This window comes from Dermacentor variabilis, chromosome 1 (genome assembly GCF_050947875.1).
Source record: "Dermacentor variabilis isolate Ectoservices chromosome 1, ASM5094787v1, whole genome shotgun sequence".
NCBI lineage: Eukaryota > Metazoa > Arthropoda > Arachnida > Ixodida > Ixodidae > Dermacentor > Dermacentor variabilis.
The window spans coordinates 219811646-220326837 of record NC_134568.1 but is presented as its reverse complement, the minus strand read 5'-3'; the positions used below and the strand labels follow the sequence as shown (position 1 = coordinate 220326837).

Genomic DNA, 515192 nt, shown 5'->3' with positions numbered 1-515192 from the left:
CGCGTCAGTTTGTTTTTCGGCTTCCAAGACGTCAGAGTTTTGGCACGACGCAAGGAGCTCAGGGATTCATCTGCTTGAAAAAGACCTAAACAAGGTATGATGCGAACCACATGTATTAAATATTATAATCTACTAAAGCGCTGTGCATACGAATAAATGTTTTCATAGATAGACACACTGCTTCGTAACGTAGCAATTGAAGAACACCTTAACAGGAATCTTTAGCTCGGGCCCAACTCGGATACCAGCTATTTAAATACATGTAGAACGCAGAAATGCTTTTCTGAGATAACCGCTGTGCCGATATTAATAAAATTTGTTGCATTTGAGAGAGAAAGTTAAATTCTAGTGACGGTTATTAGTAGAGGAATCTTGATTTAGGGCCTTAATTGCTTTCCAAAAATTGCCGAAAATTGGTAAGATAGAAAAATATAGAAGCACGAAGTTTGCAAATTTGTAACTTTGCAACAAAAACAGATATCACAGTTCTGTAAACTACATACATTAGATCATCTAAAGCGCACAATCTTGATGTCAATTTATATCTTAGGTGAAATTGTTACGATGTTCACGAGGGCTTTGCAAAAGTCATGCTCACGTTTATTAGTGGCGTAATTAAGAGCCATGTATAATACATCAATTTTGCCCGCTTTAGATGTACTGTTAGATACAATTTACAAAATTGTGATATGACCTTTGATTGCCCAGTTGGAGTTGTAAACCTGATACTTTCGTTTTCTGGAAATTTGTGATTTTCAACAATTTTTGTAAAAGAATCAACGGCCTAATCGAAAATCTGGTCTCTCGGTTTTAACTTTTACCTTTTAAATGCAATAAGCCTAATCAAATTTGGTGCACCGGTCGTCAGGAAAAACGATTTCTCCTTTCGCATGGTGTTCCAAGCCCTTATCTCATTCGCTCGACCTACCTGGTTCTTCGACGGATCCTCGCCGTGCGACTCTGTGAACCGTTTCACTGGAGAGGCTCCTTCCTGGTTTCTTGGTGTAACCTCTCGGGGAGCGGCTGGATATCGGGCGGTGATTGACTTAAATTAGGAAAACCAGAATGATGTATGTTTCTTCTCCCGGCCAGGCAAGCACTGCCTTGTCGGCTTCTCTTGCACTTCATGATTATCCCATTGAACTTCTCTTGCGCAGCGGACTGACCAACGTTTCTGTAGCCCTGGTGCCGTCCAATGGGGAGTCAATCCAAATGAAGAACCCCACCCAGATTCATTCATGAAGAACTTCAGAAGGCGGCACCCCACTACCAACTGATCACCGAAGTACGGCAGTTTGGTCGCGGTGGCATTCTCTGCTGTTCGCCAGACCAGGCCTGTATCACTGACCTTCTCAAATGTACAGCGTTTGCCTCACATCCGGTGAGCTCCCTCATTCCTGCTCACTTGTGTTAAAGGACTAGTTCGTGGGGTCGACTCGAGCCTTTCCCCTTCAGAAATATTGGACATGTTTTCTGTCGCAGAAGCCGTGTCCGTATTTCGTTGCTCTCGCTTATTTGAGAACAAGAAGATACCCACAGAATCAGTCATTCTTACCTTCGCGGTAACAACTCGTCCGACAGAGATCAAGGCGTGGCCACTCATTTACCGGGTTGTATCGCTATCACCTCGCCCCATTCAGTGTATTAGGTGTTGGCGCTACGGGCGTAGCATTAAGGGATGCCGATCAGTTCTTCGGTGTCGTAAATGTGGAGAAAATCGCGAATTAAAAGATTGCTCATCACAGGCAAAACGGTGTGGTCTCTGCCATAGGCGGAGAGTGTTCTTTCTTTTTTTTTTGGGGGGGGGGCTACTAGCTTACCGAGCCCCCCTCATATATATATATATATATATATATATATATATATATATATATATATATATATATATATATATATATATATATATATATATATATATATATATATATATATATATAACGCCGTCACTTCAGCAATTGAGCGCTGAAGTGACGGCGTTATGTATACAAGGCCTCATAGCAGTAGAGTTCACTTTCACAGCCTGAGTCCTCTCGATGGTGTAATCGTCCTTCGTGTAATTGTCGCATACTTGGCTCTATCACTAGTACTGCTTCGCCTTTCCGGCGAAGCTGCAGCTCTCTCTCTCTCTCTCTCTTGTTTTCTTTTTCTATGAGTCCGAGTATAAGCGCTGCTGCGCATGACTGCTGTCGATTTTTATTTTGAGTGAATCCGGTTTGGCCTCGTTTCGGTTACTGAGTGAATTGTACAGTATTCCCCAACTATCATCCACCAAGTCTTAAAAAAAGAGCAGTCGCGTTACTCGAAGAAAACCTAGTACATATTGTTTCTAGTACAGTGGAGTAGTCGCTACTAATTATTTCGTTTCTGAGATTTAATTCGGTAACTGCAATTAATTATCTAATTCGAATACTGTCCTAATTTTCAAAGTGTCAATGAGGCATTTGTAGGCACACCAAAATGACATCTAACTGCGGTGTTTTCAGCGACGTACTAAATGCGCACAATTTTTTCCGACTGTCGAAGAAGCCTGACCAAGTATGAAAAATACCACATGACTGCGCTCCCATCCGCATCATAAAGCAGCACCCTCAAATAAGCTGATTGAAAGCGAATGCATTGCCTGTCGCAAACCCGAAGAGGCAGCGCATCACCTTGATAATGGTACGAACAGCAGATTTCGCGGCTTCCAGTGGCATAGCAACGGGGGGGGGGGGGGGGAGTGCAAGGGGCCAGTGGGGGGGGGGAGGGGTCATATACGTCTGAAGACACTCCTCTTTCCGCCGGCTTGACTGGGCGCAAATGGCAAAGAATGCTCCAGTATCCAGTAGCCCGAGCTCACGCACCCGATGCGTTGCGCCGCAGAATTGTCGGCTGCAGCTCTATCAACACCCCACGAAATAATTGCACGAATGTGCGGCTTAAAAAAATTTATTCGCAAAATGGTCGCTAAACTACTCGCCTTAGCGGAACGTTTCACGTGGGGTGCGCTCGTGCCGTGCGTTCATGCTGGGAGCAGGGGCGCTATAACGTAAAACTATTCCAAACTTTTCTATTCCAATTCTGCTATCAGCCCTCCGCGATTGGTCAAAAACTTTTTCGACCCCCCCCCCCACTTCACCTGTCTGTCACGCGACGTCACGAAAACCGCGATACCTCCCCATCTGATATGATGTGTACACACTGATTATGCATGATTTGACAGAAAAAAGAAAAACAGTTATTTCTGATTCGACCCCCTTTCGCCATTAGCCCTCGGCTATTGGTAAAAAGTTTTCGGGCTGCACCCACTTCACCTGCCTGTCACGCGACGTCACAAAACCGCAGGAACTCACTGCGTCAAAGTGACGTGTACGCGATAAAGATGCATTAATATGCCGAACAAAACTGAATTTCTTTCGGAATAGCCGCAGGCTGCCCCGTTCCGAAAGGAATAAAAGATGGCTGCCGCCGATCGCTGAGACGCTAGCTACTTTCACCTGCGGGAGAGCATGGGTGTATTTGCGTATAATAAAACTTCTTGCGTGACCGTGTAACGTTTTCAAGCACTTTCGGCTCGTTTACTACCTCATTCTGCCAACTCTTCTTTGCTGAGGGTCAGTTTTAGCGTCATTCTTAAGCTTCCGTTGCATGCCGCCGCGATTTTCGACCAGCCACCACAAGCTAAGTAAGGGAAAGCCGACCAATCGCAGACGCCGGCACCACCCTCTTCATCCGGTTATCGATTTTCAGTGCAGTGACTCTGCCCCAGTGAATCCCTCTCCACTTGAGCGTTCTCCTCGCCTCTTATCAGCCAATTAGCTACGACAAGCCGCTCAGTGTAGGCAATGTTATTCGTTCTTCAAGTAAACAAAAGTGACCTCCTATGAACGAGGAGAGCGTTTGATTGGGCTGTTCAGACAACCCTGTGGGTGACCGCCCGGTGCTTGCGTCGGTGGTTACGCAAATTTGACGTCAGGAAATTGGAATAGAAACATATTGGAATAGTTTTACGTTATAGGGCCCCAGGCGTCGCTAAGCATAGTCAGGCGTTGTAAGGCGTTGAGATTCCCTCTTCCGTTCAGAACGCGCAGTGAACAAAGACAGCAGCAAGAGGGCGTTCAACGAGCGCGCCCGGCGCTCGCGTTTACGGCGAAGCGTTCGTTGAGAGAGAAAGAGTAAAACATCTTTATTAATAATATTTGAATGGCGAGAGCAGTGTGGGAGGAACCCTCAGTCCAGGGTCCCTAAGATGATTCCGGCGATGTTTCGAGCCCGTTGTATCACAGCTCGGAGGACCGCGGGAGGTCCGTCGCGGAGGGCATCGTCCCACAGCTCTTTGTTGAGCGACGTTGCATAAGTGCGGCCGTCAAAAGTCGCGAATGGGACTCTCTGGATCGTCTTCAGACTCGGTGCCTGGAGTTCCTGGAATTTATCTCCAAATGGAACTTCTTTGAGTCCCTGTCTGCGTGTCAGTTGCATCATGCGAAAGGAACTTTTCCAAGTTAAAGCTGATCAAGACGTCTCTGCGTTCCACCATGACTGATGAAATGCTGTCAAACTTGGCGATACTGGCCATAGAAAAAGAACACGCAAAAAATATAAACTTTACTACTGTAATTAATGAGTTTGCAGAAGCGAGGTGACGGAAAAAGAACTTCTGAAGGAAATGTGTCCTTACCGGTCATTACTTTAGTGCAAAAGGCTCGATATCCCACCATGGTTTGTGCATCGGCAATATGTATACAATGTTCTATTTATCAATTTTGAATCGTTGTATTAGGTTTTTATCAGTTTCGCGGTGTTGAATAAAAGATCTTTCTCCTAGTCCTAGCTAAGCGTTTCTTTATCATTTTGTTGTTGTGTGACTTCATGTCACAAGTACAGTGTCTGTGTTAGCTACATGGAATTTTATAAGAAAAAAGGTTAATTTTGTAATAATATTTCCCGATATTCTATGACGTTATGTGTCTTTGTGATTACTAGGAACTCGGTAGCGTGAAAAATATGGCAGATAATTTATGACCATATCCTGAATAATCCCTTAATTAGTAATTATAGAGGAAGGACTTCAATTCGAGAATTGAGAACTCAAAGTCATATTATTAACTCAACAAAAACTTCTTAAACAAAATCGTTTTGCGTGCTACAACCTACAGTACTTTGGCACTGCGGGCGGCGCCCAGTATGGCAGCAGCGAAAAATATGAGATACTGGACCAGTGACGTTGATCCCTCAATCCTCTCCATTGCGAGTGCAGACCAACAGTAGTGCAAGCTTTCCCTGGCACGGGCTTCATCGCGGCCTTTTCTTTTTCTTTTTTTTTTTTTTTTTTAATGGCGACGCCAAGAATCGACGCGAAGCGTGCTCTATTCTGTTCCCAATCTTGTGGTGGTACCGCAGCTCGGATAATCACGTTTGTCCGTATAGCAGCAAATAAAAACAAGGCTTTATTGATCAGAATGAATAGAACTCGTAATTGTCATAGCATTGGCGCCCGCGCCGCAGGGAGCCTAGGGGGTGTTTTCTAATGGTATGGGGAGATCAGCGTCACTGACCCACAATTTAATTTTCGTTTTCGTTCAGGGCTGCCCACAGCCAAAATACTGCGCACCATAGTACCTACAACCATTTTTGTGAAGTTGTTATTGGGCAAGATATGAATGTCGGGCTTCAATTTTGCAAATGCAATATTGCCGCTAAAATTGGTAATTAAAACTTTATAAACATATTTTTGTTACTTGTGACGTGAGCCATATTCTCCACGATTCCGCATTTGTATTGGCTGCCAAGCCTTACAGTCTGACAGAAGATGTGCACATGCGCTTATCACAAGTTATCAGTGCAGCACCCTGTGTTATTTGGCGCAGAAAAAACAGCGTGTATACCTGCTGCATTTGCGATCTCTGGGAAAGTAAGCGAATGATAGGGGGCCTCGGAATACGTGCGCGGTAACCAAGGCGGCTGTACTGGTGCTGCAACCCGGAAATTGTCGATATCCTCACGCATTCCTCGACTACACCCGGGGGGGGGGGGGGGGTTGACAGAGGACCTGTGGGCCCCGGGTGCCAGAGGACCTAGCTACGCCACTGGTGGCTTCGTAGCTATTCCTTCCTCTCATTTCTACGTCACACTTATTATTCGTCTCTCAAGGCCGACTGATCACATTGATAACAAAAGCCCCTTGATAACGCGGCCGAAGCGCCGCTCTGACCGCGCACGAAACGCGAAAAGCATTGTCATAGGCATAGCATGTTCCGGGGGGGGGGGGGCGCAGCTATATTTCGTGCCAGAAACTTGCTTAGGACCAAAGCCAAATTAAAGTTACGGTTTGAGTTTTCATGAGAGTGTATACGTGCTGCAACAACAGATTCTTGGCGTAAAATAAAAGCGAGATAAACAGACCGGGAAGCGACCCACGTGTTGAGAAAAGGCATAACCGATGCATTCAAGAAAGTAAATAACCACTTCTACATGAGCCGAATTGGCAATTGGGACGCGTGCGCTCACACACACACACACACACACACACACACACACACACACACACACACACACACACACACACACACACACACACACACACACACACACACGCACACGCACACGCACGCACGCACGCACACACACACGCACACGCACGCACGCACACACACACAACATCAGATTTCATTGTGTCCTTATTATCTATGAATTCGTAAGCGCCGTTGAACACCAGCTGCTGCCTAGAAGACGTGTTCGAATAGGCCTACTTCTGCAGCTACGCAGTACTGAGTCCGCTTTATCACATCTGTGCCTTTCTTGATGACCGCCACTGGAATTCTACGGAAGACATCCGTTATCCTTTCCTTGAACTAATCTGACGTCCCTCTCGATTATGCAAGCACGATCTTTTACATCACCCCAAAGAAAGAAAGCGAGTGGAGAGAGGTCAGGTGATCTAGCCGGCCAATTTACAGGCCCGCGCCTTCCAATCTATGCGCATGAAAAGTCGCATTCAGCCAGTTTCGTGCTCGGCTGCTGCTGTGTGCGGGTACCCCATCTTGCGGATACCACAGAAGTGGAAGACGTGACAGCGGGACTTTGCTGAGAAACTCATCCACCACTCCTTCAAGGATTTCGTCCACGTAACGCTGTCCAGTCAGTGTGTGATCGAGGGAGATGGGATTGATTATAAAACCGGCGTAAATTCCGCACCCCACATTGAACGACCAGGGGTACTGGTGCCGATTGCGCTTTACCCAGTGTGTATCGTAGTCTCTCCGATAGTGTGCATTATGCAAATTTACCTAGGCATTTCTGCGAAAATTGGCTTCATCTGCGCACATGATGTTGCTCAAAAAGTCCGGTGATTCATCGGTTTTTTGAGGACCCAATTCGAGAAATCTAGACGATTCTACGGGTCCCTATCTTCTAAGCATTGGTGTTGGTTAAGGTGGTACGTGTGGAAGGCCGTCATTTAGAATCCGCCAAACTGATCATTTGGAACTTGGTACCTGGGCGGCCACGTCCCGCACGCTAGCATGAGGATTTGAGGCCACAAATACTAGAACATCCGTGCGTAGGCTAGGACTCAAAGGTGGAGTCCTCCGCTACCGTTTCTTGAAGCTGCCGGTTTGTCTGACCTTTTCATAATTTCCTACGATAGTCGATGCGTTTGGTATACCGGCACACTTCCATGACTGATATATTTGCGGCCTTCCTCTTGTTACTATTTAGAGATCAAGGATCATGTTTACCTTCTGCTCATTAGAGAAAGACATGGCGTCTGGGACGAAACAAAACGCACCTTTAAAGGGGCACTAAAGGCAAATATCAAGTCAAACTAAAGTTATAGATTAGTGCTCGAGAATGTCTAAGGCGTCAATATTATCGCGAACAGAGCCTTAATTATCGAGAAATTCAGGTAAATGCAAGACATGATTAGAGACTCCCCCGTGATATTCAAGTACTTGCCCGATGACGAAGCCACTCCTCAGTTAAATTCTGTCACTAGTACTGAACCACTCGTTGCAAGAAATATTCTTGTATTTTAAGACGAAATCAAATGCTAGTTGTCCAGTTCAATTTCATTTTTACAAAAAAAAAAAAAAGGGGGACTCATTGAACTGACCATCGACAAAGATGCGGGCGGTCGAAAGGCTTCGTTTTCGCCCGGCTCCGCGCCGTCCACGCTTTCCCGTTTCAGTAGTTTCGTTATCACGTAGTGCTGCGCTGGTTTCGCTGGCTCGCCAAGCTCACACAAACAGCAAGTAGCAGAGAATTGAACTTCCATATGAAGTCGCGAGATGTCTGAACGGTCTACGCCTCTTGACCAAAAAGCAGCTGCAGTGGCGAATCCTTTAATGCCCCTAAATAAAATAGAATCGTTGGCTCGGTACCGCCGTCTGTCGGGTCCCGTTTTACCCACCGAAGGCAGAAAAGGGTGGTGATGGCGTATGCGAAATCACCACTCGCCCCCGCCCCCCCTCCGTTTGTGTGGCGGGAGACTTGAACTTCGAAAAAGGCATTCGGACGGACGGACGGGGAAAAAATTTGAGAAAAGGACCTGCGAGGTTGCCAGCCCGGGCTCAGGCCACCCCGGGCATTATGTGCGGCCAGGCATAGCCTTTCCACCGCTGCCCAGGCCCGCTGGCCCGCTGGATTGCCCGTGGTTGGTCGTGTAGTTCCGAGCTAGTCAGAGCGCTTAGCCATCGCTCCTCAAGAAGGTCCGGTTCTATTTTGTCTTCTACAAATATTGATCTGATCTCTCTGCATTTCCATAAGATGTGTGCCATGTCTGCGTGTTCGTGCTTGCAGAGCTTGCAGCTGGCGTCTGGGTTTTGTTTTGAATTAATTCTGTGCTGGGTTTCGGAACGTTCTGGTTTGCAACCTTCTCCAATCTGTTTCTTGAGAGCTGCCCAGTTGTTTGTGGGTATACTTCTCTTTGTTTCGTATAGTGTGTCAGTATGTCGTGATACGTGACCAGTCTATCCCTGTCGTCTTTTATCGCTACTTCGTCGTTGTCGCCTCCTCCGTGTTCTCCATCGCCTCCGTCGCAGTCCTTCCCCCTTCCCCGGGGGTTGCGGGGTGTTGAGCCGTCACTGTCCGAGCCGCGGTGGGTTAGTTCTCGCGCAGCTCGGTGGGCCTTCTTGTTGAGGTTGGGAGGGGCATTCGTGGTTACTTCTCCCGCATGTGCCGTGATACATTTGAAGTATTTGGGTGTGATTTTGCCGTTCTTGAAGTCTTTGATTCGGACGCTTCAGATGCAATTTTCTTGTAAACTAAGTATTTTCTTGGCACAAAAAAAGTGTTGCGAGGTTTCTGCAACGGTATTTAAGCGGTCCACGTCGAGTTAGCATTTGCCTTTAGGGTACTTTTAAACCATCGCACTTTTGTGACGCGAGATATTGTGGCAAAAAAAAAATCCGTGCACTTTATTTACGCTATTACAACAGCTATCACAGTTTGTTTCCAACTAATACCAAACGCGACGTGTTACTTCGGCCAAGGGCGCGGCGGATAAGGCACCAGCTTCATCACGATGTTTTTCTTTATTTCCTTTACTCAGGGGGAGCCTGCTGTTGCGTGCTCCAGGGTAGCGTACCGTACTGCTGCCGAGAAGTAGCGGCGCCTGCCTATCGAAGCTCGACCGACATGACTTATTGGGTAGCGTGGCGTTGTCGGCGGGCTGCAGGCATCCGGTAGATCATGGCGACCAAGCAGGGGCGAGACGATTTGCTAGTGCGAAACTTGCACTGTTTATTCAAAGGTAGTTGAAAGAAAATAAGAAAAGCATGAAGTATGAAGTAACAAGTATGAAGTATCTCAAAAGTACATTTAGGAGCCCCTTAAATAGGCTCTCTACAAGTGTGGGCAGGATCTTGCTTCCGTCGAATGACACGTGACAGGCACGGAGAGAGGTCGCCCGTGGGCTCCGGCTCAGGAGGTATATGCTCCCGCAGGGAGCATATACAGGAACACTAATTTGGGTGGGAGCGCAGTCACGTGGTATTCTCCAGATTTCGGGGGGGGGGGTTACTTATCAGTCGGGAAAAAATTGGTACCAAACTAGTACGTTGCTGAAAATTCCGCAGTTAGATGTCCCTTGGCTGTGCATTCAAATGCCTCATTGACACTTTGATAATTAGGATAGTACGTCTCGAGTTGATTAATTACACTTACCTAATTAAATCTCTAACGAAAAGATTACTGGCAGCTACTCCACTGTACTGTAAACAATATGCACTATAGGTCTTCTTCGAGTAACGCATTTCTCTTTTTTTTTTAACCTTGGTGCATGATAATTGGGACACCTTGTGTATATTTATGACCTTTGTGTGCAACTGACGATGTTTCAATCCCTAGTAAATGTTGTAAATTATAAAAAAAATTTTAATGAGTCGTTAGCATTGCTTACTGGAAAGAGAAGCAATACTGAGACACACAATATTCACGTGCATTTGACACACACCATTGATAAAAGACAGTAAGCTTCATAGATTTCTCGGCTCAGTTTTGCCGCAAAAATCTTCAAGACTTTAGTGTCGCGGAACCTAGGCAGAATAGGGGTAGAATAGGGGTAGTGTACCAGATACCCCTCTCTTGTGGCGACAGTTACTTAGGGCAGACGGGACGATGCCTTAACGTCAGACTGCAGGAGCACCGCACGGGGGTAGAAGGATTGGCGGGGGGTGGCAAATTGGCTGACCATTGTCGCCACTGTCGTAATTGCACGCCTAGGTTCCGCGACACTATTCTTGAAGATGTTTGCGTCGCAACTGAGCCGAGAAATCTATGAAGCTTACTGTATAAAAATGCAATCTGGCAGCTGCGTAAGCAGCTCTTCAATGTCACCGAGTGATAAAGAGTTCAATTATTTACATGTAAATTTATCTCACTCACGCCCGCATGCCAACGTCGAGTGATGGTTGTCTGATGATTAGCAAGTGTGGTTATGATACATGTATAAATGTGGGCTTTCCCGGAGTAAATCTCAGTTGAAGTTCCGCGCCTGTCCTGTGTGTTTCCTTCTTTGTCCTTTGTTTGCGCGGTTACATGATGCATTCTAATATCGACCAACTAGCCCACCTCTCCCTGTTAAATATGTTACTATGTTACTGGCCGCGCGTTTGCGTTTTTCGCAGAAAAGCCGTAACGCCGTCTTACTCACCGACGGCGCAACGTCACTATGAGACCATGACGTCACAACTCCTCGATCGGAGGGCGGGCGATTTGAACTGCGATAGAGGTACGCGGACGCTTCATAACGCATTTTCTCTTAAAATTAGTCTCTTCTTCGCACGAAACAAGCGTTTCGAGGTATCTGGGATGGTATTTCAACAGTCCACGTTGACTTAACATTAACGTTTAGTGTCCCTTTAAAAGCCGTGCACGTCCGCGCCAACAATGATGCACTAAGCTATTAGCCCCAGTAAAATTTCAAATGAAAAGGTTGAGGAAAGTCAAAAGAAATCTCAAATCATGTGGGTGGCAAAGCTCTGGTAATGGTACTTTAGATGTGTGTGGGGAGAGGGAGCCGCTTCGGGCATCGCCAGGGGGGGGGGGTTAGCCCCCCTGGAAAACTCCGGACAGGGGGTCTGTCCTGGAGACCCCCCCGTAGTCGGTGCCTATGGTCTCTGCAGTGGTTCTCTCTCAGCTGACCATACTAACTGCTCTGCGAGAGCACACGAATTAGAAATTTTAGAAATAATTGAACAAAAGAGATGCTCAGGACAGGAAGCTTGTTCAATCATTGCGGAGTGATCTCGCCGGTACGCCAGTGCAGCAAGTAGACTATCTCATACAGTTCACTCCCCACTTCCTCATGTCATGGCTTCGGCAGTAGAGAGGGCAACGCAGAAGGCAAAGGAAAATATATTTATGAGCCTATCAGAGTATTAGCACAAATGGTTACCACCCAAATGACTCAACTCCTTCAGGTGACTGTCCACGTACCATAGCCTCTTAAGCTTTCAGTGCCTTCAAATGTGAATGATGCAAAAACATCCAACCCAGGCCCCTCTAAACTTCAACCTAACGAGACTTCTCCTGTGTATCATACAGAACAGGAATCAGATTGGAGCTCAGATTATGGCTCGCAAAAAACGTACATGGAGATTGACTCCCATGCTCTTAAACACCACGCAGCTCCTGTCGCGCAGGGATCTACAACGACACCTAACATGAAGACTTTTTTAAAATGTGCCAGGAGAATATTTCCAAAAAATATATTTTTTAAGGATAGCATCCTCGACAAGGCAGTTTCTGCTGCTGGTCTTAGCACAACATAGGTGTGCTGAAAATATTACAGTGGAATTGCCGTTCCATTTATTCCACTGCTGTTTACTAATATTACCTCTATAGCCAGCACTCACCGGATATCATTGCATTGCAAAAATCCTGGTTATCAGCAGAAAAGCATTTGATCTAAAAAATTACCAAACATTTCGCTTGGACCGTCCCTCTCATGGTGGCAGCTTAGCTATCTTTACCTCTTCAAAAGGTGTGCACTGGGCTGAAATGGCTTACCAACTTACGACTTCAGAAAGCGAAATTCTAGCTATAGACATTTCTATTCCAGGTCTCATCCCACTCACTTTAGTTAATTTCCCCAGAGGTATCCTGAATACTAGTGTCCTAGATACAGTAATTACAAAAAAGTTCGTGCAATTATTATTGGCAACATCCAATTTCCCGCATCTGTTTTCCTTGGAACAACAAATGGTGCTCCTCTAGAAAAATTGAAGTAACGAATACAGGACTACTGTGCAGTCCCCCCCCCCCTGAACTTTTACCTCCACAGATCTGGTCTGGCTATATCGCCCATGTGCCCTTTATGCAATGAGTGAATCCCTGGAACACTTCTCGACATGCTGCCGTTTCATTATTCAACAGAAAAAATTTTAGAAGAACCCTTCCAAAAGCTTGGCTTGAATTTGACTCTTCCTGTAGCTCTTTCCTTCAGGGCTACCGCCCTGGATTACAGCCACAGGAATGTTTGTGAAGCCCTCTGCATCTTTCTGTGCAAGACAAAACTAATTGTATTAGAATTTTTCGAAATACCTCAAATGTTCACAAAATATCTAGATAATTGATTATTCATACCTATAACAGTAGACTTTAAATCCCACTTGCAAGATACTTATTTCATTTCACCCTTATTTTTAAAAAAAATGCTAACAGTTCCTTCACCACCAGATTCATTGCCAATTCCCCAGAGTGGGTTGCGCCATTTAACTAGGGAACAAGAACAAGGAGCCTCCGAGCTAAAGAAGGTGATACAGACAAGGTGGTGCATGCACGATTACTCAGAACTGTTTTATATTTAGTTAGATAATATGGCCTTTATGAACAGAATTCAAAGGCCAGAGGAAACTTTGAGAGAAGCAAGCCTGACAACCATAAACTGGTACAAATAAAAACTATAACAGCTCAATTCCCTCATCATCTGCGCTAAACATGTTTACGTATGTACGTCAAGAAACCAACATGAAAAAAAAAATTATACTTCTGCTCTGAAACCTAATTAACGAAGGTTACAACATAAAAATTGTATTGCGTATCCCTCACACTATGATACCTTCTTTAGCCAGTAATCTGCAATTCTTGTTTCTCATCCTGTTTTACCGGCTCCACGTCAGAGGCCAGCTAGAAGTTTGTACGGCTATGGTGGAGCTGCCACTGCTTCTGAGAATGCACGACAGCGATAGCAAGCATGCGAAGCTAAAGCCCCTCTATACACGTTTTCGCCGACTAGCAAAAGCGGCAGTGGTGTGTGGATGGAGGGGCTTTACGCGAAGCCTGTGCAGTGCAAGCACCTCGGAGGCTACCAGACATCAGATGTACTATATCCAATGCGACAGTGAGTGCATTTGTGGCGAAACTGCATCTGTTTGATGGCTATGCTTAGTGATGATTCATCACGAACACCCTGGTGATAAGACCGTTTCGGGACTTCTACGTGGGCGGCGCTGCTAAATGATGCCACTAGCCTTTGCTGCCACAGCCTTACAAACTCCTGGAGGCTACCAGGCGTCCGATGTATATCCGACGCGATGGTGAGTGCGTTTGTGGCAAAACTGCGTGTTTGGTGGCTATGCTTAGTGCCTTCCAATTCTCATAAGCTTCCATCACATTTCTTTTGGAGGGGGGCACTGTGAAATCATGGCACCGGTTTGACAAAACTAGTGAGCACCACCAGCGTAATATTCAGCAATGGTGTTGACACCTAGTGGGACATGCAACGTGCCAAGCACATCCAATCAGACCACTGCAACATTATTGAAAGCAGAGTCCATCTTGTAAACACTGCACAGTGCTGACACAGCACCAGGAAAAAAAAAGCCCCTTGGTAGCAATTGACTTGCTAGAATGTCTGAACTCTGACTGCAAATGTTTTTGAGAGGTCTTGTGATACAAACCCCAACAGGAGACATTACCGACCTGAAATTGGACAAAGCCATTGCCCCTGTGCGAATCCCTTCAACAGCCTGTACAGCCCTCATGTTTACATCAAAAATTTTACGACCTTCCATCCGCGGCGATGACCACTCCGTCATGGCACCGCAGAAAGCGCATGCGAGTATAATAACTGCCAACCCGTCTTGTTCCCAGCTGAACTGAATGTCCTGGTTGGGAGGACTGTTGCCACTGAACATCCCCGAGAAGAGCATTCAAAGCTGCGACTTGTACGATAACAAACTTGTCTGCTTGTTCCGTAATGGCATGCATCGCACCCTCACCAGTCAATACTATTTTCTGTGTGGTCGCACATGTGGAACTTACTAACTTCGCTGGTACTTTTGCAGCGACTTCCCAAGACTGTTTCCACCGGTACAAAATGTCGCTTTAGGCACACCTGAATGGTGCCACTGGTGCTTGTGGATGGCATGGCAACATTGCATGAAGAGCCCAGGCAATACAAGTTGCAATTGCTGGATGCTTCTGGCTATGTGCAAGTGCCCAACAGCGGCTCCTGGATGGAATCGCTGACACTCGTAAGAGTTCTGTCCACACGTGAAGTGCTCAGTAGAGGCTCCTGAACAAAATCACAGATACTCGTAGGCATCTTTTCACCAGCAATCTTTTTTGCTTACGAGTGCTGCAAGTATGCGCGGTGTTGAACTGAATAGTAAAAGCTGCGGAAGAATTCCATACTGACCTGTACAGTACCCAGAGGAGTCGGGATACATCTATTAGAAACAGTAACGAACAGAAACTACGTACTCCTATAATTAGCAATGAGGTCCAAAGGGCCTTGCAAGTCATGAAATGAGAAGATGGAATAACAGTCAATTTAATCAAAGATGGAGGAGACGTAATGCTTGGAAAACTGGAGGCTCTATTTATGAAGTGTCTATTGACTGCAAGGGTCCCAGAAAACTGGAAGAATGCAAACACTATACTAATCCACAAAAAGGGAGATAAAGAATTTAAAAATTGCAGGCCCATTACCGTACTCCCAATATTATATAAAATATTCACCAAGATAATTTGCAATAGAATAAGGGCAACACTGGACTTTAGCCAACCAAGGGAACAGGATGGCTTCAGGAAGGCATACTCTACAATTGATCTCACCCATGTCATTAATCAGGTAATCGAGAAATCCGCACAGTACAATAAGCCTCTCTCTATGGCTTTCATAGATTACGAAAAGGCATTTGATTCAGTAGAGATACCAGCAGTCATAGAGACATTACGTAACCAAGGAGTACAGACCACTTGCGTAAATACCTTGGAAAATATCTACAGAGATTCCACAGCTACCCTAATTCTACACAAGTGGGAAGACACATATAAAAAATGGGGTCAGACAAGGAGACACACTCTCTCCAATGCTATTCACTTCGGGCTTGGAAGAAGTATTCAAGCTATTAAACTGGGAAGGCTTAGGAGTAAGGATTGACGGCGAATATCTCTGCAACCTTCGGTTTGCAGATGACATTGTTCTATTCAGCAACACTGCAGACGAGTTACAACAAATGATTGAGGACCTTAACAGAGAGAGTGCAAGAGTGGGGATGAAGATTAATATGCTGAAGACAAAGATAATGATGAATACATTGGCAAGGGAACAAGAGTTCAGGATCGCCAGTCAGTCTCTAGAGTCTGTGAAGGAATACATTTACCTAAGTCAACTAATCACAGGGAACCCTGATCATGAGAAGGAAATTCAGAGAATAAAAATGGGTTGTATCGCATACGGCAGACATTGCCAGCTCCTGACTGGAAGTTTACCATTATCACTGAAAATGAAGGTCTACAATCAGTGCATTTCACCGGTGCTGACATATGGGGCAGACTTGGAGATTGACAAAGAAGCTCAAAAACAAGTTAAGGACTACGCAAAGAGCGATGGAACGAAAAGTGCTAGGCATAACGTTAAGAGAGAGAAAAAGAGAAGTTTGGATCAGACAGCAAATGGGTATAGCCGATACACTAATTGACATTAAGAGAAAAAAAATGGAGCTGGGCAGGTCAAACCGTTGGACTATTAGGGTTACAGAATGGGTACCAAGAGAAGGGAAATGCAGTCAAGAACGGCAGAAGACTCGCTGGAGCAGTGAAATTAGGAAATTCACGGGCACTATTGGAATTGGTTGGCGCAGGACAAGGGTAATTGGAGATTGCAGGGAGAGGCCTTCGTCCTGCAGTGGACATAAAGCAGGCTTATGATGGTGAACTTCGCTTGCCAACCCATAATCACTAGTGAAATCAGCTTCTGAAGCTATGCTCTGCGAGTAATGATGAACACAGTGAGCAGAGATGTTAAGTGCATATCACCAATGCAATTAGCTTCTGAAACTGCTCCGCAGATGCAGACAAACATGACACGCAGGTATGTCAGGAGGTGCACGTAGCAGACGCACCTGTGAAGATCGCGCCAAGGAGACCAATCGCAAAGCACACGAGTTGCGTTGCAGGCATGGCCATTCAGAGGCCTTGCAAGGTGGCATTACTTGGTTGCGCCATTAGAGATATCATGGCTTAAAGAAAAGCTCTTTTGCAATTTCCGCAAGACTTTTTGCCACCTTGGCTGATTTTTTAGAGTTTTTATGTGGTATTTGGAGAAGCTACTTCAGAATCAGAAAAAGCTATGCAAATTGAAAATTTGGTTTTTAAAAGATTGATCACCCATGTAACTTTAGCCCCCTTTTTACGATGCAAAATGCGCATCCTCCCTTAATTTCGTGAACATGCAGCAAATCACGAATTACAAGAACTTTAATATGACAAATGTGAAAAATGCACAATTTTCTTAGAGTAGGGTGTGTGTACAAGGGCAACGTCTGCCACAAAAATTGGAGGGCAGGGGGCCACGTGGAAACACGCACACACAAAGGGTGCTGTGTATCCTAATAGAAGTGAAAGCATGGTACTGAGCTTACTATTTGCGTGGAATGTGGATAAGGGCAGAGTGAAAGACAGGTTTATACAGCGTGCATCCAGCTTTCAGCAAGTCCTGATCATGTGGTTTGAGTACTGGACCTGGTTGACCAGTGTGGCGTCACCAGTTAGTGACCACGATCTCAGATCTTTGCAATATGCAGGGTTGCCTTGCAAAGAAGCCCTACACAAGCTAAGCTCCCTTTGGCAAGTATATTTAAAGGGCCACCTTTAGAGAGGTTATAACTGGCAATATTTTTGCATGTATTTCTGGCATTACACTAGCTACAGGGTCAACAGCTATCTGATAAAGCAAAAGTATGATACAAAATTTTTGTGAGTACCACTTAATTAAAAACGAAACTAAATCTTTGATGCTGTACTTGCCACAAGCAAACGTAAACTGAAAATTTATCAAAATTAACACTGCAAGAGTTCAGAGAAGCTGGATTTAAAATTGGCAGAGCCACTTAAACTGCCCACACTTGGGAATAGTCCCTTTGGTGAAATGTTTTCGATTAAAGTTTTCTACATGCATTAAAGTTCTTTTTGGTGATGAATTATTGGCCACAGACAGACTTGTTTTACATACTCATGACGTGGCATTGAGAGTCCATTAGTAGACAACACAGATGAAATCGAAGTGCAAGTGACGTGCGGGAGGCAGTGTGCTTATTTTACACGCTCGAGGCTTTACGCCACCTCCTCCACATAGGCTGCGCTGTCACGTGCCAAACGACGCACATACTAGGCTACATCTTTGGTCAGTCAGATAGCGGCGATGTGACGGGTGCAATGACAAATGCACTAGGCAGCCTGGAAACCCAGGACCGCGATATTGTAGCGATGCCTTTTTCGATGCTAATGCCTTTTGGCACTTTGCGCGTTCATGAGTGGTCGAGAGACTCTCCACCCTGGGCGGAGCACCAAATGCAGCCACCCACGAACACGAAAAGCACCGAAAAGGGCCAAAAGGCATTAGCATCAGGAAAAAGCATCTCTATAAAATAGTGGCCCAGGTTTTATTTCCACCCAGACAGAAATGCACCAATTTTTTTCAAAGCCATTAATTTACTTTGTTTACAGGAACCTCCCCGAGAAATTTGATGTCAATCCGAGCACTTGACGCGTTTTTACTCTGCACTGCCGGCCATATTTGGTGCTGTCTGTTGGTCACAGCGCTGACGGATTTTCGCATAATGAGGCATATAATGCATTCGCATTAAAACAAGGAATACTCTACTTCCACCCACATGCAAGACCATGTAACAGCATATGCTTGCAATTAGCAAGCATTCCGACAAATATGCAGGCTGCCATGTATTGACCCTTTTGACTTTGTAGACAGACCACTCCCCCCTCCCATAGGGCACGAGGAAGACCACCACACGTGGACAATTTCCTTTACTGTTAGACGCCAAAGTTGAGCTAAGCCTTCTTTGGAGCCTGGGCTTCCATGCTCTCTGCTGCCTCACGAGCCTTCTTTGCACGCTTGCCCCAGAGGCGTGCCTTGGCCTTTGCTTGCCGTAGATGCACATAGGCGCAGTATTTCCTTTCTTCCTCTGTTGGCACTCTAGGCTTCTCCCGGTGAGTAGACTTCCTCAGTGGCATAACCACTCCCTTCAGCTGTGTTGCAAGCTTCTGTTCTTCCGCCTGTGTAACAGAAAAGGACAAATGCACAAGTGCGTCATGTCAATATCTTTTTACCTATTTCTCTCCCTCACTCTCACACACACACACAAAAGCAATGAACATAAGCAAACCATGCATATCTCCTTTTATCACAACTTTGGAACTGTTGCAGGAAAATGATAGGCAACAGGGGTAATCATGGATCTTTGGGAGAGGCCTCAGACACCTGCAAGGGGTCTAACAAGGAGGAGCACAGGATACCATGAGCACCGCAGCATCTAGGCACCTGCATGCGCAAACATGCTTTATCCCTAAAGAACCGGAATACAATCAACTTCATTAATTCAACCATGACAGAAGTGATGAAATTGAATTAAACAAGAGGCAGGAAAAAATAAATAAGATGACCAAACACACTTTCTAACACGCCCACAAATCATGTGCACCAACTATTAGTGGGTTCAAAGCTCATATCTAATGCAGAAATGACATTAAAGCTTCTAAACAAAGAAAGAAAATTCATACCCAACTTTTAGCAAGCAAAACGTAGCATGCTTTTGATTCTGGCAATAATAAAAATGTGATACCAGCAAACTTTACCTTCACAGAATGTATATTAATTTACACAATGTCTATTGTCATCAGTTCCAGACAGCATTCTTGTCTATGTAGAACCACAATATGTGGTCCGTACTGTCCATTGCATGTCTGATATTACAACAATCACCAACATAATGGCAGCCCATGCCTAGACTAACCACTTCACTAGCTTTTCCAGCGACACATGCAATTCTCCAGAATGCCAAGAACTAGTGATGCGACTTGTTGCCGCTAGCACAACTAATTCGTATTGCTTTCATCATCATAAACAGATTGAAACCGGCACATTATGCTATTCAAGAAGTTTGTTGCCGTTCATGGTCACTATGCAATGGAAATGCCATGCCACACGCGCACTAAAAAGGGAGGGGGGCAACTTGAATTGGGCAAATGGTGTACAGTCGCCGACCGACTTTCCGGACTCCAAAAATTCGGACATCCCCGATTATTCGATCAGCTTCGCGGCACCGCCATTCTCCCCATAGACCATAATGTATAACAACTGCCGAAAGTTTGGACACCTTGCAAGCCCTCGTCTGATTTCTCGGACACTCCTTGAGCCAACTTGATCGAGGGCATCATGCACCGACTCTGACCGGTGCATAGTTCGACTTGCTGAACGCCATTTTTGTTTTGAACGGAGCCTCCTTGCTGCCCCACGAAGTGGCGCTACTGGAAATCCCCGCTCATCATCATCGTTTCTGCCTGGTTTGATAGAGTGGTCGTACAGCAGTTCCGGTTTCAGCTTAGTAAGCCATGTCAAAACAATCCAGCAGCTGATTTCTCTCTTTCGCGCACGATGCTGCGAGCAGCACGTTTTTCGTTTGTGCGACCGGTGTCGGCACGGTGGTGTTTGTGTTGTGTGCTGTGTCGAGGTTTCGGTGATCCAACGCGGCGTACGGAAACATCGCGTCAAGTGTCTAATGGCGCCGACAGTGCCCGCGCAGACTGCGCTGGGGAATGCCGGCAAGCGGGTGCCGGGAGGCCTAAGATTTGTCGCCTTCCGATGTGCTCCCTACTGACGCGGAAAATATTCTGCCGAGACCTGCGCAGTGGTTGCATTGCGATTCCGGACACCGTCTCATTTGACAGTTTCACAAGTGCTGACACTGCTGTACTGACATGCGCAGAACTCGACGACGGCGAGATCATTCGTCAGGTTTCTGTATCTCCGCCGGACGATGACTCCGAGTCGGAAGATGACGCACCATGTGCTACGCTGCCGTCGCACGCGGAGCGTGCACAAGCAGTGACTGTGCTTTCAGCCGCCTATGACCGTACGACCCTCTCAGAGATTCAGGCTTATCTGATTGCGCGTGAACGGAACAGCGTGCAACGGCGCACTCACGATTTCTTCAAGCCCACTGCCGAGCCCGAATAAGTGCGTGGAAATAAAGGATTTCATTTTTTTTTTCTCAACCTGCTTTTTCGGACACCTGTTTATTCGGACATTTCCGCAGTCCCCGCGAGGTCCGAATAAACGGTCGGCGACTGTAATAAATCATTGTGAACTACCATGATCCCCCCCTTAAAATCCTCCTGTGGCAGGCCATAGACAGGCATTTTCAACAGGAGATGAAGTGTTCGATGCATTCACTGTATCACTGTACTCCAAGCACCATCAAGACGGACGGTGTCGCTAGTGAGTCACCACTAAGGTCACCATTGGGGTTATGCCCACACGTGCTTACCAGCAAAGTTTGAATTCTGTGGCAAAGGCCAATTTCAGGATCAAAATAAAAGTTTGCGCCCATAGAAATGTATGGCCGCGGGCCAGGACCTTTGGCTGGAATCAAATTGATGGAAGTCTTATGGGTAAGCATTCTTTTTTGATGGGAGGAAAGGGGGGGGGGGGGGGGGGAATGCACCCATCACCATCTAGTGCGCCACTTCAGATCCTCACTGCATCAGAGCTCGGACACAACTGCTGCCCGGTGCATTACTTAGCTTAGAACGCCCACCACAAATCCCGCCTCCGGGGAGCGCACTACTGGCAACTGCAGTGCCATGCGGCAGGCAGTCTCATTACTTTACAAACCCTGTACTGAAGCAACAGATCAAACAAATAACTGCTGTTGCCTTGAATAATTCTCAAAGTCACATGCCACTATGACAGACGTTGCAGCACTGCCATGTACGTAGGCACGCTTGAGCGATATACGTGTACTCTCTGGCTGGGACAGTGGCGCCCGTGAGGAGAAGGGCAAACGTCGTCTGGTTTCAATTTAAGCTATTTCTGCAACGCACAGGGATGCAATACTAAGCAGCCATAATCGTTAGCGCGCGCTTGTCAGCTCAAAATGGCACTACCTGGTGAGGGGCCTTTTAAAGGGGGCCCGAACCACCCTTCGGGCATGGTCAAAAAACCGTCCGTGGATGGCATACGCCTCTGTGATATCAGCCAAATTTTGCAATCGTGTGTGGCGTGTGGATCTCACAAGTGGAGTCTGAAGTCCCCTTTCTTTCAAATGCTCTCTTCCCTAAAGAACCTTGCTCTCCCCTTTTTTTTGGACGCATTATTTAGTAACATAGCAGATTCCCATATGCGACTGCTATTGGCCACTAGCTTACATCAGTCAAGAAGGGTGGATGAGTGTACTTCTTCCAGCTGTTAATTTGTATATTTATAGATGTAGTTTAATAAACAGGCTGAATTAAGTGAAAATATGCTTTCAAATATCTATAATAATTATGCAATTCTGGAAAAAGCCGACTATAGTCTGCTCACGCTCTGCCACGGCTGCCTGCTCAGAAATAAATTTTGGCTACCCTGCTTCTAGGTGTTGTAGCGATCTGGTCCTGCTAATTTCTACTAGTTTTGAACACTCAACTAGCCTCGAACCATGCAAAACCTAAGATCAGATGACATGCACTCTTGCCACTGCCCACCAATGGCAAGAGTTCTGGTTGCTCCTGGTTAGATGTCTTGGCAAACTGGTGCAGGAGAAAGCCAGTTCACACCACATAGCACAGATGGACAAGCGTATGAGTGCAAGCTCTAGCCCTGTCACATACAAAGCAAACACTGCAGTTTCATGTAGCTGCGGGGGTGGCATGATGAGCCAAACACAACAGCTCTCATGCGAGAGTGTCACCAGAAGTGCGCCACTTAGCAAAAATGCAATAGAGAGAGAGAGAAGGAGAGAAGGCTTTTTACGTGATTTTCCGGCACTGGTATGAGAGAACACAGGGAAGGAATTTCGCTTGCGGAGGCTAGACAGATAGTGCAGTGTGTGTATGTTGGCAGTGACGCTCACCTCATGAAATCATGGGATTGCGACACTTTATCTCCACTATTAATGAACTAATTCTTCGTAAGTGCGCTGCTTCACGAAGTGAAAATGCTAAGCTTTTCACTAGATGAACAGCATTTGCAAAAGCAGATGAGCTTTTAGTGCTTTGTGATGAACAGTGCGGCGGAAGAACAACCATCAGATGGGACAAATTGGCATCGCAGGAGGGAGCTCAAGTTGGCCACGGCAGCCTGTGAACATGGTACAAAAAACCCAAAGCTGCTATCAATCGGAACTAAACCATCAAAACAAGTCAGTGATCAGCGTACACCTCAGGTGCCCAGTGCATGCCAATCATTGCCTGATGAGTGCTGGGTGTGCCTAGTCATGCACAACAAATGCCTTGGACATGACTGATGATGTGCTGTAGGATGTCATAAGTGACTAGTGGCTGTCCCTGAATGAAAATCTTGACAGTTCACGTGCGGTTTTCGTCAGACAACAAATGAGCATTATACTGTATTTACTCGAACCTAGGCCAGCCCCGATTCTAAGCCGACCCCCAAATGTCCGAAGCCTGAAAAAATAAAAAACTTGCCTCGAATGTAGGCCGAACAAAAAAGTGTGGACAATGTTCACGAAATGAATACAGTATTTATGTAATATGAACATGCTGAGCTCACACTATGTCATCATTGCTGCTAGCCTCGTACGCTTGCGGGCGCGTGCAAGCTTGCGCCTGCGCGCCCATGCATGCGCAGACTGTGGAGCACGGCTCGTATGCGTCGAAACACGGCGCGATCTCAGTGAACAGCTCCTCTGTTATTGCGCACTTATCTTCCCAATTGCTGTGACCTCATTGCGGCACACAAAAAAGGCACCTCCCGTTGCCCCCTCCAACGTTGGATGTTTTTCTCATCTATGCTGAAGTCCGGTCTGGCTTGAACATTTGGTGATCAGCTAGCAGAACTCTGCAGCTAGCATAACTTTTTGTTTGAAAGCAGCATCGCCTGTATGGTGCCATTACGATAACGCCACGCTGCACGCCGATATGATGCAGGTCAAAATGACGATGTCTCTCTGTACTTCAGTTGGCCACTGGCACTGCTAGTAGCAGCTGCGATATTGACTTTTCTAGTTGGCGCTAGCTATGCATCATATTTATCATTTTCACTAACAAACTGGAGAGTTTCGTTAATATCCTTAAATCTAAGCAGAGTCTAAAGTTTGGTATAAGATTTTAAAGAACTATCGGCCTAAATTCGAATAAATACGGTATATTGAACAAAGGATGCTCTCTATAGTCAATAGCATCGAAGGTTTATTTTTCAAACTTTATTTACCTTGAAACCAGGGTTCGACCTATGTTCCGGATTATATGGTATGTATTTCCTGCTTATTGCAAGCAGTTATGAGAGACATGCAAAACTAAGGCACAATGAGTAAAGGAGCAAAAGGAACATACCGATGCATCACCCTTGGCAGGCTTGGAAGCCTTGCGTGGGAATAAGATCAGCCTCGAGCGGTACTCTTTAAGGCGTTGCACATTCTGCTGCAAGCTCTCAACACTCTTGTTGCGACGCCTGTAGTCCACAGCAATGCCAATGGTTCTGGCAACCCTCTTGGCAATACCTGCAGCCTAATTCAAAAATATTTCTTTTAGGTTTGAGTAAAACACTAGCAATTATAATTTGTAGCAGTTTTTACCTTGACAATACCTTGACAAAGTACACTGAAGGACGAAAAAATAACCATGTTGGACACATTGTAACACTGTTGCCACGGAGTAAGACATATAGGAGGTGAAACTCCCGTCAGCGCTAGCGAGCGCGGGCCACCAGATAAAGTCACAATTGTATGCGCCGACGGCCATGCGGCGCGACGTAGAAGCCGCAGCGGGGAAAAAAAAAAAAAAAAAAAAAAACACCACCAGCAGCAGCGCCCGGGCAGGCGGTTCCAGCCACTCCGGCGTGCTTTCAACGGCGGTAATTTCTTTCCAGGCCGCTAGCCCAATAACGGCTCCGCGGGCCTGTGACCTTTTCTGGTCGCCGCAAACAGCGGAGTTTCCACTCCTAAATATTTCTTGCTCCGTGACTGTTGCCAACAATAGGCTTATTACACACTATAAAAATGGTGAAAAGCTCAGCGATTTAACCAGCGAATGTATCCTTGACCACCTTCAACCTTATTGGCAGTGAGCTCCACCACTGGAAAAGCTCACGCCGCGTCGGCGTGACATGGTATGAGGGATCATGTGGATACAGCAGCCGCACTGGCTGCTTTGGAAGCAAGCTGAAAACTAAAGTGTAAAGTCCCGCCTAAGCTGTGGTTCTGATTAAGTGGGGAGGTTTTCCCACTTTGGGTGTTTGCTAGAAAACATTTGAAAGCACTATAATAGGTAGTGGCTGCCTTTGAAGGCGTCCAACATGGTAGGTTATTCAGTGCTGCAGAACTAGATGTACGCAACGGAGCCTGGTGTCAGCCTTCACGTGAAGCTTGGATCGCGCAACTGAACCGGCAAGCAGCCATCGGTTACATCTTGGGTGTGCAGCAAGCACTCCCGCAATCTGTGTTGAGTAGCAGAAAGCGCGCACTGAGATGCTTGCCTGCGCTCACTGCCCGGCTTATGTCATTAAGCTTTGGTCAATGGACTTATTGATGCAAGATACTGGCAAGTGCATTGGAATGGAAAGTGAATGGTAAGAAGCACACTAACTGGCACTGGAACAGCCAGAAGTACGAACATGGCATATGTTCATGTTTGTGTCACACGAAACCATGAATGTACTGGATTAAGAAAAAGAAGCTGTGGGAAATTGCTTGTTGAGAAGATTGATAAAAATACAGTGCAATGCAACTTGAGAAATAATGATATTAAAACCTTCAAGATTTTAGATGAAAAAAAAAAAATTGTCGCAACTGCACACGTTGCAAGTTGCCGTATGCGCAAGCATCTAGTTAGAACAAAATTATTTTTGAACCGCTAAGATAGCGTCCACGCAACAATGATTGCTTGTGTACTGTCAAATGCTCACAGCTTCGGCCTAAAGCTCGCAGCACGGTGCGCAGACATGCATGGTTGCTGTGAACCCGTGCGATCTCTGCAGTGAGGCTTCATTCCATAATGCTCCATTTGGTTATACAGACAGCCCACTACAAGAACGTATTTCACATAGTTTGCTCTCAGTAATTGCCTACCTTTCACGCAAGAAAACGGTTTGGGGGACTCCATTGCAGTGACCACGCGTGGTGGGCTTTCACGGTACATATTCGGTAGAGGTAAGCCTGTAAACCATTCTGTTTGTCCAAGATACTGAAAGCCAAACGCATGAGGAGCGTGCCACATTATCCCTCATACTATGCAAGCGAGGTGCTTCCAACAGATGGCGACCTCGTAAGTCGTCGCCGCCAATAAATCTAGTAACTAGGCGTTCGAATGGCGAATTGAATATATATTTTTTTTATCTCTAAACAAAGGAATACATAGTTTGCACAAAATCCGACTAGGAAAAATAAGGGGGGAAGGGGCTTATTAACATAATTTGATACATGCATGTAATGTCACTCACAATTGGACGTCTGGTCAACTCGGGAGCTTCTAAACAAGCTGAATTATTCAGAGCAGTTCCCACACTTGCACCAGTCATTCTCACCAGAGGCTCTTATCCCTTACATTTTAATAAAAACAAACTTTCCACAATTTCTAATAGTTACCTTATATTCCTACTAAGTAACAAAATTGGACTAGCTTGACTTGCAGCTTGCACCAACGTAGTGGCCAGATGTCTCACCAAAATTTGCTATGTTCAGCTAAAATCATAATTATAAGCTTTCAGGGCCTTGAATACATCATTTTGATTTTGAAAGATTGTTATGAAGTCTGCTGCTGACATCAAGCACAATAACACATATCCCCTTCAGGCACTAATTCTGTCTATTGAAAATTCAACTTCACCACATTTCTTGCTTTCTTGCATCTTCAGAATCATGAATCATGGAAAGCATACAGCTGCAGACCCAGATTAAGAATTTTGATTTCTTAAAGATATTTATGTCATGTTTACAGAGTGTGGACACTATGCCACAACTTTCTACAGGAACATCAAATATAAGCATCCATTACTCCATGTCTATTATACTTGGAAAGCACCTATTCGGCTACTTAAAAAATCTGCCTGAAGTAAACATGAAAGGCAAAGGAAGTGACCCGCTACAAGACATCATAGTGACATAAGTTTAAAATATTTTCGTTAGAGCTTTTGCTTTTTTGCACTACCTTGGTGTGCACCATGCAAGGAGGTGATAAATGTCGCTTCCGCATGTCCCATTTTTCAATCAGTATGCACAATGGCGAAATTGTACATAGTGTAAACAAGACAGAAAGTGCAACCATTTTGCTGCCAGGTATCTACACCTGTACAGCACAGCCCAGATTTAAAGAACTAACATATTTTCACAACTTAATTTAATGCATTAAATGAAAGTGTAGGGCCTCGAGGCAAATACTGGTGAGCCTCCAATTGCTTTAAATAATAGCTTTTCTGCAGCCCGTTTCAGTTTCACTTCTCAGTAGGTGACAGTGTTATGATGCAGAAGGTGGTCACATGAGAGCAGGACATTACAATATTTTGGTACACTTGATCAGGCTCGCTTTGTTGCTTCCTATGCTGCTACTCTATGTGAGGTCCTATGTAGCAGCATAGAAGACCATAGAAAAGCCATTTTATCAAATGTTTACAATCCGAAAACACTTCTAATAGCTCCTGCAAAATTTAGATGCGATATTCGAATTCAGAGGGTTGAAAACCACGGCGTACTGCTCTTCACTCATTTTTCTGGAAAAGCTTTCAGCTTCCCTTTAAGAGCGTGCAGTGCAACATTTTTAGCAGACCATCGCCACTAATCTATACACTGCACTTGTCAATGGCAATGCCCTAACCTGGTGAGGGACCCTTTAGTTGCAACTTTAAAGTAGTTCAGCTCTGTGCGTTGCTGTTTTTTAAAATGCAGGCTTGCCCCTTGCACAACAGCTAATCATTACGTGCTGAGGCACGCAAACAAAACAATTAGTCGCCAGTTTGTGGCATGGCAGTAACATATCCTATAAGCCCCAGCTGTGAAATCTCTGAACATTGTACTGTTTGTAAACTGCATTAAGACTCGGTATATTTTCTTCGAACTTGGCCAAAGCTTACCTGCAGATTAAAAAGGTCATTCACTACAGCCAATTACACTTAACAGATGATGCAGATATAACAGCTGAATGCTCTTAAAACGAACGCATCATACAGTGAAATTCACATAAATGCTACTATGAGCTTTATCCATGGAGGTCACAAGGCTAAAGCTCAGACGTAGCACGCTTAAAGCAAGAAAAGGTGCGAGCAGCCCGATGAGTTTGTCTACAAATTAGTGGAGCCTAACAGCTGCATTTCAAGGAGAGCCTCAATAGTCAATGCCCAAATGCGAGCTGTATCAATATTGCCACAATTAAAGTATGTTCCAAGAGAAATGCCCCACAAACGCAGCAGTAATGTAATACAACAAAGTAAATAAACATCAATGTTCAGCCCTCGCTGTTTCTATGTTGCAGCATAGTGTGCAGAAGCTGCCAAAACGCAAGCGCGTTCTCCCAGGTTTCGGAAGTTTTTGTGAAAAGCCTGGATGTTCCAAGTAGCAATAGAAATGGCACATATATTTACCTTGAGCTCCTCAAGAGTGAAACCTTTGCCCAAACGTTGTTTTGTGTTATACTTGAAACCCGGGCACCTAATAACAGGTCGGAGGGCTCCCTTGACGGGTCTCGGTGCGATGGCTCGAGCCCGCTTCACGCGGTGTGCATGACGGCGTTTCTTGCGCATCGGCTGATTGAACCACGTCTTCACGTAGCGTTGCCAGTCCTTATGAAAATGGCCATTAGGGACCATGTTGTTCCTTTTAGGAGCCATCTCGAATGAACCTGCACACGATCAACATGCAACACAATTCACACCTTACCGCACCACAAAATTTCTCGACATTGATAACAGCAGTCATAAAAATACTGCGTACAACACAAATCGGGGGTCACAGGTACTACCTAGGCAAAGCAATAATAATCGATCTGAATAATATTTTAGGATTAAATAAGATTACAACTTAAACACAAACTCCTACCGTGTAGCAGCAGCCACGATCCGATGAAAAAGGAGAGCAGAATCGAATGGTATTGTGGGAATGACGTAGACACATGGTGTCACCCAAACCATGTCCAAAGCTTGAAGCCTTGAAGCAAAATTCTGTGCAGCACTTTGTCAGACATAAAGAAATACATTATTTTGGTTACAAATTTGTTAATTTATTGTACGAAAATTTGGTAAAGTTTTGTGTGCGTTAAGTATTGATACGTCGTACAATTAATAGTTGCACTTGAAGGACTTGAAGTGCACTCACCTTTCGCTCCGGTGACTGTATAAATGCTATGAGTAACCTTATTTGACTAACTTTGTGACGTCCAAACATGTGATGGCAATTTAACGAGCAATAGGAACTTACTAATGCTTTCTTTGAGAAATCTCCGTCTGTGTGTGACCTGTGTTGTCTTTGCATGTGAACAAAAGCACCAGTCAAGCCAAGTCAGTTTATCACGGTCCGCAAACGGTCCGCATGTTCTCTTGCAGCGTGATCTCTTGCGTTAAATGCTTCCAGTTGTGATATCAAAGTATGCATATAATTGTACGCGCCCTTGCAAAGAATCGAAAAAAGCGAAACTTTAGACATATATTTAGCCTTACATCAGTATGGGTAAGTGCACCCTGCATTCATACTTTTCATGACCCGGTAATGCTCAGCAGCCGGCCGAAGCAGCCGACGCGCAGGTTTCATAGTATCGATACACGGAACAAAAAAGTAAACGACACCTTGAAGTTGTTCCTTGCCCCTGTTCTCGCTTCCTGAATTTTCCCATGTACAAAGTAGAACTTTCCGTATACTTTCTTTTCCGTCTCTACGCAAAACAGCATGTCTGGTATGTTTCCTTTCTCCCGTAATGTCTTAAAGGTTTTATTCATATTCATTTTACTCGTTTACGTACTGTAACCGTACAGTACATATTGTATACCGTGAATGGAATAAGGTTGCTGATTCGCACTCGTCATTTACGTGAATTCTGGGCTTACCTAGAATTGCAGGGTCTGCTCCGAGCTTGAGGGCACTTAGTTCATCTGACCTGCGATCGACCTCGGCTCTGTCCTGTGGCACCTGCACGTACGTTGCAGGTGCATGTTGCACCTACAACGTTATGAGTCTATACTTCTCAATAAACAGTATGCAACATGCAAAAATATTTGAAAAATCAGTTGATAATAATGTGACAGTATGTTTATGTATGCACGTATTGCACGTAGAAACCAGTAGGTGGGAAATGCACACACTTTTGCTGCTGAGCACTAGGTTGCAGGTTCGATTCCTGGTCGTATTCCGATGGGGGCGGAATGCAAAAACACGTGTGTACCGTACTTTGGATGCACATTAAGGAACCTGAGGTTGTCAAAAGTATTCTCTCCACTCCAGCGTTTTCATAGGTCTTGTGATACTTTTGGACGTAAGACCGAAATATTTGAAATGCCACCTGAAGAAAAAAAATGAATATTCCGGGAAGCCAGATGGGCAGTGCCTTTATAGTTAAAAACAAGAGCACTAACTTAATGTGTACAAATTCATAACGAGTTTGATAAAGCTTGCAGTAGCAACCTGTGATCAATAAATACGGTGAATGATTGCTTTCATGATTTATTTGCAGGTAAGGCGGTACATGTATGCAGTAATACAGCTTACTGTCCTTCAAAATAATCGCCTCTCGTGGTTATGCACTTTTGAGAACACATGTAGAGATCTCGCATACTTTTAGTGAAGGCAGTCTGTGGGATTTGGTTGAGTTCAGCGTTCACATTGCGTTAGATGTCCAAAAACCGTGCTCCTTCCAACTGCGTTTCTGGAGAACCACTTGGCTTCGTGAACGATGACTGACAGCTTAGAACGACAGAAAGCTGAGCTAGTTGGTAAGGATTCATTATGCAAAATAGAAGTGAGGCGTGCAGACAGGACACAAGAGTAGAGAAGTGGACAACACAAACGCCGACTATCAGCTGAAGGGGGCACTGAGGCGAAAAAAGAAAGAAGGCACAAAACTCATCTGCACATGCTCAGGAATGGTAACACCACGTGTCAATCGGGTGAACGTGCCGGCCTACGCAAGAGATAACTGTTAAGGTAGTTAATCTCTTCCTTATGTAAAGTAATCGAAGGCTGACTCACGCACGCACTTCCACCATTATAGATATGCCATGCCTCTACCATAAGACGCGTATCTTCATTCTTATGCCTGTACAATATCGCGCATTCATCTAACTCTGGCATTCAGTTACAATCTCGGCAATGAAACGAAAGATTAGAAGGCGATCCACCGGTTAACAACCTTTTATGTTCCATTAGCCTCTGATTGATACACCGTCCCGTTTGCCCTACGTAGAACTGGCCACAGCAAAGGGGAATTTTATAAACCACACCCATACGACAGTCAGTAAAACAGTTGTTCTTATTGTGCTTCACTGGACAAATATCTGTTCGTTTTTTGCCTTTTACCCGCTCCTTTTTATTCTGTACGGCAGCGCATATCTTACCTAGCTTATTGGGAGCAGTGAAAGCAACATTATCATATCTACTAGCAACTTTTTTAAGCCTGTGCGACACTGAATGAATATACGGAATAGCCACTACTCTTTTTTTGCTATTACTGCTTTCTGTAATCACGTCCGTCCCTCTCGAAACCGACTTCTTTAGGCGCTCAGCCACAGTGGCCACCGCTACACTAGGATACCCTGCTTCTAATAGGCGCCGGACCTGCGCATTAAAACTGGCGCTCATTTTGTGCATGCACGATCTGGTGAGGGAAGACTTAAGGCACGACATGGCAATTCCGTTTTTTACTAATTTAGAATGCTTGGATTGAAAATTTAGCAACGGCTTCGAAGATCTTGGGGAGTACTGCCAACAAACATGATTTTGTTCGAAGATCAAGGAAATGTCAAGAAACTGAATTACGCGTCGCTGAGGAAATTCCTTGGTAAACTTTAATCCTCCCCCATAAAGTTTAAATTGCTCACTTACTGAGGTAGCAATGAGTGCATTAAAGAACTAGTGCGTAAATGAGTGCATTAAAGAACAAGTGCAAGAGTCGGCTTTTATTGACAGATGCGGTGTTTCCACGGGAGCTTTTCTAGAAATTCTTTCAACGTACTTGAAGTCGACGCTGATTGGGTGGAGAGATGGCGTTTTTCTGCAGAAATCAGGCATTTGTATTGGCTCAAAGGTTGCCCCTATACTTAGCAACATTTACCTGAGTAAGGTTGACAACTGCTTAGAGAAAGCCTTAGGTGATAGTGTTATCAAGATATTTCGTTACGTTGATGATTACCTGATTTTCTGTAATAGGGAAGAATTCGATTCCGCTGCTACCTCAGTAAGTGAGCAATTTAAACTTTATGGGGGAGGATTAAAGTTTACCAAGGAATTTCCTCAGCGACGCATAATTCAATTTCTTGACATTTCCTTGATCTTCGAACAACATCATGTTTGTTGGCAGTACTCCCCAAGATCTTCGAAGCTGTTGCTAAATTTTCAATCCAAGCATTCTAAATTAGTAAAAAACGGAATTGCCATGTCGTGCCTTAAGTCTTCCCTCACCAGATCGTGCATGCACAAAATGAGCGCCAGTTTTAATGCGCAGGTCCGGTGCCTATTAGAAGCAGGGTATCCTAGTGTAGCGGTGGCCACTGTGGCTGAGCGCCTAAAGAAGTCGGTTTCGAGAGGGACGGACGTGATTACAGAAAGCAGTAATAGCAAAAAAAGAGTAGTGGCTATTCCGTATATTCATTCAATGTCGCACAGGCTTAAAAAAGTTGCTAGTAGATAAGATGTTAATGTTGCTTTCACTGCTCCCAATAAGCTAGGTAAGATATGCACTGCCGTACAGAATAAAAAGGAGCGGGTAGAAGGCAAAAAACGAACAGATATTTGTCCAGTGAAGCACAATAAGAACAACTGTTTTACTGACTGTTGTATGGGTGTGGTTTATAAAATTCCCCTTAGCTGTGGCCAGTTCTACGTAGGGCAAACGGGACGGTGTATCAATCAGAGGCTAATGGGACATAAAAGGTCGTTAACCGGTGGATCGCCTTCTAATCTTTCGCTTCGTTGCCGAGATTGTAACTGCACGCCAGAGTTAGATGAATGCGCGATATTGTACAGGCATAAGAATGAAGATACGCGTCTTATGGTAGAGGCATTGCATATCTATAATGGTGGAAGTGCGTGCGTGAGTCAGCCTTCGATTACTTTACATAAGGAAGAGATTAACTACCTTAACAGTTATCTCTCGCGTAGGCCGGCACGTTTACCCGATTGACACGTGGTGTTACCATTCCTGAGCATGTGCAGATGAGTTTTGTGCCTTCTTTCTTTTTTCGCCTCAGTGCCCGCTTCAGTTGATAGTCGGCGTTCGTGTTGTCCACTTCTCTACTCTTGTGTCCTGCCTGCACGCCTCACTTCTATTTTGCATAATGACTGACAGACCTTGCGGGCTTCACTGACCTGACCATCAACCAGTAGTACCTACTTCACCGCACACCAGCAATTCATTCACCATATTTATTGATCACAGGTTGTAATTCATTCATTATATTTGTTGCAACAAGAGACAATTACTTCTGTACCTATATGTGTAGGCTAAATTGGTTTGATTTTGTGTGTGGTTACATTTTAAAGCTGTTAGGTGTTTAGTGTTCACAATTAAGTCATATTAGCGCACAATTTTCAGCACATAAATTAATTTCACTGTACTTTCAAATATCTGCATCACTATACACCATTTCATACCTAGCATGCAATTCTGTGAATGCTAGAGATCACCACTCGCATTTGCGACCAAAAAATAGTGCCTTTATATATGAAAGAAAGCGGCATACATGTGTCATAAAATTCAATTTAACCCTAAGCCCCATATTCAGAAATGCATCTTAACTTGAAGCCTACGCTTGACTTGATTTAAATGAGGCCTGACAGAATTTAAATGAGCGGACTGACACGCTTCTGCGACCATGCAGTGGTTGAGATCTTCTTAGCCAAGATCAGTGCGTATATATGCTTATAACATATATCGGATATAAAAAATGTATTTTCGCATCAGATGCAGCTTTGTAGCAATGAAGTTCAACTTAGTACTTTAAACTGCAGACTAATTAGCAAAGTCAAATTTTAAAATTATTATTTAAATGTTTCATATGTTTAGAACATCCCTAAAAAATTCATGCACCTATCTGTCTGTTTCTTGTAAATATTTTTTTTTTACTGTTCCAGAATCCAAAGATAAATGCAGAAACAAGGATCAAAGTTGAAGATTTCTGGAAGGACAGGATTAATCGCACCCCACCCAAACATGTGGTAAGCATGCTGTTATGACTAGATGCCCACTGCTTTAACAAAGCTTCTTGAAGCTCTTAAGGTGTTTTGAGAACTAAGTAAGTAGAAACAAATGAGAACACAAATGAAAGGTGATCTGAGCATGCCAAAAGAAAGCTCATCTTTGTGTATGTGCTGAAGTTTGAGGCCGCTGTACTTGAGCTGAAGATCAGGTGACTGAATGCAATTTACAGTGTTTGCTGCTGCTATCATAATAAAAAAGAAATGTGTGCAGCTGAAGTGGCTGAGGTACTCATTTATTTATTTATTTATTTACTTTTCAAGATGCACCTGCATAATTTTGGAAAATTTGATGGTGCACTGGAGGGGTGCCTTTAGTTGACATTTCATTTTTACAGCTTTCTGAAAAGGCCAGAAAAAGACAAGTGCACGGAGTAAGACATGTAGGAGGTGAAACTCCCGTTAGCGCGAGCGAGCACGGGCGACCAGATAAAGTCACAATTGTTGCATGCGCCGACGCTACCGTATACAGTGGCGGCACCATGCAGCGCGTCGTAGAAGCCGCAGCGGAAAAAAAAAAAAGCAGCGCCCGGCAGGCGGCTCGGCGGCTCCGGCAGCTCCGGCCACTCCGTGGTAGAAGTCAGGCGCGCGCGGCCGAACGGGAGCAACACGCTCAACCGGTTGCCCTGGCAACCGAAACGGCGGTAATTTCTTCCCATGCCGCCAGGTGCCGCCAGCATGAAAATATATCTGCGGGCTTGTGACCTCTACTGGTCGCTGCAAACAGCGGAGTTTCCACTCCTAAATATTTCTTGCTCCGTGGACAAGTGTGACCAAAACTGAAATAAAACTGAAAGGCAGTCTTCAGATTGTTCAGAAGCGGTGAAAATAAAACACACACACACTCACCAAAATTGGTGTGTGGAAGCAGATCAAATACCATGAATTAAATTGATCAATTTCCTATGCTGGGTAACTATAGTTGAACAAAGTGGACATGGCTGTGTGTACAAGTGAGTGTGTGTTCTTGCTGGCTTTCTTTACTAATTATTGGCTTTTTCTTTATCACTAACGAGTAATTATCTCTCTCTCTCTTCCTTTTAAGGCACAGCTTTAAGTTGTGCTTGAGTAATGAATTTTGCTGATTGATAAAACATTAACTGTTAAAGAATACTTTGTTTAGCGCAAAACAACAGACACAAGAAAGACGACAGGACAAGGCGCTACTCTCAACTGACCAACTAGCCTGCCAAAGCATCGTGATTAACTGTTAAAATAGCAAAGCCAGCAAAGTAGGCGTGAAGACAGAGTTAAACAAATACAGAGTGTGATACAACACATTCCTATGACTCTTTGTGCTTATAATGTGCAGCATAACCAAAAAAATACAGAGAAAGAAGACACACACATGCTACTTTCAATTACAGATTTTTATTTTCACAAGTAGGCAATATACAGGGTGTCCCAACTATCATGCACCAAGATTTAAACATATGTAAATGCCACGTAGCTGGACAGAACTAAAGTAATGTTGTTTGCTGTTGCTTGGAGATACTCAAATTATTTTTTTTGCATTCTGCCTAGTCACATAAGTAGTGTTAATTAAGAAATAAACTTCTCAAATATTATAATTAAATGAAAAGTGTCAATTAGAAAATTGTAGAGCAACATAAAAAACTACTAATACAGCTTTTTGTTGCTCAATGCATGCTACATAAAAGTGTTTTTCCGAGCATGAAAGAAGCCCGCAAATACACCCAAAATTGCTATGTGGCTGGCTGCTCGAGGAACTTTGTGTGTATTCGCAGGCTGCTTTCACGCTCGAAAAACACTTTCATATAGCACGTATTCAGCAACAGAAAACTGTATGGGGAGTTTTTTGTGTTGCTGTATGATTTCCTCATTGACCCTTTTCATCTAATTATAGCATTTGAGAAGTTGGTTAACTAAGACTAATTATGTCATTAGGTGCAATGCAACAATAATCGGAGTATCTTGAAGGGACGGCAAACAACATTACATGGCATTTTCATAATCTTAAATCTTGGTGCATGGTAGTTGGGACACTATATATACATACTTGCCAACATGTGCAATTTTATTGTAAAATGGTAGATTTTACAAGCTTGTTTATGATTGTCATATTGACAGCAATAATTAAAAAAATTTTCATTTGCACCTTGTTTAGAGTAAAGCCTTTTCTGAACAAATTAAAATAGAGATGCTGACTGATTTTTCAGACCTGTCAATTACACAGACCTGCCCGTGTAGCCACAACACCAATTTATGGAACCACTTTATGATGGCAACCGAAATTTAAGTCACTGTTACATGAATGTTTCATGAATGCACTTCATAAAAGTTTAATGCTTCATGTTTATGTACATCAAGTGCTTGCAGCTGTTCATAGCCTTTGTAGCATTGTGCTACTCTCGAATAGATAACAATATTTCTTCATAAACATTTGTGGTGCAGATTGCAACTGCATAGAATAAAAGTGCCTGTTGACAGCATCCCTACAGAGCAGAGCCTGCAAATCTTGAATAAATAGGTGACATCCTGAGTAATCATTAAATATTAGTATTTATTGGTTACAAAGGTAATTTTTCAAGTTCTAAGGTTGGCAGGTCTGTATATACATATCAGCTAAATGGAAATACAACAAGAGTAGCATACATTCATAGGCACACATTGTAGAACCATACAGACGTCCGCAGCATAATCAAAACATATAGTGCACAGGGCTATCGCAATAAATCGGGAAACAGCATTTCTTTTCCTGATAGTGTCACTGAAGGCATGCTCATGCACTCGTCTTTTATTTTGGTGATTTCATATGTGTCAGTAATTTGTTTTTGTAATTTTATTTTGTGTCTGATTCAAAATGGAAGTATCATCAAAGATCAAGATGCAGCTGCATTCTCAGCCATGCATGCCTAAATGGCCTGAAATAGTATTTCGTCAGATTACGATGACATTCCTTCAATTTTTGATTAATGCACAGGACTGTATGACCAATATATACTCTTTTTTTGCACGACAAGGGTATTGAGTAGATAATGTTTCAAATACTAGTCCACAATTTGTTTGCGATGTTGTGTAATGCAGGCATTCATCTCTTTTTTGTCTGTATCAACCATCTTGTATAGAGTTTCTGCAATCATTCAGGGGCAGGATAACCTACATCCACTCTGGCCTTTCTTGCTATCCTTTTGAGGTTATAGGAAATGCTCTGTATGTAAGGTACAACCACAACCTTCTTCACTCTAGCAGAGCTGAGCTTTTTGTTTTGCCCAATGTGACTCTTCTTGCTCAACCCTTCTGCTACCAAAGTCAACAGTCGCAAGTCACTAGAGGTAACCAGCAGCAACCAGATGCTTGACCTGGCCCCACAAATTGGTTTCAACTTTGTGGTTACAGGACTGCAATGAAGAATTATTGAGGCTATGTTGTATTTCTAGGTGCATTTTACAAGTGTTGAATATACAGACATGACAGAAAGCGCTGGCTCGTTTGCTCTCAGGTCATAGCTCCAGAAAACGCATGGTGTTGAGAAGTACAGACCTAAGTATAAATACCTGATAATATTGCCAATTGGCACTTGGTATGTTGTCACCGGACAGGACAAGCAGTCAGTGAACAGGGTTAAGTTTTTCTAAATGACTAAGTAAAGAATACAAGACTCAGTATTCATAACAATTAAAATATCAACAAACCTAATTACAGTGGTGACATCAGTGTTCAACTACTTTTCAAGAACTTGGTCATAGCTACGTGCAGGTCACTTAGGGCGCAACACAGGACTCAATACACACACTAGTTTTTTGTTTGACAGTATTTGCATTGTATGTTGCAAATGTTGAGTTAGGTGAAAAGATAGTAGTTAAAAAAATTGTTCTCATGAAAACCCAGAAACATGTTGAAATTAGACTGCTCCAAGTCTGTCAATGCTCAAATTAATTTCATCAAATTAATCTGCAGAAGAGAATAAAAAAAAGTCCCTTATTTCCACAGAAAAAGCCTTGGAGCATTTTTTGTAGACATAAAGGACCTTTTTCTGAAGACCTTTTTCTTTCTTGCCTCTCATTAAAAAAATTACACCATCAGTTCAGGCTTAAGTTGAAGGAGCATCACTATAACATGACAAAAACTATTTCGGGCCATTAGGCATGTACTGCCAAAAATAAAGGTGCATTCCGCTCTTTGTAGATTCTTCCATTTTGTATTGGCCCCAAACTAACATTACAAGAGAAATGATTGAGGTGTATGAGGTGTATGCCTTCTATGATGCTATCATAAGAAGAAATGCTGTTTCTTGATTTATTGAGATAGCCCTGCTCCCTGTATTGTATATCTTGATTAAGCTATGGACATGTCTTGCAGTGGCGCCTGACACCAGCAAAAATGCCGAGAGCCAGTGGGCCTATGCCAAGGTACAAACAAATTAGGAAGACCCACTAAGCTTCAAAAAATGACACTCCCTCACCAGAACAGGAATTGGCCTCCCTGGTGCTGTATTCTGCCACTCCTTCCCAAATGACTCATTCGATCAACCAATGGCCCTCAGTCCCCAGGAGCTGTGGGGCACCTATCGAAGGCGGTGGTCATACCTGTAACTCAGCAGTGGGTGTTAAGAACCTTTGTACCCGGACAGACCACCAATGGAAACTGACCCTGGCAACATTTAACACCCGAACTGTCTGAGTGAAGCTAGCTTAGCAGGAGTTTTTGAGGAGCTATCAGGCATTGTTTGGGATATCAGTGGCCTTAGTGAGGTTAGAAGAACTGGTGAGGCTTATACAGTGCTGACAAATGGCCACATCCTCTGCTATAGAAGAATTCCAGATAATAAGCAGAATCTGGCCCTGACCTTATTTACTTTGACAGCAACAGGTTCTTACAGTCCACACCGCCATCTTCTCAAGAACAACTTTGCCTTTGCGAAGTGGATGTCCTCCTGCTACAGTATGCACAAATGCCATCATCTCAGAGTCTGCATGGCACAATTGTGAATGTTGCGGGCTAGCTCTGGTTATCACATCTGGCTCCCAACTTCTTATTGCCACAGCGGCACCAGTTCAATCGCTAGTGGTTGTGGGTAAAGTTTTGTTCTTCTTTGCCACATGATGATAGTGAAACTGATGGGGTCATTTGACAACACCATAATATTGATACAGTAAAACCAAGACAACAATGGTATAATGGAAAGTACAGACAGATGGACACAGGAAACCCACCTTCGAGCATTTAACTGTTGTCACAGTAAAAAATGTTCATTGTGAACTTCACTGAACAAATCATATGTAGATGTACTGTTTTCATTATCAAAGGAGCAGCTAGCTGACTTTGTGCTTATTGTGCACCTGTGTGAAGGGGCCAAGTTTTCTGGTTAGTTGCCATTGAGTAGAGCATGACCTGTCTTGAATGTATTTCTTGTGTTGCTGTATATTTACCTTGCATTGACAGAGTTTGTGCTCTTGTTCTGGTACTGCAGGATCCGGACAAAAAAATGTACGTTCTGTCTATGTTCCCATACCCCTCTGGACAGCTGCACCTTGGACATGTTCGTGTATACACCATCAGCGACACATATGCCCGCTTATATACCATGCACGGAAAACAGGTAGGGCTGATAGGTGGCATATTATTGAAATCACAGAAAGTGTTAGCGTTAGAATTTTGTCTTCTAAGCTAGTATTTTGGCTGTGACAGTGGCTGTAGGTGAAAAATACCTGCACTGAATTTGGAAAGCTGGCTACTTTCATCAATATTTGACTGCATGTCATGAATGAATTTGCTAGAGCTCAATGATAGTACGCTTTAACAGTCTTGCTATCACAGCACCTGCCCATGAGTAAAACAGTAGCACGTGTAAAAATATTAGTGTAAAACTATTTATGGCAAAATGTATTCATATACATGTTTTCATAATGTTTTAGACATGCTGCTGTGCCTGCACTGTCATGGAAGCTTTAACTGTTCTGTTGGCATCTGTGATAGCCACCTAAGAAACTCTCATAAAGGTTCTTCTGGATGTGTGTCATTGCTTAATACTCATAGGTATGCACAAAACTCGCTATAGGTAAGTGGACATTTTTGCAATGAGCCCCTTGCTTTCCTTCATATGAATAGAAGTGTACCAGCTTCTTACTCCCTTCATACAGATGTTAGGTCTATGCCCAATGGGCAATTCGCTGGTGGGGCATGGCTTGCCTGAGGTTCATGACGTGAGACCCACAAGTGGGTTTCAATGAATAGCACCCATTCTTCAAGATAGAGCTCGTGCTATGACTGTTTTGAATTACATTACTTCATAATTTGTGCAGTTATACTGTACATTTCATTTTGCTTCATGTAAAGTTGATTCAGTGCTAGGTTGAGAATGCAGCCTTGCATGAAAAATAATCTTTATATCACTTCACGCCATGATCACTAAACGTACAGGTTTCCAAACTAGCAGGTAAGAGCTACAGTGGTGGACAAAAAGATACAATATTTTGCATTTTTGGTCTTAAATCGTGGTAGAAACATGATATACAAAAACAAACTATATGATAAGTACAGAACAATGTGTTTGTACGAGAAAGGTGGATATTATCACAATTATTAAGTAGCATGGTTTCTTAACTGGAATTATTGAAAATATCTTAATCCATTCGTATTTGAAACTTATGAGTAAATTAAACTTAGTTTAATGTCTTACACTGACTCCTCTTATGATAAGTGCACAAATTTGAAAAAATACATGGCTAGTACTTTGTAGGAAAGCCATTTCCTTCAATTACTGCTCCACAGTGACGAGTTATGGATTTCAGCAAATTGTCAGTGGCCATTTTGGATATCGTGGACCATTCTTGATGCAGCTGAACAATTTTGTTGTCGCCGTAGCACATGGTTTTCTGCTTCGGGCAGCATTGCAATTCTTTCCAAAAGTATTCGGTAGGGCTGAAATCTTTAGACTGGCTTGTCCAGTCCATAAAGTTCACCTTCCTCTTCTTGAATTGAACCTTCACAATGGCGGTTGTATGTTTTGGGTCGTTTTCTTGCTGTGATATAAAATGACAGCCGAAATGTCTTTGTGCCCATGAAATCATTGTTTTCTACAATGTTCTTGTACACATCCTCAGTCATTGTGCCATCAGTCTATGAGCAGAGAAGAAGCTGCACACCATCATTCTTATTCCTCCATGTTTTGAGGATAAAATTTGGTCCCTTTAAGACATCGCACGTAACGAGTCCCATCACTCCAGAAGAGAGAAGACTTTGGTTCGTCTGACTAGACCACTTTTTACTGTTGCTTAGGGGTCCAGCTGTCATGCTGTTTTATCCACTTTACTCTGGAAGTCCAGTTCTTGCTACAGATTATTTCTTTGCCGGTCTCTCTGTATTCAGTCTAGCAGATCGCAGTCGACGTCTTATTATCCTGGCTGACACAGAGGGGCCCAGCTGAAGGGATAAATCAGAAGTACATGTTGCTGGGCTAGTCGGTTCTTATTTCTGAGTAGACCATAAATATGATCGCTTTGGCGCAACCAAGGATGGACGGAAAGGAACAAGGGGAGCGCCAACTTCGACTGTTTATTTTCTGTTGTATCACATGCAATATATACACGCAGGCGAATGCGCAACATACAAAACAGCTTCTAACAGTCATTGAAAATTTGCAGGAAGTCATGCCTCGTTGCGTTCTAGCTGTAATTAAAGGAACGCTTCCCTAACAATGCTTTTTTCCAAATTTGTACATATTGTACTGATATCTTTTGTGATAAGAGCACACTCATTCATAAGTTTAAAATAATAATGGATTGAAATTTTTTCAACAACTCCAGTTAAAGATAAGTGTGACCTAACATTTGTTAATATATCCACTGTGCTCATGTAAACACAGTTTTATTATTGCCTTAGAGTTCGTTTGCATATAACTATGGTTCTACCGTGCTTTAAGCCTGGAAAACTGCTTTCCTGGATGCAGGTCATCCATCCTATGGGCTGGGACAGTTTTGGCTTGCCAGCAGAGAATGCAGCTGTGGAAAGGAATGAGAATCCCAGAGTATGGACAGAAAGGTGGGAACTTTGTCTAAAATTAGGTGTGTAAAATTACGAAAGAGAAAGAATCATACACTACCAGGCATCTAAATTAATTGTGTGGAAGGGTTCACTGGTGCACTATTGTAGTGTTGGGTGTGTGCTGCTTAGTTTCCAAGCACCGTTATAGTGAGTGGTAGTTGTGCGACATCCTGCAGCATGTCTTCGATCTCACAAGCCACGAGTTCAACATTTGCATATGTCTCCAGCATCTAGCAATATATACAGTCGAACCCGGATATATCGAATTCGACGGGGATCGGAAAATAGTTTGATATAGCGAAAATTCGATATACAGATATAGGCCAAAAAAGCACTCGCGATCATAAAAAATTGTGGCTTACCGATTGGAACAGCCGCGAATCACATAGCATGTGCACAAAATATGAAAGCGTTTTATTTCACGGAAAAAAAATCACTAATTTTGGGCTGCTTTTTCCTCTGGGAAATGAAGCTTAAAACACTAGTCTCAATCTTCTCGAGACTGTCCAGGTGCGAGAGCCCAGTGCCTTCCATTTCGCCGCAACAGCGCCGAATCAGGGTGAACACTGACGCCAGTTCAGTGGCTGTGCACGGACGCGTTTCTTCGAAAACACAGTTGCCCTCGTCGTCGCTGGAATCGCCGTCTTGAATGCCAGCTATTCCGGCCACAATGTCCTCATCAGCGAGGTTGGCTACCGCTTGAACTTCGCTGTCAGCGTTAATGAAGTCATAAACAGTAACTTCGGACGGGACGGCGCCGGGAAAATTGGACAAGTCGCGGGACGTGTCCTCCAAGCATTCATCGTCATCTAAAGCTTCTGGACATTCATCTCCGGCCATTTCAAGGCCTGCCTTGCCGAAACAGTTGGCTACTGTGGCCTGCTTCACGTCGCCCCAAGCGCCGGTAATCATCTGGATCACGCCGAGCAGGTCAATCTTGAGGTAGGTTCCCATGCAGAGGTTTATGAGGAGCCGTTGAATAAGTCACTTCCGATAGCCTACCTTGAATGCCTTTATAATACCCTGGTCGAGGGGCTGCAGTCTCGCTGTGGTGTTCGGCGGGAGAAACTTCAATTCGATGTGCTGCAGCTTGCAAGTCGTTTGATGGGCCGAACAGTTGTCTACCAGAAGGCAAACTCGGCGGCCCGACTTGCCCAACTCAGCGTCCCAAGCCTGCAGCCATTCAACAAAAAGTTGACGTGTCATCCAGTCCTTCCTATTACAGCCGTAGCGGACGGGAAGCTGTTTACAGTTCTTGAAGCAGTGCGGTGACTTGCTCTTCCCGATCACGAATGGCCGTAGCCTGCACGAGCCGTCCATGTTGGCTGCAAGCATCACCGACACATGCACTTTGCTCATTTTACTGCCGTGGCATGAGGTTCCACGAAGAGCGAGTGTCTTGTTCGGCAACATTTGCCAAAAGAGACCAGTTTCGTCTGCATTGAAGATTTCTGCAGGCGAAAACTTCTCAGTGATCTTCGGCCACTCCTCAGAAAGCCACTGCTGCATCTCCTGGCTGCTGACAGACCCACTTTCGCCTGAAATGGCCTTTCCTACAATGTCGTGGCAGTTTTTAAACCATTGCAGCCATCCAGTGCCACCGCAAAAGTTCTCTTCGCCAAGAGCCGTAGCAAACCATTTGGCCTTTTCGATTAACATCGGGCCATCCACGGGAATATCTTTCGCTCGGATTTCAAGAAACCACATATGGAGTGCCTTCTCCACTTTGTCAAAAGCAGCAGGGAGCACACGACACGCTCCCGAGCGACTTTCCCCACCTGCTTTAAGCTTGATGTCCTGCTTGTTTTTTAACAACATACTTAAAGTACTCCGAGGAATGCCGAATGCGTCTGCCATGGAGGACTTCTTTTCTCCATTCTCGACACGCCGGATTAGTTCAAGCTTTCTTGCAAAGTCCAGATTCTTCCTCTTTTTTATGTCCGTGGATGCCATAGCTCACCAGATGACCGCAATCACACACGCTACGCAAGGCACGTTGAAACAGAGGTACGCACAACAAAACGCGCTATGCGCAGATGGAGCAGTCCGAGCGAAGCCTGTTCGAGTGGCAGTCAATGGGGGTGTGAAGGAACGACAAAGGGAAAAGAAAGAAGAGAGCGGGGAAAAAGATCGGCGTAATATGCTGTCGAAGACGCTCTGTTCGTTTTTTGAGCCCTCTCTGGCTCTCTTGTCTCCCCTGGCCCACCAGCGACCATGCCGACCCCTCACTCTCTCTCTCTCTCCCTTTTCCCAGGAAGTGTGGCTTGGAAACGTCGCCGTGTCTCCATGCCGCGCACTCTCTTCGCTGAGCTCCAATGCCCTTGCCAAATGCAGACGCCGGCAGTAGAGGAGGAGCGAGAGAGCTCGCGCCGGTGGGGCGCAAGAACAGAGGAAAGGCTCTGCGTCTCCGTCGCTAGGTGGCGGCCGCGCATGCGCAGAGGAGGAGCCTGCTGACTGACTCTGCGGAAATATTTTCCCCTGAGGACCGGACACGAATGTCTTTGGGAAAAGCGCACCTTCCCGGGGCGCGGCGCGACGCGGCATTCGATATATCGAATGTCTGACGAAAATGGAATTCGATATACTACGCAATTGTCCTATACTTTTACATAGTATTTTCAAGGGGGTAATCTGTGTGTTCGATATAGCCAATAATTCGAAATACGTGGGTTCGATATATCCAGGTTTGACTGTATTTCGTTAATCGGTGCAGGATATCATTGACGAGTAGGTGTAAACTTACTGAACAAGAAATAAAATTAGAGTTTGTGGCTGTACAGTGTTATGTAAAGCTTGAAGTATACCTACTATATGGCATTTGGATACCATGTTTTCATCAAAATATCTACACAAAGAACATTCAACTTTTGCAGTTATAGGCAATTAAAGTAGAAGCTTGTTAAATGAAACTTCAAGGCACCGGAGAAATATCTGCTGATTACCAGGAGTTCCATTTGCTAAGAAAGATGCACAGAGGTATAGCACTATATGTGTACAGCCTCTTAACATGTACATATGTTAAGCATAAAGTAGTGAGTGTGGCAGCTATAATTTTCCCCACGGTTTGGGTGCTATTGATGGCTGCTGAATTTTGGTTTTGCTAGTTTTGGTTTCGAGGGGGTGCTGGTGATGTATCAAAACAAAAACGTCTCTTATTGCTCCAGTGGGTGGCCAAATAATGCATGGTTATGCAGGGAGAGTCCAAATTATCAAATGGTGCACTATAAGGTGTCCGAAATTTTGGTTGTCCTTACTTTGATTCCTCTATGAGGCGTGTCTGAGCCATGAAGCTGTCTAAGTCTGGTCATGCTATGCATTAAAATCTATCAAATTTTTGCCTGCCTGAGTCTTTGCCACCGCTTTTAAGGACTTAATTTTTTTTTGATAAAGAACAGATGCCGACAAAAAGAAAAAATTATGCTTTTTTTTCTAAAAAATCTTAAAGCTTGCTCCAGTGATTCCGTTTACAGAAAGTTACAAAAATTTGGATTCCACTTAACCAAATCTTTATTTGCATTACCCAAATACAAAACTAACAAATTTAGAGGCTGTTATTGCTTTTAGTGCAAATTCTGTTTACCGAGATCCTACTGTAACAAATAAATAAATAACCACGAGGTTGCTGGACCAAACCCTGGCCAAAAACACTGCAAAAGAAAAAATGCAAGAACACTCGTGTCCTTCACATCGTGGGCACATTACAGAACCCCAGGTGGTCAAAATTAATCCGGAGTCCCCCTACTACAGTGTGCCTTGTAATCAAATCGTGGTTTTGGCACATAAAATTCCAGAATATAATTCTTTTAACCAATAAATATTGTCTAAGTTGTTGCTCTTTGATGAGACTTCTTTTATAGGGACGGCATCCAACAATTTAAGATGTATACCTCTGTGGGTTAGTGTGTAGTAGTTGTCTTTGGATCACATTGCTTTATTCATTCCAGAATTAATAGCCATTGTCTTAGAGTTGGGCTGGTACTGTAGCTGCACTCAGTATTTAACTGTACAGGAAGTAAAGGAGTCTTTTTGTCTGTTTGTGTGATATTTGAGTGAGGACTATCCAGCTGCTCAGATAATTCTTAAAACTATGTTTTGCTCCACTCTGATATAACCCAAGTAGCTATAAGTTTGTATGAGATGTGGGTGTTTGCTTTACTTTATTCATTTTTTTCAGGAATATTCAGTCAATGAAAAAACAGCTCAAGGATCTAAACTTCAACTTTGACTGGAGTAAGGCAAGTACTCAGTATGACAGAAGAAGCTTTCAACTACTGGTATACCTGTAGCTAGGGTTTTGCATTTTTAGACAAATCTGACAAAATACTATATATACTCGCGAGAAAAAAAAATAAATTGTAGGTTTGGATTTTTAAATGTCATTTCATTCATTTATTCTGCCAGCCCACTAACAGAAAGTACATATTAACTTGTAGCACACTATGAAAATGAAAGGAAAACAAAAACACATACGAGACACCTCAAATTTCTTAGACCCTCATAAAAGAAAAAGTAACATTTCAGGACCATGATGCCCAATTATATAACTTGTCTCATCATTCTTTTTGTATATCTCACTCTCTGTCTCTCTCTCGCTCTACCTGGAACTGTTTGCAAACATTCTCACGTGTTTCCTTTTTTGTATGTACAGTCGACTCTCGTTACAATGGACCTTGATAAACCGTCAAGAAATGTCCGTTTTATCCAAAGTCCGTAATATCCGAAACGCCTCACTTCCGAAACATTTGTGATGATGTCCAACAACTTTATTGCAAAGGGTGAGTGACGAACGTCCAAAGTAAAAAAAAGTTTCATCCGAAAGGCGAAACATCAATTGCGATAGCAAATTAAGTAAGATGAGCACAGCCGCAGCAGTGAGCGAATTGACCTTTGTGCCATCTCTCGCTTCAACATGAACTAAACGTCGAAAGCAGAGCACATACGAGGCTACCGGCACCGGGCGCACTTTGTTTCATCGCAGATCGCTTTCAAGATAGGCGCCCGCACGAGCGAGCACTTTGTCCACATCGCAGATTGCTTTCAAGGTACGGTGGCCGCTTTGTAAGCAGCAGCCGCCGCAGTAGAACCCCACTCGCTTCGTTCCCCCCGCCTCCCCCCCTAATGCCTCACACGAAAGAGGGTGGGTTTCCGCCCTGCCTTCCTCCCTCGCACTATATTGAGCCAGATCGTCGGCTGACCCTCGCAAGTCAAATGTCATCTCGTGTCGACATGGCAAAAATATGTTTTATAGGCCCGATTTTGAAAAAAAAAAAAAGCCGCTAATTTCGTCCGCTGTAGCCAATAGTCCGTTGTAGCATGGTCCACTAAAATATAACTTCATTGCATTGATAAAATAGGTAGAACAAACTAAGCTTGAAATATGGTCCATTATATCTGAAAGTCTGTTGTACACGGGTACATTGTAATAAGCGTAGACTGTATACAGTGAATTATCATGAAATAACAATAGGAAATGCTGAAGACCTGCCATGGTAGCTGAGTGGCTGTGGCTTTGTGCCGCTGAGCAAGAGGTCATGGGTTCAATCCTGGTCGTGGCGGCCACATTCTAATGGAAGCAGAATGCAAAAATGCTCATGTAGTGTATTGGGTGCGCATTAAAGAATCCCAGGTGGTCAAAAGTAATCCAGAGCTGTCCACTACGGTGTTCCTCATAACCCACCTAAGTGTTTGAATGTTAAAACCCTAAATTTTTTGTTAAAATGCGGAAGGCTTTTTACTTCATGCCAGTCTTATACACACAGTTAAAATTCTCCTGTTATAACCTTTATAAGGTATGCCAGGAATCATTGAGGTGTGTCAATATGTGTCAACTTCTGTGCACATCATTTGTGTACATGTTTATACATTAAGTCCCTTTGAATGTCTGTCTCTTATCTTGTCTGACTAGGTTTTCTTACAGTTGTCACCTCAGTTATTAAGCTCATTGCTGACTGAAGGGAAGCTGACTGATTTGGATAAAGTTCTTAATTTTAAAGGGTGTGGCCAAAGATCACTCAAAGCAGTGGATAAAGAAGTGGATGATGTATTCATCAGCTCTTTTTCATCCATCCAAAACTACATCCCGCATCATAGTGCCCCCCTTATTCACAGATATTCAGCCTGTCCCTAGGTTGTGCCTAACATAGCTGCACTTTATTTATTTTTACAGGAGCTGTCAACATGTGATCCAAAATACTACAAGTGGACCCAGTACCTATTCCTCAAGCTTTATGAGAAAGGATTGGTTTACTGTAGAAATGTGAGAACCTTCTTTTTTATTTTTGTACTGCACCAGAGAACCCTTTTCAAATGTTTCCAGCCCAGAGTTGCTACTGGTACTTGCAGTGATTGTCATGTGGCACTCCAAGTAATCTGACCTGCAGCAACCCAGTGTTCACCCTCGTGGACATCTGCTTTCATCCTTTGCAAAATTAAACCAGACATGATATGCTCAAGATTCTTTTGTAACATTAAGCTAGATGCAGGTGGAACTAAATGACACGCATTTAAACTGCCACTGGTTTTCAAGAAAATTGATATTCCACATGAGACATACCGTGCATCATTACCAACATTAAAAAAAAAAAAAATGTGTCGTGCATTTGAAATGATACCAGATGGTGTGGGAGTTCAGGATGAAAAGTGAAAGCAATGAACCGAACCGTGATTTGATGTTAAATCTGCTGTGTTTAGATAAACAATACGCTTTTATGTGAACTGAAGAAATTGACTCTTTGTCCACATACATAAAGGTGCTAAACTGATCAAGCAAGTACTAGTTTTTCAGGTGGATAAGAAACTGGTTGACAGTATAAACTGACTTCAAAAGGTATTGTGTCACAGATTTTGTTGGGTCTGGGAAGGCTAAAGCCATAGAAAGTGAAAACAACAGTACTCATCACCCTCCAGAGTTTTGCAGTGCTCAGAAGAAAATGCCAGCAGTATAGCATGATCTGGAGTTTGCTTTAGTCAAATGTGTGGTAACTTGGAAACTTTTGGATAAGGCTGCGCACATTTGTATGCAGCCTGTCAACATGATAGTATAGTGATAAGATAAAAAAAATTCATGGTACAGAAGTTGTGTACGTTGGTACAACATTGTTTAAAGTAAAATGAGCAAAAATGAATGCATATGAAGACAGCGTAAATTTTTCTACTAAGCATAAAACTTGTGTTGTTAACCTTGGATTGTTGTCCCATGCTTGTGTACAGATTTTAAATTATGTTTCGTTCAGTGCTGTAGAAAAAATAATAAGAAAAGAAAGAAAGCAGATGTGTCATTTTTTATTCTTGATGAAGGCTTTCATCTTTGTGGCGTTGGCACAGCATTACCGATTTCAGCTGAAGACGTACTGTGGTTTGGCGAAACTCCTCACCAAACAGCCAGGCAAGCACTAAAGTTTCACTGCATTATTTTAGAATGAGAAGAAAGGCCGTTAACCGAGGGGCCCGATTTTTATTAATCATATCGTGAGAAGCCAACAAAGACACCAAGGAAAACATAGAGGAAATTACTTGTAGTTACTAATTGAATTAAAGAAATGATAAATAATGGCAATGAAAGTGGATGAAAAAACAACTTGCCGCAGGTGGGGAATGAACCTATGTCTTTACATTATGCGTGCAATCATTTCATGAATTCAATTAGTAAGTACAAGTAATTTCCCCTGTGTTTTCGTTGCTGTCTTTGCTTGTTGGCTTCTCATAATATGAATGCATTATTTTGTAGCATAAGCTGCAGTGTTTCAATTATGAAGGCAGGGAACATCATTGCTTATAATAAGCAAAATAGAAATGAGAACAAAGCTGAACATATCTTTTCGTTTCTTTGTTTGCTGGGGTGCTTGACATTGGTCCGAACCAGATTCATACTTGATATTTGGGGGCTACAGCATGTCAAGCAGCCATCTAAGAGGCATCGCTATGTCGTCATGCTCCCCATTAAGTATAAGTGAGAGCTGTTTTTATTAACATTTCTCTCTCCACATTTTATGTCATGCTGATTGTTAATCTCTCTGGCTTCAGACAGGCTGGAATCAAACATTACCAACAGTAAACAAATTAGAACACTTCTCATGTGTAATAGGTCCCTTCTCCTAACTTTTAAGCCAGCTTTCTTGCAATGCAGCTTCCCAAACTGATGCCAATTTTTAAATTATGGGCTATGTGTGCAGCTAGTGCATTTTATAAAGTGGACAATGTTAATTTGGCTCCCATTATGAATCCAGGTGCATCATTGAAACATAAGAAAATACAGTTGGCACTTTGTCCCTGTTTAAAGATAATTAAGTCGCCATTACTTTGGCTAAAGTTAATTTCAAGGCTCATGCTTGTGAATTAGGAAAAGAGTCTGTTGCTTGAAATAAAATTGTGGCATGTAAGTATAACTGGCCGTTAAACATGTTTAACCTCCCAAAATAACACCTTTTAATGAATGATGACCATGTCATACACTTCGGTTTATGGTGAAAAGTGAAATGTGTGGTAGGGTTTGTTTTTCTCCTGTTTGCATTTCTTTCTGGCCAGCTTATATATTGCTGTTCACTTTAGGTCGGTGTTTGCATCAAGTGAAATGCTGCAAACTTGACCTATTTCTTATCAAGGCCATACTCAATGGGGCCTGCAACATTTTTATAACATGGCAAATAAACCATACTAGATGAACACCTGAGCCAAATATTAGTAGACTATTGCTCAGCTGTGCGCCATAGAGGATGCACAATAGAGCTTTAAAGTTTACTCATGCTTCGCTGAGGCTTCTTCAAATCCCCAGCATCTTTTAGTGAACCTGATAGTGTACTGGGGACATGGTACAACTATTGGGGCAGATTTCTGACCACATCATGAGAAATTATTATTTTGATACAACAAAATGCAAGGAAATCGTTACCAATGCTATCATTCTTTTGACCCTATATAATATAGATAAAAATACCACTGCCTGGAAAAGCAAAATATATTTTCAATTCTGCACTTTTGTTCTTTAGTGACTGTCATCTGCTCAAGTTATGTGGACTCATCCATAGTGCAGGATCATGTAGTCACTAAAGTTTTGCTGACTGCCTTGCTTAAATTTTGGTTGTGTGCTCTTGTGTGGTAGTGCCTGGAATTATCTTAATGTGGGCAGAAGGGTTGTCATAGCTTATTCTAGGTTTGTCATTTTAACATGTGCAGAGGAAGTGCTATGTTAATCTTTATTTAGTTATGTGGAACACACTTCAACAAGCACAGTGCCCAAGATGAGGACGAAAATTGATGCACATGTGCATTTGTGGCCTGCAGAAGCAAATACATCAATATAAAAGTTTTACATTGAGTGCTGCAACACGCCACGCTCTGGCAAGTGCCCTTGCAGCGCGCAAGGCAGCATCTGCATAGCTGTTCATGACGCTATCCACATTGGCTTCTTGTAAGTGGGATGACATTTCAATCAACAAGAGATGAAGGCCAGCATTATCCTTTCTGGATGCATGCGGCCAGACCAAGCTTATACGCTCCTGACAGTGGAGTTTGCAGGAATAGATTGCACCACCTGTCGCAGTAGAAGCGCAACTATGGGACAGTAGGCACCTTGTAAGACAGTGCAGTTTGTGGCTTTGAAACTGGCTGGGGCAGAGCATGGTATTGATGTGTTCAATAACAGAATAGTACATCTTTTTAAAACATGTGAGGCGACACATGTTTCGTGTCGTGGGCCTTGTTTATTTGGCAGTCCACAAATCACTAGTGACTGTGCTCTTTGTGCTTGTACGTTGACATTCCTAATGGCCTTGCCGGATGTTTGTATCATTCTTTTGCCTGTCTGAAGAGGCTTGGTTAAGATGTCCTTGTTGCCATGTTAGGGCGAGAAATTGTTTAATAAACCAAGATTAACATAAAATACATGTCTTCTCTAGATCGTTTCTCCGGGCAATGTGATTCCTCGCTCGGTTCCCCCACCGATGCTTCATAGGCTTCATCGCCTCTCTGCTCTCACGCTGGCGGCCAGGGCAGGCTCCTGTTACTTCAGCATCCGGTGAAGGTATATTATGTCTTGGAGGTGCTGTTCACTTGGACAGGAGCTGTCTGGCTAATTGGGCTGATTCATTCAAGACGATAACTCGAGATGAGTTAATTCCGTTCAAATTTTTCAATTACCATTGGTTAGCATAACGCCTGTCACCGACTTGCGATAGCGCTGCAATGCATGATAATAATGCGTTAGAAGTCCACCGTGAGGCAGCGTGTATTACAAAAATCTGAATTTATGTCTCCCTTCACATGGCCCTGAATCTTAGTTTTCCATTTTGCTATCTTCAAAGTGTGGCTGGAGTAGCAGCGATCCAGCAAAATGCATAGACATTTCAGTGGCGTGAATGTAATGGGCACACTTCATCATTACCTCTGTGCATTAGCTCAAGAAGCGGCTAATCACTTTGAGCACACTAATGTAAGTGAAAATGAAGGGCTCGCAAGAGTGTTGAAGCAGCGCCACACAGGAGCCAGTTACTCGAATACCGAGCCGAGTCGTGCTCGTAGACTCTATTGAATTGTTATGTGAAAGCATAGCTTCACATATGGTGGGGGCGACATCCCAAGAAACACTTGATGTGTGTTTCCATCACTTCGAATGTTGCTACTTGAGCAGAAAAGAAAAGGCACGCTCTTTCATGCCAAGAATGTCTCCATCTGTGTACAGCATATGTCGTAGGTGGAAGCGAATAATTTGGCTATTGGCTTGAAGTCACAAAGCAAAATTCGCACCATTTCTGTTGCTCTAAGCAAGAGCACACATGCAGTTTCAATGCTAGCACAATGTAGGCAGACTGGTTCCTTTGTGCCAGAGTTGACTCAACTTGCCGCGCAAGGTGCTGCTAGTTTTCGCTTTAACGCGCCGCCTGGGCAGTGACAAGAGTTTATGGCCCATTGTTGTCCAAGCACCTCGTTGTCCAACTATGTAAAAAGATTTTCACATATTCATTCGGCTCAAGCAGGACATATACACTTCAATCAGCTATGAAAGGCAGTACCTTAAAATTGCAACATGTTTCACTAAAAGGTACTCCCTCCACTCACTATGCTGCATGCTACGCTACTGCTACGCTACTGCTGTCAGCTCAAGAAATTTTGGGGTGGGTTCTGCATGAATGCTGTACCAACTTTATTGTAAGCTAACTGAGACAATCTGTGTTTATCAAGTCATTATGCCAATGCCACAAGTAGTGACCAAAGCATTATTAATGGGAAAAAGAAACACAACACCGTGTGGTTGTCTAGACGGCAGACTATTAGGTGGAATCGCATACGCCTCCACAGCCTCCAGTGTCCATAACATAAAGGAAGGAGTGGGAACATCACAAAGGGGTCAAAGGGCGATTTCTGCTAGTCTGCTCATGTGCATCACATTGAAATACTACCTGCTTGAAGATTCTTCCGGCTCTAGTCTCTGTCGTGCTGCACATCATTTAACTCCGAGCTATAGCGTGGTAGGAACCAGTTGCATGTACAATAAGTAAGTTTCCTTTACTGCCAATAGCTTGGAGATTGTCAGCCATTGGCAGCATCTACATAATCACAGCAAGTTTAGCTGGGCTTAGACTGCCAGAACAGTTCTTCCCTTTAAAAGACATTACTGTCCACACATTACTGTTGCATTGGTAGTTCAAGAATGTCAGTTCAGTGCTTCTGGGTGCAGGTACAACATGATGAGAAGAATTTCAATTGACCAAATGTTTGTTTCACTGCTTCTGTAAAACTTGTCATTTAAGTTAATTATATCAGATAACTATAGTTCATGTTGTACGCCCGGGGACATTAAAATAATGTAAGTTGATAGCATTCCCAGCAAGCATTATTGAAGAGCATACTATCACAGAAAATACGGTGTCTTGACAAATTCTACTGAAGTCACAGTGCCATTTTGTTACAGGTGTTGCACACTATGCAACAACTTACATGTGGAATTTTGAATACTAACTCTTATTGGCATAAGCTTCCACATATCTCAAATTACATATCATTCATTAAATGAAACATTATATTTGTAATGAAAGAGGTGCACAAGCATGAGAAGTGCTAGAAATAAAGATCAACTGAAAGGGACTGATGCTTTTCCTGTGTTGTCTCTTCATTACCTTTGGAGCTCACCTATACTTCTCCTTCCTCGTGTTCCCCTCTTGCATTCCTCTTACTTGTGATCCTCTTTCATTACATAGTTTATTATTTGTTTTATCATATTTGACTAAATGCATGCTTCCCATTAAAGTTCCCCCAACAGCCATTTGAAGGTACTTTCTGATCACACAAGTATTAAACCCAGTAGTAGCTTACTTTTATATTTGTGCTAGTGTGAAATGAGATAATGCTTTAAATCTGCGAAAAATTTTCTGGCATGCTTTCTCTGTGGTTAAGGTTTTGGTGATTAACATTCACTGAAGCCTGACAAAATAATTTATGGCTAGACAAAATCAATGTTCTTTTAACTGTAGAATGTTGAAAAAACATTTCAACTGCAGAATGTAAGCTGGCGTTCTAAATAGTAGTATCGGCAATGTGCATACTACCATTTCACGTGCTGTATAATAAAAAAATATATCAATAGCTCCCATAAATTTGTGATTTGTCAATATCATGCACTTTGTGGCTGCTCATGTACCTTTCTGAAGTAAGCATTCTAGGTAGGATTTGGGGTAGGGAGTACTTGACCCTATGACTGCCGAGGCTTTCTATGGCTGCTGCTGACCCTGTGCCAGGTTTCTTTCAAATGTTGGTTCAGCGAGCATAGATGCTGGTTCCTCATCACTGCTTTCAGCCAAGTCAGAATTCATCAACAGTTCATAAATTTCTTCATTTGTCAAAATGAAGACGTACATAATGCTGACTCACTATGACTGCTCTGCTGAGATGAAGCAACAGAGCACCAAGACATGTGCTGCACCTACTGTCAGAAATTTAATCTAAAAGTTCTATTTGTTTAGCTGGCCTCTCCACATATTGCACAATGGGTTTGTAATATTTTGTGCATGAGTTACTTCGATAGAGGCTGGGAATGCACTTAAAGTGAAAAAGTCTAATCTGGGGTAGCAGGCAGTGTGCGAGGGTGAGTCTCCAAGTTATCTCGGGAGTGGCAGTTTAAGGGTTAAGTGCAATAATAAGATGACTACTTCAGTGCGGGCTTAAAATAAAAGTTGTGCTATTGTTCTGCAACATTTGCAAATATTGTAACTGAAAATGGCCAGCTGTGCTAGCAGTGTTGGAAATTATAAAGTGGTCATCAATTTTTTTGTTACATTAATGCAAGCAAAAGCAAGTTACATGTTAGCATGAAACTTAATAATGTGGATATATTTATATTTAGTATGAATGTTTTGTATTTAGTGCAGTTCTGTAACACAGAGAGCAGAATAGTGCACTAGTCGTTAGTGTTGCTGGAGTGCAATGGTGGGACGGCAGCAGTAGAATGCACGCATGATTGCCGTTTGGCAGCATGACCTGGTTGTGCTGTCCTTATTTTCATTGTTGCATTGTTGTCATTATGTTTGTCATCATGGAGCTGTCCTTGTCCTGCTGCCATTGTCATATGACAGCTATTGTTATCACGGCAGTGTTGTGCCATCAACTGCTTTGCGCAGTAAATTGCTTGAAGTTGCCAATGGTACCCACCGTGGTTGCTTAGTCGCTACGGTGTTGAACTGCTAAGCACAAGGCCGCAGGATTGAATCCCGGCCACGGCGGCCGCATTTCGATGGGGGCGAAATGCGAAAACACCACTGTGCTTTGATTTAGGTGCACATTAAAGAACCCCAGGTGGTCGAAATTTCTGCAGTCCCCCACTAAGGCATGCCTCATAATCAGAGAGTGATTTTGGCATGTAAAACCCCATAATTTAATTTTAATTTAAGATGCCAATGGTGTCCAAGTCCATCTTTCTTTACATAAAATTATGCCATGCATAAGTGTGACAAATGAACAGGATCGGTCCATTTCCTAACTCATAATTGCTTTTTGTGGTAAAATGTAGACTGAACTGAACTTTAGGGGCACCTAACCAGGCCCCGTTGTAAATTATGGTTATATGCTGGAAGTTTTTATGTGTCCTCTAGGGAGCGTTCTGCCGAAAAAAAATTCAAATCGGCTCCGTAATAGCCGAGATAGAAATATTTTAATGCCACAAACCCATGATTTCAGTAGGCGGGCTCCACTGCCAAGCGAGACACTCTCTCCACTCGCCCCATCTGGCCTCCGCAAACGAAATTCCTTCCCTGCGCTCTCCCATACCGGACCTCGAGGATCGCGCGTTGCATACGTCACGGGCCCCGCCTTCATTTTTTTTGTTGCTTTTTTTATATTTTTTTCGGTGCTGCGCACTTTCACTGAGAGCATTGTGCGCGACCTCTTGTGATTGTCTCGTTTCGCCCAGCACAATTTTGCGTGCTGTGCACAAGGACACATGACTAGCGGTATAATTCAGTGCTACATGAATGCTGAGGCAGAACAAGCAGAAAGAGAGAGAATAAACATTTTTATTGGGTGAATGCAGCTTTGGAGAAGCGTCCTCATTCCAGTGATCGCAGCATTACAGCATTACAAGCGGATTGCAGAGCATGATCACGCGCTGGAACATGGTAGAAAAGGGCATAGTTTCGGTACCTGCGCATGTGACTGCACGACCGTGGGAACAAGCAGACGAAGCGGAAGTACATCTCTCTTGCTTCAGTGCAAAGTAAAACGAAAAACACGCAGCCATTCCGTTTGTGTGTTTTATTATTTCTCTAAACTTCAATTCGTCAATTCAAGCAACAGATCACACAAATAACAGATGTTGCCTTGAATAATTCTCAAAGTCACGTGTCTCAATGATTGACGTCACACTGCGGACACGAGTACGTAGGCGCAGGGACACGAGTACGTCGCTGTCCGGCTTGGAGTGCGGTCGCCGTGAGGGAAAGGGAAAACGGCGTTCGAATAGAAATTTCAGATCTTTCTGCGGCACATAGCAATGTAATACTTCGCAAAAACGATCGTTAGCGCGCATTGTATGCTCTGCCCTTGTCAGCTCGAAATGGCCAGACCTGGTGAAGGGCCCTTTAATGGTGCAGGCGGTTGTGCACTGGGACCCTGTGGACCAGACAGTGCTGGCAGATGAGCAGGTAGATGCTGAAGGCCGCTCCTGGCGTTCGGGTGCCAAAGTGGAAAAGAAAAACCTCCGGCAGTGGTTCATTCGCACTACCTATCTTTCCAAGGTATGTTCTTTATTTATTCACTTGTTTTATTACGTAAGGCTTCCTGCTTGCAAGCAGTCTTAGTCTGCTGGCTGTTGTGAGGTCAACGCATTTGTTCCAATCACATTTCCCAGCAAGATTGTTAGCATTAATGCTGAATTTCTACTGAAGAGAAAGCTGTGCCTTTGGACAGTGTAGCATGCAGTGAAACCCCATTAATTCAAAATCTCCTAATATGAAATTATAGATAATTCAAACTATAGAGTTGACCCTGCAGATATTCATGTATTTTAATCATGAAAAGCTCCCACGAATTTGGACTCCAAAAACTGTGAAACAAAATTTATAAGTCTCATGGACTGCCTTTCCGACAGACCTGAGCCAAAGGTCAAAGTCCTATGTGTTGCTAGGCATTGTAAAATTGCACATCATGGAAATTTAGCATTTTAGCTTTGTACACTACGTGATATGTTACCATGATAGATGATGTGTTAAGCCCATGATATGTGATGTGTTACTAAAGTAACGTGTCATGCCACAATAGATTTAGCATGCTGTCATTGCATATTGTGCTTCAGTAAAGTGAATTAAGTATGTGGTGAGGATTATGCTTTTAGAGCATTCCGCATTGTCAACATATAACCAGCACTAAGTATTGTGGCGCCATCGGATAAATAGAAATCAAAACACATTCAGGGCTCACTGGCATCTTAAAGGAACAATAAAGGCAAATATTAAGCCAAGCTAAAGTGATCGATTAGTGCTCGAGAATGTTTAAGACGTCAATATTATTGCGAACAGGGCTTTAGTAATAGAGAAATAAAGGTAAATGCAGGACATGAATTGAGACCCCCGGGACATTCAAGTACTAGACCAATGACGAAGGCACTCATTATATTTCTGTCACTAGTACTCAACAATTCATAATAAAAAATAATTGTATTGACTTATAAGACGAAAGAAAATGCTACTTGCCCAGTTCTATTCTATCTTTTAGAAAAAAAGCTCACTGACCCTTGAGAATGATGCAGGTAGTCGAGAGGTTTCGTTTTCTCCAATCTGCACTGGCCGCACTTTCGCATTTCAATAGTTTCGTTGTTGCGTAGTGCTGCATTGGTTTTCCTGGCTCGCGAAACTCGCACAAACTGCAAGTAGCAGAGAATGCTACCTCCATGTGATGTCACAGGATTCCAAAGGGTCCACACCACTTGACCAAGAGCAGCTGCAGCGGCGAAGCCAACGTTCTGTCTTGGCTCGGTTTCTCCAAGGCCGCGCATTTGCATTTTGCGCAGAAAACCGTAGCGCCCTCTTTCGGGCACCATTTTACTCACTGATGGCAGTAAAGGGCGGTGATCGCGTATGCAATGTCACCACTCCCCGCTTAGGGGCGGGCGATTTAAATTGCGCTCAAGGTATGCGGACCCTTCAGACACAATTTTCTCTTAAACTAATTATTTTCTTGACATGAAACAAGCGCTGCGAGGTTTCTGGAATGGTAGTTTAACAGTCCACATCGACTTGCTACTTGCCCTTAGTGTCCCTTTAAGCCTAACAAATGGTTGATTTCAGTAATGACAAACTGTCACTAATACTTTATCCTTGGCATGAGATGGAAGAAGGCGGTGGGCGATTTTACTATTTATTTCCTGCAGTCATGACCGAGAGCAAGTAATAAGAGTTAATTTTGTATTGAAATGGGTGACCTGGGGCACTGCCGTGTTATGCAGTCAGGCACAGTGGCCACCGGTAGCTGCCGCTATGACCATAGGTTACTATACGTAATCTACAGATGTACACCAGTGTGCTTGACCTTCTCTTTGTGTTCCCAGCTCAAACTAGCCATGTTCACTCATCATCATCAGGCTCTCTCATGTCCACTGCAGGATGAAAGCCTCTCCCATCGATCTCCAACTACCCTTGTTTTGCACCAGCTGACGCCATGCCTGTAAAGTTCTAGATTTCATCGCGCCATCTAGTTCCCTGCCATCCTCGACTGTGCTTTCCTTCCCTTGGCACCCATTCTGTAACTCTAATAGACTACCAGTTATCTTCCCTACACATTATTTTCCTGCCCAACTTCATTTTTTCCCCTTAATCTCAACCGGAATATCGGCTACCCCAGTCTGTTCTCTAATCCACACCGCTGTCTTTCTGTCTCTTAATGCTACACACCTAACATTTTTTGTTCCATCACTCTTTGTGCGGTCCTCAGCTTCTACTCAAGCTTCTTTGTTAACCTCCAAGTTTCTACCGCGTATGTAAGTACTGGTCTGTAAGTACCGGTATGTAAGGATCGTATACTTTTCTTTTCAAGGATTGTGGTAAGCTGTCAGTCATGACTTGGTAATGCCTACTGTAGGTGCTCCAACTGCATTCACTAGGTGATGTCTAATTTCCGAGACAGCACTTCCAAAAATGCATGGTAACGCCTGCACTAGTGCTCAGAGATACGGTATTGCAAACTGTACTGTACACATTATAGAGCGCTATAATAATAGGGATTGTCTTTAGCTTAAACTCCATTTTATTGGAATAATTTTCCAGTCACCTTTGAGTCTAAAATGAAGTTCTATTGTATTTATGTATAAGAGAAAAAGTCAGGCCTGTTTTTACTGTTGGAAATAGAAAAAGAGGAGTTGATTCATATGTGAGTGTGCGATTCCCTTTCAGGCCCAAATTATGTTTGCTGAAAATTTTCTTTTACAACATACATTGCATCTTCAGCATAATTAAAAACAGGCAGCACCAAAGCAGACTGAAAATTTTGAACTTTTTGGTGAGTTTTATTGTGTCAACCAATGTGAACTCCACAACTTAATTGCGAAAAATCTTTAGTAAGCAATGCGAGCATGCTGGTTAGTGTAAATATGTAGCTGTGTGTAGCACAAGCAAGAAAAGGATGAAACAAATATGGACGAACACAAATGCAACTTTCAGTGACTGTTTATTGCAAAGCAAGCTGGCTGTTATATGGGTAGCCCTTTATCATAAACAAACCAGAAATAGCTCAAAGAGCATAAAAAATATACATATAATAAAATATGGTAAATTAAACTTTTGTGAACCACATTAATTGCAAAACCACACGATGATGCACCGAGATAGCATACCCCTCTCACATATGCACAAACATGATCACACATGTTGCCATTCAAGAAAATGCTATGCTGTTCTGTCAATGTAATTGACAGTGCGCTTAACCGGATCCAGGTCACCATGCAAAGTTTCATCGGCCTCCACAATCACCCAATTATACTAGATGAAGTCACAATATAATGTTACCTTTCTTTTAAAATATGGCAGTCAGGGGTACACATGGCAACGATCAACTAATTCTCCATCTGTATCTTTATATACTTTGATTTTTATGCTTTTTCAGGTAATCATCGAGGTCGCACTGGTTTGACCAACCTAGACGCTGCCACATGAGAGTGCAGTTCTATATAACCACACCTTGTGCACAGTCACCTTATCGATTGCAGTGTTTAAAGCCACATCTTTTCTTTTCCTTGGCCACTGGAGATGTCCTAATGCACGTTTTTGACATTTTCCTGGACTAGTTGGTGCACATCGACTGGTTTGGCCAGCGTAGCATTACAGAGGGACTACAGAAAGAAAACGGTGCTAGTCAGCAGTGTTCTTGTTTCTTTTCTATCATCCCTGTATAATGTTATTCTGGCTCAAGCAGTTCATTCTGATAGCTTTTCGTCTATTTTCTTCAAGCTGCTCCATTCGCATAAGGAATCACAGATGCTCTCTAGTAATCTTTAGCTGTGTGTTCCTTTTGAATACAGCCTTTCTTTGTCCTTGGATTAGCCATTCCATACATTGTCTCGCCAATTAGTTGCTTAGTAATTAATTGCTGGGGATAAGGCTGCAGCTTCTAACCTCAGCACATGAAGGTCGAAGCTGTGCTGTATGCAGTGCATACAGGTTTTCTTCGCTGAGTTTGCAACACCACCAATCTTTTCACTTGCTTGCCACTTCAAGTACTGTACGACCAGCACACATGGCTGTCACGAAACTTAAGTGAAAAGTCTAGGAATCTGTGCTGGATGTTATGTCACAGAAAAGTGAAAGTGGCTGATCGAGAGTGCGTCTTCAGGATGCATCTCTCGATTCCATGTGTGCACTCCATAGCTATAACTGGCTCAATGTATTGTTAAAAAAGTAAAAGCAATGGTATACACATTTGCATCACCCATTCAGATTTTTCATGTACTGCAAACAACCTCTATGTGCGCACGCAGCACTTAAATGGTGTGGGGTATGGCAGGGCGGCTCAGAGTACTTTTTTTTGTGTGCAGCTGGTTAAACCTTTCGCTAGCTCACGTGCATGCCGCTTTTTCTGCTTTCCAGCACGTTACGATGGAGTGGGATTGCGAAATAGTCAAGGTTAGGCTCATCCTCCCAAAGCTTAAGCAGATAGGAGGGTCATCTGTTAGGTTCCCGTCCTAAGGTGCCGGCCTACAGAAAATCGGTGCTTGCATGAGCCAAGCCAGCTAAAGATTTGGCCAGCTGTACCTTTTATGAATTTCAAAGCCTTTATCTTCTAATACCTTCCTGCTTTCAGGACCTTCTCCTGGGTCTTCGTGACTCTGAACGTAACAATTGGGATGAGGTGGGTCCCCTTCAGCGTGGCTGGATTGGAGATTGCACAGGATTTTCATTTGAATGGAGTGTCATCGACAACAATGGGAACCCTTATTCAGACCTTTTGCGTGTGTGGACTGAGGAGCCTGAGTTCTTGGGTGCAGTGACATTTGTGGCCCTCTCACCAGACCACAGCATGGCACTGTCCATCGAAAATTGCTCTAGCAGTGCTACAGGAAAGGCCAAATATTATGCACTCAACCCCGTCTCGGGAAAGAAAATTCCAGTGCTGGTGTCCAACAATTTTGAGTTTCCTCGGGCTACTAATTGCCATTTGGGTGAGTGTTGCATGGTCTGTTATTGTAGCCATCTGGCAGGCATATAATATGCAATAAATCCTTGCCAGCTCCAAATTTCATATTTTGAAATATTAGTCAAGTGAAAAGAATTTGTGACTTCGTAGAGTCACATTCTCTAGGTGCCGCAGAATTATCCAGATATCGTTAAAAGATTTTGTGGTTAACAGTGCATACCTCAAAGCTCTGACCATAAAAGTTGCTACTGATATGTAACCTTAGCTGTGTGTGAACCTTTGTGCTTAACAGAAGACAAAAATTGTTACTACTGTGTATGTTATTTGCTCAGAGACAGAAGGGAAAAAGAAAGGAAAACAGCAGTACAAAGGGGCTTATCTAGATGGCACAGACACCAATTCCATTGAGAAGATGCTATTTCTTGCTGATATTCATCTTTTACTGCTTCTTGACAGCACTTTGGAAATTTTGTCAGTGTTTTCTACTAGGTGGGATTCGTGATCTATGACATGTGATTACCATTCACATGCTGTAAATGGCAGTTTGACCAGGTTGGCAAAGAGCTGGAAGGTTGTGAATTTTGTCAAATTTTCCCTATATGCCTATTTAGGCTCTACGTATGTCTATGTGCAGCAGAAGCTGGATACTGACTCTGCAGAAGTGTTCTGCTAATGTTCTGGTAAACTAATGCCAAAGGGAGATTAATTTTATACAATTGAACTAATTGTGACTGACTGGTCAGGGTCACATTAAAGGAAGTCAACTGTATTTTTTTTCCTTTAATAAGAAAACTTGTACACCAAGTCTACTGTTAGAAAAGCTTGTTATGAATTATGTCAGTTGGCCTCTACCATGTTTTGTGTGGAATGTAGCATGATTTTCATAGCCTTATTGAAAGGTGCAAGGAAACAAGATATAATTTTGTTAATAATTAGTCTTATCACTGCCTTTTCTTCTATCAAATTTAAATTGCAAGCTCTTAGGTGTAAAGCTGTACACAGGATATTTTCTTTAATTAGGTTGCACCAGATGCTTTTTTTTTTCAGTTGCGCCATTATTTATCAAAATATAGCATAGCTCTTGAAAAAAGTTTACTCATAAAAGTTGTTTTAGCCAGCTTTTATTATTCTATGATAAAAGTGCAGCGTCACGAAGAGAATACAAATGCAAATTTTTGCAGAAACAGCATTCTATAATTTTTCACTTTGCATATCATCTACAAAATGCTTTACCCTCACTTCTAGGTTTTTTGCCACATTTATCTGAGCAGCTGGTCTTTAGTTCGGCATGTTGTCACAGGCTTAAATAAAAAATTTCTAGTAAAGTGCTAAACTAAATGTTTTCTCAGGAACTCCCAGTCTGAGCAAAGAGGACCTCACATTTGCCATTCAACATGATATTGAAGTGATCAAGGTTGTTGATGATGATGACCCAACACATCTGATCAACTCAGGCACGGTAAGCACTATAAAATTGTAACCACAGAGTACAGCAACATGTCAAACTCTTTTAAAGGGAAGAACAAGTATGTGAAGTGTTGCAAGTGAAACTTAACAAAACTGGTGCAGAGATACAGTATGGCTGGCTGGTAGACACAAGTAAACATTCAAGTTGACTACTGTTTGACAGGCCTTACGTAGGATGCTACCAAATTCATATGTAGGGTACGCCAAATCCAGCAGATGAGCTAACTTTTGTGCTATTTTTTTAGGCTGGGAACACAAGCTGCATTCAGTGTGTGGAAGAATCAGCAGTTAAAATTTTCCTTATTTCAAGGACTTACATATGAGGCCTTGAAAGATGTGCCAAGCTAACTCATCAAAAATGCCTTATTTAACTGTTTCTCAACATGTCTTGCAACTCTTTATTTTAAATATTGGTCATTAAGTGTCTAATTACTGGTAGTAACACAATTGTTTTAGTTTCATGTTTTCGGAGCCCTCCAATAACACTATATTTGCCTGAATACAACATGAAATTACATGTACAATGTATTATGCATTGTACGTATCACATATATGCGATGTGCATGTATGCTTGAACATTTGTACGCACACGTGTTTGTGTGTGTAGTCAGCTCAGTCATCAGGGGCAACTAAACTTTGTGGGAAATCCAGCCTCTAAATAGTAGGAGGTGTTGGTCTGGCAAATGGGAAAAGTGCAACTCAACATAATAAAAAGGATTCGTAGCAATAGCACATAAGACATCAGGTTCAGTGGCCCAATCAAATGCAGCAATGGTTCCAAAACTGGTTTCGCCAGAACCTAGGGGTTTTGCAGGCAGCATGCCAAGTTTCACAACTGGCTGAATAGCAATGCTGTGTATAGTGAGGCATTATCATGGCTTTCTCATTCATAAAAGGGGGCAACTGATTGTTTTTCTTTTGGTGTATAGTTCTAAGTGAAATTTGTGTCGTACATTTTCCTGGACACTGTGGTCATGTGCACCAAATGGCATGACTGAGAGTCAAGTAGTGTTTTTTTTTTCCAAAATTAATTTTAAATATTAGCATACACATGATCCATGTCATTGGAACGGATGATTTCTGCTGACCACCCTATGCTTGCTGCTCATGACAACAACATGGGAGCAGTAGCACTGGTGGTGACATCTCAGAAAGCTGTCTATAAACAATGTGTGCTGGGAACCCTGCTCCATTATTGCTGTAAGTGTCTGTGCCAACTTATTTGCAGATGTAAAGGTTTCAGCAGCAGCAGGATCTTCATAAAATGATTTTTTAATAATTTTTATGCGAAGAAGTGCCATGACAACAAAAGAGCATTTATAATTCATTGTAGTTGAACTTGTCCAGAGATGTCATCGCTGATGCTCCTGTTCCTGCTCTAACATCACCGATAATGTCACAAGAGGCAGCTCTGTGGGCTGCCTGGTCTAGGTTCTGTTTCGATGTGATGTGGCCTATTAAAAGTTATTTCTGCATTTTTATGCAAATTGAACTATTTCATGTAGGACAAGAGGTGCAAAGAAACGTAAAATAACTACTTATTCGGCATGGTGAAAAAACTGCCAGAGATGCCTTTTCTTTTTTTCAGTTTCAGTTTCAGTTTATTTCTATTCAGGATTATAAACGTTACTGAAAATCACCTGGGCCCTTAGCAATACTGTTAGTTCTGGGCCCATGCAACTAAATACAAAACACCATTGCAACTCAGGCTAACAGGTAATGTGATTTGTAAGTACAGATTCCACTAACATTGTTGTTAACATGATATATTAATAAATTTGTTATAGCACAAGGTAAAAGCCAACAATAGCAACATCCATAACTATTACAATACAGATACATGTTGATCATGAATTATAAATTGCTTAACCCTTTGAGGGTTGATTTTTTTTGCCATATGCAACCGCCCAGGGTCGATTTTTTTTTTATTGCAGATTCCAATTCTTCTGAGGGACCTATCTCAAAAAAAAAGTTACCATAATTTTTCTAGGGTGACCGTAAAGTGAAAAAGAAAATATTTTGTGTTGGTATATGTGTACTGTTTATTCATGAATAACAACAATAAAAAAAGGAAATAAACTGATAAGAATAAAAAAATTTGATGCGTTCTCATGCACATAGTTCAAGGCTTAGAAAATGCACGAACGAGAATATTTCGCAACTCTGCAATGTTCCTGCTCTTACACTAATAATTATGTCCATAGCTTAATCGAACAGCTTATGTGAGCGCACTCAAGAAAACTGTGTGGTTGTGTGCCTATCAAAAAAGCAAAACGTGTGACAAACTTCTGTTAATCTTCATCTTATCGCCAACCAGAGGCAATTAGTTTTCGCACGTCTCCAAAAAAAGAAAAAAAAGAAAAGAAAAGGAAACGTATGCACGGCGGCATCCTTCCTATGCGCACCCCTGTGAGCACTAAACGAGCGAGAAACAAGCGGTTTCCCTTTGAGCGATTAGTAATGAGATAGCCATCAGTTTTGCAATTGCAAGAAGCTGAAACCGCCTGTGGAACAAAATCCAAACCAACGCCCGCCCGCACGCATTGCGCATGCCAATGCGCGAATGGTAGTATATAGATGCGCCGGAGCAAACTAGCTCTAAAACAAACCATGCAACTAAAACCGAGAGAGGGAGGCGTGAGAAAAAAATTCCCTGTGTTCCCCCCTTGTGGCTGCACATGCCAGAAAAGAAAAATTTAGGAAATCGGCCTGCTTTTTAAACGTGCAGACGGCACCGTAAATATACGGCATTGACCATTTTGGGCTTGTTCGTGGCGCCGTATATTTACGTCATTGACCCTCAAAGGGTTAAGAACATATGAAAATCTTGGACTCTCTTTTATCCTTTTTGGAAGATTATTCAATATTTTTGTTCCAATGTAGGCTAACCTGCGCCTGCCGTACAAGTTGCTAACAGGTGGTACGTTAAAATTTCTGTTCAGTTGTGTCCTCGTGTGTCTGTGCAGTGTGATGAAAACCGTACTTGGAAGGGGTTATTGTCCGAAAGTATGGCATGAACTTCGCATGCTGTTTTGAAGTCCCTGACGATGAGGAATGGCATAATGTTAGTTTTTTTTAATAGCGGTTCGGTGTCTTCTATATAACCAGAGAAGTACATAATTCGGAGCGCTCTTTTCTGCAGTTTGATTACTGGATCTAGGTAAGATGAATACGTGTGCCCCAATGTCTCAATACAATAGGTTAAATGGCTATGCAAAATACTGAAGTAAATCATTCGTGCAGGAAAATGCTGACGTGCCTGATATAAAGTAAAGCATGCATGACTGAGCCGGCTGCATACATTTGCTATGTGTGCCCTGTAATGAAGGGATGAATCTAATGTTATACTGAGATAGTTATATTCTTGAGCTTCTGTAATTGTTGTCATCGCAATCTTCAAAGTTATTGGTTGTATTTTAACTCTATTGGACAAAAATATAATGTACTTTGTTTTAGATGTATTTAGTGTTAATTTGTTGTCCATAAACCAGTTTCTCAGTTTTTCTAGTTCTCTATTAGCAGTGTTTTCTAAGTGGTTGATATCCTTTCCTGAGATTAAAACTATGGTATCATCAGCATACATTATTGCCTCACCCTTATCAAGCCTTTGGGGTAGGTCGTTGATGTACAAGGAAAATAGTATCGGACCCAAAGCTGGGGGGGGGACCCCTGCGAAACGCCGTGTGTAATGGGTAGGAAGTCAGACGAGACACTGTCTAAGTGTACGCTCTGGTATCTTTCTTCTAGGTAATTCTGAAAGAAACATAAACTGTCTCCTCGAAATCCATAACATTGCGGTTTTTAAGCAAATGCATTTGAGATTAGAGACAACATGCCACACCATAGACACTGCAAGACACTCTTGCACCTCAGCGGTGCTGCTCTGGCTGTTGTCCAACTCACATGCCTCATGAGTTTGGTTATATTGTCAGTGTATAATTACACTCGAAATTCTGGCAGACTCCTATTTAACTATATTTATTCGCGACATCATAGCCAGTAGAATTGTACTTGGAGCTTATGCAATCACTTTCACTGCTAAAGCATGTTGACCTCCATTCCTTGTCTAACAAAATTTGAAGTGTTCGTCTGCAAGCAGGGCTCTGTTGAATAGAGGGTTGACTGTGTGGCACGCAACTTGGCGCCAACGCTAAGTGGCAAAGAGAAGCAAATTCTGTCGTATGTGCAATGTTGTCCTTATTTTGTGTTTAATACACCCTGTATCATTCTTTGATTGACTCATCGTGCACTTTTGTTAAGAGGCCGTGCAAAGGTAAACTTTGGGGTGGGAATATGCATGGTCGTGAAGGTTCCTCAACACTGTGAAGGCTGGTGAGGTTCCCTAAAGCTGTCAAGTTAGGGAACTCCTTGAACTACAGCAGAGCACATTGACACGAACTCACAACTGTAGCTGCCCTGGTGCATATACATCTGGCACCTCAGTATATTGCATCTTATTTCTGTTCAAATGTTTTAACATGGTGTGATGGGTGAGGCATGTGTGCAGCAATGCATCTGTGCATGTACACCCGTGAGCAAAAGTCTATGGACCAGGGATCGCACGAGAAAACTCATTTTCTCCTTTGTCTGTCAATGCAACTTGACATCATAGACTGTAGTCTAAACTTGGCATTACGAATTTTCTAGTGCACTTGTCAGTTTCTGTTTATGCGTGTTAATTACGAATGAAATTCTGTTTTTTAGGTGCCACTGTGGTCCGTATACTTTTGCTGACGGGTGTACCTGGCATGCACATATGCATGCCAGGGTACATATTCCCTCGGAAACCGACCGTGAAAAATTCAGGCACTCACTCAGCTCGCCTAACCCTTGTTAACCATCACTATCATACTCACTGTTTGGTTTTATTTTTCCAACTTTTTCCTTGCACTGTAATTTGTTTATTATAAACTTATAGAGTTCCTTTTTATTATACTCATACACAGCTTTATGTAGCTAATATGTTTCTCTAATTTTTAGACTGTGCACTTGGCTGGTGTTTTTTTTTCTCTACCTTCATATTGTTACGAGATTTTATGTGCTTACTTGATGCTATGCCCCCCTTACTGAATGCCCCATGTAGGGGCCTTATAAGGTATTTTACAAATAAAAAAAAAAAAATACGAGTAGGCCAGTTTGCTCTGCAATGGGAAATGTTGCCATTTGCCAATTTTCATGGTGCACATTCTGCTGCATGCATTTTCCTGCTAGTGCGGCCATGCCATAGCAGATTGCTCACCACATTAGGCTGATTCCTGAATACAGCTACATCATGCATCATTATCTTGCATTATAATTGTAACATGTTCCAAGGGCATCAAAGGTCCTCTGTTATCATATTCATGAAAATAACGGCATCTGTCTATCTAACATGGTCACTGTGGCAGCAATGTTTGAAGTTTTGATTCCTGTGTGTCATGACAGGTGTGTTGCGACTCGCCAGTGAGTCGCAAATGCACTTTTTCTTCTTTCTTCAGCTCTAGAGCAGTAGCGCCACTGCATTTGAAATCAGAAGCATGAATTTTTCACCTGTGCTGACTTTCACTAAGATAGTGCTTCCACACTAAAAGAAGGACCTGCGTTATCAGAGGTGCACAGAGGAAATACATTGTGACCCACTAGTGACCTACACCACTGCAAACATGGCTGTGTGAATTAAAGTGATGTATTAATGGAGACTTGCTCCACTGCTAAAATACGATAGAGTGGTTTGTAGATCAAAAAGGCTTAAAAAACAACATTCAGTGGCAGTTACAGGAACATTAAGTAATAGACATGGCAGCTGGGTTGTTCTCTTGGTCATTGTCAAGCTATGGGCATGACATCAGTTCAGATACATTTTGCAACTTACAACACATTACAAATTTCCTCATCAATCATGTCCACTGTTTGATAAGAGCCCATTATTGAAATGGGTGTGCAAGTCTGATTGCAGCAGCCTTTTTGTGATATGCTATTTCATTGTTTACAAAAACCCCAGGAAAGGTCTGGCTGTGCCTGCTATTGCTCAGTGTGGCAGGCCCGGCCAAAACGGGACATCTAGTCTGCCATTAGTCTTATAAAACCATCTCTACCCTACAATGCATAAGAAATGGCACATGCATCAGCTTGAGGCATGATGCATGATCATATACATTTGTGCAGAAAAAAAAAGTGCAATCCTCATAGGTAAACACAGCACAGAATTAACACTTTTTTCTTTCAGCGATGTCCAGATCCAAAGACTTGCAAATGAAAGTTTCTTTAGTTTCGAAGGTAGCACCATTGCAACTGCGTAAACAAGAGGGTCCATGAAGGAGTGCAGGCATGCAGTTGTGATTTTGTTAAAAGCTCATCTTGTTTGCCATTTTACGCGGTCTTTGTTCTGTGGCAGCTGACAGGCCTGTCTGCCAAGGCTGCACGGTTGCAAGTGTGCCAGCAGGCACAGCAACAGGGCCGGGGCGGCTACCCTTGCAGTAGTCACCTCAAGGATTGGCTTATCTCGAGGCAGCGCTACTGGGGCACGCCCATCCCCATCATACACTGCACAGCTTGTGGGGTAAGCACTTCAGACTAAACGGGCACTTCCGCTTCGATGCTTCGCCTAAGTGCTTTTGCACTTACGTGAAGCAGTCAGCTAAAGGTTATGATAAGCAGTCAGCTAAAGGTTATAATAAAAATGCTTTATTTAGGGTTGGCTCAAGGGCCTATTAGGTGGAATGAGAAAGGTGTAGCATTTTTAGAGGCGTGAAGTGAAATCCAACAGCGAGTCTAGGATCATCCAATCATAAGTTGCTAATACAGTCGCTGGCCTAACTCACACCTAGCAGGACAAGATTAGGGCTGCTCCCGTCTGGCAGTTTTAGCGCTGAGCATGGCAGTGCCACTACCAAAAGCAGTGGGCTGCAGTCAACCACATGGTGATTGTGTATCATTGAATAATATTTTAATTAGCTTAACTTTTGACAGTACTCAAGGCATGTCCACCTCGTAGGAATACTGAGACTCCTAGCAATTTGAAGATATATGGCCTGAATAGCTTCCATGAAATACATTTTCATTACACTTGTGTCCCACATTCGGCTTATATGAAAAATAATGAGTGAGGATGCCAGCCTACTTTAGTGCAAGTTTTTGGATAAATATGGTGCTAGTCTTAAGGGACCTACTGATTCGACTTGCCGTGAGCACTGGCTTGCTTCGGTTTTGACATTTCAACATGTTCTTTAAAGTAATTGATTAGGAGTTAGAGAAGTTTAGTGGAACAATTCATCATCTATTATTACATAATTTCTAGTGTCTGCTCATGAATAATGTGTGGCTGAAGAAATAACATCCTTATCTCTGCTGCACCGCTTTTAAGAATTACTCTATTCTCTTCACTCGAACACCCAGTATATAGAGAAATTGAGCTACTAGTGGAAATAAATGTTGCCCACACCTAAAATTGCTTGTTATAGTTGCGATATTTAAGCTATATTGAGGACTTTTTCTCTTATTCGTAAACATCATGCTTAGAAAAGTGGTGGCTCAAGCCTTTCTGTTTCTGCTGGTTGCACTCCAGATTGAAGATACCAACCTTTCTTATGGCACTATCGTCCTGAGTATGAAAATAAGAAAGTGGGCAAAATGTTGAGCGACATTTAAGAGGGAATAACACTGATACTAGTATCTCGGAGACACTAGCATCTCATTAGCAAAACCTGAATAGAATCTACTAAATATATGTGCAATGCTTTTAAAGTTACCATATCTGAAGAAATGTGAACCATATAGACAAGTTGCAACTAGAGATGATGAATGGTGGCCTAAAGGAATATTTTTGGCATGGCAACAATTTTGCAGGTTGTTCCCGTACCATATGAGCAACTTCCAGTTGAGTTACCTGCTTTGGACAAGGTGACCAAGGAAGGTGTTTCACCATTGTGTGGTGCCCATGATTGGCTCAGCACTCCATGTCCCAGGTCTTTGTCTTTTTTGTATATAATGGACAGCTGTGGCTTCTCTGAGCAATATTCCTGAGTTCATGCATCAAAAACTTCAAAATATGTCAAGGTGTTCCTGTTTGTAAGAAACTGAAATGAACTAGTGGGGTACTTGTTTGAATTAAAGAGCAAAAAAATAAAGAGCAAATCAGTTTAATAACTTTTTTAAATCCGTTTTTACACAAGACAACGGAACTTCACCAGATTTAAACCATCAGCCGAGGGGAACCGGCGACATACTTGGTGATATAGAGATAACAGAATCAGGTATACTTTCACTGCTGCTAAACATCGACATTAAAAAATCTTGTGGCCAAGATGGGATCCCCAATACTTTCCTCAAGAGATATGCAGAATGGGTCTCTAAATACCTCTTACTTATCTTTAAAAAATCTCTAGAATCGTCTGACGTGCCCAAAGACTGGAAAATAGCAAAGATTGTCCCGATTCTCAAATCAGGTGACGCAACAAGCCCATCAAATTATAGACCGATTTCGCTAACCTGCACATCTTGCAAAATTCTCGAACACATCATACTAAAACACATCGTAACCTTTGCGGAAGATAATAACTTGCTTAGCATCAACCAACATGGTTTCAGAAAAGGACTGTCTACTGTTACGCAACTGACACAAACTGTGCATGATCTTGCTCTAACAATTGATAACCGCGGGCAGACTGACATAATATTCTTAGATCTATCGAAGGCCTTCGACCGGGTATCCCATCCTAAACTCCTGGGCAAACTACAACACATTCTCGGATCTGGCAGCATAACAAACTGGATAAAAGCTTATCTTGCAGGTCGGCAACAGTACGTAGAAATCGAAAGTCAGCAATCTGATTGGGTAGAAGTGTCATCCGGAGTACCACAAGGAACAGTCTTAGCACCAATTCTTTTTTTACTATACATCAATGACATGGCAGATAACATAAAATCAACGATGCGCATGTTTGCAGATGATTGCATTATATATAGGGAGATTAGGAACCATAATGATCAAGTAATACTAAATCACGAGCTTGTGCAAGTAGCAAATTGGTGTCAGGCATGGCAAATGAAGATTAATTTAGACAAGACTGTTTTTATGAGAGTAAGCCGAAAAAGAACCCCACTAGAATTCACCTACACGATCGAACAGCAAAAATTAAAGATAGTCGATGATTATAAATATTTGGGCATTGTCCTATCATCTGATATGAAATGGGACAAGCATGTGTCACACATATCTTCTAAGGCATTTACAACACTTTGTTCGCTTAAACGCTCTTTAAAATCTGCCTCACCAGACACTAAGATGCTAGCCTACACCTCATTCGTTCGTCCTATACTAGAATATGGTATTACCTGCTGGTCTCCACATACCAAACAGTGCATAAAACGCCTAGAAACAATACAGAGAAAAGCCATCAGATTCATTTATAATAGGTACAACCGTAATGATTCTCCGACAGAACTCCTTGATAAAGCTTGTCTCCCGACTATTTACAAGCGTGCGAAATACTTACGCCTCAAGTTTCTGTTCCACCTCCTTAACGGGGTCTACAAATTAAACAGTGGTGCATATGTATCTTTCACTGAACAGCGAAACACTAGAACTAAACATCATAAACATTTAATTGAATACAGGTTCCACACAGACACATTCAGGTATTCTTTCTTTCCCCAGACAATCAGAGACTGGAATTCATTGCCTAGTGATATCATAATTTGCTCACCTGACGATTTCCTTCCTATGCTGGAAAAATATGTCTATGAATGCGCATCTTGATTTACCAGTATCGCCTGCAGACCCCGCATTTTGTCTCTAATTGGTTTTGATGTACTTTTTTGTTGTTTATCTTATGCTTCTGTATTTCTGTTCATTAACCTTTAAGGCCTGACTCAGGAAGGTCACACCCTTTGTTGTATTACTCCACTACGTATACTTGTAAACTACAATACTAACAAGTGTATAAGTTTGTCATTCTTATTTTGATGCAATGTATTTTCCCATGTCCTGCAACAGCCTCAAAATGGAGGCTAGCAGTATGTATGAAATAAATAAATAAATTATCTGTACTTGTTTTGAATTATCACACAATAACTATAAATAAGTTTTTTCATGTTTTCATTTCATTCAAGTTTATTCAATCTATGCTTAGAAATAGCGCGTTATGGCCCAGTTTGCCTAGCACCACATCTGGCAGGACAACTTGCAAGAAATAATACAAGTCGAGGCAAAAAAATTTGTTAGTGTGCATTAGCACTAACTTTTTTACAGCGCCTTGCACTATATCACTGTCACTTATATCAATGTATTGTTATTTCTTATAAGACATTACATATACTGAATTTGTCATTGCAAAGGCATTCAGTATATGCCTATCCACTATGTTGCGGGCATGGTAGTTATGTGTCGTAGGAAATTAGCCAATCCACATACAATACCACTCAATTTTTACCATGTGCCAAAATATCCTTTAATTTTATAATAAAGTGTTTTGTATAATTTGTGTTACTTGTCTCCTCTGAGATATGCATGGTAGGCAAGGTCGTCATAATAATAGTCCCCCTTTCTGTAACAATTTGGGGGGTTTTTTCTAATGGGCTGTCATTGTGGGCTGTGGTGGATATTGTCAAACCCTGAAAAGTCATTCAGGGTCAGGGTTCTGAAAATAGTATATTCTGTCTGCCTAACTTCCCAATAAATGTTAAGTGCAGTTTTAGTATTCAGGCCAGTAAAATTCTATTTGTGTTATATTATCAGAAAAGGTGGCCAGTATGACACGCTCAGTACACACCACTTGAAGAAAGATTAGTCTATAGGCCTTCATTTGAAACCTGAGCTGTAATCAATGCTGCAGCTGTAATTGCATTGTTTCTCTAACTGTGAATCATGTTGCACATAAAGCCATATTTATGTGAACTTGTTTTATAAGCAACATGAAATTGTTTCCTAAATATTATCCTAAAATCATTATTTGTTTATCATACTGCGCGTCATCTTTCTCTGTATGTTTATAAATGAAGTTTTTTAGTTCTAACTGCTTGAGGCACCTAAATTGGCTATCTATATCACAGGTGTCGTGGACCAGCAACACGTGAAACAGACACCATGGACACATTTGTGGACAGTTCCTGGTATTACCTGCGCTTTCTTGACCCCAAAAATGAGCAGAGCATTGTTGATCCAGCCATGTCACGTGAATGGATGCCTGTTGACCTCTACATTGGTGGCCTTGAGCATGGTGAGAAGGTGCTTGAAGCATCTATGTACAGCTTTCGTGTTTTGGTTCGTGCAGCGCTCACAAAGACAGGGACAAAGAGAAGAAATGCACTACACGTGCCCTGACTCACAACTATATTTTTTTATTAGGAAGCATTCGTATATATGTATGCATACAATGACATTAGCAGTACAACAGAATAATACGGCACCCAAAACATTGTTCATGAATGCATGACTGTCTTATTGCGGTTATCATAATTTACATGTGCTGGTGAGGTACCTAAACTCAACATTGCTCAGGACGATGGGTGGCAGGCTGGAAAATGCTGGAACTATTTAATCTCGGTCCAAAGCCTATATAGCATTGCAGTCTCAGTATCTTATCACCATCAAAGAGCTAATCAAACCTTTTACAGCTATAGCTGTCAAATTTCATTGTGTAATCACAACTTATCGTAGATATACTAGTGAAAATGCCCTTGGTCGAACGTGCAGAACCATTTCAATGCCAATAGAATGCTGACCCCTACTGTGAAAAGTGGGGGGTGCAGAGTATATGTAATTTGTCCTCTCCTATTCACTTTTGAAAACAAGCGTTTTCATTTGCACGCTGGAAAGTCCAGCAAAAGTACAGCTGAAGCTAAATTTTCTTTCTTCATAAAGTGACCACATAAGTAATGCTTTTCTTTACTGTGCTGCTTGGACAGTGAATATTGTCTTTTATGCCATTGTGAGACACCCTGTAGCGGACGACGCGCAGGATTCGCCATATACGCTCGCGTTGTGGAGAATGTCTGGCGTTGGAAAGTTCCCGCTCTATTAAATATCAGTTTGCATTATCATGCCCAATTTTTTGGGACTGCTATTTTCGTATTCGAAAACACGATCAGCTTGCTATATTTATATTAACCTGCGGGTGAGGGGAGGTCTGGATAGTGTATTATAATCAGCAGCGCCCAATGACTAGTGTGCCTTACGGCATGAAATCGTTGGGATATCAAATGCTGGAACTATTTAATCTCTGTCCAGAGCCTATATAGCATTGCAGTCTCAGTATATTATCACCATCAAAGATCTAATCAAACCTTTTACAGCTATAACTGTCGAATTTCATTGCGTAATCACAACTTATCGTAAATATTGTGGGGAGCACACGCGCCCATCTTCCCCCGTGTCGTCGTGTCGAGAGCTGGCATAGACACGGGAGAGGCGCACTACGCCCTCTCCCGATTCTCCCTCACTCTCGCGACGCACGCGCACCCTATCTCCCCAACTCGCGGGCAGGCAGCTGATGGGCGAGGAGGACATTTCCCTCGCCCAGGTAAAAATGTTCAAAACAGCGCGACCGGGGGAGACCCGCTCTCTTGGGACGCCGGACACCTGCACCGCCTGGACGAACCCACCTTCCACGACCCGTGAGTGACTTTGTTTGCCTGACCCACCCAGGCAACGAGGCAAGCCTATTTATTACTTTTACTGAGAGGACGTCCCTCTGCGAGTGTTCGTTATTGCTGGTAGCAATAAACGTTGTTACAGTTGATGCCGCTGGTTGCCTTATTTGTTCGAACCCGACGTAGCCGCGATTCCCGCGCTATGGGTTGGGAGTACCACGAAGCGACTGCGTGTGGCTACTTCTGGAGCTCGCCTTTAGCCCTAGCCGCACGCAGAGTGGAACCCCCACAATATACTAGTGAAAAGGCCCTTGGTCGAACGTGCAGAACCATTTCAATGCCAATAGAATGCTGACCCCTACTGTGAAAAGTGGGAGGTGCAGAGTATATGTAATTTGTCCTCTTCCATTCACTTTTGAAAACAAGCATTTTCATTTGCACGCTGGAAAGTCCAGCAAAAGTACAGCTGAAGCTAAATTTTCTTTCTTCATAGAGTGACCACATAAGTAATGCTTTTCTTTACTGTGCTGCTTGGACAACAAGTATTGTCTTTTGTGCCTTTGCGAGACACCCTGTAGCGGACGACGCGCAGGATTCGCCATGTACGCTCGCGTTGTGGAGAACGTCTGGTGTTGGAAAGTTCCCACTCTAACAAATATCAGCTTGCACTATCATGCCCAATTTTTCGGGACTGCTATTTTCGTATTCGAAAACACGATCAGCTTGTTATATTTATATTAACCTGCGAGTGAGGGGAGGTCTGGATAGTGTATTATAATCAGCAGCGCCCAACGACTGGTGCGCCTTATGGAGTGAAACCGTTAGATTATCAAATGCTGGAACTATTTAATCGCTGTCCAGAGCCTATATAGCATTGCAGTCTCAGTATCTTATCACCATCAAAGATCTAATCAAACGTTTTACAGCTATAACTGTCAAATTTCATTGTGTAATCATGACTTATCATAGATATGCTCGTGAAAATGCCCTTGGTCGAACGTGCAGAACCATTCCAATGCCAATAGAATGCTGACTTGAATTTTTTCTAACGGCATGTGTCACTTCTGACTTTGACAATTTTGTTTTCAGGCTGTTTCTAAGTAAAAGCTACACTATTACTTGTTTCCTGGCAGAAGCAAAAACAGCGGATATTTCGCATTTTGAAAAGATGAGGGCCACTTTTTGGTGAAGTGTACCCAAAATTTGGCCTGTGTAGGTTCGTTATATGCTCTGAAAACAGTTACTGAATAGTGTTATATGGGTTATTTAGTTGTTTTCTCCCAGTATACTCAGTAAAGGATGTAGGGCATGGTGTTTATATTTATTTGAAGCACGACTCAATGTTCTGAGTGACAAGCGATATACAGTAAAGGCTAGTTAATTCTGAAATTCAGATAATTCGGACGGCTCTATTGGTCCCGGCCAGAGCGCATGTTAGTCTATGGGACCAAACCTTCATTAATTCGTCAGAATTCGGCCCCGCACCGCTTAATTCGGACAAATGCTGACGGCTGCCGCTACACGAAAGTGTGGTAAAGCAGCGCTGGCACCACTGGAGTGAAACTGAAACCTGAGAGGTATCGCCATTGTCATCTATTAGTGGGGGCGATCGCAGCATCACCAAACGTCGGTGTCTTCTTTCTTCGCTCCATTGCGCCTTCGACGCCATTTTCCCTTGTGTTGTCGAGTCTGCATCATCTCTTTTTGCAGTTTTCTTTTTTTGTTGGCACCGAGTTTTGCATGCCACCACTATCGTGCGCTACAGTGATGGCAACGCCGGCAAAGCAGCAGAAGTACGAAGCCAAGAACTTGGCGACTAAGGTGGAAATTTTGCAGGCTTTGAAGAACAGCGAATCATGACAGCATGTTATGACCAAGTACAACGTGAAGTGAAGCACATTGGGAACGTACGTGAAACATGAACAACAGATTTTTCAAGCATTTGAAGGCGAGAGGTTTTATGCATCAAGAAAGCGGTTGCGAACCGCAGCTCATCCCCAGCTCGAAAAAGCTTTGCTCCAGTGGGTTACTGACTGTTGCAACGCACATCTGCCTTTGAGCGGGCCTCTCATCATGGCACAAGGTGAGAAGTATGCTGCAATGAAGAACAGTGAATCGTTCAGACCTTCAGAAGGGTGGTTCGTGAGGTTTCGGGAGAGACACGAACTCGTCTTCAGAAGCGTGTGCGGCTAAAAGGCCTGCGTAGACGAAAGCGTGACCACCCAGTGGAAAAATGTGAAGCTGCTTGAGCACATTGCTGCATATGAACCAAGTGACGTGTTCAATGCAGACGAAACTGCTCTATTTTTCAGAGCTGTGCCCGACAAGATGGCGACTTTGAAAGGGGACCCGTGCATTGGTGGCAAGAAGCGCAAGCAAAGGATAACTGTGCTTCTTGCCACTAATATGACTGGCACGGAGCGCTTGCCACTTGTTGTTATTGGGAAGGCGCATAAGCCACATTGTTTTAAAAACGTCAAAAGCCTTCCTGTCAAGTACAGAGCGAGCAGGAAGGCTTGGATGACCTCGGGACATTTTTGGAGGCTGGCTGCAGCAGTTAGACCGGCACTTCACGTCTAAGGAACGCAAGATAATTATGGTTGTTGACAACTGCAGTGCACATAACTGTACAGTCGAACTGAAGAGCGTCAAGGTAGTTTCTTTGCCGCCCAACACTACATGTGCCCTTCAGCCGATGGACAAGAGTATCATTCACTATGTAAAGTTGAACTACCGCAAGCACCTGCTACAGCGAATGATCTTAAGCTCAGAAGTTAGAAAGCTGTATGAAGTGGACTTACTCGGCACAGTGCACATCATCACCCACGTGTGGAAAAATACAGCTCCGCAAGTCATCGCCAACTGTTTTCGGCACAGCGTTTTTGTGAGGCCTGAGCATGTGGCAGTAGCCGACGAGGTGTCAGCCGAGTCCACGGATGATGACTGCCCGACCTTCAATGCTGTCCTTCCCACAGATGTGACCCTTCAGGACTACATCGCAATTGATGATTGTGTCGCCACAACCGATCTCCTGACCGATGAAGAAATTATTAATGATGTCACGGGCGCCTGCTAAGACCATGATTCAGACGAAGAGTCATGCGAGGAGGTGCAGCTGTGACCTCATCGCACCTCACGAGAAGTCACGGAGGCACTTTTGATATTGGAGGACGTTTGCCTGATCACTTCCAATAGTTTGCTGGCTGTTGGCCACTTGGAAGAGTTAAGAAAAATTGTGATGCCAACCGGAATCTGCACGAAAAGCAGACGACTATTGCAAAATACTTCAGTAAATGAAGGTATGCTTCTCCAACTTTATTTTAATGTTGTTTTTCCTGTTCATTCGTTAATGCGGCATTCAGATAATTCGGACATTTTTCCTGGTCCCATGAGATTCGAATTAATGAGCTTTTATTGTATGTTTATTCTGTGTAGGTTCATTACACCCTTTGAAGAAGGTTACTCACTGAAGTGTTCCAGGGTGTCATAGTGCTGCTAATCGAAATGTTGCCCTGACTCCTAAAACAGAAGCATGAGAGATGGTTGAAATCTTGTGAAAATAGAGAGAATTTTAAGTGTAATGCGTTGCGAAACTTTCACTTTCCTGATTTAAATACAAGTGTTGCAGATAATTCTAAACCCTAATTTTTTCCATGTGTTTTCTTGCATCATACGAGATTCGTAGTTTGGTTTTATGCTGTCCTCGGTGAGCTAAACAAGGTATCTTGTTTATATCTGGGGAAAATTAGGGGCATGGTATGACCAATGTGGAAGCAATGTACCCATGCGCATTTTCCAGTAGAATATGTATGGAAATGGCCCATAGTGTTATTAATCTGTTTTACGAGCGACTTAAATGTTATACAGCTGCGCTGGCATAATTACAACTACAATTGAGGTCAAATTTTATGAACATAAGAGAAACAATACACCAAGTTTATGTGTGTTTGTAAATGTGTATTGATCAAATACAATGTTAAAAAATTGTAAGGAAGTGTTCGAAGGTATTATGCTGTTGTTATTAGCTAGGTTTCCCAATGTCCCAAGAGAACTCTGCGTATCAGATATTTTATACTTTGAAGGAATAGGCAGCATTTTGAGTGCAATGTGTCACATAGTTTTAACGTTTCTGGCTCATTTAGAAACGTTACGAATTATTATTGAACCTTCATCTTTTATCCTTTTTACTTTTTTTATGCATAATATATTAGTCTTGCCTGGTGTCTTCACTGAATTAAATTAGTGTGTGTGTGTGTGTGTGCGTGCGTGCGTGCGTGCGTGTGTGTGTGTGTGTGTGTGTGTGTGTGTGTGTGTGTGTGTGTGTGTGTGTGTAAAGAGAGGGTCAGATCGTTTGTGGTTTGCCCCCCCCCCCCTCCCCGAGAAATATTTGGTACACCACGGTACTCGTGCTTCTTTGAACTCAAGAAGCTGAAGCGTACCATCACACAGAACATAACCCAAGCATTGAGCCAGATCTTCACTCTCTTTGCAGCACCAGCTATCATGCAATCAAACAATGGTCCTCAGTTTTCTTTGGCGCAGTTCAGTATGTTTGTCCAGCAATGGAGATCATGTCACGTAACCAGTAGCCCTTACTTCCCCCAGAGCAACGGCACTGCAGAAAGAACATACAGACGGTTAAGCAGTTGCTAAAGAAGTCATCCAACATTCACAAGGCTCTGCTTGCTCATCGTGACACGCCAGAAAAAGAAGGGTTCACACCTGCTGAACTCCTCATGGGAAGATGCCTTGGAACCAGCGTGCTGGTTGCACCAGGAATGCTGAAGCCACTGCGGAACACCAGGACATTCAAGAAAAGAAATGAAGCATACAAGGTCAAGCAGTGCAGGCAGTACAACTGGCGACACAGGACTTTGGAGAGAGACCCTATTCAACCGCAGACCGCCATCCACATCCTGTCTGGTGTTGCAACAACAGGGACAGTAGTTGCGCCAGTTCACATTCCACATTCATATGTAGCGAGCACAGCTAGTGGCCTCACTGGACGCACAAGTAACTATCTACAGCCGTTGCAACCTGCAGCAATCACAAGTGGACATGCCGTAAGACCTCCAAGTCAGCTCAACTTATGACAGGGGCCACCTCAAAGAAAGGGAGGTGTTGCATGCGCTACCGCAACGAGATAGCGCTACATACACCATCATGTGAGAAGCAGAACGATGCCTCTGGGAGACCGGGCCAGACCATGCCAACCGAGCGGGCATGTAGCCATGCAAGTGTTGCTTACATAACCTATTAAACAGTTGTCATTTAGCACATACGTCTCATCAGTCGCAACGCATACTTGTGACTCGACCACGACAGTCTCTATTCACACAGGGATTGCATTCTTTCTTTCATTCTTTGTGCAAGTGCAGCAGCAATGACAGGTTTTGGAAGCACAGGCTTCTAAAGTTAATCTGACTGTTTTCTTTTTCTCATCATGCTAATTTATTTCTTTTTGTCACCCAGCTGTGATGCATCTGTATTATGCTCGCTTCATCAACCACTTCTGTCATAGCCTGGGCTTGACGGAAGCCAAAGAGCCATTTGTCAGGATGCTCGTGCATGGAATGGTGGTGAACGAAACTTTCAAGCTTTCCAGCACTGGCCGATACCTGCCTCGTGATATGGTAGCTCAGAGTAAGTTCTAGTATGTGTTCATTTTGATAAAGTAGTAAAGAACTGTGGCACATGATTTAAAATACATGACATATTATCAATGCTTGAAGTCCGAGAGGGCCCAGCACTCCCTCCATTTTTTAAGGAGGGGCTCAACCCCTCCTCAGCAGGTCAACTGTAGCACTGCAGCATCCATACGACAAGCGCTGGAGGCGATTTTGTTACCAGTAGTGCCTTGTTCGGGGCAATTCTAACTCCAATTTTTTGATGAATGAGTTCATCGTGATTATCTGGCTGATGTGGCATGAGCAAAAACAGGAAAGCAGGCAGTGTTGTACTATTGCATTCATTACCCTGAGGCACTGCACATGACTGTCACCACCCTTGTTCGGCTAAGATTCTTGGCCTTGCCAAGCATCTTAGTCGAACAAGGTTATGTCTTCATCAGTCTGATCCTGCCTTCGTCAGAGCAATACTCTAGAAAGGCAGTTCCACCATGCGCGCGCACGCGTGCGTGTGCGTGCGTGTGTGTGTATGTGTGTCAAATAGAAGCACATAGGAAAAATTCCAGGATGTTACTATTGTTTCCGCCAAGGGCTGGCCTCCGTAGGAGTGAAGGCCGGTCCCCAGCCGAAACGTCGGTAAAACCCTGGTAGTTTTCTATTCTTTGACCTGTATATTTCACTGCCGGATCCTATGATTCAACATTTCACTGATATATGAATGAGAAGAAAGGTGGCTAACCAAGGGGCCAGATTTTTGTTAATCATATCATAAAAAGCCAACGAACAAAGGACAACACAGGGGAAATTACTTGTACCTACTAATTAAATTAAGCAAGTTATAAATTAATGGAAAATGAAAGTGGATGAAAAAACAGCTTGCCGCAGGTGGGGAACGATCCCATGCCTTCCCATTAGACCTGCGATGCTGTACCAATTGAGCTACCATGGTATCGTTTTCCCATCCACTTTCTGGGGTAATTATGTATTACTACTAGAACTAACCCTGGGAGTGTTAGCCAGCGCCACCATTCACAAACCATGGCGGCGTATGTAGAACATCCTTTCTGCTGCAGCTGTCATGAGTACGTGATCTTTTTGGGTGACGGCAACTCATCAATAAACCCACGCATGCTACCTGAAGGCATCAATGTTGCAAGATTCGAGACTGTTGTTGTGTCTTTGTTTGTTGAATGAACCAGCATCCTATGGATCATCAGACACCCAAAGCGATACTATCGCAGGACTTAGCGGTTCCCAGCATTATCATTAATGATGCTTTCAGTCATCTAAGGCACGGTGGGGAGAAGTTAGAACTGTGTAAATATGAACTAATGGCATAGAGGGTGAGTGCTGTCATTCGCTGGGACAAATCATACCTCACTTATCAATCTTGCGTTTTAAAAAACATACATTATAGATTTGGAATTCTAAAAAAATATATCACATAGTAAGTGATGCATTTTCTTCATTAATTTTTCAAGGCATTTGGAGCCAGTGAAGAGGTGCAAGAAACACGCCCACTTATGCGTAAAGCACTAGTGGTGAATGAACCGGCTTTGAACCGGCAAGCCTCTTCATAGAGTGCGCCGCGCGTGTTTTGCCTTCTCGATGAGCCGACTTGCGACAGAGGGCATGTCAGCACCGTGCCCTACGCCATGACTTTATTGGGACACCCGAGCGAGTGCTGTTTCACCTCCTCAAGAATTCTTGCTCTGTGCCTTCAGGTAGCATGTGTGGGTTTATTGACCAGTTGCCTTCACCCAATAAGATCACATACTCGTGATGCCTGTGGCAAAAAGGATGTTCCACATCCGCCGCCATGGTTTGTGAATGGTGGCTCTGGCTAACACTCCCAGGGTTAATTCTAGTAATAACACATAAATACCACTGAAAGTGGATGGAAAAATGGCCCCATGGTAGCTCAATTGGTAGAGCATCGCACGCTTAATGTGAAGACGTGGGATCGTTTTCCACCTGTTGCAAGTTGTTTATTCATCCACTTTCATTTTCCATTAATTTATAATTCCTTTAATTCAGTTATTAAGTACAAGTAATTTGCCCTGTGTTGTCCTTGGTGTCTGGTTGTTGGCTTGTTAAGATATGATATACAGGGTCTCCCAGGTAACCTTAGCCAGAGCTTAAAAATATTTTAATGCCACGTAGCTGGACAAAACCAAGGTAATGTTGTTTGCCATCGTTTGGAGATTCTCAAAGTATTTTTAAAAAATTCTGCCTACTTAGATAATGAGTCTTAATTAATTAATCAACTTCTCAAATATTATAATTAGATTAGAAGTATGAAATTAGATGAAAAGCTCCCAACACAGCTTTCTGTTACTCAGTACATGCTAGATAAAAGTGTTTTTCCGACCATGAAAAAAGCCCGCGAATACATGCAAAGTGCCTCGTGTGGCTAGTCGCACAACAATTTTGCATACATTTGTGGGCTTCCTTCATGCTTGGAAAAACACTTTTATGTAGCACGTATTGAGCAACAGAAAGCTGTATCGGCAGTTTTTCATGTTGCTGTACAATTTTCCCATTGACACTTTTCATCTAATTATAATATTTGAGAAACTTGTGAAATAATTAAGACTAATTGTTTAATTAGGCAGAATGAAAAAAGGAATAATTTGAGTATCTCCAAGGAATGGCAAACAACATTATCTTGGTTCTGTCCAGCTGCGTAGCATTCACATATTTTTAAACTCTGCCTAAAATTAGCTGGGACACCCTGTACATACATACATATATACATACATACACACACACACACGCACGCACGCACACACAGAGTGTTTCAGCGAACACTTTCAAAAATATCACAATTATAGTTCATGAGTTGGTCTACTTCAAGCAGCGGACAATACTTGCACAACATATTGAGATGCAAAATCAACTAATTAATAAAACTTCACTAATTAAGTTTCTAACTAATTACATTATGGCCCATATTGCAATTTACAAATTATAGCCGTATAGTTTGCAAGGCGGATTCACTTGGAACAAATTTTCAAGATGACACCAGTTTCGAGATATAAATTCCTGAACTTTGCGGAGAAATGCATTGGCGTTCCAGTTTATTTGTTAACAAAACGTTGTTTCATGCACTGAAGCACGCAAGTAAATGGAACGCCAATGCATTTCTCCGCAAAGTACAGGAATTTATATCTCGAAACTGGTGTCATCCTGAGAATTCGTTCCAAGTGGATCTGCCTTGCGAAGTCCTCAGCTAGAATTTGTAAATTGCAATATGGGTAATAAGATAATTAGCTAAAAAGTTAATTAGTGAATTTTTGCGCAAGTAGTGTCCCCCGCTTCGAGTAGACCAGCTCATAACTAGAATTGAGCTATCTGCCACAGGCAACCTTTAAAAAATTTTGAAAGTGTTGGCTGAAGCACCCTGTATGTATGAGAGTATGTGAGTGTGCGCGCCATGGAGGAAGAAAAAACATAGGAGGGAGCATACCACAACGCGATTGAAGCCAAACCTGTTGACCCAACACGTGATCACATGCGAAAGTGTGCGGTTCCTTTTAGTGTTCCCGCTGTGCAAGCAAAGCCATGGCGGCTACAGCTGAACAAGTGCACACCAAATAAAAACTATTGGCATAGCTCCTGGGAACCAAACGTGTCAGCAAATCTCGATTCTTGCTCTGTAATCTTGACGCAAGAGGTCACGTGTTGGGCCACCACTGTGGCTTCACAGAACATTCGCATGCCAAGGCCGGCTGCATGACATAATGCTTCCTCCTATATTTTTCCTTCCTTCATGGTGCGTGCCCTATACTAGTTGCCACCCTATAAGAGCCCCCCCCCCCCTCCACTGAAGGGAGACTTTAAGCCCTGCACATTATTTAAAACAAAAATGCATACAACAAATTTTCATGCTATTTTTGTAAATGGTGTTTAATCAATATTACTTGTATTTGCTTGGTGTACACTAAAAGAGGGGACCAAGCTGTACCACAAGGAGACTGGAGAGCCAGTTCTTATGGACTGGGAGAAAATGAGCAAGTCGAAGCACAACGGTGTTAAGCCAGAGGTAAGTAACAGTTATGTTTGTGTAATGTCTGCTTTTAAATTGTATTCTCTAAGGTTTTGTGTGCAAGCTCTATTTAGAGCCTATCATGAAAAAAGAAACGCCAGTTGGCCATTGCTAGCAATGGCTAACTGCCGTTTTGTTTCTTACAATAGGCTGTACGTTATTAATGAGGTTGTCATGTAAGCTTTTTCGCCAGCAGTTAGATGCTATAGTATTGGAAGTTCATACTTATTTCCCCATCATTGTTTTGCATTGCTGGACATCTCAGCATGCCTGTAATTTTATCTTTACACTTGAACGTTTATTGTGGTTTGGGAACTTCCTAACATTTTGGAAGTAGTTCACTGTTGCTGGTGGCCAGTCTTCCTTGAGCGATGAAACATTCCGCAATGTAGCATATTCAGCCTTTTATTGTTTCTCATATGCGTCGGTGGCCTTCCATCTGGCATTATATCAGCAATAAATTATATGTCGACAATGACGTTATTTATTGCAAAATTTACACACTTGACGATCATGTAGCTCCTCAAGAAGATCTGGATAAGGTTACCCAGTGGTGACAACTATGGCAAATGTTATTTAGCATAGAGAAGTGCAAATAATATTCAGCTGTACACAATATTTGTCTCGCTTGTCGGTTTAATCATAATCTGGTCATTACCTGATTATCATATAAATATTTAGGTATTTGTCTTACATCAACCCTGTTGTGATCAGCCCGTATCACAAAAATTACTGCAATAGCATCACATACAACCAGCTATTTATAACATAGTCTATAACGCTAACATAATCCTAATCCATAAGAAAGGGGACGCCAAAGACTTGAAAAATTATAGACCGATCAGCTTACTGTCCGTTGCCTACAAAGTATTTACTAAGGTAATCGCAAATAGGATCAGGAACGCCTTAGACTTCTGTCAACCAAAGGACCAGGCAGGATTCCGTAAAGGCTACTCAACAATAGACCATATTCACACTATCAATCAAGTGACAGAGAAATGTGCAGAATATAACCAACCCTTATATATAGCTTTCATTGATTACGAGAAAGCGTTTGATTCAGTCGAAACCTCAGCAGTCATGGAGGCATTACGGAATCAGGGTGTAGATGAGCCATATGTAAAAATACTGGAAGATATCTATAGCGGCTCCACAGCCACCGTAGTCCTCCACAAAGAAAGCAACAAAATCCCAATAAAGAAAGGCGTCAGACAGGGAGATACGATCTCTCCAATGCTATTCACAGCATGTTTACAGGAGGTATTCCGAGACCTGGAGTGGGAAGAATTGGGGATAAAAGTTGATGGAGAATACCTTAGCAACTTGCGATTCGCTGATGATATTGCCTTGCTTAGTAACTCAGGAGACCAATTGCAATGTATGCTCACTGACCTGGAGAGGCAAAGCAGAAGGGTGGGTCTGAAAATTAATCTGCAGAAAACTAAAGTAATGTTTAACAGTCTCGGAAGAGAACAGCAGTTTAGGATAGGTAGCGAGGCACTGGAAGTGGTAAGGGAATACATCTACCTAGGGCAGGTAGTGACCACGGATCCGGATCATGAGACTGAAATAACCAGAAGAATAAGAATGGGCTGGGGTGCGTTTGGCAGGCATTCTCAAATCATGAACAGCAGGTTGCCACTATCCCTCAAAAGGAAAGTGTATAACAGCTGTGTGTTACCAGTACTAACATATGGGGCAGAAACCTGGAGGCTTACGAAAAGGGTTCTACTTAAATTGAGGACGACGCAACGAGCTATGGAAAGAAGAATGATAGGTGTAACGTTAAGGGATAAGAAAAGAGCAGATTGGGTGAGGGAACAAACGAGAGTTAATGACATCTTAGTTGAAATCAAGAAAAAGAAATGGGCATGGGCAGGACATGTAATGAGGAGGGAAGATAACCAATGGTCATTAAGGGTTACGGACTGGATTCCAAGGGAAGGGAAGCGTAGCAGGGGGCGGCAGAAAGTTAGGTGGGCGGATGAGATTAAGAAGTTTGCAGGGACGGCATGGCCACAATTAGTACATGACCGGGGTTGTTGGAGAAATATGGGAGAGGCCTTTGCCCTGCAGTGGGCGTAACTAGGCTGATGATGATTATGATGATGATGATGATATGGAACACTCCTTGTTACTTCTAATATACAGTAGAACCTCGTTCATACGTTTTTGAAAAATGCGGGAAGAAACGTACTACCCGAGAAAACGTACGATCCGAAGCAGCTAAAAAGTTGGACAGACTCTACTGTAGTTGACATCTACGTAATGCGAAGCATTGCACGAATTGTTGCGGTACGAGATGCTGATGCACATAGAACTGGTGGGGCTCCGGCGGCCCGAGGTGCGTTTTGTTTTCTTGATGTGTAGTGTTTTAGGACAGCGACGTGAAATCGAAAGGAAATCAAGCTGGTACGCGACGCCAGATGTCGCCAGAGTGAAACGTGACGCTCACATCGCGCTGCCTGCGGCAAAGAACTGCGGCGCGTTCATGTTACTGCTGCCTAAAAGCATGCAGTACGCTTCCAACGACACTACACCCCACGCGCTGTAAAACACGTAGGTGAAGATGCTTATTGCAATAGGGTTAGCGGCGATAGCTGTGAATGCGGCGTGCGACGACCCGGGAGGAGATTTGCTGGTACCGGAATAAGAAACTGAGTGCGCGTCGGCATTTTCGCATGACACAGGCTGCTACGGTTCTCCACCCTTTCTTGTTTACATGAGATCTAGCCGCCCAAAAACGTATCATATGATCGCGGCCTGCAGCAGGGAAGGGTGCTGCGTTTGGGATATCACTTATTAAAAGCGTGCAGTATGCTTCCAGTGGCACCACGTGCTGCGAAATTGATAGGTGAAGATGCTTATGGCAATATGTACGGTTGGCGGCGAAAGCTGTGAATGCGGTGTGCGACAATCCAGGTGGAGATTTGACAGTACCGGAATAAGAAACTAAGTCCGCGCCGGTGTTTTCACGTGAGATGGGCGGACGCATATTGTGCCGTGGCGGGCGGCTGCTGTTCTCAATTGCGCGCGCCTCGCGCATTTTTTATTGTGATACCAATTATATGGACACTCCAGGCTCATTTCTGCCATCAGCATCGCTATGAGGTTCCGTATAAAGTCCAAGGGCGATAAAATCGGTGCCATGCGCCGTATGCTATATGTGCAAGTGAAAGCGTGCGAGGGTGAGCCGGCGAACGTGTCTCAATCTCGCATGCACGATCGAGGAAGGCGGAGCGGAAGCACGCCCTTTTCAATCATGCACGTGGTCACACGCAAGGCACGGGGGTGAGATGAGGGGGGGGGGGGGGCGTTCTTCGGCAGCGGCTGCTTACGGCGCGGCTGTATGAGCACCTTCTTGAAAGCGATCGGCGACATAGCCAAAGTCCTTATCTTCAAAGCAATCTGCGATGTTTGCAGAGTGCATGTAGTGCCGGTAGCTTCGTATGTGCTGTGCTTTCGACGTTTAGTTCGCGTTGAAGCGAGCGGTGCACAAGGGTCAAATCGCTCATTGCCGTTGCCGCGATTCCTAACTCCAGTGTTTTCACAGCGAGTTTCCGCAGTCATCGAGCGTGATGTGTTCGTGTTTACCTGTGCGTGCGTGACACTGTGCTTGTTAATTTAGTTCGTGAGTGAATGCTTACAAGTTTATTTGGCCAATAAAACTACTATCCTTACTTCGTATAGCTATGTACTAATTTTCTATCACACTCGATGCTTCGTCTTTTGGGCAAAACTGCGACTTTATTTGTTAACATGGCATCTAGTGACCAGAAAACGTATCATACAATCGCAGTTTGCCAATGTATTGACCGTTGGTGCTGAAAGATTGTGTTTTCTGGGAACATATGAGTCGGTAAAAAATAAGCGTTAGACAATTAGGTCATCATATTTCTTTTTTTTAATTCTCGATCACAAACGCTAGAACTGAGAAATTGTACCTAACAGGATTGTATCAACAAGGTTCTACTGTATACAGCTTACCAACCTCTGCTGCCCTGTAACTGAAATATCCATCACCTATATGGTCACCACAGTAGGACTATTTAATCTGTTCCCTCAAACCTATTCAGAACCACGCTACACATTTGATCAACAACTACTAGAAGCATTCTGGTGTTACCACTATAAAGTGTTTACTATGCCTCCAGTTGCTTGAACATCAAAGAACAATTGCACTGCTATGTTTATTATGCAAGATTGTTTACAGTCAACACTAGACAACTTTACCCCTTTCTTAACTTTACTGTACCTTGTGTCATTTACAAAAAAGGTACCGAAATTACTTTATGACGGTTGCATACAAATGCACCGAGTCGGTAGGGTAGGTGCTCATGATCATCAAGGGCGGAATTTAATTGCTCTACGTAAACTGTGTAATTTATTGTTCGGTTTAAACACCTGCATTTCTACAGATCACAGCAGCACAGCTTCCTATGTTTTCACCTGCCTTTGCCCATTCTACATAGAATGGGTGAGTGATGTCACTTGGGCGAGCAATCTGATTGGCTTACATGATGTCATCGGGACTACTTCAAGCATGCTACTGTACTAAGCTTGTTTTTAATAGTCTGTGTATGCGCAGTAAGTAGTGTGGCTGAAAAATGAGAACACGACTGCAATAAATGTAGACATTTCTTCCAACGAATGGCGTACTTCTGCCTGAGAATGTTGATTGTCTGCTGCAACTGTTGTCTGTACACATGCATTTGTGTGTGCGAAGAAAGGAGTGGAATGAGGAGTTTCTTTGAAAAAGCTGGGGCTCGCTGGTAGAGGTGCGAGACTGCTTGAAGGAAGGGGAGGGGTGCGAAACAATGCGACAAAAGTTAAAAATAGTGCAGTGGCAATGGCTACCAGTAGAATGCAGACAGTTATGTCACCTACACCTGCCACCTGCACCTGCAGCAATGAAAAACCATTGCTCACATTTTTGTGCTGCCATTCTGTGCAGGGAATAGATTGCAGTGACTGCATGCCATAGAAAATGCAAGCACTGCACATACATTTTATTTTGAGGCTGCCATCACCACATTTACAAAAAAAACTGCATCGGAAATTGTGGAAATGCACCACACTGCGGCAGTCATGGTGCTTACGGACAAAGACTCAACGCAAGACTGATTATGTGTGCCTGCTGTGCTAGGGCTAACCGAGTAGTGGTCCACCAAGCGCAAGAACGAGAAGTCGCGGAAGCAAAGGTCCCATGCAACCACCTTGTTGCGGGCTTGTGAGCATCTACCGTGGCGATGAAGCATGATGAAGTGCTCAGTAAACGAGAGCTCGGGTAGAGAGGGTGTCTGGGGGCCACCACTCAGGAGGCTAATCGGGGCGCGTCCTGGTGACGATTGCTTGCACAGTGACTCGACCCTGGGAGGGAGAAGCATGGTTCATGCAGGAAGTTAGCTCCAGTGTGCTAGCCATGTGCGCCATGTTGCCGTTACGGCGGCGGTTCCCGGAGATCAAGCCAAGTACAACGAACGATCCGAGGATGAGGCGCTGGAAGGCATCTCGATCCTCACAAAATAAGCACAGGAGCACAGTTAATTCAAATCAACCGGAAGTGGACAATAATTGCGTTACCACACATTGTCATGACAAAAGAGGCGGGACATAGCCGTGGCCGCACAGAATACAAGTGGAAGGGAACAGCTCAAAGGAGCTACCAATTGTAATGTTTTACCGCTTGTATTTATGCCTATATGGTACACTTAGGCACAACAAAAATTGTTTCAGGGACCCTTTAACAGGCCAGTCTTATCATGTGCTATAGCTCATTAAAGTGACCTTCCTGACTGAAATACAAAGGTTTGCAATCCAGAATCATTTAGAAAAGAATTATCACTTTTTATTTCCATAGATTTCCTGCCTCAACCTGAAGTATGAAGCTTTTTAATACTGCTGTGTTCAGTGTCCTTACTTTTATACTTTCATGACTTGAATTGTTGCATGCTAGTGCATATCACTTCTACGTTTTTTTTCTCTTCAGCATACATGGCCTTCTAAATTCATTTGACCCCACATGTTTTACACACCAGATGTCCTCACCAGAAATTTAATGGTGGGGCTGTAGTATTGTAAATTGTGTGAACTACTGCATAAAGATTTGCTCTTATACTTGTTGTTGTTGTTGTTGTTGTTGTTGTTGTTGTTGTTGTTGTTGTTGTTGTTGTTGTTGTTGCTGCTGCTGCTGTTGCTTACTTGTTTTGGTTTCTGCATGTTGCACCCGCAACATAATACTCCTATGGAAGCCAGTGATGTATTTCTATAAAGAAATATAAATCAAAATTGTATTAGGATTGTGTTCATGTCAGTGTTAAAATATTACGTCCTCTATTTACAACATTATGACATTTGCACAGTTGTACTTTCCAGGTTCTTAGCTAAGCATTGTGAAAAGGTGTTTTGCTTTGGATGTGTATTGTAAAATATGCAATTGCCCGAAGGCATGCACAAACCGAGAGTAAATAAATTGTGTGCACTTATGAGTAAGAAAAAGAACATAAAGGTACAGCATGAGTTCACCACATAATGTTTACTGGAGGAAAATATGACTCCAGGAGAACATTGATGCCATCATACCGTATAGTGTCACTATTCACTTGTGATGTACAACAAAATGTGTGTCAGTAGTGTTGCAGGAAGCTTTAGTTCAGTAGTTACAAATAGTATGCAATGCACAGGCCTTACACAGCCTTCAAAACACTTTGTTTTTGGCATTTGTGGCCCATGTGGCCTTTTCCTATAGATTATGTGTGCCTTCGGCGTTATTTCCCACTCCAGTAGATGTCAGATTACGGCCTGATGCCCATTGTGGATAGAGGCTCCTGCTCAGACTTTTCATGAAGTCATTGCCATCTTTAAAACCAGCAGAGTGTAAATTCACTGCATGCTTAATATTGAAGAGAAAAAATGTTGCTTCTTTCATGATTCTTGGAATTTTCACATCTTTTGCTTGTTTTGTGAATGCAGGATATAGTCTCGGAACATGGCATAGACACTACTAGATTGTTCATCCTCTGTGCCTACTCCCCAACATCACGCTACAAATGGCCCAGTCCTGGTAATTTCAATCTTTGGCACTTGTCATTTGCCAAATTTGAGCTATACATACTTGTATATAGGTAGCATGCTTGTATGTTTTAGTTTTTCTCTTGCTATTTTGCTGCTATTGCTTCAATTGGCTAAAGAAAACACAAGTTTATGTTGTTATTCACATTCACTAAAATGTTTTTTGTCAACTAATACATGGTTTTACACACATACATTTAGTGTCCAAGTTCATGCTATCCTGCTCTGATTTTTAGAATGCATGTATACTTCACCTTGACACCATGACAACTTGTTTAATTAGGACATGTCTTCCCTATATACAGGGTCCTGAATATTTTGGTGCGGGTGTTTGAAAGAGATTTTGCATTCACCACTGCACTGTTCTTGCTCAAATTTTGCAGAACAATTGCATTTTGGCTTCGTTTAGTATAACACTTGGCACAGTTAATTGCCTGGTTTTTAAGAAAAAAGATGCAAATTTGCCTGCGCTTATGGGAACGCAAGCTTCTGCCGCGACGGTGCAAGCATAAATTTGTCGCCGCCTGCTGTCAGCTGCAGAAAGCGACGTTTCAGGAAGGGCTGCCACGGTTGCCTGCTCCTGGAACAGGCGGCAGCCCTCCCTGGAATGCTGCTTTCTGCAGCTGACAGCAGGCGGTGAAACAAGTTTATGCTTGTGCTGTCGCGGCAGCAGCTCGCATCCCCATAAGCGCATGCAAATTTGAATTTTTTTTCGTAAAAACCTGACGATTAACTATGCCAAGTGTTATACTAAATGAAGTCAACACCAAAATGCTATCGTTCTGCAAAATTTGAGCAAGAACAGTGCAACGGTGAGCAGAAAATCTTTTTTCGAACACGCGCAGTGAAATATTCAGGACACTGTATGTTTTGCCTGCTACATTGGCTTAGTTGCTATTGCATTCTATTGCCAAGCGCAAGGTCACAAGCTTGATTATCCACAGATGCATCCACATTCCAAGTGGCACGGAATACAAACACACTTGTGCACCATGCTTTGGGTTCCCATTAGAGAGCCCTAGGTGGTCAAAATTAATCCAGAGCCCTTTACTACAGTATCTCTTATCACTCCTTTGTTACTTTGGGATATGAAGCCACATGAATGAATCAATCAATATATGTTGCAGGGCACTTTTGTGAACCATCACCGCATTGAAATTTATTCTGCAGTACTCTAGTTTGCGTTGGTGTCCACTGATCTTATTAAATGCTTTTGCACAGTCGTTGGTTTAGTGCAGCCCTTTCTGCATGATAAAGCCTAAACATCTTTTGTTATGACATAAAGCCCTACAAAAGGTTAATATTTCGATGCAGTGCTGTGCGGTTTGTTTTGAAAGCGCTCTGCCTCCGATTGCAAAAAACTCTGTAGGAAGTGGCATGTGAAACCATCGTGGTGGGAGCACTGACTCACCACACTGAAAAAACAAAGGAAAGGGTGCTGCTATGATTGATTTCTTCAACACTCTTACATTGCTATAAGTGCCTATGCAGGCTAGATGCACATGAGGATTAGCACTTGAGAAAAGGGAATGCGTGAGATTGTGGGGCAAACTTTTGCTTTTAATGCTTCTTGCCTGTCAGGATGTGTACTCACCTGTCAACTGTATATGATCCAAGCCTGTTTAGGATATCTTTAGGTATCTTTTACTCACTATTATTTGTGAACTATGTTTTTTTTTCCTGGCATTGTCTTCATCACCTTGTAGTAGTAAAGTTTTGCAGAATGTATGCAAATACCGCACGAGTGATATAACGGAAAATGATAGACATGAATACCTTAGTAACTTGCGATTCGCTGATGATATTTCCTTGCTTAGTAACTCGGGGGACCAACTGTAATGCATGCTCACTGACCTGGAGAGGCAAAGCCGAAGGGTGGGTCTAAAAATTAATCTGCAGAAAACTAAAGTAATGTTTAACAGACTCGGAAGAGAACAGCAGTTTACGATAGGTAGTGAGGCACTGAAAGTGGTAAGGAAATACATCTACTTAGGACAGGTAGTGACTGCAGATCCGGATCATGAGACAGAAATAATCAGAAGAGTAAGAATGGGCTGGGGTGCGTTTGGCAGGCATTCTCAGATCATGAACAGCAGGTTGCCATTATCCCTCAAGAGAAAAGTTTATAACAGCTGTGTCTTACCAGTACGCAAGTACGGGGCAGAAACCTGGAGGCTTACGAAAAGGGTTCTACTTAAACTGAGGACGACGCAACGAGCTATGGAAAGAAGAATGATAGGTGTAACGTTAAGGGATAAGAAAAGAGCAGATTGGGTGAGGGAACAAACGCGAGTTAATGATATCTTAGTTGAAATCAAGAAAAAGAAATGGGGGGGGGGAGGGGGCATGGGCAGGACACGTGATGAGGAGGGAAGATAACCGATGCTCATTAAGAGTTATGGAATGGATTCCAAGGGAAGGGAAGCGTAGCAGAGGGCGGCAGAAGGTTAGGTGGGCGGATGAGATTAAGAAGTTTGCGGGGACAACATGGCCACAATTAGTACATGACCAGGGTAGTTGGAGAAGTATGGGAGAGGCCTTTGCCTTACAGTGGGCGTAACCAGGATGATGATGATGATGATGATGATGATGATGATGATGATGATGATGATGATGATGATGATAGACATGACATTTATAGACAGGAAGATGGCAGTATGGTGTAGAGAGCAAACACACACAGCTGATATTCTAGTTTACATTAACAGGAAGAAGTGGACTTAGATTAGTCTAACAGAATGGGTGACAAAGGAAGAGAAGTGCATTCCAGGGTAGCAGTGGATTAGGTGGTGTAGTGCGATTAGTAAATTTGTAGGCATAGGTTGGAGTCTGTAAATGCTAGACAGGAGTAATTGGAGATTGCTGGGCAATGTTTCCACCCTGCAGTAGTTATCAGGAGGAGGATGATAATTCAAACAACCCTTCAAGAGACACTAACCACTGTTGGAAGAAAATGTGCTAGTGCACTGTGCCTAGCAGAAGTCTTGCCACCATTTCTTCTCTGAGTGCAGTGGTACTTTGCTGCAGCATTTCGTGGAATTGTCAGCTGGCAGGAGCGTCTGTGGCTGACTGTGCACGATTTCCGGAATAGTGTGCATCGATCACTGGAGGAGGCACAGTCAAGTCCAGAATTTGCAGACCGAGAAGCATACTACTACGAGGGCAGAAATCACCATGTAAAAAATGTAATGTATTTACTCTCTCTCTCTCATTTCCTAACGGGGTCCTGAAACACTTTTTGAACATAGTAAGAAAATGTTGCCAATCTGTAGAAGAAGCTTCTGTGAACGTGTGAGCTGAATATATTACTACACTGCATGCATCAGGAAATTTACGATCTCATGTCAGAAACAGTGAAAATCACTTGCTCTCCCCTTTGCAATGTCATCACAATCAGCAAAGCTCACCAATGGCTATTGGCTGATTTCATGATCATGAGAACATTCTCAGTAATACTACTATTGCTAATTTCAAGGTAAATAAATGAAAAATATGTAGGTCTGCAATCTTAAAAAGACAGAAAAATAATTGAATCTTTGCACTGCCAGTCTACACAAAACAGTTGCACGTAGCTGCATCTGCTGCTGGTGGCCTCAGAGATAGCAGCGACATGCTGTGTAGCGTAGTCTACCCTGGACACCATCGGATGCCACAACGAGCCCTCTCACCAACAAGACACTAAACTTTTGGCCAGCACTTTGCCCCCTTGGCTTCTCCCCTGCACAGCTTCCAGTGTGCTAGTGGAGGCAAAAGGAGAGAGAAAGCCACTCATCGGGGTGATAACTATGCCAACTATGCCTCACTTCGTTTTCAAAAAAATTTGAGACGGGAGATTCAAAAGACGAAATACATTAATAGTGAGGTCATTCTATGATTAGTTAGAAAAGCGTTTCAGGGCCCCTTTAATGACTTTATGGCACTTCCTTTTATACATGATGAAGGTATTCCTTCGTTGATGCTTACATAAGTACTCTGAGCCCTTTTCCTGTGAATATTGAACAGCCTGCGCTGAATCACAGTGACATATGCACTAAAGATATGTGGAGCTCTTAATAACTGCAATGTTTTGCAGTTTTACATGCTAACATGTTTTACCTACTTGGTTTTTCATTGTTTCTGGCCCTGTGTAGTATAGATATCTGGGTTGAAGAACGGTTCACAATTACTTTGTAGCTAAAGAAATGACCTGCAAGTGTGTTGTGCACTACCTTTATGCAGGTGACGTTCATGTACAATGTAACGCGGCAACTCAACCTAGTCATCAAGGACCTCCAGATATATACAAAACATTTGCGGGTAAGCAATATTTTATTACTTGTATGCCTGTGACTGTGAGCATACAGTCCTGCTGTGCATGTTGGCATCACACGCATTTGTATCTTGGTTGGTGGACTTCTCCATTAATTATTCAAATGTGCAGCCATGTTTTTCTTAGCAGTTCTTACCAATTCATCTGCAGGAATTAGGAGGTTCAAAAATGACGAATTCAGCTAAAATAGAATAGCTTTATTGCCTGTTAAGCATAGGCTGGATAAGTGCTTTCACACATCCTTTCACAGTCCTGAGCCCCCCCTCTCTCCCTCTCTCTCTTTCTCTCTCTCATTTTTTTCAGTTGTATGTGCTCGAATGGTGTAAGGTCATAGTTGCAACACTCCATACTAGTGACACTATTATACCAACCAGTATGTCTATATGTGTATTAAATCCACTGCCTACAGCATTTTGTTCAGAGTAACAGTCTACCTGCAGGTAGTCGTTCGTGAGTTTATGGAAATTAATATGCAATGCAAACTACTGCCACTCGCCAATGTGGATGCACACGGCAGATAAATTGCACGCACACTTTTTTTGTGGCAAGGCACTCTCACTAATCCGCCTTTTTCATGTTCCTGTGCTACCCTCTGCCACATGCCACTGGAAACATTTTGGAAGGGTGCCAGGGCTTTCGCCGGTTGATTTGTGTACCTGTGTCCATGTTGAGTATGCATCGGTTGTACGTTTTGTGGATTGTGATTAATTATTAATGGCTTCTCCGGGGCAGTATGTCGTTCCTGAAAACCATGTAGCACTCGTTGACTACTGGGTGATCAGGCCTGAGTGCGCTGTTGCACTAACAGCGCGGCCGATAAAGTTACGTCGAGTTCCGTCTGCCGACGCAGTTTGTTGCCACTGATGTCTGCTCTTGCACCTCACTTTTTGTATTCATTTTACGTTATCATTAGACATTTCGCAAATTCAAGAAGTCTACGAACGCAGCCTTCCGCATCGTATTTGCCAAAGCGGTGCATTTGTTTACATTGACATCTACATCCACAGCTCGTTAGCTTTGAATATTGTGGAAACAGTGCCTCACTCATATGGAATAATGTCAGAACATAGCAAAACAAACATATCTGCGCATATGAGCTGCGATGTTGCACCCTGAGATGAGTCAAAATGAGTGGTCAAGCCACTTAAACAATGGCAACTGTGATCCAGACACATATATTACAAGCTGTTATTACTGGTTTTCGCTTTTCTTTACCTTCATCGTACTCGCAGTTTGCATGTGTCATAAGCTATTATTAGAGAAAGCTGTGCTCGGGTTAAGTGTTCACTTATAGGCCGTGTAGTTCTCTCGCGAAAACACGGATGCCATCACTGACACCGTTGGTAACTGAGTGAGTTTGTGCTGCTGTACCGAATGCTCTGTCTCTTGTTTCCCGTTTGACGCAGAGGTAAACAATTCTTCTCTGGAATTAAGAAATGTTTCAGCATAACAACACGTACAGACCTACCAAGCTATGTTTGCGAACGCAAATGGCAGCCTTTGGAAACAGCCATGACGTATGTACAAATGTTGGCACAGCGCTGTGTCACCAGTTGCCGCTTATTGTGGATGCACTGTGCGAAGTGAGCAGTAGTTGATATCTAATTGCTATATTGCCACAAGTGAACTAAAAGAGCAGTTATTTCCTTCATCGTAACTGCTTATTTTTAAGTTCAGGTCCATCAGTAGCAGGTGCACGAATTTGACGGGGCCGGGCTTAACACAGCCTTGGCTAAATGGTATCAACATTGGCTCAAACTTCATTTGCACAGCTTGAGAGAAGTGAAGCTTGGGCATTTCAACTTCAAAGGCATGTTTCGACTCAAGGCGCTGTGGCTATCGCATTGTCAGTTCAACGGCCGATCGCGTGGGGTTCAGTCGAGCGATCATGGTCGGCAGGCTGATTTTGTCAGTAGCCCGTTGTGCTACGACAACTCGCACCCATCAGTTGCATTGTTGTCAGCCTATTAGGATAAGAATGGTCTGAGTGACACACTGTGCTGACTAGTTGATGTCAGCTTCTTGTCACTCTCGTATTGACCCAGTGTTACTGCGCCTTAAACAAGTACCTGAAGTTAGACATGCGCTGCCACCACCAGCAAGAGAGGGCTGATGTTGCAAGAAGACTGTCGGCAATGTGATGTTCTTGAAGTGTTGCCCAAGTGTAGCACAGGGGTTTATCGATAAATTTGCTAGCCATCAATGCAAGGCGGCAGTTACGTGGTTCATGGTGCAGTTTGGACGAAGCCCTGGCCATTTTCCATTTTAAAGTGCAGTTGCAGTCAGCACGTTTTCGAAATTTTCGGTGCATTTTTTTTCCCTAGGGAAATTCCCCTGATAGCAGGCCGTGCAGCCGTGCGCACATTCCTTACAAAACGTTTTTGACTAATCCGCTAGGGCAAGGCGCACGCGCCATCACACCATGAAAAAGGCGTATTGGCAACTGGCCGCTTGCATACTAATACTCTGTCTTCACTAGTCTGTGGCCTGTCAAGCATGCACACATAAAATAAGGCTTACTTGGTGTTGGTAATCAGCATAGTTGACAGTGCAAAGCAGTGATAACTTGTGCATTTGCTTTCGTATTTTCACTACCTGTGGCGAATGACTATTTACTCCTTTTGCATAAAGCACTCTTTCATAAACATACTTCGTAGCAGGACGTCATGAGCTTGATTTAGCTGCACTGGTGCTCTATTTGTGTGGGGTGTGCTCTTGTAGCCTGCTGCTCTCCTGGAACTCCCTTTTGACATGTCGAATGCTTACAGGATTGCCATTTGATGGTAGCAGGTTTAGCATAAGGTCTGTTGTAAATGAAATGGTAAAACATCAACATGCACCATCTGATCCTAGCGTGCAGCTGTTTTTGAGGCTGCCTATTCAATAAGTTAGGCTGTAGGTGATTATGCAGGACAGCTTTTGAGAATAACAGTGAAATGATGAGTCTACAAAGTTTGGTGCAAACATGTCTGAATCCTTGTTACTTTCCTTTACATCATCATTATTTTCTCAAATACCTCTCACACCCGGTACTTAATTTTCCACTATTTTCTGGAATAATATTTATTCTAGAATGGGCTGTGGGCATATGTGCTTTAACTTTAGATTGTTTCAAGTAAGAAAAAAAATTTCAAGGCATGACGGAAGGCCGAACGTGGTAATGTTACTTGAATTGCTTTCTTTACAGAAAACAATAAAATATAGAAAAGTAACCTTATTGTTGGATATGCTGGACCCTGCAGAGAAAATCCCGCAAGCCATACTTAAATATCGCAAGCCATACTTAAATTTTCAAACAATCGTTTTCCCAATCAAAATGCTCGTTCAAGCTTTATATAGTGAACTCTGTTAATTTGACCCGGACGGGTACGACGAAATTTATCGAATTATGCGGGGGTTTGAATTAAACAGGATGCAGAAAATACGCCAAAGCACACTGCCGATCAATTTGGCGGTATCTGCCCGTGTCGCAACACATTCCCGAATCAAAGAGAGTGTGTTGCACACACTTTCTGTGTGTGCAAAGTATAAATGACATTAACGCTCCTAAACAAAGTATAAATCTAATGCGCACCTCATTTTTTTAGCAAGAAAAATTGACAGTAGTCGATTTGACAAGAGAATTGACAAGAGTGACGAACGCAGCGTTCGTGTTGTCCACTTCTCTTGCGTCCGTGTCTGCACGCCTTACCCCTTTTTTGCATTATGATTCCTTACTGACTAGCTCAGCTTTCTGTCGTTCTAATACGTGTTGTACAATGGCAGCCGGTTTTCTAAAGTCAGCTTCGCCGCGGTACATTTGTGTTATGAGGTAGAGCATACGAACGCCGCAAAGGCGGTTTGGGTTTCGTATCCGATTGCACCGCGCAGGCAAATTTTGGCCCAATTTTCACGCAAAAGAAAAAGAGCACGTGTTAGAATCGGGTAAGTACAGTAATAAGACATGGTCCATGGACATAAGACACGTCCCCTAAACTCTGCCGAGACAGAAGCTGCCACTAAAGAGGTCGCTTTTGGGTCACTATAAGAGGCTGGCGCGTGCGTGCTGGCTGGTCAAGTTCGAATTACCCTGCAAACACGAATTCTGTAGGATGGAGAGAAAATTTTGGGCCCATATAAATGCGTAGGCGTAGGACAGGACTTTCCGTCAGGATTGAATTAAGCCAAAAATAGAATTAATCGGAGTCGAGTTAACGGGTCTACTGTACCAGCAATAAGTTAAAAAATTAACAGAGATGATTAATATTGGGTCTACAGGCTTGTAATAACAGTGTAAATTTGCCCTTCAAATTTAATTAAAATCTCACTGACACTTCTACATTGTGTGCCCCCCCCCCCCCCCTTAAATATGGTGAATTTTCGTGCAATTCAGATGCAAGATTAGCCATTTTTTGCTTGGTACAAGATGGCTGTACCGATCTTGTACATTAATTTGCATTGTGGCGCATTTGTTTTGAGCATGGCTTGGGCATAAAATTCTTGATTATTGGCACAAAAAATTAAGAATCTTATTTTCAGCAATCACTGGCATCAGTCAAGAGATTACACATTTTGCAATGTTTTCATGTATTCACGTGCGTTTTATTGCCAAGCAATTTTGGTCAGAACCGATGATGCCACTGAGATGCTTAGGAAAAGGTACCACACAAAACACTCAAGAATGTTAGTTCAATATTTGTGCTAGTTCGTGTCTCTACCCTCTCATCCCTGTCTGCTTTGTGCAGTCATGAACCACGTAGCCCAGCAAAAAGTTTTAATGTCACTGGGAGCTGGTGCATGAATTGCAAGGTGACGTCACAATCCATGTTTCCCTTTTTTCTTCTTTTCTTTCTTTTTTGCCGTGTTTTCACTTGTGGAAATACTGGCTGTTGTTCACTTCCAGAAGTGTAACCTATCAGTATAGATTACCTTATTTCTTTTTAGTCTTCCTTTAACAACTCAAATTGCAAGTTCGAGACCACTAAAATCTTGAAGAAAAAAGAAAAGCTTGCTATGAAGCCTAACTATGCAAAGCATTCAGAAAGCCAACAGTGTATTGCTTTGCCATGAAATCAATGATACACGTAATCAGAAACTACCCAATGGTGGTGATTGTTTGCAGTGTAGTGAATTCTAGCAGGATCTGAAAAATCAAAACTTTGTATGATGCTCTAGAGTGGTGTTGATTAGCTGTTGCTTTCGTGGAGTAATTGAACACGTTTTTAATTGGACATGTTGAGAAAATCGGCAAGTTTATGTACTCCCTGTTTGCACTGAAAGTTTACATGATAAAAGCCTTGGCAAGTAAAAAAAATACTAGTGCTATTTAGCCAGCCCAATGCTCTAGCTCCTCATACTCTACTTAATCAGCATGTTGCAATGGAAGTTAGGCTTTGTAGGATGTTTTAAGGGCAATACAAAATAATATACAGAAATAAGATTCAGGATAGGACCACCTTAAAAAAGGCACAGTATATTGTTGATGTGGTCATTGTCTGAATACTAAGCCCCTTGGTTCCTGTTTTTCTTACCTACTGCATGACAAGGGACTCAACTTTGGCAGCCTTGGTGCCTTGAGGTATCACACTAGTATAGGCCAGTTGTCTCCTGCTAAGGCCATGTACTACATGATGCCTGCGGCTTATACTACATCCCCTGCCATGGCTACGAGTAACACTGGCTAACACTGTCAGGGCTAGGTTATAAACATAAGTACTATCAGCATGAATTGAAACACAAACACAGGCTTAAAGAGACAAAGAAAACCTTTTTCTTTTGGTTTCTGTGTTTTCTAGCACATGTCATACTTATGGGGTTTGTTCTATGGAGGGGGGGCCCATAGAACATTTAGCGATAGGACATGAAGACAACACCACATGTTTAAGGCATGTTCTAGTTTTCTTCTTGTGTTTTAATTTCAGCTGATCATACGTAAATACCCAAGAAAATAGATGAAGGTGCAGCCATCACTATAGCTTAAATGGTAGAACACTGTACACATGTGGATATTGTGTGTTTGGCTCACCCTGATGCCAAAGTTATTTTCTTTCACTTTTAGTCCTATTTTCATTTTTTAGCTATCCTTTATAATTATATTTACAGTAAAACTACCTTTCAGTTTTGCTGTGCTTCCCTCGGCTTCATAAAGATGTTACTTGACTAAGTCAAGTCCCTAATATTTATTAACGACCTACCTTCAAACATTTCCTCCTGCATACGACTGTTCGCCGACGATTGCGTTGTTTACCGACCAATTAATTCTATTAACGATCATACCGCCTTGCAGCATGACCTTCACATTATTACCCACTGGTGTAATATATGGAAAATGTCTCTTAACCCTTCCAAATGTAATAATATATCGTTCTCACGCAAGCGCACTAGCTCCATATTCACATACACCATAAATAACACGAACCTGTCATGTACCACTACTTACAAATACCTTGGTGTAAACCTCACTAGTAACCTTTCTTGGTCTCTGCATATCACTACAATTTGCGCAACTGCATCAAAAACCCTTGGCTTTCTGAGGCGCAACTTGCAAAATTCATCTGCTGACGTGCGTAAATTAGCATACCTGACATTTGTACGCCCGCAATTAGAATTTGCATCAGCTGTATGGTCACCACACCAAGAATATTTAATAACCAAGCTGGAACGCATCCAGAACAGAGCTGCCCGATATATAACTCGGAATTTTGATCGAAAGTCAAGTATAACGCAGATCAAGCTCAATATTTCTTTACAGCCCCTAGACATCTGCTGCAAGATTGCTTTGCTCTGTCTATTTCACAAATATGTTCATTCCGATAAGCCATGCATATTACCCCTCGAAACCCCCGTCCGTACGTCCTCAAGATTACATAATCATTTTAGCTTCAAGCGCATTTTCGGTAAAACCACTGCTTTCAATTTATCTGCTGTACCTCGTGCCATATCCCACTGGAATGGTCTTCCCGATGATATCGTCACGATAACTGATCGTAAAATATTTCGTGAACGCCTGTGCAAGCTTTTTACATAATCTCCTTCCTTTTATATATCTGCTATGCTTGATCATGCTGTGCTTTGTTTTGTTTTTAGTTCAGCCACTGTACAGTTGTCTTAGGTTTATTTTTGAGTTGTTTCCATTAACATTAACAGTTCTTTGTTACATTGCCCCCCTTACTCAATGCCCGACAGGGCCTGTAAGGTGTTTTCTAAATAAATAAATAAATAAAATAAAATAAGTAAATATTCAGCCCCTCAGTATCCGTCAGTGTGTCAGAACGGGGGGGGGGGGGGGGCAATATTTTTTACCGGAACGAAAACATAACCAGAATGTTATTTATTATTTTGTTTCAGAGTGAAATGGAAATATTTTTTATAGGTTTTCGGTTCAATGGGGAAAGTTGGAAATCCAAAACAACCGACATCAGAAAACGTCAGCATTAGTGCGTTTCTCAAGGGTATGCCTTAGTGCGTATCTCGCGTAGGGATAGTGTCAGCGATAGCTGGTCTATAGCTCCACTAATCTAAGCCAGTCGCTCGGTGCACTAGCAGGTCGGCATCATAGCAAAACCTAGGGCTTGTGCACTGAAGAGCTTATCGTTTTGTTTTCTATGGGTTCAACCCTTTGTTACCCAAGTTTTATCATTCATTTAAGTTCCTTTTATTGGAACAGCGGTCTCGCATTTCGGCAAGTACACTCAATGACGTGCCGCTTCCGAAATCGTGCTCGGTGCCTTGACTCAAGGCATCAAGCGTGATCTCGAAATTTATAATTCACTTACTTAAAAAAATAAATACCACGTTTTTATCATTACTTTGCTTCGAAAATTTTTGCATGCAAACAAAAAACATTATGAACCATTGCAGATCATTCTCTGTTTTCGTACCGGAGCAGAACCAGAATGGAACGAAACAAAAGATATTTTGTTCTGACACCCTGGTTTCAATTAAGTATTCTTCTAGCTCAAGGCACAACATTGCGGCAGGAATATTTTGCCAAATAAAAGAAGGCTTCACATATGTATGTTCGGGATGCACACACATTGCCAGAATATAATTGCTTAGACACAATTAACAATGTGGACTTACAACCTGCACAAGTATTCAAAGGCTTCTTATGCTGGCCTGCATGCATTGCATGTCCCTTGCCACATTCTATACTCATTGCAGATGCATACCATTACACACCTTAAAGGTATTGTAGACACACTTGAACTAAGCATATGTGAAGTGCATATGTAAATGGAGGAAGCAGTCAGGTGGCTCAGTATAGGCCACACAAAGTGCATGGTGAATGGTTGAGTATGCTTTCTTTTAGAGTAGCTTGTGAGCAGTAATGTACACACGAATGAAATACTGCCAATTATTAACCTTTCCCATTCACCTTCTCTATGATAAATAAGCAATCTGGCCAGACGTGTAGCTTTCTGTTCTCAAAATTCTAGGATTCATCAAATGGGTACTTGTACAAAATCATTTAGATATTTATGTTGATCTTTTACCGATGTGTTACGCTTTGTAATCATGAAGCCCTTCCTTTTAATAATAGACTGAACCTGATGTTAGTATCACTTTTATGTTGTTGTGCAGTACAAGAACCGAGGCGAAGTGGTATTTGGCCGAGAGTTTGAGCGTGCACTTGCTGCTCTACTGCTTATGTTGGCACCACTGGCACCTCATTTTGCTTCAGAGCTTTGGGCAGGATTTACGGATGCTGCTCGCTTTAGAGATGTTGAATATCAAGTGGTAAGTATGAACTCTTGTGTATTGTGTCCATTGCTTTACTTTTTCTTTTTGTCATTTTCCTTGTACATTCCACTCAGGACCGTCCTCTCATGGAACAGTTGTGGCCACAAGTTGACCCCGACTTCAATCTAGACCTTCTCATTAAGGTATTCAAGTCAAATAGAAAGCATTCACTGTTGTGCACATAGCATAGTGCAATAAGTTGGACAGCAGCTGGTAGCAGTTACATTTTAATGTAGGTAGCGAAACTTGAAATCTGATCTGATGTGCTTAATTTTCAGGAAGACAATGTGGACTTAATGCGGATACAGCTGCCACGCCATGATTTTGAACGTCTGACAAAGGAGTCGGCGTATCAAATGGCCATTGAATCTGAGAGTCTGCGTCATCGTTTGCAGAAGTGGCCCAAGTTTCGTGTTGTGTTTGACCACTACCCTTCATACAAAGCAGAACTGAGATTTATCTCTCGAGGCAAACACACTGAAGAACCTCAGAAGGTACTTTCTTCAAGACATGCTGAATGAGACGTTTGAAACTAGAAATTCAATAATTTTATAATTAGTGCATCAAGCTTTAGAAAAATCACCTGTCTTAACAACCAGACAGTGTCTCTTAAGAAAGCATCTGGTTTTAGCGTTAAAATTCTTAAAAATGGGCCTCCTTTAGCAAGAACAGCATGATTTGCTGGCATTTCTGCCTAATTTGCGTTTGAGTCTAAGTTACATGCAGAACATAGCGCACTTCAACACAATAAATGTCTTGTACTTGCTCTGCTCTCAAGGGGGTGTGGCATATTCACCAATACAGAACTCATTCTGCAGCAATAAAAAAATCACTTTCTTGTTTATGCCATGTCCAAGTACTTCGATGTTTCAGTATACAGTGAGAACTTCCACAGAACAGATAAACAGTTAAAGGGGCCCTGAGCCACTTTTTATCGAAGTCTAGAAATGCATTTGAAGAAATACTTTGCTGCAGAAAGTTCAACACATTCAGCAGAAGTGCAGTTCTTGGCAATCAAACATACCATTCGCAGTGCTTCTGCTCCTTCTTCAATGATTTTCACTGTAAAGGCTACGGCAGAGCGGGGTGTGCCCACAACACTTTACCTACTGAACATCACCGTAGTGTGCAGTTCAAATTTGATTGTGTATGTTCAGTAGGCGCCACTATTTACAATTTTGGCGCCCACAACGCGCCAAACTTGCCAGATGCAGTCGTCCTCAGCAAGCCACAATGCGCTCAGCCAGTGGACTCGTGGCACCCTGCGGTGGCTGCAGTATCTATGCAACACAGTAGACCACAGCTACATGCAACTGTAGCGTTTGCATTGTGTATAGCAGGGCTAGAGTGCGCACTCGCGCTCACATGCTCCTGTTTGGCTGTGCTACGTGGTGCTCGATCGACGGATAGGAATGGCCAGGAGTGAGCGCGCGCTGGCAAGCGTGCATGTAGTTTGACCTTAAGTTTCGCTTGGTTTGAGGCTAGTTGAGTGTTCAAAAATAGTCGAAATTAGCAAGGCCCAACACTAAGACACTAATAAGCAGAGTGGCCAAAGTTTAATTCCTACGCGGGCAGCAGTGGCCGAGCATGGGCAGACTGTAGTTGGCATCTTCCGGAAGTACATACTTATAGTAATTTTAAAGCAGATTTTTGTTTACTTCAGCCTTTTTATTAAACTGCGTCAGTAAATGTACACGGTAACAGTAGGAGGAAACGCACTAATCCAAACACCCTTGATTGAGGTCAGCTCTTGGCCAGTAGCAGCCGCATATGGCAATCTGCTATATTACGAAATAAAGCGTCCAGAAAAGAGTGAGGAAAAGGCTTCTGATGAAAAGAGAGCGTTTGAGAGAAAGACTCCGAGCTCCGCTTGCGAGATCCACACACCTCACACTACTGTAAAATCTGGCCGAGATGTCCACAGCAGCATATGCTATCCATGGACTGTTTTTTCACCATGCCCGAAGGGTGGTTCGGGCCCCTTTAAGTGGGCAGTACTTTGGGCTCAGCAGAAGCATTGGCAAAAGCTAGCCTTTCTCATGATTTTCAGTACAATGGCAGCAGTGCTGCCATTGCTGTTCCGACATGGACAAATGGGGACACAGTAGAGAGATCTGAACAAATGAGACTCGCAGTGCATTTTCACCATACCTCAAGCAGTGCAGATCACAACTAAATGTTGCTGTGCTCTGAAAAAATTGCAAATTAAATTTTCAATAATAGTAAAGTTGTGAACACTGTTATAGCAGTTACTGGAACTAATCTCTGTCAGATTAAACCTGAAATTGTTCAATGTAAGTCTTCTGTTACACGTGAATTTTAACATCATGAGCTTGAACAAAACTTTGTTTTCTTACTTTCATACAAAATTGAAGTCTTAGTTTAACAAAGCTTTCACACATTGCATATGTACTTTAACAGTTTCCATGAGGTGATGCAGGGCAATGCAGCGTAACCTTGGTTTACAGTCACTTCCCAACTTTGTTTAATTGTAAGCTGAGTGCAACACACAAATAAAATCATTTTCACTTCAGCAGTTTGTTACAGCTCTTTATTCCACAAGCGAGATATATCTGAAGATAGAACATCAGTAAATTAGCTACCTTTTCAGAAACCACATGTTCCCCTGCTGCTTTATATCTGAAAAGCAAGCAGAAAGGGGAAAAAAAAAAAGCTTTTCCTGCTAAAACAGTGAAGCAAATAATATTGTGCAAGTGTCAGCAGCAGTCCAATACTGCCTTGAGAAGAGATAGAGCACCCACACCTTGCTAAAGCTTGAAGGTTGGGAACAGATGTGTAAAGGGATGCAACCTAACATCTAAGGTTACCCTAATTATCAAAAAACAGTGGCATCTCTGTGCTCTGCTTCACAACGATGGGGCATCAGAATGGGAACTATAAGGCATGCTCTAGCAATCAAGACTGATTAGACAACAGTCGTCAAAGAGGAGTATACAGTACAGACACATGTACGGGCATGGCCACTGCTAGTGGGAACGCGGAAGCCTGTGGCAGCACTTTACGGAGTGCCATCACTGGCACCTCGACAAGCCTTGGCAAACAACTCACTGGGCTTTTCGCCAATTGCTTGCTTTGATTGTGCCTACGCCGCAAGACTTCATGAGGCGCCAGTGGTGGAGCACTCCACACATAGTGGTGGAGCACTCCACAGTGTGATGCCACGGCTTTCCGTGTTCCCGCTAGCGACGGCCATGCCTGTACGTTTGCGTGATAGTGCTTTTTATAAGCCCATGCCAGCTCCAGCTTCCACTGCATTGTCAGATCATTATGAAATGTAGTACAGGTGGGAGAAGAGTGACACTCATGGTTGTATTATAATGTAAAAAAGTTGTACCATTACTGCGAGTTGGGTAAAGCAACGGCAGAAAACTGGAGGTGCTGAGCTGTCGCCTTGTGTGCTGCAAATCCTTGCATGGTAGTTTGATAAGGCTGACATTATCATTTAAAAATACATATACTACGACACAGTAGTCGCCAATTATATGCTCACACCAGATATTTAGCCACACAGCCAGCTGTTTACTGAATTTGCATGATGCCAAGAATCCAATAACAAAAATTTGTACTCATTTGTCACAGCGTTTAAATTTGTCTAACTAAAAGCTCATAAATGGCCCTAAAGGTAATTATACGTCACATAATGTTTGTGCAAGTAATTTTTCTCAATGCAAACTGGAAATAAAAATCAGCCTTGCACTCTTTTCAAGTGTAGAGCCATCTTTGCCGCAAAAAACAAGGATTGATTTCAATGGCAGTGTGGTCAGAATGCATTATGTTGGAGAAGATAATGAACAAAACTTTGCCTACTGCCACCACTAGGGATTGAACTCTTGCTGCTCGACATGCTGACCACAAAGTTTTTGTGCAACTTGTACATGTGCGATGCAGACTGGGAAATTAGTGGCATCTATGCATATATTTCAGAGGCAACAGCAACTAGTACACTCAAGCAGCATAGTTCATGCTGTTTAAAACTTGTAAAATTGGAATTAATGATGTGCAATGCTGTAGATGACAGAAAAGAAGGCCAAGGGAAAATGTCAACACAAGGGAAATGTCAGAAAAAAAAGGTGGTTGACACTCAGATGAACCAGTGAGTAGGAGCCACACAAGTGTGGATCAGTTGACAAAAACGGCTCTGCAATTGTAGGTGTCGGTCATCGCAAAGTGAGACAGAGATTTCTTCAATATTTTCTTGCAAATAGACTTGCACAAACATAATTCTGTTTGTTTCAATTAAAAGTAACTTACTATATATGTATATATTAACCATTAACTGGTTTGGTCATGGCCTATATTTGCCGATATCTGTAAATATATTAATAAAATAAGAAATTTTGAGAAATAATGCAATATTCAATTATTTTGTTGTTAATTCCTCTGCATCACCTACATGCTTACCTTACACTAATAAAGTTGTCACTCCACAAAATGTGCTTTTTTTTACTTATAGCGCACAAGACAGATACCTTACCATGTTGGGATAGAATCCTGGCCGCAGTGGCCGCATTTCAATAGGGGTGAAATGCTAAAATGCCTGTGTGCCGTCCATAGGGTGCACATTAAAGAACACCAGGTGATCAAAATTAATCCGAAGTCCCTCACTATGGCGTGACCCATAATTAAATCGTGGTTTTGGTACACAATATCACAATTTATTTTTTTATTTTTTATTATTATATATATATTTTTTATGCTGTGGGAACATAGCATACGATGCAACTTTACTTTGCATTATTATTATTATTTTCCATTAAATAAAAGGTGCCTTTTTTTGTCCTTTCTTCCAAATGGCCTCTTGAAAGGCCTGTCAGAAATATGCTTGTTCTGTACCCTTCAGGCACACTGTGAAGTGCGAACTAGGTATTGTGTGGAGTGCTAAATTACTTGTCAGTAGACGTCTGCCCCCCCCACCAAAAGAAAAAAAAATTAACTGCAGTCTCATTTACTTTACTTTTTTGGCATGGGTTTTCAAAGAACCTAGAACCACCATGTCTAAGCAGCATTGTCGTGAGGGATAACAGCAGGAACATTAGATGCCACTAATCTGAACTTAACGAGAACAAGGCTTTCTCTCCCAGGCAAGTCAAACTGTAGTTTAGATCTCTGAAACTTGCAGGCACTACTGTTAAACAAAACGGTATTGTAACAGATGGTGTGCTAAGGAATACCAAGGGCTAGTACCAAGTGCAAGCATTGACAGAGAAACATGATGCTCCTCTCTTGTGCAAACAACACCAAAGGCAGTATACCAAAGGAAATGAAGATAAAAATGCACCATGGTGCTATACATACACCATCTTGGCTTACAAGGACATTACCCTTTAACTACCAAGCTCTACTCGTTCTAGTTCCTTGTACCAATATCGCCAAAGACGAGCCGCACTTGTGCAGGCCCCAGCTTTCTGCTTTGCTTGCCGGAGGCGAGCTGTGCTCTTCAACTCAGTTCTCACTGCGCATATGAATTTCGGTGCTTAAAAATGTTCTTCAATGCTTTCAATTCCTTCCGCTATCATCTGTCTAGATAATTCATTAAGCCTTATGCTTAAACTGAAGGAAAGCCTCTTTTTTTTAGAGCAAGTGTCTTGCATTAATATTTTGGTTGAATATAAGAGGTAAACCACACATGTAGCATATTTTTCGAATCTGGGTATAATGTGCAAGAATTTGCTAGAATAAAAAAAAATTAGGGGAATTTAGTACTCTTTTTACGAAACAACTCGGGAGTTAGAGAGTCAAATATGTGGCATGCATCATTCTGCTACAGCAAGTGCAGGCAGTACAGTAGGCTCAGCTTGCAGCTAAACAGCCTTAGTTACTGCTTCACTTTGGTACGTTTTATAGCAGCATTGTCCAAAACTGTCTTTCCTCACTTGTGATTACTGTGCACTAGCTTCACATTGTCACAGTTAATTCCACACTATAGAACACACACTGCCTTGAAGTGCTTGGTGCTTCAAGAACATTTACATAGTTATTTTTTTAGTATATACATAGGAATGTCCACAGTAATGCTGGTCACTAGGTAACGATTGTTTTCATATGTGCTTCCATGTGCACATGTGCTACACCACAAGTTGGAAACTATTGAATGTAGAAGTATGCCTTCCCCAGTACAAAGATAATTTATTGGGATTTGCCACCTATGTATGCCCTGGAAAAATAGCGCTGACGAACACGTACTCCAGGCATCAAATGTAGCCATGATTAAGGTATTTTCCGGGCACATTTTCATCACAAGAACTGGTGGTGACAAAAAGGATCATTTACCATCTGGTACATAGCTCTAGAGGTAGAGTTACATTTGAAATAGCAAAAGTGGCATTTTTCACTACACTAGTACACAAAATTCCTGCCATGGCACAACTTTTGATGTGCGAGTCACTACAGAACAAAAACTACACACAATCACGGCAAATGTTTATCAACCTTTCTTATAATTTGCTAACAAGATGTGATACTCCACAACAGTACAAACATGTATAAAAGTACACACCATAGGCTCTATGAGGGCACACACATGGGTACTTCTGCCATTAAGCTCTCGGTATAAGCACGTCAGACATATGCACGCAACACTAATTCACTATCCTCTAGCTTTACTGTGTCGCTGTCTCACTGACTTTGCTTTCAACAAGCCAGAAATTGACTCTGAGCCTTTTATTACTTTGTACAATACTTTGTGAGAGCATAAGCATAACACAGCATGTTCCTGTGCCACAATAAATACAATTTGAGACTCTCTGTGAAGCTAGTCACCAAAACGCATTAGTCAAGTGAGTACTTGAACCACTATTACGAGCACACATATACATAGTGAATATAATACACACCTCTTAACACTTCATAAACTGCAATCTGCACCACTGCATGATAACCTGGCATGGCCACTACGCTGTGTACACCTTGTTTTTCACCATTGAGCTGACATGGCCTGTTCGCTATTTTACTTTTGTCATTTGTCAATTTTACTTTTGGCTTGGTGTGAGTGCAAGCGGTTTTGCATTCATACCAAGCACTGCTTAGAAAAACATTTCTCCTTTTTCTTTTTTCTAAAAACAGGCTTATATTCAATAACAATACAGTGTAGCCTAGCTATAACAAAGTCACATCTGGCATGGAACTATCATCCTTATATCTGAAGTTCATTATAAGCGCATATTTATTACACACTGATATCTGCAAGAAACATTTCAGAATTACTTTGTTATATATCCACATTCATTTTATTGAGTTTCAACTGCAATAATAAAAGGTAAAATGAACAGACCAATTCATATTTATGAGTGCATTTCAGTTGCAAGAAATGCAAGAACAAAGCAGCTAGAATTTAAATTTGTATGACACAAGTTGCTGCATGCATGTCATGCTAAGAATTGTTCACTTTTTAGTGACCTTAAATTGTTTTTTACAGACAGCATCGGTGGTGAACAAAATAGGAAAATGATACATCTGACCACTATATGGTAAATTAAATGAGCTCTACAGTTGCAATTATGCTCAATATTCTATTTGTTGTAGCACAGCTGCAGCTGAACTTTATTTTTTGGTCTGTGGCCTTTGTGGCTATGATTACAGGGCAGCTGAAAATTTGAAATTAATCACCCACCTCGCCCCCTGCTGCTCAGGCAATGTATACTTTGCCAAGCAGCCGCAGTTTCTTTTAAAATATTAAGCGCCTATGGTGTCCCATTAGTTTGCAGTTATATATTTAGAAGTCAAAACGTGACCACACTTGACAGAGAATACTCTGATCCTGTTTCTGTGGATTGACGTACGAAAAGTTGCAGTGAAGCAGATACAGAGATTCTCTTAAGGCTTTAAATAAACACCGACTAAGTACATGAGATGTACAGCATACTTTAAAAGTGGGTAATGCCACAGCAATGCACTTTTCACAAAGGAAAGGTAACTGCAGAAGAAGGTTCCTGCATTTGTGCTGTCTGCGTCCGTTTCCAACCAAGAACTGCATTAGGCAACCTCAAGGAGTGTGTGACAATATTTACAGAATAAAATTTTGGAAAAGGTTGTTTCTTACGTATTTTCACAAACTGGTATTACTGTATATGCATTCTTAAGGTACCCTTTCTAAATAAAATGAATAGTACCATTCCGGCCACCATCGAATCTTTTCAGTGGGCCACATTTTAGATATCGCTACTTTCTGTTAATAGTGTCTGAAATGAGTGTTAAGTACATTAAAACATGCTAGGGTTTGGATTTTTCTGAAAAGGCCCTCACAAAATAAAAAGTTATTAGCCATTGTTCACTTATAGCTCAGTGAAAGAGAACCTTATCAGTGAAACTGCTTAGATGTAGAACAGATTAAACCCCCACATTGTAGGCACAAAACATAGAGCATGCATACATATAGAACACACTCCTTCATACACAAGCTCCTCTGCCTGTCCCACTGCTGTTAGCTGAGCAACACACATTGTTCCATAACAGTGATGCAGTAGCTGGCCCTCACAACCTTTTCTCAACTTCCATTTCCTTTGGTAAATGCAAAATGTATGAAAAAAAAAAAGAAAAACATTAACAGCACCTGTCAAAACTCTTTGAAACACCAGTTGTACATGAGGGCAAAGACAAGGGCATACAGAGCTGAGCACTGCTGCGCTTCAGATGTAAATTCAGACAGTTGGCACTGAAGATTCAAACACGTGCTCGGACTGTCAAGGCTACATCCACTGCATATAGGGCTGAGGCTATGAGGCCAAGCACCTGGAACAGTGCCAATAAAAACAAAACCACAAGTTAGTGCAGTCCCTTCAATGTTTTTGCAATGCAGTCCACTTTTGCTGATATGACAGCTATGGGCATGCAAACTTGGTTCAACTTCTTCAATGTTCAAATTAAGTGTTTAATTGCGAGCATATTGGGAGCCTTGCACTGTTGGATAATGAAAACATACTGCAATGTTTATGTAGTCAACTCTCTTGTCTTACAGCAAGCAGTACCTAGTTCTAGAGCTAGTATAAAACAAAGTTCTAGGTGAAGTGCTACACTAAGAAGTGAAGATTACCCAACTTTGCAAAAGCTGCCATAATGACACCAATGTGTTCAATGTACCACCACAAAAAGATTATACTGTGCTTATCTGGAAGGAAAAATGCTTCAAATTACATTCGAGCTTAAATGCCGCACCGGGTCAAGGTTACTTCACGATTTAAATGATTTTATTTGGTAAAAAATTATGTAGATCCAATGCACATCTTGGAATCAATGTGAAGTGCAGCTTTCATGAAGCAGTTAATCAAATGCTATAAATTTGGCCATTTAATTCCTGCATTTTTACCATTAAAGAAACTAGTATGCACGTGCGCGTGTTCTCATGCACCCGTGCTATGCAATGTGACACACAAGGCAATCATCTCATAGGGCTAGATGGCACGATAAAAGTAGATGTGCGATTGTTGCCTAATGGTTAGAGCATCGGGGTGCTGTGCTATGGGGGACCGAGGTTCGATGCCATCATCAGGCATGCAATTCTTTTATCTATTTTTTTAAGTGCGAGTTATTCGGCAAGACAGCAGCTACACCCAGCAGCCATGGTCAGGAATGTCCGGGAGGGTTTGCAAAGAAAGCTTCTTCCTATGCTGAATTGTAACATTTGTAGTAGTGTGTGGATCGTAGTATGTGCTGTGAAACTCTGCACTCAACAATACCCAATTATAATTCAGCTGTGTGTGCAACATTCCATGCCATGAAGATAGTGAAAGGCGACAGCTAGAGCTGACAGTTGATGAGGTGACAAACTAGTTGGAGGTGGCTGTCGTACACATTCATCAAAGTAAGGAGAAAAAGTGTTTGAGCTGTTTTGGGCATGACTGATTTCAATAGACCTTTTGTTGATGGGGGTGCACCCCTTGAAGATGCATTACCAAAAAGCCCACACCACAACCATCTTGAACTTGGAAACACAATCATATGCCATGAATTCTGTTACTAAAGCAAAACATTTTACCTTGTTACTATGTTCTGCAATGAATATTACTGAACTTAAATCTGTCCATCATTGTTTAAATAATCTAACTACACAGCCCACACTGTTTTCATGTATTTCTCCTAAGACTGTGGAACACTTAAATTTGAATGCCATTAAAGGGGCAAGAGAAAATTAAGTTGAACTGTATAACTAAATTATCCGTACACAATACCAATAAAACCACTCTTACAGTGCGAGGCAGCCTGATAAGCCAGAAGAGATGCAAGAATGAAAGACAGGTAGAAATGCTGCCTTTAAGTCCTCGCACCAGCTCGCCATAGCATCATGAATTTTGACGGTGTCTGCTCGGGCCTGGGTAACTTTTTTAGCAGTAAAGATGCACTACATAGTAGTCTAAAGGATCCAGAGACTGAACTTCAAGTTTCGAGAGCTTTTACTGCACAAGTATAGGAAAATACTTTAAAATCTGCGATGTCACACTGTCATACCGCTGCTGGGTTTTCGACATGAAATTAGAAAAATTAAGTTTTCAAAAGTTTACGTTTGGCCTTCAGTTTCTCTTCTAGTAATCAATCTCTTACTGCGAATGTAAGAAAAATAGTTTTTGAAAGAATACTTTATTGGTCTAAATTATTCAGCGTTTCTATTTAGCGTCCCTTTAAGAGATAAAGAACAATTAAAGATCATGCTGCAAGAGCCTGTGTCATGGATGTTCCCATTTTTAGTACTGTATCACAGGGCTGGCACGGAGTAGCTGGAAATCACACACAATATTTAGGCAGGAGTCTGAAGCCCAGGTGCAGTATATACAGTTAGCAGCAGTGTAGTTACGTCAAACTGCAATCCCACAGTTACTAACATAGCAGCTTACAAGCTGCATTTTACTGCATTTTAGCAGCTGGGTTAGATGCCGTAATGGACAGCTCCAGATTAATTGAGACCACCTGGGGTCCTTTATGCACGCAGCCTGGTTAACATCCCTGCCTTCCTTTTATTATATATATATATATAAAAGGAAGGCAGGGATGAGACCACCTGGGGTCTTTTATGCACGCAGCCAGGTTAACATTCCTGCCTTCCTTTTATATATATATATAACTATATATCTGGGGTCCATTAAAGTGCACCCAAAATGTTAGTACACTAGCGTTCTTGTATTTCACTCCCCATCAGTATGTGGATGCTGCAGCTAGGATTGAAACTGTGAACTGCTCTGCAGCACAATTACATATTAGTGCTTAGCCACTTCTGTGAAGTCTCCACAGGTGGCTTTAGACAAATCAAGCTTGTGCAGCTGGCAAAAAGAATAATAAGTAAATGAGGGGCAAATGTCAAGTCACATTGTTCTTTGCAACTGTGGCTGCTCTTGCTAAGGGCAGCAGGATGCATTCCCGTATGGTTAAGCTTGCTGATGACAAAGGAGCAATTATCAAAGATTCTCATCATGGCTACCTCTATACACAAGTAAAGCAGTTCCTTCTCAAACTGTACTGTTAAAGAGAATTGTGCTGGTTTGTGCTGGTAACAAACGCTTTGTTAGATCTGCTAGTTGGGATGACAGGAAGCCATCACACTGAAGTCAAATGAGATTCCAACCAGTATTATCAATAACATGGAAATTTAATTCGTAAATCTTCAAGCAGCATTAAGCAAATACTAAATTACAGCAGTCCAAATTATGTAGTACTTGAAGATTGCCTTCTAAATGGATTGGACATGCAAAAGTTGCTTGTTATTGTTACTTGGAGCTTAACTCCTGAGAATGCTGTTTATGCTGTACGGCAACGTGGCCTTAAATATGGCTGGAGAGCTGACTCAATAACAGAATCCAAAACTATCGCTCAGTCAATGCATCATTGCAGAACCTGAAAAAGCCATCTAGTCAGCAGTTCACTTACCCCAGCTGCTATGATGCTGCCCAAGCCAGCAAATTGCGATGCATTGACAACACATGTCAACCCTCCCGAAAGGTAGAAGATGAAGCCCACAATGTGGTAGTTGAGGTACTGCAAACAGATACTCAGATCAGTCACATATTTCAAATACTGCGATTGACTAAAATGTTATTTCAGTGAAGTTGAGCAAACAGTGTATTCAGCACACTATGCTCCTAAAAACACATTGTTCATGAGAAATCATATTTGCTGTAATCACTAGAAAATTACACATACACTAGGCATGTGATGCACCTGACGTAAGAGAACATTTACCACAATAAACATCATACCACTGTGCTTTTAATGTGCTCTTTCCAAGCCAAAGTGTCTGTTACTAATGGTGTAATGGTACTGTGCATAGCAGTTGCAAGGACCGTGAGGTATGATCACGCCACAGTTGGTGCTGCAGCAAAAGTGGAGTCAATTGTGTTGCTGTGCTGGGGGCATTGCTGGTAAACAGGCATGCTCGGCCAGCCGAACTGTGCCGCAGCCGCCAAGGCAGCAAAGAGTGAAGGAACACGATGAGGCAACAGTTGAAACGGAGCTCTCTCTCTTTATTTCAAGCTGCACTTAAATATCTTGTTCACTTGTACACATGATGTCGGCACATGACGTAACCAGGCAGGTCTTAGCTAGTTCGCTTAGCTTACGGTAACTTTGAGTGGAATCTTTGTTGGGCTAACAAAAGATCTACAGTATCAGTGCAATTACTCTACTGAGGATCAGCTTGTTCAGTTTTATGGTAACGAATAATTGGACATACATGAGCGAAACACTGAATAAAGCTTATAACTTCACTTTGTAATTATGAAGAATGTTATTTTGCAGTGCTGTCATTATCCTTAAGTGCAAATTTTGGAAAGCACCACTTTTAGTTGTTCTCTTTTCATATGCTTCCAAATAAGCACTCGTGCTCTCAGAACTAAATTTTAACTTATTTATTGCTTTCAAATACTTACAAAAAGAGTTCCGATGAGGAGGGATCCAGAGTAGGAGCCCATTGCCGAAAGTAGAATAATGAAGCTGACGACAGCAAAAGCAAAAGCCGTCATCATCAGGAACAGCACCCAGGATACACTATAGGTCTTGATCAACAGCGACATTACTATCAGTCCCACGATCTGCAGAGATAAAAAATATTTACTTCAGTTTGAACTATTTACATTCTGGTCTTGTTACTGAACTTCATGCCAGAAGGTAACTAGGCACATGTATAAAAACACGAAGGAGGTAAATAAATGCTGCAATAAACTAATCCCACTGACCCTTTAGCCTCCACTGCCACTGAAATTTTTACCTGTCTCTACATTATGAAAAGTAATACATGCAATAAGGAGAAGGTATCTTCACAACTTTACAATGAAAGAAAAGAAATGCAGCCGATCCCACCTCACAATGAATGTCAACGTTTAATGCGATTAGCATTCAAGAGATGTAGCCATACACTGCATTGCCACTGCCAAAATGTGTCGTGTATGAGGCGCGTATGCAGCCAGGCTCCTCTCTCGTGCATCCCTCTGGACATGCTGCATCATCTAGCGCCGCCGCCTTGAAGTCTGTGCATGGAGCGTGTGCGAATATATATTCAGGCAAGGTTGTCTAGATATATGACACAGGTTCGATTCCTCCCAGCACTGGAGAAATTTTAAAGGATTTTTTTTTTTTTTTTGTCATTGAAGAGTGGCACATAGCTAGTGGCACAGACCCAGTGACCCAAATTGGCGTCACAGAGGTTCACTGAAGAGCAGCGCACACCCAGTGACTGAAGCTGGCGTGAAAGAGGTTCATTGAAGAGCGGCACATGTTCAATGATGCAAGTTGGTCTGACAGCTGGTTTTGAACCCGCTTCCCTCAGCACAGCAGCCTGAAGCGCTGCCCATTAGATCATAACTACTCTGTCACCCAAGTTGTGGGAAAACGATTAGAGACACAGATAGATAGATAGCCCATGGAAAGTGTGTGACATATCTTAAGAATGCTAATTGCATTAAAAAACAAAAGAACGAACAGGACAACTACTACTGTGAAGCGCGTGCCCTTGAAGCAAACTTTGGATTATATTTCCTTCATTGTTTGGCAGCACTAAAAGCTGAGCTTGAATAAGCCTCTAGAAAAACTGATTGCAAATTGCTATAGGAAATACTGTGCTGCACAATGTTTTCTTCCTGTTACAAGCAGGAATGTCAAATAGTCAAATTTTCTCATTAAATCAAATACGAATGTTGAATCAAGTGCTGAATATTCACTTTCTAAACAAAGTGAACTATAGAGGTTCCTTCCATGGAGTCTGGTTGGTAAAAACAAAAGACTTATTTACATGATGTGACTCGTATAATGCAGTCAAGTTGATGTCAGGTGAACTGAGAAGCTTGTAAATGATAAACAGAAAGGGAAATGTATCTAGTGCACCAGTGAATACGACAGTAACTATATAACATCATGTCACCAGATTCACGCGGTAGAGCATTGTGCTCGTTGAAAAAGCTAAACATTGAAAAGCTAGAAAACAGCATTGCACAATTGTTTTAGAGGAATCCATGATGAGAGTGGCCAAATAATAAATTGCTTTGTCTAAATTAGGTTTGCCACCTGGCCGATTTTTCTCTCCCAGTGCCGGCTGCCCGTTCAACCCCCATACTGGCATATCATTTGCAGTTTTGCCAGTTCTTCCTAAATCGACACATAAGCTGCATCGCGAACGCTCCCCAGGCATTCATGCATACCAGGCAACTGAATTGTCACAAGGGAACAGATTTTTAATTCCTTAAACTTTTTACCGTCATGTTGCAGGACAACCATCCATGCTTTTGCACATTTTTTTTTTTTCCAAGTTTTCTCCTATAAGTCCGAGCACATCCTCTGCTTCGCCTTGATACATCTTCTCTGTGGCCACCAACTGTTGGGGCCTTATTGTATCAGCTGGCATGACCAGTTTGGGCCACAAGAGCAAAATGGATGCACACTGTTCGTTCACCTGCCCTCGCAAAACCCAGGACTACATGACAGACGAGTATACAAAATTTGATATGAAGCTTTCTGAGAAGTTTCAGCCATGCAATGTTTGTACATGACGTATCACCACTGCATTTTGTTCTCATTTTGTATTTCTGCTTACAATACTCTTCACACAAAAGAACACTCCCCCCCCCCACCTCCTTTGCAGTGACAAGTCTTTTTTTCTTTTTCCTAAGTAAAGGTGGCAACCCTAGCTTAAATAGAGAAAATTTATAGGCTTAAGGAAAGTCATGCTTATTTAATGACTGGAAACTGCTGTGCAGAAGCGATTTCCTATATGCATTGTGGGGACACGGGCTCGATCCGGGACTTGGCTGTGGTCTCCAAGAATGACATCGCGACAAACAAGAGCAAACAACAGATTTTTTACTGCACTCGGAAACGTCCTGCTCAATCTTCCAGGTTGGAATACTGAATGTGTGCCACCTGCGCTGGACCACCTTCCGCATCATGATGTCATAAAATGTACACCTTCCAGGAAACTGGTTCATAGAGAAGCTATTATAGTAAATTTTGGGCGCTCTGAGGCTTGCTAGTATTTTTTCAAGGACTTCCAAGGTCCAGGACCTTCAATTAATGAGAAAAAAAAATGTCACGTCAGTACTCCTTTAATCTGTGGCTGCATCATGTACTGGACTGTGGCATGCTGCAGCTAGTAGAGCAAAATAAGCTGCAAGGAGCAAGTATACAATGCTCCTGTATGCAGCTAGCACACTCCAAAAGGCATGGTGTGTCTGGTGCAGAGAAAAAGCATCTGTACAGTTGCACTGGAGGTGGTGCCAGGAGTATGAATTGTATTGATGGCATGCATATATGTTATATGCCAGTCCTCATGTCAGTGGATGTGCATTAATATAAGTAAGCTGTACCTTTCCTTCTTAAACAATATTGCAGCAGTGCACATTGACCTCTCGTATGCTCAATGAGTTATGTTCACTGCAGTGAAGCAAAAAGGAAAATGTGCTGAGACATACAGGTCACTGGTTTGATTGATGTGAAAAATATTCACATATTTCATCGATGCACTGCTTGCATTATCTGCCCAAAATTGTGAATTTTATCAAATGCTGGTTCACAGATACATTTTTTGTACTATTAAGCCTGATGGCTTACGACAGAACCTCTGCGCAGGGTTCCAGTCCCTGTCATTTACACATACAGCTTGGTGTGCTTTTAATATATTACCAACAATAAAGAATTGCTGTTAGTCAACACGGCATTTTTTTCCTTCACTTTCACCAGTCCTTTATGTTCCCAATTCTTTGTAGCTATTGCGAAGCTCTTTCATCCTACAAGTAATGCAATCATCCAAAAACATTTTTAAATGGTGTAGCTTTTCTATCAAATGTGAAACTGAAATTTTTCCACCAGACACATTGATTGCAGCATCACCATTCCAGTTTGAATTAATTGAGGAAAGGTGCTAGGTATAAATCAACACAATATTTATATGCATGTCACAGTTTTCAATCTTGTTAACTTAGCAGCCAGTTCCATTTGAAATGAAATCTTTATTCCTGTCTTCATGATTACAAAAGAGACCAGAGGCAAAGGAAAAAGCCACAAGTAGCATCTTGAAAAACCCTGTTACACCCTACATGACAGCAGTTGACAGGGAACAGCTTAGGCATTACAAGTCTACAGAAAACTGAAAGCATTTTGAGCACATGCTGAATTTGTGAGTGAAGATGAGTAAAAAACGTATAGTACATATCAATAAAAAAATACATCATCATCATCATCATCATCATCATCAGCCTAGTTACGCCCACTGCAGGGCAAAGGCCTCTCCCATACTTCTCCAACTACCCCGGTCATGTACTAATTGTGGCCATGTTGTCCCTGCAAACGTCTTAATGTCATCCGCCCACCTAACTTTCTGCCGCCCCCTGCTACGTATCCCTTCCCTTGGAATCCAGTCCGTAACCCTTAGTGACCATCGGTTATCTTCCCTCCTCATTACATGTCCGGCCCATGCCCATTTCTTTTTCTTGATTTCAACTAAGATGTTGTTTACCCGCGTTTGTTGCCTCACCCAATCTGCTCTTTTCTTATCCCTTAACGTTACACCCATCATTCTTCTTTCCATAGCTCGTTGCGTCGTCCTCAATTTCAGCAGAACCCTTTTCGTAAGCCTCCAGGTTTCTTCCCCATATGTGAGTACTGGTAACACACAGCTGTTATACACTTTCCTTTTGAGGGATAGTGGCAACCTGCTGTTCATGATTTGAGAATGCCTGCCAAACGCACCCCAGCCCATTCTTATTCTTCTGGTTATTTCAGTCTCATGATCCGGATCCGTGGTCACTACCTGCCCTAAGTAGATGTATTCCCTTACCACTTCCAGTGCTTCGCTACCTATTGTAAACTGCTGTTCTCTTCCGAGACTGTTAAACAATACTTTAGTTTTCTGCAGATTAATTTTCAGACCCACCCCTCTGCTTTGCCTCTCCAGGTCAGTGAGCATGCATTGCAATTGGTCTCCTGAGTTACTAAGCAAGGCAATATCATCAGCGAATCGCAAGTTGCTAAGGTATTCTCCATCAACTTTTATCCCCAATTCTTCCCACTCCAGGCCTCTGAATACCTCCTGTAAACATGCTGTGAATAGCATTGGAGATATCGTATCTCCCTGTCTGACGCCTTTCTTTATAGGGATTTTGTTGCTTTCATTGTGTAGGACTACGGTGGCTGTGGAGCCACTATAGATATCTTCCAGTATCTTTACATATGGCTCATCTACACCCTGATTCCGTAATGCCTCCATGACTGCTGAGGTTTCGACTGAATCAAATGCTTTCTCGTAATCAATGAAAGCTATATATAAGGGTTGGTTATATTCTGCACATTTCTCTATCACTTGATTGATAGTGTGAATATGGTCTATTGTTGAGTAGCCTTTACGGAATCCTGCCTGGTCCTTTGGTTGACAGAAGTCTAAGGCGTTCCTGATCCTATTTGCGATTACCTTAGTAAATACTTTGTAGGCAACGGACAGTAAGCTGATCGGTCTATAGTTTTTCAAGTCTTTGGCGTCCCCTTTCTTATGGATTAGGATTATGTTAGCGTTCTTCCAAGACTCCGGTACGCTCGACGTTATGAGGCATTGCGTATACAGGGTGGCCAGTTTCTCTAGAACAATCTGACCACCATCCTTCAACAGATCTGCTGTTACCTGATCCTCCCCAGCTGCCTTCCCCCTTTGCATAGCTCCCAAGGCTTTCTTTACTTCTTCCGGCGTTACCTGTGCGATTTCGAATTCCTCTAGGCTATTCTCTCTTCCACTATCGTCGTGGGTGCCACTGGTACTGTATAAATCTCTATAGAACTCCTCAGCCACTTGAACTATCTCATCCATATCAGTAACAATATTGCCGGCTTTGTCTCTTAACGCACACATCTGATTCTTGCCTATTCCTAGTTTCTTCTTCACTGTTTTTAGGCTTCCTCCGTTCCTGAGAGCCTGTTCAATTCTATCCATATTATAGTTCCTGGTGTCCGCTGTCTTACGCTTGTTGATTAACTTCGAAAGTTCTGCCAGTTCTATTCTAGCTGTAGGGTTAGAGGCTTTCATACATTGGCGTTTCTTGATCAGATCTTTCGTCTCCCGCGATAGCTTACTGGTTTCCTGTCTAACGGCGTTACCACCGACTTCTATTGCGCACTCCTTAATGATGCCCATGAGATTGTCGTTCATTGCTTCAACACTAAGGTCCTCTTCCTGAGTTAAAGCCGAATACCTGTTCTGTAGCTTGATCCGGAATTCCTCTAGTTTCCCTCTTACCGCTAACTCATTGATTGGCTTCTTGTGTACCAGTTTCTTCCGTTCCCGCCTCAAGTCTAGGCTAATTCGAGTTCTTACCATCCTATGGTCACTGCAGCGTACCTTGCCGAGCACGTCAACATCTTGTATGATGCCAGGGTTCGCGCAGAGTATGAAGTCTATTTCATTTCTAGTCTCACCATTCGGGCTCCTCCACGTCCACTTTCGACTAACCCGCTTGCGGAAAAAGGTGTTCATTATCCGCATATTATTCTGTTCTGCAAACTCTACTAATAACTCTCCTCTGCTATTCCTAGAGCCTATGACATATTCCCCCACTGACTTGTCTCCAGCCTGCTTCTTGCCTACCCTGGCATTGAAGTCGCCCATCAGTATAGTGTATTTTGTTTTGACTTTACCCATCGCCGATTCCACGTCTTCATAAAAGCTTTCGACTTCCTGGTCATCATGACTGCATGTAGGGGCATAGACTTGTACCACCTTCAATTTGTACCTCTTATTAAGTTTCACAACAAGACCTGCCACCCTCTCGTTAATGCTATAGAATTCCTGTATGTTACCAGCTATTTCCTTATTAATCAGGAATCCGACTCCTAGTTCTCGTCTCTCCGCTAAGCCCCGGTAACACAGTACATGCCCGCTTTTTAGCACTGTATATGCTTCTTTTGTCCTCCTAACCTCACTGAGCCCTATTATATCCCATTTACTACCCTCTAGTTCCTCCAATAACACTGCTAGACTCGCCTCACTAGATAGCGTTCTAACGTTAAACGTTGCCAGGTTCAGATTCCAATGGCGGCCTGTCCGGAGCCAGGTATTCTTAGCACCCTCTGCAGCGTCACAGATCTGACCGCCGCCGTGGTCAGTTGCTTCGCGGCTGCTGGGGACTGAGGGCCGGGGTTTGATTGTTGTATTCATATAGGAGGTTGTGGCCAAGTACTGCACCAGGGTGGCCAATCCTGCTCTGGTGAGAGAGTGCGTTACCGGTTCTGGTCACCGGGATCAGGCCGCACTCCAGGCCTGTTTCTGCAATTTTCTCAACACACGGTTTTTTTTTTTATTTTCCGGTGGAGAATTGCGCGGCACCGGGATTTGAATCACAGTCCTCTTGCACTGGAGACGGATACTCTACCGTCCCCGCAGGAGTTAAATTAAAAATTGAATTATGGGGTTTTGCGTGATAAAACCACTTTCTGATTATGCACGCCGTAGTGGAGGACTCGGAAAATTTCGACACCTGGGGTTCTTTAACGTGCACCTAATTCTAAGTACACGGGTGCTTTCTCATTTCGCCCTCATCGAAATGCGGCCGCCGTGGCCGGGGTCCGATCCCGCGACCTCGTGCTCAGCAGTCCAACACCATAACCACTGAGCAACCACGGCGGGTCCCGCAGGAGTTGTACGCCTCATTTAACCTACAGTGGTGCCCTATTTGGTCAGTCAAGGTGGACCAATGTGAGCTCGGTTATACCGCATGGATGGCACTCTGCTAGAGAACCTGGTATTTATGACCTGCACATGTGTGGCCACACATAATTGAGGATATATAATTTTTTTTTTTAGGAGGGTTTCCGTACAGTGATAAAATGAAGGAAAAGACAATAAAAAGAAAGAAAAAAAGGGGGAAAGAAAGGAACATAACGTGATTTGAACTCGTGATCCTTCAATGTTGCCCGGAAACGTAGCTCAGTCGGTTGGTTCGTCAAGCCAACGGTTACTTTCAAGCGCCAAAGCTCCTGCTCCGAGCCTCATACTTATGTGGAAAGGGACTGATGTTGTCCGCGGCATTCTGAGTGGTTGGAAGGCATAATTTCTTGGAAAAATGGCCGCCAGAGGAGCAGCGTGAACTCGAGCGGCTTTAGAGACTAGGAAAACTGCCTTAAAATATTTAGACTTAAGGGGAAGCTTCGTTAACAAACTATAACACGGCAATCAGCACTCGAATATAATTATAACCCCAATAATAATTGTAAATATTAATCTCATCTATAGGATCTAAAGCGCGTACTGTTTCTTTGTCTCTGCGTGTAGTAGTTAAGAGAGCCAGTTTAAGGGCGGAGAAGAGGGAAGGAAAGGAAAGTCTCTGAAGCAAACTTGCAGCGCCGTGGTTTTAAAGCGTAACCGTGGTAGAGAAACTGAAGGCGATATAAGCGTGCGTGGCCATGATACGTACACGACAAACTGCCTTAAAATATTTAGACTTGAGGGGAAGCTCCGTTAACAAACTATAACACGGCAATCAGCACTCGAATACGACGAGAGAGATTATTGAGACCAGGAAAATTCCCTTGAAATAAATCTGGTTTGCGAGACAAATGCTTGTATGTATTGAATCTCTTAAAAGATGAGGGGGGAAATATGCGCTCACCGAGAGGGCATCGTCAGCACGAGACCACCACCAGGCACCTTACTGAGATGTGGAGAGCTTCGCGGCCGGAACGAAGCCTCCCCTCTCCGCCGGCCAAGGGTGGAGAACGCGCTTTCCGATCGCTCAAGGTTGCGCGGACATTGTATAGCTCTAGCGTCTAGGAAAAAGCTTAAGCAGGTGCGAGGGCGGCACGCATAGCGTGGGAAGCTAGCCGCCGGAATAGCTATCTCAAGTACTGCTGCTTGCGAGGGCGAAATACCTTCGTGTAATTATAATAACCCTAATAGGACTAATAGAGCTAGTTTAAGGGCGGAGAAGAAGGAAGGAGAGGAAAGCAATATTGCAGCGCCGTGGTTTTAAAGCGCAACCGTGGTAGGGAAACGGAAAGGCGATCTAAGCATGCGTGGCCATGATACGCACACGACAAACTGCCTTACAATATTTAGACTTGAGGGGAAGCTTCGTTAACAAACTATAACACGGCAATCAGCACTCAAATATAATAATAACCCTAATAATAATTGTAAATATTCATCTCATCTATAGGATCTAAAGCGCGTGCTGTTTCTTTGTCTCTGCGTGTAGTAGTTAAGAGAGCCAGTTTAAAGGCGGAGAAGAGAGAAGGAAAGGGAAGTCTTTGAAGCAAACTTGCAGCGCCGTGGTTTTAAAGTGCAACCGCGGTAGAGAAACGGAAAGGCGATATAAGCATGCGTGGCCATGATACGCACACGACAAACTGCCTTACAATATTTAGACTTGAGGGGAAGTTTCGTTAACAAACTATAACACGGCAATCAGCACCGAATATAATTATAACCCTAATAATAATTGTAAATATTCATCTCATCTATAGGATCTAAAGCGCGTGCTGTTTCTTTGTCTCTGCGTGTAGTAGTTAAGAGAGCCAGTTTAAAGGCGGAGAAGAGGGAAGGAAAGGGAAGTCTTTGAAGCAAACTTGCAGCGCCGTGGTTTTAAAGCGCAACCGCGGTAGAGAAACGGAAAGGCGATATAAGCATGCGTGGCCATGATACGCACACGACAAACTGCCTTACAATATTTAGACTTGAGGGGAAGTTTCGTTAACAAACTATAACACGGCAATCAGCACTCGAATATAATTATAACCCCAATAATAATTGTAAATATTCATCTCATCTATAGGATATAAAGCGCGTGCTGTTTCTTTGTCTCTGCGTGTAGTAGTTAAGAGAGCCAGTTTAAGGGCGGAGAAGAGGGAAGAGGAAAAAAATACATACACAAAATCAAATCGAAAAAAGAAAGATCACCAATGCTCTAGATTAGCATTTCATGATTCAAACAAGGATGATAACACCATAATGTAGTGGTTAACATGGTGGTACAAAAACAAAACAAAAAAAACAGTATCCATGAAGTTACACAAAAACAGCTTGAAAGTATATTTCATGTACAATCCTGTGAATGTGTGAAGAGTTTAGTACAGGAGGGTTAAAACTTGGAAGTAACTTTTTTTTAATGTCTCGCCAGGTAAAATGTTATTCCGTTCAAGTGTGTTAATGTAACATGGACGTTTACAGGCACATGATTGAAATCGGTACACAGTCCGACAAAACAGTATGGACCAAGCAGTGCTACGACGTACAAATATATGGGCACATGACTTCAAACAATGAATAGTATCAACTTGTCTGTCTTGCTGGTCCTAATAGCATTCTTGTACATACAAATTAAACTGATGGCACAAAGATCGGACATACTAATGACATTAAACAGGGAAAAATAGCTTTCTGTATGGGCATGCTATGGTATGTTTGCAACTAACCTTATCGCACATTTCTAAGCAACAAGAATCTTGGATATATTGTCGTTCATGCTTGTGCCTCAGACAGTGTGACAGTAGTTAAGCATTGGAATTAAGAATCCATTGTAAATTAATGACTTAATTCTTGTTGGTAGAACAAATCTGATTATATAACACACGACTCACTTTGTTTATTTTCGGTTGTACGTTGTTACTTTGCGCATCCAAATTAGGCGATTCCGAGATTACTCAGAGACATCTTAAAGATTTCCACAATCTCATTACGAGGCTTGCCACAGTGGGGACTCCGGAAATTTGGACTAACTGGGGTTCTTTAATATTCACTTAAATCTAAGTACACGGGTGTTTTCGCATTTCGCCCCCATCGAAATGCCAAGACATCTTATGCTACATACAATTTCAATACAATCATTCCCATACTTAAGCGTGATGTCTTTTACTTCTTTATTTTTGCTCAAAATAGGCAATAAGATTCACCGGTAACTTACTGTAAAATATAATTTAAGTAAACTAAAAATAACAGAGGGCCTAAGATGCTGTATTGCAGCATACCTGACTTTAGGTATTGGACATCAGACAGAGTATCATTGTGGGCTACAATTTGTTTACGATGTTGAAGGTATGACCGTAGTAAAGAAATACTATTCCCCCTTATACCATAGTGATTTAGTTTATCTAATAACAAGTCATGACTGATTAAGTGAAAGGCTTTAGAAAAGTCAATATAAATTTCGGGAATGAGAAGCATGTCTTCAACTGCATTTGTGATTATTTCCTTTTGCTTGAGCAGTGCCAACTCAATGGATCATTTTGATATGGAACTGAACCGATGATCTGTTAAAACTGAATGCTTCTGTAAGAAATTAGTTATTTGCACATGAATAATTATTTCTAACCCTTTGGAAATTACTGGTGGAATAGAGATTGGTCTGTAATTTGATAATTCAGAGGTGCCACGGGTTTCATTCGAGTGAATGGGATAGCTTCACACAAGGGAAATAAATATAGCACTTGATGTGCTATAACATTCTTTATCACAACTACAATGCACAGGTGTTGCTTCAGGAAAAAATATGCAGATACAATGCATATGTTAGGATTTATGTGATGCCAAGCTTTCGTGATGCAGTTAAATGCTGAAAAACTTAATCTGATGCATGCAACTGTCTTAATTTTTATTTTCATCATATGCAATGTGCAATATCATGCAATGTGTATGCTTATGCACTATGCACCACACAGGTCGCAACTTTAATGTCGTGTAATATGTTTATGCACACCATTCAAAGATGCCAAAATCTAAGCAGCAGTTGATGTGGGCACACACTGAAATGTTGATGCAGCAATGTCACGAGAACGAAGCTGATGTTTGGTGTTTGTCAAGGGATGAACCCAAAGAGAACACAGGTCTAAAGTCTAAGGCTTCTAAACCCCTGTATCACAGTGGCGCATACCCATTCTGGAGGATTGGCCATACCCAATGGCCCATGAATGAAGTAAGCCAAATGTAGAAAAAGAAAAAAAGAATGAAGAAAAAGAAAGAAGGCGCTGCAAATAATTATTAAGAAGTGTGTGTGCCTCGGGGATACCTATGAGCCTCATTATATGTACCAGTATTATTAACACACGCACACGCAAACAATTATTCGGGCGCGAAACCGTGGCGAGCTCGGCAAAGAAAGTTTCACTTTAACTGGATTCCACGAGCAACATGAGTAAGCAAGCGAGCGTGCACATGCCGGACGTAGTACAGCAGGCTCGCACGCACTTTAGCGCGCGTCTGTTAACACCGGCTGCATACGAATTTCAAAACCGTACGTGCTCTACTGCGGTCCAAGCAGCGGTGCTGAGACGTAGTCATTCGTCATCATGGTCGCAAGAAAGTTAAAAAAAATCGTATGAGCGCTAACAGCATTGAATCAGAGAGGTGAACTCCGTGATGATGCCCCGCCCATCATTGCAGAAACAAACGAAATGGTTTTGCCCAGTCGAAACAAAGAGGGGGCGTTTAAAGCTGTTATATATAGATGTTCAAAATGGGAACTAACGATTTTAAGCCAATAGCGACGAATCTGTCATTTCAGGTGTCACGAATAAAACGAGCAACACCTGTTAAGGGGAGCGTGCACATGCAACATATGCAACGCAACACTTTACGCGCGGAGGTGTCACAAAAAGTACGCTTAAATGCACACCCGTTTTACACAGCAATGCAACAAAATAAACTGAATACGCAATTTAGCTTGGTGTATCGTTTCAGAACCGCAGTTGTGCAAGCTACTGTCCGTTTTGTCGGTATTTATGCGTATATAGGTTGATATAATCAATTTTCTTATTGACACTTCCACTATTACTCAAATGGTCGTTGTCCACCACATACCACTTGGGCTATTTTGATCCAGCCGTCTGGTGTCTTCAGGTAGCCAAAGTTGAAAGCACATAATGCCAATCGCTCGTTCCCGCCGGACGATGAGACGGTAGTTGTTTGCTGCGTTACGTGCATTGCGTGCCGTTCCGTGGATAATGCTTTACACAGGTCGCCTTGCTTGTACCGACGGTTCCTGTCAATTACTGCCGCCTCGGCAACCCACTATGCAACTAAAGTATTCCCGTAGGCGTAGCCGCGTAGCTTCGGCGTCGGCATAAACTCGGCAGGGCAGCGACGTTTCGCTTCTTTGGCCCCTCGACAACGCTCCTCCCTAGATTTCCCTAGACAGGTTTCCGACAACCGCGCGAAGATTAAAATTGTACTGTGGGCCGAAATAGCGCAGCTGATTGGTGATGACAACATGAAACAAAAACATTTGTTCAAATTGGTGGTTTATACAGACTATGTCCTGGAACGATCGATTGTAGTCGAACGTCATCACCGAACCATGCTCAACTTTCTCAGATCATTTGTGTCCTTTTCCGCACTCAACACGTATTCAGCACAGTGATGTTATTGCATCACATCGTTCTTCCAGTCTTGCCCAGTGGCGTAGCTAGGGCGTCTGGCACCCGGGGCCCATAGGTCGTCTGTCACCCCCCCCCCCCCCCCCGGGTGTACTTGAGGAAGTCTAAGAGGGTGTCTAAAGACACCCGGAAATTTTTGATATCCTCATCAAAAATTTCCGGGTGTCTTTAGACACCCTCTTACTCTTACATCTTGCTCTTATACACGAATCCAAGGTCCCTCTTGCGCCCACCTTGATCGGATTTATGTCTCTTCATTCCAGCTCCCGAGGGCTGTCCTGTACATTACCATCCCAGTTTCGTTCTCTGATCATTGTATGGTAATCGCAAAGATTGGTGAGAAATCTGTAACTTCTCATAATAATTCCCACCACAGTGGGCACTCTGGAAGCTTAACTCTGATCTTCTAAATGATCAGTCATTTATTAAGAGCGTGTGTATGGCCCTAACAACTTCCTTTTCTACAGACTTGCCGTTATTTGCTGCTTGGAAACTCTTTAAGCAAGAGGTTCGATCGTATGCAGTGGCTATAGAAATTGGACCGGTGAAAGCATTCTATAGAAAGAATTTATGAAATGGAATGCAAGATGCCACTTACATTGATGATGTTAGTTACAGAAGTATGATGCACTGCGTTACAGAGGTGCGCAAATTCGATCACGAAATAGGCCTGCTCTGCACTCTGAGCAGCCAATACGTGAAGCTTTACTTGATGAGCGATGTCGCGCTATTTCCAAGGTAATTCCGGTAATATATTCCAAAGGTAGTCTTCTAACAAGCACGAATGACGTTTCTCAGTTCGGATCTTACTACAGGGCGTTGTTTAGTGCCCTTTCCGACGATCACGATGCAAAAGTCTTAGAGAGTTTTGTGTTTCTTGTAAAAAACTATAGGATGATGAGTGTACATACATCAATGGTACTTTACGATCCAAGAAATTGAGCTAGCTATTGATCAGCTGCCTTTATCGAAGACAACCGGCCCTGATGGACTTTCAAGTGAATTTTACAAAGCTTTCAAAGCAATTATGTCTTACTGGACATTTTTATTACAAGTTTAGAGGTGGACGCCCTTCCGCACTCTTTTTGCAAAACCCACACAGTTTGGATTCCCAAAAGATCACACAAGGAGTTATGTTGAAAGCTATATACAGGCCAATCACATTGTCAAACGTGGAGTATAAAATTTTAGCGAAAGTTTCATGTAATAGATTGCAATTTGCGATGTCAATTCTCATTGGTTCCCATCAGACGTGCAGAATTAGGTGTCGATCCATCCAAACCAACATACATATCGCCCGCAAACTTCTTTAATACTGTTACGATTCCACTGAGCAGCTTGCAATGCTCCAGGTAGACCTTGCTAAAGCTTTTGATCGTGTCAGTCATTCCTATTTATTCTCTCTTCTGGAACACGCCAATATTGACTCCGTTGTGCTTAAAAGCGTTAGGCTTTGCTACAACCGTTGTTCTACTCGTTTAGATATTAATGACCGCCTCTCGGAACCCGTTACTATTTGCTCTTCGGTAAAACAAGGATGCCCAATGCCCCCACTACTATTGAGCTAAAGGTGTTAGCTTAGCAGATGATCTAGCGCTCTTCTACACGGTGTTACGATTCGCCTGCGACACGTGGTTTTGCCGGCGCCAACTGCGGCGGGGCGGCAGACATTTTGGCCCGATCGTCGTCGCCGCAACACTCATCGCCAGGTGTTTCCAGGCGCGTCTGCGGCGATGCGACCGCCTAGGGATCCCCCTCGCATTCCAGTCATTGTGCCCGAAACAGGCGATGCCAAAGCAGGGATCTCATTCCAGTTATTGGGCCCGAAACAGGCGATGCCAAAGCAGGGATCTCGTTCCAGTCATTGTGCCCGAAACAGGCGAAGCCAAAGCAGGGACCATCTTCTCGTTACAGTCATTGTGTCCGACCGGCAGCGCCACGACAGTGTGCTGCGCAGCGCCACGACAGTGTGCTGCGCAGCGCCACGACCAGTTGCTACGAGATCTTGCGCAGCGCCACGACATGGTGCTACGGCATCGCTACGACAGTGTGCGTCACCATTAGCCCATTGTACATTCACGTGCTCGTCTTTTGAGGGGTTCCTTCTTGCCCTCAACTGCGAGAGTATAAAAACAGCTGCCCCCGGACGCCAGAGAGGGGGCTCCGATTTCTTCTGCTGAGTGAAGTGCTCTCCCGTCTCTCTACTTCGGTCAAACCTGACCGCCAACTCTTTGCGATGTTAAAATAAACAAGTTGTTTCGTTGTTACCTGTCGACTCATGCTTTGCCGGGACCTTCGGATGCTTGCAGTTGTACCCCAGGCCGCCAGGCCAACGCTACCCTTGGGGCTTGCGACCCAGGTACAACCACGGGCGTCAGCGCCGAGTTCCCATCAGATCGTACCAGCAAGTCCGATCCAAATAACGGATAAGCCCAGTGTTGAAAAGGTAGTATCGACGATAGAGAAATTTGACAGCGTATCAGGAGCACGAATGAACTCCTCGAGAAGTTTAAGCTTATGGTTTGGCTCATGGTGCTATAATCCAGTACAGTTTGCAGGCATTCATTGGAGTGATGTTCCGCCAACGTACCTTGGCGTGCCGATAGATGCATATAAATTAAACGCGCACTATTGGAAGGAACGGGCTTCAGCCCTGCAAAGTTACACTCAGACATTCGTTACACACCGACTTTCTATTTTTGAAAAAGTTGAAGCCTGCAATAAGTTTTCACCAACAAAAGTTTACTACGTATTGCAATTTATTCATTGTGCCAGGCTATACATCCAACGCTTTCACTAAATTTTTGCAACCTTCCTATGGGTTCTACTTTTGAGCCCATGAGGCGAGACAGTATACTTGTATAGGCCAGTTAGTGAGGGTCGGCTGGGCTTAGTACATCTTTATGTGTGGCAAACAGTGTCTCGTTTCTTCTTTTTTCGCGATACAATTCGCATCCTATAATTCAGTAATTCATGCAAGTCGCACTTGTTAATGCTTTGCCTGAATGATTTATTTCTTCAAATTTTTCTTCGCGTTTATGCTTGTGGGGGTTCATGCAAGAAGTTTATTTGGCGGTTCGTTTCCTGACAGTTCGTTTTTCCACTGTATACTTGTAAACGTTATACAAAGATTTACCCTCTATGCTATTTCCACCTTCATTTTACCGATCACTATACATTGAATGGCCAGACCACGATGTACTAAAGTGAGTTCGTAAAATGATACATATCTCCTTCCTGTAAAACATTCTTTTATAAACTTCATAGTGCAACCGTACCGGTAAAACATGGCTACAGAAAAAGGTTATATTTGTCTCTTCTGTTGACTGTCGTCTTTGTGATATGCCAGAGACAATTGAACATTGTTTTATTAGCTGCAAAGACGCCGTCCTATTTTGGGATGTCCTCCGACGGACAGCCATGTAGAAACGGACTTTAAAGAAAGACTGAAATGAACGCTCATACTGTGCGATACCTGCTGCCGACCTTTGCTGATAATTCGCCTTTCGACATGTTTTTTTTTTTCTCATGGGAATGCACAGTTTGTGGAAAGCGCGAATGATGGACCGCAACGCCGAACCGGTTATACTTACAATGATGCATTTCATCCAGATGGCTGTGCACCTGAAACACGTTTATGATGAACTTGATATTCAACCGGACTGCTGCTCCATTTTGGTGAGGTATGTGCCTATCCTTACGACCCTTCTAAAGTGGAACCAACGTTTCCACCCAAAGTATGAATGCTGCCTCTTCTGTGTGTAACTGTCATTGCATGCCCGCCATTCTACGACTATGCACGGCTGGCGAATGTTTTATCGGGTTGCATGCTACTGTAATAAACAACATGAAAGAAAGAAAAAAAGTGCATTCATGGCACAGCCTGCTAAAACGTAGGGCTGTTCTTGAAGAACCCTTAATGAGAAGCGGGTTCGATTCCGCTCAGCATCGGATAATTTTTAGGGATATTTTTCGTCACTGTAGAGCGGCACATTCCCAGTGTCACGTGCCTGCGCTTGTATCACGGCCGCTGGATAAAAAGAAAAAGTCGCAGTTTCGCCCGAAAGGCGAAGCATCGATTGCAATAGCAAATTAGGGGACAGCTAGCTATAAGTATATAAGGATAGTTGTTTTATCGGCCGTGTAAACTTGTAAACATACGCATACTAACTAAACTGACAAGCTTGGTGCCACGCGCGCACGAGCAAATACGAACACATCTCACTCGATGACCGCGGAAACTCGCTGTCAAAACGCTGCAGCGAGGAGACGCGGCAGCAGCAGCGAGCTAATTGACCTTCGCGCAGCCGCTGAAGTCGCGTAAATACAACGCAGCGCGGACTCAGTACCTGTCGCAAATGGCTTTCAAAATACAGTGGCGCAGTCGGGCGCTGGGCCGCCTGCAGTTATAGAACCCTCTCCCCCCCCCCCCCCCCCCCAGAAGCCTTGCGCGCGACAGAAGGCAGCGCGGTCCCTCCCCACTTTTGTCCGTTGCGAGCGCGAGATTAAGCCACGATCGCCGGCTCACCCTGACAGCCCCTCCGGAAAATCGACACCAAAAAATGGCCGAGTGCAGCCTTCAAAACACCACGGTCTCCTTCAACTTTCTCAAGGAAAGTTTTGTATTCCCCGCAGTGCAGTGAGAAGGCGCAGAGCGTTGTTCTCGCACGCTCGGTGCAGATCACGTGATATGTCACGGATCCCCTATTCGGATATTTATATATGCGTGATGGAAAGCTCCCGCGCGAGCGCTCCGTTAAGCATGTGATTTGCGTTTCTCACGCGTGCGCGGCTCCCTCACGCTCGCACAAGCCCGAATCGTGGCACATGTATACATATAGTCTTGTCCTCACGCTTACATGAAGGAATGTCACGGTCATTTTCGGGCACGTGTTGTTTGAAACGTCATCCGCGTCTCATTTACATGCGGGTCACGCTTAAACTTGCAGTTTAGCGTGAGATTAAGCGTGGAATTTTTTAGAGTGTACGGAGCCCCCTGCTCAGACGGAGCAGGGAAATGTACGCGATACACTGCGGTGATCTGGTTTGGGAGTGAAGCAGTGGACGAGGTTTTGGTGGCGGTAGCTTGAGAAACGTGGCCCCAATGATTACTGCACCGCGGAGAGCGCAAGGGTGATGCCATTCGTGCTCCAAGCTGCAGATGCTGCATGATCGGTGTGCATGGATGGTCGAATTCAGAGTGGTGCAGGGAACGCGGCGGCCACAAGACATCACCTTACCTTGGACTGGTCAAGGTATGGAGGTTGTGGTGGGGCACTTCGGCGCTTCCAAGGCGCCTGACAGCAGCATCGAATCTGGCACCTTGCGAACGAGGTGGCGAGCTCGCGAACACGGTACCGGGCTGGCTCGATCGAGGTTAGCGTGTTGCCTTCGTCTGAATGTTAGTTGGACTTGTGAACAAAGGCGCAGTGTCACTCTTCTTCCAGCTGGTCCGTGGCTGCACGTAAGGCTTGGTAACTGGCGATGCTAAGTCAGAGAGGCTGAAATAATCTCATGGGTGGCGGCCAGTGGCGTAGCCAGAAATTTCGTTTCGAAGGGGTGGGGGCTTACGTTGCAGCTCGGAATCCTCCTTAAGAGGAAGCTTTAGCTCGGGTGCTCCTATCTAAATACATGTAGAACGGGAATTCGTTTTTCTCGGCAAACACTGCACCAAATTTGACGAAGTTTCTTGCATTTAAAAGAAAAACTTGGGGGGGGGGGGGGGTTCTAATGACTTTTGGTTTCAAATTTTTCATTTAGGTCGTAAATGTTTTATAAAAAATTGGCCGAAATCGCAAATTTTCAGAAAAAGAAACCATCAAGTTTATAACTCTGTAACTCAACAATGAAATATGATATCACAATTCTGTGAATTTCATCTAATAGCACATATACAGCGGACAAAATTAATATGTTACACATGAATCTAAAAAATTTAGTATTATGGAAACACGGTTCATGCAGAAACCTTGTACACAACGTAACCAATTCACGTAAGATACAAATTGACATACCAAATTTGTTCACTTTGACTGTTATAACATATGCCGTTGACAGAACCGCTATATCTGTACTTGATGCAGAGCTGTTAGTTTGTAAACGTCATGCTCCTATTTCTTTCGAACTTTCAAATTTTTCGAGATATCTTAAACAAAATTCAGGCCCTAAATCGAAATTCCGCTTCCAACAGACACTACAATTTAACTTTCTGTCTCAAATGCAACGAATTTCATTAAAGGGACCCTGAAACGCTTTTGACGATTTTCTACAAACGTACTGAGTCGTTAGAGTAGGTCCTTCTGATCATTAATTGACACATCTAAGTGCTCTGCGTAAAGCGTGTAATTTATTATAAGGTTTTAAAAATGCACATCGCTGCCGATCGCAGCGCACTGCTCGGCGGAATTTTAAGCCGCCCCTACCCATATGACCGAAATCACCCACACGACGTCAGTGGGGCGAGCTATCCGATTGGCTGACAAGGGCGCGTGATCGATAATTTTTCCAACTTTATGGTAAACAAATAATCTTCATAATAGTTGGAATGTTAGTTAATTTGTTTTTATGAAAAGAAAGTAACATAAAGAGAATGCACAAGAACAATATTTCAGTACATTAAGCACTTCCGGCACACAGCAAGTGTCGTCTGCTTGTGTTACAACGTACTCCATTTTGACGAGAGCTCCGCGGTCACAGTTGGTCTCAGTCTTTTCGCGAGCACTATGATTCGACTTTGTTGCCTTGTGGACTGCAAACGTAGCGACTGGCAATATGTTAAGCTGCGACATCGTGTCCCTCTGCAAGGCAGCGTACGAGCGAACTGGCTGCTGCGCATCGGACTACCGCTATCCGATCGGCGCCAGGATTTGCGCGTTTGTGGCCGTCACTTTACACCGGAAGATTACTAACGCAACAGCGTTTCGCGAGTCCCGTATTAGGGCAAACGTGAGCGCAAGGGGACGGGGTCTGGCCGCTTGACTGTGCCGTAACGGGATGAGCCGAGATGAGCAGAAGGGCAAATGTGAATGGTCTGCACGGTGCAGCCACCTGGTGGCATAGAGCGCAACCATACACAGTAGCAGCAACGAAGCGTATTCTTCTTTGCTGCTGGTGCGTATTTTTCGCAGGAGTGTAATCATCGACACGTTGTTTTTATAAATGTTTAAAATGTTTTACACTTGGTTAGAGCAATATTAGCGCTTTGTTTGGCTGGTTAAGCGCTGCGCCAACAAGTGTCTGGACCGTGTAGACCGATCAGGCCGCTCACGTACGTCTACGCCAAAGTTCCTTCATGAGCTTGAGTTCATGCCTCCAATGATTTGCCGAAATGACCAGCTTGCCTGTGGTTAACGGAATACCAGACACGTTCGGCGCTACGACAGAATGCTCGCAACGCACGCTGCTTCGATAGCTCTCGCTTGGGGTCGACAGCCAAGCGGCTAGCGGAGAGGTCTCGCGCGGGCGGGGGCGGGCTCCAAAACAAACGGAAGTGGACGATGTGACGTCGCATCGTGACGCAGGACCAGTGAAGGCGGAGCGTAGCCCCGCTCGCTCGGCGAACGAGTTGAGGAGGGAAAGCGTGGATGGGGAGGAGGGTAACTTCTAATCGCTTGTAGCTCCATTAATACGTAACGCTTCACTCAAATTGTGGTGCGAATGTTCTACTTAAGCTGTACCCTACGCGTCTACAAAAGTTGTCCGAACCGTTTCAGGGGCCCTTTAAAAGTGTTCCAGAGGTTATGTCAGAAAAGCGTTTCTACGTTTTACATGTATTTGAATAGGCCGCGTCGGAGTGAGGCCCGAGCTAAAGATTCCTCTTAAACAATTTGTCGAGGGATCAAATACATGAATAATCAGTGCATTGCCATTGCCAAAGATGCTGCAAACGAATTCTTGAACGCTACGTACCGTAAAAACAAGTAAAATATATCATTCTTCATAAAAGAATATACTCGTATGTGCCAAAAATTGTTTCCAAAATAACTCATATCAATGCTTCCATATTATTTGTCTATTTAATAAGTAAAGAAAATATCACACGAACTTTAGAACTATATCAGTTCGGAACCAGCAAAGCAGTGCATGCCGCTGATATGAAAAATGTAAAGGCCATGAAATGAACAAGTTGAGGACAAATATGTTAATGAAACTTTGCCATTCAAGAACCGTGTTTACATTCATGTACGTATGCAATGGACAGTGCAAAATATCAATGACGCTGGCATTTGTTCCAATGTATTACGCAGGAGCAGCTGTCACCGGTCGTGTATCGTGAGTAATTGCACCGAAATTATAGTCGCAACAGAGAACACGTATAAAAAGCAGTTCTGCAGAATATACGAGGGCGAGTCAAATGAAAGTGAGCCAATGCGAACATATGACAAACGGGGTATTTTATTTAAAAGTAATCTCCATGAGAATTTAGACATTTGTCCCATTGACTAAGGAGTCGCGTGATTCCGGTCTCATAAAATTCCTTGGGTTGCTGCTTCAAAAAGTCTGCTACTGACTCTTTCACGTCATTGTCCGACACGAATGTGGTTCCCTTTAGCTGTTTTTTTTTTTCGGTTGCCCCAAAATGTGAATGTCGCAAGGCGACAGGTCTGGGCTGTGTGGCGGATATTGCAGCGTTTCCCACTTGAACGTTGCCAGTTTTGTATTAACCACATCAGCGATTTGGGGACGGGCATTGCCGTGGAACAAGATGACCCCATTCGTCAGTTTTCCACATCGTTTCTTCTTGATTGCAACACGCAGCCGTTCCGTCGTTTCACAGTTCACAGTATCGGAAACAATTGATAGTCTCTCAAGACTTAGCAAATTCTATCCGTAATGGTCCCTGACGATCTAAAAAAAGAAAGTCAACAACACCTTTCCTGCGGAAATGATGGCCTTTGCTTTCTTTGGGCGTGGTGAATTCGAATGTTTCCACTGTAAGCTTTGCCGTCGTGTTTCAGGCCCGTAGTAGTGGCACCATAGTTCGTCCCCGATCACAATTGCAGACATGAAGTCGTCACCCTCATTGTCTTACCGGATCAGATCAATCAAGGTAGCGCCGAACTTCTCTGTCTTCTGGTGGTGGTTCAAAATCTTGGGCATCCATTGCGCACACAAAAGCCGATGACAGAGATGTTCATGAATTATGGCGTGAACCGAATCGTGACTGATGTTCAGACACTCTGCCAGTTCATCGACGCTTATCCTCCGTTCTTGTCTCATCACCTCATCAACTTTTGCAGTTTTGTCAAGGGTGATTTCACGATGGCCTTAGTCACGTCTTGGATCGTCTTTGCAACTTTCACGTCCTCCTTTGAACCGTTTGCTCCAACGCGTTACAGTGGCCAATGAAATGCGATGTTCAACGCACACGGCAGTCATACGGTGACTAATTTCTTTTTACGAAATACCTTCAGCAGTCAAAAACTTCACGGCACCACGCTGTTCAACTTTTGGAGTTTCCAATATGTCATGCAACCATGTTCAACCGAATGTATGAGAGCATTACAGAACCTTTATCCTCACACCTGCGTGTCACTTTTGTAACTGAGACATCCCTCTCTTCTACGCACATGCCTCGCAGATAACGAATCGAACCATAATTGGGCGGGGTGGGTAGGCTCACTTTCATTTGACTCGCCCTCGTACATTAGAAATGCGAAGATAGAATGGGATGTACAAATGCGTAGATAGAGCTTGATAAAGGGTAAAAAAATTGTCACTGGAAGCAAAGTTCACTGCACGTAGACTAAAAATCTCCCAACAAGATATTTAAATATACGTATAAGTATCCCATAAATGTACGTATCTAAGGAAAAGTCACGGTGTATAATGCGTCAAACGAAGCAAATAAACATGTTGCGCAATCACGGATTCACAGAATCCTAGATACCGCCCCCATTCCATCTACTCCCCCCGATGTGTCGCGCGCGACGGAAGATGACTAGCTTGCTCTCCGCTTTTTTCCTTTGCGCACACAAGACTGAGTCACCATCGTCGGCTCACCCATTCCAGCCCCCCCCCCCCCCTTCCCATACTCTTTCACTCGCACATACAGCATGCGGCGCTCGGTAAATATCGCCCTTCGACTTTATACGAAACATGAGGGCGACGGTGACGGCAGGAATGTGCTTGGAGTGTCAATATAATTACTATCGCAATAATATAATACGAGTATCCGGCAACTGAAGCGTCCCGTGGCCCATTACTTTCCGCAAAGGAAGAAGTAACAAAATCGAACTTTCACAATGCAACAATTCGCTGCGCCGCAACAATGTATTTTTTTTTCCTTTTGTGTGGCGGGTGCACGGAAATTAAAAAAACCCAAAGAAAATATGTTGGCCACAATTGAATGCCTATTTTGCGCACCCAATGTGGCTACCGAAGGAATATAAAAAAAAAAAACGTGAGACGCTTGGTCCACATAGAACCATACGCATACTGCTCGGTATCCTACACCGGCGATCCAAGACTTTCTTGAGAGGTTGCCCTCAGGTGAACGCGGTGCGATCCGTTGAGTCCCCACAGTGATGGCGGCGAGCGACCATTGTTTCTTTTTCTCGTCTGCTAGCCAGAAAGCGTCTAAAACTCTGCCAGGCGAAAATACACTCAGCCAGAGCAAACAGAACACGCACCGAAGTGCGCCGCGCGGTGGTCAGGGCAACACGAGAAAAACGTATGGCTGGCTCTGGCAGCCCGCAGGTAGGGTAGCAAGACCAAAAAAAAATGAAGACGCTCAATGTGTCCTCGCGAATTAAAGTCAAAGTAGGAAAAATAAATAAGAGCGTGGTTACATCGGCTGGCTTTAGTGTCTTAACATGGATGCTTTGGCGTAGGTGAAAAAAATTTTGATATTTTTTTTTATGTGACATGACGGCACAAATGAACTACCACAACGCTTCGTCTCATTGGACCTCGCTGCGTCCTTTGTCAACTTGTATAATAGTGTGTTGATTTGGCTTGTCCCGTTGTATGTTCCAATGCAAGACTTTAGAAAAGTCAATGCACCTATGGCGTCAAATGTTTATAACAGCATTAGACCCACAAAGTTCCGCAATTGAAAATCTAAAGCACTACTTTGGAAATGTCAATGCACCTTTCACATCAAATGTTTGAGATTTATACCAATAAAATTTCGGAATTGATATCCATGCGCTCCGTAGATTCCGCGGCCTCCGCGAAATGCCGCGGTGAGCCCGTTTGTCATCAAAACGCCATTGAAACTTTGTGCTTGGATGGGGCTGCTGCGCTATGTGACTCCCGATGCATGGGCGTTGCCACGAAATCCAGCCCGAGTTTGCAATTTTTGCCGTGAAATGTCTTTTCGAGCACGAAAAAGACATTCTAGACAAAATCCAGAATTATTTCCGGCGCCGGGAGTTGCTTTGGTCGGCGGTGCATTGACAGCACGAAAAAATTTCGGGGGGGGGGGCTGAAGCCCCGTAAGCCCCCCCCCCCTGGCTACGCCCCTGATGGCGGCATTGGAAAAGAAACCTGTCATGAGTAACTACTTAAGAGGAAAAAACGAAATCAGGAAAGAAACAATTTACGATAACTCAAAGGGAAGCTCATTACTTTTCGAAGCGCGATGAGGATGGCTTAGAACACGCACCTATAAAGCAAGATATAGGAAGGAGAAAGAAGCATATGCTTGCTGCGGTAAAGCTAGCGAAACGATGGAGCATGTTTTATTAGAATGTCAATCGGCCCACACTGTGAGTCAATCGGCCCACACTGTGATGTCGATGCTAGGCTGAAGAAAATGGAGGCTTTCCAGGATGAGCTTGCCATTGTGAACGAGAATGGTCGTGACAATGGAATGCAGTCCCCCGACGTGACAGGAGAGGGAGTGTCAGCAACGTACGTGGAATGCGTGCAACGTGGTGAGACGGTAGCTGGAAAGAGCGGCACCTACCTTGAGGCCGGCACGCGATAAAAGCAGCAGCGTATGGGTCAATGCCCCTTGTCAAGTCCGAATCACGCGGAAAAGAACAAAGGGAATCAGGGAGAGGAAGGAGAGAGTGAAATGGTGATTCTCGCCGGCGACTCAAACATGGCTAGGTGCTCAAAAGCAATTCTGGAGAGGGTGAAAGGCGATAAAAGAGTGGCGGTAGGGACATTTCCAGGGCGGACACTCGGTTCTGTCATGGAGCGAGCTAAAGCAAAGCTTGTGAAAAATGCCCACGTGCGCAACCTTGTCATAGTAGCAGGTGGGCTAAATGACGTCCTAAACAGGAAAGGGACGGGACTATAGCCCACCGCTTGGCGAAGGAGGTAGACGACTTGCGCGAGCTGTCCCTTCAGGTGCAGATCGTGGTGTGCCCGGTGCCGGAGGTGCCTGTATGTGATAGTCACGAACAAAGAGCCATAGTGGCTGGTAATGAGGCGATATGGAAAATGAGCCGAGAGAAAGGTTTCGAAGTTGTCGAATTAAACAAGGAAGTGAGAAGGTGTGGTGGTTTTGAACGAGACGGGATCCACTTCAATTACAGGCTTGCATGAGAAGTGGGCTGGCCACTTGCTGGTCGCGCTGTTGCTTTTTCAGGTGGCCCACGGGCGCTCAGGAGGCCAGAGTGGGTAGTAATGAAGAAGGTCCCCAAGGGGAACCTCAGAATAGCATCGCCGTCAATTACAGAAAAAGGAGGAAAACAAGAAAGAGAGCTCACCATGCAATAGGCTACACGAATATGCAGGGCGGCAGAAGAAAGGAAAAGTGGGTAGAGATTGAGGAGCAGTTAGATTGAGAACAAATAGGGGTGTATGCGGTTACAGAAACGCACCTTAGAGACTCGGAAGAGGCGCCAGTGATTGAGAATTATGTTTGGGAAGCGTGCAACAGAACTAAATCGGAAAGAAAGGGAGGGGGAGTCGGAATGCTCATCCATCAGGGAGCCAAATGGAAGAGTAAATTCAATATGTCAAGAGCATCTTTGGTTATCAGGTACAATGAGTGAAAAAAAAAAAAACTTGGCTGGGCGTTATGTATTTATGGACCGGAAATAATTGCACAGAGAAGAATCAAGAGTTAGTGGAATGCAATAAATGCTGATATTAAGGGTTCGAGGAATGATGCCGAAATTATCCTATTGCGTGACATGAATGCTCGCATACAGGATCTAGATAACTATACCGACAACAACGGAAAATAAATGCTAGATCTTTGTGAGCAACATAACCTCGTTATCGTGAGTACAGAGCCTAAGTGTGAAGGGCACATCACGTGGGAAGTTGGAAACCGGCAATCGACCATTGATTACTGTCTGATGACAAAAGGAATTTATGAAAAGTTGAGAGAAATGGTCATTGACGAGGAATGGTATAGTAGCATAGGGAGTGACCATAAACGCATCACTTTGTAAATGGGATATGTATAGTTGGGAAAGAGAGCAAGAAGTGCAAAATGGTCAGTCCAAATTTGAACGTTGAACAAATAACAAATATAGTCACAAGAGTCGAGGAAGAACTTTACAAATGGCCAAGTAAAGAGTGGGAACATAGTGAGCTTCTAAGCGTAATAACGACAGAAATACGGAGAGAAACAACGTGCTGGTTGCAAAGGAAAAAAAGAAACCGAAAAGCTGGTGGAACAGGGATATACGAGAAGCGATCGCCGAACGACAGAAAGCATCCTGAGAGCACAGGCAGGCAAAGAAGGCGCAGTTGCCGCAGAATGAAGTAACCAGTAAATGGGAAATATACCGGGAGAAAAAGCCTATGGTTCAAATATTGGTGCAAGCAAAATTAAAAGGTGAAAGTGAACGTTGGTTGTGAGAAATACGTGAGGAAAAGAAGGCGGCACCTAGAATATTTTGGAACCACGTAAAATTATTACGCAGGAAGTCAACAACAATTGGTGCGATGCCTGTTTCTCGAACCTCGACCGGCGTTACTATTGGATAGCGTGGCGTTGCCGGCAGGCTGCAGGCGTCTGCTAGACCATGGCGACCAGGCAGGGACGAGACGATTTCTAGTGCGAAACTTGCAATGTTTATTCGATGGTTGGTGATGGATAAGAAGAAGAGAATGAATGAATTGAAAGAGTACACTGCGGGGCCCCTTAAATAGGCTGTCAAAGTTGGACGATCTCACCGCTGGAATCCAGTTGTAAGGTTTGTAGTCGGGCATGAAATAGATGGTAGCTGTCCCATGCCGTCGTCCAACTTATCCACGCTGAGGACGTTGTTGAAGGGAAGGACTGCTTCGCATCGAGAACGAGGAATATGGGTTTATTTACAGTATATACATAAGGACGTTGCAGTACATCAGTCTTGCATGACTGCGAGAGAAAGCACACTCAGCAGCCGCACAACAGCTGCTTATAAACACTCCGTCCTTCCTAAATCCCTAGGTGAGGGAAAACGCCAATTCACCGCCAATTTGTAGCGTCCAACGTTATCGTAGCCGACCCGCCTTTTTGGAAGAGGGTTACACACACTTCCACGCAGGTTTTACTGGCCACGCCGAGGTGAGGGGGTTCTTGGAGACACGGGGGCTTGGCACGGTCAGGCGCCTCTTCATCCCAGTGTTGACCCCGCAGACAATGGCCACCGCGTCCGTCCCTGACTTCTAAGCCCCGTGAGACGGCCGCGTAATATACCTTCCAGTGGCTCCCTTGCTTCAAACAGCGGACACGGCGAATCCACTAATAATGCTTGGTCCGCCGACCGCGTTTAGTCATATAGCGGCGCCGAGGGGGGGGGGGGTGACGCGGCACATCGTCGTCCCTACGAAACGAGTCACCGCGGCAGTTGGTGAAGCCTTCCATGGTCTCTTCGGGGAAGCTCTCCATGCTCGCAGCTGCAGCTGGCTGAGAAAACTTTGCATGTCGGCACCTCTGCAGGCCGTTCCTAACAATGGCCCACTAAAATCGCAGGCGGGATCTTGCTCACGTCAACGTCACGTGACATGCACAGAGTCTGGTTGTGAATGGGCAGCTGATCCTTTCTCCAAGGTGACGTTTTCACGTGATTACCTCCTCTGGCGGCAACCCACGGAGTCTGGTCGGGGATGGGCGGCTGATCATTTCTCCCATGTGACGTTGCATGAGCTGCAACGTTGCATCCTTCGTTTCGATTCAGCATGGTCTTTGAGCATCCTTTTTGGCCGGGGTGTTCTCCGGCGGGGGAGGAAGATCCCAACGCGTAGGGGTCAGCAGCCACTAAGCGAGGGATCGGCATTTCAGCAGCAGAATTTCCCTCCGGGGTGACGAACCCTTGGTTCGTAGCTGGTTGATTCCTGGGAGTCATTCATCAATTCTCGTGGCGCTGTTGTATGCCTTTTCTCCCGGGTCCGGTCCGGTGCAACTGGACTTGCAAACCGGTCTCGCAACTTTTCATCTCGTTTGGGCAAGCAATCAACTCAGAATAGTGCCGGACGCACAACCACAAGGCAAGCGAGCACAATTTATGCCACCCTCCCCCAAGATACACCAGGCATTACAAAAAAAAAAAAAACCGCTACCGCTTTTCCATCCCTTTCGCGCGTCCTCCCTCCCTAAACACTAAAAACGGCCATTTCTTGAAAGCGTTAAGATGTGGTTGCTAAAATCAGCTAACACTCAACTACAACTTCGCGATAATAAAAAAACGCGAAAAAAGATACCTACGTAAAAATGCCACGGGAACCAGAGTGAGCATGAGACTTTCGATCGCCACTCTAGGGGCAACGACTCAGACCGTCGGTATGCCGTTAAGTTTACCCTTCTTGTAGCGAATATCGAAGGTGTACTGTTGAAGAGCCAAGCTTCAGCACAAAAGACGGCCGTTTTTTGTAGACATGGACTGCAGCCATGTGAGGGGACAGTGCATGGTCAGTTTCTATGATGAACCTTGAACCAGCGATATAGCAAGCTATCTTCCGCACCGCCCATACCACACAGGCGCATTCCTTTTCTGATGCACTGTATGCGTCCTCACGAACTGAAAGCTTTCTACTGGCGTACAGTACAGCGTGTTCGTTCTCGTCATCTCTCTTTTGACAGAGCACCACCCCCATACCCCTGTCACTGGCATCACACTGAAGAATGAATGGCTGTACGAGTGTCCCCACGTACAGGTCACCCTCATGCTGTAATGCCCCATGTGCCGCGTGTTGACGCCTTCAAATTTTCCTTTCTTGTGAAAACTATAGTTGATTGGAACAAACTTGACGCAGATGTATTTATTGAAACGCACACAACTGAATCATTTGAGCGTAAACTGTCATGTGTTTGCTGAATGCATTGTTTGTTTATTGCGGAACTGGTGTTACGTGTCTGTGGAAAATTCTTTTTCCCCCACCCCTGTAACAGCCCGCAAGGGCTCACGGTATTGGAAATAAAATTAAAAAAATGAAATGGCTTAGAGTAGTCGGGCGCGTTCAACACTGGCTGACTCGTTAGTGCTTTCTTCAGCATACTAAAAGCTTTTTTTTTTTTGCGTCATTCCACTTTCCTAAGCGCACAGCCGAATTCCTAATTCCTAAGCGCAGAGCCATGAGGCTAGACGAGGTTCCCGTTAGGCTGATTAATGAACTAGGACCAAAAAGTAAGGAAGCTCTGGTTTAAGCAGTGGAAAAAAAACTTTAGAGATGAATACCAGACAGTTGGCGACAAAGCAGAATGAATTTAATTTATAAAGGTAAGGGGGAGAAAGATAGAATTCACTCGTATAGAACGTTACATCGGTAATGTACAGGGTAGCAATGCAGGCAATCAAATTAAAGCTTCAGGCATGGGCAGAGAATAATGGCATTTTGGGAGAACTTCAGAATGGCTTCAGAATAGGTAGGCGTTTAGATGATAACTTATTTGTTCTTACTCAGTGTATTGAAATATCAAAAGTAGAAAGAAGACCGTTATATGTGGCCTTTTTAGACATTACAGGAGCGTATGACAACGTAGACCGCAACATATTGTGGGATATTCTGGAAGGGGGAGGCTTAGGTGACGATTGTCTACAGCTTTTGAGAGAGATTTACCTAGAAAATACCGTTTGCGTTGAATGGGAAGGGATGAGGAGCAAGGAGAAAGTTCATATCAACAAGGGACTGAGGCAGGGGTGCCTTTTATCCTCGCTGATGTTTATGATGTACATGGTGAGGATGGAGAGGGCGCTAAAAGGAAGTAATATCGGGTTTAATCTCTCATACAAACAGGCGGGTACAGTAATAGAACAGCAGCTCCCAGGTTTATTTTATGCGGACGACATTGTGTTGCTAGCTAACAAGCAAAGTGATTTGCAACGTCTGGCTAATCTCTGTGGGCAGGAAGGCAACAATTTATGTTCGAAATTTAGTGTTAGAAAATCAGATGTTATGGTATTCAGTGAAAGCAGTGAACAGACAGTTGAATACAGGGCCAGGAAATACCCCAGGTAAAAGAATATAAATATATTGGTATATGGATAAACGAAGGCAATATATATATATGGAAACACAGGAAAAAAACAATAACAGTAAAGGGGAAGCGAAATACAGCCATAATGAAGCACATAGCGCTATGGGGATACAATAGATACGAGGTGCTCTGGGGTATGTGGAAAGGTGTAATGGTTCCAGGACTTACTTTTGAAAATGCGGTTGTTTGCTTGAAATTAGGGGTATAATCAGGACTCGATGGGAACCAAAGGTCAGTGGGACGCCTCGCATTGGGCGCTCACGGAAAGACTGCAAATTAAGCTGTGCAGGGTGATCTGGGCTGGACTAGTTTTGACGTGAGGGAAGCTCACAGTAAAATTGATTATGAAGAACGACTGAGGAATGTGGAAGAAAGTAAATGGGCTGGGTAAGTGTTGAGGTATTTGTACAGAAAAAACATTGATTCAAGTGGAGGAAAGGAACTAGGAAGCTTACCAGCAATTATGCGGCCTGTAGGTTGAACAACAGAGCAACAAAGAACGTCAAGCGGAAAGTCAGAGAGGCTGAAATACTGTCATGGGTGGCGGCGATGGAAAAGAAGCCTGCTATGAGTAACTACTTAAGAAGAAAAAACGAAATCAGGAAATAAACATTTTATGATAACTCAAAGGGAAGCTCATTACTTTTCGAAGCAAGATCAGGATCCCTTAGAACAGGCACCTATAAAGCGAGATATAGGATAGAGGAAGAAGCACACTCTAAAAAAGTTTACACCCGTTGGGGCGTATATCTGCCACATGCACTCTAAGAACAGTTTACACCCTTTGGAGTGCCGCTTCTGCCACACAACGATAATCGTCATCTGCCTTGATGCGTTTCCTTGCTTTAACGCAGCGAGCCTGGTACTTTCCAGTAACGAACGGTACGCGCGTTATCAGCATGAGAGCATTGCCGACAGGAAATGCTATCATGCTGATAACGCGCGTGCCGTTCGTTACTGGAAAGTACCGGGCTCGCAGCGTTAAAGAAAGGAAACGCATCAAGGCAGATGACGATTATCGTTGTGTGGCAGAAGGGGCACTCCAAAGGGTGTAAACTGTTCTTAGAGTGTAACGATAATCGTCATCTGCCTTGCTTGCGTTTTCTTTCTTGAAAACGCTGCACTCGTTACTTTCCTGTCGGGAATGCTATGTCATGTTGATAACGTGCATGCCGTTCGTTACTGGAAAGTACCGGGCTCGCCACGTTAAAGAAAGGAAATGCGGACAAGACAGATGACGATTATCGTTGTGTGGCAAATATACACCCCAAAGGGTGCAACTGTTTTTAGAGTATATAGGTAAACGATGGAGCATGTTTTATTAGACTGTGAAGATATCTGCCCAGCGGTCGATTTAGGCACCACTGGACTCCTTGAAGCCCTTGGGTTCAGCAAGAGCAGGGGGAAAGTAAGCATGTCCGCAATAGAGATTAGTAAGAGGCGATTGGAAGATTCGTGGAAGAAAAGTATGGAAACGACAAAAAACGGAGACGCGCAAAAACAAAGCTCACCATAGGGGGTCAGAAAATTTGATTATGGGAATTCATCGTGGGTTCTTTCTTTTTTAACCTAGGTAGGACAATACACAGTATAATAGCGAGAGCTTGGTGGCGCAACCCACCGCCTCGTTCCAAAGGCCTCGTTCATAACATCCATCCATGGCGGAGCGCCCGAACAAGAGAACCAGCATAGAACCATGGACAAGAACGGCACCGAGAGCGGCGCTGCTGCGCCGGCGTTGAGAGCGCCGCATGCGAAGCAAAATTCTATTAGCGGGTGGTACCCCTCTCCCACCTCTCGTTCGCACCGCCTTGATTGCCTCCTGCACTGCGCGTGTTTGGGCACGTTTCGTGCGGCGCGCGGTGTGTGCCTACGTGTGCGCGCGTGGACATTTCATTCGAAGGGTGTAGTACAGTCTGTTTCACATTTAGGGGAAAACTCGGAGCGCATTGCATCGCGATGCGGCGAGCGCTTGAGTCAGGCGGCGGCAGCAGCTCGCGCAGGTGCTCGAGGGGCGGGATCTTGAACGGCGTCGTCTGCTACGGCGACGCGCGCTGGCCGCATTTGTCGGGAAGCGTTCTACTGTCAGTTGCAGGGCGCCGATCTCATCGTTACTGCGTGAAATGAGCCAGTATGTTTTACTAAGCGTTGTGCGACGCCCACTGATACGCCTCGAAGGTAAGTTCATCGCTGCAGGGCAGTCATAGATGACGTACTGATTCCATACATTCTTGACGGCCCGTTTCTGGAAGACGACTATATATTCTAACGCGATAGGTGGCCGATCCGCACTGCTCGTGTTGTGCAAGATCTGCTGGAAGAGCAGCGCGCAGTCACTCTCTTGGAGTGGCCGCCTCGATCCCCGGGCGCCAACATCATTTAAAATGTCTGGGGCTCGTTGAAAGTATCGCTGCCGCACCATCCCCTCTATCAGTCGCCCGCGGATAGGGTTCGATCCACCATCGTCAGCGACTGAGACGTGCTGCGAATGAACACATCCCTGATCAAGTCATTTTACACTTCACTGCCTTCCAGGATGAGCGCTGTCATCGTTGCCGCTGGGGACATGACGAGATACTAACTGAAGTTCCGAGCGTGACGTGTCCAATTCCCCGCCGGCGAGCAGGGTCTGTCTGGTGCCGCGAATGATTGTCGAGAAAAATCACTTCCAGCACATTGTCTTAACCTAAACCTTTCCTTTAATCGTATCCGTTTGTTTTATCGTGTTCGACCCCCACAGTTATCATTGTTGAGTGCTTTGTTTTCCTTTCGAGTCAAACAAAGACTGAGCACGTTGCGCGCACATCTTAGTGCGTCTTGTCGCTGCTTATTACGGTAGCACACACAGTGAAGAAATACGTGCACGCGCTCAGTACCCCGGCCATTCGAAAGAACAAACGAAGCATGCTGTCAAAAGAAGTTTGTGGAACTCCTTTATCGCCGATGAAGGTTCAGAGTTTGGCGAGGCACAACGTTTAGTGAAGAATATCAGCTCAGTTCCCGCAGTACCGATGAAATCGGTGCACTGCCCCTGGCAGTAGCACGCTTCCCGACAATGCGGCCAACGCGCGCCGCCGTAGCAGACGACGCAGATCACGACTCCGCCTCTCGAGCGTCTGCGGCTGCTCGAGCTGCTGCCGCCGCACGACTCAATTCCTTGCCGCATCGCGATGCAATACGTTCCGAGTTTTCCCTTAAGTGTGAAACAGACTGTACACGCTTCTATTTGCCTTTAAGAAGATGGGTACGCTTGACGTATATTTTTATGGCTGCAATGCGGCGAAAGGGCAGCGTCTGCTTAACCATGTAAGTGACGCTGAGCAGGTAATTGGAAACGACATCGTATGTGCCGCCGGAAAAATCGTCAGTGTGTGCCGCCGGAAAAAGTCATTTTTGCAGTTTCTCACAATATGTTTGCTACAAATCTGTGTTGCCTCTGATGGCGACAACGGACTTCCATCGACACTGTGCGGAAATAAACAAAATATATCGCAGCATAGCACAAGTACGACATGCGCACACAACTTTAACTAGTACGTCCCCTACAATATGGAATATAGACAGCAATGTAGACAGCTTGGTCATTTTTTAACAGTGCTCAAGAGACGGAAGTTGAAAGTATTAGTAATCATTCCTGCTTCACCAATGCCGACGCGACCAAGACGCGGGCGCGTATCGTCCAGTAACTCGATCGATCGGTGCAGTGGTGAAGCGGGAACGAACTCCGGTCATGTTCAATGCATCGTGCACATATTCAATTTCTCGGGACGCGTGAGCTTCGGCCACTGCTAGCGCATACAACAGAAGTGGTTTTCATTCTTGGGCAGCGCACACACAAACGAAACACGAGAAAGAAGACAGGACAAGCGCTCGTCGAACAACTTAGTTTTTATATGAATAAAAGGATTATGTACCGAGTAATTATTAAATTCATGTAGGTTACATATAAAAACCGTCATACACTCAGGAGTGATCAATGAATGAGGTCGCTTCGTTTGCCAGTTGTTTACTTCGCTCGGCGCACCGCAGTAATCCATGTCTGTCGTCTGCATTTTTCGTACAATTTTCTTGTGAATCGGTAGAATTTCACTGGTGGAATGAACCCTTTCGTATTTACATTGCTGTCGTGACAGTTAACAACACAATAATAATTTCCGGTCATCCGAAGAGGCGCCGTCGCGAACACGAGACGTTTCGCGCGCAGCGCGAACTGAACGCGCGCGCGACCGTGAAGGGAAGCGGCGGCGGAAGCCTACACCCGTTGGAGATGAAATCGTTCCGCCAGGGGAGAAACGAGCGCTGGCGTCTAGGATGAAATAAAGCCCCTGAATCTCCCAAAGTAGCGCCATTCGCTTCCCTCCTCCTCCGCTCGGCGCGGCCTCGACGGTGGCGCCGCCGGTGGTGGGCCTGCCGTAGCAGACGACGGCTAACACGCTACGGGAGGAAATTTGCAGAAAAGTTCGTTCGAGCCCTGAGGAGCAGTTTTTTCAATCGAGATCTTTCTTCGTCAGTCGGTAACTGGCCTTTAGAATTTCGTGTTGGAATTGCGGAAGAAATAGAGAAAAGGACCATTATTCAAGGCGTATTTAAGGCGTAAAGCGCGCGACGTTAAGAGTTCGTGTTGCTGAAACACGACGCAAGCTCGCGGTGTACTCAAACACGCGCGTAATTACCAAAGTTTCAGGTGTTCACAGCGTGAAAGTATGTGTACGTGGTTTCGTAGGTTCATTTACGCACCTGCAGGATACTTTTGCTCGGCCGGTGCGTGAGAGATTGCTGACCGCCCACAGCCGGAATGGCTGTGTGCGGCTGTGTGAACAAGTACTGCTCTAGGAGGGCACATGTAATAACTAACGGAGGCCTCTGAAGAGCACGTGACATTACAATAATGCAGGCGTCGCAGGGAGTGTTCACATGCAAAATTGGCTGTCCGCGATCTTATACCCCCTTGGCATGCACAGGCTACGGCGAGCCCCATCCAGCCCTGCTTCTAGCTTTGGTGTTCCCGTTGCCACTTTGGTGTCCTGGAGGCGCCGTCAGTAATACGAAAGAATGACAAGGTGTTGGCTGTCCGCGATCTTATACCCCCTTGGCATGCACAGGCTACGGCGAGCCCCATCCAGCCCTGCTTCTAGCTTTGGTGTTCCCGTTGCCACTTTGGTGTCCTGGAGGCGCCGTCAGTAATACGAAAGAATGACAAGGGGCGCGATCGGAGATATTTTGTTCGATACGCGTTCTGTTCAGTTGCTGCAACGTCACAGAGTTGCAGTATGCAAAATTTGTGACAGCGGGGCGGAGAGAGCAGCCAATCAGGAAGCGGTGACCTCCCCGGAAGTTTACTTGCGTCGTTTGTCGTCTGCTTGCAAACAGTGTACTACAAAACCAAATGTTTCTCGTCTTCTAAGTGAATTAAATCTTTATCTAAAGAAATGTATTTTTTCTTCTCAAGCCCAAACACGTTTTCAAATAGTAGTACGTGTGACTACTGCAATTTATAACTATTAGGTTCTTTGCGTCGTCCCTAGGTGGTGTCGCGCACAGCGAGAAGGAAAAAGAAAAAAAAAACGACGGGAAGAGTGGCGCACTTTTCAAGAGGCAGCGACAACATCCCAGTGGCTCGCTGGCACCGATGATCTTGTCGATTTCTCTGTACAACCAACGAATTATTTGTTTCGAGAAACAAAAACGACGCCGGAATTCACTTCCTGCCATCTCTTCAAACGCGTTTCGCACCGCCACCCGCTCTCCTCCTTCCTCTAGAAAAGCCAGCGCAACAACCTAAGTTTCCAACGGAAGCGCCATTTTCTAGAATTAAACTATGAATTGGATTAAAACCTGCCATATCGCAGCCGAAAAGGCCGCCTGTTGGATCCAATCCAATCCACCAGACGCGCCATGCGAAGCCGTATGATCGCTCCAAACCACGGAGGAAGGAAGTTTCCTTCCTCCGTGCTCCAAACTTCTCAACTCCCGTCGCGTTCGGACGAAATGCTCGGTGGGCGGATGATTGACAGGAGCGTGTCGTCATTTTGACGTCACCAAAAACGGGGCGGCGCCCCGCGGCTGGCGACGTCGGCGCGGAGTAGGCCAATCGCGCGCGCCGGTAACCGAACGAACGCGCCGAACAACCATCTCCGATCGCACCCAAGGTGTTGGCTGTCCGCGATCTTACACCCCCTTGGCATGCACAGGCTACGGCGAGCCCCATCCAGCCCTGCTTCTAGCTTTGGTGTTCCCGTTGCCGCTTTGGTGCCCTGGAGGCGCCGTCAATAATACGAAAGAATGGCAAAGTGTTACAACTAGTAAATAAAATTTATTGAAGAAATACAATCGCGCCGAGGCACCAACCTTTAAAGCAGCGCTAGCGCGCCCGCGCGAGTATTATGAAACGCCATCGAGGAATTTACCGGCCCACGTACGACTCTACGATCAAAGTGCACGTTAAACATCCCCAGGCGAGCTAGATAAAGTTATCCGGAGCCATCCACTACGACCTGCATCCTAGCTTTAGTCGCTTCGGAACGTTAAAAACGTTAATCACCACAAACCAAATCAATACATGCGGGCGTACATTCGAAGCTAAAAGACTGCATCGTAAGTCATACTGAGCCTTGCAAAAGCGTAGAGAATGTGCTAACTTCTGGTGGAGCTCAAAACACACCCTGAATAAAGTCGCTTTTATGTCACAGGCCAGCTGCAGATGCGTGCATTTCACCGCAAGACGAAACTACATGAAGCAAAGAGAGCACATTCGAAAAAAAAAAGTCAGACAACGCGCTAAAAACCACGCAGAGCATGAACACACACTTTTTCGAAACCGAAGGCGTGATCTAGGCTCGAAATAAGAGGTTGTGAGTAGCCGTGGCCCTTACTTCACTAAGCCGTGCGTTCTTTGCCACTTCCTCGAAGTCAGCCCACCTGATCCTGCGAATCCACACTTCTTTTTGCGTTGCGCCCACCGGACGGCAAAGCAAAAAGCTTTTTGCGCTCGCTGTGTCTGTTGCGGCAACCGAAGGCGCAGCAGCATGGCATCGCAATTAAGTTCTCGGCCCTACACATTATATTACGCTAACGCACTCCGTCAGTCCGCCTGCCGTACTTTCGTCGCGCAGGCCCAACAATGGAGGTCGGCGCGCGCTGGAAAGTAAAAAATATACAAAAGCTCGGCGCCTGCTCCGCGTGGAAAGAAAAAATATACAAAAGCGCGGCGCCTGCTTCCACGTGACACAGATGGGCCAATGGGGGAGCGGAGGAGGCCGGGGCGACCGGAAGCGTGGAGGAGGACGCGCCAGGGTGAGCGGGGTGGCGGAAAGATCTAAGAATGGCGCTACTTTTGAAAAATTGAGGGGCTTTAGGATGAAACTTGGCGTGCGGTCGTCTATAGAGATAGAACCAGCGTAGCAGGCCAGCATGCGTCAAATAGAACTGCGCGTGCCGTGCTTGCGCATCGAGCACACGCCGCTCAGCTTTATTTTCCTCGTCTTTCCCAGACGGCACAAAGACGCAGGCTGAGAGCGCCGACCTTAGCGTCCCAGCTTTGCGGCGTCAGTGGGCGCTACAATGGAATATTCGACGCTCTCGTAGACATTTCAGGCAATGCATATTTTGAAGCCATTGAATGGAATGAGGCAGACGCTTTGTCCACAGTCGTGAAGGGGTTCAAATTTTTGTGCGCCGTGGTGATTCGGTTTAATATCGTTAAGAGAGAGAGAGAGAGGGCTCTTTATTGGAAAAAATATCGTTAAAAAATCTAATTTTAGCAATTGAGTTACTTCAGAGCCAGAATTTGCTCCTGCCAGGTGCTACTGATGCACTGAAAAGCGTACGCTATTTTCTTATGAGGTGCCTATCTGATAAATGCTTCCAGGAGGCACTGGGAGAAGCAAGTGAGCTAGAAGTCAAACCTGCTTTTCAGAGCGCATCCTATGCGTCTTCGGGAAAGGTCGAGGCAATTTGCATATGCAGGAAACAATGAGCATCTAGTTTTTTGAAGAAATTCCAAGCGGGCTTCTTCAACTACATTTTGGACGTGACAATTAACTCTGTGAAAGCTACGTTATACACAAACAAGAACATAGGAGGTATTTTCGGTTCTTATACGACATCAAGACGCTGGATGTAGCTCCTTGAGAAGCGCTCTTGTTGTGTTTGAACTTAAGGGCTTCTACCTGATTAAGGGCTAAAATATATCAATGGATTACATCTTTGTAACAAGCTCGCAGCACTTTCATGGGATCATTAAACAAGGAATGTCCGTCACTGAAGTACTCGAGTACGTCGTAAAATATGACTTTGCAACCAATGTCGACATCGCAATCCGAATCTTCTTAACTTTGCCAATCACAGTCACGCCTGGAGAAAGGAGCTTCTCAAAGCTGAAAATTATAAAAAGATACAACCGTACCGCAATGTTGCAAAATCGATTAGTCACCTTTGCAATGTTATCAATAGAATAGGAGCTTGTGGCTGAAATAGACTTTTTCAGAGACCCTGAAAGACTGAGACTGTTTCTGCGAAAGCCCGCAAAGTTCAGTTTTTTTGAACATCTTATTGCTTCTCCCAGAATTGAAACGTTCACAGTGCCTCTGTATACATGTATGCACATCCAACTTAGAGCCTGGCAATTAATTATTGTCGCCGATGTTTGTAACGTTTGTACTGATTTGTTTAAGCTCATATTATGTTGTTATATTCTTTAAAATTTTGTATTATGCAAAGCTAGACCGTTAACTGATGATGTTTCCGATTAATCGTGTTTTTACGCACTTTCACCTGTCTGGCATGTTTTCCTACATTACTTTTGCCGAAGACGTGTATTGTATAGTATTCCGTTGTTTCAAGACTTATAGAGTATCTTATGTTATGCGCAAACTGGATTCCTTTTTCATTTTTAGTCGCATGATCTTTTATATATGGCTAATTGTTCACGGAGTAACAAAATGATACCCAGAAGCCTGTGTGCTAATGTTTTTCCGACAAAATTTAGTAATGTGTCAAAAAGTGACATTTGAATTTTGCAATGTGCTATAGCATATCATTGTTGCCAGAGTGTAGAGGGGCGCAATAATTATACTTTGCCTGCACTGTATGGGGTGGCAAAATATCTCGAAACGCCTCTGCATATACCGCGTATACACATTGCCACATAAGCAGCGACCCAAGTTGTTCCAACGGTTTGTTACGAAACCTGTTCCCTCAGCACTATACTGTCGGACAACTTTCTGTGGCTATGAAGGGAAACCTACGGAGACAAAGCGCGCACAAATGAGAGTGCTTCTGAAAAGAGTCCCGTGTTTTCATCCACGTTAGTTTAAGCTAGCAAAGAGAAAACATATATTAGTAACAGTCAAATAAGGCAAAACACACCACTGAATGTAAAAGTTAACTTATTTTGCAGCTTTTCCCTTCCGCGTCGGGGCAAACGCTAAACCGTCGCACGGAAGCTCCGTCGATTCAGCGTCTGTTCCGAGCAACCAAAAACACTGTCAAACGCTGGCGGACTACTTTTCGCGGTAACACATGTGCAGAAGCTCCGCCCCCGTAGCTTTCCCTTGTAGCCTCAGCAAGTTGTCCGCGAGTATAGTAGCTCGATGAGTTACCCATTAGACCATGGACTATCCAGTGACCCATGTTGGGGAAAAAACCGTTAGTAGATAGATATATAGATAGATAATAGGTTTCTACCGCTTTACAAAGGCAAAAGGAGATCTTTTAAGTTTCACCGATGCTGGGCGGAATCGAACACACGTCGCACGGGTTCCTCAAGGACAGCAACTCGATGCTTTAGCAGGCGGCGCGACAAATGCACTGTGTATGTGCCGCTATTCAATGAACCTATTCCAGTACCGTGGCCCCTAGTTCTTGCGTACGCAAGTCGCTTGCGTCCCCTAATCTAAAACTCCACTGTGCGCCATTGGGTTGGTGTGCGGAAGCGAGGGAACATTCTCAGCGTTCGCACGCACCGGCGTGCCATGCATTCTGGGGGCCACGTGCAGGTTTCGCGGCGGTGCCGCTAGATGGCGCCGAGTGTTCTTAGGTGTGTTATTATTTTTTTTTTAAACTTAGGTAGGACATTAAGCAATAACAACAGCTTGATGGCGCAACCTACCGCCCCGTTCCAAAGGGGACGCGAAATAGGAGTCCAAAATCCAAAGCGCGAAATAGGAGTCCCACTGCAGTACACGCACGCCTTACCCATAACTCGTTTCAACGATGACAATACACTACTATGTCGCTATATTGATTCAATGTTTAACGCACTACCGTCGACAGTCATCGTGAGATGTGCGTGTTCTGCCGATTTTAATGCGTTCGCATTTTTAGGATACTTCACGCACTTTCTTTCAGGGGGCCAACTGTTTGTTTGTAGCTATCTATATGTATGTTTGTATCCACCCTTTTCCCACCTACCTGGGTCACTGAGTAGTCTGTGATCGAATGAGTAGCGTGTCGTGCTGCTGTGCTGATCTAGGGAACAAGGTTCAAAACCAACTTCGGTGACCGAGTATACAGGGTGTCCGAGCTAACTTTAGCCGGAGTTTAAAAATATGCAAATGTCACGTAACTAGACAGAACAAAGGTAATGTTGTTCGTCGTCGCTTGGAGATACTCAAACTATTTTTTAAATTCCGCCTAGTTAGATTATTGGTCTTAATTAATAAACTTCTCAAATATTAATTAGATGGAACAATTGTGGAGCGACATGAAAAACTCCCGATACAGCTTTCTGTTCCTCAGTACGTGCTACATAAAAGTGTTTTTCCGAGCATGAAAGAAGCCCGCAAATACACACAAAGTGCCTCGAGTGGCCAGTCGCGCGGGAGAGTTACCAGGTCTCCGGGAGGAAAGGTAGCCCCAAGATTCTGAAAGATAGCCAAAAAAGTCGTCAACTGTAGCAAAAGCTTTATTTATTAGCGGAAAATGTACCCACGGTGCGACAAACCAACAACTGTCAATTTTTGACGCGAGAAGAAAGACGAAAAGCGATAAAGACCTGTAGTTTTCTGCTGCACTAATGGCAAACAAAAATAACAGTGAAAAAACAAACTTTATCACATATTATTTATCATAATTTACCATAAAGACTAGCTGACGTTCTCTGATAATTTTCGGTTGCAGTCGCTTCTGGCACAAAGAAGCACGGTCTTCGACATTCGCTATCGAGGTAACCATTGCTGGGGGTGGTATTAGCCGTATTAGGACACCAGCTATTGCTTCTGTCCAACGCAGCATGCAAAAGCATAGCCTTGAAGCATAGGTCGGCGCATTCACTCATGAGTGCACTCACTCACACTCACCCGCACTCATTTCAAAGGCGTGAGTGAGTATGAGTAAAGTGCCAGAGTGTGGGCGGAGGTGAGTGCGAGTGCGACTGAGTGCCAGTGAGTGTGAGTGGAGGTGAGTGCGAGTGAGTGCCGGTGAGTGTGAGCGAAAGTGAGTGTGAGTGAGTGTGAGCGGAGGCGAGTGCGAGTGAGTGTCAGTGAGTGTGAGTGCGAGCGAGTGCCAGTGAGTGTGAGTGGATGTGAGTGTGAACATAATTGAGTGCTGTGAGTGTGGGTGGAGGTGAGTGTGAACGTGACTGAGTATTATGAGTGTAAGTGGGAGTGTGAACGTGAGTGCGAGTGCAGGTGAGTGTGAATGTGACTGAGTGCTTTTGAGTGTGAGTGGAAATGAGTGTGAATGTGGTGTTTGTGTGTGAGTGGAGGTGAGTGTGGACATGAATATGAGTACAGGTGAATGTGAACGTGGGTGAGTGGAGGTGAGCGTGAACCTGAGTTATTCAGTGCGGGTGAGTGTGAATGTGAGTGAGTACTTATGAGTTGAGGTCACTGTGAATATGACTGTGAAAAACGGTATGAATGTCAGTAAGTGCTCGTGAGTCTTAGTGGACATGAGTACGAAGGTGTGTAAGTGAACATGAGTAGACGTGAGTATTAACGTGGGTGAGTATATCACAGCTAGCACAACTGAAGACGTTTAAAGTTCCCTTTAAGAGTGGAACGCGATAGCGTAAACGTGCTACGTTCGCATCTGAAATCATGGGAGGCTGTTGTTGACGGGACCCTATCGAAGAGGAAGTGGACGCAGTATCGAAGGCACGTGCACGCATATACCACATCCCAACTTCTTCATATAAAACCCCGTTTAAGAGCGTGCGCACCATCGACCGACAGTGGCTGAATTCGGCAATGAAAAAAAAAAAAAAAGAGTGGCTGAATGGGTTAACGTTCTGGTATCGCAACCCATAGTTTCTGGGGTCGAATCCCCGGCCCGCAATTTTATCTTCAGGTTAACGTCTATTTATTTATTGCCTTTATCGGAAATTTTCGCTCACGCCCAACAGACGCCGACGACGCCGTATTTTCTGTGTCCCTGCTAGAAACAAAAACAAATAGCAATCTTCACGACTCAGGCTGACGACCACGCCACTGGAACTTCACCAAGTACTTTTCCGGTGATCGTAGGCGTAGCAAGAAAGGGGGCTAGATGGGGGGGGGGGGACTTTAAAATTTCGCTTTTGTGGTGTATGCATCACGCATGATTCAGCGAACTTCTCAGATAATAATTTCCGGGATTTTACTTTCCAAAACTACGATATGATTAAGAGGCACGCCGCAGTGACGGACTCCGGATTAACTTTGAACACCTGGGGTTCTGGCATTCGGCCTCCATCGAAATGTGGCCGCCGCAGTCGGGGAACGAACCCCTGTCCTCGAGCTTAGCAGTGCTACTTTTCGAATATAATGACGTTTGGCAGAACCACAAGAATAGTCTCAAACGATAGCACAAACACAAAAGCCAACGGATTCTATTATGCTCATTTCGACAAACCTACTGGTCTAAATTCTAGGATTACAGGTATTTCGGGCTGCTCACCATGTTTGTCATATTTCCGCCCAAAACTGCTTTATTAGCAAAGTGAAATAAAATCTGCGAAGTGTTCCAATTAACTAGTTTCTTGAGGCATGAAAAAACTAAGCGTAGAGACACATCTCCTCATCCAGAACGCCTTGCGGGCTTCCTCTCATCACTTGACACTCGCCCTCCCAGTTTCGGCGCTCGGGAGGCGTAGAGCAGCTTCCATAGAACTCGAGTTGAGACATTAAACAAGTTCTGCTGTTTGTTTTATCGTATTTTATATTGTGTAATATTTGAGAAACAATGAGAGAGCGCTGTTAACCTGCCAGAAGCAAGTGATTTTAGTGCATTTCGGCAGAATATCTGCGTTTCTTTATTTTTTTTTCTTTTGTCGCGTTGTGTTAGCTGTCTGTTGCTAGCCGAAAGTGATTTGAAGCCAGGTCACTTTATCCAGCCCTACGAAACTTGCACGTACCACATTGTTGTAGTTTATACGGTTTTTTCGTGTTCTCGGCATTTATTGTGCGAATGGCTCTTCCGCTGAATTCTCGTTGTTAGGCGAGCCAAGGGTGGAAAAATATTTCCTTTCCTGCAGCGAAAAGAGCGCAGATTGAATACGCTCAAGCAGGCGAACGGAAGTCGCGTAGCGTCTATTTGTTCTTTTAGGAATACTGCAGATATCAAAAGAGATCGTTGCAGGGAGGGCACACATATAAATACAAAATAATATATACATATATAAACACATATAAATACATATACACATATAAAAAACACATATACACATATAAATACAAAAGGTGTAACGTTAAGGATACGAAAAGAGCAGATTGGGTGAGGGAACAAACGCGAGTTAATGACATCTTAGTTGAAATCAAGAAAAAGAAATGGGGGAGAGGGGGGGGCATGGGCAGGACATGTAATGAGGAGGGAAGATAACCGATGGTCACGGACTGGATTCCAAGGGAAGAGAAGCGTAGCAGGGGGCGGCAGAAAGTTAGGTGGGCGGATGAGATTAAGAAGTTTGCAGGGACGACATGGCCACAATTAGTACATGACCGGGGTCGTTGGAGAAGTATGGGAGAGGCTTTTGCCCTGCAGTGGGCGTAACCAGGCTGATGATGATGATGAAGCACAATCAAGTAACTTATACGATGGAAAACACTAAAACACTAGCAGAATTAATACATGAAATTATTACTAGCAATGCGCTTGGTATGAGTAAAAAATAGAAAACACGAAAAATACAATGACAGGATGCGCGATGATGCGATCAGATTATTCAATCAAAATACCGATACAGGTTTTAAATAAAATTTTTCACAGGAACAGTTCAATATGTACATTAATTTCCACCATAGCTAAAGTTACGCTTCGCCTGTGTGGCAACCGTTAGCGCGAGCGCGAAGCGCAGAGACATTCAAAATCAGGCATGGTAAGAGCTTTGCAGACGGCGCCAATGGGCCAGCAACGCAGGCGCCGACGAGTCGTCGAGACACGATCATTGGAAGCACGAGTAGGTCGACCACGACCCTTATACAGTAGGTCGTGGTTGGAAGTCATGCGAGCCGTGTGTGTGCGTGCGTGTGCGTACCAGCGGCGCCTACTCTTCCTTCGGACGCTCACCCCTTCTCCCCGCATGCCGACGCGACAAGTTGGCGCCGGGTGCTTGCAGATGCGCGCATGAGACAGTTATGCCCATTTATGGTCCGATCTTGCGCCTGCGTTCCTGATTGGACCAAACCGTGCTAGGGTGACCTAGAATACTAGGAAGGTGAAGCTTTTCTGGAGAACTGCCACGCCGCTGCGCTGCTCTGCCGCACCTGCGGGCTTTCTCCGCTGTGGAAACTGCGCCAAAGCGGTGGGCGTCTGCTATGCGCTTGATATTTGGTCGCTGTTAGCCAACATTGCGATAATTTTACTCTTATAGTATACTACATAACTGCAAGATAATACTGCAGCTACTCCACACACAGAGAACACGTTTGTGTGCTGTAAATACGGGGATTTTGTATATTTCCTTCTATACTTGCAGGTTTGTCACCGCAATGGTCCGCAGATACGGGGCTGTTTCTGGCGCACATTCAGCGCGCACTTCATTGTGAGCGGAAGTATTTAGTTAAGTGTGGCATGTCGAACGTAAATGTGCTGCGAAATAGAATAAGCACCAGATGACGCGCATTACCAGGAGAACGAAGCAGATATAAACGGCTTGCTCATGCTAACGCTTTGCGCCTTTCATTTACTTTCTTTTATTTCATGCGTTGGATTTTCTCTACAAGGCCGCCTTGCGCGCGCTCTGCTGTTTCCTTCTTAACATGAAAGTAAATTTAGCAATTTCTTCCGTATGCTCGCCAGTTCGTACATAGCAAATATACTTTCGGATTTACTGATATTTAAAGTTAATAGAAATATTTGCAGTGCATCGAGGGCATCTCGATTGTGCATCTATCACAAACACAAAATCGTTCTCGGAATTCGCTAATAAAATTGAAGGCAACAAAAACTAGATTTTTAAAAAAATTATTGCTTTATGGTATCAATATTGTTAAACTTCAGTAGCACTAGAGTGATGTGCACTGTCTGTATTCATGTAACCAGTCTTTGTTGTAATGCATTACTGTAACCACTTATTTCCTACATTTGTTTACATATTTGATTGTTTTGTAAACGTTTCACATATTATATTGCCCTCCTGGTATGCTCTCAGCTGAGAGCAGCAGTATAGAAAATAAATAAATAAATAATTTAATGCAAACACACATAACATCGTCATGCACAATAAATGCTTGCTGGTTTATGTAACAACCCTACGTTAGGCAATAAATGACGCGTATCCCACTGGCGGGCCATTTGCATATGATAGCATGATACAAGTTACATGTTGATGATATATGAGAGGACTCACGTATTATATAACAAGGCTGTTGTAACAGTTAAACTTTCACATAATAAATGCGTAAATGGCTGGGCCAGTAATAGTTATGCATTCATTTCAATCTAGAAAAAATAAATTTGTGTATAAATGGAAAATTTCCTAAAAGGAGGAGGGGCAGGACAAATGCAGATGACGCAGATGTAAGATTCGGTGCTTCTGACGGGTTGACCGGATGTCTCCGCGTCATATCACCTCCAGACCTCGCTCCTTTCTCTCTTCTCATTGACCTATCATACGTTACAGTAAAGCCCCTGCACCTTTTTAGTCAGCGGCGTAATCCTAGTATAATGTCGTCTCCGCATTATATCATCACTTCTAGTCTCCTAACCTTCTTCGCTTCTCATATTGAGCTATCATGCAGCGTAATGTCGTCCCCACACTGAATCATCGCTCCCCGTTGTTTCTTTACTTTCTTCTCTTCGTTCATTCCGCAGTTACACGCATCCAGCGCATTGCTAGGCATTGCATCATTGCATCAATTCAGAGCCAATGATGATTTCAAGATGATACAGGTGGTGCAAAGCCAGAAAATGTGGCTTGACCGAAAGGCGGATAGAAGAAGGAAACCATGCAGTCCGGCGCAGAACCGGATCACGCCGAACGCTTGTCTAAATAAGGTGATGAAAGGCTATTTTTTTACATTTGCGGCTATGTGACTAGGAAGTTTGTTCTGAAAACAAAGTGCGAACACTGTCGTGATATTCTACTAACCAAGAAAGAATATGTTAGCCAGCTGAGCGCAGTTGATTGCTTGATTGCGCAAGTTTGCTGTACCTGTCTGGCTATCTCTTTAGACTTATCAGAGAGATTGAGAACCTTTTCACAAGGTGTTTCAGTACTCGGGAGCTTCATCACGAAAGCGTGATGCATGGACGTTATTAAACTCATTAGGAAAAAGCGAGAAGTTGCGGTCAGGTGCCCCGTTCGCGGCACTCACTTGCCGCTGAAATTATTGCTTTCCAACTACTCGTCTACATTTTTTGCCGTTTTTGAAACACGCCGAACGCTAACCACCGCAAATCTTCAAAATATGTGCAGTTAAGCTGCTGTACATGAGGCTGGATTATTTGAATCTGTTTTAAACGTTCTCATCTATTGCACTTTTTATGGTGAAGCAATCCCAGCACCTCGGATGAATATATTTTATTGATGTACAGCGAGCCCTGTAGAAAGACACAAAGCCGATACATGACTGACCCCGGCATACTCCGAAACGTCCACTCTGTATACTGTTTATAATGAATATTTGTTGTCTCATGTTATATTTCTATCAGGCACGGAACATAGGAGGTCTCTACATTTGATTATATTTATCTATATAGAGCAGGTTTGTATTCCTGAACAATTTTGTAAAGTATTTGAAATAACACTTTTACGTTTGCACATTGCTTGCCGTATTTTTGATTCAGCAGTTATTTAATTAAAGATGCTGGTATACCTATATGCCTTTTATTTAATTTTATCTGGATATCTGTAAAGTCTCTTTCTGTGGGACACGTGTGTAAAACCTTGTCGAATAAAGTTTACCTGGCATTGCTTTTATTTCTAATGTCTGCATTCAATACAAGCTTCGTCTAAGCATGGCAAAGCTCGTTGCTGCGCGCTATCTCTGAAGCGAAATAGGCTAACATGGTTACGGCGCTACGGCCATCTCTACTCTTTATCTCGTTTCCCTTAAGCTCTCTTTCGGTGCTCTTTGGATAATAAAGTACTAGTCGAGGCTAACAAATTGTGGAATGAAGACATTTGGATACGACTGTAAACCACTATCAACCGTGACTGGAAAGCTGGTAGTGGTGAGCGAAGCTGTAACTGCACTTATGTACTGCAGTTGACTGCCCAAGCAATTTAGTTTTTTTTATTACTCTTAATTATTGCATGCATCACCCTTCTGCCCAATTACCCATGCGAATAACTTTGTTTTCGTTCTCTCCTTATGCGCGCGACTTCATTTTGCGCGTTTCTACGCACGCACAGCTCCCACATTACCGTTTCCGAACTCTAGCACCGGAACTAAGCCGCGCTGATGCCGTTTGACACATGATTTTTGCATTATCTTGGTGCTCCAGCACTGAGACAACGCTTAACGATGGCGAAGTTCCATGCCGTACCGCACCATTGAAGTTAAATAGCCTCCAAGTGTCTTGCGTAGAAACTCTAACGCAAGAAAACTACAGCGCGTAACAGACGCCCCTGGCTTTCCGCTTCCTTCCCGAGCACGGAAAGCATACAGGTCCTAAAACGGGTGCGGCACTGCAGCGGCGCGGCGCAGCAGTTCCCTGAAAAAGCCTCACGCGGGAGCCGGCGCTTTGGACTCCCAGTAATCTAGGCAACCGTGGTAGTGTTCCAGACCGCCGTGTGAATCTTTGCATGGCTCTCATTGGTCGAGTGAATGCAGTCGCTCTTTCTGACGCTAGCGCCAAGGCGCCCTTCAGTTACGGCCCTTTCGGGTAGGCGATACTTTAGGAAAGTGGCGGCGCACATGGTTGTTTACGTCGTCTTGGCAACAGGAACAGCAGACGCGCGGCACCTCCTCTCCAAACCAGCTTTCTTAAAATTATTATAGCGACTTGTCCGGTTAGTTATCCGCTTCCCCCCTACTACCCCCCCCCCCCATTTCGCATGCACAGTTTTCTTTGTGTTGCTTTTGCCTATGCCCGCGGCGCGTTCTTTATGCACGCCGCGCAAGTTCTTTTTTCATTCAAATACACCGAATGGATGGCACGCCACGTGCGAGTACACAAATAACGCTAATGCGTCCTTCAAAGCATAAAGACCATTAGAATTGTTTGTTCCAGACTCCAGCGCTGTGAAGACAGTACCCCGTAAGGGATATAAGGAAAGAACACGTTGCTCTGTAGATCAGAATGCTTCTAACTTTTGCAGTTGCTGGCATACACTACGGTGTTCTGTTGCTCGATGTTTGCTCGCCCGTAGCGATGTATTAAACCAGTTTCTTTTACGTCGTGTCGTCTACATGCCGTTCCCTCCTCGATGATCAACGAGGGGCAAGCTCCTAGCGAACGCTGTTGAAATTGGTGGCCACTCGAAGTCATGAAGTTATTTAAATATAAAGCGTTAGTAATGGCAGGGCTAAGTTCATTCCGTTCCCTAATTGTTTTAAAGAAATATTATTATTTAAAGCAATTTGAGTTAAAGGTGTATTCATTAGGTGTTCTAGAGTGCTTGTGGCGTGTTGACCTAGAACAATTCAAGAAACTTTGTACGGCTGTGTCAATGATTTTGTCACCATGAATAAATTGAAACAAAAACTTTAGTCATGCTAGTTTTGCCCTACTTTGCAGTGTTAATAAACCGGTTCTTTAATAATTCAGTCGATGAATCTGTTAACTTGTGTTTATTATAAATCAACTTTATTACCTTCCTCTGGTCTTCTATGTTACTCGCGCAGTGACCACCTGACCGGCTCTTCTAAAGCCACAAGAACATGCCGCCAACGACACCCCTGAATGCTCCCTAACCTCTCGCTTCCCCAACGCCTCCCATGCCCCCCTTCTTTCTTTTTTGTAGTTCTTTCTTCTTCTTTTTCCTCTTGGTGCCCCCCCCCCCACTCCCCGTTTTTCTCTCCTTTGCTTTCTTTTCTTTTCTCCCCGCCTTCCAACTCTCCCGCTCTTGTCCCCTCGTCTTGGGAACCACGCTCATAGACGTCAGGCGACAGCGCTCATTACCTCTGAAGTCTCTCCCTTTATAACCAACTGCCACCGACAACAACTTCACGTGACGTCACTGCACTAACCCTTTAAAACCAACATGCCGAGGCTGCCTTTGACAAAGATAGGTCCTCCTATCGAAACGTTGGCCAGTCTTTCTGAGGCACCTTATCCCTGTTTACAAACTTTATAACTCAATGGTCTTGAATTTTATTGTGGCGCTCTGTTATTATTTGTAGCATGGCGCCTCGCGTAGTGTCATGCGCATGCGCTGCGTGATGTACTAGACCGGCACACGCACTCCCGGACGCGGAACAGGCTTCACTGCGAAGGCAGGCGCGGCCACGTGCCTGTAGAATAAACACTTTTCGTTCCCAGCCAGCCGTGTAAAGAGTCGCCTAATTTCTTTCTGCGCTCATCGCCCCCCACTACATGGTGTCAGGAATGAGATTCTTCTGCCATCTCTAACCAGCCTCTGGTCTCGTCATCCGCAACATTCTATAACCACGATGACGGACTCAACTGCGGCAGCACGCGCTGATTGCCCATCAAGTTTACAATGGGGAAACAGTAAAGTTCCAAAGACGACTGAATTAAGGAGCACAATCATGATGTTATAATCATACGATGAACGCTACGGCTGAGCATGCCCAGAAGCATACTCACAAGATTGATTGGGACGACGCCACTATCGTAGCAAAGGAAAAGAACGTATCATCCCGGCGGCAGCTGGAATCATTGTTTATTCTGTCAAGACCAGCGTCGATGAAGGGGATTTTTAAAACAACGCGAACGACAGGAGACCAGGCAAAGAAAGACAGATACAACGATGACTCACAACTAAAGTTTAGTACTCATCGTGTCTACAAGGGCAAATAATGATTAAAATTAACAGTAAAAGGTAAAAAAAACTCTGTTACTATGTAACTGTACAGATCATGAGCACAATCCGAGCGAAGAAAAAAAAAATCTAAATCAATCTGTTTGATATACATGTCACATAACATGGCAATTTCCAAGACATGAGAATTTCTCGTTTAGCTGCACCTGGTGACATTTAACCTGACATCGTTGAAACTCCTGAGCGAATAGAAAAAAATCAAAATCAATCTGTTTGACAGAGCAGGTGCTGGACAATTCAGTCAGCTGCATCCAGTGGCATACGTCTGCGGTCATGGCCGCAGTCTCTTTCACCAAAAAAGCGCTTTTGTAAGCAGATATGATCGTCAGCGCGTGATTTATATGCTCTGTTTAATTGTCTGTTCTCGCATGGACACAGCCACTTCCACCAGAGACTGGAGCTCTCTCAAGTGGTATGGCGTTCGCCGTTTGGTTTGAAATTTCAGCTGATATACGCACAGCGTATAAAAGATACGCTTTCTATGTCAGCGAAGTATTACAGCACCAGGCCCCCTCCCCTCCCCGACACCAAATGCCCTCCCCCTCAAGAAAGATCCGATCCCAGCAAGAGAATAAAGCAAATCAAGGCAGGATCAAGGTCACTGGCGCAGAGCTGTGCACCTGCAAGGGCTGCAGAAGATAGTGCCAACCTTTTCTTTCTCTCAATATCACTCTCACAAATGCCGTGACGTAAAACACACTCCCAGCTACATCACTCACCATGGCAAGCGACTTTGGTTAATCATCCAACGCAGAAGGTGCAATGCTACCGCTGTAAATGCATGGCTCAGAAAGAAAGAGAAGAGAGGAAAAGTCATGCAAGAACTATCGACGATGATCGTTAATTGTAAGCAAACAGCCAAACGAATGCAAGAGCGACTGCGCGAGCAACAGTCACCCCCCTCCCCAACTCCTGTCCTCGCCGTACCGGGGTTCCTTTCTCTATGGTTCCTTCCTGGCAGCCATGGAGAACGAATGCGTCCACTTCATGCTCTCCTCTATGTGTGAATGCGGCTCGGCATGGCATTCAGGAATGCCGGTCTATTCCTTCTGCAATTGGAATGGTCGACAGCCCTGCTTGCGACAACTGTGGCTGTGAGGAAAATGGGCAATTGCGAGGACTCGCTAGCTACACCCATGCTCCTGAATGCTCTGTGAAAGTCTTGCTGTCACAAACCAGTACAGCTTTGACAAACAAACTGCACGCCTCGGAATGGCTGGTTTCTCTACCCGTGCACATGCTCACAGCAGTTGCCCTGTACACTGAAACAAACGAAAGTGAACTAGCTCTGCGACGAGTGGTTGCACTTGCATACAGGGGACATACGACAAAATGAAGTCTGCCCTTATTCTGTATAGTCACGGCATGGCCCTCAATCGAATGAAAAGCAGGCAGATGTGGTGTGGATGTTTTTCTCCATTCCTGACAAGCTATCTACGGCATTTAATGCCACTGCCAAGGAAACTAGGGCCTGCAAGACGAACGAAACATCGCGATTGTTTCATTACTTGCGCTGAAGGGATGGTGTATTAATTCTTACTGTCATGCTGCGAGCATTTTACTGGCCTAATGGGTTGCAGTCTTGGTTTTCAGTGGTGCGACTGCGACTGCGTCCCCCGAGTTTCAACGATGCAAGGTTAAACGTCATCAGGTGCAGCTGACACGAGAAATGCTCGACGCTTTTGAAATATCCAGGTTAGGTTAGCAAGCCTTCGCTTGTTCTGTCACAAAAACATTTTCTTGTTCCTCGACTTTGCTTGGGTTGTGCACATCATATGCCCTGTAGTTATATAGTAACAGGTTTTTTTAGGCTTTATGCCTTTCAGTTTTATCTTTGTCCTTTTGTCGTAAACTGCATAAGTATACAGCTTGTTGGATATTTCGCTGAACGTGTTCAAAAAAAGATTTTGCGCTTACGACTGCACCGTTCTTGCTGAAATCTTGCAGAAGGATTGCATTTCAGAGTCCACATCATTCAGTGCAACACTTGCCACAGTTAACTGCCTGGTTTTTAAGGAAAAAGTGAAGAAAAAAAGGATTTGCGTTCCGCGCATCGTGGGGCTGCGTACGCAGCGATTTCCCTACCCCCCCCCCATAAAGATGGGGGGTACACTCCCTCGTTTTTCTGAAGGCACCTACTATATGCGTAACAATTTATTTTACACACTATGGGGAATTTTGCTTAATAGCGCTGGAAGAGAGGCATGCACGCGAAGGAACACATCTTCCATAGCTGGCTTGTGGTGGATAAAACCACGACTTCCACACCATTAGTAGGAAGTACATAGATGCTCACATCTTGTTTTATATTTCTTTTACTAGTTTAGTTATTGAGTGAATAGTCGGGATGAGCAAAGTACCACTGCTTTAAAGGGGCTGGTTGGTCCATCTTTAGAATAAAAAGCAGAAACAGCACAACACAAGACGAGCGAGTAAAGAGCGCAGGACAGTGGTCTAATCTGTGCTATTCATTCGCTCGTCCTGTGTTGCGCTGTTTTTTTTTAATACCTCTGCTTGTACATATTCAACCAATTGTGTGTAGAAGGTGTAAATTCATATATAGATGTGTCGGTGTCATGAAAATCGTTGTGGCTGATATAAAAGCTCCAATATACACCTTCCAAGTGTTGTACAGTGTCAAAGCATGTATTTGACTTCTTGGTGTATGTAGAGGACACATTTTGAAGTCCTTGTTCATTAGTCTGTTCATAAATACGACTTTAGTCCTTATGTAAAGATAATTGTTTGCAGCCTTCGTTACGAGTGTTGGAGTTGTAAACATTGTTAGTCCTACGCGACACACCCATGACACAAATAAAAAATTTCAACTGACGATTACGATACTCTCTAATGCGAATTTCAAATGCAGCTGTTCAGGCATTTCTGACAAAAATTCACATTATGACAAAGAATTTGATTCTGAAGGACAAGGCGCCCTCACTGGTGGCGCTGCGCTTTTGCTCGGGAGGCTCATTTAGCAGTAGCGGCAGACAAAGCCACTGGTTGCGTCGCTCATTGTTAGGAAAGAAAGCGTGAACACGGGAACACATGGCTTGCGCAGACGTGTTCTCTAGTGGCAGCGGCACCGCAGGCAAAGTAGCGCATGCGCAGTGGGTCCGAAGCCCACACCAGCGCTTTCTTTTCACACTGGCCGCATGCCTGATTTTGTTGGCACTCTGCTTTCCTCCTCACCCTTTTTGCCATACCATCCTCTCCACTTACATACTCGCGCCTTTCATCCCCCCCCCCCCCCCCCCGCTGCGCTCCGTGTTCGCTTTCATCTTTCGCCGTGCTTGTTCGCTCGGTTACGCCGAGAAATTACGCCATAGGAATGGGCGTGTAAGAGCTGCACAAATTTACTACCATTTTTCCTCTCACCTTAACCTCCCCCCCTCCTCTGCTGAAATTCTGACACCCCTCCTTATCTCAATTGCTGGGGGAACTCCTGTGTGTATGGCAATCAAGACACTGTCATGGTGCTAGCACGAGTCAAAAAAAAAAATAAAAAAATAAATAAATAAATAAATAAATAAAACAAAAAGTGCAGCCTGCAGCATGCGGACGCTTTTCTGCGGAAACGGCATTAGCACGACCATGCGACTCCGTTTCACCAACAGAGATGCGGATATGCCCCAGACCTCCTCGCCTATCCTCACTCGCTGGCACAGGCGGCAAGATAAAAGAATCTCAATACCTTTACTTTTAATCTTTGGGCTTCATTGGGTGTGGTTGTTCACGCCTGAAAGCCTTTTACATGCCCATAGAAACCAATGACACAATTCCCTGCACCGCACTAACTTTCACTGATGCCTGCCAAAGCTGTTCTGGTGCAATTTGGCACAAGTTGCTCAAGCATTGAAATGGCACAATTGGTGCAGTATTCCCACTACTGCATGATTATACACTGCCACATATAGTCTTCTGAGCGGAGATGTTACTAGAGCTTGGTAATGTAAAATAAAATAAGTAATGCCGTAGCCGTTATGAAATCATAGGGCATAGAAAACTACTATACAGGAGGCTAAATGTGCTCAGGGTCAAATGGCTGGGAAGCACTCACCAGCGTTGTAGTGATAGCTGGGGGCCACACTCTATTAGGCACATCCTAGTGCTATTAAAATGTGTGCGACTTGCCATTGATGACCACCACGAGCAAGTTTTGCACTACCAGTGTTTTGGTCTGAAGCATCGCACCACTGTGGTGCATATGCTCTGGAAACAAGTCAATGCACTGCAGCACACATTACACTGAACACTGACACATGTAAAGGTGAACACTGGTACAACTGAAAGATTTTTAACAGGAACAAAAGGAACTCTTTCCAATTATTTCACGTTACCAATAGATCTAGTAACATTGCCATTGACAAAGCTGTACCTGGCAGCATATGAAATGCAGTTAAAGGAACGCATATTTTCCAAATATACTTAGAAATTGCTTCTTTAATCTAGAGCAGCCAATAAGCAGTTAGAAGCAGCCAAAGGAACAGGACAACTTAGTGACTTATACTACCAGATATCAGGCATTACCTAGAAAGCAAATACAAGACATAAGAACATTGTATAGGTGAAAGCTTTTACTGGAAGCGAGTTTCTAACAGTATCCATTCCCAAAAGTTAACATGCAGCTTTTCTTTTTTTCTAGGTTTGTTCCTCTCTTTATAACATTGGCCAAGTGCAATATGACAACTGCTGGTGCACTTAAAATTGTTTGGTTATACAAGGGCAAATCGGAAAGTTGTTGCCCCTTACTTTTTTTTAGCCAAATTGCAGCTGTAAATGTGAAGACAATATATCCATCCCCAGCGGTGGACCTTTCTTGGACCGGCCCGGCCTTATCTACCGTTATCTCCACGGCATGGTGCTGCTGTCAGTTGTTGAAGATGGCAGTTGTGCTGCACACCGATCCGCACATACAAGCAACAAAGTGCGATTCATTTTCTATGGAGCAAAGGAAGAACACCCATCAAAACCCACAGGGAAATGCAGCCCATGTATGGGGAAAAGTGTCTTGCTTTGAGAAATGTGAGGTAGTGGTGTTGAGAGTTCGCAAAAGGCCATGAAGACTTGCCTGTCAATGAGCGTTCGGGGAGGCCACGTGCATCGCGGACCGACATTTCTCAAATTTGGTGCTGCAATGGGACAAATGTCTGAACCAGTCTGGGAATTATGTGGAAAAATAGTGCAAGTTACACAGAATAGTATTTATATATGTAATTACCTGTATGCACATTATTTTGGCTAATAAAAAATAGGGGCAAGGACTTTCTGATTCACCCTCGCATAATAATTAAGTATTTAAGAAATACAGTGGCAGATATAATACCACTGCATAACAACTTTGTGGGTAGCCCTGCAGGAGCCTAGCCAGGGGGAGCACACCATGTGCCTGCCTTCCACCCCCTCCCCTTAAAAAAAAAATGCAGTAGGAAGCCGTTGACAGCACTCAGGGCGGGCACTGACTAGTTAACTGAGCTGTATGTTTAATGACAGAAGCTTTGCACCGAGCTTTCAGTGAAAAGACGTACACCACAATGTTCAGGAGAAATGTCACAAACTTGAACAGAAGCTTCACACTTGTAGCTCTTAAACATATTAATCCACAGCACTATACCATCCTTTACTCTTCTTCAATGCAATAATATCTTGCATGTATCACTCCTTCATCTCTACAATTCTGCGAGTGCATTAAATAAATATGCAATTTTAATACTTCTACACATGCTATTGAAGCTGACGTTCAGATGCACAAACTCTCGAAGACAAATAACAGCCCCTTCATCAAAAACCCTCTCAAGCAGAACTTGAAATCTCTAAGCACATGTAGTAAAAGACCAATCAGTGGCAAATGAATGCTGCAAATGTCACAAGCCTCAAGATCTCAAAAAATCGTAGACAATAGTTAATAATATCCTCATAACTTATACGTTGCAAATTTTGAGTCCCGTGATGCTTCGATAAATGCAGCTACATCTTTTTTAATTACTGCCAAAATTCTGGAGCATGGTGCAGTGCTGCTTTGTATCCTGCTGACAGACCACCTTGATCACTTTTGCATACACCTGTCTGCCCATTTCAAAGCTTATCAAACTGCAATCAGTGCCAGCATACTTAGGCTGCACTCAGTTCTTGCTTTATGAAATGCAGCATCAGAGTTGGTGCTATAAAGGCCAAGAAAGAGGACTTCAAATACACACATACTGTGCTAACTCACATTTATAAAGTTGATGAAATGTCCTTTATTGTCACATAAAAACTAGACACAGACACATGCTAAATGTACTGCAGTGACGGGCTGTAATTCGTGCTACTGAAGTTCATGTTGAGATAAAGGCGTTCATGTTAGGTATAAGGCGAAATAATTACAATTGCAAATGTTGACCACACAATTCCAGTAAAATGGAATCGGCAGTCCCTGAAGGTGTACACTGCTGGTAAAAGTGCAAGTATAACCATGCATACACAAGAAAACAGATGTAAAAAAAAAATTTTATTATAGAGGCCTATCACAGCCCACCGCAGCTCCCTTCTCCTGCCACCTTGCCGTCCAGTCAGCGCCATGACCAAAAATTCCATTCTGAATGCAACAAAATCATCAACAGTTCCAAAAAATGAGTGACAAAGCACCATTACCACAACAAGAATGACTGGAAACGCCTTTCAGCAAACCGCGAGAATCCCTGTGGCAGGAGGTGTGATGTGACAGGGGTCTGCGATGCGATGTGGTGCTTAGCACGAGTGTCAGTGGCAACAGTCATTTTTTTGACACCTCACTACTCCTCTCCAGATCCAGTGCCCCTCTTGAGTCGTCGTGACCTCGGTGACTGGCGTGGTGACCTCTTTGGCGATCGATCTGCAGGTAGTCAAGCAGTCAAAAGTCATTCTAGATTTTGTCATAAAATCCACATATAAACTGTCCCAACTGCACACTGTTGTTGCTACATTAAGCTAAGCTTGATAACTATTGTAAAATTCCGAGCAAGTGCCCTCCCTATGGTGAAAGATAACCCAAGAAAGAATTTCAATGCATAGAAATTTTAATATAACAAAGCAAATTGACGATTTTAGCAACTTCACTATATTGAGGTTTAACTGTGTATTGCTGTTTGTGAGGGAGCAAGAATGGTTCTTAGCGTTTGCTTCAATGTAACCTAAAGGTATCTGTCTTATTTTGTGCCGAATTTTGTTATAATTTCATGCTGCTGGTGAAATTTCGCCAGTAAAGTGCGCTCAGCCACTGGACACCGAATCATTACGGGAACTCCAGCCTCTCAGTAGCAAGGGGCACGGGTTTGTGGACAGTGCACAGGCTGCGCATGGAGTGCAATGAAAGAGGATGGGGGCGACTGCGGAAAGGAATACAACTGCAATAAGAATGTTCTTTCCAGGGGTATAGGTCCGATGGGCCAATCCTCAGCAGCAATGCCCATCCAAGCGGCTTATGCCAGCTCCCCATTGAATGTCCATGTTGCGCATTCGTGCAAGGGTATTGCATGCCTGTTCCAACATTTCAGGAGAGAGCGATGGTCAATCCGCTACCGCAATACGCATTCAAGAGAAACCCGGGAATTGTAGTACAGGTCTTGCTGGCAGTGAGCGTTCCGCAATGAGCATTACCACAATGCATTGCAGTTATGCGGTAATCACATATTTTTTCATGCAATCAAAGGTGCTTGCTTTTGACGATACTTTAGTGAGATTTCGCTTGACTAGCACCTGACACATCGGCTGCCATGAGCAACAGCATTCTTAACACAGTGCCAGAAACACTGTCACCTCTTGACATGTCCTGTGCTACTTGCAAGAAATCTCATGAAAGTGAAAGTATCTTAGAAAATGATCATCCGAGAATATGGTCCAAGCTTGTCAACGCATTGTTGCATGCACAAACGCCTGCATGCAACATTGGCTGGTCTGTATTTTGACCATTGCCATGATGTTGCTACAGAGAAGAGAAAGTATGGCTAACGCATACATTAAAGGGCCCCTTCACCAGGCCCTATAGCAAATCTTGGTTTTATGCTGGAAGTTGTTACGTGTCCTCTAGGGAGCTTCTGCGGCAAAAAGTTTTTCAAATCGGCTCATTAATAGCCAAGATAGAAATATTTCAGTGCCACGAACCCACGATTTCAACAGTTGGGCTCCACTGCCAAGCAAGACGCTCTCTCCACTCACCCCGTCAAGTCTTCGCAAGTGAAATTCCTTCCCTGCATTCTCCTATACCAGACCTTGTGGATCGCGTGATGCATACGTCACAGGCCCCACTTTCGATTTCTTTCTCCCCCCCCCCAGCGCTACGTATTTCCGCTGACAGCGTCGCGTGCGAGCTGTTGTCTCGTTTGCACAGTGCACAACTTTGCACTGTGCCCAAGGAAGCATGACTAGCGGTATAATTCATTGCTACACGAGTGGATCGCAGAGCATCCACTCATCCACTAGCAAGTGGATCGCAGAGCATGATTACATGCTGGAGCAAGGTAGAAAATGGCATAGTTTCGGTACCTACGCACGTGACTGCACAACTGTGGGAACAAGCAGACAAAGCGGAAGTACATCTTTCTTCCTTCGATGCGAAGTAAAACAAAAAAACATGCAGACATTCCGTTTGTGTGTTTTAATATTTCTCTAAACTTGAATTCGTCAATTCAAGCAACAGATCGCACAGATAACAGACGTCTTGAATAATTCTCGAAGTCACGTGTCACCACGAGCAATGTCACACTGCGGACATGACTATGTAGGTGTCCGGCTTGGAGTGCGGTGGCCGCAAGGAGAAGGAATAACGGCATTCAGTTTGAAATTTCAAGTCTCTCCGAGGCGCGCAGCGATGGAATACTTTGCAGACACGATCGTTATCGTTCAATGTATGCTCTGTGCTTGTCAGCTCAAAAGGCCAGACCTGGTGAGGGGCCCTTTAAACTTAATGCCATGGCAACTTAAAAAAAGAAGTTGACCGTGCTGCAATAGAATAATGATTACATGTTCCTTTGCAACATCCATTGTCTGGTGTGCTTCACACACTGGAGATGTATCAAAACTAAAATACAGCTATTTCTGCAGATCTCGGTAGCTAAATTAGCATGTGGTCATGCAGTTAAGAGTCCGAAATACTAAATGGTGCACTGTAAGGTGTCTGTAATTTCAGTTGTACTTATACATTATTTACAGTAAAACCTCGTTAAACCGTACCTGCGTAAACAGCACTTTTGTTCTAAAAGTAGTAAAGTCAAATCCCCAAATCAGCGGCCATTGAACATAACGCATTTTATATCTGCATAAACCGTACCAGCCATTTGTGTACTTATTGGTTAACACGTAGTGTTTCCGGCTCAATCACGGCTGTAGGTCGGCCTGGCAGAACAACGAGCCTCAGAGACCAGAATGACCTCCAAGCGCAAAGGCAGAGGGCGCTTGGAAGGGTGAAGCCACATCGACATCATTTCGACACTGTGCCAGTGAGCATTGTGGCCTGTGTTGTGGCGTCGTGCAAGCTAGGACTCGCGTCATGCTGAAGCTCGGTTAAAAACCGGGTGCTCAGCGTCGAAGAAAATTGGACATTGTTTGTGACACCAAACGTGGCACGAAGAAACCAGCGCTGGTACGCGAGAGGGATCTACTGATGACTACGTTGTGCGGCATTTGGAATGCAAAGGAGAAGTTGCTCGGTAGTGCAGCTGTGACCGTGAAAAGATGTCGGCTTCAGGTTTGACTTTTCGCCATCGTTGCCTCTGTTATTGCCAAGTGCTGCCTAACAGCGACATTTTTTTCGCTTTCATGGCACTCTCTCAGAGTTGTTTTTGACAGGTAAGTGGGCAATCTCATGCTATTTCAGTTAAGCAGTACTACCATTTAGTACATAGTTTTTCCGAGCTCTGGCCAACTACGATTTAATGAAGTTTCACTGTATATGGGGCCAGTGGTGGCGCCGCGAAGCTGACTAAAATATCGGTTGGTAACTGCAAATGAAGAGTTCACTTACTTATCTCCTTGGGCAGCCAATCATAGTCCACATCACTGGCACTCTGAGTGCCCATCTCTACTTTTTGCTTGCTGGCTGGCTTCTTTTTCTAAAAAAAAGCAGAACGCAGAGAGCAGAACAAGTGGTCATTGCAAGTTTGTATACAAGTTCTACAGCAAGCGAAGTTGGCAGAAACGTCGACAGTTTCTAGTGCTAGAACAAATTACATTAGCGTATGTGAAGTACTGGAAAAAATTTTAGCTTTATTGTGTGGTTAGTTGCAGAAAGTTTCAAAATAAATGTATTGATAATTAAACAAGAGGCTGATGCACTAAGCAAGACCATATGGCACTTCCAATAACTGTCACAATTTGTACCCCGATGCAAGTGCCCTTACTTTACAAAGAGCTGGAGCTCTGCCTTGGTTCTTCTGTATGCTTGGCTGATAGCATATGCTATGTTTGGGTCTGCAAATTCTAAATTTTCTTATTAATGTGTACAGTAGAACCCAGTTGATACGTTCACGTTACGTATGTTTTCCTGGCGCCAACATTCGCAATCAAGAACACAAAAAATCACCCAGTAGATTTACGCTAATTTTTTACTGGTTCATACATTCACAGAAAACACAATTTTTCGGCACCAACGTTCAGTATGCCGCTAGAGCTCATGTAAACAAGAGAATGCCCGAGGCACACGCGATTGAGAACAGTATATAGCTGCCCGCCGCGGCAGCTTCACCGCTATACTCGCCTGTCTGTCTCGTTTCGGTTCCAGCACGCACTCAGTTTCTCATTTCGGTACCAGTAAATCTTCTCCGGGGTCATTGTACACGCAGCATTCACAGCTATCACCGCCAATCCTATTGCGACAAGCATCTTCGCCTAGCTGTTTCACAGCGCATGGTGCTGTCAAAAGCGCAAGCTTCTAGCAGGCAATATCTGAAACACGCCACTGTTCCCTGCGGCAGACTGTAATCGCAGACGTTTTCCAGCTGCTAGATCCCATGTGAACAAGGCTCGCGCGAGGGGGTGCGCGTGACTGAGAACGGTATATAGCTGCCCATCTCAAGTGAAAACAATGGCGCGCACAGTTTCTTATTCCAGTACCAGAAAATCTACACCCAGGTCGTCGCACGCGGCATTCATAGCTATTGCCATTAAGCTATTACAATAAGCATCTTCACCTACCTGTTTTACAGTGCGTGGTGCATAGTGCCATTGGTATAGCGTACTGCACGCTTTTAGTAGGCGATAATCCAAATGCACTGCCATTCCCTGCGGCAGGGGGCGCTATGTAGGCATCGTGTTTCGCTTCGGCAGCATCCAATGTCACCCACCAGCTCGATATCGTTTCGGTTTCCCAGTCGCCCTCTTAAACATCATGCAATAGGAAAACAACAAAATGCGTCTCGGGCCGCCGGACCACCACCAGCTCCACGCGCGTCGGCTCTCGTGCCTCAACGATCTGAGCGACGCTTCGCATTATAGATGTCAACCATACTCTAGTCTGTAGAATTTTTTTAGTTACTTCAAATCGTACGTTCCCCAGTTGGTAAGGTTTTTCTTGTGGTTTCTTCCAAACCGTTTGAACGAGGTTGTATTGTATACGTATCAGGCCCTTCCTGTTCAAATATAGGTATATGAAACAGAAAAATGCTCCCATTGGCAAACTACTGGCCCTACATAAATGGAAGTTGTTGCATTTGAAAGAAAAGTCAGTTCTAGTAACAAGTGGGTGTGTGGCTTTCTTCCTTATGCTATTAACTTAAAAAGAGAGTGAAAAAAAATATATACATATATATGCATAAACTGAGGGCCTAAATTAAAAATTTGCTGTCAATGTCATAGCCTACCATCGCTACTGTCATTACAAGATGTTGACAGAACTAGCCCAACCTCATGTTTTCCTAAAGATTTGCTGCCACCAAAATATGATTTCTCCTTTCAAATCTAACAAACACCATTCAAATTGGTTCAGTGGCGGTCAAACAAGGATGTGCTTCCATTTTTTTCATACATATCTGCAAAGGGTTTAAGCTATAGCTTCCACCTGATGCTGTGCCCCAATTGAAGTATATGTATGTATGCAGCATGAGCTCACACCACTTCCAGGCTCAGGGAAATGCAGAAAAGCACATGTCGCATTCCTTATTGAATTCTTTATGCAAGAGATTTAATAGAGGATCTTTAAATGTTGAACAGAGCCAATTACTAAAAGCCTCCGGGTTTAATAAGCGTGGCATAGATTATCTATTTACATTTATTCGCATTTGGATTTACTATAGCAGAGCGATCATATAACCAGCACTATTTTAGACTCACACTAAGAGTTCCCAGGAACTGTTGTGCAGCTACCAGCAGGAGGACCAGACATGTAGCCAAGAACATGTATAAGAAGAACCTGCAATGTATGAGCAGAGAATGGTGGAACATGAACAATGCCACACACACAACGCTCACAATTTCAACTACATCAATTGTTCAGTTCCTGCAGTTGCTAACCTGGATACAATAACAAAAAATGGTGTCAATTTGACAATACTTTAATTAAATTTTTATAGCTATCAATGAAAATCAACTGGGTGACAACAGCTAAGAGAAAACCCTTTTTCTAAGAAAATGAGCTGAATATTGCACACACACTCAGTAGCCAGGTTTTATTGTTACAACCAATAATGCGGCATGGGAGCATATGAGTAAGCAGTTTATTTTACCATAGAACACATACTAAAGCTGACGGTGCATCAGCTGCTCATTCTTACAGAACCCAATATTTTGTTAAAACCAGTATCATTATAAGTGGGTTCGAATGTATTGAGAAAAAGGACACTCTAGCACAAATTTTACAATGTACCATATTTGCATGAATATTTAGTTTCTTTTCTTTGCCATCCTGTTCGAAGCACTGCTTCTTTCCTCAAGGACTGGAGAAGTTGGCAAGAGCACAGTAAAGAAAAAAATAAACTAATAATGATGCAAAGCTAGCATTACTGGTACGTTAACAGGTACACAGGGTATCGATGGCTTTACTAGATGATACCGTATCTACACGCATAATGATTGCACTTTTTTGTCAACAAAATTATTGCAAATTCAGGGGTGCAATCATTACACGGGTTAAATTTTCCACGAAAATAAACTTTTTTTCATCCTGCATTTGCTGCGAGTTGACAACAGGTCAACAGGCGGCTGCCGCTGTAACAGTGCGGGACACCAAAATAAAAATGGCGGTCGGCGTAGCAAGCCGAACGCGATTTTTCTTCTCGTGAGTATATTACGTCCATTGAAGCAGTTTCTCCCGTATCAGTAATTAATAATATTGTTAATATCGGCAAGTTTACGGCAATAACATATCCATGTCCAGTTTGAGGGGACAAAAACAGAGATGGGTGCACTTAGCTGCCAGCGACATAGAAACACATGGCGGGCATGCTGCGAAAACTGCGGCATTTGTCTTCACTACAATCCTAATACAGCACATTTCCGCTAAGGGTTGGCGAATATTTTTGCTGTGTTACAAACATCAGCATAGTAATAGGGTACACTTCTAACGTATCAGTGTAACGTGGCTACTATCGTTGCCGCTCGCGATTTGTTGCGTGCCCACGAGTGCAGACGAGAGGAATCGAAAAGCGTTTTTTCTGTTCTTGTTATTGACCACAACCATTATAAAGCCTACAAATAATAAAGCCAAGGCAAGTTTGGTTGTAGCTTTTTTTGTTTTTTTTTTCATGGAAGTGCGGAAAGTGGTGACAGGAATGAAATGGGCCATCTGCTTAAGAATCTGTTTGGAGCGTGCAGACCGCTTGGTATGCCTTGAAGAGTCGTTTTTGTATTATTCGACAGATGGTAAGCACGATCGTCATTAGCTAGACTTGGCACACGACATATCGCTGCGGCAAGTTTGGGGTGCTATCATTAGGCGGGAAACATAAAATACGGTATTTCAGTGAAGTCGGTATGCCCCTTTTCAGATATTGCTAGCTCATTTCCCTGTGTGCAGACACTGTCACTAAGTCATTTTTTAAAGCTAAAGCAGGAACGTGTTGCAATGGAACAAATGCCCTTGTGAAAACATGTGCTGTTATTTCACTTGCACGACGCAGAATAGATATTGCCTAATGAAACAAATGCTGAGGGCTTGCCCTCACCAGAGTTTCAAGTGAAAATGGCAGCTCACAATCAATTATTGCTGTATTTATCCAATTCTAATGCAAACACATTTTTCTCAAGAAAACAGGTCCCAAACTACCTGCACTTTACAATCGGACACAAATCTGAAACTGCGTCCACAGCATTGTCAATAGCCTACTGTCAGAATCAGCATCATTGCCATTGTCATCACAAGATGGTGACAGAAGTTTTTGTGCAGGTTGACAATGATGATGCATTATTTTAGATCCTGAGTTAGTGGCAACAGAGCAGTGTCACATGTATTCGTGATTATTCCCAATCAATACTACATATTAGGAAGTCACAGTCACTGACCGATTTTTGTTACTTCCTAGTGGCACCATAACCTTTTCAATAGCACCAAAGTACATGTATAACACCGACCAAAATCTTGGATTCTGTACAATGTCTTACCCAACTGTTTGGACATGATCCACACGAGCAAGGTTGCCAAGATAGTGGCCATGAACAAAGTTGATGCTATTCAGTTTCTCATCTGTGTTTTTGCTTCCATTGGTGGTGCAGTTTTTTGTTTTTGGCTTTCTGGGTGCTATGTGGCTACTACAAATAGACCTGCGTCAACTTGATACCTAATCATAACTTTGGTCACTAACACCTGAAGATGTACTGCTTAGGCACAAAGTCTGTGCTAGAAGTACTGTCCATCTCGATGACAGTGCCTACCAAGTTTCTTGTCCAAGTGCTTGAAAAAGGGAAACAATACTCTGAAACAAATTCATGAAAAGCAGTCTGAAACGCCAGCGTCGGCAACAGCACGTAACGCACATCGAGCTGTGCCGTCACAAAATGCCTCCTTGGTATCAGTGACCATGATACTTCACATTGTGGAAATTGAGCTATGCCTTGGCACCTTTGCGTGGACATTCACCTATTCTCTCGTCCCTACGCCTCTCCCCTTTCCACTCGTGACAATTGTCGGCGGTGGCACTCCACTCGCGGTGTTTTTTTGTAGTGGGGGCACTCTTGTTGCTGGCAGTGGCTGGCCGCAGAGCGCGTGCATGAGAGATCTTTTGTGGACAGCACTGGGTAATCCCACACCTTTCTCTCATCCGCCGGACCCTTTGTGTCTCGGACTTGAGTTTGCGTACAGTGCCTTTGCACGTATGGCAAGTACAGGCGCCGACAAAAGTGGTATACTCCACGCAGCGGGAGCCGGAGCAACGGCAAACTGCATTGCAACGCCATCTACAGGCAGCATCTGGGATCGAGACAGCCAATGGGTGCCCTTTATTATCTGCAGGCATGTCGCTTGACTCGTGTCAATGTAGATGGCGTCGCGATGCAGTGTGCCGCTGCTCCGGCTCCCGCTGCGTGGAGTATACCACTTTTGTCGGCGCCTGTACATACCTCATGTTGATCCTGACCATATGCTAAGCCGAAGAGCAGTGCCTAGTGCTTCCGTATGGTCAAACTGCACCAAGCTGCACTCATCGGAGGCCCAAGCCGAAGGAGATTGCCAGAGTTTTCACGAGCGGGCCCATTGGTTATCACGAGAGCAAGCAGCATAGCCACGGGGACTTTTCCCAGTGGTGTGTCACAGGGAGCCATAGCTCTCGCAGCAACGTGCTATTGGCGCCCCTGTCTGTATTTTCGCCCTTGGTGCAGGAGCCCTTTGGTTCCAGCAAACCCCGGGAATAGGTGTTTGTGCAGTGTTGGGTGCCATTGGAGATGATAAACAGTTTCCCGGCAGGGCAATACTGTGTTCTCTTGCATGCGCAGCATTAGGTGCCCCCCCTTAGCTGCCTGAGCATACTCCAGTGCACAGTAGTGCACTAGAATAAGAGAGGCGACAGCTGACACGGCCTGTGGCTCATTAAGCTCGAGCCCGCAATGGTCAGTACTCCTGTGAGATACCAGACCCCCACAACGTGGCTATTTTACTGGAGCACAACGCCAAGCAAAAACAAGTATGTGAGAAAAATTTCTATGTTGTTTTTCACTTGAAATTCCGTTCTTTGGGCTGCCAGACATTTTTACAGCAGTCTGCGTTAAAAAAAATCGGTCGGCGACTGCAGTATTGAATTCATAAGCCAAATATTCACGCACTACTAATTTAAAGGCTCCATGAAATATCTCACTTACGTTTCTCCATCAAGTCCCTCATCAATTTCCACAACCTCGATAGTTTCATTGAAGACAGCATCCTGGTAGGCATTGCCATCCTTGAAGAGAGGCAAAAAAAAAAAAAAAAAAAAAGTAAGTAAAAATGATTGCTGCTTAGCATACATCATCACTGAACGGCACACCACAGCTTCTCAAAATACTTATTAAAGTAAACTATGAGAGACTTCTTGATCCATTTACACAGATTGTATAGGAGTACTGAGCTGCAGATACTGCTTATTAAGGTGAGAAAAATTTTAAACTAGAAGCTTGAATAAGAGATTTTCTAAATTCGCACAAATATATTGTCATGATTTTTTTTTTTTTTTCTGAAAAGTATACTTCAATACCATCTGGCTCAGCTGCTATGTTACAAACATCACAGCTTGTGTGGTTTTAGAGCATTGCTCATGGAAAATACAAATATAGCATAAATGGTGTCCTGATACGATCGAAGTGACAGACACAAAAAATTTAGGTTTATTTTTTGGCACACAAATGTCTCAAGTCACTCACACTGCAGAAAGCGCTAAAAGGGCTTTCGTATACCGATTGCAATGCTAAGCCTAAAAGGCTGCTTCGCCCAGCATGCAGCTAGTGATCTGCAGTGGCACCACCCCTTCAGCACACCAAAACGCTTGTCGCATTTTAAGAACAAATAATGTAGAAACTGAGGCAGTGCAGTAGCAGACCAGCCTTTATCAAAACATCGCTGTACCGACACCGACACACCTTTATTTCAAATCACGCGCTCAGCATGTAACGATCAATATCGCCATCTGTCGGCAACTAGAGTTGACCAGGCAGACGCAGCTAAATTCGGAAGTAGCGCCGCAACTTGCAAAACTTTGGAGTTGATTTCTGCTCACGTGCTACAAACCATCCTCGCGAGCACGAACGAACAATGCTCAGCATGAACACCATAAGCCCAAAAAACACAATGATAAGTCTTGTGCACTGCTACCGCGTGGGTTTGTAACAAAGACTACTGATGTGCAGATATGGTGTGCGTTGGCTTCCTCAAGTCCAAATTGCAATGCAAAATTTTTTTCTAAATTAAGAAATTATAGAATGTAGATTTGGAACCCCCTGTTCTATGCAGACAAATGTCTAAGTTTAGTTTTGAAAATGATTTGAGATAAACCATCTTTTGTCATACCAATACACACAACAAGGCAGGATACGTTGATACATGATGTCAACAACTGGTCTATAGGTTATAGAATTTAGCTGATTTCATGCACTGCTACTTCTCTGAATGACATGAGGCTCAATAACCGAGTGGATTCGCATGCACCACTAAGCTGGCACACCAGCTAACTTCTGTAAAGCATTGTTTGCATTTTACATCAAGCAGGCAAGAGAAAGTGACCACTTTGATGTAGCTGTGTAATATGTTTTACAGTAGGGTGTGGTGCAACACATACAAGAGCTTATGTGAAAGTGTGGTGTCATGGTCTCCTTGAAACTGCAGCCCATAGAAGCAGGTTGAATGATCTTACCAACCTCAACACATTATTCTTTACAAACATATGAAGGAGCATTATCGAGAAATTTAAGTGACACTTACGGCATCTCTGTATCTGAGGTTTACAGCCAGGCCAAACGGCCTAGCACTGAAGCTCTCACTGGCAAAGAAGCTGTAAGACAGGGTAGCCTGTTGTTTTGGTTTTACCACCTTGTTGTATCCAATGGTTGTAAACTGGGTGAAAAGGAATAAAAATGCCAAACATTAAAAATCTCAAATAGGAAAGCAAGCTCACAGCACTGTTCTGAAATAGAATTTACTATCTGGCAAACTAAAAATTTTATAAGTCACCAGCACCTCAAGTTTAGCTTGACGATTAAATAAAGGGTTCTAACTTTTGCTCTATGGCTTAAGTGTTTTAAATCATATAATTGAACAAATGTAATCAGTTTCTTTCCTTTTCCCAATAATTTATGGCACATACACCTCACAATATAATGAGCCATGTTGAGAATGTAACATTTTTTCCCCCCAAAGCACCAACCAATCTTGACACACCCAGGGTGTGAAATGGTGCAATGGTAGTAGCTGGACAAGGCTGGGGAGAGCCTGACCATTTTGACAGTTTAAGTTATGCTTGACACTCAAAAGCCCCTTGGCTGTGGTGCTTGTATGTCTGAATGTCATAACTATTTTTCTTTTTAACTTCCAAGTGTCAGTCTACATTATGTACATAGTTACGTTTATATTTATGAAAATATGATATATATTTCACTGATATGGAGCAATTGACAATGCACATAGTCGGTCTAACGAGTGCAAGAGAGTACAATGTCCAAATTGAATGGTTTTCTCATACACAAGCCAACAAACTAAGTTGTACAAATTATTCACGCATTGACAAGAGAAATACAGCTTTGTCAGAAGTTCTCGGACCACAGCTCTAGTGCCCAGCATAAGCACATTGCTGCACATGCTGGCTCATTATACTTACATTTTTGTGGATGCCAATAATTGATATAGCCCCTTCATGCCAATACAGGACACAATCAGCTTAGAAATCACACCATGATTTAAGGAACATTAAAGGAAATAAAAGTGGGCAGTATTAGTAAATCACTCTTAAGAATACTGAAAAAGGCACTCTAACTATGAAAGGAGGAATGATACATCAGAAAGAATGCAAAAACAAAAGACTGGTGCCAAAAGAGCCTTGAAATTTCTGCCCTATCCAGCCATGACACCATTAATTTTGACAGGCATCTGCTCGGGCTTCGCTATTATTTTGTCAGTAAAGTTGGACTACATTGTATTCTAAAGGAGCTGAACACAATTTAGCTTTTACTGCACCACAATGACCCAAATATCGGAAGATACTTGAAATTTGCGACATCACAGTGGGCATTGCGACACTAATGTTGCAGTGCGAAATTATTAAGAAATGAAAGTGTGGTCTGCATTTCCCCTAGCAGTGAACCTCTTCCTACAAAATTAACGAAAATAAAAGTTTTGAAATACTTATCAGTCTAAACTAATTTAGTGCTTCTTTTTAGTGTCCTTTTAAAATCACTCCACGAATATTTGAGCTCTTGAGTACTAGTGAATGATATACAAATTGAATCACAGTGAATCATGATACATATTTTGTTTAAAAAAAGGTCTATGGATAAAATTACAAAATGCTTCATCCTCTAACTATAGTGAAATGTTGCACAGTTTAAGATCAAACATATTTCCTAGAGTTATTTTGATGCAACCTACAAAATATTTAATTGTCGGTTTGGAATACTTTCAACAGGACAAGGTAATAAGAAAAGACACAAACACTCACGTTTTGTATATAAAAAGTGAAGTCCATTGGGTAACGGAAAGAAGCATCCATAGTATCCAACACAAATTCCTTATCACCCTTGTTGCTGAAGCCCACAAGAAAGTGTACCTCCTTACCAGCAGGCAACTCTGCATTGAAAGACCGGCTAGTCACACAATGCATGCCCAAATGTACCTGTTTATTAAATCTGTTAAAAATGTGGAAAAGCAAGATTCAAGATTTGTGTTGACATGTCCTTAGGTCAAAGTGGTCGTTTTACATACCACAAATGTCTAAGAGACCATTATCAAGCACATTCGAGCTACATGGATCATTGCCATAAGTTTGCAGGAGATCACGGCAGTGGAACCACCTTTCCTGTGAAATTATCTTCATCGTCAACAACAAACTATTTCATAAGGCATTAGCTAACATTGCATAATAAAGAAGTATTAGCATGTTATTTCGTTTACTTGCCATCCTTCAAAACTATTAGGCAAGACATTACTTAGCCTTACTAACATGCTACATTGTTTATTTTTTGTATTTCATTGTTATGCTTTGTTTTAGCACTCCCCTCCGCAATGCCCTCGGGCCTTGAGGGTACCATAAATAAATTGAGCATCATCGCTGGGTGGGCACAGATAAGTTTATTGCAAGAACATATGGACAAGAAAACAACAGGATTGTACAGTGCTGATTGAGTTTAATATCCCAAAACAACACACGGGCTATGAGCTGTGCCATAGTGGAGTGTTTCTAATTAATTTTGACCACTTGAGGTTCTTTCACAAGCACCAAAATCAATTCTGCCAAAATCAGAATGAGGCAGCAGTAGTTGGGAATCATTCCCACAGCCTCGTTCTCAGCAGCAGCGCGCATAGCCACTAAGCCACCATGTTGGGCGATTGGACAGTGTTTGTCCTTTTTTCTTTTCATACCTTTATGTTGCTGCTATATTTTCTCCTGCACTGTTACTGCCTACAACTGACATTGGACACACTGGAAAACCACACCTGTCAGCATCCATACCAGTACTTTGCTTTTAAATTTCAATGTCATTAATTCACAACATAATTAAGGGCCTTCGGTTTCAGCTGTTTACCTTTTTAAGAATTGGGGAGCAAAAACTGGACACTATGCTCTTAGGTGTTACCAGCGAATTGTGTTTGTTTTTTTCTAGGATTTATTTCACACTTCAGCTCCTTCTTGAAGTGCAGACACTAAAAATTTTTCAGGCACCATGCATTTGCTGAACTAATCCTTACCTAACTACTGCATATCAATGGCAATATAAACAATGTAAGTTAATAAAGCAGCTGTTCAGTACTAGACATGATTGCATAATATTCTGGAAACATTACCCTCTTCCTTTGCTACTTGCCTTTCATGTGCTAGTTTGATTTTGCACTTGAAGCATAAAAGCTTGAGTCATTTGACAGGACTGACAAACCACTAGTTACTGTTCCACTAGGCAAATCTGTAGCAAACATTTTACCATACAGTTTGCGTAATGTTTTACATAATTGGAACTGCTACCACCAGGCCCCTGAGCTTTGTACTAATGCATGACATAATCATGGTGACCATGGTAGTATTCAATTAGCATGGTAAAATGTGGCGTGTAAACTTGTTTTTATGATTTACAGCTTATTTGCAGCAGTACTGTAGAAGCTGTTTTTAGCATATTGCTAACACATTCCAACATCTTATGAAAGCTCCTTATAGGCCATGCTATTGTCAAGAAGACATGCTTGCTACATGAGCACACTTAGTAGGTACAAGAGCAGAATTGACTAACTTGATTGAAAATTCTGAGGCTTTGTAAACAGCATGTAAGTATCGCCATCAGGGGAAGGTTTCAGTGGACCACCCGAAGAGCTGTCATCACCGTCGTCGTCGTCATCATCCTGAAAAATTCAAGCAATAAGTTTGTGGTTCATCAGAGCTTGCTTCTCACAAATAGTACCCCATAAAATCAACTCTTATTTCCAACAAAAATGTACAATGTTGCCCAAATGACAGCCTGCCTCATTCACACAACCACTTTTTGCTCAATCCTGTCACTAACTTAGGCCAGCTTCTGTAGGGGAGGCAGTTTCGGGCTGGCTTCTCCCTGAAAACGAGCTGCCAGCAACGAAGTTCAACCCCGGCAGAAACCAATCAACCAGGAGACTCTGGTGAACTGATGACTGCTGCCGAGAGCTCCTGCGTCACCCCCACGCTCTCTTGAGCCCTCATTTGTACCGGTTGCCAATCACTGCAGCAGATGACTTGTTCATATATCTTTACATAAATGTAATTTTTTGCAGTGGCACAGTTGTACAGCCAGATAGCAGCCAGCTGCCGACAGGTGGGATTTCCAAAGAGGTCGGTGAGCTTCTCCTTGAAAGCATCCCAGCTACAGATCTCGTCCTCGCGTGTCCAGAACCAGACACGAGGAGTTCCGTCCAAGTAGAATAGGACATTCACTAGTATAATGGTAAAGTTCCAGCGGTTGTTTTGGCTAACACGCTCATACAGGGTGAGCCAGTCCTCAACGTCGACATTATCTCGGCCGGAAGATATGCCAGGTTCACGGCGGTTGGTAACTGTAACGTATGTGGTTGGTGGGGTCGCAGGAGTAGAAGCAGACGAAGTGTCGTCACTGGGAGCCATTGCGGAAAAGCAGGATGGTGCGGCCGCTGCGGAGCTCCGTGGCGAGGACGGGGAACGGCACCCTCCACCAGAATGTTACACGAACGAAGCAATAAGAACTGGAGACTATTTACAAAGTATATTTACAAAGGATAATGCAGCGCTAGCCAGTTCAGCCGACAGCTCGAAAGCCAGAGAGCGTTCGTCGTCTTCGTCGAGGCACCCGCGTGCATCGGCCACAAGAAACACGCAATATGCATGTATCAATATTTATACCATATTATAGGTGATCTTTAGTGCCAGAAGAATGATTACTTGCTTTGCTGGCTGAACTATGTCACACTGATGTGGTTTCAGCCAAACTGTGGTCAAGCTGGTCAACAATGCAACAATACGGGCAGCAGTCGCTGATGCCATCATCATTTGTTTTAACACTGTTCCATCACATTACCAGTTCATTCCCTCCATACGACAATGATGGGACAAGATGGACAACAGCTCTACGAATGAGACCTTCATGTGCCCGAGGAATATCACTGCCAGCAACACTTGACGTCACCCATGCACTTGACAGCACCCATGAGGAGCTCTAGTGTCATTTGCGGTTGCCACCATATTGCCGGCTGTGATTTCATGCGTTCACCTCTAAGCTGCTGTCTAAACACACATACCATCTTTACAAAGTGTCTCAGTATGTTTTGGCTATTGACTGGTGTCGTTTGTCAATGACGCGATTAAGAGCATACACATGTGGCTTGAATCACCCTGAAAAATTATGCTACGGAAAAAAAGCTCGCGTGTACGGCTTGTCAACCCGCTTGAACTCATGAGAGGCACAGGGCGATGTTGGACTACTTCCTCGTGTCGAGCTCGCTGAGAATAAAGACTACCTTGCAAATGCAACAAGCTCGGTGTGCCATGAGCAACTAAACACATACAAGCCACTGGAGTCATGTATAAATGCGCACATGCACGGCATGGTCGCTGTTGTGAAGGTAACTAGACCTGGGAATCTTGCTTCTTGTACAGTAAGCCATGGGAACGCCATGCAGATTACACAACCATGGTGATTGAATGTTGCGACGGAGCTCAATTTCCTGCACCTGTATTTAGATGGAGTTCATGTGCAGTTCAATGAGCACAGGACGCCATGCATGTGTTTAGTAGTAGAGTTAATTCTAGCGCTTAATGCTGACTGAACACATATGCTTGCTTCATGAGAATTAAGTATAAACTATTTTTAATTTCCCACCGCGGCAAACCTAATTGCTGACATTACAGAGACCATTGTGTGCCGTGTCTGCTGACATCATGAAAAGTAGCGTTAGCATTGCTCCACCAAAAAATTGATTGACGATTACGATACTCCCTAAGGCGAAATTGGTATACGCATTTTTATTTCGCGATATATTGGGTTGCAGGGAGAATGTCTTGTGCAGCAAGTTGCAGACGGAGCAAAGTGTGGCACGACTACCTCGCTAATCTGGAGATCGCAAGAGCCAGTGCATGGGTGACGCGTGGGCCCGATTCATAGCAGCCGCCACCAACAGACCTCCCAGACAACACACGCTACTCTGGCGCCATCTCGTAGCTACCTTCGCCGCGCTACACTTCTCACGCTTTCGCCATACCCTCCTACGCTTTCCGCCTCATAGTTCTGTTGCACCATCTTCTCCGTTACCCCCTCGCATGTTTCATCCTTCGCTGCACTCCACATTTGCTTTCATCTTTTGCTTTGCTTGTTTCTGAGGTTATGCCAACGCAGGAATGGGTGCGTAAGAGCTGCGCTCTAAAACTAAAAGTTTTAGACTTTGCAGTCTAAAACACTTTGCACCTAAGACTTTGCAGTGTGTTGCAATGTGGTCAATGTCCGAACGATTAATGTGGTGCCACTCCACCCTCCTCCATACTGTTCTCCCTGTGGTCTTCTAGCACTGATGTTTGATCTCCTTAGGTATCGAGAAGAACCTAACTTGAGCAACATTCTGATCACTGCACTTGTCTTTCGCGTGGCTGTTGCAGCCAAACACCAGCACAGTTAACCATAACGCTGCAACTTCGTTGATGCGCAGTCACAGTACATATCTCTCCAGACGTACAAACATCCATATGAGACTTACTGCTAAATAACAAGCGCCTGTGCCACATTGCACATAACATTGCAGCGTACATGCTTATGTATTGGCTACTGATGAAGTACGCATGGCAAATTCAATGATAATTATCAGCAGTTTGCACAAGATGGCTCTCCCGTATTTCTCTGGCACTGTGCAAATGACAAAACCAGCAATGCAGCGTGGCTGCCCTAGTGATGCTGTAAGTGCCTCACAGATTGAGCTCAGTACCTCCTTTAGAATAAACACTGCACGCCCCCTTTACAATGAACACAGAACTACTACTAGCCCTTACACAATTAATATAAACACAATGCAGGCAAAAGCAGAAATGTACAGATTGTTATACAACACAGAAACAAATTTAACCTTTCATGGTGGTGTGTATAGACCCTTCCAGCACGAGATCATATTGTTTCTGATCAGATGTCTAGACGCAACTGACACACGTGCATGCTTGTGTCTGCTTGTTTTATCTTTGTTGCAGCACCTTTTGGAAACACTGAACTATTGGTAACTGCACTTTGCAGCATCTGTGTATGAAGGCAGCACTTATCTAGCAGAACACAAAGGTATTTGCATGCACTTTCCTTGGCACGAAGAATTGAATGGCAATGTTTTCTCCACAAGCATTCTATGGAAAGAGCTCACATGAGTTTAGTGAATCTAAAGACTTTTAGTGCCGAGGAGAAGTATATTCTTTCAGACAACCAGTAAACATCTAATGAGAGCACTGAAGAAAAACAACAGTTCCTGTTGTGCTCACCCACAACATGATGCTAGCTGGAGACTACACTGTACAACAGCGCAAGGAATAACAAAAAAACTTTCTCAAATGAGTCAATTACTAGGCATTTGTTCACACAAGTTCCATTTCTGCACATTGTTCAAAATATGCAAAATAGTTCAATCAGAATGACCGCTAAGTGGGTAAATACTGATGACCACAAAGGGTTAGAGAATTTGCCACAATGCTGGTAAAGCATCACAAAGCAGAAACAAAACATGCATGTATATAGCTCTCAAATATTTTAATAATCTCACAGGAATGTAGACTGGCTAGAGATGTAAGGGGTGGGTAAAAACTCGTAAAGTTGGGGGGAAAAAGTTTTTTTTTAAATTTTTTTCTATTGGAAAAAGTTGGGGGAAAAGAATGTGAAACCATAAATGTTCATAGCAAGCTTCGCAATAGATTCATAAGTAATGTGTTTGAAAGCTCATCTATAAAATAAAATTTGAGTATGGAAGCAGTCGTGACCAATTCTAATAAGAGTGTTTCTCAGTTATCAGATTAGCAATATTTCACAGATGAAAACAAAGCATTAATTTCATTGTCTTCGCATTCTCTTCATTATTATTGCGTGTATATAATAATAATTTTTATTGCTTATATATAAATATAAGTTATATTTAATCGAGTTTCAATATTCCACCAAATTTCCACCATTTCCTGAAACAAAACAGTGGGAAAAAAAAGTTTTTTCCTCCCACTTAAAATTTACAGAAATTTTGCATCCCTATGACTTGCACATCGGCCAGCACCATGTCAGGGTGCGCACCTGTGAAAGCACTGAGGGCAGGCATGACACTACAATGCACATGCGTGCAGAACATCGTAGTGTCCGACCATAGTCTGCTAGGCTATACCATTCAACCTGGCATAGCTCCTGTTTATTAGCTAATCTATATTTTGCAACTCCTTATTGTAACCATTGTGCATGCAGGAGCATATGCACGTGTGCGTAATTTCTATTTGCGTTGGAAGCGGAGAAGCAGCAAAGGCTATGTACCGGTCTATCACATGCTGCTTGTACAAAAGTATGCTCTGTGCACATGAGATACTTTCGTAGCTGCGCTTCGCGATAGGGCACTGATTTTTGTATCAGTTGACACTCCCATGAGATCAAATCAGGTCAAGGAGAAATAGGCGGCTAATAGTTAAGTTTTCACATTTGTTCCCACATAAAGGTATTGTTTTTGCACTTTCAGGTTACTAAGTTCAAAGGCAGCTGACACGGGCGTTTTTTTCCTACAGCTACATTTATTTTTGCCTATATACTGTTTGTTATCTCTAAGATTTACTTTTTTCACACTTGCTTTTCTTTATGCTTTATAGATTAGAAAAATGTGTGTAATGTCTGTTGTGTGCCTCACCTCAGCAAAACCAATGACAATGCAGGCATTGCATAATTTGGTAAATAAATGAGGAGGTTTTGGTTTGCAGGTAAAAACACCTGAAATTGCATAGTATGCCCCCCCCTCCCCTCCCCACTGCGCTTAGCAAGTGAACTTACTTATACGATAGTGCAGACCAGTGCAGGTACAAGCAGGAGACAAACATATTATTAGATGGAAATACATACAATATATGCAATACAACGATCTGAGGATAGTTGCTGTGTTTTCATTGGAACCTCTTGAAATAGCGCTGGAGTATAAAGACCACAAGGAACATTTTAATTCTAATCCTACACTCGACATTGACTTCATCAACTAGTTAAGCATGTGAGGTCTCATGCATACCAGTTGATGATCACAGTATCATGCAACGTGTTGACCCCCCCACAGGTGAACATTGTAAACCATAATGCTTTGAAATAGATTTTAACAAATTTATTGATCAACATTATCTTTGTATGGCTATCATTAGACAATGTATATGGTTGATTGATTATTGACATTACATTCAGTAATGGCTTCACAACATGCCGCACACCAGAAAGCTTAACACTTCAATAGAAAAGTGACTAGGCCCAAAATGAAGTAAATGTCCCACCTGTTCAGTGACTGCTGCTTCTTGCTGCGCCGAGTCAGCTGGTGCATCATTTTCAACGACGACATCATCGTCGTCTTCTGCTCTGGCACAAGGCACACCTAATGGTATAGACAAATACCATTTCAGCACCAACGCAAGTAAGTGCTTATGCCTGTAGAAACATCTGCGATCTAACATTAACATTAGCAGATCGAAAACGGGCTGAGGAACAGATGCAATAATTTTGAAAATAGCAGCATAATCCTAGAGCTTCCAGAAGCGTATTGTAAAGGCCCTTCACAAAATGCACATGACTGCCTAGTTTTGTCCTTCAGTTTCACAAACTATTTAAGTGGGAAGATATATATATATATATATATATATATATATATATATATATAATTCTAAGGTTAAGGCAGTAGGCACATTTTGCAAGCTTTTATATGCGGCAAATGTGACACGACGTGAGAGGAGCAAGATGTTTCCTGTATGATACTGCAGTTTGACAAAATTCACTGTAATCAGCAGTTTATACGTGATGCAACTGTCTTTATTGAAACGTTTCTGAAGTTAGGTACGAAATCTGCGTCCTTACAAGAACATCTGGACTGAACATATAACTCAGACAAGCAATGACAAATAACATACAGTACAAGAAGTTCCCTGGCTGCTGCTGAATTTAAAAACAAGTCAACAATCACATGAGCCACCTTAGTTGTTTGTAGACTGTTAACGATCATGCACCGTCAAGCTGGATCAATCAGGAGACACTCATCGTAATAATTGCTTCCATATGAGATATGTGTATCACTTTATTCTAGTCTGCATGCCCAATTTGAACACTTCCGACAAATCCATGTTGCTCACTCGAGTCACGTCAGAAAATCTGCGTTATGCTATAGCGATGCAAATACACAAGATGATTCGCTGGAACCTACAATATATAACACCAGTGTTCACCAAATAAGCACTGCCTAACGTCTTTCAAAAATCACCCTAGAAGCTGTTGACTACCACCTTAAGAGGAAATACGTCTGCAGCCACGTAAAGTAAATACTCACCATTTTGATGAAATATAGTCACCAAAGGTACAATAAGCAGGGCTAGAATAATATACCGACTTAACATTTTGCAGTATTATTGAAATATGCAACCAAAGTGCCTAGAAGTTGGAGGATTAAAACCGATTTGAGGTGACGAGCAGACTACGCTGACGCTTCGTGCCGCGCCACCATTACGAAAAGGACCGGTTTCGAGGCTATAAAAAATAAGCACGCAACTGAACCGGCCTCAAGTATTATTTTCACCCTATTGTTTTCTTTTCTCTATATTCTTGAACTTGCACGCATACGGTGAGCACTCAAGCTTCACTAATCAACCAAGGAAAACGGCGAGCAAGCAAATTTTAATATTGAAATTCAGACAGGTGTTTTATTCTCGCAGTGACAACTGCGCCGCTGTTGTCGAACACGTCAGCAGCAGACGCTTCTTCGTGGCCGTGATGGTGGCGGAAAACATTGTTTGCAGCATCGATTTGTTGGTAGCTCAAAGTAATCGTATGGCTCAAAAACTGACTTAAAATTTAGTTTTCAGCGTATATTGAAATAAATTATTCTAAATAAAGTTCAATCAAAATTAAAGGTTGTAATTTTATTATCAGTCATCAGTGGTCGTCAGTTTATTTCGTTTGTTGACCCCGTGTTAGGGCGGGGCTATGAAACTAATGGGCGGGGCGTCTGTGAAGCGCGTGACAAACATCTGTTTCAAATGCTGTAAAATGTGTTTCCATCTGCGGTGCTGCGGTTTCAAGCAAGCAAGGTGGCCGTAGATGTTTCGTTCCAGAGCGCAGCGATCATTGCAAGTCGAGTTTCGCAGCGATAGTTGCGATAGCAACGGCTCTTCACAGCTGTTCGCATCGTGCACTGGCAGTCTCTCTGCTGTGATCACACGAGGTTTCCGTTAAGGTGTACGTTCGCCATTTTAATATTTAGGCTATCCTCTGCTACCGGTCTTCAAGGGCGACACGCACAACACAATGAGACCTCTAGAGTCGAGTCGCAAGTTTCAGTTTGCCATAGACCGTGGGGGCACCTTTACTGACATATATGCTCGCTGTCCCGGAGGTAACGTCAGAGTCATGAAGCTTCTTTCTGAGGATCCAAATAACTACCCAGACGCACCACGCGAAGGCATCAGAAGGATCCTGGAAGAGGTGAGCCTGATATTTACATGCCAGAGAGCAGCATTGTTAAAGCACTAAAGTTTCTGTCAAGTAAAGATGAATTTTTACTGTTAAGAGTAAGCTTACATATATATATATATATATATATATATATATATATATATATATATATATATATATATATATATGCGCGCGTGTGTGTGTGTGTGTGTGTGTGTGTGTGTGTGTGTGTGTGTGTGTGTGTGTTAAGCAGTGGATACACTAGCTCAACAACTGTGCCAGAATCACTGAGCTATTCATGCACCTAGTTCGTGCATTGTTGTGAAAACAGCAAACGCTGCCAGCAATCGACAGCAGTATCTGACACACACATGCTGCATTTCATGCAGAACAAGGCTCTTTATGTTCTGTTCTTGCACTGCTTGTCCCAGAAGTTAAGCGTTCAAATGGTTTACACCGTGCTGGTACCTCGAGCTATGTTGAACCGAGTTATGCACACCCCGTCTGAACTGCACAAGGTGCAGCTGACTTGTAGGGATCCTTAATTGCTTGTCACTAACAGCGTAACAGCAAGCTCATTATTGCACCAAGTGCAGTGTGTTTGCAGCTGAACTTACGGGAGATTTTAGAAAAATATATGCAAGTAACATTTGTAGCTTTGCTCTTCTGTAATGTTGAAGCTAGCTTAGTTTATGTGTAATGGAAAGGGCATAGCATTTCTTTTGACAATAGCTGGTTAATAAACATCTAGCCTGTCAGTGCAAAAACTGAACACTCTTGAATAAGCAAGGGATCTGTTTGTGAAGGGTATGCTAATTCAATTTGTCATGGCAAAAAATCTCAATACTTCTTCAATCGTGCCCATGTTGGCGACAGTGTGACATTGCATACTATTGATCATGCTTTAAGGTGACTATGTGAGGAAAATATTCTATTTCTTATGAGGCAATGCAAATAACAAGAAAACCATCTGACTAAATCATCATTGTTTTGTGAAGATAACGTATGTGCTGCACAGCTTCTGCTTTGTCACCAGTTGGATTGTTTGGAGCAGTATCTTAGCAGGATATTGAAGCATTAAGTATTATTGCAGCATAAGCCTCAGTTTGTTTAGTACAATAAGCGTAATTTTTCCAGCAATCCTGTGTACCAACTTCGTGAGTCTTATCATTGCCTGTTTCATTTGCAGGAAACAGGGCAAACGTTCCCACCAAATGAAAAGATTGATGCCTCAATGATAGAGTGGATTCGAATGGGTACCACGGTGGCTACAAATGCTCTTCTAGAGCGGAAAGGAGAACCTACGGCATTTGTTGTTACTGCTGGCTTCAAAGACCTGCTCTACATTGGAAATCAAGCAAGACCACATCTCTTTGATCTTGTAAGGCTCCATAGTGCACTCAGCTTTATTGTTTGTCTCTAATATTTATTTGGCTTGTGACTGTGTCTTCGAAGTGGTCATTGTCAGTCAACATTATTTGCATGCTTGACAGTGTTTGCTGCTGAAAGTTTGGCCCAAAGTATTAGAATCTGGATCTGGCTCATGTTCAAAGCTAAACTACTCTTTTGGTAAACATTTGGTGCTGCATTCAACCCTTGTAATTTATTCTAAGAGTCAATTCCAGATGTGTACTGAGCCTCCTTCTTCATTTGACTATGAAATCATTGTATAATAAAATATATATTTGTGGTCTGGCATTAAGATGCATATTTATTTTGTGATAAGGTTGCCATGCTTGAAGGTAATTCAGCACCCCATAAAAAGCAAAAAAAGTAGGTCCGAGATTTCTCATGTGTAGGTCAGGATAATTTTCTTGAAAGTCAATATTGTGATGTATTACCATGAATATAGTTCTTTTAGGCCTTTGAAGAAATAATTGATCACATGAACACATGCACAAAAAAAGCACACATTTATTTATTTTTCTTTCCAGGTGTCATTTAAACGTTAGTTACCTTGCTAAAGGTAGTGAGGTGTAACATGTGTGTGAAATATGTTTAGTAGTAACAAATTTATTATACGAAACTGTTATTCTAAGCAAGTGAGGTGCAATGATTGCTAAAGTGTACACAGATTTGAATATTCTATTTAGTTGGTAGGAAGCAGCCTCTGTACAATTCAATGCCTCTACAATGCAGTTTTACAAATAAATTGCCTGCATAATGGCTCATTGTGCTTATCCTCCTTTATTGGGGGTGACAAAGAGAATGGGGTCTGTAGTGAGGTGGCCCGAATAGTGCCTGCACTCAATCCGAACAACACATTCTTTGAAGGGTGAAACAGGCGGAGCTTGCCTGCGTGTATGGTGTTAAGTGCCTCACAGCACCTTACTTTGTACGAATTATCTAAGCATTTCAAAACCTTTGCTACATAAAAAACAGGCTGAGATATATTTTGGTTAACCCTTTGAGAGTCAAATTTTTTTCAAGAATTGTGCCCCCGTGGCTAATTTTTTAAGTTTTTTTTTTTTTTTTTGCAGTGGGAAATGATTGAAAACTCTTTACTCGCACCAACAGTATACACACAAATATGCTATACAGTAAGAGATCTAAAAAAATTTATTGCAAAATTTTTGGCTATAAAATTGTTGCAAAAACACTTTATCGGAAGAAGGATAACATCTGAATCGAGTCAGTAGAAGAAAGGATGAAGCAGTCGCCTCAAGAATAGGCACCACGTGTGGCCATACCGAAATCATGACTGCATGCACCTCAGTGTAGGGGAATATGCAAGCAGCAAATGAAGGGAACCGCAACCAAAAGCAAAGAAAAAGAAAACTTAGTAATATCTATGAACTTTGGCTGTGCAGGGCAATATCTAAGCCACCGAAAACATGATAGCGGCGGCTGTAAAAAATGATAGCATTTCCTCCACGCACGCCTTGGAGGTAGCCAACGAGTCGTGTGTGACCATATGAACAAGCACTCTGACGTCAAAAAGTAGACTTGTGCACCCCGGCAAGCAGAAATGCAATTTCGAATGACATTGGGTGGCTCCATATAAATGGCAGCACCTCTCGACAACCAGTGGTGTCGAATATGGGCAAAATATCAAACATAATATTGGTACCATTCACGTACGTCAAAATCCACGCAAAATGGATCAGTGGCACTGTAGATATTTTGCAAAAATCCTCAAAAGGTTAATAATGTTAACAGATACCACCTGCTGTGCTTTGCTATGTATATTTTTCATCACACTGGTATGCTCCTTTAGTTCTTGTATGTCATGACTGTCAACGGAACAAGCAAGTTAAGTGGAAAAAACATTGGAGAAGAAAATCATTGTGAGCAGGTTTGAATGTCTTTCAAGAGACAATTCCAGCTCTTTCTGTTCCATGCAGTGTGTGCTTTTTCAGAAATTCAGCTCTGTTTATGCAGCTTTACGGAAGATGCAGTGTATTCTTTTTTTTTCTTAAATCAGGTACAAGGTCCGTGTGAATTGCCACTGGGGCAACATAAGGGTGTATGATTGACTGAAAGGAATGCATTAATATTAATGTTCAGCAGTTGTTTCACAAGTATCGTAAAATTTAGTTTGTTAGACATATTTGATGACAGCAAAGTTTTAATTTATTTTTTTGCCTGCCATAGTGACTCAGTGGCTATGTGTTCCGCTGCTCTTCATCATCAGGTTGCAGGTTCAATTCCTACATTTCAGTGGGGATGAAATGCAAAAACATTTGTGTATCATGCTTTGGGTGCACATTAAAAAATGCAGGTGATAAAAGGGAGCCCTCCCTTCACTACAGCATCCCTCATAGCCCACTGTGCAGCTTTGGGATGTTAAACCTTCATTTTTGTGCCTTATGTAGGAGGATCCATCTACTTTACAACACTAGTCTGCAGTGATCATGCTTGATCACTGCAGACTAGTGATCATAAAAATGGGACACATTTTTATAGCCACAATAAAGAAATCACTACACACCCAATACATATGTAACTGCCAAATATAATAAACATTTGGCACTGTTGTAAAAACACTTTAATAAATCAGAAATGCTACATTCATTTTTTATCGTAGAAAGCCCTCAAACAGCCTTGTATGCATGTGGGCTTGTGTGGAGGCACAGAGCCTTGCTAGAATGATATCTGTATCTAGGCCCATGGGACAGAATTTTCTTCCAGGTTTTCAGACCCGGAAAATGTGAAAGGCTCTAAGGATAGATGAAAAGCATTGTACACTCTGATGTTCTTGACGCATATTGTGAAGCAAAGGTATAGCTGGAAGCTCTCGTCTCATTGAAAGTTTCCGACAGCAGGATGATAGATGAGGCCTCTGTTATTGGAGCATATATTGTTTCAAGCTTGCTCCTGTTTACAATTTTTGTCCTTGCTGGAGACATGGTGCAGGTTTTAGTGGCAGCCATGGTATCATAAAAAGAATGGAGCAAACAGTACATAAACAGAGCACAGAGGTACTATAGAAAGACAGATGTGAAAACATATGCACACAGAGAGGAAAGGCGAGCAGCAACAGGTGCTTGTTTTCGGTCGTGTGAATGTTCTTGTGTCCATCCTTCTATGGCTTAAAAGCACAAATTTGTTGAACAAGTTCTTCGGGACAGGAAAAACCATGTCGACATAGTACTGACTGTTGCCATTGGTGGAACACACACGCATGGAAAAGAATAAATGCATAAATATGTTGCATTTATAAGGGTAGATAGCGCACTTTTTTAGATGATACTGCTGAGTACGAGGACGCGGGATCGAATCCTGGCCACGGTGGCCGCATTTCAATGGGGGCGAACTGCAAAAACACCTGTGTACTTAGATTTAGGCGCACTTTAAAGAACCCCAGGTGTTCAAAACTTCCGGAGACCCCCACTATGTTGTGCTTCATAATCAGATCGTGGTTTTGGCACGTAATACCCCATTATTTAATTTTTTAAAAATGATACTATTAAAGGCACTGACGCACATCTGTTCATGTGTCATTGTTCTAAGCTACAGGTTTCACATGCTCATTGACTATCGTACGTTATTGTTTGCATATTTTCAAAGGTCAGAGTGTATCCAGAGTAATTCTTTTAGCTAATAAATTATAAAACACCACACATAGTGAGCACGTGAGATTAAAAAAAGAATGAAAAAGTCACCATTTTGCCCGAAAGGCGAAGCATCGATTGTGATAGCAAATTAGTGGACAGTTATACGAAGTAAGGATAGTAGTTTTATCAGCCGTATGAACTCGGAAACATTTGCTTAGTTGAATTAACAAGCATGGTGCCAGTGCACACATAGAAACATGAACACAAACACATCACACTGTATGACCGCGGACACTCGCTGTCAAAACGCTGTTGCGAGCAAGTGTGGCAGCAGCAGCGAGCGAAGAGACGTTAGGGCTGACCATCGCTTCAACACAAACAGCAATAAGAAAACAGCATGCACAAAGGTATGAGCCGTCTGCAGATCGCTTTCAAGATATGGCGCACGCCGTCGCGCAAAGTACGCACTTGCTGGCAGAGTAGAAGCCGGTCCTCCCTCTGCCTCCCCGCTTTGCTCCCTTTCGCGTGTGAGAGTTAGCCCTAATCGTCAGTTCACCTTGCGCATGGTCGCGATATATGCTGTTGCTACTGGAGCCCAATGCCGCTTCCTCCCTCACATCCATCCACGGCCTTTCACATGACGGAAGACGGGGCATTTGCTTTCCGCCTTCCTTGCGCATGCCAGATTGAGCCGCGATCATCGGCTCCCCTCACGTACTTTCACTCGTACATACAGCATACGGCGTGCAGCGATGGTGTTATTGCACTTGGACTTCATACGGAACATCATGCCGATGGCAAAAAGGCTCCTGGAGTGTCCGTATAATTGCTATCACAATAAAATTTACTTGATCAAGACATATGGGAACATATGCATCAGTGCCCTGTCTTTGGTGTATTGTTGGAAGATATATTTAGCATAGCAAACTTCACAGACCTAAGGGGCTATGTGCACATGCAGTGTGGCAGCTGTGTGCTTGTAGATGGCACATTAATGCTTGCATAGATCATGGTAGTAGATTACATACCCTAGTTGTGCTATGTCTATTACAGTGAATGGGACCACTTTATGGGCCCTTTCCGTTCTTTGTTTTTTACACACCTTTACATGAGGAATGGGAGGAGGGGGGCTGCCTCTGGAAATAAAGTGTTTGTTTGATTGCTAGGGCTGTCTTTCTGTGAAAATTTTGGTGCCCTTTTTGTACACTGGTCACATTACATAGTAAAATTCTTAAGTATTCAAAGCACCATCAAAGGTTTACTTACACGAAAGTTTGGAAAGTACAGGAATGCCCTGCTGTAGCGGAGTGAGAAAAAATTAAATATTAGTTTGCATTCTTCTTCAAACACCTGCATTTTGCTCTGTATGTAACACTCCTTCCTCAGTTCATTGATGATGATGTCTTTCTTGATATTGTTTTGGCAGTTCATGTTAGTTAAACTCAGCATCCTCATTTTTCAATCACTTACATTTTCTGAATGCTGCGCTTCTTGTCTGGAATCATTTTGGTTCCATAAAGCATTGCTGGTCATGCCACTCAATGTTAAACCTGTAATTTCAGCTTGGCTGACACCCTGTAGTACAAACCCACCACAGTGGCTCATTGGCTGTGACATTCTGCTGAATGAGGTGTGAGGTCATCTTTCAATTGGAATTTAAGTCAAAAACACTTGTCTGCCATACCTTTGGTGGATGCTAAAGAGCTCCAGGAAGTCAAAATTATCTGTAACCCTCCACTACCGGGCTCGCATAGCCCATGGTGGGCGCTGGACGTTGTGCTTGATAAATCGATCAATTTTGTCGCACAAGATTCCTGGAGCCTGCTTCCAACTTGTTCATACTGCCTTGTCCACTTGATTGTCATATTTTCCAAATTTGAGTCTTCATTTTATTATTGTGATAGCAATTACATGGAGACTCCAGGGGCATTTCTGCCATCACCGTGATGTTCCATATAAAGACCAAGGACAATAACACCGTTGCTGCGTGCCCTACGCTTTATGTGCGAGTGAAAGCGCGCGACGGGAGCTGATGGTCGCGGCTCAGTATTGCCCACGCGAAAAAAAAAAAGAGTTGGAAGGAAGTGCGCCGTTTTCTGTCGCACGCGAGGCGTCCAATGTTGCGAGGCGTCCAATGTTGCGAGGCGTCCAATGTTGCGTGGCACCAGAGGGTGGCAGAGTGGGGGCAGCTTTCTACTCCAGCTGCAACTGCATATGTAGCGGCTGCACACAGTTGTGCGGCAGTATCTTGAGAGCGTTGGGGGCATAGTCTAGGTGTGTCGATGGCTCATACCTTTGTGCGTGCTATATGTTCTCAGCGCTCAGTTTGTGTTGAAGTGAAATATAGCACGAAGGTCACTTCGCTCGCTGCTGCTGCCATGCTTGCTCACGCCAGCATTTCGACAGCGAGAACCTGCGGCCATTTAGTGTGATGTGTTGATATTTGGTCTGTGTACTGACACCATGCTTGTTAATTTAGTTAACCAGCAAATATTTACAAGTTGATATGGCTGATAAAAACGCTATCCTTACATCATATGGCTGTCTGCTAATTTGCTATCACAATCTATGCTTTGCCTTTCTGGCGAAACTGTGACTTTTTTTCTTCACATATGCACACACACCATGAGAGGGTGGGAGATGTGTATTGCAAAAACAGATGACGCAGCATATGCTACCCTGAGATGCCAGATGTGCAGGTGCTGAGGCAGCAGTGTTTGCACCGGTGAGGGCACACTGTCATGAGTGGTTCAAACAACTGGACCTAAACTTTTCAAGTAATAACCGTTACTGTAAGGGAGCTCATTAATGGTACCCTTACCCCATATCTTCTCATTGTGCTAAGTTACGCTCATGGTATGCAGAACCACACCCACCTTGTTCCATGAAGAGGCTGACATTCCTGCAAAGCCTAGTCATCTGGTGGCTGAATTTGTCATTGGCTTTTGAAGGGTGAAACAAGGGGGGAGAGGTAAAATATTGGGGGGGGGGGCGTTATTGTTCGTCATTGTTGAAGCATACTGCTACATACAACAAGAGGTGCTTTTTCAGTTTGTTGATGCTAAGTAAACTCATAATATTTAAAAGCATCATGTTTCGCATTTGTTTTTATCGCAAATATGGTGATTTCCAATATTGCAGGTCACATACTCCTCTTTACTTCCACTGCACTCAAACCTTTGTCCTCTAAACACTTCCTATAATGTTCCAGCTTTGCTTCAGGACTCCCTCAATATTTCACAGAGGACAGTGCCATCTGCGTGAAACAGGTTCTGTGGTGTCTCTTATATATAGTGGTTCATCAGAACATTCATCATTGTGTGAAACAGGAAAATGTTTACTTAAACCTTGGTGCAATTCTGCTGTCACCTCAAAACTCCTAGTTTAACAAAAATCCTTATTGTCAAAAGAAGGTAGAACTTTTGTTGCATTTTTTAATATAGAAAACTAAAATTTACATTTTGACTTGTGTTTGGTGTGGTATTCTCAGGAATTGAAGTTTAATATCTGAAGCTCTAGTCGTTTCCTTCTCCTTAGCTTTTCCAAAATGGATCTTTCCTTGCCCCAATATTTCTTCGAAGTTAAACATTTCCTGCTTCTTGAGCTGGTCCAAAATGCTTGAGGTTGTTGCTTCTGCCCTTAAAATTTTTTTCTTGAACTGACATTGCATAACAATTAAATTTCCCCAACACAAGTCCTTTAATCGCATATGGATTTGAACATATAAATGTGTATGTTTTATGCATGATTAACAAATGTCACATGTAACTTAAGCTAGGAAGCAAGTGCCTGCCCAGGGACGTGCTAGAGGAGAGAGTTATGCAGGTGACAAAGAACAACAACCTAGTGACCTTTTACCAGGGTTTCATAATATGACTGATCGTCTCTTTTGCTTGAGATATGTCATCATTTTTATGCAGTTTTTTTTTCATGCTGGTTCATCTTGCCATCATGTTAGCTGTGTTTATCACCTAAACTGCCGGTCTGATATCATCCTTTTGCAGATTGGCCATCTTTTGTACTCTTAGCTATATTTTTCTATTTCATTTTTACTGTTTATGCTCTCTGTCCTCTTTTGCATGGAGTGCCAATCTTTTGTTTCAAGATTACATCTGTCCATGTTTCATGCATTCTCGACTCCACTGAGCTTTCTTCATGTCTGACTTATCTTCTACGTGTACTGTCCAAGCCCTCCCTCCCCACTCAGCATCCACTTTTCTCCTGGCCTCGGGTTCCATAGAGCGCAGAACATCTAGTTAGTTCTTCAAAATTTTAACGGCTTGTTTGATTTTGTACTTAATTGTGGTTTTTGTTGTGCCCTCAATTTTTTTTTATGTTACAGCTAATAATTTCACTTTTATAGCATTATGTCATATTTTCTTTCTTTAGTACATATATATTTTAAGCTAAAATCTAATTGATTAATATTGATGATAATGACTCAGCAGTTGGTTTGTCTTGCTCTAGTGGATGGTAGTATGAAGTACTACTCTCCGAGAGGTTAATAATCTCATGGGGAGCATCGACCAACACGACGCCCACCTCACTAACACAGTGCTGGTAGACACTTTTGCGATATTTTTAAAACATTGGAGAGCAGTGCATGGATCTAGTGTCGAGTAGAGCACCCCGTCTGATTTCACATGAAATTGTACTTTGCTTTCTTAACAGACCTGTGCCAAGCCTGAAGTGCTCTACGACTGTGTAATAGAGGCAGATGAGCGAGTTGTTCTGTGTCGAGATGACTGCTTTTTAGACCTGAACACACCAGAATGCTCAGGGAGCACTGATGAAAAGGTAATAATGACAGAAGAAAAAAGAACACCATCACATTCTATCACACATCACATCCTGTGGTAGATGTGTGAGCTATGAAATGCAAGAATTATTGTCTGTTACTTGTATTTAAACTTGCCTAGTGAGTGCAAAAGGTTTGGTTTTGCTGACTTATTGGAAGTAACCAGATTATATGAATGAGAGACTACCAGCATTCTGCAGTTTCTATTCTGGGTGTACTTCCCACGTGTACCTCTCGTCTTTTTGTTCTGTAGTATGTAAAGCAAAACAAATTATACCTAACAAATACCCTGTTTAGTAGTGAATTTAGAGACCTCAGAAGTGCAAGCTTTAGAGAAAATAACTGAACCATGTACCTTTAGTAGTACTTTATTATCATCGCATGGAACCACCTGTGGCAGCTATTACAGCAATGCCTTTAGAATGACAAATACAAGTCGTGTACATTCAATAGAATTGTTCAGAGTCATTCCTTTTTACGAAGAGCTGCAAGTGCTTGCGGTCGTGCTCTATTGTCTTGATATATGGCACCACCTTCTGGGTACGAAGTTGGAATTATTGAGGCACTTTTGTCCTTCGAAGAAGGCACAGTAGTGTTTGCTAGTAATATGACCACTGAGAACAATTAATGTGACCAGAGAAAACCAGGATTCAGTAGTCCCAACAATTACCAGTGTGCTTCCATGTTTCACTCTGGGCAAAAAGTCATTCGGAGCTGTAAGCTTGCAACAGGCATCTCTTTGGATGTTTGCCTTACCTGAAGTGATAATTTTGGTAAATGTTGATTGCTCAGAGAATGTTACACATTTTATGTCACTTTAAGGCCCGGAATTGTGCTACTGGCAACACCGAAGCTACTTTTTGTGTGTTTGCACTCCATATTACAGGTTCTCATGATAACAATCCAGCCATGCACATTTCCCTTATGAGTCTGTGGCAAACTGCCTTGGTACAGCAGTGGTCTTGCACTTTCCAAATACTATCCATGTTGTCTTATTCTCTAAGTAAGACAGGAGTTCACAGGAAGATGCAAGTTTAAAGTGATCAACTGAGATAGAAAAAAAGAATGTCACTGGAGCCAATGTCTTGGCAAGTCCCTTTGTTGAAATGTCGGCTCCAGAGACATACCTCGTTCAGCCACTGTTGTCTAATAATGGTCTGTTGCCGACACTTTACTAATCTGCTCACCACTAGCTTGAGTTGTTCTTCCCTCCTTGTGGTCTGCCAACATTACCGTGGACATTGAGGATCTTGGCAGTCTGCAAGTACTAGAAATTTCACTCCTGGATACACTGGAAGGTGTGCACTGACACTGTGCACCTTCCCAAACTCTGTTGCACATTGCATTTTGCAGTGTTTGTCATTGCAGTGTGGCTTGTGCAGCCCGAGTTGCAGCTCTATAAGTGCACACATTACGCAAGCCCACATTCAGCCTTTTCTTATCCAAGAGGGGACATCAAACAGCAGCCACCAGTTTTTGAAAAAAAGAAAGTGGTTTTGAGCCTTCAGCATCAAAATGGCAGGTTTTCCAGTTATTCTGTTCAACCCTTGTATGTTTTATCCTTGAGGTTCTGTTATGTTTGAGAAGTGGTGTGTTAAGTGATAACTGTTTCTGGTGTGCATTTAGCATGAGAATGCTAGAAAATATGTGTATAATATCCCAATAATCCTGCTAGTAAAACTTTCTACTTCTTTATAAGGCCTGGCAAGCATGTGTACAGAAATTTTAGCACATTGTAAATTGTGTTCCTTAAGAACTCCTTTGTATTCTAGCTATGATCACATACAGGGCCTTCAAAGTTAAAGTACTTTAATACATTTTAATAAAAATGCTGTAATAGCCATATGAATGCTGCTTGCACAAGTAGTTTATGTGCTTTGGCAGACACAGTTTTCACAAACAAGTAGTTGGAAAATACATAATTAAGAAATACTTATAATGAACTTTATAAATTTCAGTATTATTGTATATGTTTATATTAGAAGCTTGGTCATATTCAAAGACAAGTTCATTTTGTTTGATTCTTCTAGAGCATTTTTGTTTCAATATTTTAACAATACAATCTGACACCAGCACAATAATTTCACATTTAAAGGCAGGAATCTTGATGCAGAGATGAACCCACCATGTGTTATGTAATGTCTTGTGGTGTAAATGAGGAAACGGGTCTTGTTTGTCCAGCCGAGAGCAGAGGTGCAGCTGTTATCAGCTCCACCAAGCATCAGTACTGATGCACTATAGAAAATCACCACATCACATGTTGGGTTTGTCTTTGTGTTGAGATTCCTGCCTCTAAATGTGAAATTAGCATAGTGAATGTCAAATTTAATTGTGATTATCTCGGAACACAAGTACTGTAGAAAAATCAAAGTAAAGCTTTCTTCAAGTACAATTGTCATAAGTTTCTAAATTAGTTTCTAAATTAAAAATATGCCATAGTCGTTAACTTAAAAGTTAATTGAAATCATTTGGTTAACTGCGTACGGTTAACTGCAAAATTGTGTCTTCCAAAGTGCATAAACTACCTACATAAGCAGCATTTGCATAGCTAGAGTAGCTAGAATAGTGTTTTCATTAAAATTATTGATACTTTAATTTCGAAGGCCCTGTATTTACTTGACGGATTGTTGCTTATCTATGACGCTCTTTTGTTCATGCTGTTTATTTGATTGGTAAAGGTGTTGCAATGGAAGTTATGGGAGACTGCATTGAAATGTACTTTAATTTTGTTAACGTATAGGTGACCATCCTCAAACATCTTGACATGCAAAAACTGAAAGCTGATCTACAGAAGGTGTTAAGTCTGGGAATCAGAAGCCTGGCTGTGGCTTTGCTTCATTCTTATACGTAAGTTTGAAAAGTGTTAGATTTTTGTGCAAGGCATCAAAGCAAGCTCAGCATGGATAAGTTATAGTTTAGGAAAACCCCAGATCCAGGGTTAACTTTTTCGGGCATAACTCGTAAGGATAGTGCTGATGGTGGCCAGTGTGGATTGTGTTGTCTAATGAAGATGTTTCTAGTGCTGGCAGTATGTTCAGCTCTTGTCTCCATCATGATTAGATTATTCTTCACTGTCTGAAGCTCTGCTAGCTGTTTATTCATGCCAAATTTTGAAAGCGACATGCTTTGTCGCTTATACTTCTTCTTCTCAAAAAGTATCCTTGCTCTGATGGTGCCTTATCGTAAGAGACAGAATAGTTTATGTTCTTGTTTGTTAGTGGAATTGTACTATGCTAGGTGGCAGAGAGGCACTAAAGGTGAGAAAAAAGTAAGTGGAAGCGTATGTGAAAACTGTCAGATTTACTCTTTTTACTTTTATTGTGTTGAATTCTTACACATGTATTATGATTTCAATGAAAAAATGGCTCATTTTACTCACTGCTGAGCCACTTCAAAGCTCCCGAGTTTTGGCTTCTTGACCAGTGTGTTAAAACACATGCAAACTGTATAGTGCTTTGTCAATCTGCACTGGGACCTGCAACAAGCTTCTATTTACAAAACTATGCTAATTGTGCCTTGATTATTGCTTAGTTTTCTTTCAGACCAAAGGATGTAATTCTCAAATTATTTTACAGGTTTAAGGAGCACGAGCTTCTGGTGGGGCAGTGTGCCATTGAGTTGGGCTTCCAGCATGTGTCCTTGTCATCAGATGTTATGCCTATGGTCCGCATTGTGCCTAGAGGATTCACAGGTCAGTGCATAACTTGAAAAACTTGCTTTGCACTTTCATGTGGCATGCATAAGTCAGAAAGCCTGTTTGCACTGACTGAGGCATACATTTTACTTCAAGGCTGTCTTTGCTTGTTAAACAACTCTTGTCTGGTGACAGTGAGCAACGAAATGAGTGCATGTGTAAAAAAGTTATGTATACCAGGAGAACCACACATTAGCATCTGTGGGGAACCTAAAGACCTTTTTTTTTTTCTGAAGATCCCTGTCCTCAATGTCTTGTAAGCATATTTAATTGGCTGACAGGGTATGTGCAAAGTCGAGCCCAGCTGCGACTTAAAGGGGCACTCACCAGGCTCCATAACAAATTTTGGTTATACACTGGAAGTTGTTACGTGTCCTCTAGGAAGCATTCTGCCGCAAAAATTTTTCAAATCAGCTTGTTAACAGCCAAGATAGAAATATTTCAGTGCTGCAAACCCATGATTTCAGCAGGCGGGCTCCACTGCCAAGCAAGACGCTCTCTCCACTCGCCCCGTCTAGCCTACGCAAGCGAGGTTCCTTTCCTGCGTTCTCCCATACCGGACCTCGAGGATCGCATGACACATACGTCACAGGCCCCACCTTCATTTTTTTTTTCGGTGCTACACATTTCCGTCGACGGCGTCGCGCACAAGCTGTTGTCTCGTTCGCGCAGCACAAGATTTTGCTCACTGTGCATAAAGGAACATGACTAGCGGTTTAATTCAGTGCTACACGAATTCTGAGGCAGAACAAGTGGATTGCAGAGCGTGATCACGCTCTGGAAAACGGTAGAAAATGGAATAGTTTCGGTACCTGCGCACGTGACCGCACGACCGTGGGAACAAGCAGACTAACGGAAGTACATCTCTCTTGCTTCATTGTGAAGTAAAACAAAAAACACGCAGACATTCCATTTGAGTGTTTTATTATTTCTCTAAACCTCAATTCGTCAATTCAAGCAACAGATCACACAAATAACAGATGTTGCTTTGAATAATTCTCGAAGTCACGTGTCACCACGTGCGACGTCACACTGCAGACACGATTACATAGGCACAGGAGCCCAACTACGTCACCTTCCCTCTCTGGGTGGATTTGCCGCGAGTGAAGAGGGAAATGGCATTTGGATTGAAATTTCAGGCCTTTCCGCTGCATGTAGCGATGTAATACTCTGCAGACACCATTGTTATAGCGCAATGTATGTTCTGTGCTTGTCAGCTCAATATGGCCAGGCCTGGTGAGGGGCCCTTTAAGATTAATCTGTGAAGAGTGGGAGCTTTTGTATTTTCCTCCCTGCAGCATATGCAGGTAAGTGCAGGGACCGGTGTACAGACCTTTATACAAGTTGTTTGATTTTATTGTTAACAGAATTTTAAAAAATCACCCTTGACATATAGCACAATTATACTTCTTGAGCTGCCTTTCTATGCATCCTTTTCTCTCTCTTGAGCTAGATTACTCTCAGAGGCAGACATAATTTCCACAAGAAAATAAAACAATATTTGCTAATTAACCAATGTTTACTAATTAACTTTAAAACTAATTACTTTGTGCCACATGTTGCAATTTATGAATTGTAGGCGATGCCTTTAAAGTCATATCCACTTTGAACATATTGCCACATGTGGGTAGTGGGTCATGGGTAAAAGTGGGTCGAGCCCAAGAGTGGGTCGAGCCCAAAAGAAGAAAGAAGACCGTGCTTCTCTTCCCAGTTCATGAGCAGGGAAGACCTTCACATATAACACTGCCATGCAAGAGACCACGCAATTCACACCATTTCGCCTTCTCTACAGTCGCGAAGCCCAGAGGATGCTGGATGCTATGCTGCCGTGTCAAGACGCTGATGACTTGACAACTGACACTGATGAATTTGCTGAGTGTGCCGAGGAAGCTCGGCAGCTCGTGCGGCTGCACATTGGCCAGCGCCAGCAGACGGACGCACGACGCTACAACATCCGCCGTAGGGACGTGTCCTACAACCCTGGAGACCAAGTTTGGGTGTGGACCCCTGTTTGCCACTGTGGCCTCTATGAGAAGTTGCTGAGCGGGTATTTTGGTCCGTATAAAGTACTGCGCCGCGTCACTGACGTTAACTACAAAGTGGTCCCGGACATGCCATTGCGGACACGGACCTGGACATTCCATCGCAGACACGGACCCAGACACAGACAAACGAGCTTGAACATAGTTCATGTTGTGTGCATGAAGCCATACACTGCGCCTTCATAGTATTTTTTCTCTCGTTCACCCTTCTTTGTTTCTGTTTTTCATTTATCTTCATGAGCTTGCCTCTCTGTTCATTGACTGTGCCAGTGGCATGTTTCTTTTTCTTTTTGTACTTTCGCTTTGTCTGCATTGTGTTATTTTTTTCGTTTGCTTGTTTTGTTTTTATTGCTTATGCCTATTTTGTAGCATCAAGACGAGGCTTTTGTTCGGAAGAGGGGATAATGCCACATGTAGGTAGTGAGTCGAGGGCAAGAGTGGGTCGAGCCCAAAAAAACAAAGACGACCGCGCTTCTCTTCCCTGCTCGTGAGCCAACCCCGACAGACGGATTTTCCAGGAGCCAGCTGCTCTGCAGTTTATTACACCCCCAAGAGTACTTCTGAAGGCTCATGACAATATTATGAAGATGACACCAGTTTCAAGAAAAGATGGACACTTTAAGAGGAAGAGGCAGGTTCAGTCTCTCAGCGACCCTGACTTGGTCTTGGTTCTCTTCAGGGACACTATGAATTCCTGTATTATTCCTCCTAGAATTTTAAGGAGCTTTAAAAATAGCGTCTCCAAGCAGCTTTGCGTACCAAAAAACCAAAACTTGTTTCTGTGCCTTTTGCATTCAAAAGAACACAAATGGCATAGAAACAAATTTGGAATTTCTTTTGTACTCACTGTGCATTTTTTTGTACGCTTGGCCAAAAGCATCCCGTAACTTTGGGTCCCCTATTTCTAAAGCTCTCTGTTGTTCCATGGTATGTATAAACTTGATGCTGTTGTTGCATACTCCTATCCTTATCAGCAAGGTTGTCTCTAGGAAAATGATCATTTTCTCTGAATTTTCTTAAGTGTTTCCTTGTTTGTCTCCTTTACATCACAGTTAATTGCTTCTGTAACAGCACAATAACAGCCTTCATTATATCTATGGCTTCTGTGGTAGATTCTTCAAGCTTTTTCCCCAGATTTTGAGTTTTCATGGTTTGCATTGTCACTGTCTTTTTCATAATCATGAACTTCAGCATGCAATGCATTGATCATATTCCTCAGTTCCTTAATTTCCTTGTTAAGCTCAGTATTGATTCTTTTCTGTCTTGAGATATTTCTCTTTATTTGCAGTACACTTGGAACACAGCCAAGTTGCACTTTCCACAATTATAAGCAGCATTGCACTTTGCATATGTGTAACAGTCATCTCCTCACTTTCTGAGACATGATTACGCAAAGCTCAGTTAAGCAGTTCAATGGTCAAAATAGTCTTAGGAAAGTACTCCAAATCATGTTCACATAGAAAGAGAAAGCAACAGTGCCTGAGTGGAATGAAGCCCGCACAGGTGATCTGGAGTAGTCCATGTCTCCTACTTTGCCTTTAATGCCTTAAAGGCAAACTGCAACTAAATTTCACTTTTGGCTAACTTGATAATAAATTACAACATACAATGTATTACTACTTGTTGCTGGGCTCCTTGGTTCATACTAGAGATGTAAGGGCTGGGAAACAACCCAGAAAGGTTGGGGACGAAAACAGTTGTTTATTTTTCAGCACAGAGAAAGCGGAAAGAAAACCATTAGAATTTCCACATACATTTATACTTGCGATGACTTCTTCTTGGACGAGTTGGTGTTTACTTAACATGATGCTTCTTAGTGGAAATCTTGAAAAAAAGAAAACAGAGAGAAGCAAAAGTAAAGGAAAGACGAGCGCTCGTCTTTCCTTTCCTTTTGCCTCTCTCTGTTTTCTTTTATTTTTTTCTTAGTTTTTGCGCTAAAAAGCATCATGTTATTTATACTTGGCATTCTCTGATGTGCAGCATACATTTATAATAGCAATGACGATGACAAGAAAACTTCAGCATGTTTTTCAAGTGTCTTCATTATATGCTTTCAGTTTCATTTTGAAAACATAGCACAGTTTTCAAACTTAGCGAAATCTTGGTCATGCTGAGGATCTACACATTCTGAGTCATCCGTAACTACCGGCAAACGGTAATCACAGTGCTTTTTACAACGAAAGCTGTATGTGACTAACCTTCCGTAGTTTTTTCGGCATCCGGCAACAGAAAAAATCATGATGTGGGCCGATCCTGATGATAGTGCAGAAAGGGTCCAAGCTCAATGGCACATACCCCTGAAGGCTTGGGAACCTGTAAGATGCCCTTGAACTATTCTTGTCACACACGAAACAAAGAGGTCCCAGGCACATGGGTAAGAACATACGTTTTTGAAAAAAATGTTTCGTACAAGTTTTTTCAAAAAGCACTTCAAAATTTATGCTTCCAACCACGCAAACGCGTTAGTGCCACTGCTTACGCATTATTTGACGTCGTCTTCTTCCACAGCTGGCTTCGTTGGGCAAAAAACTTTCATCATCAGCAATGGCATGATCGTCGTTGTCTTCCACACTGGCTCCATTGCCGCTCATCATTTCAGCATAGAATTCACTTCTTTTCTGTCGTCGTAATTGGGAGGCCGCGTCTACGGGGGTGTGAGCCATTAAAACAGCTGCATTATCAATTGGGCAGACACGTATAGTTTGTACACTTGAAGAACAACATGCGTACGAGGAGCACCGAAGGGAACAGCAACGAGAATGTGAACGGTGCCTGTGCGAAACGACCACCAACGAAGAATGTTCCCGCGATGCTGAGCGAGCAACGACGCCAGACTCGCAACACAAAAATGACAAGAAGAATGGCAGCGAAAGCACTTTGCTTTTCGTTTGAGAGCTTTGACTGTCGTCAGCTTTTGCCGCCATTCCATCTTCACAGAGTGGAATGGTTATAATTTTTTTCTTCTTTTTTGTTTTTTTTTCATTTTGGCATCAGAAACATTAACTAATGTGAGCATTTTCTGATGAATTCATTAATATGCCTTGCAAACTCATTGGCTACAATCCATACATAGAAATATGTGCCATAAAGTAATTAATTAAGCAGTTGATTTGTGTAATTATGTTAATAATTCAATTAAGCAGTTTGATTTCTCATAGAAGTAATGGGCCGCTTCCATCAGGTATTGTAGATCAAGGGTTAGAATTGTGCTATCTGCCACAGGCAATTTTTAAAAATCTGGTGCATTTAAAAAAAGAAAACACCCGGTATATTCCTTCTTCATATGAACCATGCACTTCCTACTACGCTGACTGAGGATTTCTGCGAGAGTAAATCTCTAGTCACTGGATTTTGGTGTCAGTTGTATGTGATTGCTTGCTGCAACCCTTTGCATCAGTAAAATATGGAAGAAAGCTTTTTTATGTTTTGGGAATTATCATATACTGTCAAAACTAGAAGAGCCAACAGCACAGTATACTGTGCACGTAAGCATATCATGACATTTTGGCTACACATGACAGATTTTTTTTCATGGTTGAATGTGCATGAATGTTTCTGGCTGAAAATAGTTAATCAAATGACTCGATTTTTGTCTTCCGTTTAGTTCAACATTTTGTTTTGTGGTCTTTTCAGTGTCATTCAGACTGGCTTTTTTTAACATGAGGTTTCGTATTGCACTAGTACATGAGAATTCTGACTCATTCATGACTAAGAATTAACCATGCACTTTTGTAAAAGCATGTTTAAATAGTTGTTGCAGTCACTGGTACAGTCTTTATTAAAAGTTTGAAGCCAAGGTCTGTTGTTGAGCTCTGTGGCAGGCCTTCCGTAGCAGGCTTGGTGCTTTGATGCTTAGGATAGTGATAAACACTGTTCCTCTCTATCTCTGGGACCTCAGGTCTAAAAAAGTTATGCAGACAGGGGTTTCATTATATGGCCCAATAAAAAGTCTAGTCGTGCTCACGCTGGGTTTGAAGCTTTTGACAAAGACTTTAGTACATGGCTACTGGACAATCTTGTAAATTTTTTTTGCACTGTAACAACTGTATTACTACATGAAGATCTATTGTTGACTCTGTCTGCTTCAGGCATTTCACAATATATCCGCATGTCCAGTTAATAGTAAATAGTATTGACACGTGTACTTGCCTATCTTTATCGGGCAACCATTTTTCACCGCCTAACAAATGTTATCGCACAGTGCAGGACGCGCCTGCATGTATCAGAAGTTTCTGGAATGTTATCGATGGTTCCATCCGATGTCTGTCACCGAACCTTGTGTAATGTGATTGCATGTATGGACGACGCGGATAGTGTAGAACTTTATGGAAGACACGCAGTTGCCAGGGATTACTCTGGAACATTCGATGACTGATGTATAAAAGCTGACGCGCTTGACCCGCTGATCAGATTTTTCGACGCTCACAGACTGGTGTGTAAAAGAGATGTAATAAAATATAAGCATGCTGGTATTAATCTTGTGCACTTATGTTTTCTTTTTCTATTTTTTTTCTAGCTTGTGTTGATGCTTACCTGACTCCATGCATCAAGAACTATGTCAAGAGTTTTGCATGCGGATTCAATGACAATGTCAAAGTAATTTTTCTCTCTTTCATTGATGCTGGAGAATGACAGCATAAGCAACCTCCCTCCTTTTCTTTCAATCCTACAGGATGTTACTGTCCTCTTCATGCAATCCGACGGGGGATTGACACCCATGGAAACGTATGTACTTGAAGCGCCTTGCTTTTTCTTCTCAAATTATTTTAATGTGTACAATTTTCTTGGTGCCTCATATATGTGTGCTCGCTAACAGGTTTTCAGGCTCCCGATCCATTCTGTCTGGTCCAGCTGGGGGTGTAGTTGGCTATGCTAAAACTTCCTACAGTGCTGAACACCAAGTACCAGTAATTGGCTTTGACATGGGAGGTTCGTGTCAAGTTATCTGTTTATATGCCTTTTGCAAAAGCCTAAACATTTTTAGGGTCATAGCACAGTATCATCAGGTGTGGTTCTTTGATGGAATGGTTCAGTGCCCATGACTTTGGATGAATCAGTATTTGTATCAGTGAAGATGAATCAGCATTTTAACATGCTTGGGATGTGTTTGAAATTGAACCCTTACTGACTTAATTTTAAGCAATTTTATTATTTTCTGGGTCATTATGTCACTATAGTTTCCACCATGTATAGTTATTATGCCACTGTATTCAGGTCCTTGCACTGTTGATGGTGCTGCTGTGTATAGATGCTTTTGTGCTTGCGTTAAGTGAGGTATGACTTCAGCAGCAAAACTACTCCAGAAAAGTTTTGAAGTTTTCAGAAAAATGTAGTTTTTGTATTAACTGATTTTGACTAACAGTTTCACCTGAAAGTATATTTTTCATTCTTGATTCTTGCAGTGTAGTTATGGCGCATTCTTGTCATACAGAAAGTAAGAGTGAGAAGAATCAGGGAAACTGGCACACAATCATAGAGCCAATAGACAATAATGTCCAGGAAAGCATAGAGGAAATTTACTGTGTCTTTAATTGAAATGCAGAAATAATAAGGAAAACGCATATTAAAATGGAAGAAAAGACAACTTGTCAGTGTTGGGTGTGTGACGGTGTGCACTCAATACTGTCAACCAGCATGTCTCAATAAAGCGGGGGCTCAGGGCCCCCCTCCTTTGGATTCTCCAGCATCTGTGATGCCAGCTTCTGGTAATTTTATTGATAAATTGCCTCACCTCTGGGCATTCAATGCTGCAACAATGCGTCATTTTTTGTTGCTGCTTAGTTGTTGTTCTTCTCACCATAAACAAATAAGTTTGTGTTAAAGGCTGTGGCATTTCAGAGGTGGGAGTTCTGTGCTCTGATTTAGAAACTGGGAAAGTTGGACTACAGTAATATCTTGGTGTCATGGCCCATCCCCTCATGCATATAATGAATAGAATAAAGAATGGTGTGTGGACATTATCTCAGTGTCAGAGCAGCAAAACTTTATAAACCACTGAGCAAGACTGTTTATGGTTACCAGTGGTTCCCAAGGGAGTTTTAAGTACCCATTTTTTCTATTGAAACATACAAATTAAGCAATGTAAGTTGCAAGTGCAGGGGAGTGGTGCTGCCCCCCTCCCCATTCCATATTCCAACATCACTGTCAGTCAGTCTGCATTTCCTATAGTGAAAAGCAACATGAATGCCAGGGTGCAGTGGCAAGGAATCACCGCCTGTAGACGGTAGTCTTGGGAGCAAGAGAATTTGGACTATGAAAAATATTCACTTCTTACCTGTTACCTGTAGGAATGTTTTTTATTGTAAAAGGGCTGCCAAAAAAGAGGAAGAAAAAAAAAGAAAGCAAAAGGACAGCGTTGCATAATGAATTTTCTTCCGTGAGATGTTAACAGGAACCTGTGTGATAAAATTTTGGGTTGCTCTGCAGAAGCTGTTTTCAAGTGCTGATACATGAAAAAGCCATTTCGAGATTAGTTAAAACACAGTGCATTTTCTTTATTTCTTTGAACACATGAAGTCATGCTTAAATGCTTCTTCCAGAACTTAATCCATACAGATCTGAGCCAAACTGTCAAGGAATCTTAAGTTGTGTCCGAAGAGACATTGTGTCTGCAGCTGTATCTAGGGATATTATTATATTTTATTTGCTGTTATTTTAAGTTTGTTGCTGCCTATGTATACACCTGTGCACTGATCTATAAACTCTAATTTGCTTTATCATTTTTTTCATTTCATTTTTTTTATTTAATAACGCTTATTTTCATAATGTGAAAAAAAGAATATCCTAATTTTGGTGAATAAATTGCAGTGGGCACTGGACTTTAATGTTTTATTACGTGAAACAAATTCTGTAACTGTCACGTCCTCCTTGTGCATTACTGTGTGCCTGTCATTCATGAACCATGATAAAATGGCTGTTTTGTTTTTTATAACTCTTGATTGTTTTACTTATTAGGAACATCTACTGATGTTAGCCGATACGATGGTCATTTCGACCATACCTTTGAGACAACAACTGCTGGTGTGACGATTCAAGCTCCTCAGGTAAGAGCTTTCTGATTTGACCTTTTAAAGGGGCATGCATGCCTTTATTTTAGTGCATCCCTCTTACAGTAGTAATTGTCTATGAATGCTCCTTATTTTTGGTGCGGAGCACAGGTAAGCAGTAATACAACAAATCAGAGGTAAAGCCTCATCTCAGTGTTATTTGCAAATGGGCTTGTCTTCATTACAACAAGAAAGCGTACCTTTCAAAGGCTGAGACATTTGTAAATTGTGCCATTGATGTTTGCAGAGGGAATTAGAGTGAACTACAAGTTGGGAGGTCTTTTGAAATTATCAGAAGTGGTGTCTGGTAAGGAGTGCAGAACCCAGCACTTTCTTTTTGTCAAGAAGATGGCCAGTTTGGACATCGGTGATCTCAAGCCTGTTGCTAAGCTGAAATATTCAAAGTATACTTACAGCCTATAGTTATTGCAAACAGGAACACATAATAAATGCATGCAGCCAATGCATTTTACTGATTATAGTCCGTGACAATACTGCAGGTACAATTCCTTGCAACATTTTGAAATAGTCACATGAATATTTAAAATTAAAAACTATATAGTTTAGTTGCTCTCCAAGACTTCATTTTAGGTTCATTGCCTTATTAATTATATGTTAATGACTTGCTTAATTGCCTTGATCATTCCCAGTGAACCCAAAGGGTACTGGGCCACTACATAGGAGGGGGATTTGGGGAAAAAATTCCAGTGAAGTAAAGGCAAGTAATGAAAAATCACAGGTTACAAACTGCTACAATTAACACATTGAGTAAAGCATATCATAATGAATGCATGCATGCACACGCACACAGAGTATAAGTACAGCAGCATTATATCAATTAAAATAAAGAGAAATCATGATTTGTAAAACTAGCTAGGCAATGATGCAGTGCAGTGCATCAGAATTGGCATATAAAAATATCTTAATAATGAATATGAACTATAAAGACATATTTCCAAGATTGTGGTAATCAATGTTCGCCTTAATATTGCATCACAAATTTTACAGTGCTTCTTTTGCAGTTCAAAAAACTGCAGTCACTATATTCTGGTTCTTCCACTTTAATGATACAGGCATCAGAAATAATTGTTGCCCCATTTATTTAATTGTCATAGTGCATGATTACACATTGAATCACTTTTTAACAGAAGACATGCTGTGAAGTTAGTGAAACGCCACAATGAGATGCTACTGAAATCCAAATATGAAGCTAAATTGGTGTCAGTTGTCACAAATTTTGATATATTTGTCATCTCAGTGGCTAATTCTGTAGTTTGTTCACATTGTGTTGCTCAGCTGGACATCAGCACAGTGGCAGCTGGTGGTGGCTCCATGCTTTTCTTTCGGTCCGGGCTTTTTGTTGTGGGACCAGAGTCAGCTGGGGCTCACCCTGGACCAGTTTGCTATCGGAAAGGTGACCATTTTACGGCCTCTTACATATCATAAACTGCTGTAGTTGGATCACATGATGACTTTTTTTGGCACATTGTGTTAATATCAACTTATTTTTGATACCAGGTTACTAGGTTAAATTACTAGATTATAAAGCTATTACAGCTTTAAAAAAATTTAAGCTGTAATAATTTTATAATCTAGTAATCACCATAGCCTCCTGATAATGTCTTAGAGTTGAGGTCAATTTTCTTCCTTCTTTTAGCTTTTTAATACATTACTGAAAAACTAATATCTCTTTATTACAGGTTATTACAAATTACTTATAAACATTGTTCAAATGGGATATTTATTTTGGTGAAGACATTACGTTTCTTGATAATGCGATCCCAAATACACAACTTCCATGTTTTTACATGTCATAAGCTCATTTTTATTATGTGTAAGGTGGCTACTAGGGAACTTAGCAGTATCACCAATGTTATGCTCCACCTTTTAACATCGGTCTTGGTAATAGGAATGTAATGCAGGCTGATATCATGTGTTTACAAGCATACAGTCATGTTTTGAATATAATATGGCAGTATGGTGTCTAGTGTTGTAATGTTGAAAATACTATGTTATTACTATGAGAAGTTAACATTTTTTTGCTATTCTGGTGAAAAGGCAGGCTCCAACGAGTAGAAAGCTGGTCCTTCAATGTTGTACAGCACTTCATGTGACTATGCTGTGGTAACGCTCACTTGTGTATTTTCTGCAGCCCAGCCAACTGGACAATCCTACAGTTTCGCAAGCCCTTTGCTCCAATTTGCTCTTCTCTATCATCCCACATGTGCATGTATTGCCAACACTGTAATCATTATCCACACTAGCTGCTTTTTGCAAACATTAAGCTGCAGAAGGCGTCCACAGACTCAAGCACGTGCCTGACCAGTGGTTGGTTGTGGGCCTGTTTTTCAGTTTCTCTGTGTGAGAAGAATCGAGCAAGTTTATGTGTGGATGCTAGTCTTCTAACTAATTACTGCAGCATGACATTGAGTGTCAGTGATGCACAATCAATGACATGTGATGCATATATGAGACTACACATTGGCAAATACTTGACTGTTACAAATTTTCAGCTAGGCATAGTTGAACTGGAGCATAGGATTGAGCAACGCTTTATTAAAGAGCTTTTCATGCTGGTGGCACTGTAAAAGGCAAAATTTTTTTACTTGAAACTATTTGCTTTAAATGATTTCTTTTAGGACTTTTATACAGTCCTTGCTCTGCCAAAATATCAAGCATAGATGGTGCAGAATCTTTTGAGCCATCAATAAATTCATGTGAATGTTTCTCTGCTGCCTCAGTGTACAAATTTCATTTATCTTGGTGTATAAATTATGGTTTATACATATATTCATGACTATACATATATTTGGCAGGTTCGTGTCATCGAGATTCTGCTGTATTGTGTTAAAGACCTGATTGTTGTTGCAAATTCAGATGTGTGTAACCACTGCAGAAATTTTAGGCTTATAAGCTTGCTTCAATAAAGTGTTCATTAGGTTTGTGCTTTTATCATTTTTCCACGTTGCATAATCCTATAACAGCCTGACCACATTCCATTTTTTCAGGAGGTCCACTAACTGTGACTGATGCCAATGTGTGCTTAGGCCGGCTGTTACCAGACTATTTTCCCAAGATTTTTGGCCCATCAGAAAAAGAGCCACTGGATAAAGAAGCTGCTGTAGCAGCTTTTCGTAGACTCACACACGAGGTAATTTCGTAGTTCTTGAAATAGCAGGGCTTTAGGGTTGCATTCATATTAAAGGGGCCCTGACCCATCCCTCAGGCAGTAGCAGTTGAAGCGCTCGTCGATTGTGAGCAAAACACCACCCCCTATTCTATCAGTGTGGTCACTACAGTAGACAACATACTTTTTATCACAGTGAAACAATTCAAAGTTTAGTATTTTGCTACTGAGCCATGTTTCAGTTAGAGCAATTAGATTGGCTTCCAGATCATTAATTAGGGTGCTTAATTCATCCCTCTTACAGAAGATACTCTGGTAATTACTATGGTAATATAGTTATTTCAGAAGCTGAGGTGTCAAGCGCCTTTTAAAATGTAAATTAAATTTGTTGCTTCATAATTGCTATGGCTTGGCAAGTGCCAAACTTTGTACTGTAACTAAATGAAAGAAGAAAAGATATAGGTTTCTGGTTTTCTGGTGCTATATCAGGATAATGCTTTAAATGCCTAAATGGTGGTGCCTGAACATGATTGGCAAGTGCCAAACTTTGTACTGTAACTACATGAAAGAAGAAAAGATATAGGTTTCTGGTTTTCTGGTGCTATATCAGGATAATGCTTTAAATGCCTAAATGGTGGTGACTGAACATGATACATTATTTCTGTGAATGATTATTTTGATGTGAATGACTTGTAGATGTAGAATTGCATGGCAGATGTAACTAATTCGTCGCCTTTCATACACTTGGTCAATCTGTCAGTCTTCACCATAGCCATTGATACTGGCACTGCTAATGGTAACAATATAGGCAGTCTCAGGTCAATAATGGTCAACAATAATGAAGGAATGCTACATATATTTTTTAAACTAAAATTATGATTTCAAATTTCGTTTTTGACTTTAGTGTAATGTGCTTGGCTCTAGCAAACATCTAGACCTTGCACGTGTACCAAAAAAATCTTTGTTGATGCAAAGAGCAGCTGCTGTTAGCTGGGAATAAACCAGCAATGGTGTAGTTCACAGGTTGACATCATAGCCACAACTCTAAGGTCACACATTTATGGCAGAGAGAAAACAGTTGCATTGTTACTCTTCTCAGCCTGCAAAAATGCTTCCAAAGAATCAACTTACATGGAATGTCAGATAATGTATGGCACAACCAGAAATAAATTCCAAATTCAGGATGAAACTGTTAATAGAAGAAAGCAATTCTTTGGGCATCGATCAGGATACTATGATGCTGCCCCCAGGAAACATAACTAAAAAGTAGAACGATTTTAATTGTGAGTTTACCAGCTGGTGTTGATTTACTACATACTTATGCACCCTGTAGGTCACACACGACCGTTGACTGAAAAATTGAACCGTATTTAATGCAGCTTAGAGCATCTATAAACTGTTGAATAGCTGAACATAATATTTTATCTGAGAGACATTCATCACACATTGCTTTTTGTTTGTTTATTTGCTTACTTTCTGTCATGTATGTTTCCCGAAAGAAGTGGAGCTAGACCCGAGCTTAACAGTGAATACGTAACAATTTGTTTATTCCTTGATCCAAGACTGCCCCAGCCCTGCTCTCATGACTCCCCTTCTGCTCGCAGCAGCAGGTGGCGCTAGTATCCGGTGGTGCTACAGATGGTGTAGCACTGCACTAACAATTGTCACACTCCTCCCCCTTAGTTCTTGTCATGGAGAATACCGGTTCATAGGGCATCTTGCCCAGGCACTTTTCCGCAGCGTGACAGGGCTTTCTTCCAATGGGAAGACCGCTGCTAGTGGCCTAGTTCTGTTGTGGAGCTGACTGCGTGGCTGTTCTGGCTCAGCAACAGCTCCTGCAGGCTCCACAGGCTCTGTTGCTTGTTGCTCAGTGGGCTGATCTAGTGGCACAGTGTTTGCAGGTAGTGGTGGCTGTACGAGGTTTAGGAAGATGTGGTCCCGATCTCTGTGCCACACAGTTCCATCTTGCAATACAACCTTAGATGAGGCACATCTCGTAGGACCACGGTAGGTATCCATGGTGGACTTGGTCGGAAGTTCCTGTTGAACACTGGGATACCTGGGCCCTTTATTGGTGCTAGGCAGCAACCCTTGTCTGCATGCAGGTTTTGCGTAATCTGCTTTAACTGAACAGACAATCGAAGACTTTGGTGCATGACATCCAAGGGTATCTTGATTCTTCTTTCCATGAGCAACTCGCAGGGTGAATGGCCTATTACTTCATGAGGCATTGAGCGGTAGTGGAACAGTGTCCTGAATTCACACAGTGTGCTTTTTTTCAGTTTATCTTTGATAGTCTGTACTAAAGCCCCTGCATACACGCACCACCGCCGCTTTCTTAAGTAGCGACAACCTTTGTTGTTCGCCGCCTTTTCCCCTCACACCAAATCCAGTTCTGGCATTTCCGGTTTAAAAATTTCCGGTTCCGGCGTTTCCACTTCCTGGAGTTGCGCTGCAGGAATTTCCGCTTTGACTTCTGTTAGACGATGGTGAGACACCCGCACGTGCTTAGAAGAGCTGTGGCAGTCACCATAAGAAGAATGCAAAGGGGAAAAGCTGTTGTATTCCGCTGAAGTAGTAGTTCGTGGTTGCTGTTTTCCAAATGCACGAAAAACGGCAGTGGTCTCCAAACGCCCGGGCACTACATTCCACTGTGCGTTGTCGCTCGTGGCACAACCCGTCACAGGTTGACGCGAAGCAGCGAATATGAGCAGATCGCTGATTACAATAGGCGGTGGTTCTTGGATGGAATCGCATTCACAGTTTAAACCGCAGCTAGTGCAATTAAAGCCTCTCCATCGACGCGAAAGTAAACAACGCTAAAAAACATAGCGTCACTTCCACTCGGAACAGGAAGCTGCAGCTACGTAAGTTCCGCTTGACGCCGGAAGCTAAGGCGGTGAGTGGGAAAGGAGCGTGGAGGAGGAGGACAGGTTGGCGGTACTTAACCTGGTCGGCGGAAACGTGTATGGAGGGGCTTTAGTCTGTACTACCCACTCTGCACCCCCATTGGAAGCAGTATGATATGGAGGCACCAGCATGTGACAGACGACATTCCTGTTCAGGAAGTCAGCATACTGGCTGCTGGTGAATGCTGGCCCATTTTCAGATACAATGATGTCTGGCAGACTGTGTTGAGAAAAGACAGTCCTGAACGCCGAGATTGTGGCTTGTGCAGCTGGTGATGGAACAGAGTGAACTTCTACGCACTTAGAAAAAGCATCCACCATCACAAGAAAATACCATCACCATCCACCATCACAAAGCTAGAACATATAGTGACCGAAGTGATTCCAAAACGGAAAAAGAAAGCTAAGAGCACTTTCGTAATCAATCTATATAGCCCACCTAAAAACAGAGGAAACTTCATTAAGCTTTTTGCGGAAGCGAAGAAGCTTGCAGGGCAAAACACCCTAATAATAGCAGGAGACTTCAATGCGAAGAGTCCGCAGTCGGGCAGTAGAATCGAAGACAAGAAAGGGCGCAGTATCTGCACAGCTGCAGAAAACATAGGCTGCGAGCTACTCACAGATGAAAGCCAACCCACCAGACAGGGCAATAGCGTAAGCGTGGACACGTGTCCCGACCTAACCTTTGTCAGGGGCGCTAAGCAAGTCAAATGGGAGAACTTGCAGGAAAACCTCGGCAGCGACCACTACATCATCAGGGTCAGCACAGAGGCATAAATCATCAGGAGGAAGATTGGCAAGGCAAGTCTAACAGATTGGGATGCCTTTCAAGTCCACTGTAAACAGCTAAAAGGGGACATAACCTCGGCAGAGGATTGGGGCCAACAGCTCAGACAAATAAGAGATCTCTACACAAAAGAAGTGGAACGAACAGAACAAGCACCAGACGTGGACAAACGACTCCTCAGGCAATGGGAGGCACGACGAGGCCTAACCAAGCGGTGGAAGTGTCAGAAGCTAAATAGAAAGCTTAAGAAGAAAATTGCCGAAATAACTCAGCAAGCAGAAGAGTATGCAACGCAGCTGGCAAGGCAGGGGTGGCAGCAGTTTAGTACCTCACTGAATGGCACCCTAAGCACAGCCAGAACATGGCGTATCCTCAGAACACTCATGGATCCGAGCAAGAGCAAGGCGGAAAGCAGCAAATCCATTCAGAGGTTAATCCACCAGTATGAAGGAACAGAAGAACAACTGCTCCAAGCAGTACGGGAAAAATGCTACGGAAAGATCTCGGTAGAAAGCTACCGAGGCGACTACCAGGGTGAAGAAAATTCAACTACAGACTGACCCATCACAAGAGAAGAGGTCTTCGAGGCTGTAAGGGCTACAACAAAGAACACAGCAGCAGGGGCGGACAAAATCCGAAACTCGCTAATTCGAAACCTCAGCGACGAAGCAATTGATCAGCTCACCCTCTACCTCAACAAACTATGGGAGGAAGGCAAAGTACCAGCGGAGTGGAAACACGCCGTAGTGGTGATGATTCCCAAACCCGGCAAAAAACTCCAAATTGAAAATCTCAGATTAATTTCGCTTACATCATGCCTAGGCAAGCTGTACGAAAGAATAGTGACCCGAAGAATCCAAACGCATCTTGAAGACTGAGGATGGTACCTCAACACCATGTTCGGCTTCAGGGCAAACTTGTCTACCCAAGATATCTTGCTACAGCTAAAGGAACAGGTACTCGAGACAATGCCAAAAAACAGGGAAAACGTGGTTATGGCCATCGACATCAAGGGAGCCTTTGACAACGTGTCCCACGCCGCCATTATGGAGGGGATTAACACCACTAATTGCGGGAAGAAAGTCCATGACTATATCAGAAGCTTCCTAACCGACAGAACAGCGACAGTAGGCATGGGAGACCTACGGAGTGACGCCTTTCAAACGCCATGCAAGGGCACTCCGCAGGGCTCAGTGATCTCGCCAGTACTCTTCAACATAGCAATGGTCAACCTTACCAAGAAACTTAGCAAGATCCAAGGAATCAGTCACGCAATGTACGCGGACGATATAACGATCTGGACTACTCAAGGCTCACTAGGGGATAAACAAGAGGCACTACAAGAAGCTGCCGCCTGCATCGAAGAATACACAAAGCAAAGAGACCTCAGATGCTCCACGGAGAAATCTGAACTCCTCAGGGTGGGCAGACACCCCACTGATGCCCCGCTTGAAGTAAGGCTAGAAGGACAGAACATCCCGGAACAAAAGATGATTAGAGTCCTCGGCATGTGGCTGCAAGGAAGCCGGAAATGCAGCCACACAATCTGCCTGCTAAACAAAGCAGCAGGACAGGTGGGCTGAATGATTAGCAGAGTGGCACACAAGAGATATGGCATGAAAGAGGAGGACACACTCAGGTTGGTCAACAGCCTGATAGTCAGCCGGGTCACATACTCACTGCCATACCATGCAATCACCAAAACCGAAAAAGAGCAAGTGGAGACCATCCTCCGGAAAGTGTATAAAACAGCTCTCCACCTCCCAAGGAACACATCCAACGACAAACTCATGCAACTTGGAATCAGCAACACTTTTGAAGAACTAAGGGAATGCCAGCTCAAGGCACAAGTACGAAGACTCAGCAATACAACAACGGGAAGGGCGCTCCTGACAAAGCTAGGTCGGGAAGTAGAAAAATCACAAAGTAGCAGGGCCACAGTACCAGACCCACTAAGAAAGAAACTACGCATATAACCTATCCCTCGCAACATGGACCCAAACCTCCATGCGAGTAGGAGACAGGCTAGGGCAGAGTATTACGAAAAGACGGTGGGACATCGGGACTATACAGTCTATACCAATGCGTCCCTCTACTCACAAGCACACAAAAACAACGCGGCAGCGGTAGTAGTAAATAATCAAGGAGAATTAATCACAGGACTCACGGCCGAGGTGGCTAACATAACCGAGGCAGAGGAAATTGCTGTCGCACTGGCAGCGGAAGAAGGTTATAGAACAGGAATATCCCTCAATATTCTAACAGATTCACAGTAGGCGTGTCGGAGCTATATAAGAGGCAGAATTAGTAACACGGCGCTCAAGATCCTCAGCAGAGTTCCAATCGCTGAGGGACAACCCACACATAACATTATCTGGATACCAAGCCACGCAGGGATCAGGGGCAACGAAGGGGCAGACAGCCTAGCTCGAGGGATGACCAGCCGAGCAGGAACGTCAACCGCCCCAGAGGGGCCACAGATCAACTGCGGGAACAGCTATTCAGAGCTATTAAACCTCTATAAGGGGCTAAGATATCAATATCCCCCACCACATAAAGCATTAACAAAGGAGGAGGCCGCAGGATGGCGGAGACTGCAAACGGGCTCCTTCCCAAACTTACACATACTAAGTAGGATGTTCCCCACGCAGTATAGCGCAATTTGTCCGTGGTGTGGAGCTAAACCAACATTATACCACATTACATGGGAGTGTACAAGAAACCAGGCATTCCACAAACACAAAACACCAAGTGCGGAGCAATGGGAGAGCTGGCTCACCAGCCGCGAGCTAGAGGCTCAAAGAGCTCTAATAGCGCACGCGTGCGAGGCGGCCCGGCTCAGTGGAGCCCTGGACTAGGGGCCCATCCATGGCTGAAGAGGACCCAAGCTTCAAGAATGAAGAATTTGGCCTCGACCCGCTAAAACCTTAAAAAAGTCAATAAAGTTTTCCGTTCCATTCCATAAATGGACCTTCAAAATCAACATGGATCCTGGACCAGGGCTTGTCAGCGAATGGCCGTGGCATAACTGGCATCCTCCGGGCAGACTTCTGTTGCATTTGGTACACAGGGCAGCTCTGCACCTGTTTTGTCATGTCATTGTCAATTCCAGGCCACCACATGTGGGACCAAGCAATCATCTTTGGCTTCTCAATTCCAGGATGGCCAGCATGCAAAAGTTTAAGTACTTGGGATTGCAGGGACTTGGGAACAATGACATGGGTCTCCACAAGAGGCATCCTTCATGCAGACTAAGTTCATTGGTCCTCGTAGTATAAGGGCCCTACTCTCCACCTCGAGGAAAAGGGCTCCCAGTCAGGACGGCCTCAGCAATTTGTGAAAGCATGGAATCCCTTGCTGTAGCACATGTAACGACTGCAGGTGACAAAACGTCAGGGTATGCTTGTTCTAATATGAAGACATTGGCAGGCGTAGAGTCGTGAACCTCAGTTGCAGGAAGAGGCAGCTGGCTGAATCCATCAGCATGGCCTAGTATACTGCCTGTCTTGTAGATGAGCTTGAGCTGATAGCTTGATAGTATGAGCTCTCACCTGAGGACTCTTGGTGATGCCTGGCTGGGCACACCTTGACTGGAACCAAAAAGTCCGAGCAATAGCTGGTACTCTGTTACAGCAGTGACCGACCTTCCCCACAGGTACTGATAAGATTTGTGGACACCAGAAACCAAAGCAAGACCTTCCTTGTCAGTCTGACTGTAGTTCCACTCAGCAGCAAGCATAGTGTATGAAGCAAAAGCTACAGGCCTTTCAGTTCCATCTGCTTCAATCTGTGCCGAAACTGCACAGACACCACATGGTGATGCATTGAGGACAAGTGGTTTCTCAGAATAGTAGTGGGCCAGAACAGGTGCATTTGATAAAAGCTTCTGGGAAGCACAATTGAAATATGTGCAAAAGGTGTGCGTATAGAAAGAAGAGAGACTGCAAGCCAGTATACATGAGTGGCAATTCGTAGCATGCGATAAGAAGTCCAGGTCAAGTCTGTGTTGCGGCAAAGGGTACAAATAGCTCTCTGGCGGCCATGGCTGAGAGTGTCACAGGTGACGATGTTGTGTAAAAAAGCATCACTAGGAGGGGGAAAGAGAAGGCTGCCTATGCCACAGGTTAGATGTATAGTGTTCCACGACACAGGGTGGGATGTCTGCAGTGGAAGCACAAAGAGCACGCAAAGCTGCGCGTGAGGCGCATGCCTGTGCACAGACAGTGCCACAGGAACGCCAAGTCTAGACACAGGGTGCATTCTCTTGTGTGTTAAGGATGTTGTCTTGTGTTGTTGATGTCTGTGCACCCAGTGCAGTGCAACTCTGCAAGCAGAGTTAAGGCCTATGCTGAATTGGCGTGTGCCTAAACTCTTGGCGCATGCCGAGTATTCAGGTCATTGAGAGGAATAATGCTGAAGACATTGGCGCTGAACGGTGTGCAATGGTGGCAGTGACAGAGAACTGCGACTGTAGCTGTGCATTGTTGCCTTTGCGGATTCATCTTGCAGGATTGTCCAAAGAAGGAGAGCGGCGGGCCGTAGAGTAGCCAAAAGCGCTTGTGTTTGGCCCAGTGAATTCCTTGGAAAGAGTCGTCGTGCAGCTGCCTTTGAGATGGAGATGGGGCTCACAGACTGAGTAGAGTTTTGATGCTTGGGCCGGCACATGCTCATGATCGGCACGGGTGGATGCAGGCGATGTGGAACAAGATGCGGAATGACATGATGGTTCAAATGGCAAAAGCTGTTGTGTCTGAGCGCTCAAGGTGACGTAGTGAGCAGCCGGAGCCTGGAAATTTGTTGATACAAAAGTGGCTGTCCAGCTGGATGAACCAGATGTTCAACATGTCGATGTAGAACTTCCAGACACCCTACAATCGCGAGACGTCTGCCGGATCGCGTGAGGCCACGTCACACTCACCTTGGTAGAGTTGCTGCGCTCACACTGGCATGGCTGGGCTCGGTTGCCTGGGTCACCAATTTGTGGAAGGCGGTGTGAAGAGGTAGCCGCCGTAGCCACTGTTTATTTAGGCTGGCTGGCCATGGTGGCAAGGGATCTCGGAAGTGGCCGATACCGCGGCCGCTCAGGTCGAGCATGCCAGCATGTTCTCTCATGCTACCTGCATGTGAACAGTCTTCTTCACCAGCTCTGGAGGCGAAAGTCACACCGTTACAAGCCTTTTACTTGTAATGAATGCTTGCTGTTGCTCTTTTCTCAAGCTCCACATTTCCCCTTCAAGAAGTAGCTGATGCAAAGGACGCAGTTTTGTTGAGATGTTTGACAAAAACCATCTGTAGAAATTGAGCAGGTCAGGATAGCTTTGAAGCTCCTTCACATTCTGTGGTTCTGGTGCATTGATGATGGTTTCCACTTTTTTTGTTGGTTGGGCTTTAGACCTTGCTTGCATATGAAGTGGCTCAGGTATTCCACTTCGGGAGCGAAGAAAACACACTTCTCCAACTTCAACCTAAGATCAACTTCCCGAATGTTCTGCAAGACAATCATCAGATTTGCCAAGTGGTCCTTGTCGTTGATGCCTGTAATAACAATGTCATCAAAGTACACAGCTTGTCTTCAGCACACCATGAAGTAGATTTTCAATCTCTCGCTGAAAGATGGCAGGTGCAGCAGAAACACCAAAATGTAATTGTTTGTACTGGCACAGATCCATGTGTGTGTTGATGGTCACGGATTCACGGCTTTCTGCATCCAAAGATATCTGCTGGTAGGCATCTCACAGACTAAGTTTTGTGAACTTCTGACCTCCCAACATAGCTGCCCACAGCTCTTTAGCATGAGAAACTGAGTAGGTTTCCATGAGCGACACAGCATTGACTGTTTGCTTTTAATCTCCGCAGATTCTTATTGTGCCATTTTTCTTTTCTGAACAGGCACAATTGGTGTTGCCCATTTGAATGTCTTAATGGGAACAAGAATGTTTCCACGTGGCAACCTCAGGATCTCTTGAGTTACGAGGTCAATGAGCGCGAATGGAAGTGGGCGTGGTTTGCAGAATTTCGACACTGCATCTGGAGGCACAATAATTTTGTGGAATATCCCTTGAACGGGCCAATGCCTTCTGCAAACACCTCAGGAAAACAAGCAGTCAACTTGCTGACATCACTAACTTGGTTAAATTACTTAAATCCTTTGACGCCAATGCCCTAAGCTTGGAATCAGTTGTGCCCGAGCATCGTTGGAGCAGTGCTACTCATGAGGTACAATGGAAAGACCCGTTCGTGCCCTTTGTATTTGATGCAAACGTTTGCCTTGGCTTTGACTTGCTTGAGTTCCCCACCAAACCTGTGTAAAAATATGTTTGAAGGTTCTAGACTCGCTTCTGGAAAGGCACGTTGAAACTTGTCTACTGGCATTACGGATATGCTTTCCCCAGTGTCCAACTCCATTGAAAATGGCTTCCCAGACATTTTCACGATGACAACGAAGGGCGGCACCATCGGCTCGCTGCTCAGGTGCCACATGTCAAAAACGTCAGCACTGTGAGGAACATGAAGCATGTCAACGTCGGCGTCGACAGCGTTTACCGGCGCGGCGCGTGTTGATTGTGGCAAAGCAGTCCTCACAGCACATGTCTTGTCCTTCGCAAATGTGTCAGTCTTCTGCAAGTTGCAGACAACTGCCAAATGTCCCACTTCTTTGCCGTGTGACACTGCAACTTGCTGTGTCTGCATTGCGATGCTAAATGACTCCTGTCACTGCAGCGGTAACACGCCATGCTCTTGGCCGCAGACGATACCGGGTGAGGTAGGCAAACCAGGCATACTACTTGCAATTGCCTGACACAGTTCAACGGCATCCTTTTTAGCAGCTTCAATTGCCAGGGCGGTTTTCACTGTGTCCTCGAATGGGAGGTCGGAACTCTGGAGTAGCCATGTCTGAATCACTGCATTGTTTATGCCACATACTATTCGGTCTCTCAGCATGTTGTTGAGTGTTCCATAATTGCAGTGTTCAGACAAACACTTCAGGGCTGCAACAAAGTCACTGACTGCTTCTCCTTCAGAACACACCTTCGAATTGAAGCAAAACTGTTGCCCTACGACAGATGAAGTTGTCGCATAGTGCCTGGCAAGTATGACCAGTATCTTGTCAGGTGTTTTATCTTGGGGCGATTCTGGCTTTACAATGTTGCAAAATAGTGTAGAGGCATGAGGTCCACACCAGCTAAAAAATATTGACCTTTTCTTTGCTGGCATGATGTCGTTAGCTTTGAAGAACTCTTGGACACGCTCCATGTAAGCAGGCCAGGCCACCTTCCCCCTCAAACGCTTTGATCCTGCTGAAGGTAGGCATTGTTGTTCATGTAGTTCTGTGCAACCTCATCACCAGTTTTGTTACATATGTAGCCCAAAAGAAGTGGAGCTGAGGCCTAAGTTCAACAGTAAACGCATAACTGGTTTATTCCTTGATCCAACACTTTCCTAGCCCTGCTCTCGTGACTCCCCTTCTGCTCGCTGCAGTAGGTGGCACTTCAGCAGGTGTAGCACTTCACTAACAATTGTCACACTTTCAAAGATGAGAGGATATAGAGAAGGAAGTGAGTAAGTACATGTAGTTACGAATACAATATGCAGTGCAGCAACAAAAACACAAAAAGTAACTTAAAAGAAAAAGGGAGCAAGAAGGGGTAAACTCAACGCTTCATACACAACATGTTTGATGCTGCAGTGTAAAAGTAACTCGTACCAAAAATACAGTTAAACCTCGATATAACAAACTTCAATATAACAAAATTCTCGGTATAACGAAGTATTTAACGTTTCATAACTTCTTGTCATAGAACATGTATTTAGAATCTCAATATAATGAAGTGTGTTTGTATGCCATTTCAATATAACAAAATTTTGTTTTCACCACATAGGAATGCCAAGACACTAATTCGAAACTTCTGCGGACGTAGATGGTCAAATGATTAAATTACAAGTGGCTACTTGCAATCGCACCTCTCAAATTGTGTGCGGCACGGCAAGAGCGACCCCCGAAGTGGTGCCGCATCATGTTATGTATAAGGTCCTATCGTGCCCTGTGCACTTTGTGCTGTAGGTGCGAGTGAAAGTGTGCGAGAGTGAGTGAGAAATTAAATATGGTGGCTTCAAGGGAGTGGCGCCTTCCCGCACCAGCAAAGGGAAAAAGGGGCAGGGGAGCGAGCTCGCGGTAACGCGATCAAGCACATGCGAAGGGTGAGGTGGGGGTAAGGGTAAGTTGGCGCGTTTTGCGATATCCGGTGCTTATCGGCCGTCACTGGGCATGTCTGTAAGCGCGGCTGAGCGCATACGTAGCAACACAGCCTGCTTTAGAGATAATCTGCTGTGTGTGCAAAGAGTAGGCATGCCGAGATGATGTGGCATCACGTAAGCTGTCATCCCACGCGTTTAGTATTGGAGGTTGCGTAATCTCGAGTTTCGGTGACCTGTTGGAGCGAGGGGCAGGTGAAGCATTTGCTTCCTGCTGCTGGCGCTTTTCATGATAGTGTCATCTCAGTGCAGGTGATGCTATCAGCCACGGGGGCTGAGTGCCCGCGAAAGCATGGCTGGCTTCACTTAATTTGTACCGCCAATGTGAATATTGGAGGCGAGCTCCACCATTGGCGGGACATGGTATGAGGGATCACGTGGACACATCGAGCACATTGGCTGCTTTGGAAGTGCAGAAGCAAGCTGAAAACGAAAGTTTAAAGTCCCACCTGCCCTGCAGTTCTGATTAAGTGGGGAAGTCTTCCTGCTTCAGGTGTCTACTTCACAACACTTGAAAGCACTATAATAGGTAGCGACTGCCTTTGAAGGCATCCAACATTGTAGGCTACTGTTCTGTGCGGCAGCACCAGACGTACGGAACAGAGCCCGGTGTCAGCCTCCACACATACCTGCAGGACAAGAAGCTGCATGAAGCTTGGATTGCGAAACTTAGAACTGGCAAGCAGCCATCAGCTACAACTCGGGTGTGCAGCAAGCACTTCTGCGAGAAAGATATGTGCTACTGCGTTGGGGCTGCAATCTTCGTGGTGAGTAGCAGATAGCGTGCACTGAGATGCTCGCCTGCGCACATTGCTTGACTAATGTCATGAAACTTGTTGATGCTAGATAGTGGCAAGTTCACTGGAATGGAAAGGGAACAGTATAAGAAGCACATTAAAAAAAGGCATGACATGTGCTCATGTTTGTGTTACCAACAAACAATGAATGCACTGGATTAAGAAAAAGAAGCAGCGGGAAATTGCTCACTCAGAAGACTGATAAACATACAGTGCGATGCAACTTGAGAAATAATGATATTCAAACGTCCAAGAATTTAGAAGAAAAGAGAAAAGATTGAATCGTCGCAACGGCACATTGCAAGTCGCCGTAGGTGTCGAAGTCCCTAATTATAACGAAATTATTTTTGAACAGCTCTGATAGTTGACCCAACAATGGTTGCTTGTGTACTGTGAAATGCTCATATGCTTCAGCCTAAAGCTCACAGCACGAAGTGAAATACTGTGCACGGATATGCATGCAGACGTGCAGTCGGCCGCTGTGAACCCGTGACATCGCTTCATTGAGGCTTCATTCTGTTATGCTCCATTTGATTACACAGACAACTCACTATAAGAACATATTTGACATAGTTTGCTCTCACCTTTCACGCAAAAAGCCGGTTCGGGGGACTCCATCGCGGCGACCGTGTGCAGTGAGTGTACACTGTATGTATTCGATAAAGAGATAGCGTCTGTAAACTATTCAGTACTTTCTGTTTGCTCAAGTCTATTATTTTGACAGTAAAAAACTTCCCTCATTTTGAGAGTACTTACAGAAATGTTCAGGAGGGCTCCCACCTAGTGTTTTATTGAGCGCCGACAGCCAAACCTATGAGGAGTGATTGTTCGATTGCTCAATAATTCAGAAAATTCTGTGGCCCCTTTCCGTGCAAGAAAAATGGATCGGTGACTATACTTATTTGCATAAAAGGTCAAATTTCAATACAATGAATTTTCAAAATAATGAAGCAAATTACCGATTTTACCTACTTCGTTATATCAAGGTTTTACTGTATTAATAATGCTGTGAGTTACATGGTTCCAACGTATGAACACATGTGGCACATAAGATCTTGTGTCAGCAGCATAAATATATCACCTTTATTGCGATGATATGTGTGCTACACGCATCAAGCAGGCGGGATTTCAGGGCTTGCATTTCTCAAGAGACAAGTTGTGGAGTTTCTGGATGCGGCCTTTCATTTCTGCTCTTTTATATTTTACATTTTCTTAGCCAGAGTGTTGTTGTCTTAGCATTTATGTAATTAGCATAGTTTGGGAACTTCACACTCTTAGGAGACGGACTATCTTTCTGCCTATTTGTATGGCTGGCTGGGTCTCTAATCTTTTTCCTGCCAACTTTAATCACTGGGTTGTCCATGGTGTAATGGGTACCACATTGGGCTGCTGTGCTAAGGCAACCTGGTTAGAAACCAACCATTAGACTAACTTAGTTCATTGGCTATGTGCCACTGGGCATGTGTTGCTTATCATTAAAGCTCTTTCACACCAACTTGTGTAACTGGGTATGTGCCACTGGGCACATGCCACTCCTTAATGAAAAAAAGAAATCACTTAAAATGTATCTGGTGCTGGGCAGCATTGAACCTGCAACATATGTATTGAGACAATCTTGCCTGAATAGATTGTCGCTAAGTTAAAAAGAGAGGCCTTGGCAAAATGGTGTTCTTTTAATGATGGTTGACACTCTGAGAGCGCGCTTACCACTACGCACCTTGTCATTCTCGTTCAAGTGGCTGGCGGCCGTAGATGTCAGTCTATCTCACGTCATTTCTTCCCTCTCAAAAGTGACTGTCCCGGTCATCTGGTGCAGATGGTTAAGATAATGTGCATAAAGTGCAGGCAGTACGATGTCAGTCCTTGTGACAGCGGGCGTAGGGTAACAACGTCAGCTCCTTGAAGGTACCTGATAAGAGGAAGCAATTCTGTGTCCGTACATTGTAGGTCAGCCATCTGCACCGCGACAGTGACGCTGTGGCGACGCGCCCACTGCAACATTTCTGCACAGCCTCCGCCTCATCATCGTCCACTCCAGTGAGGCACGGCTGCGAGCTGCACCACGTGGCTGATAAGAAACACTGCCACTGCAGCATCACCGCCTAATGCTGGTGACAGGGAAGGTACAAAAGCAGGCTGTGTGGTTTGAAAAAGAGACTTGCTAACCAGACGTGTGAAGCGCTGGTATGATCACCTGCTGCCGCTGCTAAAGCAATAAGCCTCCATCCTTTTTCTATGTTGTAATTCGTTCCTCAGCCAACGCAACATCCCACAACGCCAAGAAATGGCAAATCTTTTTCCAGGACTGATGATCTCAATGGAATCGAAGCATGTGACAGGTAGTCAGCACCGCTGCGCTTTTGTCCAGATCAGTAGATCCTGAGGGCAGAGGCTCCAACGAGTGAGGTGGCCTGATGGATCCCTAAGTTTAGCAAGCCAACAAAGTGAATGTTGGTCACTGACCGTTCGAAATGGTCAGCCATACAGGTAGGGTTGAAGCTTACTGATGACCCAAACGAATGATAAACACTTCTTTTCAGTGGTCGAGTAATTAGCCTCTGCCTTTGTGAGACTACAGCTCATGTATGTGATTACACGTTCCTTACTGTCTTGCCATTGAAGAAGAATGGCTCCGAGCCCTATGTTGATGGCATTCGTGTGAATTTCAGGTTAAGCACCATCATAAAAATACACAAGCACTGGAGCTGTTTGAAATCGTTTGCATTATTCTGTGAACACTACTAGTTCTTGCTCTTTCATCCACATGAAGCGCACATTGTGGTGTGTCAGTCTCTTCAGAGGCTCAGCAATTTTTAGATGTCCTTTAAGGAAATGACGGTATCAGGCTCAGAGGCCCAAAAACCGCTGAACAGCCTTCTTGTCTTTAGGACGAGGGAACTCAGCAACGGCAGCCAGCTTCTCGGGGGTCTGGCCGAAAGCCCTGGGGGCTGACCACATGTCTATGGAACTTGAGTTCCTGAAAAGCAAAGTGACATTTTTCAAGCTTGATTGTGAGATTTGCTTGTGGATAGCATTTAGAATGCTCTTCAGTTGTGCCAGATGTTCATCAAACGTGCTTAAAAACACAACATTGTCCAGGTAGACCAGGCACATCTTCCACTTCAGCGAGTACAGTGTCCGTCATTCGCTGAAATGTGGAACACAGGCCGAATGAGAGGATTTGAATTCATACAGCCCATCGGGAGTCACAAATGCAGTTGTCTTGTGGTCACACTCCTCGACATTAATCTGCCAGTACCCTGACTTAATACCTAATGAGTTAAAGAACTGAGCAGGGCGTAGATGGTCCAAGGCATTGTCAATCCGTGGCAGGGGGTAAGCATTGCGTTTGGTGACTTTGTTAAGCTGTTTGTAGTTGACATAAAAGCATAGTGTGTTGTCCTTTTAACAACAGGAGATGCCTAGAGAGTGTGTGCCACTACGCATTTCAGCGTTCTTGTTCAAGTGGCCGGTGGACACAGATATCAGCCTATCTCGCGTCAATATATTCACACAGGCACCATGCTCGGATCTTGTAGCAGCACCACTAGATGGCGTGCCATGTTCAGTGCGAAGCGCAAGAGAGGAATGGCTGCACACATGCCTCATATGTGGCACATTTCGGTGGTGGCAATATGGTGCGTTGCTACACTGCTTCAATGCTAATCACATTAATGTTGACATTCATTGTATGATGAGTTCTGCCATAAGTTTTTTTTATTATCACACTAAGTTTAAGTAAAGCACCATAGATCTTGTCCAGGACGCACATGAAATAACTCCTACATTTAAGATTTCTGTGGCTACATGTTGACTGCATATTGTACAGCTACTATGTGTGTCATTGCACTAGGTATCTCCTGATGCGGTCATTCTCAACCACAAAACGGGACCGGAAACAGGAATAGAGGGCCCAGGAGCACATAGGGAGCTAGAGCTGGGGTGATATTATGACAATAAAATTATGGGTTCTTCAGCAATCTATAACTGAAAATTTGACCTTGTCTTTTGGTATGCTCAAAAAGTAGTAATCTTAAAAAGTGGACTTCATTTTCTAGTTCACCATTACATGCTGCTGTTTCATTGCAACAGTAGGTTTTGAATATTCATATGCTACACAAACCTACTTACATGGCTCCTGGCTTCGTCTGAACTTGTTATCTGGGCATGCAAGGAGGAGGCTTTGCTAACAGTGATGTCTTTACAGAGACTAGAACTGTCTTTACAGACACTAAACAAACTTTGGACTCCATTTGAAGAACATTGTCCAAATGAAAAATAATGAAGATGTCCTCGTAGATGTATGTGCCATCTCTTTCTTCAGTGCTTAGCTGGGTGGAACAAAAGAAATACTAGATAGTACATTTCTTGCTGTAATTATCTCTGGTATTGGCCACTCTGTGCAACAGAATACTACTGTATAAAAAAAGATTGTTATAGAAGTAAAGAATTCTTATAAAACACACTCCCCTGTCTATGTTTTAGTATAATTTCTACTGCAGAGATGATTAATGGTACGGCTGTTTTGAGGTTTAGCACTATTCAAGTTCAGAGTATGCATTTTGGTCTAGCAATAAACGGCACTACTGTGATGTTTCATTATACAGGGTGTCTTCAGCTAACTTTAGCCAGAATTTAAAAATATGCCGGTTCACTCTAAGACGACGCGACCAAATGCATGTTGCTCACTTTTGTATGTAGTGTGCCACGCTATAGTTTGTATTTTGCTTAATTAGATAATTAGTCAAGATTAATAAACCGGTTTCTGAAGCAACGAAGCGAGCAAAAAGATTTCAATTAGAAAGTTGCAGAGCGGTTTGCAAAACATCCGAATAAACCGTTTCTGTCTTTCTATCTATTAAGTATTAGTGTTTTTAGGCTTACTGCAGATGCCCGCGAAATACAAGAAAGTACCACATGACATACCCGCTTGCGCGCTGTGATTTCAGTGCTTCCAAACTGTCCATGTACAAACGAACATAGCATCTAGCGTGTGTGCTGCCGCTTAAAAGGCAACAGGGCAGTGACGAAGGCGTTGGCTGTGCGATTTACGCCAGTGATGTGCTTCCCTCGCGGCGGTTCATGATAGTGATAAGCAGATGTAGTGCAGCACACCTGACTAAATGCTATGTTCGTTTGTGCACGGAATGCTTGGGAGCAATGCAATCACGACGCGCAAGCGGGCATGTCACATTGCTTAAATGATATTGCGCGACATAAAAACGACACGGACGTGAAAGAAGACGACACACCAAGCGCTTGGTGTGTCGTCTTCTTTCACGTCCGTGTCGTTTTTATGTCGCGCAATATCATTTAAGCAATGGATTACCAACTTGCCCGGAATGCTGCTCGCATGTCACATGTTTTTTTTTTTTCATGTTGGTGGGCATCCGCAGTAAGTTGAAAAACACTAATACTTAATATATAGAAAGACGAAAACTGTTTATTCGGACGTTTTGCAAACCGCTCTGCAACTTTCTAATTGGAATCTTTTTGCTCGTTTCATTGCTTCAGAAACTGGTTAATTAATCTTGACTAATTATCTGATTAAGCAAAATACAAACTATAGCGTGGCACACTGCATACAAAAGTGAGCAACATGCATTTGTTCGTGTTATCTTAGAGTGTATCGGTATATTTTTAAACTCTGGCTAAAGTTGGCTGAAACACCCTACATAGTATGCCTGCTTTTTAAGTTAACCTGCTTGGCAGGTGGCCTCTAGCAGCTGCATAATTTGTTTGTTTGTTTGTTTGTTTGTGGATTCTTGGTTATACAGTTGTCAATGGCATTGTGCAGGTGAATTTGTTCCTGAAAAGCCAGCCGGGTAGTGCAAACAAGCACATGACCTTGGAACAAGTTGCAATGGGCTTCATTAATGTGGCGAATGAGTCTATGTGTCGTCCTATTCGAGCCCTGACACAAGGCAAAGGCTTTGATGTTTCCACACATTTGCTAGCTTGTTTTGGAGGTGCAGGAGCACAACATGCCTGTGCTATTGCCAGAGCTCTTGGCATGACAAAAGTTCTCATTCACAGGTAGGAAGATGATATCTTTGTATTATTTTACACCTCACTCTTTGTGATGCCATTTCCCTGTTTGTCAAATGACTATTTGCACTCTGTAAAGCTGTTTGAATATTTTACAGAAATGCTGTTATTGAAACCAGATGCAGTGAAGAATTGTCCAACTTAAGTCTATGATAATTCATATACCAGGTATCCCAGTTAACTTGGACCAAAATTTAAAAAGAACCCAAGAGCTCTAGAGAAATCGTACTGACCGCGTAGTAGCGGCAGTCATGTGTACTTACAGCCACTATTTCTTAAATCATGAAGTATTAATTAATTGATATTAATTAATAATCTTTTTTAAATTATTGCTTGAATTGCAAACATGTGAATTACAAAGTTGTAGGGCACCTTAAATGACCTCCAAATCAAGCATTTATTTCGTGCTGAAGTGTGCCTGGTTGTTTTTTCCAAGAAAAAACAAACGCCCACGAAAGAAATATGAAATATGAAATAGATGCGCACTCGCGTGCCGCTACTCAAGCGCCTCCAAGTAACCTCTGAAAGATATAACACTGCCTTCATTTATCGCCACATCATACAAAGCTTCATCATGTAGGATGGCTTGAGAGGTTTCGTGACCCAACTAGTGTGATGCGATAAGCGTCAGCACCTGTGGACGCAAGAATGTTGTGCTTGATTATAGGCACTCTGGATAGCTTTAACCTTTGCGAATTATGAAACAAAGCTACAAAAGAAATTCAAGCAATGTTAAAAAATACAGTGTGCTAAAGAGCACGAAAACAGAAAAAAGACAGCTCTCGAAAGAGCAGAAAAGAGCTACTCGGGAGTTTATTTGAATAAAAAATAAACCAAAAGCACGTAAGGCATCTCAGCCGACCACAAAGAAACATCCAAAGGTGCAACTGGTTTAGCCATTTACGCTTTCTGTCTCTTGAACTCCAGAAAAGAGGCAAAATAAAGCAGTTTTTTACCCGTTTCTATGTTTGTCGCAGGCTTTTTTTATGTAAGGATAGGGTGACATAATGAAGGTATGTTAAACAGTCATGTTTTACACCAGTTTTAAGCGGTTATTTTCCGCCGCTGCCACTTATAGCACGTGCTCAAACAGGTCACCGTCTGAAGCATTACACTATTTGCTTCTTTCCAACACTTATGCTGTTGCAGTTTTGACCAACGACATTGGAATCCCGCGGCAGACTCTTTTGCCTTTAGGGCATCTGGTGTGGTAGTTTCGCTGCTATACATGCAATCTTTCGCGTAGCCCCACAAGAAGAAATCCAGGGGTTTCATGTCCGGCGACCTTGCAGGCCAGGGTACAGGTCCGTGACGGTCAATTCACTGTCCAGGAAAAAGCTTTTCAAGCCGCGCTCGAGACTGACTGCTACTATGCGCAGGAGCACGATCGTGTTGAAATCAGATGTTCTGAAGGTACGCAAGTGGAACGTTGCAACAGAGGTCATTCATGGGGCCCTTGAGGATGTTGTTGACGTAGCGCTGTGCCGTTAGTGTGTTGTCAAAAAAGATGGGTCGGATGATGTTGCCATAAAAAATACCGCACCACACATTAAATGACCACTGGTATTAGTGTCGTGTTTGTGCCAGCCAGTGGGGATTCCTATCACTCCAGTAGTGCACATTGTGAAGATTAACTTGTTCATTTCGGGAGAAATTAGCTTCATCCGTCAAAAGCACGCGAGTGAGAAAGTCCGGTTCCTCTTCACATTTCGGGAAAATCCAAATGGCAAAGTCAAGTCTGTTTTCAAAATCTCGGTCTTCAAGTTTTTGTTGAAGATGTACATGGTACGGGTGCATATGACACTTTTTTAACATCCTCCACACTGGCATCGCGTACACCACTATGAGGGTTAGTAGCAAAGAGTGCCAAAACATCCATTTCCTCTTCCTGAACTACCATCACAGTCCTGTGTCACTTTCTTGTGGAGCTACCTGTCTCGCAAAGGACTTCGTACATTGTAAGTATTGCTGATGGACTAGGGCGTCCTCCACAATGCCACATCCGGAATAGCTCGGCTGCCTTCCTCTTGTCGCCGTGCGCCGCCCCCAAAGCCAGGATCATTTTAGCCTTCTAATCATTCATGAAGGGCATGATGGTCTTCTTGAAGAGCAGGTCACTGGCATGGTACCGTTGAGGTATACCATTATTATCTACGCACTGACACGTCAAGCACAAATGATTTACGTAATCGACAACAGCATGTGCTGGCCATACAGATCTGCCAAAATGTATTAGATGGACATAGCCTGTGCAAGGTTTGTTTCTGTTGTTAAAGGGAACAAAAGGAACACACGTTTTGAGTGCGCTTATCTACAGAACAAGATGAGTGTGCAAAATTACAGTCCCAAGTGCGTCGTCATGGTTTCCCAACTTCGAAATCCCCCCCCCCCTTTCCCTTCTATGGCTCCACTAGGCTTACCAATGCGTCAGCAGCGTGTTCTCATGATGCTGCGACCATCACATTGCGTGAAGCCCTGTATCGAGCTGCCACCACTAGTAAAGCCGTGTATCCGTGGCTATTCACTTTGGAGCGCTTGAGTAGCGGCGCGCACATGCGTATCTGTTTTGTATTTTGGATGTTTCGTGCACTTTTGTTTTTTCTTGGGAAAACCAACAAGGCAAAGCTGAGCACAAAACAAATGCTTGATTCGGAGGTTATTTGAGGTGCCCTACAACTTTGGAATTGATATGTTTGTAATTCCAGCAATAATTAAAGAGTTCACTAATTAAAAGCAATTGATTAATTAATACTTCATGGTAAAAAAAATATTGGCTGTAAGTACACACGACTACGGCTACTATGCAGTTGGTACGATATCTCTAGAGCTCTGGTTTTTTTTTTCAAATCTTGGTCCAAGTTAACTGGGACCCCCTGTATACAACATATTAGAATGAGAGCAATGAAATTTCAAGGGAATGTTGGACATATTAAATGGGATCTGTGGGCAATTTTATGAGTGTGTGGACTAATTATTAATGATGTGGGAGATAGCTAAAGTGTATTAATTGTGCTTTGAAGCTTTATGCGGTGTCCAACGGTGCAATTTCAGAATTATCAGACATATCAAGATGAAACTTTGTAGGAATTGGTCATCTTGGGAGAAATATGCTGTAGAAATTTTAAAGTTGTAGGTGTACTGAGGGAACTGTAGGAAGTTTTCAGACTGACATTGAGACCTTGAAACACTTTTTCGAGCCGTGAATTAGATTTCAGAACTGATGCTGTAAACGAACGATTCACAATATCTTCTTGAAACTTTGGATATATATATATATATATATATATATATATATATATATATATATATATATATATATATATATATATATATATATATAATCAAACATTGAAGGTATCTCTGAGTTCGAAGTGTTAAGGGTGTGCTGAAATGCGTATGCAGATAATGTGGTGCACAGCTGGCCCCATTCTGGGAACCAGTCAGTTAGAACCACCATGAATAGTAATACAACAGGCCGTTGGTACATTATAGTTGTAACAGTGGTGCACTAATAAAAAAACATTTTCTCAGGGCACCTGGAGCATATGGGTTGTGATCTGCCATTGGGTCACAGTGCACAGAAATTACTTTGGGAACTGTTTCTGCAATAAACATTTAAAGTACACGACATATTGAAATGTGAGGTACGCAATATTTTGTATGGTTCGTCTTGACAGGCTACTAGGTAGCATTACATACACGCAGTCAAAAAGCATTTTGTTACTTGCTGTGTAACCATGCCTATACCACAGAGGTTCTACTTCCTGTTGTATGAGGGACGTTTCGAAAGAAAGTTTATTCATTTATTTTCACATGGAAACTTATTGCCAAAAAAAAAAACATAATACACCATGGCATCATGAATTATACACCTTGCACTATTTCTCCACATAGCTGCCACTGACATTGAGACATTTGTTGTAGCGTGCAATCAGTTTGAAGAAACCACTCTGGTAAAACTCAGTTCCCTGGGATGCAAGGAATTGCCGCACAACCTGCTTCACCTCAGCATTGTTTTGGAAGTGACGTCCTGAGAGCGAGGCTTTCAATGCAGGGAACAGTTGCCCATTCATACCGTATAACAGCACACGCTTCCATTGGCGACTACGTTGTCAGCACACGTCTGTCTGCCATCATGATTTGTACTCGAAAAAACTTAGGCACGCCGATCTGCTGCTACTCTCTCTTCTTCGGTGCTCGGCGCATGCATCATTTCTCCTCCACTGACCACTCCTTCTCTCGTTGAACCAGCAATGGGCATGGATTCTTATGGCGATTGTTTGTTTCACCTGGTGTACCATCTCTTTTAAAAAAATGATGAAACTTACTTTTGTGGAACGTTCCTCGTATGTATGTACACACTTTCTTTTTTTTTTCTAGATATGCAGGTATATTATCTGCCTATGGCATGGCACTTGCTGATGTTGTGGAAGAGTCTCAAGAGCCATGTGCTATGAAATATACTGCTGGTGAGAACACTGTGGTGTTTCATTTGCATTGTACAATTCAAAAATATTGGTGGCCTGAATGTAGAACAGAAAGATGCGTTGTCTTTTTAGAAAAGGATTTTAAATAGATTTAAACAAATAAAAATTATTTTTACTTTTAACTTGCTTCTATATGTTATAATTTTACACAACGAAAGATTTAAATTTTTTATGTTCTTTTTAATGTTGCAATTAAAATGTACATTTGGACTTGTACTTTTGGAATTCCTATTAACCACATGCCTATTTTACAGCATCTTTATTTTTACTGAGGGTTGATAGCTTAGAGTCATCAGGTATTCAGGAACATATCGCTCCATCACTAAGTCTGTGCCAACACTTGGTAAATTTTATGCATAGCACTTTGCCTTCTATTCTATTTTGGCTTCTGTCTTTGCTTTCTAATTGCCTTGTGAAAATAATGCCTGGTTAATTCACAGCAAAGGATAATTTTACTGTTTTTTAGGAAACATCCCTATGATTGATGCCAGAATCAAAGCTTTGAGTATGAAGTGCACAGAAGCCCTTCGTCGTCAAGGTTTTGAAAAGTAAGCCCACACAAATTAAATGCTATACTTGCTAGCTGGTCATTGGTAAATATATGTTAAAATTATAATATCCTCTTGATTCCAGGCAGAACATTATTGTTGAACCTTTTCTTCACATGCGCTATGACCGGACTGATTGTGCCCTCATGTGCCCACCTGACATCATTAAGAGTGGCACGAATACATCTTCTGGCTCTACTGCTGGGCAGGCTGTCTCCACATTCGGAGATTTTGAAATGTCCTTCACGGCAAGGTTAGTTTATCTTTGTTCGTCTTAAGAGCAAACATTGTTGTATATTATTTAAGCATCTTGGGATATTCCGCTAAATGTAGCCACAGAAGGGAGAAGTGCACTGAACAGACTGAAGAGAATGTAGAAAGAATGAACCTGGTAACAGGATAAGTCATAATAGTGTGCCATGCTTGGCAATTTGTTAAACTGGAGCACCACTCCCTTTCTGTTTTGCTTATGCATTGAATGCTGACAAATGTATATTATGCAAGGTGATTCACACAGGAATCCTTCACAGTGTTGTTAGTGTAGGCATTCTGACAACTGCATAAGTGGAATATCTCTGAAATGTGCTCTGCATGCAGAAGTCATGGGCATGCCAGTAAACTCAAATTTCTACCTTTGTACCGCTTCTAGTATTATAAGAAAATTTTCTGTGCAGGTTGCTTATTTGTGAACAAAAAAAAAAAACTGAAAATATTTTTTCAACAAAATAATTTTTTTGCCCTGTTTTCTCTCCTAAGCTACTCAGCAAATCAACATTATCCACCTTTTTTATGCCAGTAATGAGGCTGTGTAGTTATTACAGCATGGTTGGATGTTTTTTGGTAGCAAGTCTGTGCTGAACTGTCATGGAATATTTGTTTACTTTGGAGCATTAGTCTTTCAATTTTTTGACAATGCATGTGTGGCCTTTGGTCAATTTTTTTTTCTTTTCTGCTTGTACAGTAATAGATATGAAGGCAGCTCAATAAAAGCAGTTCAAGCAGTTATAGAAATCAAATTCCTTATTTTGATATTCCTCCCATGCTAGTGAGAAATGTCATTGTATCCTTTTGCAATGGGATGTAGGTACAAGCGGGAATTTGGCTTTGTGCTGCAAGGACGCAGCATAATTGTTGATGACATCCGTGTCCGAGCTGTGGGACGCTCGTGCCTGCCAGAGAGTGAGGGCCTTGATCCTGGAAAAGAGAAGTTGCCACAGCCCATTCAGGTGCCATTCATGACACTGTTTTGTTTCAGCCTGATTTAATGTTAACTTTACATCATAGTAGGTGCTTGGTATCTTATATTTACAGGTGACAAAGAGTCAGGCCATTGTAAGTAGCAAACTGTATGTTTGTGTGAATGTAAAGACTTACTAACATAGTAAATGATCGCTGCAACACCGTCTATGAAAGGTGTACTATATATTTAATATTAAAGGGTGTATCCTTATAAAGCTTTCCGAACAGTGTTTTTAGGTGTGCCATGTACTAGCAGGGTCATAGGCCCCTACTACAGGGGGGCTCCGGAGCTCGAGCCTCCTCCGGAGTTTTCCGAGGGTGGGGTGGGGGTGGCTGAGCCCCCCCCCCCCCCCCCCCCCGCCAGACACACACACCTGAAGTGCCATTACCAGAGCTTTGTCACCCACATCATTTGAGGTTTCTTTTGACTTTCCTCGACCTTTTCACTTGAAATTTTACGGGGGCTAATAGCTTACTGCATCATTGTTGGCACGGGCGTGCATGGCTTTTAATCCATACTTCCACATTATTTCTGCAAATCCTGACAATAAGAGAACACGCGCATTAGAAGCACTAGCGGCAGCTGCCTCCTTCGTATTTTCTCACTTCAACTTCGTTGTAACTTTCCGCTGTAAACACCATGTGCATATACAATATATTTAGATATACACACAGGGCAAAGTTTATGATATTTATGAAAGAGATGGAGGTAGCCAATTAAAAATTATTTCTAAAAGTGTGGATAGCCTATGCCTAAAGAATGGATATGTTGCTGTATATTGACCACACTTCAAATTGCTTTGCATGCTTTTTTGACCATGAAAAAAAAAAAAAGAAAAAACTCATAGACTTCAGTGACCCCTTCGGCAGGGTCTTATCAATGGCGTGTGAAATGCACGGGAATGTTGTGTGTCTCAGTATTGCTTCTCTTTCCAGTAAGCAATGCTAATGACTCATGAAAAAACAAACACATTTCTAATAATTTGCAACATTTATTAGAAATGGAAACATTGTCACTTGCATGCAAAGGTCATAAATATATACAGGGTGTTCCAGTTAACTGTTATGCACCAAGATTTAAAGGAAGAGCACTGCATTACTTGAAGAAAACCTTTTACAATACAGTAGCTGCCAGTATTTTTTTCGTTACTGAGATTTAGTTAGGTAATTATAATTAATTATCTAACTCGAGACATACTATCCTAATTATCAAAGTATGATTGAGGCATTTGAAGGCACAGCCAAGGGACATTTAACTGCGGTATTTTCAGCGACATACTAATTGCATACTAACTTTTTTCCAACTGATAAATAAACCCCGCGAAATATGGAGAATACCACGTGACTGTGCTCCCACCCAGAGCATAAAGCAGCGCCCTCGAACAGGCTCCCTCTGAGTTATCCAGAATGAAATAAAGGAAATAAAGAAAAACATTGTGATCGAGCTAGTGCCTTATCTGCCGTGCCCGCGCCAAAGTGACACGTCGCGTTTGGTGTTAGTTGGAAAACAAGCTGTGGTAGCTGTTGTCTTTGTGTAGATAAAGTGCACGTTTTTTTCTTTTTTTTTTTTTTTTGCCACGAAACCTATCACCACAGAAGTGAATTGACAACATCAGTGCAAAGGTGTAAAGTTTCATTTTGTTTCGTCCCAGTCGCCATGTCTTTCTCTAATGAGCAGAAGGCAAAGATGATCCTTGCCTTAGAATGTGCAAATGACAACAAGAGGAAGGCTGCAAATGTATATATCAGTCATAGAAAATTTGGCCGTAGACCAAACGCATCGACTATCATCAGAAATTATGAGATCCTGAGAAAAACAGGCAGTTTCAAGAAACAGCTGCGGAGAACTCCATCTTTGAGTCCTAGCATACGCACGGCTTTTTCTAGCATTTAAGGCCTCAAACCCTCATGCTAGTGTGCGGGACGTGGCTGCCTAGGTACCAATTTCCAAGTCATTAGTTGGAGGATTCTAAATGATGGCCTTTCACCTGTACCACCTTAACCAGCACCAATGCTTAGAAGAGAGGGACCTGTAGAATCGTCTAGATTTCTCGAATTGGGTCCTCACAAAAGCCAATGAGTCGCCGGACTTTTTGATCAACATCGTGTGCACAGATGTGTGCACTTGCAGCATATCTAGTGTCATCAACATTTGTTAAAGATTTTTGTTTGCGCTTATGTGTACATGACTTTCAATATATTGAGTCTGTATTTATGTGTTCAGTAGAGTTAAAACCATTGATTTCTTTATACTGCCGGACTATTCCAAGTTATCAACTCTTTGTGTACAGTGTATTTTCATTAACTTTTTACATTTTGGTTAAACGGTAAGTGTGGTAGGTAATTAAAATGTTAAATGAAGGCAGCAAGAATGTTGAGTGTTAGATGTTTCTCTTTCATGTTCTGTTTAAAAAAAATTGTCTGAGGACGCTTCCGTAATGTCTTAGGAGAGTTGTTCCATTGCTTCAGGAATATAGGTACATTGGCTATCACATGGTACGTGCTGTGCCTTTCTTGAACTAGAATGATGTGTAGATGATGTGCATTAAATAAGCTATAGATGAAAAATGTGTTACTAATGTGCTGCTAGGGGGCCAGAAACAATTCTAATAGACCTAAGCAATATATGCTTCACCCAAACGTAGCGAAGTGCTACAAAGGAAACCCATACGAGTTCTTCGAAAAAGAAAGCTTCGCAGCTGAAGAAAAATTCGTCCTGGTCCGGGGCTCGAACCCGGGACCACCGCCTTTCCGGGGCAGCTGCTCTACCATCTGAGCTAACCAGGTGGCTAGCAGATGGCAGGCGAAGTCAAATTTTCACTTCACCTGCCAAAATTCGACTTCGCCTGCCATCTGCTAGCCGCCTGGTTAGCTCAGATGGTAGAGCGGCTGCCCCGGAAAGGCGGTGGTGCCGGGTTTGAGTCCCAGACCAGGACAAATTTTTCTTCAACTGCAAAGCCTTTCTTTAAAGGAACCCGTATGGGTTTTCTTTGTATCTCTTAGCTACGTTTGGGTGGGTGTCTCATTTTCCCTTTATTTTTTTTTATTTCATTTTCCTAATTTTCTTAATTACTTCGCTCCACCTTACGGGTTTCCGCAGACCTATTACGTCTAAACTCCTGCCTTTGCTTCTGAGTTGTTGATAAATTCGACTTCGCCTGCCATCTGCTAGTCGCCTGGTTAGCTCAGATGGTAGAGCGGCTGCCCCTGGAAGTAGGTGGTCCCGGGTTCGAGTCCCGGACCAGGACAAATTTTTCTTCAACTGTGAAGCTTTTCTTTCCAGGAACCCATATGGGTTTCCTTTGTAGCACTTAGCTAGATTTGGGTGGATGTCTCATTTTCCCTTTATATATTACTTCTCTCCACTTTGCGGGTTTCCACAGAACTATTACGTCAATATAGTCTTCATGCCTTAGGTAAAACTACCTTTTAAATTCTTTACTGTGGCTGTATACCAGATGATTCGTTGGAATGAAATGTTGGAAGAATTATTGCTCGAGATAAAACACTATACATTGTCATGATTAGATCTGGAAATGTTAATGAAATGTTCCAGAAAATTTATGGTTGAGCGTTGCAGTTAATGTGGTCTGGCTCACTGGTTACTTTATTCACTATTTGCTTCCAACCCTGTTGCTCCATTTATTTATTTGGCACAGATTGTGATAGCATTACTGTGAGCAAATGTATTATTTGTTGCAAATAAAACTTATTTGTTAATTTCAGGCTGTGCAGTGCTACTTTGAAGACAGCTACCACCAAACTCCTGTGTACCTGTTAAAAAATCTCTTGGCAGGCAATGTCATTAATGGTCCTGCTATCATCATTGAAGATAACTGGTATGAAATGTTTCCGATAACCTTGGTGCAAGATGTTGGTTAATAAGGCACACGTTGATGCAAACCAGCTCTTTACATTTGCTACATACCTGGGTTGTAAGGTATGCTTCACTGAGATAAATGATTTTCGTTATTTATCTTTGTTATGGGCACAGCTATCTGTTTGGGATGGAAATAATTGTATACCAACTTTTGTAGTGTTTGTCCTGGCCTCTGTTGTAGGATTAAGAATTGTAGCATTAAACCAGTGTTACTTAAAGGGATAATACATAAAGGGCAACACTATATCACTTTTGACTAGTAAAGTATTTTTTCAAGTGGAAGCTTGGGCGAGTTGGTGATTCAGTATCGACATGTTTGCACAGTGCAAAAGACGAGGACTGAAGAAAGGACACAACTCAGTGTCTGTGTTGTGACCTCTCTTCTGCCCTCGTCTTTTGCACTGTGCAGACATGTCAATATTTGTTCAGAGCACGATTTTCAATTTTGGAGAAAAATTGTTGGTTAATTATGGAGAAAACGAAGGCCAAACTTCCCTTTCTTCAATTTAGTGCTGAAACCGCAGCACCTGTACAGGAGTGGAACATCACAGATGTAAAAGTTTCTGATTCTGAAATTCTGATTACCATACAAACTTGTGTGATAACCGCACCTTTAACATAGAAAGAAATATTTCAGAAAACATTTTTTTAGATTTTTATTTGTGTATAAGCTGTACCCGAAACCTCAGGAGTTGATTAGTCATTTTTCTGTGAAAGGAGCTTCAAACCCAGTTTAGCCATGTTGTGATGTAGTCATAGTTGTATGGCAGTGTAATTTTTAATAACCTGCGTTATTCATTTTAGCCTTTACGATTATCATTTCATTACAATCACTGGTTACGTAGCAGGCACTACAAAGGCAGATAATGTATTATTTCATATGGTAAACATAAATTAATATGGACACACACACACACACGCACACACACGCACACACACGCACACACACACACGCACACACACGCACGCGCACGCACGCACACGCACGCACGCACGCACACCACGCACGCACGCACGCACGTGTGCACGCACGTGTGCACTCACTTGCTCTCTTTGTAGTTCCATTTAATAAAGACAGATATGGCGAACTGTGGGAAAAAAATTTTTAACTGCAGAAGACATGATATATTTTATCCCTGCAGTAAGTGTGCCCCAACTTTTTAGCACAAAATCTTGTAAATAAGTATTGTGCAGCTGTTATATGAATCTATGCTGCATCAGTTCTTAATATGTGATTTAGTACAAACTTTGAGGTTCAGAAAAGAAAGCCATGTGAATAATTCATAAAGGTGGTTCCTAATTTTGCATTGCACTTGTTATAATGCGTTAGAAAAATTGAGTGTCTTTAAGTACTGAAGCAAAAGCTTTGTCTAGATTTTCTTTTTTTTCAGTAGATAGCTGTCATTCTAGTAATTATGGTATGAAGCCTTGGTTCCTCTAGAGTGCAGTAAATAAAATGTCATCTTTTAATGCAACCATTTCAAAACATATATCAGGTGGTGTAGCACAAATTTGGGCATAAAGCAGGCTGCAGATAACAGTATGTAAATTGTAGGTGGGGGGTCATGCACCGCTTGACACAGCTGCATGACCACTGCACTGGGCTTACTGGCACACATTGTTATAAATGGAGAAGCCACAGTGCCATATGGTATAGAATTGCTTATTTTGTTCATAGTTGTAATCTAAGCAGGAGCAAGCAGAGCTGCTCTTTCTCTTCTTTGTTTTGCATTCTTCTCCTTGTAGTGGGTTCAACAGCTTCCCGGGTGATACTTCTAGTGGAAAGACTGAGCATAGTGGTGTCCTTATTAACTTTTTGTTTCATGTCTGCAGCAGACATGCTCTTCCACGATGCAAAGTTTCCATAAAGCTCAAGATTGACGTTCTTTAAAAAGAACTTTATCTCCATTTTTCAAATTCCGTTTTTTAATTCCTGGTTGTTTTATCGATGCCCCTTTGAGCTCTTTTGTATTTCTTCGTGCCACCTTCACCATTATCTAGCAACAACGCCATGATTGTTCCATGTTATCACTGCACTGTAGAGTAGATTTTTCTTTCAGTTTTTGTTTACCAACTACGATTTCAGCAGATGTTAGTGGCGTAAGCTCCCAGGGTTCATCATAAACGTAGGTAAGAGGTCTGTTGTTCAGTATTTCATCTACTTTGCTAACAGTGGTCTGCATCTCTTCGATGTTGAGTAATCGACGTCTGATGACATTGCAAAGGGATGCCTTTAAACTCCGAATCAATCTTTTGTAAAAGCTACCCCATCAAGATGTCTCATCTGGGATATATTTCCATTTTACGTTTTGATTGGTAATGAAGTCTTGTACGGAGGGATCAGCTGATATGCCTGTGACTACATTTAGTTCCTTGGCTGCTTTCTTGAAGGTAGCTGCATTGTCACTGTGTGTTACTTGGCACATTCCTCGTCTTGCTACAAATGGTATAAAGGCTTGTAAAAAGCTTTGAGTTGTGACATCCTGTACAAATTCTAAATGTACAGCTCGTGTTACCACTCAAGTAAAGATTACTACATATATCTTCATGATGTTCTTCGAGTTTGTGTCTCTTGCTTGAAGTGGCCCTGTAAAATCTATTCACATGACTTAGACGGGTTGTGCTTGACTTACTCTGTAAGCTCATAGTGGGAGTGTGTCTTGTCTCAGAGGCCTTAAAGTTGAATCGGCTATGTAGACCACACTCTCTTATGATTTGCTTATGACTTGTCATTCTTTTATCACTCAAAACTTGATCCTCAGCTCTGTTAGCTTGTCCCCGATTCTACCATGCAATGTCTCATGATAAATGTGTCTCACTAGCAGTTTTGTGAAACTGTTGTGACTTGGTAGCACGATTGGATGTTTTTTATGAAATCTCATTAATGCCTCTTGTAGCCCTCCTCGAAGTCGCGGCAGTCCATACTCACCTTCAAAGACTTTGCAGCCCCTCAAAGTAGAATGCTGTCGTCCTTTTGTGGTCGTCAGGTCTCTGCCTTGATGTGATGTTTCTGTGAATTTCAATGGACTGCTCATTTTGCATCAACGGACGTTTCTTATAAACCTTAACACCCAAGCTAAAACTCTAATCAATCTTTAAGATGAGATTCCAGGGTGTCCACCAACCGGGAAAACCTGAAATTCTCAGGGGATTTGAATAGTCTGGAAATACTCAGGGAAAACTCAGGGAATTTCTCCTTCTGTCAGGGAAAATTAGCTGTAACATTATTGTAAGGGAACGAAAGTCGCGCTAATGCTCGCTCAAGTAACAGAGAGGGATCGTAACGAATCGACTTTTACGCTGTGTCGTCGGCTGGAGGAGTTTGCAGCATACAGTCGACGCCCAATTTTTGGGACATGCCCGATAATTCGGATGGCTTCGCACCACCACCACGTACCCCATAGAGTCAATGTATAAGAACGTCTGTAATTTCGGACGCAAGAACACTGAGCTTCCATTGCTCCTGTTGCTGTTTCATCATTTCGTGTTGTTGTTTCATTTGCTCTTTTAGCTCCCTCACTATGTCTGAGTCATGAGAATTCCCCGCTTCCCAACCTACCTTTTTGGTGGGTGGTGCCCCTTGCTTCTTGGGCGGGGTGGTGGTGGCCTGCTGCGGTAGCCTCGGGAAGGATGTGGTGCGGAGTCGCTCCTTGCTCGTGGCCCGCATCTTGCTCTCATCCCGCATGCTGCAATGTTCTGGTAGTTTTTTCTCCTCCTCCTCCTGTTGCAGGAGCTTCTACCATTGTCATTTCTTAACCATGTATGCGGTTCTGAAGATCTCCTTGCAGGTTCTGTCGCCGTTGGGGTACGGCTCGCCGCACAGCTTGCAGGTGGGGTTGCAGTCGTGTCCCTCGGTTGGGTTGGGGATGCCGCAGCCCCTGCACTTCTCCTCCTTGCTCTTGCATACGTCGGATCGGTGTCCCAGGTCTCCGCACTTATAGCATACACCGTACTCTTTCTTGTACAAGTAACAGTTCAGGATGGTACCTAGGCATTTGATTTTCCTTGGTACCTCCTTGGTGGTGAATGTGAGCATGATGGTCTTGCTCTGTCCTAGTCGTCTTACTTGATCTTTTGCAGTGAGGTGTTGAGTCCTATTTCGTGGATGACTCCTCTCGGGAAGTCGTCAGGCACTGCCAGATGAACGGTCATCCCGTGCACTTTCCCTTCAATGTCCAGGTGTGTGAGGCATAGGAGCCTGTCTCTTGCCTCCGTGCTGGGAGTGAAGAAGACAGAAATTCCTTGCTTCTCGTTCTTGACGAGCTGGCACGCCTTGTTTCATTCAATCTTCGCAGTTACATGTATGGCTTCGGTCAGGGTTGGTCCATCGTACTACCGTTTGACTACCATGCTTCCCTTGGGGCGGAAAATGATTCTCCAGCCATTCTCGGGAAGCTTGACTTGGTTCGAGGCGATCGATTTCTCTGCTTGCTGTTTGCCGTCACGCTTTGGTGATGGTGGTAGGGTGTCTATCACTTTGACCTCTTCTGAAGCGAGCTTGGCTTTCCGTGCCCATTTCTCTTCGAGGTTGCATTTGTTGAGTACTGTGATCCAATCCGTGGCATCGAGCTTGCCCCTTTTCAGCGCTGCGACCTAGCACGGTGATATTCATACCGCCTGTTGGCTGCCGCACGGCTGATGCAGCGTCACTGTGGGCCTCGGTAAGCCTTAGCCCTCGTTTGGCCTAGTGGCTGGCGTTCGGGTTAGTGCATCGGCACCACGGCTGGCAGACTTTTGGCTCTCAAATGGCAAAAAATCCACTTACGGACAAAACGCTGGTGTCCACAGAGTCCTCTCTACTTCCGATTGACTATTTTAACCAGTTCTGGTCGATCCGACAATATTTGCCGCTAGAAATCGCTGCAGGAAGACCGAGCCAACATGGAGTGCATGCGCTCACCGTTGCCTTCTTCTTCTTCCACGTGAAGAGAGACAGCCCCTTAATCACAAAACTAATCGAATTAGGCTTGCAATCGTCCATTTAGCTTAGCTGAACTTAAGGCATTTGCAACAACCGGGCGCCAGGTGGCGATCGCATTATGTATGAAATGATTAGATAACTACACCCCGAAGTACTGAAAATGCTCATCTCTTTTCAATGCCATGTGGGTGGCTGGGTATATTCCATCCTCTTGGAAAGAAGCCATAGTCATCCCTATACTTAAACAAGGCAAAGACCCGTCCTTAGCCAGCAGCTACAGGCCAGTAGCACTAACAAGCTGTCTGTGCAAGCTGTATGAAAAAATGATAAACCGGCGCCTGATCTCTTTTCTAGAAAATAGCAAAATACTAGACCCCTTCCAGTGTGGGCTCCGAGAAGGTAGGTCGACAATAGACCACCTTGTTCACATCGAGGCAAACATTAGAGAGGTGTTTATACATAAGCAGTTTTTACTTTTGGTATTTCTAAATTTAGAGAAAGCATACGATACGACATGGCGCTTCTGGATATTGCGAGATCTTTCCGCGATGGGTCTCTGTGGAAATATGTTAAAGACAGTGCAAAGCTACTTATCCAACCGCACGTTTGGTGTGAGAGTGGGCAATGCTTTATCTAGAACATTCAACCAGGAGACTGGGGTGCCGCAAGGGGGTGTGCTTAGTTGCACACTGTTTATTGTAAAAATGAACTCCCTGTATACAGTCATACCACACACAATGTTTTATTCTGTGTATGTCGATGACGTACAGATAGGTTTTAAATCGTGTAACATTGTGATCTGCGAACGACAGGTACAGCTTACGTTAAACAAATTATCTAAATGGGCGGATGCAAATGCCTTTAAAATAAATTGCCACAAAAGTGTGTGTGTACTCTTTTCAAACAAAAGAGGCATAACACTAGCACCAAAACTCACCATCAATCGAGAGGAACTATCTGTGAGCAGTGAACACAAATTCCTGGGAATAATTCTAGACTCTAAGCTTACCTTCATCCCTCAACTTTAATATCTGAAGGCAAAATGTTTGAAGATGATGAATATTTAAAAAATTCTGTCTCGCACAATGTGGGGTAGTGATCAAAAATGTCTCCTGAACTTGTACAGGAGCCTCGTTCGTTCTTGTCTTGACTATGGGGCTATAATCTATCATTCTGCAATGCCGAGCGTGCTAAACATCCTAGACCCTGAGCACCACCTAAGTATCCTCCTAGTGACCGGTGCTTTCAGAACAAGCCCTATAGAAGGTTTCTATGTAGAATCAAATGAGTGGTCACTCCGTCTACAGAGGTCGTATTCCAGCTTCACATATTATCTGAAAGTAAACTTGAATTCTGAACATCCTTGTTACGCAACTGTAAACGATGTGTTCTGTGCCATACTTTTTAATAATTGGCCTACAGCCAGGGAGCACTTCTCACTTTGTGTAAGGAATCTTAGTGAATAAATGTGTGTCCCACTTGTAGAACACCATCTAATGCTTCCAGCGAAGCTGTCACCGCCGTGGCAGTGGCAGCTCGTGGAATGTGACATGTTGTTTATTGAAGTCAGTAAGCATGCTCCTGAGATGCACATTTGAATGCACTTCCTTGAACTTCGGTCGAAGTACTGCTGCCCAGAGTTTTACAGTGATGCATCTAAGTCGCAAACCGGCGTTTCTTATGCAGCAGTCAATCCGTCCTTTTCGGACTCTGGCATTCTGCATGCGCAAACAAGTATCTTGACGGCTGAAGCCTATGCAGTATTATCGGCTGTGAAACACATAAAACAAGTAAAACTAGGCAAGTCGGTTATATATACCGACTCCCTGAGCATTGTTAAGGCATTAGTATTGCTAAAAAAAGCTCAAAAGTTCTGTATTTAATAATCTTATACACTCTTGTGCGCTGTTTATTGATGCTATCAGCGGGTCATTATATGTTGGGTGCCAGGGCACAGCGGCATCAAGGGTAATGTGCTCGCTGACGAAATCACCACATCCACAGCAAGAAAAGATTTCAACTCTTCCATAGCTGCCCCGCCATAGATTTGAGACCTTTCATTCGCGAAAAATTAAGAAACTATTGGCAACGCTTGTGGGACTCCCAAACCTCGAATAAACTTCACTTAATCAGGCCACATTTAAGTGCCTCCCCATCTATAATAAAATTACGAGAAACCGATGTCGCGTTCTGTCGACTAAGAGGCACACATACTGTACGCACAACTTCTTGCTGACTGGTGATGAACCTCCTACATGTAGTAGATGTGGTAAAAGACTGACGGTCATCCATGTCCTTGTGGTGTGTCGGGAAACAGAATGCAAGAGGAAAAAGCACTTTCCCTTGGTATATTGGCACCATATCTCATTACATCCAGCACAATTTCTCGGCACTAACCCATTATTCGACACCAAATCAGTTTTAAATTATTTAAATGACATTCTTACATTGCACATTATCCGACCAAATGTTATGTAGTACAGCTTCTTACCAGAGGCTGCTGCTGCATTCGTTACATTTAGCATAGCATGTGTCTCCAGGCCCTTGCATTCAAGGGCCCTGTTGAGGCGTCAGTGCTGCATTCACTACACGTTCTGTTACATCATCCATGCATAACAGGACAGTGCCATAGTGCACATCTCTGGTCATTGTCATTGTTTTAATACTTATATATGTTATGCAATTAGAGCGACTGATTTTAGGCCTATTTACAGCCATGCCACATCCACCATTCGAAGTACATTTCTCAATTTCACGAACAATTCATTACCCATCACCATGTGTATGGTGCTCTTTGGCAATATCTGGCCATTGTGCCATAAAACCCCGTACATCACTCAATCTGTATGATGACAACATTGTCTTCTGATTTTTCTTTCAGGTTATTCATCCCTTAAGGCGTTTGCTTATTGTTGTGCAGTCACTGTGGTCTTTTCCGTCACAGTTCAGCTGGCAGTTGCCTCTGCGCAGTAATACCTCACGTGAAGAAGTCTGCTGGATTTTCATTACTCTGCAGATATTTCCATTGTTCTTCTCACAACATACTTATTTCACTGATTCTGTTGTTAGTGAAAGCTTCTTGCTTCTGCTTTGTGATCCAATGAAATACTATCGTTAAATCAGCCCAAAACTTCACTTGAGTGACTCATTTTGTCATCTCCAACTCTTGGTTTAAGAATTTCCACATTCTTGCTGAATGCATTGATCCCAGAAGTTCTAACCTTGCCAGGCTAGTACTAATTGGAGCTACATTTGTCTTTTCCAATAGCAATTGTACTAATTTTGTTCCATCCTCGTTGGATACTACCAAGTATGCCACTGTTTCGTATTCTACCATTCCTTCTGCCAGCTGACTGGCATCTGAGAATATATAGATGCTTATGTTTGTGGGCATCCTTAAACGTTCCACATATGACCTCAGCATTAAGCTTTTTGGTTGTTACTAGTCCCTCTGTTATGTTCTTCCATTTAACATTTTATGTTTCCTCAATTGGGTCTTCCCATAAAACATATGCTTTCCATAATCATTGTTGGCGATTTTGGTGACGGTTGTGACTGGCGCTATAAATCCTATTGCATTAAATATCTAAGCACTCGCTTGTAGTACTGAGTGCTAGGTGAAACTGGCCCCAATATCTGTCATCCATATGTTCACTTGGTACAGTCATCAGATGTGTCCCATATCATTTCAATTTGTATAGAGTCTTCAGGTTGCATAACGCAGACGGAACAACCACAAAAAGAAGGACAAGACCACACGCAGGATAAAAACTACTTACAAAGGTTTATACGCTTTTATATGCTTGAACAAAGCCACCACGCATGCGCAAATAATTACGTCCTAAGAGGTAAATTAAATAATTGCTTCCTAATTAAATCATTACCTCTTGCAAGGTAATTATTTAGGTATGCATGGCGACTTTGTGCGATCGTATAAAACTGTGCCCTGGAAAACTAAACCTTTGTTGGTAGTTTGCGCTCTGCATGTCGTCTTGTCCTTTTTTCGTGCGCGTGGTTGTTCCATCTGCACTGGGCTTTTAGAGCCTTATTGTTGTTCAAATCTCTTCCATAATTGTTGTTGGCGATTTTGGTGACAGTTGTGACTGGCGCTATAAATCCTATTACGGTGAGGGTCCCTCACCAGGCAGCATACCAGATTTTGGTTATACGCTGAAAGCTGTTACATGCCCTCTAGGGAGTGCTCTGCCACAACAATTTTTCAAATTGGTTCATTAATAGTCGAGATAAAAATATTGCAGTGCCGCGAACCCATGATTTCAGAAGGCGAGCGCCATCGCCAAGAGAGACACTCTCTACACTTGCCCTGTCTAGCCTCCGCAAGGGAAATTCCTTCCCTGCGTTCTCCCATACCAGAGCTTGAGGATTGCGTGATGCATACGTCATGAGCCCTGCCTTCTTTCTTTTTCCTTGCTTTTTTGCTGCGTGGTGCACTTCTGCTGGTGGTGTCATGCGCTAGCTGTTGTGTTTGTCTCGTTTTGCGCAGTGCACGATCTTGTGTGCTAGCTGTGCACAAGAACATTTGACTAGCGGTATAAGTCATTAACGGTATAAGTCAAACTATGCCATTTTCTACCATGTTCCAACGCGTGATCATGCTCTGCGATCCACTTGTTCTGCCTCAGTATTCGTGTAGCACTGTATTATACCGCTAGTCATGTGTCTTTGCGCACAGTGCGCAAAATTGTGCATTGCGTGAAACCAGACAATCACAACAACTCGTGCACAGCGCCAAAAGGAAGAAAAGAAAGCGAGAGAGAGGGAGAAAAATTGAGAAAAAAAATGAAGGGATGGCCCGTGACGTACGCGTCACGCGATCCTCGAGGTCCGGTATGGGAGAACGCAGGAAAGGAATTTCACTTGCGGAGGCTAGACGGGCTGAGTGGAGAGAGTGTCTCGCTATGCAGTGGAGCTCGCCTCCTGAAATTACGGGTTTGCAGCACTGAAATATTTCTATCTCGGCTATTAATCAGCTGATGTGAAAAATTTTTTGCGACAGAACACTCCCTAGAGGACACATTTAGCATATAACCAAAATTTGCTATGGGGCCTGGTGAGGGGCCCTTTAAGAGGAGCAGGCACATTGTTTGAGAAATCCAAGATTGCAGTTGCCTAATATATGCTACTGTGAATGTCAATAGATGCCTATTCTAAGTTCTTTTTTCTGTTTTTTGAGTGTCTTTCTTGCAGCAGGAATTGTGATTTACTGGAACATTGTGCTTTATGATAGCTTAAGAAACGTCTGCATTCTTAAGAGCTCATATTACATGGGGAAAGGGTTATAAAGGTTTTAATGTTGCTACATGTGCTGCATTACTGCCAAAGAAGGCCATAATTTTGGATGCATAAATTCAGACAGAGTGCATTTACATTGTTTGTTAGTTTAATTAATGTGGGAAATATTGTGCAATGAATGTCTTGAGTCTGCATTCAATTTTGTCTGTGCTGGAAGTTTTCGTAATTCCTGACAATTTCATAACTTTCTACTGTTCACCTTTTCTACATTGTTTCTAGTTGCTTTGGTAGTGTTGTCATCAGTACAGTCATAACAGGTGCAATTGGGATTTTCTTTTTCTCAAAGCACAATTGTTGTGGAGCCTGCATGCTGTGCTGAAGTTCTGAAACATGGAGACATAAGCATTGAGGTAACTTTTATTTCCAGATACTTTTTTTCCCCATTAGCATAAATACTCTAATAATTTAGAAGAAAAACTAAAAAGGTGCTGTAGGAAGGAAGGCTTAACTAAACTGGTTTGTAACATGTTTGATAATCATCATGTATTGACTTGCTTTACTTCTGCGTATTACTTACCTTGAGGATGGGAAGTAAATTGTGCTTACCACTTTATTTTAGGAATGCTCATTGTACTCGCAAACACACGCACACATGCAAGCACCAGATTTTGCTCGCAGATTGAAAATTTTCCAGAGAGGTTTTGGTACACATGCAGCATGCTGACCAAGCCAGATGTATTAACCTGATTGTTTGTGTGCTTTTGCAGCTTTGTTTTATGTGTATTCTTAACTCAAAATATTCTTCTAAGTACTGACACATTGTGCTAGTGTTCATTTCATAGGCATTTGAGGCAAGCTCAATAAAAACATTTTCATACTCATTAAAAGTTCAAAGGACACTGAAATTTCCAAAAGAGGATTTTGAAAAAAAAAAAAAAACCACCAACTCAGAGGCAGGCAACATTAAAAATCACATGGAGCTTCAGTTTCCCGAGAGTTGCTTTTTTCAGTTTCCTGAGACTTGCTTTTTCTTTTTCAACATTTTTTACCAGATAATGCAGAATTTGCACTTCAGCTGATTTAGATTAAAAATTCTAGAATGAAAGCAGGGGGTGAAGACTCAGCAAGGTCTTTTGGTATGCCCACTTTCCGACTATAGCTGCTATAACAGTGCCTTAAACATTGGCACAACCGTGGGAGTGTACATTGTTTTGAATTTCTTGTTGTGCTGTAATGTTGAGTGCAATTCTATTTTTCCCCCACAGTTGAGTTACTTTTATTTATTAGGGTTTTACTGATGTGCATAAAACATATTATGAGAATTGCTTACCATTGTGTGGAGTTCTAACTGAAACAATAGTGTGCAGTTGATTTTCATTGAGTTTAGTGCATAGTAGCAGATGCTGCTTGCCCTGACAGTCATTGTGCCAAAAGTCTAAAAAAATGCACAGAAAAAGGAACCTCAAGCTTGCTGCTAGGGCATAAAGGCTCCGCATTTATGGAGAAACTGCTTTTCTTGTGCATAACATGGGCATCATATTGGCAAACATCAACCTCGGCATCTTTCCCATTAAACTTGTTAACCTGTTCTATCATCAAGAAATAAAAACCACTGACAAAGCACATACAGTAGGCTAATTCCGTTAATTAGACCTTGTTTAGTTCGATTTGTCGGTTAATTTGATTCCAACCAAAGGCCCCGTTTGGCGCTCATACATTTTTATGAGCCGAAACTTCCGATATTTCGATCTCAATATTTGCCTTCGCCGGATAATTCAAACTTGACTTGTCAGCTTCGCTGCACTACAGCCGTGTTATGCAGCTATATTGCATATAATATCAGCATATCAAGAATGGGAAGGGTTCCACTGGTCTCCGGTCACAGTACAAGCACCTAGATGCCTAATAAGCATACTGGCAACTGTTCAGTGTTCTTTCTGACGTTACTATGGTGATTTGAGCTGTCGTTTCGCGCGCCATGTGTGTCTCGTATATGAGACCATTAACGGGGCCTAGTACTCGCTCCTTAATTATATGTGCGCATATGCGCTCCTTAATTATATGCACGCGCACGCGACGTACACCGAGAAGCAGAGAAAAGCCATTTGCGTTTTGGGAAAGCTAGCGAAAAGGAAGGCGGTAAAATGAAAAAAAGAAGGTCGGTGGGGGGGGGGCATTTAAAGCCAACAAAAAAGCAGCAGCTTATCTAATCCTCTTAAGGCTTGCAGGTAAACTTAGGTGCTCATAGTATGACTGGAGATGGCACATGTTTGTGTGTAAATAAAGGAACACGTGCTATGTCCACTAACAGTGCCACCTTTCCCCGCTTGGTATGCTTCACCGCACGACACAACTGTATTTGCGGCAAAGCTAAATTTAAAGTTCAGTAAAACGAGTTCTTATGCGAGTTGGTCACTTATTGCAGGCATAACAGCAGCGCTTTTGGCACAATGACTGTCAGGGAAAGCAACATCTGCTACTGTGCACTGAACTCAATGAAAATCAACTACACACTTTTGTTTCATTTAAAACTCCACACAATGGGAAGCAATTCTCATAATATGTTTTACACACAGCAGTAAAACTTTGTGGGGTGTTGGGGTGGCACGCATTATTTGTTGCCGAACGCACATGCGCGACGCAGCCTTATATTCAACTTCTTTTCATGGAATAAAATCAGTTGTGTGTGTAGCGATTGTCCGTTTCTGTCAGTGTTCCTTTCTTTTGTGCGTGTTTTTTGGCGCTGCTGTTATGCCTGCACTAAATGTAAAGGCACTAAATGTACACTGCCAAGTGAATCAATGGCGTGTTTCAGCATTTTTTCTGCCTTTTGTTTAATTCTACTTGCTGGATAATTCAACTGGTTTCACCGGTCCTGTCAGGATCGAATTAACTGTAGTAGACTGTTTATTGAATATTTCAGGTTTTCTAATTCTTAAATTTATCACTAAAATAAAATATTTTTTTTGTTCATGCTGCTTAAGTGCTATTCTAAAAGTCTCATTTTTTTTTTAATTTTCAAGAGTATCATTATGCATTGCTTCCATTCAAGACCCCAATGATTAAGCTTTGAGGTATCATAGTATGTGTCGTGTTGCAGGTAATGTGCCTTTAAGTAAAGTGGGAAAACACGGGGAATGCAGGAGATGGAAATTCAAGACGATGAGCAAAACGTGAACAAGGTGAATGCAGGAGCCAATGTTTCGACAAGTGGACTTGTCTTCTTCAAGGCGACATACGCTTTCCTCGCCACAGTATATATAGATGGGGTTCTTCTAAAGGGGATAGGGTGGGAGGAGGGAGGGTGCGGAAACAAGGGAAGGTGTGTTAGCGTGTCGAATTGAGAGTAAAGGAACCCTGTGCACAAGGTCAAAGCCTGGGCTACCCTACCCCCCACCCCGGTCTGTCAACGCACTCATGTTAGCCAGCGTTTCAAGAGCGTCTGACACCCCCGCTGAAAAAAAAAAAAAAAGAAAAAGAGAAAGAGGGGGGGGATACATTGCCTTGAAGAAGATAAGTCCACTTGTCGTAACGTTGGCTCCTGCATTCACCTTGTTCACATTTTGCTCATCGTCTTTAAGTAAAGTGATAACACAAAAAAGATCTGAAAATAAGCTTATTTCCTCTGGTATAATTTATATATATATTTTTCAATAGTTGTAGGTTGTTGGAACAGCATTCATGAGGTTTTACTTTTCCACTTTAATGCCACTTGACTTTTCTGTTCCATTGTACTTCTACAACAAAGGATACATGCTTTATTTATTTATTTATTTATTTATTTATTTATTTATTTATTTATTTATACAATAATGCGGACAAGAAGTCCAGGCAGGGTGAGAAAAATACAAAAGATTATATACACAGAAGAACAAGATGAAACAAGTGTGTAACACATTTTTCACACAAATTGTTTGGTCATAAGGTAGACGATTATGAAAAATTTTAACTTGATTACAATACAACTATAATTAATACATGAAATAACAAGATTATTTACACAAATGGTATACAGCTCACGGACGGTGGGGCTGTGCTTCAGTTAGTTTATTCCAGTCAGCTATTGTTTGTGAAAAGGAAGAGTACCGAAAAGTGTAAGTCCTTGCGAAAATTGGTGCTAGAGAATGAGGGTAGTGGTGTTGAGTGGATCTGCTTATCAAGGGGGATACATATTTTGCGGTGTCTAAGGCTAGCCTGTGATTAATTAAGTTTGAAAGAAACTCTGTAGAAAACAGTAGTTTTGCAGCTTACTCCAGAATCGGCACAATTTTGAGTTGTGCTTTCTAAAAATGTGATGCACTCTTAAGAATCAGTACTAATATTTTGCAAATTCCCCAGGTTAGCAAGTCCAATGAAGAAAAAATAGGACTGGAGTTGGATGCAGTACGGCTTTCTCTTTTCTCTCATCGCTTCATGAGCATTGCTGAACAGATGGGAAAGTGAGTACACTTTATGTATTGTGTGTCCCTTGTGGCTCTAGCATTAATTAAAATAGTAAATTACTCTCACTTGGGTTTGATAAGTCTTAGTTGTTTTCACAATGAAATGAAAGCTTTGTAGTACCGACTTTTCTAAATTTAGTGACGCCAAGAGCTGTTAACAAGCTTTGTGGAGGAGCTCCTCTGCACTTCCAATGCTCTGATTTTCAGTAAAACTAGAAAACTGTACCGGTGATGCTGGCTAAGTAGGTATGGCATTCCGCTCCTGAGCAAGAAGTCATGGATTTGATTCCCTGGCCGTAGTGGCTGCATTCTGGGGGAGTTAAGTGCAAGAATGCTTTTGTACTGACTCTTAGGTACACATTAACTTTTCCCTTACTGGGCTATAGGAAATATAATCAATTTGACTATATTAGGTTTTTCACATGCTTCATAACACTGGCTTCAGAATGATTCTTCAAGCACTTGCATGCACTGTGTGAACCAAACACTACATTTTTATCATCTGGTAGATTTATCAATATTCGGCACATTTGAGGGTCTTGGAAAATAAATATTCACAGGAGGTATTGTTGAAATTGGCCTCCACTGCTTGTTGCACTTGCCAAATCAAAGAATGCAAAATGTGCACTTTGGTGAACTTGACTGCAGAATTTTTAAATGAGAGCAGTGTTGAAGACTTGGTGGAGTCTATCATATGTCATATGGAAACTGTCGAGGCCTATGAAATTGCAAAATTAGAGGAAAGATGCGTGAGCAAGCCATCAGTGTTGCTATCTGAAAAAGAGATACAATTCCTCAATTTATCATTGTATCTATTGCAGTGTATGTTTTGACTATATTTTGGATATGCGTACGGTTCATCGACATGCACCGCTGAATGTTCCTTTTTGCTGTCGCATTTGTTTCCACTCATACGGCATATATTTATCGATGCGTGCAAAAATAAAATCAATAGTTGGAAGTAGTGCTGTCTCTGTGTGTCTGTTTCTTCCTACGTCCTCATTCAGTTGTGCTTACACACTCTATCATGGATTCAAACCAACTAGCCCGCAAATGTGTTTTAACCAATGGAATTATGCCATGTACAACAGGCGATTTTTTAAAATTCTGTAAAGCTTAGAAATGATCACCTGGTATGTGGGGCAATAAAAAAAAAGTAACCCTGTTCAGTTAATTAGTTTACATTGAATTGAAACATGCACAAATGGAGTACGCACAAAACAGGTAGTAGCAAAGTGTGGCCTCTTTGTTTCTATGAAAATAAACTGTCTTACAAAGAAGTTTATTGTGGGTAGATTTAGGACTGAAACAAGTGTTTCTAATCATGCAATTTACAAATAGCAGTAGGATTCACTTTTCAAGTGTGGATGTTTTTTCTAAATAGCTGGAATGGTGCACACCCAGGGAAAAAGAAGTGGCATGAGTAAACCAACTGCATTTGCACAGTGATACCTGCATTGCAATCATGCACACAGACTTGAAGCCTTATAGACATGAGCGCCAATGGCTGCAGCAGATCTTGCTTCTCTTGCTCTGCGATGCACCACTCACTAGTGCTGGAGCACGTGACTGTCATTGATCATATAGTATGCATCTTTGGGCTTTTAGCACAGTTGCAGACTCATAAATCTTACACATTATCAAACACACTCTAGTATAGAAATAATGGCTGGTTTTAAACGATTTTGCACAGAAAGAATTGGATTCTACAAGTGATCTGTAAGAACTAGGATTCAGTGTTTAATTTGTGGGGAAACCACAGCAGATGCTGTTTCGGAAAATGACATTGTGGAAAAAATGGCATGTATACAGTACTCAATTTGTGAAGCTCCAGGGGGCCTTACTTACATTAAATTGGCCATCTGAAGCTACAACTCATCACTGTGTATAGAGACTGTCTTAGAGACAGTCTTACTAGGCAACTAGTTTTCAATGTTTCTGTTCCTTAACTGCCCAAGAAAGGCATAAGCGCTCATATCAGTATATTTGCTGCAGCACTGTGATGCTGTTCTCGGCTAGATGTTACACTGTCTGATGAACTGTAGTGTGTATACTTCAAAATTATTCTAAACTGTGACACATATACTTCACCAGGACTTTTTGTGCTTTTAAATGTATTTCTGTGTCTTAGAGGCTCCAATTATGCTACGTCAGAGATGTTTTGCCCAATTGGGTCAATCAAAGCTGACTGTCCCAACCCATGCACTTGACCATCTCTTTTCTTTAAAAAAAAAATTGAGGAGCCATTCCACGATTTTTCCGGAGGGTAGCCATAGACAGCTTCACGGTAAAAATGTAAGACAATTGATAGGACAGTAAACTCTACAGAATATTTCAAGTGAAAAAAATTTTTTTTGTACACTTTAGGGTCATTGAATTTTCTCAGATTGACCCAAACCAGGTGTGAGAAAAAGTTTGCCAGAAATTGAGTATTGTCTTCGTTGTCACAGCACCCATACTATCATAGTTGCTAGACATGGTTTCTTTAATAGAAAACAATTTAGTCACTTCCAATATTGTTCTTGGAATGTGCTTTTTAAAATTGAAAAAAAAAGATTACAGACTATTTTCTAGAAGCTATATACAAAAAACGGGTTGAATACAAAAGCACAAACATAATATAATATGAATGTGTACAATACAAATTATGTGCTAAAATTTTATTTGTGCCCTTATGTTATGCATCAGCCCCGGAAACCACATTGATTTGGAAAATACAGCATTTTGACCTATTTCAGTGTTCAAAGAACACTGTAGTGCTCTTTGTAAAAAATCTTCCAAATAGTGGCCCTCAAAGAGAAGTAAATCAAGAACTTTTACAGAAAGTGTAAAGGACATTTTCGTTAAGGAAGAAAACACATTTTTAAAGTTGACACATTACACATTACAAAATGTAGTAGTAACTAGGGTTTCACTGCACGATTTTCTGGAGGGAAATACAAGCCTAACTGATGCACACGGCATAGGCACACGGTACTGAAATGCAGAAGTTGAATCCATTACACCAAATGAATTCCTAAGAGATGTCGTTGTGCTAGATTATGATTTGGTTTGGCTTAGTTCTTGTTTCCAGCAAAATTTTTGTTATATATATGTATATATTTTATGTGTACAAAGGATTGCTCTTGTACAAAAAAAAAAAAGTTTTGTTGCAAGTGTCCCAGGCTTAACCATAGCAGGTTTCAGTAAGAAGAATTGTGGCTGTTTAGCATGGCATGCATAGTGTTTTCTCAAACCAGTTTTTCTGAAATAATTTTTTCCACTCCATGTGCATAATGATTCAAGATACATGACCTGTTCTTCAATGCACTCATATCTCAGAGGCAAAACTTATTGTTGAATGCTTTGAGCAGGCCTCTTATAACTTGCTTCATTGCAGGATTCTTCAGAGAACATCAATATCCACAAACATAAAGGTAAAGTAAATTTTTCTAATTTGCATAGCATGTAAGCCAAAGAAACTAACCAGCCATAAATAAAAGGAAATCCATAGTTGTTGACTACTGACCAATAAAGGTGCATGTGTTTGTAGAACTTAAGTGTGCCATCTGTAAAAGGAACATTTATTTAGCAAATTTTTTGAGGTTAACTTTATTTGAAGAGATTGGATAGCAAAATTTGGGAGCACTTGAAATGCACTATAGCTGCTAGCCAGTTATTGGTATTTTATTACTGTCACTTAATATATTTATGATAATTTTGCTGTTTTCTTTAACTGCACAGTATTCTAACTAGGTCCTGTATTTATGGCCAAAGATAAACTGCATATTTAAATATTTTAGTGGCTGACTGCTGGTGTTTCTAAGCTGTTATATGCAAAATGAATAGCAGATGTTATCACACAAATGAGGCAGGAAAAAATAAAAATAGCTTTGTCATAAAAGTTTAGTTGACGTATAGTAAAGAACAAATTGGAGAAAGTTAATTCTGCACACCAAGAAATGAAAACTTAACTGTAGGGAGCTCTGTCACAGTATGAATGTTACGGTGTGCATTAGTCACAGATCATATTTCACGCATTTACCTTAACTGGCTTGGACTTACACTCTGCCTAAAACTGCGGCATTCAGTGGTGTTTCTTTGGTCATGAAGTATTGCAGTAGGAGCAGTAGGAGTAGGAGTATTACAGTAGGAGCTTTCTAGTGTGGAGACTTGACTTGCATCCTCATGTACTTGGTGGGTCACTTGAAGGAAGGTGTAGTTCCTAGAAATTTTGTGAAATTTTTATTGATGATTAGCTTCATGGAGAAAAATGAATATGAAATCTCTTTGCAAAAGCATGAGGCCAATTTGTAAACTGTTACATCATTATAAATAGTTACTTAATTCATAGGTATGTTCATTTTTGTATGGTGAGACAGAAGTGCAACTAAATGATGACATGCGAAAGATGCAGAGACCACACACAGATGGCGCACTTACAACAAATTTACTAGAAATGTACAGTTTGCTATTATTCAAAAAGTTATTCAAAATTCTTTTTCTGCTAACATCATCAAAGTGGCACTAAGTCTTTTTCACATCCTTCATCTGTCATCTTTTCCTTGATAATCCAACTTAGCCTACTTATTCCAGTTTCAAGCGAGAACAGTGCAACTATAATTAAGAATGCATATGATAGCTATCACTGTGGGCAATCACATGACCATTCGTAAGAAAAACTGTTATTTCAGTACTCTCTTATGTGACATTAAGACCAGTTTGCCATGTGTTCTGCATCATTCTGCAGTAAAAGTGAATCGTGTAAACTATCACCACTTGGCACTGAACATTTTTTACAAAGAACTACCATACAAACCGGCAACTTTCGAGCATCGACTTGTTAGCCTGCAAAATTGAGACAGCTTCAGGAGGAGGGAAGACACAGCCCTAATGTTTGACTACTCTGTTACTTTCTTAAGTGTATGTGAGACACAATGAATATGGGCCGAACGACAACTTTTTCTTTTCTATTTTGTTTGTTGTGTGTCTGCTGGTTGGAAGTTTGTTGCATAATGCTCCTTACTTCTGCCTTAGCAAAAAAAGCTTGCAGGATAGCTGGAAGCATTCAGATTACCAACCTGCTCTGAAAAATTTGCGTAAGATAAGGGCAGGATACCTGTCATATTTGATAGTGTTGTTCCTTTTTATAAGATTTTAATGGACCAACTCATATGGCAACAACAGCTTGTTTACTTGTGCTTGATAGCCCTAACTTGTATGACCATTAAAAAAAATTATTCAGTTTACTGTTTTGACGAATCCTCTCACTAGGAATGCCATGGCAATCAAGAAGTTCAGCAGGTTAACCCTGAAGTTGTCTTTCATCACTACTACCTATATAGAACTGGGGATAGTCCAGTGTACTGGATTACTGCTGTAAAAACCACATAGAAGATATAGCTCTACGTATATGCTTTAAAATATTTCATAGAAACATGACCTTGCCCTTGAGTGCTACATGTAGTGCTGATGTCTGGTTTTTAAACGCGTGACATGTTTGGAGGGTTGTCCTAGCAGGGGCGTAGCCAGGGGGTGGGGGGTCGGGGGGGGGGGCTTATGGGGCTTCAGCTCCCCCCCTGAAATTTTTTCGTGCTGTCATGCGCTGCCGACCAAAACAACTCCAAAGCCGGAAATTATGCCTGATTTTGTCCTCGACCTTCTCATGCTCGAAAATACATTTTAGCACGAACATTGCGAAATCGGGCTGGATTTCGCAGCAATGCCCATGCACCAGGAGTCACATGATGCAAGGAGCCCCATCCGAGCACGTCACACCACGGGCCTAGATTCTCCAGCAACTCGCCTTGTCGCAGTTGCTGCTCGCTGTGCCCTCTGTGCGCTCGCTGCACCCTCTGTATGACGTCACACCCCGCGCTCCACACCTGTGATAACCAGGAGTATAGAAGGGGAGAGCTTGCGTCGCCGCAGCCATAGTTGAGGCCGCAGTATGGATGGTGAGAAGTCGGCCAGCCTGAAGGGGGCCAGGGATTGCTGTAGAAATGAAGTGAAGAGGAGACAGCGCTCTGAAGAGACTCAAGAGGAGCATGCCGAACGGTTGGCCAAACGACGTGAAAGCAATGCCACTAGACGGACTTGCTTAGCTATCGCTACACAACTAGGTTTAACCAGAGCTAAACCACACCCATTTTTTTTGCCCTTTATCAAGCTGTATCTTCACATTTGTAAATTCCGTTGTATCTTCGCATTTCTAATGTACGAAGGCAAGTCAAATGAAAGTGAGTCAATCCGCCTCTTGCAATAATGGTTCTGTTCATTATTTGCGAGGAATGCACATAGCACATAGGCATCTCATTTACAAAAGTGACATGCAGGGGTAAAGATCAAGGTTTTTTAATGCTTTCGTACACTGGGTTGAACATGGTTGCGTGACATAATGGACACTCTCAAGGTTGAACAGCATGGTGTGGTGAGGTTTTTGACAGATGAAAATGTTTCCCAAAAAGAAATTAGTCGCCGTATGGCTGCTGTGTGCGTTGAACATTGCATTTCATTGGCCACTGTGAAGCGTTGGAGCAAATGGTTCATAAAAAGACATGAAAGTTGCAAAGACGATCCATGGCCAGGCCAAAGCCACCGTGCAATCACCCCCAACACAATTGCAAAGGCTGATTAGACAAGAATGGAGGATAAGCATAGATGAATTCGCAGAGTGTCTGAACATCGGTCACAGTTCGGGTCACACCATAATTCATGAACATCTCGGTTATTGGCTCTTGTGTGCGCAATGAATGCCCAAGATTTTGAATCATCGCCAGAAGATGGAGAAGTTTGGTGCTGCCTTGACTCATCTAATCCGGTATCGCGATGAGGGTGATGACATTTTGTCTGCGATTGTGACTGGGGACGAATCATGGTGCCGATACTACTACTAGCCTGAAACACTACGGCAAAGCTTACAGTGGAAACATTTGAAGTCACCACCCCCAAGGAAATCAAAGGCCATCATTTCTGCCGCCAAGGTGTTGTTGATTTTTTTTTTTTTCGATCATCAGGGGCTATTATTGATTGAATTTGCTAAACCTGGAGAGACTATCAATCGTTTCAGATATTGTGAAACGTCAGATCGGCTGTGTGTCGCAATTAAGAACAAAAAACGTGGAAAATTGAGCAATGGGATCATCTTGCTCCATGACATTGCTCGTCCCCACATCGCTGATCTGGTTAATACAAAACTGGCAAAGTTCAAGTGGGAAACGCTGCAACGTCCGCCATACAGCCTAGGCCTGTCGCCATGCAACTTCCACATTTGGGAGCATTTGAAAAAACTGCTCAAGGGAACCAGATTTGTGTCAGACGATGACGTAGAGTCGGTTACAGATTTTTGAAGCAGCAACCCAAGGAGTTTTACGAGACGGGAATTACGCGACTCATTAGTCAGTGGGACAAATGTCTAAATGCTCATGGAGACTACTTTTAAATAAAGTACCCTGTTTGTCATATATTCGCATTGGCTCACTTTCATTTGACTCGCCCTTGTATATTTTGCGAAACTTTTGCTTTCTATATGTGCTCTCTGTTGCGACTGTAATTTCGGAGCAATTACTTGCAGTACACAACTGGTGATAGGTGCTCCTGTACAATGCATTCTAACAAAAGACAGCGTCATTGAGATTTTTGCTTGGTCGTTGCGTATGTACAAAAATGTAAACAAGGTTCTTGAATGAGAGAGAGAGATGCAAATGAGAAAAAGGCCAGGAGGCTAAAAAATTTTCATTAAAATACTTATCCTCAACTTGTATATTTCATGGCCTTTACATTTTTCATATCAGCGGCATGCACTGCATCCTGCGCGACCTTTCGGTGCTGGGCATCCGCGGCAATATGTTAAGTATTATAGAGAGCTACCTAGAGAACCGTACATTTCGGGTGAAAATAGGTCATGCACGTTGCGTACATTCATACAGGAAACTGGGGTACCCCAGGGTGGCGTACTCAACTGCACGCTCTTTGTCGTAAAAATGAACACGCTTCGTGCATCATTACCACCAGCTATTTTTTTATTCCGTCTATGTATACAATATACAAATAGGTTTCAAATCCTGCAACCTCATAGTGTGTGAGAGACAGGTACAGCAGGCCCTAAACAAAGTGTCCATGTGGGCAGCCCATGGACTTAAAATCAACCCCCACAAAAGTTCTTGTGTTCTCTTCACAAGAAAGAGAGGCCTGGTCCCAGATCCTTTTCTAGAACTGGGTGAAGAACAAATTCCTTTTAACAAAGAGCACAAATTTTTAGGTGTTATACTTGACTCCAAGCTTACTTTCATTTCAGACATAAAATGTCTAAAAACAATGAACTTACTTAAAATCCTATCCCACACAACATGATCACGAATAGACTATGGTGCCGTAGTATATCACTCTGCTTCCCCGAGCGCGCTAAAGATGTTAGACCCCATTCACCATCTGGGAATCCGCCTGGCCACTGGCGCATTTAGAACAAGCCCTGTTCAAAATCTGTATGTCGAGTCAGATGAGTTGTCACTCCATTTTCAGAGAACATACATCAGCTTTACCTATTTTCTGAAAGTGTGCTCTAATAAGGAACATCCGTGTTTCACAACTGTTAATGACTTGACGAGTGAAACACTTTTTTGTAATAGACCCTCTATGAGATTGCCTTTCTCACTGTGTGTAAGAGAACTTAGCGAAGAAATGGACTTCCCATTTCTCGAACATCGCCTAATGCCTGCAGCTAAGCTATTACCGCCCTGGCAGTGGCAGGTGATAGAATGTGACATATCCTTTGTAGAGGTCACAAAGCACGCTTCTGAGCTTGAAATTGCCATGCATTTCCGTGAGCTTCAATTGAAGTACTCCTGCTCTGAATTTTACACAGATGTGTCAAAATCACATGCTGGCATATCCTACGCTGCTGTTGGGCCCTCTTTTTCTCAATCTGACGTGTTGAACCCCCTAACAAGTATCTTCACTGCAGAAGCCTATGCAGTACTGTGTGCAGTAAAACATATAAAGAAACTAAAACTTGACAAAGCAATCGGATTCACAGACTCGTTAATTCTTGTAAAAGCACTTATTTCTTCACAAAAGCATATGAATCCTGTCTTCAATGAACTCTACTCACTCTTATGCAACATCTATTTATCACATAGACATGTAGTAATATGCTGGGTTTCTGGCCATAGAGGAATCGAGGGAAATGTGCTTGTAGATGAGATCGCCAAATCAATAGCATTGCAAGGTATTCGTTCTGCTGCTGTCCCTGCCATAGACATGAAGTCTTTCCTAAGAAACAAACTACGAAGCCACTGGCAACGCTTGTGGGACACAGAAACGAGTAACAAGCTTTACCTAATTAAGCCGAAGTTAGGTTTCTGGCACCCAACTACGAAAACACGAAGAACAGATGTCCTATTTACTAGACTGAGAATAGGACACACATTTGGCACTCATAACTTTCTCTTGACTGGTAACGAGCCTCCAACCTGTGGTAGATGTGGCGACCGGCTGACCGTCCTCCATGTCTTCCTGGAGCGCCGGGAAGCCGAAAGAGACAGGAGGAAACATTTCCCTTTTGCATACTGCCATTGTATTCCCCTGCATCCGGCTATGTTTCTTGGTGACGAACCGCTTTTTAAGACCAAAGCAGTCCTCGTATTTTTGAAAGATGTTGTGCTCCATGTCACAAGCCCATTAATTTTGTAGAGCATCCTCTTTCCAGAGGATGCCATTACGATAGTTTTCTTTGTGTAGCACATGCCTCTAGGCCCTTGGCTTTCAAGGGCTCTGGTGAGGCAGTAATGCTCTAGACAATTTTAGCACCTCACATATTTTATATATTGCATCATCCTTTCTCTATGCATTCTAATGTTCATAGTACATGTCAGTAGTCATTCGCATAATTTTGCTACATGTAGATTTTATAGAATTTATATCAACTGTTTTAGGCCCTTTACAGCCATGTCACATTAAGTTCACAGAACCCGTAAGTCCGCTGCGAACTCATTAACACTAGCATGGCGCTCTTTGGCCACACCTGGCCCTTGCGCCATTAAAGATCAAATATTCATTCATTCACTGCTTTGCTGGTTTCAAACTGATATAGTTTTAAAGGTCGTGTGACATTTGCTTTACTTATTAAATATACAGAAAACATGGAAGCATTGACATCAATTATTTCGGGCACAATTTTGAGACATACAAGTATATTCTTTTATGAAAAAATATGTATTTTACTTGTCTTGACAGTGTGTAGTGTTCAAGAATTCGTTTGCAGCATCTTTGGCAATGGGAACACAGTTATTATTAATGTTTAAGGTATTTGATCACTTGACTATTTCTATAAGGAGGAGGCCGAGCTGCAAAGTGTGCCTCCCCCCCCCCCCCCCGAACGAAATTTCTGGCTACGCCACTGTGTACTAGGTATATTAGTAAATGGAACATAATTAATTACATTGGGATTGTTGCAAGCATAAAAATAGTTACATTAACTACATACAGCATAGTCCCCTTATAGTTTAGTGCATTTACCTCAAAATCTGTGCACCTACCTCAGTAACTAATTGCTAATAATAACTATGAGCTAAATAACATACCTCAGTACTTACCTTACACTTACCAGTGTCCATTGCACTTATGTAAGTGCACTTAGCTCAGCACCTGTGCATTTGGCCCCAAAAGTTCACAGGGTGCGAGTTCCATGAAAGGATTCGATTTTACCTCAGCTTGAACTGAATGTTGTATTAGCCATGCATATTGGTGAAGAACCTACAATTCCAGACTATGTGCCCAGGCTTCTTAGAAATTGAACTTTCTTTTGCAGATCCTGTGCCATGTAAACTTTTGACAGAGACAGAGCAATTTTTTTCAGTGATACACAGGTTGTCATACTTGTAGCCAAAGCAGCTGAGGGTTGGTGTGGTTGTGTTGTGGTTGCCTGTGCATTACTGCATGCATTTGCTTCGACGTTATAGAGGCTAAGGAGGGCAGACATGTGCTCTAATGCGCTGGCAGGTAAGCGAGGCATGCTGGTCATGCTGTAGCAAGTGCTAGATGTCAATTATTTTGTGAGTCCTGTGTGGACACAGCTGTGTTCTGTTCTTGAGAATGGCATAGAACAGGGTGCCACTGTGCTGCCAGGTAAGTTCTTCATGTGCCCAAGTGAGTCCAGCCATCCTTAATAGGGCTGTTACGATCTATGTCCTTTTTCCTTGACTTATGCTGAAGTGAATAAGTAAGCTGAAGCTTCTTTCTGCGCCTTCTGAACATTTATAAAGAACAGTACTGCACAGAGTGTTTTGCCAGTCATTCTGTCAGAACCCACTTGCTGGAAATATTTCCTGGCTACTACTCTGGTGTTTGGCTTTAGATAGAGAAATGTCATGTGCTGAAATTCGGCATTTATTTACACCAGCTTTGGCACTAGGTAAGGAACTTCTGTTTTGCTCATGGTAGGGTTTTATAAGCAGTTCTGTCTCAACCAGCTCCACTCGATAACTGCTAAATGCAGAAGAAAATTTGCATCTGAATTCAAAGAAGAATATGCTACTGAATTCGAAGCAGTGTACCTTGCTAGACAAATACTATGCTTCCATCATGGTGCAGAATTTTCTTCAGAAGACGAAGAATTCCTTAACAAATGTTGCCATGCCTGCAACACAATTTACTTGTCCACTGCCGAAGCTAAATTTCACAAGGTGAATTTCAGCAGGTGCCATCTGAAGAAAAAAGTCGCAGTTTCACCTGAAAGGCGATGCACTCATTTTGATAACAAATTAGTAGATAGCTATACACAGTAAGGATAGTAGTTTTATCGGCCGTATAAACTTCTAAACGTAGGCATACTGACTAAATTAACAAGCACCTTCACATAAAGAAGGTTGTGGGATCGTTCCCCATCTGTGGCGAGTTGTTTTTTTCATCCACTTTCATTTCCATTAATTTATAGTTTCTTTATTTCATTTATTAAGCACAAGTTATTTCCCCAATGTTGTCTTTGGTGTCAGTGTTTGTTGACTTCTTATGGAGTAAGGAGTCGCGGCAGCAGAAGCAAGCAAACTGACTTTCATGCATCTCTTGCTTCAACGTGAATGAAATGTTGAAAGCACAGCACATACGAAGCTATTGGCACTATGTGCACTATGCAAATATCACAGATCGCTTTGAAGGTGAGGCCCGCACGGGCTTGCACATTGTCCATGTCACAGATTGCTTTCAACATACGGTGCCCATACAGGTGCGCCGTAAGCAGCAGCCGCAGAGAATAACGTTATTCTATGTTGCCTCTATAAATGCCTACATAGGGAACGCTCAGGGAGCTCCAGAGCGCATTGTGCACATTCGACCCAGTGCAAAGGTCCAAATGAGTTTCTTGCATTGCCTTTCCTCTCCGTTGCACTCCTGTCATGTATGCACATGCTCTGAACCACCCCTCGATGCAGTGTGCCAAACAGGAGCAGCAGCGGCAGTAGGAAAGTTGAAGGCAAAGGCAAAGAAAGCTTCGCTTTAGGAATAGGACTGTTAAAATGCATTGCACAATGTCACTCTCTCAATGTTTGAAGATTTAGAAATAAATTTAGGCAGATTTATTTGTTTCACAACAGGCCGTGTATAAAGTAAAGCAATTGTCATGGCCCTGAAACAGGAAACTAGACTTGCTTAGACACATGTAGAACTCGTCTGGCAGCTTGACCACACATCACTCTTCGCCATTCTCAAAAAAAGTGCCCTCACACAGTGCAGGTGCAGTGCATGGCTCAAGGATGACAGGCACAGTACACTTGCTATTGTACAACTGACTTGCCTGGCAGCATGCGAGCATGTCAGTCTGCCTCGCCCTCTATTACCTCCTCATGCTCTATTATCTCAAGCACTGGCCACTGTGCCAGTTGCATGCTGTAGTGCACTCGGGACAGCCGCAGCATGGCACAGCCCCACAGTTGCGCTAACACAGGTCACGGCAGCTTGAATTTTTTAGGCAAGGGCTGTACATACTGCCCGAAAAAACAAATGACATATGAGCATGCAGCTACTCCTGTGACATCATTAAAATTTCTGTAACTAATAGGCTTCTTCGATTGACATACATTAAAAGTTGATGAGAGAACACCAGGTGACTTCCTGCCATTTCCTCATCATGTGTAATACAGACACAAATGCTCTTGGCAAAAAGTGATGCCTCTCATTTCAGGTGTTACGACTGGGTGCCCCCTTGCACACATTTTTTCGTACATAATGAATGATATGGTGAATTTGTTCGTGCCTAATAATTAATAGCTATACCATCTTCTCAAATCTGATGCACTATAGTTGTATTTTGTAACGTTTCGTGGGATTTTTCATTTTATTCACTCTTCATAATTACTTGGGTTTATTACCACACAAATTAGCTGCTAAGTGCCTCATAGATGACAAGAAAAGACAAATGGTTAGTGAACGCAATTATTGTGAGGTATAGAAGCCCTGGAGGGGGGGGGGGGTTCCATATCACATTTTCTACTGCAGCAATGCTGTATTTTCCTTCTGCGGTTTCGGGACCCAGGCAGGCATAATTCTTGACACTAGCAATGCCGTTCTTTAATTTGTCACTTCATTCATTGGCTTGTGTAGGACTCAAACCTGTCACTACAATCCAGTTTTCAGCAAACAAAGATTATCCATAGCTTTCCTACCTCTGCTAAACAAAGTTCTAAAACTTACTGTTATTTCTTGGCACATTTGTGCTTTGTTGCTGACAACTTCTCGACTTTTTTCCCAGTCTCATATGCATGCTGCAGGTTTTCTGACATAATTTGATAGCTCCAGATCAAAGTGACCATATGTCCAATAGTCAGTGATATTGGTAATACAGACAGCTCTTAAACATTTCTGGTTTCAATTGAACAACCCTTGTGTAGGCAAAGGTAAAATAATCCCAAACTTTTAGATTAGCAATTACTATGAAATGAAATTGGACTAGCACAGTGAGAATTAATAGAAGAAATAACATATTTATTTTGCCAAAAAAGTCTACCAGGAAGAATTTGATTTCTACACAATTTATTTGGTGATGCAAGGCCTAACATGTGTTCTGTCACTTGGACAGCTTTAATGCCAACTTATTGTTCAGTGTGTTCAGTTGTGCTGTCAGTTTCTTATCACATATCTGAGCTTTTAGTGGTATTAGCTTTTCTGTATATGCCAGAAGGTGATGGTCTGTATTACTAATGGACTTTGTAATCCTTGTTTCTGACTGTGTTTCTGGCACATTGATTGTCAGTCTGACACAGAAATGTTAGCTTTTAATTATTCTAAGCTACATAGAGCAAGAAACTATCTTAAAAAGCTGACGACACCAGAAACATTGTTCGTGGTACTGAAGTACATCTGATAAACTTTTTTGTTAAATAGCTGATGACTTGATGAAGCAGCCGAGCTTGCTACTAATTGCGAAAAAATTAACTACAAGTGGTTTTGTTTCACTTATGCTTGCTAGAAAAAACAAATGTGCAATCTTGTGGTGCAGGAAAGGCTTGATTTTTCTTGTGCACTCTTTGGTCCTGATGGTGGCCTGGTGTGCAATGCACCACACATTCCTGTTCACCTGGGAGCCATGCAAGAGGCTGTCCAATACCAGGTAATTGCACTGCACTGTAATATGAAGGTTATTCTTTTTTTTTTCATATGACTGCTTGTTGAGCCCTGCATTTATCCTTTCTTGTTCCTGTTGCACATTTAAAATTCATTATAATGTACAGCCTTTGTCAAGAGAAGCAATGCCGCTCTGTGCGTGACTGCAGCTGACCTTGTCTACTAGGCTTTTTGTTGCATCTGCACTGCCCAGAAGCTCAAGAGTGGGATGTAAACCCCTCAACCTTGCCGTTCTAAAGCTTTCTATGTAGCACCAGAAGTTTCATGGGTTCAACATGATGCCACCAAGGCTCAGCAATGCTCATGCTTGTAGTTACTTCATTTTTTAAATTTTTATTTGACAGAGGCTGTTCTTTAAGCTATCTGAAACCACCTTCCAGCTTCATCAATAATTATATTTAACTGGTAGAGCACATAGCTATGAACGTCTCTGCGAACTTTTGAAGTTATACACAGAGCTGAGAGCTTTGTAAGCAAGGAAAGTTAATTCAGCTCCCTCTTTTTTGGAAAAGAGGATTTCTCCTTCTTTGTTGTACAGCTGTAAGCTGGCTGTTTTCTGACACCAGCTAAGACACCACTAGCCATTGGGCGATTTCTGAGATGACGCAAGTGCAAAACTTGTATGACATTTCAAAAACCGAAATGCTGTTCTTATACTGTTAATGCTTATAATATTTGATGATGCAAATGAAACAGGCTGAAGAAAATGAAACTGATATTTTGAATTTTGTTAAGCATGATGCATTTGCAGGAAAAATGACTGTCATCTGCTCAAACTTGTGCCCTCCTAAATGAAACTTCAGGGTCACTCATTATTGGTATGCCAGCATAGAACTTTGTTAGCTTTTACTTGCAATTAGCTGTGCACACAAGCATACACATGCCTGCGAACCCTATCATTATCATACTTTCCAGGCAGTGAGGCACAGTTGATGCTTCCATTGTCAGAGAGACACCTTGAAAGGCACTTGCCAGACTTTAGTCTCCAGGCGTAACTTCTGATTCATGTTGTTGGTAAGAGCCATACCCTGTTGTATCAGGAATCTTAAGGCTGGTGGGAACCATCTCCCAACAGCTGGCAACAATTAGAAGTAGATGTTGCCATCAGCATGGTGAAGAAAGAAGAAATAAAGCTAGATGATGTAGCACAGTAGGCAAAGCACTGTTAACTGTGCTGCCCTTGCTGAGGGGGACGGATGAGTTGAGGAGAAATTGGAGGTGTAAACAGTGACCTTTGAATATGTCTATTCATATTAGACCCCCTGCAAAATTATTTTGGAATTATGTTTCTTGGAAGGTACTGCACTCATTCCAAGGCATTTTCCAAGTTTGAGAAAGGGGTCTTTCAGGGCTGCTTCAAGGTACTCATGCATTAAGCATTTAGTGTCATCTCATTACTGCATGTTTGCTTAAACTAGTGTTAGGCTTGGACAGCATTTGTGTGGCTCACTTCCACAAGCTCGTGTGTCATTGATGATGCTGTACTAGTTCATAACATATTTATTGCATAGTAACATTGTAGCGCGTGTTGTTAACTGTCTGTATTGTGCAGTATGTGTAGTTTTGAAATGGTGATGCATAAAAATATGCCATTTTAAAAAGAATGTTTAAATTGTTTGTAGTTACCCTTCAGCTTTACCTTTAAGGTTTTGCCTTGCCTTTATTTCCAGCCTTCTATGTATTTTCATGCATGTTCTTTATGTGTAAAATCTGTAGCTACTGCTTCAGGCACTTGTGATGCTTGTGTTTTCAAGAATAGAAATTCTCTTGCTTGGGCCAATGAACTCCAATATGTTGATATTGGATATAGAGCCAGTATCCAGTCATTTAGCCCAGCACTGCTGTAGTGAAGAGGAATGCCAATCTTCAACGTCTTTCACAACGGCACCAGTGAAGATGTCAGGATCTCTCTGATGCTGGGTACGGGCACATACGATGGCTGGCAAAACAGGAGGGGATGTCAGGCTGGCGTTGTCAGGCATGAAGGACGGCAGAGTCTGGCTGCGTAATTCCAGTGTGGTAGAAAACCACAACAACCTCCACCAAAATCTAAAGCAAGCAAGGGACAGGACACGAGAGCAGCAAGCAGCATTGGCAGTGTTTCAGCCAGAGTAGCCCAGGCAATCTCAAGCTCGTGCCTTCCTGGAGAACTGGCAATGTGGCTGCAGCTGCTGAGAATTCCTCTTCACTACACTGCGAAGAATGCAGCTACCAGCCTGTTTGGATAAATGCACAATATTAGGTAGATATAAAGAGCAAAAAGCACATGAGATTTGTGAAGCATTTTGTATCCAATCACATGGAAATGCGTGCATCGGTGTACCCTCTGTTTCCCTGCATAGCTGCAAGATTAACTATTTGTTAAAAACGTGGTAGCCTGCTTTGACGATGCAATTGATGTGATGATTTTAGTCCTATCCCTGCGTAGATACCATGTTTATGTTGGTCTTCTGCACCGAGCCCGTGTTTTGTATATATTTCATTCCCTGCAATAAACAATTGGCTGTTAGTTCAGCACCTAGTCTGTCATTAGTTCAGCACCTAGTCTGTCATCCTCACTTGTCCTGTCCAAGTGCTGTTCATTCCCATCCAAGTGCTGTTTGTTCCCATCCTAATGGTGTACCAACCAGCCCAGTCCAGCTCACTCCTTCATTTCGTTTCTAGTTCATCGGGCTCTTCTCTGCTGTTCTCCTAGCTTCTGAAGTAATTATTCAATTGGGTGAGCTTGCTTACAGCCGCGATGTGTAAGGTACGGTTGTATACCTTTTTACTGAAGAATTCTTATTTGCCCCCAGAAGTCTTCTGCCTATTCAGAGGGCTTGTACCTTAAGAGGGATGTGCGAATAGAATATGCCACATCCTGCGCTCCGAAGCATGGCATCAAGTCCGCTTCTTCACAGAATGCCTGCACTGCACCAATATGGAACAGGCACCCAAGGGGCGGGAAGCTCTTCTACCAGGACATTCGAGCGGCATAGCAAACGGTGGAGTTCCTTTTGCTACAGCTCTTGCCATGGTTGCCGAAGACGAACCACCGAGACAAATAACCAGGTCAGAAGGTGGCCGTCCTTGGTGACATGCCGATACCGTAAAACATGAAACAGGTGCTACTGAAGTGACCAAAATTTTGTGAGAATCCAAAGCTGGACAGGGTGGAGCTGCTCAGCCTTTTGAGACATGCCGTCGGATGGGCAAAGGAAGATGAAGTCGGCCGGCTAGTGCAGTAAGGTGTTGAGTGCCTTCTTCAAGAGGTCACGAAAACGGGGCAACGCTCGCGCTTCGTGATGGCCTCGCTACGAAAAGCTGACACCAAATGCCTTCAGGCTGACAAGGAGGGGGACTTTGTGCTTTTGCCTAGGCAGGAATATGACTGCAAAGCTGAACAGGCCATCTCAAGGAACTTCCAAAGGCTGGTCAGCATCAACCAGACAAAAATTAGAACCCATGTGGTCAAGATTTGTAAAGAGGTGGGTCTCTGCTGTGGCCAAGTTTGTTAAGGCAGCATGAAATTTGTGCCTTTCTGTGTTTGTTTTTGTGAAAACCCACAAAGGAGGCAACCCATTTCAAGGCATAGTCTCAGAGTGTGGTACTTGGCAACGGTGCGTAGCTTCTTGCTTGATGTCGTCCCTTGATCTCCTCCCCATCGAAGATCCATGTTGCATCATGAACCCAAACAGTGTTTCAGAATACCTTCAGACTGAGTGTCTGGAGCAAGTAAGTGCCGTCTTGGCTGACGTGAAAGACTTGTTTTATTCTTTGCCCCACAACCTCGCGTGTGATGAAGTTAGTCATTGCATTGATAAATATAGGACCACTAACTTTCAGAATGTATGTGGAATACACGTTCACAACTTTTTAGAGCTCCTTAGCTTTTACCTTCAATCGACCTTCATAAGCTACGATGATGTTATTTTCATCCAACGGGATGGCGTGCACATTGGGTCCAGTATCGCTCCCATTCTGAGCAACCTTTGCTGGCACGGTTTGACAGAAGCCTCATGAGCAGCCTCCTACCGAGCAGCGTTACTAAAGTTTTCCGCTTTGTGGATAATTTCCTTGTACTTCACGAAACTGACAAAACAGGTGTGCAAAAGAAATTTTTGACTTCTTTCAGTTGGTAATGAAACCTTTGGTATTAACGATTGAGCATCCCTCCAACAAGAAGATAAGGTTTTTAGACCTTGAGATTTTATTTGAAATTGATCACGTATGTTGGACATACAATCCCTGCTCGAAGAAGAGTATTCTCCCCTTCATGTCTGTGCACTCAAAAGTAGTTAAAAGGATTGTTGCAGCCTGCTGCCTCAAAGCAGCTCTGACCCGCTCATTCCACCATCTAGCGGCTAGTAGCTTCATACACCAAGTGCACTGGCTCATTCAGGCTGGGTACCCTATGGCCCTGCTGATGGCCGTTTCAGAAAGGGTTTTGGTGAACCTGGCCAGGGGAAGGGCATGACATGACGCACAGTATAAAGGACCTCATTCAAGCACAGCTGTCATTCCCTATGTCCATGAGGTCTCACACAGATTAAAGAAGGTAGCAGGTAAAATAAGTGCACGAGTTTTGTTCAGCGCAAAGCTCAAGCTCTAGGCACTATGCCGCGAAGTTAACAAGGAAGGCCCCAGAAGAGCAATCTGTGAGAAAAAACACAGAAAAGTTTTTGTTCACTGTGCCTATGCATTTGTTTATAAGGTTCCATTCACACGTGAGCATTGCTACATTCACCAAACAGGTCGATGTTTGAGCAACCAACTGAAAGAGCATGCATACTCACTAAAAGGTTCAGTACCCAGTCATTTAGCCCAGCACTGCAAAGAATGTGGCTGCAAGCCCATCTTGGATAAATGCACAATATTAGGTAGATATAAAGGGCAAAGTGCATGTGAGACTTGCAAAGAATTTTGCATTGAATCACACGGAAATTCATGTGTCAGTGCACTCTCTGTTTCACTGCATAGCTGTGAAATTAACTATTTGTTAAAAACATGACAGCTTGCTTTGACGACACACGTCATGTGATGATTTCACTCCTATCTCTGCGCAGATACCGTGTTTTTGTTGGTCTTCTGCGCCGGGCCTGTGATTTATGTATATTGCAATTCCCACAATAAACAGTGGTTGTTAGTTCAGTGCCTAGTCTGTTGTCCTCATTTCATCCCGTCGAAGCTCTGTTTGTTCCCATCCTAATGATGTACCAACCAGCCCAGTCCAGCACACTGGGCTGATTGGTACATCACTGGTCAGACTAGTGGCAGCTGCCTCATCTGTATTTTTTCACTTCAACATTGTTTTAAATTTCCGCTGTAAACAGCACGCATATACACAATATATTTAAATACACACAAAGGACAAAGTTTATTATATTTTTGAAAGATATGGAGGTAGCCAATTAAAAATTATTTTTAAAGGTATGGAAAGCCTATGCCTAGAGAATGAATATGTTGCTGTATGTTTACCACGCTTCAAATTGCTTTGCTTGCTTTTTTTACCATGAAAACAACCCAAAGACTTCAGTGACTCCTTCAGAAGTCTTTCATCTAATGGTGTATGAAATGCACGTGAATGTTGTGTGTCTCAGTATTGCTTCCTTTTCCAGTGAGCAATGCTAGTGACACAAGAAAAAAAAATCTAATAATTTACAACATTTATCAGGGATGGAAACATCGTCAGTAGCATGCAAAGGTCATAAATATATACAGGGCGAATATATATATATATATATATATATATGGTCCCAATTAACTGTTACGCACCAATATTTAAAAAAAAAAGAGCAGTGCATTACTCGAAGAAAACCTAGTGCATATTGTTTATAGTACAGTGAAGTAGCTGCCAGTAATTTTTTCATTACTGAGATTTAATTAGGTAATCATATTTATGTAACTCAAGACATACGATCCTGATTATCAAAGTGTCAATGAGGCATTTGAAGGCACAGTCAAGGGATATCTAACTGCGGTATTTTCAGCGATGTACTAATTGCATGCTTATTCTTTTTCTGACTGGTAAATAAACCCCGTGAAATATGAAGAATACCACGTGACTGTGCTCCCATCCAGAGCATAAAGCAGTGCCCTCGAACAGGCTCCCTCTGAGTTATCCAGAATGAAATAAAGGAAATAAAATAAAACATTGTGATCGAGCTGGTGCCTTATCAGCCACGCCTCGCCCGAAGTAACACATCGCGTTTGGTGTCAGTCGGAAACAAGCTATGATAGCTGTTGTCTTAGCGCAGATAAAGTGCACTAATGTTTTTTTTTTCACAAAATCTATCACCACAAAAGCGAATTGACAACATCAGTGCAAAGGTTTAAAGGTGCGTTTTGTTTTGTCCCAGTCACCATGTGTTTCTGTAATGAGCAGAAGGTAAACATGATCCTTGTGTTGGGATCTGCTAATGGCAACAAGAGGAAGGCCGAATATATGTAGATATATTTAAGTCATGGAAGTGTGGCGGTAGACCAAACACATAGACTATCATCACAAATTTTGAAAACCTAAGACAAATGAGCAGCTTCAAGAAACAGTGGCGGAAGACTCCATGTTTGAGTTCCAGCCTACACACGGACGTTCTAGCATTTATGGCCTCAAACCCTCATGCTAGCATGTGGGATGGGGCTGCCCAGGTATCAGTTTCCAAGTCATCAGTTTGGATGATTCTAAATGACGGCCTTTCACCCGTACTACTTAACCAGCACCAATGCATAGAAGATAGAGACCTGTAGAATCATCTAGATTTCTCAAATTGGGTTCTCACAAAAGCCAATGAGTCAACGGACTTTTTTGAGCAACATCTTCATCAGTTTCTCAGCGAAGTTCCGCTGTCATGTCTTCCACTTCTGTGGTATCAGCAAGATGGGGTGCCAGCACACAGCAGCAGCTGAGCATGAAACTGGCTGGATGAGACTTTGCATGCGCAATAGACTGGAAGGCACAGGCCTGTAAATTGGCCGACTAGGTCACCTGGCCTCTCTCCATTTGATTTATTTCTTTGGGATTATGTGAAAGATCGTGCTTACATGATCGAGACAGACATCAGATTATTTCAAGGCAAGGATAATGGATGTCTGCCATAGAATTCCAGTGTCGGTTATCAAGAAAGCCACTGAATATGGGATAAAATGGACACAGTACTGTGTAGCTGCAAAAGGAGACCTATTTGAACACGTCCTCTAGGCTGGTGTTCATTGGAGCTTATGAATTCATAGATAATAAGGGCACACTAATATCTTATGTTTTTTTTTCTTTCCTTTTTGTGCAGAGATCCTGATTGCCAATTTGGATCATTTAGTAGTGGTATATTTACTTTCTTGAGCGCATCGCTTTTGTATTTTCTCTATGCGTTAGTTGCTTCCCAGTCTGTTTATTTCGCTTGTATTTTTTTACACGAACCTGTTTTTGCAGCACATATACACTTTCGTGAAAAATAATATGGTCACTTTAATTTGGTCTTGGTCCGAAGCAAGTTTCTGGCATGAAATATAGCTTCCCTAGCACTCTTTCGATGTAGTACGAGCAATGCCTGGATTTTGAAACATTCTATGCCTATTCCATTGCTTTTCACATTTCGTGGGTGGTCAGAGCAGCGCTTCGGCTGCATTATCAAGAGGCTTTTGCTATCAATGTGATCAGTTGGCCTTGAGAGACGGATAAGTGTGGCGTAGAAATGAGAAGAAGGAATAACTGCGAAGCTGCGAAACCTGCTGTTGGTGCTCCTTCTGCACCATTATCAAGGTGATGCGCTCTCTCTTCAGGGTTGTGAACAATGCTGTTGCTTTTAGTCAGCCTATTTGAGGGTGCTGCTTTATGATGTGGGTGGGAGTGCATTCACGTAGTATTTTTCATATTTCGTGAGGTTTCTTTGCCAGTCAGAAAAAATTCTGCGCCATTAGTATGTTGCTGAAAACACCGCATTTAGAAGTCATTTTGGGGTGCCTACAGACGCTTCATTGACAATTTGAAAATTAGGACAGTACTTCTCGAGTTAGGTACTTAATTGCAATTACTGAATTAAATCTCAAGTAACGAAAGATTTTCTGGCGGCTACTTCACTGTACTGGAAACTAGGTTTTCTTCGAGCAACGCAACTGCTCTTTTTTAAAATCTTGGTGCATGATAATTGGGAAACGCCATATAATTCACTCAGTAACCGGAATGAGTCTAAGCCGGATTCACTCGAAATCAGAATCAACAGCAGTCATGCGCAGCAGCGCTTATACTCGCATTCACAAACGAAAAACAAAACAAAACAGAGAAAGGCTGTAGTTTTGCCGTAAAGGCGAAGCAGTATTACCTAGTGATAGCCAAGTATGCGACCAATACACGATGGAAGGTTACCTCACTACGAGGACTCGGGCTGTGAAATTGAACTGTCTCCCACTACGAGCTCTTGTATATACTCATATAAGGCCCCTCACTTCAGCGCTCAATTCTTCGAGGTCACACAATGTTTCTTCAAGTGCATTAAACGCTATACATACATACATATATATATATATATATATATATATATATACATATATATATATATATATATATGGGGTTCGGAAAGCTGCTCAGGCCCCAGCAACTCCCCGGAAAAATGAAAGCTCTCTGCCTATAGTTCGGTTCATTATCCGTGAGGCATGCGCGTAGCACACAGGCATCTCTCATTCAGAAAAGTGACACGCAAGTGTGAGGATAAATTTTCTTTAATGCTCTCATACACAGGGTTGAACATGGTTGCATGACATAAATGATGCTCGAAAAGTTGAACGATGTGGTGTTGTAGGGTTTTTGACAACTGAAGGTGTTTCCCCCCAAAAATTTAGTCGCCGTATGGCTGCCGTGTATGTTGAACATTGCATGTCATTGGCCACTGTGAAGTGTTGGAGCAAAACGTTAAAAGAACGACGTGAAATTTTCAAAGACGATCCAAGATCTGACGAAAGCCACCGTGCAATCACCCCCAACGCAATTGCAAAGGTTGATGAGCTGATTAGACAAGAACGGAGGATAAGCATCGGTGAACTGGCAGAGCATGTGAACATCAGTCACAGTTCGGTTCACATCATAATTCATGAACATCTCGGCTATCGGCTCTTGTGTGTGCAATGGATGCCCAGGATTTTAAACCACTGCCAGAAGATGGAGATGTTTGGCACTGCTTTGACTCATCTGATCCGTTATCAGAATGAAGGTGATGACTTCTTGTCTGCAATTGTCACCAGGGACGAATCATGGTGCCACTATTACGAGCCTGAAACACGATGGCAATGCTTACAGTGGAAACATTCCAATTCACCATCCCAAAAGAAAGCAAAGGCCGTCATTTCCACCGAAAAGGTGTTGTTGACTTTCTTTTTGATCATCAGGGGCCATTACTGATCGAATTTGCTAAACCTGGAGAGACTGTCAATTGTTTCCGATATTGTGAAATGCCAGATCGGCTGTGTGTTGCAATCAAGAACAAATGGCGTGGAAAATTAAATCATTGGGTCATCTTGCTCCGTGACAGTGCCCGTCCCCACGTCGTTGATGTGGTTAACACAAAACTGGCAAAGTTCAAATGGGAAACGCTGCAACCTCCGCCATACATCCCAGACCTGTCGCCTTGTGACTTCCACAATTTGGGGGAATTGAAAAAACAGCTCAAGGGAACCAGATTCATGTCAGATGATGACGTGAAAGAGTCAGTTACAGACTTGAAGCAGCAAGCCAAGGAGTTTTATGAGACAGGAATCATGCGAATTGTTAGCCAGTGGGACAAATGTTTCAATGCTCATGAAGACTACCTTTAAATAAAGTACCCAGTTTGTCATACATTGCATTGGCTCACTATCATTTGACTCGCCCTTGGTATATTTTGCAGAACTCCTGTTTTTCATACGCGCTCTCTGTTGTGACTATAATTTAGGTGCAAATTACTCACAATACACAACCGGTGACAGCTGCTCCTACGCAATACATTGTAACAAAGGACAGCGTCATTGAGATTTTCCCTGGCCATTGCATATGTACAAATATCTAAACAAAGTTCTTGAATAAAAAAGTTTAATTAAAATATTTGTCCTCAACTTGTTTATTTCATGGCCTTTACATTTTTCATATCAGCGGCATGCACTGCTTTGCTGGTTTCAAACTGATATAGTTCTAAAGTTCATGTGATATTTTCTTTACTTATTAAATAGACAAAAAACACGGATGCATTAATATCAGTTATTTTGGGCACAATTTTTGGGACATACGAGCATATTCTTTTATGAAGAAATAGATATTTTACTTGTCTTGACAGTGCGTAGCGTTCAAAAATTCGTTTGCAGCATCTTTGGCAATGGCAATGCAGTTATTATTCATGCATTGGATCCCTCGACAAATTCTCTAAGAAGGAGGCCGAGCTGCAACGCGAGCCCCCCCCCCCCCCCCCCCCGCCCCCCGAATAAAATTTCTGGCTATGCCACTGACCACTCGGATAGGTTTGAGCAATTTGCAAGGGGACATTCCTTCACCTAACCTCAGCCCAAACTGCCACATCTCTGTCGCAGACGGGATCATTGTGCTTCCCTCTTTCCCTGTTTGTGCACAGTGATGTGTGTGGCTTTTGGGCGAAGCTCTCCTCAGAAGAAAAGGGCTACCAACCTCTGGATTCCAGGGGACGATGTCATCCATCTCCTGATGCCGCATTGGGAGAAGGTGACGGGACCAGGATGGGTGGAGGGATTAAAAAAGGAGACGGATGCTGGTGAAAAAAGGATCGGCAGCTTGAACTTGAACATGAACATTTTATCTTCAGTATTTCTGCATCATTCTTGTACAAAATGTAATATAAACGTACGTGTTTAAAATGTCCTTGTTTTCAGGCCCAGCCCCACGTTCCTCATTCCTTCACAGTAAATGAACATCTCACATCTTTGGAACCCCGGTCACAACGCTGGTGGTACATGAGAGCAAGTGTATTGCACAGGACTCTCACATATTGTAGACAGTGATTTCATTATTTCTGTAATGCATACCTTCCAAGGCATTTTCTAACTGCACATAATTCTTTCCGTGTGCTTAGCAGTAAATTACACGGTCACATATGCTTCCCTTTTGCATTGGTCACTGACGCTTTAAATGTTACATTTTTAGTGCAAGGTGACCAAAACTAATCTTGAGCCCTCCACTGTGGAATCTCTCTAACCCTCCTGTTGCTTTTGTCATCACCACTTGTTTCTCTAGCTGTCTTGTGGCACCACCTGTGTTTTCTCCTATTTTGCGGCACGTGAATAAACATCACTTGCTGTTGCAATGCTCATAGTTTATGGGTATGTCTCTGTTCAGAGTGTGGCCCTTCAACCCCTTTCAATATGCGGTATCGGTACTGCCTCAATATTCGAGACCCAACATTTGTCAACTTTGAGACGTTAAACCCCTCAAATAAATTTGAGTTTTGGTTGATTTAATAGCTAGCACATACTGTATGCTAGTTGGTTGTTCTTGCATAATGTATGGTAAACCACGAAGTTTACCGATAGCCAAATTTTCTATTCAGCAAAACAGAAGTTAAAGGTAACATATTGCTACTTGTTGCTGGGCTTGTTAGTTCATGCTGTTTGGGCTGGAAAGTATGCTTTGCTTACAGGTTTTTATTTTTCCACTGCGAGAAGGGTTGGAGGTAATAATTTCTCAGGCAGAAGGACATTGTAGTCTTGTGCTGTGATGATGCCACTGTCAGCTGGTTTCTTTTATCATGCTTTACATGCTATGAACAAAAAATTGATGACAGTGAAACACCACCCTTTGAATTGCTGTGCAGGTTTGTTTCCCAGCTGCTACTGCCGCATTTTGACGAGGACAAAATGCAAAAACGCTCATGTATTTAAATTGATGTGCACATTAAAGAACCCAAGGTGGGCAAAATTAATCTGGAGCCCTCCGCTATGGCATCTCTCGTAACCCCAGAGTTGCTTTGGGATGTTAAACTTCATGAGTGAAATGAATCAATCATTCATGCAATAAATGAAGACAAGATAACAAAAGAAAAAGGCTGTAACTGAGAAAGGTTTGCATCAGAATAACTACTCATCCCATGTACAAAAGTATTACTGCATGATTTTCTGTCTTTAGTTGTATTGTACAGCTGCTGATAATAGTTTTAAACATGGGAGCCATGAATGACATGAATTTCGTCATCTTCTGGTGATGCAGCCTGGAATATAGTGGCACACTGAGTAGATTGCTGATGAATGTATAGAGTGTACCTCTCAGCTTGGTGTCTGGCTGCGTGCTTAGCTGTGAGGAAATTTAACCTTTTCATAGCTTCTATGTTTGAAAAACTTCTGTGATCATAAACTTTGTTTTCTGTTGCCTTATTTACTGTGCCATAGAATCAAGCATGTTTTAAGGTACTTTCATTGGTCTTATATTCTGCTGAACTGCACGAGGGTGTTTGCTTGCCCTTTTTGGCACTAAATGGAATGGATACAAGGTTATTTAAATTCATAATTTAGAGGGATTTAGCATTGTAGGAGGAGATGAGGCTTTATAACTTTTGCAGACAAATGATATGGGTTGTGACTTATTTGTGTCATTACTAACGACCTTGAAAAATAACATTTATGTGGTGTTTTATGTAAATGTGTAACTATTATTTGGCTTTTATCAGCAGTAAGTAGCCCTTTTTGAGTTGCGTTTACATTGCTGTCTTTACATAAATTAGTAAAATATAATCGTAGCAGTTGACTGAGTTTGCAAACTTAGTCTCACTCTCTGCAGAGCTCTGCAATATTATTGCTACAATTTTATTGCTTGAATCACCCAGATGAAGATGTTGGGTGACAGCCTTGTACCTGGAGATGTTCTGCTATCTAATCATCCTCAAGCTGGTGGCAGCCACCTGCCTGATCTCACAGTCATCACCCCGGTAAGTTAATTCAAGGAAAGCATCATCAAAGCACTGATTGTCATGTTACATTTATTCATTTCAGTTCGCTAGTTTTTATTAAATTGCCATGCTTGCTTGGCATACTTATCTTATTCCTTCAGGCCTTCAGCTTATAGCACACATAGCGAACTCTTTTTTTTTTTTTTTTTTTTGAAAATACCCATGTTTGATAATTCGGACAGTGGTGATCCAACTGCACCATTTGTGTCATTTTTTCCATTCTACTTGCCTGCACCTTTCTGTGCTTACCCAAGTGCCATTTGTGCCAACTGTTCCAAAGTGCACTAGTTTCACCTTGCTTACATGGCAATGGAGGGTTTTTTAGCCTATACAGTATTTGTTCTTGGCCTGGCAAATAGCACCAGGTGCAGGTGAAGCCAATTCAATCCAGTCAACTTTCCATTGGTTGGTTTGCTAGCCTTGTTTTACTAGCCTTCTCATTCATTTATAAGCAGCAGCGCATTCATCTAGCATTGTTGCAGCTGCTTCAATAAAGGCTTTTAGTGATCTTCTGCCTTTAAACACTGTAGCCACAAAATGAGCAAACATGGATTGTTGCTGTACTACCTGCATGCCTACATGCATGTCCTTGGCCAAGTTTGAAGTCACCTGGTATTACTTAAGGCCTGCTTCCAGTTTCGTTAGTACCATTGATTGAGGATTGTGACATTGGATACTTTTTCATTGGAACATGCTTTTCACTGGTAATCACTAACATGTTACAGGGGTCCATTCAAATTTGTGACAAACAAGAGCAGTGCAATTAGACAGACAAAAGTGGGCCTCAGCCTGATTGCTGTTGTAGCAGGTGACAGTGACCCCTGACTGACCAAGTTCACTCCCATTTGTTCCTGTTGTTAGTGGGCCCCAGCTGTACAGTATTTGAAGGTTACAGCAGTGGCCCTCTAAATTAAGGAAGACAAGGTGGTTGGGGAGGGGGGGGTGCTGTGACGAATGTGCCTTTCTTTGTGTGGCTGTGTTTTCTTGCACTGGAGACTAAAAAATGACCATTATCACGAGATGCACCTAGTAGCGAGTATACTGTTTAGCAATCATGTATGTTTTCTGCTGGTGTTGTGCGTTCAGAGAAGCAGCAGCCGAAAGCGTCATTTTCTGTTAATAACTGTAGTTTGGCTGGCAGGTGATTGGCTATCTTGCTTAAACATTGCTCTCGTGTCCTTTGTCTCTTTGTGTTCACAGTTAAAATTCGATTCATGGGATCAACGGCAAATATCTCAGCAACCTTCGGTTTGCCAATGACATCGTTCTATTCAGCAACACTGCAGACGAGTTACAACATATGATTGAGGACATTAACAGAGAGAGTGTAAGAGTGGGGTTGAGGATTAATATGCAGAAGACAAAGATAATTATGAATAACTGGGCAGGGGAGCAAGAGTTCAGCAATGCCAGTCGGCCTCTAGAGTCTGTGAGTCGAGGATTGCAGAAGACTAGGTGGGGCGATGAAATTAGGAAATTCGCAGGCACTAGTTGGAATCGGTTGGCGCAGGACAGGGGTAATTGTAGATCGCAGGGAGAGGCCTTTGTCTTGCAGTGGACATAAAATAGGTTGCTGCTGCTGATTATGATGATGGTAGTCATGCGATTCTAAAGGATGCTTGAAGAAAGGGACAAAATTTTCATGGAATTTACTTCTTAAAGGCTGGTACTGAAAAGGAGAGTGTCAGCAGTGCAGTCACCAGAAGAAAAAAAGGCTGTAGCTTAATATTATTAGTGTCTGTTTGTAACAGGAAAAGGAGCACTCACAGGTGACAAAACCTGCAGGCACATGGACTTGCTCTGACATGGTCAAAGACCAAAGGAATTAAATGAAGAGGTTGCATCATACCGTGCATTAGTTAAACGGGCTAAAGAGACAATCTCCTTTTTCTTGGCACTCAAGAACATGGAGAAAGTTCGAAGTGGTCAAAAGTTTCTGGCAGAAGGCAATGAGACTGGCTACCACACTTTGTGAGCTTGACGGTCTGAAGAATAATAATAAAAAGAAACACTAACAGAGGGAAAAGGCGTATAACATTTTTCACGCTTTCCCAACAGTGATGTTTTCGTTTGAATGATACCCAGATTGGATTGAACAAGCCATCGTTAATGACATGGGCGTTAATGTGTATTTGTAAAGTGTATTTGCCTTATGCAATGTAAACAAAATATGCTTGCATGGTGCAGGTGGGCATATTTGAAACAGAATAGCGCGGTTTTAACGGGGACAGCAGGGAGAATGGCACGGACGAGCGCTGAGCCTGATGTACTAGAAATGAAACTCATTAAAACGGACGTTTGGGCGAGTTGGTAAGCCATATTTGAAACCAGCTGCTGTGTTCTCCCTGCTGTCCCCATCAAAACAGCGCTGTTCTGTTTCAAATGTGGCTTACCAACTCGCCCAAACGTCCATTTTAACGAGCAGGTAGGCACTTTTGAATGCCTGATTTATTCAAATTTGTGATATGACTGCACATCATGCATCTAGTCATTTTCTGTTATGCCTTATGGCGCAACATTATTCTTGCACATTTGTAGCCATTTTCGTATTGCACTGGGCCACATAATTTTGTTCTCACCATGGCATTCTTCTTTGGGTAGGCGAGCTTAATTAGCTGCTGCTGACTGATTTTAACTGTAGAGCAGCATTTACTAATTCTGCATTAATAAAAAGCTGCATTAAATGGTTGCACACCTACTGTTTTCTGCTCTAAAACTTTTCCAAAAAAGCTAGTGTGGCTTTTCTAAGATGTTTCAAAACTACTGTAAAACTGTCTTTTTTTCTGCCCTAAAAATGACTCCAAATGTTAAAATGGCTAGACCACTACTGGTCAGAGCATGTGCTGGAAGATCTTCATCCGTCCATGATAGCACATAAAAAAAAAAGATTACAAAAAAAAAAAAATAAATCATCTAGTAGCTCCATGGGGTTTGAACATGATTTTGAACATGAGCCATGTCATTCTGAATGTCTCTGTTGTCATTAGATTGCTGAAGCTGACTAAACACTATTGTGCTCTGTCAGTCCATAGAAGGGAGCCCTGAGAATAACAATGTTGATGGCTCCCTTTCTGCCTTGGAATGGTACAAGTGTCCACTCTCATTCTTTGTAGCTAGCACCTTTCTTTGCTTTGTTTGTATTTGAAAGCTTGTGCCCTGACAACCCGGCCATGACATCAGCACCAATATGCAGTTGAAATTGTAGGATTTTTCTGTTTTATTTATTGTATGTGCTCTTTGTTGCATATACGCTATATGCAATGTACTATAAGCTGGTAGCAGCGCCTCATGTATTGTAGCAAGTGCATACTTACACAAATAAAAGTTCAGTCATGAATATGTCCACACACTCAAAAGCAATGAGATTACTGTAAGTGATAGTGAATAGGCCACTTGAAGAATAGCAGTACTGTGTGATTCTGCTCAGGCAATTGAGCACAGCTTACTGTGTGAGTAATAAGCCATTGGTTGCCATATTAATGGACATGTACACATTAAAGGATAAAGGTAACTGATTACAATTACTTCAGTAAAGAAGCTAATTGATTGCAGTGACCAATTACTGCTCCACAAAAGTAATTAAGCAACTACTAAAATATAATTGATTACTTTTATGCTACTTTGCTTCCGACATATATTAACATTGCACAAATACTACAGTGAATAGAACAAGTTGGCCTGGCTCTTTCAGTGCATCCTCTGTCGCCCTTCACATGCTGTTCCCTAACAATTGCCTTTCAAAATTTGTTTTCAGTCATCTTTTCTCTTCTTTTCTTATCTAGACACCAGCAGTGCCACTGAAAACTCTCTTGATGTGCACACTTGGGTAGAAGAGTCGTGTTTTAACATGTGAACACTTTACGTGCAAGAATGCGGTTACTTAGAATCTTGGTCCTCTATGAAGTGCAGCACTTCATTGTTGCCAGGGCCTAAGAAGGCACTACTGGTGGGGCCAATGAAAAATGAAAAAAAGACATCTATTGGTGATTTTGTGGCATCAAAGTCGGAATTAGGCATCGCTACCCAGCCATAGCAGTGCCAGGTCAGGTCGTAAGCCAACATTTGGTAGAGTATTAGAGCGCTAGAACGAGGAAACAAATACTGAGAACCTGGGTTTTACCATTTGAACTTGTGCATCTATGAGGCTGTTGTGTGGCACGATTGCAGGCATTTTATTGTGGTAACTGGCAAATTCAAGGGCTCAAAGCTTCATTGCCTGTTACAACTTGTCTCATCAATAAAAGTAACTGGAACATGTAATTGGTTACTGAAAAAAAAAGTAATTGTATTACAGTGAGCATCAACGAGTAAAAGAAAGGTAATAAATCAATTACAGAACTACCATAAATGTATACAAGTTATTAATTACATATGATTTGTTACATACAAGTTTACATCTTGGACAGTGAAACTGTGCTTTAGGATCTGTGATAGCTTCAGTAGAGTGCATTTTTTTGCTGTGCAGCTATCATGGTACACATGTTTTTATTTCAGTTTGTGTCCCACTTTCTTTTCCATTTCTTTTTCTCTCTTCTCTCATTTTTTTTCTTCCACCTCTGTTCTTTTTTGATTTTGTCTTGTAAGTCATGTCGTTAGCATGAGACCTATACAAAGCTTGGTAGTTTCGATAATTTCCATCAGCATCAGCAAAAAGTCAGTGCTTTGTCCAGCCTTCTCGTGTAGGTTCTTGCGCTACACTTCAAACATTAAGCACTCAAAGAGCAAACATGAATTTGAGAAATTCAAGTAACGATTTCTTCTTCTTTTTTTTTTTTGCAGTTTTCTGTTGTCATCAAAATAGTAATCTGCTGTTGCTAGCTGTTGTAGCAAAATGCTCACAGCAATGTTTACTGAGGTTGATGTAGTAGTTGTATTATTTGTGCCATGCTGCATCACATACTGCATTGCTTCATAAAGTTCATTGTGCTTTATTTGCCACCTGTATATTGTTTCCCCCATGCTGAGCAAAAACACTATTTCATTCCTCTAGTTCTCATTCCAGATGAAACCCTAACACCATTGGGTTAAATTTAAGATTACAAGCACTTTTTTTTCCATTGTAGGTTTTTAATATTCTCTTTTAAAAGTTGACGGACCGAAAGGATTAAGATAGTAACAACAATCATAAAAAGTTAAACTGCATTCATCTGACATTAGGATTGCTTATGCCTCCAGCACAGCTAAAACACTGAAGTCTTATGAAATTGATAGGGGCCATTTATATTTGGGGTTTCTTTAACATTAAGATAGTTTGCACTATTAACCTCAAAATGCTTTGTTTTTTCTTTTCTTTTGTCTTTTTTTGTGTGTGTGTGGGTAATGGGTGTTAAATGTTCTCCTTAGCCTTACTGCTTTAAATGCTCATGGCATTTAGGTTTTCTACAAGGATCAGCCACGGCCTGTATTCTTTGTTGCCAACCGTGGCCACCATGCTGATATTGGAGGAATTGCACCAGGTTCAATGCCAGCTAATTCAAACACCATTCTTGAAGAAGGCGCCACATTTGTCTCTTTCAAAGTTGTCCAGGCTGGCGTCTTTCAACAAGAAGGTAAATGAACCTTTCACAAAGTGCTGCCCACTAAGACAAGCTGATGCAGTTCATTTAACATCTGTGCTGGATGTACATTAATTGTTTTTGCCCATTTGATGATCAGCATTAATTTGGTAAATGAATCAATTAATCATTTTTGTTTATTCACATGCACAATGTTTAAAAAAAATAGCCACTGTCTGTTAGATAGCTATCTTTACTGGGACACAGCAATTCACTTTGAAAGCAAGATTGAAGTGAAAACATTTTAAGAGCTGTGTTTTGTCAGCATAATTGTTTTCTTCGCTGGACACACATCAACATGCATCCTAGTTGTAGAGATTGCCGCATAACAGTGTTTGGTGTAGAAATAATTTCTTAATTCCTAGAGCTATTGTCACAACGGTCTTTGCGTCTGTGACTGCCAGTCACAAAATGAGCAGCCTGAGCTGTCACTGCAGAGGTCTGATTATCTATCATGTATAAAAGTTGACAATCACTTTAGCATATGCTAAAGAGGATGAAGGCGAAAGCCTGTGCGCTCATGAGACATTCCTTAAATTACTTAACATTCTCATTCGAATGCGTTGTCACCTTCTATTACTTGTTTTCTTCCACCAAAGGTCATGGGTTTGAGTGCATTAATTAACAATATCTTAATTAGCTATGACTTAATTAGCTTTGTCTTAATTAACTTTACCATAATTAACACCAAAAGGTATGGGTTCGACTCCCACCAAAGGTCAAGGGTTCAACTCCCGCCAAAAGTCGTGGGTTAGAGTACCTTAATTAACTATATCTTAATGAACTATATCGTAATTAACTATACCTTCATTAACTTTGCCTTAATTAACACCAAGGGTTGTGGGTTCGACTCCCATCAAAGGTTGAGGGTTCGACCCCCAATTTCGGTGCCATTGAATTTTGGTGCCATAATGCTGGACAGCCACATTTTCATCCCATAAGCCATCTAAGGCTTTCGCTTTAATAACAGCTGCGTACCCCATGCGTGGTAAGAGCACTTCATATGTTCAGAACTTTTATTAGCATTTGTGACTGACATTGTCATTAACACTTGCATGGCACACATCAGAAAACACAACATTAGAGACACATATACTCATGTAGGCACACTTAGGCCAAGTTCAAGCAGGCAGCATATCATATGCTATGTTATGGTATTCTAGTGCTCACATTTCCTCTGGTAGGTCTAGTGCTCTGCAGCCCTGCAGTCTTGTGTGGCTGACCTAGCACTGCTCCTTGAGTCTGTCTTGCTTGTATTCAAACACATTGACACCTCTTGAATAGTAGTGAGGTCAGCTTTCGCTGCACACACCATTTCAGTGTACTACTGCTAGGCCTGTCAGGCTTGACACATCCTCACCTCACCGGGGAGAGTTCTAATAATACTGGTGCATGATCCCCTACTAATGATGCTTTGTTCTCAGCTGAAACACCACAGCATGGTGTTCCTTCATTGTCTTCTCGTAGATGCTTCTTGTGATGACTACTGGAAAGATGTCTCCATCAAGTGTAATTTTCTTTGCTAATATACAGCGGGTACCAAAAGTACCTGTTGTTCATGGTGTCTCTGTACTTGTGGAGGTGCAAGCTAGCAGTGATCAGTTTTAATTGGCATTAATGGGATGCTGGAATAGCATAGCAGATTTTAGTGAGGGAATATTGTAAGGTGGGGTACATTTTAGTCACTAGCAACATTACCACTTGCATTATAGTGCAGGTGTTAAAAGCAGTATCATTAATAGTGTCATCTCAAGGTAGTGTTTTTGGGCACGCATTGAAACCAAGGAAACTATGGAGAAATATGAGTGTACTTATCATGAGCAGATATTAAAGTTAGGTTTTTTTATGCTTTAGCTGAAATAGAATAAAAAAGGTAGTACAACTTGTCACCAAGCATGAAAGCTGTGGAAAGCTCAACCATTTCTGTTACATTGGCTTAGGATTATGATGTATGTGCCAGTTGAGCTTACTGAAAGAGAATGCAGTAAGGAAAAAAGGCGCAGTGTTTGGCCTGTCTGCAATGCTGTTAGCAACCTTTAATGGTCCCTTATTGAATAGGCATTGGTATTTAAGGGACTACTACACACCGCAGGCATTTCTTCAACAAAGGTAAACATTCTGCAGATATCTACCTGGTTGGGGACAACTGAATTAAAGAGGAGGAAAACTCCCAACCAAAACTTATTTTTAAAAAACTTTACATTTCAGAGCTTGACCAGCTCTTTCTTCAGGGGTGAGATGGTGTGAGGTGTAGCATTGCTTATATGCATTTTTGGCACTTTGACAGGCAATTTGAGAGGCACGCAGACACTTTTCGTTGACCCCGAGCTTAAAAGCGGGAAGTGTTCCTGATGGACTACTTATGTTACCCGGAGTCTTCTGGATGTGCCAGGATTGCAAAAGGTGCCACCGCCAGTGGTTTTCTCTCTCCAAGATGACAGTATCATCAGGACTAATCTGGGGATAAAAAATCTTGCAGTGTTGTGCCACAGCACTGTGTTCTCTGTTTAGGTGGCAAAGGTCATTGTTGTGTTGACAAATTCTTTCTGGGGAGTTTTTAGTTTCGCCAATATATGACGTGGGGCATTTGGTGCAGGTAATCTTGTACACAAGTCCCTACGCCTTTTCGACAGGAACGTGGTCTTTTGGAGGAGGGAGGAGGCTGCCGACCATAGAGAGAGGTTTGTGAGCGACGTCAATCCCTGCCTCTCAAAGTACATGGGCTGATGTCTTGCTGACACCTCAAACATATGGTATCGAGACACGGCACCGTTGCCTGGGTGGTTCAGCAGCCACAGTCTTCCTTTCATTCTCATTCTGTTGGGGAAGGGCAGAGGATCTTCTTAATGGAGAAGCATACACCAAGGTCAATAAACATCGAATGCCGCTAAGCACCTGCTTTCCGATGTCCTCTGTAGTGAGTGTGGCGACTGTGACTGAGGTTGCGGCACCCAATCAGTTATACTAGTCTGTTTGTAGAATTGGTTGTTGAAAGAGCAGCAAGTGCTTCAAAGACAAAATTCCAATAACTGACAGGTGTGATTAATAGAAAGGGGGGTGCAGTCTTTCAGTGTGGGCTCGTGTTCGAGTGCATAACATGTTACAGAAAGCGTGAGGGGCACAGGCACTCTAGTTAACAGCGAAACCACATCAAAGGACACCATGCAGTCGTTTTCATCAGGACTTGCATTGGACGCCATTTCTATAAAGTGTCCTGACTGGTGAATGTAGGTTTCCATTTTTTCAGTAAGAGGAGAGAGTATTTATGAAGATGAGTGGACAGGGCTTGTAGGAGAAAACACGTAAAATCTACTATGGGCTAGCTGTAGAGGAATTCCTGTTTTGTGAATCTTTGGGAGGCCATGGAAGTTTGGGGCAGAGCCATTTCTGCATATCAACCTCAAGTAAAGGGTTTTGAATTCAGAATGTTGCTTGAGAATTTCAGAGAGAATTTTCTTCCTGTAGGTTTTGGTTTGTGACGTTCGGTGTTTCTTGATCTTGGTGTATGCTTCTCCATTAAGGAGATCCTCTGCCTTCCGCTGACAGAACGAGAATGAAAGGAAGAGAGCGGCTGCTGCACCACCCAGGAAATGGCGCCGTGTCTTGATACCATATGTTCGAAGCATCAGCGGGACATTAGCCCGTGTACTGCGATAGGCAGGAGTAGACATCACTCACAAGCCTCTCTTTATGGACGGTAGCCTCCTCCCTCGTCCAAAAGACTGCGTTCCTGTCGAAAAGGTGCAGGGCATTGTGTACAAGATTACCTGCACCGAATTCCCCACATTATATATTGGCAAGACTAAAAACTTTCCAGAAAGAATTTGTCAGCACAAGAATGACCTCCGCCACCTAAACAGAGAATGCAGTTTCCTGAAGTACTATAGCGCCAAACAGACGACACAAGAAGAAGAGTCGTCTGTTTGGCGCTGTAGTACTTCAGTAATATGCACCAACTAGCCCAACAAAAAGTTCTGAGAGAATGCAGTGCTGTGGCAGAACACTGCAAGCTTTTTGCTCGCTGGCTTAGCCACAATGATGCTGTCGTCTTGGAGAGATGAAACAACCACCGGCGGTGAGTCCTTTTAGAATCCTGGCGCATCCAGAAGACGGCGGGTAACATGAATTGTTTGTCAGGAACACTTCCTGCGGTTCACACTCAAGGTTTATGAAAGTGTGTGCGCGCCTGTCAAAGCGCCTGTCAAAACATCAAAAATGCATATAAGCACTACTAGGCCTCATGCCATCTTGCCCCTGAAGAAGGAGCCGGTTGCACTCCGAAATGTCAGGTTTATTAAAATAAATTTGGTTGGAGTTTTTCTTCTCTTTAATTACTTTGACAATGGTTCAACTCTACATTAAGTGTATGATTGCTCATACCTGTACTATTTTGTTCCATGCAGTAACTTCAGCGCTGCAACACAAACCCACACACTTTAATTAAAACATGATGCATTTACTGTATGTGTGGCACTGTAGCCAGCTTTCTTAGCCATTCAGAACATGCCCACAAACTTGACTCTGCACTTTCAATTTTTTGGCACCATCTGACATGCAGAGCAGCAATTGCATTGGGGATAAGTGCTGCCTAAGTCGAGAAACCTTCTGAACAAAACTTTAATGCATTTTATGTGGACAGGATTTTTTTCAAAGCTGAAAAAATATACATTGCAGCAATAATTGATTGTACTGTATTAAAATGTTTTGACCAGAAGTCATTATTCATATACACTCTCGCAAATAATAGTATCTTGAAACTTTTTTAAAGCTTTCATTAAGGGAGTGTAGCATACAAAACGAAAGTCTCTGAGCTAAGCTTTGCTTATCACAGCCAACATTCTTCATATTATTAGGATGAGATATTTTCTTTTTCTGTGTGTAGAAAAGTGTTCAAAGGAACTTTATAGGCTGAGCTAACATATTGACAAGGAACTTCATTGAGACCATGATGAATACAAGTCCCCTTGTTAAAATGTCAGCTCCTGCCTGAGACATCCCTGGCTCAACCACTGCTGATCACTGTTTTGCTGAGAGTAACTTTCCTGGTATTGCCATGGTTTAAATGACTGCTTGTTTACCATCACACAATGATTTTCATGTATTCATATTTTTTTTCTTCTGTATATGCAGCCCTGACCAAAGCCCTCAATGCTCCCTCACTGTTGCCCAATAGCAGTGGTACTCGAAACCTGCGTGATAATTTGGCTGACATACAGGCACAGATTGCAGCCAACCAAAAGGTATTTGACCAGTGAGCGGTTGATGTTGGCTGCTTTCTTCTCAAGTACAATTAAAACCCACATCAATTAAATTCATAAATGAAATGTTTAGCCATGAATATGGCCATGAATTCTTGCACATCTGCTGTTTTCTTGGTTCATTAACAATAATTTAGCTTCCTAGTCACTTCCACTATACAATTCGAGCTGCAAAAATTACACTTGTTTGGATGTTTCATGGCTGCAATGACTTTCTGGATTTCAGGACAGTCTTTACCAGCTTAGCCTATTAACACACACTTAGTCTTGATTGTTGTGTTGAGTTGTGCAACATAAAGCAAAATACAAACAGAAGAGTACAGTACACACTCTATGCTTTGTGAAATGTGAAGCCAAAGGGGAAGAGACATACGTTTAGGATGTTGGGAGGGGATTATTTATTGAAGGTATTTTTAAAATAGCCCCATTCTTGGTTCCGATGATCATATATTGCCCGATGCAGTAGACCAAAATGTGATAGATATATTTATGGATTACTTCACAGGCTTAGAAAACTTAAGAGAAAAAAAATATTGTCACCTACCTGAGTGTGCATGAAGCTAAAAAGAAACTCATTTCTTTCTCAGAAAGAAAATTTTGCCGTCGCAGTTGAAGAAAAATTTGTCCTGGTTCAGGGACTCAACCTTGGACAAGCACCTTACTGGGGCGGCCATTCTACCATCTGAGCTAATCACAAGACTAACTGATTGCAGAGCGAGGGCAAATTAATCAACTCAAAGCACGGGGACTCTGAATAAGGCATATCAGTTCCGAGAAATTCTGAAATATGGAGGAAGGTTCATGATAGAGAAAAATTGCCATCCACCCGAGTGTAGCACGAAGCTGCAAAGAAACCTGTACAAGTATCTCAGAAAGAAAGCTTCGCAGTTGAAGTAAAAGCTTGTGCAAGCACCATGAGTAGTGTGAACAAAACTTGAAGAGATGAGGGATAAAGAAATGAGACCTTTGAACACAAAAGAAACATCCAGCGCAAACCTGAGCATAAAACCAGAGAAAAGAAGAAAAAATAAACAGAGAAATGATGACAATGCCAGGCTGTGGATGGCATGTTGATGGATGTATTCCAGGCCACTGGAAAACTTGTGCCCATGTAAATGAGAACTATTTACCCACCAAATACTGTATATTTAGATAGTATACCCAGTATTTGCTCTTCAGGCTGGCAACATTGTGTCACTGCTCCATCCAGAATGCTACAAAATATGCTGGAACTTTGCAGGATGATGAATGATTACCACATGGTACGTGGCAGTTCAGCTTTGAGCCAGGACTGATCAAATTCAATGTAACTACCAGGAAGTCACCACAGCCAGAGGCATATCAGTGGCGTTCACCTATAACGACTGTGATGTGCAACGTGATATATTTAACTGAAATTTGTAAGCTTTGTGTGGTGGTGTTTGCAAGCACATATGTGGTAAGCAGCTTCAGTGAACATAACAGTTCCTTGCCCTCTGCTGCCATGACATGCCAGTTAGTATAATATTTCTTTTTAGTTTTTCCAGTTTTCAGAGCAGCTTTATATTTCAGAACTTAGACAGGTTCCATATTGGAAAAAACAGTGAGTAAACAGAGTGTTTACTCTCCTATTTGTGGCTCTGTGTTTGCCTCTGTGATTTTTGGGATGCTTCTTCATACTTAGCCATAGTTTATTCATTCTCCTGTCACTCGGACTAAACTTGGCAGCTGCATTGCCAAATTGTCATAATTTTGACTTATTACTACCTATAATGCCTTTGCTGGTTAAATTTTCCTTGTTATTGCAAATCAAGGATCGGAATGTTTATCATTAGGCTTTAAGAACATCTTTTAAGGCTTTTGGAATGGTATTGTTTGTAACATGCTCACTGAAAAATAAATACTGAAAGGCGAAGAATAACTGTTCCTTTTACCTGCATCAGTGTTGCATAAAAGTGCTCCGATTGCTGTTATTTAAAAGCACTGCTGTTAACATTTATGTTTTAAATAAAGCATTAGCTAACTTGCTATGTTATAACCATGACTATATTTGGGTAGTCTCTTAGCTCATTTTAATGTGTTAGGCTGCGATGATAATTTGTGGAGCTATAGCTGGTTGTTTGTTTGCAGGGCATCATCCTTGTGAAGGAACTGATTGACTATTATGGCCTAGAGGCAGTGCAAGCCTACATGGGCTACGTGCAGGACAATGCAGAAGTGGCCATTAAGGACCTGCTGCGTCGGGTGGCTAACTCGGCCATCAGCAAATTGGGTAAAGCTGAGCTGCATGCCTGGGACCGCATGGATGATGGCTCACGCATCTGCCTCACTGTCAAACTCAATGAGAAGGAGGTTAGTTCATTTAATATGTGCCACATATTGTGCCACATACAGCTTCCCAAAATTATTGTTTAAACCATGGCATCTTTCTTTAACATTCGTAATTTCTTTCAACATTTATACTTCACATCATGGTTAGGTAGACATGTTATAAGTGTACCATCCATAATATTAATAACTGATGAGACTGTACATCCCAAAACTACACATGGGCCATGAGAGATGCTGGTTAAGAGGAGTTTAAATTTATTATTATAACCTAAAGATACTAAGATGCTATGTCTTATGCTCGGTTGTGCTAGTCAGAAGTTCAAATCCCCCCCCCCCCCCTTTTTAAACGATGGTGTATCTGCGTGTGACATTCTCCAGTGCACTACATCTGCAGGCTTGGAGTGGTGCCTGACACCGGCGAAAGATGCCGAGAGCGAGTGGGGCTATACTATTCCAGGTACAACCAAATTAGGAAGGCCCACAAAGCTTGAACAAAGTCACTCCCTTACCAGAACAGGAATTGGCCTCCCTGGTGCAGTATTTGGCCACAACCTCCCTAATGAAATGATCTCCTCAATGAAATGGCCCTCAGTCCCCAGCGGCTGTGGAGCACCTGACCAAGGCGGCGGTCAGACTTGCAACGCAGCAGAGGGTGCTAAGAATACCTGGTTCCGGACAGGCCGCCAATGGAAACTGACCCTTGCAACGTTTACCACTCGAACCCTCTCGAGTGAGGCTAACTTAGCAGGACTCTTCGAAGAACTATCAGACACTGTTTGGAATATTGTCAGCCTTAGTGAGATTAGAAGAACTGGTGAGGCTTACACACTGCTGAATAATGGCCATGTCCTCTGCTATAGAGGTCTCCCGGATAAGAAGCAATGCGGGGTAGGATTCCTAATCCATAAAGACATAGCGGGCAACATTGAAGAATTCTACAGCATCAACGAGAGGGTAGCGGTAGTCGTAATCAAACTCAGTAAGAGGTATAGATTAAAGGTAGTACAAACCTACGCTCCAACGTCCAGTCACGATGATGAGGAAGCAGATAAGTTTTGTAAAGATGATGAATTAGCGATGATAAAAGTGCAAACGCGGTATACAGTAGTAATGGGGGACTTCAATGCAAAAGTGGGGAAAAAGCAGGCGGGTGAACAAGCACTTGGCAACTACGGTGTCGATTCTAGAAACGCTAGAGGTGAGATGCTGGTAGAATTCGCAGAAAGAAATAAGCTGAGAATAACGAATACTTTTTTTCAGGAAACGTAGCAACAGAAAATGGACCTGGAAAAGCCCTAATGGTGAAACAAGAAATGAAATTGATTTCATACTTTCTGCCGATCCCAGCATAGTGCAGGATGTAGAAGTAATAGGTAGAGTAAAGTGTAGTGATCATAGGTTAGTGAGGGCCAGGATTCACCTCAATTTGAACAGAGAAAAAGTAAAATTGGTGAAGAAGAAACAGCTCAACTTAGAGGCAGTAAGGGTAAAAGCAGACAAATTTAGGCTGGTACTTGCAAACAAATATGCAGCCTTAGAACAGAGCGATGATGATGATGACATAAAGGTAATGAATGAAACCGTAACGAGGCTGGCTTCAGAGGCAGCAATTGAAGTGGGAGGCAAGGCACCAATGGAACCAGTAGGCAAGCTCTCCCAAGTAACAAAAGACCTAATAAAGAAACGACATAAAATGAAAGTGTCCAACTCAAGAGATAGGATAGAATTCGCGGAACTGTCAAAACTGATCAACAAAGCGAAAATAAGTGATATTAGAAATTATAACGTGAGAAAGACTGAAGAAGCCGTTAAAAATGGATGCAGCTTGATATCGTTGAGAAGAAAACTTGGCATAGGACAAACCAAGATGTATGCACTGAAAGATAAGCAGGGTAATATCATCAGCAATCTCGAAGGTATAATAAAAGCAGCGGAAGAATTCTATACAGACCTTTACAGTACCCAGAGGTCTCCGGAGCACTCTATTCGAAACAATAATGTACAGTATACAGAACCTCCTCCGAGAACTAGAGATGAGGTCAGCAAGGCCTTGCAAGGCATGAAACAGGGAAAAGCGGCAGGAGAGGATGGAATAACAGTCGATTTATTCAAAGATGGAGGAGACATAATGCTAGGAAAACTGGCGGCTCTCTATACGAAGTGTCTGTCGACTGCAAGGGTCCCAGAAAACTGGAAGAATGCAAAGATTGTACTAATTCACAAAAATGGAGGCGTTAAAGAACTGAAAAATTATAGGCCCATTAGCTTACTCCCAGTATTACATAAAATATTTACCAAATTAATCTCTAATAGAATAAGGGCAACACTGGACTTTAGTCAACCAAGGGAACAACAGGCTGGCTTCAGGAAGGGATACTCTACAATGGATCACATCCATGTCATAAACCAGGTTATTGAAAAATTCGTAGAGTACAATAAGCCTCTCTGTATGGCTTTCATAGATTACGAAAAAGCATTTGATTCAGTAGAGATACCAGCAGTCCTAGAGGCATTGCGTAATCAAGGAGTACAGACCGCTTACATAAATACTGTGGAAAATATCTACAGAGATTCCACAGCCTCCTTAATTCTACACAAGAAAAGTAGGAAGATACCTATAAAGAAAGGGGTCAGACAAGGAGACACAATCTCTCCAATGCTATTCACTGCATGCTTAGAAGAAGTATTCAAGCTATTAAACTGGGAAGGCTTAAGAGTAAAGATCGACAGCGAATACCTCAACAACCTTCGGTTTGCTGATGACATTGTTCTATTTGGCAACAGTGCAGACGAGCTACAACAAATGATTGAGGACCTTAACAGAGAGAGTGTAAGAGTGGGTTTTAAGATTAATATGCAGAAGGGACAAAGATAATGATGAATAACCGGGCAAAGAAACAAGAGTTCAGGATCGCAAGCCAGCCTCTAGAGTCTGTGGAGGAGTACGTTTACCTAGGTCAACTAATCAAAGGGAACCCTGACCATGAGAAGGAAATTCACAGAAGAATAAAAATGTGTTAGATCGCATACGGCAGACATCGTGAGCTCCTGACTGGGAGCTTACCGTTATCATTGAAAAGGAAAGTATACAATCAGTGCATTTTACCGGTGCTGACATATGGCGCAGTGACTTGGAGGCTGACAGAGAAGCTTGAGAGCAAGTTAAGGACCTTGCAAAGAGCGATAGAACGAAGAATGCTAGGCATAACTTTAAGAGACAGAAAGAGAGTGGTTTGGATCAGAGAGCGAGCGGGTATAGACAATATTCTAATAGACATTAAGAGAAAAAAATGGCACTGGGCAGGTCATGTAATGCGCAGCCTAGATAACCGTTGGACCATTAGGGTGACAGAATGGGTGAAGAAGGGAAGCGATGTAGAGGACGGCAGAAGACTAGATGGGGCAACGAAATTAGGAAATTTGCGTGTGCTAGTTGGAATCGGTTGGCGCAGGACAGAGGTAATTGGAAATTGCAGGGAGAGGCCTTCGTCCTGCAGTGGACATGAATATGATGATGATGATGATGATTCTGTAATGTGAGCATAAATCTAGCTACATGAGCAAGCATATTTACGTTTTACTTCCACTGTAATGTGGCTGCTGCAGCCAGGATACCAATTGCTGACGTCATGCTCAGCAGTGCAGTGCCATAGCCACTGATTTACTGTGGCTGGTAGACATGTCATCTATCACTTCTTGTAACCTTGTTGAGTGGTTTAACTCGTGCAATACTTCTTGTTCTTGACAAACTGTGTTTTGTGTGTAATCAAGTGTCTTTGCTACAACATTAACGTGTCATAATAAGAGGAAGAATAATAAATGAAGAATGTAAGCTTGTCTGGGCTTGGCTTGATAAGCAAATGTGGTGCTAGCGGTGATGGTTGTCTGATTAAGATACATAAACAGTCATGTCTTGCCATCCTACACCCTCACAGAACTTCAAACACTAAATCCTTCTATGCCAGGAACAAGCCTGTCATTTGGCAACACTGTGTTGTCTATTACATGTTTTAGAACAGCATATAATTACATTAGGTATGTGGCTGTTAAAATTAGGTGACTAGAAAGAGCAGAAAAAAGAATGCTTGAAACCAACAGTAACAAAAGAGTTGGCATGCTATCATGCTTATGGTTCCTTCATACACAAAAAAAGATAGGCTGGGTGGGAGGTATGTGACAGCCAATATACACTGTACAAGTTTATAAATGTTGTCAATAGATGACGCTAACTGTCCTTTTAGGAGAGCCTAACTAGGGAAGAAGCAGTAACACTTAGGAAATTGCAAACCAATACCTACATCCACGGTATTTTATTGCACCGAATTTCACCATCTGAGCACTCGTACATCTGCAAGTACTGTGATGTCCCAGACACCTATGTGATATCGTATGTGGATGTGTTCAAAAACATGGCACAGTAGACATCCAAACAGTAACTGAGGAGCAGTAGGAGGCCAAGCTAATAGACCTGGACCCGAAGAAACAGTGCAGCCTGATCAAACGGGCACGAGAGATGGCCATGGCCCACGGCTACCTGGAATACGGTGGCTGCCCACCTAGGGCGCACACTGTGCTTGCTCAGAATAAAACTCTCTCTGTATATCTGTGGAACTTGCGCGTCTGTTTTAATGCTTGTGCAATTTGAAACAGCTCAGTAGGCACATTTCCCACATCAGATTCCGCCAAATGCAGTGCATAGTGTGCGTCAGATTACATCACGACAGTGCAAAATGTGCTATGTGAAAAAGAAAAAAATGGAGTGACGTCAGGTGAGAGTATGAAAAGTGAAGTGCTGCTCTCTACATGCCTAAGTGTTTCAAGCTTTTTAACGTAAAAATGAATCTGTGACTGGCAGTTGAAACTCTGAAATGAAAGGTGCTACTTCGTATTGTAAATAAAACATTTGTTGACATTTTTTCAGCATTTATTGCTGTAGAGCATCATATAACTAATTTGACAGCTGAATTTTGCATTGTGCACATCCAGGGCAAGAATAATTGGAATGTAGGGCCATGCAATGCATGTAATGTTTCACCCAGATGCAGGTTGGGCAACTAAACTAATTTTAAGAACTTAAATGCTGTGGATATTTGTATGTACACTAATACGTGTCTTTGAATACTTACTGAGACAGCGTGCTACACTGCTTTCATGACAGATATTTTTTTAACTTGACCTACAAAGTAACTGAAATAACTTCAGCTGTAGTAAAACCTTCTTAGTTAGGAGTTTGTTGGATTCTGGAAAATATATGATATAAGACGATTTTTAAAAAATATTTTATTTATTTATTTCACATACTGTCAATCCCTCATGGAATTATAACAGGAAGCGCAAGTACATATGGTAGTATTTGCGAACAAAGAATATTAATACATTATATAATCATGAGTGTGTTATTGCAAAGGTTTTGGCTTCGCTAAACAAATGAATTAAGCACTACATCACAAATGCAATATTTGGGCACAATATACTATAACGAAGAAGAATCCGGGAAAAGAAGAAACCAAACAAGAAAGAAAAAAAGACACCGGAAAACATGTGTAATATAAAACACCTAATGAACATGACAAACAAGATTCAGTCATGCGTATAATGCATCATACAAAAAGAACACTCATAGATTAAAGTGTTAAGACTATGAAGATCGGTAGCAAACCTGAATATGTAAATAAGAGCTGTAAGGCGAGGAGATGTTTTTCCACTGAATTAGCAAATGTATCTAATGAGGAGCTGTTACTAATGGATTCACTCAGTTTATTCCGCTCTCTTATCGCTAAAGGAAAGAATGAATTCTTAAAACAATCGGTATGAAAAGAACACTCATTGAGTGTTTGTGCGTGTTTATGTCGCATTGGCTGTATTTCAGTTCTGGAGATGTATCTAGAAGTATCAATATTAAGTTTGTTGTGTAGGAGCTGGTACATAAGTTTAGAGCAGGCTAGTACAGCTCGATTTTGTACTGTTAGGATTCCGGCTTTGTTAAGCAGTTCGGTGGGCGAGTCTGTTAATTTATGTTTATTGTATATATACCGTAGAGATTTCCTTTGTACACCTTCTAGTTTTTTAATTAGTTGTTTAGTGTGTGGGAACCAGATAACATTTGCGTACTCAAGGACTGACCTGACGAAAGTTTTATAAGCCAGAAGTTTTGTATCAGGTAGTGCTAGTCGGAGGTGTCTTCCAAGAAAGAAAAGTCGTTTCATTGCAATTGGCGTAACATTATTTATATGGGAGTTCCATCTGAAGTCATGTGCTGACGTTAATCCGAGGTACTTGTGTTCATGAACTCGCATTAGTGGCACGTCGTTAACGGTATACATAAAGCTCGAGTTACTTTTTTTTTCTGGTGATTGAAAGAACAGCAGATTTCTCAGTATTGATGGTCATCTGCCAGTGGGCACACCAGTTAGACACGACTTTCAAGTCGTTGTTTAATGTTATCTGGTCATCATGCGAGTTAATATTTCGATAAAGAATGCAGTCGTCTGCAAATAGCCTAATGTTTCCTGTGATTTTTGCGGGTAGGTCATTAATAAAAATTAGAAATAAAAGGGGAGCCACAACGCTTCCTTGGGGGACTCCTGATGTTACCCAGGCTGTCTGGGAAATCTGTCCATTCACTTCCACAAACTGGGTACGGTTAGTAAGATAGTCGCAAATCCAGTCAATTATGGGGCCTGTACCTAATGTAATCTGAAGGTTCCTTACGAGCTTTTTGTGTGATACCCGATCAAATGCCTTCGAGAAATCGAGTAGGATGAGGTCTGTTTGTCTGTGTGGGTCGATATTAAATGATATGTCGTGGGTTAGTTCCAGTAGTTGAGTGATTGTAGAAAGGCCTCTGCGAAAGCCATGTTGATATGGTGATATGATACTCTCCTTTTCTAAGAAAACGGTTATATGTTTTAGTATGATATGTTCCAAAAGTTATGGGAAAGAAAACACTCACAAATAAAAGTGAGTAGCTTATTTAATAGGCACATATCACATTTATCTATTTGCTGGATAGTGCTTTCAAGGGGTGGTCAACCATCACAGGAACGTTTAGTTTGGTAGCTTGTGGTGCCCCAGCTCATATCTGGCTAGCCCCGTGCAGCACCTTAAAATTGCCACCATTGCACCTGAGAGAGCCGGGCATCACTCGTAATGCCTATGAAGAAGAGTGTATTTTGGCTGTAATAGCAGCATGTTTCGGTTGTCGTTTCATCTTGGGCATCGTGAAGTGTAAATTCAAAAATTTATGGTACCCATCATGTACCCTACATCATGTACTCCTCTCACTGCCATGTTTCCATACAAAGCAAATACTGAATACTTTGTCTTGTCAGCACTGCTCGCTTCTTTCAGCTTCTTTATTCTCATAAATGAAGAATTTGCATGTTCTTCTGGGTCCCTCCTCAGTGCACAGGATCCATTGGCCCAGGGAAGCATGCTATCCTGACATAGATGTGGTAAAAACTCGCAATAGTTTACCAGGCTTTGTCAGTATCTTGTTGGAATAGCTGGCACAAGCAGTCATGGGTGATGAGCAAGTGCAGTCAGACTCCTAGGCTGCGAATATGAGCAGTGATGCCAAGAACTTCCACCACAGTGCCAAGGGTCCCACAGTGCCAAAGGTCCCGGAGGACAAGTTCTCCGGATAAGGGCACACTGGCAGTCCAAAATGTATAGTAAAATTAACATGAAAAATTGGCAGACCTTAACATTTTCTTTAGTAATGATGGATTCCTACTAAACTGATATCGAGTTGTTAAAGCGTTACTTTATGTGAGATATGCTGCTGACAAACATGTGTACAACAATGCATGCGGAAGAAGCTTGTATAATTGCCATTCAAGCCAATTTATATTGTAGATGTGCATGTTTTCTCACTGGTTTCATCATCACCATCATGATCTTCATGGATCGGGCCCAGAAAAAGTTTCCAAGCATATATCATGACCGCTTCACTAACAGGGACACTGAACCTTGTTCTAGCACTGTTGGATTATTGTCATTGCCCTTACTTCGCTGCTATCATAATCATGCTGGCCTTCTGTTTCTTTTCAGACTCTTTCATGGTATCCTCAGTTGTATCATGTTTCGTATTTCGCACAAGATCACCAGAGAACATAGACCTTTTAATGTTCCCGTCTGTCATCACCAACACTTAATACAGAATACAGAATACATGGAGAACAGAGTTTCTAGAACGCTTATTTTCATGATCTCGATGTTTCTCATAACTTGCTGTCATTGTTCTTTGTTCTTGGCCGAGCTTGGTGTTGTTGTGTCATAATTTCACAATTGTTCAACTGCCCTTCTCCTCCTTTTCCTCTTATATTTACCTTGCGCTTCGTTGTATGTGCACTCATGTTTTCAAACTTGTTCTTTCTATACAGTCTTTTTTATTATATTCCTCTGCAGGTTTTTTTGTTTGTTCTTTAATGTGTGCATGCTCCAGCATTTAGACTTTAGGGTTGTTCCTGGGCACAATAATTTATTTATTTATTTATTTATTTATTTATTTATTTATTTATTTATTTATTTATTTATTGTAGGGAACAGCCGTGTTCGACTTTTCTGGGACAGGCCGTGAAGTGCATGGTAACCTGAATGCTCCACGTGCAGTGACACTCTCAGCAATACTGTATTGTCTTCGCTGCATGGTAGGACATGACTTGCCACTAAACCAGGTTTGTCCTTTTCAATTTGACATGGATTGGTGTACTTGAGTCTCATAGATAAACACCACTCAAAGTTTGATTTTTCAGAAATCTAAACTCTAAACTCTAATTTTTTGTATTGCGTGTGTGTATTATATGTATTAATATATTAGGGGTATGGGAATGTGTGAAGTTTTTAACATATAATCAAATCATCTGTTGACTATAGTGACATCAAAAATAAGCTAATGGATAAGTTTCGTCTTTATTAAAAAAAAAACAAAAAAGAAAAAAAAGAAAAAACCTTCATTGATCACTTGATCACTTGTTGATCCTGCCATTCTTCAAACAAAGTAATCCCAGGAAAAATTCCAATAGAGAAATTTTATTTGTTTCATTTTATTTGATTATGAAACAATAGAACTGATACACTTGTAAACAGATAGCCACTACTGGTCTATGAAACAATACAACTGATACGCTGATAGCCGATATTGGTCTATGAGCTTACAAGTGCATTCGTGTAGATATGAGCACTGTGTACCAAGGCGGTTTGTTGTACAAAGACGCATTAATTGTTCATTTTAAAGCAAAGCTTTCTAGGTAAACTCTATTGGATTTTGTTGATTATGGTTTATGCTGCTGTCTTCCCAAATGGCTGACACACAGGACGACATTCATGTAGCGAGTCTTGGCCCGATCTGTGTTCCCCTACAGATGTGCTGGAGGCCAGCTCTGTTCTCCATCAAATTACTCAGTGAAGCAACAAACAGTACCTAAATATCCTCCATGAAAGAAACGTACAGCTTAGGAAGCGTAATTCTTTTATTAAAGCAAAGCCTACTGTGCCTTCATTCTCAATATTCGGTGCATTTACTTGGTCGGCTTCATGCCAAGCAATATTACCAATACAAGTTTATATCATGATCACTACTTCTAGCTTCAATTGGGCCCATAAACCATTTTATTTGTCTTATAGAGCAGTGTATTGCCCTGATAGAAGGAGCTACAGGACTGGCAGAAAGCCGTATGGGACCTGTACGTTTTGGTATTGGGCCTATAATTGTAGGTGTATAGTACCAATAGGAATTTCTATTAGAATTTTCTCTCGGAATGTTTCAAAGTTTTTGAGGTGCTACGCCAAAGCTATGATACTTGGTTGCCACTCTACTGTTTTTCCTGATAGCAATTATGCTTACACAAGAGGCGCCCTCGCACTGTTGCTGTCACCACTGCTGTGCTGTCCTAGGTGTGATGGCACATGCATAGTCAATGCACTGAGCATTCAAGGTCACGTGATATGCTGCAGGTGTGAGCGCAAGCATGTGAGTGCAACAGCGAAGGCAGGCATTTAAAATGAAAAGGCTGGTGCCTTTATGTGCGTCATCTTCCCACATGTGTCCAGTATTGGAGGTCACATAATCGGCGGAGCTTCAAAGGCGCAGCATAATGAAATGGTAAAGGCAGCATAGAACATTCACATTGGGATGAGTTTGTGTGCCCCCTGCTGGCAACGCTCATCACACCAGTGTTGTGATCACGAATACCTGTGGTCATCAAGTGATAACTTAGAAGGGTTTGGGCGCGAGCTAGTTTGTACGGATCATTCATTTTAAACAACGCCAAAAAACTCACGGACAAGGAAAAGCACAGGACCAGCGCTGACTGCCAACAACATGTTTATTGAAGCCTGCACAAATATATACTATTCACAACGGGCTGAAAGAGAGAAATGAAGAAAGGGAAGGCGAATCATCGTCAATCAACCCTTGCTGCATATACGTGACAAGCATAAAACTATACAAATGTAAAATACACAATATGGACAAAATCCAAAGGGATTAGCTTCTAAGGAACTTAAGTTCCTTATCACAAAGAGCTATTAAAGGGGCACTTATGCAAGTGGCTCCTAAGTGACAAATTGAAAAGCCCTCAATGTTTTCCCTGGCCATCTTATCGCTGTACCGTTTCAGCACACGTGTGTCTTCTAGATGTGGTGAACAGCCACACTTTGCACAATGAACAGCTAGATTACTACCAGTCTTAATCTTGACACTGTGCACGTGCTCACGTAAGCGTTCACTAAGGCAGTGTCCTGTCTGCCCTATGCAAGTGCCACCGCAAGAGGTAGGAATGGCATAAACTACATTGGTTTTGCAATCTACAGGCTTGGTGGTATGTCAGTTACCACACAGTCCAGGCATTTGCCGGCCATTGTTGACTTTTTTGCACAACCTTCCCAACTTGTTAGGTGCGGTAAACACCACCTTAACACCGGCCCGGTCCGTGGCTTTCTTGATGCGGTGGACACACAGTGTACATACGGGATCGCAACAGTCTTGGTTATGTCCTTTACCACTTCGCGTGGTTTCATGGCACGGGGGAACGAATCTCTTGCAATAAGACTTCCATCAAATATGGCAGCAGTTGTGTTGGATAGCCACTTGCCTTAAGCCAATGGACTTGGTTAGCAAAGTCGCTGGACATCAAGTGGGAGCAAGAGCGAATGACAGCATTTTTGAGAGCACTTCGGGCTATGGAGTGCTTCACCAATTTTGAATGATTGGAAGTGTAGGGGAGAAGGGGTTTTTTGGAACGTCGGGCATACATCCGACGCGCGTGCTTCTCCTCGAGGTGCAGTGCAAGCTCAAGGAAACGGATTTGGCCTTTCTCAGGCAATTGCCTTGTGAACGTCAACCCTTGAAAAATGCTCTTGAATTTTTCAAAAACTTGGTCGAACAGAGCTATGGTTCAGAACAACATTCATTTGGGCTAGATGGTACGTACTTAAACTAGGAAAGAACAGCGCCAACTAAGACAATCACAAGTGGGAGAACGACTCAGGACAAGCACCAACTTCATCTATCTTTATTCACTGAAAAATCAGCAAATACTACAACTTTTGTGCATAAAGTTTCGAGTCTGATTTATTTTCTCCTCTAGAAACGATTCCCCAAAACAAATTTATGTGCGTATGTGTAGTGCCATCTTTTCGGGCTAATCTGAGCTATTTATGTTAATTGCTGTGGTAGCTGCTAGATTGCACTACATGTAGAAAAATATGTTGTCACTAGTCGTCTGTGCATTCTACTCTGAGTGAATGTGGAGAGATGGATGTCCACCTTGAACAGCGTGTAAACATAAAATTCTGTGTGAAGCTTGGCAAGACAGCCACACAGACCTATGAGCTCCTTCGTGACATTTACGGCAACGAGACATTATCACGGGTATGAGTTTTCGAGTGGCACAAGAGGTTTGTTTCAGGGAGAACGTCGGAGGAAGACGACACAAGGCAGGGGAGCCCTGCAACCTCACGGAATGAAAACAACGTGGCTCGGATCAGGGAGGTCGTACAGCAAGACCGCACCATTACAGTCTGCATGCTATCGGATGCTCTCTACATTAGTACGACAACATGCCACCAAATTTTGCGTGAGAACTTAGGGAAACGAAAGCTGAATGCCAGACTTGTGCCGCACTCCCTCACACAGGACCAGAAGGACATGCGGGCATCAGTGAGCGCTGATTTGTTCTCTGAGGCAGAGAAGGATGCTGCATTCGTCGACAGTATCATTGCTGAAGATGAAACATGGTGTTTTCAATACGATCCTCAAACAAAGAGACAGAGCACCGATTGGCAGTCCACAAGCTCTCCAGTGTCGAGAAAGGTGCGGCGACAGAAGACGAAACCAAAGACGATGCTGATAGTTTTTTTCGATGCCAGAGGTGTCATACAACACGAGTTCATCCCACAAGGACAGACGGTGAATCAGGAGTTTTATATCCACGTGCTCCAACACATGCGTGATGCACTGCAATACCGTTGCCCTGACTTATGGGCATCTGGACAATGGAGCCTTCTCCACGATAATGCAAGGCCGCACGCTGCTCTCAGCGTGACAAAATTTCTCGCCAAGCACAGCATTACTGTACTTCCCCATCCGCCATACTTGCCTGACCTCTCCCCATGCGATTTTGTCCGGTTTCCTCATGTGAAGAGAGCCCTAAAAGGTCGCTGGATGGGGAGAGTGGAGACCAATCAAGACGCCACGACAAAGGAGCTGACAGCCCTGCCAAAAGAAGCGTTTCCCATCTGTTTCCAAGACCTCAAGAAGTGTTGGAAGCTGTGTATAGACTGCAAGGGAGACTATTTCAAAGGGGTGCTGCACAAATGATTTCAATGTTAAATGCATTTTTTTAAAATGGACTCAGTCTCGCAACTTTATGGACAAAGGTTGTGTAAGGAAAATCACAGACATGTGCACAAGGACCACAGTGCATCATCTGCCATAATGTTCAAGATATCGCATTTCGCTTTTAAAGAGGGTCACAGAAGTATCACTAACACAGTTTTTTTCCTCTCTTCTTTATGTGGAATTTTTCCGTTTTTAAGAACTATTAAATTATTGTCAACATACCTGAACACTTTTGTATGTTGGCAGTACGCGCCTCGAGCACAAAAGGAGCTGCTTCCTTATGCGTCGGGTCGGCTCATTCAAAAACTGTAAAACATTCCATTGTTAAACTTTGCCTTGAGTCTGCTCTCATGAAATTGTGTAGCCATGCAATGCATGCGAGCTATGACAAGCAAGTTGATAGGTTGGTTTTGGCCGGGTTTCCATGCACAGTCATCAGAGCAGTGGCTGAAGTGCTCTTGCAGAAAATCAAAGGTGCCATGCTCAAGAAACCGTGTGCATAAGAAAAACAAGCTGCGAAGCCAGAAGTGGTTCTGTATGTACATAGGATCGCCCACAATGTGAAAAAGGTGGCAAACAGACATGGCGTCCCAGTTGTGTTTTCGGCTCCTCAGAAACAAGCACTGCTCTGCGCCCGCATCGCGAGCGAGAGTACGAGGAGCAGCTTCAGCAAAAAGCATGGCAAACAGTTTGTAAAGTGCTACACCGGTGTGGTATATGAAATACCATTGACCTGCGGGAAAACCTATGTGGGCCAAATGGGTAGATGCATGAATGACCGCACAGCTGAACATGTGCGGTCACTGAAAGAAGAAGAAGGTGTGCATCTTTCGCAACATTGCGCAACTTGCACTGTGTGTGACTGGACGGCACAACATTCGCAACGGAAACTATGCCTCTACTGCAAGAAGTGTGAACCATGGTTCCGAGAGATAAAGATTTTTGGCAGAAGCAGAGATACAATGGCACGTGAGGTTTTGGAAGCTTCCATATAAAGAAGAGAGGAAAAAATTGTGCTAGTGATACTTCTGTAACCCTCTTAAAAGCAAAATGTCATATCTTGAACGGTTTGGCAGATGATGCATTGTGGTCATCGTGTGCATGTCTTTGATTTTCCTTATATTTGCTGATTTTTCAGTGAATAAAGATAGATGAAATTGGCGTTTGTCCTGTGTTGTTCTCCCACTCGTGATTGTCTTAGTTGGTGCTCTTCTTTCCTAGTTCAAAGCTATGGCTCCATTTGGGTGGGCAGAAAGGATCACCAAGAAAATTGTCAACATAATAGAACACGTTTACAGAACGTGCTGTGCTTAGGTCATCCTGGAGGAGATTATCGTAGTGTGCCAACAATAAATCACTCATTATGGGCACAATGCGAGAGCCAATACATATCCTGTTTTTCTGCACATAGAACTCTTCATTATGCAAGACAACGGTGGAGCTTAGGTAGACCTGCAGCAGATCCAGCAAATTGGCGATGTTGGTGCCAACAGTGTTCTGGAACCGGACCTCGCCTATTGCCTCAATGCCTTTGTGGCGACACACTCTGCACATATTTCTGCGCAGCCTCTGCCTTGTTATCATCCGGCCCAGCGTAACACGGCTACACGCTGGACTGTGTTACCGATAAAACACAGCGCCACCGCTGCATCACCCAAGGTATGTGTCACCGATGGTGGCTACAAAAACAGGCTGCCTGGCTGGGAAGAGTTGCTTTTTTCCTTCCACTATTAAGACGAGCGTAGCGTTGGTATGCTTGTCCGCTGCCATCGCTAATCGAATAAACATTTGTTACATTTTTATGTTGGGATTCGTCCTTCAGCAGACACGACATCCCAAACCTTCTTGCACAATGGCAAAGAGGTCATCTTGAGGTAGGGAACAAAATAAATCTTTGATGTCCACTGATAAAGCCTGTGCTCTTTTGATGCTTGACTCCTTCAGGAACTGGACTACCTCTGTGGAATTGTGCACTAAGAACAGGTCTTTCATCGGCAGCTGCCTCAGACCTTGCAGGAGGTACGGCCCAAAGCACTTCTGCCAAGTGCCCATTTCAGAAACATTGAGTCTGAAGGGGGCGCCCATCTTGTGAGTTTTAATGGTAAAAGAACATGGAAAGGCAAATTTCCATTTAGAGCGTCATTGCACTAGACAACTTGTCTAGGCTAGCTTCCTCACACTTTCCTACAGCAAACTTCTTGGTCTTAGAAGGGTTGAACCCATCGGCAAATTTAGTATTTTCTTTGAGCGCACAATCCGCAGAAAGGTGAAATTGTCGGGAGTGGCATACAACAAAGCCGCCTTCTTTGTCTGACATGAGCAACTTGAAGTCGCTACTTCAGAGTGATTCGACGATGCTTGATGCCTTGGGTTGACAGTGACCTGAGGTTCCCACTGGAAGTGCTTCAACACATTCCAGAACCACTCGCTTGCAGTCGGGAAACACATGTATACTTACAGCAGTTCTGACAAGGGACAACGCCTTGACTTTGTGAACCTTAGGTGCACTGCAGAACTTAGGTCCCAACCTCACTGTATGTTGGGACCTAACTTCTAAGGAACTTGAGTTCCTTAAAAGTTAATCAGTTTGGATTGTGTCTGTATTGTGTATTCTACATTTGTATATTTTTATGTTTGTGATGCAAGTGTAGCAAGAGTTGATTGGCAATGACTCACCTTCCTTTTCTTCCTTTCTCTCTTTCAGCCCATTGCGAATAGTATACTGGGATGTTTCAGCAAAAACTTTCAAAATTTTTTATATCTTGCCTGTGGCAGATAGCACAATTCTATTTCATGAGCTGTTCTACTCAAAGAGGCGGACATTACTCGGACAAAAAATTGAAATGCATAATCGACCAATTAACAAAAACAATAAACCTTTACACTAATTACCTTAAGGCCCATATTGCAATTTACAAATTCTAGCCGTAGAGTTCGCAAAGCAAATCCGCTTGGAACGAATTCTCAGGATGACGCCAGTTTCAAGATATTAATTTGCTAACTTTGTGGAGAAATGCATTGGCATTCCAGACATTTTCTTAACAAAACGTCGGTATATGTATTCAAGCACAAAAGTGACTGGCATATGGCATGCTATCTCGTGTCTGTCCACGGATGCGCTTGTTAGCACTCTTGATCAATATTGCTGCTGCTGCTGGTGCTTGCACGTGACTTATCGACACCTTCAAAAAGGCAGTCGTTCTCAGTGCTGTCCATAGCATTAGAAATGCCTCATACGCAGTTAGACATTTTCTTTCCATCACAGGCAATCAGATTATGCTGTTGTGAAAGTGACTGGCTCAAAGAAGCAGAGGGGCACAGTGCCAGCAACACACAAACAGGAAAAGAAAAGGGAATATCTTGCAAATATGTAGTACGCAACACTGGGCTATATGAGATACTTTTTGGTGCCTTGAATAATTCTCGAAGTCACGTGTCACCACGAGCGATGTCACAGTGCGAACACGTGTACATAGGCACAGGGACGCGAGTACATCATCCTCCGGTTTGAAGTGCGGCAACTGCGAGAAGGAAAACGGCGTTTGGTTTGAAATTTCAGATCCTTCTGTGGTGCGTAACGATGTAATACTTTACAGACATGATTGTTATCGCGCAATGTATGCTCTGCGCTTGTCAGCTCAAAATGGCCAGACCTGGTGAGGGGGCCCTTTAAGTGGAAGACCTTGAAGTCCAGGCAGCAGTTACACATTTTATCTATTTGTCAAAAAAAATTCAATGAAGGAAATTACAAGCTGGAGTGAAAAAATGTGGCACTCTATTGCTATTGAAGCACATCCAAGTTTAAGTGCTGGCTGGGAGCTTTGAGAAAAACTTTGACGCTACACATTTTAATAAACACTGGGTGCATTTGTCCTTTGTTGAAGCTTCAGCAATTAAGTATGGACCAAGAATGTGACCCTGAAAAATTCCACATCACACATTAGCCACCCATCTCGTTTGGTGCGTGTGCTGGTGTATCCTGTATAGGTTGGTATTGCACGAGTATGGGCATTGTGAAACTTCACATTTTACTTTATGCAAAACCGGTCTCAATCAATCAAAATAGCACTGTACGAAAATCTTGGCATTTCTAAAAGTCATTTGCTGTCATTTCTTGATGCAAGCATACATGGTATAGATGGTGTTTGTGCCAAGCAACAGCCTTCCAGGTTAAACTTGTGGTAGTTTCAGAGCCCTAGCCATCCCTATTACTCTTGCTTGAGGATTAATGCTGGCAGATGCTAAGATAGCAGTTTCAAAGTCCTCACTTTTGTTGTTCGGTGGGTTACTTTTTTTCTGAGTCTGAACTCACCTGGTGGAACAAAAGCAATTGAAGACAGTCCTGAATGTGACATGCACAGGCATACAGTAATCTGGATGTTTGGCAGCATGCTGTGGCAAATGTCTTCTGCGTCCTCATGAGCCCTCATGTAGAAGGCCATGTTGTTTACTTTTTCCATGAAAGCTGGCGTTGGGCCTGTGTAACTGTTCCAGCAATGAAAGGGTTACCCCATTGATTAACAGCTTAGCAAAGCAGCGCTTTTTCATGTTCTAAGGTCTTCAATTCACTGGTGTGAACCTGGAAGTGAGTCGATGTGCTTGCAATCTTAGGGCAAATAATTGTTATGCATGAAAGGAAGACATCATTTAGGCTACTGTGCTGAGCAAAGCTTGCGGTGAATGGAGCAACTTTTTGAATAGTGATAATTTCCAGTAAATAATGATTTGTAAATGCAACCAGAAAAGAACACTTATGGTTTAAGTTGTAGCTGTGGGTTTCTGTTTAGGTTGTGATGATCGGTAAAAGGTTTGTCAAAGCACATTTTCCTGAGTGACATGCACAAAGCTGGCACTAATGTAAAAAAAATTTTTTTCATTATTGAAAACAGTTAAATAAAGCAGATATTTATGTTTGTGAAATAGAAACAGGTGAACATCGCTGCACACCATCTTTGGCTTTTCCTTTCCACATGGTTGTCGGCTTTTGCCAAGCTCCCAGTCTGTTTCTTTGTGGAAAAATGTGAGATTTTCTTGCACTGTAGGACTTTGGAAAAGTCTTTTGCTCAGTTTCAAATGCTAATATCAGATTGCTTCCTAGAAAGCTTGAAGAGCATCTTGCTGCTCCCCCACTGATCTGATCCATTTGTGAGCATCTCTACGTTGCACTGGTGCCCAGGAACATGCATCCCGAATACAACAGAGGCCGCTGATGCGCTCGCGCGGAAGCATTACATAAGCAGTACTCCAACTCTCATGACACGAGGTACACAGATGCAGCCAGGTACAGGGACAGAGACGCCCACACTGTCAGCGTCATAAACTACATCCTCCGTGAGATCCAGTGCATTGGTCATGATACAGTGCATTGACACCACAGGAGCTGAAGAGGCAGCCATAGCCATAGCCATGGTCACAGACCCCCGAAGAAAACACATACTAATGATAATAATAGACTTGCACAAAGCACTTCGTAACTACACTACTGGTCGAATTTTGCAAATGGTGATCTCCATTTTAAAGACCTCTGCCCTTCCTGAAATGGCCACAATAGTATGGACACCCGGACATTACTCTCTCGCTGTGAAGGCAGAGAGAAAAAAACATCTTTAATCAGCATAAGGATGGCTTGATTTGCAGGATTCCCTCTGATGACCTGTATGCTATCTTCATCCTTCTTGGTGCTATGCTGCCGGGCCGCAAGAAGCTCTGACTTCTGAGGCGAGCAGACAAGTCCGCTCTCCTTTGCATATTTGTTTACCTTGTCCACTGCGAATTGCAGGTTGTCTTGTAGGCCCCCAAGTGAGTCCATACCCGTCCATAGGGTCACATCATCTGCGTATAGTGCATGGTGTAGGTTGGGTTTACTCACCGCTTCCCCGGGAGACCCAAGAGTGCAATGTTAAAGAGAAGTGGGGAGAGAACCGAGCCTTGGGGAGTGCCTCTGCCTCCAAGTGTAATGGGGTTAGAGGCTATATTGCCGATCTTGAGTATGGCTGTGTGATGAGATAAAAAATCAGCAACATAATTGTACATTCTCACGCCGCATCCTGTGTTGTTGAGATTCCAAAGGATCGCCTTGTGTGCCACGTTGTCAAATGCCCCCTTCAGGTCTAGCATGAGAATGGTCCGTGGTAAGTGGTGTGTGGCAGGGACGAGGATCTCCTCTTCAATTGAATTAGCACGTCCTGTGTCCCGAGATGTCATCTAAAGTCAAACATGGTGTCCGGCATTTGCTGGGTTTCGTCCAGGTGTTGTTGGAGGTGTTTGAGTAATATCCTTTCTATGACCTTGTCTACACTTGATGTGAGGGATATCGGCCACAGGTGCATGTGTGTCCTCTTCTCGAACAAAAGAAGTGTACTGCCGGTCCTCATGATAGACCTCAATGGAGAACGACTATCTGTAAGCCTTGAAGATAAATTCTTAGGTATCATTTTAGACTACAAGTTAACTTTTCTCCCGCACCTGAAGTATCTGAAAACAAAGTGCCTGAAGGCTATGAATTTGCTGAAGCTCTTTTCACGCACATCGTGGGGAAGCAACAGGAGATGCCTCCTTAGCTTATACAAAAGCCTTATACAGTCATGCCTTTACTACAGAGCCTTAGGTTATCACTCTGCAACACCTATTGCTTTAAAGATGTTAGACCCCATTCACTACCTCGGTATCTTATTTGCTACAGGTACCTTCAGGACAAACCCTGTAGAAATCCTGTATGTTGAGTCAGATGAATGGTCCCTGCAAAGAGCATATTTAAGTCTATCTTACTCCCTGAAGGTAAAGGCAGATGTAGAACACCCATGCCATACCACTATAAGCAACATATCGGCTGCCAGGCTTTATCGAAACTGTGTTTAGAAGCATTGGCTGAAGAAACAAGCATACTACTTCAAGAGAATGTCCTAATGGCTCCCAGTCAGCTTACACCGCTTTGGAAGTGGCAGACTGTTGAGTGCGATGTCTCTTTTATATAGATTTCTAAGCGTGCAGCTGAGCCTTATATGCGTTCGCACTTCCTCGAACTTCAGGCAAAGTACTCATGTGCAGAATTATACACGAATGCTTCCAGATCTCTTACTGGTGTTGCTTATGCAGCTTTGGGACCGTCTTTTTTAGTGTCCAGCACACTAAATCCGCATACAAGTATTTTCACAGCAAAGCATACGCAATCCTTTCGGCAGTTAAGCACATAAAGCTAATGAATGTAGCGAAAGCAATTGTGTTCGCAGACTCATTGAGCATCATTAGAGTTCTAATGAATGTATGAAAACACACGAATTCAGTTTTTAACTAACTGTACAGCTTGTTATGCTCAGCTTATATGGGCAAGCAAGTGCTCATAGTATGCTGCCTTTTTTCTTGTAATATATCTTTTCTACTACCTTTTATTCCCCTTAACCCCTTTCCCCAGCACAGGGTAGCCAGCCAGTCTGAGAACAGGCTAACCTTCCTGTCTTTCCATCTATTTCTCCTCCTCCTCCTCTATAGTATGCTGGGCACCTGGACATAGAGGCATAAAAGGCAATTTAGCTGTAGACGAAAGTGCCACGTCAGTAAATTTTGAATATACAGACACAAACATAGCTATACCTTCCACAAACCTAAAGCCTTTACTGTGCCATGAGTTGCATCATCATCATCATCATCATCATCATCATCAGCTTGGTTACGCCCACTGCAGGTCAAAGGCCTCTTTCATGCTTCTCCAACTACCCCGGTCATGTGCTAACTGTGGCCATGTTGTCCCTGCAAACTTCTTAAGCTCATCCACCCACCTAACTTTCTGCCGTCCCCTGCTATGCTTTCCTTCCCTTGGAATCCAGTCCGTAACCCTTAATGACCATCGGTTATCTTCCCTCCTCATTACATGTCCTGCCCATGTCCCTTTCTTTTTCTTGATTTCAACTAAGATGTCATTAACTCGCATTTGTTCCCTCACCCAAAACCCGCCGTGGTTGCTCAGTGGCTATGGTGTTGGGCTGCTAAGCACGAGGACGTGGGATCGAATCCCGGCCATGGTGGCCACATTTCGATGGGGGCGAAATGCGAAAACACCCGTGGTACTTAGATTTAGGAGCACGTTAAAGAACCCCAGGTGGCCAAAATTTTCGGAGTCCTCCACTACGGCGTGCCTCATAATCAGAAAGTGGTTTTGGCACCTAAAACCTCATAATTTAATTTTTTCCCTCACCCAATCTGCTCTTTTCTTATCCCTTAACGTTACACCCATAATTATTCTTTCTATAGCTCGTTGCATCGTCCTCAGTTGAAGTAGAACCTTTTTCGTAAGCCTCCAGGTTTCGGCCCCATAGGTGAGTACTGGTAAGACACAGCTGTTATACACTTTTCTTTTGAGGGATAATGGCAACCTGCTGTTCATGATCTGAGAATGCCTGCCAAACGCACCCCAGCCCATTCTTATTCTTATGATTATTTCAGTCTCATGATCCGGATCCGCGGTCACTACCTGCCCTAAGGTGTTTTTACTTCCAGTGCCTCGCTACCTATCGTAAACTGCTATTCTCTTTTGAGACTGTTAAACATTAGTTTTCTGCAGATTAATTTTTAGACCCATCCATCTGCTTTGCCTGTCCAGTTCAGTGAGCATGCATTGCAATTGGTCCCCTGAGTTACTAAGCAAGGCAATATCATCAGTGAATCACAAGTTACTAAGGTATTCTCCATTAACTCTTATCCCCAATTCTTCCCAATCCAGGTCTCTGAATACCTCCTGTAATAAGCTACATACCTATGATCAAATCAAGAATAGGGAAATGGATATCAGAAAAAACAAGACACAAGGAAGTGCTTCTTTCCAGACTAAGGATAGGACATACCTATGGAACACACTCTTACCGCCTTACTGGCAGTGATCCCCTGACATGTGATAGGTGTTGCGACAATCTTACAGTCCTCTATGTTCTTATCAAGTGTCCTGAAATAGAAGCCCAACGTAAAAAGTACTTTTATCCCACATATCATGAGCACATCCCTTGACTTCAAGGACCTCTTGAGGCACTAGTGCTACCGCATACGTTTTGTTGTCATCGCTTCTTAACGGAACTTTTATGCTCATAGCTTGAATCATTATTTGTCATTATTTTAATACTCATATATTTTACGCAATTTATACAGTGAATTGTTTTTAGGCCCTTATACAGCCATGGTACATCTAACATTTGCAACTCACTACCCACTCCATTTATAATATACATTGAGAAATTATCACCATATGTCATGTCACTGTTTGGCAATATCTGACCCTTGCACCAATAAAAACCACATGTTATTATCGATTGCAGGTGGTCAATGGGCAGAGACTTGCCTGGTTTGGGGATGAAGCATACTTCGGTTGTTTTCCATTGTTGCGGTAGCTTGCTTGATCTTCAAAAGTCATTGAAGTTGTCTAGAAGCGTCTTTAGGGCCTGATCTTCGCTGTTTGCCAAGAGTCTGTAAGTAACCTCGTTGGGCCCGGGGGCACTGCTGGGAACCTGAGGGCCTACACCTCGGCTCGAGCGCACACTCACCAAGCCTCACTGCGAGAGAACCATGATGAGGAGAGTTCGGAACCGATCCCAAAACAATTTCACGCCATACTTCAACACTACAGACTATAGCGCAGGAAATATCCCCCACTGCACAACTCCCTCATGCGTGCCGAAACAGACTATATCATGCCATGTACCCCACAGAATACCCACAACAATGTCGAGATTACAATGCTCCGGCTATGCTCTACCATGCCGCTTGGGCGTGCCAGCTCGTGAGTGCCAACCATACAATCCCACACCCCACCACACAATAGTCGGAAGCCTCACTGTCTAGCATCAACTCATGGGACCAGCTTGAGCCTGCTGGGTGGCCATGCCTCGTGGGGTCTTGGACTCCACCCGCGTCCAGGGCCTGTTGAACGGCCCTGAGATTTCCTTTTATTTTAATAAATGTTTTCTCTCTCTCTTTCTCTCTCTCTCTTTCTCTCTCTCTCCGAGAAAGCTACGGAATTCACATTGTTGGTGGCCACATGGGGGTTTTAATTAAAGGTTAATTTTTATTTGTAATTGAATAGGTGAAAAATTTTTGCCGTATCTCGGACTATAAGTCGCACTCTCACTTTATGTGAGTTTCTAAGAAAAACATTGGTGTATAAGTCGCACTGGTGCATAAGACGCACCTATCTTAACTCAGTCGGCATGATGAAATGTGATTATGCAAGCTTGTACACACATCGCAAAATGCCATACTTACCCATTTCGGGCACTAAATTTTCATAAACAAGATCAGGGAAGTCATGCTGGCTGCCACGGTGCTGCCTACATGGTGAGCCCTAGGAACTAACATCTTGTCACCACTGTCACTGCTCTGTTAATAAAAGATTCGATTTCTTTCAGAATGTTGCTGCGCATGGTTTCTTATTGTATTCGTGAACTGAAGAAATGCTCATAATGGTTGCTCCAGCGTGCACTCTTTTATTCACATATAAGTCACACTGTTGTGTAAGACGCAACGATGAAAATTTTAGAAAAAAACCGCAACTTGTAGTCTGGAAAATACAGTTTATCTTACTAGTTATCTGGCTCCTAGCACTCATTTAAAGCTGATAGTGAAACAGTCTTCTTAGTTCTCATTCATTGCCTGCAGAAATTTTGACAGTCATGAAAAAATTGTAAAGCAACTTCAACACATTCTATAGAAACACGACACATTATCTTGCTAATTGAAGAAATTTAGCAATTGTATAATTGCTGTGAAAATAGTTAAATTATTTGTAATGTTATCAGCTTTAATAATCTCTGAAATTCAGTAAGAGCATTAAATTACTGCAATTTCTACATTTTGCATGCTGAGATAGTGGAACTTATGATGTTCTCAGCTTTAGCTGTGTATAACAGTTTTTGGTTTGTCTTTTATCATGGAGATTTCAATTGTAAGGCTGGTTGCAAAGGGGGAGGTGAGGGGTATTCTTTAACAAGGCTTAGATTGAGAGCCTTTACCTTTGTCGCAATTACCCCTCAAGTGCTCGATGCTATTCAATCACTGCGTTATTTTTCTTCAGAAGTACATTAACTACAATTTCATTGTGCAGGGTTGCCTGGCACCTGTAAAAGTAGTGCTGCCCCGGAATTCACTGCTCAACCCTTCTGCAGATGCAGCAGTTGTTGGAGGCAATGTGCTGACTTCACAAAGAGTTGTAGATGTTGTCTTTCATGCCTTCAACACATGTGCTGCATCACAGGCAAGTTCAGCCTTCCTTTTCTCGTCATTTATTTTGTGCGTTGCTTGTTATGTTAGTAAATTTCACCTTAGATTGAGAACAGAACTACAGATCAACCACATCTAATTATCACAGTCATGAAGATTACTATAATCAATGTTGAAAGTGTGCCACTTTGTTGCTGTTAAACATTTAAAAATATTATTGTGTCAGATTCCGTTAGCAAATTTTACCACGACAATGTGCAGTTGTGCCTCATTATTATGGACCACTTCAATTACAGACAATTTCTGGAAGCACCAAACCTTTCCAATACCTTTGTGCCTTGTTAATAAGGAAACTCATTGTCCAGACAATCAGCAGGGTGAAAGAAAGCACAAAGCTTTACACAAGGCCATGCATTTTTGTCTTTGTAGTATAGACATTGTTGGTATGGACAGGACATCTAAATGAAAGGATCTGAAAGCCCCTCACACACTGGTGGTGAGATGCATGTGGCGTGGCACCGATGGCAAGACATGCTGCTGTCAGCACGGCCACGCTGGCCAATGTCTTTTCTTTTGTGACTCTAACATGATTGCTCCAGTGCTCACTTGCTTTCTGAAACGTATGCATTTTCTGAGATGAAGACTAGGCCTGCCATGTCTCTCAGCTGCTCTACTGGCTTTTTGAGCACAGAAATCAGTGGACACAGACAGCGTTTCCTCTTACGTTCGATAGCATTGTCAACAAGCTGCAGCTCTGCCTGCTGCACTCCTGTTCAATTCACTTCTTGTGACACTTCTTTTAGATGCACTTTATTTGAGTGAAAACTTTGTTTCAGCAATTTAGCAATTTAGCAATTGTATAATTGCTGTTTGCTGCTAAACACCTTATTAGCGGTATAAGTCAGTGCCATAATCACGAGCACAGGGGCAGGAGTGAGATGGTGAAAGAGCATGACTGCGGTGCTGAAACATGGTAGAAAATGACAGTTTTGTTCTCTGTGTACGCGACTGCACGACATGGAAACAAACAAACGAAGTGGAAGTACAGCTAAACCTTGATATAACGAAGTCGGTAAAATAGGCAATTTGCTTCGCTTTATCAAAATTTCATTGTATTGAAGTTCAACCTTTTATGCAAATAAGTACAGTCGCCGATCAATTTTTCTTGCACTGAAAGGGGCCACAGAATTTTCTGAATTATCGGGCAATCGAAAAAAGCAACCTTGAACGACAAAACAATTAATTTTGATATATTTGGGAGTCAGCGGCGAATGATACTGTTTCACGCCACGTACATCGACGATATCTTCACATCGGCAGTACAAATTAAGCAAAGCCTAGCCACGCTTTCGCATGCACTCTGCCCCTGTGGATGATAGCATCGCCCACACTGGGACGACGCTATCAGGAAAAGTGCCAGCAGTGGGGAGCGAATTGTTCGTCTGCCTCTCAATCGAACTAGTTACCGAAACTTGAGATTACGCAACGTCCAATACTAAATGCGCAGGAAGACAGCTTACATAGTGCCATACCGTCTCGGCACTCCCAGTCTTTGCAGAGGGGGCAGATTGCCTCTAAATCAGGGTACACGGCTGCATATGCGCTCAGCTGCACTTACAGCTGTGCATGGCCACAGCCAAGACGCGCACCAGAAATCGAGCTGCACGCCAACTTAAACCCCACACCGCCACCCCCTCCCCCATTCCACCTCCTCGCTCGTGCCCCCCCCCTCTCTTTCCCTTTGCTCGCGCGGGTAGTCGGCACTCGTGAAACCACCAACTCTCTTGTCTTACCCTTGCACACTTTCACTCGCACTTAAAGCACACAGTGTGCGGGGCGCGATAGGATCTTATCGCACTTGGACTTTATACGTCATCATGATGCGGCTTCATTTTGGCAGTCGCTCTTGTCGCGCGGCATGCACTTTTAGAGGTGCATTTGCAAGCAGCCGCTTCTAAATCAAGCCATCGGCCATACCATGCTGAATACGCCGGTTCTCGTCCGCTTCTAAATCAATCATTTGACCATCTGCGTCCGCAGAAATTTCATTTATTATCTTGGCATTCCTTTGCGGTGGCACCCGCCGTGGTTGCTCAGTGGCTATGGTGTTAGGCTGCTGAGCACGCGGTCGCAGGATCGAATCCCGGCCACGGCGGCCGCATTTCGATGGGGGCGAAATGCGAAAACACCCGTGTACTTAGATTTAGGTGCACGTTAAAGAACCCCAGGCGGTCGAAATTTCCGGAGTCCTCCACTACGGCGTGCCTCATAATCAGAAAGTGGTTTTGGCACGTAAAACCCCATAATTTAATATTAATTTTTTTTTTTTGCGGTGGCAGTGAAATTTTGTTATATTGAAATCGCATAGAAACACACTTCATCATATTGAGGTTCTAAATACATGGTGTTCTATGGGCAAGAGGTTATGAAAAGATAGGTACCTTGTTATATCGAAAATATTGTTCTATTGATTTTTGTTATATTGAGGTTTAACTGTACGTGGACACTCCTGAGGCATGCTTTTGCCATTGTCAGTGGCATTGCTGCTGCTGTCACCGCACTGCCCAGTGTGTGGTAGCGCATGTGTGACCTGTGTGGTCTGTTATTGGTGATTGAAGTGACCAGATGTCAGCACTTGCCAATGCCAACAAGGAAAAAGCCAGCTTTATTGTCTTGGGGCGTTGTTTTTATGCCTCCAGATCACAGGGTATGGGGTAGGGAACATGGTGAGGGGAAAGTGCTAGCCACCAGATATTCCGTGATAGCCGCCACGCTGGCATGATGTCAACCAGATGCGCGCTAGCATCAGCACAATCTTCTCCCCCTCCCTCTCTAAGGGGAGAACCGCTGGGGAGGCCTTTGGATTCGAGTGGACCTCCTCAGAAGTGGAGTGGCATCTAGGGGCAGTAGGCGTGTAGATGCAGGCAAACCTGCTGCAGCTGGGTCCTCTGGTTTTGGACGGCCCATGGTGCTTTTCAACCAGATGTTGGTGGGACACTGGACTGGTGAATTGGCCAATTAACTGTCCGGAAGTAGCACCCTGACTTGGTCCAAGTGACGGCACATGATCTCCCCCACAGCGCCGTCTGCCATTGCTATCCGGGTGCCTTGTGTTTCCCGGATCGTGGCCGGCGTCCAGGGCTCTCCTTGTTCAAAGTTACGGACCAATACTGGATCGCCTGTCTGCAAGAAGCCAGGCGTATGAGTATAGCAGGGGTTATGTTCAACCAGAGCAAGAGGTACCACAGCGTTGTCTAATGTAAAACACGGCTGGCACCCCAACAGCTGCATTGCAGATGTTTCTCCGCAGGTCAACGTGGCCCTTTGGTAACTATGCAGGATCCTTGCCAAACGGGTTTGTAATGACCCTTGCCGGTTTTTCTTCAATCCCTGCTTTACGGTTTGCACAACCCGTTCCGCCAATCCATTTGACTGCGGGTGATACAATGCGGTGCGCAAGTATATGATGTTATTCAGCCGCAGGAAGTCAGCGAACTCTTTCCCCGTGAACTGAGGACTGTTATCTGACATGATGGTTTCCGGTATGCCAAATGTGCTGAATGTGGTGTGCAAGGCCTCGATGGTTGAGCATGCTGTGGTGCTTTTCATGGGCACAACTTCAATCCACTTAATATGAGCATCTACTAATATCAGCGACATGCACCCTTCAACAGGACCAGTGAAATCTATGTGCAGCCTCGACCAATGCCGACCCGTTTCCAGTCAGGGCATGTCGTCCTGTCTAGGCAGCATAGGAGCTGCTTGCACGCAAACGTGACAACTTTTTACGAGCCGCTCTATGTCAGCATCAATCCGCGGCTACAAAAACAGTGAGTGGGCTAGTGCTTTCATCGGCCCGATTCCTTGATGTGTGTCGTGCAACACATGTAGCATCGCTGTTCTTGCCTCGATGGGCATCACCGCGCGATGGCCACAGTACAAGAGTCCGTGACTAACAGTCAACACGTCTCTTCTGTTAAAGAATACTTTTAAAGGCTCATCTTGTCTCGCTATGTGCAGTGGCCAACCTTCCTGTACCCATTTTCGCACCTTGCTTAACTCTCTGCCCTTCGAAGTCATGGCTGCTAGCTGTTTGGCTGAAATCACCCCATCATTGAGGCTGTCCGTGAGGAGGACGTACTCACAACCGTTGCAATCTTCAGATTCACCAGGGAGTGTCGATGTGGTTACTGGAATCTGCCTGAGTGCGTTGGTTGGAACGTTGGCCTTGCCATCCTTGTGCTGGCTGTTGTAGCTGAAGGCGCTAAGAGCAGGGCCCAGCGCTGGATCCAACTCGCAGCCACGGCAGGGACAGGCTTGTCAGGATGGAAGAGGCCCACGAGTGGTTTGCGGTCTGTTATCAAGGTGAAAACTCTGCTGAGCCGAGTTTTCCAAATATGCATGAAATTTGAGCACACCAAACACTAATGTGATTCACCTGCTCTAACTGTGAATACGCTCCACTTGGGTGAGTGAGCTAGCCAGTCAGCTTCGTTGAGCCTCGTCTTTACCTCGTCAAAGGCTGCCTGCTGTGGGCGGCCCCAGCGCCATTTGACATTTGTGCGGAGAAGCTCATACAGGGGTGCCATCACTGAGGATGCGTTCTTAAAGGGCCCCTCACCAGGCCTCATAGCAAATTTTGGTCATACGCTGCAAGTTCTTACGTGTCCTCTGAAAAAATTTTCAAATCGGCTCATTAATAGCCAAGATAGAAATATTTCAGTGCCGCAAACCCATGACTTCAGCAGGCGGGCTCCACTGCCAAGCAAGACGCTATCTCCACTCACCCCGTCTAGTCTCTGCAAGCGAAATTCCTTCCCTGCGTTCTCCCGTACCGGACCTCGAGGATCGCGTAACGCATACGCTGCAAACCCGGGCTTCATTTTTTTTCTCCTCGCTTTTTTTTTTTTTCGGCGCTACGCACTTCCGCTGACAGTGTCGTGCGTGAGCTGTTGTCTCGTTCGCGCAGCGCACGATTTTGCGCGCTCTGCACAAGGACACATGACTAGCGGTATAATTCACTGCTGCACGAATACTGAGGCAGAAGAAGTGGATCGCAGAGCATGATCACCCGCTGCAACTAGGTAGAAAATGGCATAGTTTTGGTACCTGCACATGTGACATACACGATCGTGGAAACAAGCAGAAGTACATCTCTCTTGCTTCAGTGCAAAGTAAAACAGAAAGTACGCAGACATTCCATTTGCGTGTTTTATTATTCCTCTAAACTTCAATTCGTCAATTCAAGCAACAGATCACATAAATAACAGATGGTGCCTTGAATAATTCTCGAAGTCACGTGTCACTGTGGGCGATGTCACATTGCGGACACGAGTACGTAGGCGCAGGTACGCGAGTACGTCACCGTCCAGTTTGGAGCACAGCGGCCGTGAGGAGAAGGGAAAACGGCATTCGGATTGAAATTTCAGACCTTTCCGCGGTGCGTAGCGATTTAGTTCTTTGCAAACACGATCTTTGGTGCACATTTTATGCTCTGTGCTTGTCAGCTCAGTATGGCCAGACCTGGTGAGGGGCCCTTTAAGGAACTTGTGGTAATAAGTGACCAGTCCCAAGAATGACCGTAGTTCCGCTGCGCTTTGCGGTTCCTTCACTTTGAGGATTACATCAATGCTTTTCTTCTTCGGCGGCATCCTGTAAGCACTTATTCTGTGACCCAGGAAGTCAACTTCCGGTTGGCGAAATTTGGACTTGTCTGGTTGCAAACACACTCCTGACTCTTGGAACTGCTCCAGTACTTTATGAAGTGTGATGCAGTCATTCTTTTTTCTGCAACAATGACATCATCGAGATAGACTTTCACCCCTGGAAAACCTTGCATTATCGCCTCCATGCGGCTCTGAAACAATGCTGGTGCCGACAAAACCCTGAGTAATAGTCGAGTGAAACAGAAGAGCCCCTTCTGTGTGTTCACGGTCGTAAGTAGCTGATATTCTCCATCAAAAGGAAGCCGGTTGTAAATGTCACAAAGGTCAATTGTTGTAAAAAATTTCCCCTCCGTTTAACGCAGCAAGTAGATCGTCCAAGCGGGGAAGAGGATACTGGGCTGTAAGACAGGCTTGGTTCACTGTGACCTTGAAATCCCCGCAAAACCTCATGCTGCCATTGCGTTTCACCACTAGAACTATGGTTGTAGCCCATTCAGAGTGTGGCACCGGTTTGAGAATGCTGCTTTCTACTAGCCAATTAATTTCCTCGGCTACTTGGGAACGTAACGCATACGGCACTTGATGAGCTTTGCATGATCTTGGAACGGTGGTTTCTTTTAGGTGAAGGTGGGCAGGAGGACCCTTGATAAGGCCCGACCTGGTTCAAACACCTCAGGAAATTCTCTTAACAGGTCTTGGACATCAACCTTTTTGCTGAATCTATGATGAAGGGCTCACCATTGGCTAACATGCTGAAAACCGGTACATTCAGTAGGTTGAACGCTTTGATGAGGTCTCGGCCACACAGGTTGGGCCCTTTGCATCCAAGGATGGCCAATGTGTCTGCCACCGAACGCCCACCTGTGGAAACGTTGAGCTTCAACTGTCCGTGCACAGGAAGTTTCTCAAGGAAACAAGTTAAGTTCAACGGTTAGTCTTGGAGCTTAGGTCAGGCCGCCCAATGTTTTATATATGTTGTCCACATGATGATTGAAAAGGGCGACCCCGTGTCTAGCTGCATGGTGACTGGAACTCTGCCCCACTACAATGTAGGCACAAGTGTCTTGACTGTCCCGAGGGACCCGACGTAGTCTTCAGCAGCCCCCAGCATGAATAGGCCATCAGCCTTGGCGTCGTCATCCCTCGGCCCCAGCATACTGATGTCCTAATGTGACGCTCTTTGCGCGGTAGGCAATTTATCTGTGCGACAAAAGCACACCCTTGCCAGGTGCCCTCGTTGACGGCACTTGTAGCATACAGCTGGGTGGAAACTGCATGTTTCTGTGCTGTCCCTGACCTTCACACCTGAAGCATGACATTCAGCGTCCCTTCCTTGGTGCGCCTTTCTCAGTCACTGCATACACGTCTTCGTCCGACTTGGCCGCGCTTATTCTTTTTTCATTCTCAGCTGCCAGCACTATTTCTTCGGCTTTGCTTCTGGTCAGGCCTGTTTTCGCTAAAAGTTGCCGATGTACACTGGAGCTTTGCAACCCGCACGCAATCCTATTTTGCAGCATTCTGTCCAGACTGTCTCCGAAATCGCATGTATTTGCAATCTGATGAATAGCCAGAAATTCTTTGACCAGCTTAGCTGGCAATTGGCTGCACGTGAAGAACTTGTACGACTGGGCTATCTCGTTAGGCTCCGGTGAAAAGTATTGTTGCAGAAGGGCAACGACCTTGCTGTACGAAAGTTCGTTCACCTTGGCTGGCGCCTAGCGTCCGGCAATCACGGCCACCGTGTTGGTGCTCAGCACTGCGACGAGTAAAGCCTGTTTCTTCTTCTTGTCCGTAATGCCATGGCCCTTGAAGAATGCCTCCAGACGAACTTGGTACGCTCACCATTCATCGGTGGCCTCGTCGAATGGCGGTGGGCCTGTATAGTTGGCCATTCCGTTTTCCTGGTGGTGTTCATCCGATCATCCCACCCTCGTCGCTACTGAAGTGACCAGATGTCAGCACTCGCCAATGCCAACAAGGAAAAAGCCTGCCTTATTGTCTTGGGGTGTTGTTTTTATGCCCCTACATCACAGGGTAAGGGTAAGAGAACGTGGGGAGGGGAAAGTGATAGCCACCAGGTACTCGATGATAGCCAACACGCACTGCGTATGTGCTGATTTCAGAACAGAGATCATATGATCTGCTAAGTTTTGGAGGCATAGCACAGTTGAAATGGTGAAGGGAATGGCAGCATGTAATTCGCTTTGGGATAAGCACACACTCCCTACTGCCGATGCTCCTCATCATGCCAGACTTGCGACCTTGAGTGCTCACAGTCATTGAGTGAACTCTGTTCATATGTGTCTTTGGGTGCATGATGCCACACATGTGTAGTTAGTGAACAAATGCTTACTGCAATTTATGCTACCTACAAAACTATGAGTCTTACATTGTGGAGTAGTAACTTTGCTACTGCTGGAAAATGCTTTGCCCTTTGGGAGAAACTGTGGCATCTTTACTATATACAATATAATAGAATATATATAATAAGATGTCACTGACCCATATGTTGGTACTTCAATTATGATCCTAGTTTGAGGTCAGCCATCTTGCTTGCATCAGAAAAGGTGCGTGGAGAAGCGCACTTGCTGGTTTTGCATATTGTCTGTTGCACCATTCAGTGATCTTTGTTAAATTGTTATTTAGTTTGAAATTTAGCAATGTTAAACATTTATTGGATAAGTATATGGTTTACTTACAGGTGTAATGGAATGTCACTATGCCAGGGTTCTGTTCTTTCATTTGCTACCATCGGTGAAAGCATGAATTGCACCCCACATTTCTCCACATATGACAGAGCATATTCCAGACATACCAAGGCTGACACCTTATTAACACCTGTGCTGCAAGGTGCAGGTAGCACAGCAGATCAGGATCTATAATGAATACTAATTTCTGGATGCCTCCTGTGCCCTCCAGGTTTGAAGTAAATTAATTGAATCAGCATCTTATAAAGAACTCTTTTCTCATGAGTAAGCTTGTTTTCCACATTCATTTATTGGCTGAAATAAAGGATGGTCTGAAAAAAGTTTTCAAGGAGCCAGACATATTGGGTGCAGCGTTGTTGCAGATGCAGAAAAATGCTGGATGCCGCAAGGCAGGCTGCAAATAAGCTCACTGGCTGCAGTGAGCACAGCGTTGCCTTAATAAAGTAAGAAATGCCATGTTGTCATCTCGTCTTTGAGGCGCATTGATTCATCGTGGTAACTCCAAGCATTTCCTGTAAGAACAAGAGAACAAAGCTCAGCCTCATAACCTTTCCCTCATTGCATTTTAATACAATGTGCACCAGTACTTCTGATTAAATGCCAAGTGTACTGTTTCAAAAATTTGTGCTCTATGAGATTGATGGCATGTCACTCAGTTTGGAAGAAAAAGAAGGAAAGTTGAAACAAAGGCTGTGCTTTTCATGAACATTGCTACAACTGAATGTAATTGCATCATATGGCCTGATGAACTCTATTAATCTAAATTCTATGATAAGTTGAACAGTTTGGGAGCCTCCGCTCAGTATCAGTTCTGTCAACTGTTTGCTTTTGGTGCTGCAACCTCAAGAGTGTCAGTAACTCACGAGTGTTAGTTTTTCATACTGTAAATAATAGCATTCTTAAATATCTTGAAGTTTTATATTGTCTAAATGATCCTTGTCAATTTTTCATGTGCTTCTAAATATATTTGTCCTCACCCAAATTCAGTAGAAAAAGATTAGCAATAAGCCTGAGATCAAAACCAACCATCAACATGCTGAGAATAGCTGGCATTGTCGTACATGTTCCACTCTCATAGCGTTTGATGCAGTAGTATTGCAATAAGTTGTCCCCGAATTTAGAGACACAAGAACCCGGGGACACTGGCATCATAATCTGCCACTGCCACTCTCCTTTTTTGAGTTTATTGTGCACATAGGACAACAAACACAATTTTCCACCTCACAGTGGTGTAAGCAGTAAGTTTAGCTGAATTTCTGAGCAGGCAAGTTAACTTACGCAAACTTATGTTTCGTTTTCTTAAATTAAAGGAGTTATGGAATGTTGTGTTACATCGATCAGAAGGAACAGTATGTAAATAGACAGTTTATTTACATACTTTTAAAGTATCAATAAGTGAAGCATGACTATAAAGGAAATATTGCTTAAAACTGGAAAGATACATTTAAAATGAGTAAGCAGCTACAAAGTATATTTATTTAAGTTTCTACGTTGCTATTGTTTTATGGCACAAATTTGGGAAAATTTTATGGTGATACCACAATTTGCCATTAAGCTCAAAGTCGGTAATTCTGTTCAATGACTTTACATTAGGCACTCGCGTGCATCACAAAACATGTTTTTCCATTTGTCTTCAGGGTTGCATGAACAACATAACGTTTGGAGATGATACTCTTGGCTATTATGAAACCATTGGAGGAGGTGCTGGCGCTGTGAGTTTGCCTCATGTTTTATCATTTATCAGAATTTTGTTGTATACATAACTTATCACTACTTAAATGTACCACGTGACCTATTATAATGGAAACAGATTTAAAAGAAGAAAAGAAAAAAAAACTGGATTTAGCCTACGCGATGATGCTTTCTTCACTTTTCATTCTTTCAGCACGGCAGGCACTAGATGGTCAAAAAACCTTCACAGTCAGTTCACTAATTAACTAAGGTTTGTTAATTAAATTCTTAATTACTGGTTTTAAAGCCAAAGCTGCAATGGAAGTATCTGTTGTTGACATATATGTCGCCAGAAGTCCACCTTTTTTCTCTTTGGTACTGAAACTGGGTGCACGAAACACACAGAAAGAACGACCCATGCGATACTTCCCACCTCATTTGGCGTCTTTACGTCCACGGGTTGACCACCTGTGCACGCCTGTTATCTTATCTTGTGAAGAAACTTTCTCAGCAACCTACCGTCGCCTGCAGTACAAATGTGTGACAACGAATTCAGCAGGTCCTCGCAGCGAACTGCATTACATCATGAAAGTGTCGTGAATAATGTGGGTGGTGCTTCTAGCGCTGTTTGCATACCTAGTTTCAGTATCGGAGCAAAAAAGGGCGAATATTTGTCGATGAATATCTCAACAATGGATGGCATGTTTAAGACCAAGTAAATTGCTTTTGTCTCCTGTGGCATCCTCCTCCAATACTACCATGGCAACTTTGGTGTTAAAACTAGTAGTTAGGAATCAAATTCAATCAATTCGCCAGCCTTAGTTAAGTAGTGAATGAACTGGGACGGCTTTTCAAACATCTAGTGTCTGCCGTGTTGAAAGAATGAATATGGAAGGAGGCATTATCACATCGCTTAAATCTATGTTTAAAAAAAATCTGTTTCCATTAAAATAGATTTTTAGATTAAATAGATACAAACTGTGTATGTGGTTACTGTATAAGTCAACAAGTAATAATACAGTGTTACGTGCATTTACAATATTGCTAATTGATGTTGTAACTAAGCGTCTTAGTACACACATTTTAATTGCAGAATAAAGCCAAGATGTGCTTAAGGCATGTAGACTTACTAGGAACCCAGAGATTAGCACCAGTTTTGACATATCCATCTACAAACATGCACCTAATGCATAGGTGTATCCCTTATTTTCCAAGTAAGCATTTCATATGCATATGAATACAGAATATTAATGTATATTGCAACAAATTTTGTTGACGGATATCTTCAAACTGGGTGTAATCTAAGGGTTCCTACTAAATCACATCTTGGGTGATGATTGGGTTCATTTCTGCAATTGCAGCACATGTCTAATTAATTAAAATGTTGATAGTTGGTTAGTTACTTCAATGATTAATCAGTTATGACATTGTTTCTTTTAATATCTGCCACTGCTATCAATCTTAGCCAGTAATAATTGTTGTCTTGTCTTGAAGTTTTATCTTTAGTGGTTAGAGAGAGAGGTCACTGAAACAACTGGTATTTTTCTCAAGCAATTCCCAAAGATGTGCTTGAAAAAAATACCAGTTTCCTATTGGACTACTTTCACAAAACAAATCTGTTTGTGTATCTGTAACCCAACATTTAGTATGTTAAAGGCAAGCTACTGGGAAAGAAAAAAAAAAGAAAGAAAGAAAGAAAAAAAAAGAATCCAAGGACTGACAGCACAATATCTTTTGCTGGATTAATGAGTTGAAGAGAAGTTTGTTAGTGGCATAAACTTTAAGGGACTCTGAGAGAGAGAGAGAGATACGAATGGGGTGGGAAAGGCAGGGAGGCTAACCTGAAGAGATTTTGGTTTGCTACCCTGCACTGGGGGAAGGGTTAAATTAAGGGACCTAGAGCCACTCCATGAGCTTAATGAGTAAACACAGTCTGCAGGAAGAGCATGAAGCTGCAAACATCTCAGCCAAGTTTTGTCAAAAAGTAGACCTAGCATGAGCGGTACCAAGGTCGCAGCAGCCCATAGATACCAACCATTTGCCAATCGTTTTTAGACTATAAGTTGGCAAAATAATAACTCACTCACACTCACCTCACTAGATATCTTTAGCTTGGGGCTCATTAAGACTCGCCAAATTAATATTCAGCCAGGCTAACTTTGATGTAAAATTTCAGAAGTGGAACGCAACTCAACTCACTCAGATTGAGATTAAACAAAATCAGACCATGCCAAATACACTTGGACATGCACTCGTAAAAATCTTAAGCAGGCTTACTCAGGTGCATGAAATTTTGCATACAGTCATACTCAATTGGGTTCACTAGGGACCACAGAATCAAGAGCTCATACTCTACGTGACTCATGAAATCATGGAGTCACACAAGATTGGAGAATGGTGGACTCAGACTCACTCAGACTAATGGATCCATGGACTCACCTGGGCTTGTTTCAGATTTGAAGGCTCATTATACACCCATACTCAAAATATCCAGCTTGCAATAAGGATATTTTGATTGAGAATCCGTATGTATATAGTAGTATAATGGTAGTATAATATAGCATCTGTAATGGTGTCATAATGAACAAGTTGCATTGGTGTTCTGCTGCAGGTGAAACAGATTTACACATGTGCATGAGTGTGTATGTGTGTGTTTGTGTGTGAGAAATAGAGAGCGAGTGAAGAGGTTAGTAGAGAAAGACGGATAGGCACTGTTAACTGGTGTGGTGAACTGTTTTTCACAGCAAAGTTTCTGCACAATTTGTCACATAACCTGTCTCTTTACATCTGTAAAAATTTATTTAAAGGGACACCAAAGAGCAACACTAAATCAGTTTAGACTGACCATTATTCTTTGAGAAATATATTTTTCATTATTTTCACGATAATGGGATATATTTTTCGCTATTTTCACAATAATAGGATATATTTTTTGTTATTTTCACTTTAATAGGTTGATTATTAAAGAGAAAATGAACTACGAAGTTCCATTTTTCTCATTTTGCACCAAAACCCCAGCGCTAGTACATCAGTGTGATGTCATGGATTTCAAAGTATATTTTTTTTTTGTATTTGGCCCATGTTGGCTCAATAAAAGTTCCAGAAACTTGCCATCTTCAATATTTGACTTCTTTAAAACATAATGTAATTCATTTTTACCTATAAGCAATTAACAAGGTCTAGCAGATGCCATCAAAATTTGTGATGCCATTGTGAGCCGGTTTGAGAACTTCGAGGCATCATCGCTGCCAGTCTTTCACTTTTGCATCTTTTCTGGCTTACCAAACTTCATCTCATGAAAAGAGTGACTTTTTCATATTGTAGAGAGGTAATTTTTAATACAGGTGAAGTAACTTTTCTCTTTAGTGTCCCTTTACTGCGCCAGTCCTTTATTCACATGTTACCACTTGGAATTTTGCTTGTTCTGTTCCAGAGGACACCACTTGTAAATAGAGTCAGGTTCACTTGAATTCACTTGGACTTGCTCAGACAGACTTGCACCTGTTCAGACTCACTTCAACTCACTCACAGTCAGACTTCCCCTTTAAGTCTCATTTGGGGTCGCTGACACTGAGACTCATATTCATTTGCTTGCTCACTTGGACTTGATGGAGCTCACTCAAACTCGTACATCACTCTATTCTGCATGATGGATTGACTTATGAGCCTATTCACCAACCTGCGTTTTTGACTACAAATTACTTATGTGAGCAAGCTTGGGCATGCGTGCACATTCTTTCAAATTTTCTAGGTTTAACTTGGCAAACTCACTTCCGATGGCTGACTCGCTCACTCTCTCAGATTTAGAGCCACCCATAAGTGGAAGTCTGAGTAAACTCCAGTGGGTTTGAGTGGTTGTGAGTCTGAGCAAGTTGAAGTGAGCCTGGGTGGGCACAATTCCAAACCTGAGTGAGTCAAGGTGAGCCCTCAGCCTGAGTGAATTGAGGAGAGTAGAAGTGGGTGTGAGTACAAGTCTAAGCTAGTACCGTTGAATTGAAGCCCATGTGAGTTTGAGTGAGTTCGAGTAAATTTAAGTTGAATATGATTCCAATCGTTTTTGAGTTCATAAGACTACAACATGCAAGGCTGGGTATATATGGTCCCGAATGAATTGGATATAGTGTATACATCAGTGGGGTCTGTCGTTCTGAGGTGAACAAAGGACTTATGCCCTTTATATAAAATTTTGCAGGTGTTTAACGTGCTAGGTGACACAATAAATTGTGTAGATATTTCAGTGCGCAAACACTGTTTGCTACACCAGTAGAGATACATTTGGACTTTTACGGTCATTGACAGTGTGTGCCACTGTCAGGGGTAATGTCAGGGCAGGACAGGGGTAATTGGAGATCGCAGGCCTTCGTCCTGCAGTGGACATAAAATATGATGATGATGATGATGAAGAAGCAGAAGAAGAAGAAGAAGAAGAAGAAGAAGAAGAAGAAGAAGCGAAGTTGGGTTCGATTTTGGTGAGTCTAGGTCCAAGTGATCCCTAAGCTAAAATTAAATTTTGTGAGTGAGGCTGAGTGAGCTCTGTTTGTATCGTGTAGTGTCCTGACAGTGTCATGCGCATGAGCTCTAGTGGAGCGCACTCTTCATGGAGGGCACCACCGACCTGTGGCGAAGACTAAATGTAGAGCATGCATAGAGCAAGTCACCCGGACTGGCAGACTGGGACTAAACATGATGTGAGACAAACGCAAGTGTCGTTTCTCTGCTCAATGCCCATCTCGCTTGTTCTTTCAACAGTTTATTTTGCCAACTTATACTTCTTGGAAATGGGTAAGCATTGGTCTTTAATGCATCCTGTGCATTAAACCACTGCTGTTTTGTTGCTCCTGGGCAGCTTTGCCAGGGGCTCACCTTAAAAAGCACTTGATAACAGCCAATGGAGGGTCCTAGGCATGATGTCTGATTCCCAGTGTAGCTAGTAGCCATAGCTCAGCATGGCACATCCCTGTCTCTGAAAGTTATGATTGGCAATGTGTGCAGCAACGTAAAGTAGAGCTTACCATAAGTGCACTTTGAAAATAAACAAAAAGTGATAAAGAAAAATGTTGAAGGTAGGTTAAAGAAAAATGTTGAAGGTAGGTTAAGAGGCGAGATAGGTGGGGCATTGCTGCCAGTGCCACCATGGTTGAAGAGAACAGATGAGATGAGGGGGGGAATGAGGAGAGTAATCATTGCACTCCTAATATTGCCATTGATATTAGGATTTTTTCTAAAATACTTTTGGGGAAAATGTTTCTTTAATAGCATCGCACTCATTCCAACATGTGCCTCAGGTTTCAGGGGAACTGCCTCGTGGCACTTTTTAACGCTAAAACAGAATTTTTGATATGATGAATGCAATTTTCATGTATTTTTGTTGAAGAAGAAAGTCATATGGGTGGTCGAAAATGCAACTGAAAGTATTTCGGCTCTCTTAAACATCACAGGTGCATTTGGCACATAAGTGTACTGATCATGCACTTGTCTTTTCACCCGGTTGCCAAATGCAGTGCTTGATGAAGGCTGTAAATATTTACTTGTCTTGTTTTTCAGGGTCCTCACTGGCATGGTCGCAGTGGCATACACACTCACATGACCAATACTAGAATCACGGACCCAGAAATCTTGGAACGCAGGTTTCTTTCTTTCATTATTTTGCCTTTTCTTTCTGTCCACTAAAGAACCTAGTTGCTCTTTGGTTGGCGAGAAGGTTGAATGAGCCCAGCAATGCTAAAAAGATGGGCAAAGCAAAGCATACACACGCTACTTGCATTTGCAATTGTTTATAAGAAATAATTCATATCACTATGCAGTAGAATGCCTGAACTTTCCGACTTCCGTAAAGCTTGATTTCCTTTAATTCAACTCCGGTTAATTCGATTTTCAGTTAATTCCATTGACCGAAGGTCCCGGGTAGTGCCCATGCTTTTCTATGGGTCCAAAATTTCTTTATTCCAATCCTAAAATTGGCATTCACCGGGTAATTCGAACTTGACCAGTTAGCATGCACGCGCGTGAGCCATATGGTGACCCTAATAGCGACCCCATTAGTGGCAGCATGTCTTGGAAGAACTTGGGGCACATTGAACACGCCGTCAGCTATTTACAGCCTGCCCTAGGAAGATTTTCAAGAAGTAGCATTAGCCAAAATTTCCAATTATGGTATTTATCTGATTATAACATGCATCTTTTTTTTTTTTTTTTGCCCGGGAAAACTGGGCCGAAAATTGCCTGCTCGGTGCAATTGTATACCAAACTAAAACCGCGTCCGTGGTGGTTGTATGCTTTACTGCATAACACGGCTGTATTGCGGTGAACCTGATTTTTTTTTTTAATGTGTGACAAAGCTGGCTTTAGAAAGCCGGCCGCCATTTTGCAACGCATATTAGACCTTTGCCCATTTTTCTTGCTAAAAAATCGAGTGTGCGTTAGATTTCACTTTATTTAAGCGTTAATGTCTTTTCTATGTTGATTGAGGGGCTTGTTAGAATCAGGCAAATACTACTAAATGAATCAGCAGTGTGCTTTCAAGTTTTTCTGCATCTTGTTTAATTCAACCCACTGGATAATTAGGTCAATTTCGTCGGTCCCATCAGGGTCAAAATAATGGAAGTCGGCAGTGATACACTTTTCACGGGACTGTAAGTATACAACATAGCGTAGTTGGTAAAGGTATTATTATGGGGATCAGACTTTAGCTATACTATAACTGAATAAAGTGTATCTGTAAAAATAATTTAGTGGTTTTATACTGCATTATAGTGAATGAAAGAACTGATGTGACAATGTGCTGCTTAGAATTAAATGTACAGTAAGTGATGCTTGGCAGCATTTCTTTAGCAAATACCTGCTAGTTCTAGGTTAGCTTTTTGTTGCGATAGCATATTATATGGACACTCCGGGTGCATTTCTGCTCTCGCCATTGGGTTCTCCGTGAGGTTCCATGTAAAGTCCGAGGGCGATAAAATTGTCACCGGACGCTGTATGCGTGAGTGAAAGAGTGCGAGGGTGAGCCGGCGATTACGGCTCAATCTCACGTACGCAGTGGAGGAAAGCGGGGAAGGAGCACGCTGTCTTCTGTCACGCGCAAGGCTCTGGGGGCAGGGGAGGGAGGGGGCGTGTGTTCTACTCCGGGCGGCCCAGGAATCCGCATGCGCCGGCCTGTGCCACTGTATCTTGAAAGCCATCTGCGAAAGGGAAAGAGTCTGCCATGCGGTGTGTTTTCATGGTTTAGTTCACGTTGATCCGAGATGCAGCATGAAGGTCAATCCGCTCGCTTCTGGTGGCGTGCTTCCTCACTACAGCGTTTCGACAGTGAGCGTCTGCTGTCATTGAGAGAGATGTGTTCATGTTTGCTTGTGTATGCGTGACACCATGCTTGTTAATTTAGTTAGTATGCCTATGTTTACAAATTTATACGGCAGATAAAACTACTATCTTTACTTTGTATAACTGTCCTGTAATTTGCTATCACACTCAATGCTTCTCTTTTCGGGAGAAACTGTGACTTTTTTATTTAAGTGATCGTTTTTCTTTTTGATGTTCTTGGTTCATGTGTATTTGAGCTGAGCTCCATGAGAGCAAGATAGAAAGAGAGAAAGAAAAACGGTCTCCATTCCTCCAGACATGCTTTTTATGTATGCACCATAAGCACATTACAGTAAAACCTCACTTTAATGAAGTTGAAGAATGATGTGGAATTGCTTAATTCTAGCTATTGTCTGCCCTCACAGCCAATATTGCCAACCTTAGTTGGGGGCTGTGGTGGGGGTGTTAACACCATGTAAGCCCAAGCATTTTAACATCCCACCACGCACTGCTCTAAAGCTGTGAAAGGAATGCAAAAAGAAAGAGAGTACATGCCAAGAACACGAGCAGGGTGCGAAGCTGTGAATCCGTGAACCTGACGGCAAATGTGCAGCAGTTTACTGTGGTTGTGGTTAAGGGTACGACACATGTACTAGAAGCCATGCACTCTGCCGTTTGTGTTTCATTCTAGCATAAAAGTATGCCACACTCAACCGAGGCAAAGCACATTGTGTGGGAGATGGTGGTGGTAGTGTGCAGGTGGGAGGCGAGGTGGCAACAGTAAAATGTAGAGCCGCTGCCAACTCAGGCAATATGGTCGGTTTGGCGCCTTGCCAGGTGGCTGAAAGCTGCTGGCGTTTTCAAATGCCATATCAGCCGAGTTACTAGCAGTGAAGTATGCCACCTGATTTCAGTGCCATCAGCAGGAAATAATCAGTAAATCTTTATTTTGAACCAAAATGGGTTCATTGTGATCATGTAGAGGAAGTTCTTGCTTGATTAAAACAAGGTTTCAAGGGAAATTATTTCGTTTCATTTCATTTCATTTTCTTTTTATTTCTACTCTTGCCATACAAATTATCAAACACTGACTGAACCCATAGCCAGAGGCTAGTATGGGGCTCAAAAACAAAAATATACGATGGCAATGACACAACACTTGTGTAAAATAGAAAGCCCAAAATCACGGCGAAAGGCCAAAGTACACTATACAATGAGGAGAAAATAATATAATATGCATTTTACAGCAGAATGAATAAAGATCTCTAATGAACAACACTGTACAACAAACACAAACCGCAAACGACTGTCACATAGATCAAATAAGGCTCAAAAAGTATGTTCCTAATGCTTTATTTGTTTCGTGGGACTGTTTTATTTCTGGGGGTAAAGCATTCCAAACCTTGGCTCCTGAAAACTGCACCAATCTTTCACTGTAGATGTTATTATTCGGTGGCAGATTAAAGTTACTATGTGTGAGGTTTCTCGTGAGTCGAGAAGGAGAGCGAAACAGGTATGATTACTTGCTTTATTAATTAGTTTGTTGCAACACATTTTATTATAACAAGGTTTGACTGTAGTATTTACAAATCTGTGAGATGTTAGTGGCCAGTGAAATTGTAATTTTTATAATTTTGCTAAATTCTTTACCAAACTTGAGCATATGAAGGCAGCTGTAGATATACCTTCCATAGGAGGGCATCATGCAATACTAGAACAAACTTTCTAGCTGCAGTTAATAATACACCTTTAGATCTAGTGTGTGGTGTATAGCTTAAATGGATGGTTTAAAATACTAACTTATGCTCTATAATTTAAGGGCCAGGCTAGAGTTGACATGTGTGCGTTCTCTGTCCTGGTCATGGGTGGGCAGCAGTGTTGAGAGGCGACTGGGTTCATTGTCTGTGTCGTCCACCATTTTTCCTTACTTTGTGAAAGTGCACTTGCCATTACATGACATTCTGGCCCGTGAACAGCTCTGTTTACCATGGCACAAGTGTACAAAGTTGTGCAGAATTTAGCAAATTTTCACCGGTTACAGATAGAAAAAGAAGAACAAACCCGCTACCGCACAGCTGGCAATAACAACGAACAGTGCCCGATGCCACCATGCTGCTTTGTTGATAAGGTTTGCTAAGAAAAAATGGAAGCTAGTGCTCGCAAATGCCATAGTTACAAATATGCATGTGATGTTGACAGTATAAATTTGTCAAATACATATTTTTTATTCGACTACAGGCATCAAAAACATATTTGCTTTATATTCACAATTTTGAATATTCACTATCCCCTAAAATGCACACATGAAAAATGAGTGTAGTGATGTTATGGCATTTTGAACTTGATGTTGTGTTGGACAGGTCATTAGTGTTGCTAATCATTTGCCTGTATTCTCTCATTAGTGCAATTAAATTCTCCATTCTGCTTTTTATAAAAATTGTTTATGTGGCAGCCAGCAGACTGCTAGCAAAATCACAAGGAGATCGAGCTTTTAAAGAAAAAGGAGGCTAGGGAACATGCATTTTTCGTTCATTCACATCACTACCAATCTGCTAGTGCTTGCTGCCTGCTGCTGAACATCTTGTTGTTCCTTTACCACCGTAATCATTTTAATGTTGCAGGTACCCTGTGATTCTGCAGAAGTATCATCTGAACCCAGGCACAGGAGGTCAGGGAAAGTTTACAGGAGGAGATGGAGTTGTTCGTGAGCTTCTGTTCCGGAAGCCCCTGCATCTCTCCGTTCTTACAGAGCGCCGTGTTTTTGCTCCATATGGCCTTCAAGGTATCTGCAGCTCCTTTGTGCAGAGCGGTTATGCAGCACAAAACATGGCACACCAATGTATCTGTAAATGATGTAGCTTTTGTAGTCTCCTTTCCTTTTGAGTGAACACAGAATGTGCATTACTAGGATTCTGTTCATGTCACTCATGTTCAGGCTTTACGCGCTTTCTGTAGGTTATAATTATTTGTTTGTGTGTGTTTGAATTTTTTTAATAGCTGCCATGATATGCTGATATGCTGCTGCCATATGTGCTGATGCATGATGTTGCATGCTTTAAATGACTGGCTTTGATGTGATTGACTTACTGATATCTAAGTGCTGTACATGGCAAAACAAAGATATCCTTGCCTGCTGTCATTTTCAGTGTACAGCGTAGTGCTAATATGTAAATGCTTGTTGGCCATTGTTGGTGATGGGTGGCTGGCCTTTACTTCTTTACAATAGGGTATACATTCACCACAGTGTTGACTGGGTGCTGAATCACCCATGTGCCTCAATTAGCCATATTTGTAATAACACCTGAGCCTTGTTTGCAATAGAAATTTTGCATAGCAAGCTGTAAATTGTTTTGGCAGCTACACTTGTTGAAAGAATGGCCACATTTTGGTTATGGAAGTTATTTTCATAAAGACTTTGTTTTTCTGTTTTAACACAGTGAATGATCTTGTATATAATAGAAGATAAAAGCTACACCGATCAGGAGAAATAAAACTAAAACAATGTTTTTTTTTGCTTTCCCATGACATTCTTGTTGGCTATTCTGAATGAGCATCCTTAAATAAATTTTGTTTAGAAATTCAGGCAATAATTATGGGATTGAAATGTTTGGAGTTTGTGTAACTATTGAGTTAGAGAAACATAAGCAAAGCAACATCTCTGTGGCATGGGCATGAGGCCTTTGTAGTGTTTATAACATGGAGAGATACTTGTAACCTTGAAAGCATGCAATATATATATAGATGAAATAATTGTGATAATAGCAAAACAAAGAGAGCATTTCGTCTATTTCATGGTGAGATATTAGTTATCATGAAGGCACTCTCAATAGGTGAAACAAGTTATGATAAAAGCTAAAGAGCTAGAAGTTCAGCTATTGCATATGAAAACATGCTGTGCATACTGGCATTCAGTACTTGCTGGCATGGTGCGCCCCAGTGAGCTCTTGAACCGTGCAAAGACAATTATGCTACTGTGCTGCTTCTGTGCTACTTCTGTGCTGCTTCTGTGCTAGCCAAGTCACAAGAAGAGCCTCTCATAGAGTCTTTCCATGATACACTTTTCCTGTGTCTTGGGATGTTGATCAGCCACTTGATTTTTAGGCATGCTTGTCAGGTGCTGCTTTGTTTTCTTTTTTTAGAGAAAAACAAAGGTAGAAATGTGTCAGCAGTAAGATTAAACAGCCTGCATGAGAAATTTAACTGCCAGTGGTGGTGCAGGTAAATCACATACAAGAGGGTGCAACGTACAGGGTGCTGAATATTTCACTGCGTATGTTAAAAAAAGGTGCTACGCTCACTGCTGCACTATTCTTGCTGAAATCTTGCAAATGGGTGGCATGCTGGAGTCCACGTAGTTCAGTGTAGCACTTGCCACAATTTATTGTCTGGTTTTTAAGAAAAAAGTGCAAATTTGCCTGCACTTTTGGGGATGCAAACTACTGCTGCGACGGCACAAGCATAAAATTATGACACCGCCTGCCGGCTGCTTTCTGTAGCTGCCGGCAGGTGGCGACACAATGTTATGCTTGTGCCATCGTGGCAGCAGTTCACATCTCCACAGGTGCAGGCAAATTTGCACTTTTTTCTTAAAAACCAGACAATCAACTGTGGCAAGTGCTACATTGAACAACGTGGACTCCAACATGCGACCCATTTGCAAGGTTTCAGCAAAAATAGTGCAGCACCCTGTACTACCTTCATCTCATTCACTGTGCAGTCTAACGACTGCGCAGTAGATGAGATTCAAGTACAATTAGGTACACAGTAAAGCAGAAATATTTTAATTGATATTCGAGTGTGTCTCTGTGTTAGTGACTACAGTTATCAAGCAAATTCGTTATATGAATCATTCACCTGTAGGTTGCAGGTCTCAAGTAGTACATGGATTTCTTTATTCAGCTTGTTTGTGCTGTATTGTGACACTCTGGGCCCAAAATTATTCTCCATTTAGCTGCGAAAAGGCTATCATCATTATCATCATCAGCAGCAGCAGCTTATCTTTATGTGCACTGCAGGACCTAAAACTACAGGACATTCTGTAAATTTAATGGTCCACTGGTTACCTACCCTACGCATTACATGGCCTGTCCAGCTCCATTTTTGAAAAGGCTATACACTCCTTCAAATGCTTTATTTTATAAGCGTTGTGTGTTGGGACTATGCTTTCCTTCATATTTGTTCTTTAGCAATCATTTGTTTAGTGGTGGGGTTATAACCTCATTCAAATTTGTACTTTGGCTATGGTGAGTTTGGGTCTTAGTTGAATTTGAAGGCCTTGTTAACTCTTGATCACCCTGCACATTGTCGTGTTTATTCTTTTCACTGGTGACGAGAGCACAAGGAGGTTCTGCAATATGCATTCTTGCCCCTCACCAGATTTCGGCATTGCAAACGAAGTAGTGTGCATAAATTCCATTATGATTTCAGCACAAATTATTGTAACCCATGAAAACAGCAAAAGTTTCAAACAAAAGTTGGTGCTTGCTTCTTAGTGCTGTCAAATCTTCTCACCAATTGTCTTTGTGATTGATGATGCCACAGGTGTGCCCTTGTTATGTCAAAGACTGGAAGACGTTGGTCGGTGGACTACTTGAAAAACACCCAGTGCCAATTGCGTGTGTAATGTGCATGTGTGTGTCTTTTGAAAAAGGGAGCACATTCTTGCTACTTTCTTTCTTTGTTTTCCAAGTGGGTGGAAAACATTCACTGTAGAAGTACAGTGCTTCAAGGAATGATTGTCGTAGCTGGACACAGTTTGTTGGTAAGGTATCACATGAATAGTATTAAAGGGCCCCTCACCAGGTCACATAGCAAATTTTGGTTATATGCTGAAAATTGTTACGTGTCCTTTAGAGAGCATTCTACCGCAACAATTTTTCAAATTGGTTCATTATTAACAGAGATAAAATGCGCAAGAACACTTATGTTGTTGTCTGGCTGCTTTTGCAAACTGGATTCCTCAGTGTGCACATGTTTGGAGAGGCTGGCCCGGCTCAAGGGTCCTTACAGCAATACACCACGTCATTGTGCTGCTGGCACCAGACTAGCAGTATGATAAGTCAGTGCCACATGAAAACTGAGGTAGACGCAAGCGAATCAAAGAGCATGATCGCGCGCTGTAATGTTGTAGAAAATGACATAGTTTCGTTCTCTGCACATTGTGACTGCACAATGTTGGAACAAGCAGATGAAATGGAAGTAAATCTCCCTTGCTATGGTATGAAGTACCATAGCAAGGGAGATACCATTTGGTTTGTAGGTTTTATCAATTCTTTAAACATTCATTTGTCTATTGAAGCAACAGATCAAACAAGTAACTGCCATCGCCTTGAATAATTCTCGGTCACATGTCACAGTGAGTGATGTCACAGCACTGCGAATTACATAGGCGCTTTTGTGCGAATGACGTAGACTGTCCGGCTAGGAGCACAGCACCCGCGACAAGGGCGCACAGTGTTTGGTTTAAAATTTCAGCTCTTTTCACGACGTGTAGCATTCTAATACTTTGCAGACATGATCATTAGCGTGCTTTGTATGCACTGCGATTGTCAGGCCAATATGGCCAGATGTAATGATGGGCTTATTAAGTGGAATTAGGTCGTTATGTTTTGGGTTGTTAGAATTTAGAAGACCAGGGTATGTTTGGCTGTGTTTAGGTCACAGTGATACAGACAGTGACAAGCAGAATGAATCAGAAAGCAACATATTACCAGGACACCCAACAGAAATGCCGAGTTAAGTTAAATTCATAGACTACACTTCTGGAATACAAGATAGCTCAGTCACAATGAATAGAGGCTTGGTAAATGAGAAAGGGCACAAAAATGACGTGATTCCAGCTTCTTTAAGTACCTGACTGCACCGCATTTGTGCTTGTTCATGCTTCATGCAGGTGGCCACCCAGGTTCATGCGGTGTCAACTTGCTGTACTTCAAGAGTGGCAGAATTGTCAACGTGGGCTCAAAGGCCTCTGTTAACATCTCACCTGGGGTATACGCTCTCATGAATTTCACAGTGATAAAAAAGAGCATTTTTCAAATTTCTCATGTAATTTATGTGCTGCTTTTCTTCTAAAGAAAATACAATTGTTAGAAGGTGCGTGGGGTGTTTACATTAAGTAGGACTAGACTTGATTTTGGTACAGTGTGTAGTTCTTGTATAGTACACCCTGTGTTTTGTTCAAATGAAATCAAATGCATATAAAATGATGCCATGACACATTGCACATAATTTAAAAATGCTTGCCCTAATAGCTGTTTACTGTGCCGTGACGAAGTCTGGAACTCCAGAAATCCAAAACTTTGCATAAATTGCCTCCAATATTATGTAGATCACTTAAGTTACCAAAGCATTTCTTTTTCATTATGTTGTTATTTTGGTCCTTCCATTCATTACACAAGCTTTGAGACTAGAATTCAGGGTATGTACACAGAGGTCACTCTCATCAAGCTTCATAAAATTTTAACTCTCTTGAGACATGTTCTAGAAGTCCCAGCAAATGCTAATTCAGTTGAATCGCTGGTAACATGCTAGACCAGGGTATGTTTGATTTCGTCTTGTTCTAGACAGATTTGTAGCACTGCAAAACTTCAACGCTAAACGCTAGAACGTTATCTAGTGAGGCGAGTCTAGCAGTGCTATTGGAGGAATTAGAGGGCAGTAAATGGGATGGATATAATAGGGCTCAGTGAAGTTATGAGGCTGAAAGAAGCATATACAGTGCTAAAAAGCGGGCATGCCCTGTACTACTGGGGCTTAGCGGAGAGACGAGAACTAGGAGTCGGATTCCTGATTAATAGGAATATAGCTGGTAACATACAGGAATTCTATAGCATTAATGAGGGGGTGGCAGGTCTTGTTGTGAAATTAAATAAGAGGTACAAAATGAAGGTTGTACAGGTCTACGCCCCTACATCCAGTCATGATGACCAGGAAGTCGAAAGCTTCTATGAAGACGTGGAATCGGCGATGGGTAGAGTGAAAACAAAATACACTATACTGATGGGCAAATTCAATGCCAAGGTAGGCAAGAAGCAGGCTGGCGACAAGGCAGTAAGGGAATATGGCATAGGCACTAAGAATAGCAGGGGAGAGTTATTACTAGAGTTTGCGGAACAGAATAATATGTGGATAATGAATACCTTCTTCCGCAAGCGGGATAGCTGGAAGTAGACGTGGAGGAGCCCGAATGGCGAGACTAGAAATGAAATAGACTTCATACTCTGCGTTAACCCTGGCATCATACAAGATGTGGACGTGCTCAGCAAGGTGCGCTGCAGTGACCATAGGATGGTAAGAACTCAAATTAGCCTAGACCTGAGGAGGGAATGGAAGAAACTGGTACATAAGAAGCTGATCAATGAGTTAGCGGTAAGAGGGAAAATAGAGGAATTCCAGATCAAGCTACAGAACAGATATTCGGCTTTAACTCAGGAAGAGGACCTTAGTGTTGAAGCAATGAATGACAATCTTAGGGGCATCATTAAAGAGTGTGCAATAGAATAGAAGTCTGTGGTAACTTCGTTAGACAGGATGCCAGTAAGCTATCGCAGGAGACGAAAGATCTGATCAAGAAACGCCAATGTATGAAAGCCTCTAACCCTACAGCTAGAATAGAACTGGCAGAACTTTCGAAGTTAATCAACAAGCGTAAGACAGCTGACATAAGGAGGTATAATATGGATAGAATTGAACATGCTCTCAGGAATGGAGGAAGCCTAAAAGCAGTGAAGAAACTAGGAATTGGCAATAATCAAATGTATGCATTAAAGAAAGACAAAGCCGGCAATATCATTACTAATATGGATGAGATAGTTCAAGTGGCTGAGGAATGATATAGAGATTTATACAGTACCAGTGCCACCCACGACGATAATGGAAGAGAGACTAGTCTAGAGGAATTCGAAATCCCACAGGTAATGCCGGAAGAAGTAAAGAAAGCCTTGGGAGCTATGCAACGGGGGGAAGGCAGCTGGGGAGGATCAGGTAACAGCGGATTTGTTGAAGGATGGTGGGCAGATTGCTCTAGAGAAACTGGCCACCCTGTATACGCAATGCCTCATGACCTCGAGCGTACCGGAATCTTGGAAGAACGCTAACATAATCCTAATCCATAAGAAAGGGGACGCCAAAGACTTGAAAAATTATAGACCGATCAGCTTACTGTCCGTTGCCTACACAGTATTTACTAAGGTAATCGCAAATCGAATCAGGAACACCTTAGACTTCTGTCAAGCAAAGGACCAGGCAGGATTCCGTAAAGGCTACTCAACAATAGACCATATTCACACTATCAATCAGGTGATAGAGAAATGTGCAGAATATAACCAACCCTTATATATAGGTTTCATTGATTACGAGAAAGCGTTTGATTCTGTCAAAACCTCAGCAGTCATGGAGGCATTACAGAATCAGGGTGTAGACGAGCTGTATGTAAAAATACTGAAAGATATCTATAGCGGCTCCACAGCCACCATAGCCCTTCATAAAGAAAGCAACAAAATCCCAATAAAGAAAGTCGTCGGGCAGGGAGATACGATCTCTCCTATGCTATTCACAGCGTGCTTACAGGAGGTATTCAGAGACCTGGATTGGGAAGAATTGGGGATAAAAGTTAATGGAGAATACCTTAGTAACTTGTGATTCGCTGATGATATTGCCTTGCTTAGTAACTCAGGGGACCAATTGCAATGCATGCTCACTGACCTGGAGAGGCAAAGCAGAAGAGTGGGTCTAAAAATTAATCTGCAGAAAACTAAAGTAATGTTTAACAGTCTCGGAAGAGAACAGCAGTTTACGATAAGTAGCGAGGCACTGGAAGTGGTAAGGGAATACATCTACTTAGGGCAGGTAGTGACCACGGATCCGGATCATGAGACTGAAATAACCAGAAGAATAAGAATGGGCTGGGGTGCGTTTGGCAGGCATTCTCAAATCATGAACAGCAGGTTGCCACTATCCCTCAAAAGGAAAGTGTATAACAGCTGTGTGTTACCAGTACTCACATATGGGGCAGAAACCTGGAGGCTTACGAAAAGGGTTCTGCTGAAATTGAGGACGACGCAACGAGCTATGGAAAGAAGAATGATGGGTGTAACGTTAAGGGATAAGAAAAGAGCAGATTGGGTGAGAGAACAAACGCGAGTTAATGGCATCTTAGTTGAAATCAAGAAAAAGAAATGGGGGGAAGGGCATGGGCAGGACATGTAATGAGGAGGGAAGATAACCGATGGTCATTAAGGGTTACAGACTGGATTCCAAGGGAAGGGAAGCATAGCAGGGGGTGGCAGAAAGTTAGGTGGGCGAATGAGATTAAGAAGTTTGCAGGGACGACATGGCCACAATTAGTACATAACCGGGGTTGCTGGAGAAGTATGGGAGAGGCCTTTGCCCTGCAGTGGGCGTAACCAGGGTGATGATGATGAAAACTTTGAAATAAAGTGATGGCAAAAGTTTTGAGTAATTGACATTGTTGAACTGTTACATTACTGCATTTTGTCATTTTCAAACCACACTTTCTCCTTCTGCGTATCATGTTAATACTTTGCCACATAAATGTGACAACGGCATAATTGGCACTGATAGTTTGAAAGGCAGTTTGTTAGCATGGTTCAGTGCCATTGAAGTGGGTGGTTGAATAGAGATTTTTCTATGCTGCCAGTGGTGTCATGAATGAATGCTGAAATGTTTCTCGATATCATCTCAAATAAGCAAACCAGTGAAAAATGTAATTGCTGTTGCATTTACATGCCTTGATAGTAAGTAGGCAAATGAAAGATGTAGTTTGGTGGCACTGCACAGCAGTTCAGTATGTAGGGTTGAGCTTCTTTGAGTCTGTCGATGTCACCAAGAGGTCCACAGAACCCATGACAATAAGCAAAAAGTAACAAATATATGACTGTTTCTCTGATTAATTGTAGAATAGTTGACTGGCTAGAGAAGCAGGTCTCTCACCGAAACTTACTTTTCGCCTTGCCAAACATTGAAGCTCAGTTAAATATTTCATGCTGTAATAAACTTGTTCAGTTAGTCTTTCCTCTTCATTTGATACTACAAAGAGCATCAACTATGAAATTTAATGCGCATTTTATCTTCCTAAGAAGTGTTAGTGCATTATAGTGAAGTATGTACCTCTGAAGTGCATACTTCTGCAAGACTGTACTTGCTCAAATACCGTATTTGCATGATTCTACGGTGCCCCCGATTGTAACATGCAGTTATATTACCGGCCAAATACTCCCCAAAATAACTTGGTGCCAATTCTACTGTGCAAATTTCTAAATGCCAGATATGGGCAACATTTTCTCCTATAACAATTGAAATTTTTGAGCCAGGAAAATGTAATTAATACTTTGAAAGAATGCTCCATCAGTCTAAACTGATTTACTGCTTCTCTTAGTGTTCCGTTACATCATGCCACTTTTTCTCTATGTAGAAGAGCTGAATAATAATGAAGTATACAATGAAGAGATAGATCATGGGTTTGTTTGTCATGCACAACAGTTCAGTTTTATTAGCTTTTGTCTTTAGTTGCTTGCTAAAGCATAATAATAAGTATGCAGCATAAGTAATGCTTCATGCTGTTTTAAAGTGAAGGTTTCTTTGCCTCTTTCTTCGACTTTCCCACTACTGCTGCTGCTACTGCTGCTGCTGTCTGGCACACCGCATTTAGGGGTGGTTCAGAGCGTGTAGTATATACATGGAAGGAGCGGGATGGAGAAGAAAATAGCAAGAGAAACTCGTTTGAACTGCACCGTGTCGAATGTGCTAATGCCCTCTGGAGCTTCCTGGGCGTCGCCACACCTCTTGACATCTGTAATTATCTGTGAACCCCTGCAAGCACTTACCTTTCTATTAACATGCAAGTCCATAGACAAGCTAGATAGAATGGAAGAGAGGAGGGGGGAAGAGGAGGCAGTGAATGGGTAGAACCGACGCAGTCACGAAATGAGTGATTAACAGCCTTGCCACTCTTTGCTTGCAGTTCCCATACAAATAAAAGGGGGGTGGGGGGGATAGGGAAAAGGTGACATGAGAAGGCAAGGAAAGGCTACTACTATACACATGACAGCAGTTGCAGGGAAACTGGATAAATTTAAGTTTTAGGTATGGTATGGCGCATTTATCCTATTTCTGAAAAATAAAACCACGCAAGTATGTCTAGCGAACAGCTTACGCAGGGCGTGCAGAAACGTAGCCGCATTAATTATAGCACACCGCAGGGTCCATGTGACACAATGGAAGTGGTTGCATGACAAATCAACGCTTCTGTGCCAGCTGCGGGGGGCTTTGCAGCTATGGAATTGCTTGAGGTCATGTATTTGATCCCGACTGAGGCAGCTGCATTTTGACAGGTGCAAAATAAAAAACGCTCGTGCACATAGATTTGGGGACACGTTAAAGAACATCATGGTGCCAAAATTACTCCGGAGTCCACTGCTACGGCCTGCCTCATAATCAGATTGTGGTTTTGGCATGTACAGCCCCATAATCAATTCAAGTTTAATGCCTCTGCCACTATGCGATGTTCCATGTGAGGCATTGATGCTCAACACTCTCAGAGGTTATGAAGCATGGTGCACAACAACGCCTCAAGCAAACACCTCTCCCTTTGTGTTTTGTGTACTATGCGGAGAAACAGCAGCGATGCACGCAAGGTGCCATTTAACAGCAACTCACCACTCTCGTGTTGGAGAAAACATTGAATAAATTAAGCAATCAACATCAACATCACTGTTAATTATCGTGAATAAAAGCAAACAGCATAGAAAACTTCACTTACATCGATTCCCACAGTGCGTGGAATCTGCATAATTTTATAATGCAGCTTTCTGTTGCGTAAGTAACACAGCATCAGTTCATGTTATGATCACGTGATCATAACACACTTTTATATTGAGACATGAAAAATGTTAATTTTTGTGTTGTATATTTATAGCAGTCCCTGTACCTTTTGAATGGCTGCATTTCAGAAAAAAGAAATTCTTTACTGAACATAAAAATGATTTGTTTCCGAGTGCCCTACTCAAGTTTGAAAGGCCAATATTTGGAGATAAAAAAGTTGCTTGCTTTAATTCAACTTTTCTGACGCAGCTTTATGTTGCATACGTGACACAGCATCAAATCATGTTAAGATCATACGATCATAATGTTATGGTCATGTCATAGCAGTGCAAATATGATAGCAAAATTTCTTATAATTTATTTTATACGTAGTTAACTTATACAACACATTTGGTATGGCATCATAGTGTATGAATGCCCAGCAAAGTGTTGAATAATCTTGCCTGCAAAAATAGTTATGCCCCCTTGACCCATTGTTTAGGCCTAGGATGTGACACTGCTGCACTTTGTAGAGCTGCATTTTCATTTGGGACTAAGGTGTATGAACCTTGAAAGCTGTGAAAAACTTTCTCACAGCTTAGTCATCACACATGCATGTGTAGACTGTAACTTGAAAGTTCAAGCTAAGGTTAAGTTCCGAAGTAATGCAGCATTTTTTTTCCACTGCCCTGTGACAAACCTTTGTCCCTTGTAGCTTATATAAACTGAAAAGCACAAACTTGTTATTTGAGGTCAGCAGCTCAGGCAGCTCATAATTTACTGGCAGTCTTTTGCTTTATGATGTAAAGGTTGCAAAGTGCCACAGTGCCATTAAACTGTAACACATATTTATCTGTAACACATATATATTTAACACATATGAGGACGACACAACGAGCTATGGAAAGAAGAATGATAGGTGTAATGTTAAGGGATAAGAAAAGAGCAGATTGGGTGAGGGAACAAACGCGAGTCAATGACATCTTAGTTGAAATCAAGAAAAAGAAATGGGGGGGGGGGAGGCATGGGCAGGACATGTAATGAGGAGGGAAGATAACCGATGGTCATTAAGGGTTACAGACTGGATTCCAAGGGAAGGGAAGCATAGCAGGGGGTGGCAGAAAGTTAGGTGGGCGGATGAGATTAAGAAGTTTGCAGGGACGGCATGGCCACAATTAGTACATGACCGGGGTTGTTGGAGAAGTATGGGAGAGGCCTTTGCCCTGCAGTGGGCGTAACCAGGCTGATGATGATGATGACATATTTATCTATTTTAGCATGTTGCATATAATTACTGGCCTTATTATTTCCCAGCATATATGGTGACGTAGCATTTCCATCGCTCCAGCTCCATCCATATTGCCACTCAAAGCTTGACACAAACTGGTGATAGAAACTGGAGGCAATACGATTTGTACTGATATAGTATACTGCTTTGTGGCAAGTGATGAAGTACTTCTTCAGCCTTTGAGTTCCTGTGCTAAAGAAATAATATGCTGTAGTCATGTAAAAATGCAGCCTTGCAAGGAATGAAAAGAGGAGTTAAATTGATTACACTGCTGGTAAGTCGTGTACCATATGTCTATACCCATCAATCCTTACTCATGTGGCCAGGTAAGCTGCAATGCAGTCGAAGGAAAGTGTTGCAGCGACAGTCATGATGTGTGACTTGTTTGGTGAGGTGGTGGAGTCTTGTTACAAATGTAAAAATACATGGCCTTTGCTGATAAGGGAAGTGGAGTGACTAGACACTTTCTCTGGATCTCACCCTAACATATGCTTTCCATGAGCTGCTCAGGTCCTGCAGTTTTCTGTGCACTCAATATGTTGGGATATTTTTATTTTGCAGGATGTTCTTCATGTGGAGACACCTGGCGGTGGTGGCTATGGTCTTTCATCACCACAAACTGTAAAGTCTCCGTAACCTTTGCAGTGGTGACCGTAGAAATGAAGAATTATTTTCCTATGTTGATTTCAATGAGGGTTAGCACTTAGTAAGTAAATAATAAGCAACTTTTGTAATTTGAACGGGATAGATTACTGGTACTGGTGTTCAGTTACAAGCTGTGCAAGCATGGAATATGGCCTTGCGAGTTTGTGCCTTGTATTGCAGCATTTTTGTGCTCTGGTGGTTCGACGTATGAGCATTATCTGTAACCTCATGAGAACCGCACAGAACCTTAAATGTGCTGTGTAAGCTACATGAGTGTGCCTAATACATTCTATAAAAAAAGAGCTACAAATAAACAATACAGCTTTTTCTACTTGAAAAATTCTTCATGTGCATGGCTGGTTGGTGTTTGCTAGTCGACGATTCCAATTAAGATGTATACAAGTCAAAGGACATGCAAAAGCAAGACTTCAAAGTGTGCAAGAGGCTATGAGTGTCCACTTAAATGGCAAGCAGAGTCGGTGGTATTGGAATGGAATCTCACTTTTTAAGTCCATCTACTATATTACAATGAGCAAAGCTTTTATTCTGACAACTTTAAAATAAGATCTTGTGCTTACCACTGCTTTGTGCCCACTCAGATATTGCAACAAGATAGGTCCCCCCTCTAAACATTCAGTAGAATACTTGGCATCATTGTTTGCCCGACTTTCACAAAGTTTTAGTTGCCAATTTATATGCAGCCAATAAAGTCCACACCTCTGCAGAAGCACAATGCATATGATGTGCATATGATGCCAGTTTTTTTTTTTTCCCGCATGGACCAGACAAGCAAACTTGGCAAATGTGTTATTGAACTATATTCTGTACCAAAAAATGTGATCTGTGGTATTTGAGTGAAAACAAAGCAAGAGTAAGCATAAGATTTTTTTTCAAGCTAGCGTAAGAGCAATCAAGTCCATGTATACATATGTGTCATCTTTCTGTCTTGCTATAGAATCAGTTACAATCTTCAAGAAGTCGTACATGATTATGGTAACAATGATCATTGTGACGACTAGCAAAAAGTAAAAGCATGCGTGGCAATGCCTTACTTGTAGAAAGCATTGTCCTGATTCTAAAAACGGAACGTGAGAGAAAATGGTAGATGTGAAATAAAACAAGAAACAAAAGCAATAAAGCATGACCTCGTAAGCCTGCATTAGCAGTTAATGGGCCCGTCACCATTCGACATAGTGAATTTTGATTATACACTGGAAATTGTTGTGCCCTCTAGGGAGCATTCTACCGCTAGGTTTTTTCAAATTGGTTCATTATTAGCAGAGGTAAAAATATTTGAACTGTCGCTATAACCCACGATTTCAGGAGGCAAGTTTCACTGCGTACCAACATTAACACTCTCGCCAGTTGCCCCGTCTAGCCTACGCAAGCAAAATTCATTCCCTACGTTCTCCAATGCCGGAGCCGGAGAGTAACGTCACATAGGTCGTGGTCCTCGCCTTATTATTATTATTTTTTTAAAGTGAAGCTTTCTTTGCCTCTTCCTTCGGCTTTTCTACTGCTGCTGCTGCTGCTGTCTTGTACGACGCGTCATGGGTATTGACCCTTTTCGCGGTGGTACCATGGGCGCTGCCATGTTTGATCACGTGGTGACGTGTCCATTGCTTGCCTCAACTGCCTCCATGTTTACAATAGTTGTGTATGACGGTGGTGCAGCTTAGTATACCTCTGTTTCAGGAGATACCGCAGACGGTGATTGGGTGAACGACACGAAGCTTTGGCTACAGCTTCAGAGAACATGCAAAAGCGCTTCTGGAGCTGATTAAGCAATGTCCAAATGGCACGATCAGCATATATGGTGCTTGTTCTAAAAGCGGAGCTAAATATGTATTCCAAGCTATCCAAATTTTCGCTTATGGATTGAATCAAGATTAGTGTGCTTTGCTCTTCGTTCTTTTTTTTTTTTTTTTTACAAATATCTTGAAGCAGCGGCTTATCGCATTTCTGACTTAGTAAATTTTCTTGGTGCAGTCGCTATCTGACTTTCTGCCTAATCGCTCGCGGTTGTGCTCAGTTCCGGCAGATTTGTTCTTTATGCGTGTAAAGCTTGAAACACAGCTTTTTTGTACATTGCAATACCTTGTAGCAAATGCATATTATCGCTAGTTACTCGCTTACTCTTGTGGACCGTCACGAATCATTCAGCTTCGACTATTCGTGCGTTATCGGTGTAGTCCGTCATTTATTATGCGTGTACAGTGCGCATATATTCAAGTGTGCACCCATTCATTTATTGACACGTTGGGGATAAAGTGGGCACAAGATTCTGTGCAATTTGGGGTAGATGTATACGTGTGTAGATACTGTATGCGAAACTTACTATGACAGGAAGCGGCGCTACTCCCTTTGCCATTGTTTACCGAGCGGTACTCACTCTTGCTGTTCTCACTCTTACCGAGAACACCGAGTTTACCAAGCGGTACTCACTCTTACAGTTCCTGTCATAGTACGTTGCTGCAGGGCTGAAGCACTTTCTTTGAAGGTTAGTGATTCAACTGTGGCAGATGAGCAAATTTCTGTATCCTTGAGGAAAGCCGTACATCTCGAAGTGCCAGTAAAATGTACAGACAGTTGCAGCAGCGGTCTGCGAACTTAGCCACACAGATTCATTCCATTCCTTAATATGCCAGTCACTATTTTTGCAGACAAGTACTGCACACATCTTCAGTCCGCATGATTCAATCCAGCATGATTGGAGCACAGTGCGTTAGCTAAAACTCAGTTGCGTTTCCAACATCTGATCGTACAGCAGCAAAGCGGAAGCGGTGATGGTTTCGTATTCGTGCGCTGTCACTGAGGACACGTGCGGTGAGTAAAGTACCTTGATAATTTGAAAGTACCACCACTCTTTGAATTTTGCCACCTCCTCGTTTCCTTCGTGCCTCCTCACCTCCTTCTAAGGTTCATTAGGGTGTATTAAGGTGTATTAGAGTGCATGAACAAGGATTAAGGTGAATTAGAGTTAATGAAGGAATATTAAGACCAGTTAAGGTGGATTGAGGGGATTAAGGTGTGTTAGGGTGTATAAAAGGCAATTAAGGTGCATGAACAAGGATTAAGGCGTGTTAAGGAGGATTAGGGTTGATTAAGCAGGATTAAGACCGATTAGGATGGATTAGGGTTGATGGAGGTAGATTAAGGTCAATTACAGTAGGCTTTACAATGCTTTTGCATTCGCGTCTCTTAGGCGATACCTAAGGACACCTTGGATTTTTGGAATTTGCTTGGAACTGCACTTCCATGCATGCATGAGTGGACAACGATTATTATTTGGTTTTCTCACGGATACAGACAATCTGCAGGGGGTTCATATGATCGCGCACGTTTGCTGTTGATATCGACATTTAGGTGGAGGCCAGGAATCTTTGCTTTAATAGCGAATGTTTTAAAACCACCCGTCTGCAGTTTTGTTCTGTGGGGAAACTTTTTCCAGTGATTTAACATGAGCCGGAATCGTTGCCTCAATGCGCTTTGATTACGAAGGTTGAGCAATCAATCACAATTGGGGTCATGATGTAGTAATGCAGAGAATATTCTGCAGGCAATAATGTTTAGCACTGCAACGTATTTCACCCTAATCCATCATAATTCTCCATAATGCACCTTAAGTCTCCTTCATCCACCCTAATCCACCTTCACCGACCTTAATACTTCTTGATATATCCACTAATCAATCATTAATTAACTTTGCTATTCAGTAATCATCTCTTAACATGGCTGGACATGCTTTCGTTCGCTTCCAGCCTACCTTGGGTCACGCGATATCTTCTATACCTCACAACGCAACCGTGAAAGAGAGATCTAAGGCTTTCGCTTAATAAGCCACATGCAGAGGGTTGTGCCACAAGCAATACTACATCAGACGCATAAAGTAAAGCATCTCATCATGTGGCAGAAAAATTGTCTGGAGTATAAAACTCGCCTCAAAGCTCCTTTTACATCAGTGTACCCCGTTCATACGGCTTTGAGAAATACCCAACCTCCCCATAAACGTTGCCTTCAGCATTATCGATGCTGCTATCAGCATTTCTCGAAATTTTCAGCACCACTGGGGCGCGCAACTGGCCCAAAATAACGCGCCTCCTAGAATGATGAGGCCCGTCCGCGGAAGCCCAGGAGAAAAAGCGTGCCGTGCGCAGCGCACGCAGCCGGCGGGAGAGGTGAAGCGAGGAGGAAAGCGCCGCAGGGAGGAGAGGGTCGCTACTTTCAAATTATCAAGGGGTTTTAGCGGATGGATATATGGATGTTATGAGCGTCCCCCTTGGAACGGTGCGATGCGAACCTAGGTTAAAAAAGAAATAAAGAAAACAAACCAATATGAACTCCCACAGCCAAATTTTCTGATCACCTATGCGAACTTTGCGTTTGTACGCTTCCGTTTTCTGTCGTTTCCCTATTTTTATTCCACCAATCTTGCAATCGCCTAGCGGCGCGCCGCTGAAAGTGCCATCTCGTTTCTTAAGAACAAACTGTTCCGCGAAAAGGGTCAATAGTTCAAAGAATAGTTCATGGAAGGAGCGTGGCAGAGAGGAAAGGCGACGCGATAAACTTGTTTAGACCTTTCCATCGCGTCGTATATGCACAATGTGCTCTGGAGCTACTTGGGTGTCGTCACATTAGCCTCGTGACAGCTGTAATTATCCGTGACCCCTCGCAAAACCATTGCAGAAACTGCAGCGCTTTTACCCTTCTGCTAACGCTCAGGACCTGAGGAGAGGTAGATATAATGGTAGAGAGGGGCAGGGAGAAGAGGCAGAGAAAGGGTACAACCGGCGCAGTCGCGAAACGAGTGAATAACAGCCTTGCCAGTCGTTCGCACTTCCAATACAGGGGGGGGGGGGGGAAGGGCGCGACAGGGAAAAGGCGATGTCAGAAGGCAAGGAAACGCCGTTTCGGGCAACTGAAGGTACTGCACTGCACGTTTCTGCTCTATTCTGAAAAATAAACACCATGCAAATTTATTAAGCGCACAACTGACGCAGGGCGTGCAGACGCAAAGCCACATTAAATTGCCGTAGGGTCTAGGTGACAATACGGAAACGGGCGCACGTTAAATCAACACTTCTGTACCCGCCGCGGTAGCTTTGCGGCATTGCTCCACGTCGCGCTTTAAATCCCGGCCGCGGCATCCACATTTCGACGGGAGCGAAATACAAAAACGCTTGTTGACTTAGATTTAACCAGGGTGTCAAAATTAATTCGGATCGAGTCCGCCAATACAGCGTGCCCCATAATTCAATGTGGTTCTGGCACGTACAGCCCCATAATTCTGCCAACACTTCGTCCATAATGCGATGTGCCGTGCGAGGCAATGAAAATGCTCAACACACTCGTAGGTTATGAGCAATGGTGCACAAGAACGCCTCAAGCGAACAAGTCTCCCTGTGTGTTCTGTGTACTACGCAGACAAAAAAAAAAAAAGACAGCAGTGGTACACGCTAGGTAACGTTCACACGGTTTTTCTGAATAAAACAAAATTGTAATTGTAGTTAATGAAAGTGGAAAGTGTAAGGATTGGAAGGCATCGACAGCGACCTCACCCTGCTAAGTAAAGCGCCATCGACATGATCAACACAGCACCGACGACAATAACACGGCGGTTAGCCCGCCAACCAAAAGTTCCTTTACTATCAATCATGTAATCTTTCGCTGCGAATAAACAGCCATTCGTTGATCATCACAGAATGTGAATAAAAGTTTAGAATTTCGAAAGAGTTGTTAATGCAAATACCAGTGCACGTCCATGAGTCCTGAAAACGAACGCAACCATAGCTGTCGATGCACTGGCTGATCTCTGGTAATGAAAAATGTTAGCCCTTAACATCGATGGAAAAACAGCTCACTTGTGGCGGACACTCGCTCTGCAGATAGTCGAAGGCGTCCTGGGATTTTCTGATGTAGCATCTACCACATAAGGACGGAAAGGGAGAGTTGCAGGAGCCTTCCCATGAGGTGCTTCCAGGTGCCTTCTTCCGAGTGCATCGAGGACGCCAGCTTCTCCAGCCCTGCCTCTTCATAAAGTTTGGCGGCAGCCACCTTGACCTTCGTAGGCCTGATGTTGGTGATTCGGACTTTGTCAGCGATGGCAGCCTCAACTTCCCAATTGTAACAGTACAGGTAGCAGTAGCGGCAAAAACGAAGCCGCCCTCCTTATACGCTTGGGGCAGCTTGAGGTGCGCTGCACGTAACAAAGGGATGACAGAATCCTGCATGGCGGGACGCACGAACTTGCCCTGTATATAGGCAATAGGCAGTCACCCTCTTGCACGCATCGTCTGTCTTCAGCACCGTCTCGTGTAGCTGTGCTCGGGCTGAGAAGCTCGACCTGGTCAAGCTGCTCGAGTTGTTTGAGTTGTGGCAAATGGGGACTATTCCGATAAAGGCACAACGGCTTTCGTACACGCTCAAGGCGCTGCGGCGAATGTGAAAACCAATATTGTGCTGGTGGTGACAGTGTCGACCCCACGCTAAACACCGGGCTTGGTATCAAGGCACCCAACGCAGTTCGACAAACGCGTCTGCTGTGACGAGCCACGACCGCGCTGGAACGCAGGCAATGTGCTCGCGTACCAGCGCAAATGTGCATAGACGAGCGTCACGGCCATGAAGAGACGCGTTCTTTCGCGCGCAATACGCTTGAGACACGCAGAGTGAACAAGCACCCAGGAGACGCAGGGAAGCGACCATTGCATCGTGGCTACGACGGTGCAGGCGAAGCTGGGTTAATGCCAATCAAGCAGACCCGTATAACGGACCATGGCACACCTTCATAGCAGACATCCCCTACACGCGAGAGATCTAGGACCGCCAATGGTGGGCGAAACAGCTATAGAACGCGGTAGATAAACACTCGAAGATTATAGCGCTGACGGACCGAAATCCGGCAGTCGACCCCCACCTTCTCCACACGCTAGAAGAGGCCTTACAAAAAGATGGAAACGGCGGAAGCGTAACCGGAAACTAAACGCATACAGTCGCCCTCACGGCGGAGGCGGAGTGATACGCAAACACCCTCACACGGCAGAACTGGCGCCAAACCTGCAATGGACTCCAGGGCAAACTAGGAGTAGCCAAGACCTGGCACCTGCTCTGGCACGTCCTGGACCTGACGCAGAGCAAGACCGTTAGCAGACAGACGATCCAAAGAATCTTACACGCACAGCCGGACACAGAAGACGACATACTAGACGAACTGAAGAACAAGTACATAGGCCAACCGCCGCCGACATCTGCTCCGGCTCCCTACGGAGGGCAACCAAACGAGGTGCTAGACAGACCGACAGCGGAGTGGGAAGTCGAGAGGGCACTGCACACCCTCACGTGAAGCACGACACCCGGAAATCACAAACAAGATGCTGAGAAATAAATCTAGGCGACAAGTCGATCGAGGCACTCGGGAATCTATTTAACCACCACAGCAGGTACGCGGCACGCTTGTGGGCGAATGGAAACGCGGAGATAACGCTCATTTCTGAACCCGGCAAGCCACCCAGCATGACAAACAGACCCATATCCCTGACGTCGTGCCTGGGCAAGCTTCTCGAGCACGTCATGCACGACCGTCTCCGCAAACACCTGAAGATGTCGGGCCTGCTACCGGACACGATAGGCTTCAGGGCACACTTCTCGACTCTAGACGCACTACTTCAAATTAAGGCAGCAGTTCTGGAACGCGCAATTTCCAACACACCGAAAGCGACCGTCGCCCTAGGCCTCAAGGGAACTTTCAACGACGTACGTACAGCATTCGGCAAACTTGGAAAACCTAATCACCACGAACTGCGGTGGTAAAACGTACAACTACGTCAAAGCTTTCATGATAGACAGGACGGCCACCATAGTCGTCGGCATCATCAGGTCTGACGTCCTGTCGATGCCCAGCAAGGGCGCGCCACAGGGCATGGTGTTGACCCCTACCCTATTTAACATAGCCATGATGAAACTTCCAGTAAGGCTCAGTAACGTAGAGGTAATTCAACACACAATATGCGTGGACGATATCACGATTTGGACCACCGGAGAATCGCTGGGTCACCAGCAGAACGCCCTCCAGAGGGCCGCGAATGTCGTCCCCGAGTACGCATCAAACTGCGGCATGCAGTGCTCCTCGGAGAAATCCGCGCACCTGGTGCTGCGCACGCGCAAACCGCGTACCCCGCCACCGACGATTAAGCTACACCTAGACGGAGCGGAAATCTCGTCGGTAAATACCCTAAGGATGCTGGGAAAACGCCGGGGGAGGCCATGCCATTGAACATTTACACAACGCGGTCACAGTCTCAAGGAGGCTGTTGTGATCGGCCGTTCGCCCCGCGACACCCTTCGGTCACGGCTCGCACGATTGTGGGGAACGGGCCGACGGCCTCGTCCAAATGGTTCTCGACACGGATTTATGACCAGCGCAGGAGTACCTCGTTCAGGAGAGGTTTGAGCAATTAGCATGGTACGGCAATCACTTGTCAGGCGCACAAATTGGCCCGTCCGAGCGGGAGACGCGGTCAGTGCAATGATACGGCAGTCACCTGTCAGAATACGATCGGAGTCAGCGTACGTTCCCCTCCTTTCCCTGTTTGTGCCCAGGATGTGCGTGCGTTTCCGACCAAGGTCCCCTTTTAGGGACAGGGCAACCTACCTCCGGATTGGTGGGACCTGATATCATCGGTCCCCTGACACCGGAATGGTGGGACCATGATGCCACCGGATTGGGGGAAGTGACTGAACAATGATCACGCAAGGCATAAAAGGAGTAACTCACGGCGGGAGTGATAGGCGACTACAACATCATCAACTTTTCTGTTTGACTTTGCCTTTTCTTGTACATATCTAAATATAAGCGTGTTTGTAAAACGTCCTGAATATCGGACCCAGCCTCACGTTCACTTACCCCTCCACGAGGAAATAGGATCCTACGTCTTCGAACCCTCAGTCGCAACAAGGCAGACATGATGGCGCTGGTACAGACCCTGGTGATCAGCCGCGCGGCCTACTCGGCGCCATGCCTTCCCCCGACGAGACGAGACTACGACAGACTCGAAGTGCTCCTACGACGAGTATACAAGCAAGCTTTGCGGGTCCCATCGAGTAAAGCCTCCACTTAGCAGGCCGACGAGCAAACTCATGGCACTGGACGTGTGCTGCACCGCCCTGTAGATAGTGGAAGCACACCTCGTCACTCAGCGGCAGAAGCTGGCGCTCACCCCTGCAGACAGAGCCATCCTGACAAGCCTATGATACTCCCCATGCGGCCAGGGACACGAAACGACACTCGCGCTGCCAACACACACCCACGAACGTATACCGTTACGTTCGACCTGCGGGGGCTGGCGAACATAACAGCGACAGTCCCCAATCGAACGGCGCCGGGATGTCTACTGCGGCGACTCGCTTTGTAAGGACGACAATACGACAGTCCCCAACCGAACGGCGCCGGGATGTCTACACGCATTCGGCGGACCAAGTATTGTTAGTGACTTCGCCGTCACCATCACGATTTGTTTGAAGCGGTGGAACTCCTGGAAGAAGGTGTTTTGCGGCGCTGTCTCACGGGTCTTAAAAGTCGTCAGTCAATGGACAGACGCGGCTGCCACTGTCTGCGGGGTCAACTCTGGGACCAAGAGGCGCCTGCTCAGGTCAAGACCCGTATCTGCGAAAACCCTCTCACTTTGTTGTGGTCAGTGAAGTCTGTGCAGAAGTGAGTGTGTAAACCCTTCCCCTCAAAGGCGAATTGGTCGACGGTTGAACGGCTGTTTTCCCTCATCGAGGGATCTAGGGAGGACAGAGTGTTTATAAGCAGCCGTGGCGCGGCTGCTAAGTGTGCATTCTCTTTCAGTCATGCTAGACTGATGAACTGTAACATTCTCCATGTAGTTACTGTAAATAAATCCCATATTCCTTGTTCTCGATGTGAACAAGTCTCTCCCTTCAACAACGTCCTCAGCGTGGATGAGTTGGACGACGGCATGGGCCAGCTACCATCTATTTCATGCCCGACCCCAACCATTACAATACGCATGGCCCTGATACCACGCAACATGCACCCCGGACTGTTCGGGCCGTACACCAAAGAGCCCTTTTTCAGGCAGGAGTGCAGGCCCTTCAGCAGCGGTACGAGCTCGACTAATAAGCATTGTACGCGGACGCCTCCCCTTACCCGCCCAGAAACGCCGCAGCGGTCAGCGTGGTCGACTCGAACCTCAGGGAGCGATCGGCCCTGACCGTGCGCACCAGACACGTTCTCGAAGCGGAGATAGCCATCGCCCTGGCCATAGTCTGCGCCGCGAATTGAACACGTAACGGTAATCTCCGACTCCCAAACTCCCACTCACGGTAGACGTGATCTGGGCTCCGGGACGCGAGTCCCTCAGCGGTAACAAGCGCGCACACGCCCACATGGTTTGTGCTTGTCAGCTCAATTCAGCTCTTTCCCCCAACACTAACCCGACCCGAGAGGAGTAGGAGGCGACGCTGCTCGGTTGCTCGGGCGTTCAGTCCCAAAATGCCTTGGCCCGGAGGGCTAAGCTAGCGGCTCGTACCAATGGGGTCCCGGAATGGGGACTCCACCGATTGCGGAGCCCCTTAAGGGCTCCACCTCTCTTATTGTTTTCAATAAAGGCTTTGAAGCAAGCGGTCCAAGCGCACACTATCCGGACAGCGACTTTACAATTGCTAGCAAATACAGCGGCGCGTGGCACTTCCAGAAGCACCGGACGTTTGTGCGCATGCGCGAGTAAGAGTGGGTGCGAGAGAGAAAATGGGGGCTTTTGCTCCCTGAATAAATGACTCTGCCTAGGCACGGAGGAGAAGCTTCTTATCGCGTGTTCTATGCATTTGTCGCTTGGCGTGCCGGCATCGCGAAGTGGGGTCGAGGTTATTTACGCTAGGGCGCTGGCTGCTGGCGCGGTGAAATAGGTGAAGCAACGTGCACTGACGCCCCATTTGGCTACCCCTGTGTCGGAGAGACTGTTTCGCTGCTGCAGCGCTCGTGCTATGTCATTTGTGCCGGATCCTATCTTTGTCGCGCCTTATGTATACGGCGATAGGGACTGTAGTAGAAGCCGGGCCACATATATTGAAAATATTGAAAATCTGGAAGCAACCGCGGTCGAACGCGAGTGGCTGAAAGGCCGCCGGTGATACTCGACGCCCCTGCAACCGCTATGAGAATACGTCGCGCTACCCTAACGCCTTTTACGCCAACCTAACCAAACGTGGCCGAGACGCAAAGACAATAATCCTGACGGCGCAACCGCTGTGAGAATACGCCTTCTACGCTAACCTAACCTGACGTAACCTAACGTTAACCTAACGTAACGTGTCCGATACGCAAAGGCAATAATCAACACAGCGTGACATCAGGCAATGTCATTCAGTCGCGGTTGCTAAGGTGCTGTGTGTTTATTTCACTAAAAGGGGAGCACTCAAAAATGCTTCTGAAAAGTCTAGGACAGCAACATACGAAAAGCCTGCCAAGAGCGAAGATAGTGCACCAGGAGGGCAGGCCCGGCCTCTACTACGGCCCCTACTGCTCCCTCGGGAAAACCAGTGATGGTTTTTTTGAACGGAAAGTGCCGTAAGGAGCGAGAAAGGTTTAATCCGGCATGAATGACTCGACACCAGCGCCGCAGGCGCGAGAAAGTCTGTCCCACGTACCTTCAGACACAGCGATCACCAAATGGGGCGTCCATGCCCACTGCTTCACCGCGCCAGCAGACAGCGTCGGAGCGCAAACAAACTCGACCCCACTCCGCAATGCCGGCACGCCTAGGGGACAAACGCATACAACTCGCGCTAGGAAACCTACTCCGTATATAGTGCTTAGGCAGAGTCATATATTCAAGTAGCAAAAGTCTCCCTCAATTTTCTCTCTCGCGCTCGCTCTTACTCGCGCATGCGCACAAATGTTCGGTGCCTCCGGAAGTGCCTCGCCCCGCTGTACTTACTAGCAATTGTAAAGTCGCATCCGGGCACCTCAATTCGAGGTACTCGACCGGGACTCACTCCCGCTACAATACAGTGCGATACTTTTCGTACAACACTGCAGACTCGGTAGACGCGCGTGCTTACTCCCCGTCGCATGACACGCCCACGAGAGAGAACGCCGTGGCTTGGCGCCAGCGCCAGAGGAACACGTGCCCGAACCTTGGTAAACTACACCTCATGTTCTGGTTTGTAGCGCGAAGTGACACAGACGCAGACTAGAAGACCGGACCTTTCAAGACACAAACGCGAAACCACACGCGAAATAATTGAGTACACCAGTAGAGACTTGTGTCAGCCAAGCATCAGTATTGTTACGCGAAGGACGAGTCAGTAAAACGAGCAACTATTGACAAGTTATATTTACAACAGCGGTTGCAGCGCTGACCGGTTAGATGTTGTTGTTGGTGTCCTGAGTGGCCGTGGCACATACCGACAGTGGGGGATTGGCCAAAAATCGGGTGGTTCACTTAGGTGCATAAAATAATAATAATAACAAGTGAGTTAACAATTTGAGTGTTGGAGTTTAAAAGTAAACGTTTTGTGTTTGGAGAAAAAAGGAAATAATCAGATGAAAACCGGGTATAAAATAATAATAATAATAATAATAATAATAATAATAATAATAATAGATAAGAAATAAAAGAAAGCTATGGTTCGGAGGGAGAACGATCAGTCTAACATGGAAATCGATTGGTTTCAATGAGGTAATTTTGGATTGCCAAGCAAACATTTCTGTGGCTGAACCCAGTAATGGAGGCTCCAAAAGATAGGATCACAGGCACTGATAAAGTTAGACCAATAGAGCGAAGCGGGATTTCGAGTATGCGTTTTCTCATATATATATATATATATATATATATATATAGAAAAACGTCTGCAAGACAACAAGAAATGGTCTATTGTCTCCGCTTCGCCACAGAATGAGCACAATGGTGAGGGGACCAGACCAGATCTGTGGAGGTAGAAGTTCAATGCAGGTATACGGCAGCGCAGCCTCGTGATAGATACTTCAATTTTCCGTGTTCGGCAAAAATCTCTGTGCCAAGAGTGTAGGAGATGTCCGTAATCCACAGAATTGGTAATTGCGGAGCCTGATACTGTCTGTATAATGACACTCCTGCGAAATCTAGCAGCAGTAACATAAGCAGTCAAAGGGCAGCAAGGGACAATCGGGCCACTTATCGATGCCTTGGCTAGAGAGCCTCCAATTTCATTTATGATTAGTCCTTTATGACCAGGCACCCAAATCAAACGCACGCTTCTCAAGTACCCAGGTACCAATGAATGAAATGTCCTCATCACGCGAGAATCACTCGAAGCAGTAAGGGATGAGCACAATGATAACGAATCAGTGACTATCACGGCTGGCGTAATTGATGGTCCTAATTTGCTTAATGCCAACACCACGGCCATGAATTCGGCTAAAAAGATCGGTATGAAATCTGGCAGCTGAAGAGAAAATGTCTAATCAAGAATCGGAGAAAATATTTCTACACCTGACTTTTCTTCACATTGTGAAGCATCTGTCGCAATTACAATGTTTGTTTGAAGGTTTTTCAGATGATCTTGTAATATACCGTCTAGAATACGGTGTGGAAGTAATTTTGCATTATTAGGGAAAATGTCATCGAATTGAATATCTGTTGCAACAGCTCTGTCGGGAATAGGAAGTACATCGCATATGCGCACGCCCAAAGAATCAGGTAATTTTTGCACGAATATAATTTGCGGAGTATGTAGTCGCGGCCAGATGACACCGAAAAACAATGCAGGTTGTGAATTAAAGATTGTTTGGGGATGACGCAGCTGTGATTCACAAATCCTTAAGAACGTCTGCACCTTCAAAAGCCTGAACCTGCACGAAAGAGGAGGAACACGGGATTCTAGATAAAGAATAGAATTTGCAACAAATTTAGGAAGACCTAAACGCAGACGTAATGCTTCTCTTTCTAAGAGGATTAGAGGATGGGACATGTAGGCTGGAGCTCCAGAGAAGAGCACGCAACCAAATTCTAATACAGGGCGAACGTACCTACGATATATCATTAGGAGTGTATCTCTTCTCAATCCTATTCGACGACTGCTCAGCCTACGCAATATGCCAATTGCACGGGTACCTTTTCCAGTCACATGATCTATGTGTGAGCGCCAATTGAGAGAGGCGTTATAAATAATTCCGAGGTATTTAACAGATTTAACCTGTGGTATGTCTTGAAGGTGGTAAGACAATGAAATGTGCACTATGTCACGTATCGGAAAAACGAGAACAGCACATTTGCTGGCATTGAGTGTAAAGTGACTAACATCTAACCACCTCTCCAGAGCATAAAGGTAAGTTTGCAGTCGTTGGTATAGCGTGTGGATGTCGTTTGCAGATACAAAAAACGCAATATCGTCTGCATAAACATTAGTAGTTATTTCTTGATGACAAGGTAGTGTGCTCATAAGAATATTAAAAAGCACCGGGGAAAGGACTGAGCCTTGCGGTACGCCTCTCGTTTGTTTGTGCTTAGAAGAAGAAACGCCGCTTTCGTAGCAATAGAATTCTCTTTCACCTAAGAATGACTGAATCCACGCTACTATATACCTAGGAACACCACAGGAAGTTCACCGATTGATCAATACAGTGTGCTCCACAGTGTCGTATGCTTTAGCGATATCGAGCGTCACTAAGGCAGCGTATTGCTTATGACATCGAACGAGTTGTATTCGGCTTTCTAAGTCGACGTGGGCATGCCAGATGGAGCAGCCGGCCCTGAAACCAATCTGACAGGGACTAAGAATGGAATTATCATTAATAAATTTCATAATACGGCGGTATAGAAGCCTCTCAATGAATTTTGCTACGTTTGATGTAAGCGCAATGGGCCTAATGTTCTCCAATACATACCTTCCTTCTTGTTTCTTAAGCATTAATATTACTTTGGCGAGCTTCCATTGCAACGGAATCCAAGCATATTTATTTGAATAATTCACCAGGTCTAAAAGAACGTTAGGTGATTCCTGTAACAATATTTTTAACATTGCATTTGTGACACCATCAGGGCCAGGGGCTGAATTCGGTGAACATAGTGCAGTCTCATTTAGTTCAGCTAAGGAAATGGGAGTAAAGCCATCCCAAGGATCTAATGTAGACTGAATAGCCGGAAGCCTGGCCGTAAATCGATTTTCTAACTCTTCGGAAATCTCTTCTAGGGAGGCGCTCAGTTCCTGCGGGGTCAAAACAATTGAGTCTCATATTAACGGTGTTGGTAGCACCTTCCTAGCACGAAGGAATGCAAATAAAGCACGCTTATTTTTGAATTAGATAGATAATCGTAATGCCTAATATCGTATTCCTCTTTGGCTCGATTAACAGTGCGCCAAAATACACCAGCGTGAAACTGATAATTTTTCCAATTTTTCGGGCACTGATTATGCAGAAGCATTTTCCAAGCGGCCTTTCTTCTTCTATAGTCCCGCGTACACTCATTATTCCACCAAAGACAAGCGGTGCCTTTAGCCGAAGGGATGACAAATTCAGCTTGCTTCCGGGAATCCTCTAGAATTGAGCAAATGGTTGAAGCGATTTCCTTATCATTGGCATTGGCAAGTTTCGAACCGGCAGAACGCAAGAAAGTCTTAAATTTCGTATGGTCCACAAATGTGCATGCCTGGTATTCTAAAGATGTTATTGGACAATTTCAAATGATACAGGAAGATGATCACTGTTGGTTGCTGAGTCAAACGCTACCCACGACAAAACCTTGATGCCTGCGCTACAAAATGTTAAATCTAACACTGAAGGAAAGGAACCTCTAGCAAACATTACTTGTTCTGTGTTCTGACATGAAAGGTGACTATCAATAGTCCACTCCCATAGTCGCTTACCACACAAATCTGTTTTTAGCCCCCACGACACGTGATGCGAATTAAAATTCCCTACAAACAAAATTTCTTTTCTACAAGCAGCCACAGCCCTATCAAGTTGACGTGTACTTTGCACATCGGTGGGGAAAGAAGCATTTATAATTGAAAATGGATGGTATCCTGGGAGACATAAATCTATGGCCAAAATTTCGCAGTCGCAGTCCATGATTTGAAAAGAAATTTTTGCCTTGTGACAAATTTTACTGGAACCAAGTATCATTAATCCTCCACCTCGCGAGTCTCGATCTAATCGGAAAGACCGAAAACCTTTCAAATGAAAATTTTTCTCTGGTGAAAGCCACGTTTCTTGAAGAAGTAAGATATCTGGATTGAATTGAATAGATAGGCAAGATAAATCTGTTAAAGTTGAAAATATAGAACGACAGCTCCACTGCAGCACTTTCAACTGTCCAATGGTGTTGAACGCACAGCAGCGGCAACTGACACCTTTAGAATACTTTCTGTAAGCACAGGAGATGGTCGACTCTTTATTGATTTTGGTTTCATAGTTTTTGAAATCGGGGACCCCACACGTTTGGGAGCTCGAGTGTCAAGTTCCATATCTGTGACACTAACAGTGTTTGAACAAGAGGGCTCATCCTCGCCTGGTTGGACTAGCAAAGTAGTGTCTGTAGAATGTTCTGCAACTGTGGAAGGCGTCTCTACCTCGTTGCTAGGCATTCGAGGTGTGGCGTTAGATACTGGGGACTGCATTGGTGTCTTGGTGGTCTGCTTTATTTGCATCATGTGACTCGAAATGATTTGCGCTAAGCAATCAGAGAGACTGGATATCAATTTATCCATAGCTTTAGCCATTGCTCTTTCCACAGCAGAGTCAATTGCTTCTGAGAGATTAAGATCCATGCTTGGAGTGTTGCACGCTATAACACCAAAGTATCCGAAGGCCCTGTCTTTGATAACTGAAATTGCATCTCTTCGGGAGCAGCGACGGCGGTCGATTAATTCAAGAATTTGTATTTCTTGAGCGTGAGCTGAGCAGTTCGAATAGTCTGCTGGGTGTTCTCCCACACAGAGGCAGCACTTTTGAGATTGAGTAGAGCATTAACTTGAAGAATGACCATCCCCACAGGTGCGGCAACGCAAGCTAGACTTACATCCTCCTGCGCTGTGCCCAAATCTCCAACAATTCTGACACTGGATTCGACGTGACGCAAGCGGCTCTACACGGAACACAAGAGGCCACACCTTTATTTCAGATGGACATGATGTGCCCACAAACGTTGCAATTACAGATTCTGTCGGAACCCTCTCGTTATTTGCCAGTCGATTGCAACGGTAGATAGCAATGACGCCTGCTGCGGATAGCTTGTCCAGGGTTTCAGTAGGACTTAATCGGGAGTCTACGCCCCGTACAAGACCCTTGGTGCACGCAAGGTGAGGCGGAATAAAAGCACTCACCGGGGTGGTAGCGAATGAAGTGCATTTCAAGGATGCACAGCGCGAGCCCAGTTCGTTCTTCCTCCTCTTTTCTCGAGTGATGGCGCCCACGCGCCTCATTCAAACAATCAAATATCACACGCGTGAAGCAATATCACTGCCACAAAGCGAATGTTAATATATTCTCAACCCGTGTGTCAATCTCACGTAGTGCCCTTACTCGTTTGGTTTTTATGGCTTCCCTACCGTCTGATATGTTTAACTGATAGTCTTCATACCTTGTCATGTTCGTTTGCTACGGTATTTGCAATCACTTATATATTTGTTAACAATTTCAATAAGGACTTCGTTGAGAGTTCGCGCTCGTCCTGTATTCTAGTCTGCGTCTGGGTCACTTCGCGCCACAAACCAGCAATGTGTTACCGTACCTATTCGCCCAACTACATGTCCACCCTTTTGCATTATATTTCCTATACACAGGGCTCTTTTCAGAGTGAATGCTTTAACCTTTCTAGTGAAGCCAACGTTGCTTATTTTATTGCATTAACTGGTTGCAAAGGCAGAAAAGTGGCATGGTCCAGTAGAATAGGCAGATGCCTTCCTGATGTTCAAGCTGTGTTTGGAATCATGAAGCCTTCAACAGGACACTCCCGAAGGATGACCGGTATACTGAACTCGGAACTCTGGCGACAAGTGCGTTTCTTCAGGGACAAGCTACTAGTCTTGTGCGGTATGGCCCCGTCTGTGGAAGGCCAACGAAGATGTTTTCGGGAAGAAATTAGGATTGCGGAGCAAACCACGGAATTCCTATGGGCCCATATTCGTATCTCGCTACCGAAGAAAGCCAACACGGGACCAAAGAAAAGTGTTGGTGTCCGGCAATCAACAATTCCCAGAAAATATCGAGAACACTATGTGCAAGGGACCTTAGTTTGCCTGTTAACCTGCTTAGTCACCTCCGGAAAAGGTTAGCTTGTCTAGATCCATTTCACAATGGGTCAGTGAAGACTCGACCAAGATGTGTGACTGAGTGTGTTGACGTGATCGCAAAGACAGTACCTCAAAAACGTAAGTCAGAAAACTTACCCAGTGTGTCGCGTTTTTTCGTCGAGCATCAGCGAAGGTTGGTTACTGGGGACAAAGAAGTTTTCTTTGTTGTTCCTGAGGAATTTTACGCCCAAAGAGCTCAAAACGCTTTCGAAAAAGACCAACGTAAAAAAAAAAGTTAAGAAAACCGCGGTTATGTTGCTTGAGCAATTTGGTCTTGAGAACCTGGCGTCTGGAATAAAACAATCTAAGGGACTACACTTTGACGTGTTCTTTAATGCTAAGACACATAGGCCAGAAGTTCCTTTTAGAGCCATTATTTCTGAAAAAAAAAAACGTGACAGCACATTGTGTCTACTTTTTGCATAATGTACTATCTTCAGTTTGCCTTGAAGACCCCTTCCTGATAAGACATTCCGAAGAAATTGTGGTCTTCCTAACCGAAAATAATCCAGGTAAATACTCGGCAATCAGTGTAGATGTAGAAGACCTTTTTAATTCGCTTCCGCAAACGGAACAAATGTGTAGTGTCAAAGAAGCGGCGACGCTCTACAATGATGAGTTCCGGTTTACTCAGGGCTGTGGGATGCCTTTGGAATTTTTTTAGAGCTTTTGTTTTACCTTGAGAATACCTTTGTAAAATGGGGTAGTTCTATGTATGTACAGGAATCGGGAGTTTGGATTGGCTCAAAGGTTGCACCGGTTTGTGATTTGTATCTAGGTCGTGTCAATAGAAAGCTACAAAACAATCTAAAGGAATACGTAGATGATTACCTGGTGTTTCGTTCATGCAATAACTACACCAAGAAAGCTACAGATGTCTTAAAAATTCTTAGGGAATGTGGTGGGGGTCTTGGTTTCAACAACAAATTACAGTTTTTAGATCTGTGCTTAACTTTCCAACAACATGTCTGTTGGTAATATTCGCCAAGGGCAAAAAAACCACTGCTTGAATTTTCTTCTTGCCATTAGAAACTTGTAAAACAGGGTATAGCGTACTCCGCTTTTAGGTCTGCCATCGCTAAGTCATGTCCACACAGTATAAAACAAAAGTTTTCACAACATAAGGATAGGCTCGAAAAGGCTGGTTATCCGGCTCATTTGTTATCACTAACCTGTGAAAATCTTTCGAAATGGCTAAACAGTGCTGCTAAAAAAAACAAGAAATACAAAAATGAAAAAAAAAAGTTTGCTGTTGTGCCCTATGTACATAGGTTTTCACACGGTTTATGAGAGGACTACAGAACGGCTTTAAAATAGGTAGGCGAATAGACTATAACCTATTTGTTATCACACATTCTACAGTAATAGCCAGAGCTCAGAACGGCTTTTATATTTGGCTTTCCTGGATATTAGTGGGGCATACAACGGCGTAAACATATAAATCTTGTGGAAAATTCTTAGAGGAGGTGTGGGGGAAGACAGTATTACGCTAGTGAAGGAAATATACAGGAATAATAAAGTACATACAGCATGGGAAGGACTAGCTATAGCAGCGCGACAGCTGACAATGAGAAATTTATAGCTTGCGCCGAGGTTTTTTGTTATCAACTCTGCTTTTTATGATGCGTATTTTAGACATGGAAAGGGAACGAGTAGGTTAGGTTATTATTTTTGTATGAACAAGACGGTGTGATCGAGGTTCAGGTCTTCCAGGTTTGATGTATGCTGATGACAGTTTTGTCTACGCATAGCCGGTAAGAGGAGGTGCTCACTCTAGGATTTTGGTTCAGTGGAAATGTCCCATGGTGTTTAATGGCGCCTGTCGTCAGGCGGTCATAGTACAGGGACAATACAGACAGTCACGACAGTACGTTGCTTGTATTCGCGTGGCGCACACCAGAGCCCGAACTCACAAAAATATCTGTCCGTAAGAGCAGACACCGGCCAGTGGTAACGTCGGACGTATTAGTGAAGGCGCCCGGCCTATGGGAGGCAGCTTTTACAAACGAGAATGTTTGTGAATTAGACCCCCTGTAGTTTTAATGCGTAAGTATTCTAGGCGAATAAGCCGGGCAATCTGTCCGTCCGTCTGTCTGTATCACGTAACACGATGCGCTCGATAAAGAAAAACAGAATAAATTCGAAAGAAAAAATTCAAAGCAAAAACGTTGGCGGTGGTGAGTTTCGAACCTACGACCCCACGCTCGGAAGCTGAGTGTCTTACCCCACTTTGAGTGTCTGAGTGTCTAAATATCCACTTTTTTTTCTTGCATTGTATTTATTACGACTGTAATACGTACTTGCGTAAAGTATTTACATAGTGGTCAAAACAGTGATAGCGGCGTTTACAAGCACAAAACAGGCACCTCGCAATACAATTACAGTAAAACCTCGATAATTCTAACTCGGTTAATTCGAAAAATTTGAGCAGTCCCGCCATTTCCAATGCAAATTCTACCGGATGATTTGAATAGCCTGCGCGGCTTTATCCGGATAATTCGTAGTTTCCGGCCGGCAGCAACATGCGACTCTTAGGTTTGGGTGCTACATACAGTCGTCGACCGATTTTTCGGACTACGCGGGGACCGAAAAATAGCCCGAAAAAATAAAATTTATTAGGTTTAGAGCGGCTTAAAGAATGGAACCCTGATAGTGCATTATGAAGTCCGGAATATCCATCAAGTCCAAATTTTTGGAGTCAAGTGCCCGCTTCAGCTTCGGTTATCGATTCCGTGAACGTCGTCCGCAGCTTTGTTGAATGCAGCGGTGGTGATCTTTTATATGCTCCGTGTTGTGAGCCAGCTGCAGAACATGACACTTGGGCAAACTACCGCGCCAAGCAATCCCGCATCAGTGATTACTTCAAGTAATCGTTCTCGGACATGGAAAACAAGTTCTTGCTTGTTTTCTTTTTTTATTCATCTCGGCTATTCCGAAAATCCGCTTATTTCGAAAAGTTTTTGCGGTCCGACGGCCTTCGAATTATTGAGGTTTCACTTTATTACAGTAAACAGTTCTCTAAAAGGGAGGCAAAAGGATACACTGCATCAACAATGGATGCCAGTCTGGTTGGATGTCTCTTTGATCATAAATGTCTTTCATCTGTGAGATCATCTAAATGAAATGTAACTGATCCAACCTGCGAGTTTCCCTTAAACTGTGCAACGTCATAAGTAGCAGCAGGTCAAAAGGCGCATCTTCACATTTAGGTGGCATAAGATATTGTGTTGTATGAGAATTTACATCAAGATCCTTTTTAAAAGTCCTTTGGAGAACGCCTCAAAACAAGATGGCGTCCTTGCAGTCGATAAAGCAGTGTTCCATAGTTTCCGATACGTTACAGAGACGACAATTGACCGAAGAGTAAATTTTCTACCTTCCTTCCTATACTCGTAGCACAGAGTGCTCCAAGCTGGCGTAACCAGCTTACTTGGTAGAGAAACTTTTCTTCAGCTGCCGTCGTCGTCGCTTCTCCTCTCCCATCAGAGATGGGACGCCATAGACGTTTGCACTTAGAGAAAAGACTTTATTTGCACAGTATTTACATCGACAGCTATTTACAGTGAGTCTGACGTATCAACTAGACATAGCCGATAGTGCATAACACCGTTCGTACGGCAAGACCCCTCGGTTACACTGGGACCGGCGCCTTAACTCGGCAGAGCCGAAAGTGCAGAGCACCTTTCCTGCTCCCAGAACCACCGTGAGAGGTCGGGAGCCAGGTTTTAACCCTTCAGTTGCTCCTCCCGAATCTCATCACGGCAAATCACGACACCCCAGTGACTTGATTGGGTCAACTGGGCTGTCATTCATTAGACACACACACTCTCTCTCTCTCTCCCTGCGTTCCTCGGAACATTCAGAGAGATAGAGGGAGAGAAAGGAACCATCAAACAACAAATAAACAAACAACATCCCAACCGTCCTGCCCTGCGACAAGTACGGGACAGTCTCCCGCACTTTGAAGAACACTTACGAGAAACGACCATCTGCGTCGCCCCGTCCTCGCACCTTAATTAAAACCATCGCGCACTGCGTGCCGCAAAGGGCACCCCTGCCGAAGCGCACCCACCGATTCACCATGCGGTCTTGTGCATGGTTCGTCTCCTCCGGCGGGCCCGAAAAATTAAGTGCAGAGATGGATTGTGTCTCGGGATGCCAGCCTGTCTTTCAAGAGACCGCGCATCGGGTCACCGATCCCTCTGGCTTTAAGTTGCCCCTTTGTACCCCAGGCATGCCCATTGACGCCCTAATGACGCTTTGCCCGTGGTCCGTCCCAGGCAGGGCGCCTCCGTCCGCGCTTCCGGGCCAAAGAACCCCCAACATCACATCCTTTCCTACGTTTCCATACCGCACGTGCGACAGGTTAGGATGTTTCGAGGTGGCGACGCGGGCTACCTGCCGCCAAAGAGAACGTCCTGACTCACTACCCAAGCGCCCAGCTGGTTTTACTCTCGGCGAAGCCCGAAAACGGCGATCTCCCACAATTCTGGGGCGAAATTACCTCTCAGTCTTCATGCCGTTTGTCAACACCCTTTGCACGAAGATACAAAAATGACTTTCCTATACTTAACCAGACTTTAACAGGTAGCGTTTCTGTATGGACTTTGTAGAAGAATGTTTTGGAGTTTGTAGAAATAGGCATTTTACAGACTCGTATAAGCACCTCATGTCCAGGTAAGCCGATGTACAGCGATCGGTATAACGGAGGTTTAAAAAGCATATCAATTAGATCTTTATATATATTTTTTCATGAGATAGAGAATAAGTATTCATTTGAGAACGTCACTGCCAGAAAGCGCACTGAGAGGTGCACTTCACGCCTGAATCCCTGCAAATGTGGACGTGAAACAAAATTTGCCGAAATTACTAAATTTGGTAAACGTTGACGAGATTAACTTGCAAGAACACCCCAAGTAATGTCTTTCATTCTTTTTTTCATTTGACTTCATTTATTTCTAATTGTTACATGAATTGTACAAAAAACTGTTTTACCCGTTGCCAAAGGCTAGTGTGGGCCCATAGTCAATATACATATATCAGCAGCCTACAAAATGTAGTACATATCTACCTCCTAGTGATAAAATTTAAAACAATTTTAAGCGATCACAAACACATGCAACTAACAAAAAAGTACAGTAGACTATGAAAAAAAAATGAATCAAGTAATTTTAGATTGGTACAGCTTGTTGACAGCGATTACAAAATGGTTTTTCATTTTTATTCATGAGGTATTGAACTCCAAATTTTGGCAACATGAAACTCAATCAGTCGTTGACCGACAGAGACAGGTAAGTTACGCTAGACAGGCGGTTAGGAGAGACAGGTAAGTTAAAATTTATATTTGTTGCATTTCTTGTATTACGATTAGGTACAATGAACAAGTCTGGCAGCAATGAGTGATTTCCGCATATAATGTTGCTCATCAGAATCGCAACTTTCATTTCAGATCCCAGGAGAAATAGTAGTTTGCCGAGACGCTGAATAGCATGGTGTTGTTATCATGTGGGCTTATATGATAATACGCAAGGCCCTTTTTTGTAACTGAATAAGCACATCTATGTAGGTTTCATATATTTTACCAGCCCATGATTCACAGCAGTAATGATGTGTCAATGGAAGAGAGAAGAGTAGGTAACCTTAAAGGGACACTAAAGGTTACCAGAAACTCAAGTTAAAGTGGTAGAGCAATGTTCTAGAACGTCTAAGGCGTCAATATAATCGCGAACAGAGCTTTAGTAACCGAGAAATTGACGTAAATGCATGACACGATTTGAGACCCCCCAGCGACATTCCGGTACTAGCCCGATGACGAAAGGACTCCTCATAATTTGTGTTACTAATACTCAACTACTCGTATTAAAAATATCATTTCATTCGATTATAAGACGGAAAAAAATGCTACTTGTCTACGTCTATTCGATTTTAAGAAAAAATAACATTTTGACGTTACGCTTCAGTAATATGGGTGTTCGAAAGGTTTCGTTTTCGCTCGACTCTGCGCGCTCGACTCTGCGCCGCGCACGCTTTGGAGTTTCAGTAGTTTCGTTATCGCGTCGTGCTGTGAGGGTTCTGCTGGCTCGCGAAACTTTCATTTGGAACAAGCAGCGAGAATGCCACGTCCATGTGATGTCGTGGGTAGCCCTCGTTGCTTTCCCGCTCCGGAGAGCCGGTGTCGAGGCCGCCGTCGTAGTACGCAACGACGCCGGCAGTGCGAGCCCTCAGCAGCAGGTCGCGCTCGTCGGTGCTCAAGTCGCTGAAGTTCAGCCCACCGTCGCGAGCCAATCTGTCGGTGTCCGGGTCCATTGCGACGAGCGTCGAAGTTAGCGTTATAGAATGAACTACCAGCTTATGGGCGTCTTGCGCTGGAGCTTGAGGTATAGTAGCGGCGCCTGGTGGCGGTGCGGGAAACGACATCTGGGTCGTGCCAGCTTGGGTCGTATTGAGCCCTGGCTGTGGCGAAGCACGTTTCTAGGCCGAGTTTTGCGTCGATTCGCACATTTTTATGCCCTGTTGCGAGTGCGAAAAGGCTCGTCGCTTCTCATAGACCACGCCGACCACGCTGCGAGCTCGCCGCAGCCTATCGTTTAACGAAAACGGACTCTCCGTGTGCCGTGGGACGTAATGTGGGACGTAATTCGTTTCTCCTTCCGCTAGCCACCATACTCCCGCTTTCGCTCTGCTGTCGGCTCTGTCTTGGCTCTGTTTCTGGCCGCGCGTTCGCGTTTTGCGCAGAAAAGCCGTAGCGCCGTCTGCGGACGCCGTTCTACTCACCGATGGCGCAACGTCACTATGAGACCATGATGTCAGTACTCCTCGATCGGAGGGCGGGCGATTTGAACTGCGCTAGAGGTACGCGGACGCTTCAGAACGCATTTTCTCTTAAAATAAGTCTCTCCTTGGCACGAAACAAGCGTTTCGAGGTTTCTGTGATAGTATTTCAACAGTCCACGTTGACTTAATAGTAACCTTTAGTGTCCCTTTAACCCTCTTTCTTCCCATTTAAAGCAGTGTGCACTTTTTCTAAATGCAGAAGGCAATAAGAGTGCGCGAAAACGCACAACCGATAGTAATTGCTGCGGATCCTGAAAGTCGAGGTGTCCAAATCGAAACACGCAAAACGTTTTATCACGCGGCCTTACCCAAGAGTAATTTTCAAGGGTGTTCATGTCGGTTGTCAACACATCCATTTGTGGCGCAATCGTTTCGATATTGAGCTTCTGTGCTCTCCTGTGTTCGAATCCTGCTATCGGTCAATTTTAATATTGTTCATTTAATTATTTATAACGCGGTTCCTTGTTGAAAATGATCAGCTTGCTAGACGACGAAGCCGTATAATCCTAGGACAAAGTTTAGGCATATCCATGTACTAACCATCAATCCCATGCCTACACATTCTGGCTGAACTAACCTGCTTGCTGCTCCTGTAGAAAGCAGCAACATAGTCCCCTCTAGTTTTGGAGCGGGTCTAAACACGTTACTGCGTATAGCGTCCACGTCCATCGGCGTAAGCGCGCCAACACGCTCGTGCCACTGCTCGCGCTTTCGTCGTCTTCTTCCACAGCTCGCTCCGATGCCTGTCATCGTGCCAGCGATACCATAATTCCCCTCCCTCTGCGAAGGCGCTGGTGGCATTGGCACACTGCCAGTCGGTGCGGTGATTGCGATCGCAAATTCTTTGCCGCAATATATCGCGAAACGCAAAGACATATCGAACAGCGCGCAAATTTCGCCATAGGCAGTATCGTAATCGTCGGAATTTTTTTTACGTATGTGAAACTTTAGGGGTTCAACGTTTTTCGCACAGGTAGTACGTTTTTTGATATAGGAGAAACGTGAAAAAGTGAATAAAAATTCCACCGTGATCTGATTATAAGTGCAATCAGTGATTGCGTAGTGGTGTGTGTCAAGTCCCTCTCGTTTTCAATCTACGCGTTTTTAGCGTTTCCACGTAGAAAAAAAAAAGGTCCCAAAGGGTCGAAGACAAGGTCTCGGAACCGCGTCCGCGGCGGGTGCCCAGACCCACTAAAAGTACGCCGGACTCAAATCTTATTAATTTGAAAATAAACTTTACGCTTCAAAGCGTCGAAGGGACTATTGCAAATAAAGAAGACGAAGACGTTCGATGCACGGGCAACCGCCACGAGCGCTGGTACGTTCAGTTGCTGCCATTGACTGCAACGCTCAGACGTCTGGTTCCGGGTCTGATAGCCGTCATTTTGCTTGATTCCTGTAGGTACCGAAGCCCTGGACCCTCACGTCCGCCGAGCAAGGCACAATTCCGTCTGCAGGCCGACGTTCCAGCGATTTCGTCTTTCACAGCGTCCAACCTGGCACCGCTCGAGCTCCGCGGTGGATGATGCTGATGAACCTGAGGCGACAGCGATGTTCCAAAGAAAGCATCTGCGATGTCGGACCATGGAACAGCCGCAAGCGCAAGTACGCCGCGTGCTTCGTCGGCAACTGGCCCAGCCAGTGCCTGTCGGCCAACCAGCTCTCTTCGAACCTGCGCTACCACTGGAGCATACTGAGCCATCGCCGGGTGAACCACGACATGTCGTGCATGAGCAGCACGGCCAACGGCTACTTCCTCCTCGCGGAGCGTCCTATATGGAACGAATTTCCGTCGGTCATCAACTTCGAGCTACGCGAAGTCCGTCCTGGAGAGCTGGCCCTGACGTGTCTGCGCAGTCGCCTGGTTTCCGACGCGTCCTACATGCAACACTGGTACTCGTTCGGGCTGGTCCTCTGGTTGTTCATGAAGCGCTGCTGCATCAAGTTCGTGGAACTGAGCGAGTCGCACGTCACCCACAATCACTTCCTCTTGCTGCACGACTTCTGGCTGAGCCGCAACCTGGGAAACGTCAAGCTCGGCAGCTACCGCTCGGACGATTACCTGCCCAGGGACCTCGTCGATGCACTCCGCTCCGCGTTCACCACGCTCCACACGCTGGAGCTGATGAGCATGCGCTTCGTCGGCTTGCAAATGCTGTGCGTGATGCTCGGCAGGTGCAGAAGCAGCGACCTTCTGCGCGAGTACGCCGCATACCTGCTCGGCAGATGTCCCATCATATGCCTGCCGGTCAACCAGCTCTTTTCGAGCCTGCGCTACCTGCGAAGCATCCTGAGCCATCGCCGGGTGAACAACGAAAACTGCCGCGCGGCCAGCGAGTTCAACGTCTGCTTCCTTCTCGTGGAGTTCTCCCTGTGGAACGAATTCCTGAGGGTCAACTTTGAGCTACGCGCAGTTTGTGCAGCACGGCTGGCCTTAACGTGTCCGAACGGACGCGTGGTTTCCACGTCTTCCAAAAGGCAGCGCAGGCACTCGTTCGTGGGAGTGCACACGGTGCTCAAGGAGCAGTGCTCCAATAAGTTCTTGGAGTTATGCGAGCCACGCATCTCGCAAAACCACTTCTGTTCCGGGACGGCCTCCACATAAGCCGCAACATGTGGTGCATCAACTCGCCCGGGTACCTCGCCGAAACGCTCCACCAATCGGTGACGACTCTTGACAGGGTGGAGGGGATGCACATGGCTCCTCGAATCTCGGCGTGCAGACACTGTACGAGCCATAGCTCTGCATGCGCCCTTCTTCCTCGAGAACTGGATCCACGGGACCAAGACAGTGACACTGTGGGGCGCTGATACACTGCGCTTCGCGGGCAGCGCCAGATCCATGTTCATGACCCGTTCGCTACAGTTGACTTTTGTTACGTTTACGTCTACTTGGAGTTTCGCAGCATACTTTGTGATCGAGGAGTTCCTACTGAGCCACTCGACGCCGGACTCATACGGGCCGCACCACGGTTTTCCGGCAGCTATGCGCTTCGTTGCCGACCAGTGCGCGCTGCTTAAGCTGTTCGGGATTTACAACTTCGAACTGAACTAAGCGGTTCTATTGCGGTGCCTTCGCTTGGAGGATGACAAAATTGAAATTTCCGTACTTCAAATAAACCTTATTCTTGCTCATAATTCGTGTTTTTCCGAGAAATAATGCACTGCAACAGTAAATAAAGAATAATGTGTCACTTTAGGATAATATACCGCTTGCTTTTGGTGTTCTCTGTCAAAATGGGTCGTAACGGCCTTTAAGACTAGGCATACCGATCATGTGGCATCGCATTAATCTTATCCGGGCTCTGTAGTTCCCTAGACATTGGACCATGCAGTTTGAGCTCCCCTGTAATATAAGGGCGAGCGGGTTGCATCCCATATCTTTTCAACCTATCTCAGCCGGAGGTCGTTCCCGGCCATTCTCAGCATATGACCGCGTGCCGATATCTGGAGAGTACGTTTGAGGTAGCCTGGATGTTAGTTAATGTCTGATAACAGCTGTTTCGACTCGAAGCGATCGATCTGTACGTGTGTGCGATGTGTACAAACGTTTGAAAGAAATGTCTGTTTTCTGTCTTCTGGACGGAGAACGAGAAGTGCAAACTCACTCGCGTCCAATCCGCAATCACATGTTTCCTGGTGAAATCTCGCTACGGCAGGAAATCAGGTACCAATTGAGGCAGAAAGGGGAGAGGAACCCAGGGATACTATTTTTGGTACCGATATCATCTCACGAAGTCTCACAAGCGGCGCTAAAATTACCAAAGAGCACGATAGCGCTGGCAGCTCCACCGCGCCTGTGAAAAACAAGAGGGCGATGCAGAAGGCGGCGCGAACACCTGCGCTTGATGCGAACAGCGCTAAGCGTGCCCCCAAGAGTTTAAACTCATCGTCAGACCGAATAACGAAATACCAGTACGATCACTCATGAGCCTCCTTCTGGGGGAGGCAGTCATCGCCGCTTACCAAGGGAATATTCAGGATGAGCAATTTATGCTCCGCATAACGTCGGGCACGAACATCGTTAACGTGTTGACGCTGGAGCAGGAGGTAGCTAAAGCTAGTCGCAAGCTTAGGACGATTACAATCAACGGGCGTCCACACGCAGTTAATGCGTTTGTCGACACCGGAGACGGAGCGGTGAGTGGAGTGATCCTGAAACCCTGAAAGCAAACAATAATGCACATACATAAACGTGGAGGGGATTCAGACGAGAATGATATGGGACTCTAAGACCTTCTACGGATCCTTCATCTTGTAGAAAGTGTATTATCAGAGATGCGGGGGGGGGGGGAGCCAGCTGCCATGTTATTCCTAACTGAATACGGTGAAGGTGGAACATAGAACAGACGTCTACCTGCAAGGAGACACAAGAGTCTGCAGAAGTGCGGCATACAAGATCCAGTCGAAAACCGCGAATGCAGCCCGCAATGCGCCATTTGCAGTGAGGTGCATATTACCGGCGATCGCAGCTGCAAGAAATGTCTGAAGCCCATACAAAAACGAGCCCACTACGGACAGGGACTGCAACGAGGTAGGAACTCACCGCGCCCTGGTGCCCAAAGCCAACGACAGCACTGGTTCTAGTCGGTGGAGAAGGAGCGGCGGTACAGCGACAGGGAGTACCCGGACCTCCCCGGCATGAGAACGAGGCCGGTAATCAAAACGACACCCAGATGTCTGTCCAGACCCAGATCAAGATCAAGATCGAGATCGAGATCGCGAACAAAGGTCCAGAGCAAGGAAGTTAAGAAACCTTCTGTACGTTTGCCCGAACCCCCTTCCCAGACTCACCAGAAGTCCAGGGCAGACCCGACCCATCAACGGGCAATAGTACAGGCAATCTGGGCACAAGTCGTATCCCCGACTGCCATGGGTGTAACACACCGTCCAGAATATTTAAAGCTCATAAAGGAAAGCAGAATACTTAGGGACAGTTTGGCTTAAATAAAGCGAGAATTGGCCGCTGTCAAGCGACCCCTACCGGACACGGAAAAACAACCCCACTAGAGGCAATACCAAAAACGCAAGAGAGCGAGGAAATAGATATCGCAACACAGCCGTTTAACATGACACAACAAATGCAAGTAATGTTTGCAGAAATACTTAAACCCCCCTCCCCCCGAAAAACAAATAGCAACACCGCAAACATAGCTAAGAAGGCCACGCGGAAACGCACCACTACTACCCCGATGATGATGATGACTCGATGACCGAAAGCTATCGATAATACGGATAACAAAACCACCAACAATGGCTAACAACCAAACAAGCAACAAGAAAAATCACGACGCATGGCAGTGGAACTGCCGGAGGCTACCAAACAAATATTCGTCCTTATTTCAATACATAGAATCGGTGCCAGTCCAGCCGGATATTTTATGTATGAAAAAATTCGCAATAAGCACAGAGACATAAAAGGGCACGTACTTCACACGCACCTGGTACACACACATTCCCCGTCAACGACGTCCAACACCAAATAATCACGACATGGCCACATAAACGAGGGAGATCAGACTTATCACTGCTGACATATACAGCCCACTGGAACAACGGGCCGCGGATTTCACAGAAATCATCGCAAACACTAAGTTGATAGCAGGAATGAGGGATAAAGCATAATTTGGGGGATTTCAATGCCTCTCACGCAGATTTGGGCTATTCCACAGACTCCCCAAGGGACGAAACCTCTTTTGGGTAACGGAGCACCAGAACTTAGAATTAATAAAACACTTGCACGAGCCAACGTGGCTAGGTAATAGCGTGACCAGAGACACCGCCCCATATCTCACTTTTATAAATGACCCCGAACACCTTACATGGAAAACATTGAAGAAATTCTGGGAAGTGATCACTATACCATAGGCATATCCATTTATTCACCAAAAATCAGAAGAGTAACTGGGACAGCCACATTAACGGTTTGGACAGCGTACCTACCTGAACAAAAACGCGTGCACAAAATAAAGGAAGCTGTGGGATAAGAACAAACTTTGTCGCAGATGCATGAAAACCTACACGCACAATAAACACCACAACAAAAAAGCCAGTGGTAGACCCACACCTTTTACACTTACGGGAGGGGAGACGTAGCTTAACTAGGAGGTGGAAGAAACAGGGGCACAACAGTAAACTCAAAATCCGTATAGCACAAACACAGCAGGTAAACGAATATGCACAGACATTAGGCAATAAGAATTGTCTTCAGTTCTGCGATTCGTTACAAGACACCCTCCACACCAAAATAAGAAAGACATGGCTATCTTAAGAAGCACGATGGACTCGACAAACACGAAAACGCTATTGAACACAAGCCTCCAACACATACGTAAGAAGTCCAAGGGAACAGATGCGGAACTCGTATAACATCTCAAGACTTATCTTGGCACAGAACAGACATCACATACGGATACCGCGTCGGTGACATACAGTGCTATCGAAAACAACAAACTCGACAGCCCAATACGGTGGCAGAGATTTATGCAGCGGCCCAGTCTTTCAATAAGAACGCCGCTCCCGGTAGTGATCGAATCACGAACGCAGTGATTCGCAACTTAAATCACGACACATTAGCTCAACTAACGGACTTCTTTAACAACAACGTATGGAACCTTGGCACACTGCCACGTGATTGGAAGGAAACTAATATAATCCCCATGTGAAAACCAGGAAAGCCCCAAAGCACCCCAAACCTACGACCGATATCACTCACGTCATGCATAGGAAAAATTTTCGAGAAGGCAGTTCAAACGCGGCTTAGTTTGGCTATGTCGAAGCTAGGGTACTCTTTCCAAATTCCATGTTAGGCTTTCGACCACACATTTCAGCGCAAGAGGTCTTACTACTCTTAAAAGAGAAGGCGCTCAACCCACCTAACGGAGGCGAGGATTGTATAATCCTAGCGCTAGACAACAAAACGTTTTCGATACTATCTCTCATCTCACTTTCCTCGAGAAACTTGAGAAACTTGGATGTGGAGAACGCACATACAATTAGATAAGACCTTTCTTATCGAACAGAACGGCAACAATAGGTTTTTAGGGTCCAACGAGATCCGCACACGTCACACCAACCAGCAAAGGAACCCTACAAGGTGTCATCCCATCCCCACCCTTTTCAGCGAAGGAAAAGTGAAATTGGCACAAGTACTCGGAGAGAATCAAGATCTGGGACTCTCCATATACGCAGACGACATCACGCTATGTGCACACAGAGGCTCAAACGGCGGGAAACAGGAAACGCTGTAGAAGGCTTGTTGGGACCCACACACATCTGAGCTTATAAATAAATGATAAAAAATCCAGAATAGGGCAGTTAGATTTGTTCTTGGTAACTATTGTCGGCAGCTTAGCATGACAGAAAGCAAACTTAAACTTAAATTGCAAGAGCTGAAGGATCGTAGAAGGCATATCAGATTAAAATTTTTCCACGATATTTGTTATTCTAGAACAGGTATAAACAGCGAACAATATATCCAGGCACCACACTACATGTCTAAGCTACTTCACCACTGTTTGAAGGTCAGGGAATTGTCTTGTAGGGGTGACGTCTTCCGTTATTCCTTTTTTATTAGAACTGTTCGAGATTGGAACATTTTGTCATCGAGCATTGTATACATCACAGAAAATGATGTGTTTTTCCACGCATTGAAATTATTTGTTCATGTATTTATTCAAGTCTGTAACCTCCCTGCTGTAATGCCCTTCGGGGCGATGAAGGTAAATAAATAAATAAATAAATAAATAAATAAATAAATAAATAAATAAAGGCGATTGAGAAAGCGGAACACTTTTCTCTAGAGGCAGGCTTGGAATGCGCAAGGAAAATATCGAAATACATACGAGTGAAAGCAAAAAAACTCGAGGAGAACTGACCACCCGGAAGTAAGCTTAATCTTGTACGGGCAGCCGATAAGAGAGGTACAGAAACTCAGAATACTGGGAACCTATATAGTAATATTAGGAAGACAACGGCAAAGTACAGCTTTTGATACTCTCCGAAATGTTGTAGCAACACAACTGACCAAAGCCACGAGTGGTAATAAAATGTCAGTACACCAGTAGGCTTCAAGCTCGTTATGGTTGCGGCTGCAGTGGGTTACCCATGGCGTATTCTGGAATCATTCATAGAGGAAACTATTGTGCTGCAATCGTTCAGCTACCATGCTCATCACGGTTAGCACATGGACTTGCCTAATGTTCACCCTTGTGGGTTCCGACATTCTTGTGCTTTTGTTTATTACGGTTTATCTGCCTTCATTGACCTAAATTTCAAAGCAATCTATACTCCTTCTAAATGCAGCAGCCAATAAGACAGTGCGAAAACGCACAATCGCTGCTCATTGCAGCGGTTCCGCCTGTCAAGGTGGACAAACCGAAACGCGCCAAGCGTTTAATCTCACTGGCTTATCCGAGAATACTTAAGGGTGTTCATGCCGCTTGTCAACGCATGCATCCGTGGCGTAATTGTTTTAATATCGGTCTTCCGTGCTATCCTTTGTTCGAATCCTGCTGTCGGAAGATTTCATTCTTGTTTACGTTTATTCCTGAAAAGGACGACTTCGAAAATTCACGAAACCGTGTAAAGCCAGAAGGACAAAGTTTACGCAAATCCATGTCCTAACAATAATCCCCATGCCTACCCACCCTGGCTGAACCCCCTTTCTTGCAGCTCCTTTGGGCACAAGCATGAGAGCTCCCTCTACTTTTTAATGCATGAAACTCTATGGGGTACACCATTTTCGTTTAGGTTAAGTTTTTTTTTATGTAGGAGAAACGGGAAAAAGGAAATAACGTTCAACCGCGACCTAATTATACGTATAATCTGCGCTTGTGTGGTGGTCTTTCTCAAGTCCCTTACTCAACCTCCGCATTTGTAGTGTTTCCATGTAGAAAAAACGTCCCAAAGCAGCGAAGGGATTGTTCGAAATAAAGAAGACGAAGGCGTTCGATGCAACGGACGGGCAGGAGCGCTGGCACGTGCAGTAGCTGCCATTGCTTGCAACGGTCAGACGTCTGGTTCCAAGTCTGATCGCCGTCATTTCGCTCGACTCCAGTAGGTACCGAAACCTTGGACCCTCACGTCAACCGAGCAAGGCGCGATGCAGCGTGCGATCCGACTCCGTTCCAGGGATTTCATCTTTCACAGCGCCCAACCTGGAAGCAGTCGATCTCCGGGGTCGATGATGCTGCGTCTGCGATTTGGGACCATGGAGCAGCCGCAAGCGGAAGTACACCGCGCACTTCGTCGGCACCTGCTCCAGCCAGTGCCTGTCGATCAACCAACTCTCTTCGAACATGCAACTCTTTTCGAACATCCTGAGCCATCGCCGGGTGAACCACGACATGTCATGCATGACCAGCACGGTCAACGGCTACTTCGTCCGCGCAGAGCTACCTATATGAAACGAGTTTCTTTCTGTCATCAACTTCGAGCTACGCGTAGTCAGTCCAGGAGAGCTGGCCCTGGCGGGCCTGTGCGGTCCCCTGGTTGCCGACGCGTCCAACATCCAACGCAGGTACTCGTTCGGGCTAGACCACTGGTGGCTCATGGAGCACTGCTGCAACATGCTCGTGGAACTGTACCAATCACACATATCCCAAAATCATTACATTTTCCTGGACGTCTTCTTGCTGAGCCGCAACCCCGGAAACGTCAAGCTCGGCAGCTACCGCTCAAACGACTACCTGCCCAGGGACCTTGTCGACGCGCTCCGCTCCGCGGTGACCACGCTCGATACGCTGGAGTTCATGAGCGTGCGCTTCCTGAGCGTCGGCTTGTACGTGCTTTGCGAGATGCTTGGTATGTGCTAAGCAGCGACCACCTGCGCGAGTACACCGCGTACCTGGTCGGCGGATATCCCATCTTATGCCTGCCGGTCAACGAGCCCTTTTCGAACCATCGTTACCTGCGGAGCATCCTGAGCCACCGCCGAGTGAAGTACGACAACTCGCGCCCATCCAACGAGGCCAGTGGCTGCTTCCTTCTCGTGGAGCTGTCCCTGTGGAACCAATTCCTGTGGGTCATGTTTAAGCTACGCACACTTAGTGGAGGACGGCTGGCCTTAGCGGGTCTGCACGGACACGTGGCCCCAGTGTCTTCCAACATGCAGCGCAGGCACTTCTTCGTGGGAGTGCACTCGGTGCTCATGGAGCTGTCCTCCATCAAGTTCTTGGAGGTATGCGAGCCACGCATATCGCAAAACCACTTTGTGTTCTGTGAAGGCCTCCAGTTGAGCCGCAGAATGTGGTACGTGAAGGTGTACCACTACCTGGGGGAGGACTACTCGCCCAGGTACCTCACCGAAACTCTCCACTCTCCGGTGACGACGCTCGACACGCTGGCGGGCGTGAGTATAACTTCTCGAATTTCGGTGCGCAGCTCCATGCTGTGAGAGCCACTCGGCAACTTCACAGCTCTGCTCGCGCCTATGTTCCTCGAGAACTGGATCGACGTGCCCGAGGCCGGAACATGGAGGTGCGCTGAGGTAATGTGCTCCGTGTGCAGCGCCAGATCCACGTCCACGAGCTCTTCACTACGGTCGACTCTGCCTACGGGATCGCCAACTTGGTGTCACACAGCATGGTGATCGAAGAGCTCGTCATGAGCAACTGGGCACCGAGCGCATACGGGCGATACCACGATTTCGCGGCGCTGTTCGACGCGTCGCCGACGTGCGCGCGCTGCTCGAGACAGTTCTAGATCTAGGACTTCGAACTGATTTAAACGGATTTCTTCATGTGCCTTTATATAGCTTCGATGATTGGAAAAATTAAAAGTGCGGCATTCGACACCAACTTTTTTCGTTGATTATTCGTGCTTTTCAGAGAAATAATTCACTGACCGAGTTATTGAAGACTAGTCTGGCAGTCTCTAATGATATAGCGTGTGCTTTTAGGACGCACGTACCCAGGGGTGGGGGGGCGGGGGGGGGGGGCGGGGGGCCCGGGCCCCCTTGAAGTTTAGCGCCATATCCACCTCCCTGCCCACGCCACCACTCCTCACACACATCCCTAAAGCGCCGACAAATCAATCCATGCGGCGGTCAACATTTTGCCAGCTTTTACAGCGAAAGCTATATATGAATAACCTTCCGTAGTCTTTTGGGCGTCCGTCAACAGTAAAAATTATCAAGTGGGCCGATCTTGGTGATAGTGCGGAACGGGTGCAAGATCAATGGCACGTACCCCTGTGGACTCGGGAACTTGTAACGCGCCCTTCGAATCATATGCCGAGCTCTCAACGCCTGCTTCACCTCCGCCGCGGTGGGGTGTATTGCACTACCTTCGGGCCGACCTGCCGCAAAGGTTTGCTTGCACTTTGCTTTTTGTTTGAGAGCTTTGACTGTCGTCAGCTCTTGCTGCCATTCCATCTTCACAGAGTGGAATGGCTGTTTTTTTTTTCACTCTTTTTGGATGGCGGTAGTTATAGGCATCTCCTGGGGTGTGGAAGGCCAGTTTTCTCATCGATTTTTGTGCCCGCGGGATAACTTGAGATGAGTTCAGTTGTCACCATCACCATACCGCTCTGAACGAGGCTTAGAGCGGTATGGATACGGCGGTGTGAATGACTATTCTGAATAGCTACCCGGAAGCGCTAGTTTTCGGTCGCCAAGGGACAAGCAGACACGACGAGCGGATGATACGCGTCTCGGGGTCTCTCGGTAAGCGCTGAAAACATTTCGCTTTTTTTATTTTTACGCACAAGTGGTAAGTGCTGTTCAACTTCAGCGAATATATATCGGGTACCTAGGCGCGTTCAAGACCGCGTGCGTGCGTGAGATTCTGGAAACAAGAGGTTTCCCGAATCTCACAGTGCTTTATTCGCCCGCAAAGGGCGGACAAATCAGCGGATCTTTAAGGCAAGTAGGGCCCTCTGTGCCGTACTTTTCGGCGAGAACGTAGCCTAGCCACCTGCGGGATTATCCTGCTGAGCTATGTGGAATTCTCGGTTGCGGTGTTGGTGGTGATAAACTTTATTGAAAGGGGGAAGGGTAAAGGGGTACGTGGCTGAGGGATCTGGCTCAAGTAAGGCCCTGGGCCTGCTTGGCCTTCTCCGCCCAGTCCACCAGTTCAAGCTGTCGGTCGATGTCCCCGGAACTGAGCCAGGCTGTCCAGTCAGTCTCGCTGCTGACGGGGGGATGAGAAAACGGGAGCGAGGTGCATTCCCACATTATGTGTGTGAGTGTTCCTGTTTCTGAACAGAGCCTACATTGGTCGCTTTCCTTGCCCCCTGTGATTTTGTTAATGTACTTTGGGTGTGGGTATGTGTTTGTCTGTAGTCACTGAAACGCGACCGCTTGCGTTTTATCGAGTTGCTTGCCGGTGGTGGGAGCGCGCGACGCCTCAAGCGATACCTATGGGCTATTTCATGATAAGTCTCGCGGGGTTCCTCGTGTCTCTCCTCCTCATTCACGCCGGTTGCGGTAGTTAGAAGTTCAATCTCCCCTCCCCCCCGGTTTTTTTATTAATTTGACATTCCGCAGGCTTGGAGTGACGCCTGACAACGACGAAAGAGGCTCGAGCTATACTAATCCAAATACAACCAAATTAGGAAGGACCACTAAGCTTGAACAAAGACACTCCCTCACGAGAACAGGAATTGGCCTCCTTGGTGCAGTATTCGGCCACAACGTCCCTGATGAAATCTACAATTACACAATGGCCCTCAGTCCCCAGCAGCTGCGGAGCAGCTGACCAAGGCGGCGGTCAGACCTGTAACGCAGCAGAGGGTGCTAAGAATCTCTGGGTCCGGACAGACCGCCAATAAAAACTTACCCTTGCAACGTTTAACACCCGAAACCTCTCGAGTGAGGCTAGCCTAGCAGGACCCTTCGGGGAACCATCAGACATTGTTTGTGATATTATCGGCCTTAGTGAGATTAGAGGAACTGTTGAGGCTTACAGATTTCTAAATAACGGCCTTGTCTCCTGCTATAGAGATCTCCCTGATAAGAAGCAATACGGGGTAGGGTTCCTAATCCATAAGGACATAGCGGGTAACATTGACGAATTCTACAGCATTAACGAGAGGGTAGCAGTAGTCGTAATGAAACTTAATAAGAGGTATAGATTAAATGTAGTACAAGCCTACGCTCCAACATCCAGTCACGACGATGACGAAGTAGATAAGCTTTATGAAGATATTGAATTAGCGATGCGAAAAGTGCAAACTCGGTATACAGTAGTAATGGGTGACTTCAATGCGAAAATAGGGATAAAGCAGGCGGGTGAACAGGCAACTGGCAATTAAGGCGTCGATTCTAGAAACGCTAGAGGAGAGATGCTGGTAGAATTCGCAGAACGCAATAAGCTGAGAATAATGAACACCTTAGGAAACTTAGCAACAGAAAGCGGACCTGGGAAAGCCCTAATGGGGAATCAAGAAATGAAATTGATTTCATACTTTCTACCAATCCCAGCATAGTGCAGGATGTAGAAGTGATAGGTAGAGTAAAGTGCAGTGATCATAGGTTAGTGAGGGCTAGGATTCACCTCAATTTTGTAAATGGGCCCCGGACCCCGTCAAGCTGCTCCAAGCACTGGCGTAGCAACAGGGGGGGCCGGGGGGCCGTGGGCCCCAGGTGCACGGGGCCAGTAGAGGGGGGGGGGGGGTGTCATATACGTCTGAAGACACCCGAAAATTGTCGATATCCCCGCCTTCCTCGACTACACCCGGGGGGGGGGGGGGGTGACAGAAGAGCTAAGAGCCCCGGGTGCCAGACGATCTAGCTACGCCACTGGCTCCAAGGCAGCTTCTTGTTCCCGGCCTTTTTCTCTTGGAGAAATAAATGAATCTTGAATCTTGAATTTGAACAGAGAAAGAGTAAAATTGGTCAAGAAAAAGAACAGGTCAAGTCAGAGGCAGTAAGGGTAAAGAAGATAAATTTAGGCTGGTACTTGCAAACAAATATGCAGCCTTAGAACAGAGAGATGATGATGATGATGAAGAAGAAGAAGAAGAAGAAGAAGAAGAAGAAGAAGAAGAAGAAGAAGAAGAAGAAGATGATGATGATGATGATGATGATGATGATGATGATGATGTTGTAATGAATGAAACCGGAACGAGGCTGGCTTCAGAGGTAGCAATTGAAGTGGAGGACCTAATAAAGAAACGACAAAGAATTAAAGTGTGCAACTCAAGAGATAAGATACAATTCGCGGAACTGTCAAAACTGATAAACGAAGCAAAATTAGGTGTTATTCGAAATTATAATGTGACAACTCCTGAAGAAGCCGTAAAAAATGGTCACAGCCTGAAAACAGTGAGAAGTAAACTTGGCATAGGACAAACCAATATGTATGCACTGAAATATAAGCAGGGTAATATCATCAGCAATATCCAAGGTATAATAAAAGCAGCGGAAGAATTCTATACTGACCTGTACAGTACTCAGAGGACTCAGGAGTACTCTATTCGAAACAATAATGAACAGTATACAGAAACTCCTCCTATAACAAGAGATGACGACAGAAAGGCCTTGCAAGGCATGAAACGGGGAAAAGCAGCAGGAGAGGATGGAATAACAGTCAATTTAATCAAACATGGAGGAGACATAATGCTAGGAAAACTGGCGGCTGTCTATACGAAGTGTCTGTCGACCGCAAGGGTCCCAGAAAACTGGAAGAATGCAAACATTATACTAATACACAAAAGGGGAGACGCTAAAGAACTGAACAATTATAGGCCCATTAGCTTACTGCCAGTATTATATAAAATATGTACCAAAATAATATCCAATAGAATAAGGGCAACACTGCACTTGAGTCAAAAAGGGAACAGGCTGGCTTCAGGAAGGGATACTCTACAATGGATCACATCCATGTAATTAATCAGGTTATCGAGAAATTCGCAGAGTACAATAAGCCTCTCTATATGACTTTCATAAATTACAAAACAGCATTTGATTCACTAGAGATACCAGTAGTCAAAGAGACAATGCGAAATCAAGGAGTACACACCGCTTACGTAAATGCCCTAGAAAATATCTACAGAGATTCCACAGCCACCTTCATTCTACAGAAGAAAAGTAGGAAGATACCTGTAAAGAAAGGGGTCAGACAAGTAGACACAATCTCTCCAATGCTCTTCACTGCGTGCTTGGAAGAAGTATTCAAGCTATTAAACTGGGAAGGTTTAGGAGTAAGGATCGACGGCGAATACCTCAGCAACCTTAGGTTTGCCGATGACATTATTCTATTCAGCAACACTGCGGACGAGTTACAACAAATGATTGAGGACCTTAACAGGGAGAGTGTAAGAGTGGGGTTGAAGATTAATATGCAGAAGACAAAGATAATGATAAATAACCGGGCAAGGGAACAAGGGTTCGAGATCGCAAGTCAGCCTCTAGAGTCTGTGAAGGAGAACGTTTACCTAGGTCAACTGATCACAGGGAACTCTGACCATGAGAAGGAAATTAACGGAAGAATAAAAATGGGTTGGATCGCATACGGCAGACGTCGTGAGTTCCTGACTGGGAGCTCACCATTATCATTGAAAAGGAAACTTTACAATCAGTGCATTTTACCGGTGCTGACATATGGGGCAGAGACTTGGAAACTGACAAAGAAGCTTGAGAACAAGTTAAGGACAGCGCAAAGACCGGTGGAACGAAGAATGCTATTCATAACTTTAAGAGACAGAAAGAGAGCGGTTTGGATCAGAGAGCAAACGGGTATAGACGATATTCTAATAGACATTAAGAGAAAAAAATGGCGCTGGGCAGGTCATGTAATGCGCAGATTAGATAACCGTTGAACCATTAGGGTGACAGAATGAGTACCAAGAGAAGGGAAGCGCAGTAGATGATGGCAGAAGACTAGGTGGTGCCACGAAATTACGAAATTTGCTGGTGCTAGTTGGAATTGGTTGGCGCAGTACAGGGGTAATTGGAGATCGCAGGGAGAGGCCTTCGTCCTGCAGTGGACATAAAATAGGATGATGATGATGATGATGATGATGATGAGTAGGAGGAGGAGTAGGAAGAGGAGGAGGAGGAGGATTCAACGATCACGCGCATCGCTGTTGCTTCGTTGGTTGAATCTTCTTTGTTTAGAGTTATCCAGGGACCAGGAAAGGGATTCTCTTCGTAGTCGGCTGGTCTGTGTGCTCGTGGAGCGAGTTCCGGCAGTAGATAACGCCAGTTGCATTTAACTTTTCATTTTGTTTCAGTATTTCCTCGAGTGACGGTTCGCCGGGACGTGGCAGATCCTCGGAACCATATACCCGCGATATGGGTTAGATAAGATGGAAAATAAAATAATGCGAAACAACGTCCATCATCAGATCCTGCGATAAACATTACACCCATAAGCAATATGACAGTCACCCGTTACCTCTTCTGCCTTTTACCTAATTGTACAGCACATTTCGTGCAAAATTGGCAACTGCAAATGAGAGTCGCAAGGAGTTGAGAAATTAAGCGATCTACTTAGGGAAAGAGCCAAGGCAACAGACAAACAGGAAGTAAAAGCAAAAATTAGCAAATTTAACCATTGTTTATGAAAATATTTATTGATCAACATTTTTTTCATTTAGAAAGGAAGTAGAGAAAACGCCGCTGGAACTGGAGAATTAATTCAGTGTGTTATGAATTCCGTGTGTTTCTGCAGTTCTCAGTCGAGCCGCCTGACATAGCCACTTCTCTGCTGTGTTAATGTGGGTGTTTTCTAACATTCCGCGGTGGGCGCAGCACGTCTAGAACCGCAGCGTCCTGCGGCCGAGTCTGTTGCACAGTACGAGTCTTTTGGCACGTAAATTGGCAGGGTAGTAAACGAGGGACCGAAAAGAACTGTAATTGCTCCGTAAACATATATATATATATATATATATATATATATATATATATATATATATATATATATATATATATATATATATATATATATATATATATATATATATATATATATATATATATATATATATATATATATATAATTGATGACACGAAGGAGCACACTTACGAAAATTGCATTTTTAATGGTTTAACGTTTCGGCAATGGCACGGCCTTCGTTCTGACGTAGGCCGTGCCACGGCTGCAATGTTAAACCATTAAAAATGCAATTTTCGTAAGTGTGCTCCTTCGTTTCTTCAAGGCGGACGTTGTCTACAATTCTTCGTATGTGACCATGTGTGGATATCTGGAGAGTACGTTTTAGGCAGCCTGGACGTTAATTACCGTCTGATAGCAGCCGTTTCGACTCGAAGTGATCGATATGTACGATGTGTGTGAGTACGATGTGTACAAACGTTGAAATACATTTCTGCTGTCTGTCTTCTTTCTTCTGCGTCTATGAACAGCTGGCTTGTAACTTCTAAGCGGGAGTATTGTCGTTACTGTCTCCGTATACAGCATTAATACTTCCTTGCGTGAGCTTCTTCGAACAACAGCGCACTCTCTAAAGCGGCAGTCATCTGGCCGCACTTCGCTTGCTTTATGAGAGTTTGCTACATCTTGTTTGGTATTCAGTGCACAATTATCAATGGGGAGGATCATCCGCAGACGAATTTCGGGCAATGCTTCGTGATTGTAATGACCTCTTGGATTCGCGTCCATTGCGAGCCGCACTTTCATTGATATTCCGTTGTAAGAGTTTTGTCGTTGACCGGCCGCCTTTCGCGAATATCTGCATTCTAGATTACTCGGCTATGTCCGCAGTGTTGTTGTGTCATGCACTCTACGGGGGGATCATTTTCAAGTTTTATGGAATTTTCGAAACTCGCCTGTTGCAGATGACATAATTGTAGTCTTGGAGCCGGATTATTCAAAGAGGTGGACATTACATGCACGAGAAATCTAAGCGCATATATTCATGGAAAAAAATAAAAGTCATTAAATAACTTCGTAAAAAATTACGTACCTAAGTGGAATGAAAGGCGTACCTAAGTGGAATGAATTTGCAGAACACCACCAGTTGGAGATATGCGCCATCAAGGTCACCATAACAATGTACTGTCCTTCGAATTACTTTTTTTAATGACAATTACTTTCATTCATTGATGCACAAAAGTAATTGGAACGCCCATGGATTTCGTACCCCACTTTGGGAACAGATATCCCGAAAGTGGTATCATCCTGCAAATTAAGTTCAAATGTATACATCTTGCAAGGGGGCTGGGGGGGGGGGGGCGCTATACTTCGTGAATTCCACTATGTGCCGTGAAACATTTCAGAAGCCAATCAGTTATTTTTTATTAATTAGTTGAATATGTGTTTCGATTTATTGTGTTAATAATATCCGCCTTTTTGAATAATCCAGTTCAATGACAAGAATTATGCTATCTGCTTCAGGCGATTTAAAAACATTCTAATCTAAAACTGATTTAGGAGCGAGAAGGCGCATTATTTGTGTCTCCAGACGTTTCCTGTATGATTTCGGGACACCGCTTGGCCGACCGCACTCACCGGAGCGCAGCCATTTCCTATGATGGACCTGCTTTCCCCACGGAGCACTCGTTTTGCGATCAACTATTGACGGGCAGAACCAAATTTTATTGTACTCGCAAGCTGTGCCTCGCACATAGATGCTGCCCTTCTGATGCTCTACTAATCGGTAACCGTAACACTGTGGAGTATGAGCCAGTAGCCCCTACGAGTACTTGTAGCACCTCCGCTTCTCCGTCTTTTCCCCTCTCCCTTTTTGCTTCTTGCTTCCCCACGTCTCACGAACAGTAGTGCTTCCAGACACGGAGTGGACGAAAGCGTGGCCTGCGCTCGGGTGCGCGTACGTACACGCGTGATGGGCAGAGTCCCTCCGCTTAGACTTGTGGCAAGCACATGAACGATGTAGAGGCACGCGGTTGACATGGCGAGTGCGGTGTTCATTATGTCGTGGTCACTTGCTAAATAATGGCGGTATTTCACCAGTTATTTACGACGTATCTTGTCGGAATGCGCGAATTTCACCGAGCAGCATTGTAACACGGGAAATAACTCAGCACGAGTGTTGTGTTTCTGATCATCACCCAATACGCAGTGGTCGGAGACGTTACCATGCACACGGATGTCTGCCTCGTTATGCGCTCACTAGACATACACAAACAATGTGTCCTCTATAGGTCTGGTTAAATGCACATTGCAGCATTCAATACACTGAATCAGATGTACTTGAGAAAGTGTTAACCGTACATTCTAACGCAGATAGCACTATACCATTCTTTTATTTTTCCTTTTTATTGTAGCAGTTTCATATAGCGCAATGCTACTTGAGGTGAATTTCTCTCAGACGCCGACATTGCTCACAGTGAAAGTCAAAATCAATCTGTCACTAAAAAACAAACTATCGCTAATTAGCTATTCAGCTTTCTTTCACAACACGTATTCCATTAACGAATTTTAGGCGATTACTTCGGCCGTGATATCCACTTCAATTCTGAGGATGACACGAGTATCGAGATGCGCGCTCCTAAAGTTTGCGACAGAACGCATCGGTGTTCCGGTAACTTCCGAGTTTCACTGCATAAAAATTCGTCTTGTTAAATACGTAAGTTGAACAACAGTGAAGTTCTACCGAAAGTTTGACTATGCTTATCTCAAAACTGATGCTAGTTTCAAAATTCATTCCAAGTAGATGAGCTCGTTTTCATTTTTGATATTTTATGTTTTATATATTGATGACATATTGCCCTTTAGGTTATGAGAAACTGATCTTGTCAAAGAACAGCAAGCGGTCGAAATTGTTACGAAGGCCCCTATATACTACGACGTCTCTCATGGCGCAGATCAGATCTTACGGGCATAAGTAACCAATCACTGATGTCGTTTGAAGCGCGGAGAGAGGTTGCTCTCACTCCCCAGCATCATGGCGCTCAGTTAAACACATACGCGCCGCTAATTTGGTGACGTGGTGCTCTCGATTGCGACTAAAGTGCGAAAGAGACTGATTGCAAGTGAGTACCAGGCTACGCTCCCGCAAATGGGAGTGTGGTAACGTCAGTGCGAGCTTACACTGTACACGTGAACCGTGACATGGCGTTATCGTGGGGCGAGCAACCCGGCCGTGACTTGAATATGACGCGGGTGACGAGACAGCTGCTTGTGGTTCTCCACTCGAGAAAGGCCCAACCCTGTGCCATATTTGACATGCACGCTCTTAACAGCAAGTATAGCACCTCTTACCTTCTGCTGACCGGAGATAAAGACTGTTGCGTGGCATATTCCACGACGTCTTAAATTTCCGATTCATGTGATTATTGTGACCATACATCTCAATGATAACACAGACAAACACAGACACATGGGTATGAAGGAGATGAGGGGGCAACGGGGCAAAGTTAAAAAAAACTATATTTTGGAATTTTACGTGCCAAAACCATGATATAATTATGAGGTATGCCTTAGCGGTGAGACACCTGATAAATTATGGCTGCCGAGGTCGAGGTTGGTAAAATGCACCCAATGGAAGCAGCACGGGCATTTCTGCATTTCGTTTATACATGGGCGAAGTTAAATGACATTATTCTCACAAATACACTTCATTTGCCAGTCTGAGCCTTCAAATTTCAACATGTCATTCACGGGCCACAAGATGCTAGGATACGCGTGACGTGTGTGACGAAAGAGGCAACGCATTATAATGCTGGGATAATGAAGTCAACAGCAAGATCAGTTCAATGAAATTATCCAACCCATTGTTCTGTTCTACATCCGCATTGTCTTCTGATCTTCTAACCCAGATAACGTGCTTATCCGTTTTCTACATTGTACGACGTCCATACATACTCGGCACTGATTGGTTGGAGGCAAAAAATACGGCCTAATACCTTTGATATATTTATTTAAATTCAGGAATATTACACCAGACGCTACAGCGTCGTGATGGGTCATAAGTGGAGACCGGAAGTTTAGACAATATGCCTACTTTGTCCTTACATTCTTATTGTGCCTGTGTAATATATAAGCACGAACTACGGGGTCTAGAAATATTTTAGTGATTACATTTATCGGGTGTATAAATTGCTATTCCGATGTTAGTGCCTATATTAGATTTTCAGAGCCTAAAAATTACTTTTTTCGTGTTTGGTCACAGTTTTATTTATTTGATTTAATCACCCCCCCCCCCCCACCCTCGGGGAACTTGGCTGAAGGCACCCAATTATGGGCCCAAAAACTTTGGTGGTATAAATGATCTTACTAACAGCTTCACATGAAACGAGAGGATCTCAGTAAAGGCGGCTCAAACTGCTCTAAGCGACAATGCACTTGAATATGAGTTCGCCTACGTCAACGTCATAGAGAAACTTGAATGCCTGGGCGCAACTCCGACCTGGAATGTGGGGTTCATTTTGAACTTTCAGGAAATCTTCGCTACTATCCCCAATAGGACTGTTGCTGATAGAGCTCGAAAGTTCAATCTGTCTCACCCAAAAATTATTGGTCTTCGGTACCGAAAGAACTGTCGAAATTTCAGACCGGCGAACACTGTGGAATTCCGGATGGCGTTGAATCGTCGAACTTTCCGAAGCATAGATATGTGCCCATAACTTCGATGGAAGGACGTAGAAGCGTTAGGTAGGGTAACGGTGCAGTAATCATTGTTTAGTGAGGGCTAGGATTCACCTCAATTTGAAGAGAGAAAGACTAAATTGATCAAGGAGAAACAGGCCACCCTAGACGCAGCAAGGATAAAAGCAGATCAATTCAGATTGGCACTTGCAAACAAACATGCAGCCTTAGAAAAGAAAGATGAAAATGACGTAGAGGCAATGAATGAAACCATAAATAGGCTGGCTTCAAAAGCAGGAATTGAAATGGAAGGTAGGGCACCAAGACAACCAGTAGGTGAGCTCTCCCGAGTAACGGAGGATCTAATAAAGAAACATCATAGAATGAGAGTGTCCAACTCAAGAGATCAGATAGAATTCGCGGAACTGTCAAAACTAATCAACAAGGAGAAAATAAAGGATATTCGAAATTATAACGTGAGGAAGACTGAGGAAGCAGCTAAAAATGGACGCAGCCTGAAATCAGTGAGAAGGAAACCTCGCATCGGACAAACCAAGATGTATTCACTGTTAGATTCGGACCCTTTTCCTGGCATCACTCGAGTTCACCAGACCACATCGAATCGCCGTCGCACCCAATTAAGGTGCGCAGAAGCGCATCTAACACGTTCCAGGACCTGTCAGACAAGTTAGCGACCCCCCCCCCCCCCTCATGCGCCGCACGTCGGGCTATTGTCTCCACCCGTGCTTCACTCTTCCCGAAAGTGCAACGGGTAACTGGCACGGTTCCAGGCAATTGATCCTGGTCCCGAGCAAAGCTGCTTTGCTGCTCTGAAAGCTCGTTCGAAAGCAACCCTTCTCCTCTAGCTGGGCGCTTTCAGATGGGGATGCAACACCAAGGCAACGCCGGTGGCAAGTCATCCCTCGGACAGAAGAGCCCTTGGAGTGACCCCCTCAGCCAAATGTGACGGCACGTGCACGGGCGCCTACCACTGGAGGAAAATCACGACACCTGAGCGGGCTCGACGATTGGCCGCAAATGACGTCACCCCGAGACACCGAAGGGGTTAAAAAGCCAGACACAGGGAGCAGAGAGAAGCATTTAAACATTTATTCGTCTGTTTCGGGCTTCTTGCCATGGGCCGCAGCGTCCTATTTGCTGCCGGCCATCAATGACTTTATGACTGTTAATCACTTCATGTTTTTACTGCATATAATGTAAATAAACCTCCAGTTTGCATCTCAATATCCTCCTCAACGTCGACCAACTCCCACACTCAACGGCAAGATCCAATAGCACTTAAGGATAAGAAGGGTAATATATTCGGCAATCTCGAAGATATAGTAAAAGCAGCAGAAGAATTCTACACTGACCTGTACAATACCTGAAACAGCCGCACCTCCATTCGAAGTAGTAATGAACAGGTTACAGACAGCCTTGCAAGATATGGAACGGGGAAAAGCGGCAAGAGAATATGGACTACCAGTCGATTTAAACAACAATGGAGGAGACATAATGCTTGAAAAACTAGTGACCCTCTATATGAACTGTCTATCGACTTCAAGGGTCCCAAAGAAGCAGAAGAATGCCAACATCATACTAATCGACAAGAAGAGAGGCGTTAAAGAATTGAAAAACTATAGGTCCATTAGCTCACTTCCCAGCACGTATTATAAAAAATATTCTGAAAGATATTCTTCAGTATAATAAGGTCAACACTGAACACTGCCTGTTTCCTTGGTCAACCAAGGAAACAGGCAAATTTCACAAAGGGATGCTCTGCAATGGATGACGTCCATGTCATCAATCAGGTAATCGAGAAATCCGCAGAGTACAATTAGCCTCTCTATGTGGCTTTTTTTTTCTTTTTTCTTTTTTCCTCTTCTTTCTCTTTTTATTCCCTTTACCCCTTTCCCCAGCAGAGGGTAGCCAGCCGGTACTTTCAATGGCTAACCAACATTTTTGACTGTCCTCCCCTTTTGTCTCCCTCTTTCTATACGGCTTTCATGAATTACGAAAAGACAATTGATTCAGTAGGAATGCCAGCAGTCATAGAGGCATTACGCAATCAAGGAGTACAGGACGCTTATGTAAATATCTTGGAAAGTATCTAGAGATTCCACAGCTACTTTAATTCTCCACAAGAAAAGTAGGAAGATACCTATAAAGAAAGGGGTAAGACAAGAAGACACAATCTCTGCAATGCTATTCACTGCGTGTTTGGAAGAAGTATTCATTGTGGAGCTTCTCCTCATTGTAATTGCAAGTACTATGCTTAATTCTTCGGCGGCATGAATTCACCTGGCCAGCTCCATTTCTTTCTCGTAATGCCAGTTAGAATGTCGGCTATCCCTGTTTGCTCTCTGCTACACACCGATCTCTTCCTGTCTCTTAACGTTACACCTAACATTCCTTGTCCCGTCGTTATTTGCGCGGTCCTTAACTTGTTTTCGAGCTTCTTTGTCATTCTAAGAGTTTTCTGCCCCATATGTCAGCACCAGCCGAATGCACTGATTGTAAACCTTCCTTTTCAATGCTAATGGCAAGCTTCCAGTCAGGATCTGACAATGTCTGCGGAATGCGCTCCAACCCATTTTTATTCTTCTGTAGATTTCCTTCTCATGTTCAGGGTCCCTTGTGAGTAATTGACCTTGGTAAACATATTCCTTCACAGACTCTAGAGGCTGAGTGGCGATCCTGAACTCTTGTTCCTTTGCCCAGCTATTGATCATTATCTTTGTCTACTGCATATGAATCTTCAACACGACCCTTATACTCTGTCTGTTAAGGACCTCAGTCATTTGTTGTAACTCGTCCGCAGTGTTGCTGGATAGAACAAGGTCACTGGCAAACTGAAGGTTGCTGAGATATTCATCATTGATCCTTACTCGTAAACCTACCGCGCAAATAGCGACGGAACGAGGAATGTTAGGTGTAACGTTAAGAGACAGGAAGAGATCGGTGTGTTATAGAGAGCAAACAGGGATAGCCGACATTCTAAATGAGATTACGCGAAAGAAATGGAGCTGGGCAGGTCAATTCATGCCGCCGAAGAAGTAAGCATAGCACTTGCAATTACAATAAGGAAAAGCTCCACAATGAATACTTCTTCCAAACACGCAGTGAATAGCGTTGTAGAGATTGTGTCTTCTTGTCTGACTTCTTTCTTTATAGGTGTCTTCCTGCTTTTCTTATGGAGAATTTACCTTCCATTTGCAGATTACATTGTCCTGTTCGGAACACTGGGGACGAATTACAACAAATGATTGAGGTCCTTAAGAGAGAGTATAAGGGTCGGGTTGAAGATTCATATGCACAAGACAAAGATAATGATCAATAACCGGGAAAAGGAACAAGAGTTCAGGATCGCCAGTCAGCCTCTAGAGTATGTGAAGGAATATGTGTACCAAGGTCAATTACTCACAGGGACCCTGAACATTAGAAGGAAATTTAAAGAAGAATAAAAATGGGTTGGATCGCATTCAACAGACATTGTGAGATCCTGACTGGAAGCTTACCACTATCATTTAAAAGAAAGGTGTACTCTCAATGCATTCGACTGGTTTTTGTCCGATTTCCGTACAGCTATTAGGAACTACTCAGCTGGCTTCGTCTCAATGGAAGCACACAAGTTAGTTATGCACAGTCTTAATACTCACAATCACGAGCAACTGGGTAGCTCCCACCCAGTCTGGTTTCCGGCTCATCAGAGCCACTCGATCAGCCCCAATGACTGCAATCCTAACGAGCAAGCTCACTCTGCCGTGCGAGATCTCACATGCCGCGCATCAGATCAGGAACTGCTTTAGGATGACTGCGGGTCCTACAAAGACCCACTTAGTACTTTTCACAAGATCACCTCACATTATGGGGACGGCAGGAGGTTTCTTCCTCTACCCCCCCCCCCCCCCCATCAGAAGCTCAACCGAGTTCAGGCAGTCACATTAAGAATGATTCAAACTATATCTTATCCCACACCTTTTGTGCTTAACAATATTGACCAGGATTTTCCCGCGGAATGTAAAAGTTGTGGATACACTCGGTGTCTATTTGATCATATGTTCTGGCTGTGCCCCAACCAAAGGGTGTCGGATCTCAACAGTGAGGAGGACTGGAGTCGGCGAATATCCAGCGAAGTCCTCCAAGATCAACTCCTGGCCGTCCGCAGAGCTCACGACATCGGGAAAGCCTTTGGCCTACCGGTCCCTACGTGGGCAGAGCCACCGACTTAGCCTGGGGGCTTTTGCCCTCGGGCCCTAGTTTCTCTAGACCAAAATGAAGTTCTTGCCATGCCATGCCATGCCATGCCAGGTCATGTAATGCGTAGGTTAGATACCCGGTGGACAATAAAGGTTACGGAATGGGTGCAAAGGAAAGGGACGCGCAGTCGAGGACAGCAGAAGAGTAGGCGGGGTGATGAAATTAAGAAATTCGCAGGCGCTAGCTGGAATCGGTTGGCGCAGGACAAGGGTAATTGGAGATCGCAGGGTGAGGCCTTCGTCCTGCAGTGGACATAAAATAGGCTGATGATGATGAAGATGAACATCGGTGGATGTTCTGCGTTTATATTCGGCGTGCAAACTAATACTCAGTGAAAAAGAGCGCTACATGATAACCAAGAATTTTGAGATGGCGATCGTTTGTCCCTGTTTCTCAGGTTGTGGTGTCAAGTTACAGTAAATATCAGATACATCTAATAACCTAAGCAGGTTGCCTCATTAGATTTTATAGAAAAAATAAAGTGAATTTTACGTAACTGGCTTTTAGTGGGCTGTTTTCCTTCGGAAGCCATAATTTGTTCTCCGATGAACCGCGGAAGCTCTTACTAATTCAGCTTAGACATGCATAAAGGGCAGTATTTGGCACCTATATATGCCTTAAGTAACACTTTTAATGCCTATGATAGGCTCCAGAATAGCATCTTCAGAGCCTTAACACATGGTCTCTAGTCATAAGACAGTCAGCAAAATATAATTCAGTAAATACTTGTACAAATAATTGTGGCTATTCTTCTATATTCACTGAGCACGCCCTGAGCCTGCAAGAGCTAAAACCAAGCACAAACTAAATTACGAAGAACACAAACTAAAACGTGATTATTCCCATCAATACTCCTTTAAAACCCGGTGACATCAGTTGTCTTCGACGGCAGAGGAATGCTTGCAACGGCAGCTAGATTAAAGACGTCACGCAAAATCCAACTTCTATTTCATACCTACGTAATGCTTGGTTTGGTGAAGAGTGGCTGTTGTGAATGCTGGTAATAAGTAATAAATCACTGAATGAATGAATGAATGAAAGTGTTCTAGACCGAATGGTAAATGCTTTTGCGACGCATATATCCATAGGCATGTATGTATATAAGTCGGACGCCTCTACAGCGAACGCCCCTGCAACAAACTTCTCGGTATAATGAAGGATTGATTATGTCCCGGCCCAATTTATAACTTTCAAGTGGATTCTGAGCGCTTCTACAACGAACACCACTCCAACGAATTCGCTTGTACATGGAAGACATTGTGGCTTTTGTTGCGCTAGAACGAAAGCCACGCGCCGGTGACGACACTGCCTTCAGCAGACTGCCACTGAGCTGCGCTAGCGCTAACGGAAACGGCAGCGGTGCACTTGACGAGTGTGACAATGTCAGCGTGTTAAACATTCCTGCTGCAATATTCTAGGAATCTTTAAATTCGTACGTGGCTTGTAACACAGCAGCAGGTGCGACGGCTGACAAATGAGGCGCCACAGTTCATGAATGCGTGATGATGCAATCGCAACTGCCGACCAATGACATCTTCAAAGCCATCTAGGGCAGAAAGGACGCGAATGTCAACGAAAGGAACAGTGATGAAGAGCCTGTGAACGAATTAATAATTTTGACGTCATGGGAGGCGACAGCAGGATTTGGCGTTGTGTAGATTTGCCTTGCGTCGCTTCCGCGTTTCTCCGCGAAGCATACCTTGAACCTCGCCTCGTTAAGGTCGGCTGCAGTCGCACATTCTGTCAGAAGGAGTGTGAGCAAGAAATCTGCGAATTATTTCACTAGTCTACTTAATTCAGCTTAAATACAGATTTCCTCTTGCTCAACATACTTAGCTTGCTTTATTGTGAACAGTATGGTGGGAGATCTTTATAACGAAGGGACCCATATAACGAAGGACTTTGCAGGTCCCAACCTATCGTTATACAGGCGTTTGACTCTATACCGCTAAATGCTTTTACAATGTGTATATCCTATGGGTCCTATTGTTTCTGAGATTTCGGTTACGATATGCTCGAAATGGGAGGTACGATATTTTGTCTCTGCTCCACATATAATTTTCACCGACGTAGTTGTTTGCGTGACCGTGTAATGTGCGTTGGCTTTTCATGTCCTGACTTTGGTGTGTGTTAATTCTTAATTTTAATAAAAAAGATTAGTGGTGGCGGGAGGGGTTTGTCAATAGACTACCCGCTCAAGAAGAGTCATGTCTACAATTAAAGTCTGGTAAAGCATAGTGTAGATTGCAGGCTCAAGCTTGAACATAACACCAAGGCTATATATTATGGTGTTGATCTGCTCATACATTGTAGACTTGTCCGGAAACCCAGTTTGCTGAATGAATCCTTCATGCAAGCCTTTCATTTGTGCTGTCTTTGGGACACGTTCCGCTTAGCGGGAATAAACTCAACCTTGATAAGTGAAACTTATTAAGGCTAGATCAGGCTGGTGAGCGCCGTAGTCGGGACTGTGCCAGGTTGTTCTGACTGAAACATGTTCTGGTGAAGAAAATGAATACACAAGGAAGACTTCGAATAAGAACCTGCACTCTTGCAGTAATCTTTGTAACGTGTATCTCGCAAGATGTGTGGGATGCATCGCAGAAAAGTAGAAATAGCGTGAAAGCTTACCGACGATCGAATGGGGACGCTTACGTCCGAAAGTCTAAGCTTGAGCTCTGATAGACGCTGTTGTACGCGGCTAGAAATTCATTTGGGCCACCTTGGATTCCTTTACAGGTATCGAAATGTCGGCAAACTAACAATGTATTTATTTATTTATTTATTTATTTATTTGCATTTCGCGCCACTGGGCCCTCTGTTCATTAGCAAAGCTCCATAGACCCTCGGCCACCGCGGCAGGTGTCCACGCAAAGAAAGAAGCTTCGTTCAAGCTGCACCATGGATCGGAATCCCTCTGCAACACGGTCGGCTTGGTTTGGTTTGGTGTTTACGGATATGGCTAAAGCCAATACGCTCGGATCGCGCCGGTAGAAGGCGGAGGGCTAGCAATATATCTCACGCACCGCTATCCATTCCACTAAACGGAACACTAAAGAAAACTATTAAATTAGATTGGAATGTTAAGGTATTCTTCAATACCCATAGTGTCATTCATTGCGCTATATTTTGGTTGATTATTAGAGAGAAAAGTTAACGACGACGATTTCGTGCCGTGATCCCGTGAGCTCGATACATCATAGTAACGTCACGGATTTCAAAATATAGGCACTTATTTGAGCCGTTTCGGTGACGTAAAAATTCTCCAAACCCACTACGTTCTGGTTTTGGCTTAATGAGGCGAGAGTGTAGCCCATGTTCACCAATAAAAACTTAGCTAGGCTGGAGCGGACGCTGTCAAAATCAATTAATGTCCCGGGCCAGTTGGTGCGGGCAAGGCAGCGTCGTCACCTGTGTTTCGTTTTCGTGTCTTTTCTGGCTTGCCAATCATCGTCTCGAAGTAAGAGCAACCTTTTTAGCGTCTTAGAAGGGGTCTTTACTAAAGCAACTCGAATAGATTTTCTCTTTGGCGCTTCTTTCTGCTCTCAATACAAACTCCGTGAATGACTTATTCCTCCCCATACGTTGATACATGTACTTGACCTTTTAGAGCACTTCCAGTCACACTAACAGCTTCGCTGTATTAGCTTCCATTCCAAATGTAGAAGCAATCTGAAAATTTTGCAACATATTTATTCTCTACAGGCACAAGCTGTCCGTGCCATTATAAATGAAGATTAATTTCCAAATTTCTCTTTGCCCAGCTTTTCCTTCCACTATCAGCATTCGCAGAAATTTACCGAAGACTTCAATTAATAAAAAGCGGAGCACGCACTCACAAACAATACTTTAACAAGATTTTAGTTTATTGGAATATTTAACAAGTGAAACATTAGGGCAACTTAAAAGAAATCCCTCATGTGTAGGCGACAGAACCCTGGCAATGAAAAATTGGAGCATGTGGGTGAGGGGAACTTTATCATCACTGGGAACCGCAGGGGAAGGGGCAGGAGGAAAGGGTCCCCGATACAACCCCCCACCGCTTTCCCCATAGTAGGTGCTCGGGGTTAAGATGTAGATGTACTTGTTTGGGTAATACGACGTACATGCAGAGAAACGCTGTATAGCGTAACCACTTTGGAATACAGCATGAATGTACAAGGCTCAACTATTGATAGGATCAACAAGTAAAAAAATAATCAAATAAAACCACCCGAGTTGACAAAGATAGGCATAGATCAGCTGCGGAGCTTCAGGCGATAGAATTCCACAGTGCAAGTGATGCAGTCTGCATAGGCGAGAGGGGCTTGGTTACGAGACCACCAGAAATTTCTTGAATAAACGCCAGTGAAGCTGAGTGACCTGTAGTTGATTATGCACGGATGATTAGTGCACGGACTCATCTAATCTGCGGGTTTCTGGCTTCCATATACTTTCTTGTGGCTCTGTTTATTAAGCTTAATCTACCTTCGTAGTACTAAATTTCAAAGCAATCTACGTGTACTGTTCTAAATGCAGAAGGCAATATGACTGCGCGAACACGCACAATCGCTACTAATTGCAGCGGCACCATCTGTAGAGGTGGCCAGGTCGAAACGCTCCAAGCGTTTCATCGCGCGTGCATATCCGAGAGAAATAATTTTGGGTGTTCATGCCCCTTTGTCGACGCATGCCTCAGTGGTGTAATGATCTCGAAATCTGGCTTCTGTGGTATCCTGCGTTCGAATCCTGCTGTCGGATAACTTTATTAATATTTATTTCGTTATATATAAGGTGGTTATTTGTTGACAATCATGATCTTGTAAAATCACCAAGCCGTACAAAGCCCGAAGGACAAACTTTAGGCAAATCCTTGGACTAACCTGCATTCCTATGCCTACCAATTCTGGCTGAACCAGCCTGCTTGTAGAAACTAGCGCCAGAGCTCCATCTACTTTTATTTTATTATTCTTTATTTCTTATTTTCATTTAGATATACTGTTATCATGCCTAGCATGATATTGCAGCGCATACATATTTTCAAGCAGTTGAAGTAAACATTTTGGAAGCAACAATAGAAACAAAAACAACCAACATAGAAAACGCAATATCAGGAAGAAATAGTGATTAATGAGCATAATTAGGCAATCCGTCGGCTAGTTCATGGTTTGATAACTCGCGGAATAACCCCTCAAGGCCATTCCAAATCGCAATCGCATGCGGAAAAAAGGAAAGGGTAATACAGTCAGTCGATGAATTCAAAGGAACAATGTTAAAACGATCACTTCTTTTCTTGGTCGAGAAGAAGGGTTAGTGAAAACAATAGCTGATTTGATATAGGTTTTCCCGTGGGCGATTTCATGTAGCACAACAACACGGTCACAAATACGTCTATGGGCCAAATGTTTTAGTAGCAGTGTATTAGCATGTGATGTCGCTGAGAAATGGCAGACATAACGATTATATATAAATGTAATTGCTTTTTCCCTCAGTAGTGTTTATATCTTTGAAATTATGGGGTGACCACACAACCAATGTGTACTCAAGTAGAGGCCTTATTAGGGATCTGTATGCCCCTAATTTACATTCCCAAGTTTCATCTCGTAAGTTTCTTTTAAGGTAGCCCAATTTTCTCAACGCTTTATTCCTTACGCATTTAATGTGAGCATGCCATGTGATAAATTCTATGGGGTACACCTTTTTCGCTCAGGCAGTACGTTCCTGGATATAAGACAAACGTTATAATAGGAAATTTTATATGTGCAACCTGCGTGTTTGGGGTGTCCTTCGTCAAGTATGTCTGCTTTTCGTTCCTCGCGTTTGTGATAATATCATGTAGAAAAAAATGAGTCCAACGATTACGATACTCCCTAATGCAAAATTTGAGTGCAGATCAACATGTATTTTCATTTCGCGCTATATTCTCGCAAAGAATTCAAGACCGAAATCACCGCCCCGACAGGCAGTGGCCTTGTGCCGTCAGTGCCTTCTCAGAGTGCGGGGCAGTATGGGAACGCCGGCATGATAAGCGGCAACTAAACTAACTGTGTATGAATACGACGACGAACGCGTGAGCAGTGGCACGCAAAACGACTGCAGCTTGGTAGAACTCTTCCTCCCGCGTTGCTCGGTTCTGGCTTCTCCTGCTTAGGGGGCTTAGGTAAAGCATCAGGTTGTATTTTCTTTGTTCCAGCTTGCTATTTTACGTTACTCTTTTTTTTCTCTCTCTCTATCTTATGTGTTTTGTAGTTAGCCTTGCTTGATGTCTGTATCATCACCTGACTACGGGGCTTCCCCGTGGTCAGCCTCGGTAGCTCCTCAGGAGCTGCCGCTTGAGTTTTTTTCTTCGCAGTGGAACCGGCAACGTTCCTGTGGCCGTGGTGCCTACCGACGGCGGTATGATGAATATGAAAAATCCAAATACGATTCAGATGGAATTGCAAAAGAGTTCAGATCACTTACGACAGATCACTGAGGTCCGGCAGTTCGGCAGAGTGGGTATATTATGCTCTCGCCACACCAGACCTGTGCCAAGGAACTGCCAAATTGCTCGACATTCGCCTCTCATTTTGTGCGCATGCGCAGACGTATCAGTAGGGGTGTATATATAGCGGGACGTTTGGCAGTGTGGTATAGCCATGGAGAAGGAGAGCGAAATTGCTGCTCATCGGATCCCGAAGTAGTTGCCTGGCAATTGGCGGTTGAACGTAGGAAGAACGAACACAATGAGGCTAGACGGGCTGCGGAGACACGGGAGCAAAGGGAGGAACGTCTAGCAAAGCGACGTCGCCAGGAGGCTGAGCGACGTGCCTCAGCTCACGCTACGTATTTCCTGGCATAGCCGAGCTAAGCCACTGCTTGTTCTTTTTAGACATGTTCTCGGTGGCAGGAGTCATCTCCGTTTGCCGGTGTAGCCATGTCATTGACAATAAGAATATCCCAACAGAGGCAGGCATAATTACATGTGCTGGGACGTTGTGGCTGACAGAAATTAAGGTCTGGCCCCTAATTTACAAGGTAGAAGCTCTGGCTCCATGCATTCTACAATGTAACAAATGTTGTCGATTCGGTGACAGCGTGAAGGGCGGCAGATCTGCACCCCGCCGCCGTGCTTGCGGGGACAGCCACAATTTTAGTGATTGTTCCTCCAATGAAGAGAAATGTTGTCTCTGTAGTGGTGGTCACCCCGCCACCTACTCGAGTTGTCCTGCCAGATCACAGGAAATTCAAATTATAGAAGCAATTGAGAGGAGACGTTGCTCACGCCGGGATGCTGTTGCTGAGGTCCAGGGAAGATCTGAGGGACATGCAGGAGTGACAGCCAGTCAGTAAATGGTGGCCGACTCAGCCCTTTCCGATTATTTTGCGATAGCGGTCGAAAAGGCGTTGTAAAAAGCTTTGGAACGACTGTCAGAGACTCTAGCTCAAGTGTTGACATCAGAAATGATTCAGTTTTTCAGTTTGTTAGCGAGATCTAATGCTAGCTCGCAGATTCTTACTCATACCCTAACATGAAACGCCGAACAGCTAATGGATCCTTTATCAGTTATTGTCGAAAACGCAGAAAATGCAAGGCCATAAACTTCAACTCAGCAGACCCACAAAGGATTCTTCTCTGGATGAGTGTCAGAAAACAACCAGGATGTAAAAATGAATCTCCCGATGCTTAAACGCACAAGATCACCTAATGATAACTCATCGATCTCTGTCCCGCACTCAAAAACCAAAAAGTTTGTGAAAGTCTTTCCAAGTCAGATTCTAATCCCAATTCTTCCAGCTCTGTCGCTCAATCAAAACCCGCAGAGTAAAGAAAGTCTTTCCAAGAAATATTTGTTAAAAGACAGTATATTAGAGGAAGCAGTTTCTAAAGTAAGCGTTCGTTAATCATAGGTTATTTAAAGGTATTACAGTGGTATTGCCATTCCATTATTTTTGCACATATACACTTAATATATTTTTGTTCAAAACTTTCTCCCGACATTATTCCTTTGCAGGAGACTTGGCTCTCCAATGGCCAAGGTTTTCATATAAGAAATTATCGTTTATTTCGATTGGACCATCCATCGAGAAGCGGAGGAATTGTTTTCTTGATAACAACTAAATATGCCACAAAGTAAAAATATCCTACCAGTATATGTCTACGGAGTGTGAGGTACTAGCAATAGATGTAACTATTCCTGGTTGTTCTCCATTTTCCTTAGTTGATACATATTTTCCCAAAGTTGTTCGAGATATTCGTTTCCATGATAGCGTACGTTGTCAAATCTTGTAGGAAAGAAATTGTGATAGCCGGAGACTTTAGTTCGCATCATGCGTCTTGGGGTTTCAAAACGCACTCATGTGGAAAACGATTGTCGGACTGGGCAGTTAATCAAAGTTATTGTTGCTTAAACACGAAATTAGCTACGTTTATTCAGTCTTTCTGAATCAGCATTGAATCTAACATTTGCCAGTTCGGGGATTTCCATCACTTCCTGGTCTACTGTCGGCTCAGCCTTAAATAGTGGCCATCTACCTATTAGGTTTGATATTGTATGCACTGTTATTCCCCTAGAGTCTCCGGCGCGGACTTGTGTCAATTACCAGAAATTTCAGAGTGTCTTGAAAACGGTCCTCAACTCCCAGATAACAGTACCCAATGACAGCAAAGCCATGAGACTTTCCTCTGTATGAAAAAGTTCATTTAAAAAAGTCTCACCTTAATGTTAACTTAAGAAGAAAGTACTACCTCTCCTTGGTGGAATTCAGAGTGCACGCGAGATTATAAACGACGAAAAGCCCCGTGGAAGAAATTACTTTACAATCAGTGTCCGAGTAACTGTATTGATTATAGGTTCACAGCTGCTGTGTTCAAGAGAACAGTATTCGAATGCCAAATACGAGTATGACGAAGAACATCAAGACTTCCTCTCTAAGCCCTGCAACAAAAAAGCTCTGTTCAGATTCGTTCGATATAGAAAATTCATATCGACACCAGCGAATATAGAGTCGATAATTCTTTCACCACGCTAGATAACTGATTCTTTAGAATTCATAGGAAAGAGCTTAGTGCAACGCTTAGCATCACGTTTGCCGAATGGGCCATTAAGGCCTCCCATCGCAGATTACTTTCTGGAAGTCACAGTGTCAGAGCTCTCTAGTGTCCTCAGATCTCTGCCTGCCTCAGCTCCAGGTCCTGACGACATTTCCAATGCCATGCTAAAAATGTTGTTTGCAATGTCTTCTGTCTATCTTCGGAACACAATGAATTATTCTCTAAAGAATGCTTGGATTCCACCAGAATGGAGGACAGCCAAAATTATTCTGCTGCTTAAAAAACCAGGCGCTGGCTACAACCTTGACAACACTAGACATATATCTCTTAGATCAAATTTGGTAAAATGAATTGAAATAGCTTTATATGAGCGTATGATGGATCATATATCTGAAAAATTCGTTACTGATCCCAAGTCAAATACGCTTCCGGTCCGGTCTCTCCATGTTGTGTGCGCATGTAGATTTGGAAAGCCGCGTCCAACTTGCGCAGCATAGAAAAGTTAGTGCTTTAGTGACTCTTGACATAGCGAAAGCTTATAACAGCGTTGAGTACTCTCTACTGCTGGACAGATTACAGTCCTACAATTATCCGAGATATATAAGGGTATGGATTTTTGAATTTCTAAGAAACAGAAAATTTAATTGCTTTCAAAACGACTTTTCAATAAGAAATTTTGATCAGGGGGCTGTTCTGTCTTTTGTACTATTTAACCTATTGATGAGTTCAGTAACACTGCACCAGGATGTGAATCTTCATGTCAGTGCAGACGACATCACATTTTTGGTGACAGCAAGAGACATCAATTCCCTTCGCCTGTCTTTGTACGTACCTCTGAACGTACCTCTGTACTCTAGAGACGTGGCATCACAACTGCATCTGTCACCAAGCGTAAACAAAAGTGCACTGCTTGTTTTTCCGCTTTCCGGGCCAATACACTTATTAGTATATGATCAGAGAACCATTCCACAGGTAGAGTCGCTTAAATACCTGGGTATCAAATATGACGGAAAACTTATCTGCCATTCTCACATAGAAAATATTGCAACGAAGGGGACACGAGTCATAGGTTTACTACGTAGAATCAGTAACCGGCGTTCTGGTATGCGAAGTGACACACTAATTGTGATTTATCGTATGCATGTACGACCGGTTCTAGAATTTGGCTGTGGTTTGTTCTCCGGAAATGGAAAATATAAAATAAGACCACTTGTTCTTTTAGAAAGAGAAGTTCTTCGACTGTGTTTAGGTCTTCCTAAATTCGTTGTTAATAATGTATTATACCAGGAAGCGCGCTTACGTGCTCTTCACACGCAATTCCACGTGCTTACGATGCAAACCTACTTAATAAGAACTTATGAATATTCTCTACGACGTAGAGAATATGCATTAATTAGTGAACCAAATTCATTTTTTGAAAACACGTGGTCACGGTTGCATACCCCACAGGTTGTATTTGTGCACTCATAATTCGCACCTTTAAATGTTCGCCTTCGGGAAATCATTCCCCTTGATAGGTAGGTCTCCAGGGTCGCTCAAAATTGAATTTCCAAACTTTTTCCAAACAATGCGAAATTTCTGCCCCCAACATATTTCAATGACCATTTACAAGAATATTAGGCCCGTTTGCCAATAAACGTACTAGCGACTGATGCTTCCTCGTGTGAAGAGAAGGCAGGCGTGGGAAAGTACTCACCATCCCTCGATTATTCTTTTTCACTTCGCCTACCAGATTACACATCAATTTTTCAGGCCGAACTTTTGGCAATAGTTCTTGACTTGCGGAAATTACCCCTTCATACTACAAAAGTTATTATCGTCAGATATTCTCTATCTGTATGCAGCACACCTAATGCGTCTACAAAGTCGACAGCATTGAACACGTTTTACACATTAACTCTGCCTCACTTAACTTTAGTTCATTTAGTATGGGTCCCAGGATACCAAAACATTCGTATTAATGAAATAGCCGATTGCTTAGCACAAGCTTCGTCGACAGGTCCGGTGATATCTGTGCTGCCGGCAACTGCGCACATCACTGCAGCCAGATATAGGCAGTTTTCGTTGACCGAAGACAAAAAAGCCCTGTGATTAGCAAAATCTACAGATTTTAGGCACCTAAATTATCCTTGGAACCGACAATAGTGACCTAACCGGCAATCCAAAGATTCATTTACAAGGCTGCGTTGCCGTATTCCAACACTTCATTTTTACTTGCACAGATGTGGTCTGGCGGTATCCCCTTTATGCTACCTCTGCAATGCATGAGGCGGAATCCATAGATTATTTTTTATTATCGTGTCGGCGGTTTTCTACTCATCGAAAACGATGTGTAGAAATTCCTCTTCAAAATCTAGGATTGCCTTTAAGCAGCGCTGTTATACTCTCCCTTGGACCAACGGTATTATGATACAGCCACAGGAACGTTTACCAAGCCATTTATAATTTCCTATGTGACACAATAAGACTGTATTAATAATATTTCGTAGTTTCCACAATTGATTTATTTCTACTTCAATTTAGAAAATTCAAAAAGTAGAAGCACAAATTCATAGTCAGTATCTTATTATTTAATTATTCAAAATTTAACTTCCTCATGTTTAAGTAGATCCTTTACTTTACGTATTACATTAACTAGTTTTGTTCGTATTCCTATCAAGGCAAGACTGACTATCATATTGATCACTACTTTCTCACATGTATTAACAGTGTATTTTTCATCTTCGCTTATTCGTTAATTTTCCTTTTATTGTGTTATTAATTTGTTCACCAATTTATTTTGTTCTTCAATCGTATTACCACACTATTCGTGGCCTATCCCCCATAATGGGTTTGTGCCATTAATTGAGGCTTCATCATCATCATCATCATCAACGAGTACGCACGCGCGGTTACGCCATGGGATGCCGACGCTCAAACCAGGAACGGGCGCCTAAGAGTCGCGCTCTGAAAATGGTCTTTCACGTCTTTATATCACTATCATCATCGTCATCATCCAAAGCAGCGAAGAAGCTGTTCGAAATAAAAAAGACGAAGGCGTTCGATGCACGGGCAACGGCCACGAGCTCTGGCACGTTCAGTCGCCGCCATTGCTTGCAACAGTCAGACGTCTGGTTCCGGGTCTGATCGCCGTCATTTCGCTCGACACCAGTAGGTACCGAAACCCTGGACCCTCACGTCCACTGAGCAAGGCACGATGCAGGGGGCGGCCCGACTCCGTTCCAAGGACTTTCACAGCGTCCAACCTGGAAGCAGTCGACCTCCGGGGTCGATGATGCTGATGGACATGAGGCGACAGCGACGTTCCAAAGAAAGCGTCTGCGATGTGGGACCATGGAGCAGCCGCAAGCGCAAGTGCGCCGCGTGCTTCGTCGGCAACTACACCATCCAGTGCCTGTCGGTCAACGAACTCTTTTCGGACCTGCGCTACCATTGGAGCATTCTGCGCCATCGCCCGGTGAACCACGACATGTCGTGCATAATCAGCACGGCCAACGGCTACTTGCTTAACGCGGTGCTCCCTGTCTGGAACGAGTTTCTGTCGGTCATGAACTTCGAGCTACGCGAAGTCAGTCCAGGAGACCTGGCCCTGGCGGGCCTGTGGGGTTGCCTGGTTTCCGACGCGTCCAACATGCAACGCCGCTACTCATTCGGGCTAGACCATTGGTTCCTCATGAAGCACTGCTGCATCACGTTCGTGAAGCTGTACAAGTTAAACATCTCCCAAAATGATTACCTTTTCCTGGACGGCTTCTGGCTGAGCTGCAAGCTGGTAAACGTCAAGCATCGCAGCTACCGCTCGGACGACTACCTGCCCAAGGACTTCGTCGACGCGCTCCGTTCCGCGGTGTGCACACTCGACACGCTGGAGATCATTGGCGTGCGCTTCCTGAGCGTCGGCTTGTACGTGCTTTGCGAGATGCTCGGCAGGTGCAGAAGCAGCGACCGCCTGCGCAATTTCGCCGCGTACCTGGTCAGCCGATATCCCACCTTATGCCTGCCGGTCAACCAGCTATTTTCGAACCTGCGCTACCTGCGAAGCATCCTGAGCCATCGCCGGGTGAACCACGACGACTGCCGCACGGCCAGCGAGGCCAACGTCTGCTTCCTTCTGGCGCAGCTGTCCCTGTGGAACAAATTCCTGTGGGTCAAGTTTGAGCTACGCCCACGTCGTGCAGGAGCGCCGGTCTTAGCGTGTCTGCACGGAAACGTGGTCCCCAGTGTCTTCCAACATGCAGCGCAGGCACTCGTTCGTGGGAGTGCACCGGGTGCTCATGGAGCTGTGTTCTTTCTAGTTCTTCGAGGTATGCGTGCCAGAAATCTCGCAAAACCACTTCCTGTTCCGGGACGGCCTCTAGTTGAGCCGCAAGGTGTGCCACTACGTGGTGGCAGACTACTCATCCAGGTACCTCACCGAAACGCTCCACTACCCGGTGACGACGCTCGACACGCTGGCGGGCGTGAGTATGGCTTCTCGAATTTCAGTGTGCAGCTCCGTGCTGTGAGAGCTACACGCCAAGTGCAAAGCTGTGCTCGCGCCCATGGTCATCGAGAACTGGATCTACGTGCCCCAGGTCGAGACACCGTGGTGCGCTGATGTGACGTGTTCCGCGTGCAGCGCCAGATCCACGTCCACGAGCTCTTCGCTACGGTCGACTCCAGATACGCTCGCGACGATATTGTGTTTCGCAGCACAGTGATCGAAGAGCTCGAATTGAGCAACTGGGCACCGGACACATAAGGGCGACAGCAAGATTTCGCGGCGCTGCTCACTGCGTCGCCGACCAAGGCACGTTGCTCGAGACTGTTCGAGATCTAGAACTTCGAATTGAACTAACGGGATCTTTTCTAGTGCATTTATATGGTTTTGGCGATGGGAAAATTAAAAGTGCGCCATTTCATTCCAACTTTTGTCGCTGATAATTCGTGTTTTCAGAGAAATAATTCACAGAGGGGGTTAATGAAGAGTAATCTGGCAGTCTCTAATAATTTAATAATAATAATAATAATAATAATAATAATAATAATAATAATAATAATAATAATAATAATAATAATAATAATAATAATAATAATAATAATAATAATAATAATAAATGTGTCACACCGCCTTTGAAGACTAGGCATCCCGATCATGTGGCATCGCACGCACCTTTTAAGGCGAGTGAAGTTCCCCATGCAGATTGAGCTGCGCGATAATATAGGTGCGTGTGGGAGGCATCCCATACCTCTTCAACCTAACTTTCCAGGCGGTCGTTGTCTAGAATTCTCGGCATATGACCATGTACTGATATCTGGAGAGAAGGTTTCAGGTAGCGTGGACGTTAATTACCGTCTGATAGCAGCCGTTTCGACTCGAAGCGATCGATGTGTACGATGCGTGCAAATAGGATGTGTACAAACGTTGAAACTCATTTCTGCTTTCCGTATTCTTTCTTCTCCGTCTATCAAGACTAGCTTGTCCGTTCTACGCCGCAGTATTGCCGTTACTGTCTTCGTATACAGCCTTAATACTTGCTTGCGTGAGCTTCTTCGAACAACAGGGCACTCTCTGAAGCGGCAACCATCCGATCGCACTTCGCTTGCTTTATGATACTTTGCCGCACCTTATTTGGCATTCAATTCACAATTATCTATGATAAGGGCATCCGCAGACGAATTTCGGGTAGTGCTTCGTGATCGTAATGGCGATCACGAAGCACTACCCGAAATTCGTACCCGAAATTCGAATCTGCGAACGAGAAAACTCTTACAAAGGAAAATCAGTGCAAATGCGGCTCGCAATGTGCGCGAATCTAAAGGTAATGACCTTTAGGATTCGCGCACATTGCGAGCCGCATTTGCACTGATTTTCCTTTGTAAGAGTTTTCTCGTTCGCTGATCGGCTTTGGCTAATATCTGCAGTCTAGAGTACTCGGCTATGTCCGCAGTGTTGTTGTGTCATACACTCTTCGGTTGATCATTTTCAAGTTTTATGGAATTTTCCAAACTCGCCTGTTGCAGATAACATAATTGTAGTCTTGGAGCCGGATTATTCACAGAGGCGGGCATTACTTGTATGAGATATCTAAGCGCATATTCAACGAAACAAAGAAAATTCACTAAACTTTTTAATTAATTACCTTTGGGCACTTATTGCAATTTTCCAATTGACAAGCGTTTGTAACGCACATTTAAGCGGGATGAATTCAGAGAACACCACCAGTTTGGAGGTATGCGCCATCAAGCTCACCGTAAAAATTTACTGTTGTTGCAATTCCTTTTTTAACAAAACGCCCTTTCATGCACTGAAGCGCAAAAGTAAGTGGAACGCTCATGCATTTCCTTCCACACTTTGGGAAATGATATCCCGAAAGTGGTGTCATCCTGGAAATTAATTGCAATTGTACACGTCTTGCAAGCTCACCCGCTACAATTCATAAATTCCCATATGTGCCGTAAAGCAATTCAGAAGTTGATCAGTTATTTTTTATGAATTAGTTGAATATGTGTTTCGAAGTCTTCTGTTCATCATCTCCGCTTTTATGAATAACCCAATTCGATGACAAGAACTATGCCATCTACCACAGGCGATTTTTAAAAATTCTAATCTGAACCTGATTTGGGAACGAGAAGGCGCCATATTTGTGTCTCCAGACGTTTCCTGTATGATTTCGCGACGCCACTTGCCCGGCCTCTCTTGCCTGAGCGCAGCCATGTGCTATGATGGACCTGCTTTCCTCACGGAGCACTCGTTTTGCGATCAACTATTGACGGGCAGAACCAGATTTCATAGCACTCCCAAGCTCTGCCTCGCTCATAGTTGCTGCCCTTCTTATGCTCTACTAATCGGTAACTGTAACACTGTGGAGTATGAGTCAGTAGCACCTACGAGTACTTGTATCACCTCCGCTTTTGCCTCTTTTCCCCCTCTCCCTTTTTCCTTCTTGCTTCCCCACGTCTCATGAACAGTAGCACTTCCAGATACGCAGTGGACTAAGGCGTGGCCAGCGCTCGGGTCAGCGTAATTAAACGCGTGAAGGGCGCACTCCCTCCGCCTAGACTTGTGGCAAGCACATGGACGATTGTGGAGGCACGCGGTTGACTTGGTGAGTGCGGTGTTGATCGTGTTGTTTGTCACTTGCTAAATAATGGTGGTGTCTCAGCAGTTATTTACGACGTATCTTGTCGGAATGCGCTAATTTTACCGAGCAGCATTGTTTCACGGGAAATAAATCAGGACGAGTGTTGTTTTTCTGATCATCACCCAATGCGCAGTAGTCGAAGACGTTACCATGCACACGGGTGTCTGCCTCGTTATGCGTTCACTAGACAAGCAGAATCAACGTGTCCTTTATAGGACTGGTGAAATGCGCATTGCAGCATTCAATACACTGAATCAGATGTGCTTGAGAAAGTGTTATCCGTATATTCTAAGACACATAGCACTATACCATTCTTTTATTTTCATTTTCATTGTGAACAGAGTTTTTAAGATATACCAGTGGCATATAGCACAACGCTGCTGAAACTGGATTTCTCTCAGACTCCGACATTGCTTATCTGAAAGCTAAATCAATTTGTCAATCAAAAGAATTATCGCTCATTAACTTTTCAACTTTTTTTATTTCACGGCACACATTACATTAACGAATTTTAGGCGATGACTTCTAAAGTCATTACCACTTGAAATGAATTCTGACGATGACATGAGTATCGAGATGCGCGTTCCCAAATTTTGCGACGGAACGCATTGGTGTTCCAGTAACTTTCGAGTTCCCTGCATTAAAATTCGACTTGTTAAATGAGGAAGTTGAACAACAGGGAAGTTCTGCCGAAAGTTTGACTACGCTTCTCTCAAAACTAATACTAGTTTAAAAATTCGTTCTAAGTAGATGCGCTCGTTTTCATTTTTGATAGTTTATGTTTTACTTATTGATGACCAGTCGTCCTTTAGGTTATGGGAAACTGATCGTGTCAAAGAACAGAAGGTGGTCGAGATTATTACGAAGCCCCCTACATACTGCGACGTCTCTCATGGCACAGATAAGATCTCGTGGGCTTAAGTAACCAATCACGCATGTCGTTTGAAAATCGGAGAGAGATAGCGCTAACTCCACAGCGCCATGGCGCTCAGTTATAAACACACGCGACGCTAATTTAGCGACGCGGTACGCTCAATTGCGACTAAACAAGCGCGAAAGAGGCTTACATCAAGTGAGGAACAGGTTACGCTGCCGCCTATGGGAGTGCGGTAACGTCAGTGCGAGCTTCCACAGGACAAGTGAACCGTGACCGGGCATTGTCTTGGGGCGAGCAATCCGGCCGTGACTTGAATATGATGCGGGTGACGAGACAGCTGCTTGTGGTTCTCCACTCGAGAACGGCCCGACCCTGTGTCATATTTCACATGCACGCTCTTAATAACAGGTATAGCACCTATTAGCTTCTGCTGACCGTGGATAAAGACTGTTGCGTGGCATATTTTACGTCTTAAATTTCCGATTCGTGTGATTATTGTGACCATACATCTCAGTGATAACATAGACAAACACAGACAAACACAGACACAGGGGTATGATAAGTAGATGAGGAGGTAACGGGGGAAAGTTAAAAAAATTAATCTCGCGATTTTACGCGCCAAAACCACGATGTAATTATGAGGCACGCCGCAGCGGGTCGACTCCTGATCAACTGTGACTGCCGAGGTCGGGGCTCTTTAACGAGCAGCCAATGCACGGTGCACGGGCACATTTGCATTTCGTCTCTACAGAGGCGAAGTTAAAGGACATCATTCTCACAATACACTTAATTTGCAAGTCAGAACGCTCAATTTATCTGCTGTCGTTCACAGGCCACCAGGTTCTAGGATACCCGTGACGTGTGTGACAACAGAGGCTACGCTATAATACTCCGGAATAATCAAGTCAATAGCAAGATCTGTACATTGAAATGATCCCATCCATTGCTCTATTCTACATCAGCATTGTCTTCTGATGTTCTAACACAGACAACGTGTTTATCCGACTTCTCCATTGCACGACATGCATACATACTCTGCACTGATTGGTTGAACGCAAAGAATACCGCCGAATAGCTTTGATATATTTAGTTAAGCTCATGAATATTACACCAGACACTACTGCTTCCTGATGGGTCATAAGCAGTGAACGGAAGTTTAGTCAAAATGCCTCTTTTCACCGTACATCATTATTGTGTCTATGTGACATATAACATATAGCTTGTAACCTAGGCAACTTGCCTCATTATGCTTTATAGAAAAATATAAAGTGAATTTTATATACCAGATGTTTAGTGGGGTGTTTTCCTAAGAAAGCCATAATTTGTGTTCGGATGCACAGCGGAAGCTCTTACTAATTAAGGCTAAAGCTCCATAAACGCCAGTATTTGGCACCTATATATTATATGCCTTAAGTAACACCTTTAATGCCTATGATTGACCCTTGAACAGCATTTTTAGTGCCTTAACACCCTGTCGCCAATTATCAGATAACTGGCAAAATATAATTCAATCAACATTTGTACAAAATGTCACTGTAGCTGTTCGTCTATTTTGATCGAGTACACCCTGAGCCTGCAGGAGCTAAAAGCAAGCACAAACTAAACTACGAAGAAAACAAAATAGAACGTGATTATTTCCATCAATGCTTCTTTTGAAACGCGGTGACATCAGTGGTCTTCGATGGCATAAGAATGCTTACAACGGCAGCAAGATTAAACACGCCACGCAGAATGCAACTTCACTTCATACCTACATAATGCTTGGTTTGGTAATGAATGGTCGTTAGGAATGCTGGCAATAAATAAAAAATAATCAATCAATCAATTAATTAATTAATTAAAGTGTTCTCGACCGAATAATCAAAGCTTTTAGGATGTGTTGACCCTCTTCTCGGCGATACCGTGGGCGCTGCCATGTTTGATCGCGTGGTGACGCGTCCATTGCTTGCCTCAACTGCCTCCGTTGCATCCGCGTTTACATTGGGTTTGCATGACGCCGGTGCGGCTTAGCAAACCTCTGTTTGCAGCGATATCGTAGACAGTGACTGGGTGGACGACACGAATCTTTGGCCACATCTTCAGAGAAGATGGAAAAGCACTGTTCAGGATGATTAGGCTATGCCGAAATGGCGTGAGCAGCGTATAACATGCTTGTTCTAAAAGCGAGGCTAAACATGTATTCCAAACTATCCAAACCTTCCGCTCATGAATTGAATCAGGATTAGTCTGTTTTGCTCTTCGATTTTTATTTGGTAAGTATTTCGAAGCAGCGGCTTGACACATTTCTGACTGAATGAATTTCCTTGATGCGGTCACTATCTGATTATTTCTGCCTAATCGCACGCGGGTATGCTTAGTTCCGATAGATTTGTTCTTGCTGCGCGCCAGGCTTGAAAGGTAGCCGTATGATCCGTTGTAATGTATAGCTGAAAAGATGTATTATCGCTACACTTGTATCCTAGTACTTGTACATCCACTTGTATCGCTAGTGACACTCTTGTAGACGGTCACGAAACATTCAGCTTCGATCATTCGTACACTGTCGAGTCCATCATTTACTGTGCATATATTCAAGTGTGCGCCCACTCACCAATCTGCACGTTGGCAATAGCGTGGGCGTAGGATTCCGTGCAAATAGGGGTATATGTTTCAAGATACTGTGCACGAAACATACTGCGACAGGAAGCGGCGCTGCTCCCTTTGTCATTGTTTAACGAGCAGTACTTACTCTTGCCGACGTTCGGGGGCTGAAGCACTGGAAGGGTAGCGATACAACGCTGGCGGATGAGCAAGCTTCTGTATCCTCGAAGAAAGCAGCGCATCTCGAAGTGCCGGTAACATGTACGGACAGTTGCAGTGATGGTCCGCGAACTTGGCTGCACAGATTCACTCCATTTTTTAATATGCCAGTCACTATTGTAGCTGCCAACTACTGCACACGTCTTCAATCCGGCATGATTGCAGCACGGTGCGTTAGCGAAAACTCAGTTACGTTTGCGACAGCTGATCGCATAGAAGCAAGGTGGAAGGGGTAATGGTTTCGTATTCGTGCGCTGTCGCTAAAGTGACGTGCCGCGCGCAGCCGAAAGCGTCATCTCGTTTCTCTAGAACAAACTGCTCCGCGGAAATGGCCAATATATCTGATAGATTTGTCTATATCTGTATTTAAATCGGACGCCTCCACAGCGAACACCTCTACAACAAAATTCTCTATATAACAAAGGATTGATTATGTCCGGGACAAATTTATAACCTTCCCATGCATTGTGAACTTCTCTACAACGAAGACCACTACAACGAATATGCCTGTACAACGAAGGCATTGTGGCTTTCGCAGCTTTACAACAATAGCCACTTACACGTGACGACACTGCCTTCAGCAGACTTGCACTGAGCTGCGTTAGCGCTAACGGAAACGGTAGTAGTGCAGTTGACGAACGTGACAATATTAGCAAGTTTTACAGTCCTGCTGTAATATTCCAGGAATCTTTCAGTGCGTACGTGGCTTTTCACACAGCAGCAGGTAGTACGGCTGACAAATGCGCCCCAGTTGGTGATGACGACATGACGCAATCGCAACTGGCGAACGACGACATCTTCAAAGCCATCTAGGGCAGATAGGACGCCATTGTCAAAGGAAGCAACAGTGATTAAGAGCCTGTACCCAAATCTATAATTTTGACGGCAAGGGAGGAGACAGCAGGATTTGGCGATGTGCAAATTTACTTTACGTCGCTCCCACGTTTCTCCGCGGAGCATGCCCTGAACCTCGGCAAATTAAGGTCCGCTGTAGCCGCACATTCTATCGGAAGGAGTGTGCGCAAGAAACTTGCGAGATATTTCACTAGCCTGTCTGATTCAGCCTAAATAAATATTTCATCTTGCTCAACGTACTTAGCTTGCTTTATGGCGAGCAGTACGGTGGGCGAACGTTACAACGAAGTGACCTTTATAAGGCAGAATTTCGTAGGTCCCAACACTTCGTAATATAGGCATTTCACTGTATACCAGTCACCGCTTTTACGGCGTCGGTATCCTATCGGCCCTACGCACCCGCCGTGGTTGCTTAGTGGCTGTGGTGTTCGGCTGCTAAACACGAGGTGGCGGGATCAAATTCCGCCACGGCTGCTGCATTTCGATGGAGGCGAAATGCCAACTCCCGTGTACTTAGATTTAGGTGCCCGCTAAAGAACTCCAGGAGGCCCATATTATTCCGGATACCCCCACTACGACGTGCCTCATAATCAGATCGTGGTTGTGGCACGTACAACACCATAATCCTTATTTTTTTATGGGTCCTACCAGTTCTCAGGTCTCGATTACACGATACTGGAAAACTAGATACAATATCTTGGTTCAGCTCAACATATAATTTCCACAGACGTAGCTGTTTGTGTCAACGTGTGATCTGCTGTGGCTCGTTGGCTCTCCTAGTCTTGCTTTTGGTGTGTCATTGTTTAAGTTAGTTTTCATTTATGTCGCGAAAAAGGTAGCGAAGGGCGGGACGTAGGTGTGAGGAGACTACTTGCCCAAGGACGTGTGTGTCTACCTTTAAAGTCTGGTAAAGGTTAGTGAAGATTGCAGCCACAAGCTTGAACATATCGAGGCTATCTATATATATAATGCTGTTCATCTACTCGCACACTGTATGCTTGTCCGGAAAACCCATTTTGCTGAATCAATCCCCCATGCACGTGTTTCGTTTCTGCTGTCTTTGGGACACGTTCCGCTTAAAGAGAGTAAGCTCAACCTTGATAACTGAAAATTATTAAGGCTAGATCAGGCTGCTGAGCGCCGTAGTCGGGGCTGTGCTGAGTCGTTCGGACTGAACCATGTTCTGGAGAAAATAATAAATTGACAATGATCACTTAAGCTAGCTATAATGACACTTTTCCATTTAGGGTAATTCCTGTAACGTGTATTTCTCAACATGTGTGGGATGTGTCGCAGGAAAGTAGAAATAGCATGAAAGCTGACCGACGAATGAATTGGGACGCTTACATCCAAAAATCTAAGCTTGGGCTGTGATAGACGCTGGGGTACGCTGCTAAGAATTCGTTTGGACCAATTGGGGATCCTTTACACACATGGAAATGTCGGCAAACGAGCAAGTTTATTTATTTATTTATTTATTTATTTATTTATTTGAATTTCACGCCACTGGGCCCTGTACTCAGCAGCAAAGCTCCATAGACCCTCAGCCACCGCGGCAGGTGTCCACGCAAAGAAAGAAGCATCGCTCAAGCTGCACAATCACTCGGAATCACTCTGCAGCACGCTCGGTTTGGTTTCGTTTGGTCGCTACGGATATGGCTCAACCCTATACGAGGGATCGGCCATGAATCGGGCGGCAGAAGGTAAGAAGGGAAGAATACTTATATAGAATATGTCTTACGCACCGCTGTTCATTCCACTAAAGACAAACCCTAAAGACAACTATTAAATTAGTTTAGAGTGTATAGGTGTTCTTGAATACCTGTAGTATCATTATTTTCGCGGTAATACACACACACACACACACACACACACACACACACACACACACACACACACACACACACACACACACACACACACACACACACACATATATATATATATATATATATATATATATATATATATATATATATATATATATATATATATATATATATATATAAAGGGGATTTATTGAGGTTCGTAGCGACCGCCGGTTCAAGGATGCACCGAGCACCGTGCTCGAGCCTCTTCTGCGCGCTTGATGCTGCAGATGCTGCTGACTCTGCGCTCACGTTCGTTATCTTCCTTAACATATATATATATATATATATATATATATATATATATATCTATATATATATATATATGTATAGGTTGGTCACCAGAAGAGAAAATAGAAGGGCAAAATTTCGTTATTTTTCATCTCGCGCCTGAATCCCATGAGGTCGAAACATCGAAGTAAGGTCACGCATATTAAGATATAGCCACTTATTTGAGTTGAGCCCTTTTGGAGACGTGAAAATTCTCCAAACTCGCTAAGTTCTGTTTTTTCGCTTAATCAAGAGTGCAGCCCATGTTCCCCAACAAAAACTTAACGAGGCCCAAGAGGACGCTGTGAAAATGCATGACGTCATAGGCCAGTTAGTGCGGGAACTTTAAGGCAGCGTTTTACCTGTGTTTCGTTTTCGCGTCTTTTCTGGCTTTCCAAGCGTCGTCTCGCAGTAAGAGCAACCTTTTTGGCGTCTTAGAAGGGGACTTCATTAAAGCAACTCGAATAGATTTTCTCTTTAGCGTTCCTTTCTGCTCTCAATATAAACTCCATGAATTACTTATTCCTCCCCGTACGCCGCTAATACATGCACTTGACCTTTTCGAGCACTTCCAGTCACGCTAACAGCTTCGCTGTATTAGCTTGCAGAGCAAATGTAGAAGCAAATGGAACAGTTAGCAACATATTTACTCGCTATAGGTAGCAGTTGCCCATGCCGTTAGAAATGAAGCTTAATTTCCAATATTTCTCTTTACCGAGCTGTTCCTTCCACTATCAGTATTCGCAGAAAATTGAGCGAAGATGTGAATTAATAAAAAACAGAGCACGCCAACACCAGTAATACTGCCACGTTATATTGATGGTGGAACACACAGTAGCAAGAAATGTGAACCACGAAACTCCTTATTGGGCGAACCTGTGCCTTGAAAAAAGGTTTACACTCAAAGCACAATGAAAGCTTCGAGCGCAGTCGGCGATCGTCGAATATCTGATCTGCGGGTCAAACGCGTCGACTTTTACGCACGACTCTTCGAACATATAGACGCAATTGCTGGTGCCCGCATGCCTTCCAGAAAGTCGCAGGGGCGCTTGAATGGGCATATTGGTAATGCTGCAGAATGCTCCAGAAAGTACTACACAGATAGTGTCGCGAATACAATCTGATTCCACAAAGTTAGGCAAGAACATGCACAACAGATATAACCACAGATAGCATGCGAATAAGTAACAAATCATGCAGGCGCGTCTCGGGCTGAGCGATGACCTTAAGTTGTTAGCGGGTGAAAGGCAGTCCCCGGAAAAGGGTTAAATAAGTACATGTGTCATTGCCCCTCTCTTAAAAAGCATCGTCCAAATGTTACAAACACGAGAGCAAAAGCTAAACACAAGCAGTAACAAAATTACAAACAAAAAAGAAACAATTCCCCAAAGTTCGTTATCGCTGGTAGAAAGGCTTAAGGCGCACAACATGGACTACTTCAGGTCACGAACGGCAGCGCTGTGATTGCGTAAAGCCATCTGGCACGACCTCATAGTCCAGCACGCCAATACGTCGGATGTTCTTGTAGGGTCCGAAATAGCGTTGCAAGAGTTTGTCACGAACTGCCCGTCGGAGAATTGGGGAGGAAACCAAAACACTGTCGCCGGGTTGGTATTGCACGCAGCGTCGTCTAAGATTGCAGTGTGGGCTTTCCGCGTTTGTCCTGTTCTTGATGCGTAGGCTGGCGAGTTGTCGTGCTTCTTCGTCGATCTGGAGATAGGCGGCGACGTCGAGGTTTTCTTCGTCGGTGACGTGCGGCAGCATAGGTCAAAGGTCGTCGTCGGATTCCTTCCGTAAACAAGTTTGGACGGCATGACCTGCGTTCTTTCTTGCACTGCTGTGTTGTAAGCGAAGGTTACGTACGAAAGATCGGCATCACACATATTGTGTTCGACGTCGACGTACATCGTTAAAATGTTAGCGACCGTCTTGTTGAGGCGTACCATTAGACCATTTGTCTGCGGGTGGTAGGTGATTGTCCTACGGTGACTAGTCTCGCTATATTGCACCATGACATGAGTAAGCTCAGCTGCAAAACCTATTCCTTTGTCGGTAATGAGGACTTCTGGCACACCATGTGCAGCAGGATGTTCTCAACGAAGAGTGTCACACTTCTGTCGCACTACCTTAGGCAGGGCGTTCGTTAAAGCGTAACGGGTAAGGTAGTCGGCGGCCATGACGATCCACTTGTTTCCGAAGGTTAACTTTGGAAATGGCCCCTACAAGTCCATCTAGATCTGTTGAAACCGTCGGCAAGGAGGCCTGATCGGCTGCAGCAATCCCGCTGGCTTTGTCGGTGGTGTCTTGCGTCGCTGGATGTCTCGGCACGTCTTGACATAATGGGCGACGTCGCCCTTCAAGAATGGCCAGTAGCACTTCTCCTGCATCTTAACGAGCGTACGGGAAAACGCAAGGTGTCCTGACAATAGGTCATCACGAATGGCGTGCAGAACCTCTGGCCGCAGTGCTGAAGGCACAACCAGAAGTTAGTTTGTGCAGACTGGCGAGAAGTTTTTTTTACGAGGATGTCATTTTCCAAAAAACGAAATACAATCCGCGCCTAAATAATCTTGGGACAAAGTCGATGTTCCCTTCCCAGAACTCTACAACGCTTTTTAGCTCCGGGTCTGCTCGCTGCTTTTCGGCGAAGTTGTCGACACTTATTGTTCCTAGGAAAGAGCCGTTGTCCTGGTCGTGTTGCAACAGCGGGCCAATAGGGTCCCCGGAGAGCCTGTCGACATCAGAGTGTTTTTATACGGACTTCTACGTCAAAGTTACGTCGAATTCTTGCAGTTGGAAGCTCCAACTGTTAGGCATCCTGAAAGGTCCTTTAACTTCGCCAGCCAACGCAGTTCGTGATGGTCGCTTACGACATTAAACGACCTGCCATATAGGTAACGGTTAAATTTCGAGGTAGCACAAATTATGGAAAGGCATTCTTTTACCGTCGTTGAATAATTGGCGTCCGCTTATGTCAGCGACCGGCTTGCGTAAGCTATGACCCTTTCAAGTCCATGTTTCCTCTGTACTAGAACAGCGCCGAGCCCTACGCTGCTTGCATCGGTGTGAATTTCGGTATCGGCGTCTTCGTCGAAGTGGGCGAGTACTCGTGGTGACTGCAGGCGTCGATTCAATTCCTCAAATACCTCAACTTGCGGTGTTTCCCATCTAAATTCGACGTCAGAGACGATGCGTCGAATTTCGTGGAGATGCGGGAGAAGTTTTTTTGACAAAGCGCCTATACAGGCACACCGACCAGGAAACCTGCGCACGGCCTTCTTGTCGTCAGGCTGCGGAAAGCTTGCAATGGCAGCTGTTTTCTGCGGATCAGGAACAACTACTGACTTGCTGATCACGTGTTCCAGAAACAGAAGTCTTTCTTAAGCGAAGTGGCATTTCTCCGGCTTCAGGATCACCCCAGATTGCTTCTAGCACTGTCTCAAGGCGCTTAACGTGGTCGCCGAAGTTTTAGGCAAAGAAGACGACGTCAGCAAGGTAGAGTAAGCAAGTCTGAAATTTCAAATTAGCCAATACCATGTCCATTACACGCTAGAAAGTTTCGGGTGCCGAGCAAAGACCAGATGGCATGCCCCCTAGCCTCCCCGTAGTCGGCGCTTAATGGTAAGGAGCCCTTGTTTGGGTAAAACGAAGTACATGTAGAGAAACTCTATATAGCGTTAACACTTTAGCATACAGCACCGAGAATACAGCACTTAGAATACAGCAAAAGGCCCCCCATTGACATGTCCCCCAAGATTAAAGTAATGAAATGAAAAGTACCAAAGTTGAAAAATATGGGGACACTTGAGTTGCGGAGCTTCAAGTGGTGGTATTTCACAGTGAAAGTGACGCAGTGTGCAGACGTCAGATGCTTGGTTGCGAGACCACCAGAAATTTCTTCACCAGACGCCAAAAAATTGAGCTACTTGTAGTTCGATGTATAATATTCGTAACGTCTCGTCTATCACTTATGCCTATCCAGAATTCTGTACAAAAATAAAATATTGACAGGCGCGTGTTTTCAAGTATTTTCTTTAACTGCAAATGCTAAACGGGGCGACGCTGTTGATATAACACGGCAGATTAAAGTTCCAAGACACCACGATGTCAATTTTGTCAATCTCCACGATCACCACGAACATGAATGTGATCGTCTTACTCGTGTACCTCCAGCCTGGCACGTTCTCGACAGCAATGTTTAAATTTTTGCTTAAAGTTTCTTGTTATTTAGCACATGTAACCGTGTCACCAGTTAAAAAGAGCATTTAGAAAGGAGCTCTGGTATAATCAATATAATGTGCGCCTTATCAAATTGACAGAGGCCCACTTTTTCCAATTTGCTGACGTGGATTGAGACTGAACAAACATGGAAGATTCAGATATAACACTGTTTGAAAAAGAACAACTTATCTGTCCACTCTTTCAGCATATATTTACAAAAAGATAAGAATATGTTCATGCCTCACTTAGGACATTTCAAGGCCGTCGCCATCTTACCGAGGGCACGAAAAGACATAAATCTATAGTGAAGAATGGGAAGCGCTTTCTTCTCATTTCCTACATGTTTAAGCTGGTAATTAAGCTGAAAAGACACTACTCAGTCTGTATCTTTGGGTCACTGGTATAAGAGGAAACCTGAACGTCATGGCAATTTTTAGGCGAGGTCGTGGTATCAGTAGTCAGCCAAAGGTAATATTTTAGCTAGGAACAACGAGTTGTTATTTTCAGTTAACCTAGCATTTGCATTAGCATACAATAGGCACTTAAGCTGTGATGGGACTCTAGCTGGCACGGCTCTGTTTCACAGCTGAAGTCGGGCAAGCGCTGGCTCTGCAGGTAAGAAACTGCGAGGACCGCCACTCCAGAACATTGCTTTAAAAAAAGCTACTTTTACACGCTCGGGAATGTTTATAGTAACAGGACGGACCAATGTCACGCGTGGCAATAAAATGTCAGTGCCACCATTACAACTCAAGCTAACTTTGGTTACAGTTGCAGTGGGCTACACCATAGAGTTTCCTACAATAATGGCTAAAAGAAACTCTGGCACTGCAATCGTTCTGCTTCCATGGGAATGATGGTTAGTACATGGACTTTTCTAAACTCCATGCTTGTGGCTACACACCTTCGAGGCTTTGTTTATTACGTCTTGTCTGCCTTAATTGACCTAAATGTCAAAGCAGTGTATATCACAAGAAGCCAACAAACACTGACACCAAGGACAACATAGGGGAAATTACTTGTGCTTAATAAATGAAATAAAGAAACGATAAATTAATGGAAATGAAAGTGGATGAAAAGCGACTTGCCGCAGGTGGGGAACGATCCCACAACCTTCGTATTTCGCGTGCGATGCTCTACCAATTGAGCTACCGCAGCGCCGTTTCCCCATCCACTTTCTTGGGTATTCAGGTTTCCTCGTAGAGCCCTGGGAGTGTTAGCCAGCGCCACCACCCACAGACCTTAACGGAGGATGTAGAACATCCTTTCTGGCGCAGGCGTCACGAGAACGCGATCTTTTTTTGGGGAAGCCAACCAGTCAATAAATCCACACATGCTATCTGAAGGCATCAATGTTGCCGGATTCGAGACCACCACCACCACCACCACCACCACCATCATCATCATCATCATCATCATCATCATCATCATCCTGGTTACGCCCACTGCAGGGCAAATGCCTCTCCCCTATTTCTCCAACTACCCCGGTCATGTGCTAATTGCGGCCATGTTGCCCTGCAAACTTCTTAAGCTCATCCGCCCACCTAACGTTCTGCCGCCTCCTGCTACGCTTCCCTTCCCTTGGAATCCAGTCCGTAACCCTTAATGACCATCGGTTACCTTCCCTCCTCATTGCATATCCTGCCCATGCCCATTTCTTTTTCTTGATTTCAACTAAGATGCCATTAACTCGTGTTTGTTCCCTCACCCAATCTGCTCTTTTCTTATCACTTAATGTTACACTCATCATTCTTCTTTCCATAGCTCGTTGCGCCGTCCTCAATTTAAGTAGAACCCTTTTCGTAAGCCTCCAGGTTTCTGCCCCGTAGGTGAGTACTGGTAAGACACAGCTATTATACACTATTCTCTTGAGGGATAATGGCAACCTGCAGTTCATGATCTGAGAATGCCTGCCAAACGTACCCCAGCCCATTTTTATTCTTCTGAATATTTCAGTTTCATGATCCGGATCCGCGGTCATTACTTGCCCTAAGTAGATGTATTCCCTTACCACTTCCAGTTTCTCGCTACCAATCGTAAACTGCTGTTCTCTTCCGAGACTGTGAAAAATTAGTTTTCTGCAGATAATTTTTAGACCCACCCTTCTGCTTTGCCTCTCCAGGTCAGTGAGCATGCATTGCAATTGGTCCCCTGTGTTACTAAGCAAGGCAATATCATCAGCCAATCGCAAGTTACTAAGGCATTCTCCATTAACTTTTACCCCCAATTCTTCCCAATCCGGGTCTCTGAACACCTCCTGTAAACACGCTGTGAATAACACCGGAGAGATCCTATCTCCCTACCTGATGCCTTTCTTTATTGGGATTTTGTTGCTTTCTTTATGGAGGACTACATTGGCTGTGGAGCCGCTATAGATATCTTTCAGTATCTTTACATAGGCTCATCTACACCCTGATTCCGTAATGTCTCCATGACTGCTGAGGTTTCGACTGAATCAAACGCTTTCTCGTACTCAATGAAAGCTATATATATATATAAAGGTTAGATATATTCCCGGCCCGGCCCTCAGTCCCCGGCCCTCAGTCCCCAGCAGCCGCGAAGCAACTGACCACGGCGGCGGTCAGATCTGTAACGCTGCAGAGGGTGCTAAGAATACCTGGCTCCGGACAGGCCGCCATTGGAATCTGAACCTGGCAACGTTTAACGTTAGAACGCTATCTAGTGAGGCGAGTCTAGCAGTATTATTGGAGGAATTAGAGGGTAGTAAATGGGATATAATAGGGCTCAGTGAGGTTAGGAGGACAAAAGAAGCATATACAGTGCTAAAAAGCGGGCATGTACTGTGTTACCGGGGCTTAGCGGAGAGGCGAGAACTAGGAGTCGGATTCCTGATTAATAAGGAAATAGCTGGTAACATACAGGAATTCTATAGCATTAACGAGAGGGTGGCAGGTCTTGTTGTGAAACTTAATAAGAGGTACAAATTGAAGGTGGTACAAGTCTATGCCCCTACATGCAGTCATGATGACCAGGAAGTCGAAAGCTTTTATGAAGACGTGGAATCGGCGATGGGTAAAGTCAAAACAAAATACACTATACTGATGGGCGACTTCAATGCCAGGGTAGGCAAGAAGCAGGCTGGAGACAAGTCAGTGGGGGAATATGGCATAGGCTCTAGGAATAGCAGAGGAGAATTATTAGTAGAGTTTGCAGAACAGAATAATATGCGGATAATGAACACCTTTTTCCGCAAGCGGGTTAGTCGAAAGTGGACGTGGAGGAGCCCGAATGGTGAGACTAGAAATGAAATCGACTTCATACTCTGCGCGAACCCTGGCATCATACAAGATGTAGACGTACTCGGCAAGGTACGCTGCAGTGACCATAGGATGGTAAGAACTCGAATTAGCCTAGACTTGAGGAGGGAACGGAAGAAACTGGTACACAAGAAGCCAATCAATGAATTAGCGGTAAGAGGGAAAATAGAGGAATTCCGGATCAAGCTACAGAACAGGTATTCGGCTTTAACTCAGGAAGAGGACCTTAGTGTTGAAGCAATGAACGATTATCTCATGGGAACCATTAAGGAGTGCGCAATAGAAGTCGGTGGTAACTCCGTTAGACAGGAAACCAGTAAGCTATCGCAGGAGACGAAAGATCTGATCAAGAAACGCCAATGTATGAAAGCCTCTAACCCTACAGCTAGAATAGAACTGGCAGAACTTTCTAAGTTAATCAACAAGCGTAAGACAGCGGACATCAGGAACTATAATATGGATAGAATTGAACAGGCTCTCAGGAACGGAGGAAGCCTAAAAACAGTGAAGAAGAAACTAGGAATAGGCAAGAATCAGCTGTGTGCGTTAAGAGACAAAGCCGGCAATATCGTTACTAATATGGATGAGATAGTTCAAGTGGCTGAGGAGTTCTATAGAGATTTATACAGTACCAGTGGCACCCACGACGATAGTGGAAGAGAGAATAGCCTAGAGGAATTCGAAATCCCACAGGTAACGCCAGAAGAAGTAAAGAAAGCCTTAGGAGCTATGCAAAGGGGGAAGGCAGCCGGGGAGGATCAGGTAACAGCAGATTTGTTGAAGGATGGTGGTCAGATTGTTCTAGAGAAACTGGCCACCCTGTATACGCAATGCCTCATAACCTCGAGCGTACCGGAATCTTGGAAGAACGCTAACATAATCCTAATCCATAAGAAAGGGGACGCCAAAGACTTGAAAAATTATAGACCGATCAGCTTACTGTCCGTTGCCTACAAAGTATTTACTAAGGTAATCGCAAATAGAATCAGGAACACCTTAGACTTCTGTCAACCAAAGGACCAGGCAGGATTCCGTAAAGGCTACTTAACAATAGACCATATTCACACTATCAATCAAGTGATAGAGAAATGTGCAGAATATAACCAACCCTTATATATAGCTTTCATTGATTACGAGAAAGCGTTTGATTCAGTCGAAACCTCAGAAGTCATGGAGGCATTACGGAATCAGGGTGTAGATGAGCCATATGTAAAGATACTGGAAGATATCTATAGCGGCTCCACAGCCACCGTAGTCCTCCACAAAGAAAGCAACAACATCCCTATAAAGAAAGGCGTCAGACAGGGAGATACGATATCTCCAATGCTATTCACAGCATGTTTACAGGAGGTATTCAGAGGCCTGGAGTGGGAAGAATTGGGGATAAAAGTTGATGGAGAATACCTTAGCAACTTGCGATTCGCTGATGATATTGCCTTGCTTAGTAACTCAGGAGACCAATTGCAATGCATGCTCACTGACCTGGAGAGGCAAAGCAGAAGGGTGGGTCTGAAAATTAATCTGCAGAAAACTAAAGTAATGTTTAACAGGCTCGGAAGAGAACAGCAGTTTACGATAGGTAGCGAAGCACTGGAAGTGGTAAGGGACTACATCTACTTAGGGCAGGTAGTGACCACGGATCCGGATCATGAGACTGAAATAACCAGAAGAATAAGAATGGGCTGGGGTGCGTTTGGGAGGCATTCTCAAATCATGAACAGCAGGTTGCCACTATCCCTCAAAAGGAAAGTGTATAACAGCTGTGTGTTACCAGTACTCACATATGGGGCAGAAACCTGGAGACTTACGAAAAGGGTTCTGCTGAAATTGAGGACGACGCAACGAGCTATGGAAAGAAGAATGATGGGTGTGACGTTAAGGGATAAGAAAAGAGCAGATTGGGTGAGGCAACAAACGCGGGTAAAGGACATCTTAGTTGAAATCAAGAAAAAGAAATGGGCATGGGCCGGACATGTAATGAGGAGGGAAGATAACCGATGGTCACTAAGGGTTACGGACTGGATTCCAAGGGAAGGGATGCGTAGCAGGGGGCGGCAGAAAGTTAGGTGGGCGGATGACATTAAGACGTTTGCAGGGACAACATGGCCACAATTAGTACATGACCGGGGTAGTTGGAGAAGTATGGGAGAGGCCTTTGCCCTGCAGTGGGCGTAACTAGGCTGATGATGATGATGATATTCCGCCCATTTCTCTATCACCTCATTGATAGTGTGAATATGGTTTATTGTTAAGTAGCCTTTACGAAATCCTGCCTGGTCCTTTGGTTGACAGAAGTTTAAGGTGTTCCTGATTCTATTTGCGATTACCTTAGTAAGCTGAGTACTGAGTACTTACTGATTAAAGTAAGGTGATCCGTCTATAATTTTTAGTCTTCGACGTCCCCTTTCATATTATGGATTAGGATTATGTTGGCGTTTTTCCAATATTCCGGTACGCTCGAGGTCATGAGGTATTGCGTACACAGGGTGCCCAGTTTTTCTAGAACAATCTGCCCAGCAACCTTCAACAAATCTGCTGTTACCTGGTCCTCCCCAGCTGCCTTCCCCCTTTGCATAGCTCCCAAGGCTTTCTTTACTTCTTCCGGTGTTACTTGTGGAATTTCAAATTCCGTTAGACTGTATAAATCTCTATAGAACTCCTCAGCCACTTGAACTATCTCATCCATATTAGTAATGATATTGCCGGCTCTGTCTGTTAACGCATGCATCTGATTCTTGCGTACTCCTAGTTTCTTCTGCACTGATTTTAGGCTTCCTCCGTTCCTGAGAGCATGTTTATTTCTATCAATATTATACTTCCTTATGTCAGCTGTCTTACGCTTGTTGATGAACTTCGAAAGTTGTGCAAGTTCTATTCTAGCTGTAGGGTTAGAGGTTTTCATATATTGGCGTTTCTTAATCAGATCTTTCGTCTCCTGCGATAGCTTACTTGTGTCCTGACTAACGAAGTTACCAGAGACTTCTACTGCAAACTCCTTAATGATGCCCATAAGATTGTCGTTCATTGCTTCAACACTAAGGTCCTCTTCCTGAGTTAAAGCCGAATATCTGTTCTGGAGCTAGTTTCGCCATTCGGGCTCATCCACGTCACATTTCGGCTATCCCGCCTGCGGAAGAAGGTATTCATTATCCGCATATTATTGGGTTCTGCAAACTCTACTAATAACTCTCCCCTGCTATTCCTAGAACCTATGCCATATTCCCCCACGGACTTGTCTCCAGCCTGCTTCTTGCCTACCCTGGCATTGAAGTCGTCCACCAGTATAGCGTATTTTGTTTTGACTTTACCCATCGCCGATTCCACGTCTTCATAGAAGCTTTCGACTTCCTGGACATCATAACTGGTTTTAGGGGCGTAGGCTTGTACGACCTTAAATTTGTAAATCTTATTAAGTTTCAGAACAAGACCTGCGACCCTCTCGTTAATGCTACAGAATTCCTGTATGTTACCAGATATATCCTTACGCGGATTTTTCTTTTTTCATTTAATCCGCTGGAAAATTGTGCGGCACCGGGATTTGAACAACGGTCCTATTGCATGCGAGGCGGATGCTCTACCTCTACGCCACCGCTGCACCCTCGTTATGTATTGCGTTATGTAATACGCTATGTAATACCTTATGTAACGTGACCCACGTTATGTAATAAATAGGAAGAAAGAGGGTTAACCGAGGGGCCCAATTTTTATTAGTCATGTCACAAGAAGCCAACAAACACTAACACCAATACTTTGGCGGCGGATGTTCTACATCCGCCGCCAAGTTTGGTAAAGTATACGACTAATAAAAATCGGGCCACTCGGTTAAAGGGACACTAAAGGTTACCAGAAACTCAAGTTAAAGTTGTAGAGCAATGTTCTAGAACGTCTAAGGCGTCAATATAATCGCGAACAGAGCTTTAGTAACCGAGAAATTGAGGTAAATGCATAACACGATTTGAGACCCCCCAGCGACATTCCGGTACTAGCCCGATGACGAAAGGACTCCTCATAATTTGTGTTACTAATACTCAACTACTCGTATGAAAAATATCATTTCATTCGATTATAAGACGGAAAAAAATGCTATTTGTCTACGTCTATTCGATTCTAAGAAAAAATAACATTTTGACGTTACGCTTCAGTAATATGGGTGTTCGAAAGGTTTCGTTTTCGCTCGAGTCTGCGCGCTCGACTCTGCGCCGCGCACGCTTTGGAGTTTCAGTAGTTTCGTTATCGCGTCGTGCTGTGAGGGTTCTGCTGGCTCGCGAAACTTTCATTTGGAACAAGCAGCGAGAATGCCACGTCCATGTGATGTCGTGGGAAGCCCTCGTTGCTTTCCCGCTCCGGAGAGCCGGTGTCGAGGCCGCCGTCGTAGTACGCAACGACGCCGGCAGTGCGAGCCCTCAGCAGCAGGTCGCGCTCGTCGGTGCTCAAATCGCTGAAGTTGAGCCCACCATCGCGAGCCGGTCTGTCGGTGTCAGGGTCCATTGCGACGAGCGTCGAAGTTAGCGTCATAGAATGAAGTACCAGCTTATGGGCGTCTTGCGCTGGAGTTTGAGGTATAGTGGCGGCGCCTGGTGGCGGTGCGGGAAACGACATCTGGGTCGTGCCAGCTTGGGTCGTATTGAGCCCTGGCTGTGGCGAAGCACGTTTCTAGGCCGAGTTTTGCGTCGATTCGCACATTTTTATGCCCTGTTGCGAGTGCGAAAAGGCTCGTCGCTTCTCATAGACCACGCCGACCACGCTGCGAGCTCGCCGCATCCTATAGTTTAACGAAAACGGACTCTCCGTGTGCCGTGGGACGTAATTCGTTTCTCCTTCCGCTAGCCACCTTACTCCCGCTTTCGCTCTGCTGTCGGCTCTGTCTTGGCTCTGCTTCTGGCCGCGCGTTCGCGTTTTGCGCAGAAAAGCCGTAGCGCCGTCTGCGGACGCCGTTCTACTCACCGATGGCGCAACGTCACTATGAGACCATGATGTCAGTACTCCTCGATCGGAGGGCGGGCGTTTTGAACTGCGCTAGAGGTACGCGGACGCTTCAGAGCGCATTTTCTCTTAAAATAAGTCTCTCCTTGGCACGAAACAAGCGTTTCGAGGTTTCTGTGATGGTATTTCAACAGTTCACGTTGACTTAATAGTAACCTTTAGTGTCCCTTTAAGTATGCTAAGATTAAAGCATGCTCTACATTTAATTAGTACATAGCAAGCAGAGGCTAATTTCAAAGATATGCTGGATATATGTGGTCTCCAGTTTAGGTTGCGATCTAATAACACTCCTAAGTATTTTATAGTGTCTAATTGTTCAATAGTACCACCTTCGACATAAATTTGCATACCTGTTGTGTTACGTTGAGAATATCGGGAGTGTAATACCACGTATTTCGTTTTATCTCTGTTTAATATGAATTTATTCCACGTAAACCAAGTTGCTATATTTGATAATTCGCCATTTATACTGTTCTGCAATTCCTTCAGGGATTTACCTGAAAAGGTTAGTACGGTATCGTCAGCGCTAATAACAGCTTTTTATGATATCAGTGCTGATGCAAGGTCATAAACATATAGCCCAGCAGGCCCGGGGTGCGCTCGAAAAGCACAAGCCTCATGACCCACTACAAACGGGCCCAACTGGGCTAGTGCAGAGTAGGGTATAACCCCGGGTCGACGCTTGGCCAGCGTCACGACTCGTTAAATCGTCGTTTTCCGGCACTTTATTAAAGTTATTCCTATCCTATCCTAATATATAGCGAGAAGAGCATGGGCCCCAAAACTGATCCTTGTGGAACACCTGTAATAATAGTGTTATATTGAGAGGAAAAGGGGCCAATACTTACATATTACTTATGTTCGCTTAAGTAGCTAGAAAAAGAGGTTCATAGTAGTTTTGTTAAAGCCGTAGACCTGTATCTTTTTTCGAAGTATGGGGTGAATGACTGTGTCGAAGGCTTTCTTTAGATCTAAATATATTTCTACTGCATAGTCATTTTTGTACAGTGATGTGTTTACAGTCTGAGTTACTTCTAGCACTGCTAATGATGTTGATCGATTGGCTCGGCATCCATGTTGGGAACCTGTTAGAAGCTTGTTTGCGTTAAGGTAATGTTTTAATTGAGCCGCAATGACATTCTCAAATACAGTATTTATAATGCTGAGCGCAGAGATAGGCCTATAGTTTCCAGCGTCATTGATGTCACCGCTTTTATATATAGGAGAAACTCTTGCGATGTTTAAAGTATCAGGGTATGTGCATCGACTCATGGAGTTATTAAATATTTTTGTAAGTACTGGCGCAAGGAGATCAATGTTTTTTTTTAAAGCCTTTACGGTAATGCCATCGTGACCAGCAGCTTTGTAGCAAGGCATGCCTGATATAGTCGATGTTACGATGTTACAGTATGCTCGTCCACCTGCTCCAAGCAAAATGTACTAGGGGTGACCGGGCAATTGAAATTGTTCTCACTGGCTGCAATACGATCTGCTAGCTCAGTATGCGTTAAACGTTTCAGCACATTTGGCATCAACCTGTTCAGGGGTGATTTGTTTTTTAACCGGCTCATCAATGACGCCTTTTACAACCTAGCTCCCACATTTGTTTAGTAATGCCTTGTGCTTGTTGTATTAGCGAAGTGTTGTACTTGGTGAGAACAGTCTCGAAAAAAGAAGAACCGAGACAATAATTCTTTCCGGGCAGTCTCTCAATCTTTGGCGGAGCTAACGCTACTATTATACAGGCCCAAGCGCAGGGGCCCCAAACCGAAAGGTTGGAGGCCTGTAGAGGACATCAGAATCACTCCAAGGACAAGTGAGTGCTGTCTCATCCCCAGGGTGGACGCTCTCCGAGTTCTGGGTATGACGATCGAATCGAACGGCTCCAATAACCAGACGGTACTTAAGCTCACCAAGAAAACGGACAATGCCATCAGGTTGATAAGAAGGGTTATCAACCCGCAGCAAGGACTGAGCGAGGACAACCTCGTCCGGTTGGTTCATGCTTTCGTGATGTGTCACTTTACCTGCGTCGCGGCCATGCGCAACTGGCAGAGGTCGGAACGGGACGAGCTGAACGCTTTGATCAGAAAGGCGGTCAAGAGAGCCCGCGGGCTTCCCATGTACACGAGCTCGGAGCGACTGCTCCATCTCGGCTCGCACAACACGCTAGAAGAGATATCGGAGTCACAAAAGAGGGCATAGTTTACCAGACTCTCTACCGTCAGTGCCGGGAGAAACATCTTGAGAGAGCTTGGAGTTCCCCAACGGAGATCGAGACCAGTTTCTGTAGCATACCTCGGGAACAGAGAGAGCGCATTACCGTTGACTCCATTCCTCGGAATGTCCACCCTGGGTACAACGTGGGCACACGAAGGGCTAGGGCTAAAGCCCTCGCGTCGATGCAGCCCGGCACCCTGACGGAAAGGCGTTAGCTACAGTCAGCGTCGATCAAGAAAGGTAAATCACAAACTCCTCGATGGTCCGGACGACGGCGGCCGAGGTTGTGGAACAGGCCGGAATAGCGTTGGCCCTGCTGGACGACGGGAGAACGACGATATACAGCGACTCGAGATCGGTGGTCCGAGCAATCGCCAAGGGCACCGTCTCGAAACCGGTCTTGCGGATCCTACGGGACAAGGAAATCAAGCAACACGCGATCGTCTGGTTCCCCGCTCACATGAGACAGATCAAGGGCGCCCCGTCCAACCTCAACGAGTCGATCCCCAGAGCTGCGCGAGGAGTCGTCGACCGCGTAGCAACCGCGTGGCGCGACGCTGAAGTTCTGGACAATGGGGATCCCCCTTCCTCGTACAACGAACTCACAAAGTACTTTTATCTGGGGAGGCGGAAGTATCCGCCGCCGCACAGTAAATTGAACAGACCTCAGGCATTGACACTCAGACTCTTGCAAGTCGGGGCATATCCTGCTCCCGCCCTCTTACACTGGACCTATCCCAAAATTCAAACGTCAAACACTTGCACGGTTTGCTCAGACTTTTCCAACTTAGATCACATGATCTGGCGCTGCCCCGCGTTACGGGGCGTCGAAGACGTTACGTCGTCCAAGTGGGAGGCTGCCCTACGCACTCCCGATTTTGAAGCCTAACTATGGGCAGTCCAACGGGCGTGCGAAGTAGCGGAGAGGCTAGGTCTTTCTGTCCCGACGTGGGAGCGACCCGCTACGTGCTAGTGCAAGTTCCGATGGACCTCAATAAAGTTTTCCATCCATAAAAGCTATTCTATGTGCTGCGAAGAATTAATTGTTCCAGGGTTTGCATTTAGCGGTTTCACCGAATCTTTGCAACCTTTATTTGGTCATCAATTTATGAGTCAATGAGGCGTGACAATATTTTCAGACAAGTTAGTGCAGGCGGACTTGGCCTGATTCACCCTTATGCTGGGCCAAACGCCACGCTTGCAGAGGGCGAACATATCTGAACCAAATGAATGCGTTGTATCGCGTTGTCTGCGTTGTCGCGCAACACAGATAAGCAGTAAATGAGTTGATGAGGAGTTATCAGGGGTTATAATGGTTCGACGCGGACGGATAAGGTGTTAAAGAGCGATAAGTGCTTATAATGGCCGGAGAAATTCTGATAAGGTTATTAAGGACCGATAAGGTTGCTAAGGGTCGTTTCAAGTCCGACAAGGTTGTTAAGGACCAATAAGGGCTAATAAGGGTCGGATCATTTCCCATAAGATTGATAAGGACAAATGATTGTTGATAAGAGTCGGATCGATTCCGACAAGGATGATAACGACCGATAAGAGCGGATAAAGGTCGGATCGAGTCTTATAAGGTTTATAACGACCGATAAGGGCTGATAAGGGTTTATACTGGTCGGATCAAGAACCAAAACAGGTTACAAGGTCAATAAAGGGTACATTTAATAAACCGTCAACTGTGTCGTCAATCGCGGTAAACATACGTCACGTCGTGGGGGTGGAGATGAGCAAGTGGTACAATGCTTACGCATACTTGGACAACACTAGTGTAGTTTCTGCATAATATTTTTAAGACTTGGCATAAGTTACCTGGAACACCCTGTATATCCAGAAAGAATGTAAGAGGGCCGTTTCCACCCGCCGTGGTTGCTCAGTGGCTATGGTGTTGGGCTGCTGAGCACGAGGTCACGGGATCGAATCCCGGCCACGGCGACTGCATTTCGATGGGGGCGAAATGCGAAAACACCCGTGTGCTTAGATTTAGGTGCACGTTAAAGAACCCCAGGTGGTCAAAATTTCCGGACTCCTCCACTACGGCGTGCCTCAGAAACTGGTTTTGGCACGTAAAACCCCAAAATAATTTAAAAAAGGGGGACGTTTCGAAAGTAAGTTTCGTCATTGTTTTGAAAGAGAAGGCGGTACAGCAGGTGAGACAAACCATTGCCATAAGAATCCACCCCCGCTGCTGGTTCAACGATGGAAGGGGCGTCAGTGGAGGAGGAATGACGCATGCGTAGAGCGCCAAAAAAGAGAGAGTAGCAGCACACCGGCGTGCCCGAAATTATTCCAGTACAAATCACGATGGCAAACAGACGTGTGCTGACAACGTGGTCGCCAATGAAAGTGCGTGCTGTTATCCGGTATGAATGAGCACCTGTTTCCTGCATTGAAAGCCGCACTCTCGAAACGTCATTTCCAAAACAGTGCTGAGGTGGAGCAGGCTGTGCGACAATTCCTTGTGTCGCAGGGCACCGAGTTTTACCGGAGTGGTTTCTTCAAACTGATTGCACGCTACGACAAATGTCTCAATGTCGGTGGCGACTATGTGGGAAAATAGTGCAAGGTGTATAGTTTATGACGCCACGGTGTATCCTTTTTTTTTTTTTGGCGTTAAACTTTCTGCTGTTGGCGTCGCCGTGAAGTTCCGTATGAAGTCCAAGTGCGATAACCGTCGCCGCGCGCCCTACGCTGTATGTGCGAGTGAAAGCGTGTGAAGGGAACCGGCGATCGGCTGCTTAATCTCGCCCGAGCGAGAGAGGCGGAAGCGGGAAGGGAGCGCGCGGTCTGCCGTCGCGCGCGAGGTACCTAACGTTGCGAGGCACTGGGGCGAGGGGGGGGGGGGGAGGGGCGTTGAGTGAGATGTGTTTGTTTGCTTGCGCGCGTGTGACACCATGCTTGTTAATTTAATTAGTATGCCTACGTTTACAGGCTTATACGGCCTATACAACTCTCCTTACTTCGTATAGCTGTCCAATAATTTGCTATTGCAATCGATGCTTCGCCTTTCGGGCGAAACTACGACTTTGATTCCAACCACCGCTGTTATGTTTGTCACACAAGATTTCGAAGTCGAGTTAACGTGTGAAATCGGTTTATGTGGGCACACACACATCGTCCGCAAAATATCAAGCGCGAATACAGCTTAGAACATACTTAAAAGCAATTTTAAAGTACGTGCGCGCAGCCAACCGCAAAACGCAGCACCTCGCGACATCGACAACAAGAAAGGAATGTAAACAACCGAGAAAACGCTACGTCACGAGTTTGCACTGCCGTCGGGGCGGGCCCTGCGAGCAAGTTCCTCGCCGCTCCGATCATCCCGGTGTCTTTTTTGTTCTCCCTGGTCGTGACGCTGACCTCTTTCGCCGCTGACGGCGGCGCAAAAATCGGCGAAAATTTGTTTCTGACGTGAAGTAACTCACAAAGTGACCTCGAAAGTGTGCATGTTATAAAACGTGGCTCGATATAGTAAATCGTTGGCGTGATTTCAGAGAGCTTCGGAATAGGGGCCCCAATAGTTTGGTGCGCCAAACAGCTTTGCGGGTGTTAGCGTTTTGTTAGATTTAGAATAGGGCTTTGCTTTTGCGGATATAGCGTCCTGCACTGACAGCGCCACCACGGCGTCAAAGAAAAGCTATTAGAAATAATTAAATAAAATATACCATTTTATAATAAGAATACTAATTTGAACTTTCGCGTATTCGCGTTTAATTACAATTTAGAGGTTATTCTGTAAGCAGCAAACAATTAGTTGCGCTTAGTTTTGAGCAAACCAATTTTACGTGCCTTCACTAGCCAAGCTTAGCCGTGTTAGGCCTACGAGCGATAAAATCCACAATCGAACTCGGAATCAGCGGCGTCTAATGAATCAATCTTCATAACACACGCTATAGTTGAGAGAAAGCGATAACCGCATTCACTTCTCCTAGCTTGCGAAATTCACGCCCTACCACGAATCGAACTCAGTTTGGTGCTAGTACAGTGGCCACTTCTAACCAGTGTAGTGCTAGGTTAGAGCCGTCGCTTCGATGGGTGCCGCCATGTTTGTTTACGCAAATCTTTTGGGGCAACTTTTGGGGCTCCCGCTAAATCAGTGAAATAGCGTGCCCGACGCAAAACCCAAACGCAGTTTGCGTCTCGCGCATGCGCAGTGGCTTCGACGCTATTTCTTTGTTTTGGGGCCCCTATTCTAAACTCTTTTGACCCGCAAGCGGTCAGCGCAGCCACTGCTGCAATCGTCTCCGCGAAGCGGCTCGCCTGGCTAACGTGTTTTCTCGTCGCTACCTTCGGCGTCGGGAAGACTAATTGTATTGTCACTTATGAGCGACATAGATGTGCAGACGTTCATTGTGTTGAAGAATATAGACGCTTTATTACCAGCTGCGCACGGGTCGCAAGGGACGTCGGCCTCGGATCCGACAGCTACCTTTTCCCAGCGATCGCCAGCTCGCTTGGCTTGCTCGGCGTCGGTAAGCGGCAAAAGTGGTCCGAGTTCGTGCGCGCCGCTGGAAGCTTAGAATAGACCCCGCTGAAGAGCAGCAGATTTGCTCGTTTCATTTCGAGCGTGCCTGGTATAAACAAAACCAGCCGAGCTTAGAGCAGTCCGACGATCTTCCACCAAGACTACGTTCCCCGAAGCCAGATGCTGTGTCGACTTTTACCTCGCCTTGTGCCCTGCTCCGGAGTATGCCTCATTCCCAAAGCGCCCTCTACGAATGGCTCGTACTACTTGTACCGGTGCGTACGCATATTGATAGCTGTTGCTAGCCGCACTTTCCGAGTCGCTGCTTTGTAGTGGATCCAATCAAATGTGGTTGGCCACGTCTAATTCGGCGGCGACCATGGCAAGCAGGAAATATTCGCCGCTGAACGACGAAAACAAGGTCGACCATGATGACGAGGACATCGTAAAGCAGGACCTTTAATAAAGTTTGTCCACTCCAATCGCAAAGCACGTGCAGGCGTAGCAGATGAATTAGCAAGACGAGGCTCTCGCGCCGGCTCTCGCGCTGGTGTGGACACGTCACAGTTTTGTGCGATCACATGTCCACCTGTGTTTACATTCCTTCTTTGCCCCCCCCCCCCCATCTCGTTGCTCTTCAAACCTAAACTTAAACCGGTTCCTACAATCAAGACTCCAAATAATTACCTGTCGCGCTCTGAAGCCAATGCTGTTTCGTGCGGTGCTTACTGGGTCATTAGCTAGTTATGGCAGCAGAAAAAACAAGACCGAAACTTTTTGTTTTCAGTACTTTAATGTGAAGTTGCCTTTATGGCGTACGACAGGTTTATATGCTGTGGGGTGACAGTTGGGGGTGGTTGGACTATGGACTCAGGGACTCAGGGGACCAATTGCAATGCATGCTCACTGACCTGGAGAGGCAAAGCAGAAGAGTGAGTCTAAAAATTAATCTGCAGAAAACTAAAGTAATGTTTAACAGCCCCGGAAGAGAACAGCAATTTACAATAGGCAGCGAGGCACTGGAAGTCGTAAGGGAATACATTTACTTAGGGCAGGTAGTGACGGCGGAACCGGATCATGAGACGGAAATAATCAGAAGAATAAGAATGGGCTGGGGTGCGTTTGGCAGGCATTCTCAGATCATGAACAGCAGGTTGCCATTATCCCTCAAGAGAAAAGCGTATACTAGCTGTGTCTTACCAGTATTCACCTACGGGGCAGAAACCTGGAGGCTTACGAAAAGGGTTCTACTCAAATTGAGGACGACGCAACGAGCTATGGAAAGAAGAATGATAGGTGTAACGTTAAGGGATAAGAAAAGAGCAGATTGGGTGAGAGAACAAACGCGAGGTAATGACATCTTAGTTGAAATCAAGAAAAAGAAATGGGGGGGGGGGGCATGGGCAGGACATGTAATGAGGAGGGAAGATAACCGATGGTCATTAAGGGTTACGGACTGGATCCCAAGGGAAGGGAAGCGTAGCAGGGGGCGGCAGAAAGTTAGGTGGGCGGATGAGATTAAGAAGTTTGCAGAGACGGCATGGCCACAATTAGTACATGACCGGGGTGAGTGGAGAAGTATGGGAGAGGCCTTTGCCCTGCAGTGGGCGTAACCAGGCTGATGATGATGATGATGATGATGATGTACTATGGAAGTTCGGTTAGGTAGGTGTGGGCGGTGCGGAGAGGAAAGCAGGTGTGTCGCCGAGAGGAGAAAGTGGATGTAGTAGCCCGAGCGGCTGATTAGTTGGCGCAAGCGATGGCGTCATCAGCACGCTGCGCCCGGTCTACCGGGCTGGCGTGATGTACCGGAGCTAGTAGGCCGCGGCGGCAGAGCGGACGCGAAAGCTTCGCTTACACCGATTGCCACAAAGTGTGAGGTCTGCGATATTGCTAAAGAGTTAGCTTAGCTCGCTCCTCAGTTTCGCGCCGTCGCCGTCCGCAGCGCAGATCCTGACAGCGCGCCAACATAAGTCTGTGCGAGTAGAATATGCTTCCATTGGTGCAAGCTGTTAGGATCGGCCAGCGGGGTAGTGACCTTCTAACCTTTCCTGCCCCACTGCGACGAAAAGCTTCGTGAAGCTAACAATGTGTCACCCTAGGACAGACTGCGGCGCCCGCAAGGCGAGACACGTTTGGCGGACCGAGTATTGTTTGTTGGTTCACTGTCGCCTTCACGGACCAATGGGAGCAAGAAAACTCCCGGAAAATGGTGTTCTAAGGCGTTCCATCACGGACTCCGGTAACCGCCACGGTCGTTTGGCATACGTTCCAGCTAACTGCGGGGTCATCCCAGGAACCAAGACGCGCCAGCATGAGTCAAGCGTAGCAATCTGCGTCTACGAAGCTCTCTTCGTTTCTGTGTGTTTAGTGAAAAAAGGTGCGGGGGTGATTGTGTGAACCCTCACCCTCAACGCGGGTCCTTCGACGACTTCGGACGCTCCGATTGGACGAGGTGGCGGGGGGGGGGGGGGACGTGGGAGATTTCACTCGCCTAGGTATCTAGGGAGGACAGAGGGGACTTAAGATAACTTTTTCGGCTCGTCGGGTTGCTTCACTTCAGTCATGCTAGATTGATGAGACGTAACGTTCTCCACTCTTCATGTATATATTGTAAATGAACCCCGTACTCCTGGTTCTCGATGGGAACACGTTACTTCCTTCAACAACGTCCTTAGCGTGGATGAGTCGGAGGACGGCATGGGCCAGCTACCCCTTTTGACATGCCCAGCCCCAACTCTTATAAAGCGCACGCAATGCTGCATACACTTCCACCAATAACAGAGGAGAGTTTGGTCACGTGACGGAAAGCTCGGTTCCCTGCAACGACACCAGATGGATTTGCTCTCCGCGCATCACAAGAAGATACTGTAGCAATTATGCGCCACAAGATGAGGCATGTGTGTGCTGCAGAAAAACTCCGGACACGATTCGGCACATCGTAATAGAATGCCAAGGTATTTACCCATCCAGACCCGTAAGGAATGTTCACCTTCCAGAAGCGTTGCGATTCAAAGAAAATGGAAGGATTAACTGGTCAGCAGTCTAGATAAGTAGGATACGTTTAGAGTATTGGCGGAAAAAGGAAGCAGCGAAGAGATTGATAGAGCTGGAGTCATTGCAAGCGTAGGTAACGGTACAATATAGCGATATAGGTTTTAAATATGAAAATTAAGATCGAGATCAGATAGGCGAAAGGCTAGATGGCGATAGATGTAGGTTAGTTCACTTTTTGTCGCCGCCCCGTTTCAAAGAGGATGCCAGTAAACATCACCGTCATGATCATCGCTTGCCCATCACTAAGGTCCCTAGACTTTACGCATCATGGGCGGCGAAGCCCGTTGATTGTACCCGCGGTATCGCGAAAGTTTAGCCACGGCGCGGTCACGCCCCGCCTATCCTCTGCGGTCACGCCTCGTCTGTTCTCAATGTTGTGTTGGGTAGCACCGCTGGGTAGCATGTATCAGTACCTGACGGCTTAGTACTGCGTCCTCTCTAATTTGTTTTTGTGATAGGCATGGCAAAAGAGCCTTTGATAACTCAGAGGGAGCCTGTTAACTCAGCCTAATAACTCAGAGGGAGCCGAAAATAATGATTTAACTAAGTTTTCAACTTCAATTCCGACTCGGCAAATTTCGATTTTACTATACTGTTGTCCCCACTAACAAATGTAAGCAGCTGTCAGGCTACCAGCTGGGATTATGGTTGTACCTACGTGCGCGTGTGTTATGCTAGTTCTTCCAATACGTTTTATTGTCATCCCAAGGCACTTGAATATGTGATTAAAGAACAAGGAACATATTCACCATATTCAACAAGGAACAAAGACTCACCTGAACGCCCCGTAACATCCTGAGTTCCCCAAGGCTCCGTACTTGGTCCTCTGCTTTTCCTAATTTATATTAACCACCTTCCTGATTCCATTGACTCACAAATTAGAATCTACGCTGATGATTTAGACAAATATCTAACGCTTCTGATTCAGCCACTCTTCGATCTGATCTGGATAACATCTCCACTTGGTGTCACACCTGGTCTATGAAACTAAATATTGGCAAGTGCAAAGCAATGAGGATAACGCGTAAGCCTAAGCAGTATTCATGACCACCTGCTTCCTTAATAATTATCCTTTAATTTGTGTCTCTGATTATAAGTATCTTCGCGTATACATTACCGCCAACCTATCACGGAAAACGCACGTTGAACGTATCACTAATAATGCTAACCGAACATTTGGTTTCCTTCACCGTAATTTTTCCTTGGATCCTGTATCCCTAAAACTACTTCTATATAAGACTCTTGTGCGCCCGAAAGTAGAGTGTGCCTCTTCCGTTTCGTTTCCCCACACCAAATCACCCATACAATTATCGAATCCATCCAAATCGCTCTGTTCGCTTTGTACTTTCTAATCATTCTCATTCAGCCAGTGTAACGCTTATGGAGAAAACATTAGATCTTACTGAACTTTCCTTACGCCGTCGTATTTCTCGTGTATGCCTCATTTACAAAATACATTTCACCAATGAAACTCTAAAGCGATCACTTTTTATTAGTCCTACTTACTTTTCATCCCGCATGGACCACCGGTTCAAAGTTGGCGTGCCAAGCTGCAGGACTAATATTTGTGTTGATTCGTTTCTTCCGAAGACCAGCGCGCACTGGAACCACCTTCCCGCCTCCGTCGTGTCCATCACAGTAGCCGAAGCCTTCAAGTCTGCTGTATATGGTCATCTTCATTAACCTGCCTTCCACGCATGCATTCTTGTCCATTACCCACTTCTCTCTGTAACGCCGAACGGCCCTGAGAGTAAATGAAATGAAATGAACTATATTATTCCGCTGCACGCATCAGGGAGCCCACAATCTCGCATAAAAGATTGCTCGCTCTCTTCTGCGGCTTTCGAAGGCCCTTTCTCTATCGCCGCCGTCAATGACGTCATAGACCGTGCGACAAGTAATAGACGCCAGCCACTTAGTGTCAGTGATTGTTCATGACCATGAATTACTCCTGATCGCGCCTGCATTCACACCCTTCCAGTCTTCTATAGCAAACGGTGAATCGGCGGTTGTTGACTCTTCCAGACCGTCCCGTCATCGCTCCTTTGTCTCTCAGGGGTACCTTTGTAGGACGCTAACCTCTAACTTGAAGGGTTGCCACAAGTGCTCCGTAGAAGGAAGAAAAAGAAAGAAAAAGAAAAGCAATATGCAGGGGGCATTGCTATCGGTGCCGCTCCATGCATGCTGAGAGAAAATGGGTTGAGTGTGAATGGGGAAAGTAAGCGTGTTGCGTTTATTTAATAGCTCTATTTTTATTAGGTCATTTCATAAGTTTGTTCGGGAGAACAATAATTGAATGACATCGCACTCACTCCAATGTGTTATCAGGTTTGAAGAAAAGGTGTTGGAGGGCCGTTTTTGAAGTTTTGCAAGCCTGGAAGCCCTAGCAGTTGAGCAGATACATGGGATTCATTAACCGTCGCATTCCATGTGAATTAGTAAAGAACAATAAATTAGCGGTCGTAACTAGCACCACTTTTGTGATATCCTTCCGAAAACCTATTGAGGGATACGTTCGCGTTCCCTGTGTTATTACCCATATATCCTTCGTTACGCACCTGCCGAAGATGTGTTAAGGTGACCGCTTTGGCGGTAGAACATACTAAAACTGGATGCTAGCCTGAATGCCTGCTAAGTGCCTTGAATACAACCGAATTCAGCTCCACAATTGTGACGTATGCTCTAAAATAATTGATGAAAAAGATAATCAGCGAAACCAGGTAATTAATTGGTTAAACAACTCACTGATTGTCACAATTATGGTTGCCCACTACAGCTATAATAATGCGTTGCTGAAAAAAAAAGACGTCATTTACACTCAACTGTCTCCAGCTGATTGGATCTTCTTTGTAATTGCCGGTGTGAGGGAAGATAGAATTGGATCCATTGTGAAATGAGAGTAGCGTTACAGACATTGAAGAAGAAAGAAGACGCCACAAGCATTAACTGCTTTTTAATACGTATTTTTTCTTTCACATAAAAGTTTTGTTGCGAGTAAGCGCTTGGTGGTGTCTTTTTTCTTTGTATATTGCGATTCCCTCATTTCATTATGTACTGGTGCACCAACTCGCCCAAATATTAACCTGGCTGCAAGATACAAGAGCGCAACGATGCCAAATTGCTCATCGACAAGGTGCGCCTGACTATTTAGTGTAATGCAGCGTTAGTGAAAGTATACGTTCCTAGACAATATCGTGTGAAGTAATTCGAGAATGCGAGCTACGTTAGGATATGCTACCGCTTTAAAACAATCTTACAGCTGCAATTTAACCTTGGGAGAAACGTCAACGGACACTGCATAATTTTCCATTCAGTGAACAGCACAAAATGGTTAGCTGTTCTTGACGTTCTTTTACGACCGATGCCGGCATAGCCTCCATACGAAACTGATGGCACGAGGCGGTGCTCATTGAAGCTTCGCAAGCGGTGGAGGTGCTTCATGCACGCGCAATGATACTGAAATCCACCTTTCTGACCGACCCGCCTCCGTGCGAGCTTCTTGAAGAAAACCCCTCCACCACTAGTCGATCTGCACCTGAGACAGGCACACAAAAGCTCGACTGTCTCCAATCGCTGTCCGAAGGAAACCCTAGTGCTTTGGCCCAGTGGCACTCCGATGGGCGTCTGCCCCGTTGCGGAAGCAACCACCTGGCGATTTGCCGCACGCGACCAGCCCAAGAGGGGAGTGCGTAAACGGGAGCGTGCCTCCTGTGGTGGTGGGGGGAGGGGGTGGCGTTTTCCTTCCTAGGCCGGATGGAACATCTGGAGGCCGCTCCTCGCTCGTGGCCCATGAAAGGAAGCAGCCGGCACGTGCAGCCGGCGCGTGCGGCGGCTCGCTCAATGCACGCGCCGGCAGGGCAGATGGTTGGGCGCCCGCGTCGCCCCCACTCCCTCCTTCCCCCCGTAGCCACCACGCGCCTGTCGACGTGCGCTCACTCTCCGCCGGCTAGGTTGGAGCCGCGGCCCAGCGCGTGATGCGCGTCGTGCGCCGCGAACTCATCGGCTGTATGCGCGCCGCAGGCTTGCGTTGCGAGCGCGCTGCTGACTGCCTTGGAGACGGGACGCATAGATCGAGCTTCGGAATGCCAGTGGTACGCAACGATAGCGTTCTGCAGTCCCCTCACCTCGACGGAATGCTCATGCTGAGGTCCCTGGTACGTGCTCACCTTCTGATATCTTTTACCATTTGGACGTTTAGCGCTGTACATGGGAGTGTATTTGTAGTGTAACAGCATTTTAATGGTGAGCTATAGTTGGTCCATCTTAGATATTTATTGAAACAACGCGAAAAGTTGGCGGAGACGATGAGGAGAGGTCAAATAGAGCGATGTTGCTGTCTTGCGATTCGTGCATAATACAGAAAGCTTTCTTTCATTATGAAACGGCAAATTTCTGCAAGTCATTCGCTGAGAAGTTTAAGAAGATGTGACAGCATGCAGGGCACGGGGCTACACAAAGTATTTTGTGTGCGACCTGTGCTCTACGCAGATTCACGTGTTCGCAGTTTTTGCATAACAGAAATGTACACGTGCAGTGTGGAATTGCGTTAGCGTGATAGAGGTATGGACGTGCTTCATGGATGTCTTCTTTTTCTTTCGCTGTTCTCGTGTTTAGTGTTCGTGGATACTCGCGTTTCCGAAGAACGATAGAAACGACACTAACATGCTTTGTTTGGAATCCTTTCTTATTCGAAATGGATACGGCACCTTTCAACAACGAAGTTCAGCGTTCCAACTGCCAGCACTCTTGAAAAGAAGTTCATAAGTTCGCAACTACTTACGTTTACTAACTGCCTTCATTACTAACGTTTTCCAAGGGATCTTGTATATAACACTAAAGAGCCACAGCTGTGATGAGAGGTACGTGCATTATCTTCGTTACCGTTACGCATGGCATCGACCGCAATACCAAAAAAGTGTGTAATGATTGTTTTCCTTAGTATTCTTTCTTTCGCGTTTTGTCGTCTTCGGCTCAGACGTTGTACAGGAAATTTAGAGCAATGCAGCAAGTATACAGCTCGTTCGTTCGTTCGTTCGTTCGTTCGTTCGTTCGTTCGTTCGTTCGTTCGTTCGTTCGTTCGTTCGTTCGTTCGTTCGTTCGTTCGTTCGTTCGTTCGTTCGCTCGCTCGCTCGCTCGCTCGTTCGTTCGTTCGTTCGTTCGTTCGTTCGTTCGTTCGTTCGTTCGTTCGTTCGTTCGTTCGTTCGTTCGTTCGTTCGTTCGTTCGTTCGTTCGTTCGTTCGTTCGTTCGTTCTGCAGGTGCTTCATCCTCTCTGACGCTAGGTGCTGCAGGGGCCTAGAGTAGCGAAACCCCGTTGGAAGCTGGAGGTGTGTTGGCTGGGAGTCCAGGGGCTTTTATTATGACCTGCTGTAAACTCGCGGTCGCCATAAAGGCTAAAACAAGTTAAATTATGGGGTTCTACGTGCTAGAACCACGATCTGACTATGAGGCAGACCGTAATGGGGGACACCATATTAATTTTGACCACCTAGGGTTCTTTAACGTGCACTCAGTGCACGGTACACGTGCGCTTTTGCATTTTGCCCCCATCGAAATGCGGCCGCCGCGACAGGGATGCCATCAAAACTATTCGTCTCTTCTATTTCGCTGCCCTTTCTGCACTAGTTGAGGGAGTGCAGCACCTTCGTCCTCGATTTTAGTACAGCGAGCGCCGCCTGTACAGCGCTATTCGATATGACTTCGTGCAAGTTCAGCACGAGTTCACGGTTCTCCTTCACTCACTACTCTGAAAATACACATATCATGCCAGCTTTCGGTAGCAGGCGACATGGCGCAGCGCTATTTCGTTCATGGTGCGTGGACGTAAATATCGCCTGCTTTGTTTACAACGTTTCCTGTAGCTGGCATAAGAATGTCAGGTACAAGGTCTATTGTAAGTATAAAGTACGAAGGTTAAGCGTGGACGAGACAAGTGACAAGCGCAGACTGTCATAAGACGTTTTATTATCGATACGTCAAACTTATACAAGGAAGTGAAAGAGCTCACTGAAAAAAAGAAATGAAAATAATACAAGAACTACAGTGAAGGTGGAAGCAAGAAAAACAAACAAGTAAGTAGCAAGAAAACAAGAGATACACAAAGCGTTGTAAAGTAGCATCACAACCGCCTATATATACCATATGTGTGCCTTCCTGAAAACTCTCATGCTATCCATGGCCCTATCAGACCGCGCTCAAGATTTGAGGAATGCGCACATATATATGGTAGGTGGTTGTGATGTTACTTTACATCGCTTTGTGGTATTTCTTTTTTTTGCTACTCACTAGTTCTTGTATGTTTTCTTTTTCAGGTAGCTCTTTCACTTCCTTGTATAAATTAGGCGCATTTATAATAAAACATCAGTTGGTAGCCTGCGCTTGTCCTTATCAATTCTCTCGTCCATGTTTAACATTCGTGCTGTACACTTACAATTATGAGTCACCAACTTGCCCAATCAGAAAACCTGATAAGTTCGATGTCTGGATGGTTATGGGGGCAGGCTAGTAAAGTAATAATAATATTTGGGGTTTTACGTGCCAAAACCACTTTCTGATTATGAGGCACGCCGTAGTGGAGGACTCCGGAAATTTTGACCACCTGGGGTTCTTTAACGTGCACCTAAATCTAAGCACACGGGTATTTTCGCATTTCGCCCCCATCGAAATGCGGCCGCCGTGGCCGGGATTCGATCCCGCGACCTCGTGCTCAGCAGCCCAACACCATAGCCACTGAGCAACCACGGCGGGTAGGCTAGTAAAGTAGTGTGACACGTTAAATTACTTTCGATCGCATGTGTTAGTCTTGGAACGCGTTTTTGACGGAAAAACGGCATCCACGTACACCATTCCGTTCTCACAAGGTGGCACTATCAATATAACGATTATTGGGATAACGAAAAGAAAATACCTTCCCTTTTGCTGCGTGCAAATTTGTCTAAAAGGTTCACGACAGGCGTGCAATGCCTGCCATGCAAGGAACGTTAATGGGAGGTGCTGCCCGATTGCAGAAGCATGTCCGCACAGGGGCCAAACTTTGAGCACAGAATACTTGAAAGCAAAACGCTGTGGCGCGTCACAAGAGCAGACGCTATACGACGTAATGCGCCGAAAGCGCGATATGCGCCGAGCAGACAACAAGACTTGCACTATTCTATTTGTTTTCGAAATAATCGTGCATTGTTAGTGCACGTGAACTTTCTGAACTGGCACTGCACTCTGGTGTGCACACGCACGGTACCGCAACGGAACTAGAGAGAGAGAGACAGAGAGAGATGAAAACGAGAGAAAGGCAGGGAGAAAAAACAAATGAATCGTTGGAGGTTGACGAGTTAAAAGAATAAAATAGCCATAGTGAAACGAAAGTGAGGTTTAAAGCCCAATAGGCTTCTACGCAAGGCGTTGATCGACTGTCGTGCTTGTGCAGGGCGGCGCCACGTAGCGCGGGGCATGCCGACGCCTGGTTGCAGCAGCAACAGCAGCGACGAGGGCAGCCAGCTGGACTGGGCCATCGCGGGATACCGAGCCTGCGCCCAGGAGGCCCTGCGGTTTCTCATCGAGCAGGAGCAGCTGCCAGGTGCGTGCGCACAGACTTCTCAGTCCGGTCTGCGACGCCGGCACTCGCGGCGGCTGGACTGAGCGATCTCCAGCTGCCGGGCGCAGCGCCCTTAAAATGATCAGAAATAAGCTTATCACTAAGGGAGCAATGCGCTCGCTTGCTGATAGGCGACGGTGCTATGTCTTCTCAGCGACCGTCGTGTAGAGCGAGCCAAGGAGCGGGGACCTCTGGAAGTCATACCAGTTCACTGCCGGACTGCAGTACGCGCACGCCCTCTTTCTAGTCCGGCCGTGACCAGCTATACAATATATCTATCCTCTCAGCACTCGTAGTTAGTAAATAGTGGGCTTGAGGGACACTACTACAGAGCTATAGTCTTTGTCGTCGCGTGACGATTTAGGTAGTATCACGTGACGGTGGCTCGTCACGTCCGTCAGAGTGAGGACAAGAGTGCGAAATGAAAACAGAAATAGCTGGTACCGCCACCGCATTAGCTACAGATATTCTGACTCTCAGCTTATGCAAATAAGTTATTTTCTGCTTGGAAATATGCGTAAATACTTACATATTCCATAAAATTCTTCACAAGTTCTCACCGTATTGGGAGCCCATGCTTTGAAGTGATATATAAGTAGGAACCTTATGAAAACGTGAAGCTTTTTTATCAGATCAAGAAAATCTTGAAGCCAGAGATTTCATCCTATATATTGCAGTTTATTAAATCTTTTTTTCATTTAAGTCACATCGCATATTCTTACAATGAGGGTGTCGAACCGAAAATGACGGGCTCATTTCGGGTTCAAGGTAATTTTATTTCATTCCGGTTCAGTCCATGTTTCGGGGAATAAAATCAACTAACAGTTGGCAAACCGCTTCGGAACGCAGAATCGATTCAGTGTTTCCCGTGCATCCCCCCCCCCCCCCTATATCATGCTCAAGAAGAAAAGAAAAAAAAAAGAAAAATTAAGCAGAGCCAATCACCACGGGATAAGATGAAGGCACCTCGTTAAAGAAAACCTCCCAAAACATCTAAAATATCGCAATTGCAAATCTAACTCTTTGCCCACTCTCGACAACATGCATGTATTCTCTACTGACGTCATGCGAGTGGACATTCGCGTAGCGCCATACGAGTGCGCGCTCGCATAACGTCATAACAACAACAAATTGTGCCCCTCCGCGCCGCACATATCCGCCAAGAGTCCGCCGGCCACTCTGCAAAATGCGCAGCTTCGGGTGACGGAAGTGGTTTGAGTACGCCAAACAAATTTCCCTAAGTATTATAATGTAAGCACTTTTATAGCGACGCCGTTAGCCTCTCAATGGTCGGCATTTGGTCGGCAAAAATGTGGGCCGATCCCGGAGGTTGTGCAATAGCAGGCCAACCTGCAGCGAAGGTGAAGCAGGCTTCAAGAACTAAGCAAAGTGAAACGAAAAGTGCGTACCTTCTTTGGAATCACGCTACAACATGCTGAACAGCATTCGTTTCAATAAAGAACATGCACAAAACAAACATACCAACCACATAACTGATGATAAGGCGCTCCTGATAACAATGCGAAGCACGTAGCGCTCCCCGCATGCGTTTCCCGGTAAAGATTACTGTTGCGTAAGCTGCCGTGGCCACGACAGTTTGCGATATGGGAAGGGATCTCACATAGCCTTTCGTATATAAAAATTGACTCGCCATCCAGACCCTGCGAAAGTGCGCGGCCAGCGAAGCTGTTAGAAACCACTCAAATGCCGTCGATGGGGATATGAAATGTTTTATTGTTCTACACAGCCTTTGCACGACACCGTTGTTTTGCACTTTTCGACGCTCGTCGTATTCACGCTTCGGAAGTCCTTGCGTGGTCTACCCATAGCGGTCTTGCAGTGAACTGAACGAGTTGCTAGGCGGGTCTCCCTTTTACATACGAAGTTTGGTGACGTCACTCACTGATTCGTATGCTGTTGTTGCCCCTTTCCCACCGGAGCATCTTGTGCAACCTTTATCTTTACCGGGAAACACACGCGACGAGAAGAAACGCGCCTCGCATTGTTCACAGGTGCCTTACCATCCATCGTGCGGTTTTGACGCTTGTTTTGTGCTTTTCTTTATTTAAATGAATAATGAGCTGTGTGTTCTATACCTGATTCTAAAAAAGATACGCACTTTTTTCGTCTTATTTATTTATTTATTCTTTGCTGACAGACACGAAAAGTCCCGACCAACTAGAGGGTAACAGCTTCGCTGTAAAAGAACCAGCCTAGCAACTGATCTCATTGTTGTTGCAGCACCACTATGAGTAGGCAGTGCACAGTTAGCACTCCCGAGGAGCAGCAAAGGGAAAAAAAGAAACGGCAATACGAACCTGCGCCGGCGTGCTGTCAAATTTATTATGGCTCCCATTATGCCATTACTCTACATTACAATCACTACCATTACTCTAAAGCAATAAAGCATTGCATATCCCCCTCAGCAGCTGTAGGGGTTTTTCCGACAACGGTGTACTGTTTTGATTACATGGAACTCATGTATGAATTCAGATGGCGAAAGAAAACGTTAGCAGATACACTTAAGACTGCTTACGGGTTGGAATGCGAAAGCATTATAATCGCTTAGGGGAAAGCTTTTCGATTTATGCCTTCGACATGCATTAAAATTCTTTCTGCTGAATCGGTGTGTGTACGTTTGCGTATACGTTGGCCACAGTTTCGAAACATACGGACCATTTTGTCGCAGAACGATAAATTTTTTTGTGTGTTCCCTTGCTTCGTTTTCTGAGGCGGGCGACCACGTTGCACAGCTGCCGCTGAGGTAGACGCGTCGGAGAGCATCCCAGTTCGATGAAATCCGAAGGCAGCGACGTGACGTGTGCAATGACGCACGCACTAGGCACACCTCATTCTATACACTCACGATTTGGCGTCGAGAGTGCATCGCCGTAGACACAGCACCGATGAATTCCGAAGAGCAAGTGACACGTGGGATGCAGTGACGGAAGCAGTGACGTGACGCGTACAATGATGCACGCACTAGGCACAACTTTAGTCAACCCTAACCGTGGAGCCACTGTGGCGTCGGGGAAGCGTGCTAGCCTCGTATCCGGGAGGCCTGGGCTCGGTTCCCACCCAGACCGACATGTACCAAACCTTATTTTCAATTCCATTAATTGAATTTGTTTACAGAAACCTGCCTGACAAATTTGACGTCAGTCCGAGCATTTTTGACGTGTTTTTACTCTAAGTGCCGTCGGCAATTTTAGTACCATCTTTCAGTCACGCTGCCGATGACAACACCGGGTTTACACACAATTTGGCATATAATGCTATCGCATTAAATGTTTCAGGTACTCCGTGCTCTCTATATAGTCGCTCTTCACCAGCGCTTTCGAGTCCCGAGCCTGTGGGTATATCTTATTTCAGTGCATTAATGTGAAAGTCGTTGCGGGGACTCTCACCGCTAATTCACGGTTATAATTACGGCATTCGAGCTTTTGAACAGAATACCTCAATTAACTTTTCCTGTCATTACTCTTCGGTGATTCACACGAACATGAACCGGGTTTAACCGATTTGGGCTGTAATTACGTAGAAGTGTTACACGCAAGGTTCTGGCGGTTTGTGTGCGTGGGCGAAAAAGATGGCGGCCACCCCAGAGCTAAAAGAGCTAAAGCATCGAGCAAAAGCGTATCGCCGGGTATACCCTAGCTGCGTTATTTAATCGCGAGAAGTGTCAAAACGTATTGTGATAAACAAAATATCGTAAGAAAAAAAGTAACACCGGAGTAGACACTGTTTAGTATGGATTGCGGTATGACGTCAGGGGTTCGGTAGGCAAACCACGTAACCCCATTTCAGCTCTCTACCACCCGTGCAATGGATAGGCTGCGTAAGGTGAGGACTGCGGAAGAACAGCGCGCCTACTAAGAACACCGTCGTGAGCAGAAACGGAAATTTGCGCGGCGACGACGGCCGGCACGTAATCCGGACGAAGATCGTGCCGCAGACGCAAAGCGTATGCACGTTTGGTTGGATCACCCCTAGCGACTCCACTCCCGTCGTAATTGTGAGTGATTTCAACATAGACGTGTCTCGGCCAGACAGAAAGTTGTCCGAGTCGTTTCTCTTGGAAAGGTTCGGCATTCAATGTTTCACAAACAACAGTGTGCCCACGACGCATCATCGGTCGTTTATAGACCTCACATTGGCCAAGAACTTTGCCAGCGTCTCTACAGAGCCACTCGCCGTATATCATAGCGACCATAAAGCGATAGTCACCTTGGTGACCTAATAATAAATAAAGAAAAGCGAACGAGAGAACGTTAAAAATAATAAAAAAAGCATTGAGTATGCAATTAATAAAACAACAAAAAAAATTGTGAGAGAAAACGAGATCCACTGTTACATGTGTCCTTTATTTTCAATGAACATATTTATTATAAAGATTTATCACCATATATATAGCTCCGCTGGTCATCCACCTTCACAGAGTGAAATGGCTCTGATTTCTTTTTCTGCAAAGTTGAACCCTTTTCTCTGCTCCGGAACGAAACATTATTAAATTATGGGGTTATACGTGTCAAAACCACTTTCTGATTATGGGGCACGCCGTAGTGGTGGACTCCGGAAATTTCGACCACTTGGGGTTCTTTAACATGCACCTAAATCTAAGCACACCGGTGTTTTCGCCCCCATCGAAATGCAGCCGCCGTGGCCGGGATTCGATCCCGCGACCTCGTGCTCAGCAGCCTAACACCATAGCCACTGAGCAACCACGACGGAACCGGAACGAAACAGTTTTGTGTTCAACATCACGGGCTTGCTGCAATTAGTATTCATACCGTGGCTGCACGTGCGTTGGGACAGATAATCAAGCAATATCTATTGTGCTGTACTTTAATGCACGTTTATGTCTCGCGACTCAAGCCTCTGTGCGCTAGCTTTGCGGCGTGGCCAGCAACTAAGTTTTGGTTAGTTGGACATTCCCACTGTCGAAAAAGAAGGTGCGGTTTTGAAATACCTTTTTTGTAAACGTGTAACAGCACAATTCTAGGCAGCACTCGAGCTCGAATCGCGAGATCTAGAGCGCTCTGAAACCAATGCTGCCACCTTTGTTGGTAGGTGGTGGTTCCAGCTCATGTGCTATGCCCCCACTTTTTGCTTACAACTCTAAGCAGGGCTTACTCGACATGAAGATACCTTACTGTGTCGGCTGCGAATAGGCGTTGTCTTTATATGAAAGCTTATTTGTTCTTAGAATGGCGGACAACGTCAATTGTTGCACACGTGCCCTATAAAAAGCTCTAAAGCACTTGTCGTGTGACTGCCCATCATACGAAGTTCAGATGCTTGCCCTTCGCATCGCTTTGGGGAAATTAGATGACAGACATTGTACAGAACAACAGATCCTGGGACCGCGGCCTCACACGTCTGCGATGCACAAAGCATCGTAGTCAGCAGTACATGTATTACCGCTGACTGACTGAACGATGAAAACTTCTGCATGTGTGTGTGTGCACATACTGTGAACTTTCCTTCTCTCATTTTACTCGTCCTTTATTGCCTTTTCCAACCTTCTCCAGTGCAGAGTAGCTAACGGGGCTCAGCATAGTTGGCTTCCCTGTCTTTGCCTTATCACTGCTCCCTTTCCCTTCGTACAAACAAGGTCATCGACACAGAGGTCATACACAGCGCCCAGCTGTTTATTGCTATATCGCCCAAAAATGTGCACTCATTAGCAATGAGCAGAACGCAATGCCTAACCATGTTTTTTATTCAGGTACGCTTCAAGCCCTCGTTGCTATGTCGTCATTCCATTTCACATCACGTGCTCATCACTCGGTTGAATTTTGTGCGCTAAACCAAATTATGTATGGAACAGAGTGTATGTACGTGAGTGCGTGCCTGTGAAAGTAAAGTAGGAATAAATTCCTTGCAGCTATTACGAGCTATACCAGTGACATGTTACAATATGGTTATGCGACATACGACGTCGTTGTGCACTGTGGAACTCGCCAAATGAAGCAGCAGTCATAAGCAGTCGACCTCAGCGTCTCCACCTTGCTTCCAGTAACATCGCCCTGCTTGCGCTTGCGTTGTAAGCGCTTCTCGAGAACTGTCGTAGCAGAGTTCATTCATGGCCCGATTAAACAGTCTATCTGTCAGCTAAGTACTCTTTCTCTCACGACGCAGGCAACGATCCCGTGGTGCTCGGCCTCTGGCGACACTTAGCCCTACAGGAGCTCACCATGGACGCGGACTCTGTGATGAGCCAGCAGGCGGCAGAAGGTGAATTGCCGTTGCACGTTCCAGCGGAGGACGAGGCTCCGTCCGGCAGCTCGGAGGAAGAAATTTCGCATCAGTTACGTGGTCAGGGCCAGGATCTGCTGATCAGCCGCGACCCACATCCTTCGAGCGACTGCCCGCAGAGCCTAGTCGATGCGCTGTCTCCGGTTACGCCGTCGTGCGTGAACAGCGCACCGATTGCGATAAGACGGACATCTCCCACCGCAGAACTGTGCAGACGCGCTCAAGAATAGTGACTGAATGTGCGCGCTAAGTCGGTGGACAATGACCTCTGTGGTCACTATTTCCGTCAGGCGTGTCACAGAGACAGATAAGTTACCGAATGCTCAATGTTTACACATCACTTAGTTTTTTTTATTAAGCCACAAGTCGCAAACAACTCCTGCTATCAGGAAATCAGTTTTCTTTTATAAGTGCTGGTATGCGATAAGAATCCGCGCTCATCGTATTGAAATATACTGTCTGCATGCTAGCGAGATTGGCGGCACTGCACGAGACGCTGCAGAGAAGGTGGCGTCATGGCTGAATGCGGGTCCCCGTTTTGCCTGCCGCAATTGGTATTTGCGAGGTTTGCTCGCAAATTTAGAATCTACATTTTTCTGGAATGCCTCGGCGTCATAAAAGAGGCTGCGTAATTTGAGAATTTCCATTTGCGTGTATCGCTACGCGAATGTAATTTACACACCTGTGCAAACGCATACAGACCAGCGCAAAAGCATACAGACCAGCGCTTCCGCGATAAAGCCGATTTTCTTATCCACCTGATAACGCAACTTGAAATTAAATCTTAGTGCTATTGTAGCGCGTAAAGGCGAGGACGCAAGAATGCACATGAAAGACAGACACGGCGCAGACAGTAGCGCCGTGTCTGTGTCTTTCGTGTGCCTTTTTGTGTCCTTGTCTGTATGCGCTAGCGTAGTACTTCCAAGATGTCATACCAACAAGCCCGCATTGCAACACTAGTTGAAATTGAAGACTGCAGTCCAAACTTGACATTTCGAACTTTCAAATGTATTCGTCAGTTTCAGTTTGTGCGTCTTAATTACGAAGAAAGTCTGCACTTTCGGCGAACCTGTGATCCGTATAGTTTTCCTCAAAGGTGTACATCTTGCTAGGATTACGCTCTTGCAACCGTCAAACCGTATGGAGCTAAGATCTCACACGGCTGCTTCTGTGCGCACCGCCAAGTAAGTGTTTTTCAAAAGTTGCGAGGCCACTGCACGAGTTCCTCCTTTTGGCGCTTCGAAGTTAAAAGGAGCGAGGAGCGATACGGTCCCTATTCCACAGCACCAAAAATTGTACAGGGTTCCCAGCAAGCAGTCTGACGACACCGTCGATACCGTGCGCAGTGGCTTCGAAACTTCGGAAAAAGATTACGCGTTCGGAAAACGTATTTTAACGGCGGCGCTGTGGATGCCTCGATTGTGCAAGTAGTGTCGCCTGTATATGCTAATTTGCAGGTGACGCTCTCACCTTCCCCGCGAATGAAGAGAGAGTGCGTGCGGGGCAGGTTCGCTTATTACGGAAGATGACAGGTACTTTACCTTTTAGAAGAATTACACTCTCCAGCTGGTTTGACATTAACCATCCCGGCGTTTATCCCTGCCTCCACTCCCTTCAACCCCCTTTTTCTTTTAAATGTTTTTTGAGAGCACTGACTTCATCAGGAGCTATTGGGTGAGTATGTCTGTCCACTGCTGAGTATGTCTGTCCACGCACAGGCCACTGCTGTGTCCTGAGCGGGTCTTTCGCTCCGTTGGATCAGATTCGTTGCCGCCTATTTGGCAAGAGCGAAGTCGTTTGAGGAGTGATTGTCGTAGATTAAAGACAAAGGAGAGAGATAATAATAATAATAAAGAAAACTTGCAAAGCGACAAAAAGGTCTGCGTGATGCGCGTGAGTAACGCGGCGGAGCCGTGCGGTACAGCCTTGCCGTAACACGAATCAGAACGTATAGCTCAGTAACGTGCTGGCGGGGTGAGGCCAACACATTACTGCAGTGTGTTGGCTTGACAAATAACGCGTTGGCTACACGCTACTACAGCGCATCAGCTTTATTGCTGCCATTCAATTTTTATTAGAACGAAGTGAAGGGCTTAAGTCAGCTCGTTGAGGAGTTCCCCTTTTTTGTTCAGGAAGGCAGCGTTGTTCCTAGTACTCCTCGCCCTCGTCAACTACTTCGTTGGAGTCCATGCCGACCTCCTCGTAATCCTTTTCGAGGGCGGCCATGTCTTCACGGGCCTCGGAGAATTCTCCCTCCTCCATGCCTTCGCCCACGTACCAGTGGACGAAGGCGCGCTTGGCGTACATGAGGTCGAACTTATGGTCCAGTCGAGCCCAGGCTTCGGCGATGGCCGTCGTGTTGGACAGCATGCAGACAGCGCGAGGAACCTTAGCCAGGTCGCCTCCTGGCACCACCGTTGGTGGCTGGTAGTTGATGCCCACCTTGAACCCTGTTGGACACCAGTCTACAAACTGGATGGTGCGCTTGGTTTTGATGGCCGCGATGGCAGCGTTGACGTCTTTAGGCACCACGTCGCCACGGTACAGCATACAGCAGGCCATGTACTTTCCGTGGCGCGGATCGCATTTGACCATCTGGTTGGCAGGCTCGAAACAGGCGTTGGTGATCTCTGCCACGGTAAGCTGTTCGTGGTAGGCCTTCTCAGCGGAGATGACGGGAGCGTACGTCACCAGTGGAAAGTGGATCCTGTGACCAAAAGGTAGGTTGTTCGTCTCCATGGCAAGATACACACACAAAAATAAAATGTGCGCATTTTTGGTGAACTCTTACGACATAGAGAAGGCCAAGATGTGATGGCTCCGTGAAAATGCGACATTTGAGAAGTCGTTGACAAACACTTGACTACGCGTATGTCATTGAGCCATTACGTAACCTATCACAGATATTTAATATAATCCTGGCGTTGACAACATCTAACCTGCATAACCAAAGCTTTTACTAAGAAAACGAGGTGCGAATTCCGCATGTGCTGCTACAAATGTTTAAGATGGAGACGGTCTGAGGGTTTCTCAGTGAGTGTCGGAGAGTTTCTTCGATTTAGCGTGCGCGTCTCCTTGCGGCATTCCATAGCCATTACGTCTTAAGTCTCATATTACATACGCCTTGGTGGGTATGCGTGCCTTCTTCTTGTAAAACCGCAGAGGTTGCCAGCGCGACGATGCATGTTGTGGATAAGGGAATTTCTAGCTTCAAAACACGCTGGAACGAGGCGCGGTCAAGTACTGATATCTAGCTAGCACTAGTAAAAAATCCACCGACGGTTACGATACTCCCTAATGCGAAATTTGAGCGCAGCTCTAGGCGTATTTTCATTTCATCGCACCGATCACCGCACCGACTGGCAGAGCCGCGACGCGACGCGCTATTAGCGGCGAGAAATTTGAGTGGCGCCCTCTCGCAAGTGACGTCACGGCCAGGACGCCGATCGCTCTGGCTCGCTCGGTTGCCGCGCGCGCTCGTTCCCTTCGTCTATGCCTGGGGTGTGGGTGGCTCGAGCCGTGCTTATCGAAGGACATGTCGGCTTCTTTCTGCTGCTATGCCTGAACCACAGTTCCTCCTTCAAAAGAGCGTGAGTGGAGAAAATTTGCGCCTTGGCTATCGCAAGCTATGTAGCGTTTAAGGGGCCTACTGGTTTTGCAATGCATATATGCGCCGTGTCTGTCCAAAATCTTGCGTTAAAAGAATGTCTGCAAATTCAACACGTGAAGTTGTGTATGATGCTTCGCTGAACACTTAACATTCCCTTAGTATTTAGCTATGAGAGACATAGCATTTTACATGGAAGAAAAATCGTGGCGATTGGCGTCAACATGTTATCCGTGTTAGATACTGTCCAGCGAAGCTGTCATCAAAATTTTTATTACTCTGGTGAGCTGTTCTAGTCAAATATGACCATTTATTAATGCGTAAAAGAAAGAGTTAGGCACGCATTTTTTGTGAAAAAGCTTGCTGCTACTTTCACCCCTCTGAAACAGGCCTCCGAAAAACGAATTGCTTATGGCTGCTAACACGACAGCGTGCCATGTAGAGTATTTACATAGTTAATTCACAAATACCATAATAGCAATCACATGGGAGAAAAGTTTAGTGGTTAAGATCGAGAGCCAATCAACTGCAAGCGATGAAATTTTTCGTGGTGGCCCTCAGTAACCTTTATCGACAATATGGCACACCCTTCACGCAACGGTAGCAACCGACTGTCGGTATGGCGAGGCACGCATTGTACGCGAAACTCGTCAGTTCACTACAACTTCGAATTGAAAACATAAAGCAGCTTTTTACAGCGCCAACTGGAATGCCTAAAGTATTCTCGAGGTACTACAGCGCAGCTTATGGGGACTAGAAAAAGAAAATTCAAGCACCATCTGCCTCACCATGTCTCGATCCAGCGTTGTCTAATTATACAAACGTTGTTTAACTATACAAATTCGCTTCGTGAGTACATAAAAGAGAACCTCGCAAACCTTGATAGAGAAAACACCACAAGCCTTGCATATTTCACTTGATTTTTGACCCTCCACCGGGGAATTATGATATCTTCAATATGTCCTATACTACTATAGATTGACGCTTCGGCTTCTTTTTGGCTGCAGCCATACGGTCCAAAAGGCATATCTCACTAAAAAATTTGGGCCGAGCAGCCTGTGTCAGTTCTCCAAACAGATTCGTCATGTATATTCCTCAAACAACAATCACCAGTAAATTTCTCAAGTGAGTTGAACGTGTAGCACGGAAAAGGGTATATTGGTACATTACTTTTTCGTATTCTACAAATAGCTGTAAGCCTTCATTAGCTTTACTTGAAATTACCGCCACTTAAAATAAACACGTGAAGAACCACCTAATTTTGAGAAGCAGTTAAAGGAGCAAATGGTGCTTGTAGAATCTAAACTGCAGTGTCAGTTAGGTCCTCGTGTTACTGCCGAGCGTTTCTGTGAAGAAATGCAAAAATTGGATATTACACCATGAACTACTCGTCGTGAGCAAACCTGTTTTAGCGGATTAAAATCAAGGTAACTGTTGTATAGAGGTCATATATAGCCAGCGTTCGTGACATATTTGTTGCACCGCGGTAGGTATGACATCATAACTGGATTATTATATGCTATGTTTCTGCGGTTGTCGATCCGCGCATGGAAAACCCGCAATGGCCTGGTCTTCGCACCTTCGGCTAGCACTGTAGCATTGCCTTTGAGAGCTGCGTTGTCGTCTAAGAAATAAGCTCTTGGAATAAATTTTCACGAATGAAGACGTCGTAAAAGTATACTTGAGGCGACCGCCACAAGTATACAAGCAGGGAGAACGAGGGCGAACAAACGAAAAATTGGAGGACGCTTAAGCTTCGCCTTCAAGAGTGGAACGCGACAGCGTTCCCATCGACCCGCCAGGGGGTGTAAGACAATGCGCTACGGCACAGGGATCACTTACGAGGCGCCCCGCATCGGACTTTGCGGCCACCTATCACACGGAGAGCGTCGAGCAACGCAGCGTTCGGCGCGGCAACGAAACGTGCGCCTGAGCAAACGGAACGAACCAAAGAACTCGGTGTCTCGGAGGGGGAAACGATCTACGCCAGCCAAACGTCGTGATCGGCACGGGCAGAGAGATAAATAGATAGTGATCTAAAGAAAGGAACGGCGCTTGATTCTGCAACCCGCGTGGGAGCACGGCGAAGCGTCGTCAGGGGAGAGTGAGTCGGAGCCGCGACGCGCCTGGCACCGGTCCGCGCACAGCCCCAATGCGCGCATGGCGCGCCACCTGTCGGGGCAGCGCCGTACATTGAGAGGAGGGGGTCTTCTGTGTTTGCCGCAAGATGGCTCTGCGTGTGCGGTAAGCGCAGAAGAAATGTAGCGGAAACTTACTTCGCTACTCGTGTAAATGCGACTTCTGTAAGTTACATGCTCATAATTACCGATATACACCGCAGTATAACTTTCTACGGCACGTTTTTAAGGCAACACCGCGTTCACTAGAAGCGCGTTTGTACCGCTTTCAAGCGTCGAACTCATGGCTGAGTGGTAGCGTCTCCGTCTCACACTGCGAGACCCTGGTTCGATTCCCACCCAGCCCATTTTGGAAGTTGCTTTTTATTTATGAAGTGCCTGCCGTGATTTATCGCTCACGGCCAACGCCGCGGACGCCGACACCGACGCCGACGACACCGGCTTTTCTGCGACACGAGCTCCTTAACGCTATCGCGTTAAAACACCACAGAAGGCGCCCAGAGGCCGCCCGAACTGTAGCAGACGACAGGCGCGAGTCCATGACTTGACGTCACGCGAGCGGCGCTAGCAGCGCCCCTGTAGTTCGTTCGCGGGGATAATAGGCGCAATAGACCGGCCACGCACTTGTTACTTCCCGGTAACTGCATCTTTTGCAACCATAATCGTTACCGGGATACGCTGGCGGCGAACGCAGTGCGCGAAGGTGAGCTTTCTGGTTCTTTTTTTTCTTTCCCCTGGATGGCCGGCGCCGCCGCTGCCGCGGATGGATGGATGTTATGAGCGTCCCCTTTGGAGCGGGGCGGTGGGTTGCGCCACCAAGCTCTAGTTATTTTATTGCCTAATGTCCTACCTATGCTAAAGAAACCACGATGAATTGCCATAATCAAAGTTTATGAACTCCTACTGTGAACGTTGTTTCTGTCCGCCTCTGTTGATTGTCGTTTCCCTACTTACACCAATCTTCCAATCGCCTTTACTAATCTCTATTGCGGACATATTTACTTTCCTCCTGCTCTTGCTGAACCCAAGGGCTTCGCGGAGGCCAGTGATTCCTAAACGAATGCTGGGCTGATATCTTCACATTCTAATACATGTGCGATCGTTTCCCTAGCTTTACCGCAGCAAGCACATACTTCTTCTTCCTTATTTGTTGCAGGGACGTGAGTGCCACCTGGTAGTGCTTCAAGGTGGCTTCCGCCGCTTTCCTCCTCGCATTGTCTTTGCTCTCGACGCTTTCATCCACCGCTGCACTCCGCGTTGGCTCTTTCATCGTTCGCTGTACTCGTTCGTTCGGTTACGCCGAAGGAGGACGAGGCCCGCCGACGCTGAACGCAGGATCGGGAGCCTAAGAGCTGCGCTCTAAAGAATAAGTAGGAAAACAAGGGCTATAGCATGCAATGTGACTGCGGTGTATAGCGTATGAAGAGCGTGGGGGCTGGAGGGAGGGGGGGGGCGGTGGTGAGGCTTCTTTCACCACCACTAAGCTGTTTGACCAAGTATCTTCAATGGCAGGTATCTCGAAGTCTCGTGGGAGAGACGTTTACACGGCGCCTACCAGCATACGTTTGTTTTATACCAGAGTTTCCACATGTCATAATGAGACACCAATGAAGTTTCGACGTTCCGCAAAAGAATTGTTACATGGAAGACGTAATCACGAGACAGTGACCGTAGAGTACAATCAACATAAACGCAGAGGGGTAGAATGAAGATTACATTAAACCCTTTTAATTGGCTGGTCATTGGTCATAAACCATGACCGATGGTAGAGCTATTGGTCATAAACCGTGGTAGAGCTAAATGCCCATTCATTCCATTTTACCACAGTTGTGGTACAACACAAACCGCAACTGCCGGACACAGGCGCTGGTAGTGTCCTTCGAACAAAACTATATGTTCTGGCAGTAGTGGTACTCCATGATATTTGTACAAACCTGGGGTAAGGCACCAAGTTGGTCTGGAACTCGGTCAAGTCGACGTTAAGTGCGCCATCGAAGCGGAGCGAAGCTGTGATCGAGGACACGATCTGGCTGATGAGACGGTTCAGGTTGGTGTATGTGGGTCGTTCGATGTCCAGGTTACGGCGGCAGATATCATAGATAGCCTCGTTGTCAACCATGAAGGCGCAATCGGAATGTTCCAGCGTCGTGTGTGTGGTCAGGATAGAGTTGTAAGGTTCAACAACAGCAGTAGAAACCTGCGCATATTCAACATTGGTGCATTGAACGACAAGTACACTGCTCCTGCTGCGAGTGCTTAAGAAACCATGATTAACTTTACAAATCGTACAAGTGACGGCAGCACTAAACAGTCAGTGTCAAGCAATTTAAGCTTTCCCTAGTATGCATGATGTGTACACACTTCAGAAGCATTAACAACCCAGGACAGGCGCTTTCCTGATGTGAACTTGGACGTTTAACTTGCTCCTGCATGAAGTGGGCTTCCGTAACTGGAGCCGTGTAACTAAGCTAAATAAACCCCTTTTCCTTCATTTTCTACAGCCTGACGTAGCCGTCGATGGGCTTGGTGTATTCCATGCCCTGTACCACGGAGTAAGACATATAGGAGGTGAAACTCCCGTCAGCGCGAGCGAGCGCGGGCGACCAGATAAAATCACAATTGTTTTATGCACCGACGGGGCCATATACAGTGGCGGCGCCGTGCGGCGCGTCGTAGAAGCCGCAGCGAAAAAAAAAAAAAATGCAGCGCCCAGGCAGGCGGCTCCAGCCACTCCGGCGCGCTCTCAACGGCGGTAATTTCTTTCCAGGCCGCCAGGCGCCGCCAGCACGATAACGGCTCCGCGGGCTTGTGACCTTTTCTAGTCGCCGCAAACAGCGGAGTTTCCACTCCTAAATATTTCTTGCTCCGTGCCCTGTACGCTACCCTAGCCGCGACAATACGTTGACATGTACTATCGTGAGCAATATAAGCGGGAACACAGGAGCGCGTGTCACATAGCCTCGAACCTACTCGAACCCTGTTATGGGCGATACGTGGCGGCCGCCGTCGGAAACGAAGTGGAAAGGAGGACGCTGTTCTAATAATTGTTGGCACTCCCACCATGCGTCTCTTTATACAAATTGCGGAACTTCGCATCACCAGCGCACATTGATAAAGCTGTTTGATATTTCGGTCATAACTTTGTGCACCGGAGCGTAGCCAATAGCTGTTTTGAACCGTAAACATTCGAGAGCTACTTTCCTGGGAAATCTTTCCGTCTGTATGGAAAGCGTGATACGACGCGCTCCATAAGATATACATCAGGTCCTTTGGGGTATATCTGAAAATGCGTTACACTAAACGCAGGAACGGGCGCCTAAAAGCTGCGTTCTCGAAAAAGAAAGCACGACTGAAAAAAAAAACGCTGTAAGTTACTGTGCACGAACCGTCTTAACGGCTATTGGCGGCCAGTGAAATGCTGTAAGCTGTCGTTTTCGACAAACGCAGGTACGGTGGGAGTGCCAACAGTTAGCGGAAGAGCGTCCCCTTTCCCCTCTGTTTTCGACAGCGCCATCCGCGTATTGCTCTAGCTCGATTTCGAGGCTATTTGTCACGCGTTCGCGTGTTCCCGCTCATATTGCTCACGCTAGTACGTATAATATAATGACGTAAGTAAGTTGTGCTGAGCAGTACATCGGCGCAGCGATAATTTAAGGCGGTTGCATCACCTAACCATCCCCCTGCTCATGTGCCTGGAACTTCTGCCAATAGTTACGGCGAATGCGACTGTACGCATTTGTGAAAGGTTTACCATTTTTCAGAGACAATGTTCTTCACACATAATAGATCTTCGACGAGGATGCAGAAAGCAATGAACTGGGCTAACTTGTTGAGCTGCAACTAACTGCGAACTACAGGGGTTAACTTTAAGAAAACTTCCCAATCCGGTGTTCGTGGTGCGTGTTCACCAGAAGTACCTATATCCTTCTAGAAAATCACTCGGGCAGAGGCTTTTAAACAGCTAGCACACGTGAATAAATACCTGTGGCGCTGGGTAGATGGAGAACTCGAGTTTAGATTTCTTGCCGTAGTCAACTGAGAGGCGCTCCATGAGGAGAGACGTAAATCCGGAGCCGGTGCCGCCGCCAAAGCTGTGGAAGACGAGGAAGCCCTGTAAGCCCGTGCACATGTCGGCCAGCTTGCGTATGCGGTCAAGCACTAGGTCGACAATCTCCTTTCCGATGGTGTAGTGACCACGTGCATAGTTGTTGGCTGCGTCCTCCTTGCCAGAGATCAGCTGCTCGGGGTGGTAGAGCTGCCGATAGGCACCAGAGCGGACCTCATCGACCACAGTCGGCTCGAGGTCGACGAACACGGCCCGTGGGACATGCCGGCCAGAGCCGGTGTCGGCAAAGAAAGTGCTGAAGGAATCGTCGACCCCACCTGACACCTTGTCACTAGGCATCCGGCCATCCTGCTGTATGCCATGCTCGAGGCAGTAAAGTTCCCAGCAAGCGTTGCCGATTTGAACACCAGCCTGACCGATATGGACGCTGATACACTCCCTCTGCGAAATACAGAAAACAGCGAAATGCACGAAATGTAATTATAATGTTGCAAGGAGGTTCATCCACACCACATGCAAACATCAGCCGCGCTAACGAGCCGTTTTATCGATATAAAAACTATGCAAGTATAAAAACTATGCCTCAAGAACGTGGACCGGCGTGAGCATGCGCATGCAGGAGAATAGTGGATATGACTTGCAAGCTCAACGGCTACGATTCGTGAATTGCAGTATGTGCCTCAAAGTAACTCAAAAGATAATTAGGGGGCTTTTGTTCATTAGTTGACTGCGTGTTTCGATTTCTCGTGCAAGTAATATCGGCCTCTCTGAATAATCCAGTTCAAAGACTAGAACTGTTATCTGCGACAGGCGATTTTTAAAAATTTCGGAAGACTTAAAAGCGATCAGCCCGTACATCCAACGAGGTTATATATAGCGCGCAGCACAAAACTCAAGCCTAAACATACTTTTACTACACAATATTGGCTAACTACCGCGCGATGAGCGTGGCAGTTCGACGTTCTCCCGACCAGTTCGACGTATCCAAGTATTAAGGCTAGAGCCCCAAGTGGCTCATAGCCCGATGGCCTTGGAGAAACGCGTTGTTTGGTCTAATGGCACAAAAATTATCATCATCAGCAATGTATCGTTCCCCCGTAAGCAAGCGAAAACTGCAATGGCTCATACCCACGTAAGGCTGAGGCTACAAGCGCTCGGCAAAGTGAAGCGAAGACTGCATACATTCATTGAAATCACCCATACAACACGCAGAACAGCACATGTTTCAATCCCCTTCTGAGAGGATGCAACGTAAAGCTGAAGAGAAACTTCGTTGGCACGAGTCTGACCCCGCTGTACGAGCGAGCGACGCCGCAGCTAAGCGTCGAAAATGAGCCGAAGTAGCCGAACTGCGAAAGCAGCAACGCGACGATGTGAGACGGCGCATTACCAAATGTGCAGCAAGCTTTCGCCTTCACGTGTTGCAGGAGTGGAACATGCTGCCCAACTTTTCTCAAGGCGTCACGTTTGCCGGATGAAATCGTGAAGAGCTTCTTGCATTCAGTACCTTGTCTGCAACATCCGCAGGCGAAGCAGCTCATGACGAAAAATATTGCCAACGAATGTCGCTCTCGTTTTAACATTTCGAAATCGCAACGCGCGCAACCAACAACTTACACAACGCGAATGGGCAGCACGCGCTTTGTTCGAACTCGATCCTGCTTTTGCAATCAGAAAAACAAACGAAGATTGCAGAAACTTCCACGTGAAAGTGGTACGTCAATATGGGAGTAGCGAATGCCGGGAAAAGGAAGGGCGAGGAGGAAAGAGTGAATCCTTACCGAAGTGGCATTCTGAAAAAAAAAAGTCCTTATTTTACGAAACTTGAGAGACTTTAGGCACCCGGCAGTATGGACGAGCCTCGTGCGGCATGGGAGTAGAACTACTGTTTACGAAAAATAGGGTGGTCGCCTTTCATGACAATTTCGGTACCTACAGTCAGGTGACTAGCAAAAGTGCGCACGCGCGCTGCTTTAGAGTGGAATGAAGCAGTGGTTAAAATATACAAAAACTTCATTTTATGAAAACCATATGAAATAGCAGCCACATATACATGCCATTCAAGCTTGCTTGTTTACAAATGCAATGGTTCAAATAGCAACGCAAGTCAAACGTGCCAAAGCTGAAGATGGTCGGAAGACGGATGCACAGAAACTCTTCTTCTGCGAACGTGGCTTCGGAATCCAGGAGGGCGCGGCTGCCCTGACCGCTGGGGAACGGAAGTGATTGCTGTGGCCGTTGCGGCCGAAGGTGCAGCTGGTGGGGGAGTAGGCATGTACCACCTGGGTTGTTGAATATGAGGAGGGCGAGACGCAAGAGGCAGATTCTGCGGCAAGCCCAGCGTACGCCTACCCGCTTGGGACGTCCCGTCTAAGGAAGGCTCCGATGGGGTTGCCGGGGCACCAGGCCACCGGCCACGTGCCGACAACTTAGACAGGCCCCTTCGCGTTGTACCTTTGCTTGGAATTCGAGATATCTGATGAAGCGGGGCATTAGAGCGGTGTGTTGAACTGCTCCCAGGCGGTGGGCTCTGGTTCTCCAGTGTCCGTGACAGGGTTGAAGGGGCTGGGCACACTCGTTGCTTTGAATGTTCACCTTCCAAATTTTGTAGTCCGCTTTGACGAACTTCACGCCAGACACCTGAGAAGGAAACTTCGGTCCTGGATTATTCGACCCAAGCACTAGCCGTTGACGGTCGCTCAGTTGAAGATATGGCCCAGCTCAAACTACTTGGTGAGGCCGCTTGCTCGATAGGCGACATGACCACCGGTCCAGCCACAGTCTATTCAGATGTCCGAACAGGCAGCTCAGGAATTGGCATCACCCCCAAGTCACGTGCACCTTCCGTATTCTGTAATCCGCTTTGATAAACTTCACGACGGTCACCTGAGCAGGAATCTTGAGGCCTGGATTCTTCGAACCAAGCACTAGCCGTTGATAGTCGCTCAGTTGGAGAAGATATGGCCGAGCTCAGACTACCTGACAATGCCGCTTTTTCCGTGGGTGACACAACCCCAGGTCCAGCAACTGTCCGGGTGGCTGAACTGGCAGCTCAGAAATTGACATGTCCATCAAGTTGAGTGCACCTTCCGTGTTCTGTACTCTGCTTTGATGAACTTCGTGCCAATCACCTGAGCACGAAACTTCGGGCCTGGATTCTTCGAGCCAAGCACTAGCCGTTGACGGTCGCTCAGTTGGAGAAGATATGGCTGAGCTCAGACTAATTGACAATGCCGCTTTTTCCGTGGGCGACACAACCCCAGGTTCAGAAACTGTCTGTTCAGGTGGCTGAAGTGGCAGCTCAGAAATTGACGTGTCCATCAAGTTGATTGCACCTACCGTATTCTGTACTCCGCTTTGATGAACTTCGTGCCAATCACCTGAGCAGGAAACTTCTGACTTGGATTCTTCGAGCCAAACACTAGCCATTGATGGTCGCTCAGTTGGGGAAGTTAAGAGGGAGCTCAGACTAATTGGTGAGGCTGCTTCCTCTCTTGGCGAAATGACACCCGGTCCAGCGAGCGTCTGTTCAGATGCCCCAACAGGCTGCTCAGGAATCAGCATTGCCCCCAAGTCGAGGGCTAACCGCGAGAGGCGAGCGCTATCCACAGTGACAGGATCACTAGAACTGGGTTCAGCGGTCACCAAATTGCAGGTGCTGGTCAAAGTGGTCGGCTCCTTGGAGATCGTCTCCGGTGGTAGGTACAGCCACGTATCATCGTGCAAATCTGCCATGAAGTCAACGTCGATTGGCTCGAAGTCGTCGAGTGAGCTGTCATTGAGGGACTTCTCTTTGCCTTCGTCGGAGATGCTCATGTTGATCGATTGCTTCACCTCCTTGCTGCTGTTCTCGGACTTGGCCGAGTGGGTTGGGGACAAGGACCTATGGGGCTGTTGGCTGCCGGGTAGATGCTCGTTCTATTTCTTCCTATCACGTATGTGGCTCCTACCCACTATGGGGGATTGGCCAAGAAATGGATGATTATTCCAATTTATAATGAATAAACTTCCGAATATCTATGGACTTAGCGCTGTATAGCATAGAATTATCTGTTGAAACAAAATCAGTAAAGTTAGATTGAATGAACAGTTAATTTAAACCCCCCCCCCCAAAAAAAAAAAATTCATAAGCCATTCCACTCTGTGAAGGTGGATCACCAGCGAAGCTGTGTAGCGCACGGCAAAGAGGTGACACAGAATTTTGAACATAGGTACGAGCACATTATTGTGTTCGTAGAGTTTCTCACTATAACACCTAGAGGGAAATCTGGCGCCACCGTCTATGGGAGTTTGCTAAGGGTCGCTGTGCCATCATGGGAATGTCTGCGAGGCTTTTGTTGGCTGGTGTTGTAAGAGGCTTCGTCTAAAACGTGGATATGGCTACACAAATAACGCGTTCTTAAAGTGAAATCTTCATGTAATCTTTCCATTCACGCATATTACATCTTCCAGCGAAGTTTACTCACCTACAATGCATAACCAAGCGAAGAAAAGCAAAAACAGATGACCATCTGTTCCAAAGCGAGCACGAATCTTGTCGTGTCCTCCAACTTGAACGGCCCGCTGATACTTCTTACGTTTCACATGTTTGTATATGCAATAAAAAGTTCTCATAGTTAAAACATGTTTGTGTGTAATAATAAAGCTAACACGACTTTTTATGTGCTGTTTTAGTAGAAAATTAATCATTGTGACAGATGGAACAGTGCTTGCCTGGCTCTCCGAGAACGATGCCAATCCGAAGTCACAATATACCGACATTCCCATGCATACCACAGCGCAGCAGCGCCAGATTTCTCTCTAGGTAATATAGTGAGAAACTCTACGATTGTCTTGATATGTTGTCATCGTTACGAAAGGTACCCACACACATTTATTTTTATAGATACAGGTTCATTCTTGTTATAAATTTGTTAAACAAATTCGTTATATACATTCGTCATATACATTCGTGTTTTCCTTTCTCGACATATTGAGACAAAGAATTTGAACCCGAAATCACCGCACCGACTGGTAGCGGGCCAGTGCCGTCAGCGTCTTTGCAGAGGGACGGGCAGTGTGGGTGGTGGTGGTAGTAGATTTTAATGAAGAGAAAGGAGGAGAGGTCGGCCTGGAGAGCGTGTCTCTAGCCTGCTACTCCTCACAGGCGAAAGGGGAAGTGGAAAATACAGGGAAAGTTAGGTGGCGGGTGATTATGGTATGGTACAATGAGATACTATATACACGTTGTCCAATATGCGGATGCGCACTGTAGACGCAATACACGTAAGAGTAATCTTGTTCATACAAATAGTAATCTTGTCACAAAAAGTTATTGCGCAAACACATTTCGCACTGACTGCACGTCTCACAGCTTCTAGAGGCGACCGTCTAAACCAGTCTCACTTAAAAAGTTCAAAAGTGATTTTATGGCACATTGGGCCCAGTGAACACTCCTCCGCGCGCACAATAGCTTTTCTTCTGAAAAGGGGCGGGAGTCCAAGCTGTCAATTGTAGATTTGAGTGTGTAATCGCGCGTAATATGAATCGCGCGTAATATTGAATATACTATAGGGGCATTTATTTAAAACCGCCTTGGTAGGATGGAAAGTACGATCACCTGCCATGCCTTGAGTGCAACCTGTGCTGTGAATGACAAAGACGGTGCTTGCGAGCGTGCCAACTCGATCAAGGATCGCAAATCGGCGCCTTTATGAGACACTGACCATTCTAAAGTCAGTTCTACCGTTACAGTTCCAACTCGACATCCCATGCCATCTGTGCAAGAACGTAACTCAGGTTGCTCTTCGGGCGAGAATAAACATGTGTTGAGTTGTCAGTTCAAACCAGTCTGTTTTATAAGAAAAAAAAAAGGAAAACCAGAGCGCACGCATGGGCGCTGAATAGGACTTCTAGCGTTAGCCTGGTATATAACCGTGAATCAAGCTATTAAAATCACCGCCCAAGCACTCCGTACAGATGGTTAACCAGTGAAGCTGAAACGTGTGGCCCGGTATTTATCACTGGGTTAATCCCGACGGTTCATTAAACGACGGCTTCATAAGCTGCCGGATCCTCGGTACGCAGTTGCTGCTTGCGCTCGGCTGCACGAGCCTGTTCTTGCGCCCGGGCTGCAGCGTCCGCACGGCGTAGACGAGCTCGTTCCCGGTTCTGCTCGCAGCGTCGCTGATTGGAAAGCTGCCTGCTCATCAGGAGCACGTATGACGCGTGGCCTACCCATTTCGGAGCCGGAGGGAAACTGCTGCTTGCGCGCTCGGCTGCGACGGAGAGCAATGGCGTCACTACTGGCGCAGCCAATCGCGCGTCTCTTTTCTTTTCGCGCATGCGCATGGGGTTGCGCTGGAGGAGTTTTCGGCGTACAGGCGACAGACGGACGGACGAATCGGCTAGCCCCATATACAGCTTCGCTGTAAAAAAAAAGATTTCTGACAATTACGATACTCCCTAATACGGAATTTGAGCGCAGCTGAATATGTGTATTCATTTAGCGATACATTGAGTCAAGGAATTTGAGACGGAAATAACTGCACCGACTGGCAGTGGGCCAGTGCCGTCAGTGCACTCGCAGAGGGAGGGGCAGTACGGGAACGCTGGCATGATGAGCGGCATCGGAGCCAGCTGTGGAAGACGACGAACGCGCGAGCAGTGGCACGGCCCGGGCGCGTTGGACGCCGACGCTCAACGAAGGGACGAGGTGCGCTATGGAAAAAAAAATCGCTTTCCCAATTCAGTCCAAGTCGCTTACTCATCAGCTGCTGCACCACGCTTTCCGCAGCCGAACAGCTCCATAGAATATATAACGATTAATAATCCATATAATAATATAACGATTAGGACTCGACGAAAAATGCTACTCGTGTTCTGTCTACGACAACGCTTCGATAAGACAAGAGGTCAAATAGCACCATGTTACGGGTATGTGCTTGATCAGCTATTGTTCCTGAAGAGGCAACTTTGAGAGCTGCAAAAGAGTAATAAAGTGGACCTTATCTGTCCTACTATTCACCCGAGCAACGTTCATGAAGCAGGACGTACGCGATTTGGCTGCCCACATTGACAGATATCTTCATAGCTCTCCATAATATAAACTAAAACAGCTTGTGTACATTATTACACTAGACAAACAGCACGGAAGTATTTAGCACGTTTTCGCCGAATTTACTAAATATTTGTGCATGAATGCTCTTCTGGGCGGCGAAGCATTAGTATCGTAAATGCTGGCGGAAAACGCATAGGCTGCTTCTGTAAGACGTTTCAAAGGCTACGCATTTCTAAGTGAACCTTGTAATGTCCGGTGAAGCTACTCAATGACCATCGATTATTATCGTCATAATTATATATAACACTGACACACGTACTTTTTTTTTACGGGGACCGTTTATCACCGTCTAACCAGTGTTAAGCCTGAAGTACACGGAGCAAACTATCGGTGTCTTAAATCAAGCGACGAACTTCGTCTCGCGGCGATCGCCAAACACCCGGCTCAAATATGATGTGCGTGCCGCGGATATTGACATGGGCAGACATTTTCTTTGGGTCAACGCCTCTGCTGGTCGCGTCCAAAGCCCGGCATAAGCCAATCCGCGTACAGAATTACCATCATGCAGTCGATTCGAGGTCGTCTGCTTGTAACCGCGCACAAGTTACACGACGACACGAAGGAAACTTGATTACCGCCTAATTACGCGTGTCGTACGGCATCCATTATCACATTTTCGAGAAATTGTGGCCATATATTCGAGCAGTGCAACTTTAGTTGTATGTAGTGTCACAAAAGAAGAAGAAAGGTCAGGCAAGACATTAGCACCGCTGATGGCGTGCTCAGAAAATGACTGTTGTCCCATTCTGAGCATGCTACGTGCGTGAGTAGCACAGCAGACCAGTAATACTGTAACCATAAAGCCACGATCGCACGCATGATAACAAAGTCGCTCTTTGGCACTTGACGCACGCGCCACAAGTTTCAGTTTCTGACATTCTTCCCTCGCGACAGCTACAGCGCTTTGAGAGACTGCTATAGACTGTAAGCGCTGCCTTCAGTATCGACCCACATTTTTCGCAAGACGACAACCCACATTATGGATGAGGTCCGCCTATAATTCTATCACACTAGAAGACGTGGCGATGGATAGCGTGCGACAGCAACTATACAGCTTCAAGCGACTCTGTACCAAACTAGCTCCTTTCTTGCCAGGGTAGGAAGGAGACGCGACCATGTTACGTATACAGCTTGAATACTAGTTAGCCAACAGGCACTCCCAAATAATGCAGTTCTGTCTTTAAAGAGGAATTCACGTGATCTACAATGACATACTTCTCCGACTTCTAATGTAAATTTCACAACCACTATCTGAAGTTTTGCATGAAAAGGTGCTTTTAGCCGCGACCGAAGGTTTCGGGTATATGTTGCAGCCGAGTTATGCGAATAATTTGCCTAACACGACAACGGAAAGACACCTTAACACGTCGAAAGCGCGCACTGTTACCAATAATAAAGTGTCCGACAGTGTGACAAGTTCTCTCCTAAGGCGCCGCCATATTGCCCTGGTATTTAGTGCATGCAGTGGTACAGTCTCTGTCTCCCATTTGGAATGCGTGGGTTGGAATCCCGGGAATCAGGCGGCCGCCTGATTTGATTTAATTATTTTGAGTTGTGTCGCCATTATAACTTTTATCGCTTATTTTAATTCAAAATAATTGCTGGAAGTGGCCACAAGTGCCGTGTTATATAGGTCGCAGCGCGCTTGGTTTTTTTTTTTCGGTTACAGCTGCTGGATATAGGCGTAACGTTAAGCGTATAACCATTGAAAAGTTATTTGCGTATATCAAACGATATGTAGTTTCAAGAACAGCTTCTTTGTTCGCTGCGCAGACATTCACTGCGCCGCCCACTTCTTTTTCGTGTCATGCATGTAGCGCTAGTCAGTGATAACTCTGCGTTGTGCCGCCGCTTCTTTATCTGAAGCGTAATGTTCGTAAAATTTTGCTGCGTACGTGTACCCCAGAATTTATAAAGTTATCCCTCTCCGCAAAGCGCCTCTGCATGTATCCGCCATTTCCAGAATAGTGTCTCCGGTTCTACAGCGAAGCAGTCTTTATCTAATCAGATTGCGCATGCGACACGAATAGTGGCGTACATTATCGCAGATACGCGAGCGCAGGCTTTTATGCCGGAATGTACCGTGAATACATAAATACCCGCCGCATTTGACCCCGACCAGATTTTTACGACCGACGACTGTGCTCGCCGCTATCGTTGTGCTTTGAGTCTTGCTTTTCTTGCTGGGCACAAGTTTGCCTAATATTCGTGACTGACAGTTGTGGCAATATCTCGTTCTTCACCGTCACTACAACGCGGCATTATTACTTGTGTGCGTGGTTCTAGTAAATGGTCACGCCTAACGGCCCCTAAACAGGAAAAACAGGTTGTCGTGAACGCTATAGGATTGTCAATTCTTTGCAGGGAGTCGGTACGGAGAAAGGTTGGGAGAGGGAGCTCTTTCTCGCCTGCATTAACGGATTCCGCGATCTGTTTCAGTGATATGCCCCAATGAAGGTCCCAGTTCGGTTTTGCTTTAATTACTACCCCATAACATGTTCGAAATGCTACTCGATTCAGTCGTTCGTCTGCAAATCCAATTGAAATAGTCAATACTCCGTTTGGAGTGACCGTCCTTTCTGCCCGTGTAGGCGGCGTTCTAGTAAACAGAGTCCTCGGGCGCACGTTGTTCAATATGCCTGTGGCACACCTGCGCTTGCCAGGGGAATTTCGCCTCGAAGTCTAGACGGGCCTGGATGCGGGACAAGTCCCGACGGGGTCGAGCCGGGACTCCGATTTTGTCGTAAACTTTGGGACAGTCCCCCAGAATCTGGGACGTCTTGCAACCCTGGTTTCCCTTAGACATGAATTCTGGACGGATATATAGGAAGAAAAATGGTATCAAACTTTTCTTGAGCCTTTATTGAAAAAAAACGAGAAATTTTGTTCAAGAAACAGACTTCGTTTATTTTTGAATTCACTTGGAAAAAGCGCTCCGAATATTAACGTACAGAGCCGTGAAGGAAGAAGTAAACAGTCGGTGCAAGCGTTACAGCTTATTGATGAATATGAATTCTAACGCAAAAATGTGCAAGTAACGTGCAGAGACAAAACCATATCAATCAATTCAATTGTATTTATTAAATTTGAATGCTAAGGCGCAAACGTAAACGAAGCCGCCCTGAAAAGTCCGCCCCCCCCCCCTCCAGTATCATGAAATAGCCAACTTAAATTTCAGCGCGCTCACAATGCTTAAATTCATGCTGGAACAAACTGAAAAAATACGGTTACCGCTAAAAAAAAAGAATAGAAAAAAAAAAGAATATAGCAGTACAAATAATAAAGATAGGGTTGGGCGCAATTGTCGAAGGCCCCTCCGACACCTGTATCGATAAGTTGCAGTATAAGGTCATTCACAACAGCAACAGAAAAGCTGATAGATGGCACAATTACACCTCGATACTAGGGAGGCATACTTCTACGCGGTTTGTGCTCGTAGCGGTCACAGTTAAGAGAAAGTCGAAAACTACGAAAAGGTAAAAAAAATATAATTATGGGGTTTTACGCGCCAAAACCACGCTTTGGTTATGAGGCACGCAGTGGGGGACTACGGAAATTTGGACCACCTGGGGTTCTTTAACGTGCGCCTAAATCTAAATACACGGGTGTTTTCGCATTTCGCCCCCATCGAAATGCGGCCGCTGCGGCCAGGATTCGATCCCACGACCTCGTCCTCCCGAGCACCATAGCAACTAAATAACCACGGTTGGTCCGAAGAGTTCAGACTGCTAAACGTTAGAACAGTTGCAAATGTTTCACGTGTTCTTGCACGGATCGTAGGAGACTTATATCCTAAATACATATGCTGAGTAAGTCAGAAAAGCGAGAGATGGCGGCGCTGTTAGCTCTGCCCCAAATATAGACTATGCATAATCGTCCTGAGAAGTATGCAGAGTTGAAAAACATCTTTTCATCGTTTAACAAAGCAACCTGCCAACCGAACACGCTTTTGCAGCCACGAGAGAAGGGAAAAAAAATGGGGCAGGGGAGGGGAGCGCTGGGCGTACATCCTAGATTAGTTGCGATGTAGTTGACAGAGGCCCGATATTCTCACGGGGAAGAATGGGGGGGGGGGGGATGTATTTTTTTGTCTTTTATTGAAACAAGTTGCATTTGGATTCATGATCCTCGCTGATGTAACTCATACCATAATGAAAACTCGTACTTGACTGTTCACGCACAGAGAGAAAGCGTTGCATGGAAGACCGAATGAAGGAATACCAGAACAAAGGGGCGTGATTAAAATTTACTTCTGTGCCTAAAGCGAATGAAAAATAAAATAAAAGATCAAGACGGGAGTTATGAGCAGACATCGCGAAAGCGAAGGAATACGGAGCGCTTCGCGTTATTAAGAAAAGCCGGAGACACCGGAAAATGCACAAGATTACTACACTATGCACCGCCGGCTCCGCCGCGTCTGACGGAAAAGCGTGCGCACGCCGTAGCGAGGACTTACCATGACCGACGCTAATGGTACGGGAAGGACGGCTCTCCTAACTCCGCTCCGAAAAGCAACGCGTTCGCAGCGGACGTATACGCAGGTGTGGCGTGCAGTGCTGCCGACGGTTCCCCTTTAGAGACGGGCCGCTGCGTCACGTGGAGCGGGGCGGCACAAACCGGCTCCCTTTTACCCAAGAAGGAGCGATAAGGCCGTAGCGGCGGCGCGCCCGCCAGATTTGCACGAGCAGCGCCGCGTCAATGAGCGCGCGGCGTGCGGAGAGTCGACAGCGCGGGCAGCCAAGCGAGAAATGTACTGCGTGGCGTACCTGCGAGACGCAACAAAAAAGCAGAATATTGCCAATTTAGCCGCGTAAGAGAAAAAGACAAACATGAATGGTTGTTGCGCAAGCTTTCATGTTTTATATCGTGTTCGTTCGTGTTTATCATTAAGGTCTCAAACTGAAAAAAAAAAAAGAAGAAAGAAGACGTAGCTGGACAACAGCTTTCTTCGGTTCAGTTATAAAATCAAGTTGGTGAGCTTTCAATCTCGATCCTTTCTTTAATTCAGTTGCTATAGCTAATGGTTAAGAAGCGAAAACCGACTGTGCAAGCAACATCTGCCCATACGCTCAGGCCTGGCAGAGCAAGGCGTCCCTTAACCGGGAACATTAGAGAGAAAAAAAAGTACCGCCGAGGATAAAATAAAATAAAATCAGCCATAGGTACAACTTCAGAATCTTTCTTGAGACGTATAGACTCCCCCCCCCCCTCCCCCACCCAAAAAAAGAAAGAAAGAAAAAAGAAAACGCTCAAACACTAGAAAATGTCTGGCTGAATTTACACGAAGAGAATGTCTGTATATCTGCTTCAGCAAGTCAACTTTTTAATTTGTTGCAAGACGGGCCAAATTATTTTTTTTTTGCACGAAAGAAGTTATTTATAATCATTTACTTTTTGCACTCGATAGACCATGAAGTGATCCATGAAGGAATCCGTGTAAGATCGGATAGATTTCACAAAGAACTTAGCGCCCAAGCACCTTTCGGCGACCGGAGCTTGGTTACAGCGCCAGTTCCAATGTTACAGTCGGGATTTTTGTCTTCGGACAAGGGAAGAAATCGGCACTGGGAAAATCCTTCAAATGAGGTGCTGACGATGAGTGCCGTGGTGAAATGGATCAAGCAAGAATGCCGATCCGCAAACGGTATTCGTCGCCTTCTCGAGCAGTCGGACACGTGCCTGAAGGTCGACCTTTGGGCGGCTTCGAATAACGCGTACTGGCTCATTGATGACGTCACAGGTATCGGCTTTTAAAACAGCCCTACCCACTCACGCTCCTTTTCATTCGTCTCAATAAGGGCACGTGAATCGATTTCGCTTGAACGTATACCTCGTGTTAGAGAGAGAAAAAAAAGGCGGTTTCGCACGGTGCGATTTTGCTTGTGAGTTCGCATGAGCGAAGTTTTAGTTGCCTCAAAAACCGCCTCTGCGGCGTGGACGGGGAACCGATGACAACGCGGATCGCCAGGCTTGTCACGGTGGCTTGTCTGCTTATATTTTGTTTTGGTCTAGTATAGAGTTCAAGTACGTATGAAACAATTTCCCGAAAACCCTTTCCAATTTGTTTTACTTTGTCTCCAGCGAAGCGAACCTTTATAAAGCCTGCGTCAACAATAACTCAAGCTTTCATTGGGCGGTCGGAAAGGTGAAAATTTTATGTATATAGTCGCCGCAATGTAAAGCGCGAATGCGAAGACCTCATGTAGGGAATATCGCAGCTCCGAAAATCGTTGTGCAGAATCGCTGCATACGAAACAGGCTTAACGCAGCAAAAAGTTTGGAGTGGCGAATTTTTCGCGAGTTCGATTACAAGTCGCAAATTATTTATGGATGAATTTTAACGTCTCAACGCAGTATGCGCTATGAGAGGCGGCTTTGTGTGGGTGTGCTTCGAGCTGGTCAAGCGTGACCTCGATGCGGTAAAGTTTTACGATGCGCTTTTACCGTAAACATGTAAACGGAGAGCAGGTCCCGCGGACATAGTCAGCACTTCAGCGTGAAACAGATGTGTGTAAAAACGAACCGAACCATCACACGGCTGTTAGTACCATACACCTGCGAATAGCAGAACGGTCATCGTTCCGACGTGCCGAATCTCTTTGAAGCATACTTATTCGTCGCTACCACTTCATGCGTTAGCGGCTCGTTGGCGGACGACATTTTTTCGACATCATTGAGCTAATTAAGCTACATACTTCAACAGAAGGGTTGAATGCGAAAGCGCCCAAAATACAGCTGGCTTCTCTTAGGTTAAATGCTTGCACCGTTCACACACAAAAAACATCTGACTCACTCCGCCAAAAAAAAAAAAAAACAGAGAGAGAGAGAGAGAGAGAGAGAGAGAGTAACATTCTGGTTGCTATGACTTCGTTCCCACACTACTAAAACACTTTGGGGAGATAATTTGGGCTAGTCCTGTAGTTTAGGTCGCACACGTCGTAAATCCAGTTACAAGTTTTGGACGTCAGCCTGATCAGAAGTGGTAAAAGAAGAGGATATATAGGGTGTCCCAGCTAACGATAGCCAAGCTGTTCAAGGGAAAAATATATTAAAAAACACATGGGATAAGATAGGATCTTAAGACCTAGAGTGTTCAGTCATCACATTTCTGACGACCGAGCACAGCATGTCTTGTATTTTTGTTTCACCTTGCACCGTCCTTTATATATATATATATATATATATATATATATATATATATATATATATATATATTCGTAGAGCATCAATTGGTAGAGCATCACACACGTAATGCGAAGTCGTGGGATCGTTCCTCACCTGCGGCACGTTGTTTTTTTATCCACTTTCATTTCAATTAATTTATAATTTCTTTAATTCAATTATTAAGCACAAGTAATTTCCCCTGTGTTGTCCTTGGTGTCTTTGTTTGTTGGCTCCTTGTGCTATATATATATATATATATATATATATATATATATATATATATATATATATATATATATATATATATATATATTACACTGAAGCTGTATACCTCTACCGTCCAAGGAAATTTTCGTGTCGTTGGCGTGGTGAGTCATACGTGGGCCGATCCCGGAGATAGCGCAATGCCGGGGGCGACCCGCGGCGGAGGTGCAGTTCGCCATTAAGGGCCCACATGCGCAGCTTCACTGGTCATCCTTCTTCACAGAAGGGAAGGGCACTGAGTTTTTCATTGAAGAACTTGCCTGAGAGACACACAGTATACCACAAACAGTTTAAGAGCACCGGCGAGCTGAGATGCCCAGATTTAGCGTCTTAGTTCTTCAGTTTCAAATTCAGCTTCTCTGTTCCTACTTCTGCAAGTGAGATAACCTTTTTTGTTTCGATAATCTTTGAAATGAAAAAAAAAAATATGTGCTGCCCGACAAGAGGAAATTATTTGCGAGAAATATGGCATATCCAGGCATTAAGTTAACGAGGACTTAAAACTGCTAGTAGCACAAAACACTGATAATAAATGGGAAAAAAAAACTAGTCGATTCCCGCTTCTTCGTGATAATGCCAAAAAAAGCTGGAGGGACGTTTTCACTGGTAAACATAACTGCACGTATGCATCTGCATATCATGACCAAAAATTGAAAAAAAAGTGCAGATAGCATGCACTGTGGGAATCGATTTTATGCGAAGACGTTTTCACTGGTAAACATAACTGCACGTATGCATCTGCATATCATGACCAAAAATTGAAAAAAAAGTGCAGATAGCATGCACTGTGGGAATCGATTTTATGCGAAGCATTTCGCAGGTAGCTGGATATCGAGCATCGTTTGAGGTTCCTCAGAGCGTTACGAGGTGGATCAACGTGTTTATGTAACGCGAGCAGTCGTGCGTGTGACGCGACGACAGCAGCAAGACGACGACGACGGTGACGACGATCGCATTACGCCGATAGCATGTTTTCTATTTGAGTCGTTCGAAGTGAGTTTACTGCATTCCGTGATGTTTGGGTTCTACAGAGGTATCCAATGGGCGTAAACAAGAGAAACGCGGAATATCCCGTCATCTGCGGCTAGAGAGAGAGAGAGAGAAATATCATCAGAGTGTGATCAGCCAGACGCGCTTCCGGTTTGCTACCCTACACAGGGGTAAGAGAGTTAAGGTATAAAAAGAAGGAAAGGAAGGAGAATGAACATTGAGGATACCGCTTCATTCGGACGTGTACATCGACACTACATTTGGCCATTAAGGTCTGTAGAGGTTGGCTTGAGGTATTGGCTTTTGGCATGGGGCTGCACCGTATAGGGAACATATGTGAGGTCCGCGCAGATATAAGTCCACGCTTTGCTGCAGTCGTCGCACGGGTGAAGGTGAAGTGCGTGCAGATAAATGAACGCTTTGCTGTGGTGGCCGCACGTCGTAGAGTTGACGGAACATAAGAGTCGTCTGTGTAGGCAGCAAGGGCAGCAATGGTTGTGGCAGCCAGCAGGCAACTAATTTCGTCCCAATACTTCCCAATACTGTCTCCTATAAACTTGTGCATTTCCTAATCCATGTTTGCCGCTGACCTGTTGCGACAAGCGTCTTTGTGCTTTCTTGAGGATGCTGTCGTGTGCTGAGCTAGCGAAAGAAATAGCGACACTACATGCCGAAATGAAATCAGTGCAAGAAAGTCTTAGCATGTTTAAGGGACTGTATGAATCCTTGAAAGTCCAGAACAAGACCATCTTGAAGGAAAACAAGTGGTTGAAGGATTATAATGCAAAGCTGTCTGAACGTCTCATGTCTCTCGAGCAGTATTCTCGCTTGAATAACGTAGAAATAAAAGGCATTCCCGTCACCAAAGGTGAAAACTGCCTGGCGGTAATACAAACTATTGGTGAAAAGATTGGCTGTCCTATCGTCCTCTTGACATTGCTCATCGTGTCCTCGCAAAAAAAAAAAGAAAGACAAGAACATTATCGCGCGTTTCTGTTCTAGATCGAAGCGAGCGGAATTCATTAGTAAAGCTAAAAATTCTAAGCTCACCACATCAGCCATTGTTTTTTCGCGAAACATTGGCTCCCCATTTTCCGGGAATGATCACCTCACGCCAGAGAACAAGGGACTGTTCGCGCAAGCTCTCGAATTGAAAAAAAAAAATAAAAATAAAAATAAGGGGTGGCGATTCCTCTGGACTAAAAACTGCGTGATGAAAGCCGGAAAGACTGAGAATAGCCGCGTTTATCGCCTCTCGGGCGTAAACGCTCTGGCCATTTTTGCATGATCAGTGCGCCTGCACTTCCTTTTTTCCGTGTTAAATCCTCACCACGCGTAGAGGCACGTTTTCGCGTGGTCGGACGAAAACGTTGCTACATGACAATTCACCTAAATCATTCACTGCAATATTCGAAGCCTCCGCATGCATCATGATGACCTTTTATGCTTTCTTCCTCACCCGTCATGGTTGCTCAGTGGCTATGGTGTTGGGCTGCTGAGCACGAGGTCGCGGGATCGAATCCCGGCCACAGCGGCCGCATTTCGATGGGGGCGAAATGCGAAAACACCCGTGTGCTTGGATTTAGGTGCACGTTAAAGAACCCCAGGTGGTCAAAATTTCCGGAGTCCTCCACTACGGCGTGCCTCATAATCAGAAAGTGGTTTTGGCACGTAAAACCCCAAATATTAATTAATGCTTTCTTTCTATACTTAACCATAATTTTTCTTTAATATGCCTCTCTGAAACATGGATAACACCAGTAGATGGCAATCTATTTGGTCTGCCAGGATATATCAGTGAATATAGTTACCATGGGGTTCAGCGAAGCGGTGGATCTGCCATTTTCGTGAATTCATCGATCGCGTACACTCGTCGTCACGATCTATCGTTCCGCAACTTGTTGCGCGAGTCTGTTTGGTTGGAGTTCGATCGGAATGTCCTGTCACTCAATAACCGGAATACAATCCTGGCATCCATTTATCGTGTTCCCAATCATCATTTTATTCGGACTTTTGTTCACAGCTCGAAGATATACTCAGTGTCTTAACCAATGAAAACAAGAACATCATTTGTCGTAACATTAACATAAAATACCTAATCCCAAGTGTCAGTCATGCTCTGATTATATCAGCTGATAATTTAGCTACGGTTTCTCTTCCTTAATCGATGTCCCAACAAGGTGTGGCACTTCTGGCTCTTGCACTTAGATAGATCATACATTTTCCTCGTCATCTTCCGATTATACCACTGGAGTAATAGATTATTCCATTACTGACCACTATCCTCTGCTCTTCTTTCTGGGTATCGGAAAACGTACAACAGTGTCGCCACTCTATTAAAAGTTATTTCAATGAAACCTTATTTATACAGAAGGTATACAAGGCACTTGGTTGAACAACGTTTTTTATGAAGAACTGTCCTGAGAGGGCATATTCGATATTTTTATCAACAATAACAAGCTATACTAATGACTGCACAATTCATGTGTCGTTTAATCATAGATTCTCGTCTCCTAGAAATCCATGTATTACAAATATGTTACTGCGCTCTATAATAAGAAAGAATAATCTTCACAAAAAGGTGAAATTGCTGCCTTTCAACACGGCTGTGTGAACTGGATTTAGGAATTATAGCAACACTCTTTCAGGCATCGTTAGACGTGGAAAATGGGACTATAATGAAAGACGGATAATTCAGAACGGAACGAATACCAGGCGTAATTGGGAGCTTATTAAATAATTTCTTAATATTACTGAGTCTGACACGGGCATTAAAAGTAATTTACAACAATGTGGTATGCACTAACGAGACTGACATATCAAATGCTTTTAGGGATCATTTTACCACTCCGCGTCTCAGAACCCTGGCCAGATGTCTTCCTGCTCGGACCATTGCCCTCTTGTTGACCGCCGTTCGCCATCGCCTCGACGCCGCCCGCTTTCGCCGATGCGTCGTCGTCCTCCTTCGCCGGAACGGGAAAACTAATCGCAGTTCCAGAGGCAAGAACTGCGTCACCCACGAACAGACCAAGGCCTCTCCCTTCTCCGACTAATGTTATTGATGTATATGGTGGACGGCGTCGCTGCACTCGCCCTCGTTGACACTGGTGCCGCAGTTTCAGTTATTAGTACCAAACTTTGCCGTTCGCTCAGAAAAGTTACGGCGCCACGGTCCAACGTGTCACTTCGTACTGCCAGCGCAGACCGCATCACGCCTGCAGCTGCGTGTACTGCTCGCGTTGTGATCAACGGCCTCCTCTACATCTTTGAATTTTTGGTCCTGTGTTCTTGTTCCCACGATATTATTTTGGGCTGGGACTTCCTTTCTGCTAATAAGGCCGTCACCGACTGTTCTCGTGCTCAAGTGGAATTTCAAACGCTGTGTAATGCCCCAATCCTTGACGCTCGTGAACCTGAAGATAAAGTATTTATTGCCGCAGACGTTACAATTCCACCGCACTCATCTGTCCTTGCCACAGTGTCATGCTACATTGTTTCTGATGCCAGCGGACTTTTTACGCCATCTGCAATTGTCGCTCGTCGCAAATGCTCCCCGCTGCCTTTCGCTCTTTTGGACGTTCATGCCGGCGTCAGCAGACTGCTGGTCGCCAAGCGATTATACTGTCCTCTCACTCTGCTTCGTAGGGAGTGCGTTGGCCATGCCCAGTGTGTCGACCCTGCTGCCATCATTGACATGCAAACTGGTTCCATCGCCACTCATGAGGTCGCCGGAGTGGCCTGTAACCCCGCGCAGGAGCCGACTTCGCCCGATGTTTTACATAGCTCCATCGCCGACATGTTGACTGTTTCTCAACGGGTCCAGCTTCTACGCCTTCTCGACAAGTTTCGTTCGTCTTTCGACTGCTAGCATGTTCCCTTGGGCCGCGCGTCAACTGTTTGTCAACGCATCGACAAGGGTACCAGTGCGCCACTGCGACAAAGGCCATATGGTGTATCCGTGACAGAGCGCCGTGTTATCGACGACCAAGTAGCTGACATTCTCAAGCGCGGCATCATTCAGCCTTCGGATAGCTCCTGGGCATCTCCCGTTGTTGTTGTTAAGAAGAAGGATGACCGATTCGATTCTGTGTCAATTACCGTCGTCTTAACAAAATAACTCGTAAACATATTTACCCTCTTCCGAGAATTGACGACGCCCTTGACTGTCTCCAAAGCGCGGAGTTCTTCTCTTCTATCGACCTACGCAGCGGCTATTGGCAAGTCCGCATGACACCCGAAGACCAACCTAAAACGGCTTCTGTAACACCAGATGGCCTATATGAATTTCGTGTTATGCCTTTCGGGCTTTGCAACGCCCCCGCAACATTTGAGCGTATGATGGACAACGTTTTGTGTGGTCTCAAGTGAAAAACGTGCCTGTGCTGCTTATATGATCTGGTTATTTTTTCGCCCGATTTTCCCACCCATCTCTGTAGGCTGGAGGAAGTGCTACAGTGCCTAACTGCCGCCGGCCTCCAGCTCAACCTGAAAAAATGCCACTTTGGTGCAAGTCAGCTCACCATTCTCGGTCATGTATAGTATCTAAACACGGTATTCTTCCTGAGACCAGCAAAGCTCCGTGCAGTTGCTGATTTTCCCAAACCTTCCTCCGTAAGAGAAGTTCGCAGCTTCCTTGACCTGTGTTCTTACTTTCGCCGCTTCATTCAGAATTTTTGCGTCCATCACCGCTCCCTTGAATCAACTTCTACGGAGCGACTTGAACGACTACGCCTGGTTGTCCGCTTGTGACGATGCCTTCCAAGAGTTGCGTCGTCTACCGACCTCGCCGCCTATACTGCGTCACTTCGACCCGACAGCTCCGACCGAAGTACACACCGACGCCAGCGGTTTTGGACTCGGCACTGTGCTCGCGCAGCGCAAATCTGGATTCGACGAGTACGTCGTTGCATACGCAAGCCACACCCTCACCAAAGCCGAGAAAAATTGTTCCGTTACCGAGAAGAAATGTCTGGCCATAATCTGGGCACTTGGTAAATTTCGACCCTACCTCTATGGCCGCCTCTTCGACGTGATTACAGACCACCATGCACTTTGTTGGCTGTCCACGTTAAGGACCCCTCAGGTCGGTTAGCTCGCTGGGCTTTGCGGTTGCAAGATTTCAACGTGCGCGTTGTCTACAGGTCTGGCCGCCGCGACACCGATGCCGACGCGCTTTCCCGTTCGCCCGTGTCAACCGAAAGCGATGCCTGCCTCTGCCGTTGACCAAGTGCTTTCTTTCCCACCAGGCTGCGACATGGCTTCGGAGCAACGCAAGGATGCCTGGCTGGATTAGTACTCTTATCCGCTTCATTTCAAACCCGTCGACTGTTCGTTCACCTTCTCAAGCTTAGCGCCGTCAAGCATCTCACTTCGAAATTCAGGATGGACTTCTCTATCACTGGAATTACGTCTCTGACGTCCGCAAGTAGTTGCTGGTCATACCTCGACATCTTCGTGGTAAAATATGTTCTGCCTTCCATACCGACCCGCAGTGTGCACATGCGGGTGTCTTCAAGACGTACACCCGGCTTCGCTCCAGATTTTAATGGCGTGGCATGCACACCTTTGTGTGCAAGTACGTTCGGTCGTGCCCTCAGTGCCAGCGCCGCAAGGTTCCTGCTCAGCATGTCTCTGGTGCACTCCAGCCAATCCCATGTCCTGCCAGGCCCTTCGATCGCATTGGCATTGACCTGTATGGACCCCTTCCGAACACGGCTTCCGGGAACCGCTGGATAGTCGTCGCCATCGACCATTTGACGCGATACGCAGAAACAGCCGCTCTGCCTGCGGCCACCGTACATGATATAGCATCCTTCCTCCTGAAAAACTTTATTCTCCGTCACGGTGCACCTCGCGAACTTTTGAGTGATACAGAACGTGTCTTCCTCTCCGAAGTCGTAAACGAGCTCCTAGCTGAATGTCGCATCGTTCATCGCACCCCCATCACTAACCATCCTCAAACTAATGGTCTGACGGAAAGATTTAACCGCACCCTTGGCGACATGCTCTCCAAATACGTAGCCTCTGATCTCACTGATTGGGACCTCATTTTGCCATTCATCACGTTCGCCTTCAACACTGCACCACAGGCGACCACGTACTTCTCCCCATTCTTCCTCTTGTATGGCCGCGAACCTTCGACTACCCTCGACACCATTCTTCCGTACAGACCCGACTCATCCGAATGTACGCCCATCTCTGAAGCTGCCCGCCGCGCAGAGGAATGCCGTCAGCTCGCCCGTTCCTTTACAGCCGTCGACCAATGTCAACGAAAATCTCGACGTGACGATGATCACCCGCATTGTCACTTTCTTCCGGACTCCCTTGTGTGGCTTTGGGTTACTGCCGTTCCTGCTGGACTCTCATTCAAACTTGTCTCCAAATATCAAGGACCCTACCATGTTGTAGCGCAGACATCGCCTGTGAACTATATTGTCGAGCCTTTCACGCCGCCTACGTACCAACGCTGTCGTGGTCGTGAAACCGTCCACGTACAACGCCTGAAGCCGTATTACAACCCCATGATTCTATGTTCAGCATGAGTCGCCAGGATGGCTCCTTTTCCTATGGGAGGCGATTGTAGTGAAGAGGAATGCCCGGCGCTGCAGCCACATCGCCAGTCGTCCGGGAGGCGCGAGCTCGAGATTGCCTGAGTTGCTCTGGTTGAGACACGCTGCCTGCTGCTCTCTTCTACTGTATTCATATTAGAAGATAAATAAATAAATAAATAAATAAATAAATAAATAAATAAATAAATAAATAAATAAATAGCATTCCTATATTAGCTCAAACGCAGAGTATGTCTGCCCTTGCAAAGTATTTAGCCATGACAAAATAAAAATGACTGCAGCAAAAAGAAGTGTGGTGAACATTGTTAATTCCATTTACTTTTGTTGCCCGTATATATACAGTTTGGCGGTCCCGTATCATACTGTTCGCCAAGGTGCTGGACGTTCAATGAGTCAAGGTTTGGCAAAGCATGCTTGAGGGTGCACCGGATGAGTCTATAAAACTCAATATATTTCTAGTAGTGGAATTTTTTTATAGTATCGATGTAAGATAGACACCAATGATAGTGAAATTGCATAAATCAACATTCATTCGTTGAAACGCGACTATAAGTTGTAAACGTGACGGTCCTAGAGAACCACGACTGTCTTGGCATTGTCGGTTGTTTTGGTGTGCCATCCGGGAAAAGAGCAGCAATGAGTTGAATTGAATTCTGAGACTTTTCCCGCCAGAACCACGATCTGATTATGAGCCACGCCGTAGTGGGGGACACCGGATTAATTTTTACCTCCTGGGGATCTTTAACGTGACCCCAATGCACGGAAAAAGGGTGTTTTTGCATTTCGCCCCTCGAAATGCGGCCGCCGCGGCCGGGATTTGATCCCCAGCTCTCGTACTTCGCAGCTCAACACCATATGCGCTAAGCCGCCACGTCAGGTCGAGCAGCAGTGAAATAGGAAATGTAGAAAGCATATTCTTCAGAATAAGATGGCACATACGAAATATTAACGTGCGTATCAAGTTACACACGAAAGTTTTTCTAGAGAAAGCTATAACAAACTGGCTGGCAACTGCGATTAGTTGTCATGTGAATAGTTAACAGGTGCATTGACTTATACGGGGCTGCGAATAATATTCTGACCGTGAAAATGCTGTGGTGCCACTACAAATGTGCCTGGTTATATTTATTAAGAGATTTCATAAAATTGGAGCGTGTCGCTTCAATAAACAGCCGTGACATCTGGCGGAATCTAGAAGCACCGAACACGCGTGCGAGCTGTAGTTTATGCTTCATCAAGGAATCAAGGAAAAAAAAACCTTTTTATAGGGACCCATATTCTGAAAGTTAAGGGAGACTGTGGTGTTAGTGCACTGATATGTGCATGCTGCGTGCATCACTTCCTAGCTCTACGCGGGACGTGAGGCGTTTTTTGTGCAGCTACGGCGCTGCATGGGCGAGAGTGGTGTCCCGCGAACCATAACATGTCTACAGTTAAGTAAATGCTATATTCGCGAGTTTTTTTTTACTGCGACCACAGTTAAAAATGGGTTTTATGATTCCGTCCATATGTACGTCTGTAGTGTCCATCCGTCCACTACGGCCACCGCCCTCGGCGGCGGCCGTAGTGGTCACCATGAAGTCATCGTCGTTACCATGTCGCCGTCAGGCAACTTGATCAGCTCCACCTTCGCCAGAGGGCGAACAAAAAGAAAACTGCGCGTCACCACCACTGCAACTATTCGCATTGCCTACATAGTTCACTCTTGCATTATTCAGCTTGATTATTCGAACAGGCGGATATTAATAGTACAAGAAGTCGAAATACATATTCCACTAACTAACAAAAGTCACAACTTCTTAATGAATTGTTTACAGCACATATTGCAATTGAAGAATTGTAGCCGGTCAGGTTGAGAGACATATGCACTTAAAATGAATTTCCAGGATGACACCATCATCATCATCATCATCAGCCTAGTTACGCCCACTGCAGGGCAAAGGCCTCTCCCATACTTCTCCAACTACCCCGGTCATGTACTAATTGTGGCCATGTTGTCCCTGCAGACGTCTTAATGTCATCCGCCCACCTAATTTTCTGCCGCCCCCTGCTACGCATCCCTTCCCTTGGAATCCAGTCCGTAACCCTTTGCGTAACCCTCGTTGCGTCGTCCTCAATTTCAGCAGAACCCTTTTCGTAAGCCTCCAGGTTTCTGCCCCATATGTGAGTACTGGTAACACACAGCTGCTATACACTTTCCTTTTGAGGGATAGTGGCAACCTGCTGTTCATGATTTGAGAATGCCTCCCAAACGCACCCCAGCCCATTCTTATTCTTCTGGTTAGTTCAGTCTCATGATCCGGATCCGTGGTCACTACCTGCCCTAAGTAGATGTATTCCCTTACCACTTCCAGTGCTTCGCTACCTATCGTAAACTGCTGTTCTCTTCCGAGACTGTTAAACAATACTTTAGTTTTCTGCAGATTAATTTTCAGACCCACCCTTCTGCTTTGCCTCTCCAGGTCAGTGAGCATGCATTGCAATTGGTCTTCTGAGTTACTAAGCAAGGCAATATCATCAGCGAATCGCAAGTTGCTAAGGTATTCTCCATCAACTTTTATCCCCAATTCTTCCCACTCCAGGCCTCTGAATACCTCCTGTAAACATGCTGTGAATAGCATTGGAGATATCGTATCTCCCTGTCTGACGCCTTTCTTTATAGGGATTTTGTTGCTTTCTTTGTGGAGGACTACGGTGGCTTTGGAGCCGCTATAGATATCTTCCAATATCTTTACATATGGCTCATCTACACCCTGATTCCGTAATGCCTCCATGACTGCTGAGGTTTAGACTGAATCAAACGCTTTCTCGTAATCAATGAAAGCTATATATAAGGGTTGGTTATATTCTGCACATTTCTCTATCACTTTATTGATAGTGTGAATATGGTCTATTGTTGAGTAGCCTTTACGGAATCCTGCCTGGTCCTTTGGTTGACAGAAGTCTAAGGTGTTCCTGATTCTATTTGCGATTACCTTAGTAAATACTTTGTAGGCAACGGACAGTAAGCTGATCGGTCTATAATTTTTCAAGTCTTTGGCGTCCCCTTTCTTATGGATTAGGATTATGTTAGCATTCTTCCAAGATTCCGGTACGCTCGAGGTTATGAGGCATTGCGTATACAGGGTGGCCAGTTTCTCTAGAACAATCTGACCACCATCCTTCAACAAATCTGCTGTTACCTGATCCTCCCCAGCTGCCTTCCCCCTTTGCATAGCTCCTAAGGCTTTCTTTACTTCTTCTGGCGTTACCTGTGGGATTTCGAATTCCTCTAGGCTATTCTCTCTTCCACTATCGTCGTGGGTGCCACTGGTACTGTATAAATCTCTATAGAACTCCTCAGCCACTTGAACTATCTCATCCATATTAGTAACGATATTGCCGGCTTTGTCTCTTAACGCACACATCTGATTCTTGCATATTGCTAGTTTCTTCTTCACTGTTCTTAGGCTTCCTCCGTTCCTGAGAGCCTGTTCAATTCTATCCATATTATAGTTCCTGATGTCCGCTGTCTTACGCTTGTTGATTAACTTAGAAAGTTCTGCCAGTTCTATTCTAGCTGTAGGGTTAGAGGGTTTCATTCATTGGCGTTTCTTGATCAGATCTTTCGTCTCCTGCGATAGCTTACTGGTTTCCTGTCTAACGGCGTTACCACCGACTTTTATTGCGCACTCCTGAATGATGCCCATGAGACAGTCGTTCATTGCTTCAACACTAAGGTCCTCTTCCTGAGTTAAAGCCGAATACCTGTTCTGTAGCTTGATCCGGAATTCCTCTAGTTTCCCTCTTACCGCTAACTCATTGATTGGCTTCTTGTGTACCAGTTTCTTCCGTTCCCTCCTCAAGTCTAGGCTAATTCGAGTTCTTACCATCCTATGGTCACTGCAGCGTACCTTGCTGAACACGTCTACATCTTGTATGATGCCAGGGTTCGCGCAGAGTATGAAGTCGATTTCATTTCTAGTCTCACCATTCGGGCCCCTCCACGTCCACTTTCGACTAACCCGCTTGCGGAAAAAGGTGTTCATTATCCGCATAATATTCTGTTCTGCAAACTCTACTAATAATTCTCCTCTGCTATTCCTAGAGCCTATGCCATATTCCCCCACTGACTTGTCTCCAGCCTGCTTCTTGCCTACGCTGGCATTGAAGTCGCCCATCAGTATAGTGTATTTTGTTTTGACTTTACCCATCGCCGATTCCACGTCTTCATAAAAGCTTTCGACTTCCTGGTCATCATGACTGCATGTAGGGGCATAGACTTGTACCACCTTCAATTTGTACCTCTTATTAAGTTTCACAACAAGACCTGCCACCCTCTCGTTAATGCTATAGAATTCCTGTATGTTACCAGCTATTTCCTTATTAATCAGGAATCTGACTCCCAGTTCTCGTCTCTCCGCTAAGCCCCGGTAACACAGTACATGCCCGCTTTTTAGCACTGTATATGCTTCTTTTGTCCTCCTAACCTCACTGAGCCCTATTATATCCCATTTACTACCCTCTCATTCCTCCAATAACACTGCTAGACTCGCCTCACTAGATAGCGTTCTAACGTTAAACGTTGCCAGGTTCAGATTCCAATGGCGGCCTGTCCGGAGCCAGGTATTCTTGGCACCCTCTGCAGCGTCACAGATCTGACCGCCGCCGTGGTCACTTGCTTCGCGGCTGCTGGGGACTGAGGGCCGGGGTTTGATTGTTGTATTCATATAGGAGGTTGTGGCCAAGTACTGCACCAGGGTGGCCTATCCTGCTCTGGTGAGAGAGTGCGTTACCGGTTCTGGTCACCGGGATCAGGCCGCACTCCAGGCCTGTTTGTGCAATTTTCTCAACACACGGTTTTTTTTTGTATTTTCCGGTGGAGAATTGCGCGGCACCGGGATTTGAATCACGGTCCTCTTGCACTGGAGACGGATACTCTACCGTCCCCGCAGGAGTTAAATTAAAAATTGAATTATGAGGTTTTGCGCGACAAAACCACTTTCTGATTATGCACGCCGTAGTGGAGGACTCCGAAAATTTCGACCACCTGGGGTTCTTTAACGTGCACCTAATTCTAAGTACACGGGTGTTTTCGCATTTCGCCCCCATCGAAATGCGGCCGCCGTGGCCGGGGTCCCGGGATCTCGTGCTCAGCAGTCTAACACTATAACCACTGAGGAACCATGGCGGGTCCTGCAGGAGTTGTACGCCTCATTTAACCTACAGTGGTGCCCTATTTGATCAGTCAAGGTGGACCAATCTGAGCTCGGTTATACCGCATGGATGGCACGCGGCTAGAGAACCTGGTATTTATGACCTGCACATGTGTGGCCACACATAATTGAGGATATATAATTTTTTTACGAGGGTTTCCGTACAGTGATAAAAAGAAGGAAAATACATTAAAAAGAAAGAAAAAAAACGGGGAAAAAAAGGAACATAACATGTGGTTTGAACTCGTGATCCATCAATGTTGCCCGGAAAGGTAGCTCAGTCGGTTGGTTCGTCAAGCCAACGGTTACTTTCAAGCGCCATAGCTCCTGCTCCGAGCCTCATACTTATGTGGAAAGGGACTGATGATGTCCGCGACAGTCGAGTGGCTGGAAGGCATAATTTCTTGGAAAAATGGCCGCCAGAGGAGCAGCGTGAACTCGAGCGGCTTTAGAGACTAGGAAAACTGCCTTAAAATATTTAGACTTGAGGGGAGAAGCTTCGTTAACAAACTATAACACGGCAATCAGCACTCGAATACGACGAGAGAAATTATTGAGACGTGGAAAATTCCCTTGAAATAAATCTGGTTTGCGAGACAAATGCTTGTATGTATTGAATCTCTTAAAAGATGAGGGGGGAAATATGCGCTCACCGAGAGGGCATCGTCCGCACGAGACCACCACCAGGCACCTTACTGAGATGTAGAGAGAGAAGCTCTCTACATCTCTACATCTCTCTTCGATGTAGGATGACACCGGTTTCGAGATATTTCCCAATGTGTGGGGCAAAATATATGATCGTTCCAGTAACTTCTGTGCTTCAGTGCATAGAAGAGCGTTTTGTTAAAAACGCAAGTGGAACAATAATGCAGTTTTACGGCAAGTATAATGGCGCATATCTGCAAACTGCCGTCATTCGGGAAATTCATTCCAAGTATAGATACGCCTTACAAGCTCACCGGCTACAATTTGTAAATTCCAGTGCATTCTGTTAAGTAATTAATTCAACATATGACTAGGGGGCTTTTGTTAATTAGATAAATATGTGTTTTGATTTATCGTGCAAGGAATATCCGCCTCTCTGAATAATTCATCTCAAGGAATAGAACTGTTATCCACGACAGGCGATTTTTAAAAATTTGGAAAACGTAAAAACGATCACCCAGCACATCCAACGAGGTTATATATAGCTAGGAGCATAAAACTCAAGCCTAACTATACTTTAAAAAAATTAAATTATGGAGTTTTACGTGCCAAAACCATTTTCTGATTGAGGCACGCCGTAGTGGAGGACTCCGGAAATTTCGACCACCTGGGGTTCTTTAACGTGCATCTAAATCTAAGCACACGGGTGTTTTCGCATTTCGCCCCCATCGAAATGCGGCCGCCCTGGCCGGGATAACTATACTTTTACTACACAATATTGGCTAACTACACGCGATAAGCGTGGCAGTTCGACGTTCTCCTGACCAGTGTGAAGTATCCGACTATTTATTAAGGCAAAAGCCTTAAGTGGCTCACACCTCCAATGGCCTTGAAAGAACGCGTCGTCCGGTCCAATGGTACAACAACTATTATGATCAGCAATGGCTCATACCCCCTAAGCAAGCCCAAAATGCAATGGCTCATACCTCTCACAATGCAGAGGCTACAAACACTCAGTAAAGTGAAGCGTAGAGTGCATTCACTCATTGGAATCACGCATTAAATGTACAAAAACGCGGCATCTAGTTGAGTGGTACAAAAAAAGAACCACTTGACCTCAACAGCTCATACCCCGTAAGCAAGCAAAAATGCAATAGCTCATACCGACGTAAGGCTGAGGCTACAAGCGCTCAGCAAAATGAAGCGAACTGTGCATACATTCATTGAAATCTCCCATACAACACACAGAACAGCATACGTTTCAACTCACTGCTTAGAGGACGCACCACAAAGTCGAAGAGATACGTCGTTGGCGCGAGTCTGACCCATTATACGAGCGAGCTAAGCCGCAGCTCAGGGTCGAAAACGAACCGAATAAGCCGAACTGCGAAAGCCGCAACCCAACGATGAGACAGCGCATTACCATTTGTGCAGCAGGCTTTCGCCTTCACGTGTTGCAGGAGTGTCACATGCTACCCAACTTTTCTCAAGGCGTCATGTTTGCCGGACGCCTTGAGAATGCGCGTCAACTGCGCGTCACCAGCACTGCATCTATTCGCACTGCATAGTGAATGCAAGAGATTCTTGCATTCACCACCTCTGCTGCAGCCTTCGAAGGCGAAGCAGCCCATGACCAAAAATATTGCGAACGAACGTTGAAAACCCTGTCAAAAAGCAACCACATATTCCTGTTATTCAAACTTGCTTGTTTACAAATGCAGTGCTTCAAACAGCAATGCAAGTTAAACGTGCCAAAGCTGAAAATGATGATCGCAAGAATGATGAGCAGACGGTCAGTACTTCTGTGAACGTGGCTTGTGAATCCTGGAAGGCCGCGGCAGCCCTGGCCGCTGGGGAACGGAATCGGTTGATGTGGCCGTTGCGGCCGAAGGTGCAACTGAAAGTGGAGTAGGTATGTACCGCGCGGATTGTCTAATGCGAGGAAGGCGAGACGCAAGAGGCAGATTCTTCGGCAAGCCCAGCGTATGCCTACCCCCTTGGGACGTCCCGTCTATGGAAGGCTCCGATGGGGCTGCAGGGGCAGCCGACCGGGCACGTGGCGACAAGTTGGGCACACCCCTTCGCGTTGTACCTTTGCTTGGAATTCGAGATATCTGATGACGTGGAAAATTAGAGCAGTGTATTGAACTGCTCCCAGGTGGTGGGCTCTGGTTCTCCAGTGTCCGTGCCAGGGACGAAGGGGCTGGGCACGCCCGTTGCTTTGAATGCTCACCTTCCATATCTTGGACTCTGCTTTGATGAACTTCATGCCAGTTACCTGAGCAGGAAGCTTCTGGCACGGATTCTTCGAGCCCAGCACTAGGTGTTGATGGTCGCTCAAATGGAGAAGATATGGTCAAGCTCAGACTACTTGGTGAGGCCGCGCCCTCTGTAGGTGAAATGACACCCGGTCCAGCCACTGTCTGTTCAGATGGCCGAACAGGCTGCTCAGGAAGTGGCATCTCCCCCTTGTCGCGTGCACCTTCCGCATTCTGCACTCCGCCTTGATAAACTTCATGCCACTCACACGAGCAGGAAACTTCTGGCCCGGATTTTTCGAGCCAAGCATTAGCTGTTGATGGTCGCTGAATTGGAGAAGATATGGTCAAGCTTAGACTACTTGGTAAGGTCACTGGTTCTATAGACGACATGATCCCTC

The 515192-nt window shown here is 44.0% G+C and overlaps 7 protein-coding genes, 1 long non-coding RNA gene and 1 pseudogene across 9 annotated transcripts; 3 read left to right on the top strand and 6 right to left on the bottom strand.

Annotated features, from left to right (window-relative positions):
* Positions 1–18735: 18735 nt before the first annotated feature.
* LOC142557474 (large ribosomal subunit protein eL13-like) lies at positions 18736–29070 on the bottom strand. The gene is made up of 4 exons (XM_075669353.1): positions 28968–29070; positions 28514–28770; positions 24277–24450; positions 18736–18999 (listed from the first exon to the last, which is right to left on the bottom strand). The coding sequence occupies exons 2-4, from the start codon at positions 28757–28759 to the stop codon at positions 18775–18777; spliced, it is 645 nt and encodes a 214-aa protein (XP_075525468.1). The 5' UTR covers positions 28760–28770; positions 28968–29070; the 3' UTR covers positions 18736–18774.
* A 347-nt stretch (positions 29071–29417) lies between these two features.
* LeuRS-m (Leucyl-tRNA synthetase, mitochondrial) lies at positions 29418–109981 on the top strand. The gene is made up of 20 exons (XM_075669341.1): positions 29418–29594; positions 34206–34289; positions 39763–39891; positions 42241–42332; positions 46510–46570; positions 48502–48591; positions 57410–57553; positions 62106–62463; positions 63788–63897; positions 70279–70443; positions 71730–71848; positions 74934–75100; positions 81945–82115; positions 86050–86144; positions 93120–93210; positions 96246–96403; positions 97437–97514; positions 106090–106245; positions 106323–106391; positions 106527–109981. The coding sequence occupies exons 1-20, from the start codon at positions 29514–29516 to the stop codon at positions 106767–106769; spliced, it is 2661 nt and encodes an 886-aa protein (XP_075525456.1). The 5' UTR covers positions 29418–29513; the 3' UTR covers positions 106770–109981.
* A 2394-nt stretch (positions 109982–112375) lies between these two features.
* On the bottom strand, positions 112376–131813 carry LOC142557482 (uncharacterized). Its single transcript, XM_075669366.1, has 4 exons — positions 131507–131813; positions 119118–119279; positions 118120–118227; positions 112376–114996 (listed from the first exon to the last, which is right to left on the bottom strand). The coding sequence occupies exons 1-4, from the start codon at positions 131627–131629 to the stop codon at positions 114928–114930; spliced, it is 462 nt and encodes a 153-aa protein (XP_075525481.1). The 5' UTR covers positions 131630–131813; the 3' UTR covers positions 112376–114927.
* Positions 131814–176299: 44486 nt separating this feature from the next.
* On the bottom strand, positions 176300–198115 carry l(1)G0320 (signal sequence receptor subunit 1 l(1)G0320). The gene is made up of 9 exons (XM_075669326.1): positions 197923–198115; positions 196883–196980; positions 191157–191265; positions 189377–189504; positions 187648–187779; positions 186057–186136; positions 182103–182181; positions 179800–179887; positions 176300–176673 (listed from the first exon to the last, which is right to left on the bottom strand). Exons 1-9 carry the CDS (start codon positions 197987–197989, stop codon positions 176594–176596), a joined length of 861 nt encoding a protein of 286 aa, XP_075525441.1. The 5' UTR covers positions 197990–198115; the 3' UTR covers positions 176300–176593.
* A 478-nt stretch (positions 198116–198593) lies between these two features.
* LOC142557428 (5-oxoprolinase) lies at positions 198594–365416 on the top strand. 2 transcript variants are annotated; one of them, XM_075669271.1, is made up of 33 exons: positions 198594–199073; positions 200233–200424; positions 208712–208837; positions 211579–211685; positions 212414–212529; positions 219091–219170; positions 219247–219299; positions 219391–219503; positions 221529–221617; positions 222917–223034; positions 224629–224771; positions 243291–243529; positions 247922–248010; positions 248495–248576; positions 248662–248829; positions 249661–249802; positions 249888–249908; positions 253542–253654; positions 264216–264279; positions 268208–268308; positions 271691–271727; positions 282779–282889; positions 295686–295787; positions 301183–301357; positions 306494–306603; positions 308731–308952; positions 317475–317609; positions 332859–333008; positions 342986–343060; positions 348564–348646; positions 352940–353100; positions 357211–357308; positions 364990–365416. In XM_075669271.1, exons 1-33 carry the CDS (start codon positions 198897–198899, stop codon positions 365062–365064), a joined length of 3867 nt encoding a protein of 1288 aa, XP_075525386.1. In that variant the 5' UTR covers positions 198594–198896; the 3' UTR covers positions 365065–365416. The 2 variants fall into 2 exon arrangements, with proteins under 2 accessions (XP_075525386.1, XP_075525396.1); XM_075669281.1 differs by lacking the exon at positions 249888–249908.
* LOC142574568 (uncharacterized) lies at positions 337140–340571 on the bottom strand (annotated as a pseudogene).
* On the bottom strand, positions 341632–470349 carry LOC142557455 (uncharacterized). The gene is made up of 4 exons (XR_012822772.1): positions 470021–470349; positions 462456–462693; positions 345459–345583; positions 341632–341860 (listed from the first exon to the last, which is right to left on the bottom strand). It is a non-coding gene; the product is annotated as an uncharacterized LOC142557455 (long non-coding RNA).
* On the top strand, positions 464896–476687 carry LOC142557450 (uncharacterized). Its single transcript, XM_075669304.1, has 3 exons — positions 464896–465103; positions 468371–468520; positions 474680–476687. The coding sequence occupies exons 2-3, from the start codon at positions 468394–468396 to the stop codon at positions 475024–475026; spliced, it is 474 nt and encodes a 157-aa protein (XP_075525419.1). The 5' UTR covers positions 464896–465103; positions 468371–468393; the 3' UTR covers positions 475027–476687.
* A 142-nt stretch (positions 476688–476829) lies between these two features.
* LOC142557439 (tubulin alpha-1C chain-like) lies at positions 476830–496314 on the bottom strand. The gene is made up of 4 exons (XM_075669292.1): positions 496163–496314; positions 484524–485048; positions 482476–482738; positions 476830–477503 (listed from the first exon to the last, which is right to left on the bottom strand). Exons 1-4 carry the CDS (start codon positions 496163–496165, stop codon positions 476945–476947), a joined length of 1350 nt encoding a protein of 449 aa, XP_075525407.1. The 5' UTR covers positions 496166–496314; the 3' UTR covers positions 476830–476944.
* Positions 496315–515192: the final 18878 nt, after the last annotated feature.

Excerpts from the sequence above, each read along its gene's own strand:
- LOC142557474 (XM_075669353.1), bottom strand. The coding sequence starts at position 28,759 with ATGGCTCCTAAAAGGAACAACATGGTCCCTAATGGCCATTTTCATAAG. Across the intron at positions 24,451-28,513 it reads TCACTCTTGAGGAGCTCAAG|GCTGCAGGTATTGCCAAGAG; the intron begins GTAAATATATGT and ends TTTTTGAATTAG. Across the intron at positions 19,000-24,276 it reads CTGCCAAGGGTGATGCATCG|GCGGAAGAACAGAAGCTTGC; the intron begins GTATGTTCCTTT and ends TCTGTTACACAG.
- LeuRS-m (XM_075669341.1), top strand. The coding sequence starts at position 29,514 with ATGCATATAATTGTACGCGCCCTTGCAAAGAATCGAAAAAAGCGAAAC. Across the intron at positions 29,595-34,205 it reads TTAGCCTTACATCAGTATGG|AATCCAAAGATAAATGCAGA; the intron begins GTAAGTGCACCC and ends TTACTGTTCCAG. Across the intron at positions 106,392-106,526 it reads ATCTAGACCTTCTCATTAAG|GAAGACAATGTGGACTTAAT; the intron begins GTATTCAAGTCA and ends CTTAATTTTCAG.
- LOC142557482 (XM_075669366.1), bottom strand. The coding sequence starts at position 131,629 with ATGCACGTAACGCAGCAAACAACTACCGTCTCATCGTCCGGCGGGAAC. Across the intron at positions 118,228-119,117 it reads TCCTCATCGGAACTCTTTTT|TACCTCAACTACCACATTGT; the intron begins GTAAGTATTTGA and ends ATCTGTTTGCAG. Across the intron at positions 114,997-118,119 it reads GCAGCATCATAGCAGCTGGG|GTGCTTGGCCTCATAGCCTC; the intron begins GTAAGTGAACTG and ends GCACTGTTCCAG.
- LOC142557428 (XM_075669271.1), top strand. The coding sequence starts at position 198,897 with ATGAGACCTCTAGAGTCGAGTCGCAAGTTTCAGTTTGCCATAGACCGT. Across the intron at positions 199,074-200,232 it reads TCAGAAGGATCCTGGAAGAG|GAAACAGGGCAAACGTTCCC; the intron begins GTGAGCCTGATA and ends TTTCATTTGCAG. Across the intron at positions 219,171-219,246 it reads GATTCAATGACAATGTCAAA|GATGTTACTGTCCTCTTCAT; the intron begins GTAATTTTTCTC and ends TCAATCCTACAG.
- LOC142557450 (XM_075669304.1), top strand. The coding sequence starts at position 468,394 with ATGCCGACGCCTGGTTGCAGCAGCAACAGCAGCGACGAGGGCAGCCAG. Across the intron at positions 468,521-474,679 it reads CGAGCAGGAGCAGCTGCCAG|GCAACGATCCCGTGGTGCTC; the intron begins GTGCGTGCGCAC and ends CTCACGACGCAG.
- LOC142557439 (XM_075669292.1), bottom strand. Across the intron at positions 482,739-484,523 it reads CCATCTACCCAGCGCCACAG|GTTTCTACTGCTGTTGTTGA; the intron begins GTATTTATTCAC and ends GAATATGCGCAG. Across the intron at positions 477,504-482,475 it reads AACTTGGTGCCTTACCCCAG|GATCCACTTTCCACTGGTGA; the intron begins GTTTGTACAAAT and ends TTTTGGTCACAG.